Source organism: Dromiciops gliroides, chromosome 4 (genome assembly GCF_019393635.1).
Source record: "Dromiciops gliroides isolate mDroGli1 chromosome 4, mDroGli1.pri, whole genome shotgun sequence".
NCBI classification, from domain to species: domain Eukaryota; kingdom Metazoa; phylum Chordata; class Mammalia; order Microbiotheria; family Microbiotheriidae; genus Dromiciops; species Dromiciops gliroides.
The window spans coordinates 337,041,166-337,617,881 of record NC_057864.1 but is presented as its reverse complement, the minus strand read 5'-3'; the positions used below and the strand labels follow the sequence as shown (position 1 = coordinate 337,617,881).

Here is a 576,716-nt window from a genome sequence, read left to right as displayed (position 1 = left end):
TGAGAAAACCAAGACCCAGGTAGGTTGTCATTTATTCAAGGCCATAAAGGTAGTAAGAGTCAGAGGCAAGATTTGAAATCAATATCTATTCTTTTTGCTCCCTCCCCTTAAACCTGTACCCCAGATACCTCCCTTGTGACTTCTATCTCAAGGCAGAGGTCGACCACCAGCATAAGAGCATAATAAAGCTGTTTTAGTTCAAAGAAATGAATGTGTCTATACCTAAGCTCCTTGAGCACAGGGACCCTATCTATATTAACTAAATCATTCAAACTCAATGCTCTGCCCCCAATAAGTACTTAACAAATATTCCTTGTAATTCATTATAGTGTTCATTCATATTCCTAACACACTGTATGGATTGCTGTGGAGTTGAAGGCTGGAAGAATCCAGGCTTGGAATTCCTTTATCCTCTCCTACCCCTTACCCCATCCCTCTTCAAGAATTAAAGAACTCCAAACTGGGGGACCCTATTTGGATTCCATCTCTTTAGATATTTCTCCCATTTGGGAACTCTACATTTCAACCCCCAGGGCTAGCTGTCATCATGCTGTCTTTCTTCTCCTGCCTCTGCTCCCTCCTATCTCATCCCTCATTCCTTCAGTGGCAAGCTTTCCCAGACTTCCAAAGGGACACAATTAGCTAAACAGATCAACTCAAATAGATTTAAAGCTGCAAGAGACCTTAGACTTCATTCAATCCACCCCATCCTTTGAGGTGAGGCCCAGAAAGGCTGACTTGTCTAAAGTTACACAGGTAGTTAGTGGCAACTAAATGGGAAAGGGACAGATTAGCCAAATTCTCGAGAGCTTTTCCTTGATTGAATATTTCTTCCTTCCGACCAGAATAGCAACCTTGCCCAAGGTCTCCATTGCCCTCGACCAAGTGACTATCAAGTTCCCAAGGACCAATTTCAGTAAATTTCAAATATATATTCAAAATATACTTGATATATGCATATATTTGTGTATATATGTGTGTGTATCTTGAGAGTTTCTCTCTTCTCCCCTGGCCCTTCTCCCTCCTTCTCCAAGCCCAGCCTGTCTTTGATTCAAGCAAAGGCTTGATAAAACTGCAAGGCTGCTTGAAAATGAGTGTTAAACCCATTAAAATGAATAATTTCTCATAGTCTCAACTGCTGTTTGAATAGTGGGAGCTCTAAGCTGTACTATTCATGTTTTATTAAAAAACAGAGTAGATGAATGATCTGCTAGACTCATTAGACTACAGAATCATCTTCCAAAGGAAGAAATAGACACCCTATTATCAGAGACATTTAAAAGAATGGCTAACTGGAACAAGGCATAGATGAACTATATGTTTTTATAGTCCGTATACATAAGGAAAGTCACCCATGCCTCCGAAAATGCCCTGGAGTAGAATGACATCCTAGCCTGCACAGTTTTTCAAAGTTTTTTTATTTGTTGTTTAGTCATTTCAGACTCTTTGTGACCCCATTAGGGGTTTTCTTGGAAAAGATACTGGAATGATTTGCCATTTCCTCCTCACTTTACAGATGAGGAAATGGAGGCAAACAAGATTAAGTGACTTACCCAAGATACCACAGCTAGTGTCTGAGGCCGGATTTGAAATCAGAAATAGGAATCTTCCTGATTCCAAGCCCAGTGCTTTAGCCATTGTGCCACTTAACTGCCTCTTTGCAAAGGTGGGGTGGAGAATAAGTTCCTTCAAAAGATGACTTGGCCACAGACATGTAAGTGCATTCAAAAATCAGCAAAACCCCATGTAACTAGGAGGAAAAATAATAACTAGTGTATTAAAAACATTTTTTATATGTCTAAGATCTGTGATGGGCAATGAGTCAAGAAGACCTTGGTTAAAATTCTACCTCTGGGGGCAGCTAGGTGGCGCAGTGGATAGAGCACCAGCCCTGGAGTCAGGAGGACCTGAGTTCAAATCCGGCCTCAGACACTTAACACACACTTACTAGCTGTGTGACCCTGGGCAAGTCACTTAACCCGAATTGCCTCACTAAAAAAAAAAAAAAAAAAAAAAAAAATTCTACCTCTGACACATCTGACTTGAAAGAATATGGGCAAGTCACTTAATCTCTCAGTGTCCCAGATAATGCTCTAAAACTATGAAGTTGCAGCTATGTTGTCAATTTACACTGGAAGTTCCCTAAATCCATGAAATCACAGGTTTGGATCAAAAAAGGGGAAAAAAATCCCTATGATTCACTTTAGAATATATGAGCCAAATCTATTCTCAACTTGTGAAATTTTAGTTTCCACTTGAAATTTATTATCAAATTCACTGTGTATAAATTTTATACATACATACATACATACATACATACATATATATATGCATATATATATATATATTTGTGTGTGTGTATGGAAATTTGTCATTTTGGTTTCTTCTTTCTTTTGTTAAGCAAGTTAAAATAAGTTTTGGATTTCAAAGACCCCTTAGGGAAGTCTTTGTCAGAACTAAAAATCTAATGGAAAACTGTCCAGCACAAAGAAACTTAACTACAAAATGAAGTCTTTGTGAGATGTTTCTGAAATCCACTTATCTTATAGTTTTAAGCTGGCTAAGTTCACTAGAGACAAGTCCATCCCTTTCATTGAGTGTCATGGCCAAAGGGAGGGATAAAGCAGGTGTAGCCCTGGCTTGAAACTAGATTTTTGTAAGCAGCTTGAGGAAAACTCAGACTCGGTCTAAATACTAACCTAAGTTTCTACCAAAGCAAAGGATGAGAGGTTGCTGTAAATAGTAATTTTAGGACTACCCCCCAAATCAGATAATTCTGACTAAGGTGATTTTCCTCCTTTTGGTCTGATTTTGGCGGGGGGTAGGGCTGGGCAATGAGGGTTAAGTGACTTGCCTGTCTGAGTCCGGATTTGAACTCAGGTCCTCGAATCTAGGGCCAGTGTTTTATCCACTATGCCACCTAGCTGCCCCCAGTCTGATTTTTTTTAAAAAGAATATCAACTGGGTCCTTGAGTAGCCATATAAATACAGGAAAAATCAATTTCATTAACTTGTGAAGATGCAGGTTATATTCGCACAATGCTGGTCATCCAGAGGGAAATAGAAAAAATTAATCACATAACCAATTTTTTGATCTACATTGAGCCAAACATCTGGGATATTTGGTTCACTCAATTTTCATTATGTCTGGCACCTAATGGTGTCATGACCTAAAAGACCACAGAGATAATAGATTACAGAATGTGACAGAAGAGACTTAAGAGATCGTTGAATGCAACTTCTTTGTCTCAAGTTTAATGGAAGCTCTGCCACTCTTTTGGTGAAAGCAAATCATTGTCCTCCAGTTTATTGGTCATAAAAAGAATCTTAGCTGTGTTTGGGGTGGGGTTTGAGGGAAGGAAATACTAAGAATTTTTTTTTTAACCAGACCTGTGATTTCATTGGTATAAAGAACAAGGAAACTTCCTCTATGAAGAGAGATCAATAACTACTCTGCCATTTCCAGACTCAAAGAGCTGTCTAGAGCCAGGGTGTGCTGGAGCAAGGTCCAAAGAACTGATGAGAGCTGATTGTTAAATTTTCAGTGTGAACATTTATAACTTAGAAACTGGCAAATACTACATATTGGGGGTTGATTTGTTGATTGTCTAGATTTAAGAAAGTGATGGAGAAAATGTTAGTAATACAGATTCTACCCCCAATCCTTAACTGAAAAAAAGAAAAGATGGTTGTAAAACATTTTCCAGAAGGGAAGAAGGGGGTAGGGGGAGTGCTGGCAAATGTTTAACAACCACCTAGCTACCCTTTATCACATAATCTTATCAAGAGAGGTCACAAGATATAGGGGCCTAATTCAGAATCAGAAGACCCAAGTGGAAACCCAGGCTTGACCACTTAGGAGCAACCTCTCTAAGCAAGCTACCTCAACTGTAAAATAGAGTTGATAATATTACTTGCATTACTCTCCTCTGTTAGAAGGAAAACACTTTATAAACTGTAAACATCTTTATAAATGTTAACTATTATTATTATTACTTCCAGACCCTTTGCTGTCTTGGTCTAGATCTCTCTCAGATCCATTTCTTTTGGACAAGGTGTTGCTATTGGTGGTGGTGGTGTTCAGTCCTTTCAGTTGTTCTTGACTCTTTTTGACCCCATTTGGGGTTTTCTTGGCAAAGATACTGGAGTGCCTTGCTGTTTTCTTGGACATTACTGTATTTCAGTCATAAAGCCTATCCCACCAAGTTTCAGTGATACTTCTGAGTTCGTATTTACCTTTTAAAATTAATTTGTCAAGATCTCTGTGTGTCTTCCCCCTATGTTTATTGTGCATTGGCATGCAAATAGCTGAGACCAGAGTTTTGTTCCCAACCTACTTCCCTGTTATTTTCACATCAGAATTGCTGGGCATTTCTTGCAGTCTGTGCTTTCTTTTTAGATCATACCCATTATCTTATCTTTCATATTGCTTAGTTTTCCATATTTATCTGGGGATTTTTCGTAAAATTCAGCTGAAAGAATTCTTGACTCAATGAGCTAGTGCTGACAAAATGCATCACTGCTAGACTTCATGGGCTATCCCAAAGTTCTGTTACCAAATAAGTCACTGGACCATTTTCATCAGTAGCTAAATTGAAAATGTGCCTGCCTTCCTAATTCAATTATTTGCAGTCATTAATCTTTATAAATGTATAATATCAGTATTTTAAGAGGCCAGATGATACACTTATAGATTATTCTTCTTACCCATTGTTTTGAAATTAAAACCTAGTCATGTATTCTCTCTTCTTCTGTTTTAATTTATCTTTCTTTGGTGTGTTCTGGGGAAGGGGTGATGGTGGCGGTGTAGAATCAGATCAAAAAGAAAAAAAAAGACACACAGACAAACTAAAGTAAAATCACCCCTCTGCCAAACTCTACAGTATTTCCAACGGTTCATGAAATGTTTGACAGCAATGTAATTGCAATAATGAGGTGGTTTGAGGGCCAGGTGGTGGTTTTAAACTCACACAGGATGTTTTTAGCCCTAGGCTCAGCTTCAGGCCAGGACCACTTCAACCAGGCCAAAGCTACCAATGGAATCCCTGTTGCTGGGTAACACACAAATGTGACATTTACTGGGTCCCTGCATAATGCCATTCTCTGAGTAGCCAAAAGTACTTGCATATCAAACATGGAGAGGAAGGGTAATTTGAGATGTCAGTAAGTCTTTATGATTTAATTAAGACCTGAGAGACTGTCTAGGATTAGGATGGTTCCTCCAGTCCCTGCAAGGGATGCTCTGAATCCCTTCTTGAGAAACCTTTCCCCATGTTCCAGCCTATAATGGGTTGGTTCCTCAGCCTTTGTTAGGCTGCTTTGTACCTTGCTTGTTTGCTTGTATCTTTTCTTTTCTGCTTGATAGTCTGTGAATTTGGCAGTCAGGAAGTGTTAACAACCTGGTTGAAAACCAGTGCTCAGCTAGTGGTAGCTTTTCCCCATAGCTTCCCTCTAGCAGCTTAGTCCCCATCAGCAATCTCCTTGTTATCTCAATCTAAACTCCTGCTTTGGATTGCTAAACAGTGTGGGCTAAGGACAGTTGTGACAGTAAAAGAAAATAGATAGATAGATGGATGAATAGATAGATATGCACATATATATGTGTGTGTATATATATAGATTCTATATGTAACATATATAGTATAGCAAACACATATGTATATACATGCACATAACATACACATAACAACTGGTATTTATATAGCAACTTCCGTCCAACTAGTTTAAATGGCTACATATAGATACTCCCTCATTAGTCAGAAACACAAGTATGTGAAGGAATGAAGAGCCAGGTAATAACCTAATTTCAGAGGTGAGTAAATTGAGGATAGCATTGGTTATATGGTCAAGTGGTCTCATAGTCATAGCCCAGTGACAGCCCTGTGATTATAACCCCAATCTCTTGTCACCTTGACAACCACAGCCTCTGGGGAACCGGAACGAAATCCACCAATACATTTTCATTTGTGTCCATTTTTCCAATTGGACTCTCTCTGCCATGGAATCAAAGTAATTCTATGTGACAGTGACACTTCATGTCACAGCTAACCCAGATTGTAACCAAAACCTGTAATACCCCTTGGATGCCAGATTTGGTAGAGGCATGGAACTAGAGGGAACAGAAATATTCATTCATTTGACAAACACTTATTAAGGATCTATTTTGTGAATAATTCTGTGCAAAGTCAGAAAGCAAGCAAGGTATAGCAGAATGAGAGCTACATGTGGAATTAAATAACCTCAGTTCTAATACTAACTCTGCCACTTAATACCTGTGTGACTATGGTCAAGTCATTTTTTTCTGGGTCTTAGTTTCCTTATCTGTAAAAAGAAAAAAGTTGTTGTAGATGACCTCAAAGGTCCCTTCTGGTTCTAAAACCTATCTATGACAAGGGTTCTTAACCTTTTTTGTGTTACGGACCCCTTTGGTGGTCTGGTGAAGCCTATGGACCCCTCCTCAGAATAATGTTTTCTAATTGCAGACACAGGATCACCAAGGGAGCCAATTATATTGAAATAAAGTTATCACAATATTTTTCTAGAAAAACAAGTTAAAGAATCCCACGATAAGAATTCCTGATACAATTATCCTTTAAGCCAAATGGCTTAAATCTATGGAATCCTTTAAGCCAAAAGGCAATTGATAGCAAAATCTCACCTCTTCCTCTCTTTATACCTATGATTCACATTTGCTATGTGCTAAAAATGAAACACCCCTGACACTCTCCTAACTCTTAATGCCTTTCAGATCTGACCTACCCCTTCCTATCTTCCTCTGTGTTCCTCCCCCATCATGCCCTCTGGAAACCCCATTTTATTGTTAACAAACTTGCCTCCATCCTCTCACACTCTTTTCATCTTCTTGCCCATATGGTAACCTATAAGCTTCTTGCCCATATGGTAATCTGAAGATATCATGTCCCCAACCACTCTCTTCACTATCTGGATGTTTCTTTTCCCATGCCTCTTGGTACAAAAGGCCAGGAGGAAGATTAGGCACTATTGATTAATAATAATAACAATAATAATAATAACAACAATAATGGAATGATTTGAGCTACAAGGGTTGGAGGGTAAGGACTTCTTGCCTGGAGCAGACAGGAAGGTGACTATTGGAGACACAATCCACATTATCTTACTATACAAATTCTCAACTCAACACTCTTTCCAACTATACCACACAACTCTCTTCTCTCTCCTTTTTGGGGGATTTCAGGGCCAGACTTACAGTCTCTCTCTCTCTCTCTCTCTCTCTCTCTCTCTCTCTCTCTCTCTCTCTCTCTCTCTCTCTCTCTCTCTCCCTCAATCCTTTCCCTCTATACTCAGATACCTGAATATACTCATTAATGTTCCCACAGACACCTTGACTGGCTAGTACATCATTCTCAACTCCCGTGATCTTTATCCACAGTTATCCATAGTGATGGCCCATAGTTTAAAAACCATTATCCAGAATTTTGCTTTTCTCATAATCCTATTCTCTCTCTGATAAGAAACTTATATCTCTCTCCCCTCCTCACTTCTCCTAAATGTAGTCTTCCTCCTCACCAATACCTATCTCCCTCCCTGTTCCCAAAATACATCAACACTGCAGTTGACTCATTTTCTTCCCTTCATAGTCTTCACCCCTTGGGTGTATATTTCAGCTGTCAGCTATCTTACACCTTCTAATCCTATTCATTCTTACTCTATTGGCACTTAGGCCTTGTCAAACTCCAATTCTGAGTTATGCTTACTGTCTTTTTTTCACCACTTCTGCTCACCATGGTGTTGAACATTGTAGGAGGAAGTCACAGAAGGCGCCAACAAAAGTCCATTGCAAAGTTATGTTATCTATTCAATTCAACAAATATTAATCTACCACTATTTACATGATACTGTGCTATCTAATCTCAAGTCAGCTTTTAGCCTGGGATCCATGGACCCTCAAGTGGGTTGGGTAGAGATTTCAGGGGGTCCACAGAATTGGAATGAAAAAAATTGCATTTTAATTTCAATCTAATTGGTTCCCTTGGTAATCTTGTGTGTGTTATATTATGCAATTGAAAGCATTACTCTGAGGAAGGGTCCATAGGCTTCAACAGACTGACAAAGTGGTCCATAATAAAAAAAAGGTTAACAACCCTTGTCATAGATAGGTTTTAGAACTAGATTATTCTTTTATTCTTCTTGATTAGTTCTCTATCATGCTTTCTACAGAAATGTTCCAAATCTTTTCTTCTCTTTTCAAAAGGAGTCCCCTCTATTATATCTACCCCCTCCCTTCCTCCTGATTAATAGAGAAAATTCTTCTTCCCTTCTCCATATTTCCAAATCCTTTTACTTAGCCCCCCCATCCCCCATTTTTCTTCCTTCACTCCAGTTTCTTAAGAGGTATTCCTTTCCTTTGCCAAGGTCAACCTCTCTTCTTAGTCCCTTAATGCCAACCCCTACAACCTCTTTCTAGATTTACCCATTGGTCATTTTGTCTCTCATCTCTAATTTCTCCTTATCTACTGACTCTTTTCCCTGCTGCTTATAAGAATGTTCATGTCTCCCTCATCCTTTCATTAAATAAACAAATAATAACTCTCATTTGACACTGCTGCCTCAAGCTATCATACTATACCTCTACCTCCTGTTCACAAATACCTACAGATGGAAGAAGTCACCTCTGTTAGATGTCTCCATCTTCACCTCCCACTCATTTTTTAACCCTTTACAATCTGTTTCCTGACCCTGGGACTCTAGTGAAATTGTTCTCTTCAATGTTATCATATATCTTAACAGCTTAACCCAGTAGCCTTTTCTCAGTCCTCATCTTACTTGACCTCCGCACTTTTGGGAGCTGTTGAACCCCAGATTTTCCTGTATACTTTTTCCTCTCTTTCCTTCCACGACCCTGATCTCTTTTTTTGGTTTTTTTTTTGGGGGGGGTTTGGGGTTTTTTTGTTTTTTGTTTTTAGGGCAATGAGGGTTAAGTGACTTGCCCAGGGTCACACAGCTAGTAAGTGTTAAGTGTCTGAGACTGGATTTGAACTCAGGTACTCCTGAATCCAGGACCAGTGCTCTATCCACTGACCCTGATCTCTTGGTCCTCCTTCTACCTGTCTGACTGCCCTTCTTTTGTCTTCCTTGCTGTACTATCATCCATCTCCCAGTCACTAAGCTTATGTCTCTCCTAAGTCTCTGCCCTACCCCTTCTTCTCTTCTGTCTTTGAATCATCTCATCACTTTCCCCGGGTTCAATGATTACATTTATGCTGATGACTCCCAAATGTATATAGCACTAACCTCTCTCCTAGTGTCCCATGGTTCTCAAATTTAATGTACCCCAAAAGAAATGTATTATCTACTCCCTTAAGCTCTCCCTTCCTTCAAACTCTTATACTTCTTTTGAGGAAACCAGTGTTCTTAAAGTCACCCAGGGATGTGACATAGAGTTCTCCTTGACCCTTCTTTTCCATTTTATCCAATCAGTTGTGAGGCTTGTTGATTTTATTTCCACAATTTCTCTTGCATTTTCCCCTTCTCTCCCATTACATAGTCATACTAATTCAAATCCTCCACACCTCTCTGCTGGACTATTAGAACAACCTTCTTTATATTGGTGTCCCTGATTCTAGAATCTCCTTTCTCTGATCCATCCTCTTCATAGCAGCTAAATCAATGCTCCTAAACAGAGGTCTGACCATACTAATCCACAGTCAGAAAATCTTTGATATTTTTCTATTTTATTCCTAGCAATTACAGCTGGAAGAAAGTTGGATGGAATTTTGATCAAAACCCACATTTCATAGATGAGGAAACTGAGACCCAGAAGTGTAAAGTGGTAAAGTGATTTTCTTGGGGTCATATAAATATCAAATAGCCATTTTAGGATTCAAACTTGGGTCTTTGGACTCCAAGCTCATTATTCTTTCCATGGCGGCCCCCCCCCCCCGCTGTGAGAATCCCTATGGCTCAGGATATATCGACAGCTTACAGACTTTCTTCTATGCAGTGATTTTTGTTTCCTTATCTACACTGTTAGAATGGATAGAGAACTAGCCTTCCTAGGTTCAAATCCCATCTCTGACACATACTGACTGAGTGACCCTGGACAAGTCACAACTCTCTGCCCTGAAAAACTTTCTAAGACTATATAAATTGCAGAACAGATACTGACCTGCCTTAGTAGAGGGAGTTTACTAACCAAAAGCTCCCTATACCAATGAAATCACAAGTCAATAATTTATATAATAGATGATATATTAATACATATTACATATGCATATATTATATAATACATATAATAGGTAAATATGCAAATGCTATTGTTGTTGTTGTTCAGTCATGCCCAATTCCTCGTGACCCTATCTGGAGTTTTCTTGGTAAAGATATTAGATACTTATCATTTCCTTCTTCAGCTCATTTTTACAGATGACAAAACTGAGGCAAAGAGAGTTAAGTGGCTTGCCCATGGTCTCACACCTGGTAAGTGTCTGCAGCTGGTTGACTCAGGTCTTCCTGACTCTGGGTTTAGCATTCTATCCTCCATGCCACAGAGCTGCAAAACACTACCATAAAGGTATCTTATCTTCACTTGTAGCACTAATATAACTGTTTTAATAGGGTCACACATTTTACTTTCTCCTGCCTACCACTGAAACACAACATGGATCAGAACTTGAGTCAGAGAAACTAAATTTCAGACATAAACTTGAAAAGAATTGTTGATGGCCTATGTCTCAGAGATCTGGTGATGAAATGTTATGCCATACTGTGTTACCTTCTTTTTTCATTTGCTTTATATTGTGAAAGGCTTTATAAATGTCATTCCTGGCCTTAGGACTAGAGATTAGCGGTTGGACTGCCACCATTCATTCATTCATTCATTGAACAATATTTGTTCTTGTGTACTGTGTGAAACACGCTGTGCTTAGCTTATTAGGTGTTTGCCCAGTGGCCTTAAGTGTAAATCTGAGCTTTTTACTTATTGGGGTCCAGATACTAGACACCATACTAGATCTCTAGACCTATGATCCCAAGATCCCATGATCCCAACATCAGCTATATTTTGTGACAAAATCACTGATAGCCAAAAGTTGGCTGGACGATTCTTAGTGTGTGGTTTTCGACAGGTAACATTATTTATTCCTCTCATATTCCCCAGGAGTTGAAACACAGCTCATGTTCTCAAGAGGCTCTATGTTTGCCTCCTTGATGGATCAATGCCACCAATTCCTTCTGACGTGTAGACAGTGAGCAGGTCACCACTCAGTTCAGTTACAAAAGGGGCTTTGCAATGACTTCATGAAAAGGAGTAAGATCCACATCTTTGATACCAGGCATCTATCAGAGTATGATTTTTGCCTTTGTAGGGTGAAAAGTGAGGCAATGAACAGGCAAGCTAAGCAAACTAATTCATTGAGCAAATTTTTATCCAAGCACCAGGGAGACCTGAGGGATCAGTTTGGACTCATATTCCATTATGCATTTTGAATTATTAAACATTACATGTTTGGAACCTCATTCTTCCCTATTACTTTTTAAATAATTCATCTGTATTTACATCAGCTGGACTTCCTGGAGCTTTACACATAGCAAGTAGCAGCCATGCTGAGAGAGTCACAACCATATTACTATCAAAAGGTATTAAAACATTTGTGATATATGGTAACAGAAAAAAAAAAGGCTACTAACCCTCCGTTCTGCCAAATCAGATAAAGCAGTAATTCTCAGTCTTTAGAAACCTGTGCTGCCCTTTTTGTATGATTTTGCAATTCACATCCTCCTACCCCATCCCTGCCAAGAGCGTGCAGCATGGGCAGATATTGGCTCTTAGAACTAGTATAAATCTAAAAGGGTGATTTTGTTTCTGAGAATTTCACAATTCCTTGAGTTAAATGGAGATACTCTGGTATGCTGTAAAACCAGGGTTAGGGAAAGGAGCATGTGCAATTATGTCCTCTTAACTCTATGTGATGATTCCCTAAGCAAAAATAAAATAAAATAAATTCCAACAATCCAAGCACAAATTCTCCTCCAAAATTCCCTATTTCTTTCGAGGTCATTTTCAATTCTTCAAAAGCCACTCAGGTTCACAACTTTGGAAGAGTCATGGATGACCATCTTTCAATCCCCTCCCCCATCCAATCAATTGCCAAGACCTTTCAATTCTGCCTCCTTATGTTTCTTATATACAACCCCATCTCTCCACACACATATTTATTACTCCAAACCCTTATCACTTCTCACCTGGACTTGAAGCAACAGCCTCCAAACCCATATTCCTGATACTAGTCCCTTCCTTCTAGTCTATAGAACTGCCAAACTGGTATTCCTAAAATAGATTTAACCAAGTCATACACACACACACACACACACACACACACACACACACACACATATATATATATATACATACACATACACAAACACAAACACGAACACAAATACATACTCATACACATATACACACATACACTAGACTAGACTGGACTAGACTACACATTATGCCTCTAAGATAAAATACAAAATCCTCATTTAAAGCCTTCCATTATCTGTCCCCAAACTATTTTTCCACATTTATTTCTTTTTCTTTTTTTTGTTTTTGTTTTTTTGTTTTGTGGGGCAATGGGGGATAAGTGACTTGCCCAGGGTCACACAGCTATTAAGTGTCAAGTGAAGTGGTCGTATGATTTGAATTTGAACTATTCAGAATCATAATTACATGTAAAAGATGGTCATTGGTTCTAGCCCAATATAACTATGCAATGAAAATTTTAATAATGCAGCCAGTTCATGGGGTTCATTGTTCATACTAAACAGGACCTGCCTATGTAGTCAAATGGGTTTTCCAGCTGTTTCCCACATACAACATTCCATCTGCTATCTCCATGCTTTGGGGCAGGTAGAGATTCATATCTAAAATGCAGCCACTTCTGCCTCTTGGAATCCCTAAGTTCCTCTAAGATCCAAGTTGGGTAGAGTTTCCTATATCACCCCTTTCCTACACAACATCCCTATGCCTTTGTACAACACAGAGATTTTTTATCAGTTTCTCCTTTGACATTATTTTGCATATACTTTATAGTTACCTGTGTTGTACACACACACACACACACACACACACACACACACACACACACACACACCATACAATTGTGATGAAATAATGGGATTTCACAGATACTCAAAGACCCACCTGGAGATTAATCTAAACTGATTGTATTAAGTGAGAGTGATTGACTGCTGATTGGTCTACTTCAAAGTTAACTAGATTGTAATCACACCTGGCTAGCCCTTAAGAAGGTATGGTTCTCAGAAGCTAGACTGTGAACTTAACTAGAGAACACCTTCAAGTTCAGTGAACCAATGGATTTGGAGGACACCAACCAATCAGCTTGAAGCAGTGTATAAGGACCGCCTCTGTTCCAGACCTATAAAAAGCTTCCACAATCAGCTTGCTAGAGAGTTCCTGATTAAAGCAGGCTTGTGGAGGAGGACTTAAGGAAGAACCCAACCAGGCTGGAACTCTAGGCTAGGTAGGACTTCTTTTTCTTAACTTTCTGAACTTGTAAATATCTGTACGCTTTAATAAATGTTTAATGCCCAAAGACTGGTGCTGAAGCTTTTTTTTTATTTAAGGTGATCACACAATATAGATTTTAAACATCACACAATGTAATCTCCTTGAGGACAAAGACTAGGGTGCTTTTGTCTTTCCCTCTTCAGTGCTTAACACAGATGTTTATTGGATTAGATTGAATTTTTAAAGTTTAATTACATATAAAATCAGAATAAGTGAAAATCCTAGAAATTCTGCCTATTGTCCTAGACCACTCAGTCTGATCTTTACTTCATTCTATCTTTTCACTCTATCCTGTTAGGTGGCATAGCAGATAACACTCTAGCCTTGTAGTTAGACTTCAGTTCAAATCCAGACTCAAATACTCATTCTGTGACCCTGGGCCTTGATTTCCTCATTTGTAAAATGGAGATGATAATACTAATATGACCTATGACACCAGGTTGTTGTAAGCATCAAATGAGATGATATGTATCCCATGTTTTGCAAACCACAAAGTACTAAATATTATTCTTTTGTTATTAATAATTATTAATTGCTTAATAATTGTTCATAACAATTACTTATTTAGTGATTACTATTATGTTGAATAGTTAAACATTATTATTATTTCACAACATTTGGAATGGTACAGTTCCACCTGATGCAGAATTATTGCCCCACCCCTTATTGTTTTGTATTGCCCCCAAAGAATTCTACTCCTGGAACCTTGCTGCTTTCTCTCATGCCCTTTCCCACTCCTCTCCCCTGGTCTATCTCATTTGATTTTGGTTTTGGTAAGGCAATTGGGGTTAAGTGACTTGCCCAGGGTCATACAGCTAGTAAGTGTTAAGTGTCTGAGGCCAGATTTGAACTCAGGTCCTCCTGACTCCAAGGCCAGTGCTCTATCCACTGCGCCACCTAGTTGCCCCCCCCACCCCCAGTCTATCTCATAATGTCTGTCAATCTCAAAACCCCAGCGCCTCTTCATGTGTGTCCTTCTCCCGCCCCCCCCCCCCTTTTTGCTTCGGTGATTGCTGTTGTCCTGCCTGTTTGGCCCAGTGCAGTCTGGCTTCGCTGTCCTGAGGCTAGGAACAAGAAATTTCCAACAGCCTGACTGAATGCAAATGCCTCTGCTGCCCAAGGAAAGTGCAGGAGGTCAGGTTTCAATGGAGTATGGGATTCTATGCCAGGCGAGGAGATCAAGGTCTGAGTAACTCAAAGTACAGGAAGAACCAACGCTTCAAATGTCAGCCGTTTCAAGGACTCTGGGTCCCGCTGTTTCTGGAGTTGAAGCGATAATCAGAGTGGTGTATATGGTAGGCTCCTTGCAGAGATCCCCAAAAGCATGGGCTTCTATAGGGTTTGAACCTAAGAATTTTATTTCCTTTTAAGACAAAGCTAACGGTGCAGACTAGCCACATGACAAGGCTGTTTTGAGGAGCAAAACACTATTTTACTTAATAAAGAGAAAAGAAGATGTAGGATTCAAAGGAGAAAATGATGTGGGAGCTAGAGTTACACTGGGAAGAATTAAAAAGCCATAACTTGACATTGCCTATATCCTGGGAGGAGGCTAGGCCTGCTGACATCTTTCAAGAGGTTTGGGGAAGAAAAAAAAATTCCTCCATATGTCAGTATATCCCTGTATTGTGATACCTTTTGGTATGTATCGGATGGCTCATTCGAATTATGCAAATGTCCTCATAATTAGCCTCAGAGTGGCTGGCAGCCCGAGCCTCCTGGTATTCTAGGACTGAAGTTAGTGAGGGTCTTGGCCCCATTTCAGGAAGGTAGTAAAGTAGGAAGGCTGCATGTTCAAAAGCTGCACAACCAGATCGGCAGCTCTCCTGATATACACGACATCAAGTGCTCAGGGGCAGAGCTGTATGTGTTAGAATTTGGAACAGGATACATGGATTCCTGTATGCTGAGGAGAAGCCCAGACCCAGAAAAGCAAGGACAAAAGTACACATGTTTGTTAATCTGTGGTTAGGAAATGGTTCAACTCTCATGACTGTCAATGTTCTAGAACTAGACTGGAATGAATAAATGAATAAAAAACATTTACTGTGAATGAATGAATGAGTGACTGACTGAATGAAAAGCATTTACTATGAATGAATGAAGGAGTGAATGAATGAATGAAAAATATTTGTTATACACTTATTATGCACCAAACACTGCTGGAGGAATACAAATACAGAAGCAGGACAGTCCCTTCTGGACTCTGCTCCAGACTACCAGACTTTCAAAACTACACCTCAGCTATGATATCATCCTGCAAGTCCCTTCAGTACCTAGGCCATCATCACCCTGGATCATTCAAACCCCCTTTGCAGCCTTCTTACCCTGGAATATCCCTCTGCCAAGCTGGTTCCCTTCTCCCATTTGTGAATTCCTCCTGGGGTGGGGGGGCAGTCTCCATTTTGTGGAAGGGCCCAGGCTAGCCAGCCTTCATCTCCTTCCCAGCTTTGCTCTTTGCCTTCTAGGCTTAAAAACCACGTCTCCAGGTGAGTACCTTCATCCTCTTTTCAACTTCTGTTTGTGTTGTCTTCCCTCATTAAAATGTAAGCTCTTGGGGGCAGCTAGGGGCCACAGTGGATAAAGCACTGACCTTGGATTCAGGAGGACCTGAGTTCAAATCCAGCCTCAGACACTTGACACTTAACTAGCTGTGTGACCCTGGGCAAGTCACTTAACCCTCATTGCCCTGCCCCCCCCAAAAAAAAATGTAATCTCTTCAAGGACAGGGACATTATTTTTTCTTTTGCCAATCGCTGGCAAAGTAAGCAGGCAAAGTAATGCCTATTTTCCTTCTTCCTTCCCTGCCTCAAGAAGCTTCTATTTTAAATTCTGGCTTTAAATCTACTTTTTAAAATCCTTCCCCCATGGGACAAGTCACTCCACCTCTCTTTTTTCCTTACATATAAAGTGAGGGGGTTGGACTAATTTTTTTCTAAAGTCTCATAGTGCTGCAACAATCTAATAATATATTCTGGCTCTGTGATGAGACAATGCAGTCTTCTAGCCTGTTCCCCAAACTAGCCTTCAAGTGCCATGGAGGCAGAAATGATGCCTCGTCAAAACTCACCTAGCACATCTTTCTGCACATAGCATTGTATACTAAAGGTTTACTGGATGAAAAGTAAATAATAGTAAAAGCTGCTTGCTTTCCTTTGGATCCTCAGATCTCAGCACAGTCTCTGTCCTCAGGTGCATGCTTAATAAATGCTTGTTGATTTGTTGATTTAAGACTTCTGTCCTCTGCAGCCAACTTTGAAATCGCCCCAGAGACAAACACCAGTGAAATCCATCTATAACAGGTCAGCCTCCTGCCTAATAAATAAGTAAAGTCCAAACTCCTCAGAGTTGGAATTCCGGGTCATTCACACTTTGGCTACCACCTGCTTTTGCAAACTGATTTCCCTCTCCTGCCCTAAACCAAGCTATGTACTTTAGTCAAGCTAAACAATTTGCTCTTTCATGAATACTAATCTTTAGATTCCTCTCTGTGCCTTGCTCTCCCCACCTTGCTTTCCCTTCATGCTTCTTCTCCCATCTCTCCCTATTGAGATCCCACCCATTTTTCAAGGCCAAGTCAAATGTTGCATCTTCTATAAAAGCTTTCCTGATGCTCATAAACAAACTGACCAAAAATCCCATGGCAGAATCATAGCATGACAGAATGAGAGTTGGAATAGACACCAGAAGCTAACAAATTCAACATCTTCCTTATTTTATAGATGAGTAAACTGAGGCCCAGGAGGTCATGTGTCTTGCTCAAGGTCACACACATAGTAAGCATCAGAGGCATTATTTGAACCCAGATCTTCTGGCTCTTGAGCCACAGCCCTTGGCACTATACCACACACTGTAGTCTCCTCATCTTCTACTATTGTCTTACCTGCGTATGTCTTATCCCTGCTATTAGATTGACTGCTCTTTGAGGGATGAGACTATGTCTTAATCATCTCTGTGTTTCTTGCAGTAATTGGGATATTGCTTTGTCTATTGTAAACTCTCAGTAAACAGCTGTCAAATTGAATCAAAACTCTTTTCCTGGGGCAGCTAGGTGACGCAGTGGATAGAGCACGGGCCCTAGAGTCAGGAGGACCTGAGTTCAAATCCGACCTCAGACACTTAACACTTACTAGCTGTGTGACCCTGGGCAAGTCACTTAACCCCAATTGCCTCACTAAAAAAAAAAAAAACCAAAAACCTCTTTTCCTGTCAAAACGTTCCACCAGAGATATTAATATGAAACATATTAGACTAGGTATTTGGACCTTGGGCAAGTCTATTCATTTTTCTCAGTCTCAGTTTCTTCGGTAAAATGAAGACTTAGATGACATCTAAGATTCCTTAAAGTCCATAAGTGACTTAATTCTACAGTTACAGTTATCCATTCCACATCATGGAGTCTAGGGGTACAGTGCCCCCAAATCTGGAAAACCCATGTAAAAATGTTTGGCCCTCCCTTTGTACCAGAGAAGAAATCTAAATTATTATGGTATTAAAAGAAAAAAATATGTTGCTATTATACAATACTATTATATATACATATACATACATACATATATATGGACATATATATATATATATTAAGCATTTCTGACTTTCTAAACTTTTGCTGTGTTGTAGGTTGGCCTTCATGGATCAACTTATGCAAAACTCCCTCCAAAATTCCAATTTAATTTCTTATGTTGACCGACAACATATCAAAACCACGATGGGGAAAGTCTAAATGTGGAAAAGATAATTGTATAAGTTTTCTCATCAGTCCTTGTTTTCACAAGGAGATGTCTCCTTGAGGGAATGTGCCTTATTTGAAATACTTCCTCATACGTTGACAAAGGGTGGGTACCTAATTCAGGAGGGGATTCCCAGTGGAGCTTTTAATGTTTATAAATTATAGAAATTATAAACAAAATTATACACAGTTAAACTACCTTGCCTAAACCCAGGGGTAGGCTACTGTTTCCTATTGGCATGATGCTGGCGTACTAGACTTGCAGCCAAGGAAATCTGTCTTTGAATCTTGTCTCAATACTCACTCGGTGACCAGTCCTGGCCACTTAACCTCTCTGACCTTCAGTTACCTCTTCTGAAAAACAGGGAAAATAATAGTGCTTACTTCACAAGGTTGTTGTAAGGATCAAATGAGATGACGTATGTAAGAGGATTTGCAAATTTGAAAACACCATATAAATGTATGGGCAGAGGAGAGAGCAGTTGTCCTGGAGTCAGGAGTACCTGATTTCAAATCTGGCCTCGGACATTTACTAGTTGTGTGACCCTGGGTAAGTCACTTCACCCTGTTTGGCTCAGTTTCTGAATCTGTAAAAGGAGCTGGAGAAGGAAATGGCAAACAACTCCCGTATCTTTGCCAAGTAAACTTTAAATGGGGTTGTGAAAAGTCAGACATGACTAGGAAATGACTTAACAACACTATAAATGTATGCTATTAATATGATTTATCCAATTTTGTCCAGAAGATTTTGAAATGACTTAGAACTTCCATCCCTGCCCCTAGAAAAAGTATCCTAGAGCTCAATAAATCTTTCTGCTGGGAAATTTCCTCCTGCCGTTTAGCCTAAATTTTTCTTTCCTTAATTTCATCCCACTACTCCTACCCTAATTATAGCCCTCATCTTGTGCTACATAATTCTTTCCCCACCTTAGTATTTACATCCTTCAGATAGCTGAAGACAGTGATCATGCCATCCACCCAGATTTCTTAGTCCGAATTAATCTGAGCTATGTATTCTATCTGTAACATGCTTGTCTAAGTGTATCCTTCAAGCTATTCAGGTCTATCTCTTCAAGTCCTTTCTTTACTGATGTGCTAGCCCCTCAAGAGCCATGCTCATTCAGTAAGGTAGCTAAGAGGCCGAATGGATAGAGCACCGGGCCTGGATTACAGGGAGATCTATCTGAGTTCAATTCCAGCCTCAGACACATGCTAGTTATATGACTTTGGGCAAGTCATTTAACCTCTATGTTTGCCTCAGTTTCTTCAACTGTAAAAATGAGGATACCTATCTTGCAGGGTTGTCATGAGGATCACATGAGATAATATTTGTAAAAGCGCTTATCAAAGTGTCTAGCTCATAGTAGGTGCCACATAAATACTAATTTCCTTCCCTCGTTCCATGGCTCTACTCTAAGCTTTCAAATTATTACCAATCTTTAAATTTATTTTTATTTTTTTATTTTATTTTTTTGTGAGGCAATTGGGGTTAAGTGACTTGCCCAGGGTCACACAGCTAGTAAGTGTTAAGTGTCTGAGGCTGGATTTGAATTCAGGTCCTTCTGAATCCAGGGCCAGTATTCTATCTGCTGCGCCACCTAGCGGCCCCCCAATTTTTTCTAAAAGAGTAATCACCATTATTTAGAACATGTGCTCCCTCCAAGTTGATAGTCTAAAGGACTCAAAATCCCAAAGCATCCAAATATTTCCAAATTTGATTTTGTCCAGGATGTGAGCATTTAATCAGGGTTTAACAGGTTTTTAAATCGCAAAGGTGATTATTAAATCCAAATCTGCTTTATGCTATTGGGTTCATATTTTGGCACATGACACTTAGATACCAATTAAATCATAAAATCATAGACACGTAGAGTGGGAGGGGACCTTAAAGGTCATCTCTATAAATATGAGTTATTATTATCCAGTCCAAACTCCCACCCAATGCAGGAATCTTCCATGACATCTACCAGCCTCTGTTCAAACACTTCTCTGGGGAATTCCTGGCTTCATAAGGTGCCATTTTGTTTGTTTGTTTCAAGTACCCTTAATTATTAGAATGTTTTTTCCTTATACTGACCTGAATTTTGACATCTTGGAATTTCCATCCATCCATCTGAGCTCTACCAGAAAAATAACTATTGTTAACAAAAGGTAGTATTTATACAGCACCTACAAATGTACTAGACACTGTGCTAAGCACCTTACAAATATTAAGTTATTTGATCCTCACAACAACCCTGAAAGGTTGATGCTCTTGTTGTCCCCATTTCACAGTCGAGGAAATTGAGGAAGACAGCAGTTAAGTGATTTTCTTTAGGTCACATAGCTAGGACGCATCTGATGTTGAATTTGAACTCGGGTCTTCCTGACTTCAGGTCCTGTGCCCTAAGCACTGTGATACCTAGGGGCCTCTTTGGCCTTCTGGGACCAAGACGAACAAATCATTATATTCCTTCTAAGTCTCCTCCTTTCCAGTGTCCAGTTCCTTGAAACAATCCTTCCTTCTATGGCATGGTGGATGTACTCTCCTCTGGATAATAGCATCTCTCTGAGTGTGACACAGAGTTGGCCATAACACTTAGATCCTCAAAGGATCTCAAGAAGGAATAGCCTTAAGATAGGTTTGATGATATAATTTAGGAATTCCTAGATAGCTACCATTGCCTCCCAAATATCTCCCTTACACTGATGATAAAGAATGCTAAATATAAATAATGAGAAACATATTTTTGAATGTGGCCATTGTGGGGATCTGCCAATTTGTTATAAGGATTTTGATTTTCTTTTTTTCTTTTCTGGGGTGGGTGTAATTGGAGGAATTAAGAATAAATGTTTGGGGGCACCTAGGTGGCACAGTAGATAAAGCACTGGCCTTGGATTCAGGAGGACCTGAGTTCAAATCCAGCCTCAGACACTTGACACTTACCAGCTGTGTGACCCTGAGTAAGTCACTTAACCCTCATTGCCAGGCCAAAAAAAAAATAATAAAAAATAAAATAAAAATAATAATAATAATAAATAAAAATAAATAAAAATAAGAAAAACTAAAATAATAATAATAAATAATAATAATAATAAAATAATAAAAAATAAATTTTTGTTAATTGAAAAAACATTTTTTTCAAACCTCTCTTACTATCTTCCTTTTAGTGCCTAAGATTCTACCACTAGATTTTTTTCTTTTAAGTTAAGCAACTTTGTCTCTAGGAAATCTGTTAAAATCTAAATACTTCTTTTAGATGGATTACTTTATTCAATTAATTAGCTATGACCTGGAGAAGCAAAGAATAGGATAAAATAACTAGACAAAGGATAGGTGTGTTTGACTAGAAAGGAAATGGAAATCTAATCTAGAATAGAATGCTACTGAGAAAGACAATCAGTGACCAAGGAAAATCGGGGTGGGGGGGTGACAGTTGGAAGGATGTGATGCATCAGTGGTCACCATCAATAGAATTACAGATCTATAAGTGACTTTGGAGAGAAATCCAGAAAAGCTAGGCCGGAGGACAATGTGACAACTCTTTGCGTCCATCACAATTTTGCCTACCATTAACCCTGCTTTGGACTAAAAGAGAAAGGCACTTCTGGAGCAGAGCCAATATTATGAAATGTTTCTTTCAGAACAAATGTTATGAGTCCATCTGATTTCAGTCAGTCCCCATCATAATTCCAAGAAATTCTAAGCAATAATAAAGTCTGAGTTCAAATCTTATCGCTGATGCTTACTAACTTTATATCCCAAGCAAGTCATATTCCCTGGGTCTCAATGTCCCTATTTTTTAAATTATAGAAGGTCAGACTATTCAATTTAATAAAATTTACTAAGCACCTACTATGAGCTAGCCAATGTGCTAAGTGCTAGTCAGCCTCTGGGATCCACCATTATCTATGTAACTATGATTCTATGAGTTTATGACTCTAAAGGCAAATTAATCACACCATGGAATGCAGTTCATCTATGTTCGGTCTCAGATCTCAGAGGGATTTCAGACTGCTCTGGGGGCATTATGGACCAATGTGAAGAAGACACAGTCCATCTAGGAAGATTTACTGTATTCAAGAAAAGCTGGCTAAACCTGAACCTACCATAAAAGACAATGTTTCAGATACCTCCCTGGGCTTTTCTGTGGATTTGCATGGTTTGACTCATTTAGAATTGATAAAGTGCCTGAAGCACCATCCCAGCACTCTCCTCTGCCTTTGTCTTCACCCTCTGAACCACTGCATGCAGTTCTGGGAATTGATTTCATTTGGCAGATAATAGAATGATTTCTCATAGGTACTTGGGATGTTTGCAATGGGAATAGATAAAGCCCAAGACTGGGTAAGACAGCAAAACCAAATGGCTCTGCATTTTGTTAAAAACACATTTCCAGGAGCAGCTAGATGGCGCAGTGGATAAAGCACTGGCCCTGGATTCAGGAGGACCTGAGTTCAAATCCGGCCTCAGATACTTGACATTTACTATCTGTGTGACCCTGGGCAAGTCACTTAACCCCAATTGCCTCACAAAAAAACAAACAGATTTCCACCCCCTCTGAAATCCTCGAACCCCGAAGGTCAAGAAATACACAGGAGTTCCTTACTGGTACCAAGCCTCCAAAGGACTGAGCTACAAAACTAGGAAGCTTGGTCTCTGTAGCAGAAATAAACTGTAAACAGGCATGGTCCAGAATCCAGGTCCAAGGCCAGGACAGGCTACATAGAAACCTTCTGGGTTTGTAAAGCCCTCCCATTGAACAGGGCTGCTTTGTCAAATTGGTTCAGTCATTTTTCAGTTGTTTCTGACTCTTCATGACCCCATTTGGGGTTTTCTTGGCAAAGAGACTGAAGTGGTTTGTCGTTTCCTTCTCTAGCTTATTTTACAGATGAAGAAACTGAGGCAAACAAGGTTAAGTGACTCACCCAGGGTCACATAGCGAATAAGTGTCTGAAGCCAGATTTTAACTCACAAAGATGGGTTTTCGGACTCCGGGACCAGAGCTCTGTCCACTGTGCCACCTCGCTGCCCCTACAGTGCCACTTGCTGTTCATCAAAGAGAAAGATAGAAGATGAATAAATCCCTTCTTATCTTTGTTCTCCTTTTGGCTAAATGAAATTGGATTTTCTAGAGAGGTTTAAGCTTTTCTGGATGTGTCTCTGTCAACAGTAATGATAGCTCTGGATTTGTTACTTGGCATCTAGGTCAGTTTCCAGTAGTAAATGTTGCCCGATGGCTGTGTTTTTCTTTTAATCCTTCTGGATTTGGGGTTGTCATTGGCTCCTGAGAGCCCAAAACCTAATAATAATTAGCAATAATTATTAATGAGATTTTCTTTAGCACTTTAAGGCTTACAAAGCATTTTCCCCAAAACAATCATGTTCTGAGACACACTATAGCAGTGACTAGAAAGCAGGCCTCAATGTCAGGGATCCCTGGGTTCAAGTCCCATATCTGACAGATACTGATGACTCCATATACCTCACTTCAACTGTCAGTGCCCCTGGGTGCTAAGACTGTTTGATGCAGAGGAGGTGTTCCTCTGCCTTGGTGGAGGGAGTTTCCACACCTGGGAGTTTTCACAAGTCCCATCTATAGGAGTGGGAATTAAAGCTCAGAAATGTCCACATGGTCACACAGCTTGTACGCGGGTCAAGATTTGACCCCAGACATCCTCTGGGTTCATGTACAGAAAAGTTTTCACCTCTCTAGAAATCCAATTTCATTTAGCCAAAGGGGAAAAAAAAACAGATGAGAAGGGATTATTCATCCTCCCCTATCTTCCTCTTTGTTGGACAGCACATCCAGTCCTCTTTTCCAAAACTTCACCCAGATAGTGATGAAGCCGTGTCTCATACTCAAAGCCAGGTCCTCTGCATGCATGTATAGTTTTTTCCCATAACACCAGTCTATCTCTCAAAACATATTAGCCCCTTTACCAGTATGGGGTGGGGGAAGATGGAAGGGAAATTAGCAGGAGAAGAGAGAAACTCCTTGAGGGTAAGGCCTATTTCACTTTTGTCTTTGTTTCTCCAGTGCCTAGAACAGTGCCTGCCACACAGTATACAATTAATCAATGTCTGGTAATTTTTTTCTGCATAAGAAATATACATAGTGGGTAGAATGCTGGACTTGGAGCCAGAAAGACCTAGGTTTAAATCCCGTCTCAGATATTTACTAGGTGTGTGACCCTTCACAAATAAGCCATTTAACCTGAACCTCCGTTTTCTTGTCTGCAAAATGGGTGTAATAGCAGGACCTAGCTCACGAGGTTGTTTTAAGGATCATATAAGATAATGTAACCTTATAGAATTGTGAGCTATGAAGCCAAGCAGAAAGTGTTACAATATACTGAATCCCCTCAATTCTTTTCTTTTTTGTTTGTTTGGTTTTGGATTGGTTTTTTTTTTTTTTGCGGGGTAATGAGGGTTAAGTGACTTGCCCAGGGTCACACAGCTAGTAAGTGTCAAGTGTCTGAGACTGGATTTGAACTCAGTTCCTCCTGAATCCAGGGTCGGTGCTTTATCCACTGTGCCACCTAGCTGCACCCCGCCTCAATTTTTTTTTAAGGGAACTCAGAATAGTGCCTGATGCATACATTTTCTTATATATCTAGAAGCTTATGCCTATCTCTTGTCATTGGAGAGTTGGTGGGATCTACTAAACAAGCCCCTGACTCTAGAATGGTTGGGATTCTCTCTTTTGACATTTTGGGGTTCACCCCAAGTTCAGGAGGGTTATTTAATGTGTTTCCTTTTCTTCTTCTTCTTTTTTTAATTTAACATCATTTTATTCCTGTGCATTTGAGTATTCAATTTCCACATGTCTGTGCTTAACTGAGCAAAGTGCCCCAGGCCTTTTCCCTATAGAGGTCATGTTGCACTGCATTTCTCACCTGGAAAAAATACCAGTTCGGTTCCCACTGTTGTACAACATTAGCATAACCACAATGCCTGAAATGTAAACACACAGGGCCATAGGAGTAAACTAAAGGACTGGTTAATCCATCATGAGGCGTCAGGACCCCCACTGAGCTGAGGAGAGGAGGAGGGGAGGGGATAGCTTTAACCCAATGAGCAGACAGAGTGTTTATTCCTTTCAATTTGCAGGGCTGCCACGTTTAAATATGAATATGTTGCTTATAGCCAAATTTTAGTGACAGCAGCCTGTGGCGTCTATCACTGTTTGCACTTTTACTCTTGCTAAAAATAGGCCCCCTATCTCTGAATTCCTTCAGTGTCCGCATCTGCAGGAAGTTTTTTTTTTCTTTTCTTATGTGCTTATTGGTGTTTATTGTTGGACTTTTTTCCCCTTTTCTTTCTTCTCTACACAGTAGTGTTCTTTCCCTCCCTCCCTCCCTCCACCCACCAGCAGCTCTCTTCCCCTCCCTTGCCTGGATGAAACTGCCTTCAGAATAATGATGACAAAAGTTGCTAGCTCAGACAGGCCCTCGAAGGCCCAATGTGGGTTCTCCGTTATCAGACACTTCAGTCTTTGTGAAGTTTTCAGAGAAGGGTTTGCTTCCAAAGGCATCTCATTTAAGTTTCAGAATTAAAGTGACCATGGTTAATTGGGTCAAGTGCCCGTGTCAGCTAACAAGGATGGCAAGTTAATGTCACAGTCAGAGAAGGTTAAGACCTGGAGACAAAGAGGTTAACCTTAAGAAATTATTAAGAGATAAAAAGATAATTTAAGTTGACTCCCCGCACCCTCAAATTGGACAAATTCAAACTCCTGTCTTCAGAACCAGTCAGCAACTTCCTGCCAAATGTGACCATTGAACAACTTGTCTCCTCCCAAAGCAAGTAAACATTTAATTTTCTATGCATCTGTTTAGTACCGTGTAAATGATACCTAGAGACGGCAACACAGCTTCCTCAGAATTACCAGGAAAATGTCCAGTTGCCTTTTTTCCTCACTGTGTGCAGGAACTGACAAAAGACCCAAAGGACATGGATGCTTTGCTATCGATGTTTTTAGAGAGGAATCATGGGACAGTGGGCAAGAGAAATGGAGTTGGAATCAAAGGAGCTGGGGTGTCAATCAACAAAGCATTTATTAAGTCCCTACTGTTTTCCAGACACGATGCTAGGCACTGAATCCCAGGATTTGGTTCACATTTGATCGAGTCACTTCAGTTCTCTGGGCTTTAATTTCCTAAATAAAAGGAGATGGTGACTAAATAATCTCTAAGGTCTGATCTGATTCTAAATTTTACAATATTCTTTAAGCTATGAGACAGGACGTGCAAGGCCAAAGCTGGGAGTAAAGAACCCTAGACTGGAAACCCAGAGATCTGGGTTCAGGTCCTGACTGTCATTAATCAGCTATGTTTCCTTAGGCAAGTTACAGTTTCTTCATATAAAAAATGAGGGGGTGAGAGCAGATGACCACTAAGATGTCTTCCACTACTAATTTTCTCTATCATTTCCACAAACATATGTTAAGCATCTTATAATACTGGGGATACAAAGAAAGACTTGGCATCGTTCCTGCCATCAAGGACTTCACAATCTATTAGAAGAAGGAAAGAGAGTGGGCAGGTACACAAATAATTGTGATTAAAAAGGATAGGTTTGTAAAGGAAAAATTCTGGCAAAGTGCAATGAGAAATTAGAATAAGGAAAATTTGTTTTCAGCTGGGGAAATCAGGGAAAGATTCATGGAGAAAGAGATCTGAGCTGCAGCCTTAAAAGAAGAAAGAGACTTCATTGGACAGCAATGTATGCATGAGTGTGTGTGTGTGTGTGTGTGTGTGTGTGTGTGTGTGTGTGTAAGGAGGCTGTAAGAAAGGGGGAGTCCATTCCAGAAATAAGCAAAGGCATAGAGATGAGAGGGAACAAGGTGAAAATGGGAAATAGAAAATAATCCAGTTTGGCTGGAATGCAGAATATATACATGAAGGAAAGTGGTTTGCCTGGTTCTAAAGACAGAAGGTTATGTATGAGTCTGTAGAATTTGGGGGAGAGGGGAAAGGGTTGGAGGAGTCAACGAAATTATTTTTAAAAATTTCTTAAAGCCGGCTAGGCAGGTTGGAGTAAAATTGTGGAGGACCGTGAATACCAGAGTTAGAAATTTATACTTTATTCAGTTTCACAATTCTACTATACCTATTAGATCAAAGCTGTGGGTCACAACCTCATATGGGGTCGTGTAACTGAATATGGGGGTCACAAAAATTTGGCAATAGGAAAAGGTTATTATACTTATTTTATATGCCTGTATGTAAAAATTTCTCTGGCGGAAAGGGGTCACAAGTGGAAAAAGTTTAAGAAGCCATGAACTAGATGGTATATGCTATTGAGCAGCCAAATGTGGGGAAAGGGACAAGAGACCCAACCAAAATGTCTCTTTCCTGAGGCCAGCACTGATTAAACTGGGACCTGGAGGAACAATACCTTTTCCCCAGGACAATTTCATCATTGTCATTGGATCATATTTCAGATCAGATTTATTTCTGGAAGGGACTTTCAGAAGCCATCTAGTCTAACCCCTCCTTTTTACAGATGGGTAAACTGAAGCCCCGAAAAGTGATGCATCTTCCCCAAGGTAGTCATGTGTCCAAGGTCACCCATGAAATAAATAGTCGAGCTGGAAGTCAGTCCCTCTGATTCCAGATCCACAGTCCTTTCCAGTGTACCACACTACCTTGGGAAGGAGCATCTGTATGCACACGAAGAAGCTGACTACAAACCTAGCCCCTAGCGAAACGGTCCCATCTATCTGTCCACATCTCACTAGTTGTGTTTAATGAGGCTTATGACTAATAGGCAAAAATTCTAATACACTTTTTCTCCTGTCGGGGTCATTCTAATTGCATTTTGCTCTTTGCTGCATAAACCTCTAGCAGCTCCTCTGCAGACCAATTTGTCTGGTGTTGCACCAAATACAGAAGGAAAGAAACTCTATAAAGGCTTAATTGCAGAATCCACAGCTGCCTCGTCCACCTCTAAGGGTCTAATGATGGCTATAAAGGTAACCCGGTTTCCCACTCCTGCCAAATTCCACATCCTGTAGTAGATGCCTAGACACACGAAAAGGCTTTTCTCTGGCCATCGTCTGCTCCTTCCCTACATGACCAATCCTTTGCCCCTTTGCCCCTCTTTGGATACCATTCCTCAAGGTAAAGCATCAGATTCTGTGCTGGACTACACCCTATTTTATGAGGCTCCTACCTCAGATGAGAAGGTCAAGCAGTCCAACACACTATCTTGTTCTAGCTAGCCCTGCATATGGGCCAAGAATCTCCATTCTCCCCCACCCCCAGAAACCCACAATTTACATAAAGCATAGGCATTCCCTATTTTATAGAAGAGAGTCTCTAGCAAATCTCTAGTAAGTTGTTTCTGTGAAGCAAATCCCATTTAAACATTAACTTCCATTATAAAATTGGGGAAATGTTTCCATGGAAATAATTTCTAATGGAGTTGTAACTTTTAAGCCTAGACTCAGTTAAGCAAGTTGGAAGGCTAGAAATGTGGTTCCATAGCCCTTTTAGAAACTGGCCCCAATTTCTTAAATCTAGAATCTTCTCTCTGCTATAACACAGGATTGCCCACACCCTCCCTTTGTCAAAATATAGTATATGACATATCCCATAACTTTGCTCTCTTCCTTTCATCTGAATATTTAGTCTACCAATCAGTACAATAGATCCCAACCCCAAAATGCCTTAAAATGCAAGGCTCTGAAACCTCTATGAAATCACAGGATTTGAAGCCAAAAGGGACTTTAGAGATCATCTAATCTAGACCTATAAAATGAATTGGTGTATGACTCCGCTAAACTCGAAATTCTAAAAAGCAAACCCAAGTCTCAGACTTCCAGTTTGATGTCTACCTCTCTGCCTCAACTGTAAAAATCAAGCGTTAAATGAATATATAACCTATATCTGATTGCTTTTGTATTCTTCTTTTGGGGGGTTGGAGGGGTGGAGCAATGAGGGTTAAGTGACATGCCCAGGGTCACACAGCTAGTAAGTATCAAGTGTCTGAGGCCAGATTTGAACTCAGGTCCTCCTAAATCCAGGGCCTGTGCTTTATCCACTGCACCACCTAGCTGCCCTCCTGGCTGATTGCTTACCACATCAGGGAGCAGGGAGGGGAGGGAAGGAAAGAGGAATAGAATTTGGAACTCAAAACTTTAAATAAAAATGTTTATTATTAAAAAAATCAAGTGCTAAATGCAAACAATCTCTTTTTAGCATTCTTCACAAAGGAATTAATCTAAATACAATTTTAGATTGGGAAGAGAATATTTTGGTTCAGAGTGAATCTTCCTGGGTGTCCCTCAAATTATACTTTACAGTAGGCTACTGTCTGGTCCAGTTTATTTCCTCCTAAGGCCAGCACTTAGACCAGAGGTTCTTAACCTGAGGTCTTTGGACCATCAAAGAGTTCATGGATAGATTCTGGGAGGTCCATGAAGGGAAAAAAATAATTACATCTTATTTCAATATAATTGGTATCCCTTGTTATCCTGTTATTTTCTGGCTTGCCCTGCCTTGCTCTGGCAAGGCAACTATTCCTGAGGCCTTTTCAACATGAAACATCCCCTCATAAGGCCCACCCCCTTCTCCCATGTTCAATTCCTCCTGTGTGCCTCTATCCAGGGACCTTTATTCCTACCCCAAATCCCACAGTTCCCTCTTGTGTGTTGTCTTCCCTCATTCAAATGGGATGGGCAGGGACAGTCTTTCTTCTGGTTTAGGTTTATTTCCCCAGAGCTTAGTACAGTGACTGGGGCAGAGTAAGGACTAAATAAATACTAGTTCCTCCCCCTTCCTAATGCAGGAGCGCTAGAGGCTTCACCAAATTGCCAAAGGGATCCATGACTCAAAAATCTTAAGAATCCCTGCCGTCAAGGAATCTAGAAAGGAGCTGAATTTAATTAATTAATTAACCCCTACACATATGCTCCTCATGCTGACCTCGAATCCTTGTTTAACACAAGCATACCCCTTTGTAGACTCACATATGGAAGTACACATTTTTGCCTTGATGTTTTCTTTTTTAAAAAAAAATCAACAATATCTTTATTAGGAGAAAGATCTCAGCCAGAACTACCTTTAACTATTAAGTATGACTATGGACTTCTCTGCAGATTCACTGGAACCAGTCTAACCAATTGGTTCTCTCAAGAGGGTAAAGATTTTTTTTTTTGGTATGCCTTTAGTCTCAGTAGATCGATCAGGTGTGGGTGCACTATGCATATACACACTCACGCGGGCATGTAGGTGAAATGGAGAAGAGGTGAAGAACACTGAAGAGGGCTAGGTACCCAACTTCCAAGATCAGCTCGCACATGCAACAGGCACAGCTTCAGGAGACAGGGGGCCAGAATTGCCTCAAGCTGCCCTTTCCATAGCAAACTTTTAATCTGCCTGCAGCCAAGGAGGGTGGGAGCTAGCTGGGGAGACAGAAGTGACAGCTTTCTCTGTCTCCTGCCAACAGAAAGCAGCAGCAGCAGCAGCAGCAGCAGCAGCAGCAGCAGCAGTAGCCAGAAAGGTCGAAACTGACAGTACAGCAGCTGTCAACCTCCTCCCCACCCCCACCCTTGTGCCACTGCCTCCTCCTCCTCCCCCCTTCTCCCACCACCCATTCCCATCTGGCATAAGGAAGGAGTCACAAGGGTAGGGATATGACACTTGTGCCTCCCTGCTCCCTAGCCTTCACTCTGCAGAGCCCAGAGGATGAGGACAGTCCTGAGGCCATGCAGTCCTTTTGGTCCGCTGTCCCAACACCCCCCCCCCCAAACTTGGCTTGTTTCCCCTAAGGCTAGCTGTGAATGCTGGGATGCGATGCTGTTCACGGATGCATCCCTGTTCTTTTCCTTCCCCTGATCGAACAATGGAACCAACATTTCTGAATCCAGGGAGTAGAGTTCAGTAATTGGTTGAGGTGGGGGACAGGAGGAGCTGATATTCTATGCTCTAACTTGGAGCCTGATCTCAGTTCTGTAGATTGCAAAACCTGTGTCTGAGGCTTTCCAGAGAATTGCATTCTCTCAATTCACATGTCTTCTAGGTCCCTGTGCTGCCCATTTGTCATTTCTCCTGTCCATCCACACTCTTGGTCAGTCCACACTTTCTCACAAATATATAAAATATACATATATACACATGTGTGTATACACATACATACATATATGCATATCTTTGAAGGATAGAAACAAACCTGTGTTTTTATTGGCATAGGAAAATAATTGTCCATGTTTTTTTGGTCTCGCTCCCTTTATACTCTTAAAAATCAGCTTTTGTTGGGGCGGCTAGGTGGCGCAGTGGATAAAGAACCGGCCTTGGATTCAGGAGTACCTGAGTTCAAATCTGGCCTCAGACACTTGACTTACTAGCTGTGTGACCCTGGGCAAGTCACTTAACCCCCATTGCCCAGCAAAAAAAAAAAATCAGCTTTTGTTTATGTGAGTTATGCCTATCTACATTTACTATATTAAAATGTCTTAAAATGATTATGAAAATGGATTTGACCCTGTGGACCCCCAGGAGACCCCAGACCATACTTTGAGAATCACTGATATAAGGAAACTATTAGGCAGCCTGGCAGCTTCTCTGCAACTTAGAAGTCTTGGACAGTTCCCTAGAACTGTAAGAGGTTAACTGACTTGCCCAGAGTCGCATGGCTAATATATATGACAGATAGGACTTGAACCTAGGGTTTGGGGTTTTGAAGTTTTGGGGGGCTCTGAGTCTGGTTGTCTGTCCACTCCACATGCTGCCTATTTCCTATAAGTAATAAATCCTATTTACGTAGTTCCTTTCACAAAATATTTTTCTCATACCATCACTGTGGGGAAGGTAGCAGAAAAAACATGCCCATTTTACAAATGAAGAAACTGAGGTAGAGAGGATTTAAATGACCTTCCCATGGTCATATGATGTCAGAAGCAGAACTTAACTCAGATCTTCTGAATCTAAGACCGGCACTCTCTCTGCTATATCACATCTGCCTCCACAATTCAGCCGTTTTTCTCAGTTACAAAGGAACTGTTTTGATACCAACTCTCTCTTCAGCCCAATAAAGCAGACTTACTCAGCTAAGAAGGACTGGGTTTCCCTAAACCCAAAAAAGTCCCCAATTGCCTGCTTATTGAATGTTAGAACTAGACAAAACTTTGGAGGTTATCTTGTCCAATATTCTCGTTACCTGCTTTTTTTTTTAACAGGTGAGGGACCTAGAGAGATGAAGTGGTTTGCCCAATGTGACTTAGTGGCAGAGTAGGGCATGGAACCCAGAGCTTTCACTCTACCATACTCCTTACTTTGTCCTAGGCAGTGAAGTCTGATTGAATTGACTTAGAAAGAGAATAACCAAACCCTCATCATAGACGCAGGACTTTCCTAGCCAGGAGTGCCTATATGTGAATGTGTTCCCATGTATGTGTGTACAACAAAGTATATATAGTAGAAAACTTTCCTATTCTCCATAAAGAAGTAAGGAATTTCATATGCAGAATGTTGCATTTCAAACATGCTTGGTTTGTCATTCTGTATTGCTTAACCTTCCTTGTTACAACGGAGGGTTTAAATATAAAATAAATCAGAAAAGTCAATGTATCTACAAGTTGTATTGTTCTTAGCACCAAAAAAGCCTCCCTTGGAGACACATAACATCCAATGTGATGTAGTAATCCATCTGGGGACCACTGCCCTAAGCCAAGTACATACGGAGTCTATGACCTTATAGAGTTCACAGAGCAGATAGAGAGGATTCCCATAATGCCTATCTGAAAGCCAGAATTTATATAGACAGAAGCCTACTGCTACACTTCCCTTTCTCCCCTCTACACAATCATAAGGGCATTTTTTAAAGTGCTGCTTATTCAATAGGTCAAATGCCCATTGGCACTTTGGGATCATCTGATCCCATGTGTATGAGAATGGAGTCCATTGTGCCGTGTCTGTAAATATCAATTCATTTTCCTGGAAAAAAATTTTTCCCCATCACACTACCCACATGGGCACAGATGGAGGGTTTTATGTGGTAGCCCCTGTTTACATTTCCGTCTCCGGAGGCCCATCAAATGCCACCAGTGCAGCCCACACAGGAACACTATCCCTCAGGCAAAAACATTAGTCATGATAGGTCAAGATGCCCATGGATGCAATAGTCTAGTGGCATACTCTGCAGCACCTCCATAGGCACACACATTTCATTGAAGGCAGAGGCCCGGTGTGGCACGGAAGGCACACTGAAAGGAATGTTTTGCTTGAGAGAGGGGGGAAGGGGAGGGAAAGTAGCATAAGAAACACAGAAAAATCATTTCTGAATTTCAAAACAACAAAGCAAAGTCTTGCCCCCCACCCCCACCCCCATCCCTGCAAAGGCAGGGCATGTTTATCTGCCAGTGGCTCACACAAATTTCACCATGTATTCTTAGTTCCATCTCGATGTACATCTATTAATCTCAATGGATCTTTATCTTTTCAGCATCTTGCTGAATTGAGAACAGAGGGAGTTTATTTAGGAAAACAAGGATTACTCGGCTCTGAAGAAGTCATTGACACCTCCGTCTCACACTAAGACAGCATTTACCAAAAAATGTCAACAGATTGCTTCTTGCCTTTGACTTGTGCAGACATCAAAAGCTTATTTTTAACAGAGCATTTTACTTAAGCTCCCTCAGTTGGTTCAGGAATTTAGAATCTGTCACAGAATCATAGGCTGACTACATCATTTGGGTTAAGCGGTTCTCTTTCATTTGACTGATTTTGCATAAATCAGAAGGGCATGCTTGAATACGGTCCTTCCTTTATACAACCATATCCTCCATACCATGAACATAGCGAAATCTGCCCTTTATTCTATGTCTTCATTTTAGATTTGGGGTGGGTTTCTTCTCTTTGTCTCTTTTCTTTTCTTTTTCTTCCTTCCCTTCTTTTCTTTCTTTCCCACTTTCTCTTCCTCCCTTCTCTGTCTTTCTTTCTCACTTTTTCTCTTCCTTCCTTCTTTCCTTTGTCTCTGTTTCTGTCTTCTTTCTCTCTTTCTCTGTCTCTCTCTGTCTCTGTCCATCTCTATCTCTCACTGTCTCTGTGTTTTTGTCTCTATCTTGTCTCTCTCTGTCTCTCTGTGTCCCTGTGTGTGTCTCTGTCTTTCTCTCTCTCTGACTCTATCTCTTTCCCTGTCTTTGTCTCTTTCTTTCTGTGTTAATGGTAATTGTAAGTTAATAGTAATTGCTCTGTCTTTGTCTCTATCTTGACTGTGTGTGTCTCTGTCTCTCTCTGTGTCTGTCTCCCTGTGTCTGTGTCTATCTGTGTCTCTCTCTGTCTCTCTCTGTCTCTGTGTCTGTCTGTTCTTCCCCCATCTCCCGACACAGCTTAGTTGCTATGCAGAAGCTTAGAGCAACTGCAAGGGGATCAGTTCCAGGGTTTGGTTTGATGTGAACTGAGCCAAGCAAATGAAGCCTGTATGTGATTTGACAGGGTTTTCCTGTTTGCCTGTTTCTCTCATCTGGAGATCGAGGGAAGGAGAGAAGCACATCATTTTGTGAGTTCAAATGATACCGGTCTGATTTCCTCCAGCAATTCATATGACTCAGTAGACACAGCTCAGATATTAGTTCACGGTTTCTCTGAACCACAAAAATGTCTACTGGAGACTTGATACAGTTACAAGGGCTAATATCAAAAGGCAGATTTGTGAAGACTAAACAGAGAGTTTCCTTTTCCTTCCTTCAGATCTTGCATTTAGAGCTAGAAGGGACCTGAGAAGCCATTTAGTCTTTCATTCATTCATTTATTCATTTAACAAGCATTTATTAAGTGCATACTATGTAGCAGACACTAAGCTGAGTGCTGAGACTACAGAGACAAAAAGAGTCTATCCTCATTTAACAGATATGGAAACTGAGGACCAAAGAAAGAAAAGATTTGCCCAAGGTCATACACAGGAAGTGGTGGAGGCAGTGTTTGAACTCTGTTCCTTTGACTCAAAATCCAGGCCTATTTCCACTCTGTTACTTCTTTTTTTCTTTTTAGCTTTTTCCTTCTTTCATTCCTTTCTTTTCTTCCGTCATTCCTCCTTTCCTCCCTTCCTTCCTCCTTTCCTTCCCTCCCCTCTTCTCTCCTTTTCTTTTTCTTTTTCTCTCTTCTCTCTATGTTTCTATCACATTGACAAGATATGACTCCAAAAGTTAATGGTAATTGCTCTCAGTTTCATTTAGCAAAGAAGGAGAAAGACAGAGAGAGAAATGAGTGTAATTTGCTGATCTGAGAGCAGGTCATTACAGGTGTGTTATATTAGTGTATTCATGAGCCCCCTGGGATAGGCCTGCTGAGATATCCAATAACTTTCTTAATGTGTAATTACATACCATCGGACTATAATTGATTAATTGAAAAGAGAATGTAGGCAGATGCGAGGCCAAGGCTTCTGCTACTCATTAAATGAATATGTCCTTGCTTCTCTTTAATAAGTTAAGTGAACTACTCAAAAGCAATTAAGCCAGTAGTGAAATTCATTAAATTTTAAGTAATTATTGGTATTAACTTCTATAATAAAATTCAGGGCTTCACATATTTCCATTTCCAAAAGATGTACATTAATTCCATAGGTTTAATTTAGGAAAAATTGGGCTCCATATGGCAGTACTCTGACCTATTGGTTTTTTCTGTGAAAATCACCAGCCCAACTGATATGACATTTCCTGGAAGCCTGCTCTGCTATGCTACAGTGGGATAAACAGTCAACTTTTGACACATAGGTAAGAAATCAAAGGAGTCCCATTGGTATATTTGAATATATATATATATATGTACCTTTTTCATCTCAAGATATTTCATACAAGAACAACAGAAAAAATATGGGGAAATAGAAGAAAGGTAGTAATTCCAAGTATATGGGGTTTAACCTAGGTTGTGAATAAACAAAAATCTTACTATAAGACTATTTGCAATAGAGCAATATAGTGGAATGAATGAACACTTGTCAGAGAACCCAGGTGATGTAAGTTTAAGTCCAAGCTTTGACACATTAACTCTGTAACTCTGGGCAAGTCAATTAATTTCTCTGAACCTTTGTTTCATCTATAAAATAGGGATAATAATTACATTACCTACCTCACAGCATTTTTATAAAGAAAGGTTTTTATAAACAACAAAGTGCTTCATAAATTTCAGTGATTATCTGGTCCAATATGGACCAAATGCCAAAAGGATTTTGTCACAAGGAAGGGTCACTAGTGTCCTGCACCCAGTCTACTATTCCTTAGAGTTGGCTCCAGGTTGTTGACTGATTGACTGACTGAATGACTGAATTTAAGAATAATAATTTGAGGGGGCTGCTAGGTAGCACAGTGGATAAAACATGGGCCCTGGAGTCAGGAGGACCTGAGTTCAAATCTGACCTCAGACACTTAACACTTACTAGCTGCATGACCCTGGGCAAGTCACTTAGTTTTCATTGCCCCCCCCCCCAATTGAAATGGATTCTGCGGACAATGTAAGGGTCCAATATTTTATGATTTCTCTTTAAGCCTATGTAATACTGACCAAAAAAAGAAGGTAAGTGACATGGTCGTAGTTGCCTAGGAAATTAGTGGCCAGATAAACTAACAACTGCAACTCCTGAGTCCTCATTTCCAGGCTTGTCTCCTAATTATTATGATCCTCAATGATCCTCTAATCTTTCTTCTCATGGAAAACCTAAAATGTAAACCCACTAATTTTGGTCATCTTTTTTCACAATAGACATTGCCACGTGTTTTTTAAATTTTATTACAAAAACTAAAAATAACCACATGGTTAATTTCACAGTCTAAAAATAATTGTGATTTTATTGTTTCCTAGAGCTAAAACTTCTGCTAAGTGAGATCCAGTCTACTGCAAGTAATTAAAATTTTGAAAGGATGACTTTACTACCCACAGTCTTACTGGAGGAAGAGAAATGGCATTTCAAATATGTTGTAATTCACATCCACACAGAGATACACATATTATGATTTTAGAAATCATATGGAACTGCTAAAATTACATCTGACTAGTTAGGTAAAAAGATTAAGAATTAAGAAACCACAGATATGAGTAAATTCATCTGGATAGGCTTTCCTCTTTAATTTTTTTCTTAGACAGTAGTCAACTCCTTTTCCCACAAATCATTTTCATTTTGAAAATCACCTTTTAAATTTGTGTAGGGGCTGGCCAGTTCAGTGAGAATTAGGATCAGGGAAGTTGCTCTCCAATTTTAACATTTTTTTTCCTATTCAACTATAATAATAATAAATGCATGTTTATATAGCACTAATGATTATGCTGTTACTAGATGGTAAGCTCCTGGAGGAGAAAGACTATCTCACTCTATGTGCCCAACATAACATTTTATACAAAATAGGAAGATATTTAATAAATTGAATTATTTTGAGGTTTTTAATTCTTCTTTTTTTTGCAGGGCAATAAGGGTTAAGTGACTTGGCCAGGGTCACGAAGTTAGTAAGTGTCAAGTGTCTGAGGCCAGATTTGGTCTCAGGTCCTCCTTTATCCACTGCTCCACCTAGCTGCCCCTGAGGTTTTCAAGTCTTGTTTGTTTGTTTTGGTTTGGGGTTTTTTTTTGCTGGGCAATGGGGGTTAAGTGACTTGCCCAGAGTCACATAGCTAGTAAGTGTCAAGTGTCTGAGGCTGGATTTGAACTCAGGTCCTCCTGAATCCAGGGCCTGTGCTTTATCCACTGCTCCACCTAGCTGCCCCTAGGTTTTCAAGTCTTAAAACTTATAGGTCCCAAATGGTTTTCAAAAGGCTTAGACAAAGCAAGTTAAAATATAGAATTGGTAAAAATCAGCCACGTACCTAATTCTTATTATTTATGGAATCATCAGTTTAGGAACAAAGAAGAAAACGGATCCAAAAAGCAGATAAATATGGATTGCAATAGAATTAGATTTTGGGGGGTTTTTTTGTTTTTGTTTTTGTTTTTTGGTGAGGCGATTGGGGTTAAGTGACTTGCACAGGGTCACACAGGTAGTAAGTGTTAAGTGTCTGAGGCCAGATTTGAACTCAGGTCCTCCTGACTCCAGGGCCAGTGCTCTATCCACTGCGCCACCTAGCTGTCCATAGAAATAGATTTTTTTAAAAAATCCTCAGGTGGGGGCAGCTAGGTGGCGCAGTGGATAGAGCACCAGCCCTGGATTCAGGAAGACCTGAGTTCAAATCTGACCTCAGACACTTACTAGCTATGTGACCCTGGGTAAGTCACTTAACCCTCATTGCCCTCCCCGCCCCCAAAAAAAATCCTCAGGTAATTGTAATTGTCATGGAATGGGAAATTCTGGCTAATTTCATTTTCTGGCTAATAGATTACTAACCAGAAATTCCTTTCTATTCTAACCCTTATTGATGAGAGACTTAAACTATGAATTTATTTTCCTGCCTCACATTAAGCAGAAGTGAATTTTCTTTGAAATGTAAGGATCCTGGGGCAGCTAGGTGGCAGAGTGGATAGAGCACCAGCCCTGGATTCAGGAGGACCTAAGTTCAAATCTGGCCTCAGACACTTAACACTTACTAGCTGTGTGACCCTGGGCAAGTCACTTAACCCCAATTGCCTCAAAAAGAAAGAAAGAAAGAAAGAAAGAAAGAAAGAAAGAAAGAAAGAAAGAAAGAAAGAAAGAAAGAAAGAAAGAAAGAAAGAAAGAAAGAAAGAAAGAAAGAAAGAAAGAAAGAAAGAAAGAAAGAAAGAAATATAAGGATCCTGCCCTGCTTTAGTGGCATCATTTTGAACATCCATTCTTATTGTACAGCTCCATGGATCTTTTTATTGCTACCAAGCTAACTCTTAAAAGTGTTTTTATTTCCATTTTTAAATTTGATGCCTCATACGTAAAGTGTTTTGCAAGTTGTTACTTCTCAACTATATATTAACTTGCTAAAAGACACACAGCCAATCTTCCTTTCTCCTCTTTCTTTCTTCTCCTCTTCCTTCTCTTCTTCCTCCTCCTTCTAAATTATTTTATTTTGTTAAATATTTCCCAATTATATGTAAAAAATTTTTCAACAATCATTTTTTAAAGTTTTGAGTTCAAATTCTCTTCCTGTCTCCTGCCCTTTCCCCTCCTTGAGAAGGCAAACACTTTGATTTTGATTATACATGTGAAGTCATGCAAAACATTTCCATATTAGCCATGTTGCAAAAGAAAATGTGAACAAAATAAAATTATAAAAATAAAAATAAAGTTCTTAAAAGTATGCTTCAATCTGCATTTAGAGTTCATCAGTTCTTTCTCTGAAAGTGGATAGCACTTTTCATCATGGATCCTTTGGAATTGAGTTAAATCATTTCCTTGATCATAGTAGCTGTTTTTCATAGTTTTCCATTTTTATGATCTTGTTCTTACTGTGTACAATATTCTCCTGGTTCTACTCAGTTCAATTTGCATGAGTTCATATACGTTTTCCCAGGTTTTTTTCTAAAATCATCCTGCCCATAATTTCTTATAGCACAATAGTATTCCATCCCTATCATATATCACAACTCGTTCAGCCATTCCCCAATTGATGGGCATCCCCCAACATCCAATTCTTCGCCATCACAAAAAGAGCTGCTATAAATATATATATTTTTTACAAATAGGTCCTTTCCCCTTTTCTTTAATCTGTTTGGGATATAGACTTAGTAGTGGCATTGCTGGATCAAAGGGTAAACACAGTTTTATAGCCCTTTTGGCATCTTTCCAAATTGTTCTCCAGAATGGTTGGACGAGTTCACAACTCCACTAGCAGTTCATTAGTGTCCCAATTTTTCTACATCCCCTCTAGCATTTGTCATTTTCCTTTCCTGTCCTGTTAGCCAATCTGATAGGTGTGAAGTGGATCTCACAGTCATTTTAATGTGCATTTCTCTAATCAGTGTGTCTGTCTCCCTCCCTCCCTCCCTCCCTCCCTCCCTCCCTTCCTTCCTTCCTTCCTTCCTTCCTTCCTTCCTTCCTTCCTTCCTTCCTTCCTTCCTTCCTTCCTTCCTTCCTTCCTTCCTTCCTTCCTTCCTTCCTTCCTTCCTTGCTTTCCTTGCATAGCACCTAATTCAGTGTTCTATTTAGAGCAGTAATTGAGTATAGAGATATTGTTGTAATTGTTGCCTGGAGTCACTCCCTAGTCTCATACCATTTCATCCAAATCCTTGCTAGAAGCCTACCATGACCTCAAGATTTCAACTCTTTCATCTGCAGAGCTTTATGTCTGGGTCTCATTTCCTTCCTCTTCTCCACCTCCTGATTTTGGCCTTCCTCATCTGAGGGAAGCCCCAAATATGCTCCATTTCCTTCTCTACCCCCTTGACACAGCCTTCTCCACAACATCACCAGCATCCTTGCCATCATGGAAATGCCCTCACCTTCCTTTCTATTTTCCCGGAAAGGGGTGTATCAAATCTACACACCCATGATCCCACTCACCTTTATATGTGCTGTCTCCCTCTATTATTATGTAAGCCCCTTAGAGGCAGAAACTATCTCTGCTTTTGTATCAATATCCTGAGCACTTAGCACAATGCTTGGCACAGAGAGTTCATTAAATGGCTTTTCATTCATTCATTTTATTATTTGCCTCTTTCCTCTAAATATTTGAATGAAAAAAATGCTTTAACTGAGAGCTGTGGGTATTTGGATTCCATCTGATAGAGATTTTACCATGCCTCTTTTTGTAGAGATGCTTCTAATCAATCAGTCAATAAACATTTTCTTTCTTTCTTTTTTTTTTAAACAGGGCAATGAGGGTTAAGTGACTTGCCCAGGGTTACACAGCTAGTAAAGTGTCAAGTGTCTGAGGCTGGATTTGAACTCAGGTCCTCCTAAGTCCAAGTCCACTGCCCACCTAGCTGCCCCAATAAACATTTCTTAAGTATCTACTGTATACCAGGCACTGTGATAAGCACTGGAAATAAAAAGAAAGACAAAAGATAGTTCCTGCTCTTAAGGAACTCACAACCTATTCTTCCATTTAAAGTCATGCTTAGGGGGCAGGTAGGTGGTGCAGTGGATAAAGCACTGGGCTTAGATTCAGGAGGACCTGAGTTCAAATCCAGCCTCAGACACTTGACACTTACTAGCTGTGTGACCCTGGGCAAGTCACTTAACCCTCACTGCCCCGCAAAAATAAATAAATAAAATAAAGTCATGCTTAAGGGCTAACATGGAAATGTATTTTGCATTGCTTCACATTTATAACCAGTATCAAGTTGCTTGCCTTCTAGAGCAGAGACGAAGGGCAGGACAGAGGGAAAGAATTCGGAACCCCAAATTTAAAAAAAATGGTTGTTCACATTTTTTTACTTGTAATTATGAAATATTTAATGGAATAACTATTTTTAAATAAATAAGAATTTTTTGAATGTTAAAATTAATTAATTTTTTAAATGTCATGTATATATCTTATTCATATTAGGTCAAAATTACTTTATCAAATTCTAATTCTCGCTCCTACTTTGGTCCTTTGTTTCTGTAACATACATACTGAAATGCTTTTCATTTGTTACCTAATATTAACTAACCAAAATGTGGATTTTCATATAAATTTGGCCTGAGCATGAAAATCCGTGCCAGGTATTTGTATTAACATATTCATCAGAACCTGGTGCCCATTTCATCTGTCAAGTGAAGAAACTGGACTAGATTAACTCTTAGGTCTAAATCCTATGATACTGTGAGCCACTCAAGCTGAGGAATAGCTTCCTCTCTATTTCTGCTGCTGCCCTAACAATAAGACCAGATTTTCATCACCTCATACCTGGTTAGCTGCATTTACCTCCTAGTTGAACTCTCCAGTCTCTCTACTCCATGCTCCGATATGCCCCACATACTGGTGCATTAATCTTTCATATACACTTCTTTTAACATGTCATTTCCTTGCTCCAAAACCTAAAGGAAATCCTTATTGCCTACCACATCAAGTCTAAGGTCATTGATTTAACTTTCAAGGCCCTCCATAATCTGATCCCATTTAGTCTATGAATACAAGTTTCTTTGCCACAGTTTTCCATAAAATAAAGCACCCTCTGCTTCAGTAAGTCCAGTTTCCTTAAGGCACTTCTCCTGCTTACATTTTTTCACCTTAATTGCTTTTCTAATGGTATTTCCTCTCTTTGAAACACATCCCCCTCCCACCCCCACCACTGCTTTCTACCTAACCATTTCAATCCATCAGGTCTTTCCTCATGTCCTATTTCTTTAATAAAGGGGTAGCTAGGTGGTGCAATGGATAGGGAAATGGCCCTGGAGTCAAGAGGATCTGAGTTCAAATCTCACCTCAGACAATTATTCGCTGTGTGACCCTGGGCAAGTCACTTAACCCCAATTGCCTTAAATATCCAGGACCTTCTCCAGTTGCCACTGAACTCAGATGGCTCTGGAGGAGAAAGTGAGGTTGATGACCTTGCACTAGCCCTCCCTTACTTAAACCCAATTCATTGTAAATCATGACATCACTCACAATGTCATGGTCCTCTTCGAGAATGAAGGACAAACAACAACAACAATTTTTTCAATAAAAACTTCCCAATAGCCAAATAGCCCCTCTCCACATTTTTCATCATTATATCTCCAGTACTTAACACATAGCCTTGCACAGGTTAAGAATTGAATAAAATACATATTGAATTGTACAGTTAGCATGTTATTTCATAATGTCCTTTTCTCTATTTGTACTACTTCATAATTTTGACTCCCTCATTAGTTATTTTGAAAGTGTGTATCTCACCTCACCATCTAGACTCTAAGTTCCCCGAGGGCAGGGATTGTGTTTTATAATCTTTTATTGACATATTTTGTTTTGACATTCACAGTCTTTTGGGATCTCAGTTCCAAGCATGGTGTTGGATACAGTAAATGTTTAATAAATAGTCGCTGATTAATTCAGTAGCTAAAGTACTTTTTACACAAGTGTACTGTATGATAACCATGTATTCTCATGTTAATAGACAAAAGCCATATCCACACAATAACCTCGTTTACACACTTAAGATTTTTTGACTATGCTATAATAATATCCTACTAACTGCCTCCTGTCATGACTAATTCATTGTCTTTATGAATTCATTATTGTAGATAATGTGTTGGACCTGGAATAAAAAATCCTGCCACAGAAATTTACTAGCCATGCGAACCTGGGCAGATTATTTAACTAACCTCTCTCAGCCTCAGTTTCTTCAACTGTAAAAGAGGGAATGAAACCACCACCTACATGATAGAGTTGCTGTGTAAATTGAATGAGATAACATATGTATAACGTTATACAAACCTTAAAGTGTTATATTAATGCTAGCTATAATTATTGTCTGTATGAAGGACACTGTTCATGTAGACTTTTCTACTATACTTCTTTTTTTTTTCTGGGCAATGGGGGTTAAGTGATTTGCCCAGGTCACACAGGTAGTAAGTGTCAAGTGTCTGAGGCTGGATTTGAACTCAGGTATTCCTGAATCCAGGGCCAGTGCTTTATCCACTGCGCCACCTAGCTGCCCTCTACTATGCTTCTTTTTTTTTTCTTTTTCTTTTTTTTTTCTTTTTTTTTAGTGAGGCAATTGGGGTTAAGTGACTTGCCCAGGGTCACACACCTAGTAAGTGTTAAGTGTCTGAGGCCGCATTTGAACTCAGGTATTCCTGACTCCAGGGCCGGTGCTCTATCCACTGCACCACCTAGCTGCCCCTCTACTATGCTTCTTGATCCAAATTACTTCTTGACTCAAAATCTCATTTTCTTCTGAAAGACGCTTGTCATTCAAGGCTCATCACAATAGGATTCCAGCCATATCTCACACTCTTTCACCTCCTGTAGTCTATGTTACAACCAAACTGACTACTCCCTTGTTCCCCATTCTCTTTTTACCTTTCCTCCAATCTGTGGCTTTGCTCACACTATTCCCCATACCCAGAAGGGACCCTCCCTCCCCATTTCCACCTGCTGGAATCCCTCCCTTCCTTCAGGGTTTAAATCAATTAACACCATTTCCTGAAGCCTTCCTTGACTTCTCTTATTCCCCTTCCCTCACCCTCCCCATGAAATAGAAATTCTCCCCGTTCCCATGTATATTTGTTAGAGCACTTGGTTGTTGCTCTCTCTTTTCTACTTGTAACATTCCATTTTATTTTACAGTTTGTGTACAGTTCTAATTCTGCACCACTATCAGCTCCTTAAGGAGCTAAGTCTGTGACTATATCATCTTTTTGTCGCTGGTACTAAGCTCAGGACCTTGTGCATAGTAGGTACTTATTAAACACATGTGAATTTAATTGAATGCCAAAATACCCAGATGCTTCCAAGCATCCAGATGGCTGGCAGTACAAACTTCAAAATGTGTGATTGAATTTTTTACTTTCCATCAGAATATTTCAACATCTCTTCAACCCCCGAAACTGAAGTCATTGTCAGTGTCTACACATGTAATATAAATAAATAGTTGTGAGAGGAAAGGTTGAAGTAATTACCTATAAAAGATGAAGTGGGGGGCAGCTAGGTGGCGCAGTGGATAGAGCACTGGCCCTGGAGTCAGGAGTTACCTGGGTTCAAATCCGGCCTCAGACACTTAACACTTACTAGCTGTGTGACCCTGGGCAAGTCACTTAACCCCAATTGCCTCACTTAAAAAAAAAAAAAAGATGAAGTGGGAGAGGGGATGGAAAATGGGCTTTAATTAAGAAGGGCTTTTGGTGACCAAATTATTTAGCCTAGATGTCTCTATTGATACAACTCAGTTTTTCTTTATTTATTGGGTGACATCCAGAATATGAAGCTTTTAAGTACAAAGTTAGGGAAATTGAAATTGAAATTCTTGAGGCAATTTTAATATTCTCATGTTATTTATTTTTATATATCTGTATACATGTGAGACTCTAGTATTTGTAAAATGCCATAAAAAGCTTCAATGTGGCTTAAATTTAGCAGGGGATTATGCCAATAATATAACAATCTATTATTTTAAAATTAATTTTCCTGTATATATTTGTTGTTATTCAGTTATTTCAGTCATGTCTGACTCTTTATGACCCATTTTGGGGTTTTCTTTGCAAAGACACTAACATGGTATGACATTTCCTTCTGTAGCTCATTTTGCAGATGAGGAAACTGAGGCAAAGATGCCCATAAATGTATATGACATATATGATGTTCTCATATGTAAATTTGCATGCTTGTGTTTTCACATACATATGTGGGCCCATTTGTACACAAAGAGAGAAACAAAAGAGAAAGAGGAGAAACTGATGTATGTTCAACTGGTCCCACAGAGAATTGGGTCCCAGAGAGTAGAGCTAGGGGCAAGGATGGAAGTTGCAGTGAAGTATATTTAGGTTCACTGCAAAGAAGTACTTCCTTACAATTAGAAATAATCCATCAGTGATATGCTACCCCAATAAAATTCCAAAAACAAAATCTCATCTCTAATAAATATTTGGAAAGTTTTTCCTGATCATTTAGATACAAAATATTATTTTTTCAATTCTTCATGACAGGGTTCATTTATCCAGGTTATCTGGGTAAGTCAGAGCAAAAAAGATTAGATTGTGATTTCCTTGAGGGCTCACCAGAAAATTAATAAATAAAAATAAAGGCCAGGCAACCCACATCCATCAAATTTACCAGAAAGTTGAGGCGAATATATATTAGCAGGCCCTGAGTTACTTGAATAATTTTCAAGTGAAGATTTGTCTAATACTTTCATTGACTCAGATTCATAAAATGAGGTTTTTCAAGGTGGAGCATTAGCTCCACAGAACTGCAGTGCATTCCTGCAGACTTTTGTCCAAAATTTCCATTTAAAAGGAAACACTTGCATTAAGACTGTACAATACAAAATTTAGCCCCACCCCCAAAAGGATATTTCAGGAAGTTTAACTCACACTATACTACTTGGTACCCAAACATAGCTATTTGTTGTTGTTTTTCAGTCATTTTAGTCATGTCCAACTCTTTAGGACCCCATTTGGGTATTTCTTAACAAAGATACTGGATTGGTTTGCCATATCCTTCTCCAGCTCATTTTAATTTTGAGTAAACTGAGGCAAATAGGGTTAAATGACTTGCCCAGGGTCACACAGCTAGTGTCTGAGGCCACATTTGAATTCAGGAAGAGGAGTCTTCCTGACTCCAGGCCTGGCACTCTATCCACTGAGTCACCTAGCTGCCCTAAAACATGGCTTTTAAGTTCCTTGGATGGGGGGGGGGGGTTATTAATTGTGTATGTTCCTTAGCATACATTGTAATCCTCTATGAATTTTTAATTGATCTTCTATAAATTGCTGGTTTCCCATAATACTATTACCTATAAAGATCCATAAGATGATAGATTTCCAGCTAGAAATGACATCAGTTAGCCATTGAGTTCAACTCCCCCATTTTACAGATGATAGAGCCAATATTACATAAGTATTAAGTAGCAGAACTGGGATTTGAAACCAGATCCTCTGATTCTAGGTCTACTATACCCTAGCTTCTTAAATTGTGGGTTGTGACCCCACATGGGGTCAGGTAACTGAACGTGGGGGGTCATGAAAAATTTGGCAACAGTAAAAGGCTATGTATATCTGTTTAATATACCTGTATACTTTGGATCATGTAAAAATTTCTCGGGTGAAAAGAGGTGGTGAGTGGAAAAAGTTTAAGAAGCCCTGTACTCTCCCACATTGTCTCTATTCTACTTTAATAAGAGGAGCATCAATATTGTTCTATCATTCTGACTTTGTCGTTTGAAAAAAAAATGATCATGAAAATGTGATGTGCATTGGAGAATTAGAGCAATTTTCCAGATAATTCAAGGAAATATGGATCTTGGTTTTTAAAATCTAGGTTATCTGGATAGGTGCTTCTAATTCTCCACTTTGCTTTCTAGGCCCAGCCTGTGACAGATACAGAGGGAAACAGATTTTTGATGTGGAGATGATTGAGTCCAACTAAGGTAGATTAGGCCAAAAACATAAATGTAACAGTAGTTTTTCCTGCAACAGAACCAAGTTATAGTCTGGAACCAATATAATCCTTTAACAAGGACTGACCTCTCTGAGTCCCTGGAGCAAAGAGAGATGATGGAAAGAGGGAGGGAGGAGGAGGACAAGAAGGAGATAGAAGAATTCTCTGACACACAGATAAAGGAAGCATCTCCACAGGGAAGATCTCAATTTCTGAACCACCAAAGAGGCTTGAAACTAAAGGAATGAATTAAAATGCAATTTTAAACATCCTTGAAACCCGTGGAGTTGCTTTTGTGGACCTAACAAGGTTATTTCCATGTAGTATAACCTTGATTCTCTGTAGAGCTGACTTCTCTTTTAAATAAAAATCTTTTCCTTTTCCCACCCCTGCCTTTGCATTTCTTTCAATTACCTATGTCATTCCACCCTACTCAAAATGTGCTTTTTTTCACTCCTTGCCCTTTTCCTTCCAACATATTTTCCTTGACTTCTTATTCTAGCCATAAATCAAGCATGTGACTGCATATGGTTTTTAGTTCTGGATGGTTATTCATACATATTTAGACTGAAAATTCATGGCTCTTCTGGATTTTCTTTTTAAATTGACAGAGGATCCCCTTGAGTAGAAGGAACTGAGGAAGAGAAGACTCCACAGGAGTGTAATAGCTATATTCAAATATCTGAGGGACTTGTTGAGTGGAAAAGGGATTTGATATGTTCAGTTGTCCCAGAGTGTAGAACTTGGGACAAGGAATGGAAGTTGAAATGAAGCATATTTAGGTTGAGTACAAGACAGAACTTCCTTACAATTAGAACTACTTTTAAGTGGGAATAGATGCCTTGGGAAGGAATAACGGATTCCCCTTTATCCTACTCTGTCCTACAGTGGATAGATGGGTGGAACTGGGGTCAAGAAGGCCTGAGTTCAAATCTAACCTCAGACACTCACTACCTGTGTGCTCCTGGTCAAATCACTTAACGTCTGCCTGCCTCAGTTTCCTCAACTGTAAAAAGGGAATAATAATAATAATGGCACCTACCCCCCAAGGTTGTTGGGAGGATCAAATAAGATAATATATGCAAAGGGTTTAAGCACAGTGCCTGGCACATAATAGGAAACTTAATAAATGTTTCCTTTATTAGAGATATTTAAACAGAAGTTGGATGATCATTTGTCAGGTATGTCAGGTATGGGTTTAACTAGATGGATACCAAGATCCCTTCCAACTCTAATATTCCATGTTTCTCCTAGAAAGCCTAGGAAGCATATTATCCTTGGTATTGTATGCCTTTATTTATCTCTGGAGGTGGGCAGCTAGATAGCAGAATGTATAAAGCACCAGGCCTGGGGTCAGGGGTCTTCCTGAGTTCAAATCTGGCCTTAGACATTTACTTGCTGTGTGACCCTGGGCAAGTCACTTAACCCTGTTTGCCTTAGTTTCCTCCTCTGTAAAATGATCCGGAGAAGGAAGTGGCAAACCACTCCAGTATCTTTGTCAAGGAATCCCTAAATGAGGTCTTAAAGAGTCAGAGACAACTGAACAAAAAAAATTGAAACAACTGAACAAAAAACCAAAACAAAAGAAAACAAACAAAAAAACCTGTCTCTGGAGATTGTAAGAATATGAGGTAGGTAGGGAATTATATATACTAGAACCTGATCCAGCTAAATTAGCACATTACCTAGTACTAATGACTTGTCATGATTTCTATAGTCCAGATTTCCTGAATAACAACACTGGGGGAAAGTTTAATTCACTCTGAGTGATCCTGCCCAGTGGAGTTATCAAGCCTTTGTTTGAAAAGTTAGCTCCCTTTGATAACCAGAAATTGGATTGAAATCTTCAGGACAGCATTACCAGCTAACCCTCCATTATTAGGAAATCATACTCTGCCTCCCCCTGACCCTGCAAAAATGCCCAATCCCAGTGAAAGACTATTTTAAGAGCATCCCACCACCCTCTTTTTCTGGAGGGCTACATCTGCCATTTTCATCGTCTAGCACATAAAAGGAAACTATCCTTTGGATACTTTTCCTACAATTGCTTCTGAAGTGGGAGCTCTTTGCAGAAACAAACAGCTAGCCCTTTCAGAAGAAGTTGCATTTCCTCATGCTCCCTTACAGCTGCTCTTTCTGGCTTAATTTAGAATCCTTAGATAGAATTATGGTGACAAAGGAGCCTCAAACAATGCTTCTTGAAGTAATTGCTTCCATCAGTTTGCAGTTGCAAGTACTCTCTTCTGTGTAAATTATATTTTCATTTTACATTCAGTGTCTTAGTGGTTGGCTTCTAAGATTAGTCACTCATAGCATTGAAAAGTGGAAGAGAGGTAGGAGTTTGGGTCCATGTGCTACTACTTACTACCTGGGTGAAGGGATTTTGTTTGAGTCACTTCCCTTCTGAGGGCCTCGGTTTCTTCATTGTAAAATGGGGACAACTATAACTGTGTCACCTACCTTCCTCACAGAGTTATCATGAGATTCAAATATAATGTTGAAGCCTTGAAGGCATTACCTTCAATTATTTTGATTGTTAGAAAATCTGTACGTTGGTAAGGTAGTCCTCCCTACTATGGTCCAAGGCAGCCTTGAAAATGAATACACTCCATCTTCAAGCTTGTGTTTTTAGTTTTTTTTTAAATTCATTTAGTCTCTTTCAGGGAACTACACTGATGCAATAAAAACAGCCAAGGCAACATTCCCATTAGCCACACAGCCAAAAGACATCTTTACTCACTCTGGGCCCATAAGCAATTGGCTATTTGAAAAATTATTCCAAAGAGAGTTAACCTAAATTAAAATTAAAAGTGACAATTCACTTGAATGGTCAGGACCATTGGCCAAGTCACTCTCACTGGGGAAGAAGCCTAAATGCTCCGAATTTGTGTGCCTCGGTTTTCTACTGGAGTTTTGTTTGTGGTGATGATGTTGACGGTCCTTGGTTTTCAAAGAGAACCAATGACATTATGAGTGATGTCTTGACTTGGCGCATGAATTGGATTTGAGTGAAGCGGAGTTGCACAAAGTCATCAGCCTCACTCTCTCCTCCAGAGTCATTGAAGTTTAGTGGCAAGACAAAAGTCAAGAGGCATGGCATTGGCTTAGGATGCACCGAGGTTTTTTAGACATATACCATACAGCCCACATCTTTAAATTGCATGCATGTGATCTCAAATCCCAATTAATGGATAATATAACTACTGGGATTTAAGGGGTAGGGCACAAGTGTTCCAATCAGGGCTTTTGGAAGTGGGTCATGAGCAAATATTCCTTTTCTGATTGACATCAATTATCAAATGATGTAGGATGCAAGAGAGGCAGAAAAAGCCTCCTTTTTGCAAAGACATGTTTTAGCCAAGGTACCTACTGAGAGTAAATGGCTTTGGCCCACAGCAGGTACCAAAGGAAAGGCACAAGAAGGCTGAGTTAAAGAGCGACTCTTGTTCCCCACCTTCCAGCCTACATCTGAAAGAGGGAAAAAAAAATTTTGTTTAATTCAGAAATGGGGTGGAGGGAGATAGTCCACACAGGTAACTAACAGATATTAGAGAAGGAGAACCTGATCAAAGAAATGTGTGCAGAGTAGGGAGAGAAAGAGGGAAGGGATGAATAGACCAAAAAGAATAGAAAAAGGGAAAAGATGCAGGTGGGAAATAAGTTGAAATGGTGCCAAGAGAGACAAAAGGAGGAATGTATGAATGAAACTTTGGCTAAAATGATTTCCTGCCCAAGGTCTTCTTCCTTTGAGATCCATATTTAACTTTCATTGAGACAGTTCAGCTATCACCCCTATACAAGCATTCTTTTTATCTCTCTGTCCCCACCTTTTTAGCAACATTGTCGTGTTATTTTTTTATTTACATAGAAGATTTATTTTGAATTAGCTGAATACAAGTTCCCCCACTCAGTAGAATGTAAATTCCTTGGGGGATGAGATTATTTCATTTTTGTCTTTGTATCTCTATTGTCAAGCACTGTGTCTAACATACAGGAAGCACTTAATAAATGCTTGATGAATGATTGAATGGAAATTGTAGAACACTACAATATAACATGGCATGCTACAATGGTTTGGGTTTTTTGTTTGTTTGTTTGGCAAGGAACCAGTCATTCATTCCTTTTGCTTGGTTGAAAACAAGAAATTGTTTCTTTTCATTGGTCTTCTCTTAAAGATTCCATTTGTCAGGAAAATCCATTTCTGTAAACTGTGGGAGCCCAGGGACAGTTTTAATGTGATTGGCTAAAATGATTCTGAATCAGCTGTGATAGCGAATGAGGCCTAGAGCAAAAGTACTCAGACAACCCTCAACAGGCAAAGAAATATCCTGTATTACATGTCCTTATAGGGCAAAAGGGCCCTGAGGTTTCATGTGTCAACTGTACCTCTTTGGGGGCCTAATAAGCAATGTATCATTTAGTAAAACCTCAGGTTCTAGCATAATCATACATTTAGAGTAGTGGTAGAGGGAGGTGATGGGATTCCAGGTTTGTCACACTGATTTTTTTTTTTTTTTTGCGGGGCAATGGGGGTTAAGTGACTTGCCCAGGGTCACACAGCTAGTAAGTGTGAAGTGTCTGAGGCCGGATTTGAACTCAGGTACTCCTGAATCCAGGGCCAGTGCTTTAACCACTGCGCCATCTAGCTGCCCCGTCACACTGATTTTTAATCTTCTTTGCATTTGAGTATGAGTTATAACACCGAAGTAATACAGTTTGAAGTAAAGTTGAGCAATGATATCCAATTGGCCAATAGTATTAAAGTACCATAGAATTAAAGAGAGATTTTGTCAACAACGTATACTTTCAAGAATATTTCAAGCTTAAAGATGAAGTGTGTTGGTTCTATATTCAGCTTTTCAGATAATTTTTTTGGTTCCCAATAACTCCTAATTCAGCAGTGAAATTACAGTGATTCTTTACATATGTACCATGGTAGGGAAAAGAAAGCCTTCCTGGGTGAATAGAGAGAGTACTGGCCTTACGGTCAATAAGAACTGGGTTCAAATGTCTCCAGTACTTATTAGCTATGTGACCCCAGGCAAGTCACTCAATCTACCACAGTCTCAGGCTACTCATCTGTAAAATGGAGCTCATAATAGCATGAAAAGCAGTGTGGCTACTAGATAAAGAGTCAGCCTTGGAGACAGGAAAATCCCAGGGCTGAATTCCTGCTTCTGACACATACTGTTTGTGTCAATCAAATAGTCACTGTCCAGTTATTGTCCGGAGGGACAAGCCACTTAACCTCAGTGGCCCAGACAACTCTTTAAGAAACTGAGTTGAAGCAATCTGTTTCAGTAGAAGGATTTTCTTCCCTGTAGTTGCTCTGTACTGATCAAATCATTGGCATGGATCCAGAGTGCAATCCTCATAAGATTTCTGTGAAGATCAAATATGATGATATAGGTAAAGTGATTTGCAGATCTGATAGCAATATCTAAATGTCAATGTCATTTGCTATAGCTTTCAATTTTCCTTGGAAACAGATTTCACTATGACCTGTTGCGGGGCTACAAGAGGGCAGAAAGGGGACAGTTGAATCTTACTTTAAAAAATAAATACAACTCACTTTCAACTTGGGGTCTTGAGAGTATTTAATAGGCAAGACTTCAGTAGCATAGTCATTTAATTTCCATTTAAAGTCAGGAAATTCTTTTTCAGTTATCTTAACTGCCATGGCTTACAGAAGCTGAGCCAATAGTGGAAAGAGGATTGCTGTATAGACATTTAATTCACCTTTAAAAAAAATAGATCCTCCTTATACACTCTTATTCCCTTGTTTAATTGGCATCAACTTGCATTCTGAAGAAATGGGATACCTATTTCTTTTTAGCAAGCCTACAGAAGCTCTAGGTATTTCCTAGGAATTCAGCTTTTTGTACCTTTGGTCAAATAATTCAGTATTATAGAAGGATTCTCCTGACCAAGTCTAGCTATTGTAATTCTCTTGTCTGTCTCCACAAATAAATGGAGTGGAAAAATAGTTCCATGAAATAACTGCCTGGCGACAATTGCTTTTTTCCATGATATACAAGGCCATAAACTTAAAATTATTTTAAATTCCCAAATTGCCTTGATATTGTGAATGGCCCCAAAGAACATTTTCTCTAGTACAATTGTTATATGAGGGTAGGGAGGGTGAGCACATGTACAACCTGAATCTGATTGTTTATTGTCTCAGGGAGGAGGTGGGGGGAGACAGGAAGGGATAGAATTTAGAACTCAAAACTTTTTTTTAAATTAATGTTTAAATGTTGTTTTAGCATGTAATTGGGGAAAAATAAAATATGTGTGTATGTGTGTGTGTGAGAGAGAGAGACAGACAGAGAGAGAGAGAGAGAGAGAGAGAGAGAGAGAGAGAGAGAGAGAGAGAATGGATTGACTTTTAGCCAAGCACTTCTGGGACTCATTTATATAAATACTTGTGTACCTCACCTTGATATTGAGGCAAAGGGAAAGATGAGAAGCAGTTTGAGGAAAGCAGGATACTTTTCATATCTAGGGAAATAAATCTAGAGAGATATATAGTATAACCCAATATTAGTATAACCCTCTTTCCCCCAAATTAATTGTGACTCATCTTTCCCTTTGCCTCTACATCCAGATGAAGTATATAAGATGATAGAAAGAGAAAGAGACAGATACAGAGACAGAGAGAGACAGAGAGAAATTGAACCTATGATTTCTTTAGTATAAGGAATTCCCATCGCTATCAGTACAGGTCAGCAAGAATTTCTTTGCAATTTATAGTCTTAGAAGGTTACATAGAGAGAAGTTAAATGCCTAGCCCAGGGTAAAAAAGCCAGTATGTATCAGAGGAAAAATGTGAACTCTGGTATTACCTGGCTTTGAGACCAATTCTTAATCCACTGTGCTATACTGCCATACATGTGCACACATACATATGAAAGATATAAAATACATCTATATGGAATATAGATGCATATATATATTAATATATTTTATATTCAACCATAGGATCCCCCCTCACCCTAGCTAGTCTGGGAAGAAACTAAAGGGACTCTTAATTTGTCAAGATGATCACTCAGAAATCTAGAACTAAGGAAAACAAAGCAAGCAAATTGTCTTTTCTGACTCTCCTTATTTTCTTTCCTATATTCATTCATTCATTCATCAAATGCAGATTTAGATTTCCCAGATCTGTTGTCCTTTTCTACTTAAGATATCATAATATCGGGGGCAGCTAGGTGGTGCAATGGATAAAGCACTAGCCTTGGATTCAGGAGGACCTGAGTTCAAACCCAGCCTCAGACACTTACTAGCTGTGTGACTCTGGGCAAGTCACTTAAACCCGATTGCCCTGCAAAAAAAAAAAAAAAAAAAAGATATCATAATATCAAATGGTCATATGTCATGACCATATTTGTAACTTCTTCCTCAATATAATCCCATCCTCAGAATCCAAATTTTGGAAGTAGTCAAAGATTCTCTTGGTACTTTCCTTCCTAATGTTTCTCCATGCCCTCCTATGCACCCTGTTTCCTCTAAATACCTAAAGAAGACCTTACTCTCACTGACTGTCTCGAGGGCTTACATTCACCAACAACTAATGTGTCAACTTAAGCTATTAAGTGATAATAGGCTGAAGGTATAAACCATCCCAGAATTGTGGGTATTTTTACAGGGAGCTCCCAAAGTTAGATAGACTTCAAGGCCCAAAGGAAGGAGGTTAAAATAGTGGAAGGGATGTGGTTGGATTCAGTGATCTCTGGGGTCTCTACCAGTTCTAACATTGTATGATTTTATGATCCTTAGGGAAAAGGACCCTCTCAAACCATCCTTCCTGCTCCTAAGGCTGGCCCTGAATGTTTTTTCTTCTGATATTTTTTTGTTGTTGTTGAGGCAATTGGGGTTAAGTGACTTGCCCAGGGTCACACAGCTATTAAGTATTAAGTGTCTGAGGCCAGATTTGAACTCAGGTCCTCCTGAATCCAGGGCCAGGGCTCTATCCACTGTGCCACCTAGCTGCTCCTCTTCTGATATTTTTGACACAGACAATCCCCTTTTATCATGGTTTCATGACTTGGTTATATGATGCAGGTTACATATGTATGCACTATCCTATTGGTGATGATGGTGCAGGGTTTTAATTATTTTGAGGCAATAGGTAGTATTGTCCCTTTAAGGGATACTAAGGGCCCCAAATCCTGGCCACCATTCTGGCTACCTACTTTTTTTTTTTCCTGTCCCCTAAGGCTTTTTGGGATTTGGGCCTATAAATCTTTGCATACCACCTAATGATGGTGAGGGAAAAGAGACAATGGGATAAACCAGTTTGTGGTCTATGATGTAGTGCTTAAGTTTTATTGAATGTCTCTCATCTCGACAGCCTTTCATATTCAAAATTATTAAAAGCATAAGGAAACTGCTGAACCCTCCCTGACTAAAGAATCTTGGCCACCAAGTTAAATATCTAGTCATCTGTGTTGTACATTAAGTGTGATGGCACATATCACAGTTTAGGGTTTAGATGGAAAAATCAATACCCTACAGGAAATCTACAGCTGTAGAGCAGATTTCGTATCAGCCGATGCTTTTGCTGTCGGAGCCTTCTGATTACACACACTTGTATAATCCGGGCATTGATTTCTCTCTGCTCTTGGTTAGCTTCCTTATTATCCCTCACCTTTTCAAGAAACTCAAAGATTTTAAAAAAAATTAAATTCATCGAACTAGATGAGGGAAATCCAAACACCACACAACCTTTCGGGGCAGCATAGTAACGTCTACCCAAGGACAAAAGACTTCAAATAAATGCCTGTGATTGAATATTCTGATAATCTAAGCCCCTGCCCCAGTTCTTCCCCCGACCCAGGATGACTCAGAAACCATCCAGTGCTCTCTCTGCTAGATACATGCTGACCACCCTTCAGATACAAATATTGCCTAAACCAGAGGCTACACTTGCTGTGCTAGAAGCTGGAGCTACACACTGGAATTTTTAAAAAGCCTTTTGGAGTCCAAGGGCCCAAACTCCTCCAACGAGTCCTTATCAGACTTGCTCTGAGATCTACTAAACAAGCTCTAAGGACTTCCAAATTATCTGAAGAATGAGTGAGTCTTTTTTGTTTCAAAGCTTAACTTTTCTGAGCTTCATAACCAGCCCTCAAACCACCCTCCCTCTCACCGATGAAAAACTAGTTAAATCTTCGCTTGGAGAAATACTCTCTCTGCTTTTTCTCTTTGGCCTCCCTCCCTTTCCATGGGGATGGGAATAGAGTTGAATATGCTATCAAAATAGAGCATTTCAAACAACAACCAGGAAAGCAAGGATTTTACTAGTCCCAAATTTTCCCAAACTACAACATGATATAGTGTTTAAGCATGGCCCTAACTAAACATATCTTTTTGCTAATGATAGCTGAAGAAGGTATTCATTTTTCCCCCTATTCCAATACAAACTGACCACAGCCAGGGCCTTGGCCAACCCATCTTCCCAATAGCAAAGGGGTAGGGGAGAGAGGGGAGATGTCAAAATACTTTTATTGCTTCCTTAAATAAGAACCAAACTGTCCAAAAATCACCCTGATAATTGAGAACCAACACAAATGTGTTCAACTAAATACGGCAGAGGGCATATAGTGAAACTTTTAAAATACCTTGACTAAATGGGAAGAGCTGCTCCTTGAAAAAGTCTACATTAACAAGAGCAGAACTGAAGGATTCAATGTCCCATTGATAAAATTCAAGAAAATGTAAGGGTTCAAAGGAATTTCACTTATAAGAATTAAATCTTCCCTCTGACCAGCCAAAGTAGAGCACACAGCAGATGAGTAGTGCTGTTGTAACTGAATAGGGCCATGGAGCCAAAAAAAAAAAAGTGTTTCTCTCTTTCAACATAGTCACTGTGGATAGAATGGGCAAGAACTGTATTTTTTCATGCTTCTCCTGCTCTTTGGACACTTTGTTTTCATGGAACAGTTGGTGTCAGGGAGAAGCCCAAAGACCGTTGCATGTGGGATTTCCTAATGCAGAGATTTGGCAGGCAGGCTCTTACTGGATTAGGCCAAAAATGGAACAGAAATTAGACTACCTCGAGATATAATAACTAAGCATTCTCACTCTCATTCACTGGGAGCAAATGTTGTGCTTAAAATGCAGTTGAAAAGAAAGGAAAATTTAGGGGAAGACATAACTGAATTCATCAAACAGCTTCATTTTCAAAAGCAGTGTTTGAAATCTCTTTAAATAAATGACAATTCATTCCCTGTTTACTTTAGGTAAACAGAAAATTCATTGTGGAGTACTCATTTTGAAAAGCTAATCAAGAACATTAGGTCCCAACAGATTCATTTAATAGAAATATAATAGGCCTTCTTGCTTGCTTTTCATCTTGTCTAGCTGAAAATGCTCAAATGAACAGCAAATTAACCCTCCTTTGGAACATAGTCCTTTTCACCACTGATATCCTCTCTCTCACGACTTGTAAACATCCTCGATTCTTCTTGTCAGTACTTTTGCTTACTTGCTTTGACTTCTTCTTCACAGAAAAACAGGATGGAAAGAGCCTGATTGCATTTGGCAAGAAAGTAACGAAATCATTGAATTCTAAAGGGAGTACTGCGTGTAGACTCTGCTATCTTTTTTTTTCCTAGCAGAACAAAATTGTATACCTTTAAAAATAATATAGAGATATAAGGTAGGAGTGGGGTTGGGTCTTTTAAAAAGCTACATATATGTGTATATAATATATCTCTATATATCTATATGTTTTGTCTCTCTATTTTTAACTTTTCTAATCAGGGAAGGGCTGCCTAATAAACTACCAGACAAAGCAGACGAAAGTAACCGGGCCATTCAAGTTCTATAATCAGATATAAAAGATTTGCAAACAATTTGAGATCTTATGATTATTCAGCGATATCAGCATTTAGAACTTCTAAACAGTTAAAAACTCTAATATTTCATAACTTATGTCATAATGTACAAACCCTTTCAAAAACTTTTTTCACTGTGCTAAAGTAACATTCTAGACTTGTTGTAAGTATGTTATTCTTACAAGTAGTTCGCAGTTATTCTTGAAGGCAAGCCTTGGAGTTTCCTTAGCATAGTGCTGCTGGGGGAAATTTTCAGCATGTCCATCTTCATCTCTAGCCTGAAGGGAAATATAATGGCCTATTTAGGGACTTACAAATAATGGAAGAAAAAAAAAAGCTAAAAGCATAACAGCTCAGATCATTAAACAAACGGGAATCCAGAAATAACAACATTATTAAGAAGTTTATTTAAATACGCAGTACGCCTTTTAGATATCAAAACTTGGGATTTTTTTTTCCTTTAAATAGCTTAGGCTGAACATGCAAATAAATTGTGCTCTAATAGTTAAAACAATAAGAAACCAACCAAAATCCAATAGTTAAGCTGAAAGTCATACCCACTTTAGGAGTTTCATATGACTTTATTGCATTTTCAGGATTCCATTACATACATACTTGTGTAAACTTTTTTGACATGCTCAAGCATTCTCTAGATAATGTACTTTTTTGTCGTTTTAATAGCAAGGCCATAAGAAAAGAGATTTGCATACTTATAATTGGCATCATAATACTATTAGCAATAAACTGATTTCCCCTCTATTTTTAAATAAAGATCTGAAAGGAGCAACGGTCTAGCAAGAACAATGAGTATTCAATCAAATGCAGTAAAAAATATTTAATTAAGAAGCTGCATTAAAAGTTACTGGTTATTTTGATCTACGCTGTTAATTAAGAAAGCTGAAGTTTAAATGGAGACATTAACAGAACCCATTAGCAATACCGTTTGCATACAGTATTTTCCTTCTAATCTACATCATTTTCGGGTTTGGAGTTAAAGCAAAGGGAGAAGTAGGTGAAAGGAGGAGTGTCAGCAGCACACTCATTAAGCCATTCATTTGGGCGACACTTGCACTCTGTTCCGCTCTCATCTCATCTAATCCCTAGCTGTTCACTCTCCCAGCCTCCTGAAATTCACAGCTGAGCTGTCTCCCTCACATATGGCTTGCATATAATTATGCATATTCCATTTTACACTGCATTAAAATGATGAGCTCCTGGCCCCAAGCCAGCTTATTTAAATAAGCCCCAGTGAACTAAGAAAAAGAAGAGAAACACAGGAAAGCCATACAGTAAGCAGCAGGTAGCTCTGTCTGCTGTCTTTTCAGATAAAATGTATGTCTGACACAAAGAGAGCTGAGAACTACCTGTTGTGATATATGGACTAAGGCGGAGAAGATGAGTATACGTCTAGCAAGCCCTGACAGCCTTTATGCATTGTTTCTCCTTGATGGAGTGAAATTGGTCTGATGTTGTTGGGTGTCGCTGGGAACTCTGGGAGCATTGTTTTTTGTGTTGCCACTTCAGAAACAAATCCACATTTTGCAAGCCCTGGTATGCGTAGCTCATCATCATAAAGGCTTTTTGCTTCCCACTGTAGGGATGTATGGGAGTTAGGATGGAATAATTCAGAAGGGGGAATGACAAGGCCACTAGTATTTGGGTCACAGAAGGATTAAGGTGGTGTTTTAAAAACTGGTTTGTTTTAAGAATTAGGAGAGTCCTGTCCCACCCCCACCCCCATTTTGGATTCAATGCCTCTTTTATTGAGCCCTTTCCTGATGCCCAATGCAGTTGACTTTAGAGGAGAAAAAAATACAGTGTGAAGGTCCAAACTGTGTAAAAAACTGTTTCTTCATGAGTGTTTCATGTATTTAACATCTTGATTTGGTAGACAGATACTGACTTACACGGGCCAAAGTTTTACTCCAAGTAAAACTGATACCCAGGTTATTCATGCTACTCTGTGTCAGGCTGACCTGATAACACATGATACAGCGTTACACATACTATGTACTATATCAGGATGACCTATTTAAGGAAATGTGGCCTTAAGTTGGGCCAGTTACAAATCCATCATTACTTGCCTCTCCTATGGGAAATCTTTCCAGATTTCCTCAGCTCACAGTACTCACTCCCTCCTCCCCACATTACTAAGTATATACTTAGCTGCAAATCTGGCATATCCCTGCCCCTGCTCCTAACTCTCAAGAGAATATAAGCTTCTTGAAGGTAGAGACTATTTTGTCTTCATCTTTTTTCTTTTGCCTTTGCCTAGCATAGTGAATTGCACAAGTAGGTGCTTAGTAAATGCTTGTTGGGCTGAACTGAATTGGATTTCAGTGATCCCATTGGTTAGAAGTAAAAATGGAATGTTTCAACCCAAGAAGCATTTTTGATGCCTAGAGCAAGTAATGGATAAGTGCTACATGAAATGCAGCTGTAATGCCTGGCTCTTATAAATAGATTGTAAAAAACCCCTCTACATTACAACTTCCTAGAAGATAGGAACCAAGTTTAATTTATCTTTGTTTCCCCACAGTGCCCAATACAGAAGAGGCACTCAGTAAAGGTTTACTGTTAAATGGATGAACTCTGAAGTGTGTTGAACTTAAAACCTACTATAAGCAGTCCTCTCAAAAATGATATTAGATTAGGCAGAAGGACTTCAGTGAGTACTTTTACATTCTTAGTGTGTTGTGTTACATATGCCTGAAAACACACTTTGCATATAGTTATACGGGGGCCAGTGTGTTTTCATACGTATGTCTATATTCACGATATATATGTGTATCTTATACATAAATATTCATAAGCTAGAATGTGTTTATTATACATGTACTATGCATACACATACATACACACCAGATGCCTGGTGATATTGTCAACACTGCTGATTAAAAATAAAAATAAATTTATTTCCTTTACATGTAAATCTCTTTTGAGTTGTTGGAGTTTTTTAAAGAACCCCCAAATTACTATCTTATGTGGATCTTAAATTTGTCTATTCACAACAATTAGCTCAGTATTTATAGTTCATAATTCAAGAGGTTAAATAAAGTATGACCCACCAATGCTCAATGTTCTAGGAGGCATGATGTGGTTTAGGGTATAAAAAATAAAGAAACATGGAATGCTAGGTTCCTGAAGGGACTTTAAAGATGATCTGATCTATTCTCCTTACACTAAAGGTGGGGAAACTGAGGCTCAGACAGGTGAGATGGTGTGTCCAGGGTCAAGGGGTTATGGCCTCTGGGCTCACAGTGCAACACTCCCACCCCATGCTACCACAGAGCCTCTTGCAATTTGAACCATCCTGGTTTTACAGGTTATCTTACTAGATCTTCCATTTTTTTTCTCTGCATCACACATCCCTGTCATTGGAAAGTGCCTGAACCTCTGACAATTAATCTGACTACATAGTTAAAGAAATTCCATCCTACAACCATTTGCTTGGTATCCATCACACAACCACGGAAATGGAAAGCACACATAGTGAAAGGAAACCCAACACCACCACCCACACGCACACCATCACACACACACACACACACACACACACACACACACACACACATGAGCACACACACACACAGAACCTAGTGCTGCTACCACCACCAAAAATAATCCTCACAGTACTCTGAATTTCTAAATGGTCTAAAGTTTTAAACTTCACTAGGGTCTAAGAGAAGTCAAGTATAATCATCTAAAAAAATAAGTTTTAAGTGACAAGAGGTGCCCTGCTCCCTTCTCTCCCGGGAATAGGTACAATTCTCTTGATAGCTGCTTGATCTAAAGGGATACAGTCAAATCTTTTGAGTGGTTTTCTGTGTATCACCAGAGGGGATAAGGGATGAATTTAGCTCCAGAAGAATGTTATCCTTGAGCTGGGAGATGTTATTCTAGGAACAGCTTAGCACACTGTCTGGCATATAGGAGGCGATTGTTGACTTGACTTGAAATGTTATATGATGGGCTACTTTTCCAGCTTAGCTGCTGATTAGAGAGGAGTCACCCTAAAAATGTAGGGGGAGTGCTTCAGTTCATCTTTGTCTCTCGCAGGCCATTTATGAATAATAATGATTGAGAATACACAGGAGTCACAGGACCACAGTTTTAGAGTTGGAAGGGATCTTTCAGGTCAAATTGTCCAGCTTCCTCCTTTTATGGACAAGGATGGACCCATGGAGGTTAAATAACTTTCTCAAGGCCACACACATACAAATGGGTGTTTAGTTCTTCCCTACCACAAATGCTACACTATTTATTTTTATAAGAGTCAGTGAAAGGATCTGATTCTAGTGCTGGTATTCTTTTGCCACTTCCTAAGAGCTAAATTAATGCCTACATGACACCTATTATATTTAATTCATTACTTGATTGACCTTTGATTTTAAATGAACCAAAGACATACTAGGAACCACACAGACCATCTGTTCCAACCTCATCATTTCATATGGGAAACAAAGACCTAGGTATGTTAAATGACTTTGCCCAAGGTCACTCAGACAGTAAATATCAGAGCAGGGATTTGAACCCAGGTCCTCTGACTTTGGAGCCAGCGATCTTTCCAACTGTACTGTACTGTCTCTCTCTTGCCTTAGTAGATGCTCTTCATGAGCTGCTGAGAAATGTCATCACCTGGCAGCCAACCTTCTGCTACTGGGCTTCCACAAATCTAGGCAAGCTGGGCTCCATAAACTCAGCACCACGCCTAAAGTCAAAACCTATCCTTAGTCCAATGACATAGACTTTGAGAACCCAGCATCTCCTCCAGCCCCTGGATAGGTGACAGAGTAAATCTTTATAGGATATGTTAATACTATGGCAAAGGGGGGCAGCTAGGTGGCGCAGTGGATAAAACACCGGCCCTGGATTCAGGAGGACCTGAGTTCAAATCTGAACTCAAACACTTGACACTTACTAGCTGTGTGACCCTGGGAAAGTCACTTAACCCCCATTGCCCCACAAAAACAAACAAATAAAAATAAAACAAAACAAAATACTACAGCAAAGTCTGTTCTTCTCCTTTCTTATAGGTTGCTTTCAAAATTCTAATAACTGAATCAGCAACCAATTGCCCATGCTGACTCTTTCAGTTAACCATAAAGAGGTTTTATCAACCCTACAACATCACTCAAAGCACTCACAGACTTAACCAAATATCCCTCTCTAGTAGTAGCAGCAACAACAGCAAAGAAGACCAAATGAGAACTGTCATGCATGGTTGGTGGCGCCATCTTTGGCCCAAGAAAATTGAAGAAAGATGGAAACAAGGGTAAAAGGCTTGATTCAGGGTGGGAGGAGAGGAGGAAATAAGCCTAGTAGCACATTCCTAAGGGCCTCAGTAGGGAACAAAAGAGAAGTTCTCCATTCTTTGATGGTGGGACAGATGGAGCCCAACTTCTTTTGAATGGATCATACCACTTCACTGGAGTGCTAGGCAAAAATCCCTGGGGACTTCCTCTCCCAAGCTGCAGAATTCCTCCAGGAAGATTCCTGAACCTCTGGTTGGTGGTCACTGTCTTCTTCCATATCTATGCCTGGATACAGTAGAGCCCCATATTAATGTCAAGGTCCAAGGACAAGGAAAGCACTTAAGTTACAGACTTGCTGGCAGGATGAGAGAATAGCAACACACGAAACATAACTTGGACCAAAATATAACTGAAATCACGAGGCACTTTAGTTTTTTTTTCCTTCTATAAGAAGTTCTTCATAAGTAACTATACCCTTGCTAGGGCATTGTGTACTTGTTTTAAATATAGCATAAGGAGGAGTTGATCCTAGTGTTTTCATAAGAAATGTTACTGTCAGATCAAAGGAATATTTTTTACCTATTATTATTATGAGTTGCTTTCACTTCAAGGCACAAAGAAGAAATAAAATAAAAATCCCTAAATTGTATTATAGTGGGAAAGGGTTTTTACCATTTAGCTGCCTATCATATATACAATTTTAAAGGAAATTGCAGGTATTTGGGTGTATTAAAATAGATGAAAGAATATTCAATAAATAGTAAAGGAAAAGAAAGTCTGAAGTATTGGCCCATGGAACAAAAGCTAGCATTTATAGTTCACTTTGAAGTTTGCAAAGTGATTTCCAGGCTTGGAATTCCAAATTCCAATTCCAATTATTGTCTCAGTTTATCATCATAACAGCCCTTGGAGGGATGTGCTATTATTTCCTCCATTTTACATATAAGGAAACCGAAGCAGGCAGAGGTTTAAGTGACTTGCCCAGGGTCACACAGCCAAGTCTTCCTGACTCCGTGACTAGTGCTCAACCCTAACACTATATCACCTAGCACTGTTATACCTTAACACCTCTAGACTAAAAAAATCTGATACCTCATTTTTAGCCCATGTTTCTACAAATATCATCACCAATTCCATGCTTTCACTTTGTATCTTACAGTAAAAGCTCTCTCATACACTTATACCAGAGATTTAATTATCTGTTATTCAAAGTCTACATTCGTTCTTCTGGACCTGTGGTTTCATTGCTATAGGTTACTCCTGGGTGAAGAAAATCCTCTCTACCAGTGGAAGTCTGTAACTTCTCCGAATCTTCCCATTTCAGAGCTGTCTTAAGTACTGAGCCTTTAGAGGATTTGCCCAGGCTAACATAACAAACACATGTCAGAGGTAAGACATGAATCCAATTCTTCCAGGCCAACTCTCTATTCATTATGCCAACCCCCTTTCACTCCCTAGAGTCACAGAATCCAAGGAAGAGCAGAACAGAGCCATTCCCCTCATTTTATAAGTGACTTGCTCAGATGAATAGCTACAATATCATTACTAAACTTGGCTACATAATATACCTTCATGGTTAGGATATTTCTCTCACCTGATTGGCAAAGCTTAACTGGGAAAAGGTAACACTGTTATGTTTACAATACCCTCATCTAACATATGATATGAAGAGGACAAAAATAATTAAATTACATTTATAGAAAGATAATAGTAGTGCATACATAGAGCCAGCCTCCAGGCAAGGATAGGCTTGGGTTCAAGGGCTGCCTGGGACTTTTGTCCCACATATGGCTATGTGGCCCTGGGCAAGTCACTTATCAAAAGTGCTCTAGGCAACTCTCTAAAAATATGATTGCAGAAGTGTTGACCTATATTGGTAGGGGTTGACATATTTATACCAATAAAATTATAGGTTCACTTCCTATGCATCACAATTTATAGAGCACTTCTCCGGTGACAATCCTTTGAGGCAGGTATTTTATGCAATAGTATTGGTCCTTGGGCAGGTAGGTGGTTCAGCGGTGCTGGGCCTGGAAGCAGGAATACCTGAGGAATACTTGAGTTCAAATCTGGCCTCGGATATTTACTAGCTGTGTGACCCTGGGTAAGTCACCGAACCTTGTCTGCCTCAGTTTCTTCAACTATAAAATGAGGTAGAGAAGGAAATGGCAAACCACTCCAGTATCTTTACCAAGAAAACTCCAAATGGAGTCATGAAAAGTCAGACACAACTGAAAAACAACTAAAAATTATTTGTCCTGTTTTTTAGATGAGGAAACTGAGCCATAAGGAATTCAAGAGACTTGATGACGGTCACAGCCAGCTAGAGAGCATCAGAGTCAAGACTTCTTCACTGGTCTCCTGACTTTGCTGGTGACACCAGGGCAGCCTGTGTATCACTGAAATTCTAGAACCCCCTCCCAAGTAAAAAAACAAATGAACAAATATTCTCCCAGATAGATGACTAATGGGCCACAGGTTTCTATGTTTCTATGTGACAAATGTGTCAACAGGCACAAACTGTGGAATCAAATGCTTTAGTTACTTCCATTTGAATAATAATCATAATAATTGACATAGATTTCTGTTTTACAAATTTCCATTTAAGAGGTCTTTCAGTGGGTAGCTAGGTGGTACAGTGGATAAAGCACCAGCCCTAGATTCAGGAGGACCTACCTGAGTTCAAATCCAGTCTCAGACGCTTGAAACTTACTAGCTGTGTGACCCTGGACAAGTCACTTAACCCTCATTGTCTCCCCCCCCCCCCGAAAAAAGGTCTTTCAAAGATCTCTTCTGATGCCTTATCAGAAGGCATGGAGGTGATCCTGGAGGGAGGTATAAGCAAAAAAATATTGCCATCCTCACTTTCACAAACATAATTTTATTTAATTGAACCAGCCTCTGTTTTGGGGGGGGCAGGGCAATGAGGGTTAAGTGACTTGCCCAGGGCCACACAGCTAGTAAGTGTCAAGTGTCTGAGGCCGGATTTGAACTCAGGTCCTCCTGAAGCCAGGGCCAGTGTTTTATCCACTGTGCCACCTAGTTGCCCCCAGTCTCCTTTTTTAAGATGAGGAAACTGGGGATCAGGATAACTAAATTACTTGCCCCAAATATGGCAACAGTTCAAAAAGCCTATCTGTTTTTTAGGATTCTCAACCTACCATCTCTTCTTCCTGGTACTCCTAACCTTGCACTTTTCTGGAAGCTTCTGGGATTTATTCTGGAAACTTCCATGTCCCATGGTTATATAACTGGAGTCTCACTAGCCACTTCCTAGTCTTTGCTTACCAGTGACATTAGAGATGGGAAACCCATCAGAGGCACTTTAGTGAGAACTTTCCCCCAATTAAACCCATGGTCTTTGTCTGCTTGGTATGGAGGAGATGGGAATTCAGCTATATCACACAGTAGCTAGACAGAGTGATGGGGAACAGGTGAAGTTTGGCATGCCAAATCCTAGGACAGCCTCTTCCCAAGAGCTCATTGATCCCTGTTCTTCCTTCGACCATAGCCTAAAGGCTGTCACATCCATGATCTGAAAAATTCCTTTCTTGTCTTTCCCTTGCTGCTCCTTCTTTCTGTGATTTTACCCATGGGAGTCTTATTTTAGTCCCTGAGCCTTCCCTTGTGGGAGTAAAAACTCAGCACAATAAAGCCCTGAATTGGCAACTTTTATGAATTAAAGCCCAAAACTATTAGTCTGAGATAATTCATATAGATAGCAAGCAAGCCAAGGCTCAAATTCAAGTCTTCTAGATAAAATACTAATTGTGCATTCCAACTTTATGTGATTAAGATTTTCCCTCAGGGCAGCTAGGTGGTTCAGTGGATAAAGCACCACCAGCTCTGGATTCAGGAGGACCTGAGTTCAAATCCAACTTCAGACACTTGACACTTACTAGCTGTGTGACCTTGTGCAAGTCACTTAACCCCAATTGCCTCACCAAAAAAAAAAATCCCTCCAGGGAAGAAAAGACAGAAGAAGTTTGGTTTATATTTTGTTGGATATTTTTTTTTGTGGGGCAATGAGGGTTAAGTGACTTGCCCAGGGTCACACAGCTAGTAAGTGTCAAGTGTCTGAGGCCAGCTTTGAACTCAGGTCCTCCTGATTCTAGGGCCAGTGTTTTATCCACTGCACCACCCAGCTGCCTCCTTGTTGGATACTTTTAAAAACTAGCAGGAGTAGGGTCCTTTTTTAAAATGTGTAGAGAGCATAACCAACTTTAGGGTTACCTGTAAAGGAGTTACCAATTCAGACAACTTATAGAATTTCAATCCCATTAATTTCTATTACTTCCATTATGACCTTTCCTGAAATACATATAAGCTCATACAACTGGGAGGGGATTTGGGCATGACCTGGTCCTGGTAGCTTAGAAAGCAGTAGATCCTTGTACCACCCTGTATTGTAGTTATTGGTGTACCATTTCCTATCTCTACTAATTTTGGCAGCTGAGCCTTACTTCCTGGAGTAGGTTTAGCCCCACCCACTGATTTTGACTCTGGGACTAATCCTGGATCTTATGGGAAAAGGTCATGCATTGCATTGAGATGGTCTTGCTATGACCTTGTAACTAAGTCCTTTTGATCAGAGGAGAAGATACATGCAAATAGAGATAAGTAAAGTGACTGGTAAATATCTGTAAGTCTAGGTCCTGATTACATAGGAATTCTAACCAACCCCTGTGTTTATCCTTATAATAGCTAGCATTTATATAGTGCTTTAAGATTTGCAAAGCATTATATATATATATATATATATATATATATATATATATATATATATATATATATATATATATATATGATGTCATTTGATCCCCACAATAATTTTATGGAGGGTAGGTGCTATTATTATTCCCATTTTAGAGATGAGGAAACTGAAACTGAAAAAGGTTAAGTGACTTGCCCTAGATCACACAGCTAATAAGTGTCTAAGGTGGGATGTGAACTTGGGCCTTCTAGACTCCCAAACTAGCAATTGATCTATTTTTTTAAGATACCTGGCTGCCTAATCCTAGATGGGTACATTTGTAAGAGGCAGTAGTTACCTTTTTTTTACCTCAGTATGAAACCACAAAGCCACTAGTATCTCTGAGCAATCTGGTAATCAGGGTATTATTGGCTGAATAGAGTTCACATTCTGGGAATACTTTAAGCATGGAACCACCTTTTCTTGGCCTGGAAAAATATGGGACCCAAAAGGTGATAGCAAGGTAGGTCAAAGACATGTATTGTCTTCTTGTGCCCTTCTGATACAACTATACCTATATGGTTTATATATTATTCAACAAACTGTACTTAGATAAATTTAGTGTGAGGCTTTGTGTTTCTTAATATCATGAAACTAACTACTACCCAACACACCTTGAACCCCTCGTTCTAGTGGCTAGGTTTTTGGTCTGTTCCTCAACTCCATAATTATCTATCCTGTACCCTTATAACTCAGTTTCTGCCTTGTACCCCAGTTTCTCAATGGCTGAATATCCTACCTTGAAGCCCAGAGCCTAGTCACTGGATTCCCTACCCCTTATCCCCAATCTCCTGATGCCTGAGTCCCCAATAACTGTTACCTGACCTTCCTAACAACAACCTCCCACCTATCTCAACCTCTACCAAGTGGCTCCCCTTTGAATATTCTAATCAACTCTATCATCTATCTAATCATCTATCTAAAATCTATATATAATATAATTATATAATATTATATATAATATATAACCTATCTATCATCTATCATAATATACCCACTTCCCAAAACAGACTTGACTTAGACTTTGACCAATGATACTTATTCCCCATTTGCATTTTTTCCCCCTAAAGCCAATCTACCAATTTCAGGTTTATCTTCAGGTTTATCACAAGGCTGTCCTTAGAATAATGCTTCCTCAGCTTTGCTTCCATATTCAATTCCTTGGTCTAAACCAACCGTACTCATCTTCTTCTTATATTCCTTTTCCTAAGCTTTTACAGTTTAGCCAATCCCACTGCTAGACTTCTGGTCATGGCATATTCTGCATTAGATCATAAACTCTTACAAAGTAGGATCCAGGTTTTAACTTATTTTTTTTATTTTCTGAGATAAATGATTATTTCTCTCTCATATTAATAGCCAATTATTAAAATTGAGGAAATGCCATTTCCCCCCCCCCATCCCATTTTCTTGTCCTCTCTCAAGACAGGGTTGATGAAATCTAGGATTAACATTTTCCTCATTCTGAGTTACTGCTACTCCAACCAACTAGATCAGATTTGTAATGTGATCTAATGAAACTCCCTTCTGCTTAGACCAGGGTGGGTGATATAGATTCTTTGTTTAGAATGATAGAAGTAAATGATATAATCAAAGTTCATTAGAATAGGTTCAGCCCCTCATTGTAATATTCATTCCTTCATTAATTATTAACCAATCAGAGTTGACTGCCACCCTCAGGAATATCCCTTTTCTAAGGAATATAAGCATCAAGCCTGCTGCCATCATTGTCTTTGGCATTTGAGTGTGCCACAGACCTCCTTTTATTAAAATTCTGGCATTATTAATAAAATGACTACTCAGAAATTATCTTTCTCAAACTCTTTAAACATCACATTTCTCACAATGTCTTGTCTATAGTAACCCTAATAAATGAGCTCCACATTCTTTTGTAAACCAAGGTAAGTATCCCATTTTCCTTCATTGAGAAGAACATGCCTCTAAATATCAATTATACCTTTGCAGGCATTTATGTTATCAGGCTTCTCTCAAACAGATAGCAAGCTGTATCTCACTATAATAAATAATGATTTCTCTAGCTGGCTCAAGTGAAGGAGAAATCTAAGTATCCCATGAACAATAAAATCAACCCTATCATTCTACTACCTGTTGAATATTTGGCCAAACCCTTAACCATTCAGAAGCAGTTGTTATGGGGGCTTACAAATTCAGACCTTTGCTTTTATTACTGATCAGGTATGAGTGGCTATTAGCCTCCTTTTATACCTGCTCTTTATAGAATTCAATTCAATCTGATTTGACAAACATTTATTAAATACCTGATGTACATATAATAATAGCAAGCATTTATATGCACTTTAAAGTTTACAAAGTATTTTGCATATATTATCTAATTTGTGCCATACAACAACCCTGGGAGGTAGGCTGATTTACTATCACTATACCTATTTTATAGATGGGTACCTGAGGTAGACAGAGGTTAAGTGACTTGCCCAGGGTCACATGGTAAGTATTTGAGGCCAGATTTGATCTCAGGTATTCCTGACTCCAAGCCCAACTCTATCCATTTTGCCACCAACCTGCTTTTTACAAAATACTATATGAGAAGACAAAATTAAAACAGTATGTGATCAAATCTGGCCTCAGATACTTGGCACTTGCTAGCTGCGTGACCCTGGGCAAATAATTTACCCTCGTTGCCCTGCAAAGAACAAAAACAAAAAACAGTATGTGACCTGGAGATACTTGCTCACTACTGAGGAGACACATGTATACTAGTTAAGTATTGAAAAGGGAGACATCCCTAAAAATTGGAGGGAAGGAGAATAGGGAAGCCTTCACAGAGCAGGTAGCCCCTGAGCTAAGTCTTGAAGGTTGACATGGATTTCCAGAAGCAAAAAGTAGGAGAGAATCCATAATGATTGCTTCCAATACATGGAGGCAGAGGGTGGTAGTGTTGATTGGAGGAAATGATAAATAGTCCAGTTTTATTGGAGCAGGGGGTTCATAAAGGGAAGTAGTATGAAATAAAGTTGAAAAGGTTGGGGGGGGGGCAGATTGTGGAGGGACTTAGAGGCCAGGGCCAGAAGCCTGTATTTTGTTCCATATGTCATGATGAGGCACTGAAGTTTTTGGAGAGTGGAATGGCATAATCAGATGACTTAGAAAGATTACTTTGGTAGCTATACAGAAGATGGATAGGTGAGGGGAGAGACTGGAGCAAAGGATATCACTTAAGAGGAGATTAGAACAGATGAAACATGTGAGGCCCTGAACTAGAGAGGTAGCTGTATAAGTGGAGAGAAGGGGGAAGACACAAGAGATTAAATAAAGGTAGTACCAACAAGACTTGCCAATTGATTGGTTTAGGGGGAGGAAGAGAGAGAAACAGGAGTTCTTAATCTGGGGCATGTGAACTTGCTTTCTTTTTTATATTTTGACCACTAATTAATCTCTTATTCATTAATTAATTCATTTATTATTTATTTCTATATAATTTGTTTCCTTCATAATTCTGTGTATTTTATTTTATGTGTTTAAAAACATTATTCTGAGGAGGAATGCATGGGCTTCACCAGACTGGCCAGGAGGCCCAAGGCACAAAAAGGCTAAGAACCCTTAGTCTGACATGATTCTGAGCCTACAAAGCTGACCCATTATGAGGATGGATAGCATGTTCAATAGAACTGGGTAGGTTTGGAGGAAGCAAAGGACTAGGAGAGTGATGTGGGGAAGTCCTGATCTTGTGTTTATTAACAAAATTAATCTGCTCCCACTTGACATGATAAACAGAGGGAAAGGCTATTTCCCCTGCAAATTTGCCTTTTAACCCTATGCCCTCACTCGGCTGGTGACCAGACAGACTGACTCTGCCTATGCACTTCCTTCTGTGATGGATCATACAGCCCTGATAGATGAGAAGTACTTATTTGTAGCATCTTTCTCTGTGTGACTCTGTGCATCTGTCTCCCTCCTGTCTTTTCTCTTTCTCGCTCTGTTCTCTCTCCCTCTGTATCTCTCTCTCCCTCTCCCTCTCTCTCTGTCTGTCTCTGTGTCTCTTTTTTCTCCCTTCTGTCTCTGTCTTTCCTCTTTCTCTCTCCTCTCTCCTCCTCTTTCTCTCTGTCTCTCTCATTCTGGGTAAACATTTACAACTATAATAAATTTCTAAAACTCCATGTTAAGCCTTAAAAGAATAATGGTAACAAATATACAATATGAAGATAATGTGAAGTGAATGTTGTTTATTGCCTCTGTGAATATCTCCTTCGATGAGGTGTCAGATCATAGCCATGTAGAGCTTGCACAGAAATGAGTCAATGAGACAGGTCTCTTGCTTGACTAATGACTGTCCTTACTCAGAGACAGAAATGGGTTGCATGACAGTTATGGGAAAAGATTCAATATTAGCCTGAAATACAACTACTCCATACATGAAAACATATTAAGTTCTTTCTCACAGATTCCATTGTGTCTCAACTAACCCATTGTTGTTGCCATGTAATCCTGAAAATCCCCTTATTTGGCTTTTTTGTTTTAATATTTATTTATTTTCTTTCACAAAGCAGATTACCCTTTTTGATTTATTTTGTGCTATTCTTTGTTGGGTAACTTGAGTGCTTTTGTTCAGTCAAACATATTAGGAGAGAGGGCCCTACATGACAGATAGGGGTTGGAGTGCTGGCAAAAGCTGAAGGGAAAGATGAATGCTTCCCATTCACTTCCCATGGAGGTCAGACAAGCACCATAAGTCAGTCCCAATGCCTTTCTACTTAGTGGCTGATGATCCACTTTGTGGATTACTGAGAGGTGGCATGGCCATGGTGCATTGGACCTTGAATTTTAACTAATTAATTTATTTATTCATCTATTCATTCAACTTTTTATTTGCTTATGTGTTTATTCATTCATTCATTTATCTATTTATTCATTTATTGTTCATGGCGCAGTAATATTTGCCATAAAGAATAGAGAGGGGGGCAGCTAGGTGGTGCAGTCAATAGAGCACTGGCCCTGGATTCAGGAGGACCTGAATTCAAATCTAGCCTCAGACACTTGACACTTACTAGCTGTGTGACCCTGGGCAAGTCACTTGATCCTCATTGCCCCGCAAAAACAAACAAACAAACAAACAAACAAAAAAAGAATAGCAAGTAACACACTGGACATTTAAGTTAGCAATATTATGGGAGAGTTGGGTACATCGAGCCTGCAAAGTTCCCCTTAAATAGGAATAATTTTCAGTGAGTTCTTTGTGAATTCAAGGTTTGATGGCAATTTCTGTTTTGTTTTTAAATATTAGACTTAACATATATTGAAAAAATATTGATAAATTTTATTTTATCTGCAAGAAATAATACCCCTAATTTCACAGTTCATGTACTGAAACTCACAATATCCACATGGGATACAGTATAAAGGCATCGTGGATAAAGCCCTACACCTACAGTCATGAACACCTGAGTTCAAATCCTTCCTGATATAATTGCTGGCTGTGTCACTGAACTTCTCTGTGCTTCAGTTTCCTTGGTGGCAATAATTGTAATTCCTTACCTCACAGATTTTGGAGGAGGATCAAAAAATACAATGTATGTAAGTGATTTGGAAACTTTTAAGAGCTATATAAATGGGAGATATTATTTAAGCACACTTAGAAGTTTAGAATTTTAAAATTCTTCTTAATTATTCCTATTGATTGCCTTTTTGGATATTCTACCTTTCTACTGGCAATTGGGTGAGGAAAAGAAAATGAGGTGGTGAAACAAATGTTACTTGTTGAATCCTAGAAGTTTCGTTTGTAGAAAACATTCAGTACATTGGTGTCATTTGGGGGTGAGGGAGTGGGAGGTGGGTGAGTAGAGAAACTTAGTCTTTCTATCTCACTGAGGCTGGAAATGTGGCTAATCACAAGCTTGACTCTACTGCTGAACAGCACAGAAGCTTTGAAATTCTCATTTCTGACATGGGCTACTTAGGTGGCCTGGTGGCCTCCCATCCACTCCCCTAGCCTACCAAGTCTCAGCAGTTTAACATATTGGTGCCAAACTTGGTTCAGACATTGCAGCTCAGAAACTCCCCGGCACAAGCAATCCACCAGTCTCAGCTTCCTCGGGAGCAAGGCCTAGAGGCATATGTCACCACACCTGGAAGATTGGTGAATCTTGGTTTAAAAGTATATACAAAACTGGTTACCTTTAGACATTTGGCTCACATAAGGATTTCAGTCAATTTTTTTAGTTTAGTGATTTGAATAACAGTATTGGAATCAGGAAGAATTAGGTTTAAAGCTTGTCTCTGAAACCACATGGCCATTAATATCTCTGGGCCATCTGGTGGTCAGGCTATTATTGGCTGGACAGAGCCCACCTTCTGGGAGCAATTAAGTGTGAAAACACATTTCCCTGGGCCAGAAAAAGATGGGGACCCAACAGGTGGCATGGAGATAGATAATGGTGGAAAGGAAATAATCATATATTAAGTACAGACTATGTGTCAGGCAACATACTAAGCAATTTACAAATGTAATCTCATTTGATCCCCACAACAATCCTGGGAGGTAGGTGCTATTACTATCCCCATGTTATAGGAGAAGAAACCGATGCTAATAGAGTTATGTGACATGCTGAGGGTCACACGGTTAGTGTTTGAAGCTAGATGTACACAGTCTTAAAGCTCCTTGTGTGACTATCCACATGTATGGGAGCTAGACACTTCACCATCATGAAACTATAAGATGGGGATGACTTATTGTAGCTCTAGTAGCAACCTCATGTGAGTAGTTATGAGGATCAAATGAGTTAATGTATATAAAGCACTTTGCAAGCTTTAAAAGTCTTATATAAATGTCAGTTCTTATCATTCTCACCCTCAGCTGTCAGTGAGAAGGGATTTTTATTGTTCTTCAGTTGTTTCTGACTCTTCATGACCCCATTTGGGATATTCTTGGCAAAGATACTGGAGTGGCTTGCTATTTTTTTCTCCAGATTATTTTACAGATGAAGAAACTAAGGCAAGCAAGGTTAAGTGACTTGCCCAGGGTCACACAGCTAATAAGTATCTGAGGCCAGATTTAAACTTAGGGAGAGGAGTCTCTCTGATTCCAGGCCCTGTGCTTTATCCACTATGCTACCTAGCTGCCTATGAGGAATAAAAAAGTCAGGTGGACTTGAGACCATTAGAAATGAGGAAAAATGTGAAATGGGCAAGGAGAATTTTGGGATAGTCCAAAAGTAAGATTCATAAGAATCTAGATACTAAAGATTCTATTAACTACTAAAAATCTTTCCAAAATAATCCAACCTAAAATGTGATTTAGAAACCCATCCCTAATCTTGTTATAGCACAACTCAAGATATAATCAGAGATCAGCCAGCCTAGAATGTAATCAATATAAAAATCGACTGTAAACTTCAAAATTATAAATGTTAGAGAAATTTGTTGAATTAAGAAAAGGGGGGTATTGTAACAGCTAATGCAAACAGAAGAGGGGTGGTCTGCCTACAGCCTAGTAACAGAAGAGGCAGTAAGTAAGGATTTGCCAGGGTGTCTTTAGCCCTGACCAAGAGAGATGCCTGGCCAGCAAACATAAATATTCAGTAGACTTGGCAAGTTTATCCAAATAATGGGAAAGGGTGAGTCATTACTATGGCCTGATGAAAAGGTCTCTTATGATCACTCAACTTCCTTTACCCTAATTCTCTATTCACTAAGAAATCCTGTGATTCGTGATTGGGTTTCCCAAATTATTCAATATCGATCAGAGGGTGTTCTGATCAACTGAAAAATCTGGCAACCCTGGAAATTCTGTTCCCCAAATTTGCATTTTTCTGCTTTACAAATTTCTTGTGTTATTTTGGTTAGTGTTCACCAAAGCCTGGTCACACTATGTGAATTAATGAAACTGAGTTTATGGGCCTGCATGCTAAGAACCTCTAGTGTTATAGAAAGCTGCCTGGGTCTAGAGTCAGGGGGCCTGGGTTCAAATACTCTCTTGGGTTTTGACCCTTACAAGCTATGTAATGTTGAGTGATTCACTGAACTTCTATAAAGCCTTAATTTTTTTTTTATCTTCAAAATGAAGGGACTAGATTAAGGTCCCTCCCAGTTCTAAAGGTATGATTCTATGAATCTACTATGTCCTCATTTTACCCTCTCATTCAAGATTAATATACCCTGAATCATCATAAATAATTGAAGCATTAACTAAAATAATATACCAATAATAAGGCCAGCTAAGTCATGTAGTGGGTAGAGTGCTAGGCATGGAGTTAGGAAGACTCATTTTTGTGAATTATAATCTGGCCTTAGACACTTAGTAGCTTTTGGACCCTAGGCAAGTCACTTCACCCTGTTTGCCTCAGTTTCCTCATCTGTAAAGTAAACTAGAGAAGGAAATGGCAAATTGCTCCAGTATCTTTGCCAAGAAAACCCCAAATGAAGTCACAAAGAATCAGATATGACTGGAACGACTTAACAACAAATAATGTTAGTTCTTTTGCTTAAAAACTGGTACCAATGAGGTCATCATTATAAACATAAGCCTCACACCATCTCAAAGACAAATTACATATGACACCTTTAATTCTGGCCCAGCATCTGACAAAAGTGTTGGTTCCAAGAGGAGTCTTATAAGAGGATGTGGATGGACCAGCAAAAATCCATCTATTACAACTAGAGTATGGGGTCCCTGAGGAGAAGAGCTGTATATTATTTGCTTCTCTTAACACAGTGCTTGAAAAGATCTCTGGCTTCTCTGGCTTGAATGCATTCTCTAGTAGCCCCTAACACAACTTCTCCATGAGTTACTGTGGCCAAAAAATTCCTCATTTGGTGATCAACCTTCTAATGGTGAGGCTCTCTGCATTTATCTAGGTTACTTCCCAGTTAGCAGATACAAAGTCCATTGTTAGATACATATTCAAAGGCTTTCTAGTTTTGTAGGACCAACCAAAGCTTATGCTCTGCTAGCCTAGCCTGCAGAAGCTCAGTTATCTCCATATCACAAAGAGTTATTTAAATAAGCACAGTCTTGAGAGCCAAAGGCCCTGGATTCCACCTCCTACCTACATGTAACTCTAGGTGAGTCAGTCTTGTAGGGGCCAGATTTTAATTGGGGAGTGTCAGTCAGGCTCAGCACACTATTGGGGCAAGGAAGGAGATTAATAGCCTCTTTAAAAAACAGAACATGGTTTATTAACAAGAATGAACATAAAAACACAAGTAAGATTAGTAGAACTAAGAGAAAGGGAAAAAAAAGGTATGGGGAAAAGAAAACAATATGACCTGAATCATGCCACCGCCTAGGTCTCAGCAGAACACACAGTAGCTGTGTCCTGCCTCTTTCCAGCTCCATGTCAGAATGGTGAGTCTCCTCCCTTCTCCTTACCAGCAACCCCGGGGGCTCCCAGGAAATAGGGCAGAGAGACACAGAGCCCCACGCTAATTGGCTGGCAGCCCTGATTGACAGAATTAACAAGCCACTCTACAACTGCCAGGCCCCCTTCAGCTTCCAGACACTGGAGGTCACCTGACTGCCTTCACCCAGCTTCCAGTCATGGCAGGGCTGCCCTCATTATAATTTGACCAGGCCCATGGAGGTACACAGGTGTGCACTGGAGCAAGGTCAGGGCACATGGGGTTTCTAATTTTAGGCAAAGATGGGGTCATAAAAACCTCAAATCACAATTAATTCTTTACAATCTATTTATCTGGTCCTAGATTTCCCCATCTATAAAATGAGAGAGTTAGATGAGATAACCTATAAGATCCCTTCCAGTTCTCTATGATCTTATAACATTAAGTGCTTAATAAATATTGATTATTGAATGAATGGATAGCTGTAAATTATTAACTGATCTAAATATTGCTTACATATGCTTGAATGTGTTTACATATTGTTTGCTTATGGAACTAAGGAAAATAAATGATGAACTGGTGACAAATATTTTTGATGATTGTCAGATCACAATTAAGATCATTCAAAATTATTGACTTTTTTACATCATTTAAGAGTCACCCAGTTATTGAAGCAATTTTTAAAAATGAATGTAAGAGGAGGAGGTTCAGAAGGAGGCAAAGTCAAATGGGACAGTTAACTTGGAAAGTAATATATTTCCAGGAGGTCATTGATAAGAAGAAAGTCCCCATATATCCCAAAATACTTTTAGCAGCACTTTTTTTAATAGAAAATATTTGGAAATAAGGTAGATTCCCATCGATTAGGGGAATGGCTAAATAAATCATAGTACGTGATTATAAAGGAATATTACTACACTATAATAAACAATAAATATATGAATACAGAGAAAAATGGAAAATTCTCCATGAGCTTATGCAGAGTAAACAGAGTCAAGAAAAGTACCTACAATGATGACAAGAATTGAAATGAAAAGAACACCCACAAAATAATTAAAAGTGAATGTGGTAAAATTACAAAGAACAAGCATGGCCCCAAAGAAAAGATAGGAAAAGATATCTCCACCCTAAGTCCTTTGCTCAGGTGGGAGGTCCATGGGTGTGGAACATGGCATTTATTTTCAGATTTTTTTTGACATACTGGTTGGCTTTGCTGATTTGTTTCTCTTCTTCCTCTATTTTTTTTTCTTTAAAAATATTATTTGTCATATGAGACAGATCTCTGGGAAAAGGAAAAGGGAGGGATAGGAGGAGAAATTCTAGTGACAGAAATAAAAGATATCAAAAATATTTAAATAAAGTAACATGTTGGATTCATGGTATTCTTTTTTTAAAGTAAGCTGCATATAATAGTATACACATATAATCCTTTTTCTATATTGCTTTGGATAAAGAAATATTCCCCTTTTGGGGGATATTTAATAAATTCAGAATAAACTATTATTTTAAAAATGACTCTGGCTGATCTAATGAACTTTTGTTCCCTCTATTACAGGTTTGACATGATCAGGGAACTATTACCATAAACTTTCTTTTCTCTTGATTCCAGTTAGTCCATGGTATTAGTTTCACAGAAGTCAATATCCAATTAAGGTGAACCAAGAACCTTAGTGGAGATCAGAGTGAATCTTAAACACTGGGTTTCCTTGGGGAGTGGGGGTGGAGGGAATAAGTCTATGTATAACTTGGGTAAAGACCTCAATTAAGCCTAAGGAAAAAAGGCCTAGGTCTGGTAAGTGGCAGTGTCCCTGTAATCACCTATTTCTACAGACGAGTCCTTTATAATATTCAGCAAAGCTATGATTAATGCTGTATGGCCATGGGCCAGGGGGAAAGGCAAAGCAGCACTGTGCGTCAATCTCTGTGTGTTTTTTCCATGGGTCTTCCCAAGTATGAAAACACAATTTTGCCTTGCACAGGATGGCTTTCCTGATGAGGCTTCAGTTAAGAGTGATGTACCACCTGACCTATTAATGGAGGCAGTGTTTTTAAGAAGGAAGCCAACATCACTCTATCTCTAAAGAGATAGACAATCAACTTCTCTAGGAGGCAGAAGAAAATGTGGCAAGACAAGAAGGCAGATAGAAAACCTGCCCTATACACATGGCATGCTCTATCACATTCATTTCTAGGCTCAGCTTTGCTGAAGATATTGACTGGTAATCATAATAGGGAGAACAGTGGCATGTTTAAGTCAGGAAGAAATTTTTAAGTGGAATTTTAAGAGGGGAACTCACATTGAGCTTGATAAATGCATAATGTCAGGTTAAGGACAAGAGTATGCTCACTAGCCACATTAAGTTTTTGGTGACATAGTTAAGTGTTACTCTGACTTTTTTTTTTTTTGGTCCCAAGAGGTATGGTGTTTAAAAAAAATTTTTTTTTACAGTTCTGAACTTTATAAATAAAATAAATGTCTCTACGTCTGTATTAGGATAGAAAAAGATTATACTTAAAATACAAATCTCTATTATGAAATAATAAAGATAATTAGAGTTTATATAATATTTTAAGGTTTGCAAAGCACTTTATATTTTATCTCATTTAATCCTAACAATTTGCTCTAGTTGTAAAATATGTGAAAAGTTCAACATATAATTTTTTTATCATAAAAGTATTTTATTATTTTCTAGTTACATGTAGAGATCATTTTCAACATTTGTTTTTTATAAGATTTCTAGTTTGAAATTGTTCTCCCTCTTCCCCTCCTCAAGACAGCAAGCAATCTGATATAGGTTATATATGTATAATCATATTAAACATATTTCTGCATTAGTCAACATGTAATTTTCAAAGCTGCTCTGATTGCGATTCTTTCTGGCTGTTCTTCTGTTCTCTTTTATACATTTTAAAAAGAATGCTTCATTGACCATTTTCTCTTTCTTTCCATTTCCTCTCTTTCTATTTTCTCTCTCATTTTTTCCTTCTTTTTCTATGCCAGCATGAGGCATAGTACCTTGTACATAGTATGTGCTAAATAATATTTATTGAATTATTGATATTTATTGAATGAAATAAATTACATGATTGTATATATTGTGCAATACTATATTATATAATAATAATATTTCCTGTCCCATATTTCCACTTTTTTTTTTCCTTTTAGTGTTCTGATTAGTTACAGTTAAGAAGTAAGATGGGATGGTGGAGAGAGGGTTACACTTGGGAACAGGAAAACCAAGATTCAAATCCTCCTCTGACACTAGCTAAGTGACCTTGGACAAGTCAATAAACCTTTATGTGGCTTATGCAACTCACTAGAACTTATTTATTAAATTAAAGACCAGATGTGATTGGCATTAGTGGAGAGAGTTCTTCCTTATAACTGGAATTCCCTTCATTGAAAAAAAGCCTTTGCATATTGTTTTATGGCTAAGACTCACCACTAGAAAATAGGTACACTAGTGCACTAAGATAGGTAGGACTGTGAATTGGTCCAGCCATTCTAAAAGTCAATTTGGAACTATATCCAGAAAGTTACCAGAATATGAATACTTTGACTCAGTCTTACCACTACTTGGTTTATATCCCAAAGAAATCAAAGAAAGAAGAAAAGGATCTATATGTGCAAAAATTCTTCTATCAGCTCTTTTTGTTGCAGTCAAAAATTGGAGACTAAGAAGGTATGCTCCTATTGGGGAATGGCCAAACCAGTTGTGGCATATGAGTGTAATAGAGTATTATTTTGCCATAAGAGATGATAAAATGGATAGCTTCAAAGCAAATTGAGAGGATCTTTATGACCTCATACAGTGAAGTGAATAGAACTAGAATGATTTATATAATAACATCATAGAGAAGAACAATTCTGAAAGACTAAAATTCTGATCAAAATGATCAACCATGAATCCAAAAGAATGAAGATATAACCTGCTCAAAGCTTAACATGCAGAAACATATATTTTTAGACATGGCTAATGTGGGAATTTGTTTTGCCAAACTTTGGAGATGGATAACGAAGGATTTGTTTTTCAGGACTGTTCATTTTTAAAAGAAAATTTTGCTGAATGGAGGAGAGTGGGAGGGACAGATTGATTTTATAAACTTGTTACTTCAAAAGGAAAAATAATAAACTATTATTTTGAAAATCATCTGCTGCACTCCCTTTAGTAACTCAGCTATGATTCCTTATCTTTGTTTTGTCTATACCCTCTCATTGTCCCTACCACCACCCACTGGGTTACCAAAATTCCGAATCATTCACAATACAATGGGGTCTTTGGTTTTGTTGCTCAGTACTGTGCTGTTAAAAGCATGCTTAAAATTAGATCAAATTTAGAAGGTAACTACCCAAACTCACCTGAAATTATTGAATACCCAAGAGCCTTCCAGAGAAGGGAATCACAACACACCTAATTGTAAGTTGCCAAGAACTCATGGCAATGAATACCAATCAATCAATCAATCACCAAGCATTTATTAAACACCTGCTATATTCTAGGCTCTGTGTTAGGAAGCTAGGATACAAAGAGGAAAAACAAAGCCATCTTTGCCCCCTCTGAAGAAAGTTAGGAATCTAAAGAAGCATGAGTGTGATCCAGGCATAAGAGAGAGCCTAGGCAAAAGCCCCAAAATGGGAGATCATCTCTAAATCTCTAAATCCTCTCACCCTTTCCCCCCTCCTCCCCATTCTCCTCCAAAGAACTCCTTGGCAAGAAAATAAGGAAAGGTAACTTAGAGACCACTTTGATTCATAGCCTACTCAACAAAATTAAACTGGATCTCATAAAGGTACCAACATATCTAGGCCCACAGAGGCAAAGCAGCCATCTCGTGGGACAATGATCCCCACTCTGATGTTCCTCTTTCTCTGTCACAGAAGAAAGAGGCAGCCTACTTTGCCAAGGAGAAAAAGCCTTGATGGTGGAGATCTTATCACCAATACCCTTTAAATGGAGAGAGAACAAGGGGTTTCATAATGATACTCTGATTATATCTATTAAACCAATGACTAAAGAAGGCAAAATTCCAGAGGGCAGTGGCGGGGGGCTAAAACCTAAACACAGATGGAATGAGGTAGGGTCTCCAAGATACTCTACTTTTGAAGTAAGGGCAGGTGGGAACAAAGATCAAGATGGATAATGGATGGGAAAATAAAGAGAATAGGAAATACAAAGAGAAAAGGGTGCAGTGCCAAGGGGAATAAGAAAAATGTGCACATCCTTGGAGAAAGGAGCATTCATTCTAAAGGTGTAAAGGTGCCTGCCTTCTATCCTTCTGTTAGTTCTAGTCTGTTGGAGCAGAACAGACATTATTAAAGCCTTCTTTTTCCCTTTCTATTTTACTTGGAGTCTTCCTAGGTTCAGTTCCAAAAGTAACAACCTATGGCTGGTAAAATGTATAAAAGGGATCTTTTCCCAGATATTTTGTATGAGTAATTAAGACATATTTTTGGAGACCAAAATTTCCATGGAGTTAAACCCTGGGCTCTGAGGTTACTTCTTGAAATGTTTACCCAATCACAGAATGGACTACTATCATGTCTTGGTCTACTTCATCATTGTTTAAAGATAAGCCTTTGCTTGCGTGTTAATTATGTATTAATATGAGTTTTCACATTATTAATAAGGATATGCACTGAATATATCCCCACAATTTGCTAATTCCTTGAGTAACTGAAATTTTGTTCTTTATTTCTTTGGTTTATTTTGAGGGGGGAGGGAGCATTACAAATCCATGACTTTGGATTGTGAAATGGCTTCACCCAACTCCATAAATTTGAGATTTCTCTATTAGGTATTTATCCCCAAGCTGCTATATACAGCATGGGTGTTTTGCTGGCACAAAGTAACATGCCACTGCAGCAAAAGCATCTTTGCAATCTGCTCTTCAGCCCTTGTAGTATGGTAAGCAATTGCACAACTAATAAGAATTTCATACTAACCATGTGTAACTGCAATTTTTAAATTTATCACCAAGGAGGTTTCCTTGAATATAGGCCCTTGTCAAGGACTATGTTACTTTGAGGTGCTAATTTTCATGGATTTTATATGTATTTATCTCAATGTCAGACTGGATTTTAAATATATATTATTCCCACCCTCACCCTACCCTCCAAATAGCTGAATAAATTTTAGTCCAAGCTGAAAAACAAGTGAAATCCTATAAATCCCCTCTTGGGAAGAGGAAAACACTTGTAGTAAATAAAAGGGAAGCAGACAAAATACAAGGTTAAGAACAGGGTATTTCAAAAGACATCTGAGCTGAGCCTAACAGTTTTTAAAAGACCTGATACCTTTTTAGAAGAGAATTGACCCAGGGGCAGCTAGGTGGCACAGTGGGTAAAGCACCGGTCCTGGAGTCAGGAGTACCTGAGTTCAAATCCGGCCTCAGACACTTGACACTTACTAGCTGTGTGACCCTGGGCAAGTCACTTAACCCCAATAGCCTCACCAAAGAAGAAGAAGAAGAAGAAGAAGAGAATTGACCCAGCTGGTATAGGGGATAAGAGTAATTTTTCTTATTTTAAGGTCTTGATTAAATTAAAATGATGTAGCACAGAGAAAAAAATGTTTCACCTTCTTAACATGAATGCTTCTTGTTGTTGTTGTTGGTCCTTCATTTTCAAAGAGGACTAATGACACAATGGGGTGATGTCTTGACTTGTGCATGAATTGGATTTAAGTGAAACAGAATTACACAAAGTCATCAGTCTTACTCTCTCTTCCTGAGTCATCAAAGTCCAGTGGCAGGATAAAAGTCAAGATGACTGGCAATGGCCTGGGATGCACTGGATGACCTTAGTTTCTTGGTCATACAACATCAATGCAAATATACAATGATGCTACTAGAGAAAGGAAAGGAGAGAGAGAGGTGTAGAGGTGACACTGACTGTAAACTCCTTGAGGGCAGGGGCCATGTCTTATTTATGTTGGCATCTCCCTAACACTTAGCACAGTACACTGTATACAGAAGCACTTAAAAAAAAATTTTTGCAGGGCAATGAGGGTTAAGTGACTTGCCCAGGGTCACACAGCTAGTAAGTGTCAAGTGTCTGAGGCTGGATTTGAACTCAGGTCCTCCTGACTCCAGGGCCAGTGCTTTATCCACTGTGCCACCTAGCTGCCCCCCAGAAGCACTTTTAAAAAATATATTTGTGGGGCAGCTAGGTGGCGCAGTGGATAGAGCACCGGCCCTGGAGTCAGGAGGACCTGAGTTCAAATCCAGCCTCAGACCCTTGACACTTACTAGCTGTGTGACCCTGGGCAAGTCACTTAACGCCTATTGCCTCACTTAAAATATATATATATTTGCATTGTTGCCTGGAATTACAGATGTTCTAGGAATGCCTACAGGAAAGTTTTTAAAAAGATATTCTCAAATGCAACTTCATCTCCTGTATCTCTCTTTTAGAGTCTAACTCCCCAATTTAAATTTCCTTGACTATGATATCACTCTTTCCTCTTGCACATCTTAACAACCGCTCCTGCCACCCTGCTCATTTTAGGTAGACATCTGTCTCTACCACACTGCTACCATGTGTCTTATTTCATGTCTACTGAAATCTTCAATTCATTAATGTCATGCCCATCTTCTCATCTTTCTACTAATTTTCAGGTCTTAAAAAAAAACAACCTTCACTTTATGTAAAAGAAACTCTGGCTGAAAGCAGAAGATCCCTTTATCTTTGCCATAAATTCCCCATTGAGGCCAGGGAAGAGACAAATGGAACTGCAAAAAAAAGGCTTTCCAAACGGAGTTACCCAACCTGATGTAGACCAGGGGCTCGGGCAAAAGAGGGAAGGAAATGCAGGGAAAGAGAAAGTTTGGTTCAATCTTATATTTCGCTCCAAATTCAATTAATATAGAAAATTAGGCATGTTTTTTTTTCTTTTTCAAGTCAGATTGATCTTTTTTGAAGTAGAATTATAACACTGACTTGTCCCTTAGTTATTTCAAAATTCAAGTCAAAATTATTGTCAATGGATTTTTTTAACATGTATTAATACTTGTCTCTCTCAAACATAGCATTCTCTTTCTTCCATTTCATAGAGAGTATTCTTTCTTACCTCATAATCTCTTCTCCATGAGTAAAAGCCCCCTTGCCTTGGTCATCAGTGCCATCTGGAATAGCTTTCCTTTTATTTCCAATATTTCATTCTACCTTATTTCACCTTAAAATGAATGTTTCTCCCTTAAATGAATCATTTTCATTTCTCCCCCTCTCTGCCTTTGGCCTCGTGACAGGAAGCTGCATTTCAGTCATTATGTCACATTTATACTCATTCCTTCCTTAATTTATGCCCTATCCTACCCTCCTGGGCCCTTGGATATAACATGTACAAAGATATGATCAAAAATGGAATTTTATTGACTTAGATGAACAATTGTGGCAGCAATTCCTATAGATGCTGTTGGCAAGACAGAAGCTATAAGGTCCGCCTTGTTTCAGAGCAAAAATGAGAAATGACATCTCTGACGGAGAAGACTCCATGGAGAACTGAGTAGAGATGGGGTCTGTTCCTCTGTGCCAGAGACTCTCTTTCCCCTTATAGAATTGACAGGTGTGTAATCATTTTCCTTAGTCACAGTTTGTGTTAAAATCCCCGATTACAAAATGAATGGGAATTGAGTTCTGTGTGGATATCACCAGTCAAAAAACGAAGTCATGTCAAGCAAAGAATATACTCTAAGTAAGTAAAAGCCTTAGCTGTGAGCATCCTTTGCTGAGCCTGCAATATGGTTTTTCAATGAAGCTATATACTAGAAAGGCAATAATGGACTCTATTATTTAAACATTTCTAATCTTTCCAATCCACAACATATTTGAGTTGTCCAGAACACCCTGGAATGCCCTCCCCCCACCCCCACTGCTGCCCTTTATACCTGGCTATGCAATGATTCAGGCAACTGTCCATTCACATCTTCACTTCAAATATGTATTCTCTCTCTCTCTCTCTCTCTCTCTCTCACACACACACACACACACACATATACACACACACACACACACATGCACTAACCTCCCTTCTCTCTCCACTAATGGTGACCACCACCTCTGTACTTCACCATCCACCCAATTGTTCAAAAATTAAACAGATTCAACTTAAAAGTCTATCATGCTTTTTCCCCTTCTGCAAAGGTGGTTGTCAAACATTTAAGAGCACACCCCTGCCTATTATTATTGAGGGCACCACCAATGTCCCATTCAGCCAGTCTCATAAAGCTTAGTGTCATTCATCATTGACTGCTCACTTTCACTCACTCCACATAACCAAACTGTTGCCTGGTCTCCTCGTTCTACCTTCCCAACATCTCTCCTATATGCCACTTTCTCTCCATTCACATAAGCCACCACTCTGGTACAGGCTTTCATTACCTCATGCTTGATATAACTATAATAGCCTTCTAGTTAGTCTTCATCACTCAAGTCTCTCCCCACTCCAATCCATCCTCCACTCAACTGCTGAGGTAATTTTCTTAAAGCCCACACGAAATGTCACCTATCTAATCAATCTACTCCAAGAGCTCCTTATTGCTGCTGGGATCAAATAGAAAATCCCCTGTTTGGCTTGTAAAGCATTTCGCAACCTGGCCCCTTCCTGTCTTTCTAGTCTCATTGCACACTACTTCCCTTTGCAAACTCTATGAAACACTGACACCAGACATCTTGCTGTTCCTCTCATGCGACACTTCATCTCCCCAAACTGTGTTTTTTCACTGACTGTCTTCCTCCTGGCTGCCCTGGATTTCTTCAAGACTCCACTCAAATCCACTTTGGTTGGGATACCTGTCCTGGTCCTTCTTCCCTCTCCTCACCCCACCCCCACCCCATCCCATTCCCTCACTAAGACTACCTGCCATCTATTATGTATACATGATAGAAGTACACAATTTGCATGCTGTCTCCCCCCACCCAGCCCCCATTAGAACACTAGCTCTTTGAGGGAAGAAACCATGCTTCTGCCTTTCTTCCTATCCCCATTGATTAATGCAGTGCCTAGGCTTATCCTTGGGATTTACTAAACTTTCTTACAGGCAGTGAATAGAGATCTGGGCCTGGAGTCAGAAAGATTCATCTTCCTGAGTTCAAATCTGGTCTTTGACACTTACTAGCTGTGTGACCCTGGGCAAGTCACTTAACCCTGTTTGCCCCAGTTTCCTCATCAGTAAAATGAGCTGGAGAAGGAAATGGCAAACCATTTCAATATCTCTGCCAAGAAAACCCCAAATGGGGTCACAAAGAGTGGAAAACAAAAACTCTCTTATCCTGTTTCCCTATCTATATATAAACTAGGAATGATAATAGCACCTAACTCATGGGATTGTTGTGAAGAGCAAATGAGATAATGTGTAAAGTGCTCAAAGTGCTATGTAAATATTAGCTTTATCTCTTGTCATTCCTTTCTTAAACATTTTATAGTGCCTTGCACACAGTAAGAGCTTAATAAATACTTGTTGAATTCTAAAGCTCTCTAGTTCCGTGGTTCAGAACTCAAGTGTCCTAAGCCTACCTTGTGCTCTTTCTGTTCAGCCATCCTTTGTTAAGGCTAACATACATATTATACAATAATATCTTAGTTTCAGAGGTTTGAGAAGGGAACATAAAAGCAGCTGGTAGTACAGTGGATAGAGCACTGGGCCTGGAGCCTGGAAGACTTACCAGTCTCAACCACTTACTAGCTTAATCTCTGTCTGTCTCAGTTTCCTCATCTGTAAAATGGGGATAATAATTGCACCTACTTCTCAGGGTGGTTTGGGGGATAATAATAGCACCCAGGCAACTAGGTGGCATAGATGATATAGCACTGGCCCTGGAGTCAGGAGGATCTGAGTTCAAATCTCACCTCAGAAAAGTACTAGCTGTGTGACCCTGGGCAAGTCACTTAACCTGATTGCCTCAAGCATCAGAGGCCATCTCCAGTCATACTGGTATATATCTTGCCACTGGACTCAGATGGCTCCAAAGGAGTGAGGTTGGTGACTTTGTACAGCCCTCCCTCACTTAAATCTAATTCAATGTAAGTCATGCCATCACCCCCCAATGTCATGTTCCTCTTGGTAGCAACACCTACCTCTTAGGGATGTTGTGAGTTTCAAAGGAAACTATTTGTAAAAAGCCCTTACTTAGCACAGTGCCTGGCACAGAGGTGTTGTTCGTCCTTTGTTTTAAGAGGACCTATGATATCACATGTGATGTCTTGACTTGATTGTGAATTGGATTTAATTGAGGCAGAGTTTTGTGTGAAGTCATCAGTCTTGCTTTCTCTTCCTGAGTCATTGAAGTCCCAGCACATGTTAGGTGCTAGATAAATGCTTATTCCTTTCCCCTTCCTTTCAAGGTCCAGGCTTCAGGCCTCGCATGCTATGTCTCTCTGCCTTACACTCTTCTTTATTTGCTTCTGGAAGCTTTGGCAGTGAACTTTCAGAGTGAAAAGCACACTGCTTTCCACATATGGTAGGAAGAATCTTGTGCATCAGCTGAACGCATCCTGTACCACACACACATTCTGTTTTCTCTCTGGGCACAGCTGTTCTGCAAAAGCTGACAAAACGTGAAACCTTCTGTGCAGTAAAAAACATGGATAAGGAGAAGCTAGACTATGACTTAGAAGATGTGACACAAGCCAGAAACAGCCACAAGGTTTCAAACTTAAGGCTCAAGTGGAACATGCTTGCTGTGACAAAGATGAGTTGGGAACTAGGAGTGATCCTTAACTTCAGCATGCCTCACTCTTGGCTTCTGTCACAACCTCTGAGGTGAAAGACCCCCATCTCCTAACCTTATTTACTGCTAAAGTTGGGAAGAAATGTGCATATGAACCATCAGAAAGTAAGGAGGTTTGCTTTTTTTGTCTATTTGATGAGGAAGTTAAATAAATACAATGATATTTGAGAGTGCTTTTATAGATTTGCTTTGCTAGGGGCCCACAAGGAATATTTGTCAGTTCTCCTGTGAGCTTTAGCTGACCTTCACTTACTAGGAAACCCCACCTGATTTAGGGACCCACAGGAGCCATTGCTGATTACCTAGGAGTTACTGAAAGTAAAATCTGAGCCTAATGTAGGATTCAGGATTCTTTGTTAAATATGGAACATTACAGAAGGCGCAGGGCTCAATGCCCTTCCTCTTTTCTTCTCATTCTCCTGATAAACCCTCATCTAATACTGCACAAGAGGAAAAAACGGGGTAAGCATTTTTTTGCAGGGCAATGAGGGTTGAGTCACTTGCCCAGGGTCACACTCAGGTCCTCCCGAATCCAGGGCTGGTACTTTACCCACTGCACCACCTAGCTGCCCAAAATACTTCCTTATGATTTCTTCCCTTCATATAATTAGGCTATAACTAACATCCACATTGTTGTTCAGTTTCAGTTGTGTCCTATTCTTCCTGACCCCATTTGGTATTTTCTTGGCAGATACCTAAGATTTTTGCCATTTCCTTCCCCAGTTCATTTTATAGATGGAACTGAGGCAAACAGAGTTAAGTGACTTGCCTACATCTGGCACTCTATCAACTGAGCCAGGTAACTACCCCTGCATACAAGTAGGTAAGACAAAACTGAAAATTCAAAAAATTGAAGACTTTTATTGATTTTATTGAAGTTAAAGTTTGTGGGGGGGGGCAACAAATCATAGATTGAGATCCCCAAGGGACCTTTTAAGTCATCTTGTCCAATCTCCTCATTTAACAAGTGAGGAAACTGAGGCCCAAACAGGTTAAGTGATTTGCCAGGATCTTGCCCAGTTCCTGAAACTCCTGAATCAACAATCTTTCCACTGGACCACACTGCCTCATTAAACAGAGTGCTCTATCAGCCTGAGAGCAGCAAGGATTTATCTATTTACTTCACAGATGCAGTTAGTGATCTGACAGAAGTCACTAGGTACAAATTAGAATTTTGGAATTCTTGACAACGAACCCGTTTTGCAACTAAGAGTGCAAAAGGCAAAGAGAGCAAGGCTGAGGCAATTATGGAATTTCACAATAGTATCTCAACCATCTGCTGGGCAACCCCTTCTGTTAGGTGATGAGGATACCATCTCTTATCAGCTCACCCCTTTTGTCTGGCAGAGCAGTGAAGGTACAGTAGAATTCTTAAAGACTTAGGAAGCTTGGCAATGCAGAAGCATGTGTTGTGACTAACCTAATTTATTCTGCTCTCAGAATTTAGAATTGAGTTAAGAGATTATTTAGAAATCTAGCCTCTCAAAAATGTTAGGGAGCGATAGAAGTTAACCCCAAACTTGTAGAAATCTTTGTGTTGCCTGAGGCATGCTTTGGCTTATTTGAGTCAGCTGTTCATTTTCAATATGGTTTCAGTGTGTTGAATTGCTAGGAAGAATAAAATACATATTTCAAAGGGTCTGGCAGCTGCATCAGTTTCCAGGGGTTATGTCAAGTCAAGTCAAGAAGTATTTATTAAGCACTTAGTGTGTGCCATTCACTGGGCTAAGCACTGGGGATATGTTGTTCTATTGTTCAGTCATTCAGTCACATCTGACTTTTCGTGATCCCAGGGACAATATAGCATGCCAAGATTTTCTATCCCCCACTATCTCTTTTTTTTTTTCCTTTTGGTGAGGCAATTGGGGTTAAGTGACTTGTCCAGGGTCACACAGCTAGTAAGTGTTAAGTGTCTGAGGCCAGATTTGAACTCAGGTCCTCCTGAATCCAGGGCCAGTGCTCTATCCACTGAGCCACCTAGCTGCCCTCCCCACCACTATCTCTTGAAGTCTATCCAAGCTTATGGTCATTGCTTCCATGACACTATCTATCCATCTCATCTTCTGCCATCCCTTTTTCATTTTGCCTTCAACACCAGGGTCTTTTCCAATGAATCCTGTCTTCTGTGGCAAAAGATAGTCCCTGATCTCAAGAAGCTCACAATTTAATGGGGGTGACAATATGTAAAACACTATATAAAAAAAAAAACAACCAAGTTATATGCAGGCTAAATTGGAGATAATTTTGTTTGTATATGTCTGAATATTCATTTATATGTATGTACATAACTATATATGGATATTGTATGTACATGTGTATTAAGACTGTTTTTCATTATTTCAATATACAATTAGAGGAATAAAATAGTCATTTGTGGTACTGGAAAGAGTGTGGTTTTGAAGTCAGAAGACCTGAGTTTGAATCTTGCTTTTGATGCTTAATAGCAGTCTGACCTTAGAGAAGCCATTTAGTTTCCTTAGTCATCAGTTTCCTCACCTAGAAAATGAGAGGTTAAGACTAGATGAGCTCTGAGGTTCCTTCCTCTCTTCCTCTATGATTCCATAGGTAGGTGGAGAAGCAGCTCACCCTTTAATTTCTTTTGTTAGCAGAAACTCTGCTACTTGAAACGTATTGCTATATTATCTGTAATCTGCCATTGAGAGTTTAAAGCAGCAAATGATTCAAATGGTAAAAACATTTCTTCTAGAATTGTCCAAATTATCTAGGACTCACCCTTTAACAAGGTAAAACAGCAAGCTGGATTTAGCTCCAGCATTCCTTCTACACATTCTCTAAGGAGCCTTAAAAGATGGGATGAGAAAAACACTCCATCTTTCTTTCTCTTAATGTTCTTAGATGGAAGCTTCCATTTTCAACTCTTTTTTTGTCCTTTTTTTCATGCTTAGATGGACTATGGATGGCTGCCCACCATCAGCCATCACGGTTTAGACTCATCCAACCAACTGCTCCCTGCATCATGCGCAAACTGCAGCTGAAATCTGAGGCATGACTTGTATGCCAAGAAGTATCAGACATTCTGGAAAGCATTTTGGAACTGTGACCAAAAAGTTACTAAACTGTGCATACCCTCTGACACAGTGATATCACTACTAGGTCTACACTGGCAAAGAGATTAAAGAATGAGGGAGGGGCAGTTAGGTGGAGCAGTGGATAGAGCACCCACCCTGGAATCAGGAAGACCTGAGTTCAAATCTTGCCTTAGACACTTGACATTTACAAGCTGTGTGGGCAAGTCACTTAACCCCAAATTGCCTCATAAAAAAACAAACAAAGAATGAGGGAAAAGACTCATATTTACAAGAAGATTTAGCAACTCTTTTTGTAGTAACAAATAACTGGAAACTAAAGGGGTGCCTATCAATTAGGGGATGGCTGAACAAATTGTGATATATAAATGTCATGGATTACTATTGTAGCATGAGAAATGATGAGATACATTTAGAGAAAAACTCATATGAACTGATACAAAGTGAAGTATGTAGAACCAGGAGAACTATTTATACAATAACAACACTATAAACACAAACATCTTTGACAGATTTGAGAGTTTTGTTCAATGCAATGACCAACTATGATTCCAGAGGAATGATGATGAAAAATGTTACCTACCTGCTGAATGAGAGGTGATGGATTCAGGGTGCAAAATAAGACATTTTTCGGATATAATCAATGCAGGAATTTGTTTTGCTTGACTATTTATATTTGTTATAAGGGTTTTGTTTTTTCAAATGGAGGAGGTAAGGAGAGAAAATGGAATTTAATTAATTTTTTTAAATCTTACTTTAAAACATCATTATAAAATAGGACATAAATAATAAATAGAAAGTTGAGACAAATAAGTGCTAAAACGAATTCAGAGGGAGGAGAGATCACTTTCTGGATAGACCAACTCCATCCAAAAATTAGAATTCTGGATAGTCCTTACCATAAACCTTGGTTGAGTTATAGTGCTGGAAGCTACATAGGCACAAAGGAAACCATCCCTCCTGGAAATCCCAAATCCTAACATCTAGCTCCAACACGTAAAATTTCTAACATATGTGCTTTATTTTTCCATTGAGCTTTTCTGCTATTCATCAAGTTTGGAACAATAATGGTTTGCCTCAAAAAAGAAGACTATAGTTATCGAATTTAATTTAATATTCAAGAATCTTGCCTTTTCTAGCGTAGTTTGTTCCAATCTCATATATGAGGTCGATGAAAATGAAATTGTGATCATAAGATTATAAATGAAAGCTATAGATAGAGCTGAATGTCATTTACTATTATTTCTAGTAATAACAGTAATAGCTAGCATATATATATATATAGTACTTTTTGAGATTTGCAAAGTGCTTTACAAATATCATTTCCTTTGATCCTCACAACAACCCTGGGAGGTAGGTACTATTATTATCCCATTTTACAGATAAGGAAACAGAGAGAAACATAAGGCTAAGTGATTTGCCCAGGGTCACACAGGTATTATCTAAAGGCTGGATTTGAACTCAGGTCTTTGGGACTCCAGGTGTTCAGCAGTTTATTCACTGTACCACCTAGAAGCCACATTAGTTTTACTTTTGTTAGTTTTACTAACAAAAATTCCCCCTTTAACAGTATGACCATGACTCTCTTCCCTTCTTGGCCACCATCACTGACCTAATTCTCTGCTACCCATCCTGACTTGGTTTCTTGTCTCCTGCTCTTTGCTCCCCCTCCTCAGCACCTAGTCCTACTGTTAAATAAACAATAGAATTCTGGGGGAAATTGTCTTTCCTGCTGTTAGAAAGAAGATAGATGATACCATTCCTCTCCTCTTTTCAAGAGCGTACTTTTTTTTTTTCCTTTTCATTCTGATAAGAAGGTAAATGACACCATGTACAGGAAATGTGAGGTATCATAGAATCATAGATTATTAGGTCTGAAAGGGACCTTAGGGATCTTTTTTTTAATTTATTTTTTTTTGTGGGGCAATGGGGGTTAAGTGACTTGCCCAAGGTCACACAGCTAATAAGTGTCAAGTGTCTGAGGCCGGATTTGAACTCAGGTACTCCTGAATCCAGAGCCGGTGCTTTATCCACTGTGCCACCTAGCTGCCCTGACCTTAGGGATCTTATAGTCGGTGCAATTCAACAATTATTTATTAATCCCCTGTTATACTCAAGGCTCTCTGCGACATGTTGGGGGTCCCAAAGCCAAAAGGAATTAAACTAGACCCTTAAGGAATTTATATTCAGCCATGGTGATACAACATGAATATGAATATGAATAACTAAATACCAAGTATATACAAAGAAATTTCAAGAAAAAGGAAATGCTAATAACTGGGTGTTGCTGGAGTTATATGTAAAGGCTTCATGTAGGAGGTGGCAAGTGAATTATGTTTTGAAGGAAATTAGGGATTCTATGTGGTGGAGGTGAGTAGAGAATGCCTTGCAGATATGACTTAACCACCTGAACAAAGACACAATTGGGAGAAGGAAAGATAAGTAAAGGGAACAGTTAGCAGACATATTGAACAGAATGGGGAGTGTATGAAGTGTATGTAGTAATATGAATAAGATTGGAAAGGCAGGTGGAAGCCAGATTCTAAAGGACTTTAAATGCCAACCTGAGGATTATGGATATTATTCCATAAGCACTAGAGAGGCATTGAAGATTTTTGAACAAATGATGTAACATGATCCTAACCATTCACTTTACTGATAAGGAAACTAATACTCAAGATTCCTCAGGAAGGTGAAGGGGGAAAATTAAGAATCGCAGTTGTTAACATCAAAAACACTATAAAACAATATTTGGTCTTCCCCTTGCCATTAGGACACTGATCAGTATATTAAAGACTGGGGGCAAAAAGCAGTGCTTTTTGTGGGGCAATGAGGGTTCAGGGTCACATAGCTAGTAAGTGTTAAGTGTCTGAGGCCGGATTTGAACTCAGGTCCTCCTGAATCCAGGGCTACTGCTTTATCCACTGTGCCACCTAGCTGCCCCAGCAGCGCTTTTTGACAAAGAAGAGATATTGTGTGTTTATTTTAGCCAAAATGAGATTGATTGTTTTCCTCTTTTACCTAATCTATCACCAAGTTTATGGGTTAGACTTTGCTGTCTATCTAATGGCAAAGTCTGTTAGATTCTAATGTTAATGGAAACTCAGCTGGTGAGTCCTTTACCCTTCAGGGCATCTGTCATTTATAATCAAAGAGAGTGACAAGTGTCAGCTTCTTTAGCAAGGGACAATTGAAAAAAATCTGTTTGTATACATAAATGAACTAAAAACAAGTGGGAGTGAGGGGAAAATTCAAAATTACCCTTGAAGCTAATGGAAAGCAAGGTTTCAATTGCTTCTCCTGCACCTGAGGAAGTGGGATTAACCAACAAGATACAGTAGTTATCTGTTCCATCTTTCATTTCCATCTCACCTAAAGTCCTAAATTACAATCCTTGAATCTGATTACTGAATGTAGGCCCTCTTAGAATTTTTGGATTCTTGGTAGGTTATGAGCGCATAGATACCCCACCCCCCAGCAAGGCATAATAGATAGAGTCAGCCTTGTAATCAGAAAGACCTGAGTTTGAGGCCTGCTTCAGACATATACTAGCTGTGTCACTCTAAGAAAGTCACTTAACATATCAGTATCCCAGTCAGCTCTTTTAAACTATAAATTGCTTATGAGATGGCAATCTGTAGAGATTTTCTTCCCATGGATGAAATTACAATATATATTTTTTATTTATCTGTGTACATGTTGTTTCTCCCCAGTACAATATAAGCATCCTAAGGACAGGAACTATTTGGTTTTGTCTTTGTATTCTATATGTATTGAAATGAATGCACAGAGCACTTTGGAATTATGCCAAAAGGGCTATGGAACTGTGCATGCCCTTTCATCCAGCAATACCACTGCTAGGTTTATATCCCAAAGACATCCCCCCAAAGAGGAAAAAGACCTCTTTGTACAAAAATATTCATAGCAGCTCTTTTGTAGTGGCTAAGAATTGGAAATCAAAGGAATGCCCATCAATTGGGGAATGGCTGAATAACCTGTGGTATATGATGATGATGGAATATTTTGTGCTATAAGAAATGACAAGCAGGATGATTTCAGAAAGGGCTGGAGACTTGTATGAATTGATGTATAGTGAAGTGAGCAGAAGCAGGAGAACATTGTACACAGTGATAGCAATATTGTTTGAGGAAAAACTGTGAATGACTTAACTCTTCTCAGCAATACAATGATCCAAGACAATCCCAAAGGACTAATGATAAACCATACTATCCACCTCCAAAGAAAGAACTGATATTGATTGAACACAGACTGAAGCATGGTGTTTTTCACCTTCTTTCATTTTTTATTTTATTCAAGTTTTCTCATACAAAATGACTAATATGGAAATGTTTTACATAATTGCATATGTATAAACTGTATCTGATTGCTTACTGTCTCAGGAAACAGGGAAGGAATGGAAGGAAAGGAAGGAGGGATAAAATTTGGACCTCAAAACTTTAAATAAAAATGTTTATTTTTTTTTAAATAATTGAATGCACTTTCACTTCCAAGGGGAAGTACAGAATCTACGCAAATATCACAGAGGCAAATATTCTTCCAAACTCTGCTTCCTCTGCCATTACTGACATTTAGCATCAGAGACTGATCTGAATCCAGCCAGAACTTGGAGTAGCCTAAGTTATATTCAAGTTATCCTATATCTAGAAGAACTAGAAGAAGGCTAGGTTAGTCCATTCTAGGGCTAATATGAAGATTCGGGTACCCTTGCCTAATGCCTTCCAGGAATCCTGCAAAAAAAATATGGGTCCCCTGAGCCCACCTTGTTCTACACCTCTACTTCTGGATCTGGCCCTAGGCCTGCACCAGTACCCTTCGGGTAGTGATGATGTTTTTCACAGACAGGGGATGGGTTATTTCTGAGTAAAGAAACACTTCTAACAAGTGAGAAGTTTGGAACACTTGATGCGTTTCCTAAGAAACTGAGAAACATTGGAAAATACTTGGTATCTCAAGTCCCTATCCCTATTTCAAGTCCCCAAGCTATTGTTAAATGTTGGCTTCTCAACAAATGATATAAAACAACAAAATTGTCAAGAAAAAACAACTTTGAAAGACTTTAGGATTTTATTCAATGGCTCCAAAGGACCAATAAGGAAGCATATTACCTACATCACCTGACAGAGAGGTGATGGATAGTCAAAATACAGAATGAGGGGACAAATGGGGGCAGCTAGGTGGTGTAGTGGATAGAGCACTGGCCCTGGATTCAGGAGGACCTGAGTTCAAATCTGGCCTCAGACACTTGACACTTACTAGCTGTGTGACCCTGGGCAAGTCACTTAACCCCCATTGCCTCACAAAAAAAAGATGCAGAATGAAATATATATTATTGGACACAGAGAATGTGGGAAATTGTTTTGTTTGACTCTAAATATTTATTATAAGGGTTTTCTTACCAATTGGGGGCAGTAAAGAGGGAGGGGTAGGGACTGTGCTCCCTCTTAGAAAAATGAGAAGAAAACAGAAGGAATCATAGATAAGCAGAATGGCTTGGAAAGTTACACGTTGAATTTATCATAAACTTAAAAAGAAAAGCAACCTCTGTGTAATGGGGATTCAGTTTCATATACAATCTTCTCCTGTTTTACAATGAATATCAAAATATTCATTGTATTTAGTGTTCAGAATAAAAATTAAATGAGAGTTCAGAAGATCAGAATAAAAATAAAATGAAATGGAAAAAAATTGCTATCTCAAGATCAATTACATAGCTGGGTTGAAAACAAGTTCCGCCAAAAGCTCCAAACTAGAAAATAAATTTTTGTTATGACAGCATATGGTGCTGAGGACCAGCCTCCAGAAGCAATGCCACATGACAGTACTCTCAGCCAATAGCTCTGATGGGGACCTATTCTGTGTGAGGTGTGAGGGAGATGACAAGTCTAAAGTCTAGGATGCTGGGGCAATGGTCAGCATATGATGGTGAGCAGGGAAGCCACTACCACTTGGCAAATAGAAAATTCCAAACAAACAGTCCGATGGGAATCTAGATTATGCCCTGAAGGATGAGATATGATTAACCTCCTTGTAGCATGTGTAACTACAAATGTTGCTGGTCATAAAATTATCCAGCTCTTATTAAAAACCAGCTGCAGCCCTGGGTTCAGCGACCTCCTAAGGGAGAGATTTCCACAAGATAGCAAAAGACTTTGTGGAAGGGGAGCTCTTTTCTAGCTTTTACTCTACAGGAGTGCCTTTTAAAGTTTAATGAGGAGATCTTGAGAGAGACCAGGTTCCTTCATATTAAAAGCTTTAAAAAAATAAGCAGGGCCAGATTACACTCTGTTTGCTACTTGGTGGGCAGCCAGCCTACAGTTCTAACTATGTACTCCTTTCTGGAAGCATGCATATACCTGTACGTAGTCATGTTCATTTATACATGTGATATAGTCAGACTGAGGAGAGAGAATGCTAGGCTCAGCACCAGAAAGACAGAAGTTCAAGACTTTCCTTTATCACTTACTAGCTGTGTGACCCTGGGTAAGTCACTAAACCTCTATACACCTCAAGCAAATCCCTTAGGACTTACCGATTCATGGAGGGATCACAAATTGCATTGATTGAAAGGGTTAGTTTCCATAGCAAGAATTCCCCACATAGATGAAATCCTTCACCTATTTGTGTCTATGCACTTATTTTTTTCTATCCAAATTTTACTTGCTTAGATTCTTATTTTCTAACCACTTCAGAGAATCATAAAATTACAGAACTGCAAGAGATCATAGACATAATTTATATCAGCCTCCAAAAATGAACTGGGCTGCCTCACAAGATAGTGGGCTCCCAGTAATCACAAGTATTCAAGTAAAAGCTGGATGATTCCATGATATATCCATATTACCAAAGGCACATGGTGGCTAGAATAAGTTAATTTGTCAATTATTTGTATCAATTATTTATCAATAATTTGTAATTTAGAATCTCTTTCCTGCCTAATTCTGCCTCCATCCTAAGAGATTTTGTCTTAGAAACCTCCTCTCCTAAACAATACTGTCACAGAAATGTCCTCTCCTTTTCTTCGAAGCTAGGTGGGAAAATGGATACGAGAGTCAAGCACACCCTGAGTTCAAATCCAGTCTCAGCCACTTAATAGCTGTGTAATCTTGGGCAAGCCACTTAATGTCTATCTGCCTCAGTTTCCTCATCTGTAAAATGGAGATGATAATAGTACCTACCTCACAAAGTTGTTACAAGAGTAAAATGAGAACATTTGCAAAGTGCTTGGAAAGCATTAAAATGTTGGCAAGAAGAAGCAAGAATATATGAGAAAGGGGCAGTTAGGTGGCGCAGTGGATAGAGCACCAGCCCTGGAGTCAGGAGGACCTGAGTTCAAATCCAGCCTCAGACACTTGACACTTACTAGCTGTGTGACTCTGGGCAAGTCACTTAACCCCAGTTGCCTCACCAAAAAAAAAAATATATATGAGAAAAGGGTTGGGGCCTTTTTTTGTTTTTATTGTTGTTTTGCTTATCACAAATTGCACTTGGAAGTACACAGCTAATATTAGAGGAATTAAAATAGTGGCTTTTTCTTTTTCTGATCACAGAATCAAAGAATCTCCAAGTTGGAAGAGATCTCCAGGGTTATTCAGTCCATCCCAGACCTGAGCAGGTATCCCTGAGCTGGGCTCATTCATCCTCCAATGAGGGGAAACCACCCCTCCTTGAGTCAGCCCTCTCTTTGTTTAGAACGCTTGTAATTGTTAGTGTTTCCTGACTTGAACTTGGTCTCTCTGTCACTTCTACTCATCGTTCCCTCTTCTGCCTTATGGAGCCAAGCAGAACAAGACTAACCCTTTCCCACACAACAGGTCTTCAAGAACAGTGAAGACAGCCATCACATACCTCTCTCTCTCTCTCTCTCTCTCTCTCTCTCTCTCTCTCTCTCTCTCTCTCTCTCTCTCTCTCTCTCTCTCTCTCTCTTTGCAGGGCAATGAGGGTTAAGTGACTTGCCCAGGATCATACAGCTAGTGTCAAGTGGCTGAGGCCAGATTTGAACTCATGTCCTCCTAAATCCAGGGATAGTGCTTTATCCACTGCACCACCTAGCTGCCCCCTCTCTTTTTCAGACTAACGCATTCCTTCCCTTTTCTTTTAACTGATTTTCATATACTATGGTCTCTAGTCTCCTCAAAATCCTGATCATGTAACTCAGGACAAGGTTGAGTGTGCCAATGTGCTTTCTAAATTGTGGTGCCCTAAACAAAGCACAAGGAAATATTTTGCTTAATAAGTATTTGTTGAATTGACTGGACACTCCAATGTGGTTTAACTGCAGAAAACATCAGGAGATGGATTACTTAGTATGAATATTTTAATTTCCTCTCTTTCATATAAGTACCACAATATTCATTTTAATGGATGGCTTTTTCCTCTTGGAATTTCATTCTCCTCTTAGTAATCTACCTAGAGATTTAGCATCTTTCCCCCTATTTAATTTCATAAAATTTAAATATATTATCTACCAAGAAAACCTAGAGCTTGAATGTCTGTGGAATATAGGTAGATAATAACAGCTATCATTTGTCCAGTGATTTCTCTGTGCCAAGCATGGTGCTAAGCATTTTACAAATATCATCTCATTTGATCCTCAAAACAACCCTGGGAGGTAGGTTCTATTATTATCCCCATTTTACAGATGAGGAAACTAAGGCAAATAGAGGTTAAATGACTCACCCAGGGTCACGAAGCTAATAAGTATCTGAGGCTGCATTTGAATTCAAGTCTTCTTAACTTCAAGCCCAGCATTCCATCCTCTGTGCCACCTACCTATCTAAATTCTTAACCTTCTTCTCTCCCCATCTCCCATCTCCTCTCAGTGATATAGGAACTATTCATTTTTCATAATCCAAAAAAGATCAGCTTTTCCTGAACAGTTTTCCAACTAAAATGATTTTAAAGCAGCTATCCCTTCAATCTCATTATATGTAGATATAGATATATGTATACACATATACATATATTTATATATACACTGTGCACATATGTATATACATATGTGCATGCATGCATATATTTGGCATCTTCAACATATTTTATTTTTAAGGTTTAACCCTCATTTAAACCACCTCCAAATATTTTATATCATTCCTACAAAAACCAAAAACTAGTTTCAAAAGCAATAACTGGTCTCTGAGTTGTTGTGGGGGAGGAGATCTCGAGATCTTAAACTCTGGCTATAAATTGAAGCTCTCTTAGCCTAAACTGCCTTCTCCAGTTCCAAACTGTTATCAGCTCCAGCAGCCTATGAAAACAGGTGGCAAATGTCCAGAATAAACCTTTAACCTACAGCCAACTGCTCTGAAATGCAGTTGCTCCTACCTCTCCAGTCCCCTAGTTTTCACCTTTTTTCCAACAGCTCCCTCAGCTTAAATGTCAGCATTGATTTTCATTTAAAGGTATCAAATGGCCCTTTTGATCCTAAGCAATGTAAAGGAGAGGGGAGAGGAAAGAATCTAACTATACAACAAACATAATGTATATGAGGAAGGACTTAAGTTCATGCATATGAGTACAAATGTACCCTCATCAGCAAATTTTAAAATATGCTGCCTTTTAAAAATCAAAATAACAAAACAGTGGGTTTATGTCATACACTAAATGACCTGCCAGGTCCAAATAAGCTAATCTTTCAAAAAGGACAATTTGTTTTTATTAACCTCTAAAAGCCTTTCTTTCAATCCACCCTCATTAGGTGAGTTTCAGCATTTAAGAACCAGGGGGCCATTAAGAAGCAACCATGTGATGACTTAGTATGGTTTTGCTTCAAAGAATATATGATTTTAATGGTCTCTTTTGAAGACCTCAGAATCACAGCTAGGAGGGACTAAAAATGTATGCTACACTTTCCAAGGGATTCATTTCTTTCTGATACTTAAAAAAACAGCCAAGCTGTAATAATTATTCAGTCTAAACAGCCCCAAGTAAATGAAACAGCCCTTAGACAGCTGTCAAGATTCAGTCTTCCGGAAGCTTTGATTTTAATGAAACTCATTAAGGAAAGAAATTAACAGAAAATATCATAATCTGTCTTGTTTCAGAAAGCTAAACAGAAACAAAGGACTTCTTAACCTGACAAGTAATTTGACCAGTCAAGCTCCTTTCTTGCATTTAGTCATCCCCACTGATGCTAACCTTCTCAGTTTTGTGGATGCCACTAGACAGCTTTGCATGTCAAAAGGAGTACATTAAATAAAAATCTTACCTCACAAGGTATTAGCACAGAGTTGTCTAGAAGAATACAGGTTCCTTGAGAGTAGGGATTGTTTTGGTCTTTGAATTTGTGTTAGCACGGTATTTGGCACATAGTTGAAACTTAACAAAAACTTGTTGGTTGTTGGTGGTTTGGTTGTCTATATGTTGTATGTTCCAAATGATTACTGTGCAAATTTTGAAGATCTGGGGTAATGAAAAGTGATGGATAAAGAAAGTTCCCAGAAAAGGGCTAGTCATCAGGATTTGTTGACCTTCTGGATGAAAGCATCCCTACCCCAAAATCTTACTTTTCTCATTCATCCTCGATCTAGCAACTACTATATGATTTCCTGTTCAGAAAATTGATAAAACTGTTAAGTACCATGTTAGCTTCTTGAGAGCAGGAACTGTTTTGGGGGGTTTTTTTAGCTACCAGCACATCTGGGACATAGCAGGTACTTAGTATTTGTTGACATGAAGTTGAATTGTAATACTTTTTTTTGTAACCGTTAGATAGGTTTGTGTTTTTTATTACAATAAAAGGAGTATCATAAAATATACACCCCTGTCTTTGCCCTCCATCATGTCATCCAAAGAGAGATAGAATGTTCCCAAGAAGAGAATGAATAATTCATCTGGTATTAGTTTGTGTGTACTTATCAGGATATTCTGTGCTCAATAAAAGTCTTTTAAAAATCACCCTCTTCCCAAATTGGATCCTAGTAACAGCTAGGTTCATTTCTTTTCAGTGGTCTGACCTAGCTTTGAGTTAGGAGCATCTAGCTATCTGATCATCTATATTTCCAAGAGAGTCACCATTTTTTTTTAGAAAGGACACTTCTAATTGTCAAATAGCTAAACAAACAGTATATGCATAGAATGTAATTTTTTGTGAAATGAGAATGAAGAATTCAGAGAAATGTAGGAAGACCTCTCTGAACTTATGCAGAGTAAAGTAAGCAGGACCAAGAGAAAAATACATTGAGTGATCACAATTTCCTTTCAAAGGAAAATAACATTAAGAATATCATAATTCATATAAATGCAATGACTTATCTTGACACCAGAGAACTGATGATGAAAATTACTTCCCTCCTCTTTGTAGAAAGGTGGTAGACTACAAGAAAAAACGAATCCTGTATTGTCAGGTATGGTTATTGTGCTGGTTTGTTTTGCTTAACTCTATTTTGTGCTTCTCTGTTACAAGTCAAGGTTCCATGGGAAATGGGCAGGATTATTACAAATGACAACAAAGTAAAAATATAGAAGTATAATGCATTGTTTTCTTTTTGCTTTTTAAGGAGGCTATCAGTTGAGGAATTGAAAAAGGAAGAAAAGAGAATATCAAAAGCAATATGCCCATATAGACCATATGACCAGCAGGTAGGGAAAAAGCCAATGTGTGTTTTCTGGAGCCTAGTGATGCCCTGTGACAGAAGTGGAGATTGTCAGCCAGATACCTCCTTTTGTCAACACACTGCTCCTTCAGAAAGGTGACGGTTACCATACAGGAAAGATTGGCCTAAAACATAAGAGGAGGAGTTGGCCACCTTTAGGTGTAAATGACAGCAGATGCTTTCATATGTTTCTAATAAGCCAGAGAGTTCTACCCCTCCCATTTTACAGACAAGAAAACTGAAACCCAGAAAGATTGACCAAGTCACTCAAGCTAATACCTGTCTGAGGCATAGAAAGAAAAATAAACTATTCCAAGCCAGTGGTTTTATACTTGATGGCCAAAGTTCCTATCTTCGATTGGATTGGTCACTTCATCAACATTTGCCATTAGGCATTAGTTGAAACCTGGATGCATTATACAAAGCCTCCTGTAGGTGCTACCCAAAGCTTCCTGCAATCTCACATTATCTCAACATGCTGTACCTGTGTATAATGACTTTGTAATGATACTATGACAGAATGATTAGGAATAATAAGGTTCTTTCTCGGACTATAACCAAGTAAAGCAGCCTAAGTAATCTACAAAGCACTTTTGCCATACCATGGATTCAATTATAGCATTATTTGAGCTATTTATGATCCCATCAAAATCAGAAAGAATATCGACCGTACACCCCTTGTTTATAGGGGAAATCCATCCATTCCTCCACTATATTCTGTGCATATTGAAGTTTTTATTCTGACTCAATGTTCCCCCTCTTTTTATTTATTAAATACTAGTTTCTAGTGTTGCGGTTGGCTAAAATAACTTCCACCTTAATTTAGTTCATCTCTAGCCCTGCTTAGTTTGTTTGTGCTACATTGTTTGCATGCTGAAATGAGAATAATAGTAATAATCAACCAGATTATCCTTCATTTTGTGCAGTCACTATATCTCTTTGTTGCACAGAGCCTGTGCCAGCTTTAAAAGAATTCAGCCAGTTTCTACATAGCTCAACTTCTAAATCTTCACCATGCATAAGTGAAGAAGGTGAGTGGCAAAGCAGTATTCTCTGGATCTTAAAGCAAGAGAACTTGAGGCATGGTAAAGTTCAGTTAGTGGTAAAGCTGGCAATGAATGGCTCATCCAAGCCCCAGGTTAAAACTATGAGATCACATACCCGCTCTTCCTAACTTTCGAATTAGCATGCCTTAATAAAAGCTCTTTCATCCATCCATTCAGTACATGATCACCTTTCTAGTCTCCTTAGTTAAAATAGCCAACCAAGTCTTTCCAAATAACAGATTTTCAATTTTTCATATCACTAGAATTGTTCTTTTGGAGAAGCATTCCTTTAAACATTTTCATAAGCAACAACAACAAAAAAGCCTATAAATGAGTGGATGTTTTGTCAAACCCTCTAAAAATTCTGTATAATTTTAGGCTTGTTTCTTTCCTATTACATAATAGGATTTTATGAGACTAAATATGACATAAACTAAGATCCAACACATCTTATTTAATCTTGTCTGAAATTCATTTCTTGGACAATTTAGGTGCCTCAGGAATATTTCAGAACTAAGGCTTGCCAAAAGGCAAACTAAAAGATTTCAATACTTTTAAGACATTATTTCATTGGTATATGCAGTAGTATCAGGATTAGCATAAGAGAAACCATAGTGTTATTGTTCAGCTGTTTCACTTGTATCTGAATTCATGACCCCATCTGGGGTTTTCTTGGCAAAGATACTGGGGTGGTTTGCCATTTCCTTCTCCAGCTCATTTGACAGATGAAGATACTGAGGCAAACAGGGTTAAGTGACTTGGCCAGGGTCACACAGGTAGTGCCTGAGGACAGATTTGAACTCAAAAAGATGAATCTTCCTGACTTCAGGTCTTGCACTCTATTCATTGAGCCCTCCATTAGTTTGATCACTATAGCTAGTGATCGAAAACCACGACAACATACTCTCTCCTAAATATTGATCAGAATCCGGATTTGAACTCAGGTACTCTCATGCTTCCCTAAGAAAAATATTATAAACTTAATTCTATATTTCAATTGATGATATAAGGATTAGATACTTCCTATTTAATATTTATTTTTAAACTTTCATCATCAGATTCTAGGTTGGTGATGATGAAAGTTTAAAAATAAATATTAAATAGGAAGTATCTTAGGGAAGCATGAGAGTGGATAGAAAACAAGTCTGGAAATCAGGAAGACCTATTTTTAAGTTCCACCCTGACCCATACTAGCTGCGTGACCCTGGGGAAGTTATTTAACTTCTCAGTACCCCCAGTCAACTCTGGTTATAAATTATAGGGTAGGAGGGGCAGCTAGGTGGCGCAGTGGATAAAGCACCGGCCCTGGATTCAGGAGGACCTGAGTTCAAATCTGGCCTCAGACACTTGACACTTACTAGCTGTGTGACCCTGGGCAAGTCACTTAACCCCCATTGCCCCGAAAAAAAAAAAAAGGAAAAAAAATAAATTATAGGGTAGATACCAATCTGTTTGGGTAGAGGGAGCTTTCTCACTGGGAGTTCCCTATACCAATAATATCACAGGTCCAGTCTACCTTAAAGGAAAGCTACGTGGCACAGTGGATAGAATGCCAGATTGGAGTAAAGAAGATCTGAATTCAAATGCAGCCCCAGATACTTACAAGCTGTGTAACCCTGGGCAAGTTACTTAACCCTATTTGCCTCAATTTCCTCATCTGTCAAAAGAGCTGGAGAAAGAAATGGCAAACTACTCTAGTATCTTTGCCAAGAAAATCCCAAATAGGGTCACGAAAAGTCAGACATGACTGGAATGACTGAACAGCAACCATTCCATTCCATTCTTTTTCCCCCCTTTTGGGAACACACTTTATAGCATGTCAGTACCATTTAACTCGCAGAATTAATACCTTAGCTCTTAAATTTTATAGTTCTTTTTTTAAATTATAGCATATAATGTACGAAGTAAATACATCATAGTTATCATAGTATATTTAGCAAACAAACTATAATAGAACATATAGCAAATAAACTATGGCCAAGAAAAGTTTTATAATTTTATATTTCTATTCCTATACCCTTACTATGTCAATATATATCACATGGAAAAGGATACAAAAGAAAATATACAAAGTGAATTCTTAGCTATAGTCTTTAATGGAGTAGGAAAGAATCAATAAAGTCTAACAATGCAAAACAATTGATAATAAAATAACAAGAAATGCAGTCCCATCGAATCGTACAAACAGGCACAGTTTCATAATTAATCCTGTCCTCTCCTACTTTGGGGTTATTTTCGATGGCTCCAAACTTAACCAAGTAAAAAGGACAGATAGCCTTGAGCTGCTCCGATTATTCTAGTCACAAATAATCAGGGATTGTTGGTTTACATATAATGTCATTGGGTTTTCTTGGGCAAAAAAAGTAAAGGTTTTGTTTCACCTGAAGTACTTGGCATTTTGTATTTATCTGCCTGATGATTCTGTGATCATTAAAATTTTAAAAAGAGTACTTGACTGATTTTTTACAAATTCAGTACATGACTAAAAGGTATCAACATAGCTCTTCAAATTTAAAATTTGTGGCTCATTCATCACCTCTAAAGAAAATGTCAGTAAATACAAGGCACGTGCCCTGTAATTTCAAATAGCTCCCAATGAATTTTTTAGAGATTCCAGTAATACATGATGGTTCGGGATGAGGTCTATGTGGTTCTGTGTTGCAAAACTAGCTATTTTTAAAGATTCTGTTTAAAAATCACCTTCACCTGAAATGCTCATTAATCATTTATCTGAGACAGCACCTCATACTTTAATTTCTTCTGTTGTCTTTTATTGCTAATTTTAAATTTCAGTGAAAAAAACCCTGAAAAATGTTAAACCAATATTCCATACCTCTATTATATTCTTTTTCACATAATTAATTATACATCTCCTTTAGTCACTAAAAATTCATGTTGCTGCCCATAATCAGTTGGGCTTTAAACAGATCACAGGTAAATTTTTATAGCGCAGATAGAGGTCAGAAAGCACAGATTCTCACAGAATTGTGTAGCCACTTTGCCTGATTCATTCTCTGACCCGGTCTCAAGGGTATAGGTTTGAATAGATTGTCTGGTGTTCTTTTCTGTAGCGTACAATATATTAGAGTCCACAACTTTGTTCTATTAACTCATTGTTAACTGTGAACTTTTGTTCTTCCTTCACTCTACTGGATAGGGGCATTGCCAGGTGTGCACATCTGTTCCAACAGCTGACCAGATTTGGTTCCATCCTAAATGAGGCTGTTGTAACATTTTCGAAATTAGGTTTAAACTAACCCTACTCCTTGAATAGCTACAAGATTTAAAACAGTTGATTACTTACATATAAACCTTTATTCATGCATAACAGTATTTCTCCTGTCTGGGCTTCCATGGCTTATCAACAGTGTTGCTGCCATTTGCTTTGTTAGGCACAAATTAATGCACCAGAACCATATAATTTATCCATGCCATTTTGTGAAGCCTGTTCTCATAGAAATAGCCTGAGAAAACCCCAACATTCCCTTGTCCTCCCTCCAAGAAATCATGTTCTGCAGCTCACATTTGGTGCAATGGGTCAGCTTGCTCTCCTGCCAACATCTGAGGTGATGGAAATCACACTCTTCTCTGTTTCATGGTGTGGCAGGTAAGCTGATTTGTGTGTACACGGAAGAATTATGACATCGGTATAATGGAAAACTTCTGACTGCATGGAAATTTTTGGAAAGGCCATTAATAGGCCATTCAGTGAATCAAGGACAAAGAGTTGATTTACTGATTTAACTTGCGATTATACATTTCTTTCTTTTAAAAAAAATGACAGACAGCTTCGCTACATCATTACGCTGACACAATTGACTCCGATAACATATTATAATGCAGGCAGCTTCGAACGTTCAAACATGCCCGCTTGCAACACTTCTCTTTCTCCGAAAAGGAAAGATATAGAAGAGGTCTTTCCACCTTGCCTCGGAATCCTCTGGTCTGGTGTTAATACATATAACAAAGCACCTTTTGGCAAGAATTGTTAAATCTGTCATTAAAAGACCTCCGAAAGTCTTTCACTCTGCAATTGAAAGTGTTTCCCAATCCTCTTACCCTCAACATAACAAATCCTACTGTTTCTTAAATCCACTGTTTTGTAAATTTGATATTCCATGGCTTATGGGGTGTTTGGGTAGGGGGAGGGGAAATATATTGTCCTTTCTGAAACAACTGAAAAGAGGCTCTGGTGAAAGGGAAAAGAAAATCAAGAGCACCTCTTTCATCACGGTATGGGCATAATTCTAGAACTAGAAGACTCAACAATATTGCTAACCAATTACAGTTCTGTCTGGGTCATGTGCTATCTGTAGCAGAAAGAAGCAAGATGGCAGATGCCCTGGGTTATTTTAATTAATTTAATCATGTGACTAATTGGTCTCTGCTGGGTTTCTGTGGTAACTGCTTCCTAAGTGCTGATGGGCAATTGTGTTAAATGTAGCTTGGAAACCGCACGTAGGGTGCACTGCCTTCTAGAGAGCAAAGGGAATTGTACAGCTGTGCTTGGAAGGTGCCCCTGCTGGGGCTTTGATTATCTCACTGCAGAATGTTTACAGCTGTACTGTCCTCTCTGCCTCTCTTGAAATAGACTTTTCCATCTGATTTTCTGAAAAGATGTGCTGCCTACCTACAGACTCTGGGCATGTATCCCCAGTGGACATAGGAAAATGCATACATGTATACAGAGCAGTCAGGTTCTATAAGCATTTTGGTGGCAGACTTAGAAAGGCAACCGAAATAAAGGAATATCCGTAGGAAAGTGAGGAGTGGAATTAAGGGTACTCTTCTGTGAATAATATGAAACCCCAGAAGCTATCATGTGTTATTCATTGCTGTCCAAATGATACTAATAAGTCATTCCTTTAAATGCCTTCTGGGGTTTATGATTTTTCCCCCCATTCTCTTGCAGTCTCATTTCTCCCTGTCACTGAGTGGGTGCGTGGGAGAATGAGTGGGTGGTTGGCCAGTTTTAGAGCACAGTCTACTGCAAACAGATGGAAGGCAAATGACTTCCAAATTCTCTCATGAAGTGGGATATGTTTGTGTTTGTGCAATGCATTCTAGCACCTGTGCAGAGAAAAATAAAATGTAATCACAGATTTCCCTACACAAGGGGTTTATAAAAAAAAGCAAAACCATTAGCTGCAGATCAGAGATGCTGCTGCTATACATTAGCAAGCTTTTCTGCTTTAATACTTGTCAGTTAATGTCTTTCAGAACAAATGTCTCCCTGCCACCCCTGGTAAAAGCCAACAGATACCTAGATCCTTAGAGGAGCAACAAGAGAAACTGCTTTCTCGGACTATTTCCATGTCTTTTGTAAGGGTGTCCGGAACAATACTTCTTCCACAGAATGGTAGGGAGTCAATGAACTGAAAATGTTGCATTGTTTTTCCTTGACAAATGCAAAAATGGTCCATGGAAATGACTCCTTTGTGCCAAGCAATGTCCCTGAGCTTTGAATTTTATACGGTAAAGAAGTGGTTCACAACCTGCATGGTTCCAGCTTTAAAAAAATTTTTTTCAGGCTTGCATTTCAGTATGAAGAGGTGCCTTGGTGAATCGAGCTAAATTGGTTTCATCTAAAAATTCACATTAGAAATGAACATTTAATAGTCTGACCGGTTGCGTTCATTTAAGAGCAGACAGGGGATTCTCCTAAATCTCACAATGGTATCTGACAGCAAGTCCAGGCAGCCACATGTTATTTAATATAATATCTCACTATAAAATAAAGACTGAGACCTTGCCCACATCCATTATGCGCCTGTAATGTGAATGGAAGAATTTGAGTCCATGATACTGCGAGTTTTGTGAGTCTAATGACACCCATTTCCAGAGGTGTCTGTCTGCTCCAGGTGTTTTAGCACACAGCTTTGAAACTGTCATTGAATCTACGAGCCCCAGACGCCAGGAGGAGGGTACTGTCTCCTACAGGGAGGTAGAATTGCTCCCTCACCGATTTTGCAAAGTTCATTCTTGAACAAAGTTATTTTAAAAGCCTGCATGGGAGTACAAAAACTAGCTGTTGATAGAGCCATGTCTAGAGTTAGGAAAGGCAAAGAACTGCCCAAGGAACAAGACCCCACAAAGGATAACAAGGGATGCCTTTTAATATTACTTTTTAGAAATGAACTTTTTTAATTCCAGAAAATTTTGTTCTCTATCCATTAATCAGTCAATCAACAAGCATTTATTAAGTACCTAAGACGTTCCAGGCACTTGTGCTAGGTGCTAGGGACACAAGTACAATGAATGAAACAATTATTACTTGCAACAGGTACATATATAAATATAAACAGCCAAAATATGAAATAAGTAAATACAGAATAGTTAAATGCAAGGGAGCATGAGAGATATTTGTCACTGAAGTATTTGTTTTGTTCTGTGATAAGTCCAGTCACATGTATTACAATAAAGGCTCCCAATACATTGGGAGGGGGAGCACTTTCTGACATTACTGTTCTTTTCCCCCGTGGCTTCCTTCCCCCAAGAAACAGCTGTGTGTGTGTATGAATATACATATGTATACATACACACACACACACACACACACACACACACACACACACACACATACACTCCTAATTGGTCTCCCTGCCTCCATCTTTCAATCTACCGTCACACAGGTGTCAAAATCTTATTCCTGTATCAGAGTTCTGATCATTTCACTCTCCAGCTCAGTCAAGAAGCTTCCCAGGGCAGCTAGGTGGTGCAGTGGATAGAGCAGCGGCCCTGGAGTCAGGAGTACCTGAGTTCAAATCCGACCTCAGACACTTGACACTTACTAGCTGTGTGACCCTGGGCAAGTCACTTAACCCCCATTGCCCCGCAAAAACAAAACAAAAAAAAGAAGCTTCCCAGACTTCCCACTGCCTATAGGATAAAATTCCAACTCCTCTTTCTTATATAAAACCATTCAATATCTGGCCCTAACATATCTTTCCAGATAATTCACATGTATTCCCTTCAAGTGCTCTACACTCCAGCCAAACTAACCTACCTGCTGTCCCTCCCTCATATGAGATATTCCATCCTCCATCTCCATTCTCTCATTGCTAGGCTCTTGGGACCCTCGCTTCCATTCAAGGCTCAGTTCATATGCTGCCTCTGACATGAGACCATCTCTCCAGTTGTGAGATGTTAAAGGGACTCCCCCCAATATACAATAAATTAATTTGAATGAGTTTACTTTATTTGTTATTTGGTTTTTACTTATACATGTACATTTTGTTAAGCCCTGGTAGAATATAAGCTTCCCATTGGGGAAAGAAACAAGCCTTTATTAAGTGCCAATTATGTGCTAAGTGCTTTAAAAATATTATTTCTGTGATCTTCACAATAACCCTAGGAGGTAGATACTATTATCCCCATCTTAAAGTTGAGGAAAACGAGGCAGATGGCAGGCAGCTAAATAACTTGCCGAGGGTCACAGAGCTAGTGAGAGTTTAAGGCTGTATTTGAATTCAAACCTTCCTGACTCTGGAACCAGAGGTCTATTCACTGTGCCACCTAGCTGCTCCTAAGACCTTGGCATATAGTAGGAGCTTGACAAATGAATGCTGGATTTAATTGCAATTGTGGCAAAGTAGAAGCCATGAAACCTGAATCCTAGGCTGTGAATGCTCGTATGTATTATCTATATGGACTTGATCAAATCATTTAATCTCTCGGGACCTCAATTTCTTCATTTGTCATATAAGTGAGTTAGACTCATAACCTTGACAAATCTCAACCTTTTTTAAACCCTTAGTATCATGAAGCATTGGTAAGTATTGTTAACCCTTAATACTAGTAACACTTCCTTAGTATTCCACTCTACGGAGGCACACCTGCCTTTGGCTATCGAATAAGGATTCTGAGCCCTGACCTCTACCCCAAGCCAACTTAGAGGCATCCACATTTTAGGAGCTATTGAGCTTCCCCTGGGATGAGAGGCTACTGCTTTCACCACTTGTCACTGAGAGCCCTAGGTGATGGTGATTATTCTGGGCGCAGTGCCTAATGAGAGTAATTTGGGAGACAATCAGCGGGTTTTGCCAGCCCTCGGACAAGGAGGGCATAGGCCGAGGGATGACCAATCCTTTTGTGGAGACAAAGTAAGGAAGGCCACCAGCGTTGGAGAGGCAATCTACTGACCCAGAAAGAGTAATGCATTTAGAGTGAGAAGTCCTTAGTTCAAATTGCCCCACTGCCACTTCCTAGCTGAATCTGTATTTTTGCAAGTCGCTTAACCACACTTTGTAATTGTCTAACTAGATAAATGTATGATGTAGTTATTATTCAACCGCCCTGTCCTCAAATGGGGTCAGTGCCACCGGTTCTCCTATGGCCCACAACAAAAGAGTAGAAGATAGGAAATGGGGACAGCTAGGTGGCGCAGTGGATAGAGCACTGGTCCTAGATTCAGGAGGACCTGAGTTCAAATCCAGCCTCAGACACTTAACACTTACTAGCTGTGTGACTCTGGGCAAATCACTTAACCCCAACTGCCTCACCAAAAAAAAAAAAAAAAAAAGATTGGAAATGTGTGGTGAAGATACACACTTTTCCTCCTTCTAAGTGAGTCTCAGTACAACACAGACATTTGAGCTATAAACAGATTTAAGTCTCAGAAGGACCTCAATTTGGCCCCCAGCAGCTAGAACCCTTCAAGAGTTCTAACCATACGCCAGATCAAGAGTATAACTCTGAGGCTTCCCCCACTGAAATCTAGGATTACTGAAGGGAAGCTGTGCTATCCTGGATAACTGAGAAACATGCTGGCCAGGAATAGACAGCAGAAAACTCAGTTATCACATAGAACAATGAGGACAGCACAGTCTACCATACCTTATGCCACCTAGGGTAGAGGTCAGAACTCAGAATCCTTGCTCGGGCTAAATTGGGCTACAATAAGAAAAGGCGAGCATCCCTCTGTGGAGTGAAATACTATGGGAAACCTGTACCCAAGATCTAAAAATGATTGTTGTGATTATCTAGCCTAACTCACTTATTTGACAAATGAAGAAATTAAAGCCCAAAGAAACTAAATGACGATGTCCAAGTTCAGACTCAAAAAGAACCAAATGCTTGTAGTATACGTTGGTTATTCAATTTTTTTCAATTGTGTCAGACTCTTCATAACCCCATTTGAGGTTTTCCTGGCAAAGATACTGGAGTGGTTTGTCATTTCCTTCTCCAGCCCATTTTTTACAGATGAGGAAACTGAGGCAAATAGGATTGAGTGACTTGCCCAGGATCACATATCTACTAAGTATCTGAGGCCAGATTTGAACTGAGGAACTCACACTGGCTTAGAAAACCACAAGTTAACATGATTTATGTGTCACAGTATTTTTTTTATTCTGTTAAATAGTTCCCAGTTACATTTTAATCTGGTGCTGGTGGCACTTTAAAGGTTGTGGGCAGTGCTGGTGGCTGTATCCTGCCCTGAGTTTGACAGCTCTTCCCTCCACCCAATTTCTTCAAAGAGTTGCCAAAAATATCAAGGATCCAGAAGAGTAAAGTATGGGAAGAGAACATTTAGAACAAGCATATAATTGTCATCACATTAAGCAACAACAAAAAGATAAAAAGATTGAGGGTGAACAGCACATACTCTTAGTCCTATTCAATTAGGTAAAGGGTAGGGGCAGTCTGGCTCCAATCTACCTTTTCAGCCTCTTAAACATATAGTAAAACATACAGGCATATTGTTTCTCTTCGCAGGACACTCCGTCTTTCACTTCCAGACCTCTGCCTGTGCTGAGGAATTCCATGCCTCAAATGCACACCCTTCTTATTCATTCTCTGCCTCATAGAAATCTTCAATTTCTTTCAAAGGAAGCTGGAGTTTCTCCTGATTCTCCCAGCCCCCCTCCCCACCCCAATGACCTAGTGTCTCTTTCCTAGATTACCTTGTGTTTATTTTGCATCTACTTAAAATCATATTGTTATACATATTACCTCCCCATATATAATACGGACAGGATGCTCTCTCCAGACAGAGAATATTTTGTATCATTAGAACTTAGTGCACAGGGTAGCTAGGTGGTGAAATGTATAGAGTACCAAGCCTGGATTCAGGAGGACTTGAGTTCTAAATACAGCCTCAGATACATACTAGTTATGTGACCCTAGGCAAGTCACTTAATTCTGTTTGCCTCAGTTGCCTCATCTGCAAAATGAGCTGAAGAAGGAAATGGCAAGCCACTCCATTACCTTTGCCAAGAAAACTCCAAGTGGGGTCACAAAGAGTCAGACAAGACTGAAATAACTGAACAACAAAGTACAGTGCCTGGCATGTAAAAAGGAAGGCAGCTATATGGCATAGTGTCTAGCTTCTTGAACTGTGGGTCACGGCCCCATATGGGTGGCGTAGCTGAATGTGGGAGTTGCAAAAAATTTGGTACAATAAAAGGTTATTTGCACCTATTTTATATGCCTATATACCAGGGTTCACTTAAAAATTCCTCAGGAGAAAAGGGGTCTCGAGTGGAAAAAGTTTAAGACGCCCTGGCATAATGGATAGAGTGCCAGTACTGGAACTAGAAAGACCTGAGTTCAAATCTGCCCTTAGAAACTTATTAACAGGGGCAGCTAGATGGCACAGTGGATGGAGCACCAGCCCTGGAGTCAGGAGGACCTGAGTTCAAATCCAGCCTCAGATACTTAATACTTACTAGCTGTGTGACCCTGGGCAAGTCACAACCCCAATTGCCTCACCAAAAAAAAAAAGAAGAAGAAGAAGAAGAAAAAAAAAAGAAACTTATTAACTGCATGACCCTGGACAAGTCACATAACCTCTGTCTGCCTCAATTTCAGTCAATACTTAAAGAAATTAATTCAGGGTATTCACTGGAAAGTCAAATACTGAAGCAGAAGCTGAAATACTTTGGACACAATAAGACAGAGTTCATTGGAAAAAGTTGTTGGTGTTAGGAAAGACTGAAGGAAAAAGGAGAAGGGGATAGCAGAGGATGAGATTGATAAATAGTGTCATGGAAGCAATGAGTGTAAACTAGGACTGACTTCAGGTGATAATGGAAGATAGAAGGGGCTGGTGTGTTTTGGTCCATGGGGTCACAAAGAGTTGGACACAATAAAAACAACAAAAATAACACAATGGGGAGAATAATAATCACACCCACCTCCTAAGGTTGTCATCAAATAATCAAAAAGATCGAATGAGGTAAACTGTAAAGTTCCTAGCCAATGGTAAGAGCTATGTAAATGCCAGCTATTAATTGCTATTATTGATCCAGAGCTGTAGAGGTAAATGGACCCTTTTTTCCCTGTGTATATTTTGGCTTGATCTTTGGATTCAGGGCTCCAGAAGTCTTGGGACTTTTCTTGAATACTTTGTCTCCAGAAAGCCACAAAAAGCATGGTGGAGGCCAGAGAAGAAAGCAAAGAACTTATCTAGACTCACGTGTAAGATGCCAAGTGGACAACTATCTCACAGAATCACAGGATTAAAGTCAGAAGAGAGAAACCTTCTAGTCCAACTCCCCGATTCTGCAGATGTAGTTCAAGCCCACAAAGGTAAAGAAGCAGTAGAGCTGTTCTCTGCTGCCAAATCTAGAACTCTTTCCTATGCACATCACTATTGTTTTGCCCAATACACAAGATAATGAAGAAAGGTTAGAGGTAATCCCTGTGAAGGTCCACTCTTTTTACTACCTATGTATTTGAGTGAAAGTAGGGAACTCAAGGAAGGGTATTAAGGGATGGGAGGGGATACTATATTATTGCCTTCTTTACACTTCAATTTAATTAAATTATTAGCAATTTTGTCACCAAGCTTATTGACAAAAGTAAAGCCCATCAGTGTGGATTTGGAGAGGACTCTAACCCACAAAATAACCACAGATGCATACTAGCTATATGACCCTGGGCAAGTCACTTAACCCCATTTGCCTCAGTTTCCTCATTTGCAAAGTGAGCTGGAGAAGTTGACTACAAGGTCCAAAGCAAGGGAGATCTGTGAACCAGAATAGTAAAGGAGGGAGAGGAAATAATCTGTCAGGGAGTAAAGATTATACATTTCATAACAAGAGTGCCTTGTGCTATATTCCTCAGGAGCTTCTCCATAGGCGACTGGAGAAAGAGGAGTGAGAAATCCTTGCACAAGACATTCCATCTCCTGACCGTGACTTTTTACTGGCTGTCTGCCATGTCTGGAATTCTCTCCCTCCTAGATTCCCTGGCTTCATTCAAGTTATAGCCAAAAGTTCACCTTCTACAAAAAGCCTTTTCAAATTCCCTTTAATACCTAGTGCCTTCTCTCTGTTGCTTATCCCCAATTTATCCTGAATAAATTTTACTCGTACATATTTGTTTGCATGTTGTCACCGCATTAGTTAGTTAGTTTGCAGGGCAATGAGGGTTAAGTGACTTGCCCAGGGTCACACAGCTAGTGAGTGTCAAGTGTCTGAGGCCGGATTTAAACTCAGGTCCTCCTGAATTCAGGGCTGGTGCTTTATCTACTGCATCACCTAGCTGCCTCTGCCCTCTGGTTCTAAGAGATTTTTTTGAAATTTTTGTTGTGTTTGTTTGTTTGTTTGTTTTGCCTTTCTTTGTATCCCTAGCACTTGGCACAGTACCTTGGTATACACAGTTGGTGCTTAATAAATGCTTGCTCACTGCTGACTAACAAAAATCCCAACAGACAATGTAACGGGCCATGATGGAGCAGCCATCATCCCCTGTGGAATCACAAGCAGAGTGAGAAATCCTTGCACAAGATTCAATAGAGGGGCAGCTAGGTGGTGCAGTGGATGGAGAGCTGGCCCTGGAGTCAGGAGTACCTGAGTTCAAATATGGCCTCAGACACTTAACACTTACTAGCTGTGTCACCTCGGGCAAGTCACTTAACCCCAATTGCCTCACTAAAAAAAAAAAAAAAAAAAAAAAAGATTCAATGGAGCACTATGGGATTTTAGGCAACTCTGATTGGCCTGTTGCTGATTTATATAATATTTGCTGATTTTTCTTTTAAGTAAACTTTCTTCTTATACATTGAGGCTAGAATCCTTTCAAGTCAAGGATTTGGTAGCAGCCTCCCAGTCTGTCCAGCAAAGAGCTTCCCCAGGTTGTAGCTATTTTATGAGTTTGAATCTTCTCCAACCCCCCACCTATGTACAGGATGGGCCAAAAGTCACGATGTTTTAATAACTTTTTGAAAATTATTTTTTCTTTATTTTTTGTCACTTACAAGATTTGATTTTTCATGCATAATATAAATTCATTTCCTATATATACTGTATATGATGATATGGTATTGTGAATTAAAAACAAAAAGTAAAGGAGTTATTAAATATGGAAACCCATTCATGACTTTTGGCCCACCCTATATTTTGCTTTTGCTCATCTGATGACAGGCTCAGTTCATAAAAAAGAAATCAAATAGCGATGTAACTAAAGCAATAAGACAATACTACCTCCCACCAGCATCCTGGAGCCCATCATTCTCCCTCGAATACATAAACCTTTAGTGAGAAGAGTAGCTCTTCATTGAGATTATCTCTGAGTCCTTTATATTATTTTGTGAATTGGGAAGAATAGCAGCAGGAGGAGTTCTAGATTTGGCATGGGGAGAGGACATGGGGTTCAAATCCCAGCTCTGCTACGAACTACCTGTGTGTCCCTTCACAACTTGCTGAAACCTGTCCCAGGTTTAGGGGGTTTTGTGGGGTGAGGGTAGGGAGAGAGTCTCAAGACAAAAGAAGTACAGTTATCCCTTCTGCATCACAGGGGCTAGGGGTGCGTCACCCCTACAATCTGGAAAATTGCCATAAAATTTTTTGGCCCTCCCTTCATACCAGAGAATTCTGATTCTTTTTCTTTTTCTTTCATGAGGTGTTTACAGTACTTTCTTGTAAAATTTGGGTTAAGTATTTAGTCATAAGCTCTGTGGCATCTGCTGACCTTCACGTGTCATCTTCAGCTTCCACAAAACACCCCAGATATTCCCATTTAATTTCTTATGCCGACCCCTGATATATCAAAACCATGATGGGGAAAGTTGTGGTGTGGAAGGGATGACTATACTATAGAGCTCAACAAGTAAAACCCCAGCTTTAGGGACTGCGCACATCTTTAATCCAAGGGTTTTAGTTTTCTTCTCTAGACAATAAGGGTTAACTCTGAGACTGCCTACTTGGATCTCCAATGCAGTCTACATGAGGAAGAGAGGAAGAGGTAGAGTGAATTCTGTGAGGCAGTCATAAAAGCAGACCTATCAGGAGAAAGAGCAGAAGCCAGTTCTGCTGTTATATTCCCACCTTCAGGGGGATTCCCACCTTGGTTTCCCAGGAAATCTGGCTTCCCAAGGAAGCACTTGTAAATTAGTGGGGATGAAAAGTAGTCGAGATTTTCATGGGGCTTGGGAAAACAGCAAAATCAATCCTGAGGGATAACCCTGGCCCTCCCTTGACCACCCCCACGCAGAACTGGCAAAGCAGAGACTGAAGCAGCATACAGGAAAATCCAGAGTTGCTGAACTGGCTCTGCCACTTGCTAGCTATGTGATCTGGGGCAAGTCCCCTTCCTCTCTAGACCTCAGTTTCTCTACTTATAAAGTGAAAGTTCCAAACTGGAAAATCTCTAAGGTCCCTTCCACCTTTCACTATATGGACTGTTTTAAGAGTCACACAAATAAGCTATAATTTTTTAAAATCACACAAGATGATGTATTCAAGAGGTTTTCAAACCTTAAAGTGCTATATACATGTGAGTTACTAGTATTTGCCACCACTGCTTTTCAATGGAATTTCCCCCTAAAGTTTTTTCTTGGGTTTTTTGTTTTTTGTTTTTTTTTTTTTTTTTGGTGAGGCAATTGGGGATAAGTGAGTCACACAGCTAGAAAGTGTCAAGTGTGTGAGGCCGGATTTGAACTCAGGTCCTCCTGAATCCAGGGCCAGTGATCTATCCACTGTGCCACCTAGCTGCACCCCGCTAAAGTTTTGACAGAAATACACGGAGATAGAAGCTAGGCTTGTGATTTTAATGTATAGGTATCCCCTGGGAAGGAAACTCCTACCCACAAAATTAACAGATTCTCTGGAAGTTTCAAGTCTTAAAAGGCTACCTAGACTGCAGTAATGTCCAACTTAAACAGAAATGGATCCTTTGGGGCCACATATTGACTTAGAAAATGGCAAATGAACATTATCTGAGTTATACTGTATTTTTATTTATTTTGCTAAACATTCCCCAATTCCATTTAAGTCTGGTCCATGTCATACTCAGAGTTTTGCTGACTCCTCTGACCTGGAGCACTGAGAAATTAAGAGACTGCCCTGTAGGTATTAGAGGCAGTACTTGAACCCAAATATACCTGGCTTCTAAGATAGCTTTTTATCCACTACATCCTGGGCTTTTGTTGTTATTTAGATATTTCAGCTGTGTCCCATTCTTCCTCAGCCCATTTGAGGTTTTCTTGGAAGAGATCCTGGAGTGGTTTTCCATTTCCTTCTCCAACTCATTTTACAGATGAGGAAACTGAGGCAAACAGGTTAAGTGACTTGCTCATGGTCACACAGCTAGTAAGTGTCGGAAGCACCCTAGCCTCAGCACCCTATTCACCTAGCTACCCCAATATCAGTAAAATATATAAACTTACTACATTTACCTCCCTCCTCACACATGAAGGAAACGAATACAAATACAACTTTTACCAGACTACTGACTAAATATTTAAGGATGAAACATTTGAGATATCGGAGGAATTTGAAAGCCTGCTTGTTTCCAAGACTTCCATATCACTAAGAAAAACCAAATATATTTGAAACTTTCTAGGTGGTGCAGTGGATAGAGTGCAGGGCTTGGAGTCAGGAAGACTCATCTTCCTGAATTCAAATCTGGCCTCACATATTTACTAGGTGTGTGACACTGGACAAGTCACTTCACTCTATTTGCCTCAGTTTCCTCATCTATAAAATGAGCTGGAGAAGGAAATGGCAAACAACTCCAGTACCTTTGCCAAGAAAAGCCCAAATAGGGTCATGATGAGTTGGATACAACTGAGTAACAACAACAAAGTACAAATAGGTTGCACTGAATGGGTAACTGGATGAAAGAGATTGAAGTGAACTCCACCAGATGAGAGGGAGGGAACAGGAGGAAACAGTTGAACTCAAACACTCCCTCTATACTATTGTATCATATTTTACTTTAATTCAATACATTTGGAAATAAAGTCCTAAAATCCTATCCCATCAGGAGCCTGAGGCTTTGTTCCAACTTTCTGAAATGACAATAAATCCCATCGTTTTCTCCTCGCTCTGTCCATGCTATGATGGGTCTCTCCTCTTTTACAATGCATTCCCTGAGTTCTGTCTCTTTTCATTATTCCTTAAACACAGTTTTTAGGGAACATTATCTTTTGCTGTCTATTCCACACATCTGAAGAAAGAAATGGGGTGAGGGAGGGAGATAGTGGCATCAGTGATGCAAAGATGTCTCTGGAGCCATTCAGGCTATAAAATATGTAATTCTTGATTTCGTTAAGTCCCATTGTGGCAGTCTGTTGTTCCATTGGCTTCAAGTCAATGGAATCCAGCAGGTTATTTCCAATGATAATGCATTCCATTCATAAATTCCTCAATTCCTGTGTGATCTTTGCCATTAAAGAGAAAACCATTGGGGGCAGCTAGGTGGTGCAGTGGATAGAGCACTGGCCCTGGATTCAGGAGGACCTGAGTTCAAATCCAGCCTCAGACACTTGACACTTACTAGCTGTGTGACCCTGGGCAAGTCACTTAACTCCAATTGCCTCACCAAAAATAATTAATTAATTAAAAATAAGAAAATAAAGAGAAGACCATTAAAGAGAAACTAAATCACACTATTAGCAACTGGTATATTTTGTAGCTTCTCTGTTAGCTAGATTAAAAACTACTTGAGGGCATAAATGGTAACTTTTTTCCCATCTGAGTATCTCCAGTGCCTAGCACAGAATCATGCCCATGGTAGGTGTTTAATAAATATTTGAATAATTAATGGGTTTCCAGCCACTTGAAAGTAGACTAAGTTGCCTACTTTCCTGAAGTATGTCTGACCAGTATCTGGTGTTAGAAAAGAGAATAATATTATTTTTCCAACATGGGAAGTCATTAATTTCAAAGCTAAAGAGTGAGATCAGATTATCTTACTAGTAGAATAGCAACCAATCATAGTTCTTATTCACCAGTCAAATCAATTTGACAAACATTTGTTCGATGGCTATTATATGAAAGGTACTAGTGACATAATGAAGAACTACAAAGTCCTTGGCCTCTAAGAGCTTAAAATCTAATAAAGGTATGTGTCAGGCACTGCCCTAAGCACTTTAAAGACATCTCACTTGATCTCACAATGACCCTGGGAGGGAGGTCCTGTTATTCTCCTCGTTTTATAGGTGAGGAACCTGAGGCAAACAGAGGTTAGGTGATGTCCAGGGTCACACAGCTAGTAACTGAAGCTAAATTTAAAGTCAGGTTGTCCTGACTCCTGGTCCAGCCTTCTAGCCACTGTTCTATCCAGCTGCATTCTAGGTGAAACAATGTGAATTAAGATGGTAAATATTAGTTGGTACTATATTGTGAAGAATCTTAAATGTCATGGAAAGAACCATTATTTTCTAACATAAGCATTGGAAGCCACAGTAATTTTTTAACAAGGGACAAACCTATGTATTTGTTCATTTATTCATTCAAATAAGCACTTATGAAGCACCTATTGTGTGTCAATCAGAGCAGCTAGGTGGTGCAATGGATCGAGCACTGGGCCTAGAGTCAGGAAGATCTGAATTCAAATACAGGCTTAGACCCTAACTAGCTGTGTGATCCTGGGCAAATCATTTAGCTCCTATTTATATCAGTTGCTCATCTGTAAAATGGGGACACATTGGAGAAGGAAATGGCAAACCACTCTATTTTCTTTGCCAGGAAAACCCCAAGGATTTGTCCATGGAGTCATGAAGAGTCAAACATGGTTAAACAACTAAACAACAAATGTTTCAATTATTGTGCTATATATAAGAGTTGCAGATATAAAGACCAAAAAAGTCCTTGTCAGTAAGGAGCTTATGATATATATATATATATTTGGTGAGGCAATTGGGGTTGACTTGCCCAGGGTCACACAGCTAGTAATTGTTAAGTGCCTGAGGCTGAATTTGAACTCAGGTCCTCCTGACTCCAAGGCTGGTGCTCTATCCACTGCACCACCTAGCTGCCCCTGAGCTTATATTATATTGAGGAAAGCAAAGTAAATACAAAATATACATGAGGTAATGGGACTTAATAAGTAATTAGACAATGGATAAGGAAAGTCCCCAGAAAGGAAGAAGCAGTTAACCTGAACTTTGAAAGAAGTGAGAAGAAAGTACATTCTAGAAACTGATGGGAAATGATGCAATAACATGTGCAAGGAATAGCAAATAAGCCAGTTTGTATGGAGAATACATAAAGGGGAATGATATATTATAAACCTATAAAAGTAGGTCAGACCTAAATTGTAAAGGGCTTTAAATCTCAAACAGAAGTTTGTATTTTATTCTAAAGGCAAGAAGTCCTACTGGAACTTCCTGAGAAGGGGAATGACATGGTTGGCCCTGTACTTTAAGTACAGGGTATGTGGAATATGGAGTGAACTTGGATTATAACTGAGTAGAGAGATATGGGATATTAAAGAGCTAGAATTGACAAGACTTGAATCTGATTAACATAGGGAAATGAGCAAGAAAGAAGAGTTGATGATAATGCTGAGGTTGCAAATTTGAGTGATTGGAAGGAATAACAGAACCAAGGAATATAATTGGCTATCCTGAAACTCTTAACCCCAAGGGGTCTATGGGTAGATTTCAAGGGATCCATGAACATGGAGGGGGAAATATTACATTTTATTTTCATTGACCTTTAACTGAAATTTAACATTTCTTTTTGGTATAGAATGTTTGCTTTGGCTCTATTGCTTCCATTAGCTTGAGGAAACAAGCCACATCACTAGCTAGAGCTTATAGAATTTAGCTGAGATGACAAACTTTAGTTCAAGTGATTAACTGGTTAGTATAAAGAGAATTTCTGGCTCAGCTTTATTACCTCTATTCACTTAAGATGATCATGTCAAATAACTAGCTTGGGGGTTAATAGTTCTCTTTAGTCTGCAAATTCCAGCTTTATCCCTAGTGTTTACTGACCAGTTTATAATTTTACCTTAAGCAGATCTTTCCCATCTACTAGCTATTCTTTGATGTACAAATCTCCACCTCCCCCTTCTGCCCTGTGTAATATTCCACTGTATCCATCTTGCCTGAAGTAACTAAGACCTATATAAAGTTGTTGAAAAGGCTGCAGGGCCCCACTGGTTTTGTGTACCATGAGACTATACCAAGCATATAACAACCAGTTAAATGCATATAATAATCCAATTAAAATGTCTCTGCATATTGAAAAGTATGATTGCCAGTAGTACCTATCAATGAACCCTTGGACAATTTTTATGACACCTTTAATTATGAATGTGGGCAACAAAACATTATTCTGAGAAGGTATCAAGGGTTTACCGAGTGCCAAAGTGGCCCATGACACAAAAATGATTAAGAACCCTTGATCTAGTTCAATTCAAAACGGTGGTATCCTCAAAAGAAATCAGGATGTTATGAAGATGGATGGCTTGGAGGGTGGGAGGGAATAATGATTTCCATTTCTGATATGATAAGTTTAAGATACCTCTGGGATATCCAGTTAGAAATGCTCAAGAGGTGACTGGTAATTGGTGGTTGGTTGTTGTCCTTCAGCCTTTTTTTTTTTCTTCATTCTTGAAGAGAACCAAAATGACATCAAGGTACAGGGTCAAGGTGTCTGATTGTGGTTGATCAGACCAATATGAGTTCAGAAGGCACTACCACAGGTCAGGCACAAATAGTCCACGTGAATATTTGGAGTAGAGGTGCCTCTATTTGGTGATACATGCTTAGATATGAGAAGACAATTAGGGTGACCTTTTGGACAGCCGTGTGAAGGATGGACTAGAGAGAGGGAGAACTTGAAAGGAGATGGAGACATTGACAACTAAGCTAAATCATCCATGATTTCTAAAATCCTTGGTCCCTACATTTGATCTGCTCACTCTCAGCAAAAACTAATTCCAAAAGTCCCTGATACATCCCTTGAATTGAAGCATTCTGTGATCCTGTTTGTCTTCACTTTTCCTTCATTCACTTTTCAGTGACAGTAAAGAGTTAACACTGATTCATTTCCTAGACCAGGCTATCTTTCCAGGTTCATATAAGTCTAATTCCTAACTGACCTCAACATCACCTCTAAATTTTATTTTGAATTTTTAGTTTCAGATTTAGCCAAAAAGTTCAGGTAACATAAAATGGAGTGAGTGCGTGCAGTGAGGATGTGCCACTGTTTCATTCATATCTCCAGCGTCTGGTGCATTTTTGCTCTACTTTTTTAATCCTGTCAGACATTCAAAAGCTCTTTTGCTCCTTTAACAGCCAGTACCATGGATTTGCCTTATAGCCTCTAATAAGTTTCTTTCTCCAGGGAATCTGCAAATTCAATGTGTATGGGACACATAATAATATCATACTCTCTCTATTCTTCACTCACACTCATTCCACATGTCCAAGCTACAGTTGAGTTTTTCATTCCCATTAGAAAGTAAATTAATTGTGAATAGGAGTCATTCTTTCTTCCTGTATTCCCATGGGCCAGCCCAGTACCTGGAATATTATAAGAGCTTAATAAATACTTGTCTACTGACTGACTGACAAAAAAAAATGTGAACAACATTTGTTTGTGAGTACTGCCGAAAAGCTGACTGAATGGAATGATAGCCAAAATCAGGTTACTTCATTATATTTAGATTTATTAGGAGGTTTTTCATAGCTCTCTGGTTTTTACCAACCAAAGTGAACTTCCCCCACATTATTGTCATCTTCCATGTAACAAGCAATCAACATATTAAGTGGCCAATCCTAATATAGCCCTGGAGAGCTAACATTAAATTTCCTGTCCTCTGAGGAACACCCATTCACTACTTATCCAGGTTCTTCCTCTCCAGCAAGACTTTTTGCCTCGCCTCTTCTTATTTATTTTCCTCAAGGGTGCCTTCTAAAGGAGCAGGCCAAATGCTAAGTGAATTACTTGAATTTGTAAAGCTCTAAATAAATTACCACACTTTTTGCAGGGTTATAGTTTGAATATTTATTTATTTTTATACTGAATACCTACTGACAGGAGCATGATTTTTTTTCCTCTGAGGAGATCTGAAGGTCTAACACTCTCAGATTAGGTTCATATCAACATTATACTATTATGTTGTTGTTGTTGTTGCTGCTTAGTCCTTTCAGTCATGTCCAACACTTTGTGACTTCATTTAGGGTTTTCTTGTCAAAGATACTGGCGTGGTTTGCCATTTCCTTCTCCAGCTCATTTTACAGATAAGGAAACTGAGGCAAACAGGGTTAATTGACTTGCCCATGGTCACACAGTTAGTGTCTACACCATTATATGATTCCTTAGACATATATTTCATACCATTGAGATGATTTCCCCTATCTAAAATTATGAAGGTCTTTTAATGTGTGAAAAGCCAGATATAATCCCACACTGACATCCTATATTCTCAGTTACAGTTGCTACATTTAACAGAATGGGGGTCTTAGTAGCCAGGTGACCCATAAATTGTAGAACTGTAGTAGATCTACATTGGTAGAGTTATCTTCCACCACAGGAGTTCCCTACACCAATGAAATCACATCTAATCATGTAGTATTTTGTAATAATGATGATGCTATTAATAATAGCTCACATTAGCTTCTATGAAGCATTTCTAATAAATTATCTCATTTTATTCTCCCTATAGTCCAGTGTGGGTAGGTGCTATTATTGCTTCCAATGTAGAAAGAGATTAAGTGACTTTCCCAGGGTCACACAACTAATAAGTGCCTAAGACGTGATCCAAACCAAAGTATTCCTGACTCCAACTTCACCATTATACTTGGTTGAATTTTTTAATTTCATCTCTTTGCCCCCTCAATTTTCCAATTTTCTTTTAACCCATCTTGTTAGTTTCTTGAGACAGATTTTCATGTTTTAAAAGATGCCTTTTTAATCCTAATAAACTTTCATACTTGTCTGTTTAATCATGCCAGCTTTACTGTCCCCTTTTTCCTTTTTGTTTTTGGCTCAGAGGTATATAAACCATCTGTGCCTCTAAAACAGTTTTCTTAAATAGCCTCCAGGCAGATTTTATGGTTTTAAAGTTTTTTACTTTAACCTTCAGCCTGCTGTTAGCCATTTTCATCACAGTTTAAAAATCAGCCTCTTTTGGAGGTGATTGTCACTGTGTGTGGTTCTCGGGGCTATTGAGAGGGAGGCAAAACTAGGATGATTTCCAACTTAATTGCACTATGGCCATTCTTAACCAAGATACCACAGTCCTTTGCTCAGGGTGTGTTCAAGCTGAACATAAGGGATCATCATTCTTCTCCTGTGAGGATTTGACATCCTGGTTATCTATTTGAGAAAACTATCATTTAGCAGAAACCATGTCCATCAACTAGTTAACACAGGGGAAACCTAAAATCTACAGCTATTTACCTGCCCATTTGTCTGTCTCTCCAAATCTAAGAAGCTTGTCTACATAATACCAGGCACTAAAATGAGATACTAGGCTAGAACAAAGAATCCAAAGAAAGAGAGAACTCTTCCTCCCCTACACACCATTGTGTTATGTTATCAGGCATCACTATTTTTCCAGTAGATTTTGCTATTTTGTTTCAATTTTACCTCCATATTCTTGTCTGGGGACCTGAGTGATAATTATGTATAGTGTTTCCTGAAATTTGTGATCAGCCAATGTTCATCTCCACCCTTGAATTAAATTTTGATATAACTTTATGGTACCCTGCATGTATAATGCAGCTGTCTCTTCCTCCCCCACCCAGGGTGTTAATCTACCCTTTCTGTGGTTCTCTTCACCAAGAAGCCACTTATCCCATTTATTTTCAATCACCCAGCCACATTTATCAGACACTAATTATACCACTCTCCTTTTCCAAAGCAAAGCTTTTAGCTTTTCCCTTTTCTTTGTTGTCATTGTGGCTTATTTTATGCAGGCATTTGATCATTAAAAACAGCATTTTAAAATTTATTTACAAAATGCATTCATTACCTTCATGAGTTAATGAATTGTCAAAACACTCCGTGATGTGAATCAGTATTACTGTCGCAACTCTACAGTCAATGTTATCGATTGTAAACTCCTGGAGGGCAAAAAACGGTACTGTATACATTTTATCTCTTATAACCATTATGGTGATGCCTTAAATTAATTCTTTCATTCAATAAAGCCATTATTAGATGCCTCTGATGTGCCAAGGAAGGGGTCATACAGAGACAGTGCCTGCCCTCAAGGAACTCCCGTTTTATTGGGGGAGAACAATACATACACATATTAAGTAATTTCAAAATCTAGAACAAAGTAGTTTTGCGGAGAGAAAAGGAAGGAGCAACTGAGGAGATTAGCTTTTTGGTGCTTAAGCTAAGCTTTGAAGAAAGGTGGGGATTCTAAGCAGTAGAAGAGAGAAAAGTTTGCATGCCAGCTATTGGGAATGACCTGTGCAAAGGCACAAAGATGAGAGATAGAATGTCTATGTTCGGGGGCGGGGCACTAGGTGGCACAGTGGATAAAGCACCGGCCCTGGATTCAGGAGGACCTGATTTCAAATCCGACCCCAAACACTTGACACTTACTAGCTGTGTGACCCTGAACAAGTCACTTAACCCTCATTGCCCCGCAAAAAAAAAAAAAGAGAAAAAAATAATTTCTATATGAAAAAAAGCAGATAGACCAATTCAGGTGGAAGGCAGAAGTGTGATGGGAAGTAGCGTGGAGTAAGTCTGGAAAGGTAGGATGGAGACAGATTGTGAAGGACATTAAATGACAAATTTGTCATTTTTCCTAAAGCCAGTTGAGAGCTACTGGGAATTTCTTAAGCAAGGAAATGACAGTGATCAAACCTGTGCTTAAAGAATATTAATTTAGTACCAATGTGAAGGATGGATTAGAGAGGGGAGGCAGTAAAGATGCTGAAGTCAGGGACACCAATTAGGAAGCATTATAGTAGTCCAGATGAAAGTATGGACTAAGGCCATGGCCATAGAAGCGAAAAGAAGGGGACAGGTATGAGGGATGTTGCTGCGGTAGGATCTATGAGATTCATCAGCTGATTGGATAAAGAGAGTGAGGCAAAGTGATGATTTGAGGATGACTCTGAGACTGCCAAACCAGAGTGACCAGAAGGAAGATAGGAAAAGGGATAGGCAATTAGTTCTGTTTTAGACGTGTTGAGTTTAAGATGATGACAGGATATTGTTTGCTTTCTGCTAATAGTTTTAGATTCATAAACTCATAGAACAGTTATTGACTGAATGATAGGATCAGTGAGGTTACTAACCCAGAGGAATTACAGGGCCAGAATTAGAATTTGGGTTTTCTGCCTCCAAGGTTTTGTAATCCTGTTCATGAGAACCCAAACTTTAGACTTCCAACTCATTAGAATCTCACTTCTCTTCAAAAAGATTCCTTTTCCTTGCTATTTATGAAAGCTTGCTACAACTTAATAGATCAAATTCCCAAATATCCACACAAGGATTAACTTCATAACAGATTCTTTGTAAGAAGGACAGCTTCAGAGGCACCTTTTTTTAAAACAATAAAACAACTTCAAACGACTATCCAAACTGTCCTGGAATCATCTGCCTCCCCACAGATAGGACAGTCTTGGACCAGAGCCAAATCTGCCACTGACACTTAATGAAGTTATATTGTGTATTATTTTCTATTTTTAATTAAATGTATCATTGCTCCTCTTCATGAGTGAGAATAATTGAGCTAACTGTAATTACTTTCTCTTGGCCTTACCCAGCTTTGCCTGTTTTACAGAATGAAAAAAAAAAAAGAAAAAAAGAATGGACTGAAACACACACCCTTGCCCTAGGGTTACCCTTCTTCCCAAGTGGTACCACAACTAAATAATACACACTACACCACCTTCTTGATTGTTAACATTAGGGACAGTTGTTACTGCATATGAGATAGATGGCTCTTTGAAGAAGCCTGTGACAGAATGGCAAACTTATCTCTTCCATCTCATAGCCAACATTCAGCCTCCAAAGTCATGAGGAAGCCTGGCAGAAATTTTCCTTTGATGAACTCTGGGGCATTTGTGTGTAACTTTGGGAAAACCACTTAACCTTTCTTGACCTCAGTTTTCCCATTTGTCAAATAAGGGTGTTGGGCTGGGTAATATCTGGCATCCTTTCTAATTCTAAATTTATTATCCTATGACTTGTCTCTCTTCCAATCAATATGTCATTAATTAATTTTCATCATCAAACTATCACTTCTCCTAACAAATGAAACCTTTGGATTAAGTGAAATTAAAGAACACTGATTTGGGAGCCTGAGGACCTGGGTTTCTCTACCACCTCTGAACCTTACTTCCTAAGAAACATTGGGACACTCAGCCTCCCTAGGCTCAAGAGTCTTCATCTGTAAAAAGTGGGCATAGCATTGGATGGCCTCTGAGATCCCTTGCAGTCCCATAGATGTGATTTTAGGATTATTGAGTAGATATCCCATGTACAATTAAGCTCCTCTTCCCATCTTGCCACATCTAGAATTAGTAACTTCTGTTCATGTCAGGTTTGGGGGTTTGCAAAGTATTTCAACAATGTCCCTTAGGACTTCATCAATCTTTATGTATGTTGTAAATCTCCCAATAAACTCATGAGTCCCTAGTGCCCAATTTAGGTACTGTCAGTTGCTTGTAGTCTCAGATGCTAATCTCATTGGTAGACACAGATCAAAGTAGTTAGTATTGCCATACTTAAGTCTGGATCTATGCTGGGAAATAAAACAAGCCACTTAACATCCTGCCCTCATTTTCCTCCCCTCCCAAACACACACACACACATGCATATATATAGACATATACACATATGTGTACATACATACAAATGTATGTGTACATATATGTGTGCGTGCACATATGCATGTGTATAAATGTACTGCATGCTTTTGGTATTGGGCAATTTTTCATAATTGACGATAAATGTTTGTTGACTAAGATGAACAACAAATCAGCAATCTCCAGTTTTCTATGATGAGGCCCACTCTACTTTGACCCAGCTGCTGTTGCCTTTTCCGACTCATTCATCTTAGCTATATTTGGAAGCTTATATAAATGAATACCCCATTTTAACTAGGACATGTTAAGCTGGAGAGCCTTCAGAGGAGGGTGACTAGGATGGCAAAAGGAGTAGAGGTCATACCATATGGGGCATAGTTGAAGGAACTGATGAAGGAGCTAGGTGACACACTGGCCACAGATATTTACTAGTGGGGTGACCCTGGGCAAGTCACTTAACTTCTGTCTGCTTTAGTTACCTCACATTGTAAATGGTGATAATCATAGCACCTACCTCCCAGAGTTATATAAGGATCAAATGAGATATCTGTAAAGTACTTTGCAAACCTTAAGTTGATATTTAAATTCTAGTTACTATTATAAAAGGAAAACTTTCCTAACAATTAGGTTCATCCAAAAATAGAATCATCCAAAAATGGAATGGTCTGACTTTGGAGGCAATAGTCCCTCCCCTTTTCCCCACCTAAAGGTCTTCAAGACAATTCTGGGGTACCACTTATTGAGTATATTCTAGAAAATATTCCTATTCCAATAGGAGGTGATGTAATGGCCTTTGAGATGCTGTGATTCTAATTCCCTAACTTTATCTTGGCCAGAACTAATTCTATAGATTTTAATTTTATTTGGATATATACATACACAGACATACACACACACACACAAATTTGGGTTTCTAAATACCAAGTAAATGAGAACTAAGGATTATATAATATAAGCACTTGCTTTCAAGTGAGTAAATCCCTTACTCTGATCATTTGCTTAATTTCTGCACCCAAAAAGTGATGGCATGAACATCTTAATTTTTCCACAAACACCTTAATCTCAAAAATTCTCATTGGAAAACAGTTTTTGAAGTCCTGTCATAGACTTTTCAATAGATTTGTCCATTACTTTAAATAATCTCAAATAATTCCATTACACTAGTTTAGAAGGTAAAGTTTATTTTATGGCAGCCACAGCTGTTCTATAGAACTGAACAAATATTGCAGATTTACAACAGAACAGTAATTGACTTAAGAACAAATTAACGTATAAATTAACATGGCAGCTAGGTGGTTCAAAGGATAGAGTGCCTGCCGGGTTTGGAGTCAGAAAAAAAACTGAGTTCAAATCTGATCTCAGAGCTATTTTACTAGCTGGGTGACCCTGGGCAAGTCACTTAACCCCTGCCTGCCTCAATTTCCTCAACTGTAAAATGAGGATAATAATAGCACTCTGTATCCCAGAGCTGTTGTGAAGACCAAAAGAAATATTTGTAAATGCTCTTAACACAATGCCTAATACATGACAAATAGTAGGTGATATAGATATAGTAGAGATATAGATGTGGATATGGATATGGATATAGATAGAGAGATTAGATAGAGAGATAGATTATAGAAAGATAGATCGATATGGATATGGATATGGATATGGAGAGAGAGAGAGAGAGAGAGAGAGAGAGAGAGAGAGAGAGAGAGAGAGGTTCTTATTCTCTCCCCCTTCTCCCATTTCTTCCATAGTTTAATCAAGATGACCGCTGATGTCCCTTACAATTCTAAAATTCTGTAATCCTGTGGGAAAACTTTTCCCTACTCCTTAGTTAATGCTTTCTTTCTCCTCAAACCATTATATGTAGATATAAATATATGTACGCACACATAGAGGATAGATGTTATGTCTCCTCATAGAGCATAAGCTCCTTGGGACAAAAGATTACTTTTTGTCTTTCTATCCCCAGCACCAAATATAGTATCTTTCACAAAGTAAATAATAAATGCCTATTGGATTACCTTGTAACATTAATTTAAATATCAACAAGAATCATTTTTTCTGTGGATCTCAAGGTTCTAAAACAGGGCTGTGTGATATAGCAGTGAGAACAATGGACTTGGGGTCAGGACAACTTGCGTTCAAATTTTCAGCCTCAGACATTTACTAACTGTGCGATGAAAGGGAGGCCACTTAAAATCTCTCAGTCTCATTTTATACAGAAGTAACCTAATGACACTGGAAGGTAATATAAAGTACTTTGCAAACCCTAAAGCTCTAAGTGATAGTTATTATTGCTTATGTTATATTGACCTAAACTTCTTATTCCTTCAAAGGAAAGGTTCATCAGTCCTAATTGTATTTTGCAAAGGAAAAGAATATTATATCTAAAAGGGTTAACTAGCAACAGAGATTTGTTGGAGCCTGCAAGAGAAATACAGTAATGACAGGGGGGAAAACAATCCTTAGCTAATTTCATCAATTCACACAACATACTTCTATTTTTAAAAATCAATAATTTTTAAGTTAAAGATGTCCCTTTTCTCCAATCAAATGCAACTACATATTTAAAAAATAAATTACAATTTATTTATAGCAGCAAATGTCCAATATGCCTACTAAATTTTTCTTTTAAATCAGTCTAATAAAGCACATGGGGATAGGGGGAGTATTGCATATTCACTAACCTTATGTTTTGTTCTAGTCAAAAAATGAATTAAACAGAAATTTCATTAGTGTCTGAATTTATTATGGGAATTGCCCTGTTGTGAACCCTTAACTACAGTGGACTAATGAGCTACATTCTACCATGGAAAGATTAATAAGGACTCTCTAGTACTGAGATTTAACATTTTGAGGATTTAGCCACATACAGATCTTCTTTGCCTTTTAATTTTTCACTTTGCAGATGATTTAGAATGATACTACTTGTCAGCATAAGCATCCTAATTTTTGAGAAAAGTCTTATTTCTTTAAATAAATGTTATTCTTTTAAAAAATTCATAGTATAAAAATAACCCCCATTAAAGCAACACTTTCAGAATTTTGTCTTCCTAGGGCCAAATTCTCTCAAATACCTGGTGGTATGAGAAAGCTACTAAGCCCCTAAAGAACAAATCTGGCCACCTGTCCCTTAGCAATGAAGAAGTAATACAAATTCCAATAGGTTGTAGTTTTGCAACACTGACTCTCTCTGTCCTCTGGTATTGTCTTTGTTTAAGAGTGCCATCTACAGCTAGGTGGTACAGTGGATAGAGCACCAGCCCTGGAGTCAGGAGTACCTGAGTTCAAATCCAGCCTCAGACACTTGACACTTACTAGCTGTGTGACCCTGGGCAAGTCACTTAACCCCAATTGCCTCACTAAAAAACAAAAAAAACAAAAAAAAAAACAAAAAAAAAAACCCCAAGAGTGCCATTTAACCGGAGTATTTCGTATAATGCAGCAGGGTTGCAAACATCTTTGCTGAATTCACTGAACAACTGATCTCTTTAATGCTTATAGGACAAGTATTTACAGAAGATACAGAAAGCTGATATATAACCTTCACAGGCAATTAGTATTTGCAGATCCATCCTGGGTGTGGACTATTACAAAAGGTATTTTTCCCCTTGTGAGTTTCCAGTGATGAAATGGACACAGTGGAAAACTGTAGCATCCTATTATTTACTGGATATTAATCTGAAATGATATGAACTGAGAGTAAAGGGACACAGGACCAAAGGAACAGTTTACACACTGTTTGCTTGTCTACATTGAGTCCAGAGGCAATATGATAAGAGAAAATAAACCTAAGCATGGATGTGTAAAGGGGTTATAGATTAATTTCCTGAAAGATTTTTTGAGACTTACAGTCATTGTGGTTCTGAATCTCAGAAACTGATAGAATACACATGCTATATGCAACTCTCCAAACTTATTACACCCAAATCTGTAAAGGACCTAAATGCATACCACCTGCCCCTCCCAAGAATACACTAAGCATTCGATATTTTTATAGAACTATCTGAGCAAATAGAAAATAAACACGGAAAGATATTAAGAGCAAAACAGGACATTGTTTCTTCCTTGGTCATTTTGCAAAGCTCACCTATGCCCCACAGGACATTATTTCTTCCTTGGTCACTCTGAAAAGGTTGCCTCATATATATATATATATATATATATATATATATATATATATATATGCTGTGCCTTCTACTTTCTCTAGTGTTCATTACTAAGGTGTGATCACACCTTCCCTTTTAAATCAGATGGAACAGGTTTCTTTTGGATTAACTCAACCTATCTTCTGATGTGAAAAGAATACCAAGAGGAATGATTACATAATTCTTTTGTTGCACAGTTGGTATGCAAATGAAAACCCTGTTACTGGCAAGGTGAGAGATGTGGCAGTGCAGGTGTATGGAAGAAGAAGGAGGACACATCAGATAATTAGATTTTTTCCTGGCAATTTGTTTGACTGAAATTCCCACTACCCAAACAGACAGTCAGACCATGAACCCCCAAAAAGCACATTTATCAACATAACACAATACTGACCAGCATACAATGTGGCTGATGTAACCTGACACTGTGGTTAAGGGCAAAGGGAAACCTGCCTTTCAGATATATTGAATAAAACCTGACCAATTGGAGAAGAGAGAGAAAAAAAAACAATTTCAATTTATGGCACTAAATAGCCACAGATGGTTGGTAAGATACCTACTGTGCCTGAAAGCTAATGAGCCTGCACGTGTGCCAACAGCCACTAGGCATCCCATGGTGACCCCATTCAGGTTTCAGAGTCTGCTGCCATTACCATACTCCCACTCCAACATAACCAACCATAAATGAATCTTTAACACACATTGGTACTAGAGTTGATTTGGGTTTTCAGTGATCCTGTGTTCTTTAACTTGAATCTTCAAAATCACACTCGGTATTTTAAATCTATTCTGGGCAGTGTTGGAATTTGTATAATGTCTGGTTTCATTTCTTTTAAAAGAAGATTTACCAATTTATACTGGAATATCAATATCGTAAAAACAATTTTGAAAGATTTAAGAACTCTGATCAATGAGTCCAGAGGAATGGTGATAAAGACTGCTACCCACCTCCTAACAGAGGGGAGATGGCCTAATAGCCAAAATGAGACACACATTTTTGGACATGGCCAAGATGGGAATGTCTTGTTTGATTATTTATTGGTTAAAAGGATTTTGTTGTTCCCTACCCCATACTTTCATGGGGTGAGTGGAGGAAGTAAGATAGAAAAAAATTAATGCTTGGTAACTGAAAAAAAAAAGTTCATTTAAAAAATAATGGACATCTTATATATCAAAAGAAAAATAAAAGATGAGCCCCATGGGAAAAAAGTAATTATCCATCTTTTTACCACAACCCTAGCATGCCCTCTATCTTTAATTTAATCTCTGATAGGTAGGAATAATTCTCAAGATTCTGCATATCCTTCCTCAAGAACTTCCAGGTATCCTCAGGGTCTCTTGAGTCTCATAACAGGGATTGAAATCTTTCCTCCCATCAGAAATGTGCTTACAAAGTTATAGTCCCATCTCACACTTCTGCTATTGCTTATCCCAGTTTGCCATTTGTAGGAACTCATCAATATTCCATTAAATATTTCAACACATCAGAGAATGAGAGAGCAGGTGGGTTTGTTATTTTTCCCACTAGATTCTCCTAAGGATTCTTTTATTTGCTATAACCAACAGGGAATTGAGACACTGGCTTACTTTATAGGACTAAGACCCCATACAGCATCCACCCTACTAAAAAGCAAGGCAACCCACTGACTTTAATGAAAGTCCCCAAAGCATCTGCAAATCCAAAGTAATCCTATCCTACCAGGACAGCCAGACTGACCACCAGCATTCACTGCAACCTCAACAGACATCTAATTAAAACAAGGGAAATCAAAAGGGAAAATATTGACTCCCTAGAAGCATTTATAAATATGGCAAAGCTTCCTTTAGAACAGAAAGCCAAAATGGGACTGGTAGCTTGAGCTTTTGAATGTCAGGGGACATTAATTGTGTCTAATCTCTTGAGGCCATTTTGCAAACTTCTATGAATGATAGTCATTTTGCAAATTAAATTTTGCAGGTGTTGGAGGAAAAAATGCAGCAGACAGATTTTTGTCATTACTCATTGGCTTAACTGGGAGATCGTTAAATATTTCTTCTGCACTGGTAGGTTATATAATTAAGCCTGAAATGAAGAAAACTTTGCCCATTAAGTTTTCAGTTTTAATATCAAAGAGCAATATTCTGCATCAAGCCACAATGTAGCTCCAAATAAGCAATATGATGACATATATTCATTAGAAATGTGTTCTTCCAGAGATGATTCCTGTAGATTAATTATTCTATTTCAAATTCATGAACTAGTTTTTATTTCTTTTTTTACATAGTTTAAAAGCAAAAGAAGGAATTATTTAACATATTGGTATGTAGTATGTAAACTTATGCTAATAACTATGACTAACTATTACTAATAATAACTATTACAATTGTAGCCATGCTTTTATAGTGTCATTTGCAAATGCTGGCTCTCTCTAAATACCTGAAAGAAAAATATTTTAAATATGCAAACTTGCTTCCACTGAGCTTCAATCCAGCTGTTGAATAAGCCACCTGTTTTTCCTACCAGGATAGCCAGCTGGGAAAAGAAAGCTAAAAGTAAATTGGGGGGCAGCTAGATGGCACAGCAGGTGAAGCACCAGCCCTGGATTCAGGAGAACCTGAGTTCAAATTTGGCCTCAGACACTTGACACTTACTAGCTGTGTGAACCTGGGCAAGTCACTTAACCGTCATTGGCCCGCAAAAAAAGTGAACTGATCTGAATCAAATTGAATTGAATTGACTTTTGGGGAAAGAAAAGGGAAGATTTAGCTTTATGATATGATGGTCCACTTATCAAGAGAGGCAACAATCTATTCTGCCTCCAGAAGGTAAGAGAAACTAGAAAAGGGATAGGAAATAGGTAGTGATTTCTAAAACTGATAGGGAAGCTATCAAATTGTTTATTCAGAAAAGCTACTATACCAGTGACCTGAACAAATAATAATAATAACAATGATAATAAAAATAATCCTTCATGACTCAAGCAACTATTTGCTTTAAGCCTATGACTTGGAGGTTTGTGTTTTGGGAAATTAGTTTAGATGACAAGGAAAACGTAAATTGTTCTCTCTTGTCAATTTTCCTAATTGTACAGTCATGCAAAGCAGTAATAAGATTGAGTACAGGATGTTTGAAAATTACCACCACCTCGGTCCCTATAAGTCGTGTGTGCCTCTTTTCTTCACAGGGGGAAAAGGGATTCTGAGAGACAACTCTCAAAGACAGAACTACTTTAGTGTTTAGTGATGTACAACTACATGTGGGCTTGTGAAGGAAGCAAGCAGTGTGGTGTACCTATCAGAGAACTGAACGTAGTTTCAATATTTCATGTAAAATTGCAACAAGTTGAAATGAATTCTAACAAGAACACCTCAGTGGGAAGTTTTTCTAGGTTCTTCTATTTATGGCCAATTTTGTTAAAGAAATTCTGTCTCCAGTATATGCCCAGTATGTGGACATAATGAAATTGACACCCATGTATACTTAATTCTGACTCTTCCCCACCCAACAAACATGGCATTCATAAAGGTTTAATTGTTTTGTTGAACCATGGTCTCCAAAACTAGATCATCAACTGAACCATTTGGGGATTCAGATTCTTCATAATGAAATTATGAATCAATACAGCTTTTTTTTAGATCCAATATCCTGAAACATGTGAGCTAGTAATTAAACTCCTAACTATATGCAGCTGTGATTCTTGGGCCCACATTAGCAAAGTATTTAGAATAAGCATTTAGAATACAGCCCAAACATTTGTGATAAACGAAACAATTCCAAAATCCAAATCATCTCAAAATGCCCCAAAAAAGGAGGTGTGGGGATGGATAACACTATCACCTCCAAACGCCATTGCAGTAAAGGATTAACTTGTTACCACTCTGCATTGGCTTGTATGTGTACACACATACACACATATATAATATATTATGTGTAATATACTGATATATAGATAGCTATTCTCTAAGTTAATCAGAAACAAAAACCCAAAGAAGTAGGAAAGACAGACACAAATGAAATTGATTTAAAGGAGTGAATTTTCGGTTGGCTTAAGTGAATTTTTCTGCTCAGAAAATCAGCTTTTGCCCAAACAACTAAGTATTTATGAAAAACATGGTGGGTAACTGCAGGAACAGCTGTCCAATTTACATTCACAAATGCAGGTGTTGTTCGTACACAAAACAGAGGTCAGCTGAAAAATCTGTCTCTTAATTAGCTACCTTTTCTAGCAGAATTTTTCTTAGTGAAGTTCTGTGTATAATTTAGGTTCAAATTAGAGACCCTTTCTTGGACCCTACCATGCTACCAAGCAGGAAACTATCCATCTTTGTGAATCTTAATTTACAACATGTTTAATTTCACATGTTTTATCTGCATTACACCTAAAGCAAAAGCTTGTTCTACATGCAAGGTTATGGGGTGTTTTTTTTTTCTTTTTTCTTTTTCGGTGTATAACTTTGATATCTATAAGTGGAGGAAAATATTTCTTTTTTAGCAATGGGGGAAATTTTTGCCTCTCCTCATCTGGTTTTAAAATTGAGAAAAATATGCAATTATAATCGGAGCTTCTTTTCAGCTTTTGAAAATGATGCAAGATTTAAGTGCTCTGTCTGCTATCATTTCAATAGAGGGAAGCCCCAGAGCTTATTACAGCACTTCTTAGAAATGACAGAACAGGGAACAGTGTCTAATACAATCCATTAGGAAACCCAAGCCTTAAATCAAATGACCACAGAGCCCTCTCAGTTAACAGAAATGCAGCAGCTGTACATATTTACTGTAATACAATGCTATATTGTTGCAGAGATAACGCTGTTTAAAAAAAACGAATCCAGCATATGACATGTGACCGACTTACTCCTCAATGTGCAAAATGAGAAGGTTGAGAGTGGTATTACTTTTGAAATATATAAATAAGTACTAGGATCATAGAGAAGACAGGTATTATGTGCTGCTACACTTGGAGAATCCATTTGGAGGTCACTAGGTTAGAATGAAACTAATGCAGCTCCTGGATTTTTGCTATGATTTTGAAGACCTACACTAATCACTACTTGCCAGAAATGAGACATCAGTGTTTGCCTATCCCTCCTTGTATTTGCCCTGATTCCATAGCATTTCTACAGATATGCTAAATAGGACTTCTTATTTTTGTTCATCACATTTCACGGTAAATCAAGAATGCAGGATATGAAAGATGAATCAAGATCGATTCCAAATCTTAATCTAGATTTTTATCATCACTAGTGATAATGCCTTGTGACTTTCTGTCAAATAATATGTATTGCTTTTCTTCCAAAGAACTCAAAAGGCTGAGGTAAAGCATGCTGTTGGTGGATACGCCCGGGAGCTTCTAGCATCTTCCTAATCTCATTTTACCTGCCCATCCTCCTCCTTGCAATTTTGTCTCAAACCACACACTAAGATTCAGAATACTGTCCAGGGCCCTTCAGATTTACAGAAAGAAAAAAAATGTTCTGTGGCAATCTCTTTGAATAGTATGAATAGTATTTTGCTCTAGGGAGCTGGGCCACATAGAGAAAGAGAGATGGGGTGATTCCTGCTATTTTCACCATAACATTCTTGACAATGACCAATAAGAACCATGATTTCTCCAAAATATTCAGTTTAGTCTACATCACCTCCAATGTATGCTGTATATATCTTATATGCACATAGTTGTTAGCATCTTGTCTCCCCATTAGATTGTGAGCTCCTTGAGGGCCCAAGCTATATTTTTTTTTGCTTTTCTTTTTATCCCCAGCACTTAGCACAGTGCCTGTCACATAGTAGGTGCTTAATAAATACTTGTTGACTTGTTAACTACATACAGGAAATCACTTTTCTCCATAGTACAGTTGAATATCAAGGAGCATTTCTCTCCCTGCATCCCTTTCCTCCTCACTGACTTCTGCCAAATAGGATAGAAGTTCAATCTGTTGAGTTTTAAATGAGATTCCAATGGATTTCCTTACTGGCCTCCCTGTTCCAATGAAGATCATGAGCTTGATTCTCAAAGATATCTACTAAAATTCTATTCCATGGACATATGCAACCCAATTCTTTCGGCATTATGTTTTGGGGCAGAATGATGTGACCCAAATTGGCAAAGTAGGGTGATATTTTGCCGCAGTGGAATTCCTTAAATTAGATCCCATAATTAGAAATTCAGGATTTCAAATAGGAGATTTCTTTTTAAAGGACAGAATTTGATCCTGAATTATGGAAATGACAATGCTTAGCAAAATGTGGAAAATTTTATAAATTAAGAAGGCTTTATAGATCAATAGAAAATAGTCAAGAGCTCGCAATATCTTTCAGTAATTAGTGGCAAAATGCCATAGTTCTTCAAAGACTCAGAAATTAGGTTGTTTGTGTGTATGTGTGTGTGTGCTAATAGAAAAACCACGCATTCACTTTCACATAAACAGTACTTTAATATATTCTAATAGTGTTTTTTTCTGTCCTGGAATATCTTTTTTTCTAATTTATGGTTACATTGCTTTTGGAATCTGAATGCATATATCATGCAAGCATTCCATGGTGTTACAATATTAATAATGTTCAGCAGTGATTAGAATGGCTCTTACTATGATGGAGGCATGGGGCATGTCCATCAAACCTCAGGTATGAAATCAGCAAGTCAGAATTTGGAAAGAAGAAGCAAAATGTTTCCATCCGGGGATTCATTAAATAGACAAAGGCATAGTTGCACAGGTTAGGAACCTAATGCCTTATTTTGCATAAGAACTCTTCACAGACTATCTTTTTACGTACAGGATATCTTGCCTGTACCCTCTAAAGTCAAAATAGTATTCTGGTTTAGGTTATGGTACCTATTTATTGTGTCCTCATTAAATTCATCCACCCTCACATGACTCAAACAACAAGGCAGAAATTGAGGAACAGGTTAGTAAAGATTGTTTATCCAATAAAATTTAAAATGAGAGAGAGCAAGAACGAGAGGAAGAGCGAGAGTGGGGGGGGAGAGAAAGAGAGAGAGAGAGAGAGAGAGCAAAAGGGGGAGGGAGAGAAACAGAGTGACAGAGAGAGCAGAGCCCCCCAAAAAGCAGACAATATTTTCAGAGACTAACAGACAATAGCACACTAACTAGCTCATGATTTAGACCTAGCCTGCATCCATGCTATGGTTCTCTTACCTTGTTCCTCTTGAAGTATGCTCTTCGGCAAGCTGCGAAGCACTTCTCACTGCAGAAGCTTTTCACCTCGCTTCCCATACTCAGGGAATATCGCTTGATTCCCACTTTCTGGCACCAGGCACACATTATTTGTACATTTGACACATCATCTTCTATAACAAAAGTATAAGAAAAACGTTGACATCAGAAGCAAACAACCCATCAAACTTACACATACACACACACACACACACACACACACACACACACACACACATACATACACACACTGAACCTGACAAAAGTGAGTGGGGGCCTACGATGCTTTAGTTTCACTAGCCTCACTACTTTCTAATGGTACAGGATGGCTCCTGGCTAGATAGGTTTAGGAGATTTTCCTGCTCCTGGGTTACTGGAAGAGATGGCTTGCATACAAAACAGAGCATGACAGAAAAGTGGTGGAAGGTCCTAGGGGAAGGAGGGGTTAGCCCTGTTTTTAGATACCTCCCTCTGCTCCTCAAAACTAGCCTCAAAATTAATGAAGCTTGCAAAGTAACCCCATTCCTAATAGGGCATTGCTTAAATCTGAGATATTCTGCCACATTATTTCCTCACCAAATGCAAAAGGCATCTACACAGCATAGCCTTTGAGTAGCATTAACTTCATGTGTGTCTTAAAGCTGTTAGGAACCAAGGGAACTATCTCTTTCCAAGGGGATATTCATTCCCATATGTGCCAGGTGGAAGAATTTTGAGAGATCTCTGCATTTAGCAATAGAAAGGAAGATCTGAGTGGTCACATGCTAGATAGGTAAGCACTCCCTAATAATTAAGATGTTATGCACACTTGGCTTTCTGAATAAGCTATGAAAAGTACAACCTTTGGGCACTGGTTTCCCCATATGCAAGTCGGATTCAATATCACCTATTAATTTGATCATTTTTTTCCTCCCATCAATGGAGGGATTGTGATCATATGGTCCATAAGGACTGAGGTCATGTAGCCTTACAGAATCCTTTTCTCCCTTCATTTCCAGGCTGTCTTTTTGGTGTACATGTTTCTTTGTCTATGGGAATTAAGTTAAAATGAAAACTTGAACTTCGAAGCTAGGTAAAGCTTTTCTGCCTATAGTAAGTGAAGTACTTCTATATCACAGAAGGTTTTGGTCCATTTTGAGTTTCTTCTCTCCCTTCCAATAGATGGTAGACAAGATGGCATGCTGTTAGTAGCCAACTCTCTCCTTCCTGTATGGAACCATTTTTATAGGCTAAATCAGAGCCTTTCCTATGGACTTGAACTGCAATCACAGGATCCCTGGCTATCTCTGGCATTCTCTGTTGTCTGATTTCTGAGCAAAATCTCCCAAAGACTAATTACTAAAGCAGTCCTTGGTCCATGAGTTGTTGACACATTCATGGTTCAGAGAGTCTGTCATACAATCATCTCATTTCCTTCTGAGAGATTTGTTTTGCAGCATTGCTGTCAGCAGCCTGCAAAATTAGAAGCAAACTAATTTGTAGTGCAGCGATATCGCTTTTTTTTTCCTTGAGTATCATAACTCAGGATTACATGCTACATTTTATTCACCTTATTGGAATAAATATTGCCAGTTTAATGGGTTTTTATTCCACAAATTATATGGTGCAATTTATAGTTACATATAGGCAAAAAGCTGACCTTTCCTTTTTAATCAGACTTCTTTTATAACTTATACCTTTCTTTAATTGGAACCAAACAAACCTCAAATTTAATGCTCCAAACATATTGCATTTTATAATTTATTTGTTCAAAGCTTTATTTATATATATATGCATAGATATTTTAAATTATATCACACATTTTCATATTAGATACAATATCCATGGATGGCATATAAAATTCCCAAAATGTCCTGATTTACCTTAGAGTAGGTTGAGGAGTGTTTTTTTAAATTTAGTTATAGTTATTATATTTTTAAATAACCATTCTTCATTCCCAAAAGAACATGATTAACATCATCCTCTGTTTTATTTTTTAATTTTCCCCCATTAATTAAATACATTTCAAATCTAGAATTCCTGAAAAAAAGAAGATGGCTCAGCAGAACGTTTTGCAAATGATCCAGTGGTAATAATCTCACTGCTGATGAAAACCTGAAAGGAAAAATCGAACTGGGGCAATCAGTTGGCATCACAGTTCAGTGAGGAAAGCACACTTTGAGAATATCTCCACTAATTAGGTTCCATTCCTTACTTCCCTCTCTCAGGAGTCCAGATTCTAAAGCCAAGCACAGCATTCTGAATCACTGTTATTTATTTAGCAGTAAAGAATTGAACTGAGAAGGAAAAGTATAGTGGGCAAAATCGCAGGAAGGCCAAGTACTGAGGCTTATGCAAACTGGAACATATGAAGGCTTATAGGGATCCAAGAATTTAGTTTGGTTTCCCTCCCCTCATCCCATCATCATCAAATATAAGAATCGCTCATTCAAACTGTCATTTTACTTCAGGGGACCCTTTCTGACAATAAGCCTAGTGATTGAACAAGGAAGGTGTCATAAAAAAAGACTGTTTTGCAAACGAGCCCCATTGCAGGCCAACAATATGGTAAAATGCCGCCAAAGAGATCGTGCGATTTCTTTTTCTTTATTCAGCAGTTGGAAAACTCTAAGAATGGTGGTTAGCATTTGTCTTGATAAATAAGTTGGCATTCCCATTAGATTCTCATTGAATTCAATTTCAGAGAGGCACCACCTTGGAAAACAGTCATCAACTTTTTTCTTTTCAGTCATAAAATTGTTATCAATTACTGCTGATTCCCCCCCCCCAATTCCATAAAAGGTTTATTCCAAAAATTCAAGCAAACATTTTTCACATGTCTCATTTATTCTGGTCTTCTGCAAAGCTCAGTAAATTACCAGTAGAGTTAGTAAACAAAGAAAGTAGCTGTGATTTATTTCAAGATTAATTTTAGCAATCAATACTAGGCATGAAATTCTCCTACAATCCCTGAGCTGTTCTTCCTTGTCTTAAATATGCTACATGCCACTCCACTACCACCCCACACACAAAAATATACAAATCACTACTCTAAAGCTAAGGAATTTCCAAGATGGTCACATTAGACAATTAGCTCAAATGGGGAATGAACGTGGGTACTCAGGTTAAATAGATTCCTTGATTATCTTAACTTTTCTAACTTTAAGCTCAGTAGATAGTTTTCATTTTTCTTCCTTTAAAAAAAATTGCAGCAAAGAGAAACCAATAATTCCTTAACTATGTCTGTACTTAAAGGTTATGGCATTATAGGTAGGAAGGAGTGTTCCCAAAAACTACCTCAGGAACTGGATTTATGATCTACCGCTCCTTATGGTCTTTAGCCTGTATATTTTTCATAATAGAAAAAAATGCAACAAATGTAGAATGTTTACAACATTAAGTCATGTTCCCAAAGGGAACAGTTTGTGTAACAAGAAAAAATTATCACATTAAAATAACTAAATATGCATCAGTCTAAAGGATGCTTCAAGTAATCATCCAAAATTTGTATCACCTCTCTAGATCTTAATTAGGCAGAATGTTTAAAGTTGTTTTTCTTTTCTTTTTTTTTCAATCTCATGTTTAAAGTACTAAAGAAATTTTTCCTACTTTAAATCTCAAAAAGGAGAAATTTAGATAAATTTTGACCAATATTTCTGGTCAACATTTTATTCTGGTTCAGTTCTGGAGAAGAGGAGGTGGGGCACAATTGTCATCTTCAAAAATCAATTTGCATGGGGGAGCTAGGTGATGAAGTGATTAAAGCACCAGCCCTGGATTCAGGAGGACCTGAGTTCAAATCCAGCCTCAGACACTTGACACTAGCTGTGTGACCCTGGGCAAGTCACTTAACCCTCATTGCCCTGCCCCCCCAAAATCAATTTGCATAGCTCTAAGTGGGGCAGAAATAGGACCAATTTTTAAAAGTTAAACAAGCAGATTTCAACTAAGTATAAGTAATTTATTAACAATTATAATCATCCAAATTTTGCATTGGTAAATGGAAGCTGGGTAGCCACTTTTCAGTAATGTTGCTTCCTTCTAAGAGGAAAGACTCCTGCTTCCAGAACAACTTTAAAATCCCTTCTGGCCCTTTGTGCCCTTCTGGCACAAAGATTCTATGATGCTGTAAGAATTTTCTTCATTTTGATGGAAGCCTGGTAAGATTGTGTCAATTGTTTGTGAAATTTCAAGACTGCTTATGAAATCTCCTTTTCAGGGTCTTCTAAAGAAGAGCATAGGGGCAGCTAGGTGGTGCAGTGGATAGAGCACTGGCCCTGGAGTCAGGAGTACCTGAGTTCAAATCCAGCCTCAGACACTTGACACTTACTAGCTGTGTGACCCTGGGCAAGTCACTTAACCCCAATTGCCTCACTAAAAAAGCAAAAAAAAAACAAACACATAAAGAAGAGCATGGATAATGAGGTACCGTCCTGGAATGGGAGAAGGTATAAGGATGAAAACTCTGGTCTATGTCACCAGATATTAAAAGAAAGAAGTTGGTCATGGTAGAAAGCAGGAAGTTAGCTTTCTATTGTGGAAAGGAAAATGAAAATACCCTGTCTCTTTTTCCTCTTCCTTTTGGATTCCCATAGGAATCTATGTCTGTGGGGAAACTCGGAAAATATTGGCTATAGGCAGATGGTTATCTTCTCCAGTGACATATAGGATGAGTGAATTTGAATAACATTTTTGAAAACCAAATGATCTTTTTGAAACAATTTACAAGAAGGCTTTGGTTGTAGTCCTGATTGTCCCCAGTGGAGTGAAACGAGGTTGTATTCAATCTAGCTTTCTGTAGCCTTGCTTGGAGGCACACACAGATGCAGCTTAGGATCTGATGTTAAATTTTCCTTTGAGTCCTTCTGGAGATTAGTTAATTCAAAAGACAGCAAGACCCCTGTAAGAAGACCCTGTGATGGCCCTCCAGGATTGACAGTGTTCTAGAAACATATACCTGGAATACCTGACAGGGTTCCTGAACCATTTTTCATATTTAGCATAGCAATTCATGATGATAGCATTGATAATTGCCTACTATTGCCAGACACCGCATAAAACATTCTATGAATATTATATCATTGGATCCTTGGAAGATGCTATCATTATCCCCATTTTTTACAGTTAAGGAAACTGAGGCAGACGAATTAAGTGACCTGGCCAGGGTCACAGAGCTAGTAAGTGTTTGAGGCTAGATTTGAACTCAGGATATGCTGACTGCAGACTCAGCTCTCTACCCACTGAACCAGCTTATCTAATCCTATGCCTTCAATTCTAATTAGGAGCTGACAGTAAGGCAAGAGAAGACTGCAATCCCGTATCAATCCCCACCAAGGAAAAACAAAACTGCTAATAAGGTAAGAACTTTTCTCCTATGTATGAAACTGAGAATTGTCACAAATTCTGTGACCTGGGCAGTACATTATCCACTGACACTCAGATAAACCCTCCTGGACCATTACAGTACCTCCTAACCTGTCCTCTTGGTCTCATTTGCTGAACCTTCTGGTCCTTTGACTCTCTCACTCTTCTACTCAACTTCAATGGACTCTTTTTTTTTTTTTTTTAGTGAGGCAATTGGGGTTAAGTGACTTGCCCAGGGTCACACAGCTAGTAAGTGTTAAGTGTCTGAGGCTGGATTTGAACTCAGGTACTCCTGACTCCAGGGCCAGTGCTCTATCCACTGTGCCACCTAGCTGCCCCTTCAATGGACTCTTGTTGCCTCCCCAGTAAAGTTCACATTTCTTATCCTCATGTTCAAGGCACTCCACAAACTAGGGCTGCCTTACCTTTCCAGTCATTTTCACTGCAGCGCTTCCTGTATACTATACTCCAGCCAAATCGAACAATTTTCTCTCTTACCAATATGCCTTGCACTCTTACTTCTCCGTGCTTCAACTAGTGATCTCTTCTGTGCCTGCAACATCCCACCCTCCTCTCTTCACCAGATAAATTCCTACCCATGCCCAAATCCAATGCCACCTCCCCTATGAAGTTTTTCTGGATTTCTTCACTCCCACTTGCTGCAAGAAACATCTTTCCCCCTGCAGCCTCACGTAGTACTCTATTAAATGAATGAATGAATGAATGAATGAGTGAGTGAATGAATGAAAAAGCATTTAAGTCCTGACTTTGTGCTAGGCACTACACTTGGCAATAGAGATACAAAAACAAAGAAACTGATCCTGCTGATACATATAAGGGAATGGTGGCCAGGGAAGGGAGTTTTTGCCTGGTGAATCACAGGGATGATGACTTCATACAGAGGGTGGATAATTGGCATACCTTTTTCCTTTAGAGATTTGTAAAACTTTTCATACATTACTATATGTTACATTTATCTGTGTTTGTGTTTTTTCTCATCCTAAACTGGAAGCTGGATGCAAGCCAAGCCTCTGACTTCTGTAAATTTTATATTTCCCCCAGAACTTAGCAGGGTGAGCTTTATAAATATTACTTCAAATAAGGAAGAAATGAATGAGTGAGTGAATCAAGTAGAAATTCACATTTGAAATATCAACATGCCTTTGAAGAGAATGTTAAATAGAGATGTTTAGTAAATATTTGTTGATTGATTGATTGATTGGGGGGAATCATGTTTGAGGCCTACAAAACATGCCTTTAATGACTCTGTGACTAAGAGAATTGGACCTGCTGAAAGTACCACATCTGACTTGCATTAACATAATCTATGAGCCAGATTTGACATGAAGTGACAAGTCAGAATCAACATCCAAGACCAATAATTCATTCAGTCGTCTGTTTATAAAACATTTTAACACTTAAGCTCAAATGAGATAATGCACATAAAATGCTTTGCAACTTTAAGGTATATTAAATTGTTAGTTGATATCATTATTATTACGACTACTGTTATTTATATGCTGCTATATGAAGTTCAGTAGCATAGCTATGGGAAACAGAAGAGTGGTCCTTGACACCAGCACAGTCAAAATGTCATCAGCACTTCTATTCCATTCTGTGGATGATTGATGACAGCAGAACATAGACATATAGCCTTTCACCCAGGTGGCTACCTGTAGAATTTCATCTCATGGATGTCAAAAATATCTCTATCCACATTTGAATGAAACATAGGATTTAGAACTGGAAAGGACCTTAGATCTCTTTTATCTCAAGCCTCTCTCATTTTACAAATGAGGAAACTGAGGCCCAGTAAGGAAAATTGACTTTTTCCAAGGTTACTCAGGGCATGGCTGAGATTTGAACCTGGATCCTCTCCGATCCAATTCCACAATTCAAAACTCCTTCCTTTAGCTTAAAGCTTCTTTGTTCTTGTTCAGTCATGCCCAACTCTTTGTGACCCCATTTGGAGTTTTCTTGGCAAAGATACTAGAGTAGTTTGCCATTTCCTTTTCCAGCTCATTTGACAGATGAGGAAACTAGGGCAAACAGGGTTAAATGACTTGCCCAGGGTCACACAGCTAGGAAGTATCTGAAGCCAGATTTGAACTCAGAAAAATGAGTCTTCCTGATTCCAGGCCTAGTGCTCTATCCACTGTATCACCTGTTGCTGTTGTTAAGGAGCAGCTGAGTGGTTTCTTATCTCTTATTAAAATGAAAATGGGGCAGCTAGGTGGCACAGTGGATAGAGCACCAGCCCTGGAGTCAGGAAGACCTGAGTTCAAATCCAACTTCAGACACTTGACACGTACTCACTGTGTGACCCTGGGCAAGTCATTTAACCCCAATTGCCTCACCCCCCCCAAAAAAAAAACAAAAAAAAAGAAAATATCATCTTCCCACCACCCAAAGAATGAATAGTCATAAAGTGAACTTTTTTAGTCACAAAATAGACTTAATAAATGTTTAGTGATGATGATTTACACTTTAATATACATTAGTTTACCAGATTTTTCCCCTAAGTGTCTTTTTAAGGCTAGGAGGGTGACCAGCAGAATGTCAAGAAACCAAATGTCTGGATGGCAGGAAGAAGACATAACTACTAGAAGGGGAGAGTGTGAGCAGATGATCTCCCTACATCCGCTATCTCCTCTCTCCCATTCATCCTCCACATAACTACCAAAGGGATATTCCTAAATTATATGTCTGACCACATTATGCCCCTCCTCATGAAGCTTCAGTGGCTCCCTATTGCCTCAAGGATAAAAATACAAATTCTTTCATTTGTTATTTAAAGCCCTTTATAATCTGGCTTCAACCTACCATTCCAGAATGACTTCACATTATTTCTTTTCATGCCTTCTACATGACAGACTGCACTGTCTGCTATTCCTCATACAAACATTCCATTTCCCATCTCCTTGCCTTTGCACTGGGTGTCCCCCATGCCTGGAATGCTTGGCTCCTCATCTCTATTATAATCCTTAACTCTGAGTGGAAATTGAAGTATAATTTTCTCACTTTATTTTTCTTTCTTCTTTTGGGGTATGACTAATATGGAAATATGGTTTGCATGATTTCACATGTATAATTGATAATCATATTGCTTGCCTTCTCAGTATGTGGGGTAGGTGTGGTAGGAAAAGAATTTGAAACTCAAATTTTAAAATAAATGATTTTTAAAGAATTTGATGAAGGGGGAACATAAACTAGTTCATTGTATTATAGGACTTAGAACTGAAGAGACTCTCAGCACTCTAGTACAAGGGATTTTAATTTGGGGGTCTGTAAACCTTTTTATTTAAAAATATTTTAGTAACTGCAATTCAATAGAATTGGTTTCCTTTACAATCTCTGCATTTTATTTTATTGCATTTTAACATATTATCCTGAGAATGGACTTCATCAGACTGCCAATGAGGTCCATGATACAAAAAAGGTTATGAATTCCTGATCTAGTCCACCCTACTTATTTTACATATGAAGAAACAGGATCAGCTTTTAAGCATTCTAAGAAACCAGTCAGCATATTTTAAGGAGCCCCATACACCAGCCTATAAGGTAGACACAAAAGAGCCACCTGCTGTCTGATTTGATCATTTCCAGGGTGGGCCCAGGTAAGATGAATCATTGATGAAAAAGCATTCCCTTTGGGCCAGGATGGCTCTTTTCATTCCTCATATTCTCACCTTCTTTCAGCCTGCTTTACACAATTGGTTCACACCCAGAGATACAGAAAAAGCTTCATGAAATATGGGATCGAGCTAAATGGACCCTTTGGACAGATCCCGCTAGAAAGTCGTTAATATAAATTTGACAAAACCACCACCACCCCTGCCCTGAATATACCTAAGAAACTTTTTAAAAAATCATTAGTTCAGGGGCAGCTAGGTGGCACAGTGGATAAAGCACTGGCCCTGGATTCAGGAAGACCTGAGTTCAAATCTGACCTCAGACACTTGACACTAGCTGTGTGACCCTGGGCAAGTCACTCAACCCCCATTGCTACACATACACACACACACACACAAAATTTAAAAAGCATTAGTTCAAGTAGAGTCTCTCATCACTGCGTAGCATTGATATTGAGACAAATATATTGAACTGGGAGTCAGAGGACCTGGGCTAGAAGCCCATGTTTTCTATTTTCTGTCTGCATAACCTTTGGTAAATCACTGCATATCTCTGGACCTCAGTTTCCTAGAATCAGAAATCTAGTAAATGTCCTATGTTGGGTTTGAACCCAGTACTTTTAAATCCAGAGCTCATTCCACCTTAAGAGGATGAACTATTTCTATGTCCCAAGAAAAACATCAATTACATTGAGTGACCAAAATTATTCCTAGCCATGGAAAGGACGAGATTATTTCCAATTATCTAAAAACCTACAAAGCCAGACAATAACTAAGAAAAAATATCATTCCAGCCTAGTGGACGAAGGAAAAACCCCAGATAAGACATTAGTCATTGATCACAATCAGGAATTGAAAGCAAGTCCATTTTGATTGATGGTCATTAGAATTTTGGGTTCATTCCTTAGGATCTCAGTCTGGATCCAAGAGTCCCACTAGGGGTCATCAGAATTCACCTATATTCACCCACATCCCCTCCTTGTGGTCATTGTCTTTCTGGGGATAAAGGATGACAGCCTCACACCCACTACTAGTATGCACTGCCCTGGTATGACCCCAATCAGGTACCTCCCTGCCTTTTTGATTAGAGAATATCCTACAGGAACCTAGTGAGAATGAGAGCTAGCCTATTCAATTCTGACTACCCAATCATCACTCTCATTCTGGTCCTGCTCCACAGGACAGTTCCAGGTCCTACTGGTCCTACCAAGAGAATGATGCTGGTTCAATTCCTTGTTTAAAAACACCTTTCCCTGAGCTACACAATAGATAGAAGAAATGAAGGAGATGTAAAAATACAGCCCCTCCCCCACCCCTGCTGGAATCCATGATAAAGGAACAGAAGAGGATATATTTGTATAGTTCCATCTAGAAAAACAAAACAAAACCACAGCTGTAAAGAAAACAGAGCAATTGAAGACTTTTTTTTTCTCTTTGTGGTGTGTTTTTTTTTTTGCGGGGGGGGGGGCAGGGCAATGAAGGTTAAGTGACTTGCCCAGGGTCACACAGCTAGTGTCAAATGTCTGAGGCTGGATTTGAACTCAGGTCCTCTTGAATCCAAGGCCAGTGCTTTATCCACTTCACCACCTAGCTGCCCCCAAAGACTGTTAATACTATCAGAGCGTAAGTTCCACCAGGACATGGTTTGTTTCTAATCTGAACTTTGTGTTTCCCCTGGGACAGAGCTTTAAACAGAAGAAGTGCTTAATAAATGTTCATGAATTGATGAATGCCTTATGAATTTAGACTTTTACTCCAGCATAATTATCCGATTGGACTCAAGAGGTTGGAGAACAGTTTACTCAAGAGTCAAATACAGTTCCATTTCAACTTTTTTTTTAAGGAAATTTTGATAACTAAGCACTTGGCACCAAGTTCAAGTAAATTATCTCAAGGTCTAACCCCACCCACAGACTGTCATCACAAGGAGGTCCAAGATCTAACATCTCTCTTTAAATCCTATAATTTTTGACAAGCAATCAATTGCCTTCAGCACCTGAACTGGCAAGAACCTCAAAAGATCTCACACTGAGGACCTTTCTTTAGGGCAAGGGTCATTAACTTGGGGTCTATAAACATTTTTTTAAGTTGATAATTCAGGGGCAGCTAGGTGGCCCAGTGGATAAAGCACCAGCCCTTGATTCAGGAGGACCTGAGTTCAAGTCCGGCCTCAGACACCTGACACTTGCTAGCTGTGTGACCCTGGGCAAGTCACTTAACCCTCATTGCCCCGCCCCCCCCCCAAAAAATTGATAATTCTACTTCAGTATAATTGGTTTCCTTTGCAATCCTGTGTATTTTATTATAATGCACTTAAAAGCATTATTCTGAGAAGTCCATGAACTCACCAGACTGCCTAAGGGGTCTATGATAAAAAAAAAAAAAAGGTTAAGGATCCCTGATCTAGTGTGTATGGAGCAAGAAGGTTGCAAATATGCCATAGTTTAGCAAACCAAGGTTGTCATCTTTGTCTAAAACCTAATCTGAACAAACTATCTTTGAAGAAAAGAGAAGTGTGAAAGTAAATAGAAGAAAGGTGGGAAAAGGAAAACTAGAAGCATAAAGACAGGCAGAAAAAAGGAAATCCTGTTTTCTTCTTCTCTACTCACATACCCTAAGAGCCAATGCTCTACTGTTCCAAATGTCTAATAAAACTAGAGGTTAGGAAGATGAGACAAGGACTGCATTCAAAGTCAATAGTACCTCCCAGTGTATCTATTCCCATCTGCTTTAGGCCAGTGATTTATTAATTTCTTTTTTGCGTGTGGGGCAATGAGGGTTAAGTGACTTGCCCAGGGTCACACAGCTAGTAAGTATATTAATTTCTTAATGTGGCATTTAATTTCTGGAAAGTCTGGATTAATTCCAGAGATGGAAATTCTTTTTTTTTTTTTTTTTTTTTGCAGGGCAATGGGGGTTAAGTGACCTGCCCAGGGCCACACAGCCAGCAAGTGTCAAGTGTCTGAGGCCGGATCCGAACTCAGGTACTCCTGAATCCAGGGCCGGCACTCCATCTACTGCGCCACCCAGCTGCCCCCCAGAGATGGAAATTCTTACAAAAGTAAGGAATACTCCTGTTCTTTCTATTCCCATTCATCCATTTAAATATTCATTCAATCAATATTTATTAAATATCCACCATATTCCATGTTATGTGCATTACCACCTTAACCCCTTGGTAATCTTTCAGGGCAGACTGAAGATCCTGTCTTATCTGTGTTCTGCCCTACAAGCAGCTTCGAAGTTCGAGATCATTTTTAGGGACTACAGGAAATGGGGCAGTCAAATGATGGTCAGATAGGATACCAGCTAGAAATATATACATATATATATATTTTTTTTTTTAATTATCGGCTGGTAGACCAGATAGCCAAAATCAAGAAACTTGCGTTCTAGTCTTCTTTTTGTTTTTTGTTACCAGTGCAAATTTGGGCAAATCACTTCTTGTGCCTCAGTTTTTTGTTTGCAAAAATAAAATAATTAGATTATCAATAAGGTTGCTTTGAGCTCTAAATTTCTATGATTGTAAATGTATAACCCAAATAAACGGAATTGGAAAATGTGTTGAGGAGGCATCTTTTCCTTTTTCTCCCTCCAGTTCAGACTATCCATAACTCTAAAACAACTGACCATACAAATGGCCCATAACTGCAAACAGCAACCACTGTTTCTGCCCCGGCTTCTCCCTCCAATTCTAGAGGCCTTGATTTTGAGACTTGTTCTGATAAAAAAAAAAAAAATTAAGCTTTCAAAGCATTTCTGAGTTCATAAGTGGAAAAAGGAAAAAAAGCTATAAAAAGCAGGAATAACTTAAACTGCCTGAAATTCCATCAGTTAGAAATTCATTTGAGTATTTAAGCCTACTCTTTTTAAAATGCAAATGAATTTAGGAGTGTCAAAAGCTATGTCATTCACACTTTACTGTAAATTAGCGCAATCAGATTCTGTTTCTCCGAGCTTAGGTCATCCACACTCAGGGAACAGGAAATTTAATTGGGAGAAAGTGAGATAGGAAATTTGGGGGCATGGAACACTGGGAGAAAGACATAGTGGGAAAAACTATTGGATGTGTAATTAGAAAGATCTGTGTTTGAATCCAGCCTCTGATACATTTGTATGAACCCATGTAACCATGCATGAATAATTCACTTAACATCTTTGAACTTCAATTTCCTTTTTTTTTTTTTTTGCAAAAAGGAGAGAATTTTATCAGCTACCTCAGAGGATGGTGGTGAAGTTCAATAGGGGTGATATAAGTAAAGCACTATAAAAATATGAGTGATTTTGTAGAAGAGTTGATTGGTCAATAAGCATTTATCAAGCATTACTCTATATGCCAGCTACTCTGGTGATACAAAGAAAGACAAAAGGACAGTCCCTGTCCTCAAGAAGCTTACAATCTAATGGGAAGGCACTTTAGGGAAGCAAGGCAAGCCTGGATGAGATGCTGTAGGATTAGGTTAGTACCAATGAGAGACCTAGAGTCTCAGTGCTTAGAGAGAAGGAAACTGTGAGGTAAAAAGAGCAAAATACAGTCCTAACGATAAATTTCACTTGCATCAAAATTTTGCCTGGAGCTAATCCTATACCCAGAAAAAGAGTATAATTATTTTTTCTTTCCCTCTTTGTTCCTCTCTCAATATGCAACCTCCTGCTCCCAAGACTAATAACTCAGTCTAAGACTACTAGAACTATAGTTCAGGTACATTATGAAATGAACATCATAGAGGTGGCCTAGGACACTAACCCCCAGTTACAACATTATTTCTATGGAAAAATATACTCCAAATTCCAAACAACTGACTTATTTACAAATGAATTTTTTAGATATAACCTTTTCATAAGTTGAAGATTGGGCTATATTTTAAGTTCAGGGTCAACCATTGAGAAATAATAATTTATATAGAGACCTTTAAGAATTACAAAGCACTTTATATACATTTTTTTTTTGGTCCTCACAGCAACCCTACAAAGCTCACAACAACTCTGTAAAAACTGTCAAGAATGGACTTATCCATAGTGCATTGCTACTCTTCCCCTTTCCAAGCCTTTCTCTGATTTTGTGCCTTAAAATACCACCAAAATACCTTCTTGTTCACTGTTTCAAACATACTCTCAAGTTGGGCTCTCCTATTGAGCAAGGAGGCAATAAATTAGTTCACACCAAAGCATGAACAACCAATATAATTTATTGTGTTATATCTCACTTGAATTGCAATAAGGGACAATACCTTTAACCCAAGGGAATAGCTCTAATGGTATCATTTCAGACATAGATAATAACTGGCTCAGAGGATTATAGGATCATAAATAAGACCATTTTGCTAGTTGATCATGTTATTGAAGTCAAATTGCAGCCCTTTGATTCTGTTTAAGATAATAAGAAAATAGAAATGCATTATGAGAAATGTTGATCCTGAAAGGGAAAGGAGCTTGGTAAAAACTCCTGGCTACTGATGGTAGAGGTACTTTCAGGATGATTCTAAGAATTCCAATAAGAGGAGTCATCCACCAAGACTAGAACATCCCTGAGTTGCTGCACCTTTATTCAATATATATCCTTGATAACTTTGGCCTTCTTCATTCACCTTAGTATCAGGCAGCTAATCACAAAAGTCCTTTATTTGAACGTAATATTCTTACTTATATAATCATAGGATCACTGATGAAGAACAGGAAGGACTATCAAAGGTTACCTGGTTCAAATACCAAAAGCACAAAAGCAGTAGGTATAAGACGTTCCCAACTCTTTGAACACAGGTCTTCGGCCTCCAGAGCCACATTGTACTATGAGACATTTATATAGTGCTTTAAAGTTTGCAAAGCATTTTACATACATTATTATTTCACTTGAGCCGCCCAAGAATCCTGGGAAGTAGTTACTATTATCCCGTTTTTAAGATGAGAAAACTGAGGCTCAGGGAGATTAAGTAAATTGTTCATGATCACACTGGTAATAGATGCAAGGCAATACTTAAACCTAATCTATAGCTCATTAAGTCTTGTCATTCCCCAGGGCCCTCATCTTAGGCCATCCTCGGTTCTTTCTTTCATTTTACTCTTTCTATGTGATTTCATCAACTCTAATGTGTGAAATTATCATATCTGTGTTGATAATTCCCAAATCTATCTCTCTTTTGCAGTCCTGTCCCACTTTGCCAACTCCTTATCATAATCTCCATTTGGTTGTCCCCTCTAGACTTACAGTCAGTAAGATGTGGGTTCAGATCCTTTCTCTGACATAACCAGCTGGCAAATAACTTAACCTCTCTGAACCTCAGTTTCCTTTTATATAAAATGGAGAGGTTGGGCAAGATGCCTTCACCAAGATCTAAATCTATGCTCCAAAGACCTTAAAAATTAACAAATGTAAAATAGAATTCATTATCTTTTCCCATATAATCATCCTTCCTCAAATATCATGATTTCTGTTGAAGCCACCACCATCCTTCCAGTGATCTAAGTTGATAACCTTAGAGACATCTTTGATTCTTTTTTCTCCCTCACTCATCATATCCACTCATTTTCTAAGTCTTCTTGTTTCTACATCCACACTTTTCACAGCCATCCCCTTACCTTTATTCACAGAGCTAATGCTTCAGTTCAAGCCTTCATTCTCTTTTCATGGACTTCCTCCAAGTCACCTGCCTATCTCCCTCCTTACAAGCTCTTCCCTCTCCTATACATCCTCCACACAGCTACCAAAATGATATCACTAAAACAAATATATGATCATGTCGCACTCATATTCAAATATCTTCAGTATCTCCCTACTGATCTAGGGAAAAATGTAAACTCCTCATTTTAGCATTAAAATCTTATACAGGGGCAGCTAGATGGCTTAGTGGATAAAGCACCGGTCCCGGATTCAAGAGGACCCTAGTTCAAATCCGGCCTCAAAGACTTGACACTTACTAGCTGTGTGACCTTGGGCAAATCACTTAACCCCCATTGCTTGGCCAAAAAAAGAAAAGAAAAGAAAAGAAAAATCTTATACAGGGGCAGCTGGGTGGCACAGTGGATGATGGGGCACTGACCCTGGATTAAGGAGGACCTGGGTTCAGGTCCAGCCTCAGACACTTGACACTTGCTGGCTGTGTGACCCTGGGCAAGTTGCTTGGCCCTCATTGCCCTGCAAAAATAAAAATCTTATCCAAGACAGCCTCCACTTACCTTTCCAGTCATATTTCATACTACTCCCTTTCCCATGCCTTCTGTTCCAGTCAAACTATCTATTTAGTTGTTCCCCATACATAATCATTCCATCTACTGCCTCCATGCCTTTGCTTAAGTGTCCATCAGATATGTAATGTACTCCCACCCCACCTCCACCTCTTATCATCTCTAGCTTCCTTCAAAACACAGAGTAGATGCCAACTTTTTTGGAGGTTTTTCCTGATCCTTCCCAACTACCACCAATTGTTAGTACCCTCTCCCTCCTGAAATTAGTTGTATGACAAACTTTATATACTCTTTGTCTCTACTTAGCTATATATATATATGTGTGTGTGTGTGTAGTATCTTCCTATAGAATGTAAGCTCTTTGAAGGCAAGACTGTCTTGGTTTTTTCTTTGTATCCTTAGAGTCTATTGTAGCATCTTACACACAATAGGCAGTAAATTGTTTGTCAAACTAAATTGAAGGTCTTCCTTATTGCAAATATTGTATTACACGTAAATGTATTCAGTATGGTACATTGCCTCACAGACAGATGACAGATCAGAGAGATTTGGTAGGGAAGGTGGAAAGAGGGAAGGAAGAGGCCCCTCAAATCACACGATATCGACAACTGCCTACTCTATCTTGTAAGACCGGTGCAACTTTTGCATCACTTATTTGGATATCTTTGAGTTAAGAACTTTAGGTAAAGTAGAATTATATTTGGGAAGAGGGGACTGAGATTTGAGGAGTATTATAAAGAGGGAAGACAGATGAGCTAAGCAGAAGATTCCTCACAAAACTCATAAAAACTTTCTTTACTCATAAAACCACTTTTGTTCAAATAATTCACAAGTTAAAATGATTTTCTCTCTCTCAGTCTTTCTCTGTTCCTAATGAATTACAAAAACAGTGCTGCTGTTGTGGGGTTTTCATAAACTTTCCTCATCTCTATGGACTGCTCAAGGTAGTTTCAGAAAGCAAGTCAAATCTTTATAGTTCCCCATCATAAAAGTTTATTTTCATATGCATCTCATGGTAAGAAGCACCTTTTTTCTTTCATTGGGGGAGGGAGAATGGAAGAGGGATCGACAACTCTTTCCAGGCAGTTCTTTTTCCACTAGTTGAGCCGGCTATGGATAAACTAGTTATAAGAAAGGAAAAGCTACTCTTCACCAAATTCCTAAGCTTGGTGGTTTAAATAATGTTTCATGCAATATAGTACCTCTTAGTTTGTAAATTGCTTTCACATGTGTGTTCTCACTTACTCCATGAGACACTATAAAATGAGGGAGTTGCACAAGATGATTTCTAAAGTCTCTTCTGTTCTAACTCCTATGATTACCTAGGTGTTTGTTGTTCAGTTGATCTGTCTCGTCTGACTCTACATGACCCCATAGACAAAGTCCATGGGGTTTTCTTGGCAAAGATTTTGAAATGGTTTTCCATTTCTTTCTCCAGTGTGTCACCATTTTACAAATAAGAACTGAGGCAAATACAGGTTGAGTGACTCGCCCAACATCACATAGCTAATGTCTAAATCTATATTTGAACTCAGATCCTCCTGTCTCCAGGATTGGTGGTCTATCCACTAAGCCATCTAGCTGCCCTAGGTGTTATATATCCCCACTTTACGGAAGAAGAAACTTAGGCTCAGGAATTTTTTTTTTTTTTTTGCCGTGCAATGAGGGTCAAGTGACTTGCCCAGGGTCATACAGCTAGTAAGTATCAAGTGTCTGAGGCCAGATTTAAAATTTAAACTCAGGTCCTCCTGAATCCAGGGCTGGTGCTTTATCCAATTTGCCACCTAGCAGCCCCCCCAGAAGCTCAGGAAATTTCAATGACTTGCCAAAGGTCACTCAGTATGTGGTAGATTGAGAGCTAAAGAATCTGAGAGGTCATCAAGCCTACCCCCTCCATTTAGTAGATGAAGAAACTGAAACACAGAGAGATGAAATGACTTGCCAAATGTCATACAGCCAGTAAGTAAGTGTCTGAGGTTCTCAAATATCAACTAGCTCTGAAATCCTTTTAAACCCAGGTCTTCTGATTCTAAGCCTAGTGATTTTTTCATTACCATCTTGCTTGCTGTCTCCCATAACTTCCTATTTTTAAGTTGGGGATTATTTTTAACAACAGCTATTCTTTTCTAAGGTCAGTGGGGGAACTCAAAACTTTAAAAAACCCGACAAATGTTTAAAATTGTTTTTACACATAATTGGGGGAAATTCTTTTGGTTTTTTAAAAATAAAATATTATTTTTTAAAAAGGTCGGTGTGACTGGACACAATAACATATGCTTCATATAGCTTCTTTCTCCACTTAATCTCTCTATATTTGCCAGGCACTAACTGTTGTCTGATGTCACTTATTAAAGGTTACTGAAATATAACAGTTAATAGGAATTTTAAAAAATCATCTTCAATAAGCAGTGTCCTTTGGAATATGGACTTGAAATTAGGATTGTTCTCATTCAAACCTTACCTCAGACAGTATGATATGGCAGCTAAGAAAGCTAATGCTAACTTGGGCTATATCGAGAGGCATAACATTCAAAACTAGAAAAGTGCTGGTGGTGCTGTACTTTGTCTTGATCATACCGCAGATGGAATTTCACATTGAGCCCTAAGCATCACAAAGGATGTTGAGAAGATAAAGAACATCTAGTGAAAAGCAATCAGGACCTCAGTAACTGAGCTCAGAACATATGAGCATTAGTTTTAAGGAACTGGGGGTGTTTAGCCTGATAGACTCCTACAAAAAGGAAAAAATCAGGGAGGATTGAGATTGTCTTGATGTCTTTGGAAGACTATCTTGTGAAAGCTAATTCCAGAGGTCAGAACTAGGAGCAGTAGAAGTTACAAAAAAGAGGGGCAGCTAGGTGGCGCAGTGGATAGAGCACCAGCCCTGGAGTCAGGAGTACCTGAGGTCAAATCTGACCTCAGACACTTAACACTTACTAGCTGTGTGACCCTGGGCAAGTCACTTAACCCCAATTGCCTCACTAAAAAAAAAAAAAAAGTTACAAAGAGGCAAATTTAAGTTCAACATTATGGAAAACTCCCTAAATATTTGTATTAATAATTATGATAATGATGATGAAGCAAAGCATTAACTATGCAGCTATTATTACCATACACCTAGCTATGGAATTCATTGATATCTGAAATATTCAGTGAATCAATCAACAATTATTGAATGATTACCTGTTTTGTATAATTATTTCCTTCTATATCCCTTATAGTACCTGGTCTAGTGGATGTTTAACAAGTTTTTGTTTAATGAATGAATGACAGTCTGTAGGGATCCTTACTTTAAACAAATCATAGGGACAAAAATATGTAATTTGTAAGACACAAAATTAGAAGGTTGGTGTTCATAGACTTCAGAGGCAAATCCCAAAATTTTTCAGATGAGGGTATTGAGGTTTAGAGAGCTTAAGTGGCTTACTCAAGGATATACAACCAGTTAATGGCAGATTTAAGTCTAGAATCAAAGAGGTCTCTTGATAATCAGTGCAAGCCTTCCTCCTTTTAGTCTACCACACTGTCCTTAAGAGAGCAAATACCTCTGGTGGATTTAAAAGGATTTGATATGTTGAGAGTTATCTTCAAGTATTTGAAGGACTATCATGGAGAGGAGAGATTAGGATTATCCTGTTTGACTCCAAAGGACAAAACTAGAAGCGATGGGTTATAAATTGTTGCTATTGTTCAGTCATTTCAGTTGTGTCCAACTCTTGGTGAACTCAATTTTGGGTTTTCGTAGAAAAGATACTGGAGTGGTGTTCCATTTCCTTCTACAGATGAGAAAACTGTGGCAAACAGGGTTAAATGACTTGCCCAGGGTCACACAGCTAGTAAGTTTATGAGGCTGGATTTGAACGTGGGTCTTCCTGACTCCAGGACCAGCCATCTATCAATTGCTTCATCCAACTTCTCTAAGGTAGAAGCTGAAAAGAGACTCATTTGGACTGGAAATAAGAAAACATTTTCTAGCAGTTAGAGTCACACAATGGGGGAATGAGTTGCCTTGATAGGTGGCGGGTTGTACCTCCTTCAAACCAAGACTAAAAGACTACATACTTCAGTGGGTATTCCTTTGGTAAATGGGTTGACTGGATAGCCACCGAGGTCTCTTCTTACTCTCAAATTCTGTTATAACTTAGAAAACACTTTTCAGAAACACATCTATCACACAAACTGAGGTACACCTGAAATCACTGTCATGGCCGCTGAAGGTTTGTATTTTTCCTGGTTTGGGTAACTTTTGTAATTCTAAATTCTAAATGTCCTTTCCCCCTTATATGTTTCAGTATTCATAATTGACAGAATCTCAAGATGTTCTAGTCATTCAGTCTATTCCCCCACCCCATCCCCACTACAAGTTGCAGACTGAAGAAACTGTGACCCCAGAATGCTAAAATAATTTCCCTAAAGTCAATCATACCACCAGCAGCAAGTGTCAGAATCAGGATTTGATCCCAGGTCTCCTGATATGTAGTAGAGCTCTCTTTCAGTTCTCATTTATCTTTAAAAGATCAGCTTCATTACCATCAACTATTCAATAAGAGGCTGACCTTCTCCAGACATCTTGTTTTTCCTGGACTGCTTTATGGATCTTGAAATTAGCTAAAATCAGATGTTAGTGTCTAAAGCCAAGTTAAAAATAACTTTTGGATTATATGCTGCTAAATTTCATACTGTAGAACTCTGTTTTACACTTCTCTGCCCCTTCTCTCACTCTGATCTTATTCAGCATGTAACACAGTGCTAGGAAGAGAGTAAGTGGTCAAGGAATATTTCTGTATTTATTTATTGGTTAATTGATATTCTGTTTTGCTTACTCCAAACCACCACCAATCCTGCTCTCCACCATGGCCTCCCTGTCCCCCTCTTCCCCGGTACAGTGAATAAGTAATTTACTGTACGTTTCTTAAAAATATATATCTGGTACATTGAGATTAAGTCATCCAAATCCTCTTAAATTTATATAATTTTATTTAATAATTATACTTTAAAGTTTGAACATTTAAATAAATGGCAAACTATGTATCTAAGTAAATCCCATATTTTCTCAATGGCTCTTTGGAACCCATCATTCATGGGCAAGCCCTGAGAATATTGAATAACAGAAGAAATAAATGATGATCCTAATGAAAACCACATTCTGATTCCTGCTTTCCTGCTTGTGCAATTCCATATAAGAATTATAGAAGCCAAAAAAGCAACGTGCACATTAGCTGTGGGTTGCTCAACTACGTACACATAGCCTTGTAGGTCATGTGACTGTTTCCATCTTCTGTGTTAAACTAATGGTTCCTCAGAACCCCATGAGGCCACTCTTAACGCACACATAGAATTCTAGGATTTGCCTGGGAAAAAAAATGTATCGTGTTTCTGTGCCTATGAGCTAAAAAAAACTAATTGGCAAAGCTCAATGAAACCAAACCACCTCAGATGATGGAAAATATCCATTGTTTTCCGAAAAATTGCAAGACTGCAGGTAACTAAGCTGATCTAGGAGACAATATTCTCCTCCCTTCTCATAGGAACATATAGCTGCACTCTCTGAATGGTCCCTCCTTTTCCAGTGACACAGGGTTGCAAACCTGAGAATGGAAATCAAGTCAGCTATCCTTTGAAAGGGATAGAGAAAGTTTATTCATAACTTTCCAGAACCTCGGCAGTAAGAGTATGTGCTCTCCTGCTCTCCTATTTCATTTTGTTATAAAGTAGTCAAAGATTTATAGTGAGGCTGAATTCAGAATAGTCAGGCTGTAAGCCTCTGGGTATTCTGGTAAAACCTGTCAAAAGACGTAGATTTTTTAAAATTCACTTTTCTAAACACAAGGTTTTCCCCTCCTCCCTCAATAGGGTTCAGTGAAACTTTCAGTGAGAAAAAAATCATTTTTATTATACCTTTCTCACAAGGAAAAACAAGAATGAGAATCTTTTGTAATGCCTTTTAGTATTACAAAGAGGCAAGGTGGTACAGTGGCCAGGGAGGGGGGGACAGCGGTCAGGACTGAGGAAGGTGTGGGCAGGGTTGGGGGATATGCTGGTTTTCCCCTCTGCCACTCACTAGCGGTGTGGCCTTTCTGATACTCAGTTTTCTTTTCTGGAAAATAGGAATAATAGCTACTTTCTCTTCCTCTACGATTCACCCTAATTCACCCCCACCTCACACAGTTGTGAGAAGAATTCATATATAGAGTATCCCAAAAGTCTTACTGCAGATTAAAGCTCAAAAAGCTTTAAAAGATTCCACATAATAAAAATATAGGTGAAATCTCTGAAAAGTGAAAAATCACTACTCAAGGAGACAGCTGGGTTAGTTTGTTGTTGTTGTTTGCAATTATACTCTCAACATATCCATAATTCAAATAAAAATATTGAGAATTTTGTTTTACTAGACCATCACTGTAAAACTGTCTGAGAGATCCAAGCCTTTGCTTTTAAGATCATAAATATAGAGCTATTAGGGACCCCAGAGACCATCTAGTCTATCCCCTCATTTTACAGATGACGGAATTGAGGCTCAGAGGGTTTGAGCAACTTGTCCAAGTGAGTGACATAGGCAACACTTGAATTCAGGTCCCCAACACCAAAGCCAGTGCTCTTCCCACTATTCCACACTGTCTCCCAAAAGCTTCTGAGGCTAAACTAATTCAATCACTTTGTGGTCGGTCCATAAAGACCGACCATTCATATGTCAAATCCTACTCTATGGCAAAAAATGTTATAATGAAATTCTAATGAAGATTGTGAAATGTGACCATTCACACTGGGGTTGTCCTCAAGAACTTTCTGTTCCTTTCTAGTTATAGTTTTTTATAGTTTTTTATTTTCGAATCTACCAGACAACAGGATTTTCCTATGTCTTCAAATTTGGGGATAGGGAAAGGGGGAAGACACATTTGGCATAAAAATAAATACTTGGCCAGAGCTTCAGTGCTTGTATCTTGATTATTAGTCTGATGAGGGAAATTTGCTTGTGGATGCTTCCATTTGTCCATTTACTAGATCCTAATGAAAAGGTCTGTGATCTTAATTTCAGCAAAACTGCTACTGACATCAACTGACTCAAGAAAGGTTGCAAAATCAGGGCTATTATCTCGTGTTTATAACAAGTCTGTTACCATAGTAATAACTGTGATGTCACAAATTTGACACTGTGGGCCAAATTCTGGCTCTCAGTGGAGGAAAAAAGTTAGCATAAGAAGAGCGATATAAACATATGTGGTTAAAATAGGGTCAATACTTGTGAGAACCACAAAAGGGCAGGGAGTTCCCCTGTGGCCCAGGCAGTGAGGGGGGAGGAATTGGAGAGGGGGTGGCAGGATTCAGACTGAGGATCTGTTCTGCAGCCACAAAAATGACCAATATCCAACCCTTCTGCATGCAGCTGTGCATGAAGTAGAATAAAAATCAGAGAGAACATAATATCTGTGTGTTCTCAATCATGACTATGCCACTGGGCCAATGGTCTGCCAAAGGCAGTGGATTTGAGCCAAAGCAAAAAACAGTACATTCTAGGGAGTGAATTTTTGCCCATATAAATCCCACTGGCACCCCAGAAGTCATAGCTTATCTCAAAAGAGAAGCACACCCTTCATAATACAGCTAGTGTTTGACTCCCATTGGTTCACTACAGGATCAGGCCTTCAAAAAAAAAAGACCCTTCAGATATAGACATGTAGACATAGACATGTAGTCATCAGAGAGTGTGGAAATATTGCAATAGGCATTGTTATCCTCCTACTATAGATGGAAATTTCATAGGAAGACATTGTGAGCTTAGTTAAAACATCATCACAGAGTCAACTTGTGGTGGAATAAAATTATATATATATATATATATATATATATATATATATATATATATATATATATGTGTGTGTGTGTGTGTGTGTGTGTGTGTATAAAACTCCAGTACAATAATTGTATTCCCAGAAGACCAAAAGACCAAACATTCATTTCATCCAATTTTCCTTACCTTGGAAGGTAATAATAACAAAAGGGGACTACACCTATGATTTTCATCAGTATAGGAAGCTCCCAGGTAAGAAAATTACCTCTACCAATACAAGTGTGAAACTTCTCTGCAACCTTCTCTGCAAGCCTTAGAAAGTTGCCTAAAGCACTGAGAAGTTAAGTGACTTGCCCAGGATCATATAGCCAGTATATAGATATGGTTATAGATAGAGATAGATGAGATAGAGATAGAGATAGAAAGAGATCAGAAATGGAACTTGAATTTGAACCCTGACTTTGAGATGAGTTTTCTATTCATTAGACCTTGCTGACTCTAATAAATGTAATTAATAATAATAATAATATATTACTTTATCTCATATATGTTATAATTATTTTATATTATATCATTCTAGGAATAGACCACATTTCTATAGTATTTTAAGGTTCTCTTAACCCCATGAGGTAGGTAAGCCAAGTATTATTATCCCCATTTTACAGATAAGTAGATTGAGGGTTGAAAGAGATGAAGTCACTTGACCAAGGTAACACAATTAATTAAGATGTCAGAGGTAGGATATAATCTTGTCTCTTGTCTCTAAACTTAGTACAGCTCTTTAGGAATTGGGTTTTTATAGTCAATGCTAGGACATTCAGCTTTTGGTCATCTCACCCCTAATCAGTTAATATATTTATTATACCATGCCCTGCTTAGTGTGGACTGGAAAGGGGTTTCTGATAATTTATTAATTTTATGTTTCAAAGAATAGACTTCATTTATGAAGAAACAAGTCCCAGCAATACAGAACTAATCAACAGGGTCATGAAAACCCAGAGCAGGATACTTGGCACATCACAAATATGTGGGGACTCCTTGTCAACCAATCACCAAATTTCACTTCCTACTTATCCCTAATGCTATAATCTGCACTTTGACATCACATCGAACAGGGATTTTTAACATGTAGTGCTTGAACTTGTGGGTTTTTAAAAAATGCTTTTGATAATTATTTCAATATAATTGGTTTCCTCTGTAATTCTATGTGTTGTATTTTCTGCATTTTAAAATGTCATTCTGAGAAGGGATCCATAGACTTCACCAAAGTGCCAGATGGGTCCATGACTCAAAATAGGCTCTGTTGAGAGATCCTGACAGAATATACCCACTAAGCCCTGGGAGCTTGATTCCTTGGCCTGATATCGTGGGAATTTTCCTATGTGGGACCCTGAATGAGCCAAACTAAAATACAAATCCCATTATTTTGGGTTCAGTAAGTTTTCTGCTGAAGGGCCAATTGGTTCTCAAACTCTTTGAGGTCAAGGAAAATGTCTTCGTCATTTTTCCTACTCCAGCATCCTAGCCCTTGGCTGTATAGGTTCAGGGTTTAACAGTGATGGTACAAGGGCATATTTAAAGACAGTTATCATGACCATACTTTTTCTTTTAAGAATCATAGAAGTTGGGGATCTAAGGTTCCATAGAATGCTGCTTTTAGAAAAAAAAAAAAAACCACAAAAACAAACAAACAAAAAAACCCCTACACTTCTGTTGGGATAATCTGTTTCTCCCAGCCTATCAGAATCCCTGGGCTCCATTACAAGCCTCGTTCCCTTTGCATATTCATTGTATGAACTGATGTTAAATAGGTGCTGTGTGCCTGGATTCCAAGCGGTTTGCAAGGCTGGAAACACCGGAATACATTCTCTGGCATACTGCACCCAAGTGTGTCTCAACTCAGTTCATTTTTAAGTTCCCTTTTGCTCCTGTGAGACACTGTAGGCCAATCAATTTGCATTTTGGTGCATAGCTTTCTTTATGCACAACCTATGTAGGGCATATTTGTTGGTAGGGATGGGGAAGGAGATTAGAGACTAAGAAAAGAAGAGGAAAAGATTTTTTTAATTATTATTATTGGAGCCTCTCACCTAAGCTACTGTACACATGTTCAAAAACAAGCTTCAGTTTTAGAAAATTAACCATTCCTTCCTCCATACTCCTCTATTTGGCCTATTCACAGTAAATATTTTTGGTCTCTTAGGAAGGAAAGTTGGGCCCCATTCTATCCCTGAACAAGCAGCCAATAGAGAAAACGGGCAGAGAAGAATTAAACGTTATCTTAAGAGCAAATCACTTTATTTTTTTAACGAATATTCCTAACAATTCCAGACTTGTGATTTGATAAAGAGCATAAAGGATTGAGGAGTAGACTTGACATCAGAAAGACCAGGGTTCAAAATCTGCCTCCAACACTTCCTTGCTGGGTGACACTGGGTAAGTGACTAAACCTCTGTGAGTCTTGGTTTTTTCATCCATAAAATGGAAAGACTAGTGGTATCTGCCTCAAAGGTTTGTTGTGAGGCATATGTACATAAAGTGCTTTTGTATTACATAAATATCAAATATTGTTATTATTTCATCAATGATATGAACTCCTGGTGTGAATACTCCCTCCACCCATGCAAATTAGCAACTCACCTGCAACTCAGAGTCTTAAAGAATTATCTAGGACACTGACAGGTTAAGTTACTTATTCATGGTCACACAAGCATAATTTTTTTTTAAGTTTGACCAGTAAATGGATCTCGATTGTATATACTTTAAGTGATCCTCAGTATCTAAACACCTCTTAACACTAACATGAAATACTATGCAAACAAGCAAGGAATCTATTGTTGGGATCTATCAGAGGCAATAGTGTAAGAAATGAAAAAAAAAATTACACATTGGAAACCTACCCATAACCTATACTTGAAATTTTGGATGTATACATGTATTGGTCATTTAGGGAAATTCATTCAAACAACTAACTGTATTCCTTAGTTCTCTGGTAAAATTATAATAACCACTGTTAGGACATAAAAAAATAAATACTGTCATATGAACTTGGTATTTATTGGACAATAGGCCACCAATGTATCCAGGATAGTAATAATACAGTTCACCTTAGTCCTAATATTTATAGTATGCCATACACATTATCATATAGAGCAAGGATTCTTAACCACAGACCTAGAAGGGGTATGTCTATAGATTTCAGTGAATCCATGAACTTGGATTGGGAAAAAATACATTTTTACTTCAACATAATTGGTTTCCTTTGAAATCTTATGTATTTTATTTTTAAAACATTATTCTGAGAAGAGTGTCATAGGTTTCACTAGGCTGCCAAAAGGGGTCTATAAAACAAACGAAAAAAGGGTTAAGAACCCCAATGCACGGTATTTCTCTTTGTAAAGCATGTCTGCCACCTAGTTTGCAGGACTGAATAATCATGCTAAGTCTACGATTCCAGTACTTAACTTCAGTTTAAGAATTTAACTTCAGTTTAGAATTTTCTAGAAATGTCATGCTTCTGAGAATAGGAGAGATCTCTATTAAAACAATGAAAACAAACCATAAAGTAACAAACAGTCTAAAAAGTGCTTTCCAAGAATTAAGTAGATCACTAGATGTCATGATCTAGCGTTGGGTTGATTTAAAGGAAAGAAAGATCCTGGCCCAAGATCAATAGATCCTATACGTTCCCTTATGCAGAGAAATAATTGGACTCAGCACATTCCCAAAAGGCCCCCAGTGAGCAAATACTTCCTTGCCCTGAGGCCAATTCAACTCCATTTTGTTCTTTCTCATAACTAAATATTTTGTACATCCTGTTTCAAAATCAGTTCATTTTTAAAGCATTACATTAACAAAAGGAAATAGATCATTTGCAGCCAATAATATCAGAAGCCCTCTGTGATTTGAAAGCCCATGAAATGCATGTGCCTATAGTCTCCTCCAGATTTGGAGTATCAAATATAACATTAATACTTTAAAAAAAACAACAACTGTTTCACAGATCTTCCTTGTGCAACATTCATCACAAGTAATATTACAGTCCTTCCCATGACTTAATTGACTATTTTAAAATTTACTCATAAGATGGCAGAGTCAGGATAATTTTCTATGAATCACTGTCATACTTAAACACTAATGAAGATTTACCTGCTGGTGGCTTTATGAAAGGTGGTGGAATTAATGGTACAATAATGGGTACATTCCCATGATCTTTTGACCCTGCTGGTGAGTCAGTTAGTCCATTTCCTGTGGCAATCCCTGGATAGCCCGTGTTCATATTGTATGGTGAAATAACACTGTCCTCGGATAATTTTGGCTTTGGCAAAGAATTTTCTGTAAAATAAAAAAAATTATGTATACATACATATAATATATATACAGTATGGCAAAAAGGCACTAATTAGTTGAACTAAAACTTTTTCTCTGGTTATTTTCTCAATTCAGAAGACTCTAATAAAAATTAGTATTTTCTATCAGACTTTAAAAAATAAGACATTATCAAAACTCCAGGGAACAATTCTGCTCACATCACTACAAATTTCCATCTGGCTCCTTTGTAATTGGCTTCATGCTGGCCATTTTATTCTGACATCAAAACTGATTAATTTAATATTGTAAAAAACCTCCTTGGAACACCCCAAATTCAGGTTTATTGAAAGTCAAACCATTCTCCCTATCGTGGTGTTTGTAGCACATCTCTCACATGACACTAGCCTATCTAAGCAAGGTTTTGCTGTTTTCCAAATACTGGATTATCACAATTCCAGAAGACTGATGATAAATGATGAGCATGCTACTGACCTCTTGACAGAGGGGTGTTGGACTCCAAGTGCAGATGTGATTTAACATTCTATTGGAAATGGTCAAAGAGAAAATTTGTGTTCTTGATTATATATTCGTTACAAGGGGGTGGGACGGTTTTTTTTTTTCCAATAAGAGGAAAGTAAATATTTTTTGTTGATTTAAAATAACAAAATTAAAATTATAAATACATATAATATTCAATATGTTAGTTTTTTTAAATACCACCATGTAATGACCTGATTGAATTTTTTTAAAAGAACTCAGGAAGTAAATGATTAGAAAGGAGGGAAAAGCCTCATAGGATTAGAGATTCAGAATTGAATGGGACCTTAAAAGCCATCTAGTTCAGCCACTTCATGTATAGATGAAAAAAACTAAAAGCCAGACTAGTTAGATGACTTGCTCAAGGTCACATAGATCACTGTGACAAGAGCCAAGATTCAAACTCAGGTCCTCCAATTTCAAATCTACTCTTCCCCTTCTATGTTGCATATTTCCACAAAAACATATTCGTAGCTAGCAGGCAAAATTATATAAAAAAAAGAAATAAAGGATGCTTATTTTATAGGTTTAGTGATATTTTAGGGATAGAATTTAGTAACCTTAACCTGAGCAAGCATCCAAGTTCTTAAATAAGGAAGTCCCTAAAAACATCAAATAACAAAAATAAGCTGCTCATCCATTAAAACAAAAAAATCAGTAACAAATCCAGGCACTCACCCCTTACTTCTCTCAGAGGAAAAGATTAATACCAAGGTCAGATATTACATGAACTATTAGTTTATGGAATATAAACTCATGACTTGCATCTTTTTTATTTACAGAGAAATTGATGATGCTATCTAGATAACATGATGTACACAATTTCATAGCAAGCTGAATATAAAATTTGTCACGTACATTCGATTCCACATGCCTGCAGGACAGCTCATTTACATTCTATTTGTTGTCATATAAGAAGGAAATGTATTACCTTGGAGACTGGAAATAAAATATTTGAAAAGGTAGTTTATACTGACAGGATTTTCAGTGGAATACAAATGCCGATCAAATTATCAATAACAACATGCAATTAGTTTCATAAATGTTTTGTGAATGTCCCTAAAGAGTGTGGTGGGTTATTCTTTGTTATTTGTCTTGAGGGAGGATTATTTTATACATATCTTTCTCATCTCTACCTAGATAATCTTCTTGAATCTCGGATTCATTAGTCCCCATTTCAACACCCAAAATTGTATAGTTGTGGGTTTCCTTAATGAGGCCCCAAATACAGCTGACCATTCATATGGACCACATGACAGGCCATTGTACTTTGCAAAGCTGCCATTATTTCTCCTCTATACCTCAGCCTGCAGAGAATCCTTGTTGGATAAGTGAAGATCAAGGAATTTGATACACTCTGAATCTGTAGCATTCCTCTTCTTTTCACCCTAGCTACAATTCCCTATTTATCAAATCTGGCCAGAGTATCCAAAGACAGCAATGAACTGGAAAAGAACTAAATCCCTAATTTTCATGAACAACACAAAATCTAGGAATGTCATTCACAACTGGAGCCTAACTCAACAACCCATACTTCTAATATTTTTCCTTATTAGTATTCCCATGTTGGAGGGAAAGGGGGTAGGAGGAAAGAAGCAAAAAAGAAACCCTACCATTTACACTGTAATCTGGATTCTCACTTATTTTTGGATGATCTCACTGACATTTTGCTTAACAGAAAACCTTAGTCCCAGGATTTTTTTTTGTTTGTTTTGTTTTGGTTTGGTTTTGGGGGTTTTTTTGTTGTTTTTTTTGCAGGGCAATGAGGGTTAAGTGACTTGCCCAGGGTCACACAGCTAGTTAAGTGTCAAGTGTCTGAGGCTGAATTTGAACTCAGGTACTCCTGAATCCAAGGCCAGTGCTTTATCCACTGCGCCACCTAGCTGCCTAGTCCCAGGATTTTTTAATAGTAAAAAGGCTCAGTATTCCAAAAGTAGTAAGCAATATTTTCTCCTTTCATTGCTTTTTTTTTTTTTTTGGCAGAACCATGAAATCTTGACTATATAAACTTTTTCTGGCTCTGCCATAATATTACTGTTGGTGGAGAGATAATAGTAAGTTCCTATTTGTTTGATATTGCACTCTCATATTGTATTGGATGCCACTTATGGAAAAACCCTGTTGGAGATGTACATTTAAATCAGCCATTGAGATAGGCTACAAAGCATGAGTCCCATTGCAACTCTATTCTGGCAGGTTGAGATAGTTCATCCTTCTTTGCATGAACAAAGGAACATTAAATGTTATTACCTTTGAGAACAGAAATGTGCTGCCGGCTCTCCCCATCTGTAGGGTAGTTCCTGAATTCAATATCCTCGCCATCTTTCAATTCAACCTTATCATAACCATACCAGCCAAGAAGTTCATTCATGGTGTTTTCCGCAAAGTTCTGAAAGAGAAGAATTGCCTGCTTATTTAGGTAATCAATAATCATTTTCGAAAGAATGTATAAATCGAAATCTATTTGCACTATACCAAGAACTGCTAGCATTGTCCCATCCCCTCCAGACTCACATTAGTTTTTCAAGTCACGTATAAAATATATAACACATTTAAATCCCAGGATGCTATGTGCAATTACGATATACCTTTAGATTTTTTATTTAAAGAAGATAAGAAAAGAGAGGTCATATTTTTAGCCTATATTCATCAGAAAATTTATGTAACATGCTTCTATAAAAATATTGAAAAATGAAACACAAAACTAGATGAGAACAAAAGACTTCCTTATGAAAACAATTAATCAACCTTTTCAGTGCTACAGATTAATTTAAATTGGAATAGCTTTCTAACTCAGATGTGAATTCTTAACATGAATGCCTTGGATCAACTAATATCTCAATAAAGAAATAATTTCTCCATTGTCACTATGTAAAATAGGACAAGTAAGAATACAAGCTTTCTTTTTCATTTTTCATTGAGTAGGAAGAGTTTTGTTTTGTTTTGTTTTGTTTTAAAAAAAATCTTATACTCCTTTTTGGTTCACATACCCAAAATTAAAATTTAAACATCCAGAAATATTAATTTCATTTAATTGACTATATTTTCTTGCTGGATGAACCCAAGGACAGTTGTATTGTCTCCTTTTGCCTCAAAATTCAGTTTAATCCAGCAAATATTTCTTAAGCACCTACCGTGTGCCAGATATTATGCTAGGTGCCAGTATGAAATGTAGATATCTTTAAAATTAACTGCCAACAAATTTTATAATCATTATGGGGGCAGCTAGGTGGTGCAGTGGATAAAGCACCGGCCCTGGATTCAGGAGTACCTGAGTTCAAATCCGGCCTCAGACACTTGATACTTACTAGCTGTGTGACCCTGGGCAAGTCACTTAACCCCCCTTGCCCCGCAAAAAAAAAAAAAAAAAGATAGTCATTATGGAATTGATTCTTCAAGCTCATGCTATCAGTCCAACAAATCTGAAATTTTACAGTCTTACCAACTGTAAATTTCAAAACGAGATATAAAACTGTATGTTTTGATATTCTTTTGTGATGTATGGATAACCATGTGATGATATAAATAAGATACCTGGCTTGGTTGCCACCAACTACCATTTCATATTTTCCTTTTAGTGCAAACACTCTTGGATTCTGCTATGTGGAAATTAGAATTTCAGAATTATATTTTAATTTGTAATTTATGTACTGAAATAATGTATTAGGGTTTTAACCAAGGGTGTGCTGGTAAATGCTTAACAAACAGCTTAGAGAGGAGGGGAGATATAAACATGACACACTTTTAAATTTAATATGCATTATTAACATTTTTCCATCACTTTCTTAAGTCTAGACAATCAACAAGCATTAGATCACTCCCTGATTTGTACAATTTACTGATTTCTGGTATAAATGCTTGCACAACAAATTTAACAGTTGGTTTTCAGAGCCAATACAGGCTGGCTCCAGCACATCACTAATTCTACCTCTAAGGTGCGAAAACAACACCAGTGTTTCAAGTTTTCTTGAATTTCATATCTTTAGATTTCAATTGGGATTGCAGATAAATGAAAAGCTATTTCACTACTATTTCTGCAAAAACAAACCTGGCATTTCAAACCACCCACAGGATGGTAGACCCTTCCTTTAGCACAGAGCTCTGAGTCAAAATAGGATTTAGTGATATGCCAGAAATTTAAAAGAATAAAACAAACACCCCACATCCAGCCAGCCAACATTGCTCCTGTAAAGGGTTTATTCTTTGTGATGGCTGATCATTTCTACATTCTATTAATTAAATAAGGTATGATCAATAAGAAGAATAAACCTAGTAACTTCAAGAATACCACCACCTAGGAGGCTTTTGCTAAATATTTCCCTATTAAATCAGAAGAGCACTTCTTTTGTGAGATGCTATTATCCCTTATTATCTCACTTCTTTCACTCAACTTAATGTCTGACTTGAAAATAAGAAGTAGTGTTACTAACCTAATCTCACATTAAACAAATCCCTCCCCCATCAGACAGGGAGTCAAAACCTATGTTAAGGGCTAAAATTCTAGCTAAACTGTCTAAAATATCTAATGAGTGGTCGCCAATAAATTATAAGCTTTAGCAAGAGTTAGACTTTTAAGCATTTATTAAGGAGAATAAGAATTTGGTAAAGAGAGAGAAAGGCCTAGATTCCTATCTATTAAAGGGAGAGCACATTTCTAGCTCCGCTCTCCACCAGAGTCCAAAGGAAAGAGCGTGAGACCGAGCGCCAGTCTCTTCCTTCCTCCTCCCACTAGCCCGCGTCACTTCCTGACTCCTGGTCTTGCCCTCAAAGACCTTCCCTTCATGGGCAGAACTCTTCTACAGTAAGTATCCAGCAGGTGGCGTCATTCCAATCGTTACACCTAAATGGCTTAGACATATTGTAAAATGGGAAACTTGCCTTCTTATGGTTTGTAAAGATTCTCATAGTCCTCTCAAAGTAAGTAGAAGTCAAGTTGCTCTTAGCTCTTTGTCTACCCTAACACTACAATGAACATAAAGTAAGGGCAAAACACTGGGTCCAAACTTTTTTGAATAATGTCCACTACAGCTAACGGAAAGGGGAATGAGGCTACCTTAGGAAAAAATTACTTTCTTCTCATAAAGAGTCTTCAGACAATGACTAAATGACCACTTGTCAAGCGTGTTGTAGAAGGAATTCTGGTTCAGATATGGGTTGGACCGCATGGCCTCTCAGTATCCTTCTAATTCTGAGACTTTTCATTTCTATCATTATATATGGATGCCTAAGATAATCTTCCTCCCTCCTCTTACCCAACCCAACCAGTCAGTGAGTATCTTCTCTTCATCTCTACTAATAGCACCTCTTAATTATGTTTGTTTTAAGCATTTATCATATTCTAATTTGCATTTTATCAATTTTTGCATACATCACTGAAACTTGATTGTAAGCTCTCTGTATCTATATCAAGTATAATGCCTTGAATGTTGTTCACATTTAATAGATTATTTGTTGAATCCAATTCAATTAAAGTGCACATTGAATCATGGATTCTTCCTAATTGTTGAATGAATGAATGAATGAATGAATGAATGAACGAACTTTGTCATCGTCATAGCTCCATCTAACTTCTGTAGTAGATGTAGGATCCATAATGCATAATTTATAAATCTGTCTTCTCTTACAAAAGAATCCATTTCTTTGTTTAGATCAAGGTACAGATCCACTCATTTTTTCAGACCCATATTTGGCAGAATATAATTCAAGATTTCTGTGATACATGGAACCTAATCTGTATTTTTAATCCCAGGTTTTTAATTGTGTTTAATTGTGGTTCTCAGATACTTGACTTCATAGAGTACTTAATATGAGTTTGCATTTTTTTATGATTTTCAAGTTAACTATTAAAAAAAAAATTTACCCTAATCAGGAAGATAGTGAAATTGATACATGGGGCTTGAAGACAGCAGCTGTTGCTAATAATGTAAATGAAGTCACCAGTCCCTCTCCCACTCTGAAGCTGCCTGCAGGCTACAGAAGAATGCAAGGAAAGCATGGGCTTCTGGGTTAATGTCAAGCTGGCCTGATATACTGTAGCAATTGAGATGGGCTTTTTGGAAGGGAGGTTGGCAAGGGAGCCAGGTGAGACCTTTTCATGGCAAAATAGTTCCTCTCTAGAGATTCTAGTTAGCTCTGTAGTTTCCCTGTACATTGATGTTTGTATTCCCTTATGTTCCATGCATCCCTGGGGAGACGTCTTGTTCATCGGACTATGCTACCAACTGCTTAAGGCTATAGACACGGCATATGCTAAAGGGTTATGAAGTGATGAGTCTTTGTCACCAAGTCAGTGACTGTTAAATCCTTTACAACACCCTCTGAACCCTTCCTCTGTTTTCTTGGGCCTGTTAGAGTCAGAGATTACAAGTCTCTAGCAGACAGGGATTATGATACCAGGGACAAGTAAAACAGGCTTACAACAGAGCACCTCCTCCCTCTTCTTAACTCTACCACTTCAAAACTTCAAAGGCATTATGGAAGCAATACATGGTCAAGAAAGATAGGAATGCTTGCTGGTTCTCTCACTATTTGTCTTACACTTCCTTCCCAATCTCCTCCACTGGTTCAACATCAGTATCATGCCTGGTAACCATTGATGTTCTTCAAGGTTCTGTCCTGGGACTTCTCTTCCCCTCTCTTTACACATACTCAGGTGACTTCATCAGCTTCCATGGGTATAAGTATCATCTCTATGCAGATTTCTCACAGATCCATACATCCAGCCCCAGTATCTCCTGGGAATTTCACTCCTCCGTTAATTATTGGACATTTCAAACTAGATGTCCTGGACACATTAAATATATGTACAAAATTGACTTTTTTACCTTTCCTCTATGCCCCCCCCCTTCAAACTTCTCTATTTCCGTTAAAGGTACCACAAATATTCATTTCGTAGGTTTGTAGCCTTGACACCACATATCTAATCAGTTGCCAGACCATATTGTTTTTAGCTGTAGGACATCTTATCTCTTGACTCACATAAATTACCACTTTAGTTCAGGCCCTCATCACCTCTTACCTAGATAATTTTTAATAGCCTCCTAACTGGTCTCCCTTGCTCGAATCTCTCTCCACTCCATCCATCCTCACACTACTGTCAATGTGATTTTCCTTAAGTGGAGACCTGACAATGTCATTCACCTACTCGATAAACTCCAGCTGCTCCCTCTTGCCTCTGGGACCAAAAAAAGATTTTAAAGACCTTCATAATTTGGCCCCAATCTATCTTTTCAGCCTCATTGTGCATCATTTTTTTCCTTCTGCACTGTGATCCAGCCAATCTGGACCTTTTTTCTGTTCCTCACACATGACATTCTGTCTTTCATCTGTGTGGCTTGGTACCGGCTGATCTCCTTGTCTGGAATGCATTCTCTTATCAGCTCTACCTCATAGAACAACTCTTTTAAAGAGATTGTTTCATTATTTTTATTTGTATCCCAAGCACTTAGCACAGTGTCTGGCACCCAGTAAGCATGAAATAAATGCTTACTGATTTACTGGTTGGTTTCTCTGTGGCCTTCAGTACAACAGCACTACTACTTCTAAGCCTGACATTTTATTTTTTTAAGTAATAAACATTTTTATTTATAGTTTGGGGTTCCAGTTTTTATCTCTTACCCCTCCCTGAGACAATAAGCAATCAGATATGGGTAATACACATACGATTATGTGAAATATTACCAAATTAGTCATTTTGTATAAGAAAACTTGAATAAAAGTAAAAAATTAAAAAAAGTGAAAAATAGCATGCTACAGTCTGTGTTCCATCAATATCAGTTCTTTCTTTGGAGGTGGATAGTATGTTTCATCAATAGTCCTTTGAGATTTTCTTGGATCATTGTATTCTTGAGAAGTTAAGTCTTTCACAGCAAGCAATATTGCTGTCTCTGAACACAATGTTCTCTTGGTTCTGATTTCTTCACTATATTCAGTTCATACAAGTCTTTCCAGCTTGTAATTTCTTATAGCACAATAATATTCCATCACCATCATATACCACAACTTGTTTAACCATTCCCCAATTGATGGACATTCCTTTGATTTCTAATTCTTAGCCACCACAAAAAGAGCTGCTATAAATCTTTTTTGTACAAATAGGTCTTTTTCTCTTTTGGGGGATGTCTTTGGGATATAAACCTAGCAGCGGTATTTAAGCCTATCATTTTTTTTAAAATCTATCCTCAAAAGGCAATAAACAGAAACAATGGCCTTCTTAGGTCAGTGTGTTTCAGTCTTTAAGACCTGGTCATGGACCTTCTGTACAGAACTTAAAGTGTAGATTTGGCCAGAGATGGGAAAGCAAGGGAGAAAAGAGAACAATAATCTAGATTGAATAGTTACTCTGAGGGAAGAAGAAATCTCCTCAGAGGAGAGTTATCATTAACTTATTGAGGATTTGGGGTCATTTGGGCTACCACCCCCCTACAAGCATGATGTGGCTTTAGGGATTCTGACAGGGCGAATATTCTTTGATAGCTTATAAAAGTGAATTCAACCAACTGAGGATATTTTGGGTTGGGAGGAGGCAGTGCTTCTGAGAGTATTGAGAAAGGCCGAAACAAAACCTTAAAGGATTTCTCAGGTCTTCTTGTACCCAAGAATCTTGTGCATTTAATTGATGTGACCGATCTATTGCCACAGCACAAGTATGGCAGTCCAGTCAATTTTACCTTAGTGACATCTCTAACATATACCCCCTTCTCTCCTGTAACATTCTCACCGCCCTGGTACAGACCCTCTTTACATCACCCCCAAACTTCCACAATAACCTCCTGGTTGGTAAACTCGCCTCAAGTCTCTTCCCATTCCAGTCCATCCTCTGTTCATCACAAAGGGATCTTCCTAAAATGCAAGTCTAACCATGTCACCCCCATACTCAATAAATTTCCATAGCTCCCTATCTTCCCCAGGATCAAATATAAAATCATCTGTTTGGCATTCCAAGCCCTTCATAACCTGCCCCCCCCCACACACACACATATCTTTCCAGTCTTCTTAAATCATATACTTTGCAATCCAGTGGCACTGGCCTCCTTGCAATTCCTTGAACAACACACTCCACCTTCGGAATCAGGGCATTTTCACTGGTTGTCCCTCATGACTGTAATGTTCTCCCTCTTTATCTCTGCTTCTTGGCTTCCTTCAAGTCCCAGCTTAAATCCCCCCTTCTACAAGATGCCTTTCCAGGTGCCCCTTAACTAGTGTCTTCCCTCACTTGATGATTTCCAATTTATCCTGTATAACAGGTTTGCTGAGTTGTTTTTCTGTTATCTTCCCTAAAGGAATGTAAGCTCTTTGAGAGCAGGGACTGCCTTTTGTCTTTCTTTGTATGCCCAGAACTTAACACAATACCTAGAACATATTAGGAGCTTAATAAATATTTATTGATTGATTATTAACTGATTAGGGTGAAAAATAAGAATGATGCTTATTTCTGTTTATAGACACTGAGAGTTTTGCTTGAGTATCCATGTTTTTTACAAGAAATTTGTTTTTATTTTTCCCAATGGGGTGGGAACAGGGTGAGAAAATAGATTTATTTTTTTTAATCAAGAGGTAGTGGGTTGTTACAGATGTGAAATGTTACATGCACTTTCAGATGAGATCATTGTATTATTACTTTTACTTAGTTGTTTTACTTTGTTACAGGGGGCCTCTCACTAAATGGGAGTAATCTGTAAATGTTTGTAATGTAAAACAAAACACATCAATAAAACTAAGAGAGAGAGAGAGAGAAAGAAAGGGAGGAAGGAAAGAAGGAAGGAGGGAGGGAGGGAGAAGAGAGGAGAAAAAGATGAAGAGGAAGGAAGGAAAAAAGGAAGGAGAGGAGAGAGAAAGATGAAGATGAAGGAAGGATGAAAGGAAAGAAGGAAGGAAGCAAGAAAGGAAGGAAGAAAGGAAGAAAAGAAGAAAGGAAGACTTCTAGGCTAGGATGCACTGAGGCAAACCATATAGGCAGAACCCCTAATTCAGGAAACACCAACATAATTGGCAAGACCTTTGTAGTCTTTAGTTGATCCCCTACCAGGGGTACATGATGAGATAGGGGTACCCTTCTTCCTCCAAGAAAGGAAAGAAAGAAGGCTCAGTTACTATGATTAGCAAAGTAGGAGTTGATCTGTGGAGAAGGAGGGTAGCAGCTACTACACCCATTAGCCCTAAAAAGGGCATATCAGCCTCTCTTCTGTTCTAAGGTTGCCTGGAGGCAGTAGACAAAAGTAAGGATAACCCTGGTCTGGAATTCAGTTAGCCCATTGCACTACGGGGATAGAGCTATGCATTTTGCAAGGAAGACAAGCAAGATGGATCTTCTAGCAGAACAGCACCACCACAGGGAACTTGGATATATGGGTGACTTTCCCTGAGTGCCTGTCTATTTATTATCTTTGGGCTCTCTTACATCCTATGTGCCTGAAGAAAATCAATTAGATTTGAGTTGAACTGCAAACTACTTGAGTTTTAACTGAGCAGTCCACTAGCTAGGCACTGGTGATACAAATACAATGAATTAAACAATATTTATAGGGAATTTATGTTATAATGGAGGAGGTATTAAATTGAAATGGGGAGCAGCTAGGTGGCACAGTGGGTAAAGCACCAGCCCTGTATGCAGGAGGACCTGAGTTCAAATCTGGCCTCTGACACTTGACACTAGCTTTGTGACCCTGGGCAAATCACTTAACCCTCATTGGCCCACAAAAAAAATACTTGAAAAAAAAAAAGAAATGGGGGAAAATAAACATATCTAATACACAGAACCAGAAAAAATACAAAGTCGTTTGCTACAAGATAGTTTAGGGGGAGGATACTAGCAGTTAGGACAAAAGAACAGGAAAGACTTCACATGTTGAATGTAGTGCTTGAGATGTCTTGAAGGAGGAGAGGAATTCTAGGAGGTAGAGCTGAGGAGGGAATTATATATCAAAAGGCAAGACAGTGATAACATGTCACAGGATCAGTGGTAAGTTCATCCTTGACCAACACCTTTTGAGCTCTTCCCTACTCTCTTGGGCAGAGCTTTGTCAAAGGTAATGGGACCTCTGCAGGCCATAATGATGGGACCCTAACAACGTCCATAAAAGCAAAGCTGAACATTACCTTGTATCATAAAACCCAAACACATGCCTCTAAATATTTCAACATGGAAGCCATAAATGTGAAAGTAAAAAGTAAGCTTGATAAGACAATGTGAGCTAGGTGCATAGCATAGAAGCTGGATTGTAATCACACTCTGATATGCACATAATGAATAAAGAAAGATTCAAGCCCAGACCTTCTGCATTTTCCTAGCAGGAGCTTCAACTCTTGCTTCTGAATGGGCCTGATACTAACCTGAACCAAATCAATAAAGCACATTCTTGTAATTTGTTGGTTCTCAGGGTTGAAACTCAGCAAGCACAATAATAATAATAGTTCACATTTATATACCATTTTATGGTATACAAAGTATTTTCATTACAATAATGTTGTGAGGTAGGTATTTTAGGAATTATCTATCACCAGGTATATGATATATTCTAGGGTTTCTATATAGGGGAAAATGGATTTAAAATACAGAAAGTGATATTTAGGCTCAACATAAGGAATTGTCTTTTAAATAATAATAAAAACAAGTTATTGTGCCAAGAGAGATTGTAGAATTTGCTTCCCTTTAACATACAACCCTCTACTTTGTGTGGCTTACATCCAACTAATTTTAATTGAACAAATAATGACTGATGGCAAACTATGTATAGAATCCTATGCTGAGTGCTATGTAAGACTCATAGATGAATAAGATATAGTCCCTCCTTCAATCAGCTTAGCATCTAGTAGGAGAAAATAAGCATGTAAATGACTATAACATAAGGCAGAATATGATGTGTTATAAAATATAGAGAGAGCAAATAAGGGTTCACAGGCAGGGTTGTTCAAACCTGCTTGTAGGGGATAAAGGAAGGCTTTACAGAGAAGGTAGCATTTGAGTTTGACCCCAAATGATGGGTAGGTTTAAGCATGTAGGAATTGGGAAGGGACTCTAGGAAAAGGGAGCAAAATGCAAAGGCAGGGAAGCACTGACTTTATATCAAGAAAACAGAATAATCGAATTTGTCTGCAGTGTCCCTGAAAAAAAGAAAGTAGAGGGGCGGCTAGGTGGCACAGTGGATAAAGCACCGGCCCTGGATTCAGGAGTACCTGAGTTCGAGTCCGGCCTCAGACACTTGACACTTATTAGCTATGTGACCCTGGGCAAGTCACTTAACCACCATTGCCCAACCAAAGAAAGAAAGAAAGAAAGTGAGAAATATGTCTGTAAAGGAAGGATATTGCCAGATTGTGGAGGTCCCAGGCTGCCGAGTTTTACTTTCTTTTTAAGGCAATGTAAAGCCAACGAAGGCTTTTGATTGGAACAGTGACATGATCTAGGGCAAGATTAAATGACCTCTTGAAGTCCTTTCCAGCTCTAAAATCCTATGAAATTAAAAGATGTCATAGCTCCTTAGCATCAGAAGCATTTCTGATAAACTCATTAAGAAATTCCTACTTATACTGAGAAATATAACCCCATAGTTCCCAGTATGTTACATGAGAATGTGGAAATGCCCATCTGGACTGGACCAAAGAGACCACAATTCTGAAGGCACAGATGAATATCTGAAATATAGAAGGATAGCAAATACTTGGAAGAAAATCTTGGAAGACAAGAATACCTAGGTTCAAATATTATCTAAGACACTGGCTGTGTGATCCTGGGCAAATCATGTAGGCTCTCTGCCTCAGTATCCTCATCTGTAAAATGAGGGGGTCCTCACTATTGTCACTAAAAATGACCCAGAAAATATTGACAATTATTGATCCATACACTTACTATCTTATCTCCACAAAATCCTTGAGGAATGTTTAAAAAATCTTCTCATTTGGGGGGCAGCTAGGTGGCGCAGTGGATAAAGCACCGGCCCTGGATTCAGGAGTTCCTGAGTTCAAATCCGACCTCAGACACTTGACACTTACTAGCTGTGTGACCCTGGGCAAGTCACTTAACCCCCATTGTCCCGCCAAAAAAAAAAAAAAAAAAGGAAGAAAAAATCTTCTCATTTGGAGAACCTGGCCTTTCCTGGAACAGGCTATCTTTGTTCTACACCTGCCCCCTCCTCCCATCTGGTATTCTTTCATTTCTCCATAACCTTCTATACTTGAAAACTTTCACATTAGAAACTTCTGTGCCCCATTCAACCTCACTATTTGGTGCCTCCTTCCATGTAACATGAGAGGGGGTAAATCATCCTATTGTACCTTAGTAAGATGCTGGCCCTCCCTATAAAATACCTGGTCCTGGCCTCTTTGGGTTTTTTTTGTTGTTTGTTTGTTTTGGGTTTTTTTTTTTTTGCAGGGCAATGGGGGTTAAGTGACTTGCCCAGGGTCACACAGCTAGTAAGTGTCAAGTGTCTGAGGCTGGATTTGAACTCAGGAACTCCTGAATCCAGGGCCGGTGCTTTATCCACTGCGCCACCTAGCCGCCCCCTCTGGCCTCTTTGACTCTAGGAAGTGAGCTGTTCTGGAATACCTCAATAAATGTAACCACTCTATCAAAAGGGTCATAGAAACATAGCTTGAGAGAAAAAGAAGCCATCAAGTCCAACCCCCTCATTTTACAAATGAGGATACTGAGACAGACAGCCTAAATGATTTGCACAGGATTGCACAGCCAGTGCCTTAGATAATATTTGAACCTAGATATTCCTGTTTTCTAATACCATTCCCTATGCACTATATAATGCTGCCTCACTTTGTGGACCTAATTTTGGAGATTTTGGTTTCTAGCACCATGTCACTTCTGCCCTGAAGGAGGAGATGAGACCCTAGCTATCTCCCAGACAGAAGCTGGGAGCACTCAGACCGAGAAGTAGTATCTCCAAGGACCATTGTTGAACTCCCTTCCTCCTATTCCCATGGCACAAAGATGTCCAATGGCCACCTTGGTTTCAGCTTTCCCTTGTTGCCTGACTTCCCCTTGAGGTTCACATCTGTGGATGTCCCCTAAATCTACAACCCTTGCCTTATGTGAGATAAAGCCCAAACATAAGAAAGAGCTATTGGTATTTGTATTTTAGACTCTTTTCCAAATGCCTCTAAAGCCTCAGAACAGATTGGGATAATATTTATAAAGACTGACTTATGCATCAAGGGAATCTATGATAAAGTTATGGGAAGGAAATAGTCTTTTCCAAACAGTATTCTACAGGAGATCTCACCTTCACAGTTACACACTTTACTGAAAGGTCCAGAGAATACTTTTTTTATCCACTGCACCTAGCTGCCCCCTGGACAAACTAATTCTTTTTTTTTTTTTAGTGAGGCAACTGGGGTTAAGTGACTTGCCCAGGGTCACACAGCTAGTAAGTGTTAAGTGTCTGAGGCCAGATTTGAACTCAGGTACTCCAGACTCCAGGGCCGGTGCTCTATTCACTGCGCCATCTAGCTGCCCCAAAATGAATTCTTAATATCAAATAAAGCAGAAAAACAGGTAAACACACTCTCCATAGTTGTTTCTCTGCTACAGTTAAGAAGGAGACTAAGGCAAAAGAAAGGGCTCTACCTATATACACCAAAATAGTTATAACAGCCATTTTTTATGGTAGCAAAGACTTGTTAATAGAGTAGAAGGACATTGATGGGTAAATAAATGTAATGGAATATTACTATTCTATAAGAAATGGCAAACATGATGAATACAGAGACTCATGGAAACACACGGGCTGCTACAAAGTGAAATAAGTGGAGTTTGAAGAACAATATATAATAACTACAACAAAGTAAATCAAAAGGATAATAACAAAAGAATTGAAATTAAATGCTGAAAAATTGAAATGACCAAGCTTGACCTCAATGAAAAGATAAGTGCGAACACTTCACCACACTTCTTTGTAGAGGTGAGGGACTATGATCATGGAACACTGCTCATGTCAGACTTTTTTAATATGTTGGATAGTTCTACTCAATTTTTTCTTCCTCTTTTTTTGTTCTTTATCTTAAAAGATAGGTCTCTGGGAAAGACAATGACAGGAGAGATACAATGGGAAAGGTAGGTAATGCAAAAACAAGATATCAGTAAAACTATTTTTTTAAAGCATGAAATCCAGATCAAAATGGGATTCCCTGTAGAGGGTAACATCTAACACAGGGTTTTGTTTATGGATATCATTATTCACATTCTATCAAGCCCCAGAACATCGCAGTCTCCCCTATGAGATCCAAAACCACTTATTATTATCTCTGAACAATCAAAGTTGTAGGTCACCCAAAGAGCAAAGGAGAGGGACACAGGGGTTATGGGTAAGTTGCAACATACTAACTACCAAAGAACTTTCCAGGAAAGTGGTATGAAAATATCTTATTGGAGAAATACATGACCAGAAAGGAGACATGCCCACCAGAGAATTCAAGTGCAAAATAATTGGATGGGCTACAAGTGCTCCATTGGAATCCAACAAATAATCTATTGGTAGGCCATCAACATATTGCATGGAGATTCATGGGAAAACACCAAGAGTCATACAGGATGAAAAGATTTGAATTTTTGGCAATCAGCACCATTGGTGGGGAGTACACATATTGATGAGATTACAGATGCATTTAAGTATCACTGTGAAAAATGAATTTTTTTAAAAAGAAGGCTATTATACTCCTATTTTATATCAGTATAGGAAATGAGATGGTATTTGTAAAGTGCTTAACACAGTGGATGGCACATAGTAGGCACTATCTAAATGCTTATTCCCTCCCTCACCTAAAGCACTTGGTACTGAATCTAAGTGTTTGTTTCCTTCCTTTCTTCTTTCCTTCTTTCCTTCATTCTTCCATCCTTTCTCTTTTTTCTTCCTTCCTTCTTTCATTTCTTCCCTTTCTTTCATCCTTTCTTTCTTTTTCTTCCTCTTTTCCTTCCTTCCTTCTTTCATTTCTTCCCTTTCTTTCATCCTTTCTTTCTTTTTCTTCCTCTTTTCCTTCCTTCCTTTTTCCTTCATTTCCTTCTTTCTTCCATCCTTTCTTTTTCCTTCCTTCTTTACTTCCTTCCCTCCTAGTATCCTTTCTTTCTTCTTCCTTCTTTATTTATTTCCCTCTTTGCTTTCTTCCATCCTTTCTTCCTCCTTTTTCTTTTTTTCCTTCCTTCCTCCCTTCATAAATTCCTTTTAATTTTTAAAAAGCACATTCTCATGTATGATCACATTTGATCCTTACAATAAACTTTTGAGATAGGCAGAGCAAGTGGAATTATCTGTTCCTCAGATAAGAAAACTAAAGCTCAGAGAGTTTAAACAATGCATGAAAGGTCACACAGTAAGTTAATGGAAAATCCAGGACTAAAATCCAAGTCTCTTCACTTCTATTATGGTGGTCTTTCTATTGTATCCCACTGTACCAACACAGTTTAAATGTACATTTAGCCCCTGACAATAGTATAAATAATAATTTAAATTTGTATTGAGTTTTAAGCTTTGCAAAATTCTTTGCATGTATTATTATTTTATTCTATTAGAGCAGCTACACAGTGCACTGGGCCAGAAGTCAGGAAGATCAGAGCTTAAATCCAACCTCAAACACTTACTAGCTGTGTGACCATGGGCAAGTCACTTAACCCTATTTGCCTCAGTTTCCTCATCTGTAAAATGAGTTAGAGAAGGAAATAGTCAGTATCTTTGCCAATAAAACCCCAAGTGGTGTCACAGTAAGTCAGACATGACTAAAAAACAACTGAACAACAAATGCTGTCTCATTTGATCAGTAGATTAAAGATCCAAAGGTTATAAAAGATAAATATCACAAAAATGTTCTTATTATAGACACGAAGTTAATTCCTAAAGTAGTATATGTCTATCATTGAAATTTATCTTGTTTTCAATTTTATTCATAGTTACCCATTCTATTAAGTACTTGCTTTGTTGACAATATTGGATACTTGCTATATATGGTACTTAATCTTCTTAATTGTGACTTTGTTGATATCATAATTCCATCTGTTTATTTTGGAACTCAAAGTGCTTAGTCAGCACACTATATTCAGATTTCTATCTCCTCCCCAACTTCCAGGTAAATTCTAAGAGAGAATAAAGTAAACATAAGACTGAAGGAGTATGAAAGCTGGTTGTTCATTTTTTTGTACGAGCACTTACACTTCAAAAATTGGCAATTGCTAAAAAATTGGGCTCAATTTATTGTTTTGTTCATTGTCTAGACTTAAGAAGGTGATGGAGAAAATGTTCATGATGCAGGTTAAACTTAAAAGTGTCTTCTGTTGTTGTTGTTGTTGTTGTTGTTGTTGAAGATCTGGTTGTTAAATAAATACCAGCACACTGCTGACAACAGTGGAGGAAAGACATATGAAAGAAAAATTCCCAGTTATCACATTCTTCCTGTACTGGGTTTTCATAACTGATATTTCTGGAGGGGTTAAAATTAATTTCCAGGATGTCAAATATCACATATACAAATGTAAATACTATGTGTTTTCAAAAGCACAACATAATTTTTTTTACTTTATCTATCCTGCCATTTTCTTCTATACTGGTAGATAAAATGTATAGCACTTTGAAAATAATAATTACTTCTTAAAATAATAATACATTTCTGCAGTACATATACAAAATCTTCAAGACAGTCTCCTAATTGATCTTCTCACTTCCAATCTCGGTTTTTTCCAATACATCATCTATTCAACTGGCAAAGTCACCTTTTTACTGAGATACTGATCTGAGCATTCCCATGCTCAAAACCCTGTTGCCTCTGAGATAAAATACAAATCCTCAATCCAGCATTTAAGGTCTTCCATAATCTTCCATAATCTGTGTCCTGCTCAACTTTCCAACCTTAATGCTACCTCCTTTGAGAACTATTAAACCTTCATCTGAATACATAACTCCCTGACACCAGATCTGGCACTTGATCCATTACACCGTCCTTTACCACCTGTATCTCTCCCACAAGATGACAGAGTCCCCCCCCCCCGCCCCGCCCCCCAATCCTGAAGGGGTTTAGTGTGAAATAATAATAGATTTAGAGCCTTAAGTGACCTTCAAGATAATTTAATTTTAGGCTCAGAAATGTTGCAACTTGTCCAAAATCACATAGGTAATGGTAGAGCCAGGATTCAAACCTAGATACTTTGTATCTAAATCCAGGGCTTCTACTATGGCATCATTATTAATGAATGGCTGTTAAATTTAATTATTCATCTTGTAAGCATTGAACTGTTGTAAGAACATAAGGGCAGACAGCACTGAAACAATAAAAAGTAAGTTGTCTTTTCCAATTATGTCCAATATATCTACTCCTCTGCATTAATATTTTTCAATATTATAACCCATAAAATAGAACAGAAAATTTTCAAAGTTTTATAAAATCTTGTCTCTGATGTTCATCCTAATAAAGAACAGAAGCAAGAATAATTTTAAAATTCTCTCCTCCCCACTTCTCTCCTCTCCCCTCTTCAACCCAGTTCAAGTGTAATGTCAGTCTCCCCAGCCAGACTACTTGAAGACAGACACATACATTTTTTTTTTGGTGGGGCAATGAGGGTTAAGTGACTTGCCCAGGGTCACACAGCTAGTAAGTGTCAAGTGTCTGAGGCTGGATTTGAACTCAGGTCCTCCTGAATCCAGGGCTGGTACTTTATCTACTGTGCCACCTAGCTGCCCCAAACACAAACATTTTAATTCTTTTTTATTTCTCACAATGTCCACCATAGTACTTCCAAACAATCAGTGAGCATTTGTTAAGTGCTGAGAATGTGAGAGGTGCTGGAGATTCAGATATAAAAGTAAGATAGTGGCTATCATCAAAGAGCATGTATTCTATAGGGACAAATAAAAGTTGGCAACAAATTTAAATGGTTTCTCAAAGAGTAATGTAATGTAATTTCTAACAAAATTCAGAAGAGGTCTTTTGGGGTTTGGATTAAGGGTAACCTCAAACATAGGAAGATCAGAAAAGCCTATGTGTGGGGCAGCTAGGTGGCACAGTGGCACTGGTCCTGGAGTCAGAAGGACCTGAGTTCAAATCCAACCTCAGACACTTGATACTTAATAGCTGTGTGACCTTGGGCAAGGCACTTAACCCCAATTGCCTCAGAAAAAAATTCCTATGTGTCCATAAGGATAAAGAGGAATTGTGGATCATAAAATATAACTTCAAAACATCTACTGGCACAAGTCATAGTAGTATGTGGAGCACAAATTGTCACTATTTTAAAGAGAAAAGAAACTCATAATCCTGTACAATTTAAGGGGAAGGAAAAATGCAGCTGTGCCTGCTAATTAAAGCTGTATCCATAATATGATAATGGACAACTTCCTGGAAGTTGATCAAATTTGACATCACAAGAAAGCCTAGCTTTTCAATATTGTTCTCAAGAACCACAAAAGAATAACAAGAATAAGGGGGGAATACCAGAAACCCTAAAAACAAATGGTTTTAGGGGATAAAAAAATCAAAGAAATGAGCAAACAAAAGAAAAATTATAAATTAAGAAATGAAGCAATATTTTGAATTATAAAAAGCAGAGACAAGAATGCCAAAAGAAAGCTCAAACTATGCCAACAGAAGAACTAAAAATCAAAACTACAATTTTCTTAATACACAACAAAATGGATCACATTGAAGGAATTAAAGAAATAAAAGTAGCAAAAATGTCACAAGTTGAAATAAAGACAACTGAGTACAACTAAGAAATCTCAACACAAGATGAATGAAACAAGTTTAAAAAAAATAATAATAGTCAATTTATATAATACTTTAAAGTTTGTGAAGTACTTCATCCATAATGACCTTGCAAGGAAGCTAGTGAAAATAATATTGTTGTTCAGTCATTTCAAGCAAGTCAAATTCTTCATGACCCCATTTGGGATTTTCTTAGCAAAGATACAGGGGTGGTTTGCTATTTCCTTCTCCAGCTCATTTTACAAATGAGGAAACTGAGGCAAACAGGGTTAAGTGACTTGGCCAGGGTCACACAGCTAGGAAGTCTCTGAGGCCAGATTTGAACTCAAGGAGATGGATCTTCCTGACTCCAGGTCCAGTGCTCTATCCACTGTTCCACCTATATTATTACTCCTATTTTAAAGATTTGAAGAAACTGTGGCTCCAAAAGTCTGTACCACATTCATTATCACACAACTAGTAAACATAGAGATTAAGTGGTATACCCATGACCACATTTCTTCATCTCAAACCCAGAGCTCGACTATCCATTATAAAGTCCTGTTTGAAAATCTCATGTCTCCTCCTCAACCTCCCTTTCTAAGGGCTGACATTGATGACAGTTTTCTGTAAGGTACCATTTGACCTACTATTAGAGGTGAAGTAACTGAATCTGCAAAAGGGATTAAGAAGCTTGTCTAAAGTTTCAGAGTGAATTAGTAATTGAACTAGATTAGAATAGAATTTCTGACTGCCTTCTCCAGCATATGCCTTGTCCCGAATCTATGCTAGCCCTCTCAAATCTGGCTCAGTGTTTTACTTATTTATATTTAATAATGCTGCTGCCCAAGATGAAAATATACCATTGGAAACTTTTAAAGAGTGAAAAATAAATCAGTTGGGCTTTCATTTTGTTTCACGTTTCAGTTTTCACTTACGAGACTGAAACTTCTAAGAAAATTGGCCAGTGAAGTGAAGAAAGGGGACATTTTCTTCATAGAGATGTTAACTTTGGACGCTGCCTTTTGTTGCTTTTGCCTTCAGTGTGACTTTTCAATGAGAAGCCCTTTGAGGGCTAGAATCTTTCCTAATATGATCGAGGTGTCTTGTTTATTCTAACAAATAATGACAGTGGGAAAAATGGAACTGGGCTGATGGTGATAAAGTACTATACATTGTCATGCTAATAAAAGCAACTTGGGTCTGAACTGAGAATGAAAAGAAGGGCATGTTCTCTGTTCTCTCAGGTACCTAGTTTGAGTGAGTTTGATATTGGTACTCTGAAATTATGTACTCATGCACATAAAATCCAAACTTACGCAGAATAACATCTCCTTTATCTATGATCTTTTAAGTTCATAGGTAAAAGGTTGGAAAGGACCTTCCAAATTCAAGGCCAGCCAGTACAAAAGGTCGCCCACTCCCACTTTACAAATGAGAAAACTAACATTATGGAGAGATGAAATAACTTGCCCAAAGATGCAATACACACTAGGTGCTTAATAAATGCTTGCTGAATAAATAAATGAGTAAATGAATGAAAAGTTCGGTGCATCTTCAAATATGTTGTTGTGGCATGTAACAGACAGTCATCTCTCCCAAGCTTTCATCTGCTGCCTATGCATCCAAGTATCCTGAAAGGGTCAAATAAATTCTGTGAAACTGAAAGCAGGGCCTCTTGGTAATTCTGTAGCCGGAGTGGCAGGTGTGCAGCTGTGTGCAGCTGTGAGCTCTATCACACACAGCTGCTGGACTGTACTCAAAATCACAAAGATTTGCTACATTATTCTCCTGTCCTTGCCAAAAACCCTTGGACTTAAAGCAGTGCAGAATTCCACAGACCTTTGGTTATGTAAGAGATATTAATACCTATCCATCTTCAGATCCTAAAATATATGTTCAGGATATCTTTCTGACCTCATTTATCTCTGTTTTCCTAGATATCGTTTACTTAGCATTTCAAATTAGCACAATTTATTTTTTCCTCATATTACCTTATAACATCTTATTTCTTTCAGCAAATGAACTTCAATACTCATTAGATTGAAATTGCATGTGTAACTAGTTTGCCATTCCGCAGTGGAAATGTTTAGATTTTGTATTTGTATAATCTACCTTCACGTATTGACACTACTGCTGATACTAGACAGCTAAAGAAAAATATTTCCACCAAATGACAAAGGCTCTCAGTAAAGGATACATCTCATTAGCGCACAAGAGAAGTCTAACCTTTCCCCGGTACCCCCTTCCATTTAAAAAACTCTCTGGTGCTCACTGACATGTGTGTCCTTTTTCAGGGCTTGTTTTTCCTCTCTCTCTCCCTCCTTTTTGCAGAAGAAAAAAATCTATGTTACCTCCTCTTTTCTATGAGTCTTTCACACAAGGGGAGCAGGCCTTGGCTCCTCAGAGCAATGCTTGGCAAACTCCAAGGCAGGAAACGCAGAAAGGAACGAGTCTGTCAGACTCATTTTCTTTTAGTTCAAATGTTTATTTCAGATTCTGGAGGAAGTAGAGTGGTTCCTTTCCATTTCCTTGTCTCTGGGACCCACGAGTTGGATGAAGCTTAGACATCCACGCCACACCTCAGAATGTGCCCACCATTACACTTAGACAGAAATGGAAAGTTATCTAAGGATCCCTAATATGAATGGAGCCAAATATATATATATATATCTCACTCTATGCCTTCCAACTAAAATTCGAGGATCTTCCCAGTACTGCCACCTTTGACTGATCCACGTCCAGTAGAATTTGAGCAGCTCACAGATAAGGACTATTTCATTTTTGCCTTTCAATACCTCCCAATCCCCCCTTCCCCCTCCCCACCCCCAGAAGCACAATTCCTAGTTCAGAAGGGGTGCTGGATAATGCTCCTTGAATGAGATTGAACTGAACTGAGTCCTCAAGTGGTATCGCTGCGGTTTATCAATGGAGTAATGGGGATTGATAAATGGCAACCCATGATCTTACTACAATGGACTACAACCAGGTCTTGAGGCCTAGGAGATAACTTCAAGTTGGCTTCTCCTATGTACCATATGATTATACCCTCACGGCTACTGCTCATTTGAGGAAGATTGATAAAAGGTGCCTGCCACAGTTGGAATTTTGGACTAAGCCATCTCAAAAATAATTACATTTTCCAGGCATCCCTGAACAACTGGGTCTGACACCAGGACATGGTTTCCATGGTCACACCTTGAATATGCTCATTTTATTGTTATTAGTGGCTTTTAAATTTGTAACTACTTTAACTTCCCCCACTCTATCTCCCTTCTGCCTTTTAAAAGACACAAACCAACTAAGGGCACTCTATACATAAGCTATGGTGTCTATATCAAGATTTTTACATCTTGACACAGCTCCTTTTTTCAATACCAAATTGGGAATGTTAGAACCCAAACTGGAGAACCTTCTGATGAGTTTACAACTAAACCCTAACAGATGGACCTGTCTTAAGCTGTAGGCATCAGGAATGAAGCCCAATTTTAGATAAAAATTACTTACTGAGAATATTTATAGATAGCAAACTCTTTGAGCACAAGAGACAGCCCTCCGAAATTTTAACACAGATTAATCTGTAGTTGTGCGATTGATAAAGAAGCCAACCGTTGCAGATGCATTAATTAATTTTGAGTAGGAGAGTTTCCAGGGCAAGGTGTTTGATCTAATAATTTTGAGCTTTTTTCCCCCAAGTAGTTACACTGGATGAAAATCTGACCCAAACAATCTAATCATCTGTTGGATAGTTTGAGTCATATGGGTATATAACATTCATGGTTCATTGTCAAGTGTTTGGTAAATTCTATGCAACCAGCTGATAGACTTCTTAAGCTGTCATAAACACACAGTGCAATTATCTAAGCCATTTCGGGGCATCCTGTCTGTATACATACATACACACATATATGCACTTAAATGCATGCATATGCATATATTATATATAATAAATATATGTACATGTACACTAACATTTGTGAAGATAGTAGTTTTCACTTTACTATACAGAGTAAGCTACTAAAATCTAATGTCCTTAAATGTGTCAGATATTCCTACAAATAAATATCCCAATTTTACATCATGCAAAATTGTTCATAACATTCTAACAAGAAGCAATATTTGATGTGATCCCAATATTAGGAACCAGTATGGTGTAGCAAAAGGCAGCATGGCCTCAGTGGAAGAACACCAGATTTAGATCTAGAAAATTCTGGGTAAGTTGGAGTCTCTGCTTTTCCTTCTACTAGCTGTGTGACCATGGGCCACTTCTCTGAGCCTCAATTTCTTTCTTTGTCAAATGAAGATATTGGCTCTACTTACCTCACAGTGTTGTTATGAAATTCAAACCAAAAGATGCATGCAAAAATACTTGACAAACTTACTATATGAGTAAATACAAGGTATAATCTCAGAGCCATCCTTTAAAAAAGGAATTCCTCTCATGTAGGAAACATTTAAACAAGGCATACCAATCATAGGCTATAAGAAAGTAACCCGAATTCATTTATTTAAAAAAATGAACATAAAAATATAAGAAGTAGGAGAAAAAGAAGGAGAAAGAATAGAAACCAAAGATAAAGAATGAAACATTGTAAAGGTCACAGTGAAAAAACATTTCTGTTTGAATATATTTCCATCAAAGTACGGTAGAAAGAAACTGCAGTCGTGTGCTTTTTGCACGCAGAATTGTATTGTATCAAATTTAAATTTGTTACAATTGTCATGTACATTAGTCTAGTGATAAGGAAAATGTAACTTAATATCTGATATAATGAAACAGCGACCACCATTAGCTTCCAGCCATATTAAAACCAGGCTGTTAGTGACATTGCTGGTGTCATGTGAAAACCTCAGATTCTGTTTGTCTTCTCTAGCCATCTTCGAGCAAATATATGACTATATCAAACAGAAGATCTTGAAGGAAGTCTCTGTGATGAGGTAATTTCGTTGCTCATTCACAGTGCCTTGCATTTGCTGTACTTAAAATAGACACTTGTACCAATGGTCTTTTTATTACCCGAAGGGGGAAAAAATCACATACACACCAGTCCTTTTTCTTTCTGCCCGCAAAGGGAAGCAACTCGATCCAGCGAGGGCTGAAACTTGAGTAGGTCACTGTACACCACGATAAAATTCCCTAATCCCTGAGCCAAATTTCCCTAAGGGGGCCCTCCTCCTGATCCTTCACTTTCCAAGCTGACTTTTCCATTCCCTCTCTCGTCTTTCCCTCTTTCATTTCCCCTACCTTAAAGCCTTGATATCTGATCCACTGTGGCTGCTCGGGTTACAGTTTTTACAGCTTAGGCTGTCTACTGCTGTATACATTCCTTTCTTTCTGCTCTGCCGTGATTACTTACCAGAGCTTATTTTACACTGGTCCAGATGAAAGCAGTTCAGATGAAGGGAAACACAGTCAGGCAGCTTGAGCATTACAGATATGAAACTCCACAAGGGCACATTGTGTTCTCTGTGACATTTTGTTGCACATATTTATACAGTATAACCAATTTGTTATGTTACTCCAGTCTTCTTTAGGTTTATGGGGGCTCTAAAAAAAGCCTCCCCGTGGGTTTTTATTAAAAGCAGTATTATTATCAGAGAGGACAAATAACACTTCTACCCTCTGTAAGGTTAATTTGTTATATCAGAGGGGTAAGTATTAAACAATACTATTTGAAATGAGATTTCATGGCTAACAGAAACGATTGGCACAGAGAAGGCATAAAAACTTCACCCAGGGCTCACTTATATTATTCCAGATCAAAGAGAAAAATACAGATCTCCAAGGTAATTGAATTATTAAACTGATGACTTTCCTTTGATTTACTGCTCTAGATTGAAATCTTGGGGGTTTGTAGCTTCGGCTAGCAATGATTTAAAAAAAAAAAGAAATTCTGTGCACCGAGGTTAATTCCAATACTTAGTCCTAAAGCATTAGTTTAAAATTGTGTAATTTTCCCCCTTCACACAATGTTGTTTTTGTTTCTTCCTCACTAGTTCAGACAAACATCTGTTATACTGTAGAAGAACAACTATCTCCCAAACCGCTGAGTGTGCCTGTAGCCAAAGTAAACAAAACAAATCCAGAGGATCCAGCACAGTCAGCCTTTATATCCAGCCAGGATAACATTTCACATGTTTTGATTAAAATTAGCTAATTTGTAATTCTAGAACCTACGAAACTTAAAAGCTGCAATCTATATAGATCACATTGAAAAAAATGTTTTAAAGGGGCAGGGCATAGTGTGATCTATTCTGCAAAGCTCTTCACCCCTCACTCTGCTATTCCCAATATAATATGAAATGGAAAAAGAAAGCTGGCAATTAGGACAAGAGGAGATGGAGAGGGATTTAGAATAGCAGTCTTATTTACTATGGGGTATCCGACTCCTGAAAGCCCCATCAAAAAACACCAACTTCTGATCTTTCAAAGAAACAACTGTCCATTCTTAGAATCATTGGTGATTTCCATGAAAAGCCATCCATTTCCAAGGCAGTTTCCCCTTATTATATCAAAACCACATACTTATTCCATCTATACATTCATTTCCCACCTTTCTAGACACTAAGTCCCTCACCCACAGATGAAGAAAATCCTAGCATTAAAATCCAGATGGGCACTGACATTTCAGGCAGGAAAGAAAGGGGAGAAAGATATCATGCAAACAATAAGCACATGTGTATGTAATATTTATTATATACATACAAGCAGCAAGGAATATGTGATAAAATGGAAGAGGGGGTCTGATAAAAAATTAAAATCCGCTAAGCTTGTCATAATAGAATACTAGTTTCTTTAAGTTGGGTTTTTCAAACATAAACTTAAACATCTGGTTCAACAAGGTGAATTAAAAGATTTTTTAAAGTGACCAAATGGGCCAGTTTAAAGTATTCTATGCAAGCAATGCCCTAGCAGATTCAAAGGGCTGGAAACTAAATTTTCTATTACCTATTACCTGTTTGTGACTCAGGAAAAAAAAAAAAAGACCGAAGGAAGGGGGGGGGGGGGAGAGGAAGCAACACCAGAACAGACGTGTAAAGTCAACAGAGAAAAAACTCTCATCTAGCCAAAAGCTGCAACCTCATGGAAAAAAAAAAAAGTCCTGAGCTGTGTTCTTGTGCAACCGCTAGAATCTGAACATCTGGAGTGCCAACCTTCTGCACAACCTCTGGAACACAGCTGGACTGGCAGGTCTTTATATCAGATAGGACACCGGGGCTACCCCCCTCTGAAACAATAAATACACTGCTGTCAAAAGCAGCCCCTTCAGACAGCTTTCTTTCAACAGGACTTACTCGGGTTTGATTAACTGTGAAGTGAAGCATGTAAGGGGGGGAAGCAAAAAAAAAAAAAAGGAGGTGGGGTAGAAAGGGAGTGAAAGAAAAGAGTCGGGGAGAGAGAAAACGGGGGAAAAGGGGAGTCCCTTAGAGTAGCATAAAAATTATGTGCGGTTCAGTCCATAACATTTCACTTTGACAATTTAATTATACCGTTGGAGCTGGCTATTTTAAAGGGGGGGGGGGGAGAAAGGAGCAAAAGAGGAAGGCGAAAGACAACGCTTTTCCAGAGGTGTCTGCCCCATCAAGGCAGCTCCCTAACTTTGGAGGGTTCCCAGGGAGAAAGGTTTTATCAGAAGGAACTGCACAAACGATTAGTCAAGCTTTCTTTATGCCCCACCCGTCCCCTATTCCCCTCCTCTTTTCCTGGATGTGTCCGTAACTCCCTGGGTTTTATTTGACTAAGTATTGTGTGTGAGGACTCTTCTCTTTCCTCTCTCTTTCCCTCTCTCTCTTTCCCCCTCTCTCCTTCTCTCCCTTCCTCTCCCTCTCCCTCTCTATGTCAGTCAAAGGAGTCGATTTGCAGGATTGAAGGCTGGGAGTTAGCCCCTATTTTCCACCCGGGAGGCGGAGCTGAGACATTCAGTGCATCCTACAGAAATTGACAAGCGATCCCTTAAAAAAAAAAAATCAATGCAACTGCGGGGGGGGGGGGGGGGGGGGAGAGGAAAAGAAAAAAAGAAAGCTTTACCCAGCCACTGGGGTTTATAAATACCTTCATTTCCTCATTGATCTCCCTTTTCACAGGGTGAGCCGGTTTCCTGCTCCTTTTATTTTCGGGAGGTCTCCCTTCTTTCTCCATTTCTGCCATGTTTTTGTGTCTGGTTTCTGGGGTGATGAAATGGCTGCTCCCGCCGCCGCCGCCTGCCTGGGTGCCTCGGCCGCGGCGGCCGCCGGTGCTGCCGGTGGCGGTAAAGGAAGAGGAGGAGGAGGAGGAAGAGGAGGAGGAGGAGGAAGAGGCAGAGGTGCCGGAGGTAGGGAAAGGGGATCAGGAGCTAGGGGAGCGGGAACTCTTCTAGCGGCAATAGACGTCAGTGACTGTCAGAGGGAAAGGGAGCTCTGGTAGTCTGGGGGATGCCGATGATGCAGCCGCCGGAGCCGCCGCCGCCTGTGAAGCTGCTGCTGTAGCTGCTGTTGCTGTAGCTGCTGTTGCTGTAGCTGCTGCTGCCGCTGCCGCCGCTGTTGCCGCTGCTGCTGCTGCCACCGCCACCGCTGTTGCTGCTGCTGCTGCCACCCCTGCCGCCACTGTTGCTGCTGCCGCCGCCGCTGCAGCCGCCGCCACCGGGCTGCATCCTCGATGCCCTGTGGAGTCGTCAGCCATGTTCCGTCTCTCTGTCTGTCTGCATGGGAGAAGGGGGACAGGGGCCAGAGAGGGAGACTGAGAGAGCGAGAGCGAGCTGCTCTGTGTGCGTGGATGTGGGGTCTATGCGTGTGTGCGCGCGCGCCCGTGCGCGCGCGCGCGTGTGTATATGTGCGTGTGAGAGTGTGTCTCTAGTGTGTGCCTGGCAAGAAGAGCGCGCCAGTCAGTGAGCCCGGTGCCTTCAGTGAACAGGGGGCGGGGTAGGGAGGGAGGGAGGGGGAGTAAGGGAAGGGAAAGGAATGGGGTGGGGGGATTCGGAAGGAGAAAAAAAGATGGGGGCGCTAGGACAGCCCCCCGGCTCAGGGAGCGGGCGGGGCTTCCGCCGTCACAGAAGACGCGGATGCTGCTCCGCTTCGCTCTGGCTTGGGCTGCGGGGGCTTCTTAGACTTGGCTATTCATCCTCTGCAGGGACTGGCAGGAGGCGGCTCGGCTCACCTCGCTCCTGCCTCCTATTCCTCCTCCTCCTATTCTTTCTCTTCCTCCTTGTTTCTCTTCTGCCCCCCATCCTCTGCCCTCACCATCCTCAGTGCCTTTCTTCCCCGTCGCTGCGCCCTTGCGATGTGTGTAACTAAATATCTATTTTATATTTATTAGGGTGGGGATCAGAATCCCCCGACATCTCACTGGAGGCGTCAGTCCTAAAGGCTGCTGTTGGAAATTAGGCGGGGTGACTGGGGAGGGGGCGAGGAGAGAAAGATAGGGAAAGGGGCTAGCAGAGACAGGGATGCCCGTCCGCTGATTACAACGGAGCTCTTTGGCAGCTCCGCCGGGAAGGCTGAACCAGCAACTCGCTAGAGCTGATGGTCCTAGGGTTCGAACGGCTTGAGGTCCTGGGAGGGCAATCAGTGCCCGCGGGTGGCGGCCTGTGGCTGCGCTTTTGTGATCCTCAGCGGGAACCCTCATAGTAGACACATCGGGGGCTTGATGACGCCCCTTGCAGAAGTCCTTGATCCCTTTTCTTCCCTTATCCCGCCGGAGACGCCTTCTCTCCCCGCCTCCTAGCACTAGGCTTTCCGCTTGGTTCCAAAGAAAGCTTTCTTTTCTGGGTCGCAGTCTTTCTGTCGACCCCATTAGGAAGTGGAGCATCTCTTCCTTCTAGCCCCCGCCCCTTTTCCTTTTTATTTTAAAGGGCAACAGCTCTCATCCCCTCAGTCCTATACAAAAAGTTAATCCCACCACCTCCTTGTGGCCCCACTCACTCACTCCACCCCCTGAATGTCTCCCGGGTTTCCCGGTTTCCGCGCCAACTAGTTTGCACTTGTGCTTTCTCAGAGTGAAGGCCACCGGATGATGTCCAGAGCTCCCCAGGATGGCCAGGAGAAACCCTCTCTCTCAGAACTCCAGAGTGGCCAGCGCCCACAGCCACACCCGCTAGAGTCCCACCCCGCCCCATTCTAGCCTGCCCCGCCCTCACTTCTAGCTGCCTCTTTCCTGGACTTCAAAACTCTTCTCCCTCCAAGAATCAAGAATCAATTTCTCTCTCTCTCTCTCTCTCTCTCTCTCTCTCTCTCTCTCTCTCTCTCTCTCTCTCTCTCTCTCTCTCTCTCTCTCTCTCTCTCTCTCTCTCTCTTTCTCCTCCTCTTTCCTCCTCCTCCTCCTCCTCCTCCTCCTCCTCCTCCTCCTCCTCCTCCTCCTCCTCCTCCTCCTCCTCCTCCTCCTCCTCCTCCTCCTCCTCCTCCTCCTCCTCCTCCTCCTCCTCCTCTTCTTCTTCTTCTTCTTCTTCTTCTTCTTCTTCTTCTTCTTCTTCTTCTTCTTCTTCTTCTTCTTCTTCTTCTTCTTCTTCTTCCTCCTCCTCCTCCTCCTCCTCTTCTGTCACCCACTCTCTTCTTTTTCTTTTTCTCTCTCCTCTCTCCCTCTTCCTCCCTCTTCCTCCTTCTCTCCTTCTCCCTCTCCTCTGTCTGAGTTACGAGGAATGAATGGTTCCATAGGAGTTAGGTAACACTAGAGAAGTTAAATTACAATGCACACTGACTGAAGAGATCCATGGGATATTCCTGGGCCCCGTACTTTCACATTCCGTGGCAGTTCATAATTACCTGATACAATACAATATGGGGGTGTCCATTGTTCTACTAGTCAAAATTGTAATTGTGAAGCAGTTTTCATTATGACTGGTGAAGCTTTAAATTACACTTTTTTGATACTTGAAAGATAAAATGTGTTTTGTGTAGGTATGAGTAGGCGCTCAATAAAAAATTTCTGTTTAGCCTGTCAAAGTTAAGTTCATTCTGCATTTTACAATGTCTCATTTGTATGTTTTATTTTATTTATGTATATGTGTGTATGTGTGTTTTTAGAGTTTAAAAATCACTGACATATGGGAGTGTAACCTGGGAAGATGGAACTGTACAATCTCTTCTCACTCCCTTTTTCTTTTATTCTTCACAAGCTCTGGCTGGAATAGTAGGAGAGCCCAAAGGGACCTCTCTGAGCCTGGCAGGTCTCTCCAAGCTGCCCCCAATCCCTTCAAGAATAAAATTGGAGAGAGAGAGAGAGAGAGAGAGAGAGAGAGAGAGAGAGAGAGAGAGAGAGAGAGAGAGAGAGAGAGAGAGAGAGAGAGAGAGAAAGAGAGAGAGAGAGAGTCTGGAATGATGCTAAATATCTTTTGAAAGGGGTCAGTAGTAAACATTTGCCCTGATGAAAAGTTGGAGAGCAATCAGGACCTCAGTCTGTTCAGCAAAAGAAGAAAAAAACAAAGGGAGAGGGGAAGATTTCTTATCCCAAGTTTTCTGGAGGAAGACAGCACATGTTAGTTAGAAGATCCATATTCAATAAGGAGTTTTATTAGAGCTCTCCAAACTTTCTGTGTAATTGCTGGGTTGGAGTCACTAGATCTGCACAAAAGTGTTGCCTCCTTTATCTCTGAAGGTTCAACCCCTTAGCCACAGAAACCAGATCTCCTTCCCATACCTTCGTAGTGAATGAAATTTTAATTTCTGCACAAACCGCCCTTGGTATAGTCATATGGGAGTGGAGAAGATGTGAACAGCTTGTTGAAGGTATATAACAACAAAAGACATTCCCTTAGAAAGGAGAAAGAGCAGAAAGGTAAATCATTTAAAAAATCTGAAATACATCCCAACACATCTGACAAATAATATGTGGGGTGAGATTTCATGTTTTGTGCTTCTGGTTGTGGTCTTGTGTGTGCATGTGGGAATTAGGGGTGGAGTGAGTGAATTTTTGTGGGTACCACTGATTTGGAGAAGTGGAAAATAGATTTTAAAGTATTTTTCAACATTCCAAACTATGGAAACATGTATTGTAAACTGTCCCCAAACATAGCTTTTTCTCTACTGGAAATATTTTTAAGGCCTCTCTGTTTCCTTTAGTGCCAGAACCATTACAATTGATTCACTGTTTTTCAGTGCATCTCATATAACAAGTTATATATCCCAAGTCTTCAGATACGGTTTCACAACTTATGAATAATAAAAAACCCGAGAAAAAGGTGAAATGTAGCCCAAAGTTATATTTGGATATAGATGACCTTCCTTTAAATAAAACTTTCTTTGAAATGACTCAACATTAAATCGTCGTCATCGTCATCATCACCATCACCATCACCTTACCTGTTCCTTTACAGGAAAACAGAGTAAAATAGGAAAGAGAGAAAATGGGAGGACATCATTTTAGAAACCAGGATTCAGTGCTTTTGGTGCTGACTCTCAGCTCTTAGTGAAATATATTTGAAGACTTATTGTCAAGCATAAATTTAAACATCAAGAACTGAAGAATCTTATTAGTTAATCTAGAATAAATAAAGTGCCTCGGAAGTCAAAGTGGAAAACTTTCTATCTGCATATCTGAATAATGTCAGTAGATATGCTTAAAACATCAAATTCCCTTCTGGTATGGTCTTTTATTTCATAAATTTATAATGTGAGTCAAATCACATGCCCTCAAAAACAATGGCATATCATCAAGACCAAAGATTCTTAACCTTTTTTGGTGTCCAAGATCCCACAGCCAACCTGGTGAAGTCCATTGAACCCTTTCTCAGAATAACATTCTTAAATGCATAAAACAAAAAATATATATGATTAAAAAGGAAGTGAATTCTGTTGAAATACATTTATTAAAATTCATTTTTAATTCACTGGTTTTTAATTCACAGGAACCCCTGAGTAGAAGATAGGACATTAGACTTGCATTCTGAAAGATGAGTTCGAAGCCCTCCTTAAACACTTGCCAGCCATGTGACTCTGATCAAGTCACTCAATCTTTTGTACCTTAGTTTCTTCACCTGTAACATAATAGGGTTGTATTCAATGGACACTAAGGATCCTTCCAGCTTTTATCTGTGTTCCTAGATTGCATACTCCATCAGAGAAGGGACTGTGTTTTATGTTTCTATGAATCACTGAATCTGAGGTACACAGCAAATCAGACTGATGGCTCTGAGCTGTTATCTGCTCTCATCCATGCCTCCTAACTCTATCCTTCTCACAGAGCTGGTGGGACTAAGAAGTTATTCAGGGATGCAGCTGGAGAGGAAAAATGAAGACAGGCTTCCAAATAACCTTAAAAAAGACTGAGGCTCCGGGCAGCTAGATGGCACAGTGGATAGAGCACCGGCCCTGGATTCAGGAGTACCTGAGTTCACATCTGGCCTCAGACACTTGACACTAGCTGGCTGTGTGACCCTGGGCAAGTCACTTGACCCCCATTGCCCTGCAAAAAAAAAATACTGAGGCTCTTATACATGCAATCAACCCATAAATCCCTTTTCCCTATTATAAAGGCAATATGGGTCTAGAACTATTCTGGTTTCCACATTCTTACCCATCCAATTTCTTTCTTTTATATTTCTTTTAACCTAATTTCACTAATATAAAAGTGTTGTTTATTGAGGTCACACAGTATATGAAATATTAAACTCCCAGAGATACCCCTGGGCTCCAAAGACCCTAGGGATTATAATGATTCTTTGTACCCTCTCCCACTGTACCTTACAGTGAATTATATAAAGACATCGAGTTAGTGTTTAATTAATTACTTTTTCAGTTAACCAAATGCACCAATTTTTAGATGAGCTGTCAATAACATTGGGCTGATTGAGCACCGATACAATTAACTATTGACTAGTGATATTACATTTAAGAGCTATGTTTTAAGTAATTTAAAAGGAAAATACAGTTGGCTGGACCTTAGAGTAAGTACATGAGGGACAATCTTGTAAAATGAGCTAACTTGGATCCAGATTTTAGTATCACTGAGTGACAAACTAAGGAGTTTGGCTTTTATTTGGGAGAAAATGTGGAATAATCAAATATTTTTGAGCAACGGGGAATGAGATGATCAGACTTTGCATCATTATAATGATCACTTCGATACTGGAAAGATTCTATGATTTTGTTAATGTTGGAATCCCCTCACCAAAGAAGATCACAATACTTCAAAGAGCACTCCAATATTTCAAACATCGTTGACTAAAAGAATGGTGGTACTACTGAATATAAGAATAGGTTCCAATAACCAAAAATAAAATTTCAGAACTCATTCTATCAAGTGATCTACAGTAGGATTAGTACTGTACAACTATGACATTGAAGCTATAGGTTAAGTCCAAACATTGGTATTCCTCACTTTTTAAAAAAGTATAATATGATAAAAATCCAAACTTCTGCACCAGATAAATTAGATTACTAGTAGATCTACTAAAAAGTCCTTCACATGTGAAAAGGATTTGTAACTGAGTTCCTTTAATGAGGTCCTGTATTACAGGTAAAATAAGGTTAAATTTTTTTTTTTAGTTTCTGGAACCTCAACTTTTCAGGAACACATTTATTACATAAATAAGGCACATCTGTAAGTTCAACAAAGGAGTCTTTTACAATTATAACTCAGTTCTTGTCCATCCAGGGCAAGAATTCTTAATCTTTTTTGTGTTATGAACTTCTGTGGGATTGTGGCGAAGATTATAGATCCTTTCTCAGAATATTTGTAAATCCACAAAATGAAACATGTATGATTTGAAAGGAAATGAATTATATTGAAAGTTATCTATCTATCTATTTAATTTCATGATCCCTGGTTAAGAATCACTGATTATAAGGAGAGGTCAATTCCCAATATTCAGCCAAAACATGTATCTCAGCTCTAAGCTAAATAGAAAAAAAAATCTGATCTAGAGTCTCCTAGTTCATAAGACTGGACATAAAGAAGCAAGTCATTGACTAGTGTATTATTTAGGACAGTCACTGAAGCAGACATTTGCTAAATGGTACCCCATTGCCCAATGCCTAAAAAATAGAAGAAGGCTATTTACAAATATTCACCCTAGGACCTTAATTTTTAATGAAGCAAGGAAATCGCACTAGAGAAAACTAAGTTTATTAATAATATAAACAAATGTTGGAATAGCCAGAACAATTATGTGATGTATATTCTCTCTCCACCCCCTCTCTGTCTTCTTCTCTCCCCCTCCCTCCCTTTCTCTCTCTCCTCCCTCCTTTCTTTCCTCTCCCTCTCTCCCTCCCTTTCTCTCCTCTCCCCCTCCCTCCCCATTCTCTCTCTCTTCCTTCTCTTTGCCTCTCCCCCTCCTTCTCTCTCCCCTCTCTTCTGTCTCTTTCTCTCTTCTCCTCTCCCCTCCCTCCCTTCCCCTCCCTATCTTCCCTCTCTCCATCTCTCTCCCCGCTCTCATACACACACACATGCACACAAGTTTCTTTTCTTGTTATATTTCCAATGAAATTTTCATAACATGAAACCAGTTAATGTGATGTGGTTATTTGTTAATGTAGTTGATAGAGATAGTCAAACCAGGTAGTTCAGACAAAAAAAATACCTCAAAGGCTGGTTTATCCTCTTTGATTGTCGCTTTTGATCAAGCTACACTTCATTTCGTGCTATGTAGATATAGTCTTAGTCTTAGCCCAGAATTATATGTACTTTAGATGTCACTAACCAAGTGACTTAGAAATTATTAAATCTGTGACAACCCAATTCTCTTAGACCTGGGGAAATAAAATGACACATTCCTTCTTTTTTAAAAAATGCATTGAAACATTTTGTTTTGACATAACAAACACTTTCCAACAAACCCCCAAACAAATCTGCCTTCAAATCACATTTCCCCCAAAAGAGTCAAGCAAAACCACTCAGATAGTACATGTCACCTTCCACTTTTGTAATTTTAGATTATTAACATAAAGGAAGAATTTGTCCTTTAACTGTGCTACTCACCCTGGGCACCAACACTGCCCATTTTATTTGTTCTGTGTCTTAGTGACCCTCAGCAGCATATTCCTTCTAGAGAATTCTAATACCAAGAAATATTAGAAAGGTAAAAATTTAATTATTCCTCCTCATTCTTCATCTTCCTCTTTCTCCCCTCCTTCCTCTTCTTTGCATCACATCCATACAATGTAAAAACATCTGTCACAAAACATCAACATCTTTAAATGTAATATTCTACATTCTTATACTTCCAAACTATGCACAACATTCAATAAATAATTACATGAAATTGATATCTATGTTTTGACCCACCTCCTTTGAGAAACATTAAGCACAATGAGGCATTTTTCAGTCACAGAAAATTTGTCTTCAATACGCTGTTGGGGCATAAGTTGCTTCTTTATTATGTCCCAGAGGGAGGATATTGAGTTGAAAAGATTCTGCACTCTAACTATGGAAAGATATTATACATTTCAGCCAAAGAATAAAATCTATGTGCATAAATTAAGGTTTCCATAATAGATGTTCGGACAAATTGTATGCCTTTATGCTGGTTTTAAAAAAATCCCACTGAAACTATTAAATCTGTGGTCCAGATGCCTGAAAGGATATCCTGAATGAACGAAAGTCATTCATTTTAGTGTGTAAAGTCAATGGGATTTTTGTTTACTATGGACTTTTCATTAATGTGAATGTTCTTCTTTGGGGAATGTTGATAAATTATATGGTGATTTACTCTGGTCTGACTTCAGAATTTGAACAATCATTTACATAACATTTCATATTTGGAAAGTAGCTGTAAGTATATTAGAGTAATTTCCAACAATGAGGAAATTTTGAATTGTATAGGCATTAAATCATACAGTTAAAATCCTGACTGACCTGGAAATTAATGCTAATGGACTTATTTGTAGTAGCTGAATATATGTGTGTGTGTGTGTATGTGTGTGTGTATATATATGTGTGTGTGTGTGTGTATGTATGTATATATATATATATATATATATATATATATATATATATATATATTACAGTCTGTTCAAACGGCTATCCAAAACGTTTCAAGAATAGTGCACTTGGAATTTCCTGGCTAAGAACAATTCTTTACAAATTCCATGATATTTCAATCTTTATTAAAAAAATTTTTAGAATATACTACTACCTTCATTATTTCTTTTTCAGTTAACCAACTACACTGATTTTTAGATGAACTGTCAATAATTAAGAGATAAAGTCTTTGGTACTTGCAAGTACCAAAAGCCCACTTTGCATTCTAGGATAGCATTTTACAACATCCCATCAATGAATTAACACTGCCCATTTCAAGTCTTGACTAAGATACAAAATACTAAGAAACCAAAGATTTTTCCTTCTTAAAACTTACTTAAAACTAACAACTAATAACTTAAAAACATTTTCCTCCTTTTTCTACTAGGGTACATCTTCCCCTACCCAAGACCACCACTTCCTTTCTGGTTGGTTCCAGGTCCCTACATCTTGAGCCACTGAGAACAAGTGAACTGAGACTGCAGAAGACAGGATAATCTGGTATGTAGAGTGCTTAGAATTTCCCCTGCCCCACAGTATAGTCTGGGTTGGGAAACACTATTCTTGAAGTTTATCTCACTCCTATTGACCTAAGCCCCCATATAGAAATCCAGGAATATCTCCCCACTGATCATGGAAGAAGAAGGTTTCTAAGAGTTCCCCACACTTGGTACATAGGCCAAAAAATTGCAAAAATATATATGAAAAGAAAATGAAAAATAGCTTATGGTAACAGCAAACTCCAAAATGAATATTTCTCAGAGTCATTTATAGTTAGAACATAGACTCCAGAACTCTTCAATGCCCCTAGGTTGTGGGGTGGTGGGAACAATCATAGCAATTATACAAATAAGGCTTGGGCCCTATCTAGGACATTTTCTACCAATGGATGGAGCAGAAATCCTAAATCAAATTCCTCCCTTGCCTAGATTGTAAGTCCCCTGAGGTCAGGGACTGTTTCACTTTGTGTTTGGATCTTCAAGGCCTGGCACAGTGCCTAGCATATAGTAGGTATTAATAAGTTGATTGATTGTAACAGAATAACCAAGTAAATAATAGAGAAAAATCAAACAATAGGCTCCTACTTAGCAGATCCCTTACACACAAAAAATATTATCTTTCATTGATCTTCACAATGGCTGGAAAGACAACACTCAAAAGGCAACTTGTGCTGTGAGGTTAATTACCTTCATGGGTAGAGTTCCTTCCTCCAGCAACCTTCTATTCCTCACTGATATTCCTCTCAGTATGGTCCTGTAGTTCCTTTTATGATACCATTCCATTCCACTTTGGCAATCATCATTATCCATATAGCAAACTGCCTTCTTATGTTGTACTCTTCCTCCTCAACTGCTTTTTGTTGTTTCTCTGCCAAACTCCTATTGCCATCTTCTGGAGCTACAATTCTAGTCATCTTTTGCTGTGTTTTATTCTTCCAAGGGGAAGTATTATTATTTCTCTATGGTGAAAATAGGTTGGGCCAACATGTTAGGGACCAATTGACATATTTTTTATTCTTTGATTAAAAATTCTTCAACATAGGGGTGGCTAGGTGGTGCAGTGGATAGAGCACTGGCCCTGGATTCAGGAGTATCTGAGTTCAAATCCGGCCTCAGATACTTGACACTTACTAGCTGTGTGACTCTGGGCAAGTCACTTAACCCCAACTGGCTCACAAAAAAAAAATTCTTCAACATAAGGGTCACTTTAGGCAGCTATTAAGAACATTTTTGCTCACCTCCTCTCCACCCTCCCCCTTTCCTAAACAAGAAGTCCTATAATTCACATGTGGCTTAGAACTAGCAAATTCCAGGGCAGCTAGATGGCACAGTGGATAGAGCACCGGCCCTGGATTCAGGAGGACCTGAGTTCAAATCTGGACTCAGACACTTAACACTTACTAGCAACCCTGGGCAAGTCACTTAACCCCAATTGCCTTACTAAAAAAAAAAAAAAAAGAACGAGCAAATTCCTATCCGTTCCTACCATGACAGGTGTCTAGTGCCAAGGTCATGAAAATTGCCTTAAAGCTATGATAAGCCTCAATTTAGCAACCCTGAGGGTGGGGGGAATGAAGGGAAGAGGCACAACTGAAGACATTTGCCTTCCATTTCTACCACTTGTCCTCTTTATATATACAAAGATAAATAATAGTATAAGGTGGCACAGTCCTACCATGAAATCTTCTCATACTAGGAACCTTAGAAAATTTCTTTTAGATGTAGCACCCAAGGTAATGTTGTCTCCACATAGCTACCTCCCATGCAAAAGAATGAGGTGGTAAGGTTATACCTATAGCTAAAGCTGCCCATCAAGCCGATGGGAGGGACTCTGCTACCCTATCCTCTTTCCATTTAAAGCCTACAGGTGTTTAACTGCTTGATCAATAGATAGATTTCCGTTATTCTGATGTTGTTCCAATGCTATTCCTTTAATCTTCCTTGTCTCCAATGATCAGCTGAATGTTTAAACTTCAGCCTTAATTTTGTTTCCCCCTCTGTGGAACAAGTTTGATATTTATACTAATAAGTAAAGCTGGGACTTGAATTCAGAGTTCTTACTCCTGGTTTTAGTCTGACTCCAAAGCACCATGGTTTTTCTCTCTATTCCTAAACATTTGTACAATAGGATTCCAGGATAGCAAGCATAACAATCTTTGATAGTTTAACTACCTTCAAGAATGTCACAGTCATCATCCTGCATTAAAATTATGATTATATATGTAGCAAGGGTTAGACTGGACCATATTTCATGAAGAATGCATTGGAGTGGACCTAAAGGGGAAGCCATGGCAAAAAATTGTATGAACTGATGCAAAATGAAATGAGCAGAACCAGGAAAACATTGTACACAGTAACAGCAACACTGTGTGATGATCACCTATGAATGACTTACCTCTTCTCAGCAATATAATGATTCAAGACAATTACAAAGGACTCATGATGGAAAATGCTATCCATATCCAAATAAAAAACAGATGGACTCTGAATACAGATCAAAACATACTATTTTCACTTACTTTATTTTTATGGGTTTTTTCCTTTTGGTCTATTTTTTCTTTCATAATTGTGACTAATATGGAAATATGTTTTCTGTGATTATATGCATATAACCTATATCAAATTGCTTATCATTTTAGGAAGAGGAGAAAAGAGAGGAAAGGAGAAAAAACTAGAACTCAAAATCTTGTTAAAAATTAATGCTAAAAATTGTCTTTACGTATAATTGAAAAAATAAAAGACTACTTAAGAAAAATTAAGGGGCCACATGTGGATAAAGCATCGGTCCTGGATTCAGGAGGACCTGAGTTCAAAACCGACTTCAGACGCTTGACACTTAGTAGCTGTGTGAACCTGGGCAAGTCACTTAACCCTCATTGCCTCACAAAAAAAAAGGAGGGGGGGGCAGAGAAACACACACACACACACACACACACACACACACAGGACCCATGTGCTCAGGAATATCTGGTAGCTGATGGCTTGGGATACAAGGCAGCTGCTGCCTCTCCTCCCAACCACAGTAGTCCTCACTGAAAAGCCAAAAACCATTAAAGAAGATGCATACAAATGGGGCCAAATGGGGGCAGCTAGGTGGCACAGTGGATAGAGCACCGGCCCTGAAGTCAGGAGGACCTGAGTTCAAATCTGGCCTCAGATACTTAACCCTTACTAGCTGTGTGACCCTAGGCAAGTCACGTAACCCCAATTGCCTCACACACAAAAATTCTAAATAAACAAATGGGGCCAAAGGATGGGCATATTGACCCTTTTGTTTGTAAACAGCTCCAACTCCTCAGCCAGTTAGAAGACTATTCTTGACCACACAGTACAAATCTTATATTAATAATGGATGACAAGAAGCAGAGTTTATCCCTGCCATCTCTGAAGTACAGAAGCAGGCCTAGCCCAAGCTTCCATGCACTTGACTGGAATATTGGAACAACAACTGAGTATGCTTAAGTATATATGGGAGGTAGAGGGTACAAAAAGAATTAGCTTTTTTTTTTTTTTGCATGGAAGAAAAAATACCTATATCTTATCTACCTTGTAAATGAATACCTTTCTCAACTCTTTTATGGACTAGACTTCAGTCTGTTTTTTTGGTTTTTTGCAGGGCAATGGGGGTTAAGTGACTTGCCCAGGGTCACACAGCTAGTAAGTGTCAAGTATCTGAGGCCGGATTTGAACTCAGGTACTCCTGAATCCAGGGCTGGTGCTTTATCCACTGTACCACCTAGCTGCCCCCTAGACTTCAGTCTAAGGAGGCAGCTAGATGGCTCAGTGGATAGTGCCCTGGGCCTAGATTCAGGAAGACCTAAGTTCAAAGCTTGCCTCAGATACTTCCTAGCTCTGTGACACTGGGCAAGTGACTTAATCCCTGTTTGCCTTAATCCACTAGAAAAGGACGTGGTAAACCACACCAGTGTCTTTGCCAAGAAAACCCCATCTACAGTATGGTCCACAGGGTCACAAAGAGCTGAACACAACTGAACAACAAGATTTGAATGAAACCTAAGCTAAAGTTCTGCTGAGGAGATATAAAAACAAGAAAACAAAAAAAAAAAGGCCTGATCCTTTTCTTTAGAGTCCAGGTTTGCCCAGGATTTAAGCTAGTCAGTGAGAGCCCAGAGTTGGGGTCCATAGTTGGAGAGGGCAACATCCCCAGGACCATTGGTTCTATTGTTAGACATAATATCTTAAATACAGAAGGAGAAAGTATAAGGGACTATGTGAAATGTATGTGGACCCTACATTGTACTGACATGAGTTTATCTTCTTTTTTTGTATCTTTCTCGTAATATAGAATGGAGAATGGGAGGGAAGGTGTCTAAGTGAAGTTTCTTAAACTTGAACCATAACAGTGTTTATCATTACTGATTTTATAATAAATATAGTAAATAGAAAGAATGATGGAGTTGGAATCAAAGGACTTCATTCAAGTTCTGACATTGTGTGACCATAAAAATGTCACTGAGCTTCTCCCAGCCTTAGTTTAATCACCTACAAAATGGGATGATACCTGCACAGCCTATCTCACAGGCTGATAAGGAAAGCATCTTGTGCACTGCAAAGTACTATATAAACTGAGCTATGATTATTCATCCGAAAAAAAATTACCAGATTATCACTAAATAATAGAAACAGTGGAGAAGGGAAAAACAAAGCTGGATCTAATAATATAAGATTCAGTAATAAATGAGACACTAAGAGTTCTGGGTTTTCTTTCATGATTCATTTTTCACTAGTGACTAGTCTTTGACTAGAAATGTAACCTTGCTATGATTCAACATCGCCACCTGCAAAATTAAATGGTTACACTGTCTAATCTCAAAGGATATTTGGAAGATGAATAAAGCAATGGCTATAAATATCTATAACTTCCTCCACTGGAGAAACTACGGAAATATCAATGTAATTTTCTGTTTTAAAGCAAATGAAAAAGTAGGAAAAGAAACAAGAAAACCCTCAATGGATTTTGGTTCTTGTTCTTTGAAACCCAACTATGGGATATAAAAAGGCTTTCATGAAAAGTTATATGCCTAGAAATCAAATTCTTATTTCAAGATGTATTTGCTACATACTATAAATTATATACTATGCTATAGGAAATAGAAAAGCATAGAAGCACAATAAGAATACTTACTATCTTCCCAGAATTATGTTAAGTGCTAGGGATACAAATAGAAAATTAAGACAGCCCCTGCTTTAAAGAAACACATTCTCATTATGGGTGACAACATGTAGAAGATTCATGTTCATGTTTAGTTCACACCAAATAGAAAAGCCAGGTAGTACATAGGAAGAGAGATTAGCAGTGAAGATGGTAAGACTGAGAGGATCTTGGGAGAGCAATAGCAGGGCAAATGGTAGATTCCCCTATCAAACGAATTGTGTATTCAAGGTAAGAGTGGAGAGGGGTTCCAAGATATCTTGAGCAGAGATAGGGATCTGGAGATTGGCATCTAGCTAATAATGATAATTATTATATTTTAAATATCACTATTATGTTTTCAATGATGCCAAATTTGACTCACTCGAATATTTCTTTGAAATGTAGTCACCAAGTTTTATTCTGGAAAACTGATCACAAAACACACTTCCCTCCTCTCAGGCAAGATGTGGGGATGTATAGCTATAGAATATTGAATGTGCTATCTGGTGTAGTTGCTATGTTGGTTTTGCTTAACTATTTTTCTTTGTGCTCTCCCTCTGGGAGACTTCCATGTTTCTATTGTATTTCAGGGCCCATTTAGTCCATGTATTATTCTATGCCCCAGAAGGTCCTGGACTTTCTATTACAGAATGCTATGTATAGGCTTAGTAACATGCAAGTTTTGAAAGGGAAAGGCTGAAAATAATGTCAGGAAGGGAAGTTTATGAGTGGCAGGAAGATTACAGAAGGGAAAATGGAAGAGAAAATTGGAAAGATGAATAAAATCTGGAGAAAGAAAAGCATGGATGAAGAGTTGGGAGGTTGCTGCAGAGTTACACACAACTCCTGCTTCTATGAACAGGAAATTTCCTTCTGTCTCCCATAACAGTGTTGTACTTTCAGAGACTGATGCAGTGATGCTTCAGAAACACAGAGGCTGTACTACTCCAGTGCAAGGAAACCAATGGTTTGCAGACCATGAGGCTTTAGTGATGTAGGCTAAGGCACTTTTGTCTAGGCATTGAATCGTTAACATTCATCCACCCATCATCTGGGGAGAGGAGAGGTGGGAATTCAAACCTTCCCACTGCAAGAGGTTAAAAAAAAAGATTGTTTTGGGAAATGGGTGGTAAATCAAGTTTTCTTCCTTATGTAACCATTTGTTGTTTTTCTTACATCCTATCTTAATTAAATGTCCTTTTGCCTTACCATAGTATCATGTGACAATATATGGTCAGTTGCAAGGAGGGTCAGAGGAAAATGGGGGTTCATGAATAGTAATTAAAAAGAAGATGTATCCAAACAGATTCCAAGAATAGAATGGGACTAGTAGCATTTCATATATGGGGCTTCATCCAGGATCTGTTGTGGGGGTTTTTTTGGGGGGGTGCTTTTGCTCATGATTCTAATCCCACTACTGGATGACGTAGGTACTTTGACCTTCTTTGTTTCCAACCTGGACTGGTTATCCTTCTTAGGCAGCCTGGGAGCCTGTGTCATCCCCAACTCCCAGAAGCTTGCTGTCTTGATGTCAGACTTAGTGTAGGTATCCAATCAGCTTTAGCCCCACTACAGCTCAGAACTCCCAGACTTAAGAGTTCCATCACCCTAAGCAACCTTGGCAGCAAGGTTTACAGATGTATATCATGATATGTGGCTCGATTTTTTTAAAGCAAGGTTGTTTTCAGTATTGGGTCAACCCAAAGTAATACAAGGATCCATTGCAGATATTCTTTTTTTTCTCTTAGTCCATAATCAACACTCAAAGGTTTAGTTTTTTAAATCTCTACTGAAACACTTACTGATTAGATCAATGGTTTTATTATAACTATTATACTGTTGTGTGTCAATATGCTATTGAAATTTTTGGTGTAAATGAAGTGACAATACTGACCTGACATTTTACATATTTGAATAGTCACAATGTCTGTACAGCTATTAGAAGATTAGTGCTCCTTCATGGGACTTGACCTGAACCAAGTACTATTGATTTGGGGAACACCTATAGATTGTGATAATGATGTTATTTTATGGGCATTATGCAATGCCAAGGACACATTGCAGAGATGTAAGGCATAGGCCAGTTGATGAAGAAAAAGAAATAGTAGCTGTGTTATGCAAATTTCCTAAAACATTAGTACAGTCTAGCATTCCCAAAGAGATTCCTACTAATGAGATTATACTACTTGAGGCTTATTTAGTGAACTCCCTATGGTTGACCAGGATATTGAGTAAGTTGTGGGCCTTCCTGACAAAAGAAGAAGGGGAAAGGGAAGGAAACAAGCATTCATTAAGCACCTATTATGTACCAGGCACTACATTAAGCAAACGAGTAGGAAGAAAGTCACCTGTATCATCTTTTGTTCATGAAGCATTACTAACAACTTTTGGTAGCAGAAGATATAGTAGTGATAATTAGTAATGGACTGCAGATAAAGTCAGCAATTGCAAGGACTCAATATGGGAAGTAATAGTGCTTGTTGGGTGATAGAGGAGAATAATTCCATCCATCAAATGAAGAATCTTTTGAGTTCTAGCTAGGATATATTCAAGAAGAGGCATAATAGACAGGGAGAGAAGCCAGCAATAAACAAGACAGATCTTGACTACTTCCAGGACTTATCAAGTGTGATCCACTGAATCTGAAGGAGACACAGCTTTAGATTGATCAGATTCCATTTTAGAAGCTCAGTCTTCTGAGACCCAGCACAGTTGTCCATGTCTGGAGAAACACAGGAGTTTGAGACTATGAGTCAAAGTGGTACAATTCAGAAATGGTGCCAAAAAGAATGCAACCAAAGAGGCAGGATGGTATTGTGTTAGTACTCTGGAATAGATGAATAGGTGTGTGTGAGAGAGAGTACATTCTAGAAAACAAGAAAGCAAGTAGAATTAATTAGACAGAATTTTAATGTCTATCAGAAAGGTACTGAGAAATGGAGATAGAATTAGGGACAGAGGGTGTCTAAGGTCCAAATCACCTTATCCTTGACTCGCCAACATTTTCAGGGTCCATTTGACATGGAATCATAGAATCTTTTTTTTTTCTTTTTAGATCTTTATTTAATTTTATTTCCCCCAACCCAATTACATGTAAAAACAATTTTCACGTCCATTTTAAAAACTGTTTTCCAAATTCTCTTCCTTCCCCTTTTATGTGAAATACTGTCCCCCATTCCACCTCTCCCTTTCCCTTTCCCTTTCTCCCCCTGCATTCCTCTCTCAGCCCTTAATTTTATTTTTAAAGATATCCCTTCATATTCAACTCATACTTGTGCCCTCTGTCTGGAATCATAGAATTCTGAACAGCAGTGACAAGTTTGAAGACGAAGACTAAAAAGCATAGATAGATGATAGAGTAAGAAGCAGAAAAACTCCAACACTCTCCTATGACCTCTCCAACAAATATTGAAGAAGAGTACCAGACTATATGGTGATCAGAAAATCTAAGGAGAAACCACAATGGATCATTTTTCCAGTCTTGGTCAGCACAGGAAGAGTCTGTGAAGCTCAGACCAGTATGGCAGTTATCAGACTTCGCCCTAAAACATAGTACTTAATTTAAGACTCATTGGACTACCTGAAAGCTATGACCAAAGAAAAAGTCTCAATACCATATTTCAAAAAATCATTGATGAAAACTGTCCAGACTTATTAGAAACAGAGAATAAAATGAAAATAGAATCTATGGGTGACCTCCTGAAAGAAACACCAAAATGAAAATTCCCCAAACCATCATAGCCAAAATCCAGAGTTTCCAGATCAAATAAAAACTCTTCAAGCATCCATAAAGAATTATTTTTATACTAAGGAGCCACAAAGAGGATCACATAAGATTTGGTTTCTATCATCTTAAAGAAGAGAAGAATTTGGAACACTGTACTCCAAAAAGCAATAGATATAGGTTTACAACCAATTATAAATTACCCAGCCAGACTGAATATAATTCAACCAGAGAAAAACATGGACCTTTAATTAAAGGACTTCTAAGTCTTCCTGATGAAAAGATCAGAACCGAATAGAAACTATGAAATTCCAATACAGGAGTTGAGAGAAACAAAGAAAGGCCCCTTTTCCCAGTCACATCTCTATTCCTTGGAGAGAACAAGGGGGGGGGGGAGAGAAAGAGAGAGAGAGAGAGAGAGAGAGAGAGAGAGAGAGAGAGAGAGAAGGAAGGGAGGAAAGGAAGGAAGGAAAGCAACCCTTTTAAAAAATATGCAGTCAAAAAAACCACATTCCCATATTTGCCATAATCAAAAAGTATATGCCTCATACTTCATCTTGAATCTATCACCTCTAAGTGTTTCATCTGGAATCATGCTTGCTCAGTAAATTGGTCAGAGTTCTTAAGTCTTTCAAATTTGTATCACAGTTTTATACATTATTCTATTAATATTAATTAATTTTCCAGGGTGTCTCTGAACATAATGTGTTTTACCTGTTTGCCTCTTTTGACCAAATCTGGTTTTGCCTTTATCTTGTTTGAGATGGTTATTGTTACCCTCATTTCAGTTAAGCTGAAGCATAAAAGATTTTGTTCTAGCCCCTTATTTTAGGGATAGGATCTCCCTTCCTTTAAAAAAAAGAAGATAAAAGAACAGAAGGAAAGCCAGAAGGAATCACAGACAAGCAGGATAACTTTGATAGTTACATTGTTGAATTTATTATATGCTTATAAATAAAAGCAAGTTCTGCATATTAGATTCTCAGTTTTATGTACAATTCCCTCCTGTTCTATAATGTATATAGAAATGCTCATTTTATTTAGTGTTTGTTAAATTCAGAATTTTTAAAAAAAGGAAAAGGACTGAAAATGCAGAGTGTCTCACAATGCTAAAGAGAAGATCCAAAGTAACAATTATCTTCCAGTCATCTTAGGAATGACATTCACAACATAAACTGCTACAGGCTGCACAAGGATAGACTAGGCCTTTGTGCACTGAGTGAGAAGGACTACCCATATCTGGGTTATATCATTGTGAGCTAGAAGCTCTCTAGTATGCTGTTAACAAGAAACACACTTGAAACATAAGGATTAACACAGAATTAAAATAAGGGCCTGGAGCAAATTGGGTGTCAATAGGAAAATGGACACTATGAGCCTGACATACCTAGAGCTAGTGGGCATCTCTGGAGTATTAGCATTGATTGATCAGTCACAGGTAGGTGGCCTCTGGGTGGCATAGTGAATAGAGAACTGGACTTGGAGAGAAGACCTGAGTTCAAATTCTGAAACATGCTGACTAGCATTGTGACCACATGCAAGTTGTTTAACCTCTCTTAGCCTTAGTTTCCTAAGTTATAAAAGGGAAATAATAATGGAATCCAACTTACCAGATACCTTTGAGAATCAAATGAGATAGCATATAAAACCCTTTGCAAACCCTAGAATACTTGATAAATGCTACTTACTGTTATCACAGCCTATTCAATGTACACTATGGTGTAATGGCTAGTGAGCTGACCTTGAAGCCATGAAGACCTGGGTTCAAGTCCTGCTTCTGACATATACTGTCTATGTGACCCTGGGCAGTCACTTAACCTTTTAGTGGTCTAAGAAACTTTTTAAGAATATAAGTTGCAGATATAATGCTGACCTGCATTGGTGGTAACAACAACAATAACAATAAGCAATTATATAGTGCTTGGCAGAGATGGTATAGTGGTTGGTATAGTGCTCTCCTCACCTGGGAGTTCCCTACATCACAGGTCCAATCTCTATCCCTATTCAAAGTACTGGCAGAATGTCGTAGATAGCAGACTGATCTGAATATCTTGACAATCTAAAAATCCATGCCTTTCATGGGTAAGCTTATAAAAAAGATAGAGGCAATTGATTGGCAAAAAAGCATCAATCACCTGCTGTGGTAGAGTTCAACCTCAGTGACTCTCCTGTGCCTGAGGAAGGAAGGATTATTTGAGAAACTGCTCAAAAATGACTATGTGCTCATTCTATAAGTGAGATCAGAGATGTTCTCAAGGAATAACCATTCCATCTCAACAAGTGAACTTTTCTTCAGTGGTCTTGGAAAATGTCCCTATCTGAAAAGGAAAACCAATGAAGCACAAGAAAGAACCATTAGTCAAGAGTAATTAGCATCAAGATCCAAAGTCTGTACCCCCTCACTTATAGTGGTAGTATAGAAGAAGACTGGAAAGATTCATATGAGTATGAATGATTGAATATTAAATAAGGAACTAAAACAGATTAGTACAATTAATCATCGATAAGCATTTATAAATAAAATCAATGGGCTGGACACTGTGCTGAGTACTAGGGATATAAAACCAAAAGTGAAATGGTCTCTGACTTCAAGGAGCTGGCATACCATTGAGGTAGATGATACATATATACATATAGAACTTATATGTGTGTATGTATGTGTATGCACACACATATATAGACATATATACATGTGTGTATATAGTATACTATGTCATGACTTTGAGTTACCCTGGTCTAGTTGCTGAGAAGCCAGTGATTTTCCATGTTAAGCTTACACAGTGGATACTCTTATATGGTAAAAGACATGGAGAAAACAGGCTCCCTCTGGTCAATAGGATTTTTCAAGTTTAAGTGCAAGTCCTAAGGAATTTCTGGGAACTGATCACTTTCCAGTGGTTCACAGAGGTGGCTATTGATATGAATTACTTGGAGGCATTGGGAAAGCTGGATGAGGTGTATCTGACTTCTAAGTGCTAGTAGACCCAATGTTGACTGGGTCTACTAGAAATCTATATTATAGAATCTACATACATACACACACATAATGAATACAAGTTAGTTTGGGGAAGGGGTATCCTAGCAACTGGGCTGGGGAGCAACAACAAAAAAAAGACTACATGATAAGGAACATGATACTTGAGCTGAGTCTTGAAAGAAACCAGGAATTCCAAGAGGTGTAAGTGGGGAGGAAATATATTCCAGGCATGGAGGATAACCAATGAAAAGATAGGGAGACATATGTGTGTATCATATGTAAGAAACAGCAAGTATACTCATATACTTAAAATGTAGTATTCAAGGAAAGAAAAAAGGCTGGCAGGTAAGTAGGGGACAGATTGTGAAGAACTTCAAATCCAAACTGAGGATACACACACATATGTATATATGTATGTATACATCTATGTGTATATATGTATATGCGTATATACATATTCATATATAATAGGGAAGTTCAAAGAGAAAGATAACGAGTTCTATTTTGTACTTATTGAGATTGAACTGCTTTTGGTATATTCCTTTTCAAATAATCAGTAAGAATCAGACCCGAAACTCAGGAGAGAGACTAGGGTGGATATGTAGATCTGGGAGATATTTCCATAGAGGTTATTGTCGAACCCATAGAAACTGGCAAGGTCATCAAGAGAGGTAGTTTATAGAGAAAAGATAAGAAGGCCCAGGACAGAGCCTTTGTTTCTTGTCATGACATGGATGATAAGCCAGAAGATGTCAGTATGAAGAGGTCATTTGACAAGTACAATTCTGAAAATCTTCTGCCAAGTACTTGGACCATATGTCATCTAAGTAGGAAGTGAGAACTATTCTTGAGAAGAAAGAAGCATTCCTTGCCTGACAAGTCCAAAGAAATTTTAAGATCTAAAAAAAGTTCTAGGATTTGGTGCATACTATTAGAAATTGATGGAGAAATATATCCTCTTTTCTAAATTACTCAATTATCTTACTCAGGGGCATATTATTGAAAAAAAGAACCAGTAAAAAGTGACACTCTGGCCTGAACTTCTTTCATACAATTTGGTGATTGTTAGGATGAGAAATTTGAGCAGCCCTTCAAGGACTTGGGAAGGTGCCTCTTGCCTAACCAGTTACTGGCTTATGTAGATCCACTCAAATTCTTTGTGCAACACATGGATGGATGACAAGAGGGGGTTTGGAAGCAGTTTTACAGCAGGGGAGCAATGGCAACCAAAAGCCTATTTCGTTTGCAAATAAAGGACTCCATGACAAAGAGATTCATTATTCCTACACAAATTAGAGTTTTTGACTCTGAAGTGTATTGGCATGTATGGAGGCCAATTTTAAGTATGGAAAGACAACAACTGATTCACATATTCTGACCAGCACTAAGTTGGATGATATTTGCCATGGTTGAGTCACAACACTGGCTCACTTTGAACTCAACATGCTAAGTATAACCAACAGGAATGGAGAGGTCTCATCATTCTATAGGTCCCATATATCCTAAGACATGGTAAAACCCATAGAAGGATTTGTGTATAAATTTGTGTATAGATTTTTTTTAATATGTGGAAGGAAATAGAAAGAATATGAATGATATCCTAGTGATGACAGATCATTTCACCACTTATGTATAGGAATATTCAACTAGGAATCAGAAAGCTTGTATAAGTGCCAAGGTATTATAGAAGAAGTATCTCACATGTATGATGGCCTGTCAGGATCTCTACCCTTACCAAAGTTGAGACTTTGAGAATAAGCTACTCAAGTTGGTGCTGGCTGGAATCAAGAAGTCTAGAAATATACCATGTCATCTTTTTTTTCCCAGAGCAATGAAGGTTAAGTGACTTCCCCAGGATCACACAGCTAGTAAGTATCAAATGGCTGAGGTCAGATTTGAACTCAGGTCCTCCTGAATCCAGGACCAGTGCTTTATCCATTCTACTACCTAGCTGCCCCCTACCATGTCATCTTTAAGAAGAATCAGAGTCCAGCATTTTAACTGCATATTGGTAAGCATTCTAGGAACCATGAAACCTGAACAGAAGTTCAGTTAACTCAGTGAAGTCAATATATGGCTTGATTAGTACTTGCATATTTAACAATACAGGCTTTGGGACTCATTCTCTCAACCCCACTCAAACTAGCAGGTCAGATCCTCAGAGCTTAGCTACAATTACATTCCAGCTCCAAAGTTCAAGGAGTAACCCTGGGGAGGGGTTAGAGGTATCTTTCTAGTACTATAGCCCATGAGCCCTCACCAGTGGGCTGGTATATTTCTTAGTATCTTCCTCCTATGATTATTGGTGGAAATTCCTAAGTCTACTTGACGCCATTAGCTTTTAGTTAGTGTTATTTACTAACGTGGTAATGAGAAAAGCATGCAGGTCATTAATGAAGTGAGAAAATGATACACCTAATAGACAGGATAGAATAACTAGAGAAAGCTATCTAATATTCTGGGCAGGACTTCTATGAAATACAGGATGTCTCAAAAGTTTTAATATGGTTTTAAGCTACTAAAGTTTAGAATACAGTGTTAACAGTGTTAACTATATTCCACAAAATTATCACTTTGATTGGTCCTCCATAATAAGCATATTTGTTTAATTCAACCAATACTTACAGATTAAGCTATTAAAGCTTAAAACTTCACTAAGACTTTTGGGACACCCTTTATTTATTGAAAAAAACATGGCCAAGACTCACAAAGGATGACAAGGATTGGATGGATTTCAATCTGTAGGGCTGAGTATCGTATTATCATTGTGCTAGGCACATGATGGATGTTCAAGAAATACTTGTTGATTTGACTTTGTGCTCAGAATCATTTATGCATTTATGACATATACTAACCTAAAATTTATTTTGTTTAGTGACAGTGTTTTTGGAAATGCTCATTTTACTATATTTTTTCTAACAATAGCCTTAGAACTATTCTCTTCCTCTCACTACCACCCCCAAAAGCCTTCTCTTCGCTAGAATTTCCTTTTGCTCTACCAATATTCCCCTAATCATGCAGATTCATAATCTCAGTCATGCTTGATCCTACTCCCTCAGTCTCTATACACAGATAGTTGCCAAGTCTTATTAATAATACCTCAAAATCATCTCTCCCTTCATTTTCCTATCTCCACATATATGACCATCACTCCAAGTCCTCATCTTCCCTCTCCAGGACTAATTGTAGCTGCCTCCTTATAGGTCTCCTTGATTCCAGTCTCTCTTGTTTCCAATATGACCTTCACACAACTGCCAAAATAATCTTCCTAAAGTCATGTTACTGCCCTAAGGAAGTGGCATAAATTAATCCGATATGGCAGTTAAATGCAAGGCATTCTTTGGGGACAGTGAATAAAACAGCTTAGCTACATTGATGTTTCCTCTAGTAGAGTAGTTGTGAGCTAGAAACATAGTTTGGTCCTGGAATATGCGGATCTTAAATCCCAGGCTAAGGAGGTTGGATTTTATTCAGGAGACAATCAGGAAACACTAAGGCAGGAAAGTGACACAATGAAAAAAAATTGGGTGTGACTTCATAATGGAAGAAAGTGAAGTGGAAGATAAAGGGACAATGAAGTCAAATTAGGCTATTTTAGTCAGTCAATAAGCATCTATAAAAGGCCTACTGTGTACCTGGAACTATGCTAAGCACCAGGTACTTTGAAAGCTTCAATGCATGAAGTAATAAGGGCCTAAACACTTGGAAATTACAGTAAATGTTCTCTGACATTTCAATCAAAGTTTTTCATGCTTATATCTTCCAGAATGATGCACATTCCTTCACTTGGTTAATAACAACAGCATTAGTCACATAAAGTACTGTCTACAAATGACCTAACTTTCTGTGAAGAACCAATCACAACATATTCCTTGGGCATTTGTACCTGAAAACAGTATTAAAATGCAGTCTTAACAAGTCAGATCACAGATGGTATTTAAAGAAAGAAAGGTAGAAGCAGTGAAGCTTTTAAGATAGGAAATAGATTGTGGGGTTGAGAGGCAACCAGGATGGAAGATTAGAACTTTTTATGCTAATCAGTGAAGTTAATTTTCTCATTATCTACCTCAGTTCCAGTGTAGTTAAGAAGAGACTACTATTGCATAAATTCATATCAGGTTATGATCTTGGTTTTTTTTAAACCAAGGATAGAGTTAACACTCAGATATATGTAACATACATGCAAATATGTTTATGTTTAATCTACTTAAATTCTATGGATGAGGTATCTTCGTTTATTAGGCATTATAAGTTCTCCTACCTTGAAAAGAGAAATGCATTTATTCTGATAAATATTAATGTCAACTTAATTTTACAAAGTGTCTCTCTGTTAAGGCACCTGGGAAACCCTACAGGCATTCATATCCATCTTAAAAACACCATAATAACCCAATAAAAACACTACAGTAAAGTCATATGGGAGATAAAAGCAGCCCTGGGGAGAAAAAAGAAATTGAGGCTAGGTCCTAAAATATGAGAATGAGAGTCCAAGTGTTAAAAACAATCCCTCTGAAAATAATTTTTATGTGTCTTTTAAGGAAGGAAGAAAAGATAAATTGAGAAAGATGAGACTCAGAAGGGAGTTCTGCACCTAGGGGACTCCCAAAGATTGAAATGTTGACTAGATTCACTGTAGCTTCCGTGCCTGCTGATATGCTATTTTTGAACTCCCCATGCTTCCTACCCCACAAGTACATTAGAGGGATTGTTTTTCTTGTTTCTGCAGCAGCAGAACTATGCAGTATCATAAAAGGCTATGCTACATAAGACCTCTAGGTCACTGCACACAGATACATATAAAACAAAATCAGACTTGGAAGAAGCTCTCTCTCTCCCTCTCTTCCTCCTGCTCCCTCCCTCTCTCCTTTTCTCTCCATCCATCCCTCTTCCCCCTCAACTTTACTCTCCCTCTCCAAACCTCTCTCTCCGTCTCTCCCCTTTCTCTCCTGTTTCCTCCCTCCTTCTCTCTCTCTCTCCTCTTCCCTCTTTCTCTCTTCTTCTTCTCTCTTCTATTATGTTATTATAGTTATAATTTCATTCATAAAAATTACTTTTAATACTAAAGATAGGATAGACGTGCTCAAAAATGTATAAAACTGAAAGGCAACAATTAAAACTATGCAATGTTGGTGAGTTGGAAAGGACACTCAACTTAGTGCCAGAAGTACTGGATTTGAAGCCTGTCCCTTACTAGCTTTGTGATCTTGGGCAAGTCATTATTTCTTTGGGCTTTAGTTTTCTCGTTTGTAAAAAGAGAAGAGCAGGGGAAAGGACTTGTAAAATCTCCTCCAGTTCTAAATATAAGCTATAATGTGTATTTGTATATTATATATATTTTTGTTATTGTTCAGTTGTTCAGTCATGTCCAACTCTTTGTGACCCCTTATGAGCCCATGTAGTCCCTTCTATCCTCCACTATCTCCCGAAGTCTATCCAAGTTCATGTTCATTACCTTCCTAACATTATCTATCCATCTCATCCTCTGCCATCCCCTTCTCCTTTTGCCTTCAAAACATCAGGGTCTTTTCCAATGAGTCCCATCTTCACATTATGTGGCCAAAGTATTTAAGCTTCCGCTTCACAATTGATCTTCCAGTGAATAGCCCAAATTAATTTCTTTAAGTACTGACGGATTTGATCTTCTTGCTGTCCAAGGAACTCTCAGAAGTCTTCTCCAGCACCACAGTTTGCAAGCATCAATTCTACTTTTAGCTTTCCCTACAGTCCAACTCTCACAGGCATACATTGTATAAGTTTAATGCATGTGAATTTATATATTATGTATATTAAATATGTGTATATGTAATATAGTATGTAATACATACTGTATTGTATGCTATATATACTATAGTATGATACATAACAGTTCTATTCCATATACATTTGTATATATGTTTGTATATGCATGTATATGCATATATAATATAAAAATAATATCCACTATATAATATAGAATATGTATGCTATATGTACAATTGTGTAAATGTGTGTGTACGTATATAGTAACATTCACACATTATATAAAATGTATATTGTCTGTACATTTGTGTATATATTTGTATATACATACATTTATACATTTATAAATACACACACAAACTACAATTTCCTTTATATAGTGAGCTCACCATGTGGACACTCCCTGCACCAATCTTGCTAACTCATCTGTAACTTAAGAGCCTTAGTTTTCAAAAGCCCTGAGAGGTTCTATGACTATCCCATGATCCCACAGCTGGTAGGTGTCAGATGCAAGGCATCTGCATCATAGTGGCACCATCAGAGAAGTCTAATTGGAAAGTTGTCTTACTCTATGCCCCAGAGGCTGGTAGACTTAATCTAAGATGAAATTCTCAGTTTTAAGATATAGAACTGGAGAGAGATCCCGTAAGTAGTCCCACCATAATAGTCATGAGACTTATTTCAAATCCATGTTGTATGCAAAAATGAACATATATTTCTATAAATGTGCATGCTGTTTAAAAAAATTGGAAAATTTGTCTGATAAATAAAAAGCAACAATCCTAAAAGTCTAGAGGGCTAAAATATCTGTCTTTTTTTAGTGATTTGCACAACCTCTTAGATCCAGACCTGTGATCTCATTGGTATGGGGATCTCCCAGTGTAAGAAAACACCCTTTACCAGTCCAGACCTGAAACTTTTCTGGCATTTATAAAGAGTTGCCTGAGAGACTAAATGGTGAAGTGACCTATGCAGGGTCATGCATCTATCAAAAAGCTGATGGGAGATTTGAATCCAGGTCTTCCTGACTCTGAAGCTGGCTTTCTCTCCACCATATGCCATGCTACATCTCACTTCCCTAAAACTTTGAAAATAAAACACTTGTCATTTGCATTGATAGAAGCATATTGCTTTTTACTTGTCACATATTTAAAACATATTGCCCTTTGCTCCTTCAAACTGATCTCTATCTTGTTCACACATTCTTATTGATTTTCTACTTGTGATAAAAAAATTTTAAGTCAAAACATCAATATGATATATACTGAGTGATTTAAACCAGAAGTTGAGACTCCAGTTTTGACATGGCAGGAGTTGACAATGACACATCTCTTGTGGAGAAGCCAACTTCTTATTGGAAGTGGCTTACATGATAAGCCCTGATCACCTGATGTTCTCAGATCATCTTTCAGAAATTCTTCACAGCCCAGCATGTTGACATCACTGTTTTTCTATCACCAAAGTTAAGAATCTTTTTTGGAAAGTCTCTTCTTATCCCTCAGTTCAGTCCCACTTCCAGGGATATTTAATTTGAATGAGAAAGAAAAATCCTGATTATATTTTCAAGTGGGGTAAAAAAGAAGAATTTTCTTTGCAAATGTGGAAAGAAATATAATTATTTTAGGGGTGTCTTTTGTTCTTCAACAATAACTAGCATTTAGATTGTGCCTTTTTTTTAGGGCAATGAGCATTAAGTGACTTGCCCAAGGTCACACAGCTAGTAAGTGTCAAGTGTCTGAGGCTGGATTTGAACTCAGGTCCTCCTGAATCCAAGGCCAGTGCTTTATCCACTGCGCCACCTAGCCGCCCCCTAGATTGTGCTTTAAGGTTTGCAAAACATTATACATATAGTATCTCATTTGATTCTCACAACTGCCCTGAGAGGTACGTGCTATTATTATCCCCATTTTACAGATGAGAATATTGAGGCAGACAGAGATTAAGTTAGTTGCCTGGGTCACACAGCTAATAAGTATCTAAGAATTCAAGTCTTCCTGACTCTAGGTCCAGGAGTCTATCTACTACAACACCTAGCTGTCTCATATTGGAAGTAATTGTTTTCATATTTCTTCTTACTTCTATATTTTTAAAAAAGATAAAATTTTTGTTGTTTAGTTGTTTTCAGTCATATTCAACACTTTATGACCACATTTAGGGTTTTCTTGGAAAAGATACTGGAGTGGTTTGCCATTTCTTTCTCCAGCTCATTTTACAGGTAAAGAAACTGAGGCAAACAGTGACCTTTCCCAGAGTCACACAGCCAGTAAGTAAAAATCTAAAGCCAGATTTGAACTCAGGAAGATGAGTCTTCCTGACTCCAGGTCTGGCACTCTATGCACTGTGCCATCTAGCTGCCCCAAATAAAAATTAGATTAAACCTATATGGGGGTTGCTCTATGAACTATTCACAACTAAACATTAAATCCAATAAAAATAACTGGATTTCACTAAGTTAATTTAAAGTTTCATTGAATTAACTAAATAGGCTAGCTTTGGTCTCAAATAGAATAGCTTTCCACTGACAGTCTTTCCACTTTTAGAGGAAAACATCAGGTTGAAGCAGGATGATTATATATTTTATATATATAGTTTATGCTCATTCCACAGGAATGAACTACTTTGAAAAAAATACTTCATTGGTCCAGTACATCTGTGATCTCACTGATGTGGGTACTCCCAACAATGGAACATATAACAACATATCATGGCCATTTTTCTTCCAAGATCTTTATTCATGTTATCTTGCAGATCTACCATGGAGGGTCTCCAGAACGTTCTGGGGCCTTATTCCAGATCTTTAACTCAAGTTATATACTCCATTACTGATGCAGGGCACAGGCTATGCTATCTTTGTCCCTATTTGACTATCCTACCTCCTTTTCCAGCCATATATCTGTTAGTATCTTTTCTATTATTTTGCATGTAATGATTAATAGTCTACATATTTATACTCCTCATACATCTCACTTTTCTCCTGAGTAACTTTTTTTGCTTTAAGTTGTAAAGAATTAATTGTTATTTGAGGTTTTTATGACCCCATCTTTTGGCTAGAATAAAAAAAAAAACCTCCACAGCACTGGTCTGGGGCTCCGCAAACCTCATGGTGCTCCACCCACTGGTTGTAGCTGTCTCCATGGTGCTGGCACCTCTCGTCATCACCACTCTCTGATGCCTACATGGGCCTAGCAAAATTATAATGATTGGAAGCCCAGTGAGGGCAGTCATGTGACTGTCAGAGCGGCCAGCCAATTGGCTGGGGGCTGTGTGTGGTCAGCCTGGGGGCTGCTGGGAAGAAGGGAGGTTTGACTCATATTTTATAGATGACAAAAGAGGCTCAGAGAAATTAGTTGGCTTGTATTGTGGAGAATAAGTTCTGTAGATGAGTATTCTGGGTATGAATACAGGCTCCTACACATAAAAGTTCTGTGACTAAGAGAAAGTTATTTAACCAATCTGGGACTTCATTTCACTATCATGGGGAAAATGATGCTTCTACTATTGACTTCAGATGGGTGTTGTGCTTTGTGAATCCTTTTTTTTTTTTTTCAGGCAATGGGGGTTAAGTGACTTGCCCAGGGTCACACAGCTAGTAAGTGTCAAGTGTCTGAGGTCGAATTTGAACTCAGGTACTCCTGAATCCAGGGCTGGTGCTTTAACCACTGCGCCATCTAGCTGCCCCAATCCTTTTTTAAAGCACAGAAATATGAGGAAGTATTATTATTACCCAAGTTAACATAGCTGAACCAGAACTAGAACCCAAGTCTCTTGACTTCCAGCCCATTGGCCTTTACACCATTCTATCTATGCCTGCACAAAAATCTTCTGTGTTGAAAAACTCACCTTTCCACAGCACGTTCAATGACTTCTAGACAGAACTAGAAAATACTAGCAGTTGGAAAATAAAAGGTCTAAGTTCTTCTCTAGGGTGCTAACCCTAGTGTGAAATTAACTATCATCCCCATCCTAGTCAATTTCACATTATTGCACTGTGGGGAAAGAAAAGGTACAAAGAAGTATACCACATCTTGGTCCGTTTCCTCCATAGCTACAGGTGTTCTAATCACATGTAGATCGAGAACAATGACTGTGGGTAATGATAGGGAGTAGATGGGGGTAGAATTGAATGGCCTGGCAGCAGTTAGGAACCACAAGAGGTTACATATAATAAATGCCCTTCATAATTGTATAGACTTTTATCATACCTCTATCTTCAGTCTTCAAGGCTGAAGCTTCTTAACTTTTTCTATTTTCTCCTCATACAGCGGGATCTCTGTTCTTTTCATTTTTTGAAATGTTGAACCTTCTTCACTTTCATGTCTTTCTTGATGCATAGAAAGCAGAACAGCATATAGTATTCTAAGTACAGATAAAACAGCAATTGTTGTTTCATCCATGGGTTGTATCATGCTTTCAATTTTATTTAAATGTTCAAATTTCAATTAGTCATTGATTTTATTCCCATTTTGAAGGCAATTTCAGTCGCAGAAACACTAGTGGGCCAGTTCTGACTGGGTCCACTAGAAATTTATGTTACATAAGAACTGATCCAACCATCTTGGAGAACCATTTGGAACTATGCCCAAAAGGCTATAAAACCATGTGTATCCTTTGCTCTAGTAATACCACTGCTAGCTTTATATTCCAAAGACATCCCAAAAAAGGGGAAAGGACCCATTTGTAAAAAAATAGTTATAGCAGCTCTTTTTGTGGTGGCTAAGAATTGGAAATCAAAGGCTGCCCATCAATTGGGGAATGGCTAACCAAGCTGTGGTATGATTGTAATGGAATATTATTGTGCTATAAGAAATGACAAGCAGGATGATTTCAGAAAGGCCTGAAAAGACTTACACAAACTGATGTATAGCAAAGTGAACAGAACCAGGAGAATGTTGTACACTGTAACAGCAATATTATTTGATGAAGAACTGTGAGTGACTTAGCTATTCTCAACAATACAATGATTCAAGACAATACCAAAGGACTAATGATAAAGCATACCATCCATCTCCAGAGAAAGAACTGATATTGATTGAACACAGACTGAAGCATGCTATTTTTCACCTTCATTTTTTCTTTTATTCAAGTCGTCTTGTACAAAATGACTAATATGGTAATGTTTTATATAAGTGCACATGTATAACCCATATCTGATTGAGGGGAGGTGAGAGAGGGAAGGAGGGATAGAATTTGGAACTCAAAGCTTTAAATAAAAATGTTTATTTAAAAAATTATGTTAAACGATCTTAATTGGGCTCTCAGTACAACATGACAATCCTTTTATATTTCCTTAAACGATTCACTAGCCCACTCAACACAGTGGCTTTCTCTAAACCTTTTCATCCTTCTACCTCACCCTATCAGCAGAGAACTTTGCCTTGTATTTCACTTTTAAAAATTTCCATTTCCTGAAAGTTCCCTCTTCTCCCCTCCTCATCTCACATCACATAGACATCTTCCCCTGATATCACCACCCTCACTCCTGTCTCTGATGAAGTGGAGGCCCATCTTTTTGCCAAGGCAAACCCCTCAGCATGTACCCTTGATCCTATTCCCTCCTATCTTCTCCAGCATATCGCCTCCTCTATCATCCCTACTCTCTAATCTTCAATCTTTCCCTATCTACTAGTTTCTTACCTGATGCCTACACACATGCCCATGTCTCTCTGAACTTAAAAACCCCTACTTGATCCAACTATCCTCACTAATTAGCATCCGATATCTCTTCCACTTCTTCACTAAACTTTTTGACAAGTCTATCTACATTAGATGACTCCACTTACTTTTCTCTTTTGTTGTTGTTCAGTCATTTCAGTCATGTATTACTCTGTGAACCCATTTGGGATTTTCTTGGCAAAGATATTGGAGTGGTTTGCTATTTCCTTCTGCAGCTCATTTTACAGAAGAGGAAACTGAGGCAAATGGGGTTAAGTGACTTGCCCAGTGTCCCAAAGCTAGTAAACATCTGAGGCCATATTTGAACTCACAAAGATGAGTCTTCCTGACTTCAGGCCCAGTGCTCTATCTACTATACTAAGTAGCTGCTCTCCTTTTCCCTTGCTCATTTCTAAACCCTCTGCAATCTGGTTTCCAATCTAAACATTCAACTGAAACTGCTCTCTTCAAAGCTATCAATTATATCTTTTTTCTTTTCTTTTCTTTTCTTTCTTTTTTTTTTTTTTTTTGGTGAGGCAGTTGGGGTTAAGTGACTTCCCCAAGGTCACACAGCTAGTAAGTGTTAAGTCTCTGAGGCCGGATTTGAACTCAGGTCCTCCTGAATCCAGGGCTGGTGCTCTATCCACTGTGCCACCTAGCTGCCCCCCAAAGCTACCAATTATATTTAATTGCTAAATCTAATGATCATTTATCAATGCAATCCTTCTTATTCTTCTTTTTGAAGGGCAATGAGGATTAAGTGACTTGCCCAAGGTCACACAGCTAGTAAGTGTCAAGTGTCTGAGGCTGGATTTGAACTCTGGTCCTCCTGAATCCAGGAGTGGTGCTTTATCCACTGTGCTACCTAGCTGCCCTAATGTAATCCTTCTTGACCTATCTCTAGCCTTTGACACTTTGTAACCCAGCTTCCCTCTAGTTCTCTGACTATTCTTTCTAAATGTCCTTTTCTAGATCATCATTCAAGTCAGACTCATTAACTGTGGATGTCTCCCAAGTCACAGTCCTAGACTCTTTCCTCTTCTCTCTCTTGGTTGAGCTACCATGGATTCATCTCTATGCAAATGATTCTAATACTTATGTATCCAGCCCTAACCTATTTCTTGAGTTCTAGGTCCTCTTCAGCAACTGCCTACTGTGCTTCTCAAACTGGATGTCCCATCAACATCTTAAATCCAACATGTCCAAAACAGAATTTATCTTTCTCCCAACAACCTCCCCTCTTCTCAACTTTCCTGTTACTGTTAAGAGTGCCACTGTTCTAAAGGTCACCCAGGCTCAAAATCTCTATGCCATCCTTGATTCCTCTCACTCTAATACCCCTCACATAACCAATGTGTTATCAACTTTTGTCATTTCTACCCTTACAACATTTCTCCTATATTTCCTCGTTCTCCACTCCAGGTTATTGTAATAGCTTTTTTTTTTTGTGAGGCAATGGGGGTTAAGTGACTTGCCCAGGGTCACACAGCTAGTAAGTGTTAAGTGTCTGAGGCCGGATTTGAACTCAGGTACTCCTGACTCCAGGGCCGGTGCTCTATCCACTGCACCACCTAGCCGCCCCTATTGTAATAGCTTTTTGGTCAGTCTCCCTATTTAAAAAAATCTCTCCCCACTTCAAATCCACTTTCAGTTCAGCTGCCAAAGTAATCTTCCCAAGATGACAGTTTACCCATGTCATACCCTCTACTCAGTCATTTCCCATTATCTCTAGGATTACATATATAATATTCAGTTTGGTATTTAAAGGCCTTGACCAGTTAACCCCTTCCTCCCTTTCCAGTCTTCTTGCATTTTACTCTCCTCTGTGTATTCCACAATCTAGCAATAACACATGAAAACTTTATTTCCCAAGTCCATACCTTTTCACTGGCTGTCCCCCATGCCTGAAATGCTCACTTCCTCCATCAGCATTCTCTAGCCTTGTTCAAGATTCAATTCAAAAAAAGGTGGTGGGGGGGGGAGCAGCTAGATGGTGCAGTGGTTAAAGCACTGGCCCTGAATTCAGGAAGACCTGAGTTCAAATCCGACCTCAGACACTTGACACTAGCTGTGTGACCCTGGGCAAGTCACTTAACCCTCATTGCCCCCTCCCAAAAAAGATTCAATTCAAACCTTATGTTCTGTAAAAGGATTTTCCCACCCTATTTTCCCATGCTTGCACCTTACCTTATATTCTTCTTCCTGCAGTACCTTCTCTTTGTAATAACCTTTCATTTACACTGTATATATCTTATATGTACATAATTATTTCCTAGTTGTCTTGCCCATTAGAAGGTTAGCTTCTTAAAAGCTGGGTTCAGTGGTATTCTGTAAACATTTAATAACTGACTCTCCAGAAAAAAATTCATATACATCACACTTTTAAGTTTAATCTGCATCATTTAATATTTTCTCCATCACTTTCTTAAGTCTAGACAATTTAAAAAAAAACAACAACAATAGGTCAAGCCCTGAATTTTAGCATTTGTGGATTTCCAGTCCTCACAACATTTAACAATCAGCTCTCACAAGCCAGTTAGAGCTTTCTATAGCACATCTCTGCTTGGGTCACAGGGATAGTTGGATATTCCTGAGAGAAGGCCCCAGTTGCTGAGGGAAGTTCTAGGGTAAGACAGAAGTTAAAGCATGTTTTTGAAGTCCAGAAATGTCACGAGAAGAGCCAGGAGGCTGCCCAGCCTGGGCCTCTCCACAAAATAGAAACTCTAGGAGGAAATCACCAATGGGAGAAGGAGGCTGCCAGGCAGAGATATATCAGAATCAGAGAGCCACAGAAGTGATGCATGTTCCAGAGCAAGGAGGTCCCAGAATCTGAGGGAAGTTCTAGGATCAGATAACAACAGAGGCCTGGTTTTGAAGTCCAGAAAGTCAGAAGTAGAGCCAGGAGGGGGATCAGAGGTTCTGGAAAGCCTTGCTCATCCTCCAGAGAGTCACTGATAGCTCAGAGGTGGTGTCACCCCATATACTCTATGAGATTGACTTTTGCAACAATAATTATTATTTGGAAGATTAAAGAGTAAGTACAATGTTATCCCTCTTCTAAAGCTAATCATTGCAAGGTAAAACACAGGTTAAACTCAACATTTTAATTTTAAGTGTAGAGGAAAGTGCTGATTATTCAAGGTAAATGGGACCAAGAGTCCCATGAATAATCAAAAACTTGGTTAATAGGGTATGACAGGAGTATAATGCTTTTGGCTTCTGTGGAGAGATTAAGGTACATGCTGTGAATTGGTATTAAGGAAATTGCACAAAAAGTTAGTATTAAGGTACCATGATTCTGAAGAATCAGCCTCAGGTGCACAATATATCACATTCAGCTTTTCCTCTTGTCTTTTTCCATGACTTTTTTCACCTTGGAGAACAGAGAAGCTCACCTAAGCCCTAGAACTTTTTGAATCTGTGAGAAATAACTCCCTATGCTGTCATGGTTTAGACTGACCTGAATGATTTCTACTTTCAAGAAACTTATATATGTGTGTGTGTATATATATATATATATATATATATATATATATATATATACATCACAGTATATATGTATCTCTCAGTGTATGTGTATATATACATATGTGTGTGTGTATAGTGGTAATTATTTTCACATTTTGGCTAACATAATTGGTTTTGTATTATAAGTTCTTCAAAAATAGGGAATGGGTCTAACACAGCGTTTTTTGTTTGTTTGGTTGGTTTGTTGCGGGGCAATGAGGGTTAAGTGACTTGCCCAGGGTCACACAGTTAGTAAGTGTCAAGTGTCTGAGGTCGGATTTGAACTCAGGTCCTCCTGACTCCAGGGCCAGTGCTTTACCCACTGCACCACCTAGCTGCCCCTTAACACAGAGTTTCTCAATCTTTATATGTCATGGACCCCCTGGACATTCTGATGAAACCTATGGATTTCTCTCAATAATTTTTTTAAAGTGTATAGTTGTAGGAAATGATAAATTTCAATTATAAGTTAATAAAAATAAAAATTAATTTTTTCCCATTCAAGTTTATAAGCCCCTGAAATCTATCCCTTTTTGGGGCCTCTGGCCCACAGGTTAAGAACCCACTTTCAAATATTCTTCACTTTATATAATAACTATTGCACAGAAGTTGCAGGTAAATTAAATTTGCATAAATGCAATTGTATTGTAATTCTGATGAGAAATTTGCTCTTTTTGACTCCTATAGCTCATCTTTTCATAAAGCAAAAGATTCTTTTAGAAAGTGAATAATCACTCCTTACTTTAACTGCATCTGAAATCTGGATTTTTTTATACACTGTATGACATACTTATCAAAAGAACAGGGATTACTTAAGAGACTGGTACAAATCTGGAAATCTGAGAGAGCCTTCTAAATCTGCAGAGACTAGGCTGTGGGTTTGTTGTTAACAAGCATTGTTAATATTTCTCCTGGGGGATGGGAACATGGGCAAGATTGCAGTCAGACTTGAACAGGAGGTGAAGTCACTGGACATTAGCCACCTTCCCACTTTTCTGTCAAATTTGAGGAGAGCAGGTGGCTATTTGGTGGCTCATCATACAGTAGAATTTCATTCTAATCAATTAATCAATCATTACAGACCTGGAGTTGGAATGGAGATCAGGGGCTTTGCTGAAGAAATGGAAATCAAGAGTCGCACAGGCAATAAGTGACAGAAATAGGATTTGGACTTAGTTCCTTTGAAGCCATATCCTGGTCTTTCCCCTGTCCCACATAATTTCCAACTCCACAGATTCAGGGCTGAGTCATGTTCCTGGCAGTTGGTAATTTAGCAATTACAATTATTGATAAGGAGAAAAAGCCACCTCAAGGATCATCTAATCCAGTGGTCTCCAAACTTTTCTGTTTGTGCATCCATAACAGTAAGACATTTTTAGTAGTCACCCCTTGCATTGTGTACATATGTGTACTAATAATTATGCATATCTTTAAAATGTAGAAAAATAAATTTGAAAGGATGAGATAAAGGTTAAATATTTCATCCTAGAGTCAAGCCACTGGAGTTTATTGAGGAGTAGACTGATATGGCCAAAACTGTGCCTTAGGAAAATCACTTTGGCAGCTGTGTGAAGATTGGACAGAAAAAGAGAGAGACTTGAGTCAAGAACACCAATTAGAAGGATGTTGCAATAGTGCATAGAAGAAGTGATGATCCAGAATGGTGGTTGTGTGAGTGGAGAAGGGAATAGATTTGAGAGGTATTAGGAAGGTGTAATGACAAGATTTTATAATTGATGGCTATTTGGGGTAAGGAAAAGTGAGCAGTAAAGGATAACACCAAAATTAGAAACCTAGGTGACTGAATGATGTTACCCTCCTTGGAAATATATAAGTTTAGAAGAAGAGTGGGTATAGAGGGGGAAATAATATAACTCATAGATGGCTGCTCATCCTATGCTATTTATTCTTTCCAGTTGGAAAAAAGAAAAAAGAAAAGAGGTGGTGATGGTACTTGCTCACTGGACACTGCCCTGGAGTGTAGAGCCTTGATTAAAGGTTGCCTGCTGAAGAATGCCTTGTATAAGCCACAAGACTGTGGTATAGTACAAGGCTTCTTAAACTTTTTCCACTTGCGATACTCTTTCACCCAAGAAATTTTTATGTGACTCTGGGTAAATAGGTATATAAAATAGGTATATAAATCAAACATTTACTACCAAAATTTTTGCAACCCCATATTCAGTTACACAACTCTATATGGGATCGCAACCCACAGTTTAAGAAGCTTTGGTATTGGGGGCAGCTAGGTGGCGCAGTGGATAAAGCACCGGCCCTGGATTCAGGGGGACTTGAGTTCAAATATGACCTCAGACACTTGACACTTACTAGCTGTGTGACCTTGGGCAAGTCACTTAACCCTCATTACCTGAAGAAGAAGAAGAAGGAGGAGGAGGAAAAAGAGGAGAAGGAGAAGGAGCAGCAGCAGCAGCAGCTTTGGTATAGTAGATGCTGGTGGGGTGGAATTTTGTTGAGCTGGGATAAGTTATAGTCTTCTTGAGAAGTTCATGCTACTCGATTCTGATACTTGAATTGTGGTACTTGACTAAGAAATGCTATTTTTGATTAATAGTCTCTCATTTTACTTTTTTAATTATAGATTTCTGGTAATTTTTTTACTAGAAGGGAAGGCTAGAGATGGGAGGGGGTAGAGTAGAGGTTTGTTTAAGAGGAGTAGTGAACTTGTGTTATAGACAAGCCTGTGAAGGTGTGATCCTCATTGGGTTATTCCATTTTGGAGACCCCAATTTAGTCTAACCCTTCCCTGAGACATAAAACTTTTTGACAATATTCCTAACAAGTGGTCATTTAGGTTGGAAACTGTCACTAGAAGGTGAACTTACCCCATTGTGGGAGAGCTGTTATAATTCTTACTAATATAAATCACTCACCTTTTATAGCATTTAAAGTTTTAAAAATCCTATTCTTATCAATTAATACATTTAAAAGTATTTATTGCATGTTGACTATATGCAAGATACAAGAGGAACATAAATCACGATCCATGCTCTGAGGAATATAATATAATATAATATATATATATATATGTGTATGTGTGTGTGTATGTGTGTATATGTGTGTATGCATGTATATGAATGAATGTTTAGAAGTTCTTTTTGTATTGGTAAATAATTGGAAACAGAAGTGAGAAGTTGCTCATCAATTGGGGAATGGCTGAACAAGTTATACTATATGAATGATTGTGCTTTAAGATTAGGAAAGGTATAGTTTCAGAAAAATCTAGGAAGACTTGCATGAACAGATACAAACTAGAATGAGTAGAATAAAGGGAACAATTTATACAATGACAATAATATAAAGACAAACAACTTTGAAAGATTTAAGAATTCTATCAATTCAAAGACCAACCACAATTCTTAAGGACTCATGATGAAAAACATTATCCTCCTCCATAAAAGGAGCTAATGGACTAAGAGTGCAGGTTGAAACATATTTTTTCTCCTCCTTTCTTTGTTTTTTTTAATATAACATGGATAATTCAGTCATTTATTTTGCATAACTATATGTGTTTGTAATGAGTTTTGTTTTTCTTGTGTTCTCAAAGGTGAGAGGGGGAAGAGAGAGAATTTGGAATTGAATATAAAATCGAATTTTTACAAAAGAGAGGGTTGACTTTGACTATTGATTAAGCAATGGGTATTGTTCTTTTGTATTTTATTCAGATACTCACATACCTTGACTATCTGACCTTTATCAGAGCCATTTCTTATAAATATTTTTCCCAGTTAACAATGCTTTCCAAAGCAAAAAATGGTGAAAAATAAGGGCGATTGTTTTACATAGTTTTACAAAGCTCTTGAATGTCTGTCTTAATGGAAGACAACTATATCCTCATATCTGCTTCTACATTCAATATGTTGCAAAATGTTGTTTTGGTTGAACTATATGAAGAAAATTTGGCTTCAGATAAGTAGTTGAAAAGGGGAGGAGTATTTTAATAGGTAAACATTGTATTAGTATTATTGTGAAAATAGTTTTAACTTCCCAGAGCCCCTTGAAAGGATCTCCGGATCTCTCAGAGTTCCACAGACCAGACTTTGAGAACTGTTGTCCTAGAATATGGTCAGTTTTTATAAAGGTGCCATGCATAGTTGAGTAATATGTATACTCCTTTCTGTTCCCATTCAACAATCACTAGAAACCCATCATGCCTAACTTTTTAAAAATTGTATTCAAGTTCTTAACTTATTTCTTGCTTAGGTTTTTAAAAAATTTGTCTAGGTCTTATAAGAGTACATCAAGGGACAGCTAAGTGGTGCAGTGGATAGAGCACTGGCCCTGGAGTCAGGAGTACCTGAGTTCAAATCCGGCCTCAGACACATAACACTTACTAGCTGTGTGACCCTGGGCAAGTCACTTAACCCCAATTGCTTCACTAAAAAAAATTTTTAAATTTTAAAATTAAAAAAAAAAGAGTACATCAAGATCCAAACTATTATAGTCTTGCTATCTATTTCTTATTATAAATAGATTATCTTAGGGGGTGGCTAGGTGGCGCAGTGGATAGAGCACTGGCCCTGGATTCAGGAGTACCTGAGTTCAAATTTGGCCTCAGACACTTGACACTTACTAGCTGTGTAACCCTGGGGAAGTCACTTAACCCCCATTGCCCTGCGAAAAACAAAACAAAATAAATAGATTATCTTTTACTTTTAGTATAAAGATGTTATGCCATTGGATGTATACAGATAATATTTTGATATTGATTCATTGTCTATAGTGTCTTCAAGTGTAATGTAGTTTCTTTCCCTATATCTTTTAAAATAAAATCTATTAGTTCTATTTCCTTACCTGAAATCATGATTGATAACTATTTTTTGTTTACCAGAAATATAATAGATTTTACTTCAGCAGCTTATTTTAATTTTAAATGAATGTTTCTATTTCAAATATGTTTCTTATAAACAACATATTGTTGGGTTTTGTTTTCTCATGCATTGTTATCCTCCTTTGTTTCATGAGCAGATTCATCCCACTCACATTCACAATATGGCTGATTGTATATTTCCCTCCATCGTCTTTTTCTTTTTCTTTTCTTTCTTTCTTTTTTTTTTTTGGTAGGGCAATGAGGGTAAAGTGACTTGCCCAGGGTCACACAGCTAGTAAGTGTCTAGTGTCTGAGGCCAGATTTGAACTCAGGTCCTCCTGAATCCAGGGCTGGTGCTTTATCCACTGTGTCACCTAGCTGCCCCCCATCCTCTTAAACAACCCTCTTTGCCCCTCCATATCTTCTTTATAAAGAAGAAAATGATGGTAAATAGAAGTGTATTCAATATTAGTTATTTAAACTTAATGCAATCTTTTTCCATTCCACTGTTTTTCCTCCTTCCTCTTGTCTAGTCCCATATCACAGAATCTTCCCTTTTCTTTCATTCCTTTTATTTATTCCTTCGTGAGCCAATGTCCAAAGTTTGAGTTTGTTTTAATTATGATAAATCCTTTCTTAAATGTACCCTACCACTTCATACACACCTTGCCTCTCCCTTTTCCTGCTTAATTCCCCATTGAGTTTAATATATTTTTAGACTAAACTCTGTGTGTTTGTTCAAAAGTGAGGTTCATGTATAACCTGATCCCAATACCCTTTTTCCGCATTTATATAAGCTTCTCCTCATGCTCCCTGTGGGTCTCAACCTTGCCATCCTGACATCTGTCAATTCCCCACCTACCTACCCATAATACTCTCTGCTTATAATAGCAAGCAGCCTGGTACAGCATGTCAACATGTCCTGTTTTGCACCCCAATGCCAAGAACTAGCTTAACCTCAATATCCTGGGTTCAATGGAAAAATAAGTATGACTCAAAATCTTTCCCAGAAATAGCACTCTTACCAATCAGCACTAGACAAACCATCTCCTCTCCATTGCCCCAAACCATATATAAGCACTGCTACCTCCCCAAATGGTGGGACTATACCTGAGTTGCTGGCAAACTCTATAAATCCCTTCATTGGTTCAAATTTTTGATGTAGTTACCTAACTATTCCCATCATCCACATCCCTCAATTTGTGGGATAGCTAAATTCCATTCCCTTCCTCTCTCCTTCTTCCCTAATTTATTCATCAAAATATGACAAAATAACTCCCAGGGTTTTCTTTCTTATTTATTACCAATATGATGAAAATATTAGGGTTCTGAGTAGACATGTTTCTTCTTTTCTCGTTAGAATGTAAATGCTTCATCTTATCTTCCAATTGCTCAAATGCACATCCCTTCTATATTTCTCAATTCTGTGCTTGCATTTTACAGTATGCACTCAGCTTTGTTCTTTTCATCAGTAATACTTGGAAATTCTCTTTTTCATTAAAGGCCCCTCCCTTTTTTCTTCTGTAAGATTACACCCAGTTTTTTGGGTAATTTATTCTTGGATGTTGTCTTTATCTTTTGTCTTCTGGAATAACATATCCCAAACCCTTCCCTCCTTTATACTGAAGACTACCAGGTCTTATATGGACCTGATTACAGTTTCCTGGTACTCTAACTTGTTCTTTTTGAGTGCTTACAGTATTTTTTCTTTCTTTCTTTCTTTTTTTTTGCAGGGCAATGAGGGTTAAGTGACTTGCCACACAGCTAGTTAAGTGCCAAGTGTCTGAGGCTGGATTTGAACTCAGATCCTCCTGAATCCAAGGCCAGTGCTTTATCCACTGAGCCATCTAGTTGCCCCCCCCCCAGCCAGTATTTTTTCTTTAACCTAGAAGCTCTAGTCATAATCAGGCTCATATAAGACCTGATAACCATTACTATAAATGAGGAAAGAGATATGTTATTCCAAAGGCAAAAGATATGATCTTCCTGAGACTTTTCATTTAGGGGTTTCTTTCAGGTTCCCTGATTCTAATAGATCTAGGAAGTTTTCCTTCATTGCTTCTTAAAATATGGTATCTAGGCTTTTTTACAATTGAGTTTTTCAAGAAGTCTGATGGTTTTTAGATTGTGAATCAGATTTCTCCTACTTGATCTGTTTTTGAGTACAATTTTTTCACAGATGATACTTTACATTCTTTCTTTTTTCAGTCTTTCAATTTTTTTCTAGTATTATTTGTATCATGGAGTGATTGATTTCTATATGGTCTGATCTAATTTTCAAGGAATTCAAGGACTTACCTGACTAAGTCTTGGTAATGTTTATTCTCCTTCCAATTTATTCCTCTACAGCTCTCATTTCATATATATGATCAATTTTTTTAAATGGCTTTTTATTCAAGAATTCTAGTAGAACATGTGGAAAATCTGTGATTTTCTTTGAGTCCCTACTCACAGATGATATGGAGTTCTCTTCTTCTAGGTTTATATCTTGGGCATCCCTGGCTCTGTAGTATTTTTATTGCTGGTGCTTTCTTCTGTTTACTGATTTTTCCAGGTTTTAATTTTTTATATCAGGGCCAGGTTCTGTGTATTTTTGAAAGGAATGATGAGGCTTGTTGAGGAATGGTTTGGTCCTGATATGCATTACCTTTAGTCTGGGAAATGAGTGTTGAGCTCTTCAAAGAGCTCAAGAATTCCTGGCCATGGGTAGTCTTCATGTATGCTTGTTTATCTAGGGTGTACATTGAATACTGCTCTTTCTGTCCCAGCCCCAGAGGCTCTGGATTAGCGTGACATATCTGCAGGGTCTAGGACTCTGTATAGACCCTGGTCTGTACTCCTATCTCTCTGTCCAAGACCACAGCTTCAGGCTCCAGGCTTACCCTTGGTTCCTACTGGAAAGCTTCAATGATCTATGCTCCCAGGCTGGGCTTCTCTATCCCTTTCCCCTTGGGCCCAAAGATTAGTGCCTGTCTCTTGTGTTGACCTGGTCTTACAAAATGTACTTTCTGTAGTTGTTTCTTAGATTTCTTGATCATTAGTTAGTCTGGTGCTCTGTTGTCATCTTTGCTAGAGTAGTTTTGAGAGAAATAGGTTGTTCTGCTTCAACACACTCCTTCATCTTGAAGAGAGTTGTCTCTGTATATGTTCTTACACATTAAAAGACAGTAGAGGGGCAGCTAGGTGGTGCAGTGGATAGAGCACCGGCCCTGGATTCAGGAGGACCTGAGTTAAAATCCGGCCTCAGACACTTAACACTTACTAGCTCTATGACCCTGGGCAAGTCACTCAACCCCAACTACCTCACAAAAAAAAGACAGTAGAACCACCATACTTAACATTGCAGTCTTGGATGGGATTAGGAGAGAGAAATGACACTAAAGAGAACAAAGACAGGAAAAGCAACTGGATTAGACCAAGTACATATATCAAAGAGAAATGAGTTAGAGTCAATACAAATGTTAGGGCACTAAGTGAGTGATTCACAAGGAGGGAAAAAGAGAAACAAAAGTCAGGGAGGGAATTCTCAGACCTTAATTATATTGGAAAGTAGGCATCTCAGAAAACATCAACAACTACCAACCTTATGCCTACTTGTCCATCTATATAAAAACTTTATGAGGATAAGTTAAGCATCTCTTGAAAGAATCCTAAATACGGGTATTAATAAAGAACAGGCAAGCCTTCACAAGTGATAATCTATGGTAAACCACATGTGAGGGTGGTAGGACTAAGGGTCAGAGTTCCTTCCAACAAGAGTGGTGATGGAGGTGGGGGGGAATCAGCTTTGTAGGAAGTTTTGGGATCTGGGCTCCACATGACATCTGATCCTGCTTGGTCCTCCATTGACTAGATGGAATCAAGTCAATTAAGAATGCCTATTGTCCAGATTATTACATGCAGTTAGACAGAAAATCTAAAGCAAGGGTTAACAAACTATAGTCCAATGATGAAATCCAGTCTGTCCCTCTCTTTTTATGGGCCTGTGAGCTAAGAATGCTTTTTTACATTTTAGAATGCAATAAAACTTATTTAAAAATTTAAAAATAAAATATAATAAAAGTTATTCTTAACTCACTGGTGCAAAAAGGGCTGGCCACCTTAGCTATAGTTTTTCAATATCTAATCCAGAAAGCTTGTTCATCAGTATACATGTGTAAGAAAAATGGTACAAATGAAAAATATGTTGGAACCTGATTCAAACAAGAGGCTAGAAGGGGATAGATTGCTTTTGGGAAATTGCAATGCATCTTTAAAGACCTCAAACTTTTCTAAAACCAAAAGCTCTAAATAGTTTCTAAAACAAAAGGTTCATTTAAAAAATATTTACTGGTCATATGGTATGCCTGTAAGACATGGCTATAGTCCTCAGATTATTAAAAACAAGTTGTATCATTCAGAGAACATTGGGGAAGCACAGACTCTGAGTGTTAGCAGGTTATAACATATAATAAATAAGGAACTATGAAGAACCAATGTAAAGTATATAGCATCAAAGAAATGTATTATTATCATAAAAGAAGATGAAGTAGTCACATGCTCAAAGTTAGATAACCAATGAATAGCTGTTCTTTGGTTTGACCCTCTGTGACAAACTTGTGTGAGGACGAGGGAGTCACAGAGGATAGGAAGACATCAGTGGGTCATGATCTGCATCTTTGGAGAGATCACAGACCTACATAAGTATAATTTACCTTATCTGGTGTGAATCTCAACCCAGTTCCCTAGGAACTTCTCAAAGTTATCTAAATTCAGCTTATACCTTACCAAGCATGGACCATATATTGAAACAGTAAAATATTTCACTGGCATAAAATTTGAATGCAAAGCAATAGAAAATATCTCAACAACCATTTCCAGATCCATGTAGCATCACAGCTGATGCCCATCAGAGTAGCCTGTATTATAGTTTCTCCAAAACTCAAGCTTCTCAAATAGGGAAAACATGTCACAGACTCTGATGAAGCTGGATGGAAAGTTAGCCACACTGTCAGAATCTCTGCTTAGATTGTTAGCTGATCTTTGCAACAGCTCAAATGAAATTGACAGTAGATTTGGAGAAAACATAGGCTCAGCTTCTGGCTCTTCTATTTGTTACCTGTGTAACCTTGGGCAAGTCGCTCAACATCTCTGATCCTCAGTTTCCTCATCTGTAAAATAAGGGTGTTTGATTTAATGACATCTAAAGCCTCTTCTCACTCTGTATCTATCTTCTATCACTATCTCTATGTAGATCCAATGATCCAATGACCTCCAGAACACTTTGGGTCTCCTGGGTTCCTAGATGCCATCATTTTAGCTCAGCTGTCTATATGTTCTCCCAGGTGTGCAACAAAAAACCTCTTTTAAACCTCTGTCTTGCCAGAAGTCTCCATTGCCTTGGAGATATAATCACCTTGCACCCAGGCATACCATCCCACAGATGTTAAAAAGTCCTGAGAAGTTCAATCCAGCATATCCATGAGACCTCTCATAAGATAGTTTTCTCCATATTATTCATTCCTCTGTGACCCTCCTGTTATTGACTTTGTGTAAAAGAGATATATTCCACATTACTATGTACATGGAGTTCATGATTTGGCCTTGAGAATAATTTATTCTGGAGCACAGCACCACACCACTTACAGGTAGTCCTTACCTTGAAGTCATGAAGTGGTTCAAAAAACAAAACAAAATGAAACATTGAATGAAATTGAATGAAACATTGTTATACTGGGATAGGCTGGGATAGGCTGGGCTGAGCTGGGTAGCCCAGGAAAGCATCAAGGATGCTGTTGTTCATTCAATTAAATAAACCTTCCTTGAGCACCTACTATGTGCCAGGGGCCAGAGATACACACAAATGAAAGTCCTTACTATAAAAAAAATTAATTATTGTTAATTTAACTACCTACTTTCAAGAAGTTTACATTCTCCTTGGGAAAAAACAATACTGCATTACACAGAGAAGCACACAGAACATTTATAGAAAGTAAGTAGTTTTGTAGCTGTGTGGGGAGAGATCAAGAAAGGCCACCTGTAGGAAGTGACATCTGAGTGGCTCTTTGGAGGGAAAACATTCCAGGTATAACCAGCAGGTGTCACTATGGAGCAAAGTTGTCTGGGCACCTGCTCTTTTGTTTTCTAATTCCATCTCTCTCAGGATTTGGGGTAGCAGCTGGGTGACACAGTGCATAGAGTGCCAGGCCTGGAGTCAAGAAGACTCATCTTCATGAGTTCAAATATGGCCTCAGACACTGATTAGCTTTTTGGCCCTGTTTGCTTCAGTTTCCTCATCTGTTGTTGCTTGTCCTTCATTCTCAAAGAGGACCATGACATCAGGATGATGTCATGACTTGCACTGAATTGGATTTAAGTGAAGGAGGGCTGTGCAAAGTCATTAACCTCATTTTCTCCTTCAGAACCATCTGGGTCCAGTGGCAAGACATATATCAGGATGAATGGAGATGGCCTTGGATGTTTAAGGCAATTGGGGCAAAGTGATTTGCCCAGGGTCACATAGCTAGTGTGACAATGAGGTGAGGTTTGGCCTCAGGTGCTCCCAACTTCAGGGCCAGTGCTCTATCCACTGTGCCACCTAGCTGCCTCTCTTCATTTGAAAAATGAGGTGGAGAAGGAAATGGCAAATCACTCCAGTATCTTTCCCCCAAAAAAAATCTCCTCGAGTGGGTTTACAAATAGTCAGACATGACTGAACAAGAAATCATCACCCTCAATTTTTCCACAATTCAAAATTCAGAAACTTCTCTATATAACTATAATCTCTTGTGAGGAAGACCTCACTCTCCTTAAACCTATTCTTTGTTTTCTCTGTGACATCTTCATTTCCCACAGGCTGTACTCCTTTGGATTTCATCATCCCAGCCTCAGCATCCTGCAAGATCACAACAACCTCAGAACTTATACCTCATTGGTACCCCCTGACCCTGAGATCTCTTCCACCCTCTCATTGGAGAAGGTGGAGATAGGAAAGGGAAGAGCTACTGGAAGAACCTCCATTTAAAGAAATCACCCAGGTTGGCTATTTTTCATTTCTCATCTGGCTACACTACTCTGAACTTCATTGTGTCCCATCTGATACCTTCTCCATCACCCTCCCATTTCAGCTTCCTTTTAAATCTTGTCTTCCCCTATTAAATTGTGAGCTTTTTTAGGACAAGGGTTGTATTTTGCCCTTCTTTGTATTCTTAACCTTTAATCCAGTGCCTGGCACATATTAGAACTGACTGATTGTTCCCTAGTCACTCCACTCCTTTCTGCTTTTCTAGTCTATCACCCCTGTTCTGACTTCACTTTTCTTCCTTCAAAATACTGATCTACTCTATTCCTAAACTGCCAAAGGCTTCCAGAGGAAGTTACACAACCATGTCAATTGAATCCATTATTTATTCATGATATCTAATATTACCTGAGTCCTCAATGCTATAAGGCAATTCTTCTACTCTCCCCTGATTGACTCTCACACTATCCACAACTTGGGAGCAAACTTTCTCTTATCCCATGCTACAGATGGATGGGATGCAGGTAAGTGGGGTAATGTGATATTGGGCAAAATTAATCATGGAGAAGGGGGCAGCTAGGTAGTGCAGTGGATAAAGTACCAGCCCTGGATTCAGAAGGACCTGAGTTCAAATCCAGCCTCAGACACTTGACTTACTGACTGTGTGACCCTGGGCAAGTCACTTAACCCTCATTGCCCTGCAAAAAAAATAGTCATGGGGCTGACTTTCTTGCAACTCTTCTGGGGAGCATGTTTTGGAAACTGTTAATGTGTGCTTCCAAGTTCTGGGTGTAGCAAAAATGTCTTTACTAAGGAAATTAATGATGCTTCCTGTCTATTGTAAAACAAGAAAATTGTTTTAGAGTATTTCTTCTTGAAAGGTGATAGACTCTTCAATTTGCATCTCAGAAAATTGTTTAACATTATAGTCCAATCTTACCAAAGGATAGTGGGGGTGGTATATAATGACTGAACAACAACAAAAGAGGGTAATTCTGCCTGTAAAAGTCTTACACTAGTTCTCTGGATCCCTAATAATTGGGAGTTTTTATGTGGCAGTTAGTATGTTAAAGATGATAAAGAAAGCCTTCCTTGAAGTCAGGAAGACTTGGGTTCAAGTGAGACACATACTGGTTGTTGCCTTTGGACAAGCCATTTAACCTCTCAGTTATAAGTTTCAGAGTAGGTGCCAATCTGCACTGGTGCAGAAGTTCCTTCACTGGGAGTTCACTATGCTAATGAAATCACAGGTTCAGTGTTTTAAAAAATAGTTTTAGGCAATCAACTCAGTGACTGATTCTAAAGGACTGATGCCACCTACCTCCTGACAGAAAGGTTATGGACTTAGGGTACAAAATGAAGTGTATATTTTTTGGACATGTCCATTTGCTTGACTATGCATACTGGTCATAAAAGGTTTTGTTTTTCTTTTCAGTGGCTGTGGGCAAGTAGGAGAAGAAAATAGATTTTGTTCACTGAAAATAATAAATTAAAATTTTAAGTGGTTTTAGAATTTTGATATCAGGGATTGAAATTAAATATTGTTTTGTTTCAGTTTTGGTTTGGCAAAACTACTGGAACCTCTAGTAGCCTTTTTCTCTAGCCCTAGGGTTCAGGAGCTGACACTAGGGGAGTAGTATTCCTGGACACAGAGGCACTGGTTCAGCTGAGTTGGGAGGTGGTTCTCTTATAGAAGATAACATGATTTTAAGTGGGATTCTGTAGGAAAAAACCCTGTCATTGGACAATGGTTCTTGCTGATTCTTCTGTACTATCTTCCAGACCTCAGCTTTGCATAGTTCTTTTCCCTAACCTTTTTGGTTCTGCTGCTAAAGGCACCACATCTGGACTCTTTGTCCAGACCTGTGGAACCCAGGTTATTTCTGAGATCTCTGACTTTGATCTCAGTAACCTAGCCCTAGTTTTCCAAGTTCTCTCCTGGAAAATGTTTCCAGTTATCAGAATCCATAAGCCCCCCTCCCCTTGACTAAATCTCTATGAAATCTTTATGCAACAAGGGTATAAAGAATCTTGCTTCATCTTGCCAACAAAAATAAACCCTAGTTCAGACAACTCACATTTATATAATATCCCAAAGTCTTATTTATTGGTACCTTTTAACATTAACATAGTTTCTCCCAGCATCCTTTATCCTCTCCCAGAGAGCCATCCCATATAACAAATAATATTTTTAAGACAAAAAAGAAAAAAGAGGAAAAATCAGCCAAATTGATCAATACAAAAAGTCTGAAAATAAGTGCAATGTGCAACACTTGTGGATCTCCTGCTTGTGCAGAGGAGTGTCATGGGACCATTTTTTGATATCTCTTTCTTTGAGCCATGCTTATTATTTATAATTTTGCAACATTTGCTTTTGATTTTTTTGGTTGTCCTTTTAGTTTAATTTGTTGTAGTGACTGTGTGCAGTGTTTTCTTGGTTCTATCTACTTCACTCTGAAGTTCTTGTAGATCTGTCCATCCTTCTATGTATTTGTCATATTCCATTTGATATTTTTTATAGCGTAGCAATACCACATTTTGTTTAGCTATTCCCCAAAGGAGCATCTACTTTGTATTCGACTTACTGCTACCACAAAAAAGTGGGTATATGAGGTGTTCCAGGAAGAGCCAAGCACTTTTCAGGGCTGTTCATCTACCTTTGGTGTCTACCTTTCACTCAACTCTCCCCTGTGGTTCCAAGAAGCTGCAGCATGGATAGTGGCCACACATCAGCAAACTGTCATGGCAGAAGGACTAATCCAGGTTGAGGGTAACCAACAGGTCTCAAACCTGCCAGTAAGTTAAAAGAATGTCTACACCAAACATTTGAAGACTTGCCCTGGCAGAATGGGCAGATAAGAACAATTTGTTCCAAAAGCCATGAAGATGGTTGAAATAGGCACTGTGAAGCACTGAGAGCTTGGTCCAACATTGAAGACACCAAGGTCACCCACTGCATCCCAGGCTGGTCATCCTGACTTTTGTCTTGCTACTAGACTTTGATGACTCTGGAAGAGAAAGTGAGGCTGATGACTGTGTACAGCTCTGCCTCGATTCAATCCAATTCATATTCATGTGCAAGTCAAGACATCACCCCATGACGTCATTGGTCCTCTTCATAAACAAAGGACAAAACAACCACCACAACAAGTACAACTGTAAATACTTTGGTGTATATAAGGATTTCCTTTCTATTAATGGCCTTCTTGGGGCATAAGTACAGTAACAGAATCTCTGCATCAAAGGGAATGGACATTGTAGACACTTTATTTGTATCATTCCAGATCGTTTTTCAAAATGGTTATATTGATTCACAGCTCTACCAATGATGTGGTAGTGTGCCTCTCTCCCCAACACCCATCCAGCATTAACTATTCCCATCTTTTGTCATTTTGTTCCATTTTCAGGGTGTCAGATGAAATCTTAAGGTTCTTTTGATCTGCATTTCTCTTATCATTACTGATATGGAACATTCTTTCAGGTAGTCAATAGCTTATAATTCTTTTAAGAACTATTCATATCTCCTTATTTATTACTTATTTACTACTTATTTATTAGAGAAGGGGTTTGGGTCTTATATGTCTTTTAATTGTATATACACACACACACATATACAGTAGATATACATACATATAAATATTATTTTATATATGATACCTTTTATCAAACTTTTATCAGAGATACTTGATAAAAAGATTTTCCCCCCATCCAAACACTCCCTTTCTTATCTTAGGTACATTACTTTTGTTTGTAAAAAAAAAAAGATTTTCAGTTTCATGTTATCAAAATTATTTTATCTTTTGTAATAGTTTCTATCCCTTGTCTGGTTAAGAATGCATCTCTTTTCTATAGCTGTGAGAAAGCTATATGATCTGTTTCTTTTCAAATTTTTTGTATAATATGATCTTTAATATTAAAAGTCTCATATAGAGTTAATAATTAAATGAAGGAAATAAAGAAAATAAGGATTTATTAAGTGCCTATTATGTGCTAAGCACTGTACTAAGTGCTTTATAAATATTATTTGATGCTCACAACAACCCTGGGAGGTAAGTGATATCATTCTTCTCATTTTACAATTGAGGAAACTGAGGCAGACAGAAGTTTAGTGACATCCCCAGGGTCACACAGCTAGTGTCTAAGGCTGAATTTGAACTTAAATCTTTCTGACTAGGCCTAGTGCTCTGTACACGGTGCCACCTAGCTGCCTTGATAGTGGCATAATCTTCTTCCTTAGTAGACTATGCTTTAAGGTATTGGTCTAAGCCTAATTTCTGTTACACTTCTTTTCAGCTTTCCCAGAAGTTTTTTTATTAGAGTAATTTCACAAGTAATTTGTGTTTTCTAGTTTATTTAACATTGAGTTATTGAGTTTCATTGTTTCTCATTATCCTTTGTCAAGTCTCTTTTATTGATCCATTTCTCTATTTTTAAACCAGTACCAGATGGTTTTGAAGACAGTAGTTTAAGGTCTGGGAGTGGTCTTTTCATAATTTCCCTACATATTCTATTTTTAATTTTTCCAAATGAATTTTTTTATTATCTCAAATTCTGTAAGGTGTCCTTTTGATAATTTGATTGGTATAGCATTAAAAGTATAAATTAACTTTGGTAGCATAGCTATTTTTATTATATTGAGATAGTCCAGCCATGAAAACTGAATAGCCCTTCAGTTATTTAAGTTGTTCTTTATTTCTTTAGGAAACATCTTGTCATTGAATCTATGAGTCTTTTGTGTGCTTTTGGTGGACACTTGATGCATTTTGTATTTATTTGGAAGAGGATTTCCCTTTTTATTCTGTCCTCTTGGATTTTGTTATTATAAAGGAATGTAGTTGATTTTTGAGGTTTTATTTCAAAGCCTGTGATTCTGCTAATGCTATTAATTGTATCAATTAGATCTGCTACGTCCCCAGGATTTTCTAAGTAAGCAATCAAAATATCAGTAATCAGGATAATTTTATCTTTTCTTTGCCTATCTTCATGCCTTTAATTTCTTTCTCTTATCTCATTGTTATTGCTCTTATTTCCAGAAATATATCAAATAATAGTTGGCAGAGTAGACATCCTTGCCTTTTTTGTTCAAGACATTTCGGTCATGTTCAACTCTTTGTGACCTTACTGTGGGATTTTCTTAGCAAAGATACTGCAGTGGTTTGCCATTTCCGTCTCCAGCTCATCTTTACAGATGAGGAACTGAGACAAATAGAATTAAGTGACTTGCCCAGGCTCACATAGCTAGTAAGTGTTTGAGGCTTGATTTGAACTCATGGAGATGAATCTTCCTAATTCCAAGCCCAGTGCTTTATCCACTGCCCTACCTAACTGCTTTACTTCTGTATTTACTGGGAAAGGTTTTAGTATATCTCTTTTGTATAGGATGCTTGCTTTTGGTTTTCAGTAGATACATTTTATGATGCCAAAAAGGTCCCTTTATGGCTATACTCTATAAAGTTTTTAGTTTAAATTAGTACTGTATTTTGCCAAAGGCTTTTCCTCCCTCTATTGGGGTAATCATGTGGCTTAGAATGTTTTTATTTTTAATATGAATAATTATGTTGATTGTTTTCCAATGTTGAATTATACTTGCATCCCTGGTACAAATTCAAATTGAGCATAACAAATGATTTCTTAGATTAATCACTATAGTCTGACAGGATTTTATTTTAAAATATCGAATTGATATTCATTAATGTTCTCACTCTACAGTTCTCCACCTGTGCTTCATTCTTCTCTGGTTTAGGTATTAGGAATATATTTGTCTCATAAAATGAATCTGGGTGAGTGTTTCTCAATTTTTGAGAATAATTTGTTGCAGTATTAGTACTATAGAGTGGGCCAAAACTTACAAAGGGATTTCAATATTTAATAACTTCTTTATTTTTTGTATTTAATTTATAATACCATAACATCATATATAGTATATATATATAGGAAATTAATTTAGGGACAGCTAATTGGCTCAGAGGATAGAACACTGGCCCTGAAGTTGGGAGAACCTGAATTCAAATCTCACCTCAGACACTTGCTGGCTGTGTGGTCCTGGACAAGTCATTTAACCCCAGTTGCCTCAAACATCCGGGGCCATCTTCAGTCATCCTGATAACATATCTTGCTACTGGACCCAGAAGGCTCTGAGAAGAGAGAGTGAGATTGGTGACCTTGCAGAGTTCTCCCTCACTTAAATCTAACTCACCGCAAGTCATGACCATCACCCTGATGTCATGGTCTTTTTCGAGAATGAAGGACAAACAATAATAACCATAGCATCATAAACAGTACATATAGAAATTGTATTTGGGGCAACTAATTAGCTCAGAGGATAGAGCACTGGTCCTGAAGCTGGGAGGACCACTGAGTTCAAATTTCACCTCAGACACTTGTTAGCTGTGTGACCAGAGGCAAGTTACTTAACCCCAATTGCCTTAAACATCCAGGGCCATCTCCAATCATCCTGATAACATATCTTGCCACTGGACCCAGATGGCTCTGGAGGAGAAAGTGAGGCTGGTGACTTTGCACAGCCCTTCCTCATTTAAATCCAATTCAGTGCAAGTCATGACATCCGTCATGGTCCTCTTAAAGAACAAACAAAAACAACAAAACAACAGGAAATTAATTTACATTATGTGTGAAAAATAAAATCTCATAAATAATTAAAAATAAAGAAAAATAATTTTCAAAAAGTTATTAAAACATTGTGACTTTTGTCCCACCCTGTAGTTCTTTAAAAGGTTGATAGGATTTTCCCTTGAATCTATCAGGTCCAGGATTTTTTTCCTTCGGTAGTCCCTTTAGAGTTAGTTTGGTCATCTGTGAATTTGAGTATTTTATATTTTTAAAGGCATTCCTCTATTTCTTTTGTGTTTTCAGTTTTGCTAGCATGACTGTGTATAGTAAATTCTGATTATTCTTTTTCTTTCTTCTGGTTTTGTGTTGTGGTTTCACCTTGTTCGTTTGCTATTTTGTTGTTTTGATTTTATGCCTTTTTAATCAGATTGGCTAAAGATTTATCAATTGTATTAATATTTTCAAATAAATCAGCTTTCTGCTTTATCATTTTGATAGTTTTTTGTTTCCAGTTTATCTCTTTCTCTTCTAATTTATTATCTCCTCTTTTGTGCTTACTTTAGTTTTTTGCTGGATAATTTTTTAAAATGCATATTCAGTTTATTAATCCTTTTTTTCCTATTTTATCAACAGATGATTGTTGGGATATGATTTTCCCTCAAAGACTACTTTACCTGAATCCTAGAAATGTTGGTATGTTGTTTCATTATTGTCATTTTCTTTCACATGATTGTTTCTATGATTTAGTCTTAGACTTACTTATTATTTAGTATTTCATTCTTAAGTCTTTATTGGGTCTGTGTTGGTCTCTCAACTGATTACTATTTGCATTGTATTATTGTCTCTAAAGGGTATATTTATTATTTCTGCAATTTTACATTTTTCTGTGCTCTGATGCATGGTCAATTTTTTTTTAAGTTCCATGAAGTGCTGAGAAATACATACATTCTTTGGCCATCCCATTTAGAAGATGCCACAAGTCTTTTTGCTCTAGTGCCTTGAAGAACTTGTTCAGTTTTGTATTTTGCCTTCTGTGTATCTTTCTGTTAAATTTATTTAACACTGAGAGACATTAAAATCTCCTGGAACTATTGTGTTACTGTCTACATCTTCTTGGAGTTAATGTTTCCTTTATGAATTCAGATATTAAGGCATTTGAAGCATATCAGTTTCATATTGATGTTGGTTTGTTGTGAATTCAGCTTAATGCCATTTCCTCATTTATCCCTTTTTATGTTTTGAATGTTTTTGCTTTGTCTGATAGCATAATTGCAGCTTTTGCCTTTTTGGACTTGTCTAATACATCACTAATTTTTTAACAGCTCCTAATTTTTACTTTGTTTATGTCCTTGTCTTTTATGTTTCTTGTAAGCAACAGATTTTAAGGTTTTCTTATGCAATCTGTCTTTCATTTTATTGGATTATTTAATCCATTCACATTTAAAGTCATGAGAGCTATTTTTATGTTTTTCTCCAATTGTCTCTAACATTGTTTTTTCCCCCTAAGTTAGAATTTCCCTCCCCCTTTTCATCTGTAAGCACAGTATTATGCCTCTTCAGTTATTTTACATTAATCTATTTTAAGGCAGCTCTCTTCCCCTCTTTCTCAAACTCCTTTGGTTTGTTACCTGTTTTCCTGGTTTTGAATTTTTACTCATTAGTTCATTTTATCTAGTATGTTAATTCTCCTCCTATTTTTCCTTTCAGTTAAGTAGTCAAGTAAAATTCTCCTTCCTCTCCTCTTCAACTTTGCTGGCTTGCCATTTTCTAAAAAGGAATGCTTTCCCTCAATCTCTTCATTATTTATTTGCCCTTTTTATTTATTATACGTTTTCATTCTTTTATTCAAGGGCTGCATACTTTTTAGTCCTTTAGTTTCTGTATTCCTCATAAAACTAAAACTTATAAAATAACTGTATTTTGGTTTCCTTCTTCTAAGAAGTTTCTATATTATTACCTTATAGATCTTGCCTCTCAGCCCCCCCCCTTTTTTCCTGTTGTTTCACTCTTAGAAATATTATTATGGGTGATAGAAAAGATGTTGCTTCATGGTAGGAATTTTCCTATATCCCTGATTGTGCAGTTCACAATTGATCTTTGCCCTCTTCATGATCATTATTTTCCCCTTTGCTTTGAAATCACCTCCCTAGGTCCATGTCCTCCCACTCTTCTGGGTTTCGGCTGCCTCCAGATGTTCTGATCCACCTTCTCTTGAGGCAGGATGATTAGTCTAAGCACCAAGTTCCTGAAAATTGTTATACCCATTATGTCCCCAATTTCCCTTTATAGGATATAATTCCTTCTCTTGTTAGCATTTATCAATAGTACCCACTCCCACCATTGAATAAGGTTTCTCTTTTCTTCCCCTCTTTTTCAATTCTGCCCTTTACTTCTTTGCCCATTCTGCTGTAGGATCTTTTTCCTGAGGGACTAAAAAAGTTATCTTGCCTAGTCTTTTACTTGTTTAGGGTACATGACATAGTTATCTATCTTCTCCTCCCCCTTTTTATGTGCCTTTCCCTTCTGTAATTTAATCCTACAAAAACATGCATTTATTTGTATATGGGGAGGAGGGGGTGATAAGAAAAGATAGAGGCCATTAGATTTAGTCCATGATGTTTCAACTTTTGTCTCCATTATCATTTCTATTTGACTTTGGCTTTCATTCTTATTTTGTGTGTATTCAGAAAGAAATTTCTTAAGAGTGCTTCTGTTTTTATTTTGTAATTGATGTTGTTCTTGGTTGCAGTATTTCTTGTAGTTTTTTTTAGAGAATGATTTCCTTTCTAGGAATGTTTCAAATGCCTCATTTTATTTCACATCCATCATTTCTCATTAATGGTTAGGCTCAGATTTGTAGGTTAGGTCACCTTGGGTTGCATCTGAAGCTTCTTTTACCCTTTGGAATAAATTAATCTACTCCTTCTTACAGTTTCTGGTGGGTGTTGCATAGTCTTGTGTTATTCTATTTTCCTTTCTTTTATATTTCAGAATCTTTGTCCTAGTCACTTAGAAATTTCTTGTTTGTCACTGGAATTGTAAAATGGAACCATTATATCTATGGGAGATTGTAGCATATTCCAACATCCACTAGACTACAGGGATAGTAATTTATGTTCCTGATAGGTTCCATCTACTCCCATGATCTCTTTGAGTGATGGAATATATTAGATATACAGGACCTAGAAGCAACAGAATATGGTGGCATTGATAACCAACTGCTGGTATAAGGTTTCATTCACTATTCCACAAAAACAGCTGGGAAAACTGAAAAACAGTCTGGCAAAAATTAGGTTTGGCTCAACATCTCATATCATATAAATGCCAAATGGATACTTGAGCCATGTAAAAGGTCATACCATAAACAAATTAGAGAAGTAGGAAAGGAGATACTTTTCACAACTAAAGATAGGAGAAGAGTTCATGACCAGAGACAAGCTGCACATAATAGAGTCATAGTTCCAGATAAAATGTTCTTTTCTAATTCTTTGCACATGAAAATCTTCAAATGTTGATATTTATGAAGATCATAATAATATAAAATTTAATTTAAAAAGAGGAAGGGTCAAAAATAATAGCAACGAAAGGACAATGAGAAATGGGGTAATAGTTCATTTGGATAGGAAGGCACTGGCAATTTATGCTTTCAGCTGCCAAATCCTAATGATCTTTTCCTAGCTCAGTCTTCCAAAAAAAGATGCCGACCAGATTGAGGAATGGGAGTTTTGAGCTAATCCCTCTTTAACTGGCAATTGATGGGAAACTGTTTCCTCAGGCTGTGCTATAGTCTTACCAGGTACCAGCCCAATCAATTAGCAGCTTGGGGGGGGGGAAATAGTTCCTTAAGTTTCTGATTCCCATTGTCTACAACCTGAGAGCCCTCAAAATAAGAGGCAAGAGAACCCCACCAAGAGATCGTGAACCTACTTGCCTTCCTTCCATCTTGGTTTCTGGCTTCTTTCTTCCCAAAACAGTTCCAGAAATCCACCTTCCATATATGTTACCACAAGAAAGAGTCTAAGATAGCATCACTTGGGTCTTTTGTTTCTTTGGCAAAGAAACTGTGAACTTTTTTGCCTCTAAGTCTTTATTAGGTGGGAAGCCTGTGAAACCAGGATTACGCTTGCATGGTTCCAAAGTGATGGTTGGACCAAATCATAGTTCAATTAATATTATTTAGTTGTTTTATCTAACAGTGACTGTTTTCATTTTTTGTTATTTATGTCAATTTGGGTAGCTAGGTGACATAGTAGATGGAGTGCTGGGCCTGTAATCAGGAAGACCCATCTTTCCCAATTCAAATATAGTTTGAGATGCTTCCTAGCTGTGTGACCCTGGGTAAATCACTTAATCCTGTTTGCCTCAGTTTCCTCATCTGTAAAATGAGCTGTAGAAGGAAATGGCAAACCAATTCATTATCTGCCAAGAAAACTCCAAATGGGGTCATGAAGAGTCAGGCACAACTGAAATGACTGAACAACAACAAATGTCAATATGTAGGGTGTGAGGGCATCAAAAGACTTGCTCTGCAGAACCAGAAAAACATTGTACACAGTATCATCAACATTGAGTGTTGATCTACTGTGATGGACTATATTCTTCTCACCAATGCAATGGCACAGAAGAGTTCCAGGGAACTTGTGATGGAAGAGGATCTCCAAATCCAAGAAAAAAAAAAAAGAACTGCGGAGTATAGATGCTGAATGAACCATACTATTTCTTTTGTTTTTGATGCTGTTGTTTTTTTTTCTATTTTGAGGTTTTTCATCATTGCTCTGATTTTTTTCTCTTATAACATGACTAATGCAGAAATATGTTTAATGTTATTATGTGTATGTATGTATGTATATATATATATATATAACCTATATCAGATTACCTGCTGTCTAGGGGAGGGGGGAGGGAGGGGGGAGGGAGGGGAGGGGAGGGAGAAAAATCTGAAATTGTAAAGCTTGTATAAACAAAAGTTGAGAACTATCTTTACATGTAACGGAAAAAAATACTTTATTAATTTAAAAAAAAAAAGACTTGCTCTGGAGCAGCTGGGTTGTACAGTGGATAGAGTACCGGACCTGAAGTCAGGAGGCCCTGAATTCAAATCCAGCCTCAGATACTTGACACTTACTAGCTGTGTGACCCTGGGCAAGTCACTTAACCCCAACTGCCTCACAAAACAACAGCAAAAAAAAAGCTTGCTCAACAATAACAAAATGAACTCAATTATGTCCAGAACAGAACTCATTATCTTTTCCCCTAAACTCAACCCTCTTCTGAACTTCCCTACTATAGTGAATGGCACCACCATCCAATCACCCTCAGGCTGGTCATCTACTCTACACTCTCATCATATATACATACATATGTACATATACATACATGTATATGTGTATATGTACATATATTCAATAATGTGCCAATCTTACCCTTTTTATCCCTGTATCTTTTACATGAATTATGTGGGCTAATATGGACTATCTATTCCCAAACTGTGGTAGGGCCTTTGGAGCTTGTATTGGTCTGATCAGTCAGTCAGACACACCGTACCTTAACCCCAACATAATGATGTCATTTGGGTCCTCTTGGAGAACAATGACAACTACCACCACCAACACTTATATTCCTTTCTCTCCACTCACATAGGCTCCACCCTAGTTCTGGACCTCATCACTTCTCTACTGGACTATTGCAATAGGCTTCTTATTCATCTCCCTACCTCATGTCTCTCCCCATTCCAATCTGTCCTCCACAAATGTCAAAGGGACTTTTCTTAAGTGCACATTTCAACAGGTCACTCCCTATTCAACAAACATCAGGGGTTCTCCATTTCTTCTAGAATTAAATATAAGCTCCTCTCTGATATTAAAGCCCTTCACAACCCAGCTTTAACCTACCTTTACTGCCTTATTACACATCACTCCCCTTCAAGCACTCTACAATTCCATCATTGTGACCTCTTACTGTATTTCATACGTGGTATTCCATTATCCACTTTCATGCCTTTGGAACTTACTCTTCCTCAAGGTCATTTCTTAAAAATTTCCTTCAAGATCCATCTCCAGAGCCACCTTTATGAAGAGGTTACTAATGCAATCACTTCCTAGAGTCCCCTCCCCCAAATCACCTCAAATATATTTCACATCTATTTTTAATTTTCCTAGATATATATATGTACATGTTGCTTCCTTGGATAGAACGTAAACTCCTTAAGGAAAAGGATTGTTTCACCTTTGTCTTTGAAACAAAGCACCTAACATTTGGCACAAAGTAGGTGCTAATAAATGTTTGTTCACTGATTGATTTTATGCACCTCCCTGGTCACACAGGCCTAGTATTACACCCCTTAACATTCATTCACCCTCAGTCTACTGATATTTGATACAAAAGGTTCTCCTTCCACATAATTCTTGGCTACCTTTAATAATCAGAGACAAATAAGAGGAACATGTCACCTTCAAGATCAATCAACTAGTATTTACTGAATTAATGAAAAATATCTTAATAAGCTTTTTCTATGAGCAAAACATATGAATAGAAAAGCAAAACAGTCCCTAATTTCAAGGACATCATATTCTAATAAGGAAAGACAACACAAATAGAAGGTTTCATCTGCAAGTTAGATGGAAAGGCTCAGTGTTTTGTTTTGGTTTTTTGTTGTTCTTGTTCTTGTTTTTAAGGCCCAGTAGTGTTTTTTTTCCATATAAATATTTTATTATTTTCCAGTTACATTTAAGGATAGTTTTCAACATTTGTTTTTATAAGATTTCTAGTTTCAAATTTTTCTTCCTTTCTCCCTTCCCTCCCCCGTCCCCAAGATAGCAACAACCTGATATAGTTATATATGTTCAAGTTAACTGGATTGTAATCACACCTGGTGATCCAGTTAACTTGAAGTAGGCTAATCAGCAGTCAATCACTCTCACTTGATTCAATCCATCTAGATTAATCTCCAGGTGGGTCTTTGAGTATCTGCTAAATCCCATTATTTCATCACACTGGGTCAAAGGGTATGCACAGCTTTATAGCCCTTTGGGCATAGTTCCAAACTGCTCTCCAGAATGGTTGGATCATTTCACAGCTCCACCAACAATGCACTAGCATTCCAATTTTTCCACAGCTTCTCCAACATTTATTATTTTCCTTTTTTGTCATATTAGCCAATCTGATGGGTGTCAGGTGGTACTTCAGAGTTGCTTTTATTTGCATTTCTCTAATCAATAGTGATTTAGAGCATTTTTTCATATGGCAATAGATAGCTTTGATTTCTTCATCAGAAAACTGCCTGTTCATATCCTTTGGCCATTTCTCAATTGGGGAATGACTTGAATTCTTATAAATTTGATTTAGTTCTCGATATATTTTATTGTTTTGTTTTGTTTTTTGGTGAGGCAATTGGGGTTAAGTGACTTGCCCAGGGTCACACAGCTAGTATGTGTCAAGTGTCTGAGGCTGGATTTGAACTCAGGTCCTCCTGAATCCAAGGCTGGTGCTCTATCCACTGCGCCACCTAGCTGCCCCTTGATATATTTTAGAAATGAAGGCCCAGTGTTTTTTAAGGGAGCTGAGGTGAGAACTGATTCACTGAGCCTCTACTCTGGGCAGCACTGTCTCAGGCAAAGTTTCAAAGCTGAAGGAACTAACTTCCTTGAGAACTGTGGGTTTGGGAGAGTCACTATCACTGGTGGGAAGGGGTGGATGGTTGAAGGACATCGGGTAAGACCCATGCACTGGTTAGCCTCTGGGATCCTAAAGGACAACTACATGGGATGAAAGAGAAGCTTTTGGGTTTTTCCTATTATTTAGCAGACTAGCAGGATGATGAGGCCTTAGAAAAGAACATGGAGACCACAGAACAATGTACAGGGCATACCCCACATTGTCTCCACTAATGATGACTCACTAAACCGTGACTTCTGTGGATACCTTTAGGAGGAAGTATGCTGCCTGGGCTCAGAGCAGTGTTGACACAGGTGAGGGAGGAGCAGAACATGCTGACTACATGAAAGGTAGGGACTTTGTGTGTGAAACAAGCTGTGTGTATTAACACCTTCTGCTTCTCCTTTCCAAGTTCCTTCTGAGGTTACCCCATGCATACCAATCTCTGTCTCCTTTCTTCCCTCCCTTTTGGAACTGGCCCAGACTACATTTCATGATTTTGCTGAGGCCTCTGGCCTGATTCCCTTAGTGATTTTCTGGCTTTGATCTGGGTCCAGCATTGTTTGCTCTTGTGGATCACTTTTCTGAATTATAACCCTATTCTTCTCCAGCTGTGTTATCTTCCTATGGGGTTGCAAGTTACTCCTAATAACTGGAACTTGTGGTGGCTAAGTGGTATAGTGGATAGAGTGCCAGGCCTGGAGTCAGGAAGACCATCTGAGTTCAAATCCAACCTCAGACACTTACTAGCTATGTGATTCTGGGCAAGTCACTTTAACCTCTATCTGCCTCAGTTTCCTCATCAGTAAAATGGAGATAATAACAGCACCTAACTCCCAAGGTTGATGTGAAAAGCCAATGAAATAATAATTTTAAAGCGCTTAGCACAGTGCCTGGCACATAGTAAACATTATATTAATACTGCTGTTCAGTTCTGTCTGATTCTTCATGATCCCATAGGGGTTTTCTTGGCAAAGATACTAGAGTGGTTTCCATTTCCTTCTCCGGCTTTTATAAATGAGGAAATTAAGGCAAAGAGGGTTCAGTGACCTGCCCAGGGTCACACAGCTAGTAAGTGTCTGAGGCCAGATTTGAACTCAGGTCTTCTTGATTCCAGGCCCAAGCTCTAGCCATTGTGTCATCTAGTTTCCCTATATAAAATATTAGCTATTGTTATTATCAGTATTATTAGTTTGACCTTAGTCAAGTCACTTTACCTCTGCCTCAATTTCCTCAACTATAAAATAAGGATAACAATGAAACCTTATTTATTCCCAGGGTTGTTTCATGGATCCAATGAGATAATAATTGTAAAGTATAGTCCATGTAAAACTTAGTTATTATTATCATTATTTAACTGGTGGTTCTTACTTAAACCTTCTTGGGGTTCAATTTCCCCAAATGTTAAAAAAAAAATGAAGGGCTGGTTCTAGATCTAAGATTTTGTAATCTGGAAAAGCAATGAGCAATGTTCTTGGAGCCCAGAATTTGAACTGAAGGAACTTGGGGTACAATCCCTGTTCTAGTACTTACCACTTGTGTGACCTTAGACAAGTCACTTAACTAGTCTCTCTGGGCCTTAATTTAAAAGAAAAAAATTAAGTTGAAAAACCAAGGCATCTGACAGCCTGCAGCGGGTCCGAGGAAGGTCTATCCGCATAGCGAGGGGTACCTGATAGCCCGCAGAAGCCAGAGGACAGTAAGGCGGGGCCTGCTCACTCCCCGCCCCGCCCCCTTTACGACAGGCCGGATTGCGGCGCCCAAGATGGCAGCGCCCAGGGCACGGGCAGCAGCCCTGACGACTCAGGCACCGGCGCGGAGGAGGAGGTGCTGAACTGTCCGACGGCGACCTAGTGCTTTCCTGGGCCCGTCCCTCCGCTGGAGCCTCTGACTCCTCCCCGGTCCCCGGTCCCGCGAGCGCCTGAGCCATGACCTTGCGGGAGATGCTGCGCCTGCCCCGCCGCCCCGGAGCCCCCAGCGCCCTGTGGCGGACGCTGCTGCGGCCGCCCCCCGCGCCCCGGCGAAGCCTCTTCTCGGGATCCCCGACCCACTGGAACCAGGTGGTGTCGGAGGCGGAGAAGATCGTGGGCTACCCGACCTCGTTCATGAGCCTCCGTTGCCTCTTGAGCGACGAACTCAGTAACGTCGCCATTCAGGTGCGCAAGCTAGTGGGGACGCGGCATCCGCTGCTCAACACGGCCAGGTGAGCCCTCCCGCCCGTGCGCGCGCGCGCGCCCCGTCCCGGCGCCCCGCTGTGCCGCACGTACCTGGGCACCTGCGCCCCTTCTGTCCCCCCCTCCTCTTCTCGTCCTTCTCGGGCTGGGGGGATCTCCCTTGGAGTACACTCGCTTATCTGCGAGCACGATAAGGAAAAGGAAAAAAACAACACACACACAAATCCTTTTCTCAGCTCTTCCCCGTTATTACTGACTCCTCTTTGCGACCGCTTCTGATTTATTCTGTTTGCACATAGATCTTTGCACGTTCCTTCCCCCCCCCCCATTAGATTGTGAGCTCCTTGAGGACAGGGACTGATGTATTACTTTTCTTTGAATCCCCTCTGCTTCTCCCTGTCCAACACTTTCTGACTTCACTTGGGGCTTTCTTGGGAAAGATACGGCAGTGATTTGCCATTTCCTTTTCCGTTTCATTTTACAGATGAGGAAACTGAGGCAGACAAGGTTAAGTGACTTGTCTAGGGTCACACAGCTAATAGGTGTCTGAGGCTACATTTGACCTCAGGTCTTCCCTGATTCCAGGCCAAGTACTCTATATTCTTTGTCACCTGGTGGCTTCATGACTGTGCTTATCACAAAGTAGGTGATTAATCAGTGCTGTTTGACCTACTGACTATGGGAATCCTGTTTCTTCAGGGCTCAAGAGGCCATTCTGAGAAGCCTTTCCAGCCCTCTTAGTTGAAAATGATCCTGTCTCCTAAAAATGCCCAGAAACATTTTTTGTCAGGATCTCTTTTATCCCTCGGGTTGTATTTATTTGTGTGCAGTTTTTTTTTTTTTTTGGTGGGGCAATTGGGGTTAAGGGACTTGCCCAGGGTCACACAGCTAGTAAGGGTCAAGTGTCTGAGGTCTAATTTGAACTCAGGCCCTCCTTGTTCCAGGGCCGTTGCTCTATCCACTGCCCATCTAGCTGCCCCTATTTGTGTGCATTTTATACCTTCCAGTTCAGGCTGTGTGGAAGGAGTTTTATGCAAGTTTTGGAAGAAAGCTGGCTCAAACAGTAGCCCCTTGTGGACAGGAACCCTGTGTTTGTTTTTCTTTGTATCCCCAGTGCCTAGCACAGTTCCTGGAACATAGCAGAGGCTTAATAAATGTTTATTGAATTGAAATTGTCCTACATTTTACAAAATATTACTTGTTTCCTCAATTGAGGAGTTTGGAGAAGATAAAGGGGAGAGGAGAGTGAGGCATATCACGCAATTCCCTTTATCACCAGCAACCCCAGTTATCAGTGTTCTCAGACTGTTGAGAGTTAGAAAGAATCTAGTCTAACGCTCTCATTTTACAGATGGGGAAACTGAGTCCCAGAGGGGTTCGGAGAGAGGCAATATACTTCTCTTATGTTGTAATTACTTCCATTCAAATGCCCTACCCACGGTTTGAAAGAAATCCCGAGTTCTCAAAAGAAGAACCAGTAGAGTGCACACTTTCTAAGTCCTACCAAGCTGGGAAGGATGGATGGATTTTATGTCTTCCATGTGAAGAACAGCCTAAACATAGACATTTAGCACCAGGAAGTTGGTAACAAGCCGGATTTTTTTTCTGCCATAACCTCTCAAGACTGCCTGCTAAGATATATAGACTGGTTGGCATCTGCATGGATAGAGTACACACATTTACTACTACTACTACTACTACTACTACTACTACTACTACTACTACTACTACTACCACCACTACCCCCACCACCACCACCACCACCTACTTACTACTTACTACTACTACCACCACTACTGCATTAAAGTTTGTAAAGTGCTTTACATATGTTACCACTTTTGATCCTCACAACAGTCCTTTGATGTAAGTGCTTTTATTATCATTCCCATGTTATTTATGAGGAAACTAAGGCACAGAGAGGTTACATGACTTTCTCAGGCCTTGAATTTGAACTCAACTCTTCTTCACACCAAGTCCTGTGCATTAACAACACCACCTAGCTGCCTCAATGCCTAAGATAGCAGGAGTCCTTGAAATAAAAAATATATGGGAAGGAGTTAAGATAAAGCAGAAATCTGTGCAGGGTTTGCACAGGGATGTGAGTTTGTTAGAACAACATCCTAGAAGGGGTTCTCTTTTTTCCTGGGCCTTTTTGAATGCATAACCTCTGGAAGAGATGCCCTTTCTGGATTAACAGCTCCGTAGTTCCTACCTGGGTTGGGGAAAAGCTTTGTTCAAGGCCCTGCCCAGGGAATTCTTCAGAGTTGGAGCAGAGGTCTGGCAGTCAGTATTAACTATCTTCATGGAATTCTGCCTATTTTCCTGAACTTTTCTTGTTCATTTGAAACCAGCCATTTGGGTTGTATGTCAGACCTCTTGTTTTATGCCCATCTTCACTTAAGAAAGGTATGTAATTTGATTAAAAATTAGAGTTACCAAATCATAGGATCGAAAATTCTCTCACAATTTGATTTTCTGGTCACCTCCAAGATTATAAAATCTTTGAAGACAGCAACCAAAATAAAGGTTAACAATAATACTGGGGGCAGCTAGGTGGCGCAGTAGATAGAGCACTGGCCCTGGAGTCAGAAGGACCTGAGTTCAAATTCGGCCTCAGACACTTGACACTTCCTAGCTGTGTGACCCTGGGCAAGTCACTTAACCCCAATTGCCTCACCCTCCCCACCCCAAAGAGCTGCTCAATAATAATAATAATAATAATAATATCCATTAATATATCACAACAGTGCTCACTTGAGTTTTAGAACAAAAAACCCTATCAAGGTAGGTAGTATAAGTAGCATTGTTTTATAAGAAAATTAAGGCTCAGGAAGGTTCCCTGTGTTATTTATTTATTTCTGCCCTGTTTTATATAGCTAGTATGTGCCAAAGGCAAGACTAGAACTCAGTTTTTATCTTACTACCCTTTTCTCCATGCCCTTCATCTTTGTGTTTCTAGCACCATATAGACATTTAATAGCAATAATATCGAGTGGAGAGGCAGTGTAATATAATGGATAGAGAGCTGTTTTTGAAGCCAGTAAGACTTGGATTCAGGCCCCACTACTGACATAACCCTGGAGAGGTTACTTAATCTCTCAATGTTTAGGCAACTCTCTAAATCTGTAATAAATTGCCTAGAAGGTGCCAGCCTGCACTGATAATAGGAGTTTCCTCTTCTGGGAGTTCTCTCTGCCAAATGAAATCACAGGTTCATTCCCTATTGCTTAATAGTATCATAGATTTAAAACTGCAAGGAAATCTAGAGATCACTAGTCCAATACTATCATGAGGAAACTGAGGACAGGGAGAGCAAATGACTTGCCCCAGAACACACAGGTCCAATGTGACACAACCTGGGTCCAGATTCAGGCCAGACCCCAACTCCACATGTTAGAGTTTGTAGAACTCCAAACCTAGCATTCTTTTAGCTGTATCATGCAGTTTCTTTGTTGAATGTCAAAATCACTTTTAGGAATACTACTTTAATTGTGAAGAGGTCTATAATTTCACATGTTCACTTGCCCTTTTTACTAGTGTAAATAGAACCCCCCTCTAAAGTTCCATGAGTTGCTGTGGTCCAGAAAGTGATGATTGGATTGTCTATAAAACTTCTTAGTGATGAGCCTCCTTGACTGGCTGGCCTTTTGACTTATGGTCAGTAGCTGAACCTGTACTTCAAGCCTCTCCAGCTTGACCTAGGACCTGCCACAGTTTGATCTTCACTGGCATAGTCTTTGAGACCTCAGGGTTACTGCAGTGTCATAATAAGGCAGCCAGATAGAACTTGAGTGGAGAAACCTCCATTTGATTCTCTTGTATCAATAATTTTACTTATTGATTTACTTAATGCTGAGAATCACATTCTTGAGGAAGTGTCAAGATGAAAGACAAGAGAAATTTAATCAAGAAGGTTTTTTTAATTCATTTTTTTTAACTAACAAATTTATTTTCTTTCCCTCTCACTCCCCACCCCTTTGGGTGGGGTGAGTGGAAACATTCCCTGTAACAGATAAGTATAACCAAGCAAAACAAATTCCCTTATTGGCCATTTATCTATTGGCCATTTTATGTGTAGTTAAATATATGTGTATATCTACCTATCTATCATTTGAACTCTGAATGTATGAGCTCACTGTCAGGAGGTAGGTAGCATTCTTCATTGATGCTGAAGAATAGTCGATGGTCACCGCACAGATCAGACTTCTTACAGCTTTCGGTTATTTACTTTTTTAACAGTGTTGTTGGCTGCATATAAAGTGTTCTGGTTCTGCTCATTTCATTCTTCATCAGTTTATACAGGTCTTCAGAATGGTTCATTTTTATAGTATTGATGTTGCAGTGTAAATTGTTCTGATTATGCTCACTTCACTGCATCACTGTCTAATCTAATCAGGGAGTTAAATGATTTAATCAAATCTGGTTATATACAGTTATCTCTCCCACATCATGACTTCCTCCATCCTGGTTTCATTATATCGCTGGTCAGCATAAGAAATTAAATAGAGTTTTGGGGGTGTTTTGCTGAAGCTGCAAACAATGCACAAAGGCCAGAAGAAGACACAGAAAAAGTTTAGAAACTCAGAAATGCACAAAATATATGTATAGTACTATCAACATAATTTCTTTTAATACCATAAAAACTAACACTTATTCTGTGGTACAAAGGAAGAGCCAAAAAGTTTTTACATGGATTTTCATGATGGGGTTGTGGTCAAATGCCACACCCTTAATCCCTACAATGTGGATGGGATAACTGTAACTTTTGTGTTATGGGTAATAAGAACAAACCTAATAGGAACTGAGAATTTTTTCATTGGTTCTGAGTTTTATATTTAAAAAATTAGGAAAATCTGGCATTGGGTCAATTTCAAAACACTGAGCATAGGGATTGAGGAGGTGGCAGGGGTAGTGGTGGAATGATGAATGAAGTAATTTAGCAGTAGAGGAGGGGTGGAAGTATAGTAGAAGGAATGGGTCTCATCGTCAGTTCTTAGCTCTCTACCATGTCTCATATTCATCTCTTCCTCCTCAGCGCTGCCAGTTTCTCCATTGGAGGGGGGTAGTAGGGAGATAGGGAGAGTTCTCTTAGCCTAAAAGTGAAGTTTCCTTTGCATGGCATTCCCGCAGAAATGGTCAGAGATGGGTTTTGTTAACTAGGGAGGAGAAATAAAATAGCCCCAAATTGGAAATTTCATATTGTTATTTAGAATGGCATAAAGATAAGAACAAGCTGTTTTGACAAGTCAGCTCATTTTATTAAGAGATGAATAGCCTGGTTTATTTAGTAGAAAATACAGTGGACTAAGAATCAGCAGACCTGTTTCGGATGTTACTCTGCTGGGCAATTATGGTAAGTCTCTCTTTTTAAAAATCGTTCTTCTACTTTTATTATTGCACTATTTTTAAAAAATTTAAATATTAAATATTTTTATTTATAGTTTTGAGTTCCAAATTTTATCCCTTCTTCCTTCCCATCCCTCCCCCGCTTCCCTGAGGTGGGAAGTAGATATAGGTTATACATGTGCAATTATGTAAAACATTACCATATTAGTCATTTTGTATAAGAAAACTTGAATAAAAGAAAAATGAAAGAAAGTGAAAAATAGCATGATTCAGTATCAGTTCTTTCTTTGGAGGTGGATAGTATGCTTTATCAATAGTCCTTTGAGATAGTCAGGGATCATTGTATTGCTGAGAATAGTTAAATCATTAATTAACAGTTCTTTATCAAACAATATTAAATTAATTATCATTAATTACATAATTAATGATAATAAACTATCTCTGTGTACAATATTCTCCTGTTTCTGCTCACTTCACTGTACTTCAGTTTATATAAGTCTTTCCAGGCCTTTCTGAAATCATCCTGATTGTCATTTCTTAGAGCACAGTAATATCCCATCACAATAATATACCACAGCTTGTTTAGCCATTCTCCAGTTGATGGGCATTCCTTTGATTTCCAGTTCTTAGCCACCACAAAAAGAGCTGCTATAAATATTTTTTGACCAAATAGATCTTTTTCTCTTTTTGGGGGATGTCTTTGGGATATAAATCTAGCTGTGGTATTCCTAGATCAAAGGGTATATGCACAGTTTTATAGCCCTTTGGACATAGTTTGAAACTGCTCTCCAGAATGGTTGGATCTTTTTACAACTCCACCAACAGTGGATTAGTGTCCCAGTTTTCCCAGGTCCCCTCCAATATCCAACATTTTCCATTTTTGTTATATTTGCCTCTCTGATAGGTGTGAGGTGATACCTCAGAATTGTTTAATTTGCATTTGTCTGATCAATAGTGATTTAGAGCATTTTTTATGTGACTATAGATAGCTCATATCCTTTGACCATTTATCAGTTGGGGAATGACTTATATTTTTATAAATTTGGCAAGTCTCTTAACCTCTGTGTGCATCAGATTCCTCATCTGATAAATCATGATGATTAAACTAGCTTATCTCCAACTTCATTCCAATGGTAAACTTTCACCTTCATGTATTGTTATCCACCCTCCAGACTCATAGGGAAATTCTTTCAAAATAAATATCTGAAACCTGATTGACACCTGCAGAATCTTTGACATATTGATATGTAGAGGATGTCAGATTTCATTAGAATGTTTTTGATTACATTTAAATACTGTTATACCAAGAAGTATTACTACCAAAATGTTTCAGTTATAGCAAGTGGTTCACTTTCATCAGCAGGAATTTGAGTTGCATCTCTTTCCTTATATAACATTTTAATAAAGTTACTCAAAATCAGGTCAGGAAGGCACTAATAATTGTTGAACAGGATATATGATGTGTAGTTCAGAGTAAAACATTACTGACACATTACAAATTGCTCAAGTGACATACCCTTACCTAATAGGGACCATCAGAGAATATCCAGTGAAACTCCAAGTGAGGCAACAGCAGCATATCATGAAATTAAATTAGTATGTGTATTTTAGACTAGAAAGCAGTGTATTCCTCTAAATTTTCATTAAAGAGCTTAGACACACTTTCCTAGTATAGTTCAGTATCTCATCTGGATGAATTTAGATAAGGTTTGACAGGGTGCAGATGCCCATCAAATTTAAATAACATAGTAGCATAATTTTAATTATTTTTGAAAGAGTGATTTTGGGAACTTTCAGGAAAATGGTGTTTATTAAACTAAACTAGTGTTCTCTCTTACTGAAAGCAATTAAGCTTCGTGGTGGAAATAAGTTTTAGCTTTTAAATGATTACATTTAAGTAATAAACCTATAATGTAACTGAAAAAAATGGTGAAGCATAATATATATCCATTGCCTTGTTGATATATCTAATTGTAAGAATCAAATGATTAGAGGCAAAAGTTTCATTTTAAGTACTCTAGTTTTTAATAATTGCCAGTAATTTCATTCAACCAACATTTTATCATTTTGTTCTTGCAGAATTTTTTGTATATTTAGTATAGTTCTGCAATGTGACTTTTAAAAAGCCTTTTTAAGGCATACTCAAAATGAACAGATTTATTGCTTAATTGTTGCCTTGTGATGCCTTTTTTAGTAGCAGATTCCTGAAGATCTATGTATCAGATTAACATCTTAATGGTTTGTGCTGTAGGATCCTAATCCATAAATTTTGAAACGAAGTATTTATATTTACTCTTCATTTCTGAAATGACAGAAGAATGAATAAAATTGTATTGATTCCTTCCCTATAATGTAACCAAATCATAAACATTTAGTTTAATAATGCCTTACTGAATTCAGAATTCTTTTTTGTGGTTTTGTTTTTATCATTTTCAGATTTATATGACATAACATTTGGAAATAATTTCTAATCTCTGACACCATTTAATCTGACATTTTGCTACACAGCATGCATGAAGAACTAGATTACATTATGACTGTTTATGATTTTCACAATCAGAAGTCAAACCTATATCTTGTGGAAGGGAAAAAGTAATCTGCATTTAAATCTACAAATCACACGCAAATGGGTTCTGTAAAATTGCAGAATCATACAGTAAAATCTGACTTGCACAGATACCAGATTTTCTGATCACCAGTGTCATTTCTTCTGCCAGCATCTTGGCAAACTTATCTGGAAAAAAGACCTCCGGGAAAACCCATTGCTTACCTCCTGATTTAGCCTACCCACTTGTCTACTCAGGGACCTTTCTCCCATCCACCAAAGCTATTCTACCAAGAAAAGGAAAAACAATACATATTTCAGTTGGTAACAGTTCCCAGATCTGTCTTGAGTAGATGATAATTATGCCATTTACAACAATGTAGCAATTAGCTGATTGTTTTCCCCTTGTTCTTTTAGGTGTTAACTATCTCTCTGTAGTGTACATTTACAATTTGGTATACTAGTCCTCATAAATTAATCACATCTTTGAGTCCCCACTATTTGCAAAGTACTATAGGAAATACAAAGACCTATTAGACACTGTTCTTGCCCTGAAGAAGTTTATGGCCTGTTCGGGAAGATAAAACACAGGTAGATAATGTACTTGAATTCAACAAGTTTATTTAGCCTCCTCTATGCCAGAGGCCTTGCTCCGTACTGAGGTTATGGAGACAAAATTGAAACCATCTTTGCCCTCTAAATTACATTATGTAGGTGGTGGGAGGGAAGGGGAGATATCGATAAATCACACACATATACACATACACACTGATACTTATTTATATATATACACACACATAGATTTATGTATCTGTATAGATTTATGCATACCCATATATGTATATAGATTAATTTGTGTGTCTATGTGTTTTTATCTGTATATATGTACATACATACACATATATACACACGTGTTTATAACATACAAAGTAATTTTCAAGTCTGGAGGTGATTTATCAGAAACACTGTCAACTAGGGGAATCAGCAGAGGTCTCTTGTAGGTATCTTGAGCTGAATTATGAAGGAAACTAGTGGCAATAATACAGGTGGTGACAGAGAGCATTCTGGGCAATAGTCTGTACAAAGAACAGAGATGGTGAGTGACAGGAATAGAGAGCAGCAAGCAGGCAATGGTGACTGAAATCTAGAGTGACTGAAAGGGAATATGAATAGTCAGCCTGGAAAAGTAGGTTGGAGTCAGACTGTGAAGGACCTTACCTACCAAACCAAGAAGTGTATATTTTATCCCAGAGACAATAAAGAGCCATTGAAGCATCTTGATTGGGGGAGTGATGTGGGCAGATTTGTTTTGAGGAATGTTTGGTTTTTTTTTTTTTGTTTTGGGTCTTTTTTTTCAGGCTGTTCAAAGGGTGGTTTGGAGAGAGCAAACACTGGAGTTCACGAAATCCAATTAGGAAACAGTCATAATAGTCCTAATGACAGGTGATAAGGGCCTGAAATAGGGGAAGGTCAAAAGAGGATGAATTTGAGAGTTGTGGTGTTAGAATCAACCATTTGATAAACATTAAGTGCCTACTGTGTGCCAGGCATTGTGCTACGTGCTGTAGATACAAAAAGAGGCAAAAGACAGTCCCTGCCCTCAAGGAGCTTCAATCTAGTAGGGGAAACAACATGCAAACAAATATATACAAAGCAAGCTATTATTTAGGATAAATAGGAAATAATTAACAGAGGAAAGGCACTGGAATTAAGAAGATTTAGGAAAGGCTTCCTATAGAAGGTAGGATTTTAGGTGGTATTTAAGGGAATCCAGGGAGGTCAGTAATCAAAGTGGAGGAGATAGAGAATTCCAGGCATGGGGGCAGCCAGAGGAAATGCCCAGAGCAGAGAAATGCAATGTCTTATTCATGGAACAGGCAGGACGCCAGTATCACTGGTTTTGAAGAGTATGTGGATGGTAGTAAGGTGTAAGACTGGAAACGTAGGAGGGACCTAGGTTAAAAAGGGCTTTGAATGCCAAACAGTGCATTCTGTATTTAATCTTAGAGGTAATAGGGAACCACTGGAATTTATTGAGTTGGAGTGTGTGTGTGTGTGTGTGTGTGTGTGTGTGTGTGTGTGATGATTGGACCTTCATTTAGGGAAATCACTTTAGTGAATACATGGAGAATGGATAGGAATGGGGAGAGACTTGAGGCAGGCAGACCCACTGTTCAGTCTACTGCAGTAATCCAGGTGTGAAGTGATAAGGGCCTGCACCAGAATGATGGTACCGTCAGAGGAGAAAGGGAGCAAAATTGAGAGATGCTGCAAAGGTGAAATCCACAGTCCTTGGGAGCATATTGGCTCTGGGACAGAAGGAGTTGAGAGAGAGAGTGAGGAGTCCAGTATGACTCCTAGGTAATGAGCCTGAGGGACAGGGAGGATGGTGTTTCCTCTATAATAATAGGGAATGGAGGAGAGAAGAATGGTTTAGGGAGGAAGATGATGAGTTCTATTTTAGACATAATGAGTTTAAGATATCTATAAGTCGTCCACTTCAAGAAGTCTGAAAGGCAGCTGGAGATGCAAGTTTGGAGATCAGCAGAGAGTTGGGCAGGATAGGAAGATTTGACAATCATCAGCCTAGAGATGCTCATTAAATACGTGGGAGCTGATGAAATCAAGTAGACTAGTACAGAGAAGAGGGCTCCGGCAAAAGCCTGAGGGGGTAATCTGGAAGAGGATCCAGCTGATAAGACAGAAAAGGGGTGATCTGACTGGGTAGCAGAGAACCAAGAGAGAGTAGTGTCCCCCAAACCAAGACAGCAAAGAGTATCAGGGAGGAGAGAAGGACCAGCTGCGTGGTCAAGGAGTTGGGAATTGAGAAAAGGCCCTTACATTTGGCAACGAAAATATCACTAGTAACTTTGGAGAGCATGTTTTCAGTGGAACGAAGGGTGGGAAGCTGGATTATGAGGCATTAAGAAGGGAGTGGGTGGAGAGCAAGTGGAGGCATCTATTGTAGATCGTCTTTATGAAGAGTTTGCTGTACCCCAAAGGGTAGAAGAGATATGGGACCATATTTAGTAGGGAATAGAAGGATTGAGTGAGGGATTTTTTTTCCAGGAAGTGGGAGGCATGTGCATGTTTGTAGGCAGTAGGGAATGAACCAGTAGATAGATTGAAAATAAGTGAAAGGCTTTTTTGGTTTGGCGGTGTTTTTTTTATTGTGGTTTTCCCCTTTGGTTCTGTTTCTTTTTTTCACAATATAACTAATGTGGAAATATGTTTAACATGATTGCACATATATAACCTGTATCAGATTGCTCGCCTCTTTGGGGAGGGGGGAAGGAAAGAGGAAGACAAATTTGGTACTAAAAATCTTATTTAAAAAATGAATGTTGAAAACTATCTTTACATGTAATTGGAAAAAATAAAATTCTATTTTTAATAAAAAAGATAATAAGTGAAAGAATCAACAATACTTGGCAATTGGTTGGGCTTTATATAGGTATTAAGTGTAGAGGATAGGGAAATCACTATATTGGTATGAGACTTTCTGTGTGGCTTGAAGGATGATAGGAATTAGATGGGAAGAAAAGGAACAGTGTTCTGAAAAGTGGGAATGGTATTAGCAAAGGTGTGTGTATGTGGAGCAATGAGTGGATCAGTTTGGGTTTGTATAGGGGAGTGTTGTAAAAAGAAAAATCAGGCCAGATTGTAGAGGATTCTGAATATCCTGTTCTTACTCCTCTGGATTGGCATTCTCTTGTAAGCACTGAGGAGCCTTTGAAGGATTTTGAGCAAAGGACTGATAAAGTGAAAAAGATCAAGAATTAGGGGTTGGAGCTATAGAATGAGTTAAAGATCTCTTCTATTTTCAAGTAATTCATGTCACCAAATTCCAAGCAACCACCGGAGATCTTTATTTACTCATAGGGTGGTGCAGTGGATAGAGTACTGGGCATGGAATCAGGAAAACTCCTCTTCCTGAGTTCAAGTCTGGCCTCAGACACTTACTAGTTATGTGACTATGGGTAAATTGCTTAACTCTGCCTCAGTTCTTCATCTGTAAAATAATCAGGAAAAGGAAGTGGCAAACCACTCCAGTATCTTTGCCAAGAAAACCCCAAATGGAGTCACAAAGAGTCAAATAAAACTGGAAAACTCCTGAACAACAACAGCTTCCAAAAATTCAGATTAAATTTGGATTTTTGCTGCCGTGGTAGCATTTTTCTGAATATAAATTTACCCACTTAAATCAATAACAAAGTAATAAAGCCTTTGTGGAATTAGGTAAAAGGCCATGGAGGTGGTGCTATGAGAACTGGGCCTTGAAGGAGGACTAAGATTCCAAATGGTGGATCTAGAAAGCAGAGTAAAGGAATTGCTAAAGGAAGAGGAGCTGGCCTGAGGAAAGGGCTCAGAGGAAACGATGTGTAAGATGGGTTTGGGAATTGTCTGCTATGCCAGTTCATCTAGGTCCTCTGGTATAGATTATCCTTTAGGTAGTCATGAGTCATTGAAGGGTTTTGTTTTTAAGCAGAGAAGTGAATTTTGGATTATAATTTGTATTTTTACATATGTTTAAGTAATAACCAACTTTGGAAAGTTGTGAGCAGGTGGCCAACCTTAAACAGACAACTATACTACTATGAAAGTAGAGCCTAATGGAATTAAATTTTATTATTGGCTTGGGATTTCATTTTTACTTGGCTCCCCAAAAGAGCCTTCCTACCTAGGTTCTACTTAGCGTGGGTGTAGAAACCCAGAGCCAAGGTGATCAGGTGATTTACTGCCAATGTCCCAGAGAGCAGAGGAACAGGAACAGAAGAGATTATGGATGCCTCGTGATTTGGGTGGGGGTGGGGGAGTGAGGGGTTGCAGAGTGCTAGGAGGTAGGATGGAGGAAGGTAAGGAAGCTGCTCTGAGACCTCCCTGAAGATTACTTATTTGTTAAAAGAGAGGATTAGACCAGGTGATGTTGGAGTTACTTAAAAATGACTAGACTGGACTTTGAGTACCCCAGAACTTTATTAGTACCCTTTGCTTCAAAATATCATCTGGCTGCTTGAAGTTCACCAATAATTAGCTACGCAGTCTGAAAATCCACCATTTGGGGATTAGTTGGTGTTTAATAAACTACTTTTAAAAATGCAGATATCCTTTGGAGATTTGATTCCCACCTTTGTGTGACTTTGTTTTATGCTCTAAATAACTATCTAAGAGAGTTATTGCTATACTAAAGGAAGCTAGTTGGCAAAGTTGATAGAGTGCTGAGCCTGGAGTCAGGAAGACTCCTCTTCCTGAGTTCAAGTGCAGCTTCAGACACTTACTAGCTGTGTGAGCCTGGGCAAGTCATTTAACCCTGTTTACTTCCGTTTGCTCATCACTAAAAATGAGCTGGAGAAGGAAGTGGCAAACCACTCCAGTGTCTTTGTGAAGAAAACCCCAAATGGAGTTACAAAGAATCAGACGTGACTGAACCAACTGAACAAAATGCCTTCAAGTTTAGTAAAATAAACCTCATCCTTAACTTATCAATTCTGTACATCTGAAATTCTGTAAAGCAGGTATACATATAGTGAGGCATACCTGAGAGGCAGCATACTATAGATGAAAGAACTCTGGATTGGGTTCTGGTTCCCATTCTGCCACTTAGGAGCAGAATAATGTTTCTTAATATCCCCACAGCTGGAAGTGTTCTTTCCCTTCTGTGAACTGTCAGGGTATTTTGTTTAGGTTTTCCCTTGTGTACACACACTCTACTTTGTATTATACTTACTTGTAAACTCATCTTATTTCTCTTACTAAGTTCAACAATTCAGCAGACATTATTAAGTGCCTGTTAGAGCCTGGTAATAGAGAGAAGAAGAAAAATTATGTAGTCTCTGACCTTAGAGAGTTTATGATCTAAAAGAAGAATATGCTATATATACAAATGATGTTCCAAGGTAGAATCTGATTGGGACAAAGGAGAAGCACAGGCCACATGTTGTGAAAGAATCTGAGGAGTTAGTTGCCGCTCAGCAGAAAGATGGTAGCAAGAGGTATAGAATGAGGCATACATTTTCAGACACTGCTAATGTGATTGTTTTGCTTAACTGTACTGACTTATTACCATGGAGGCTTCTATGGAGGGAGGGGAGCCATTGGGAAGTGGCAGTGATGTAAACCCCAGCTTACTCCACCATCTGCTTCCTTGCTGTTGGACAGAGCTAGGGGAGATCACTGGACCATGCTAATTGGGTTCACTACAAATTTACCTTATCTAATCTCAGCTGGGATTTCGCCACAGCAAGGCAATCCCTCTACTCCCTCCTGGTTAATTCTTTGTCCCACTCTATGGCACCTGTTTCAATTCTTCTCCATCTCCCTCATGCCTGGAATGCATTCACTCCTCACCTTCTCTGTCTGCCCTGGCTTCCTTCAAGTCTTAGCACAATTCTGTCTTCTGTAGGAGGCTTTTTCACTTAGTGCCTTCCCTCTGAGGTTACCTTCCATTTTCTCATGCATATATATTGCATGTACCTAGCTATTTACATGTTGTCTCCCTCATTAGAACATCAGCTTAGTGAGGGCATGGAGTGTTTTTGCCTTTCTTTATATAGCCAGCATTAATCATGGTGTCTGGCTCTTACTACTGTAGTAACAAATGCCCATTGACTATAAAGAGAATATTGGGGGCACCTAGGTGGCGCAGTGGATAAAGCACCAGCCCTGGATTCAGGAAGACCTGAGTTCAAATCCGGCCTCATACACTTGACACTTACTAGCTGTGTAACCCTGGGCAAGTCACTTAACCCTAGTGGCTCTGCGAAGAAGAAGAAGAAGAAGAAGAAGAAGAAGAAGAAGAAGAAGAAGAAGAAGAAGAAGAAGAAGAAGAAGAAGAAGAAGAAGAAGAAGAAGAAGAAGAAGAAGAAGATTAATCAAACTTTTTTTTTTTAAAGAAAATTTGAGAGATTGATGCCTTTGACTTGGAATAATCAGGAAAGGCTTCTTGGAGGAGCTAGCACCTGAGTTAAACCTAAAAGGAAGGCTCTTAGGAGGTGGATGAGAAGGCTGCAGAATAAGATGAGTTTAATATAGTAAAGTATGTGAAAAGGGAGTAGAATAAAGATGGTAAGGGTAGGCTAAGGCTATGTTGTGGAAGGCATCAAAGGAGTTTGCATTTTGACCTGTTGGGAACCACTGAAGCAGAGGTCAAAGCTGTGTAGTAGAAAGGTTATTTTGGTAGTTTGGGGAAGGATGAATTGGAGAAGGGGTAAATGGGAGGTAGGAAAAACAGGAGGCTATTGCAATTGTCTAAACAAGAGGTGATGAGGGTCTAAAATAAAGATAGCTCTGTGAGTGGTAAGGGAAGGATTAATTCAAGAGATAATAATAGGCTGGCTGATTTGCCAGGATTCCAATCAATCACCCATAACACATTTATTCTGTGCCTACTATGTGCCAAGTGCTTTTCTAAGTTCTGGGAATATAAATAAAGGTAAAGGATTGTGCCTGCTTTGAAGGAGCTCTCAGTCTAATTGGGGAGACAACAAATAAGCAACTATGTACAAATAAGCTATATAAGGGATAAATTGGAGAAAAGCCAATTATCTCTAAAAGGGAAGGATTTGAGGGGTTGGGAAAGGCTTCCTGTAGGAAATGGGGTGTTACATGGGACTTGAAGGAAGCTAGGTAAGCCAGTAGGCAGAAATGAAGAGGGAGAACATTCTAGGTATCTGGGATGGCCAGGTAAAAATGCCTGGAATCAGGAAATGCTGTCCTGTTCAAAGAGCAGTAAAGAATTGACAGCTAATTGGATTTTTTGGGAAGGAGTTTGGGGGGGAAAAGAACTAAAAGGTGACTGTGAGGTTTTGAGTTTAGGTGAGGAGGAATATTGTGGTGCTGTTCAGAAAAAAAAAAATGGAAGGAAGAATGAAAGAATGAAAAAAAGATTCATTAAGTGCTTACTCTGTACAAAGCACCGTGTTAAATGCTGGGGACACAAAATGAAAAGTAAGACAATCTCACAGGAGTATGACAACACATATTGAAGGTTTCAGTTACAAGTCAGATGGAAAGGTCCCATGGTCTTTATGGTGCATCCGTAAAGCAGATGGTAATGCTTTTTCCTTGGTGTCATTTTCACTGATAAAATTATATTAGCTTCTTATGTTAAAACATTTGAAAATGCCAAGGACTTTGGTGCCAAAAATTTCCTTTTCTGGATCTTTTGGAGTTGTGGCTATATAGCACCTGCAGGTGCAGTTGCCAGGCTGCATCTCCACAGAGCTTGCTTCCCAGGATGATGACTGAGGGTCTTGGGCTGAAAGCTTCACTATTTCCAACGCTCTTAGATTCCGGGTGCTGGGCTGTCTCTGCTGGAGTCTGAGGGGAGATGGTTGTGATGGTTTAACTTGCCTAGCACATGCTGTCTCTCTCTTAGGGTGTGGGGTTTTTTTGTTTGGTTGTTTGTTTTAGGAGGAAGGGAGAAGATGATGAATTCAATTTGGAATATTAAATTAGAGGGGGGGTCAGTGAGGAGAATGAGGTTATCTAGTATATAACAGATGGAGATGTGAGGCTGGAACTTAGTAGGGTATATTGGAATTGGATCTGTCTGTCTTTCTGTCTGTCTATCTATCTATCTTATCTGTCTGTCTGTCTTATCTATCTATCATTCTGTCTGTAGATATACACACATCTATATATTTGAGAATTATCCATGTAAGTGAAGCAGCACAATGTAATGGAAAGAGTGCTTGTTACAGAGTTAGAGGACTTAGGGGCAGCTAGGTGGTGCAGTGGATAAAGCACTGGCCCTGGATTCAGGAGCACCTGAGTTCGAATCCAGTTTAAGACACTTGACACTTACTAGCTGTGTGACCCTGGGCAAGTCACTTAACCCTCATTGCCACTCAAAAACAAAACAAAACCAAAAAAAATGCAGAAAAAAAAGAGAATAGAGTTAGAGGACTTGGTTTTAAACCCTTGCTCTGTTACTACATTTGAGGCTTTGGGCAAGTCATTTAATTTTGCCTCAGTTTCCTTATCTATAAAATGAGGTTAGACTTAGTTCAAGGGTTCTTTATTTGGAGTCCGTGAACTTGATTTTTAAATATTTGGAGAGCTCTTTCCACAAAATTGGTGTCCTTTGTAATCCTGTATTTTATTTTATACATTTTAAAGCATTCTTAGAAGGGTTACCTAGATTTCACTAGCCTGCAAAGGAATTCATGACCCATAAAAAAGGTTAGGAACTTCTGGGCTACCTGATCTTTCAGGTCCCCTTTCGGTTTTAAATATATAACTTTATGGAAGTGGATAACATTACTAAGGTAAAGGAAAGAGAACCTAGGACAGATATTAGGAAATGTCCATAATGATGAAGCTGAATGACCAGTTATGTTTCGGGGTGGATATCTCTTTTCAGCTAAGAATTGGGCTATATGGCCAATGAATTCCCTCTAACTCTTTGCTTCAAAGCCGAAGAAAGGTTGGGTAATGACTTGTCCTCCAGGATAATGCAGAGAAGATTTCTGTCTAAGTCCAGGTTGGATTGAATGACTTCTTAGGTTCCTTCAAGAGATTCTGTAATTCTGAGGTGTTTGGATGATGCAGAAAACAATAAAAGATCCTGCTCTTTTTTAAAATTAAAATTTAAAAATTTTCTCAATTACATGTAAAGATATTTTTGAGGTCCAAATTTTTCTCCCACTTTCCCTTCCCTTTCCCCTTCTGAGGCCAGCAAGCAGTTTGACGTTGGTTATACATTACTATCATGTTAAACATATTTCCACATTAATCAGAACAAAAGGAAAAACATGCAAGAAAAAACAAACAAGAACAATAACAAAAAAAAGCAACAACAAAAGTGAAAATAGTATGCTTCAGTCTGCATTCAGACTCCATAGTTCTTTTTCTAAATGTGGAGAGCATTTTCCACCATAGGTCTTTTGGCATTGTCTTAGATTATTGTATTGCTGAGAAGAGTGAAGTCTATCAGTTGAAAGATCCTGTTCTTGATCAAGGAAGTTAACTGTCTTATTGCATTGCAATAAGATGCATTGTAGAAAGATTAGCCTGGCTCTGAAATCTGGAGGAAGAAGAAATTGCAGGCAGAGGCTGCTGTTGAAATACTCAGGGGTGATCCTTCCCATTTCTAAAAATCTTTATCTTCTATAGAGATCACAACCCAACTAAATGCATCTATCCTCTTGTTTTCATTTAACATAATATTAAATTCATCTTATTAAAGTGTCTTAAATATTTCTGTCTAGAACAGAGGAGCCAAGTTTTTTAGTAGTGGACCACATGATCAAAAATCCATATGTGTGTGGGCCACATGAATTTAATCATATAATTAATTACATTCAACTTCAATTATAATTACTAATTGCTCCAAGCCTGCTAGCAAGACACCTGGCAGCAGTCAGTTACACAACAGCAGTTGGCAGGTGGTTAGGTCCTACTAGTTCTTGTGTGCTAGCTAATTAGGTAAAAAAAATTTTTTTTTTCTAAAAATCTCAGGTGGGCTGCATCTTTCTCCCCCCAGGTGGGCAGCTTTTGGCTTGAGGCCACATGTTGGCCATCAGTAGAGAGAATTGATCTCTGTTTAGACTTTTAATCTTTTGAATCCTTTGTTAAATGCTTCCTTCATACAAGCTCAACCAACAATCCAACTTAAATGGTAAGGTGCTTAAATGCTTCTGACAATGGTAAATTCCATTAAATAGGGTAGTGATTTGTCATTTTTATCAGTATGGAATTATAACTGTTTTACTTTAAACTTGAGCAACCTCAATTTATTTTGACACATCACTGGTATCTTGGCAGATTTGACTCTTGGGATTAATATTTGTCTAAATACTCTGTAACTCACCTTTGCTTTAAAACCATTTTGATTTTGTTCACATTTAGAAAGATAGGAAAATTCACTGTATAGTTATTAGAAGGATGGCATTTTACCTGTTGGTCCCTTCAAGGGTGTTGGTTACTTTGTGACAAAGACTTGTTTCTAAGTTCCATTCAGCAATTTTTGGATACTCAAAAAATGTCCTGCCTTATTAGTCTTTTTTTTTCTATCTACTTCAATCCTTAAGAGCTGTTTTTAGATCATCTTTAAAGTCAATATATTTCTTTCTTTTCTTTTCTTTTCTTTTTTTTGTTTTATTTTTTTAGTAAGGCAATTGGGGTTAAGTGACTTGCCCAGGGTCACACAGCTAGTAAGTGTTAAGTGTCTGAGGCCGGATTTGAACTCAGGTACTCCTGAATACAGGGCCAGTGCTCTATCCACTGCGCCATCTAGCTGCCCCCTTTTCTTTTCTTTTAAAGAAAGAAGCTTTCTCGGTTTCCATTTTAGAGCTATCTGACTGAAAAACTATGTTATTTGGTAGGGACTGTATTTTCAAATATTGAGATTTTAGAGGAAAAGTGAGTCAAGTTGGAGACTTCTGAAGTAGTCTTGACATGCTAAGCCTTTTTCTTGAAAAAAGTTTTATTAATGCCTTTTGGTTTTGCCTTATAGACATTTGGGGATTTCTTCTTTCTTCCTTCTTCAAAATTTCCCTTTCCCCCCCAAAAAATTGAAACCTACCTTTTAACAAATAAAAATTTAAGCAATACAACTGATTCAATCCTTTTAGTCCCCCACCTATGCAAATGGGAATTTCTCGCAGAATGTTTTTTCAACTATTCTATAGAATCAAAATTGGTTATTATTACTGAGAAGTTAGTTTCTTTTTAGTGTTTTTCCCATAACATTATTGCAGTCATATATATTATTTCTGTGATTCTGCTTACTTAACTCTGAATTGTGCAAGTAAGGCTTTATACAAACCTGGAAGGATTGGGGGGAATGGGCGTCACTTAAACTTCAGTTTTATCTAAACTAGTCAGAAGAGATCAGAACATCAGCATACAGACACACAAACTTGTACACATGCATGCACAGACATGCGCGCGTACACACACACACACACACACACGCACAAAGAAGTTGGTTTAGAAATTCATCTAACTCAAATGGGATGTATATAGGTACAGGAGGATGGGAAGGAGGAATATAAAAGGAAGAGCAGATTCAGGGAGGGATTTGTCATAAGCAAAACAAACTTTAAACTTGGAAAGGAGATAATAAAAAATAATATAGGGAAAAAGAAAGAATAATGAAATAAGTAGGGAGAGATGAATATAGAGAAGAAAAAGTATAAGATAAAATGGAGGGAAATGAACAATTAACTATCATAACTGTGAATGGAATGAACTCACCCATAAAATGGAAGATGTTAGTAGAATAAATTAGAAATAAAAATCTAACCATATATTATTTACAACAAACTCACTTGAAACATTAAAACAGTTAAAAAGGGGGTTGGAGCAAAATCTATCACACCTAATATGAACATAAAAAGGGAGGAGTAGCAATTATGATTTTAGACAAAGCAACAGCAAAAACAAATTTGATTAAAAGAGATAGAGGGAAACTATTTTGCTGAAAGGTAACAAAGACAATAAATTTATTTCAGTACTTAACATGTATTCACCCAGTAGTATAACTTCTAAATACTTAAAGGAAAAATTAAATTAATTATAAGGAAAAATACATCATAAAACTATAATAATGGATGATCTTAATCTGTTCTTATCATGTGTAGAAAAATCTAACCAAAATATAAACAAGAAAAATGTTACAGACCTGAATAGAATTTTATAAAAATTAGATATTGTAAACCTCTGATAATTACTGAATTGAAATAGAAAATAATATACATATTTCTGAACTGCTTCTGGTACCTTAGGACATAAAAACCTCAAAAATTCAGAAAAGCAGAAATATTATTCACATACTTTATTGATCACAATGAAATAAAATTAAAGGCCATTGGAAACATTATTTAAAATGAACTAGAATCCTAAAGAATTATTGAGTCAATGAACAAATCATAACAATGATAGGTAACTTCATAAAAGATAATGACAACAATGAGACAACATTCCAAAATTTGGAGGGCATGTAAATTTTATATTTCTCAACATGTTTATTAAGAAAAAAAAAGGAGAAAGAGCAGATCAGTGAACTCAAAACACAACTAAAATACTAGAAAACCAGCTAATTAAAAAAATTCTTAAAAGGAAGAAGTTAACACAAGTCAAACCAAACCAAACCTTGAATTACTAAATAAAACCAGGGGTGGAGTTTTTTGGGGGCAATAAAAATAAATCATTAGCTAATTTGATCAGAAAGAAGAAAATCAGCTTACCAGTATCAAAAATGAAAAAGGAAAATTCACACAAATGAAGAAGTAAAGGATGTTATTAGAAATGATTTTTTTCTGGATTATGTGCCGACAACTTAAAGGAAATAAATCAATATTCAGAAAAATATGAAATACCCAAGTTAACAGAACAATAGGGAATCTGAACAACCCAGTTTCAGAGGAAGAAATTGAACAAGCCGCATAAAAGTGAACTTCTTAAGGGGTGGAAAAAAACTCCAGGATCAGAGAGATTCACAAGTGAATTCTCTAAAATATTCAAAGAATAATTAATTCCAATGTTACATAAATAGATTGCAAAAATAGCAAAAAGTGGTGGTGGTGGTATCCTGCCAAGTTTTTTATATGACATAAATATAATCTTGATCCAAAGAAAATCAAAACAGAAAAATAAAATTATAGAATAATTTCCCTAATGAACATAGATGCAAAATATTTAAATAAATATTAGCAAGAACACTAAAACAACACCACAAAGTTTATACATTGTGACCAGGCTGGATTTATACCAGATATGCAGGGTTAGTTTAGTAGTAGGAAAACTAAAAACATAATTAACTATATTAATAACAAAATCTACAAAAATTATATGATTATATCAAGAGATACAGAAAACTTTTGACAAGGTTACAACACCTATTTCTGTTAAAAAACATTTAGAAAACTTAGGAACAAACAGACCTTTCCTTAAATGATATTTATCTAAAATAAAAAAACTATTATAATTGTAAAAGAGATAAAACTAGAGTCCTTTCCAATAAATTAAGAGGTAAACAAAAAAAATTTTTTTTAACCATGTCTATATGACTTCACACTAGCATGTAAAGGATAAAGCATTGATTGAGTTGGGAACAGCTCAGTTTTCTCTACTTTTGCCACAGTGATGCGCTTGGTTAGCAGTGCATCCTTTATTTCTACCTTTTGGAATTCCTACTTCCCTTCAAGACCCAAATCCCACATCCCACTAAATGCATTTTTCACTCACTCATTCATTTAGTCATTTCTGGAAGAAACCTTTCTTTCTTTTTTCTTTTTTTGGTGGAGTAATGAGAGTTAACTTGCCCAGAGTCACACAGCTAATAAGTGTCAAGTGTCTGAGGCCAAATTTGAACTCAGGTCCTCCTGAATCCAGGGCCGGTGCTTTATCCACTGTGCCACATAGCTGCCCCCGGGAGAAACCTTTCTTGATACCCTAGTTGCTAAGTCACTATCCTCCCACCACTGAAATTACTTTGTATTTACAGAGTACATGTTTTGTTATTATCTTCATATCCCAGTGCTTTGCACATGGTGGATGCTTATAAAATGCTTGGTTAAAGAATGAATGATCTCATTTGAGTCTCATACAAACAACCCTGTGAGATAGCTATTATTATTATTATTCCCATCTTACAGGTAAGGAAACTTACATTCAGACCTGCCCATGATCATAGCTAGTATGTATCAATATATGATTTGAAGTTTAAAAAACTCCCACAAAAACCCTGAGATAAATTCCTGGTTCCATCTTTTAATAGTTGTGACTCTATGGTCACTGAAAATTTTTAAGCTGCAGGTTCTCCATCTATTTAATGGGACTAATGTTACTTGTATCACCAATTTCACATCATTGCTATGATGACCAAATCAGATAATGCATATCAAATACTTTGTAACTGCTTTATAAATGTCAGCTCAAATTCTTATATAAAGTACCTAAATGTTAAATTTCAGATAGTACTGATCCATGAAATATTCATGAAACACATTTCATGTACTGAAATAATTTTTACTTAATAGAATACAAGGATCATAGCTCCAGAGTTGAGAAAGAATTTAGAGGTCATCTAATTCAACTCATATCTTTCAGATGAGGAAACTCGAAGCCCTTACTCAGGTCTTGTAATTCCAAGTTCAGCGCTTTTTCCATTGCAATTTCTTAGTCATTGTCTCTTTTTAGAAACTGTGAGAATTTGAGCGCTACCAACCTCTTGAGAAAGATACTGCAGGGAAGCTCTGCCATGAAAAGAACACATGTGACTTAGTGTCCGGAAGTGACCTTTTCTGGGGTTTTGAAGGTCAGATTGGCATCAGGAAGTGATGTCTGCCACCCATGGGTCCTGTCAATCAGTGTTGCCAGCCAATTAGCTTGGAGCTGTGTGTATGGACGGCCCTGTTTCCTGTTTCACAGGAGGCTTATGGGAGAAGCTGTGGAGCGGGCTTTTTTGTTTCTGGATGACGGCTTGGTGGCAGGGACAGGCAGAATAGGGAGAGTAGACAAATCTCTTACTTTATCCACGTGTTTCTCTTTACTATCCCCTGATATATTTTAATAAGTACGTAATGCCCAAAGATTGGTGCTATATGTTTTCTAATTTAAGGTGACCACTCAGATTTTAGACATCACAGCTAGAATTTTAGACCTTACAGAACCTGCAGTTATTTTTTTGTTAGTAGATAAAATAATTAAAAGTATTTTAAGTATTACCTGTATATAATACCTAAACACTATGGGACATTTTAATCTTTATATAATTTCTGTGTTGGAGGGCATTTTTGTATGTTTGTTCTACAGTGAGGAAACTGTGATCTTTAATCTTAAGAGCAACTTTCACAATTTTATAAGATGAGCAGGGGAAGACCAATTTGTAAAGATAATCATAGACTAAAATAACATTCATCTATGATACTTTAATTGGCCAGAACAAAAGTGTTCTACAGAGAACCATTACAGTGCTAGTGTTAGTGTCCATTTGACTTCTATATACTGATGGTAAATTTTTAATCCCAGGAGGTTAAGAAGCCATCTAGTCCATTCTGCTGCCTGCCACCATCCTGTTTCTTCCTCTCACTGATATTAATAAAAGCATTAAAACATCCTTTCCAAAGTAACAGATAGAAGAGTTGCAGCAGGTTCCAACTATTGATGAGGAGAATTAAAAATTGGTGATAATTTTTACTAAATGGCTTCGCAGCTATAGATTATGCTTGTTATATTTATTAGTTAAAAAAGAAATAGGTAGGACTTGCATGAACTGATGATGAGTGAGATGGGCAGAACCAGAAGAACATTGTACACAGTATCATCAACATTATGTGTTGATCAACTGTGATAGACTCAATTCTTCTCATCAATATACAACAGTACAAGAAAGTTCCAAAGGACTTATGGAAAAAGCTCTCCAAATCCAGAAAAAAAAAGAACTGTGGAATATGGTTGTGGTATGAACCATACTATTTCTTTTGTTTTTGGTGCTGTGGTTTTTCTTTTTTGAGGTTTTTCCTTTTTGCTCTGATTCTTCTCTTATAACATGACTAATGCAGAAGTATGTTTAATGTTATCAGATAGATAGATAGATAGATAAAACTTATATCAGATTACCTTCTGTCTGGGGGGGGCGAAGAAAAATTTGAAATTGGAAATCTTATAAAAACAATTGTTGAAAACTATCTCTACATGTAACTGTAAAATAATAAAATACTTTTATTTTTTCAAAAAGAAATTGGTAACTATTTCTCAAGGGATATGGTAAAATAATAGGAATAAACAGTTCTCAAAAGAATAATTACAAACTATTAACAGCAAGATGAAAGATGACTCCAAATCATTAGCAATAAGAACACTACAAATCAAGGCAACACAGTGCTTTTCTACACACCAGTAAATCAGCAAAAATGACAGAAGATGAGATAAGTCAGTGCTGGAGGGGCTGTGAAAAGCCAGGCTCCCTAATGCCATGCACTTTTTGTGGAGCCAAGAATTGATCTAACTGTTCTACAAAGCAATTTGAAATGATGTTAAGAAAGTTGCGGGGGCAGCTCGGTGGCACAGTGGATAAAGCACCAGCCTTGGATTCAGGAGTACCTGAGTTCAAATCTGGCCTCAGACACTTGACACTTACTAGCTGTGTGATCCTGGGCAAGTCACTTAACCCCCATTGCCCCGCAAAAAAAAAAAAAAAAAAAAAGAAAGTTGCTAAAGTATCAGTGTTTTCTTCCAACTCCAGATAAGATAATGTTCAGCTTTTCTGTTTTTTCCTGAAGACAAAAGAGAAAATATGCTATACTTGCCATGAAAGAAATGGATTCAGCTTAGATATAAGGATGATCTCCCCAGCTTTAGTTGGTAGGAATAGCATTTCTTTACATAGAGGTGTCCATCCTATTGGAGAGTTCAGTTTGTAAGCAATGGTTGTTCTGAAAAGCAGAGATAAATCACATGATTGCTGAGGGCCCTTACAATTTCTTACAAGAATTTAGACCACCAGTATATAGTACAAATGTGTTGCAGATGGTTTCGGTTGTGTCTAATAATATTAAACATGGCAAACTAGCTTTAGGACTGTGCAGCTTTAGACAGCATTTAAGAATGAATCCAAATCAGCAGGTGTTTAACTTCCACAAAAATATGGCTTGGTTTTGTTTTTTTGAAGGAATTTGTCATTCCATAACTTGTTCCTCTATCAGAAACAGCTGTATCCAAATATTGCTTCATATTGTTGGCAAATTCATTTCAAACGCAGGAAGCAACTCCTGATTCATGTTTTTGATTTGTGTAAATAGTTGAGATGTTCAGGCTATCCACAAACCATTTTCACTAAGTCTTACTATCTAAATCTGATCATTTAAATTTTTCTTGGAATTTTATTTTATATAAAATACACAAATGACAATTTAAAGTTTTTGAACTACCTCCCCTCCCTCCCTCCCTCCCTCCCCTCCCTCCCTCCCCTCCCTCCCTCCCCTCCCCTCCCCTCCCTCTCTCTCTCTCTCTCTCTCTCTCTCTCTCTCTCTCTCTCTCTCTCTCTGTTTCTCTCTTTTCTCTCTCTTTCTCTTTCTCTTTCTCTTTCTCTCCCTCCCCATCTCTCCTTCCCTGGAAGAAATTTCAGAAAGGACTTAGGAAGACTTGGTTCAGGTCCTGGCTCTTCTACTAACTTACTGTGTAATAATAGGCAAGTCACTTAATTGCTATGGGCTCAATTTCCTCATCTTTAAAATTAAGGGTTGAACTAGATGATCTCCAAGGTCCCTTTCAGCCCTTTGTTTCCATCCTCCCTGTTTCCTTCCTTACAGCATGTTTTAGTGGATCTTTGCCACAGGGAAGAGGGAAATAAACTGAGGAACATGCACTTTTCTGGATTTATATCAGTCTATATTCCTTTGCAGTTTCTTTCTTAATGAGGGAAGGATAGAATAAGTGAGAGATGTAGTTTTGAATTTGAGCATTTCTAGAAAATATTAGTGCCACTTGCTTAAGGAATCCTCTACCAAAGTCTGCGCTGATGCCTCATTCTGGTGTAGAAATGACTCTAAATTCTTGAAATCCATGTCTGGTACTATGTAGCCAGAAGTAGATGACTCAGGGAAAGGCATGGTAATGGATGGGAATTCTGTTGCCCAAGGACAGCTTAGCAGCTCATCACCTGATGAATTTTTCAGCTATAACATTTGAAGACCCAACTACTCAATTGTAGAGGGATATCTGATTTTGTAAGAATACGTGCCCTTATAAAATCATAGATCCTTGAAGTAAGAACTAAAATATTCTCAAGTGCTAACTTTAAAAGGCTTTAATGCTTAAAAAAAAGAAAAGAAAATGTTTAGTATTTTGTGAGGCCAGATCTGTGTGTGTGTGTGTATACACAAGCTATGTATAAGAAGCTACTGTAGTAGACACAAAGATTATAAAGATATGATCTCTGCCTTCAAAGGAAATTGTAGTTTAGTGAATGTGTTATCATGGAGTGTTATAGCTGTTTAGAACCATGAAGATCTAGTCTTGACCTTGTTATATAGATGAGCAAAGTAAGGCCTCGAGAGACAGCTGGGTTGCGCAGTTATTAGGACGTTGGGCTTGGAGTCAGGAAGACCTGAGCTCCAGTCTTGCCTTAGACACTTATTAGCTATGTAACCCTGTCATTTAACTTCTGTTTGTCTCAGTTTCCTCAGGTGTAATATGGGAATAATAATAGCACCTACTTTCCACAGTTGTGGTGGGGATCCAACGGGATCATATTTGTAAAGTGCATAGCACAGTTCCTGGCATGTAGGAAGTACTATGTGAATGCTTATTCTGTTCTTCCCCTTCATTGACTTGGCTCTGGTCATCAATTCGGTTCAACATTTATGGAGGCTTATCTCACACTCTTATAGACTAGAAGGCAGACATAGACAAATAAGGCAATGACCATCCTTTCAAGGGGCAGCTAGATGGCACAGTAGAGAGAGTGCCAGGTCTGGAGTCAGGAAGACTCATTTTTGGGACTTCAAATTTGGCATTAAACACTTACTAGCTGTGTGAGCTTGTGCAAGTCACTTAACCCTGTTTGCCTCAGTTTTCTCATTTGAAAAATGAGCTGGAGAAGGAAATGGCAAACCACTCCAGTCTCTTTGCCAAGAAAACCCCAAATGAGATCACAGAGTCAACACAACTGAAATGACTAAACAACAAGGCTTGTCACCAGGTATCCGGTGTTATTTTTGTTTTATTAGAGAATAGAATTAAAATTCAGAATGTACTTGACATGATGGAGAAGTGGGTAGATTAAAACCTAGGATAAAATTTATTAGCAGGCTCACTGATAGGGAATTAACCTGGGGGGGAAAAAACAATTCTAAAAGCAGTTAAAGAAAGGACTGTGTACAACCTTAGAACATGAGAACATGGGTTTCTTAGAAACCTCAAGTTAAATGTAACTGTTTTAGAAATAACCATAATGATGACCTATTGAAACTGAAACATGAGATATAAAATATCCCAAGGTTGTCCTTTTAATTTACTTTACAGTTGTGCTATGAATATGAGAGATGTTATGGAGGTAGTATCCTCAAGACTTGGCAACTGATTGGATATGTGGGCTAAGGGAGAGGAAAAGGTTGAGAGGGACTGGAAGGATAATAGTATCCTCAGAAATAGGTACTCTACAAAAATAGGGAAGGAGGGATAATGAATTCTATTTTGGACATGTTGAGTTTGAGATGTATTCAGAATATCTAGGTGGAGCTCTTGCAAAAGTTTGTACTCATGTGTAGTACTGTACCTTGAGATCACCTAAATTCCTATGAAATAACATTTCTTATTATTTTTGAGTGCACAACAAAACCACTTCCACTTGTTCGTCTTTCCCAGACTGAAACTGTGACCTATTTTATCAGTTAACTGCAACTTCCTTTTTTCTTTTGGTATTGTTTTTTGCAAGAAAGCTAATATTGGTGTTATTCATTTTTTCCAATACTAAATCAAATTCAGTGATCTCTTGGGTGTGACCCATTTACTCATCTTGTCCATGTCACTATATAAATTTTCTATAAAAGATCAACTGATCAATAAGCATTTATTAAGCACCTACTGTATGCCAGGTACTGTATTAGATATGGGCAGCTAGGTGGTGCAGTGCATAGTGCACTGGGCTTGGAATCAGGAAGATTCATCTTCATGAGTTCAAATCCAGCCTCAGATACTTACTAGCTGTGTGAGCCTGGGCAAGTCACTTAACCCTGTTTGCCTCAGTTCCTTATTTATAAAATGAACCAGAGAAGGAAATCATAAACCACTCTAGTATCTTTGCTAAGAAAACTCCAAAATGGGGTCATGAAGAGTTAGACATGACTGAAATGACATAAAAAAAGCAAACAGAAAGTGCTAGATATAGAGAATACAAAAATAAAAATGAAACGCCTGCCTTCAATGAGCTTACATTCCATTAGAGGAGAGAACATGTACATATATAAGGAAATACAAAATAAATACAAGGTATTTTTGAGGAAAAAGACATTGGGAGCCAAGATTCCTGATGAATGACCTTGAAGGAAACTAAGGGTCCAAAGAGAAGGGGGTGAAGTGCAGTCCTCTCAGTGGGAGAAGGCAAGGCAAAGTCTCTGAGGTTGGAGATAAAAGTTTCTGCAGTGTTTTGTTTGAGGAAGGTCAAGAAGATCAGTTTGGCTAGACCATAGGGTGTGTATGCATTGATATAATGACTGGTTGTAAAGGGCTTTAACTACCAAAGGAGATTGTATTTGATCCCACAGGTTAGAGGGAACCATTGGAGTTTGAGTAGAGGCTCTATACTTCCTAAAATATAAATTTACTCTATTTTAGGAAAATTGCTTTGGCATATATGTAGAGAATGAAGAGAGAAGAAACTTGTGGCAGGGAGATCAATTAGGTCCTACTCAATATGCTTGGAGGAGACCTTCCTCTGGGTCTTTTAATATTTTACTGATATCAGTGAAGCCTTCTAGGTGTCCATCTGTTATCCCTCACTTGAAATACATATGTGGCCATAATCCTTGTTGGATCTTGACTCATGTACAAGAAGTGATGTCCAAACTTCATCACAGCCATAATGACCACCCCCCCCCCCCAAATTCCATCCCCAGGCAGAAATTCTGGGTCAGGGTTGGACCTATGACTTAATTGGTATAAGGAACTTCTGAAGAGAACCTTTTTCTACCACCCACTGAGAGTTGTCCAGAGTCAAAATGTCAAATGGTTTGCCAGGGGTCACACAGCCAGTATATGTCAGAGGTGGGGCTTGAGCCCAGCCCTTGCTGGATTCCAGGAGGACCTCAGAGATCCATTCTCTATCTACTACACCCCACTGCCTCTCAAAACAAAAAATAAATTATTTTAAAATATAATGACAGAAATTTGGATCCTTTCCCCTCACGTCTCTGAGAATACAGTAGTAAAAAGAGTATTGGTCCCAGAATCAGGTGAAACCTGGATTTAGATCCAACTTCAGGTACATATTAGATGAGTTTGCCAAGGGGTAACAAATTATTTAATCTCTTGGAGCCTTGTTTCCTCAACCAAAAAATGGGGATAAAGTCTGTAATTTTTGTTCCGTGCTTTGCAAACCTTAGTTTATAAGACCTCCCTACTAGGTGCTGGTAAAACCTGCTCTTTTGGGTAGTTTGGCTGTCCTTTGCCTAAAGAAAGGCTTTGACTAACCAAAAGAATATTGTGTTGTTTGTGGTCAGTAGCTGATCTCTATTACTGCTAAGGAATAGGATGAAGACAGTAATAGGTTTTAATTCTGAGCAGAAAGATTTTTATTTGCACTTTTAGATAGATGGTTTGAAAAATATTCAAAATGAGGATTTATGTGACTTACTACTTATAAAATAAACAGTGTGATGCAAAGGAAATTGTGTGTATAATGGTGAATCTTTGCTTGGAAACAGGGGAATGGATTAGATAACCTTTCAAAGACTCTTCTATTCTAGGATTGCTATGATGTTTTCATTATACCTACTGTAATCAAGGGAATTGACTTTGTGTTTCTACAGCAACTATAGCATAGATCACATAATATCAAATACTTCATGTGCATGTGGTGTTAACTCTGATGCCTTGTACACTACATGTGTGGCAGTTACAGTTGCTATGGAGACACAAATCTATGGACATGTTTTGGTTGATAATGATGCCTTTTTAAATGTGGCTTTTGTTGCTGTGTGAATCTGAGGTGATATTAAGGCTTGACCAAAATATGCACAATGAGATCTGTAATTTATTTTAAAACTTGTGTTATTTCTAAATACAAAAAACAATAGCAAAAACCAAAAATCAACTTTTCAGAAGCAAGCCAATATTTGTGATAATATATGAAGCTTTTAAAAAAAATCAGGACTAATTGGAAAATGGGAAGAAAAAAGGTTCCATTGTTAGGGACACATTATGTCCAGGAATTTGACAGACTCTTCTACCCAAGTGGTTTATTTAATTTATAATACATTCTGTAAAAGGTCAGAGATTACAATTCTCACGTAATTCTCACCACTCTTACAGTAGAATTAATTTTCAGTAGTAAAGATTAAAAGAAGCTTCTATTTATGATCTGATCTAATTTGAATCTAGATCCTCAGAGGTGACAGTTAATAAGGACATTCTCATGGAGCACATATCTGCAGTCTTTCCGATACCTTTCCTAAAGCCAGGAAACTTTGAGAAACGTGGTTAAGTGATTTATTCATTGCCTCTATGAAAGTTCACGTCAGAGGTTGAGATGGACTTCAATTTGAGTCCTAAATTTAGCCTTGCCTTTGTGAGTGCATTAATTTATATCAGAGAACATTTTTGGGGACACTTGTGAGTAGAGACATCTGTTTCCCTTCTTTCAATGAAACCACAACCCTATATAGTTTTAATCTTTTAGGTAGACAACGGACATCCCAGGTTTGGGTTAAGATCACTTCCTTGGTATGGATTGTAACATGTTCTCTTCTGGTTAAGTCTAGGTTCAGAAAGATTTGTTGAGATAAAATGAAATCCTCTGGGGGTTTGTGAGTCCAAATCTGCATGTATAAAGAATGCATGCATAATGAACTGAAGCCAAGTGTCAGTCAGCCATGACTCGAGAGTGCAGGAGTGACAGCCACTGTCTCTTAGTTTCACCTAGTCTAGTTGTTTTGAAACAAACCGAAGGCCTTTGTGAGTAGAATAGATTTGAAAACTCGTTGGGTTCCCAGTAGTTTTCATTTTTTCAAATTGGAAATGAGCCGGGGGGAAAAAGGGGAAATAGGAAGGCCAGAGAAGAAATTTAACAATTCATATTATGTTCTAAGATGTTATTCCTTAGTAGAGAAGTATGTCAAACTTATTGTTAGGTTGTATAAGTAAGAAGACCTGGATTCAAATCTTGTTTTTTACATTTATAAAAGCAAAAGGTGTCAACATGGTTTTTAAAAATCACATCTATTTCCTAATATACCCTTCTTCCTTTACAGCCAGCCTTCCTTTGTAACAAAGATTTAAAACAAAAAACAGAAACAACAGCAACTTAACAAAGTCATCCTTCTCATCAGCCAAATCTGATGAAATTTGCAATATTTCACAATTATAGTCTTCTGTTATTCCTCCTCACCCCTAGTGAAAAGAGGATGATGTATTTTTAAAAAATTTCTTAAGAGCCAAGTTTGCTTATTATAATTAGAGGATTCAGTTTTGTTTTATTGTCCTTTCCTTTTCAGACTGTTGTAGCAGTTGGTTCATTTTACTTCACTCTACAGCAGTTCATTATAGTCTTGTTAAGGGCTAAAATTCTAGCTAAACTGTCTAAACTATCTAGTGAGTGGTCGCCAATAAATTATAAGCTTTAGCAAGAGTTAGACTTTTAAGCATTTATTAAGGAGAATAAGAATTTGATAAAGAGAGAAGAAAGGCCTAGATTCCTATCTATTAAAGGGAGAGCACATTTCTAGCTCCGCTCAACACCAGAGTCCAAAGGAAAGAGCGTGAGACCGAGCCCAGTCTCTTCCTTCCTCCTCCCACTCGCCCGCGTCACTTCCTGATGCCAAAGAAAAGACTCCTGGTCTTGCCCTCAAAGACCTTCGCTTCATGGGTGGAATTCTTCTACAGTAAGTCTCCAGCAGGTGGCGTCATTCCAATCGTTACACTTCCCATGTTTTTCTGAATTCTCCCTATTCATTGTTTCTTACAGTGCATTAATATTCCATTACATTCATATACCATTATTTGTGGACATACACTTTGTTTTTAGTTCTTTGCTGTGACACAAAAGTACTGTTATGAATGTTTTGCTGTACCTGAGAACTTGATGGTTTTTGTTCTTTGGAGTATATGTGCTGCTGTGAGATCTCTGCATCAAAGGGTGTGTGAGTCTCTTTCTTTCTTTCTTTCTTTCTTTCTTTCTTTCTTTCTTTCTTTCTTTCTTTCTTTCTTTCTTTCTTTCAGTCTCTTTCTTAACATCATTCTGGATAGTTAGATCAACACTCAGTTCCACAAGCAGCGAATTAGTGGACCTGTGTTTCTCAAACCCCTCCATTGTTGACTATTTTTCATCTTCTCTCATTGTTATTTTGCTGGATGTGATCTGAAACCTCAAAGATGTTTTAATTTACATTAATTTTGTTTTTAATTTGGAGCATTTCATGTGACTAAATGGTTTGTGATTCTTTTGAGAATTTTGTTCATATCCTTAGACCTCTTATCTATTAGGGAATAGTTTTTTATTACATGTATATATAATACATACACATATACATATATCTATATTAATTGCCTATATATCTTGGATTTCAGACCTTTATCAGCTATATTTGATGCAAAATTTTTTTTCCTCTAATGAACAATTTCCTATCTCTACCTCATGGGTTTTGTTTATGCAAAAATTCAATTTAATGTAATTGAAACTTCTGATTTTTATCTTTGTGATTTCCTCTATTCTTTGGTTAAGATAAGAGTTCTCTTCCAGACCACATACCCCAGCACAGGCTATACTTTCTTTCCTTCTCCATTTTGACCCCTTGATGAACCATTTCAATCCTGCACTCTCTCTTTTCCCTAGTTCCTTGCCCCTTTTTCTTATCACCAGTCTTGCCCTGCCAAGCTGCAGCTTTGGATTACTTACACTGCCCACTGCCTGCACTCCTCTTCTTATGCTACTGAATGAACCTGGAAAAAAAAATCACAAATCTGTGCTGAGACCCCCTGAAATATATATGTTGTGGTCTAAATTGAGACCCTCATTTGTACCCCACCCCCAACTATTCACTGTCTTTCTCATCACAGTGGCTCTTCTAGACCTTTTCATCCCTCCTCAAACCTCCTATGATTCTTCCTTCACCAACAGCTGAGACTGTCTTGTATATTGAGGCCATTCTTTGAAATCTCCGTCTTAACTCTTCTTCTTCCTCCTCCTCCCACATCACTTTGATGTCTTCTGTTACTGTCTCCTACTTTACCTCATCTCGCAGGAAGAGGTAGCCCTTCTCCAAGCATAAGTGAGCCTATTCCGTCCCATCTTTTTTTTTTTTTAAAACAAAACAAATTCATTTATACATTAATGTTGAGGGCTGAACTAGATTTAAAAAAAAAAGGAAAACAATATAATACAGTCCTGTACAGAAGAGAGAAGACAGGTTATGAGGAAGGGGAAAAGATACATACATACAAGATGAAGGGAAGATAGGCTGGGATGCCATGGTCAGGGCTCCTGGGTAGTCACCTGCATCATGTAGGTTTCCAGCAGGTATTTTTTAAAGGCTGTGGGGTTTGTCCAAAGTTCAGCAGCGTGTGTGTTCAATGGGCTGTCAATGTTGGGTTTTCCCAGCAGGCTCTGGATAGGTAGTAGAATGGTCCTGACATACAGAGCCGACCACTTGTCCTTAAGGATGTCCAAACAGATATTGCCTTGAGTGTCCACATTAGGATGGTAACAAGGTGTGACAAATTTCACAATGGGAGCATTATATGGGTAGCCACTGGGGAACTCCAAGGAGAGCTTGTACCCCAGGTCTTCATATACTGTCCCAGTAGCCCCATGGATGATCTCAAACCATTTGAAGAGATTGTCTGACTCTGGGAAGGCAGAAATTCCTTTGTCTCCAGATATCATTAGGGTCATCAATTCCTGCTGTAACCTCTTGCCCACGGATCCGCAGGACACATCCGCCCCAGGCTCGGCCCCCTTACAGGATGCTGTGTCAGTGCTAGCAGTGGCCAGGTCGTGGTTCTGTGAGGCCATGGGGGACCATAGATAAAGAAAGAGAAACTCCTGGGTGGCAACTGCTCCATCCCATCTTCTTCAGCAGATTGCCCCCTCTCTCATCCCTACTTTCTCACTAATCTTCAGTCTCTCCCTATCTCCTGGCAGATTCCTTACTGCTTACAAACACTCCCACGTCTCCCCTCCATCCTCAGGAAAAAAAACAGAAAGACAACCCTCACTTGATCTATCCATCCCCACTGGCTATTCTTCTATATCTCTTTACCTTTTTTCATCACTAAACTCCTTGAGGAGATAGTCTATAACAGATACCTCCACTTCTTTTCTTTTCATTTTCTTCTTAACACTTTGCTATTAGGCTTCTGACCTCATTATGCAACCAAAACTGCTCTCTCCAAAGTTACTAATGAGTGCTTAATTGCCAAATCTAATAGTCTTTACTCAGTCTTTATTCTTCCTGGCCTCTCTGCAGCCTTTGATATTGTCAGTCAATCTTCTCCTTGATAATCTCTTCTCTTTAGGTTTTCATGACATTTCTCTTTTCTGGTTTTCCTCCTACTGGTTTGACTGCTCCTTTTCAGTCTCCTTTGCTGGATGTTCATCCAGGTTATGACCAGTAATCATAGGTGGCCCCTAGTGCTCTTTCCTGGGTCTCCTATTCTCTTTTTTGGGATGTCTTTGGCATATAAACCTAGCAGTGGTATTGCTGGATCAAAGGATTTGCACAGTTTTATAGCCCTTTGGGCATATTTCCAAATTGCTCTTCAGAATGGTTGGATCTTTTCACAACTCCACCAACAGTAGATTAGCATCCCAGTTTTCCCACAACCCCTCCAACATCCAATATTTTTCTTTTTTGTTATATTTGCTACTCTGATAGGTGTGAAGTGGCACCTCTGAGTTGTTTAAATTTGCATTTCTCTGATCAATAGCGATCTAGAGCATTTTTTTTTCATTTGACAATAGATAGCTTTGATTTCTTTGTCTGACAACTGCCTGTTCATATCCTTTGACCATTTATCAATCGGGGAATGGCTTGTATTCTTATAAATTGAACTCACTTCTCTATATATTTGAGAAATGAGGCCTTTATCAGAGACACTTGTTTCAAAAATTCTTTCCTAATTTTCCCAGCAGTTCTTTTGAAAAAGGACTGCTTCTGACACCAGTTTTGTGACCACTGGCAATCAACCAGCAAACATTTATTCAAAATTCTTATTATGTGTTAGGCATTCTGCTAAACGTTGTTGATAATAAAACAAAAATGCCCCATGTGCCCATGTTATCTAAGACATCTCTCCATTGAGATTTTAAGCTCAGCTATGTATTTTTACTTCTTTGTGTCCCCCCAAAGTGCCTAGCATAGTACTAGGCATATAGTAGGTGCTCAATAAATATTGTCACCTGAGTAGAATGCCACCAGTAATCACTTCCAAACTATTTAACCTCCCTGAGTTAGAGTTTTCTCATCTGTAAAATGAGGATAGTAATTGAAGGCCTTACCTCCCAGGGTTTTTGTGAGGCTCAGATGAAAGAATAGACATAAAATGCTTTATACTTTACCACCTTTAAAATGCTCTGTAAATAATGATTGTTGTGTGGACACATAGAGAATTTTGAATTATGGAAAACCCTATGACTCTAAGCAAGCTCATACACTTTAATTTTACTCTAGTTCATTTTTATAATAAAAGTACCTTTCCAGCAAATCATCAATGATTTATCGAATAGCTTTTATACCTAGAGGAATATTTGATTTGATGTCAATGAACAACTTGTGTGGTGCACTTTGAAGCACTAGATAATATTTATTTGTGAATGTGACTTTGTTGTTTCTCCACTCCATGTTCCTTGCACCCTTTTTCCGGAATTCTGTGGCTTTATGATATGTTGTATTTTAAAATTCTTTTATTCAAAACGAACCCTTGTTGAAGACTGGGAACCAAATTCTGCCATTTACAACTGGATTAAAATCTGTCTTCCTTCTGTAATCTGTTTCCAAAAATCAAACCATTTAATGTGTTCATACTTGTTCAAGTTATCATGATTCTGATCTTGTCTAGTTCTTCTGAATGGCTTTCATCACAAGGGTAGCTGCTACATTCTTTAATATCCTCTATAGGATCTCACCTGGTCTGTGAGATGTGTGTTTCAAAATGAAATTGGAATAAAAGTCAGCACTTATTTCTTTTGCTTGAGAATATCTCTACAGAGTAGTAGAATTTTCTAAAGTGAATGCAGTTCTCTGATGTTCCAGCTTTTCCTGAGCCTATTTTCTGTTTCTTATTCTTAAGAGCAGAATATACAATGTTTAACACATGTCATTGAATCACAAGGAAAGTGATTGTTGGTAGATTCTGACAGTATTTATTGAGCCACTTAAAATGTGCATAGCACTATGGTAAGCACTGTAGGGAATTATACAAAGAAGTATTAAAACAGTTGAGTTACAATTTCTCCATCCCCCTCCCCCCCACCTCTTTTTTTTTTTTTTTTGGTGCAGCAATGAGAGTTAAGTGACTTGCCCAGGGTCACACAGCTAGTAAGTGTCAAGTGTTTGAGGTCGGATTTGAACTTGGGTCCTCCTGAATCCAGGGCCAGTGCTTTATCTACTGCGCTACCTAACTGCCCCTGAGTTATAATTTCAATGGGAAGATGTCATAGATCAGGGATCCCAATGATTATTGTTCTGGGAAACCTTTTCAACGACAACCACAACAAAACTGTTGTGAACCCCCAGGTAATTTAGTATATTACTTATAATATTCACTTAGATTTGTTCATTAAGTGCTTGCAATAATTACAATGATAGCTTTTGCCCCCCAAAGTTCTAAATGAAAATTTATATTATAGCATTATAATGATCAAATATGAAATTTTATTCTCCCTATAATTATGAAAACTAAATATAAAATCACAAAACTCTGATTATAAAAATTACAAATATTTTATGTGGGGCATTCTATAAGAATTAAAAGAAATAATCCATGATGACCTCTTATGCTTCCTTGTAAGACTTCTTATTAAATTCCTTTATTTTATAAAATTTTAAATATATATAACATTTTAAATGAAATAAAGCTTGGAAGGTATTCCATATAATCATGCATTATATTATTATTATTATTAACTTACTCTCATAATCATATGTCATGATTACATAATAATCCTGAGACAGCCAGGTAGTGCAGTGGGTATTGTGCTAGACTGGGAGTCAGGAAGGCCCGAGTTTAAATCCTGCCTCAAACACTTACTAGCTCTGAGATCCTGGGCAAGTCACTTAATTTCTGTCTACCTCAGTCATAAAATGGGGATACCTACAGCACCAATGTCCCAGAGTTGTTTTGAAGATCCAGTGAGATTATATTTGTAAAGTACTTAGCATAGTGCCCAGTACATAGTAGGGACTTAATATTTGCTTGTTCCCTTCAGTCCCCCTTCCTTTCATGTAATTTTAATGTTGGAATTTTTTATTTGAACAAAGGTTTGTATCTCACTCAACACCAGACAAACATAGCCTTAAATCTGGTTCCACATCCCGTTTATTCCAATGTTTGATTTAAAATGAGAATAAAGTGAAAGTGCTTCTACACATAAATATCCAGTAGAAAATGGTAAAATGTTGTAGACTCTCTTGCTTGTTATGATATAAAATATTAGCTTTTGACGTGATATAAAGTATATTTCATTAGGGTATAAAATATTTACTTTCCTACCAGCTAGTGACAAGAAGTGTATTAAATAAGTGTACTTAAAGTTCAGTTGCATGTATTGCTTTATTTTAAACAGTATTTATGTATAAACTAACCTTTGTAAGGAAAGAATCTTTTTAGAGTAACTTTCTTCTCTTCTACCTCTGGCTGCATGCTCACAGCGACTCTGCAGAACAGCCAGTGTTACTAACCAGTGCATTTGAAAATCCACCAGGCAAAAGAAGAATAAGAGAATGGGAAAACAATTTTAGTGCTGCCACAAGAGGCCATGTAAGGTTCATTTTTGCAGAACATTTGTGATGGTCCCTGAGGGTCTGAAGATGACTTGTCTAGTGTATGCCCTGTGGTCATAGTTTTTAAACAGCCTGACATTTGTGCTTCAAGAACACATGTTCATAACATCTTGATCATGTGATTGCACAGCTGAAAAGGGTAACAAAAAGAGGGGAACAAAAGGGAACAAGCGGGAGCAGTTAGGTGGCTCAGTGGATAGAGTACTGGCTTTGGATTCAGGAGGACCTGAGTTCAAATCCAGTCTCAGACACCTGACACTTACTAGCTGTGTGACCCTGGGCAAGTCACTTAACCCTCATTGCCTCACCCAAAAAAAAAAAAAAAAAAGGGAGGAGCAAGGGAGCCACTCTGGGGCAGTGTTGGGTTGTCTGGAAAAATACCAGATTTCAGACATACTGCTTTGGGGACTTGGGAATGGAAATGGAAGATAAAAGGGACTCCCGTTTTTGTTTTTTAATTAATGGATTTTGTTGTAATGGGACAAACATGAGCGTATAAACAGGGGATAAACGATACTTCCAGAAATAAAGGTGCAACCCAGGCTTCATTTCCTCGCTTTTTGGTGATGCTTCTTCTTGCCTGTGAATCCTCCTACGGTAAGGTAAGAAGCCTAGTACAACCTCTTCTCTCATGGATCTTGTAAGGACTAGACTTTTTGGTTGGTTGGAGGCTGTAGTTCCCCTGTAGGATGGGCCCATTTCAATTCAGTCTGGAGAACTTTGTGTCAACTTTGGGTTTATGTCTGGTCTCCACTGGCCCCTCCTTTTGTGGACAGGAGTAATACATGCTGGGTGAACTTGTGATGAAGGTGAGACTTGGCCTAAGGCTCTTCCCTTAGTATCTTTTCTCACTTTCTGTATCACTTTCACCCAAGGTCTCACTTCAGACATGGCCTCTTTCATTCTCTGCCCTAATTATCCTGGACTCTGAAGGGATTCCTGCCTAGGCTTGTCTTCCCTTAAAAAAACACCCATGTTTATGTCCCTGGTTGCTTTGTACCTTTCTCACACCTCCCAAGGTTATTAAAACCCCTTAGGAAAAGGCTTTCAAGATAGAGGGGTGGAGCCAAGATGGCGGAGGAGAGACTGTGACTCCCACAAGCTCCAGGTAAACTGGTCCACTCATTCCTTAATGATGCAGCTTAATAAAAAAAATTTTTTTAAAAAGAGAGGAAAAGGCTTTCACTGTCTTCCGTGATGAACTTTAACTAATCTGATAAACTAATTCATGCTAATCAGAGAGGGGAGGCAAAGTATCACAATGGGAAGAGGGTTGGGAGTCAAATAACTTATGTTAAATTATCTGTGTGAACTGGACCTTTCTAAGCCTCAGCTGCCACAACTGTAAGATGAGCAGGTTGTGGTAGATGGTCTCTCAGGGCCTTTCTGACTCTAACCAGCTTTAAATCCATGGTCCTGTGACCCTTCTAAGATCTTCCCTCTCCTTTCAGGTAATGTGAATTTTCACAGTAGCCTTTAAGGCAATGCCCTTGATTTTGTGATCTTCTTTAAGAGTAATTCTATGAGGAATTTTAGGCTAGGTAGAAGACAGTGGCATTGTGGCAGGCTAATAGATGAGGTATTTTTGGACAAATGAGACCTTGTGGTGTCTTCTCCCCTCATAGTATACAGACAGCTAACTACTTATATATCAAAGGACAGCCCTGTGAATGGACAGCCCTTTACTTCTGAGGCTGGCCAAGAGCTAAATTAGTTTAAAAGGGGATAGCCCTAAAGGAACAGCTGTGGCCATCTGCTTACGTTTGACCATCCCTTTTAGGTTCTAGTTCTTACCTACTTTTTCTAGTCACTAATCTAGGGAATTATATTGGAAACATTATCTTATGATTCCCTTACATGAATTATGGAAGAGGTCTTGTCCCCATCCCTCCACCCAACAGCTTTTCCTGGGGAATGGTTGGATCTTATTTTGGGAAGCAAACTTAATAGATGTAGTTCAGTATTTTACTAGTAGAATTGAAATTATTTCTTAATGTTGGTTCTTTTCTTCCTATACAAAGAATCAACCTTTCACCCTAGTGCAAATTGGTATTTTGGCAAAATAATCTCTCTTATCATCCCCATATTAAATTGTAAACTCCTTGAAGGTAGGATCATAGACTTAGAGGTAGATTGGATTTTGTGAAGCTAGTCCTTACAGGTCATGGGATTCTATCCCCTCATTTTAGAAATGAGACACTGATACTCAAAAGTCATACAGCAAAGACACTGATACCCAAAGTCATACAGCAATGTGTCTTCAACTGGATTACAATAAGGTCTTGCTAACTGCAAGTTCAGTGCTCAGTCCACTAAGTCATGCCAATTCTGTGTTGTACAACTTTATATCCTTCACAGTGACTAGGACAGTAGGGTGGCTCAATAAATATTTGTTGAATGAATGAATATTTAAATTACTAAAATTATGAACAGGCATTATTAGGTAAAGATTTTTAGCTGAGTTTGCAAGGGTGATTGATGAGGCTAAATACTTTTGTTGTGGTAGGAGGAAATTATATTTAGTATGGATAATTAATAAACTCTATAAACTAAACTTTATATAGGGATTTTAGTTCTCTGTGAATAGAGGAGGAGTTAGGCTTTATGCCATTGGTAGAATATCTGTGAGAAGAAGAAAAGGACATTCAATTCTTTAATCATCTTTGGCTTCCATGTCAAAATAAAATTCTAATGAAAGAACTTTGTTTTATTGGCTTGTTATATTGTTTTTCCCTTTCAGAAACATATTTCCTTAATTTTTTTTTATCAAATAGTAGGCAACTTTAAAAAATATATCAAATAGATTTGTCAATTGGAAAATTGGAAATAAATGCATCTAATAACCAAACTGTATTTGTCGTAGCAACTAAGGTTGTACCAAAATTATGTGATCTAGAGTGACAATGGAGGACAAATGTATCATGTTATGGCAACAGGAGCAGAGGTGGTTGTGAATCACTGGGGTTATATCCTCTATCATGTGATTTGTGGTGGTGCCTTTGGAGAGTTGTTGCCATTTTAATCGGCTCTTAATGTTACCATTGCTTCACCTCAGCCCACACCAATTGCGAAAAGTCAGTGCATTCTTTTTTTTTTTTTTTTTTGGTGAGGCCATTGGGGTTAAGTGACTTGCCCAGGGTCACACAGCTAGTAAGTGTTACATGTCTGAGGCCAGATTTGAACTCAGGTACTCCTGAATCCAGGGCCAGTGCTCTATCTACTGCACCACCTAGCTGCTGCCCCAGTGCATTCTTTTAACACATACTTTGTGCTAGGTTTTACTTTTTAAATACTCTTTAAGCAGATGTTAAAGGAATCATGTCTTTATTCTCTTCACTAAGCTCCCTGAATGAAATGTTGACTACAGCTCTTATAGAATAGAGAAGATTATTTCATTTAGGAGTTCTTTGATCCAGCATAGGGTATGTACAGTTGCCTGATGAGTTTAAATGTAGGTTACTTTATAGGTAACATATTGAGAGTAGGAAAAGCTAAAGTTTGTTGTCTGCTCAAATGAGTCAGCTTATGTAGCTGCCATGTAGTATTCATTTCTTTTAGGCTCTTCAGTTTATCAAGTATCCAGGTTCTGTCTTGGAGTAGCTAATACATGAAATGACCATGCCATGCCAACTTTGGTCTGTTCCTTTGCTGCTACTGATGGTAAATTTTATGGGATTTAATGTCAGCATCTGCTCTAGGAATTGAACTGAGATCACTATTTCATCCTAGCCCAGTTCACTTAATAAGCATGAGATAAAAATTACTGTATTTACAGAAGTACTCATTCTGACATATGCTCATTTCCATATTTGTCAGTGTGTCAGCCAGTCTATAAACATTTATGAAGCTCCTATTAGGCACCAGGCACCAGAAATACAAAGAAAGGCAAAAGATAGTCCCTGTGCTCAAGGAGCTCAGCATTTCATATGATAGTCAACATGCAGCTATGTATGAACAAGCTACATACAGGATAAATAAGAAATGATCAATGGAGAGAAGGCACTGGAATTAAGAGGGGGATTTTAGCTGGAACTTGAAGGAAGCCAGTAAGTAGGCAGAGATGAGGAGGGAGAGAGTTCCAGGCATAAAGGACAGTTAGTAAAAATGCTTAGAGTTAGAAGACGAAGCATATTGTATGAGGAACAGCAAAGAAGCCAGTTTCACTGGATTTCAGAGTATGGGGTCGGGACAGAGAGGGATAAGGTATAAGAAGACTGGAAAATAGTGGGGACAGGTTATGAAGGGATCTGAATGTCAGAGGATTTTTCTGGAGGTAATAGGGAGCCATTGGAGTTTACTGAGTAAGGGAGGTGACATGGTTAGAACTGGGCTTCAGGAATAGCACCATGTGTGCATATGCTCATGTATGCTAACACACATACCATGTATGTAAATGACTCCATCTAATGATTAGTACCTGAATCATTCCAGCTATGCATCATCACTTGCTAGTACAGATGAGTTGGGATTTGCTTATGGGTATTCTCTTTCTCTCATTACATCAACCTTTTCCTCAACCCAGTTCACTGTTCAGAATGAGATGGAAAGGTCATGTTTAAATTCTTAATTACTAGCGAGAGCTATTCTGGTGCTTCTGTCTTTTGATTCCTATTATCACACTATCTTCATGGGACCATGAAAATTAAGATTATCTTGAGATCATTTAGGGTTCTATACCAAATTGAAAGAAGCCAAATAACCTGATTAGCTTCTAGATGGATGATGGGGAATGGGTGTAGCTCTAGAGATTTAAAAAGAAAGAGGAAAGATAACAAATCATGTCTTTCTGAGCTATCCGCAAACTCAGTTGAATAACTTGTTAAACCTTTTGGAAATGATGATGTATTAGCAGTGCTTTTGTAATTGTTTATAAACAGAGTGGAAAAAAAATCACAGATTTTTATTCTTTCTCTCTGGAAGATAAAATAGAAACCAGCAGTTGCTTTTTCTGTTTTCCATATATTTGACTTTAATTGGCTATGGAAGATGTTATAAATTCAGATCTTTTGGGGAAAAATTTAATTTTAATTTTGGGGGGTGGGGCAATGAGGGTTAAGTGACTTGCCCAGGGTCACATGGCTAGTAAGTGTCAAGTGTCTGAGGCAAGATCTGAATTTAGGTCCTCCTGAATCCAGGCCAGTGCTTTATCCACTGAGCCACCTACCTGCCCCCATTGGGGAAACATTTTAACCCAGCTTTCTATACATTTGTGAAATTAGAGAATCATTCCAAGCCTATTTTTACCTGGTGGATATATTTTCCTGAAGTCTATCTTACAAATTTAAAAGATATACATAGAGTGAAATTAGGCTAAAGACTATAGTTCTTTTGTTGTTGTTTAAAGACAAGGTTAACATTGATTTAACTATAATATCTTCAGCCAGACTGAACCATTCTTTAGTTCCCCTGGGTGAAGTTATAATATTTAACTTTGCTGTCAAAGTTGACAGTGTGAACATTGATTTTTATGGTTTGGAAATTAACAGTATGAAATTTATAGCTCAGATTCTAGAAGAATCAAGTATCTTTTTGATAAATACTTTATACTGTGTACTCTGTGTATGTGTGTAGATAAAGATATAGATACATACACATACCATTTTTGAGTGAAAAGTTACCTGTATGTATCTCTGTTTTTTAAAATCTGTTATTTTTTTTTAGCTTATCTATTGTTTAACCCAAATCTTTTTGGTAGGGGGAAGGAATAACAAGAGAGCTAGGGGAATAGAGAGGGAGCCAAGGGAGGCATGCATGACTTACTAGGAATTTATAAATATCTTAAAGAACCAGGCAGGACCTTCTTTAAGTGAAAATATAATGTGCCATTTCAGGGTTGAGGATGTCCTGGTGATTTCTGAAGCACAAATTTGTGATGATAAGCCATGCAGAGCTTTGGCTAGCCTGAGGCGAATGGTCAGAATGCTTTCAATATTGATTTCTTAGTGCTGATCAAAGCCTTAGAGGGGAGGTGTCACATTCTACAATTAAATAAGAAACATTTAAAAATTGTGTATTATTACATGATCTATATAACTTTATTCAACAAATGTCATATGTAAAAAAATTACATTCTAGTATATAGAGAGAACGTCTTAAGGGAAAATAATTTAACTCTTATGTAATGTTCACTTATTAGTGATGCCCAGATGTCATATTTTTGGCTTGGAAATTGTGGTTAGATTATCCATTGTGTAGTACTTTTCTTTTGTTGCCCCTAGAAATCTGGAAGGCAGGCCAAGTTATAATTCACTACAGAGGAAGGAAAAGCTTGTTAGAAAATAAGCCCATTTTTTGTTAGAGACATTTTTTCTTGAAAGATATTTAAGGAACTTTTGGGTAAAGAATAGAACAGATAACCAATCGGTGACCTTTTTTCAAAACTGGGTTGCAAACTTAAGCCTTATAGTAAGCCTTTCAAGTTTTATAGTAAGCCTTTCATGAACAACTCTGAATTCCTTGACTACTTCATAATACTTACATAATATCAGTTTTTGTGATATTACAAGCATACCTCATTTATTTCACTCGACTTTATTGTACTTATCAGATATTGCCCTTCTTTTTAAACAAATTGAAGGTTTGTGGTAACCCTGTGTTAAGCAACTTTTTCAGTGCCATTTTTCCAAGTTCATGTGCTCACATTGTATCTCTGTCACATTTTGGTAACTGTTAATTACCAAAATGAATATTTCAAACTTTTTCATTATTATTATATCTATTATAGTGATCTGTGATCAGTGATCTTTGATGTTACTATTGCAGTTGTTTTGGAGCACCACAAACTGTGCCAATATAAGACAAAAAACTTAATCGATCAATGTGTGTGTTCTGACTGCTCCACTGACTAGCCATTCCAACTTTCTCCCTCTTCATAGGCCTCCCTATTCCCTGAGACACAACAATACTGAAATTAGGTCAGTTAATAACCCTACAATGGCCTCTAAGTGTTCAGCTGAAAGGAAGAGTCCATCGATACTGCAAACTTTATTGGTGAATTATTTTAAGAAATTGCTGAAGACACCCCCACCTTCAGCAAACACCACCCTGATCAGTCAGCAGCCATCAACACTGAGGCAACACCCTTCACCAGCAAAAAGATTATAACTCACTGAAGACTCAGATCATGGTTAGCATTTTTAGCAGTAAAATATTTTTAAATTAAGGTATGTACATTGTTGTTTTAGGCATAATACTATTGAACACTTAATAGACTACAATATGGTATTAACATAACTTTTATATATGCACTGGGAAACCAAACATTTTGTGTGACTCACTTTATTGCAATATTCACTTTATTGAGGTGACCTGGAACCAAACCCACAGTATTTCTGAGGTATGCCTGCATTTTGCATTTGTGTTTCTCTCTCCTTCAATTAGATTGCAAGATGCTTAAAGGCAAAGATTAGGATTTATTATTTGGTATCTTCAGTTTAGCATGCAATATAATCCTTCAAACTCTCCTTCAACTCTTCTGCTCCCATTCTCTTATAGTGAGTGGTTTTTAAAAAGAGCAATCACTTGTTAGGTATGTTCTTTTTTTTTTTTTTTTAAGTGAGGCAATTGGGGTTAAGTGACTTGCCCAGGGTCACACAGCTAGTAAGTGTTAAATGTCTGAGGTCAGATTTGAACTCAGGTACTCCTGACTCCAAGGCCGGTGCTTTATCCACTGTGCCACCTAGCTGCCCCCTAGTTATGTTCTAAAGGGATTTCATGTTTCAGGTTGAGGTTGGACTGACTGTATGACTAGATCCATTACAACTCTGAGAGTCTGTACTTCTGTAATAAAGTCCTCAGGGTATACAGGGAGGTCTATGAAGGTATACATGATATAGGGTCATTAATGACAGTATCTGGTATGTACCTTAAATATTTAATTGATGAACAATAAAAACATATTAGGAGTAATAGCATTTTAAGGGTATATACTTTTTCTAAATAAATATGTAAATGGGTATTTATTTAAATGTCATTTCAATGGAATATCGTAACTATGATGGTCTTTGGTTATAATATATAAGTGACACTTGCAACGTTGATTGCAGCAACCTTGGGTGGATTATCTCTATGCAAAATGGCTGCTATGCTTTTTAGGTATTTCTGTTTTCTTGTAAGGTTTTGGCAGAGTTCTCTCTTGCTGTATTCTGTCATTTCTGGCTTTTGTCAATAACATCCTCTTAGCCCCTTCCTATTTGCTACTTTTACTCAGCTATGGGCACAAGAAACCAGACAACTTAACTTATTATAATTGTGTTTCTAAATAGGTTCCAAGTGAAAAGCTGAGGGGCTCTTCTACGAATAAGCATACAAAATTAATAGCACTTATACTACCTACCTCACAGGGTCATTATGTGGAAAGTGCTTTAAACCTTAAAGTACTCTATTAGTTAGTTATGATTATTATATTACCTCTGCATTGTGGCCCCTTTAATTATATACAGATCATAGGATTTAGAGCCATAGGTAGTCTTAGACATTAGCTAGTCAAACATATGTTAAAGATAATTTTTCTATAGTTCTTGTTTAGCAGAAAGTATTAGACTAGAGCATCAGAAGAGCTAGGTTCATATGCTGGTGGGTCACTGGAGCAGTGAGGAAGGAAGGAGAACCCTACCTAGTCAGCCACATCTGTTTAATCCATCTGTCCCAGTCTTGCTCCCCTTGGCTCCCTTAAGGTTTTCTCCATTGCCTGAGGTCTTGGGACAAAGGCCTTCCACCTCTGTGCTTTTCTTCACAAGCCTAACATAGCAGCCTCCAGGTGGAGCTCTCTTACCTCCTCCTGTTTCTGCCTGTTGTAAGGCAGGCCTCTTGGGTCCTCATCACCACTTGTCACAAGGGATGACCCTGAATGTTCTTATCATATGCTTCCCTCTATAGGCCTTATACCAACCATTGATACAGCCTATAACCATTTCCCAAAGAATGTCATATTCCCACCCACTGTTATTCTCCCCAACCCAATGATTCTGAATCCCCAGGAGCCAATGTACAAACCCTGTTCCTGATCCTTGGCTGCTCACTTCTTTACTTCCACTGACCTCAGTCCTCCCCATTCCTTCCTCTGTGTCCTCTAAGACTTCTGATCTATAATTACCAAACTTCATTTCACCTTAATTGGTGAAACATCTTCTTGATTCTCTCCATCTTCTGGTTCTCACACATAACCCTCAACAACATTTCTTCCCTTTTCAGTACTGGCTATATTTTTTATTATATTCTCTCACTTACTAGTTGAGGTGGGAGGGTTGGAATATTCCTTCTTCCCCATTGCTAAGTCTAGACTCTCTCTCCACCATCACCATTCAACAACCTCTCTTTCTGTGATTGTCACACTATTCAAATTTATCACCCAGTATAGATACAGGTAACCATTTATCTTTAGGTCACCCCACTTCCCTCAGGATATTCCTCATCTTTCATCACTTAAACATCTTCTCCAATTGTCTCCTTCTTCAGTCCTGTTTCACATTGCCAAGGCCATGCCCTCTGTATGCATCTTTGCATGCCTAATATTGCATGTGTAGTAGGCCATTAACAATATATACCTAGTGGATGAATTAAACCCCAATAAACATTAGATAGTACAAGATCCAGTGCAATAATGTCATTTAAATAGCAAGAATGGTTTTTCTATTTTTTCTTGGTCATTGTCTTCTGATTTATATGCCATTGAATTAAAGTCTACATTTTGAAGTAACTGACTTATGAGTAGCCAGCTGGCCTTACTGAATATTTTCTCAATCTACAAATCTTTACTTCTTGTGAGCCTATTTTCTGATTCCTATCCTGTGCCTTCATGGGTAGGCCTTCATATACATCTTCATAATGTATGATACTATCTCTTCATCATAGCATGAGCTTTAAGGTTTTGTTGTGTTGTTGGGGTTTTCCCAGTAATTGTTGGAGGTGCAACTCTAACATCAGCACTCTCTTAGTTCAGGTTCACTCCTAAATCATCGAATATTTAACAAAGAAGGTTTACTTTTCACTAACACAACAAGGATATGCAGTATGCTTGCTCAAGCCTTCAGCTTTGGTAGACACAGCCTCCCTCTCTTCCGTACAGAAACACCTCTGGTTAACAGATAGATCATCGGGTTATGGAGACTCATGTAGTCTTTGGCACCCACCAAGTCTGAGAGGCCTAGCTCGACTCTACTCCACATGGCTGAGACCTTTTGTCTTCCAAGATGACCAGGGAAGCTGGGACCAATCAAATCCCAAGGGAAGCTTTGTCCTGGCCCTACCCCATGTTGCCTTTGGGGTGAGCTGGGAAAGCTGCATTGGGAAAATTCTGCCCTATCACACTCAGTGATCAATCAGTGCTGTTTGTCAAGAAGAGTACAGAGTTAGCAGAAGGTGATATTAAAAGCCAATTTCTTAATTAGAACAGACTTCTGCCTCTGCTTTTTCTATTTTGATATGACGGGATCCTGGTTGTCTTATCTTTAGGCACCTGATCTTAATCTCTTCAGTATCTAAAAATCCAATGTTCTGCTCAGTGACTTTTGGTCTACTTACCCTGATGTGTCCTGAGCAGTGATAATATCCTATCTCCATAGTTGGGTGAATCCTTCACCTTAAGAGTTGCCTAATTAATTAGTATATCAGGACCTGAGCCTGACTGCTCCCTTCTTGCTTTTCCCTATTTCATCACTCTAATTCATCAAGCACTGGCAAGGCATCTCCCCTAGGAATCATACTTGCCTACCTAATTGTATCAAGTCCCAGGCAAATTTTTGTTTAAGGATTGAGAAAAGAAGGGATGGCCTTGCAGGGGGAAGGGGGGGTGGGGCTTGACCTCACCTGGGCCCCTATATAAGTTCTCCTCTGTGGCCATATCCATGCACTCACCATCCAAAGCTGAAACATCCTATGGTTACAGGGAGCCCCTTCCTCAAGATTATGTCAAATAAATCTACTTGCTTTAACTGCCTCCGACCTCTGTGACCCTTAGATATGCCTGACCTCCCACACTGTGTCAGGACACCTTAGGCCTGTCAACCCTTGCCAAGTATTGGGTTCAGTCTCCTGGCAGCCACACCTACCTCCTGAGATTTATTTTAAGGAATATAAAATGCAGAGGCTAGGAGTGTGAACCCTTGTGTTGTCTCAAGGAATAGGAGGCAACTTCCTCTTTCTTAAAGTAACAACCTGACTGGAATTAGGGGCTTCCCCTGAACTTTACCTTTTGGTTTCCCTACCTCCTGATCTTATGAGTAAAGCCAGTAGGAACAAGACATCTTTGACATCAGGAAAATCTGTTCTAATCAAAGAGTTATCTTGTAGTACACATGGGCCTGATCTTTGCTTTTTAATTTATGAATTGCCAAGTTCATTTGGATCACTCTAAGAAGTAATCAAAAAATTCTAAGATTTATTATGTCTGCTGTTGAAACCAATTATGAACATACAGGAAAACCTCTTCTTGTGTTTTCATAATAAACATATGATAAACCAATTAAGGAAAACTATGCATGAGGAGAAAGGGAGGAGGTTGAGAACTTAGATAAGAAAGGCCCCAAGGAATATCTGATACTCATCTGATCTGTGATCTTATTCACTTGGGTATTTCCTAACCAACCCAGGCCTGCCCATCCAATGTGACCCTTGTCCTTGTATTTTTTGTTCCTTTTGGGGGGGGGCAATGAAGGTTAAGTGACTTGTCCAGGGTCACACAGCTAGTAAGTGTTAAGTGTCTGAGGCTGAATTTGAACTCAGGTCCTCCTTAATCCAGAGCCAGTGCTTTATCCACTCTGCCAGCTAGCTGCCCTGTACTTGTATTTCCATAAGTTTGCCCCCAAGCACTTACTTGATGTGCTTTTGGCCCTTCTCTAGTATCTTTTGACATTGCCTGAGATAATACTGAAGTATTTCAGGCCCTTTATTTGTTATGCTAACAGTCATGAAAGGGATCAAAACACTAAAAAAAAAATAGTAATTAGTAAATGTGCAGTACTACTTTGTCTTAAAAAAAAAACAACGTGCATGCCTTAATGAGAAAATACTTTATTGCTAAAAACAAAATGCCAAGCATCATCTGAGCCTTCAGCAAGTCATAATACTTTAGTTGGTAGAGAGTTTTGCCTCATTGTTGGTGGCTACTGACTAATCAGGGTGGTGGTTGCTGAAGGTTGGGGTGATTGTGGCAATTTCTTTTTCTTTCTTTTTTTTTTTTTCCTGGGCAATGGGGGTTAAGTGACTTGCCCAGGGTCACACAGCTAGTAAGTGTCAAGTGTCTGAGGCCAGATTTGAACTCAGGTACTCCTGAATCCAGGGCCCGTGCTTTACCCACTGCGCCACCTAGCTGCCCCTGTGGCAGTTTCTTAAAATAAGACAACAATAAAGTTTACAGCATCAACTGACTCTTCCTTTCAGTTGAACACTTAGAGTATATTGTAGGGTTCTTAACTATCCTAATTTCAGTATTGTGTCTCAGGGAATAGGGAGGCTCAAGGAGCCGGGAAGAAGATGGAATGGCTGGTCAGTGGAGCAGAATACAGAATACACATGACATTTATTGATTAAGTTCACCATCTTACACGAGCTTGGCTTGTGGCACCCCAAAGCAATTACAATAGTAACATCAAAGATCACTGATCACAGATCACCATTAACAGATATGATACTGTTTTAAATATTGCCTTGTTACCAAAACGTAACACAGAGACGTGATGTGAGTACATGCTGTTGGAAAAGAGGTGCTGGTAGACTTGTTCAACACAGGGTTGCCACAAACCATCAGTTTGTAAAAAAATGCAAAGCAAAGCCCAATAAAATGAGGTATGCCTGTACTAGATAAAAGGGAAATAATTAACAGAGAGAAGGAACTAGAAGGAAGAGGGATCTAGAAAGTGAGGCCTTAATTGATACTTAAAGGAAACCAGAGAATACAACAAGCAGAGTTGAGGAGGGAGAGCATTCCAGGCTCTGGGGTCAGCCAGAGAAAATACCAGGAGGGGAGAGATGAAGTGTTTTGTTCTTGGAACAGCCAGGAAGCCCGTGTTACTGGATTGAAGAATATGTGGGAAGTGTAAGCGGTAAGAAGACTGTTATCGCATAAAGAGGTGGAAATAGCACTAAAAACAAAGACGAGGAAAGCAGCAGGATTAAACCAAGGATATATAGAAGAGGTCCATGCTGTAGACAACACAATTTTAAGGGAATTGAGTAATGAATTATCAAGAAATAGAGAATACCAAACGTTAGGGGGAGAGTGGAACATGAATCTTTGTTACCCTCTCCTCTAAAAAAGACAATTGAGAAGACATAACTAATGCTTCATATTCTACTTGTCTATCTTTACAAAGTATTAATTACAATAATCTATATATTCATCAAGGGCAACCTTGATAAAACTCTGAGAAGGGTAACAAGAAGCCTTTTTCTTTATAGTCTCACAGTTGACCAAAAGATATGCTATTTCACATCCTCAATAAGATTCTACTGTGCTTACTAATAAATGAATGAATGAATAAATAAATAGACAAAGAAAAACAAACCACTGGATTCAGCAGAATTTCCTCACCTTTCAAGTGAGAGTCTGTACTAGATGATCACTAATGTCCCTTCCAGATCTAAATCTGGGATCCTGTAGAACAAAATGCAAGTGCTCCACTAACAAGGTATATCCCATGCACATGGAAAAACCACACAGAAAAGAAAGAAGTTGCACTTGTTATATCTTTCAAGAAATCTGGTAAGCTTTTGGCTAATAGTGAGGCAACTGAATCCACTAAGTGTAAATTTCTTGAGGACAGTCTCCCATTCAACCCAACAAGCATTTGTTAAGCACCTGGTGCATGTAAAGTGGGCTCCATGCTAGGTATTGGAATATAAAGATGAAAAAAGGGGGCACAAGGAGTTTCCAGTCTATTTCCTTACGCTATCTCTGTAACCCTGAACCTGGCATAGAATATTGAACCTAGTCATTACCCATTAAAATAAGCTAATGTCAGCTAGGTGGCATAATGAGTAGAGTGCTAGACCTGGAGTCAGGAAGACTCATCTCCCGAGTTCAAATGTGGCCTCAGACACTTACTAGTTGTGTTAACCCCATTTGCTTGTAAAATAAGTCAGAGAAGGGGCAGCTAGATGGCGCAGTGGATAGAGCACTGGCTCTGGAGTCAAGAGTACCTGAGTTCAAATCCGACCTCAGACACTTAACACTTACTAGCTGTGTGACCCTGGGCAAGTCACTTAACCCCAATTGCCTCGCTAAAAAAAAAAAACAACAACAACTAAAATAAGTCAGAGAAGGAAATGGCTAACCATGCTAGTATCTTTGCCAAGAAAACCCCATATGGGGTCACAAAGAGTCAGACACACCTGAAAAATGACCAAACGAGGTGAGTCCAAATCATCTGGAACATCTCAGTACTAGAATAACTTATGGATCCAAAAAAAACAACCTCAAGAAACCAAAAACTTATGGATGTGATGGATGGAGTTGCTGTCAGGAATCCTTGAAAAATTCTGGAAAATGAGCAAGGAGCAATAAGATTAGATGTAGGCAAATGAGATCCTGATTTTCAAAAAGGGAAAGAAACATGATAGATTTTTCAAATTGTCATTGTTCTTGCTTCAGCTTCTGACAGACATAAAATGGATTATAGTATTAAAGGAATCATTTGTGCACACTGGGAAGAAGAAACAATGATCAAAAGCTAGCAGTAAGGATCATGGGATTGTAGATTTGGAATTGGACTCCCTCATTTAATAAGGGAGGAAACTGTGCAGAGTGCAGTGTCCAAGTTCACACAGGCACAAGTAGCAGAGGTGAGAGGTATGAACGCTGGTTCTCCAACTCTACATAAATCACTCTTTTCCCTGTACTATTCTGCATTAGAGTCTAAAATGAGAAGAGTGAGAGCCCCTCTGTATTCTACCCTGGTCAGGCCATCTCTACAAAAAAACTATGTTTTAGGAAGAATTCTTACAATCTGGAGTGGGTCCAGAGGTGTGTTACCTGAGACGTGAAATTGACTATACAAAGATTGAAGCAATTGGATAAGAGAAAATTTAGGGGGACAGGATAGCTGAACCATGTAACAGTTATTATGTGTCCTTATTGACCTATAAGACAGGAACAATCAGAAACTAGATAGGGGCAGGTTTGGGAGTAATATAAATAAATCTTCCTACTAATTAGAACTGCCTCCAAATAGAATAGGCTACCCTGGAAGTTGATGAGTCTCATTTCTGGATCTTTTCAAGAGGACAATGTTGGTCCTACTTGAGGGTGTTGGTGAGAGGAGGGTAGATCCCTCTTCTGGTAAAGAATTGAGGTTAACTTCCAGCTTATGACCCAAACTGATTTTTTTATTGTGGCTTGGGCATCCTTTTGTGAAATATGCCTGTACTGTTTTTGAAAGTTGAGTTTGAATGTCCTTTGTTGTTCTGTGCCTGATATTGTGACATTTTTATTTGGATTTCTTTGTGATACTTAGGTCTTTACATTCTTTTGTGTCATAAGCAGTAACTAATCTCCTTTCCCTCCCAAAGCCAATTTGTTTTATTTCCTATAACACTTAGTATTTAGCACAATCAGTAAGTACTAGGTTGATATATATATATATATATATACACATATATATATATTTTAATGTAATATATGATGGTCTGACCTGCCCAACTAAATTGTTAGGTTCTCGAGGGCAAGAGTGGGTTCTGTAGGAATATCTCATCCCTCCCTTGCAACAGCGACAAAACTCAATATATACATGATTCATTTTGGAAGCATTCTGCCCTTTGCATTTCAGAACCAGGGTTGCTAAGAGAGCCCTGAGATGTAGTCATTTTTTACTGTCAAAATTATGACAATGGATCATGTTTCATTTACTTTAAAAGAATATTTGGTGGAAAAATACCTGAGCAAGATTACTTCCCTTTTGAGAATTATGAAGATGAACATGGAGCTAAAGGAATTCAGAAAGATGACACTGCAAGTCTGGAGCTTTCTTAAAAGAGGGAAGGTGATTTTTAGGAGTCAGAATAGTAGAGGTTTTAAAAAATAATTTTTGACTTCTGCTGCTGTAAGCATTTTCAAGTAGTTTTATTTGCTATGGGCTAAGTAGAAATTGTCAGGAAGTTTGAAGAAGTCTCTGGCAGGGTTCAGGCAAAGCTATTGTGTATTTATGACTAACTTCATTCTTTACAAGCTAGGGCTTTGTGTTGCCAAAATGTGGGTTTTTATCCCCTGAGATGTTCATGATGGAACTCTTTTAAGTATAGCCTTGTCTCCCTCTATCCTGTTTCACTTGGTGGTCTCATCATCTCCCATAAATTTAATTGTTATCTCTATACTAATGATTGTCAGATCCACATATCCAGGCCTAACCTCTCTGTTGACCTCTAGCCTTGTATCTTCAACTGCCTTTTGGATGGACATCTTGAACTAGATGTCCCTTAGACATCTTGAATTCAACATGTCCAAAACTGAACTCATCTTTCCTCCCAAACCTTCCTCTCTTCCTAACTTCCTTATTACTGTTGAAGGCACCACTATCCTCCCAGTCCCCAGGCTCACATCCTAGGTATCACCTTCAACCTCTCTCATTCTCCCTCCCTCCCTCCCTCCCTCCCTCTCTCCCTCTCTCCCTCTCCCCCCCCCCTTGCTCCACCCCCCCCATCCAATCTGTTGCCAAGGCCCATTGGCTTTACCTTCATAACTTCTCTCATATACATTCCATTTTCTCTTCTGATACTACCACCACCTTGATGTAGGTTCTCATCACCTCATGCCTGTAATTATTGCAATACCCTCTTGGTTGGTCCCCTACCTCAGGTCTCTCCCCTTGCCATTTCATGCATCAGTCAGCTAACAATGTGATCTTCCTAAAGTACAGGTTTTGACCAGTCACTCTCCTACTCAATAAACTCCACTGGTTCCCCATTATCTCCAAGATCAAATATGCAGTTCTATATTTGACATTCAAATCCCTTCATATCCTGCCCAACAGACCATTGCTTCCACCTTACATGCTCCACAAATATCCCCCTTTCGTTCTGTTCCTGCCGCAAAAATATTCCTCTGTCCCCTGGTTAGAGGTTCAGGGCTTTGGGACTCTACCTCTAGGCCAATGCTTGCCATCCTCAGTTGTGTACAATTCTTGTTAAAGATTTAAATTTTGGCAGTGGGGATTTGGAACTGAAAGGGACTTCAGAGAATCCACCCCCAGCCCCTTTCTAGAGAGGAATAAACCGGGACCAGGAAAAGGGAAGTGATTTATCCGAGGTCACACAATAACGGAGCAAGGATTTGAATCCAGTTTCTTTGGGGATCCAGTTTTCCTTCTTCCATATATTGCCCATATGATTTGAAGGAGCCAGCAGAGGGCAGCAGAGTCCTTGCTGAGCTAGGGTAGTATCACCCTGACCCCCAAAGCTGAACAGGTGATTTCTGGGGTAAAAAGTTCTCACCTGGGGTAAGGGGTCTGAGGGTAGGTAGATGGTGATACTGAGTTCTCAAAAAGCTGAAAGCCCCAGAGTTGTGATCATGCAGAAACAGGCTGAGAACTATCTACAGTCAATCACGATGTCATGAGAGGAATGTGGAAACCAGGTTTATTGCAAGAGAAATGAACATGCCTGGGAACCCAGTGGGCTCAAAGTTTTTACAGAAGTTTATACTTTTATGATAGCAGCCTTTAACAGAACCAAGGCAAACAGCCCCTAGGTGGGCAAGCAAGAAAGTGGTTGGAGAATCACTGGAAAATCCAAAGAAAGCAGAGTGACCACATGCCTTCTTTGGGATGACAAGTAGCTTTGCACATTTTTAGCACTGAGTTGGTTCTCAAGCTACATTGGAGGGGTTTTTGTGTGTTTGTTTTTGTTTTGTTGTAAGAAACTACTACATCTGGTGGAGGAAAGGGGACTCCTTGAAGCTTGTGTAATAGCATAACCTTAGAGGAGAAAGTTTCAGATAGGAAATCTTTCAGGACTAGAGAGACATCCTACAGTTTCCTTTGTTGATTCTCCTTTGGTTTACTCCATTTCTACATATCAAGTAAGGATAATTAGTAATATTTATTTGTATTATTTGTAATTATGACTGATATCAAATAAGCTTAATTGCATTAGGTAAAGACAGCTTCTGTACTTTACGTCTTCTTATGTCTTACCCTAACCACCAGCCACTTCATTCTTTGATCTGTAGAAATATTTTTTAATTGACTAGCCTAATTTGGGGGGCTAAAGCTGACTGGAGGACTAATCTGGGACTTGTGACTATTTGTATATCTGACTTCGTTAATTTAACATGGGCCGTTTATAAAGTTCCACCACACTGCTCCCAAACTGATAGACTAAAGATTAAGAAGGCTCTTAACTAAATAATCAAAGCAGAGTTTATTTATGAGATACTATTTCAAATTAGGAATACAGGGAAATAAAGTGTACAACCTGACTGCTTTCCTGCGGTCTCTTTTGCACCTGCTGCGCTTCGGAACTTCTTGAATACAATAAGGGCCTTAGCCGCCTATGGCCACGTTACACTTTCCCTGGTTTGTATTAAGGCCTGTAACCTTGTCAGACCTGTCTCTAGTCTCCAATCTTTGCCGTCTCCTCAGCCGCCTCTTGACCTCTTCTTGTCCGTCTGAACCCCTGAGTCTTGTCTATCTAGTCTGTCCTTCTTTATCTAGTCCATCTCCTTCCTCTCTCCTAGCTAACTCCCAGGTCTATATATACCTTTTCTTCTCTCCACTCAAATCTCGGGGCTTCCTTCACCCCCACAGACCAAGCTAATCCACCAGCCAGAGCTGCAGCTGGTGGGGGGGGGGTGGTGCTCTCGAGCCTTATGCCTCAGCACAGGCCATCCGGGATCCTTCAGATAGCTCCGCTCAGGTCGGAGCTGGGGACTTTTTTTTTCCCCCAGCTGTCTGACCTGGCGTCTTGTATAGCCCACGGGGCTTTTTCACTCAGTTGAAGCTGAGGAGGAGGGGGAGAGACTCTGAGGGCCTAAGGCTTTCTAATCTCAGCCTAAAGGTAGAGTCCCCAAATCAAAATAAATTTCCACAGATCTCTAGGGTTAATATCTTCCAGTTGCATCTTGGCTATTCTACACCAGCCTAGGACTCTACCTCATAGGAATCACAAATGGTGATTAGCTCCTGTCCACTGACAAATGTTCTTTCTGCCTCATCTTGAGGTTAAACAGTTAGAGCAGAATTTTTTTTTTAAGATATCTGCTTTTCTTTGGTGACCCCTGTCTTTCTTGTGTAAAAAAAAAGCCATTAAAAAGAGTTAAAGGCTCATTGAAAAAGTTTTTGAGCAAGCCACCCCTCCCTGTTGGTTACTCAGAAGACTCTAGAGAGAGTTCATTTAAATGAGAGTTACAAATGTTCCTGGAAGCTTGGACTGCTACTTCAGTCAGTCATGCAGGTAGGAAGTCAGTTCTCAGGTCAGAGGCCACAGGTGCATCTCCAGGCCTGTCTCCCCTGAGAATAGCTGACCAACTTTTATAGACTTTTTGACTAAAGATGGGAAAATCCTGAGGGAAAGAACCAGCTTCCAGATGTCACAGGCCAAGTAGGTCAAAGCAGACCCTCCTTTGGGAACTCAATCCAATACAATGATCACCCAGAAAGCAAGTATAGTCTTTGGCAGAACATTGAGAGGCTTTGACAAGATTATTTGAAGGGATTTGCTGATTAAATTTCCTATTAAACATATGAATTTCTGTTTCTTAAATCTAAGCTCAGTACAAAATAATATTGAACTTTATTGCTAGGGAAAATAATGGCAGAGAAAATTCTAAATACCCTTTCCTATTTTGTTTTTTGTTGTTAGATAGGTGTTGGAGGATAAAGCTGTTTGAAGGCCACAACTTCTAATATGTTTGAGCTTTTTTTACCCTCCCAAAGGTGCTTAGCTATAGATTTGTCTGCAATCTCCCTCACTCAGAAACTTGCCCTATGATGGTGGAGCTAAACAGATCCTTGATCCTTTCATTAAGAGTGATTTCCTCCTGGTTAAAAGAGACTCACATAGGTCTGTGCTAAAACAAGATGTGACTGGTGTGGTTTCTGCATAAAATGGGGCCCTAGTACTGATGAATAGCACAACTTAGTGCTTCAGAATGACACACTCTATTTGCCATGTGATATCCCACTGGGTTTTATGTAATCCTAATCTTTACTATATATAGTTATCCCTTCCATATTTTGGGAGTTAGGGGTCCAGCATCCACCTGATCTGGAAAATCCATGTAAAAATGTTGGCCCTCTCTTTGTACCAGAGAAGACATCTGAATTATTATGGAATTAAAAGATAAAATACATTGATATTATATAATAATATGCATTATGTTTATGCATTTCTGAGTTTCTAAGCATTTTCTGTGTCATCTGCTAGCCTTTGTGTGTCATCTGTGGCTTCCACAAAACTCTCAAAAAATTCCCATTTAATTTCTTGTACTGACCTGCAATATATCTTAACTGTGATGAGGAAGGATAATTTTAGAGCAAAACACAAAGCCATGCTTGGAAGAAACTTTAAGGGAGTGTGAGAGCCAGTGCTGAAGAGCAGGGCTTCTTAAACTTTTTCCACTTGCAACCCTTTTTCACCTGAGAAATTTTTACATGAACCCAGGTATGCAGGTATATAAAATAGGTATACATAGCCCCTTACTGTTGCCAGATTTTCCCCAACTCCCACATTCAGTTCCACAACCAAATATCAGGTCATAAACCACAGATTAAGCACCTAGGCTGAAGAGGATAGTCAGGGGTGACAAAATATCTTTAGAGGAGCCAGGTAAAGGTGAAGAGATGGAGAGTGTGAAAGAAAGAGATCCAGGATGAAAGGGAATTTGTTCATTATGGGAAATTCCAGATGGCACAGTGAAAAGGGGATTGGGATATGGGTAGGGGACAAAGAACAGTTTTCTCTTCAATAACTGTTGACTAATTATTACAGGGATAGGGAGAGAAACAGCAGAAGCCATTAGGGGTAACTGGGAATGGCAGATGAGGAAAGACGATCACAGTCTCCAAGGGGTGTTGTAGAAAGTTAGGTTGGGTCTGGTTCTGTTGTCTCACTTAGTTGGCTGGTGGAAAGAGGGAAGGAAGGCATGGGAGTTGCAGTAGAAAATGGTTTCCCAGCCAACTGAGGGTTCTAGTTGGCCCTGGATCTGGTCTGAATTTAGACAGGTGGATCTGCCTGGGAGTGGGTATGAGACAGTGGAGTGTCTCTGCTTTTAAGGTGCTAACAGTTTTCTGGAAGGGGAAACCTTGGGGTTCCCTATATATTAGATAAAGAGAATAAATGTCTAGTCTTGTGAGTTAGCTGGCTGCTTCTCTCCTAGGAGCCCTATGGGACTTCTACTTACTGAAAATCTTAGCTCCTGTCCACTGACAAACAAGCACATTTTGGGAATTTTGTGCTTGTTTGGAAGGGTTTGGAAGAGATGGGGGAGGGGGAAATTGATATGAGGGGAGTGGACTGGAGTAGTTAGTGAGCTTTCCCATTTTACTTAGAGGGACAGGCTTCGGGGATTCTTCGCTGATTCCATCATTTTTTTCCTGTTCTTATTGACCTAAGAAGGCGGGGTGGAGGGGAGAGGAATCTAACTTCTAAAATGAAAAGGACCATAATCCACATATGATCATGACCTTCCATCAAATCTTATTTGATGTTGCAAGGAACAGTGAAAGACTTAGTTACAGTTCCTTGGCCAAAATTCAGTATATAGTAATATTTTTATTAGCCAAATGAGAGATCTATTCTGGTGCTGGGAAATAAACTGTAGATGATGGCCTTTTATGCCTTGATGGATTCAGCAGGTATTCAAATGTCAATAATGTTTTAGAGTTTTCCTTGTACTAATAGGAAATATATAGCATAAGGAAAATTAACATGTCAATGAAAATGTTGTTAGCAAGAGATTAGAGCCATGAATTCATGCCTACTTACATTTTTAGGACTTCATTATTATTATCAAAAAGCATATATATGTAGATATACACGGGATGATGTTAGGCACCATACTACAAAGTAAATTTAAAACAGATTGGAAGTTTATAATCTGAGAGCAATAAAAAGAGAAGAAATAACATAAAGTTGAATGTACAAATGCATAAAAATGTGTCTTCTAGGTCTGAGATAGGATAACTATGCATTTTTGGAGGAAGTAGATGATACAGTATAATATTGGGGAGAAACAATTGCAAGTTTCACATTCATCCTATATACTTGAGGGATATTTTCCATCTTTTGGTGATTCCATCTACACCAAATGGGACATACTAAAATGAGGATTCACATATTGATTGAACAGCTCAATAATGTTTTTCTCCCTTTAACTTTTACTTCATAAAATCTCTGAGTTGAAAGAAACTTTAAAGGTCATCTTGTCCAACTTCCCACTTGCTGCTGAAATTTCCTAGACAGCATCTCTGACAGATGATCATTTTCCTTTTGCTTAATTACTTCCAGGGTGCTCAGTATTTTTGGAAGGAGATGATTTCATTATTTAAAAATGGGAAATTGTGCCTTATTTTGAGCCAAAATCTGTCCCCTGATAAATTTTCATGGTGACTATTCTAGGGTCCAGAAATGAACTAGGCAGCTATAGTTTAGAGAAGAGGGGATGGGGGTACTAGTAAGTTTCCCTTCATTGGAGTTCTTGAGGATGACTGCACTTGGGGATTTAATTCAGCAAGCATTTAATTCCGTGTCTACTGTGTACAAAGACCTCGGCCTGGTGCTGGGGTCATGAAAACAAATTCTTTCCCTCAAGGAACTTACATTCTTTTGGGGGATATGACTGTGTCTGTTGTCTGCAAACTAACCTTGCTAAGTTCAGAAAGGCTTATTGTCTGAACGTGGGTTATCAAGGGCTTTTGTTGTTGTTGGCTCAGAAACTCATGCGACCTATTCAGACATGAAAGACTTGTGGTGATCAGGATAGGTGAAAGAAGTACCTGTTTCAATAAAATCAAAGATTTTTTAAAGAAGTATTGAAGCCTGTTGATTTGAGAGGCAATGTGGGATATTTATGTGTAAAGGTTGCTGGAGTTGGAACCAGGAAAACGTTTCAAATCCTGCTTCAGCTACTTGGCTATTGTCGAGCCATTTAATCATTTTTAAACTTGTGTTTCCTTTCATCTGTAAAATGGGGATAATTATACGTGTAGTACCTACCTTAAAGGGCTATTTTGAGTATCAGATGAGATAATGTATGTAAAGTACATGCAAACCTATCTATGTAAATGCCACTTCTTATTATTATTATTTCCTCAACCAACTTGTCAGCTTCTTAAGGGAAGAGGTTATATCTTCATCTTTTTATGTGCTTGATTCGTAGGACAGCACATTTCATGAAGTGGGTGCTAAACAAATGTTTGAATGAAGAAATTAATATTGCGTTCCTTCTGGGGATAAAATTATAGCACAACCATCATGTGAAGGAAGAAATAAAGCATTCCCAAGCTTAGGAATCCTATGAAATAAAGGATAATCATGTCAAATAGAGTGTTAAATATTAAATCACTTTCACACTTTTGAAGGATGTTCTAATATTAGAACTGTCGGCATGCTATGAACATAAGAAAGTGGAAAAAAGAACATGCCTTATTTAATGTTAGCCTACCATCATATAACACTAGCTTGTTGGTTATGGGGCAAGTAATTCAACTTTTCCCAATTTCTTTACTTTAAAAATGAAGAGTTTCTGCAAAGCACTCCTAAAAGGCTTCCATTTTTTTTTTCATTTTCTGACACAGTTAACAGGAGTGCTAAATTGCAATCACTGCTAATGCAACAATAATAGTTCTTTAATGTCCCATATAGTCAAAAATCAAAAAGAAAGCTTACAACTTAAGGTAAATTGTAAAAACTATTTATACTTTCAATTATACACATATGTAAACTGTTAAAATTTGCAATTTTAGAGAGTACTATGTAGAATTTTGACACTAAAATAGAAATCATGTGCTTTAACTATAATGAGTTGTGTTTAAATCCATAGACAGGAAAAATTTTAAAGGAGTGAATTTTAAATCTTAAAATTGAATCATAACATTTAACTCAAAAAGTTATTTTATTGTGAAAGCATTGTAGAGACATTGAATTAAATGCCTAGCAGTATGCTAAGCAAAGTAGCCTAACTGTAGTCCCTAAAGTGCCAAGTACCCCCCACCTCCAATTAATTATACATTTAACCAATATTGCTGGTTTCTTCGAGTTACACCTAATAAATTTAGTTACTGTATCTTGGGATATGAAACAGTAAATAAACATAGCTAGCATCACAAGAAAATGCAGTGGATCCACGAATGAATTAGAACAAGAAAAACAAACAGCAACCAAAAAAACCACTCCATTCTAAGGCGGTCAAATGAGAGGTGATTTAATGACTTTCTGTTACTACTGAGCATTTTAAAACACCATACTTATGTAGCTATTTTTGCCTTTCTTTGTATCCCTAGAGCTTAGCAGAGTTCCTGGCTCCTAGTAAGCACTTAATAACTCGTTGATTGACTGTAGCAGAAGGAAGGAAAATGGAACCTGATAATTTGGGCTTCATTTGGACTACTTTACAATCACCTCAGCTGAGTGATCAGACGCTAGGGGCCACACTCATGGAAGCTTGGCAGAAATAGAATCATACTCTCTAGAGTTAGAGTGGACCTGAGAAGTCATTGGAGTCCAATGTATACCCCTAATAGGATTCGCCATCACAACGTTTGTGACAAGTGGTCATCTAGCAACCATTTGGAGAACCCCATCACTGAGGAAGTCACTATTTCCTCAAAGCAGCCAATTCTAGTTTTCTTGTGGTTAAGAAGCTTTTTTTCTCTCATCCTACCAAAACCTTCCTCTTTGTAACTTTTTACTCATTGTACCTCATTATACCCTTTGGGTGAGACAAAAAAGTCTGATCTTTCTTAAACATGACAGCCTCTTCCAAGTATTTGAAGGTAGCTAGCATGCCTCCATTGGCATCTATATGATAGAATTTGGGGCCTGGAGTCATAAAGATTCATCTTAAGTTCAAATCTGGCCTCAGAGGCTTACTAGCAGTTTGATCCTAGGCAAGCTGTTGGGCACGACTGAACAACAACAAGCCTCTGTTAGCTCTTCTCCGGACTATAAATGCCACCCCTCCTCCTTCAATAGAATCTCATGAATCATGGTTTAAAATCACACTCCTCTGAATTCCTTCTGCTTGTTAATATCCTTCCTACAATGTAGCTCTAAGTCTTGACACAATACACGTACTCCCAATGTTACCTCATCCTCTTTCTAGTTCTACTTCTATTTATTCAGCCTAAGACCCGATTAACTTTTTTTTGGCTATTCTGCCCACTGATGATTATGAAGCTTATTGTCCACTAAAACTCTCAGGCCCTTTTCACACACAGTGTTGTTCAGCCAAAGCTACACCATCCTATACTTGTACAGAGGAAGTTTTGAGCCTGTTTAATTTCAACTTGTGGGCAGCTAGGTGGTGTAATAGAGAGAACACTGGTCTTGAAGTTGCGAGAACCTGAGTTCAAATCTCACCTCAGTCACTTAGTAGCTGTATGACCTTGGGCAAGTCACTTAACCCCAATTGCCTTTAAACATCCAGGGCCATCTTCAGTTGTCCTGATATGTATATCTCACCACTGGACCCAGATGACTCTGGAGGAGACAGTGAGGTTGATGACCTTGCACAGCCCTCCCTCACTGAAATCCAATTCAGTGCAAGTCATGACATCACCTTGGTGTCATGGTCCTCTTCGAGAATGAAGGACAAACAACAGTTTCAACTGGTGATCATCCATCATTTCAGCTTATTGAGATCCTGATTCAGTTTAGCATTTATTAAAAGTGTATTGCTAGGTGGCGCACCAGCCCTGGATGCAGGAGGACCTGAGTTCAAATTCGGCCTCAGATGCTTGATACTTAGTAGCTGTGTGACCCTGGGCAAGTCACTTAACCCTCATTCCCCCCACCACCACCAAAGTGTATGTGCTAGACCCTGGGGATAAAAAGGTAAAGAGTAACACAGTCCCTTCCCCCCCCCCCAAAGGGGCCTATAATCTAATAGAGGAAAAATGATGGTTTCTGCAATACAGATTTTAAAGTGAGAGAATGCATAGGAGTGGTCACTGTGAGTGACCTGAGGAAGTCAAAAGGAGACATATTGGTTCTATCTGGGAAGGCCTCATCGAAGATGTAGCAACTGAACTTGGTTATAGGGAGAGAAAAAACATCAATAGATAGAGGTAAATGGGAATCAAATCTAGTCTTGGGGAATAGTGTGTAAAAAGCCATCAGAGATGAAAGGGAACAGGATATGATGGAGAAACTTGGAAGTAGATCTGTTTGGTTGGAGTATAGTGTCTGCAAAGGGGAATACTGTGAAATAAGGCAGTAAATGGAGAACATTGAATAGCCAGGGAACTTGCACTGTATTAGGGCAATTATGACAAATTCCTGATGCCTTTTGAGTAAGGGAGTGATGTGACCAAACTTATCCCTTAAAAAGATTAGTTTGGCAGCAAGGTAAAGGCTGGATTATAGTGGAGAGAGACTTCCAATTCTCTTATCAGACATGTTAACTTCTAACTTTGTCATTGAAAAACCTGGTAAGCATGCCTCCTTTATTTTCAGACTAATGACATAAATATAAAATAAGACCAGGCCAAAGAGAGAAGCTTGTATCACTGCTCCTCACCTCTGCCTCTCAGAATCCCTAGCTTCCTTCAAGCCTGAACTAGGGGACCCCTTTTATGCGAAGCCTTTTCTGGTTCCCTGGTTCTTTATGCTCACTCTCGCTCCCTCCCTCCCTCTCTCTCTCTCTCTCCCCCTCTGATTACCTCATTTACTTATCTATGTACATATTATTACCCTCCACTCCCAGTGAATGAGGTGCCCTCCTTGGGAGTTTGGAGTGTTTCATTTTGTCTTGCTTTTTGCACATAATAGAGACTTAATTCATGGATGTTGAGTTGAATTGAAGGAGCTTACAACTTACTAGGTTGGATGCAACAAGTACACAGTGCATTATTCACTTAGGGGGGTACAACGGATAGATAGGGTGCTGTGCAACCCTAGGCAAATCACTTAAACCTTCTCAATCACTCTGGCTCTCACTGATTGCCAATGTTAAGTCCTAGCCCAAGCTTCTGTTGGTCGTTGTTTAGGTTTTGATGTCTCAGAATGAATGTAAATATCAATTGTTTCCATTCTGGATCTTCCCCTCCCAAATTGATTTGAGATGCAATTGCACCTCCCTCCCTCCCAGGGTTGTCATGAAGATAAAATCAGATAATGTGAAATTAAAATGGTTTTGCAAACCTTAAAGAGTTATATAAATGTTAGCTATCATCACCATCATTTATCATTATCATTGTTAACCAATAGAATCATAGATGATAAATTTTTATTTTGTAGCTAGAAAGGACCCTTAGCCAATGCCATCATTTTACTGATTAGGAAGTTGATCACCAAGAGATAAACAGATTTGCTCTTGGTCAAGTTGCTGATTTGTGGCCACACTATCTGTGGAGCTCAAGGTCCCCAGAGCAGTAGTCTTTTCACTACACAGTATTGCATAGAGCTGTACTTGATGGATACTTGAAACTCCTTCCATCTGAATGGTCCCATGTTTTGAAAAACTGATGCATTCCTTTGATAGCATGAGTCTATGGGTCCATGTTCAAATGGTTACTAGAAGAAGCTGGCAAATTGGTGGGCAGTACAATTCACATTCTAGTATTCTCTGCTTGCAAAAGACCTAATTTGTACAAAAATATTTATAGCAGCTCTTTTTGTGGTGGTTAAGAATTGGAAATCAAAGGAATGCCCATCAATTGGGGAATGGCTAAATAAACTGTGGTATATGATGGTAATGGAATATTATTGTGCTATAAGAAATGACAAGCAGGATGATTTCAGAAAGGCCTGGAAAGACATGTATGAAATGATGTATAGCGAAGTGAGCAGAACCAAGAAAACATTGTACACAGAGACAGCAATATTGTTTGAGGAAGAATGATGAATGACTTGACTTTTCTCAACAATACAATGATCCTAGTATTCTCTGCTTTTTTCTTCTCTGAACTGAACTTTAAAAGGTCAGTCCCATTTTTACAAGATTATAATATACCAGGAACAGGTGGTTAACTAGATTCCTACAGATGCTTAGCTTCTTTTGCTTTTAAAAAAAACCCTTTGGGCATATTTTGCCCAAACAAAAAATATGATGTATTATGTTTTAGAAACAGTTCATAAAAATGGTTTTGAGAGAAACGAATATTGGTTCATATAAATCTTCCCATGCCTTCCTATTTTCTCCATCTCATCATTTCTTGTCGATTAGTAGTGTTCAATTACAGTATGGCACCTTATTTTAGCCATTCCCCATTCTATGTGCATAGACTTTGTTTTTAGTTTGGTGGTGCTACAAAAATGCTGGTATAAATGTTTGGGTATATTTTAGAGGAGCAGTAACCTTTTTCAAAACTGAAATGAAGAGGTTGTTGAAGAGAGAACCTCAGTATTAATTATTACCAACTTTTTTGTAGGTAGTCCTGAGTATCTGGTTATGATAGATGTCTTAGAAATATTTAAATAGCAACAAATGAGAGGTAACTTGGGGTATGGTGCTACAAGAACTACTTTGGAGTTGAAGGTTTATTACTATGCTTATATAAACTACATGTATAAATATCAGGGAAGGCTGGGGGGGTGGAACTAGATGGGAATTCATGTAACACCTTCCAGCCATCTTGGAAAATGACCCCCCTCCCCCTTAAGTCTCCTTTAAATAAATTCTGTCTCTTTAACCTTGGAGCTGCCAATGGCTTTCTTCAGTATCGAGTTGTTATCTTGGGGGTATGGGGGAGGTATATATCTGAGCCCCTGCCCATACCTAACAGTTGGCATAGTTGACAAGATACCATACCCAACAGATTGACTGACTGCTAATGGGGTATATGGGGTGTTCAGAGGAGACCAGTTCCTCTGCTGTGAGGGCTGCTGAACCCTTTTCAGGGCTGTTCATCCACCTTTGGTGTCCTCCTTCACCAAACTCTCACCTGTGGCTTCAAGAAGCTATAGCATGCATAGGGGCCATCTCAGCAGACAGGCTAAAACCAGGTTGAGAGTAACCAACAGCTCTCAAACCTGTAGGTTAAGTTAGATGGGATGTCTGCCCCCAGTATGTGAAGATTTTCCCTAGTGGAATAGGTGGATGAGAACACTGAGTTCCAGTGGCCATGAAAGCATTTAGAGCGTTTGGTCAGATATCAAAGACACCAAGGTCATCCACTACATGTTTGTCCGGGCACTGGACTTCAATGACTCTGAAAGAGAGAGTGAGACTGACCATTTTGCCCAACTCTGCCTCACTTAAATCCAGTTCAGCATTAATCAAAACATGACCTCTGCTGGTCATGATGTCATTGTGCTCTTCAAAAACAAAGGAGAAACAACAATTAAGTGTCTACCATTTGCAAAGTACTGCCAGGCTGCCAAGATACAGGTGCCTGTATAAATAAATGGTAGCACTAATGCATTGTTGATGGAGCTGTGAACTGACCCAACCATTCTGGAGAGCAATTTGGAGCTATGCCCAAAGGGCTATGGGACTGTTCATACCCTTTGACCCAGTGGTACCACTGCTAGATCTATATCACAAAGAGACCATAGAAAAGGGAAAAGGACCCACATGTAAAAAAATATTTATAGCAGCTCTCTTTGTGATGGCAAAGAACTGGAAATTGAAGGAATGCCCATCAACAAGGGAATGGCTAAACAAATTGTGGTATATGAATGTGTTGGAATACTACTGTGCTGTAAGAAATGATTAGCAGGAGGAGTTCAGAGAAACCTGGAAGGACTTACATGAACTGATGCTGACCAAGAGGAGCAGAACCAGGAGAACATGGTACACAGTAACAGCAACATTGTGTGATGAACAATGGGGATAGACTTGGCTCTTCTCAGCAGTGCAACAATCCAAAGCAGTTTCAAAGAACTCACGATAGAAAATGTTCTCAACATCCAGAATGAATTATGAATGCAGATTGAATCATACTGTTTCTACTTTTGGACTGTTTTTTTTTTTCCTTCTTGTTTGAAGTTTTTCCTTTGTGCTCTGATTCTTCTTTCACAAGATGACTAATGTAGAAATATGTTTGATGTGATTGTACATATACAACCTATATCAGACTGCTTTCCATCATGGGGAGGAGGGAGGGAAGGGAGGGGGGGAGAAAAGAAAAATTTGGAACTAAAAATCCAGTGTAAACAAATGTTGAAAACTATCCTTATATGTAATATGTAACTGGAAAATAATAAAATTAAATTTAAAAAAATAAATGGTAGCCCTTCACCTTATAGTCTACTGAGTGAACTATTTCTTTAGGTAAGTTTTTTTATTATTTTATTTTAGATTAATCCTCTCCTTTTGGAGCCTAGTTATTACCATTTTTTTCCTCATGAACTATGAACATTCTTATGTCATTTAAAAAATTTTGTAGCCCTAGACTACAGAATAAAATATGTAGGTGCAGTATTTTAAAAAAGATTTGTTATTACTACTTAGAATACACTGAAAAACAGGAAATAGTGTGCATTGTTGGGACACAGTTGGTTGTGAATCTATTTAACTTTCTCCCCATATTATATTGTCCTTCTGCCTCTGGAAAAACTGGAAAATTAGCATAAATATGTACTTGGATGGATATGAATGTATAGTCATCCAGAAACTGGATGAAAGTTATGGAAGTATCTTCCTCAAAGGAGATATATTTTTTAAAATTTTAGAATGACATGTAGTTGACTATCTGTGTAGTGATCCTTTGAATAGTTTTGTCACTCAAAGAATACTTTGTTATAAATAAAAATCTGAATTTGACTTGTTATAACTGACCAAAATCTTTTATATCAAAAGTACATACCGGGGGCAGCTAGATGGCGCAGTGGTAAAGCACCGGACCTGGATTCAGGAGTACCTGAGTTCAAATCCGGCCTCAGACACTTGACACTTACTAGCTGTGTGACCCTGGGCAAGTCACTTAACCCTCATTGCCCTGCAAAAAAAAAAAAGTACATACCAACGAAAGACTAAGAGTTATATATAGTAAGTCAGAATTAACTAGCATTACATTTGCCTGATCTTTCATTTTCTCTTGTTCTCACTTTGAAGAACATCACCCTATCTACCAGAATAAATCCAGAAAGTACCATAACTCAACTTACTTTTCAGGGCTTCAGCGTCCTCATCTCCAGCCATAGAACCCTTGGAAACTTGGGTTCCAGAGACTTTTCATGGCCTCCAGAAGCTCCTAGCTTTCCCTTCCCAGGGTAAATGTACATTAACTAGTGTGTTACTTGAGAAAGTCCCCAGAATCAGAAATGTCCTGATGTGATATTTTAACACTAGTTTCAGGTAGAGGAACTGGGTGAAATGGTAGTTTGTTGAAACATGTTGATAAATTGTTGAAACATTTTGATAAATTGAAATTATTTGACATAGGAACTATCAGTCTGGTATTAAAGTTAGGAGCATATATATTATAGAGAGTTTCTTTGTTATTGAATCTTGCTATGATGAGTTGACATCTTGACCTTTTTAGGAGAAAAAAAAAATTTGTGTTTTCTTTCTGGAATTACTCTTTTTAACCTGGCTTTTATGAACCTCTGAAACCTTTGTGAAAAGAGGAAATGCCTAAAAAGGTTTTTCCTTTCTTGTTTGAATTGAATTGCTGTTATAACTTATAAACAACCCTTTCTGAGTGGTATTTTACAGGAAAACTGCAAATATCATACTTCTTTCTCACTTTTTTTTTGTCTCTGGTCTCTGACATTTCATCAGACACTTAATTGCCTCTGTGTTTAAAAAGAGAAAAAAGTGTTGTGATTGATCTTGGGAAGAGAGTGGAAGACTAGTCAGTGTAATAGGAATCTTAACAGCAAAATTTCTGACTCCATTAAATTACCTTCCATCCTTTGAAAGGAAGGGGAAAAGTAATCATTCTAGATTGGTATCTGAGGGTATAGAATTGATATTTGCTAAATGGGAAAGGAACAAATTTGGTACTTGAATCTTTTTTATTGTAATGGGAGAGGGATAAATAAAAATTTCATTACTGGTAGTTAACATGTGCTTCTCTCCAAAATACATTTCCCATGCTTGACTATCAGACTTAAAGTTCAGTGTCTTAAAACTGATTATTTAAAATTTTTTAGTGCATTAATGTTTACAAAGCACTTTCCTCACAGCAGCTTTTTGAAGTAGGTAGTTGTACTATTATTCCCATTTTGTAGTATTGTTATTATTATTGTATTATTATTCCCATTTTCCGGGTGATGAAAAGGAATAAGAGAGGTTAAGTAGCAGACACTCACGGCTATTACTAGAGTTGTGATTCAAAGATCAGTCTCTCATGACTCCAAATCCAGTTTTTAAAAATAATTTAAATACATGGATCTCAATGGTAATGGAGCTTGCAAAGAAGAGAAGGTGTGTTTGATTGTTAGAAATCCTTCATGGAAATAAAATGATTTAGCATTCTTAGTGGTTCTCCTCCCTCTCCTCCTTCCCCCCCCCCCTTACAAATTGGGTTTGCCCTTGAAAGTGGCAGCAAGTTACTAGTTCCAAGGGACACTGAAACAATGTCCCATCAATGAATGTACTTTATGTTCCAAATCGAGATGTTTTACTTGGCTTAAAAAAAAAATCTCAATTTAGGTTTAGATTGATAATTTTTAAAGCTTATCAAGTCATCTTCTAACACAGTCTTGAGACATAATCTAGAACTAAATTGGAACTCTAGAATGCAAAAAGTAATGTTCCAAAAGGTCCCTCTTTCTCCCTACTCCTCTTTAGTAGTGCTGCCTCTCAAAAGTTTGTTGCTGTAGTTTATTTTTCAGTGCTGTGTCAGTTTTGTGTTCTCAAAGCATTTTTCAGTTTTCTATATTTTGAAAATTCCTTAATAGCAACAACAAACTGTGTATAGATAGCAAGTTATACGAATTATGTGATCTTTAGTCTTTGTTGTATTCTTGTACTATATTGGCTGCCCTTTTTTGTTCAATAGTCTGAATTTCTGCAGTTAAAAAATGCTTCACTTGAGCAAATGTTAGTCAACTCTAACATGATAAAATGCAAAATTAAAAGCAGAGATTACAGTTATTATCACTGATAATCTTCTTGCCTTTAACTCATGTTCTCAAGTAAAATGGAGAAATAACAAAAGCCAGTAACGTTATGGAATCCACATCCTTTCATTTGAAAGACATTGGTAAATGACAGCTTGAGCATGAAGCTGTTATCACCAGAGGTCTGAAGGTGAGCATGTAAAGCATGAACTGGAAGATATTTGATTTTTTTCTTATTATAATGAGAGTGCTTTGCAGTCAGAGAATAATTGCTTGCTTTCTCCAAACTCCACTCTCTTTCTATTTCTTATTAGTATCCTAGACCCATACCACCAGGTGCTTGGGTGAGTGCTTTTAATAACTTAATGGGGGAGTTCTCTGCCTAGTGTCGTGATTCACCATTCATCCTGTATTGTGAAAAGATCACTGTCATGGCAATCAGGAAGCGAGTTCTAGGCCAGACTCTACCACCCAGTGACTTTGGACAAGTTGTTCATTTAGCCCCTTTGGCCCTTATTTTCCTCAATTATAAAAAAAAGAAAGAAAAAAGAATTAGATTAGATTGGATTAGATGACCAGTAATTTCCTCTCCAGCCTTCAAAATCAATCCCATGTTTGTGGCCTTGAGAAAAGCATTGTTCATAGAACTAGCAAAAGGCAGAATAAGAAAGAGGTAGGAAAAAGGGGTAGCAAAGAGTAGGATGTACTTTGGGGTAAATGAATAGAAGAGAAAAGACCAACCTCTGTAGACAAATAAAAAAGAATTCCTCAAAAGTCTGTACAAGAGGAAAAAGTCCTGAATTGTCTTAGAGGAGTTTTTGTTCCTGTGATAGTTCTCAAAATAGTCGTAACATCAATAATAGTGATTACTCTTCTGATCTTTCAGAGAAACTGAACGGTAATAACAAAATTATATGGTAAATTTGTAAGTAAAGAAGTTGGGGGGCAGCTAGGTGGTACAGTGGATAAGAAGAAAAAGAAAAAGGTGGTGGTGGTGATGGTGGTGGTGGTGGTGGTGGTAGTAGTAGTAGTAGTAGTAGTAGTAGTAGTAGTAGTAGTAGTAGTAGTAGTAGTAGTAGTAGTAGTAGTAGTAGTATTAAGGATTCAGAGTTCCAGATTCTGAAAGAAGGAATTCTGCAGTATATTGTGGGGGGGTAGGGTGTTAGAGGGTGCCCCCAGGAGCCATCCCCTAATGTAAAACCAAAACACCTCCAGTAAATAAAGGGTCAAAGGTATGAACAGACAGTTCTCAAAAGAATTGCAAGTTAGTAATAACAATATGAAAAAGTTCTTCAAATCACCAACAAAAAAAATATGCAAATCAAAATCTTAAGGCTTCACCTCACACCTTGCAAATTGTCAAGTCCTATAATAGATCAGAAAAGGGTTGTGGGAAGATAGTCACACTGATGCATTATTGGTGAAACTGAATCTGCAACTGTTTTGAAGAGCAATTTGGAATTATGTAAATGAAGTGTCTAAGATGTTCATAACCTTTGACCTAGAGGTTGTATTACTGGGCTTATACCCCAAGGAAGCCATTGATAAAAAGAAAGTCCTCAGGAAAACCAAAATATTTATAGCAATATTTTTGTGTGTGTGATAGCAAAAAATTAGAAATAAAGTAGGTGCCCATTGGGGATGGTTAAATAAACCATGGTACATGAATGTAATGGGATATTACTGTGCTATGAGAAATGATGAATAGAATAAATAATACAGGGAAACATGGAAAGATTTACATGAACTCATACAGAGTGAAGAAAACAAAGCCAAGAAAACAATATACATAATGATTACAGTGATGCAAGTGGGGAAAAACCCCAGGAAACAAATGAACGCTGCAAAATTGTAAAGAGCAAGCATGGTTGGGAAGTCCACAGATGTTGTACTTTCACATTTTTTTTTTAGAATTTTAGAATGTTTTGATCAGCTCTTGCTGATTTTTTTTCCTTTTTCTTTAAAATATTATTTGTCATGAGATGGCTTTCTTAGAGGGGCAAGGGAAAAGAATACTGAGGAAAATGCTGATGATTTTTAAAAAGACATCAGTAAAATTTATTTTTTTTAAAAAGTAGTTATAGTTAGGTATCTATTCATGAGCAAATCCAGGAATAAAGGAGGAAGGAAGGGAATAAAGCATGGTAGGAAGCATTTGGGTAGAGATCAGTGGAGATAGAAACAGAGGCAATATTTTTATGGGCATTTATACTAAATTCTACCAGGACAGTAAGAGGAAATAGATGAGTTCAGGAAGCAGGGTTGTTTGTCCTGGAGAAGAGAAGTCTTTGGAGACACGGGCTGGGGGTGGGGAATGGGAAAGGAACACATAAGCTGTCTGTGAGAATTTGACAGGCAGTAAAATGTGCAACCTTAGGAGGTAATAGAAGCCCTTACTGGAGGTCTTCAGGCAAAGACTGCATGAGGATTTCTTAGCAGTCCAAGTTAGACCAGGTATTTTCTGAGACCCCTCTCTCTGGCAGCTAGGTGCTGCAAGTGTATAGAGCACTGGGCCTGAAGTCAAGAAGACCTGAATTCAAATCCAGTGTCAGACACCTACTTAACTGTGTGATCCTGGGTCAAGCCACTTAGCCTCTGTGTGCCTCAGTTTCTTCAACTGTAAAATAGAGATCTTAAATAGCACCCACTTCACTAGGATGTTGTGAGGATCAAACGTGTTCCTATCAGAAAAATACTTCGCACAGTGCCTGGCATACAATAGGTACTTGTTCCCTTACCCTTCCCCCTGCCGAACATCCCCAGATTCGGTGACTTTCTAGACTGGATTTACCTTCTTGGCTATGCTAATGAAATAAGACTGACTTTTTTCTGCTCTTATTTCTTACCTCTTAAAGAGTGAACTCAGGCCTTTTATTGTACAAAAATGATGTTGATTCTGTATTTCATGGTACTGTTATTTATAAAGGATCCCTTGATTGGCTAAAATTTATTCTTTTGGCTTCATTACCCCTGCATATAAATAAGATGATTTACTACCGAGTGAAGCACTACTTTCAACATTTAAAGGGGCAAAGAGGAAAATGTGTCATCTCTTATATTCTAATTGAAAGCCAAAATAGGTTAGAAAGCTTCAGTTATCCCAGAAGTTATCCTCGGTAGTTGGTGACACCATGCTACTTTATTTTATTTAAAAATGTCTCTTGTTGGATTAATTCTACACCTGTGTATATAGCCCCTAATGCCTGCTTAAAATTCAGGGAGTAAACTTCATTTTTATAGAACTTAGTATTTCTAAGAATATATACGCTATATGTACTGTGATTTTCATTTAGAATTATTTCAAGGAACACGAAATTAATGTTTATGGGGTTGCTGTGAACAAATTTAATATCTTTTGTTAGATCGGTGTGTGTGTGTGTTCATTCTAAATGAGATCATTGAAATTTGGAGCAGCATTTTGTTAAAATTTCTCATTTGTCTGCAGTGAAGGTTTTCTGGATAATGTAGTTTGGATATTTATCATAAATTATGAAGCTTGTAATTTATGTAAATGATAACATTAAATACAGTGTAGTTTGGTATTATAGTTCCTTTAACTAAAAATAGTTTATCTTTTACATGGACCAGATTTTTCATATGCTATCATGAAAATGCTATTCTGATTAGTTTTAGAGTTAAAGAAATACTTTTGCTTTGGGGGAAATTCAAACTTAACAATTTATCCTGCCCAATCTACTAATGTTGGAGTAATTGTTGCACAATCAAAACAAAACAGATTTGAGAAGTTTTCATACTACTAGCATCTTGTTTTGTGAAAGCAAGTGGATCATTCAAGGTAACTGTTGTCCCAACCAAATTTGACTGAGCCTTCATACCCAGTTGTGGAGACCACTACAAAAATCAGATGCAGACAGTTGACTCCTCTTATTGCTTCCTGATGAAACACTTCTGTCCTTCATTTCAGCACCGCTTCTTCCCTCATTTGACAGTTCACTTGATTGATACCTCTTACATACATTACATTCTACCTTATTTGAAAGCTTTGGGTTCTCCTCTTATCTCCTCTCCTAAGTTTTAAGCTCCATAATGGCGAGGGTTGTGCCTTTGTATCCCCAGTGTCTCGCACAGTGCTTTGCACCCAGTAGGCATCTAAGAAGTGTTGGGATCGAATTAAATTGAAAAACCTCAAGTGAAACAAAAAGCAGTAGATTTTTTTTTCTTCTTGCTCAAGATTCTCAAGTTTACCTAAATGCTCAGTCCATCCAGCAGCATGCTGCATGTGGAGACAGTTAATCCTGCTCTCATCTTCAGCCACAGGTAGAAGTGTATTGCCAAAGGGAGTTTTGAGTTTCTGTGCAGACCCTGGAGATGCCTGCAAGCAGAGAGGGCACTAATGGCAGGTCTTTCTCTTGGACTTTGCCTCCAGTGTGTTTAACAACTTACACACTTGATCCTGAGAGCACTCTTTTTCTTTTTTTTTTTTGGTAAGTGGTTCTTAAATTTTTTTTCTCTTGTGACCCCTGCCCATCTTCCATTTTCAGGCAAGGGTCCCTGTGCCCCCCCCCCCATCCTACGTGTTGCTTACAGTTAGCTGTAGCCATCATTAAACAGTTGATCAGCACCTCCTGGAAGGAATACAGAGAAGATGCAGAAATGGAATCATCTCATCCCATTCCTCTAGACCAGGGCTTCTTAAACCTTTTCTTTCCACTTGCAACCCCACAAAATTTTTACTCAACCCCGGGTATATAAGCATATAAAATAGGTATGCATAACCATTTACTGTTGCTAGATTTTTCACAACAGCCATATTCAGTTACTTGGGGTTATGACTCACAGTTTAAGAAACTTTGCTCTGGACCAAACTTTGCTATGGCCATTGTCTTGCACCTCTACTTCTCTGACTTTTTAAAAGCTCTTTAGCATTTCTTTTGGGCTTCTTTCCTACAGTTTAGGAAACAATGATGTGATAGGCTACCTGATCCACAGTTAGTTAGGAACTAAGCTGTTGTCTAATTTACTAGAAATTTACTCTTTAGAAGCTCCTGTTGGAGGTCCCCAGCCTCCAAGGCCTTTATCACAGTTTGGTATGTGGTTTGTGACTTCAGTGTTTAAGAAGCCCACTTTTAAACGGAATTCTTGATATGTAAGAGTTAATTATACCTTTGGAGAGAATTTTATCTTCCAGGCTGCTTTCTCAGTTTCAGGTGGGGATGTGCCTGGATTTAATATGTGTGTTTCTATTGTTGTCTAGTCATTTTTCAGTCATGTCTGACTCTTTGTGACCTCTTTTGGGGTTTTCTTGGCAAAGATACTGGAATGTTTTGCCATTTTATTCTCCAGCCCATTTTACAGGTGAGTGTAAAGAATTAATTGTTATTTGAGGTTTTTATGACCCTATCTTTTGGCTATAATTTTTAAAACTCCAGCGCTCGCAGTGCCTCCACAAATGGCACAGTGCTCCACCCACTGGTTGTAGCCGTTGCCATGGCACTGGCACCTCATCACCACTCACCTGACGCTTACATGGGCCTGGCAAAATTATAATGACTGGAAGCCCAGTGAGGGCAGTCATGTGACTGTCAGTCAGGGCTGCCAGCCAATTGGCTTGGGCCTTTGTGTGGTCAGCCTGGGGGTCTACTGGGAAGGAGGAGGGAGGAGTTTCGCAACTCTAGCTTGAAGCTGGAAGGCTACAGGATGCAGCCACTCAGCTGATTCCTGGGCAGTGGTGTTATTCATTTTGTATTGTTTCCCTTCCCCCATTTTTTTTTCCTTTCCCGTAATTCTACTGATCTTGCTTGTGTTTTTAAATCCATTCTTGTTAATAAATCCTGTTCTGTTTTTGAGGGAGGCTGTTCCTTGCCCCAATATTGCATCAAGCCGCCTAGCTAACACTCCCCAATTAAAATTTGGCCCCTACATGAGGAAACTGAGGCAAACAGGGTAAACTACTTGCCATGGGGCACACAGCTAGTAAGTGTCTAAGGCCAGATTGAAACTCAGGTCTTCTTGACTCCAGGCTGTGTACTGTGTCACCTAGCTGCCTGTTTTTTATATTTTATATTTTAGTAGTGTGATGAAATAATGGGATTTAGCAGATACTCAAATACCCACCTGGAGATTAATCGAGACTGATTGAATCAAGTGAGAGTGATTGACTGCTGATTAAGTCTACTTCAAGTTAATTGGATTGTAATCACACCTGGCTAGCCCTTAAGAAGGTATTGTTATCAGAAACTGGACTGTGTCCAGCAATTGTGGTCTATATAGTTGCCATCATAAGCAAACCATAGACTTACATGTACCTGTCTCTCCTCCTGTTGTACATATATTTTCTACAGTAGCTTGAACTGAATCAAAAGAAAGTAGGACTTCTTGCTTGACTTATGCCTTTTTAAAATAATTTTTTCATGAATCCTTTTGGCTCTCAACCTATCAAAATTAGTACCATATAAATTCTGGAATATTCCTATTGGACCTCCTCGAGGGACAAGTATCCTCTTCAATCTTTGCATCTTCTGTAGCATCAAACACTATTTTTTACCTAATAGGGCTTCCATGGATGAATGAATCATATCAACTCTGAAATATTTATAGCTGAAAAAAAAGCCCAAAGATCAAAAACTATGGATAAAGTCTGATGACCTCAAAAGACTTAACAAATTAGATAGGCATATGATCCTTATGGTAAAGGTACTTGTTAAAAAAATAAAATAAAAACCTTGGTTTCTGTTTCCTGATTTATATTTAAAAGTTGGAGAGAGATGAGTTGGTAAAGATAACATTAACCAGAGCTACCTCATACTTTTCAGGATGAACAGGGCTGATTTGGGTTCAAGCACAGTTGTCTTTTTAATCTGTCTAGTGCCCAGTATGATGCTTAGCACACAGCAAGTGCTTAATAAGTGCTATTGATTGATTTGTAAGCTTGTAAAAACTTTATACCAATGATTTATAATGTATAATAAATTATAAAGATGGGCAGGAATTCTTTCCAAATAAAATTTGGCATTATCAAAATAATACAGCAGGCCACTCATGAAATTCATCTACTTAAATAAACCCTTGTTGTCTCTTGATTTTAACATCTTTATTCTTCACCCTATGAAATATTTGTATATGAAGTTGCAGCATCCTCTCATGATTGTATACATGCAAAATTACATTTGTTTTCATTTAGTCTCCAGAGACCCAAACGTTGCTTTCACCTGTAATTGCTGGAATTTTAAATTGTATTTATTTTTAATCAGTTGCCTGGTACTAAAAAAAAAATGAATTTGGATACTGGCAGCTCATAATAGTTAATAGCCTGTATAAATGAGTCCCAAGACACCTGTTCCTTTATTGTTAATGAAGCCCTGTTTGATGTGTTGGAAGTCTAGAGTTCCTGTTGTTTCTCCATCCTAGCACATCTCCTTGTCTCCTCTGTGCATATTTAAATAACATTAAGCCCTGTTATTTCCTCTTGTTTTCTATTGTCTCTAGATTTCTGCCAGACACACTTACTGTCTTTAATAGACTGCTTCTTCCAAAATGCATTAGGGTGATGTTTTTTCCTGTTTTGTGTGTTTTGTATCTTTTTGGTATTGAACCTCAATCATGTTAATGGTGAAGATTTGATGTAAAATTATGATGATTTAATAGCTCAGATACAGAAGTAGCCAAACAAAGTTTCTCAGGAAAAGAGTAGATGACTTTGGGAAATTTTTGGTGGCCTACAGAAATATAAGAGGGGGGAAAAAGCAAATTTAGAAATACCATGCCAAGTTTTATAATGTGCAATTCTTACATGTGGCATATTGCTGTTGACATTACCTGTAGGTTTACTTTTTACCTGCTCTTATTCCCCAGCACATTCCTAATGTCTCTGATTAGTTTTATTTCTGTTTGCCAGTTCACATAAAGCAAACAACTTTTTAGTTTTGATCTAAAAACAAAAAAAGTACATGCAGGTCAGACCTCTTACAGGTCTGTGATAGACATTCAGATTTTTTCTTTGTAATATTTGTTGTAATGAGTATATTCCCAGAAATAATATTCTTGATATTATATCTACTCTCCTATGCAGTTGATAAGTTGTTTGATTTTTGCTGAACTGTTTCTTTTTTCCTTTTTAATTGTTTTTAAAAGAACAGGCATGCTAGCACAGGGGAGGGAAGGTAGGGTTATATTTCTAAATGAATGTGATATAAAAACAAAAGCTACTAGCTTTAAAAAAAACACATAGGATGGATTTTTTTGTAAAAGACCCTAAAAAATTCTTCTGATTCATAGGATCATAATTTCACAGCCAGGAGGTTTCCTAGAAATCATCTAGTTCGATTCTCTTATTTCTACACATCAAAAAACAGGCTAGAAAAAGTTAAATGATTTGTCCAGGGTCACACAGCCTTTGAGTGGCTGAGAGGTCAATCTAGGTCCTCCTAGTCCAACCCCAACACTCTTTTCAAGGAGCTTCCTCTCCTGGTTTGCAGAGTTGATTTGCAGACTCTTATAGGAGATAGATGACAACTGATGAACTCAGAAACTGAGCACGTGAGAAGAAAGAAGGTAGAAGGTGTTAGGCATATACTTTGACCCTCACACTTCTTCAGGTTTGTTTGGATGAGTAGTTTGTGAGAGGAGTATAGTGTCTTTGAGGGGATAGCAAGTTGAAGAGCGTGGAGATTGAGCCCCCCTTTTTTCCCTCTGATTTCAGTTGAAACTTCTGCTGTGGAATAAGTAGAAAGCGAGATTGCTTTGCAAACCTTAGATAATTTGGCATTTTTATTCATAACAGCATTAGGTTAAATGTACTGGGAATAGAGAAAACATTTGTTTTACAGAACTACTGATGTGAAGGATTCATTTTATCCAAACCAACAAAAAATACTTTTGGTATGTGCCATCCCAAAGAGACTTGAAAATAATAAATCTACTATTCAAAATTCACAATCTTAATAGTATTGATTCTAATAGGTACAATATTATTATAGCAATCTTACCACAAGGATAGTTGAAATGCTAGGGAGATTATTTCAAATAGATTATCTTGCAGAAGAGACTTTAGCTATGATCGCCCTCATTTTTCTGATGAAAAAAGTGAACCTCACAGGGGTAAAGTGACTTGCCCAGGGAGACAGTGCTTATTAAGTGGTAGACCCAGGACAGTATCAACAACATTGTGTGTTGATCAACTGTGATAGACTTGACTCTTCTCAGCAATACAATGGTCTAAGATAGTTCCAAAGGACTCATGATGGAAAATGCTCTCCAAATCCAGAAAAAAAGAACTATGGACTCTAGATGCAGATCGAACCATACTATTTCTATTTTTTTGTTGTTGTTTTTCTTTTTTGAGGTTTTTCCTTTTTCCTCTGATTCTTCTTTCATAGCATGACTAATGTGCAGATTGTTTGCTGTCTTGGGGAGGGAGGAGGGAGGGGAGGGAGGGAGAAAAATTTGAAACTAGAAATCTTGTAAAAACAAATGTTGAACATCATCTCTATACGTAACTGGAAAATGATAAAATACTTTTATGAAAAAAAAAAATGTGGTAGACCCAGGATTGCAGTGCTGGTCTTCTGACTCCAGAACAAGAACACCTTACTCTGTGTCATGTTCTAATTACAACAGAATTCACTAACAGATAAGAGTTCTAGTCACTGCCCTCGGAGACCAATACTGGATTTGTTATCTTTTCCCCCACAAACTCTGCCCTCTTCCCAACTTCACTATTATTCGTAGACACCACTGTGAGTCATTCAGGCTTACAATACAGGTATCATCCAGGACTTCTCACTGTCTGTCATCCTCCATATCCAATTGGTTGTTCACTTTTCTCCTTTGACATTGCTACTACCCTGATGCCTGGATTATTGCAGTAGATCTTTGAAGGGTCTGCCTGCCTCAATTCTCTCCCCACTGCAGTCCTGCATCCACTCAGCTGTCAAAAGGGATCTTCCTAAAATGCAGATCTGTCTGACCATGGCATTACTCTATTCAGAAAACACCAAGAGTTCCCTATTGTCCCCTGGATAAATATGAAATCCTTGTTGACTTTTAAAACTCTTCATACACTGGCCCCTTCTTACCTTTACAATATTCTTATACTTTGATCCCTTCTGTTCACTCAGCCCATTCAGTGGTTTCCTTGCTGTTCCATAAGCCAACTGAAAAATTATAGTTTTTTTTTCAATCAGCAAAAATCCACCTTCCTGACCCCCAGTTGAGAACCAAAGAAAAGCAAAATCCCTGTTACAAACATGTATTATCAAACAAAGCAAATTGGTCATCTTCCCAAAAAAGTTTCATTCTGTACTTTCTCTTAGGAGATAGGTTCCTACCAATTGATGGACTCCCCCCTTGCTGGGGATTTTTTCTCCCATCACTGTTGACAACTAGGATATGCAGAAATTGACCATTCACACCCTACCAAACTAAATACATTCATATTTTCTTGATTCTTTTCATTTTCTTAATGTCTCTTTGTTAGTACTCTCATTGTGGCTGGTCATTACACTTAGCACAGTTCCTAATTCTTTCAGAGTTCTTTATACCATATTGTTTTCCCTGTATAACTTGCTCTCCTGGTACTGTTCAATTTACTCTGCATCAGTTCATACAAGTCTTACTAAGTTTCTCTCAAACCATCCCCTTCATTACTTCTTACAGCCTAATAGTATTCCATCACATTTATGTACCATAAGTTGTTCAGCCATTCAGTTATGAGCATTTTCCCAGACCCCGTGACTGGAATTCTCTCCTTCCTCATTTCTGCCTACTGGCTTCCCTGGCTCCCATTGAAGTTCAAACCCACCTTATGAAAGAAGACTTTCGGGGGCAGCTAGGTGGTGCAGTAGATAGAGCACCAGCCCTGGAGTCAGGAGTACCTGAGTTCAAATCTAGCCTCAGACACTTGACACTTAACTAGCCGTGTGACCTTGGGCAAGTCACTTAACCCCAATTGCCTCACAAAAAAAAAAAAGAAAGAAAGAAAAAAAAGAAGACTTTCCCTGTGTTCCTTAATACTAATGCCTGCCCTCTGAAGTTATCTCCAATTTATTTTGCATATAGCTTGTTTGTGCCTAGTTGTTTGCATGTTGTCTGCCCCATTAGACTGTGAATGTCTTGAGGATAGGAACTGTTTTTGCCTTTGCTGGTGCCTGGCACATTATAGGTGTTTAATAAATATCTGTTGACTTGACCTCACTTGATGAGGAATCAATATAATGAAAAAGAAAATCTGATACCTAGAGGAGGAATTCAGGTATATTAGGTGTTCCTGTTAGAAACTTTTATCACCTCGATCTTGTTTAAGTGAGGAACAAGGCTCTCCCAATCTGTTCTTTTTAGAGGCAATAAAACTTGCTCCTGGAGGTACCAATTACCAGGAAAGCTTTTCATAGTTTACAACAAAAAATAACACAAAAAGATGTAGATTGGAAGCACTTGATAAGGGTAAAGGAGATCATTCTCTTCTAATAAAGAACTTTCTTGCTGTTTTATTATGGTGGGATCCTGCCCATTTTGGTATTTTAGTGAACTAAAGTGGATGAGCCAGTCCATTCGTTACAAGATTATATAGCAGATTTCCTTGGTTTTATTTATTACCATTGACATTGTAATGATTGGAATGACGCCACCTGCTGGAGACTTACTGTAGAAGAGTTCCACCCATGAAGCAAAGGTCTTTGAGGGCAAGACCAGGAGTCTTTTCTTTGGCATCAGGAAGTGACATTGGCTAGTGGGAGGAAGAAGGAAGAGACTGGCACTCTGTCTCGCTCTCTTTCCTTTGGACTCTCGTGGAGAGCGGAGCTAGAAATGTGCTTTCCCTTTAATAGATAGGAATCTAGACCTTTTCTTCTCTCTTTACCAAATTCTTATTCTCCTTAATAAATACTTAAAAGTCTAACTCTTGCTAAAGCTTATAATTTATTGGCGACCACTCATTAGATATTTTAGACAGACTAGCTAGAATTTTAGCCCTTAACAACATTCACTTTTTGGGGGGGGGGGGCGGTCAGTCTGTAGATTTTCCTAGTATATGCTTTGGCCATCAAACATATTTTAGAGATTGATGCTTCCCATTGTAAGCTGAAGATAAAAAAATATATTTTTCTTATCTAGGATCAAATTTAATCATCCATATTATGTGTTCAAATTCCTAAAAAATAGTCAATACTGAAATCCTGTACTTTTTAGTTAAATCATGATAATACATGTGTTTCACTGCATAAATTTGTCTTGTTTAGCCTTCATCTCTCTTGATTTATTTGCCTTATCTCTGTTTTCCTTTTTGGATTGCACTATACCAATATCGTACTCCCAATCTTAGCCTCCTTTTCCTCCAAAGTCTAGAGAATTGAGAATGAGAAAGGAAAGTTAAAGGAGAAACAGCAGTGGTAGATCAGGGAATTCTGAGATGAAAAGCAGTACTTGATAGGATATCAATTTCTTAGGATAAAATGCTATGTGTACAGCACAATTTGATTTCATAGCCCCCAAATGACCTCTCGTAGTATTAAAAATAGAAAATATGATGGCTTATAATAATAGCAGCATTAGTTGACATTTACATAGTGCTTTTTAAAAAAAAGGTTTTAGGATTTGAAAAAAAAAAGCTTTCCTTTTCATATATTTCCCCATTTCATATAATTGTAGCTGTAGGGTTGAAAGGACCTTCAAGAGCATCTGTCAAGTCCAGAGCCTTCATTTTACCAATGAAAAAACCGAGTTCCACAGAGGTGAAATGATTTGCCTCAGGTCTCACAGTCAGTAGCAGAGGCAGGATTTCAACTCAAGTCCTCACATTTTAATCCAGAGCTCTTTCCACAGACTTGTGCTTCCTCTTCTTGGAGCCTGGGAACAGCATTGTAAGGAAAGTGGGTACTATAGATGTCACCATCCCCATTTCACAGATAAGGAAAATTAGCCTCAGAAACATTAAACGACCTGCCCATGGACCCACAGCTAGTAAGTGTCAAGAGTGGAACGCAGACTCAGGCCTTCCAGACTCCAAGTCCAAGACTCTGACCACCATGTTGACTGCTTTTCATTACAATGACTGGCATTTATAGAGCACCTTAAAGTTTACCCAGTGTTTCTTATCCATAGTTTTATTTGACCCATCACAACAGCCTTGACATAGGTAGAGAATAAAGTTCCTACCATGATCTGAATGTATTAGTGTTTCTGTGATGTGTGATGTGCAGACTATTGTGCCACCAAAATCAGTCATCATGTTATTAACTTAAGGCCTCCTAAATTAAGTCCAGGTATTCATACCCGGCAAAAAGCAGCTAGGGAGGGAGATCCAGAACTCTATTGGGCCCCTACTGATTGATGGACTCCTATGCTGGGGCTTTTTTTTTTTTTTTTTTTTTGCTGCATCACTGTTGACAGCTAGCATATGCAGGAATTGACCATTCAAACCTTGCCAAACTAATCACATTAATATTTTCTTGGCTCCTTTCATTTTCTTAACAAATAGTACATTGCCAGTTAACCACAACTCAGACCAGCCCAGCTCAGAGCACCTGTGTGTATCAAAGCCACTACTATATGCATGAAATCATATCTGATTAAAAAAAAAAATCTTCACCGTTTTTAACATAAATTTTAACAAAGATAATTTTTTGTGTTTTCTGATTTCTGATTTTAGTTTTAAGAAGAGATGGTGAAAGAAACATAATTTCAGAAGTTAAAAAGTACAGATGGGGTTGTACTTTAATTATTTTAATTCATTATTTTCTCCTCGTCAGATTCATATTTGTGGTTATATGCCCTGCATGGCAAGTGCTGAGAAAACATTTGTAGAACGTCTTGCCAAGGACGACTGTTGACTATATGGAGTACAGTGACTTTACTGTTCAAAATTTTCATGTGTTTATGAAAAAAAAAACCTCAGATACTGGTTAATTATATTTGCCTGTCAGAATTACTAGCTCTTTTTTACTACTATACTCAATTTATTAAATAACTCAAATGTATTAGATACAGTAGTACAGCAGTTTTATTGATATGCTGGCAAAGAAACAAACATGACCACTCTTTACCATCTGTTTATAATGCTATATAAAGAAGACCATGTTGGTTGCCTTGGAAACTAACATTTCCAAAACCACGAGTGTTTGCTTAAATTCTCCAACCTTTTAAAGTCTTGAGATTTTTTTTTTCCTGCGGAGAAGAATAGAAAAAAAAATACATATAAAATTTTCCAGTGATTTTCCAACTGTCCTCTGTAAAATTCATTTAGAATTTCAACAGATATATTTTGCTTCAGGGCTTCATAAATTAAACTATGTGTAGATTATAATCCGATAGTCTTCTGACACTTCCAAATGTTTAGAAGATACTAATGCCGTTTTGTTGAGTACATACCTTTTATCAGTAGTTTGACTTTAAGAAGAAAAAAAAATCCTGGGTTAGTATAATAGTGGGTGCGCTGGAGTGTGTGTGTGTGTGTGTGTGTGTGTGTGTGTGTGTGTGTGTGTGTGTGTGTGTGTAAAGATAACAGAAATATAAGCTGGTACTTGTGTGGTAAAAACATTTTTTTTAAGTGGATGGAATTTAATTATGAAAGATAATCCTTTGTATGTCACTGAAAAAGACAATCTTAGCTATGTTACTCAATCAATGAGAAATCATAATGGAACAAAGCTTAACTTTAGAGCCAATATGTTCACAAGAATTGTGGATATTGAAAAAATAAAATTGAGGGGGAGGGGGAAAAAGCTTTGCCATTTAGTTGTGAAATTACTTGATGTAGGATCTATTCATATTCCCTGGGGTCAAGAACAAAGAAATAGATACGTGCTTTTTAAAAAATTGAAGCTAATATGAGTGGAGCCTCAGACCTTTTAATTCTGCTTATTCAAGATTATATTTGGATTTTCTGTGTATGTTTTCTTCGGAACAAACATTGTGCCAGTACTGAAAGTAAAAAGCATCTTTTTCCAGCCTTCATGTAGTATTTGCTACAGAGCAGGATGAGGTTGGAATGCCACATCCCTTTTTCAAGAAGGTCAAAAATGATCAAAATATCATGTAATGAATAGGCTCAGCTTAAATAAACTATACTCTACTCCCTTATTTCTTTAGGTGAATGGATACAAAAGCATTTTACTTCATCTCTTTTCCCCTCCTCTTTAGCTACTGATTGCTGTTAAATTATTTCCCCTCTGGCTTCTGGATATTAAGATATCAATACTCTTGTTACTGTAGAAGATTGAAGATTTTTAAAACAATCTTATAAAATAATGAATTAGAGTGATGTAAATAATTAAAGCATTATCAAAACTACAGAGACATAATGGGGGTCTTTTGATGACAGGATTTTTAGAATCAGCGGTTGATCTCAGTATAATGAAAGTCGGGGGAAAGCCTACCATTTCATGTACTGAGCTATAAATACTAAATAAGGCTTCTGGGGTTTGGGGGGGTACATCTGGGGTGCTTTTTATTTGAATAGGATCACTTACTGTATTAAAATCTATGAGACAATATTTTACATACATCGGGCTCATAATAAATATTTCTTGAATGAATGACTTCCTGACACTAATTAGAATTAAAAAAAAAAAAAAGATTTGTTTCTAGATGTATGTCGGCACCTAGCTCGCCAATTTTTGCTTGAAATTTCATTACTTCCAAAACAGGAGGAAATGGCTCAGTGAGCCAAGTGCCAGAGCTGGAGTCAGAAGACTATATGATAAAATGTGGCCTTTGATTACAATAATCAACCATAAGACCATGCCTTTAGAGCTGTAAGGGACTAGTCCCTTACATGGTACATGGAGTACCATGAACTAATTTTAGAGATTTAGAAACTCAGAATGGTTAAGTGATTTGACCAAGATCTTTCAGCCATTAAGTGTCTGAGGTGAGATTTGAACTCAACCTTTTGTAACTCCAAATCCAGTGTCCTTTCCACTTTATTCAGAAATATTAAGCACCTACTTTGTATTATGCACTAGATACAAAAACAACCCAGTGAGACAGAGCCAACCCTTAAGGAACTTACAATCTAGCCAGGTAGCAAAGACATTCAGAAATAGGTATAAACAAAATAGATTCAAGGTAATTTGGAGGAAGGGGCACTAGCAACTAAGGAATTAGGATGGCTTCATAGAAAAGGTGGAACTTAAGCTGGACCTCCAAGGAAACTAGGAGTTCTTTGAAGCAAAGGAAAGAAGGGAGGGAGTTTTAGGTATGAAAAATAGCCTATGCAAAGGCATGGAGATGGAAACTAGAGGGCCGCGTATGAGGAACAGAGATGTGTCCCTCCCATTAGGCTTGACTGCAGTGTTTGTGAAGATTGGGAACAGGTTTCAAAAGGATTTAAATGTCAGAACAAAGGAGTTTATATTCGATCCATAAAGTAATAGGGTGTCACTGCTGTGACACGGTCAGACCTGTGCTTTGGGAACATCATTGTGGCAGCTGCATGGAGGATGAATCAGACTGGGGAGAGCCATGAAGCAAGAAAACCAATTAGGAGGCTATTGTAGTAGTTCAGGCAGGAGATGATGAGGGCCTAAATTAGTGACTCTGGGAGTGGAGAGAAGGGGAGAGATTCAGGACATGTTGTAGAGATAGAAATAGACAGGATTTGGTGACTGACTGGTTGGACGAAGTGAGTGAGAATGAGGACTGGCAGATGATGCCAAGAGTGTGAACTGGGGGAACTGGAAGGACAGTGTTGCCTTCTACACTAAGAAGTGTCAAAGGGATGGTGAGTTTGGGCAGAAAGATGAGTTCTGTCTTATTTTGAGCTGCCTATGGGACATTTAATTCAAAATGTCCAATAGATAGTGATTGGGGATTGGAACCCAAGAGACACGAGAGCTGGAACTATAGATCTGGAAGTCAGCAGCATAGAGATGATAATTGAACCAATGAGAGCCGATGAAGTCACTCAAAAAAAGTCTTAGGTGTTCACTCAGTTAAGGGATGTGATATGGATGATGATACAGCAAAAGAAACTTAGGAGTGATCAAACTCGTAGGAGAACCAAGAGAGCAGTGCCATGAAAATCTCTTTCCTGAGGACTCCGTTGCAGAAGGGAGTGAGAAATGCACTCTCCCTTTAATAGATAGATGAATGTAGGCCTTTCTCTGTCTACCAAATTCTTATTCTCCTTAATAAATGCTTAAAAGTCTAACTCTTGCTAAAGCTTATAATTTATTGACGACCACTCATTAGATATTTTAGACAGACTAGCTAGAATTTTAGCCCTTAACAGGAGAAGTAGGTGGTCAATAGTGTCAGAAGAGGCTTTCTCATTGGACAATTAGGAGAACTTTGGAGAGAGCAGTTTCAACTGAGTAATAAGGTTGGAAGCCAAATTTCAAGTGGTTGAGAAATGAGTGGAGTCAAGTGGGAGTAGAATCAAGAAGTGCTGAGAAGAGGGATTAGAAAGGGAGAAGTACTAAAGGAAGGACAATAGCTTTCAAGCTATTGTTTAGAAAGGATCAAGGATAATTATTTTGTTTTTATTTTAAAATGGACATGACTAGAGGGGTCAGCTAGGTGGTGCAGTGGATAAAGCACCAGCCCTGGATTCAGGAGGACCTGAATTCAAATCCAACCTCTGACACTTGACACTTACTAGCTGTGTGATCTTGGGCAAGTCACTTAACCCTCATTGCCCCTCCCCCCCCCAATAAATAAATTGACAAGACTTAAAAATGTGTTTGTAGGAGGCAAGGAGGAAGCCAGAAGATGGGAAAGATTTAAGATTAGACAGAGGGGAATGATCAAGGGGATGAGATCAAGGGGATATATAGAGCGATTGGCATTGGCAAGAAGAAAGACAACTTCATCATCAGAGATTGGGGTAAAGGTGGAGGATGAAATCAAGGGTTTATGATATATCTGGAAAGGGAAAAAAAGGAAGGAATTGGGCTCTATGTACCTTTTTTGTAAGTCCTCTAACTTAGTTTCCTTGTATTTAAAAAGAGGAGGTGGGTCTTTAGCTATCTGGCATCTTTTACCCTTAAATCTTTGATCCTATGTCCAATAATTTGACTGTCATAGAATTTCTTTTTAAAAAAAATAGATTTTTATTGATAGTTTTTCTTTTGCCTAGATTTTGCTCTGAATCCTTCACTATTTGTCCCAGAAAGATATCTCTTATGACAAAGGAATTTTTCTTAAAGAGGAAAAAGAGGAGGTAAAAACCAGCAAAACTTATCAATTTTATAATATAATATAAATATATAATATTATATAAAAACTTATAATTTGTATCTTATTCAACCACTGTCCTTCTTATCTTAGATGTAATAATTTTATTTATACAAAAGAGAATTATATTTTGGGGTATATCAAATACTTGGCTAAGTTTTACTTTTTCTGATTTCCATTATCTAGCATTTTCCATTTTTCTATTTTTTAAGCATTTGTTTGTTTGTTTTTTTCAAGGCAATGAGGGTTAAGTGACTTGCCCAAGGTTGCACAGCCAGTGTCAAGTGTCTGAGGCCGGATTTGAACTCAGGTACTTCTGAATCTAGGGCCAGTGCTTTATCCACTACGCCATCTAGCTGCCCCCACCCCCATTTTTCTATTTTTAATCAGTATCAAATAGTTTTGATGATTACTGATTTCTGATATAGTTTGAAGTCTTGGTGTGCTATTCTCCCCCGCCCCCCCCCACCTTTTTTCTTGTTATTATTTATTCAAACTCTTCCTACATGCCATCATGGTATTCCTTTTATACCAGACAAAATGAGTAAAATTTAAATAGTTTGAAATGTTTTAAATAAAACCAATCTGGGGAGCAGCTAGGTGGCTCAGTGGATAAAGCACTGGCCTTGGATTCAGGAAGACCTGAGTTCAAATCCAGCCTCAGACACTTGACACTTAACTAGCTGTGTGACCCTGGGCAAGTCACTTAACCCTCATTGCCCTGCAAAAATGAATGAATGAATGAATGAATAAGTAAATAAAACCAATCTGCTTCTGATGTAGCTTTAGCACATTATATTTAAGACTTTTTGTTCCTTCAAATCAATTTAATTTTATCTCTCTCTTTAAAGTTTCCAATTGGTAATTCGATTGATAACATTAAATTTGTCATTTAACTTTGGTAGTGTTATCATTTTTATTATATTAGCACAACCCAGCCATGAACACTGAATATCCTTCCAGCTATTTAAATTGTCCTTTGTTATTTTTGTGAGCTTTTTGTGATTTTGTATTGAGTACACTTTGGTATATTGACTCCCAGATATTTTATGCATTTATAGCAATTTTGAATGAGATTTCCCTTTCTTTAATGACTCTGACATTTTGTTGTTTTTGTATAGAAATGATATTGATTTTTGTGGGCATTGTAGAATTTTTGTAGGAGACTTTGCTTTACTGAAAAATAAATTTTCTGACAGACTTTGTAATTGTAATATTTAAAAGACTATCTCTAGAGGTATCTAAATTCATTAGCTTAGAGTTAAATAATTTCTGTCATTCGGGAAGTTTTGTTTCCTAAAATAAGCAAAAACTCACATGCACATGCACACTACACAATGAAAATTTCCCATAAAATCAGCAAAACCCTCATGAAATTATTTTTGAATTTCAGGATATTTTTTCTTTCTTTTGGAAGTACGTTTTGAAAGATTTGTATTAATGCATGGATAGACCCATTAATATTATCTGATAGATGAATGCTAGACCACCCACTATGTTTTAATAAAGAACATTCTGGACGAACTCAAAGAAAATAGCCTTCTGCCTATTTAAGTACAGTACTTATAGCTGCAAACATGAGGATGCGAGACTGTTAGTTGTCCTAAAGTAATCACACTGAAATACCACCTTTTTTTTTTTTTAACATGGGCTGCTATCTGCTTTTCATTTATATTGTATTCTGAGGCCAAATTGAAAGATGACAAGGGAAAGACAGTAGGAATCAGTACTTGCTTGAATTTGTCAGTCTTATCATCTTCTGCAAAAACTACCATTTAAAAAAAATGTATTTGTTGCCTTTTACAATTCATACTAAATTTGGGCTTTTATGGGGAGGCAATGTTGACTATAAGGCTTTGATGTCATTCCTTGTTTAATTATTTACTTATTAAATCATGTAACCTTACCTTAAGGTACTAGAATATTTTAACTTGAGATGGGTTTCCCCCTCCCTGTTTAAATTAAAATGAATGTTCCTTGGTTAAAATAGTAACATCATCTTTCTTTAACAGAGGGAAAGTGACCATAGGAATAAGTGAGAGTTCCCTCAAGATTACTGACCAACTCTTTGTTACAAGTTGTAAATATAGTTGTTGGTTTTTTTTATAATAAACATTTTTATTTATAGTTTTGGGTTCCAATTTTTTATCCCTGAGGAAACAAGCAACCAGATATGGTTTATATATGTATGATTATGTAAAATATTACCATATTTGTAATTTTGTACAAGAAAACTTGCTTAAAAGGAAAAAAATGAAAGTGAAAAATAACATGCTTCAGTCTGTTCCCTCAACATTAGTTCTTTCTATATAGTTTTTTTTTTGCAAATTTGTGCCAGAGATTCCTAAAAACCCAGCTCTATTCACAGCGCATGGGTGCACACAAACACAATGACTTTATATTATTATTATTTTTTCTTTCAGAATTGAACTCTCAAGATTATCTTCTCAAAAATCAATGGCCAATGTTTAGAATTTTGGATTATTAGAGAGCAAATTTTTTTATACTTTGTCTTCTATGAAGGCTGGCTTTTGGAAGGATTTTTAGAAATTTAGTTTAGAAATAATGAAGTATTTTAAATCTACATAGTTACTGTGCTTTAAAAAGGAAAAAAAAATTAGGCCTTAAATCTAAATGTTCTAGTTCTTGAACTTTAAGTATTGACTTCAACAAATAGAGATTTGGAGAAGTATTTTAAAAATCCTTTATTACATTATGGTTTGCATTCTGAGTGACTGTTTAAAGCAGAATTGATGTTGAATTGATTGTGTGATGTGGGGTTTTTTTTGTTTTTTGTTTTGCCTTGGACAGTGTAAAAACCCTTCTTCTTAAAAAAAAAAGTCACTGGGCCAATATATTTTCCTTGGCCCTTTCCACAATCACTAGTGCCATGTCCACAGTTTCCTGCTATTCTCAATATTACCCAACTCCCAGAATGTGAGTCTATTGCAAATATTAGTACTGAATAGGCACAAAACATATCTTTACCTAAGAGACGAAGTAAGGGAAAGGTAATTATGCACCTATTGGAAAACCAGCCTTCTGTTAGGCACAAAGCTTGTGCTAATTTGCATAGCTGCTCTTGTCAGGGTTTTCTCATTACTGATGAAATACAGGATATCATTTTTCAGTCCATACCCATGGAATTTTCTAGAGAAGAAAAATCCATGGGTGAGAAACTGCATCTAAATGAGGTGAAATTCAGTAATGGCAAGAGATATTTGCATCTGTTGTGTGCTTTCTGTTTGTATTATAAATCTATTAAATCACCTTTTTCCTTATCCCTTCCATGCTTTAAAATAAAAATTTTGGAGCATTGTCATAGGAGAAAAAGGAGATGTTAGAAGCAGAAGGGTAGTTGGGGGAGGGGTAGTCTCCCAATATGCATTACTGGTTTTTTTTTTAATGTTCATGCAAAACATAGAATATATTGTAAATGTCTCATTTGGCCAAAAAAAAAAAAACCCCAAACCCTCTACTGACTATTTCAGTGGAGGGAACAAAATTCTTTAGCCTTCCACAAGTTAGAAGATTAAAGTTTGAGGTGTCTTTTAGGGAAAAGATGAAAGAAAAAATGTCCGCTTCCTTCCCTGGAAGCTATAATCTTGTGTGCCATTTTGGTGAAACAAATGCCACAGGCCACCAAAAGGCACAAAACCTTATGTGATGAGATATATCTTTGTAATTCCCAGTTTAAAATTGAGACTTCATGAGCAATAGAGTAGACACTGGCAGCCGCTGCTGTCTGGCTTTTTTTCAGTTGTGGTTTATAACCAGGACAGCATTTTTACTGTAGTGTAGTTATTTCTTAGTTATTTCTCCTATTGAACACCTTCTCTGTGAATGGGGGTCATTCAAGGCTTCTCTCTGGCCTAACACTTCTTTGCCTCTCATGTGTAGCGGGCAGTAAATTTTCTGGCTTGAAAGTACTGGGAAGTCTTTTAAAATAGCTTGCGCCACTATCTTCCCAGTTGCTGGGCTTCTAAAACCTTGGAGTTGTCTTGGAGTCTTCTCTTTTCTTCTCCTCTGACATCTATTCAGTTTCCATGTCCTGTTAACTCTACAACTCTGAAGGAGATGTCACTTATATATCATCCCTTCTTTTTGTTCTCACAACAGCCACACTAATTCTGGCTTTATCATCTCACTGTGGGAATAGCCTCCTGGTCTTCTTGTCTCTGGTCTCTTTGCATCCGTTCTACATTCCAGCTTGTCTCTACTACTGCATTTGTTCTCATCCTGTCCTTTTCTGTCTCTGTGCCTTGGCTTATGCCTGCCATTTCCATATGCCTAGAATGGATCCCTATTGCCTCTCCATCTCAACCTTCAGGCCCAAGTCTGGAACTACCTTCTCCACTTCTCTGAGTGGCCCAACTGAATGTGATCTTTTAGAGGATCATAGATTTAAAGTTGGAAGAGACTTAGAGACCATCCAGTTGGAAACCTTTTATTTTACAGATGAGAAACTGAGAGCCAGAGGTGAAGAGAATTGCCCATTGTCACAATGGTCCATAGTTGTGGGGAGGTCATCTTTAAGCAGTCTAGGTAATGCTGTGGAGGAAGCAGTTTAAGGCATTGTTAAATAACAGTTTGTTTCAGGCAAAGTCTCCATGTTTATGGTGGCTAGCACCATCCCTTCCTTGCTCAGCTATGTACCATATTGAGCTTAAGCAGGCTGTTTACAAATTCATTTTTGTATCATCAGCACCTACACAGCAACTAACAGGTTACCTTACACAGAGTTATTCTCATTTTGAGCAAGTGGACCTTCACAAGTGCTTTATTGAAATAGTCTATTTTATTGCTCTTACCTCCTGTCTTCAAGTTGGGCACTTTAACACCTCTGAACCTTAGGATCTGCCTCTTCTCCCTTTATTTGAAAGCTATACCCAATGACTAATGCACTTTCTTTTGTGAATTGCCCTGGTGTTGGTTGATGGGAGTCATTTTCCTCTAAGGGTTAAGTTGGAAATTCTACAGGTATACTCCAGAATATTCAGTCAGTCAGTCATTAAACATTTGTGAAGTGCCTACTATTTTACTGCACTAAGTGCTAAGGATGCAAATAAGAAAAAAGGGAACTGGTCCCTGTCCTCAAGGAGCTTATATTAGATAGGAGAATGCAACACACAGAAGGCAAAAGGAGGCTGAAAAGGGGGCTGAAGAAGAAAAGGGCTAGAGAAGGTAGGAAAGTCAGAGGGGTCCCAAAGAAGTGGAACCAGGTGAGAAATGAGGAGGCTTTCTGAGCTCAGCTCCCTCCTTAAATTCATCATTCACTAGGTGAAAGAGTAGGAAAATGAAACTTTTGCATATCAGATCCTGTTTTCCAATTTTCATTTTCAACTGGTGTTTTAGACTTTTACTACCACTGTCACAGTAGTCTTTCCCTTTTATCCCATCCATTTATCATTTATTGATTTTTATTATCTGTTCACATTTAAGTTTAAGAGAGCAGATAGGTGAAAAAAGCAACATGATAATCTTATATTTTATATTGTGAAAATTCTGTTCAAAGAAAATCAGTTGCACTAATTTTTATATTTCCCCCAAAGTTTTTTTTTTGGGGGGGAGGGGTTATACAATCCAAGTAGATAATATACTTTGTCTTTATAATTTATGTTATGGCTAGTCAAAAAATTATTCCCTATCCAGTTTTTAGAGATAGAGACTTTCATTATCCTTGGCTTTTTAATATTGTGGCCATTTATATTTAGCTTCTTTATCCTTTGAGATTGTAAGCTATTAGCTGCCTCACCAGTCTGTAAACTCCCGACTGGAGCTTCCAATCTGTAAGGGGAGTTTTAAAAGATTCCCCAGGTTCATTAAGCCCCATGTGAGCCAATCTGTAAGGGCCTGCCCCCTCCCCAACTGCTTCTCCCAGACTAGCAAGAAACGAGATTAAAAAGCCTCCTTTCAATAATAAAACAAAAAACAGGGTTTATTTAGAAATAAATGTAGAAATAAGGACAAAGAAAAGCAAGAAATACAACCTGTGAATTTGGCCAACTGTTTCTTATCCCCCTATGTGTCTCTCACCTGCCGCCATGACCTCTCAGTCGCTCCCTCTCTGTGGATGTGACCGGCCGCTGCGGGGACCCCCTCCCGCTCGCTACTTGCCCTGTAGCCACCACATGTGCTTCTTCTCGTCTCCTCCTCTCTCCGTCTCTCTACCGGTCGCTTGCCTCTCCTCTACTGTCCCCTCTACCTCTCTCCTTCTCTGGTCATCTCCTCTCTCTCTAGCTCCCCCCTCACCACCCCAGCTCCTCTTAAAAAACCCTTCTCTCCCAGAAAACCTGGGCTGACAGCCCACCGACCCCAAGCCAATTTGTTGGCACCTGTAGGGGTGGCCCTCAAGGCCAGCTGGGACATGGGTATTCCTTACATACCCTCACTTCAAGCTGGCGCTTGGTTTTCCATAAGGGGCATGGTGCACCCAAGGCTTGTGTGCCTGGTGGCGTACAGGGAGCCATGCAGGGCTTTCTAATTTTAGCATCTTACAAAAATTTATTGCAGCATGTGATGTAAGATACCAGTCTAATCCTATTTTCCCCCAGATTGCTTTCCATTTATCACTCCCCAAAGTAATCATAACTACACCCTGTCTTTTTCATAAAGTTAGAGCTTTCTTTGTTGAGATATCATGCAGTAGTTCACACCAGCATTTTGGGTGCAGATTTTTGAAAACTGTGGTGTATGGAGAACAAAGTTTTATTTTCCTGGACCATGTGCATTTTAATAAGTGACTCCTGATTGTTATTTGAAACACATGTCCCTGACTCAATTCTATCATTTTCTTTACTTTGCTTTTTTCCCCCCTTCTCCATAAGGCTTTATATAGTTCTTAGTAAAACGTTTCTTCCTTTTCCCCCTCTGATTTATTTAATTTTACTAGCTTCCATCTGCTATTATATCTTTTATATTTAACTTTGGCCTCAATAATCAGCTACATACATGTGAGAAGTATTATTTTGAGCAACACCCTATTTTTTGTCTATCACAACTTGTACTGAGGCAAATTTTCTGAATTCTGCACAATTGAACAACCATCATTAACTAATAGGACTGATACTCTCAACACTAAATATTGATTACTTGTACTGAGATGTGTGTGTGTGTGTGTGTGTGTGTGTTTGATAAAATGTGGCTGTTTACCAGTTGAACAAAACCACAGAAAATTATGGGAGATTACTTTCAAACCATTTTTCTTATATTTGAATAGTGGAGTCTATTGAAATTGGGGCTACAAGTTTTTTTTTTAAAAAGCACAGAGCATTAAGGGAACACTCATTCATGTTTGCTTGATTTATTTTCTGCAACAGACGGACTGTGGTAGTAGGAGGTGTAATTCACAGTACATTAGCTATTAGCCAGTGTCACTGTCTGAATTTGTGGTGAGAGTCTCTTAAGTCTGTATAGTGTAATGATGTGCATGTCTCAGAATTTGATTTTTCTACTCCTATTCTCCAAAATGACATTGAATATTTTAAATATGATCAAAGAATATATGTATGTATATATATACATACATGCAATCTTTATATCTTATACTTAAATCATTGGTTGGATTACTTAAGTGGTCCTTCTTAAAAATCCCTTAGTATTTTTACAAAGCTTGGATTAGTGACATTTACTATTTTCTTACTGTTCTCTTAATTCTAAGGTCTTCAGTCTTTAGTTTGCAATAAACTCTACCAATCGAATAATCCCTTATTTTTAATTGTCTTTCTTGACCTCACTTGGGTATTTTCTGTTGACCACTATTGGTTAATGCTATTTAGGTTTTTAAATAAGTTCCTTGTGTGATTTTTACCTAGTGCTTCTGTCACCTCCCATCCTCACCCTGCTTCTTTTTTTTCTCTTTTTCTTTTTTATAGATACTTGTCTTCTGCCATAAATCCATCAAATCTAATTGCAACTTCTGCAAGGCTTTTCTGTAGCAGTTAACTTGGTCAGACTATCTCTTGGGGATTTCATTCAGGTGCTATGTGAAGATGGCCCGGGAGCCATGTCAGATGCCTGCTCTAGTTCCTAGATTCTAAAGGCTGGTCACCTCAGGCCTTAAATTTGTTTCAAGTCTAAGGTGGTTTGAGCTCAGCATATATCAGCAATAATGCAATTTTCTATGGAAATTGACTTCTGGTACTATTGTTAATTTCATATTAAACTCTATAAAATTCAAACTTTTTATTGCCTGCCTCACATTATATAATGATTTACTGTTTATATATACTGTGTATATATGTATGTGTATATGTAGCGATATATAGATAGATATGTATAGATATATACAGATGTAGATATAGATATAAAAATCATATATTTGTTTATTGGGTAGGTTAACTAATAATGTAGTACATTTATGCCAGAGAAGAGCACTGGACTTAGAGTCAAAAGACCTGGGTTTTGGGCGCAGCTAGGTGACACATTGGATAAAGCACCAGCCCTTGATTCAGGAGGACCTGAGTTCAAATCCGGCCTCAGATACTTGACACTTACTAGCTGTGTGACCCTGGGCGAATCACTTAACCCTCATTGCCCCCCCCCAAAAAAACAAACAAACACAAAAGACCTGGGTTTTTAGTTGGATGTGGTGTTTCCTTTTCCCACCCCCACCCCCTTTAGTTTATGATGATATGATGGAGGGGTCTTCACACACACACACACACACACACACACATACATGTATGTGACCTTTGCTAATCCCAATCCCTTCCCTGTCCTTGGGGTTTGCCATGGGTTTGTTGCTCTGGAGTTGAATGTCTCTTCAATAGGATCCCAATGCTTCATTACACCTCCACTTCAGATTAATAAGGAAGAATTCTATTTTGAGCTCAATTCTAAGGGGGTGGTAGGAAGAGGGAGGAAGTTTAAAAGCTACCTATAGTACAAACATGAATTAGACATGGAAAAGAAAGTTTTATTTCCACACAAAAAAGGACTACTAAATAGTAAAGAACGATAAAATTATTACATTCAGCTGAGAGGCTAGTGTTTAATCAGATGGAGTATTTGAACAGTGCTACTCAACTATTTTACATTTCACCTCCATGGAGTACAGCCCAATCAGTGCCAAGTGGACTCTTTGCTGTTTTCTATCTCTGTGGACAAACTCTTTCCTTCTCAATCACTCTAATCTTTTGGGGGGGAGGGACAATGAGGGTTAAGTGACTTGCCCAGGGTCACACAGCTAGTAAGTGTCAAGTGTATGAGGTCGGATTTGAACTCAGGTCCTCCTGAATCCAGGGCCTGTGCTTTATCCACTGCGCCACCTAGCTGCCCCCTCAATCACTCTAAGATTGTCATTGTTTTCACCACAACTGCTCCAGTCAGTAGCCAATACCCTGATGCCAGGAAGGGGAAGACTACAGCTGTCTTTTGACATCTCACAAAGCCCCATCCCAGATCATGAGCAAGTCATTTACCTTCTCATAGCGTAATACTTCACATCTCTCACAGAGAACATGCAGGCATGCACTCATTCTCTGAGCTGTCTCACCCTCTCCAAGCTGTCCACACACTGGAAAGTTTAGATTACCTGAAAGTGACCACCACCAAGAAGTTATACTCATACTCCCTCAGTATCCAAAGAGTAACCCTATTATGGGATAATACACTGCCCTACTAACCACTTTAACTCCTGAGCTCCCATTGATGTGATTCTGTTTACACGAACCCACACACTCAAAGGTTCATACCTTTGATGAAACCTAACCATTTATTTAACAATAAAGCAAAAGAAATAGTAAAACAACAGGACATTTCATATATTACAGCAAATGTGGGCATAATAAATACATCATAATCCATACATAAACCTGGGTCACCTCCGTCCAAGGCTCTAAGGGTCTGGAGAAATTGAGCACACCCTTACAGAAAAACCTGCCAGAGTCACAAGTGAGGAAAACCTATGTGTTCAGGGTGACTTACAATTCCAGAACTGTAAATGTTGGTGTTGTCTTTCTGTCTCAGTAACTGTCTATAAAAATTCCTTGATGAAACTAGCTTCTGTGATGAACAGATGCTTCCACACTAAGCTGACTTGATTCATGCTATGATTGAATAACACCTCACTGAGCACTACATCTCAGCAAACCAATCTCCTGGGTGACCTCTGATTCCCCACTTCAAGCTGTTCCTCTGCTCAAGACTTACTACTTAACAGCAATGTTGTATCCATCACTCCAGCTTTGAACTTAACTAATGTAGTTCTGAAATCATTCATTTCTCATCTCTCCTCTTATCTTTCTAGGTTTTTACTCTAGACCCTCTCTGAATGACCCCAACTTAGCTTATTGTTTAGTAAAAAAATTTTCATCATGTTTATCTATAATCAGACAAATTATATTTGCCCCATATTCATAAAACAGTTCTGGTGCCCATCTATTTCCAGCATACTATATAGCTTGTCACATCGTAATTGAGCAACAATTGTATCAGAACTCTGAGTCAGAGTAATTGTTACCCTTAGGACTCTCAGAAGATTTGTATCCTAAATAAATGAACTAACAATGCTTCCTTAACTCAGCAACAAACTACTGCCTAAGAAAGGACAGAATCTTAAAGAGATAGTACCTTATTTGTCCAATTCAATGAATGAAAAAAAATCTCTCATGTTAATATTAATTTTAGTGATTATTATCAAAATGTCCAGTTCCAAGTTAAAGGCTGTCTATAGGTACATGCCTATAGGAGAAACTAAAATTGCTTGCCTCACATGACTATATTAAATTTTATTGAATTAAATCTAGTGTAAATTGATTAGTTTTTTCACAAGTCTTTTCCCATTTAGCAGTCACTTTAATAAGAATATCCCTTTGGGGCAATATTTGTATAAGAACTATTTAAAATATATTATTAGATATTCTTATTAAAACAACATAGTTTTAAAAATGTTGTATTGGTCTTGGTTGTGTTTTTCTTTTAATTATAAAGAATGTTCTCTGAAGGAACTGGAGGGCTTTTTGCAGTCAGGTTTGTGACTTCAAAGTATGTTCTCTCTTGTACCACAATCAGTTTAATTTGTGAGATGTATTAGAATCTCAGAGAGGTTAAATGTTAAAGTAGTGGGCAGGGAGCAAGATAGTTATTGGAAAAGGAAGTAATAAAATGAAGCGTTTCCACAGGTTAATTAAAAGAACATTAAACTGACAACCTGAATATGAATCCTTGCTCCATCATTTATTACCTTTGTGACCTTAGCCAAGTTGCTTAACCTCTCTGGGCCTGTTTCCTTACTGTAGATTGGGAGAACTTAACTAGATGACCTCTCAGATCCATCCCAATGCTAAATCTTTACAACTGTGTTTGATAAACCCATGAACAAACTAGTCAGAGAAGAACTCCTTATATAACCAGAAATATAAGGAAAACTGCAAAATAGCTTGGCAAAAAATAAGTATGTATCATAACCTTCCACCATATGCCACAATAAAGCTCCAATGGATATGAAACCCTAATATAAAAGGTCATGTCATAAGAAGAGGTAGAAGAAAATGATGGAGTACTGTTACCATTGTGGCAGAGGGAGAATTCTTAATTACAGAAGGAGAGCACCAGGTGGTATAGTAGATAAAACAGAGTCAAGAGGACCTAAGTTCAAATCTCACCTCAGACACTTACTAGCTGTGTGACCCTGGGCAAGTCACTTAACCTCAATTGCCTTAAAACATTCAGGGCCATATCCAGTCATCCTGATGTGTATCTTACTACTGGACCCAGATGGCTCTGGAGGAGAGAGTGAGGTTGTCCTCATCTGTAAAATAAGCTGGAGAAGAAAATGGCAAAACACTCCAGGTTCTCTGCCAAGAACACTCCAAATGGGGTCATAGAGAGTTGGACAGGACCGAACAGACTAAATTCGTTTTTCTAATTTTTTGGTTAAAGATTGATGAGGACCACAGAACCCCGCAGGACTTTCACTGCCTAGCCTGAAAATGTCTGAGAACTAAGAGATAAGTTTAAATCTAAAGAAATACCGGGATTCACTCTGATGAGAGAATTTAGTATTTAAAGCTCTTCATAATGCGTCCCCTTCCTATCCAGTTTCCTTACACAGTATTTCCCTCCATACACTATGGTCCATCATCCTAGTCAACTTACTGTTTCTCACACTCCCTCTCTGGCCTTCTTGACTTTGATTTGTTTTGTTTTGCAGGGCAATGGGGGTTAAGTGACTTGCCCAGGGTCACACAGCTAGTAAGTGTCAAGTGTCTGAGGCTAGATTTGAACTCAGGTACTCCTGAATCCAGGGCCAGGGCTTTATCCACTGCGACACCTAGCCATCCCCTCCTTCTTGACTTTGAACTGGCTGGTCCCTTTTCTCTTTAGCTCTACTTCTTAGTTCTCTACCTCTTCCTTAAAATCTCAGCTCAAGTACCACTTTCTGCATGAAGCCCTTCCAGATTCTCCCCAAATTATCTTATGTTTATGTATCTGTTTTGCATACATTTACATAAATACTGTTCTTCTCTCCCTCATATAATAGAGGCTCCTGGAGGACAGAGACTGTTTCTTTTTTTATCAATGACAGTCAGTATGTAATAAATATTGTTGATTGATAGAAGAATAAGAGTCACAGAAATCTCTAATATGCTATATCACTTGATAATTGCACTAAAGAGTTTAGAACAAAGCACTCACTCACTATATGAGGCCTAAAGGAGAAAGGCTTTTGGGTAGTGGAAGAAAGAGGAGGTAACATCTGAGTTGGAATTTATAGGATAGGTAGGGGTTTAACAGATGAAGAGGAGGAGGCAGCAAGGTACTGTGGGAAAAAGTGATGTATCTGGACTTGGAATTCACCAGTCATCATCTGTAAAAATGAAGGAAAACTGGGGCAGCTAGGTGGCGCAGTGGATAGAGCACCGGACCTGGAGTCAGGAGTTCCTGAGTTCAAATCCAGCCTCAGACACCTGACACTTACTAGCTGTGTGACCCTGGGCAAGTCACTTAACCCCAACTGCCTCACTAAAAAAAAAAAATGAAGGTAAACTGAATTCTCTTGAAGGTTCTTTCCAGCTTCAAAGCCTATGATCCTGTGTTTGGAAGGAAAGACATCAGATGTGCAGGATCGAGGATTTGGTAATGGGTAGATGAGTTATGAAGTAGAGTAATTATAAGAATTTTGGGATAAAGCCAAAAAACCAGATAGTAATAGTGAAGAAATGTAGTGGTATAGAAATGGTTGTGAACAAGGTTGTATTTACAGAATTTGGAAGAACAGGGCCAGGACTACGTTTTTCTAGCATGTGTCTGAAGTTCCAGAGGAATGATAGAATTATGAAGCACATGCTTTTTGTAGGTATATCTAGACTTTAATGTATGAGAGCATTGATTTTACAGGGAGGAGGAAAAAGGAGATAGACACAAAAATCAATTTATAAAAATTAAATAGATACAACTTTTAAAAATGCTGATGTATAAAATGGAAGACTTGTTTTGCTTACCAGTTGTTTTCTCAGGTAAATTCAGAACAAACATTCTGTCACAGTCAATTTAAAATGTGTTTACATGCACATATGCATGCATACACACACAATGTTGCAAACTTAAAAAACCATTTGAAAGGTTAATTATTTAAATGCTCAATATTGATGTTTCCTATGACAATTCAATACAACCACTATCTTGTACAAACAGATCACTCTTGTTGATTTTTGAACTTTGTAAAAACTTTCATCAGCTGCTGCTATGTGACTGAAAGGATTGCATTTGTAATCCTAGCCTTAATATCATGTAAAGAATTAGGTTTTGATGTAGCCATGACAATTTTGAGGTGATTGTACAAGAAAAAGTCTAATGGAGATAGATCAGGTGACCAATCTGGTTAAGCAAGAGATCCTCTTCTACCAATCCACAGGTCTGAGAAAGTGTCATCCAGAAATTGTTACACATACAATGTATGTATAATGATGGGGTACTCTGTCTGGTTTAATTTTTTTTTAATTATTAAAAACTCACAAAACTAAGTTAATGTAAAAGAAATTTAAACAAATTTTCAAATGATGTTTTGTGTAAGCTTGTAAGTATTTACATTTCTAAAGTTTTTAAAGCTTAAAATCGCACCAAGACTTTTGGGACTGTGTGTGTGTGTGTGTGTGTGTGTGTGTGTGTGTGTGTGTGTGTGTGTGTTTACACGTGTGCACCCACGGGTTTAAGTTGTTAAATAAATAGCCCTAATCGAAGATCATTTAAAAATATTTTGTGGGCCTTTGAAAGTTACTTTCATATAGCTACATGACCTATTTCCTTTAAAACTCATACATGTCAGGTATCTAATTATTTTCTTTTTTTTTTAAAGTAATAAACATTTTTGGTTTTTGTTGAGTTCCAATTTTTATCCCTCCTTCCCTCCCCCCCTGCCTGAGGTGTCAAGCAATCAGTTGTGGGTTATACATATACGATTATGTAAAACATTAATAGTTCATTTTCAGTTGGACTAGTGTTTCAATGACTCATTTGTCTTAATTTCTTAAGATCAGATCAAAGGAAAATAATTTCAGGAAACATTGGTGATAAGGAACAGAAGCTACTAGTTTATATCATTGTTTGTATGATACTATAACACATAATAGCACAGATTATGCCCAAGTTTTGATATAACTATGTTCTCTAGTTTAATTTTAAAATACCTAAATATGATATGGTGCTATTTCTTCATGTCTACTTAGCTTTGGAAAACTTTTGTCCAGCAGTTTTCAAGATACTTGAAAATCTGCATATTTTTGGTGTTTGGAGCAAAATTTCTTTTTCTTTTTAAGCAGTGAGCTAATTTTTGAGCTGTAGGTGTTATCAGTTTATCTCATCATGACTACTTTTGAGAAGGGTGTTAATGAACTGAATTTAAGGATACACTGTTTGGGAAACGTTATTTAATTTATTCAAGCTGTTAATCTGCCCCCAGAGTAGTGAATTTACTTTTTTACATGAAAAGCTACTTATCTTCTTTTTTACAATAGTTTCCTGAAGCCTTTTCTAAAAGCAACACATATTGCAAACAACTTCCTTTCCTGATTTTATTGATAATCCATCAAATGAGAAGAGAGATGAGAGGACAGGCAAACCTCAATTGTGACTGATTTAGAAAATAGTTTATGGCAACTAGTCTCTATGTATGAATCCAGGAGTTAAAGGAGGGATGGTGTGATTATAAAGTGGTTTTCCTGAGGGTCACCATGACCAGAACCATTCATTTGCTCTTATTCTTCTCTGCCTTCTTGATATTCATTGTTCCTTATGGAATAGTATTCTATTATTTCCATGTACCACTATTTGCTTAGTCTTCCCTCATATCCACAATGTTTCTAATTCTTTGCCACCACAAAAAGTGCTACTATGAATATTTCAGTGTATGGGCCCTTTCCTTCAGCCTTTGCCCTCAATAGGGGATAGCCTCATCAGTGGGATCTCTGGTTCAGAAGGCAGAGTCATTTTAGTCACTCTTTTAGCATAATTTCAAATTCTTTTTCAAAATTCAGTTCACAGCCCTACTAACATAGGATTAGTGTCACTGTTTTCCTGTGGCCTCTTCAGCCTTGACTATTTTCATCTTCGCCAATTTATTGGATGTGATGTGAAACTAAAGCTTTAGTTCTTTTTCTCCCCAAGAACTTAAAAAAAATTAACCCCAAACCTTGATTTTAAATTATTTATACATAAAATCATGCACTTCAAGATACTTAAAGTGTATATTGACTTTCCACAAAATAACAATAATGCTTTATTTCAGTATTCTCTCTGATTTGTTTTCTATATTTTAAAAAATAGTTGGGGACGGCTAGGTGGCGCAGTGGATAGAGCACCGGCCCTGGAGTCAGGAGTACCTGAGTTCAAATCTAGCCTCAGACACTTAACACTTACTAGCTGTGTGACCCTGGGCAAGTCACTTAACCCCAATTGCCTCACTAAAAAAAAAATATATATATATATATATATAGTTGTAGTTGCTGCTGTTCTGATTCTGCTTGTTCTCATTTTGCTTTCTTTACTCTACATACTTTTATAGATAGATAGATCTTCCCATATTCTTGTAGTCCTCATATATTTCTTTTAGCACATTTATTATTTGTATACTGTAATTTGTTCAGCCATTCCCCAAATGTTGGATATATGGCTGTAGTTTTTTTTTTAGTTTTTTTGCTTTTATGAATAAAAGTACTATGACAATTTCTGTACAAATGCATCTTTTTTTTCCTTTTTAATAATATTCTTAGCATAAAGCCCTGTTAATGGGATTGTGTCAAAGAGGTATGAATAATGTTGTAATTCACTGTACAGACCCAAATTATTCCCTAGAAACTTTTTAAGAACCTCAGCTTAAATAGCTAGGCCTTCTAACTGACCAAGGATCCCTTCTTAGTTAAAAAAGATGACACAAATTTTATTTAGAAAAATCCTATATTGCCAGAGGGGCTATAGATCCAATCATATTAATACCAACAAAGCAGAGTACACCTCTTTGACATTTTTGTCTGGGTCTCAACAGTTCTGTATTTGACGCATTTCTATATTGTACTAACTCATTTATTCTGAGATTACCTTAGTTTAAATTGGTCCCTTCCTTACAACATACCTATGAAGTTGTTCATATTCAGCATTTTCCAGGCATAGTGGTTGAGAAGTACTTAACTTCAATTTATTTCATTCTTATTGCTTATTTCACTACATTTATGACTTCAGTATAAAAATGTATGTGAATCATTTGTATATTAACCATTCTGTTTAATTTTTCCTTATGCTATGAGATTATATAAAATATCTGTGTGCCTGCTGTGAGCATGGCACTATTCCTCAGTACTAAAAAGTTATTTCAGATAACATAAAATATTGTCCTTAGTTTTTAAAGATGGCACTGTTCATTTCTTACAGAACTACGATTTGCAACACTCTAACCTCAAAATATTCCTGATGACTGCATTGGAAATACTGGAAATTCACCATGCAGAGCAAAAGGAAGTTAATATTCCAGATTGAAACCTAGACCTGTCTGGAATGATAACATTTTGCATAAATAACCAATGGAAAATAGCAAGATGTTGCTGATAATTTGTTTCCTTTTGCTTATGAGAGTGAATCCAGGTGTTTGCTTAGATTTAAACTGATCCCTTGGCTCTTAGAGATTTCCAACCTAAGCAGCAAGAATTCTGTTTTTATTTCTCATACTGCTGCTGCCACTAAAATTCCATTTGTAGCTTTGTTCTTCCATTTTCTATCATAGGATATCTTTTCTGCTGTGAGGTGGATATACTGGATTGAGAATAAGAAAGAATCCTGCCCATTTTTTTTTCTTGAAATTGATCAATTCTATCTCCAAATAGGGATTGCGTTTATTTTTTTCCAGTGCTTCTTTAAAATTCTCCTTAAAACTCTATTCCTCCTTCATTACTCTCCTGGCTCTGCTTCTGACATTCCCAGCATTACATTTGTGCTACAGTTTCACCCTGGAACTTCCCTTTGTGCTTGGAGCCTCTTCACCCTGGAATATCCTTGTCCTTCTGCCTTCTGAACTGTGAACATCCCTCTATCATCTCCTCCCCTGTCTCACATTGGTGAGTTCCTCCTGGAACATTTGGGGAGGGGGCCCCGGGCCTCTCCCTTCCCAGCTGTTTCTGAATTTCCTAATGTAAACAGTGCATCCCTGCACTTGTTCTCTTCCCACCAATCCCCATTTTAATGTCTCTCTTTTGTGTTGTCTTCCCCTGCTAGAATGTAAGCTCTTCGGGGCAGCTAGGTGGCTCAGTGGATAAAGCACCGACCCTGGATTCAGGAGGACCTTAAGTTCAAATACAGCCTCAGACACCTGACACTTACTAGCTGTGTGACCCTGGGGAAGCCACTTAACCCTCATTGTCCCACCAAAAAAAAAAAAAAAAGGATGTAAGCTCTTTGAAGGCAGAGATGTATTTTTGAATGTATCTGTATCTCAAACATTTATTAACATTGTGCTTGGCAACATAATAAGCATTCAATAAATCTTTTTCCTTTATCTCCTCTTAATCCATTCACTCCCTCACAATTCTTAGATATTTTTAGAAATCCCAAGTTTTATAAGTACTTATATACTAACTAACCTGTACATAATGAGTTAAAGTTTGCATAACCAGAATTTATCTGCCATATCTAATGTGTCTCCTAATCCTGTGAGTATAGTAGGACAATCTCCATTTTACAGATGAAGAAACTGTGTCTCAGGGAGAATAAATGACTTGCTCATGGTCTCACACGTCCCTCTTACTACATCCAAAAGACCTTCCACAATATATATTTTCTATTGTGATTTTTTGAATCCTGTTAAAATGAATAATGGAAAGTCCTATTCATCTTGTGTTTTTTGTGTTTTTAGGGGGCTTGTACATGACAGTCGAAATAACCTCCAGATGCGTGGCCTGGTGGTATTACTTATTTCCAAAGCTGCTGGACCCAGTAACACTGCAGCATTTTCTCTCAAGCATGACATGGTCAGTGGAATTTATCCCAGGTAAGAAAAAGTTGACTTTCAGAAAGTCCTTTTTTTTTTTTCCTTTTTAAAGTTAATAAACATTGGTGGGACATACCAATTATAGTCTTTGATTGGGTATATGAACTTTTTCTTTAAGCTCTCTCATTCTCTAAGACAAAAAGAGCCAATGAATCCTTAAGGCAACAAGAAGTATTAAAACAAAGTCAAAAGGCTACAAAAATAGAAAGGAAAAGTGTAAAGTACCCCCTAGTACCACTTAACATCTCCACCCAGGTCTTCCTGGGGAGTGAAAGCTAGTTCCTCCTTGGTTATGGTGATAGAAGAGACTTGAGTACTTTGTTATAATTATTCCTCTTAAAACAACTTCATGTGGCCAGTGAGGAAGACAAATGATACCCAGTGGCTTACTGTAAACTTTGGGAAGCTAAATAAAGTCACACCTAGTGTTACGGTAATTTCTGGCTTCATCAATGTAGCTCAAAGCCCTAGGTGAATGGTATACAGTTATTGATTGCCTTAAAGGGGACTGTCCCCTTTTGGGTTTTGTCAATGTGTCATTCATTTTCTTTTCTCTTTTCATTTACATTTTTCATTTTCTTTTTTCATTTACATTCTCTTTTCCCTTTACATTTTTAGTCATAAGTATCTGTAATGTTATTGTTTGATTTAAGGAAACTATGTTTCTTCATGAACCACAGGGGGGGTTGTGAGAAAATAATTGGCTTTGCCAATGCCCAAAGGCCCCAGCTCGAGGGTATTGATTTGGATTGATTGGATTGACTGGATTGACTGACTTCACTGATTAACTCACTTAAGGTTAATTCAATTAAAACCACACCTGCCTGGCTCTCAAGAGGGTGTGTTCTCAGAGGCTGTAAACTCTGACCTCAACAGGGGATCACCCTCAAGCCCAGTGAACCAGTGGGTTTGGGTGATACTAGCCAATTAGCTTGAAGCAATGTGGAAGGACCGCCTCTCCTTCTGATGCTGAGGAAGCTTCCTCTCTTAGTTCGTCTCTCGAACAGGCTGGTGGTGGAGGACGGAGGAAGAGCCAAGAGAGGCTGGAACACTGGGCTAGATAGGCCTTTTCTTAACTTTCTGACCCAGGTGTTCTCTTTTAGTAATACTGGTATGCTTTAATAAAGGCTTAATGCCCAAAACTAGTGCTAAAGCTTCTAATTTATAAGTAAACCTTAGCTAATTTCCCAACACTTGGGACAGGAATAAGGCGACCACACATTAAATTTTAAATGTCACAACCTCTTTCGATATTTATTCATGTGTCTGAGATAGTTAGTAGTTTGTTTTAACCTGGGAAGGAGCAACGCTGCATTTTTACCTTCCTTCCTCAAGGCTACTTCATATGTGTCAGTTGGATAGGCCTAGACTTGAAAGAGGCTCCATTTCCTAAAAGCATTGATGGCGTACTGATGACCACACCAGACAAGAAAGGCCATGGTAGCAGTGGCCTTAGATGGAATGGTAGGTGCCCTGTGTAAAGAACAAGAAGTAGGTAGGTGATCAACCTAAAAAAAATCCCGGGATTGAACAGGAGCTTTGAGACACTCAAGAAGAGGAGGCTGCTGTTCTTTTCAGGCATTGCCAAGAGAGAAGGCCTGGGTCAAGCTTTCAGTGCTCTCAAAGTGATCTGATTCAGGGCAAAGTTTGTTACAGATCCTCCACCCCAAACCCCCACATCCCCACCCCTGATACTCACATTCCCCCAGCTCTGCAAGTTCTTGACCCAAGTTTGGGTCAGTGCAAGGGTAGACTGCTTATAGATTTCACCCCTATTAGCCAGCTAGAAAGCTCTGTTGGTTAAGAGAGGCAGAATTCTAGACTCCCCTTTGGGCCAGTTTTTCCATGCTGGTTATTCTGTAGGCTGGGCTAAATCCTGGCAGTGAGACCCTGTTCTGAACTTGGAGTCTGAGCCACACCACTGATGCTGCCTCCTCTGAACTTTCTCCTTTCTCCATATGCTGCCCATGGCCCTCCTCCCTTGGAGCACCACTTCCTACGCAAGTTTCCTTTTCAATTCACCCTGGCTCTGTGACCTAGAACTGGGTAGTAGATATCAAAGCTGCTAGTGGGTATTTGCAGCACCCCAGTATAGGTTTGGGAGTGTCTCAGTAGGAGTCTGGAATCTCCTCTTAACCTGGTGTACAGCCTCTTCCAGTGCACTGAAGTGCTGAGTGCATGGCTGCTCCTGGTTCCACCCCATCCCTAGTGCCTATAGACCTCCCTTTCCATCTCCCTGTGACAAACTAGGCTGGAAAAAGGATTAGTGACTTTTTCTGTATTTTCCCATCTAGGGTATTTGGATGGTAGCTCACCACACTGTTTCCTACCATGCTGCCATCTTGTTTCTGCCCTCTTCTGTTTGGATAGTTAAGCTGAATTGTTTTGAATAATTGCACATCTGCATTTTAGGAGGCTTTGCAGTGTTCTGGGGCTTGATTCACTCAATACAGTGTGTTTAAAACTGCAACATCTAGTGGACCTCACTGTCTTTGTAACATCAATATTATTCCATTGATGCTGTCTGGCTCATGGGATTTCATGGTCTGCAAAGACTAAAAGTAGAAGGTTATGAAAAGGGCAGTAGAGAGGAACAGAGTGGGTGAAGGCAGGCTGTTATGAAGAATTGTGCAATCTATATCGTCAAAAGAAATTATGAATGGAAAAGGTGGTTTGATCATGATCAAATGAGTTAATAAATTCACCAACCTTAAATTGCTATATGAACATTAGATATTATGATGACAATAGTGATGATGCAATGGGACAAATTAATCCATGGACAACAACCTTCAAAGCTCTAATGGCATTTTGCAATATCAGGAGATCTGGATTAAGATCTACAGCATATTTTGGTGGACTCCCAGTAAAGGATTTTGGGGAGTACTTGAACAAGTCACACATTTTTGAGATCACAGATCCATCAAAATATCAAAGCTATCCTTAATATACAGTAACGATGTCTATCCTATTGATCTTTTTTTTTTTTGGTTTTTTTGTTTGTTTGTTTTTTTTAGTGAGGCAATTGGGGTTAAGTGACTTGCCCAGGGTCACACAGCTAGTAAGTGTTAAGTGTCTGAGGCCGGATTTGAACTCAGGTACTCCTGACTCCAGGGCCGGTGCTCTATCCACTGCGCCACCTAGCTGCCCCTCCTATTGATCTTTTACAAAATGCATGTTATGTGCTTCTGTTAGGATTTATAATCTGGATGATTGTATAACACTTTGCAAAATATGAAGTGTAAAGAGCTTAATTTCAGTAATACTTTCTAGATAAATTTGAGGAACCACTTTTTTCTAGTTCTAGAGCAAGGCCATATAACATTATTTGGAGGAAATAATACTAACTTGAGACTGTTCCCAACATTGGTGGCACTTGAATGTTTTTCATAGTTGTTAATGTAAAAAAGTGATAGTGATAAAAAGGTGACTTGCAGTAGGTTTGTAATGATTCCATAGTTCCCTTCTCTATCCCTAATGTCCTTTCTAATTTATTCGTTAAAATGTTAGATTTGCTCTAGGCTTCTGTTTGTCTATAATGCCAAATTGAATTATTTAACATTTGAAAAAAATACCAATTATCAAGGCTTTGGTTCACCTCCAGGCTATTTGGATGAACATTTTGGGCATTTTGCTCTCCTAGAACTTGTCTTTTTATCTCTTTAGATAATTGAGCCTGATGAATTACCCTAAGGGGAGCACCAAAGTGACCCCTTTTGACCTGGCCTAAAGAAATAATATGACTTACAGTTATGTAGCCCACTCATTCATTTTAGCTATTTGGTAACTGTTAGTTCTAGGTGTGTTGGATAAATGGTTCTTATACCAAGTGATTGGGGGTAGAATCTAAGGTAAAATATGCCATCGAGTTTTTAAAATCCAGTACTAATTATGTCAATTTAGTAGCCAAGCAGACTATAAACAGTGGTTACCTGGCATAATGTAAAAAGCTTTGGATGCTGTCAGAAGACCTGGCTCTGACACTTCTTAGCATTATGGCCAAAGAAAAGTCATAAGAAACTTTCTTTATCTGTAAAACAATTAGTATTTGTAATACCTGCCTCAGATTCCTTGTGAGAAAAGTACTTTATAAAATCCAAAGTGCTATAGAAGTAAAAGTTGTTGGTTGTTATTATAATTGTGGCTGATTAGCACCATTGGTAAGAACCCCATGCTAATAATGAAGCTAGGGTCTTTTAGCTTTCATTTCTTACTTCTGCCTCCAAAAGCTTGATGGTTAAAGGGGTAGAGCAAGAAGGCACAGAGTTTATTGAATACTTGACACTGAGTATGGCCTATATCCTCAGGTCTCCTTTTCCCTCCCCCACCCCACTTCTCCCAGCATGCATTTCCCTCAGAGATTGAATTCTAATTCTCTCCAAGTGCCCCTTGGTAACCTGCTCCCAGCTCTTCTTTCTTTGACTAAACTGAAAGGACAAACTTTCTCTCTAGGACCAGTGGACATTGGATATTTGTCCCTGTACTCATCTGTTGGTTCCACACATTCTACTGTTTTCAGCGTGCTTTCCCAGTATCGTATATCTTGTTTTTTCTTGGGGTAGTGTTTCCTTGGGTCTTAAATCAGAATTAGATACCATTCTTAAACAGATAGTACTCATTAACGGAACATTATCTCCATTTATACTGGCCAAGTCTGGCATAAAGCAGTGTAATCTCCAGGTGAAGACATGAATAATAATGATATTCAAGAGCATTTTGGGGGTTGTGTCCTCAATTTTTGTAATTATATTACTTATTAGGTAAAATTATAAAAATGATGGCATAAACAAGGCATCCATAAGTGGATCCCCAACCTCTTTAAAAAATTGCAAAAGCATAGTGCTTTATATAAATATTTCAAGAATCCCTGGTTTGAACCGTGTGGGTCCTCTCTCCACCAATCAGTCAACAAGTATATTTTATTATATTTCTTCTATGTTCAAATCACTCTAAATTTTTCTACACCCACTGGGTAGTTTATACATTGGGAAATTTAGGTAACATAAAGGCAAAATATGCAAAACAATTCTAATAAATAAAAAATACATAAGTAATACAAAGGAAATAAAAGGGGGAATATGTGTAAATAAAACAAAAGTTTAAAAAAAATTTTAAAGAGATGGGTGGAATCTTTGATTTTATTGGTATAGTTCATTCCCATTGAGGAAAACCTTTCTATCAATACAGATCAAAATCTGCTTTGCAACTTCTAGTTGTAGACAATTGCTTGAGACACTAGAGGTAAAGTGATTTGCTCAGGGTCACACAGTCATCAAAGGTGGGACCCAAGTCTTCCTGACTATACACTATCCTATACTGTCTTTCTTTTAAAAACAAGCAACCAACTTTTTAATTTCACACAGATAATCTATTTTACAAAACTTTGTTTAAACCTAGACCCTTGGTTGAATTTCCTTACCTTGACCCCTAAGCCACCATTCTCCCTCTCTCTCTCTCTCTCTCTCTCTCTCTCTCTCTCTCTCTCTCTCTCTCTCTCCCCCACCCCACCCCCCCATTTATTCTTTTTTCTCTATTTGGCTTAGTGGTTTTCCCTGTAGTTTTCAGACACCCCTGGGGTTTGTGTTACTCTCAGGTTCCTTTGCTGTATCCCATATAGGGAAGAGAGTGAACTGATGTCATAGGAGCCCCACAATTACCATCAAGAGTGGAGCAGAATGCCCAAAAGGCTATGGGACCATGCATACTCTTTGACCCAGCAATACCACTATTAGGTCTTTTCCCTAAAGAGATCATAAAAAAAGGAAAAGGACCTTCATGTACAAAAATATTCATAGCTGCTCTTTTTATGGTGGCAAGGAATTGGAAATTATGGGGATTTCCATCAAATGGGGAATGGCTGAACAAGTTGTGGTATATGAATGTAATGGAATATTATTGTGCTGTAAGAAATGATGAGCAGGTGGATTTCAGAGAAACCTGGAAGGATTTACATGAACTGATGATGAGTGAAATGAGCAGAACCAGGAGATACACAGTATCAACAACATTGTATGTTGATCAACTGTGATAGACTTGACTCTTCTCAGCAATACAGTGGTCCAAGATTGTTCCAAAGGACTCATGATGGAAAATGCTCTCCAAATCTAGAAAAAAAGAATTGTGGAATCTAGATGCAGATTGAACCATACTATTTCTACATTTTTTGTTTTTCTTTTTTTGCAGTTTTTTTACTTTTCCTCTGATTCTCCTTTCATAGCATGACTAATACAGAAATGTTTAATGTGATTGTACATATATAACCTATATCAGATTGCTTGCTGTCTTGGAGAGGGGGGACGGAGGGCAAGGAGGGAGAAAATTTTGAAACTAGAAATCTTAGGAAAACAAATTTTAAACTATCTCTACATGTATCTAGAAAATAATAAAATATTTTTATGATTAAAAAAAAAGAGTGGAGCAGAATGAACATGATGGCTTTCAGTGTGGGTTTACTGGACACTCCTGCCAAGGCTGGGCTCCGCTAGCAGAATTTAATGAAGATCCACAGTGTAGGGCGATCATTATTACTCTTCTCTGTGTCCATCTTGCCTCATATTCTACCTGTTGGCCACAAAGAGCAATGCAGTAATAAAAGTAGAACATGCCAGCGTGAAAAAGAATTAAATGAATCAGAAATAAGGCAGTTATGGCTGTATCAGCCTCATAAATAGCCACTTGCCTAGGGTGGCTAATGTGCACTTGGCAAATAGTAAAGAGTGCTGATTTTATTTTCTCTAACAAGAATCCTATTACCTGCATAGCTACCTAGATGGAGTAGGAGCAGGTTAATCAAAATTAAGTTGTGGGCAGGTAGTCTTTTGTATTTATTTAAAATGCAGACTGAGGGCATTCAGTCAACTCTTGATTGGGTGCTTGTTATCCATGTTTCAGATTATCCTGATTACTCTATACTTTGCAGATTACTTTATCTACAAGTAGCCTTGGGAACCATACCCTGTTGCTAAAAGGGCATGGCTCCCTACTGATAGGAGAAAATGTCATAGAAAAATAATACTATTTGTGATTTACTCTCCCCAGATGCCTTGAAATGGAGTAGAAGGAGAATGAGAGTATAGCTATATTGTTTTTTAAAGCTGTCATTTTGTTACCAATTGTGTATAATTCAGCAAAGCTTTTTAAAATTTTTTTATCTACTATGGAGAGAGTATTCCCATCCTTCTGCATCGGACACTTGCCTCATCCTGGTGCAGGCCCTCATCACCTTACACCTGGACTGTTGCAATAACCTGTTTGGTTGTTCTCCGGCCTCAAGTCTCTTCCCCACTCCAGTCCATTCTCCACTAAGCTGTAAAATTAATCTAACCAAAGTATGGATCTAACCATGTCGCCCTCCTATTTAGTCATCTTCAGTGACTCCCTGTAATACACAGGATCAAATATAAAATCCCTTTTGTCTTTGAAAGTCCTTCACAACTTGGCTCCTTCCTACATTTCCAAGTTTCTGACACCTTAAACCTTTCCATGCATTTTTCAGTCCAGTGACACTGGTCTCCTAACTATTCTTCCTACAAGGCACACCATCTCTAGACACCAGGGCTTTTCACAGATCGTCCCCCATGTGTGGAACTCCCTCCCTGATCTTCTGTTTCCCGGTTTCCCTGGCTTCTTTCATGTCTCAGCTGAAGTTCTACCTTCTGCAAGAAGACTGTCCTGGTCCTCATTTAACCCAAGTGCCTTCACTCTAATATGACCTCACTTTTTTTTTTATTTTTATTTTTTTGGCGAGGCAATGGGGGTTAAGTGACTTGCCCCGGGTCACACAGCTAGTACCCGTCAAGTGTCCGAAGCCAGATTTGAAGTCAGGTCCTCCTGAATCCAGGGCCAGTGCTTTATCCACTGCGCCTCCCACTTATAAACTCTCTATATATTGTTCATACGTAGTTGTTTTTAAACTGGCTCTCCCATTAGAATGTGAGTGCCTTGAAACCAGAGGCTGCCTTCTGCCTTTCTTTGGATTCCAAGTGCTTGCATCAATGCCTGCACTGCACTTAGTAGACACTTATGTATATAAAGCAAGAAAAGAAGGAGCTTTTCAGTATCACTAGGGTTCTTTGGGAAAAAATACTAAATTTACCTTTTACATAATACCATAGAACCAGTAGGTCTAAAATGCTTCAATCTTCCAACTTGAGTTGCTTTTATTAACCAAAATAACTATTCTAAAATATTATGTGTGTGTATATATATATATATGTGTGTGTATATGTATATATATATATACATATAAAATAGAATTGTAGTATGAAAGCTTAAATATTCAGAGTTGTATCTAGAAAGTGTCTTACCCAATCTCAAATGAATAACTATAGTATTCCTCTCATTTTCTTCCCCCAAGCACAATGGAAAGCAAGGTGGGAAACAATCAATATATGTGAATTCTTAGTTCAAGGAAGAAGATAAAGAAATTAAAAAGCTCTGACAATCACTCTCTCTCTTTCCATAAACTGGTGAATCTAAATGATCACAGCATAAAGACTGGACTTGGTCTCAGCTGCAGATATTACAGTGATTTATCTTATTAATGTGGTGTTAATTGGTGTCTGGTGACTTCTAATTATAGTAACAATAGGCTCTAACAATCAATCCTCACCTCCACTGTGCACATTAGGATTCTGTTCTTCATTTAAACAAATAAACAACCCTTCTTACCACCCCACCCCCCTCCCCCAGCTTGTCTTTTACCTTTGGGATTGACCTATTCAGTTCATGTCATTTAGGGTTGTTTTTTGTCCTTTTTTTTAGCAGCTATGTTTATAAAAGAATACATGAAAAAATCATTTTGTCTTAGGGCTTAATTATCTATTAAGGATAAATGAATAATATTAAAAGCATTTAGTTAAGCCAGTATTGTCTGGCTCTGATTATTTTGTGAACAAAATTGTTATGCTTTTTTATACATGAGGCAGCACCGCATAATGGATAGAGGCTGCCTTGAATCCAAAGAAGAATCCAAGGAAGGTAAAGTCTCTTCTCTTACATATACTATCTTAATGACCCTAGACAATTCCCTTAACTCTTTGATGTGTTAGAAATTCTGAGTCTGTAGGTTAAAAAGAAGGCACCAGCAGTCATTAGTAGAGGGAATTTTCCCTACCAGGGAGTGCCTGTCCCATTTTTACCCTTACCTGTGAAATGATGAAAGTTCTTATCCTATTGGAATGTGGGGGCAGCTAGGTGGCACAGTGGATAAAGCACCTGCCCTGGATTCAGGAGGACCTGAGTTCAAATGCGGCTTCAGACACTTGACTTTTACTTGCTGTGTGACCTTGGGCAAGTCACTTAATCCTCATTGCCCAGCAAAAAAACAAAAACAAATAAACAAACAAAAAAAGGAATGCAATATGGAGCTTTTTCTCCTATGAAAACCTTAAACACAAGGAATGTTTGTTACACTATTAAATGATTACCCTGAATTTTTCTATTTAACTTGTCCTTTCCAAGATAAATCTGAGACACCTAATCTCCTTTACTGAGAAGTCTCAGGAGATAAAAGCCTGCACAGTTTGATTACATATTCCTATTGATTATATTCCACCCACAGCAATAAAAGTAAACTCCAGATACAAATCTAACAATATTACTAATTCATTACAACCAGCACTTATTTTCTTCATTAACTTTTTATTGTTATTTTCAACATACACAGCATGCACAAATGCAGCAATTATATGTTGAGCAGGAAAGGGGAAGGTCCTTTATGTTCAATGTACAGTACATCAGAAGTCACTGCTTTACCAGAGCTGTTGGGAAAACAAAATAAGATCAGCCTCTTACAAAACAAGTATAATTAACAACAAAAAGTAGGTGGGCAAACTTACCAATCTACTCAGAGCTGAGAGTTTGTTATCGTATATAAATAACATAGTATAGATCAGCCTCCCTAAGGAAGTGGTAGTTTGGGGGCAGGGAGAGACCTAGACTGCATAAATTATTCTTTTAATAACTGAAAAGCTTTAACTTGCTTTCTAAAAGAAACACTGTCTGTTAGACATCAAGCCACTAGGTAAGCCCTTCCCTCTTGAATCTTCGGTCTTTCTCTCTAGCCTGGCTCCTTCTCTTTTCTGTACAAATATGCTTAGGTCTCTTGAAGTCCTAAAGCAAAGGCCTCATCCCTGTCATCCCTTGCCAGACATCATGATTGTTCTGGTGCTCTGGTCACTTTACAGAGGTGCACTGTGTTCGGTTGTGCACACCACATTTCAGGGAGAACATGAGTAAGCTGGAGAGTGGCTAGAAGAGGACAGCCAGGATGTCGATGGACCTTAGATTGTGTCCCCTTGGGAATGCTTGAAAACACTGGGAATGTTTAAACTGGTAAAGAGATTGTTAGGGGGCAGCTAGAGAGTGCTGTGGATAAAGCACTGGCCCTGGATTCAGGAGGACCTGAGTTCAAAACCAGCCTCAGATACTTGACACTTACTAGCTGTGTGACCCTGGGCAAGTTACTTAACCCTCATTGCGCCGCAGAAAAAGAAGGAGGAGGAGGAGGAGGAGGAGGAAGGAAGGAAGGAAGAAGAGATTGTTAGTTCTCTAGTCCTCAAATCTTTGATGGCTGTCATCTGAAAAAACAGCCTTTGGAATGTTTCTGCTTTCCTCAGAAGAGCAGATTCAGAACCATAAATGCTATTTTTTTGTTTTGTTTTGTTTTGTTTTGCGGGGCAATGGGGGTTAAGTGACTTGCCCAGGGTCACACAGCTAGTAAGTGTTAAGTGTCTGAGGCCAGATTTGAACTCAGGTCCTCCTGACTCCAGGGCTGGTGCTTTAACCACTACACCACCTAGCTACCCCTGAGGTGAAATTCTAAACCAGATCTTCTGACACTTAACCTCTCAGCCTTAACTTCTTTACTAAGAAAGAGTTGGAAGCCTCTAAGTTCTTTCTCGCTCTGAATCTTTGACTTTGTGATTTAGAGTCCAGTGCTTTATCCACTATGTATCACTGCCTCAATTAAGTACCTGCTGACTTAATAATCTTATAATTAAGACTTTAACAAATTCATGCTGATCTTCTACATTATGCTCATAGTGCATGTCCTTCCTCCCTCCCTTCTTCCCTCCCTCCCTCTTTTTCCACATTGTGAAATAGGTAAATCCTTTTGGTTATAGGAGAAAGAACATTGAAGCCAGGAGCGTTATTGTTGCTGTGGCCTTTTCGGTTCAGGCCTGACTCTTCTTGACCTCATTTGGGATTTTATTCGGAAAGATACTAGAGTAGTTTGCCTTTTTCTTCTCTAGGTCATTTTACAGATGAGGAAATGGAGGCAAATAGAATTCAGTAACTTGCCCAGGATCACACAGCTAGTAACTCTCTGGGATCCGATTTGAATTTAGGAAGATGAGTCTTCCTGACTCCAGACCCGGTACTCCATCTAATGCATCACCGAGCTGTAAGGAGTGCTGAATTCTCATTCTGCATTACTTTTAAGCTGTACAAAGACCCCTTCAGCTCTAAAATTCTTAGACTCTGTGAATTCACTCAAATTTTTGTGATATTAGGGTACTTTATTTTCTAAAATAAAGCCTAGTTTCAAATCTAGAAAAAGGTTTTGCTATCCATGAGCCTTACCCATTCAAAAACTGACAAAACTAGGATGTATAATAACTCTGAGTAGCCAAAATTTTAAAAAAAGTCCAGGCACTAAAATTTATTCACTTTATTCATAGGTGAACCTCTGAGGCCCTCATTCAGAGCCTATTTATTCATACATTAATCACAGTTCTCTCAAGCATGATATAGGGTTTGAGGTACAGGAAATTAAAGGTGATATAGGTAAACACACTGGCCTCAGTGAGAAGTGATGGCTGGCAGTAAGGGAGGAGGCAGGAAAAATTTAAAAGATAGATACAAGATTTCAAAAAGTATAGTCACCCAGGGCCACTGAAATAACCCTCTATACTCCAAAGCAGTGAGGTTTTTTGTTTTGTTTTGTTTTGGGGTTTTTTTGCAGGGCAATTGGGGTTAAGTGACTTGCCCAGGGTCACACAGCTAGTAAGTGTTAAGTGTCTGAGGCCGGATTTAAACTCAGGTACTCCTGAATCCAAGGCTGGTGCTCTATCCATTGCGCCACCTAGCTGCCCCCTTATTTTTATTATAATATTCTCTTCACTCTAAATTGTTAGGGAAAAATAAAGGGTACCTAAATAAAACAGATGCAAAGCTTCAGTGAAGAAAAAAATGGAATCTGAGGTGGTAGAGGGAAAGTTTGACACATATCAGGATTTAGAGAGTGGGAAAGTATTATATAGAAGAGAAAAAAGGACGGATAAACATTTAAAACTTTAAAAAAAGCTATGAGGGGGGCAGCTAGGTGGCACAGGGGATAAAGCACCGTCCTTGGATTTAGGAGTACCTGAGTTCAAATCTGGCCTCAGACACTTGACACTTACTAGCTGTGTGACCTTGGGCAAATCACTTAACCCCCATTGCCCCGCCAAAAAAAAAAAAAAAAGCTATGAGGCTCTTTCTGAAACAATGACTGTTACACCGAGGGAAAAAAAGCTGCCTGTCCTCTGAAGAATGATATTGGAGAGCCATAGAAACTACTAGGTGAGAGATAATCCAGTAAGGGTCAGAAGAAGGAGAAGAAAATTGTAGTACTCCTTGTTTATTCTTTGCTCAAAGGTACCGGGGCAACTATTTGTCAACCTGAAAACAACAATAAAGATGTCTGCCATCTTCTGTGTATGTTCCCCTTAGGGACAGCTCCCTTTGGTTGACTGTGCTGGGTTTGCCACTCAGCAGTGTTTCCAGACTCTCACTATAAGTCCATAGCAGTCTTTTTAATTTGGTTTGAAGAGCCAAGATTTATGAAAACTGCCTCCTTCCTTGAGGGAGGTATGTCTCCGTTCCCAGGTAGATATATTTTCTCCTATTTATACAGTTAACTCCAGTGGCATGGCCAATATAAGGAGAAAGGAAAGTCTCCTCCCTGCTTTGTTGCCCTTTGGTACATTCAGAAGGATCTTTCAGTTATTCCCACACCATGGCCTAGGGCATCTAACTGATTCTCTCAGGACTCACAAGATGCTTCCTGTGTAGTATTAGTTGGCTTTGTCCAATGCTAAGGTCTTATAATCGTCTCAGATTGATTAATAACTTATTTTTACAATGTTGTGTGGTTGCAGCAAAATTCTTTGACATCTACTTTATTCATTGTAATTACATTCTGGACCCTCCCTGACCACATAAATCAAAGCAAGGAAGGGAAATTCCCTTCATTATACTGACCCATGGGTTGATATAGGGATAACAGATTCCTGGCCAAGGATGGAGTACACCTAACAAAAGCTGTTATAATTGTATTTGCCAAGTGCCTTGCAAAGCTAATTAAAGGGATGTTAAACTAAAAAGAATAGAGTGGGATGGGGAGGTGGTGGTAAGACTGCCTACATATATTCCCTCTCCCCGCCCCCCAAGTTAGATACCAGGAAGAATAACTTCAAAAAAGGGAAAATAGCAGCCAAGACATCAAGAAGTTACAAGTTTTCTAGACTGGCCAATAGAAACAGAGGAATAAATAAGATAAAATCACAGTTGTTCTGTCTGGGGATGGTGGATAAAAGTATACAGATTTTAATGATGGGGTTAGCTTTTTTATAAATTGTTTGGCCATTCCCAGGATGACCGTGGATTGTACTTTTGAAAAAAAACACTGCACAGGCTTCATTTAGTCTATAAGGGGGAAAAGATGTCAAAATATATTCATTGCTTGAATTTTTCCTTTTTTAACTTTTTTCATTCTCCTGGACCAGTCTCCTGTGAACGAGGACCTTCTCAGTACTTCACAAAGAAGAATGTATTACTTCTCTGAGATGGATTCTGCAGGAAATTGCCTGGGGCTACACTATTTTAAAAAAAATTAATCAAAATTTTTTTGTTACACTTTAAGTTCTAAACTGTCTACCTCCCTCCTTCCCCACCCCACACTGGAGAAGCCCAAATTTAACACAGACAGACAGACAGACAGACAGACAGACAGACAGACAGACAGACAGACAGACAGATAGATAGATAGATAGATAGATAGATAGATAGATAGATAGATAGATAGATAGATGGATGGATGATTGTAAACATATGTGTGTATATAATGTAAAAAGTATACCAAGCATACTTCTATTTATCAGTTCTTTCTCTGGAATTGGATAGCATCTTCCTTCATAGATCCTTTGTAGTTAATTTGAGTACTTATTCATAATAACTTAGTCATTCACAGTTATTCTTCCCACAAAATTGCTATTACTATATGCAATGTTCTCTTGTTTCTGTTTATTTCATTCTTCCTTATTTCATGCAAGTCTTTCCATATTTTTCTAAAATCAACCAGCTCGTTTCTTGGAGCACAGTAGTATTCCATCATGATCATATACCACAACTTTTTCAGCCATTCCCCAATCAAGTGGCATCCCCTCGATTTCCAGTTCTTTGCCACTACAAGGAGAACTGCTATAAATATTTTATAATATATAGGTTCTTTTCCTTTTTTCCTGATAATCTTGGTAGACCTAATAGTGGTATTCCTGGGTGAAAGGGTATACACAGTTTTATAACTCTTTGGAAACAATTCCAGATTATTTTCCAAAATGGTCGTATCGCTTCACAGTTCCAACAGTGAATTAGTGTCCAATTTTTTCCACATCCTCTCCCCACATTTGTCACTCTCCCCTTCAGTCATTTTAGCTAATCTGATAGGTGTAAAATGATATCCCAAGATTATTTTAATTTGCATTTCTCTAATCAATAATGTTTTAGATCATTTTTTATATGACCATAAATTGTTCTGATTTCTTCATTGGAAAACTGCCTTTTGATATCTTTTGACCATTTATCAATTGGGGAATGACTTGTGTTCTTATATATTTGGCAAAGTTTTTTTTAATATATTTGCGATACAAGACCTTCATCTGAGAAAGTCATTAAAGTTTTCCCCTGATTCTCAGCTTTCCTTCTGATCTTTCCTAAATTTGTTTTACTTGTAGAAAGTCTTTTTAATTTAATGTAACTGAAATTATCCATTTTATGCCTTACACTGCTCTCTAGCTCTTATTTATTTATAAATTATTAGCCTATCCATAAGTCTGATAGGTAATATGTTCCATGTTGTTCAGATTTTCTTCTAACACCTCTCTTTATTTCTAGATCATGTACCTTTTCTGACCTGATCTTGGTAAATGGTGTAAGATATTGGTCTATGCCCACTTTCTGTCAGACTGCTTTTCAGCTTTCCCAATAATTTTTACCAAATAATGAATTCTTATCCCCAGAATTTGTCTTTACACTTGTCATTTGTTGCTGTAAATTGTACGTCTACTCTGTTTCACTGGTCTACCTTTCTATTTCTTAGCTAGTAGCACATAGTTTTGATAATTATTGCCTTATGATATAGTTTAAGATCTGATACTTTATAGTGTTTAGTTATTTTAAATGGGGTATCTCTTACTATCTCTTCTTGCAAGGTTTTGTTTGTGATGTATAGGAATGGTGATGATCTTTGTGGATTTCCTTTATATTCTGCTACTTTGCTAAAATTATAAATTGTTTCAACTAACTTTTTAGTTTAGTCTTTGACATTTTCCAAGTATATATCATCATATCATCTGTAAAAAGATAGTTTTATTACCTCATTTCCTATTTTAATCATTTCAGAAAAATTTTTTCTTTATAGGATCATGGATTCAAGACTTGGAAGGGACCTCAGAGGTCATATAGTCCAACCTCCTCCAGATGTTTAAAATGAAAAAAATTTTACTACTTGAAGGGATGGACACTCAGCTATCCTTAAAACTTTGTCCTCCAGAATGGCTCATTTCTCAGTGTTTCTACATAGCTGACAGGGAATTACAAAAGAGAAGCCAAGTAAAATGTCTTCTAAAAATGTATATGCCATTCATTTGGTCAACAAGCAATTATTAAATGGTTATTATGTGTCTAGCACTGTTCTAAGCTTTGAAGATTCAAAGAAAAGCAAAAACAATTCCTGCACTTATGTAGTTTACATTCTAATGCAGAAAATAATATACATGCAGATTAGATGGAAGGTGATGTCAGAAGAGAAGGTATTTAACCACCTGAATAAACTGGGAAAAGTTTTCTGCAGGAAGTGGTGTTACAGCTGAGACTTAAAAGAAATCAGGGAAACTCAAAGGCAGAGGTGAGAAAGAACATTCCATGCATGGACTTGTTTGTCATTTGTTTTTTTTTTCCCAAAGAGGACCCCAAGACATCCCAGGGTTATGTCTTGACTCCTTCATTAATTTGATTTGTGAGGAAGAGTTGCCTCACTCTCTCTCCCAGAGTCATAAAATTCCAGTGGCAAAACAAAAGTCAGGATGACTGGTGATAACCTGGGATGCAGTGGTTGACCTTGGTATCTTTGATATCTGACCAAGCTCAAAGCACTCCACAATGCTTGCTTAAGCTGTCTTCGTGGCCATTGGAACAAATTGTTCTCTTCTACCTATTCTGCTTGGGGAAATCTTCATAGGCTTGGGATAGATACCTCCCTAATTTACCTGCAGGTTTGAGGCCTCAAACCTCTGCCTGGTTTATCCTGTCTCCTAAAAGGGTTTTACTAGTATGTGGCTGCTGCACATGCTATAGGTGAGCCACAGGTGAGAGTTGAGCACCAGGCAGATACCAAAAGTGGATGAGCAACCCTGAAAAGGGCACTGCAAACCCTCACACCAGAGGTGCTAGTCCTCCTTATACACCCCATGCAGTACGGCTTGTATGAGGGCACAGAAATAGGACGTGGAATGGGCGGGGCGGGGGGAGAAATAGACTAGTGTTGCTGAATCATTGAGTATCTGGAAGGATGAGTATAAGAAGGCCGGAAGGAATTAAGGCACCCAATTACAAAGAACTTTGTGTGTCAAACAGAACATCTTCTATTTTATCCCGGAGATTGTTTTTGAAGAAGACTGATGATATCATGGGGTGATGTCTTGACTTGCATGCGAATTAGATTTAAGTGAGGCAGAGTTGCACAAAGTCGTAATAGGATTCCATTGGAGCTCATTGATCCAGGGCCAGCCTCATACACTTGATACTTACTAGCTGTGTGACCCTGGGCAAGTCACTTAGCCCTCATTGCCCAAAATAAATGAATGAATGAATAAAAATAAGAGAGTGTGAAGGATTGAGGATAAGACTGAGGTTGTAAGCATCCATGACTAGGAAGATGGTAGGACCCTCAATAATAATAGGAAAGTTGGGGGAGCGGAATTTGGAGGGAAAGATAGTGAATTCTGGTTTGGACATATGGAGCATGAGATGCCTATGACATTCAGTTTGGAGTGTCCAAACGGCAGTTAGTGATGCATGGGTATCATTTGGGAAAGAAACTATGGCTAGATATATACATCTAGAAATCATCTGTCTCAATAATGATGACAGTTAAATCTATGGGAGCTGATGGGATCACCAATATTATACAGGGATTCTTAAACTGGACTACATGAACTTTTTTTTTTGGTGGGGCAATGAGGGTTAAGTGACTTGCCCAGGGTCACACAGCTAGTAAGTGTCAAGTGTCTGCGGCCGAATTTGAACTCAGGTCCTCCTGAGTCCAGGGCTGGTGCTTTATCCACTGCGCCATCCTAACTGCCCCTTGGACTACATGAACTTTTTAAAATATTTTGATAACTATTTCTATATTGTGGATTTCTTTTCTAGAAATGTATTTTATTTTTATGTATTTTAAAACATTCTGAAAAGGGATACATAGACTTTACCAGATTGTCACAGATTCGTTACATACAAAAAAGGTTAAGAACTCCTATAATATCTAATCTAAAGAGAAGAGATCCCAAGACAGATCCTTGGGGGCCACTCATAGTTAGGTGGGCATGACATGGATGACCAAGCAAAGGACACTGAAGAAAGAACAGGACACTGTTATGAAAACCCAGAAAGGAGAAGATCGACATTGTCTCATGTTGCAGACAATTCAAAGATGAAGACTAAGAAAAAGCCATTGAATTTGGCAATTGAGATCATTGGTAACCTTGTAGAGGACACTTTCTGTTGAATGATGGGGTTACAAACTAGACTGTAGAGAATTTAAAAGAGAATGGTAGTAGAGGAAATAGAGTCACCAAGATTAAATGGCTTTCTCAAACAGTTCAGGTATGAAGAGGAAGAGAGGTATATAGTAATGGCTAGTGGGGATTATTGGATCAAGTGAGAGGTGTGTTTTTTAGTTTGCTTCTTTTGTTAAGAATAAAGGAGATGGGGGCAGCTAGGTGGCTTAGTGAATAAAGCACCAGCCCTGGATTCAGGAGTACCTGAGTTCAAATCCCAGCCTCAGAACTTGACACTTAACTAGCTGTGTGACCCTGGGCAAGTCATTTCCTTATTGCCCCAGCAAAAACAAAAAAAAAGAATAAAAAAGATGTGTTTATAGATAACAGGGAAGAATATGGGGAGAAAATAAAGATAAAAGAAAGTGGACATATTGGCCACAGTCCACTAGAGAAAACGATAAACAATTTGTCTTGGCAAGAAGGGCCACCTCTTTACCCTAGAGTGAAGTGAAGGAGGTCATGGTAGGGGAAGATGTCTTAGTAGGGTAAAAAGAGGAAGGGGACATAAAAGGGGAGCTCACAGAAAATGGTCTAAATTTTTTCAGTAAAATATGAGGCAAGCCAGGTCCTTAGCTGAGAGGGTAGTAAGAAAGGATGTCATGGAAGACTTCAGAAGGAGAGAAGACAAAATCAGTTGGAATAGTTTCTTTAAAGAGCCGGATAGTAATTAGAGAGGAAGAGAAAAATAGGATGACCTGGTGATGGGTCAGAAAGGAAAGATAACTGAGGGACTTCCTCTGTGTTCCATTGGTATTCTTGCAATGTCAAGAGAAATTGAGGAAAATCCCTAGCACATTGGATGGAGTGGATGGACTCTTGTGGCAAAGTTAGAGGAGATAATAGGCAAGTGACATCTGCCCTGCAGAAGGGAAAAGCGTGGTTGGGTGTGTTGACCATTAAGTCCTTACATGCTCCTTAAGCAGATTGATGATAAAAATGAAGGTAGATGATTCCCTCTCTCTCCATGTTTTGAGAAGCCATGGTTTTGGAGTTTTAAATACAGCACTAAGTGTATTAGGAGCCAGACACCTGTAATAATCTTGGACTTGCCTTAATAATAAAATTACTAAGCCTGTAATTCCCCTGCTGTCTGAATGACTGACTTTGTAACCTGAGTACAGCTTTTTAGTTCTCATTTTTTAAATAACGTTTGTTTTGCTCTTTGCTTTGTAGTAGTTTTTCTGCAAGAGTAGATTTATGAAATAAAATGGATTTACACTTTGAGGAGGAAGCTATCTTCTCTTGCACGTTGGCGTTTTAAATAGGTTAACTCGGATTACTACTAGTACCACCATTACCAATTTGATAAAAGAAACCTGATCACATTATATTTTACATTATGGTGAATACAGAGACAATTACTACTAATTGCCACTTATGTATCCCTTTGGATATTGGTATGGATTTCTCCAACTTTGAGCTTTCCCAGAAAGGGAAAGCATTCTGGAATAGGTAGATGTAATGTATCTTAATGTTCAGTAAAATAGGCAGGGCTTAGGGTTTGGTGGTGGTGGTGGTGGTGATGTGCTAATGGTTTGGTTTTGCCAGGGGAGCAAGAAAATGTTGAATTTTATTTTTGTTTTACAAAAGACAAGCTTAATACAAAGATTAAATTTTGCAAACTAAATCCAAGTCCCAAAATATTCATTTACCATATGCTTTTATTCAGACCAGTAGTGCATATTAATTGCTCAATAAATACTTTAATGAATGAGGTTACAAAGTAATACTTCTTTCTCACTTTTATGTATGGGTTATTACATAAATGCAGGTGTACATGTATTATATAATTTATTACATGATAATAACAAATACATTTATCACATAAATATCACACAGGGTATTACCTAGATATAGTGGGCATGTGCATGAGAGAATAGGGAAGGACTCACCTTTCCATTAATGACCATCTGCCAAACGTACAGGCACCTTTTCACCAACATTCTTAGGACACATGGCCAGTTTAATCTACAGTGTTTCACCCACTTGGTATTCCCCATGCCCTGTGATTCTTTCCTCTTGTTCTTCTAAGTCCTCTGCTTTAGAATCTTGTTTAAATGAAAAGCCTTTTTTTTCCCCCACCCATCTCTCCCCATACTTTAACATCTGCCCCTATCCTTCTCTGTCTTCTCCTTCCACTCTGCCCTCTCACAATCTTCCCATCTTCTGGCATTATTTGAAACTTGACTTTTTCCTGAAGTCAGGGCAGCTCTTACCTCCATCTTCAATACTAGCTGTTCTTTTCCTCACTTCTATCCTTCTCCTTCCACCTTCACCCCACCCCAACAGAACAGGGAGTCAGCATATTCTGTGATTCTCATTGTGACTTTTAGACCTTTATTCTGCTGACACCACTCCAAACCCTCTCTTACTTTGCAGTTGGTATCATCTGACTATATTGTTTACCTGTATTCTTGTGGCTGTGATCTGCTGACCTTTTGGTCACTGTCCCTCCTTCCTTAGTAAGGAGAATATCTCCTGCTGTTCAGTACTCAAATTTGGGTAACATCAACCATTCACCTCTGCTCCTACCCTTAAGGTACCAATGCTGCTGGAAAAAGTCATAAAATTGTGTGTTTATGCTAGCTGATCTCCAGTGAGCCTTTTTTGCTGCATGGAGATATTCTTCAGTCATCTTCATCTCATGTTCCCAAGATTCCAGACTCCACCTCCAATCTTAACACTTCTGATTAGTGAGCCTGCATCATTTCTGGCCCGACCCAGACCAACCCCCACATTGTGGTCCCCTCTTGCCATATTCTCTCCATGCTCCACCATTTCATGCTCTACTTCTAATGTTACTTTACTTACATCAACACTCCACCAAATTGTCCAAGGGCCCTAGGCTCCTGATTGGTGAGTCTTTACTATTTCTAATCCAACCCAGACTCTCCCCCAACTCCCTACCAGCTGCTTCACTGGCCAGTGTTGGTTGAGTTTTCCTCAATCCCTCCCTTTTCAATCTTTAGGTCTTTGAATCAACACTAGGAGTCCTGGAAAGGATGTCACTCATTTTCTCTGTGATTCTACTTACCATCCCTGTAACTTCTTAAACCAAAACACTCCCTGGTGATCATGTTTTGTCTTCCTGTGTTAGAATATAATACAGAAGTTCTTGAAAGCGAGTTGGTTGTTTTTTTTTTTCTGTTTGTATCACCAACTTTTTTGTATAGTCCCTATCACATAGTGAGCACTTAATGAATGATATTCATTCATCCATTCATTCATGGAAGTCCTTTAGATTATCTCTACTTTATTCTGTTTTACAATTGATACAATACTTTTCTAATCCTCTTTCTTCAAGTCTCTAACCCCAAGATGTTTCTGTCCCTATCTGTCTGTCTTTCTCACTCTTCAACAGATTGATTTAATTCCCATTTCGCTGACATCTTCCATTCTCTCCCCTTCCACACCTAAAAATTGTTCTTGAACTTCACCTATACTTTGCTCTAGTCTCTGAAGTTCTGGCAGCCCTTCTCCTTATAACAGTTAATTTGTGGGACAGCTAGGTGGCGCAGTGTTTAAAGCATGGGCCCTGGATTCAAGAGGACCTGAGTTCGAATTGGGCCTCAGACACTTGACACTTACTAGCTGTGTGACCCTGGGCAAATCACTTAACCCTTGTTGCCCTGCCCAAAAAAAGAGTTAATTTGTACTATTGATCTCACCTCCTTGTCTTCTCTTTCTCCTTTCCTCCTTTGTTCCTATTTTCAGTCTCCCTATCTATTGATTTCTTCCCTATTTCCCTAAAAACATTCAACAAATATTTAGCATTTATACTATATGTATACCTAGTACTTAGTGCTGGGTGTTAGCTATACTAAAGACAGAACACAAACAGTTCTGCTCCTAAGCAGCTGATATTCTGTTGTAAAGAAACAAAGGGTATAGGTTCTCAAGTTTCCCAGTCCTTAAAAACTCTTCAGTTGACTGTGTCATCCTCTCACGATATCTTCCTATATCTATACTCCTTTTCATTACCATATTTCTAAAAATAGTTGTCCACATCTGGTGCCTCCATTTCTCACTCACTTCCAAAACTCTTGCAATTTGGCTTTCTCTCTTATCCAGTCACTCACTCTACTCTATTGAAAGAACTTTCTCAAAAGTTATCAATCATCTCTTAACTACTAAATCAGATGACCTTTTCCTCTTTAAACAGTTATTGATGCCTTATTTTTTGTACCACATTCATTACTTAATATACCTCCTCTTGAATCCACTCTTGTAACAAAGAAAAAGAGACAAGAAAAACTATCAAAATGTTTATGTAGATATATATGAAAATTTTCTACCCATAGTCTTACCCCCAAACTCTCTTCCAAAAGAAGAGAGAAGTGTGTTTCATCATCTGTTTCCTGGGACCAAGATTAATCACTATATTTAATTTGGCTTTTAGTTAGCTTTTAGTGTTTTTCTTAAATGTATATTATGATTGTTATATAAGTTCTAGTTCTAATTGATTTTCTCTTCAGTTCAGACAAGTCTTCCAGTGTTTCTTTGAATTGTTCATATTCATAATTTCAGTAACCACCTAGGTATTCCATAGTAGTACTGAATTACATTTCTATACTGCTGTTTATTGAGTTTTCCTTAATCTTTAGCACCCACTTTTTTCTAGTGTTTTTTTTCCAACACAGAGAGCTTCAATGATATGCACAGTATATGTGGCCTTTTCTCATTTCATATCCTCAACCTCTGCAGAGCTTTTGATTCTGTTAACCCCTCTCCTCTGGATACTCTCTTCTCTTTTGGCTCCTGTGACACTGTTTTCTCTTACTTCTTCTATTCTATTTTCTCAATCTCTTTTGTTATTTCATTATCTTGCTTCCCAAGTGTGTTTCCCAAGACTGTACCCTAGGACCTGCTTCTCTCTATTGATCTTTAGTGATCACATCCAGTCCCGACCATCCTAAGACTCAAAGTGCTACATAAATATGTGTTAATGTTGTTATGGGAAAAATCTCTCCTTTTTTGAATTTATGTGGTAGGTTACTGGTGCGAAAATACTTCTATCACGGTGCAGAAATTATAGACTCAAAAAACCTAATTTTATTGTGCGTAAGCACAGGTTCAGGAGATAGAAAAATAATGCTAAACAAAGATTAGGAATCTAAAGAGGCCTGTCATAGATAAGAGTACATCAGAGTGACAGAGAAATAATTCTTTTCCATGTTGCAGTCTCTTACAAAAAGACATATTCATAATCCCATACTTCTTTCAATGTCACAAAAGTTGAACAAATTTAAACAGAATCATAATCTCATATATACCCTAAGGAAACAAACCTAGTTAAACAAACTCTATTGGTAAACTAAGTTAAGTTACAGATTAAACTGAATTTAGAGGAGTCATAGTGGGCTGATTGAGAGGGAAGATTTGCATGTCACCAAGATAACCCAAGAGTTAAGTACAGTTGGGATTCTTCTTTAAATAATATACTTTGATTTCACTTTGTCTACTATCTGAGGAATGTCAGTTTCCCCTTAACACTGTCATTCCATGAGTCAGGTTTTGGTCTAGTAAGGTTAATATTAACAGAAGACAGGCTTTCAGTTCACCAAAAGTTGCAAGAGGAATGGCCCTGAGCCCTGGATACTAAAAATTAATAAAAGGAAATTTTAAATTCTTCTAACATTGTTATTAAAGGAGTTAGTTAACTTAAGTGATTCTATAAGTAGTAGTATTGTGGAAGCATTTTGGAGTACATCTCTTTCAGTGCCTCTTTAACCTTCTTCCAATCAAATTAAAGTCTTCTTGAAAACCAGAATTATGCCTTTTTACTGTACCTGCCACACTTGGCACCCTGTTCAACATGTAGCAGATGCACAATAAATACTTGATGACTAATTGAGACAGACTTGCATACAAGAAACATTTTCTAATCCAGTATCATGATCTGAAGGATTTATTGAGATCTGGTGTTAGGCATAGCAGTTGGGGGAAAATTCTTTCTATAGTATTCCCATTAGTATTCCTATTAAACACTGGTTATCAAGTATTTAATAGATTTGTTTGCTTATATTTGGTTTAACATAGGAATGTGTTCATTTTACAGGCTAGTTTTTGAACAGGTGTTCTTTCTGATAAGCTTCCCTTTTATATAGAGGAAAGTGTATTGCATTTGTCCTTAGTATGTTCCTGTTGTGATTACACATTATTGTATTATAACTCCTGTGTGTGTTGATACTTAGTATGTGCTCATTCTAAAAAGCAGAGACATCACCTTGCTGACAAAGGCCCATATAGTCAAAGCTATAGTTTTTCCGGTAGCAATGTATGGTTGTGAGAGTTGGACTATAAGGAAAGCCGAATGCTGCAGAATTGACACTTTTAAATTGTGGTGCTGGAGAACTTTTGAGAGTCTCTTGGACAATAAGGAAATCAAATCATCAATACTTAAATTAATTCAGGCTATTCACTGGAAAGGCAAATATTGAAGCTGAAGCTTAACTACTTTGGCCACATAATAAGAAGACAGGACTCATTGAAAAAGACCCTGACGTTGGGAAAAATTGAAGGCAAAAAGAAAAGGGGATAACAGAGAATGAGATGGATACTGTCATGGAAACAATGAACATGAACTTGGACAGATCTATGAAAGATGGTGGAAGCTAGAAGACTCTGGCATACTATGGTCTTTGGGGTCACAAAGAGTCAAACATGACTGAATGACTGAACAGCAATAACAAAGGTGTGTTGAATACCTCAATAGCGACAACTCATTGAAGATACTGTTCAGAAGAACAAAACAAAAAAACCCCACAAGGATAGTTATGCCCACATCAGAAAAATTCTTACTGTATATAGATACTTGGTGTTTTTCTGGGCCATCTATTACTGTAGTGAAGTTACTTACATATTAAATGCAAATGTAACTGTTTCTGAGACCTTGGGTAAGAGAACCAACAAACTGAGATACAAATCAAGATTCCACCCCTTCTTTCCAAGACCATAGATAATCACTTGAATACTATCCAGTATAGCAGAAAACTGGCAGAATTGTCTTTGCAGTTGGCTATGTAAAACTGTTGTTTATAATTTAAGGCTTATTATATATCATGCAAGTGACTATGTTCCCACTGAAGAAGCAAGTGAGAAAATATGCCATGAAATTACTTGGTTTTCCCTTTGTTAGCTATCTTTCTGGCAACAGGTAAGTGAAACATGGCCCTTAAAATACAGTGTATTTCTGTATTTTATTTATAGTTGTATTAATTTGACTTCCCTTCTCTTTTAAAAAGGGAATTTACTTTTCCAGATCTTTGATTGTAGGTGAACAATTAGCTAACTTAGTTTATGGTTTCACTGACATAAAAATCTGTATCTTAATCCATGCTTTTCCAGTAGAAATTTTTTTTAAAACTTGTTGATGTTTTGAGTCATATTATACTAATAATTCTATGATGCATGATGGCCCCACATTACCACTTACAGGCTGGTTAGAGGGCGGACAAAATAACTTATATGTAGCTATAATTTATTACATATATCTTTTAAAGGTATTTTATTAGCATTTCCTCTCTTCATTAATTTGTATGCCCCACCCCATTCCCATTAGATAGTAGGGATTCTGAAAGTCAAGGATATTTTGCATTTCTAAGTCCCCAGAATACATCCCTAGTACAGTGCTCCACAATACCTGGGAAATGTTGTTCACCCTCACCCCAAGTATCTTCAGGGCTTCTGGAGAGACAGACATTCCCAGGTGTAAGACTTTTAAGCTTTTTGGACTTGTCTTCAGAGTGGAGTCTTGGGGTAGCTAGGTGATGCAGTGGCCCTGGATTCAGGAGGATCTGAGTTCAAATCTGACCTCAGACACTTGACACTTACTAGCTGTGTGACCCTGAGCAAGTCACTTGACCCTCATTGCCCCCCCCCCCCAAAAAAAGAGTCTTCAGTTAAGTGGTTCTGAATGAGACAGGTAGAATAAACTCAATACAAGAACCTGCCTGCCAGTTCCTAAACTTTAAATGAGATAGAGACTATCAAGAGAAGTGTGAAGTGGCAGAGGAAAGAAGAGACACATAGGGAATGAGCTCATGCTTTAGTGTCTGCTCTCCACATCTGCAGTGTGGAAAATGGCTGCTAGAGAAGTTGTATAGTGAAAGAGCCTGCTGTGTAGTAATGCTTACCATAGGCAAGCATATACTCTCAATCTGTGGTAGTAAGGGAACCAATTTCCTCTAAACTGATATGCTAATGAGGAAACCACCCTGTAGATCTTGATTGCTGATATTGCTTCCTATAATCCAAGTTCCTTGAGCTCTTTTAAAATCATTTAGGGGAAATGCATCTTATTTTTATATATAGCTCAAAATTGCCCCTTTTTTGAGTGCAGACAGGGCATTTGTCTAAATCATTCCTTAATATTTTATAAAAGTCATTAAAATTTTTACTACCAGTGTAATGTAGTAGACATACTGGAAACAAAGTGATTTGCATATGAAAAACACTAACAAAAGAGTTTAATTCAAATGGTATATAAAGCAATTAAGAGAAGATTGTATGTAGTGCTCTTTTTAGTTGCCTGATGCTATATGTACCTCTTAAGGTCTGATTTTGGTCATTTGACAACATTTTGCCAGAGAGGTTAGGAAATTTTTATTCAAGTACCCGATTTAAAAAAACCTTTAATTTTGTTTTTTTTTGCCTTAGAATCAAATTTTGACCTAGGAAATGTATCTATAGTTCTTGATCATTTGTTCTGCTTTAATCATCATTTCATTTATTCATAAATGCATCAACTGTGAATTCTTTTAAAAACAAAACAGAAAGCCACACAGATTAAACCCTAGTCACCAAATGTAATATGGGTGAGTGCATACCTATAACATGTAAGGTTTTATGTAGAATATTATCCCTAAGGAAATATATGTCAGAGCAACTCTAAGAGAATTAACAGATAGGTGCTCTTCTTTAAGCAAATCTTTTCCCATAAAAAGTTATATTATATAATCAGTCATATTTGGGGAAACTGCCCTAAAAATATTCCCTTACCTGCAAGCTTATTTCAACCTCAAAGTAGGCAGAAATTGGACTAAAATAAACAATTTGAGATGTCACTATAACTCTCCTCAGTTCCATCATCTGTGTAAAAAGAAACTAAAATTGTTGAAACCATGCTTGGCTTATGGGGGTGGGGGTGGGGGTTGTGGAGTGTTGGGGGTTGGGATGGGAGTGTCAATTACTGCTCTCTAGTGACCTCCTCTGGCAGATTTTTGGATCTAATTTTGAAGAGCTAATTGCTCCTTCTTAAGACACCTGTGTTGCATAATGGAGGAGGGATAAAAGGGAATAAACCAATGGAGATTATGTTGATGACATATCTCTAGAATAGTTATCATACCTTTGGTTAGCATAATATGCCTTTTAAAAAACCTTTTATGGAAGTAATAAAGATGTTTGCTAATTTAATGCAGTTTTTAGATTGTACAAAAGAATTACCCAAGGTCATGGTTGCAAATTATGGATTCAATGAGATTTAACCTTTTTGGGGATAGGGGGTATAAATAAACAATAGAGAAAGAACATGGACTCTGATGACATTATAATACTATTTACTAGAGCAAAAAAGGTGCCTTCACCTGTATTATTTTTCTGAAATAGAGGTTTCAATAGAGTACTTTGGCTAATTCTTAAAAAGTTTACATCCATGTCTACCAAGTCATATATTCAGGCAATGTTTTCTGTTATTAATGTTATATAGCCAACTGTTGCCAGAAAAGAGGGGCCTTTTCTTTTCCTGGACATCATTTAAATAAATCTGTGATAATGACCATTAGCTATCCATGCCCTTTCTTCTCAAATTTCAGGTCCACTTACCTCTTGCTATACTTTGTCACGTGTTTCCCAACTATTTAGGGAATGATTTGTCTGTTATGGTCAATGAATATTTATTGTTGGTGGTAGACTTATTTTGGAGGTAGGAGCACTTAAGTCAGTCAGTAAATGTATATTAAGCACATACTATGTGCCAAACACTGTGCTAAGGCTAGAGATAAGAATAAGAAAAAGATAGTCCCTGTCCTCAAGAAGCTTTCTCCCCGAAAAGGGGAGAGGAGGTACCCAATGTGTGTGGGGGGGGGGGGGGGTGGCAGAGATGGTGGAGACTAGTCCAAGGAGTGCAGCTGATGGGAAATAAAGATTTGGCTTTGGGAGAAGTTCTTTTTCCTCTCCCTCTAGTCCTCCAGAAGGGGCAGGGCATAGTGAGGATTTTGATGAGATGTGAGTCCCAAAGCTGATGTGATCATCCGAGAAGATGAGTTTCCTGGTGATGTGATCATGATGAGAGTCCAGTCCAAAGAGTCCATCTGGTGGGAAATAAATGATTCATAGAAAAGCAATGTTGTTTTTATTAGAACTACAAATTGCCATTTACTTTTTGATTCTTTTGTGCTCCATGGGTCTCACTAAAACTTGTTTTGGCTCTTGTTCTTTTCTTTTCTTTTTTTTTTTTTTAGTGAGGCAATTGGGGTCAAGTGACTTGCCCAGGGTCACACAGCTAGCAAGTGTCAAGTGTCTAAGGCCGAATCTGAACTCAGATACTCCTGACTCCAGGGCCGGTGCTCTATCCACTGCGCCACCCAACTGCCCCAGCTCTTGTTCTTTTAATAATATTGTCATATAGGAATGAACATCATATTAAGTAGACAAATAACCAACCACTTGTCTATCTTCCTGGAGCCCTATAGAATAGCAATTCAGTTATATGATGCTTTTTTAAATTTTACAGAGTACTTTCCTTTTGATGTAGATGCAGAAATTTGTTTTTTTTCCCTCCTCTCCCCCCCCCTTTTGTTGTTGTTGTTGTTGTTGTTGTTGGGGCAATGAGGGTTAAGTGACTTGCCCAGGGTCACACAGCTAGTGTCAAGTGTCTGAGGCCAGATTTGAACTCAGGTCCTCCTGAATCCAGGACCAGTGCTTTATCCTCTGTGCCACCTAGCTGCCCCCCCCCCCATACAGCAATTTGCAAAGGAAAAGCACTGCATTCATACTACTACTTACCTGTGTGACCTTGGACAAGTAATTTTCCTTTTCTGGGAAATTTTGACCCCTGTAAAACAAAAAGTGTTGAACCAAATAATAGATTACCATATAACCAAGGGTTACAAAACAGATTATCATATCATTTTATTCTTATTATAATGATGTGAGATAGGTAGAATGTATCTTTTTTTTAAAAAAACTGGACTTAGGATGAGTGTTGATTTTGGAGTCTGTGCACTAAGGTTCTGCTTCTTTGCTGGCCTCTGGATAGTGGTAATACATTTATCCCTTCCACATCACAGGGGTTAGGGGTCCAGTGCCGCTGAGATCTGGAAAAACCCTGTAAAATTTTTTGGCCTTCCCTTCATACTAGAGAAGAACTGAATTGTTATGGTATTAAAAGATAAAATATGTTGATATTATACATAAATTTTGTGCATTTCTGAGTTTCTAAACATTTTCTGTGTCACCAGCTAGCCTTTGCATATCATGTGCGGCTTCTGTGAAACTCCCCCAAAATTCCAATTTAATTTCCTATGCTGACCCAGGATATATTGAAACTGTGATGGGTAAAGTTGTGATGTGAAAGGTATAACTGTAGTTGGCTAATTGACTTTAGCTTAAACAGGGAAAGTTTTTTCAATATGTGACCAGAAGGGAATTTCTCAGAAATTAGAGATTCTGGAGAGACTCTCATCTATCAATGGGGCCACATAGATTGGTGATCAAATAGAGTGGCCAAACTGAAAGGAAAAAAGATTTATTAGTGTCTTAAGGAAGATTGTTTAATGGTAGCATCAGCCTCCTCAGGAAATGGTTTTTGGTTTTATGTAGCAGTATAGCGGGGACAGATTTAAGTTACACTGGCATTAAAAGTCATCGGCATTAAAATGGGCCAGTGGAGTTTCATTCTGCCATGTAAGGAAAGCTGATCACTGGATTTGACTTAGGTTCCTGTAATAGGAGGCTCAATAGTTTGTTGCCTCACCTGCTTGCTCAGGTGGAGAAGAAGGGAAGTTAGGGCTTGAGTCTTGAGTCATGGTTCTTACAGATGGTTGACTGGAAAGCCTCACCCAGAGGAAAGAACAAGATTGTCATTTAATCACATAATATGTTTCTAAAATGCTGTATCTTTTCTCCCTTTTACATGATTTAGAAGACAAGAATTTAAATTGCCTGTGTTGCCTGTGCACTGGCATTACTACTAAATGCAAAACTGTAGTTCAGGAAGAGAATACAAGTTTTAAAAACAAAAACAAAAAACCTTGCCTTGTTTCCCACTTGTAGGGATCCACGTTTCCTATTTGCATAGGAACAATTTTTGCTAAATGATAGAGCAAGTGTTGCAATGTGATCAGAATTTCTGTTATCTATTTATTTACAACCAAAAAGAGTTAAATCTCAGTATCAATAATTTGTGGCTATGATATTTAGTAATACTTTTGTGCTAACTGCAGCAAAGTAGCAAAAGGCACAATTTCAAGAGCTAAAAATATTTGAGGTGTATTCCACTACTCAGTAAAATATCACTAAAGCTATGTGATAAGCTTGTTTGACCCTGGAAAAGTCACTTAACCTCTCTAGGCCTCCGTATCCCTAAATAAAAAGTAAAGAAATTGGGGGGCGGCTAGGTGGCGCAGTGGATAAAGCACCGACCCTGGATTCAGGAGTACCTGGGTTCAAATCCGGTCTCAGACACTTGACACTTACTAGCTGTGTGACCCTGGGCAAGTCACTTAACCCCCATTGCCCCGCAAAAAAACCCAAAAACCAAAAAAAAAACACCACACACACACAAAAAGTAAAGAAATTTTATTAGATGACCTCTAAGGTCCCTTCCAGCTATAAATCTATGATCCTGGAATTTCAGTCCACATAGGGAACTCCTTGTATAGAAATTTCTTCTACCTATGCTAGGGTTCTTAACCTGGGGCCTGTGAACTTGTTTTAAAAATAATTTGGTAACTACATTTCAACAAAATTTGTTTCCATAGTGATTCTCTATTTTTTTAGTTCATTTAAAAACATGATTCTGAAAAGGAATCCATATACATCATCAGCCTGCCCAAGGGGTCCATAACACAAAATAGGTTAAGAACCTCTAGCCCATGTAGAGCAACAATTCACCTGTTACCTAGTTTTACAGAGTTACTTGGGGGCTTTGAGAAGCTATCAACCTTTGTTTTGATAAGATTTACCCTTGTCTTTCTAAGTAATAGACCAACCATCTATCAACTCTTACAGATATTATCTCCATTTTACAGACAGGACAAAGACTGCCTTTTTAGAAAAGGAAAATTACTTTCTCGAAGCTACATGATTAGCAAATGTTATTGCTGGATTTGAACATAGGTCTTCTTACTCCAAGACCATTACTCTTTCTACTATTAACACTGTCTACTGATAATACACTAAGTCAGATTCCACCCCCCTTTTTTATTTGGCTTTAACTTCTTGTCTTATGCTGATCTTGCCATGCCTTTGTGACCTCTAGTATTCTTTATTTAAAACTGCTCTTGAGGGAGAAAATCCATCTACTCAGAATTTCAAATAGAAAGAACTCAGAATTCATTTACATTAAGTAAATCTAGCCAGATTTGGAAGAAAAAAAAATAATCAGTGGCTGTCTGTTCCATATCACCTGTCCACCAGAAGGGGAAAAAGGGGAAATCTAGTGGCCCAGGATTTCAGGCTATTGAAATGTTATTGAAGAAGGGTAACAGAGCAACTAAGAGCAACTAGAAAGAGAAAAAAAGAATATATTAAAAGAGGCAGATGGTGGAAGAAAATGTGATGGCCTCAATTTAGGAGATCTGGGTTTCAATGCTGATCTTTATATTTACTGTATGACTTTCCATATATCACTTCACCACCGGCCTCAGTTTCCTTCTCTGTAAAACAGAGAAAATAGTATTTTCCCTTATTACTTCACAGGGGGATTGTGAGGAAAATGCTCCGGTATAAATGTATAGATTATTAATAATATATTATTAGTATTATTGGGACTGATAGGTGGTACAGTGAGTGAATAGCACACTGGACCTAGAGTCAGGAGATCTGAGTTCAAATTTGGCCTCAGACATTTGCTAGCTGTGTGACCCTGAGCAAGTCACTTAACCCCTATTTGCCTCAGTTCCTCATCTGTAAGATGGGAACACACTGGAGAATGAAATGGCAAACCACACCAGTATCTTTGCCAAGAAAATTCATGTAGAGTCAGACAATAACATAGTATTATTAGTATTATATTATAGAGTTTATTTATGTGTGTATGTATTCAGTGTAAGTGCTTTTGTGCTTAAAAAATATATATATGTGATTTTATCAGTAGGGGTACTCCTTCCACAGACACAAAGGACAACCTCTCCATACCTTAATAGGCAGTTTCTGGTGATGATCTCTCTTAAACTAAATTATGCTTAAAGTCTTACTTTACTGCCAGACCTTTCTTTGGAGGTCTTTGGTAGCACTGAATATTTAAGTAGGATTATTTTTGAAAATGTATGTAAAATACTTACGCCTGTAACTTGCAAATAATGTGTATTTGAGCAATAATATTTGACAGAGTAAATTATTTCTCATTAAATATAAATAAATGTGAGCTTGTAGCAGAAGCAGTGATGAGGACCCAATATTGCCCTTTTTTTAAAAAAGAAAAATATAAATGTTTGTAACCATCAGTGAATTTGTAACCTTTAATGAATTTTTAAAAGGTATACACAAAGGCAATGTAAAATGAAAACTATTTTAAAATAAATTGATGTAAATGAGGCATTTCAAAGTATAGGTTGACACTTTATCATTAACTTTAATTTTGCGACTTTTGTCAGTTGGTGTCACAACCTTAATGTTATTTTTTAAATAGTTTTTTGGGGGGTATTTAATTAAGTAATGTGCTGTTTGCTTATTTAAAACTGCCTGTCTTTGTTCATGTCAAAGCTCTACTGGCAGTGCCTTTCTTTTCTCTCTCTCTTTTTAAAATATTCGATGTTAGATAATGGTTTAGGAAATAATAGATTCCAAGAACCTTTGATCCACCATTACTACAAAATAAAATGCAACTTAATTTTTTTTTCCAAGCATAATGGTTTTAACCTTGTGTACTAATTTGACTATGCTTGTGGGGGCAGAGCCTTAAATGAGACACAAATGAAGGAAAAATTGCTAATGCTGCCACTGTATATCTAATGAGCACTGTGTAATAAACCATAACCTCTTCGACATTTCTGTGGAAAATGGCGTGATTATTTTGGATGGCTGGCCCTTTGTGTATGGCTCATTACCATCTGGCATAATGTGTATTGATATAGCCTGTAATTGTCAACTCCTATTTGACATGCTGCCTTTAATAAATGTGACTTGCATGGTTAGAACCCACTAATGGTTATATGGGAAACTGTAATTAAAGAAAATATATATAGTTAGATAAACTATACACACATGCATGTACACAATATCTTTATAGATGGACTTTCTGTTTCTTTTCAGCTTCTAGTCTTTGAAGGAGACTAGGAATGCATTTCCACTGCAGCTTAATATTGGTTTGCCAATTTAGGGGCCAACATGTCACAAGACTAAGATGAACCAAATGGAATAGTTCCTGAATTTTCTTTAGCCTTGAGTAAAGCAATTCCATCAAAACCTAGGAGGCAATACGAAAAGAATCTCTTATCATTATAGTTGTGTCAGGTGGATATAGGCTATACATTTTATTTCCTATGTTTATGAAGTTAATAGTGACAAAGCTAAAGTTATTTTGTTATCATTCATCATCAATTTAGTTGTTTTTTTTTTAACCACCTTTATTGAGGGCCAACTTTGTACACAGCACACTGTGTTAGATGCCAGGTAATATAAAAAATGAATATGTGAAATAAAGTCTCTGACCACAAGGAGTCTATAATTTAATGGGGAATAAGACATGCATACAAATAAAAGAAGACAATTCAGATTGTGATGAGTACAAAGGAGAAAGGTTCTATAAGGTGCTAAAAGAACTCTGAATGACTTGAGAATTCTGATCAATGCAATATCAAACCAGAGAACTGAAGATGATACATGCTACACATGCCATGACAGAGATGGACTCAAAATGCAGACTTTTATTGGACACAAACAATAAGTACATTTTCTTTTTTTATGCATATTTGTTACAAACTTTTTCTTTCCTTTTTTGTTCAAGGGGGGGGTGCTATAGGAGGGAGAGAAAATTAATAAATGTCTATTAAAAAAGTGCTATGAGAAATTTGAAGCAGAAGGCATCACTTCCAGTTAGGGTTACAAGGAAAGCCTTCTTGGAGAAAGAAAATAGCACCTGTGATAGACCAGGAATGAGAAGAAGGGAGAAGAAACCATTTATTAAACACTTCCTAAGTGCCAAGGACTGTGCTCAGCATACAGACATTAAGATCAATATGGTTTCTGCCTTCAGGAAGCTTGCATTCCTATAGGGAGAAATAACAGTAATAGGAGAGTGGTGGCCAAGAAAGCATATTTGTTGGTCAAGGAAGCCACAAGGACGATGAATGGAACTGTGGGACAAGTGAGTGATGTTTCTTTTCCAGGAATGGCAATGTGGTTTAGGGTAGATTTCATTGTGTTCCCAGAGCTAGAGGTTTAGGATTGTGGGGTACAGGGGTTGTGGAGGAGCAGAAGAGAAGATGTACACAGAGGATGGCTAGGAAGTACTAGTATGCTCAACATGGGAGGGGCTACTTATGACCACTAACCTATCAGAAGCCTACACTGTATGGCAGAGCTGGAGCTGGAGTGCCTGATTGGAGGTGAAGAGCCATGGCCTGATAGGTATTTCAAGTGGCAGAGATATAGGGTGGGGACTTTGGGGAAGTAGGATTTACCTGGTTTTTCTCCTCCTAATACTTTGTAGATGATCATTGCATTTCAAGCACATATGTTCTAGCTTGTAATAATAGCTCACATTTATATGGTATGTGAAGGGTTTACAAGTACTTTCACCTACCAGTCACATAAGGTGGAGGCGTAAGCATTATTATTCTTATTTTACATATGAGGAAAAGGCTCAGAGTCAGCTCAGACTTTCCCTTGGTTTCCAGGCTAGCAAATATAATATCAAGGCCTCTTCCTCTGAAATCTGCTCCATTTTTTGCCTTCACTATTTCTGCTCCTAGAGCTACTTCCTTCATATTAGAATTGCTATTAACAATGACAATTCTCTCTCCCTCAACTCTCATCTCCATACAGGTTAACAGCTCTTAAGAACTAAACCTTCACTATGTCTTTCATCTGTTCTCAATATTCCCACTGCTAGTGCCTGTGTACAAGCACTTATTACCACGTCTGAAGCATTACAATATATATATTTTTTAAAAATCAGATGTCTTGCCCTATTTTCTCTTTCTCCAGTTCATCCTTCATACCATTCCCAGACATCTTCTTTATGCACAACATCGTTTATGTCATTCTGGCCTCTCTACCTTTGTTCATCCTGTTTCTTATACCTTGTTCCTCACTTCTCTTTGAATACTGCATGCTTGCCCATCGTTTCAAGCCCCCTCCTCTTGTCCCCTTATAGGTAGTAATTCTTCCACACACATGCACACCCAGGTCTCTCATAGTACTTTGTATCTTTCTAACAAACTTAACAATGTTTTTATAATTATACTTCTTTTTATATCGTTTATATCCTTCTACTAAATAGTAAACATCATCCAGGCAGAAATCATGTCTTAGCCAAATCTTGTTTCTTCCCCCTAGTGACCTAAGACAGAAGGGTATTTTAAGCACATAGTAAGTGCTTAAAAATGTTTGTTGTATTGAATTTTCCAGTGCTTTCCCCAAAAGGGAAAAAAACACACAACAAAACTTGTCCCAAACATGAATCATAAATTTTCTTTATGAGCCCACAAAATTCATAATGCAGTGCACATTAAAAATTAGACATGGTCTACCCTCATATTTCTAAACTAACTAATAGATATCTAAATTATTTAGCTATAATTAAGAGTTTAGAACTCAGATATAGGAAAATAACATTTCTGCTTCAAAAAAACACCACAGTTACCTATAAATGTATATATTTGGATAAGAAAATAGATTGTTAATTTATAATCCAGCACCACATATTTTTGTGAAAAAGTATCTTTAACAGGGCATGCATTTATAATGTAAGCATGCTTGATCACCCTAAAGGGAGGTTGGGAGACCATACAAATATAGTTCTAGAAATTTAAAAAATTTTTAAAGCTGCAAGAGAACTTTAAGATCATCTAGTCAGAAGTTTAAAATTCGTTGTGCCCACCTGCAAGCAGATAGCCAAACTCCCTAGTGCAGGCTAAACCAGATTAAAATGTAATTGGGAGGAGGCAGCTAGGTGGTGCAGTAGATAAAGCACCAACCTTGGATTCAGGAGGACCTGAGTTCAAATCTACCCTTAGACACTTGACACTTACTTAGCTGTGTGACCTTTTGGCAAGTCACTTAACCCTCATTCCCCTGGGGGGGGGAAAGTGTTTAAAAAATGTAACTGGGAAATGTTTTACAAAATGAATTAAAATATAATACACATGTATAATGTTAATTTGCAGGATCTATTTCTACTTGATTTTGACCCCACTGATCAAGTTGAATACCTTTATATTACAGCTGAGTAAGCTGAGGCCCATAGAAATAGTGACTCAAAGTCAATCATTTATTAGTGCACAGAACTCAAATCTGCCAATTCCTAGCCTTAAGTAAGATCTTTCTCTTACACTATATGAAATATAAAATTATTATTTGTTTGAAGAGTCATATCCCATCCTCATGCCTTTTTGGTAAATGGAAAAAGCTGCTGGGGATGATGGATATGATTGAAGGCATCCAGAAGATAACAGAAGCTAATGTGGCAATGGAACTACTTGGAAAGAAATGGAAGTGGTAGAGACAAAGGGAGGAAAAAATACTTGCTCATGGGAGGCTGATTCCAAGGTTCTCCAGATGAAATAGTCCAGTAAGGAAATATTCTCTCTTCTGAGGGGGAAGAAAATGACCTTTGCTATAGATTTTCTTTATGTTGAGAAGCTTTATGTGCAAATAGTTTATCTAAAATGGAATTAATTTAACTTTACAGGAGGTTTTGGTCCAGAATAGTTAGGTGGTTTTAGAACGGGTTGACTAAGCAGATCCAAAGAGTGCTAATTAGTGGCTTGAGATCCTGATGTCACTCAGCCAGGAGAGAGAGCTCTCTTGGAGGGCCTTAGAGATCTGTACTTGGCACAGTTCTGTTCCTATTCTCCTCAGTCACTTATGAACAGAGCATACATATCAAATCAGAAGATGACAAGTCAGTTGGAGGAAATAGCTAATACATGAGAAGACAGAATTAGGATCCAAAAAAGGTCTTATTAGTCTTGAATGGTGGGCTACAGCTAATGTGATGTAAAATTCTATAACCAGTTTAAAAAACATCAACAATAAGATACAGTGTTGGGCTGGTATAGGAATAAAAAAGTTCATGTAACAAAAGACCAAGGAGGGGCGGCTAGGTGGTGCAGTGAATAGAGCACCGGCCCTGGAGTCAGGAGTACCTGAGTTCAAATCCGGCCTCAGACACTTAACACTTACTAGCTGCGTGACCCTGGGCAAGTCACTTAACCCCACTAGCCTCATTAAAAAAAAAAAAAGACCAAGGAGTTTTCGTTTTCTTAGTATAAGACAGTAATGTGTTATGGTAACCAGAACAGCTCTTATGATCTTACTTTCGATTTATTTTGTTCAAATGATGAACAGTACTTAAATCACAATCTGTCCATACCTTCTTCTGTGTAATTGTTGTCCATATATTTCTAGAAATCTGAGCAGAGTCTATCCAAAGCTATGCAGGTCTTTTAAAAAATGCATAAGAAAAATATCCTTTTTCTATTTCATGGATACAGGTACAGAACTTGAGTGGTTCATTTTTTTAACCTTCATTAGTACTATATGACCAGTCCTCACCTCATTCTCCTGTCATAAATTCTTTTGATGATGTCTTTTATTAAGATTAAGTCATTACTGGTAATATGGCTACCAGACATTATCATTTAGGTAATCTTCATTTCTGATTATTCTAAGATTGTAGCGTTCCATCATTTGCAGCCATACGACTAGGAGAAGACTAGTAGTAAAAATGAATTTTTAGGACAAGAAATAACTTAAGATCTTTGAAAGCATTGAACAAATTCCCAGACACATTGCAGCTCATTCCCTGTTTGGTTCTGGGCCCAGGTTTTTGTCCATCTACAGTGCCCACGCAAGACATATATTCTAATGAGCTTAACTCAGTGGGAAGTGCATTGAACTGCACATCAGAATTTGGGTACTTCCTTATCCACTTGGTTTTCTTATATAATACACTTATCTCTCTTGGATGTATATGAAACTCATTAAGGAGGTCCTGTGGTCTTGCAGTGCTTAATGCATTCAGCACAATGTCATCTAAGACCCAAAGCCTCTTCACAAATATTACTCCAGTGTGACTTTATTATGTGACAATGACTCTAGATTCTCAAAAAAACATGCCACAACCTCTGGCAGGTTCTCCTTGAATGTGTTTTTTTTTAAAAAATTAATTGCTATTGATATATATATATATATATCATTTGGGGCAAGCATATTTTAATTTATTAGTATAATACCATAAAGAACTGGGTACGTTTCTCTCTAAATTCTCATGGTTTCAAGCTCAGTGGTGGAGAAAGCAGGGAGAGAGCTTCAGCATAGCAGTTAGCATGAGGAGAAAACCCCCAAAAGACCCATGCAGCCTCTCAGAGAGACAACATGTGGTCTCAAGGAGACCTAAGAGAGTTCAGAAGACCTACCAGCCAGAGAACCAAGAGTTTAGCCTCTTCCCAAGATTTTTATCCTTTTTCAATAAAGACAGGTCGTTATGCATCGATCAAAGCTAATTGCTTAGCATCATTCAATTCCATTGGTTAACATGATTTGAAGGTGGTCTAAATTAAACCTAACTCTACTGATGACATCAGGGAAAAGAATGCAGAAGACCCCCCACTGAAGTTGCTCAAGGCAAAGTCCATTATCTAGGTGTGGTTTGATGCCATCAGTCCTTCACTGAGCTAGACTCCATTTCTTTTGCTCCCTTGGGTTAGTCCCAAATAAGATTTGCTGAAGTTTAAGAACTGGACTTTCTAGAGTTGGGGGTGGGGGCAGAGGAAGCACTGAAAAACTGATCCCTGAGTCCCCCAAGAAATCCATTAATAATTATTTTCTCACATGAGTTAAAAGGCTTCAAAAATGGTCTTATAGATTGTCTTCCTCTCTGTACTATGTGAGGACTGCCCTATTATAGGGAGACTCGTTTCCAGAACTTTGGCCACCAAGTAATGAGTTCTTGGTTTCTGCAGCATACTTCTGTTTCTATAGGGACAGAAACAGGAAAGAGAACACACAATTCTAAGAATCACAAAGTCTTTAGACCATCTTCAGACATTTTGGGAATCATTGGTATTCTTAAGAATTTAACAACATCTGTATTCCTTTTCTTTCCATAAGTGAAAGCAGATAAAATACAGAAGTGACCCCTAAATGGAAGGATTGATCACAAATTCTCCTTTAAAAGTCTAATAGGGAGAGATAGGTATCTCAGAGCCATGCTCTGTGCCATGCCTTTTCCCCATGAGAAGTTCAAGGATTTCTCTCTTGGTTTCCTTTCCCTAGCCCCTAAATAAACTATTATTTTATTCTAATTGGAGAAAAAAAAAAGTCTAATAGGGGAGTTGTCAAAGTTGGTTTCATCATGCATCTGAAGCACAAAACAATATCATTTAATGAGACAATACTTCCTCTTTCCTTGTAGCATTCATGATGAGCCTAAATAAACAGGTCACCAGAACTATAATCTGTTACATCAGTTACAGAGCATGAAGAAGCAGCTAAATTTGATAAGAAACTTGAAAATTCCTCCAGTGCAAATGAACTTATAGCTTGACATTTGCTGACTTCATTGTGAAGGTGTACAGAAGACAGTGAAAAATATCTTAGCAAATATGGTTCAAAATTTTAAATGACAGAACAAAGGTTTGTAGATATATATTATTATTTCCCTCAAGAAGAGTGTTCCAAACACAACGAGCATTAAACATCACAAAATATTAAGTTAACTATATTTTAACAGTATAGAAGTGACTAGTGGCCAAGGTGCCAGTCATTGAGAATCATCTGTGCTGTTGGATCACTTAGCAAAGGTCAAAAAAACACTACCAAAATTAAGATGAGAAAAAAATTGTCTAATTTTACTATCCCTAGCCCAAGGTATTTAAATAAGATATTCAGCAGCTAGATGGTGAAGTGGATAAAGCACTGGCTCTGGATTCAGGAGGACCTGAGTTCAAATCCGGCCCTCGGACACTTGACACTTACTAGCTGTGTGACCCTGGGCAAGTCACTTAACCCCAATTGCCTCACCAAAATTAAATAAATGAATGAATGAATAAATAAATAAATAAATAAGATATTCACTCAGAAAATAGGAATTAGATTAACAGTGAAGATGTTAACTCTGATCTGTTTGTTTTTGGTGGGGCAATGAAGGTTAAGTGACTTGCCCAGGGTCACACAGCTAGTAAGTGTCAAGTGTCCGAGGCGGGATTTGAACTCAGGTCCTCCTGAATCCAGGGCCCAGTGCTTTATCCACTTCACCATCTAGCTGCCCTGATCCGTCTTTCTTAAAAAAGGTTAAGGAGTGATAAAGAGCTGCCATCATGAGGGAGCAAAAGATCCCCAAACTGTGTCTTTTTTTAAGGGAAGGGGATTGTCCTGCTGTTAATCGTCCCTATTCAGGACACATTTGGAGAGTGGTTTCTGATTTTGACCACCGTTGTAGAAAAAACATTGGCTAGTACGGCCAGGGGAGGGTGCACAGGATAATAAGCGCACCTGAAACTATGCCTAATTTGGAATTTCTTTTTGAGACCTATGAAGGAATTGAGTCTACTTAGCCTAGAGAAGAAAAGACAACTTACAGGGCAACATGGTAAAAAGAACACTGAATTTGGACCCAAAAGACCTGAAGTCATGCTCTGCTACTTACTGTTTTGGTGACCTTAAAGAAGCCCATTGCCCACTCTGGGGTTTCAGTATCTCTAAATGAAGGGGATGGACTGTTCAGTCTTTGAGCTTCCTTCCAGGTTTTGGTTCTTTGGCTTATCCTGCTAATTCTCAGAAAATGAAATGAGAACGAAACGTGCGGAATTTATAAGGAAACCTATTGCTGCTTAAGGTAAAGCAAAATTACCTAACAAATAGAGCTTTCAAAAGCAGAACGAATGAACCAACTTGACAGGTACTGATTCTCCATCGCCAGAAGACTTCAGCTAGAGACTGGATGACCACTTGTTGTGGAGAGAGCTTGTGATTTGCGTAGGGGTTAATTTAGCCGACTTTTAGAAGTCTCCTCTAACACTAAGATTTTATTCTACGATTTGACATTTTGTATGTTTGTCTAATGTTAACTCTTTTAATATGGATTTTTCTGTGCTTACATTTAATTCTAATTAGAGACATTCTGTGCCCTCTTCTAAAGTATTTATCCTTTGACCCCCAAATTTAAATATACCAGGGTAAAAATCCAACTAAGAAAAAAAAAGTGTAGACTCACAAACTGAACATAAAATAAATGATATAATTATATAATATAATTTTAGTATAAACTAAATAATAGTGGCATGATTTGTGATAACTACGTTACAGCATGGATGCTTAGTATCCAACCTCACCTGGGAGCTGGGATAGCTTTTTGCAGTGCTCCCCTTACTTCATGACTTGTGACTCAGCCTGTTCCAACAGGCAAGGAACACAGAGTGGAAAGGGCAATTTTTGAATAGTGTTTTGCCGTGAGAGGGCAAGCACCATATACATCGTTGACAACCTCTTTTTATTTTTAAGGAAGATTTTTAAAAGTTCATTCCAGCTCTAAAATTCTGTGATTCTCTGCTGAAAGGGCAAATCAACAGCCTGCTATATGATAGTCTCTGATATCCAATTATTTATCACTGTTTTCTAGTCTTCAGTGTAAAAACTGATAATAAGAAGTGAACAAACCCTATTCATTGCTTCTCTTTGTAGTCATTTCACCCCATTAGGCTATTCTGATGTATAATTAAGTCAGTGTGGTTTACGTTATAGGCAGATAGGGACAGGAACCAATTGTATCCAAATGAAAAACATGGAAGTAAGGAATATGTAGTATATAATAAGACACTCCTGATTGTTAATCAGTACAGAATATTTTTACGCTTCTAAACAATGTCAAAGACTAAACTGTGTTGCCCATATGTCATCTGTAGGACCAGTGGATTAATTAACTTAATTTGCCATGCAAGTATCTGTTAAACAGAAACTAGTTTTCTTCAGGATTTATGGAATAACCTTTTAGATGGAGCAGAACTCTATCTGGTTCCTAAGTTCCCTGTCCATTGGCATCTCTAGGCCATATTGTGCAAGAGCCTGAAGATTATATAGGTGCCTGGCTGTCCCTTTCTGTGCTCTATTCTTCCTTCCTTTGGTCTTAGGCCCCTATTCTTCTACTTCAGTCTCTTCCCAGATTCTTCTCCCATTTTGATATCTATTTCTATCCCCACTGATTGCTATCCATTTTAGTAGACCTAGTCAATTAAACCTAGTAAATGTAGTAGATGCCAGCAAATGGCACTGTTTCACAAACTCCCAATCAAGCAAGCAATTAGCAAGCAATCAACAAGTATTTATTAAGTAACTACAGATTGCCAGCCACTTTATTAGGTACTGGGGATACAAGTACAAATGAAAGATACCATCCGTACTCCTGAGAAGCTTACATTCTAATGGTGCTTGGAAGGCCTGGAGATAGCAACAGTAAATTATAGCAGAGCCAGTGAATAGGGCCAAGGATATCTCACCTCTACTTTTCTTCAAATCCCAACTCTTCATGAACCTTTCTTCTACTACCCCAGCCCCTTAGTGTTCTTATCTCTTCCATTTATATTTCTGTGATTATTTCCTGTATTACCACTTGGAATTTAGCATTACTTTACTTTCTACTATTATTTCTCTTTTTGTATGTATGTCCTATGTCCCTAACTGGATCAAAAGCCCATCCAGAGTGGGCAGCTAGGTGGCGCAGTGGATAAGCACCAGCCTGGGATTCAGGAGGACCTGAGTTCAAATCCAACCTCAGACACTTGACACTTACTAGCTGTGTGACCCTGGGCAAGTCACTTAACCCCATTGCCCCGCAAAAACAAAACAAAACAAAAGTCCATCCAGGTATGCCTCTTTAGCATAATGCCTCACATGAAGGATTGTTTAATGAGAATGATGATGCTTCAGTCTATGTCTATAGACTCTAAATTCAAAGTTATTCAGATCCTTCTCTGGCCCAAATGATCCAAGTAACACGGTTCTTCTAGTCTTATTGCTAGTTAGGCTAGGTGTGTGCTTCTTTTAATTCAGATATACCTTTGCTGACTAAACATGCTTTCGCTTATTTTTATTGCCTCCTGCAAATTATTTGGTATTTCAAATCCTTAACAACTTGCCCCTCCTACCTTTTTCAGGCTTCTTACAGCTTACACCCAACCCTCAAGTATTCTGTAAGCCAATGACACCAGCCTCCTTGCTGTTCCTTGAACAAGACGCTCCATCTCCAGCCTCTGGGCATTTTTACTGGCAGTCCCCCGTGCTTGGCAGTGCTCTCCCTCTTCATTGCTACCTTGAAGCTTCTTTGGCTTCCTTCCAGTGCCAGCTAAAATCCCACCTTCTACAGTAAACCTTTCCTGATCTCCTTAACTCTAATGCTTCCTCTCTATTGAGTACCTCAGGAATTATCCTAGTTGTAGCTTGTTTCCACATAGCTGTTTGCATGTGAACTCCATAAGACGGCAACTGTGGACTTTTCTTTGTATCCACAGTTCTTAAAGAATGCATGCTGCTGGTATTTATTTAGCTCCTTGCAGGTGCTTAATAAAAGTTTATCGACTGACTGACTGGTCCGGTTAGCTATGGATTCTTGAACTTCTGGCCACTTGGAGACAGATGCCTTGCTCTCTGCCTTGGATAACTTCTTGAATTATGTATTTTGTGTCATTCCATCAGTTTCTTTGTTTCATGTAGGTTTGAAGTATAGGCCAAAAACTGTATTGGCTTAATTCATCTGGTAACATAAAAGCAAGCAGGAAAACATGGGAAAAGTGAATGCATTTAAAATATAAATAAAGTCATGGATTAACCGAGGCCTGAGAAAAGAAAAGAGAAATTGGTCAGTATTCATGTGAGCAAAAATATTTATAAAGAGGGGGCAGCAAGGTGGCACAGTGGATAAAGCACCGGCCCTGGATTCAGGAGGACCTGAGTTCAAATTCGGTCACTTGACACTAGCTGTGTGACCCTGGGCAAGTCACTTAACCCTCATTGCCCAGTCCATACATATATATGTGTGTATTTGTGTGTGTGTGTGTGTGCCGTGCGCGCGTATAAAGAGAAAAGTCAGAAAAACTTAGTGCCAAAGGAGCAAATTCATGTTTTCTTTCTATACCTCCTTTTATGCAGCTGAGGATCTTTATCATAGCTTAGAATCAGTGAAGCCTTTCCAGCAACAGTCTTCATTTGGTCCCCCATGTACCATTTTGATACTCAAGAGTCTGCTCTCACTTTCTTCCTCTCCTTGGCAGAATACCCTGAAGAGTGGGACTTACATATGATTTCCTCTTATCCAATCAGAGCCCTGACTCCCCTCACTAGATTTCATCTGAATGACAGACCCCAAATTTGCCACTATACAATGTCAAGTTGACTAAACCAGTACTTGAGAGAGATGGAAAAAGCAGTGGGAAAGCCACAAGAAAGTAAAAATGAAGCCAGGTCCTTTTGAAGGAATATAAATAACCATCACAGATTTTAGGAGGGGGTGGGGAGAGTTTCATTTCAGTTTTCACACAATAAAAATTAAGAGACACTGAACATACTATAGAATTTTAAATTTTGCTGGTTAGCCTCTTTAACGTCCTAAGCATGTTCAGAAATCCCAATTGTCAATGGCTGGTTAATATTTACAATGGGTAAATGTACTTGTTAAATAGCTGTGTTAGAAACTTATTTTTTTCTTCACCCCCATATTGGACACAGCACAATAAGTATATATTTCCTCTGCCTCCTCAAACTAGAAAGAACAACTGTGAATCAGGAGAGCCAAAAGTAGACATTATAGAAATGGCCAGATGCTGTAAAGGACACAGTGGGCTCCCTTGGGAGCAGGAAACCAGAAGTAATGTGGGCTTCGAGGACCAGGAACTATATGAATATTGGCTCTGCTTGGATAATACTCAGAGATTAGATGACAAAGGAAGCAAAGATGCGATCCCTTTTTTACATGGAAGCCATTCAACTATCTGAGTACAGCTATCCTCTATCTAATTCCTCTCTTTTCTGAGGTACACCTTCTCAGACCCTTCAGCTGTTCTCTAACAAAGCTAAAGAACATAGTGTCATCATCTAGACCGTATTTCTCCGTCTTCACCAGTCTTGTTTTGTTGTTTGGGGTTTTTTTTCTAACTGTTGTCTGTATTGACTCCAGAACCCTTCATCATCCTGGTTGTCCTCTGGACAGGTTCCATTTTGTCCAAGTCTGTTTGGGAAAGTAGTACCTTTAATTAAATACAGTCCTGCAGATGTGCTCTAACTGTGCTGGTTCAAGTGGAACACTTGCCTCTCTATTTCTGGATTTCATACAATTGAATTGGCATTTTAAAGTAGCCAGGCCACAATATTGACTCATTTTGGCCTTTAGATCTACTAAAACTATTTCATCTTTTTTTTAACATGAATTGCCATTAATCCAGATCACCTGTATCTTATACTTAAAATACAGTAGATATTTATCATGTGGACATTATGCTAAAATGGCTGCTAGGTGACAGTGAATACAGTGCTGGGCTTGGAGTCAGGAAGACCAGTGTTCATTTGGTGACCTTAGATCTTACTAATGGTGGAATTCTGGGCAAGTTCCTAACTTCTCTCTGCCTCAACTTCCTCAACTGTGAAATCATGATAATAATAGTACCTAGCTCCTTGGATTTTGTGAGGATCAAATGAAATATTTGTAAAGCACTTAGCCCAGTGCCTGTTAACTTCCTTCCTTACTTCCTGAGAGGGAGACAAAAGTTTAAATAAGACATAATCCCTACCCTCCAGGAGTTTAAAATCTTATAGCAGGATACCAACAGATAATTAGCATATGAAGTATTATATAAGTACATTAGATCAATCCATCAGTAAGCATTTATTACAAAATTAAGTGCTGAGTGAATCAGAGGGGTATTATCTTTATTGATCAAGGGACAGCGAAGTAAGCTTCCTGTAGGAAATAGCTAAGGTGTACTTAAAAGATATGAATTCAACTGGCAAAGAGATGGAGAGAAGGGCATTCTGGACATAAGGAGTGCTAGCTAGCTAGAAGAGTTTAAACTATACTTCATAGATAATAGATGTACTTTGTGACACTATCCCTCTTCTTCTGTGCAATAGCCCTCCCTCCCATCAATGTCAAGTTTTGTTTGTTTTGTTTTTAAATTCAGGGCTAAAAGAACACTGAACTTGGCTCTCCTTCCCTGCTTTATGTCATTTATTAAGCATGTCTCCCAAGTCTTTATATGTGTCATTGATGAAAATATTAAATAGAATAGTACATGTGATAGAACTCCTGTAGCAACATTAGAGATTTTTTTCTCTAAGTTGACATCAGGCCGTTATTTGATGCTCTTTTGGTTATGGTTGTTGAACTGCAATAAATTCACTTAAATATATATCCAGCACATTTCTCTATCTAGGTCATTTGTTTTTTACCAAACTGTACATTACCACTCTGTGTTTTCTATTGCACTTACCATTTGCTCACCTATATCCTTCTTGCCATTCTCTGCATTGTCGTTTAAAATTTTATAGCTCCCTGTATGATTATATCAGTTTCTTTAAATGATTCTTTCCTCTTTTTCTTTCTTATTGGAATCATTTGTGATCATTTTCAAAATTTCATTTTTAAATGTTTCCCATTGCTCTTTGGTCATCTTCATTAAAGCTATGTTATTTCTTTGAACTTTTTGATACGTATTCCTAAAATCCAGCTTATGTGTGATTAGACTATACGTAGTAGTAACACCTGACACCTCATTTTTTAAAAAGATTATTTGCTACTATTGAGGATATAAAAAAGAAACATGCTGCAGGTACTTAAGGCAGTTTCCAAAGAAGAGTTTCAAAAAGATGATATGGTGTAATGGTATTATTAGAAATAAGCATATAAACTCTACTTAAGAGGACAAACAATACTAATTTCTGAGTTCTTTCACCATTGTTTTTTTAGAAATGTCACATTACTTTAGTTATGCCTTGCATATTTACAGCTTTCCTGTATTTTGTTTTGAAGACTATATTGCATGGTTTGGAGGGCATTTTGTCATGCTAATAAAACTGTTTTCTCTAACAATTTTAGTGATATTACCATTCCCATACTTTAAGTTAATTTCATCATTGTGCTTTTGTGACGAATGTGAATGAAAAATTAGAATCATAATTTGTAGTAAAATAACTCCTGCTGACTTAGCACTAATTTATTAAAGTAGCCATCTCTTTGGAGCTGATTGATTTATTGGCTAATTTATATATGAGACAGAAAGCCTTTAGGTAATGGTCCATCTGCATTAAAGTGATACTTAGTTTGTTCTTCCATCTTTCTTCTGAAGTCCTACTGCTTGGTTAATTAGCCTCTAAGCCTTCTTTTCTGAGATAACATTTCACATATTACAGTTAGCTGTGATAAAGCCTGTGAGTGGCATCTATTGTTGCGCATCAAGAAGAGCAATAATTGGCCCATTCTACCTCTTTATTGCACATAACCAGTATCACTTTAAGGGGCTAAATGTGAGAGACGAGTTGCTGGATATCTGTGTAACTTTGCTACTTTCAGTATCCTTAATCTCTGCAGGATGCAAATTGTCAGACACCTCTGCTATTTGAAAAGCTCCCTGTGGCTTTGTATATTGAAATGTTATTTGGTGATAGTGCTTGTCGGTGAGGTTTTCTTTTGAATTGAATTTGGTACTTCAAAAAAACCTCCTGAAATGTCTTTTCAAATTTCACTTGGTTCTGGCTGACTTTTCAGTAGAAGTACTACTGTTTCTTGATGTTGTTTAATTAAAATCTGGTTTGACGATTCACTGCCTCTTGGGTTGAGAGAATAGCTTAGGGTTTTTAGCTCTTTGGCCAATATTTTGACAATTGTGAAAATGCTTTTAAAAATATCCTTTGCCTCTACTCTCACCCTCTTCTACCATCTCCTCTCTACAGAAGCCTCTTGTAATTTGCTATTGTATAGCAAATGATTGTAATAACCTGTCACCTCTCTGGAGCATAATGAAATTCTATTTTGAATTCTTTTTTCTTCCCCATACAACTGAATAGCCCAACTTTTCTTCTCTCATTTTGGCTTGGAACTTTAATTCAGCATGATAATTGGATTTGAGATTTTATTTTCTTCCTTTTATTTCTAAAAAATAATTCCTTTAGTAATGAAATGTGCATTTACCTGAGAAATGTCCTAGCTGTTAGGTTCTATTGTGTCAACATAGGAGGGAAATCTACTGTGTGAAAAGTCTTGATTTAAATATTTTATTTGCTATATAGAATTGATCTTGGTGGCTCTTCAGTTCGATGATTTGATTGGACCCAGTTTAATTTAATGTGATGTTTCACATTTTACTCTGAGCCCTGGCACCTTTCTCTTCTAGGGAAAAGTTCTCCACTCCTTCGTTTTTTCACCTTGCCTCATCCCTGGTAGCTGCAAATGAAACCTGCCAGGCTTCACATTTCAGTCCATCAGTGCTTCCTGTGATTCAGTCAGAGAGGTCACTGTGGAGTGACATCTCCCTCCTTCAGTGGGGCCTCTGCTCTATTTAACATGCAGCCTCCACATCACTCTTAGCCCCCATCTGTTTGAGAAAACAGAAAAAAATCCAACCTCAGCTGCTCTCACGAGGTGATGCAGAGCCCGGGCACTAGGTAACCAGGCCCACACAAAACCTCTGCAACCATCCAAATCCCCCTTCTTCCCAGACATTTTATCCTATCGTGATCCAATAAAAAAAAAAATCTGCCCTGCTTCCTCATTCTTCTTTTTGCCCCTACATTCTGCCAAAAAAAACTGTCCTGAATCAAACTTGCAACGATTTCCAGATCTCACATTCAGATTTAGAGAAGAACAATTCTGTGGTTTCACATCTTATTGTCAACTGGACTGTTGTATCTCCCAGGAAGTTTGTGCATAAAGCGGTTTTCATAGCTGAATTATGAACCCCAAAGAAAGGGCTTGTAATGAAAATGGCAAGACCACTGTGTTCTTTGTAATCAGTTCTTTAATACTCCACCTGCTGTACCATGGAGACATCCTGTAATTACTGGAGCGAAGAGCTGAACTCTCCTACCGAGGCAGCCCTGAAAGAATGAGCACTGTGGGATGGTGGATGACAGAATCTAATATGTAATGGGGGAGGGGAGGGACAGATATTTGGAGAAGTATGACACTCGATCTGATGTATTTGTGTAACCTTTTCATGTAGAGCTAGGCTGAAGTCAAAAGGGAGATTTTTGGTTTCCTTCATTAAAAGCTTATTAAATGAAGAAATAGGACAGTCGTTTTGCCTCAGTAGATGAGGGTCAGAGAGGCGGGTCTGATCTCCTCAGGATATTAATGTCTGCCTTCAGCTGGGGGAAATGAGCCGTCACTTGAGTTAGCGGCAGCTTTATGTGCTCATCACTAGGGATTCCCATATGTCCTGGGATCTGCAGCAGTAAAAATGGCAGAGCTCAGTTGTAGAGAGCAGAGGGCTCTCATTGGTATTCATGTCAGGTAACTCAGCTCAATCTGCCCAGAGCAAGTCTGTTTAATGTTGATCAGCTGTCCATCTGATAAACTGAATTGATATGGGCATTCCCTCCAAGGGCTGCCCTCACAGTGACAGCCAGAGCGTCTAGATGTCTTGTTAGTCTTTTTCTGTAGACTCAAGTCTTTTTAACCCCTTTTCTAAGACTACAAGATGCAGAAGTAATCTTAGCCATGGGTATGGCTTGCCTTAGGTGAGCTGTCCTTCTCTGGTGGAAAATCTCCAGTCTCAAACCTTGCACCACCTCACCCCTCACAGGCGCCCCCACCCCATAAGCAACTGATTGTCCTTCGGGGTAGTTGTTTCTATTGGTGGGGCCAAACTTTTGTTAAAAAGTAATTCCAGGGGCAGGTAGGTGGCACAGTGGATAGAGCACCGGCCCTGGAGTCAGGAGGACCTGAGTTCAAATCTGGCCTCAGACACTTAACACTTACTAAACTTACTAGCTGTTCGACCCTGGGGAAGTCACTTAACCTCAATTGCCACATACACACACACACACACACACACACACACACACACACACACACACACACACACACACACAGAGTAATTCCAAATAGTATTTGGCTGATTATTTTCTTTGCAATACACTAGGTACCTCTTGTGGTAGTGACATTTAAAGTAGTCCTCTGAGTGGCTCATCTTTTTCCATGCAAAAAGAGACAGAATAATACAAGCATCCTTTTGGTCAGCTAATTTTCATAGTAAAAAGCAAGTGACCCTTTGGGCCTCTTCTCCTGTTGTCTGCTTTCTGAGGCACTGATGCCCCTGCACAAGGTATTTGACCTATTTGTAGATGGGTCGCGGGTGTCAGAAGGAGATTCATTTACAGGAATGGATCAATGCTAGCCCTCCTCTTTAGAAATAAGCATAGAGAGCTTAATCTGGGAAGCTGTAATTTAGTTTTTGAATTTATCATCTCTACATAAAAATGCCAGCAGCTCTAAACTGTGACATTACAGGGAGGGGTGTGTGTGTGTGTGTGTGTGTGTGTGTGTGTGTGTGTGTGTGTGTGTGTGTGTGTGTGTAAGTAAAAGACTTTTTCTGCAGCTCTACTTAAAAGATTTTTGTCTTTTCTTAGCTACATCTAAACTGTTTATTTGCACAACATGGCAAGATTCTAACACAGTCCCTGGTGTTTAATTTCCTTAAAATGAGACCAGCTGCTGAGTATCATTTCTCAGACTTTCCTTTTAAAAAAAAAAAAATCTTCCTCTTTATTATGTACTTCAACCTAGGAGGTCAGGTGAACTATCACCAAAAGAGATTCAGAGACCACAGCTGTTCATTGATTGCCTAGTAAGTATTGTTAAAGCTGGAAATGAGGTTATGCTATGTGTTTGTTGGTTGGTTTTACGATCAGTTATTTTTGCTTTGGAACACTGTGACCTCGGCACTGCTTAGAAATAAACATTTCTCCCAACTACAGATTTACCATTTATGTTTTTGGTGGTTGAGATTTTTCTGCATTTTGGTCTGATTTCACATAGAAGAATATAAGAGTGGAATGAACGAGAAGAATGATTTGGGAAAACTGCTGTCATTTTACACCTAAATTTGAAAGTGTAATTTAATGGAGACAAGATGTCAACATGAATAAATGGCAAAATTAAGGAAGCTTTTTATGGTTTTATGCTCTTTTTATGGGGGGCTGAAATTGACTGGAATCTCCTGAGACCTCATTCCAATGGTATACTTATGAAAATAAAAATTTGATATATTTGAATAAAAGATTGACGCTATGAAGAAAGGTCTTCTTAGCTGACATGACTTACTGCAACCAAATATTTAATTAAAATATTTTAAATTTATGTTAAATATATTTCTCTTCTCTTTTCACAGGGAGTACTTTGGTTTGAACTAAAATGACATTTAGAATCCTTTAAAAAAGCAAGTTGAGCCCTCTTTTATTTGTTCCTCTCTACCATGCCATCTAACCTACCATTTAATTAAAAACCTGTAGTTAAATTCTGTTTTAAATAACCGTTTACAAACCACATTATGGTTATTTATGACAGGTTTATCTCCTCTCTGAGGGTTCTATTCATGGTTATTAGTTTATTGCTGTTTCCCTCCCCTTCTGATACCAGATTTGACACCCACCTTAAGTAATCAAAAAGTACCAAAAGACCCCCAAAATCCCTTTCTACCATTCTACCAATTACTGATTAATTTGTGTCAACCTTCTTTTCTTTAGGAATGCAAATAGCTGGGATAAAGCTTATTAGTCATTCACACCTTAGTATAGGTTATTTAATCAAATCCATCTCTAATTGATAGCCTTAGTTGAAATGGATTTTTAATGGGAATTAGGGAGGGAGTAGAAAGAGAGGACACAATGACAGCAGAGATGCTCTAGAGGTCAGATTCTAATGACCTTTTCTCCCTTCTGCTTGCTCCTTCCTCTCTCTCTCTCTCTCTCTCTCTCTCCATATATATATATATGTTGAATATATATTCAAATATATATAGTGTTATATATATATATATATTCAACACTTCTTGTTTCTTCATCCAGATACTACTCTACAACCTCTCTCAGTAATTCTGAGGCTCCCTTTGTGGGGGTCAGAATGCTCTAAATGTTTCTAATGAGAGATGAATGATGGTGATTGTAGTAAGGGAGAAGTTTGGATTTGAGTTTTCACTAAATTTCAGTTCAGTAAGTATCTGTTAAGCCCTCAATTATGTAAGGCTTTGAATTGGGATATATTGGTATTCCTAGCAAAGGAATTTGTACACAGTCGTTCAAAAGTATGTTACTGCATAACTATCTCTTTCACAGTGATACCTCATCAGTTTTGGGTTGTTGGGTTTTTTTGTTTTGTTTTGGTTTTTTATGAAGAACTGCCATATTAAATGTCATAGGTTGACCATATGTTACATAAGTTATTTTATGAAAATTAATTGTCCAGATTTTCAAGTTAGTGTTTCATACTACATTACATTATGAAAGGAATACTGCAAAGTTTTCATGATCCCTCTCAAATTTGAATATTCAAAGAAATACCTTCTTTTTGGTAGGGTAGCCTAGGTCTGGTGTAGTTGCTGGCTTGGAGTCAGGAGAAACCCTGGGTTCAAATTTTATACCTGAGGATCAGTTTTCTTATCTATAAAATGGGAGTGATAATACCTGTAAGACCTACTTCTCAGGATTGTAGATAGGATTAAAAGAGATGATTATGTGTAAAGCACTTTGTAGTATACAAATTCTAGCTACTATTATTAATCCTTTGTGAGGATTATTTTACTTCCTACCTCTCCCCAGTAGGCCTAACAAAGTTCATTAAAACATTTCCAAATAGAAAGCCACAGTATCCTGCTATCTTGGGCTACCTGATGGTTTTATGAAATTACTAGCTTCTTAAGTTGTAGAATTAAGAGTGAGTTGAGTCAATCAATTCTGTTATAGAATTTTACAAGAAATCATTTCAGTAATCAGTTTGACTATAAAAATCTTTACTATTTATGTATAGTATGATTTTCATTATGCACCTGAAATATAGGCCTATGATAAATATAGAAAAAAAATATTGGAAAAATTAGCGGAAATAGAGAGATTAGACACATTGTGTGAATTTGTTAAACATTGCATTATTATTTAGTGGAAGTGATTGAGGTCCTTAAGAGCACCCATGTTGAATTTGGGGGGAAATGGTTAAATTCAGGTTTTTATTGTTAAATGTGCCGATGTCTTATTCTACTTACTTTACCAAAATGATATTCATTTGTACTCCATTACCAAAAATGAATTCTACAGAATGAGAAATTCTTATGAATATAAAAATGACAAAGTTAAAAACTGGTATAATAAAGGCCTAAAGCATCAACAAAGGTGATATATTGCTCCAGACGCAGATATTTAGAGATAAGCTAATGAAAGATAAATATAGCCTGATGTGAGTAGTCAGCTTATAGTTCAGAACTGGCCACAGTAATGGCAAGTCAGCATAGATTTAAGGATGACCTACTACCACATCCCCTCCCCTGTTGAAAACATAGTTGTCAAGACCCAGAAGAACCATGTACACAACAACTGCAATAATGCCCAAGTGGAAAAGCAGTAAAACTCATGAGAACTCAGAGTATACACAATGTCAGATCTTGGTGCCATGCAACTGAAGATGAAATAAAATTCTCTGCTAACAATAAAGAGGTATAGACTATAGGTATGTTTATCAGTGGTTCTCAGACCTCTTTTGCTTATAGTATTCTTTGCCTTGAGGTATCATGGAATACCTGACATTTAATTGGACAACAAAAAATGATTCCCAGACAAATGGAGAGCTAGAAGCATTACTGACTACTGAGATTCCACTTCTCCTTTCTTAGCGCACACCCCCAACCCTCTTCTTTCTTTATTCCCCTAGGACTCACAGTGGAGGAGGGAGGTAGCAAAGGGAGCTACTGTTATAAAGCAAAGATAAGAAGGCAGAAAACCGAAGCTGGGGAAAGGAGAATTTGAAAGTTGGAGGAACCTCATTAACCATCTAGTCCAACTCATACACAAAAGAATCCTTACCTGGACCTGTCTGTTAAATGATAGTCTAGTTTCTACTCAAAGACCTCCAAGGAGGGGAAAACCACCACCTCTTGAGTCTGCCCATTCCAATTTTAGGTGCTCTCATCGTTAGGAAGTTTCTTCCTGACATCAAGCCTATTGGCCTCTTTGAAACTTCTCATTGTTCCTGCTTCTACCTTATGGAGCCAAACAGAACAAGCCTAACCACTCAACCACATGACAGCCTTTCCAATACTGAGCTTTTTTTCTCCAAGCTAACCATGTTCAGTTCCTCTAACTCATTCTCATTTTGTATCTTGGACTAATGTCTTTTGACATCCTTGTTGCCCTCAACTGGATATTATCTTTCAATCCCATCTATTTCCTTCTTAAATTTTAGTAGCTGGAACTGAATACAATACTTTAGATGAGGTTTCAAAGGAGACATGGGACATTCAGACCATCACTTCTCTATTCCTAAAAGTTATGACCTTCTTAATACAGTCAAGATCACATTAGTTTTGTTTTGTTTTTTTAATCTTCCACATCACACAGCTGGCTCATATTGAGCAGACAATCCACTAAAACCCTGAGACCTTTTTCAGGACAACTGCTTTCTATCCATTTCTCCCTCATTTTAGACTTATGAGATTGGTCTTTTGTACCCAAGTGTAAAACTTTATGTTAGGGGCGGCTAGGTGGCACAGTGGATAAAGCACCGGCCCTGGATTCAGGAGTACCTGAGTTCAAATCCGGCCTCAGACACTTGACACTTACTAGCTGTGTGACCCTGAGCAAGTCACTTAACCCCCATTGCCCTGCAAAAACAAACAAACAAAAAACTTTATGTTTATTCTTTTTTCATAAATAAACATTTTTATTTAAAGTTTTGAGTTCCAAATTCTATTCCTCTTTCCCTTCCTGCCCTCCTTCCCTCCCTTAGCAATCAGACATAGGTTATGCATGCTCGTATATTTATCCTTATTAAATTTCATCTCATTAGGTTCAGCCCAGTAGCCTAGTCTATTAAGATCCTTTTGGATCCTGACTCTGTCATGAAATGTGCTAGCTGCCTCCCCAAATTTTGTGTCATCTACTAGTTTGGTGAGCATCCCATTTATGTCTTTATTTAAGTGTTAGGTAAAAATGTGAAATAGCACAGAGCCAAACACTTATCCAGGAGTACTCCACTAGAGACCTCCTACAATTTTTGACCTTGACCAGTTAACAACTACACTTTGGGTTCTGCATCCAGATAGTACTAAAACCCTTTGGTTGTATTATATCTAATTGATATCTCCGTATCTTTTCTATAAGAACAGTATAGGTGGGCAGCTAGGTGGCACAATTGGATAGAGCACCGGCCCTGGATTCAGGAGGACCTGAGTTCAAATATGGCCTCAGACACTTGACACTTACCAGCTGTATGGCTCTGGGCAAGTTATTAATACCCTATTGCCTCACCAAAAAAAAAAAAAAAAAAGAACTGTATAGGATAATTTTACTTAAAACTTTACTGAAATCCAAGTAAACTATATCCACAACATTTATTTCCTTCACCTATGGGTTTACTAATTTTGTCAAAAATGGGAATGAAGTTAGTCTGGCATGACTTGTTCTTGAAGAGTCGGTGCTAGTTCTCTGTAATGATTGTTTCCTTTTCTGTATGTTCACCAGTCATCTCTTTAATCATCTGAGAACTTTGTCAAGAATTGAAATTAAACTTACTGGCTTATAGTTTGCATGAAATTTTAGTTATAGGACTATATCTCATTCTCATTCACATTTATCTTCTGTTACCTGGCCTTGCTTCTATTTTCTGCATATTTCTTTTTTAAAATCAAGTTGGTTGGTAAGTTCCCTGTGAATACACATTAGTCTCTTCCTCCTCCTCACCAGACTCCTTTTCCCTATATGTCTTCAGAATTTCATTCTTGACCAACTCATCCCACCTGGGTCAATTCCTCCATTAGTCCCTGGCATACTATCTTTCCTTTACTGAACTCTTAGAAGCCTGCTTTCCTGAAATCTAGAATATATGTCACACCATCCCTAGATTCCTCTCCTCTCTCTTAGATGCTATGGTCACGTCCCCCTAGGGTTCCCATCATTGCCACCCCAACAACCAGTTCCTCCCTATTGGTGAGAATCAGATTCAGAATAGAATTTTCCTTTGTCTTTTTGAAGGATTAAATTATCACTTAGGCAAGACAAGAAGTTATTAACTGTTCTTTTGACAGAGAGCTCCAGCAGATGTCTGGCTAACTGAAATCCTCCATCACTACTTTATCTTGCTTCTGTGCCAGGCTTGTGATGTTCCCCAAACTCCTCGTCTATTTCCTGTTTCTTTTTAGGTGCTCTGTAGTATACTCTGCACACTGAATCCAAATCAAGTATTTTTGTGCACTATCTAATTGAGAGAGTACATCACAAGCAGAAAGAAAACATTCGTACAGGTAGGAGCTAGAGTGCCAATTCAGGAAACAGCTTGTTGGCCATTTGGTTAAAATAGAGGAAGCTAGATTAGAATCTCATTGTGGTCTTTAAATATCAAGCTGAGAAATTTGCATTTTGTTCTAGGGGTATTATAAAGCCACTGGGGACTTTTGAGGAAAAGAGTTACATAGTCAAACCTATCTATGCCTTCAGAAGATTATTTTGACAACTGTGTAGAGGATGAACTGTGTAGAGGATTAAGCTGTTTAATAGGTATTTTCAATCAGTACCATTATGCTCTAGTGTTACCCTACAACTTGAGTTTAAGCTCCTTGAGTTCAGAGACTATTTGATTTTTTTCTTCTCAAGGCCTAAAGAAATCTGGACACCCAGAAGTTGCTCAATAAGTACTTCATGAATTGAATTGAAAGAAGAGCTTTTTATTCACTATCCTTCTCTTTTGTTGTTTACTCAGACATTAGTTCACCACAAGCCTTTTCCCTTTCCCTAACTTTAAGAGCAGCCTTAGTTCAGGATTTCATTATCATCTTTTTTTTTTTTATCAAGCAAAGTGTCCTACCATCTACTCGGGGAAGATTTTAAAAATGCATTTCCCATAATATACTTCATTGAGAATTTGTTCAATCAAAAGTCTCATGTAGGGATCAGTTACGCTTGTGTTCTAAGTATTTTGAAAGAGAGTAAATTAATCAAAAATATAACTTTTCCTTTTAAAAGCAAAGTTTAAATTTTTTTTGCTAATTATATTTAAGTATTAATAATGTATTCTTTCTGTGGGCACATTACTATAAATCTTCTTTCCCTGGGTGTCTTCCCATAACCTCCTTTCCATTTTATTTATTTGTTTGTTTGTTTGTTTATTTAATTTGCGGGGGCAATGGGCGTTAAGTGACTTGCCTAGGGTCACACAGCTAGTAAGTGTCAAGTGTCTGAGGCTGGTTTTGAACTCAGGTCCTCCTGAATCCAGGGCTGGTGTTTTATCCACTGCGCCACCTAGCTGCCCCCTTTCCATTTCTTATAAGGCAGAAGCACCTCTTTTTTCTTTTCCTAACTATTCCTAGAACTACCACTCTGGGTCAGGCTTTTGTTAGGGCTACTGAAATGTCTCCAAAAAAGAAAAAAAATGTCTCCCTGGTCTCTTTCTTCTGATTTAACCTTCTTAACCTGTGCTAGAATATTCTTCTTAAACAAGCAGTGTTGGAATTGAATGGCTCTCCTTCTGAAAACCCTCTAATGACTTCCCACTGCCTAAATCCCAGTTCTCTAGCCTATCATGTAAGGCCCTCAATAATCCAAATATACTTTCCCGGTCCTCTCCTGTGAGAAAGTGCCCCTTGCCCTGGTCAAATTGTACCACCTGTCATTCTGATGATGTTTGCCTTGTGCTTTTCTACCTCATTACCTTTCTTCATTCTGTTTCTTCCACATAGAATGCTCTTCCTCCTCACCTCCACATTTAAGAATTCCCACCATTCTTCAAAGCCCAGGTCAAAGGTGCCTTCTATAATGCCTTTCTGTACCACCTCGAATAAAGTAATGTGTCCTTCTTTAGAGCCTGAGAACAGTTCAGACCATTCTTGTGACTTGTATAATATAGGTTGTCTTCCATCAGAGTTGTTCATTTTATTTTATTTTATTTTTGCGGGGCAGTGAGGGTTAAGTGACCTATTTAGGGGTCATACAGCTAGTAAGAGTCAAGTGTTTGAGGTCAGATTGAACTCAGGTCCTCCTGAATCCAGGGCCAGTACCCTATCCACGCACCACCTAGCTGCCCCTGAGTTGTTAATGTTTTGTGTCTTATGTCCCCAGTGAAACTAAACTTCTTAAGAGTAAAAATAATATTTTATTTATCTCTAACAAAATATAAGGGCAGCTAGGTGGTGCAGTGGATAAAGTGCTGGCCCTAGATTCAGGAGGACCTGAGTTCAAATTCAGCCTCAGATACTTATCACTTAGTAGCTGTGTGACCCTGGGCGAGTCACTTAACCCTCATTGCCCCCCCCCAAATTAATACTATGTGCCTTGCACATAGTCAATGTAAATAAAAAAGAGTATTGTACTTGTAGTTAGGAGACCTCAGTTTGAATCCAGTCTCTCACTTCTTAGTGACTTTAGGCAAGTCATTAATTATACAGAATCTCAATTTCTCTTTCTGTAAAGTGGGAATACTAATGTTGCTCTACTTTTGTCAAAGGGTTATTGGGTCAGAAGCACTTTGTAAACTAATCTACCAAATTTGTGTATGACTATTTTTATATAGCATAAGAGCAATGATGATAGTGATAATCATCTGTTTAGTGAACAGATGAATTTGAAGCCTTGACACTATCAGAGGATGATGGGCTGGTAACAAAATACTTGAGCATGCTATTGCTATCTTTGAACTCTCCCCATTGAGAGTTCTAGTGAACCGTGATGGAATGAGGTGGTAGGAGGAGGGGGGCAAGGACTGCTGACTTAAAGGACCATCCAGCAGGGCTTTAGACTCTATTAGTGGATCATGATCTTTTGGTTGGAGACTTTTGGTTAAAAGCTAAATGGAAAACCAATAATCAAAAGCATCTTTTATTGTTAACTTCAGTCTGATTTTCATGGTAGAATTATACTCTGATTTTTCTATCCCAAACTTCTAAAACAAGTCTTACTTTTATGTTTTAGTCAAAGAAGTCTGGCAGAGATCACAGAACTCATCCATACCGCTTTCCTTGTGCATCGTTGGGATAGTAAATTAAGTGAATTGAATTCTTCTGATGGTCCACTGAAAGACATGCAGTTCGGAAATAAAATAGCCATCCTGAGTGGAGACTTCCTTCTGGCAAATGCCTGCACTGGACTAGCCCAGTTGCAGAACACTAAGGTAAAGGAAAAGAACACACACACACACACACACACACACACACACACACACACACATCTATATAGATAGATGTATGTGTTATTTTCATTCTACACATACATAACTGTTATCTTATCACTGACTGTTTGACCTGTAAAAATGGGAGTTGCCTGATAGGTCCACATTGGCTAATGTGGTAGCCTGACACTTAATAAGTAAATGCTGACTAAATGTTAGTTTTTGAAGGTGTGCCAGGCTATTAATGAGAAATCACCATTGATCAAGGCTGCCACAGTTTCAGAAGTGATCACGTTATCAATATTATGGGAAAAGAAAATAGATGATAAGTGTCTCCCCCACATACCTCAATCTAATCCCACCTTCAGGGATGATTAATTCCCCCCCATTGAATACCCCCTCCATGATGTCACTTTCTAGACTTTCCGTGTAGTGAAGTCTCTTTGTTGCTTTACCTTCTGTTTTTTCCATTTGCCCTATAGTTCACATGTGAGATCCATGTTCCCAACTCCTGTTCTGCTCTAAGACAGCCCTTCCTCTCTGCTACTGCATGAAGTTTGTGTTTAGAGTTTCCAGGGGATACTTGTGTTCTACATACTCAGGGTAATGGATGTGGATCTGGGCTTTGGGGGCTGGGAAGTGTTGCATGCTATTATTTCACAATAACTGACAGAATGTGCTTCCATGAGACCTTCCCCCTCACCCCAAAAAAAAAAGAAAAGATTTAACTTATTACATTTAGCAGTTTCTTCTTTTACTTACCCAGTCACCAATTTAATTTATTTTGATCTTTTCTTAGGGAAAAAGCAATATAAAGTTAAGGTATTAATGTTGTTTATATTAAGTAGTATATAATATTATATAATAAGTGGGAATTAATAGCTTGTTTTAAATCAGTTTAAACCTTTGTGAGATAAAATCTGATGTGTTCTATTCACTCAGTTAGCTCTTTGTATATTCACACATACTCTTCCCTCCTACATTGTGTAACAGTTTGAATTTATGAGAATTAAATGTTTTATTTCCATTAAAACTCAAACCAGGAAGGCTCTGAAATTCACTGGGCATTTTACATTCAAATCATTGCTGTAAATGTTCCCAGGGTCCAAGACCCTCCACCATCTGCTCCATTAAGCACTGGTTCTCGACATCACATCTTGATTTTTCAAAAAGTACTAATCTTTAACATTTCAAATCAGCAGCTCAGCTAGAAGCTTCTTGAAATCAATGATCAGCTATTTCTTTCCTATCAGTAAACCTCTCACCTGCATGTTCCCTGCACGGGTTTTGTGCTCTCAGATTTCATTTCATCAGTCTTTCTGGGAGGAGGTATTTTCCTTTTTAAATCATGGCATGTTTTCACTTAATTTGACAATTATATCTTGTACCTTTTATTCTCAGCAATTCTCTCTTTTTCCTGTCCTAAACACAGATATTTGATTTTTAGAGTTTCTAGCTTTGTTCTTTAAGGGTCATTGAAATCTCTACAAGGTCAGTTTCAAAGAAGCTTCATTGACTCATTTTGTTTAAAATACCTGTAGTAGTATGTTCAGTGTTCTGTGGTTGAGCTCTGTAAATCTCAGCTTTTGATGTATCACTGTTTTAACCACAGTAGATGACTTCTAAATGATGTGGATCGTCTTTGAAAGTGAAAGGATTATAGGTTGATACCAGTGTGCTTAGCATCCAGAGAAATCTATTTGAAGAATATCTTCCATGTGGAAGAAAAGGTTCCTTTCATTCAAGGACTTATAGTTCCCAACAGAATAATTTTCATACAAATCGAAGTTATGTCTCAGAAATAGGAATAATTTATTAATCTCTCAGGTACCTGGCCAGCAAAAACAAAACAAAACAAAACCACCAAAACTTAGAAAACAGGAAAAAAAACCCTCAATACACCTCTAAGAGGTTATAAATTTTAAAATTAATATCGTTTGTTTTTTATATCACCTTCCTTGCTCAATATATATCCCTTCCTCTAACTCACCCAGAAATCCAGTCCTAACAAAGAATAAAAAGAAAAAGAGGAAGAGCAGTTCGGTAAAACTAGCCAACACATCAACCAAATTGGACATTATATCCAGTGTCAACAACAACTTCCCCTATATACACATATTACTTCAAAGAAGGAGAGAGGATTATTCTATATCCTCTTCTTAAATGACAAGCTTGGTCATTATAAACACGCAGCCTTCAGTTTGACTCAATGAGTTTCCCATTATCCTATAATCATTGTTTTCCTGGTTCACTTTGCATCAACTAATAAAGTCTACACATGCTTCCCTGTACTCTTCATATTTAATGTGCCACAGTTTAGCCATCCCCTAACCAATGGGCATTCACTTTGTTTCTAGTTCTTTGCTACTATAAAAGAGCTTCCAAAAATACTTTGGTATGTATGAAAGTATTTTTTTTAATCTTTGACCTTCTTGGGATATGTGCCTAGCAGTGAGATCTTTAGGTCAAAAGATTTAGGCATTTAGTCACTTTCTTCATATAATTTAAAATTGCTTTTTAGAATAGTTGGAACAATTCACAGCCCTAGCAACAGTGTATTAGTGTGCCTTAACTAATACATTCTTCATGTCTTGTCACCTGCCAGTTTGCTGGTGTGAAGTGAAAGCGAAGACTTGGTTCAATTTGCTTGTCTCTTATCATCACTAGTTTGGAACATTCTTTCATATTAATAGTCTGTGATTTTTCTTTGAGAAATGTTGATAATCTTTGACCATTTATCTGCTTAGGTAATGGTTTTTCATCTTTTATAGTCATGCTAGTTACATATATGTCTTGGATATTTGACATTTAACAGAGATATAGTTAATACAAATTTTTTCCTAATGACTGCTTCCTCTTTTGTTATAATTGTCGTGAAATTCATACATGTAATTCTTTCCCACTTAACACAATAAAAAAAATCAGTTTTATCCTTTGGGATCACCACTATCCCTAGTTTGGTTAATTCTCTCCTAAACATGGAGATGAAAATACCTGATCTGATAATCTTCTATTTTTTTTTAATGGAGTAACACTTGGTATTCCAGGTTACATATACATTTTGAGTTTGTTGTATTGTGACGGCATAAGATATTAGTCTAACACTAATTTCTTCCCAACTGCTTTCCTGTTTTCCAACTAGTTTCTCGTCAAATATAGATATCTTTTTCAAGTCATTTATTATCTGGGTTTACTGAACACTTTGTTGAGTTTAATTTGTTCCTAATTCTTTCCTTATCTAGCCTGTTCCACTGATCTACTTTCCATTACTACTCACTGAAGCTATAGTCGTCCATATGTTTATTTGCAAGTTTCTTGGAATTTTTTTTAAGACTCATAGTGATTTTGATGTTATGTTTATTTTGACAACACTGAATCTTCTTATCTAAACATCCGTTCCACATTATATTATCTTCAATTTTTTAGGCAGTGATTTGGACTTCTTTTTCATAAAATAAGTTCTTCAGTTATTAAGAATTTAAAGATTATAGAGGGTTTTTGTTTGTTTTTATAGTGCGAAAATGCTAACAAAGAGCCTTTCACATAGTAGGTACTGGTCAAATGATAAATGGTCTTGGATAAGCTTCAGTAACTGGGTAATAGGCAAAGGATTATATCTTTTTATTTATAATATATATGTAGCATAATATACAGTTGTTTCCTTTATAGATATAGATTTGACTTAGTAAATTAGAGGCAGCATGATTTAGCAGAATAGAGGGCCAGGCCTTGAAGGCCAGAGGAACTGGATTCAAATCAGTTTGAACTCTCTGAGGTCAGTTATCCTCTCATAGCACCCCCCTCCCCCCAGTCAACTCTCTAACATATAAATTGCAGAAGAGCTCCCTACTGGCATTGAGAAAAGAAACTTTGATTCCTGGGAGCTAAGTACATCAGTAAAATCACAGGTCAGGACAACAAAGACAACCCCAAATTGTTTTATTTATAATAATTAAATGTGATTTTTAAAACTTAAATCCATCCTAGCAAACTAATTTTATTGTGCTACCTAGACTCTTGTCTGAGGTTCTGTTTGGTGTATTTATCTCTGTACTTCTCTGGGGCAGACAATTAGATGAAGGATTCCGAAGTCATAATGACATGCAGAGCTATTTTATAATTGCCATGGGTAAAATTAGCAAAGTCAATTATTTTCCCTTAGGCCTTTCCCTGAAGATATTAGAGGTCTGCAAGGTAATTGCCTTAGGTAACACTTAGATTTTTTAAATAACACTAAGTATAGAAATTGTTATATTAATCCTCTGGTAATTTTCTTCTTGCTACAGCTATATACTGTTTCAGTAGTGACACGAGCACAAATGAGATTTATAATTCATGAGGAAAAGAGCTCACAATTTGATTTAAAAAATTAATGCTGAGGTTCATTCATATTGTTTCAATTATGATGGAGCTGAGGGTAATTTTTTATTTAGTTCTATGAGGACCTTCAGATAAAGATATCTCAGAATATCAGTTCTGAAGCCATAAATTACCTGACCCCATTGAGGTTAGTTGCTATGTTGTATTCATGTGAAGCATCACTGTCTATTGTAATGATGGGACTGTGGCAGCCTAAAATCTTAGTATTTAAACATCAGCCTATCAAAGAGTCATGCTAAATAATTGGGAAAAATATTACAAAATGGAAAGAGCAACAATTTTCCAAAACCCATTCACTACTACAGGTTCTCTTTAGACTCTATTTATTTGTAGACTCGATTTGTATTTTAGGATAAGGCCTCAATGCAAAGTAAGACTCCTCAGACTGCTGTTTGACATGTTGTTGTTCAGCTCGTTTTTCATACCTGTCTTGACTCTAATGTGACTCCATTTGGGATTTCTTGCAAAGATACTGGAGCGGTGTTGCCATTTCCTTCTCTACTCATTTTACAGATGAAGAAACTAACGCAAAAAGGGTCAAGTGATTTGCCCAGGGACAGTTAGTAAGTTTCAGAAGCCAGAGTTGAACTAGGAATAGGAGTCTTTTGACTCCAGGTCTGGTACTCTATCCACTGCCCCAACTACCTGATATACCTTTCTTAAAAAAAAATCATTTAGTCAGTATTTATTAGCTAGTGATATAGTCCAATATATTTAAAGATCTGAATCCTGCCATATTATTTTTATGGATGTGAATGTCACCTTTTGGTTAGAGTAGACTAATTTCCATATATTAAACTGGGGAAATGAAATTTTGTGCTGTGATTGAACCAGGGCTTTTTGTCTCCAACATCCCAGAACACTACCATAAGGTCACACCTGAGTACTGTTTTATTAAGCAATAGTGATTTTACATTTATAAATAACCCAGTGGGCAACAGATGTACTCCTTACATAGCTGATGTATTTCCTTATGTCAAATTGTTTTCCTAAAGGCATAAATATGTTGTTTACAAGAAAGACTTTTGTTTGTATAAACATTCCCAATTTATCGTGTAAATCTACTCTTATACCAAATCTAACATACATTTTATTAAAGAACCCTCTCGCTGATTTGCTGTTTTGTCTTGTCTGTGATATTAAATTATAGTTTTGAGTTGATGTTACAAGTACAATAATCTTTTTAAAAAGAGCTGTATTGAGATTAAAATGTATACTTTTATGTGACGGGTTTTTTTTTGTAATGTCAGGACTGTAAGACTTAGTTTTCTTTACAGAAAGTATTAAATTAATCACTCTTTAGCAATCTTTTTTTTAACAAAACCTAACACAACTGAGATCCATTGTTATTTTCTCATGATAACCTACTCTGATTTAGTTTTCATAAGAAGGATACCTGTTTCAAAAAGGTAGGATGACTTTCAATGTGATCATAATGGAGATGTTAGATTTACTTTTTATCTTCATAAAAACATTTAACATATATACATTTTTCCAGAGACATGAAGCCAGTGAGACATGCTGGACTTGTTTGTTTGTGGGGTCTGGTGGGGTTTTGTGGGGCAGTGAGGGTTAAGTGATTTGCCCAGGGTCTCACACAGCTAGTAAGTGTCAGTGCTTTATCCACTGTTTTATTATTAGGTTGGTGGTGGTGGGTTTTTTTTTTTTTAGAATTTTCCCCAAGTACATGTAAAAAAATTTTTTTTCACATTGATTTTTTAAAACTTTGTGTTGCAAATTTTCTTCCTCCCTCCTCACCCCTCCTAAGAAATCAAGCAACTCAATATAAGTTATACATGTGCATCATGCAAAACATCTTCAATTAGTCAAGTTGTGAAAGAAAACAGACAAATAACTTTAGAAAGAGGAACTAACAAATAAAATCATACTTCAATTTGTATTCAGATACCATCAGTCTTTCTCTGTTGAAGTTTGCATTTTTCATACATCCCTCTGCTAGGCATCCTGCTCATCATTTCTTTCACAATTACTATTGCTAACTGTATTACCCTCCATCCTATTCCTCCCCCTTGATATTTACTCTTATTTTTCTATCGTCTTTCACCCTATCCTTCCTCAAAAGTATTTGTTTTTTAGTGCCCCCTCCCCCAATCTGCCCCTCCCTTCCTTTGCCTCTCCCCCCTTATCCCCTTCCCCCTCCCACTTCCCCTCATGGAAAAATACTATTACTATGCTGGGCATGTTTTAAGAACCTCATTTCCTACCCTGACCCTATATGTCTTAATGCTTTAGATTTTTTATATAAATTTTATGTCACCAGCTCTTAGCATAGTGCCTTGCATGTAAGTAGTACTTAATCAATGCTTGTTGATTGACTGATTCAGAAAACAATCTAATATTTTTCAAAGTTATATGAACTTTTTTTTACTACCCTTGGCCCTTGAAGTTAAAGTGGATAGTAGGTAAGGTGTGTACCATTTAGTCAAGAAACATGATTTAGTACCCACTATGTTCAGTGGTACTTTGGGTAGAGATATAAAAATAATGAAGACATGTCCGAGAGGTTCTGTAAAATGCTATATGTTACATGAGGGAGGGAAAAATCACTTCTAGCTGGTGGGAAGAGAAAGATGAGGGAACGTTTCATGTGTGATATGATACTGAATAGAGCCTTTAAAATGGGCTGATTTTATATATATATATATATATATATATGATCATAATATATATGTATAATATAGTATATAATAGATTTATGCATACACATGTGTATATATTCATAACATTATATATATATTAGTATAGTATATAATACAAGTATAACTTGTATTATATAAGAATATAATATATGTGTATAAGAATATAAATCTACGTATAAGAAGAGTATGGAAGCTGGGGAACACAAGACATTCCAGATACAGGGGGCATCTCAGTAGAGTGCTTACTAGTAAGATACTGTGTGTATGGTCAGATAAAACTCTTCTGAGTGTTTACAGATCTCTCCCAGGACACTACAGTTTTCTGTGGATTATTATCCACATCACACCTCTTAACTTTTGTGTACCCCCAGGGTTATGTCCTAAACATTCTTCTGCCCTCTTTTTACATTCTTTTTTGTTAATTTCATCAGCTCCCATGGATTTATATTATCTCTGTGTATGTACATATGTATGTATCTCCCAAATCTACACAAACAGCTCCATTCTCTTGAATTTCAGTCATTTATCACCCAGTAGACTATTAGACATTTCAAGCTGGATACCCCAGAAACATCTTAACCTCAGTACAAAACCAAATTCATTATCTTTTCCTCTAAACCCACCCAGCTCCTGTTTTCCCGATTTATACTAAAGATACTACTACAACCCTTCCATTGTTCATAATCTCAAGTTTTATCCTGGACTCTTCATTTAGTCTTTTAAAGACACATAATTCAATCAGTTACTACTCCATGTCATTTCTACCTTCACAACATTTCTAGCATCTGACCACTTTACTACACTAACAGATGTCATCTTAATTCAAGCTTTCATCACCTTTCACCTAGTTAATTACACCAGCCTCCTCTCTGCCACAGGTTTCTCATCACTCCATTGCCAAAGTAATTTTCCTTAAATATAGATGTGACTTTCCTATTCAACCTATTCCAATGGCTTCCCTTTTAACTAAAATTTAAAGTCCTCTGATTGGTTTTTAAAGCCCTTCACAACCTGGCCCCAGCATACCTTTCTAGCTTCATTGAAAATTATTCCTCCTCACCCCAACTCTGATTCAAACAATGTAGCCTTCTCTCGTTTCTGCACTCATGACACTCCATCTCTCATTTCCACACCTTTTCATTGGCATCCCCCATGCCTGAAATACACTCAGTCTTTACCTCTATCTCATAGAGTCCTTGTCTTCCTTTAGGACATAGCCCAAGCACCAACTTCTTTCTACGTGAAGCTTTTCTTAATCTCTCCAACTGCTAGTGCTCTCCCTCCCAAACTACCAGATATTTAACTACTTTTTGTGTGTATATACATATATATGTATTATATTAACTTATTACTTATGCTTTTATTTGTATTTGTTGTTTCCCCCATTAGAATTAAATTCATGGGGGGCAGCTAGATGGTGCAGTGGATAGAGCACCGGCCCTGGAATCAGGAGTACCTGAGTTCAAATCCGGCCTCAGACACTTAACACTTAACTAGCTGTGTGACCCTGGGCAAGTCACTTAACCCCAATTGCCTCACTAAAAGAAAAAAAAAAAAAAAGAATTAAATTCATGGGGCAGCTAGATGGCTCAGTGGATAGAGCACCGGCCCTGGAGTCAGGAGTACCTGAGTTCAAATCCGGCCTCAGACACTTAACACTTAGTAGCTGTGTGACCCTGGGCAAGTCACTTAACCCCAATTGCCTCAGTTTAAAAAAATAATAATTAAATTCATTAGGAGTAGGGATTATTTTATTCCTTGTACTTTCTATCACCTACAATGTCTGGCATGCTTAGACATTTCATAGTTGTTGAGCAATTGGAAAAATGTGAAACATATTCAAAGGATGTTGGCCAAGAGGTCAAGTTGAGTTGGTAAAAAAAAACAAACAAATTGTCTCCTGAAGGCAACCTACTTTAAGTCTTGGGATATGATAGTAGTTAGATGAATTTAGAACCTGCTGGAAACTGAACTAAGAATGGTAATCTTAGAAAGAAGATGTCTTTTGTGGAGTGTCCCCAAAAGACTCTTGGCCCTGGGCCATTAAACATTTTTGCCAGTGAGAAGGATGAAAGTGTGGGTGTAATGTTTATCGGATTCACTGATGGCACACGACCCAAAAAGATTTAAACAGGCTAAATGATGTCAAACTTAATAAGATGAAGTTTAATGAGATAAAATGTAAAGTCATGTAGAGCTTGCAGCCCATTAAAATCTTCATCTCATATTTTTAGAGTTCATTTTTATATACTTATCAGCTACATATATACATGCAGCATATAAGCTAGGAGGATATCAAATATGTTGGATGACACAGGATCCAAAAAAAAATATCTTGACCAATTAGAATAGTGAACTAACAAATCCACAAAGGTTAAGTTTAATTTAAGCTCAGTCTTACAATTGAGCTCAAAAAATAAATTTCAGAAACACATGGTGGAGATATGGCCAGAAAGCAATCCATCTAAAAAGATGTGGAGTTTATAGTAGACTGAAAGTTCAGTGTGAGTCAACACTTACATGCCAGCCAAAACAACACGTGATCGTAACCTCCATTGAGGGGTGAATATAGCATGCAGAACACAAAAGGTATTTAGCCTTCCTGTTCTGGGATAGTTGATTCATGTCTGAAAAACACATTTTAGGAATGGCATTGAGAAAGTAGAGAGGAAGAGAGAGATCAGAATGCTCTGGAGCCTGGAGATTGTGCCATATGAGGAAATGGGGATGTTTAAAAGTAAGATGCGCATTATCTAGTGTAGCACAGTAAATTAATACTAGATTTGGATTTAGTGAGATCTGAGTTCAAATCTCACCTCTAACCCTAGCTGTGTGACCATGGCTAAATTATTCAAACTTTTTGAGTATCAGTTTCCTTATCTCACAAACAGGGATAATAATACTTGTTCATTACCTATTTAATGGAGTTGTTAGGATCAAATGATATGATGTTTGTAAAGGTATTTATAGACTTGAAAGTACCATGTAAATACTAGTTGTTACTATCATGACAGCTGTCTTCAAGTATTTGAAAGGGAGTCATGTGGAAAAGGGTTAGGATTATTCTACTCAGAGTCAAGGACAGAAGTTACAAAAATACAAATTTAGGCCCAATCTAAAGAAAAACTTGAACAATAAGAGATCTTTAAAAGTGAAACAGGGGCAGCTAGATGGCGCAGTGGTTAAAGTACCGGCACTGAATTCAGGAGTACCTGAGTTCAAATCCAGCCTCAGACAATTGACACTTACTAGCTGTGTGACCCTGGGCAAGTCACTTAACCCCCATTGCCTGCAAAAAAAAAAAAAAGTGAAACAGGCCACCCCAGGAGGCCTCCCTTGAGCTCTTCCACTGAAGAGTGGAAGACCCTTCCAGTGATGATTCTATGAAGACTGCAATGTAGCTTTTGAGATGCTGATTCAGCCCTTAGATAGGCTGTTGTCTCCTACTAATCCTTCTGAATGAAAGTTACATACCTTTAATTATTCTTCTTACTGCAATTATTCAGTGATTTCCTGGACTGACAGAGAAAATTCAGTAATTATTATCATAAGTGACCTTCTAAATTCAATAACCTTACAACCCCTGATTTTTTAATGGTCTCCTTGTTGTCTCTCCCATTACCCCTCCCCTAATTCCCACGCAGTCACACACACACACACACACACACACACTCTCATACATACTCCAGGAATCAAACAAGTTAAATCATGATTTGCATTCTTTTACATTCACTAAAATATTTTTTAAATCATAGAGTCATTGAACCTTAGAGTTGGAAGGGACCTCAGAGGTGACCTAGTTTAACCCTTACCTAAAACATTAATCCCTCCCATCTACTGACAGGTGGTCACATGGCCTTTGTTTGAAAAAGTTGTAGTGATAGGGAACTTAGAAGTTCATAAAGCAGCTCATCTTGGAACAGTTCTGATTTTTAGTAAGTTTTCCCTCCAATGAGCTGAAATCTGCCTCCCTATAATTTTCACTCCTTGGTGAATGCTTTTCCTCTGGTGAGGGGGAGTGGGGAAAGCCTTAGCCTTCTGTATATCAATTGAATATTTGAAGAAAGCAATCATGTTCTACTCCCCTCCCCATATCTTTTCTTCTCCTATGTAATCATCCCTTTTCTTTTTGTCCTTTGTTCTCTTTGTGAACCAATCCTAATCATGATAAATAAGGGGGAAAATTCAGCTAATGATATATATCCATTACCAAAAAAACCCCAAAAAACAAATGTTAGTGTGAAAGTAAAATTAAACATCAGAAAATGTCACTAACTTTCAAAGTCTTTAGAACTATTCAGATTTGCCCTTCATAATCTCCATGAGATGTTCTCTTCACTTTTTACTTCTTTAAAAAATAGTTTTCAAATACTAGGATGAAGAATAAAGTTTTAAATGGTTCTTATTTAATTTTCTTGGTTTAATTAATAGTGTTGCAGAAAAGTATCACTTTCTCCTATTCTTCATTTCAAAATATGATGTGTCGACAATATTCTAGGCTAAATCAGCTTTAGGGGGCAGCTCTGGCAGACTAGCAGAGTAGGAGGAGAATAGACACACTAGCTAGCTATGTGACCTTGGGCAAGTCACTTCAACCTTTTTAAATCTGAGATTTTTCATCTATAAAACGTAGCTAATAATACCTGACTAATTCACAAGGCTGTTCCGAGGATCCAGTGAGATGTTTACAACCTCCTTTCAGAAAATATATTCAGAATACTAGACTATCAAGGCATAAGTGAATTTTTTTAATATAATGTGTTTGTAAGTTGTGGGACTGTCAGTATAAAACTAACACCTAATTGGAATAACCACAAAAAACGCTTTATTTATTGCCTCTGAAAAAAATCCATGTGGACACATTTCATTAGTACTGATGCATAGCCCAGTTGGGTTGATCTAGTTAAGGCTTTGGCATTTCCATCATTTTCTTCAATCCTTGGAGTTGTAAACACTCAACTAAAAAATTCACCCCAGGCCAAAGTTGGCTTATAAGGTCTTAGCCCCGGAGCAAATTTTATTTATTTAGCAATAGTGATTGGAGGTATGCCCTTTCCTGGCAGCTAATGACCAACTGGAGGACTTGTGTGCCCTAGGCAAAGCTAAAGGCCATTAGCCCAACAGGTCATTAACTGACAAATGCCTGACCCGGAGGTCATTTCTGATATTATAAACTGTGAAAACATTGAAGTGTGTATGTAGGAAGGGGGGCTGGGCCAAGGAAAAGGGGTTTGTTTAAATAATAGAAAATTGTATGAAACTGCTTTTGTTGGCCATTCACATGGTTTCATTCTGTTTATTCTTGTCCAGTCTTATAGACTAGAAGCAAATCAGCCAGAAACACTCAAATTAACTAGGCTGTTATTTTGTTATCTTAAGGGTCATATCCCCGAATGCTATCACATTCACAATATCACATGACTGTTTCATTACAAAGCTTTAGAAGTTCATTCATACTGCAGTGAGTATATGGGTTGCTGATATTTTCTTAAGATATTTTTATCTATACAAACAAAAAAAGTTTTTTCCATATACATATATATACATACATACATATATATGTGTGTGTGGGTTTAGCCAAAAACAAATAGGGGAGTTTATATGAAATCATAAATCTCCATTTCATACTACTTGCGTTAAGTATATGATAAATTCTAGTTGTTACTTTCAAAACTGGGCCTGCCTGTCTGTGTTTCCTTCTTTTCTCTTCTGTGCATTTTAAAAATGTTACATTGACCCTTTTTTTACATCATTATTGCTAATTGCTCTCCCCTAATTAACTGAAAATAAGAATGGGGAGGAGGTCTTTGAACAAATTAATCATAGTCAAACAAAACCAGCCTATACAGTGGTCATGTTCAGAAATTGTATGTCGCTGACCACCTTGTGCCCATCATCTCTCTGTCAAGAGTGGATACATGCCTCTGCACACATAGTCAGTGTTTCAGTAAAGTGTTCTTAAGTCTTTCAACACAGTTTTCTTCACAGTGTTAATATGATAGTTTCACCTGTTTGTGCTCACTCTGCAGCAGTTCATAGTGCCTCAGAATCTCTAAAATTGTCTCTTGTCATTTTTTTATGAAGCAGTACTATCATTGGATTCATATGCAGTTTGTTCAGCCAGTTCTTATTTGTCAGAGAGGCAAGCCAAGGGGTCCCCCTTCATTTCTTTTCCCCCTGTTTAAATTTTCCCTTGGCATCAGGGGCGTTTGCTTTGCTCATGACTAGTCCCTTCCCAGCATCATCTTTCCCCCCTAAACTCCCTTGCTCTCTCCACTTGTTTCCTTGTTCACTTTGATGTATTTCTATAAACCAAACTCTGTGTATGAATACAATCCTCCTTTGTTCAGATAAGAATAAAGTTCTCTGATTCCACTCCCTCCCTCCTCCCTGTTGGTATATCTTACACACCCCAATTAGTAAGAAACAGCAAATTTCTACTCCCTTTTCTCTCCTTTCTAGAGTAAATATCCTTGCTTTTAACCTGTCTCTTCTCTTTCCCCCGCGGAAAACCCTCAGAAAAAGAATCAATCCCATCCCCACCTCCCACAAGAATTGGTTGTGTTGTGTTTTTTTTTTATTTGGGTTTCAATGGATTTTTGACTCTTCTCCCTCAATGTTAGCCCTACACAATTATGTAGCTTCCTTCCATTTCCTTAAGTAAATTTACCTTTCTAGGTTTTGTCTAGACTCTTGTATTTGTATTTTGAGGTTCCTATTAGGCTCTTGTTGGTTTTCATCAGAAATGCTTCAAAGACTATTCCATTAAAGGTCTTTCCCTCCCTCCCTTCCCCCAATCCCCCAATAAGATTATATTTAGCTTTGCAGGGTAAGTTATTCTTGGTTGTAATCCTATTTTGCCTTTTGGAAAATTTTCTTCCAAGATCTTCTATTATACATAGTAGAAGCTGCCAGGGCTTATGTGATCCTAACTATAGCTCCTTGGTAAATTTCTTCTTTCTGGATGCATGCAGTATTTTTTCTTTGACATAGGAGCTAACTGGATTTTGCTGTTTCATGAAACAGCAGTCCCAAGGCAGAAACTTGCCCGTCTGAGTAGAGGAGCTGCAGCGTCATGGAAAGAGGGATGGATGCAGAGTCAGGGTAGACCTGCTTTCAAATCTCCACTTTGACAGTAACTAGCTGTGTGATGTTGGAATGTGTGTTCACTTAAGTGAGCCACAATTTCCTTACCTGTAAATGAGGATAATACCAACACTATTTCACATGGTTGTTATGAAGAAAGCACTTTGTAAAACTTAAATCAATTTGAACTTTCATTCACTATATATATTCACATATTAAACACATTCCAATCAAATTTTATTATTACTTAGCCTTCCCATTCATAATCTTAACCCCTTCCTTTCAACAGGACATTAGTCTGTGCCTTCTTCCTATCCTGGAAATAACTTCCTCCACTTCCTCCCTCCCTCCCACAATTCTGGTAAAGCTGCTCTTATTTAAAGCTACAGTTAGGTACCTTCACTTCTGTGAAGTCTTCCCTGACCCACCAAGGTGAAAGGGATCTCTCCGTTCGTCAAATACATCCTACTTTCTTTGCTTAGACCAATCCTTTGTGTTATCTCTCTCCTTGTATCATAGTTACCCTCCCCCAATTAGAGTGAGAGTGCCATGATAGAAAAATCCATATATGTCTTTTCATCCTCAGTATTGTCTCCAATTAATACTTGTTATGGGTTTGTTAAACAATTCGGTGCATTACAAAGATGTAGAAGGCTGAAAACATAGTACCTCTGGGAGACACATGGTTTAGTACATGGGTGTAGAGGGGCATAAAACTGCAACCACCACAATAATAAGTAATAGCTTAACATTTAAATAGGGGCTTTAAGGTTTGCAAAGCATTGACAGATATTCATTTGGATCCCACAACAGTCCTGTAAGGTGAGTGCGGTTAGAGTATTGGGTGGGGAGAGAATGGTGAATGGGTAGATATAGATAGATAGATGGAGCATATATAAAGAGGTTAAGGGTGCCAGGCACTGTTTGAGTACTGAAATACAAATACAAGGAAAAAAAAAAAAGACTGTCCCTAGGCATTTTATGGATGAGGGAAACTGGGGGCTGAGAGATTAAATGTTATCCTAGGATCACACACTCCAAGTCCACCATTCTTTCCACTGTGCCATCTACCTGGAAATACAGGGTTATCACACTTTGAAGAATCAGGCAGAAGATTTTGAAGTTTACATGATGGGCAATAGGGGATTACAGAAAAATTTTGAGCAAAGGAGTGACAGATATTACCTAGTTTTGTGCATATGAAAGAGTAATCTAGCAGGGGTATAAAGAATATATTGAAAGGGGAAAGATGATGGAAATGCCTCTTAGTAGCTCTTTACAATGTAGTCTAGAAAAGTAGTAATGAGGACCAGTGCTAGGGTGCAGGCCGTGGGGATAGAAAAGAGGAGTTCTGGTATATGTAGAATTTTTTTTTTAATTGTTTTTTTTTTTAGTGGAGGGCAATTGGGGTTAGTGACTTGTCCAGGGTCACACAGCTAGTAAGTGTTTAGTGTCTGAGGCCGGATTTGAACTCAGGTCCTCCTGACTCCAGGCTGGTGCTCTATCCACTGGGCTATCTACTGCCTCTATATGTAGAATTTTGCTAGGACTTTGTGTAACCATTTTGGTTATGAGAGGTTACAGAGAACTAAGACTAAATATAATGCCAAGGTTTCTAAAGGAGGAAAAAGAGATGACTTTGAAAGAAAGCTATTAAGATGACTTCCAGGGGCATCTAGATGCGCAGTGGATAAGCACCGGCCCTGGATTCAGAGTACCTGAGTTCAAATCCAGGAGTACCTGAGTTCAAATCCGGCCTCAGACACTTAACACTTACTAGCTGTGTGACCCTGGGCAAGTCACTTAACCCCAACTGCCTCACCAAAAAAAAAAAAAAAAAAAAAGATGACTTCCAGAATGTATAGTAATCAATCAACTAGGTAGTTTGTTAAGGGCCTACTATGTGCCAGGCACTATGTTTAGGTATAGAGGACTCTGGGCCTGACTCTAGACCTGCCATCATAGGCTTATATGACGTTTCCACCTAAATGTTACACTCGCACCGCAAACTCAACAACAAAATTCATTTCAGAAACAAAATTAGTAATAGTCACAGTTTACTATTAGGTGCCATACATTGAGTAACAGGAGTAATTACAGTTTATCTACATCCACAGTTTGCTAGTTTGCATGAGGTATGATGATAAAGTAATAAAGGTGTCACACAGATAGTTTTTATTATTATATAAGTGCTCCATATGTGCTGATTTCTAAACCTGAAGTTGTTTGCTTCCTAGTGAGTTAAATCCCGTGAGTTCTATGATTTCTTCACCCCAATTTATTGAAAAAGAAGCCCATTCTTTGTAGCTATACTTTTATAAACCAATGTATCAGCTGTTCTGAATTAAAAATTAAAGATATCAATTTGCCTGTTTTTTACTGCACCTGTACTAATAGTCTTGCCATTTCCCTCTTCCCTTGCTACCTTTCCGCCAAAAGGGAAGTTCCCACCCAGTGAAACAGCTTGTCATCCCTCCCACAAAATAGCAAGGCCCTAGACTTGGCAGCATTGGGAAAGGCTTCCTCCAGAAACCCAAAAGTTTCTAAATCCCTCCAGAACTCCTATCAATCAACAACAGATTTCTGCAAAAGACTTTTAAGCATTGTCGTCATTGTTCTTGGTACTTGAACTGTTGGGCGCAGAGGTCTAAAAAATATAGATCTTTTATAGACCAATGACAGTTCTCTATTGAAGCAATTAATTTATAGTAATACTGGCACAGAGGTTTAGGGCTGCATCTGGGTTTTCTGGTCCCAGGTGGGGGAGTGAGTTGGTTTCTCTCTGGTTTTGGCCAGTGCTGTTGCCTAGTGAGTTTCTTCAGGGCTGCTGCTACCTTGAGATGCCAGTAGGGAAGTTTGATCTACTGAAAGTACTTGAAGGCAGAAGATAAGAGGAGCCGCTCAAATGGAACATTTCCTGAAATACTACCTATGTATTTTCTCTCTCTCTCTCTCTCTCTTAAATCCCTATGGCAAATACCTGGACCAGGGTCATGTGAACCATAAAAAGTTAAATTAGGATGAGGTTGGATTTCATATATAACAAAAGACATTAATTTTATAAAAGATATATTTTATAAAATGATGTTGAGCAGATAGGTGGCACAGTGATAGAATAACGGCCCTGGATTCAGGAGGGACCTGAGTTCAATCCAGTCCTCAGACACGTGACACTTACTAGCTATGTGACCCTGGCAAGTCACTTAACCCCAATTGCCTCACCAAAAAAAACTAAATAAATAAAATGATGTTATTGGTAGTTTATGGCTAAGTTTTGTAATTTTTCTTTTTCCCCATCGTGCTACTATTCTGCTACATAAAGAACACTGAATTTGAAGTTATAAAACCTGGATTCCTATTGAGCTTTGCCATGTACCTCTCGGACTTTTTTTTTTAAATTCACTCAACTTCTATGGGCCTCATTTCCATGCCCATAAAATTAAAGCAGTTGAGAGATGACTTCTGAGGGTCTCTTCTACCCCTGACTGAGCCTGGGAAGACTCATTGAAATAAGCTTGGCTCTTCTTGTCCCAAGATATGCATCAAGACTAAATCGTCCCTGAGGGTATTTTACCTCTGTTTCTGCTTCATAGCTCTGCTGTTTTTTTCCCACATGGGAAAGAGAAAAAGCACAATATATTTGTGTGCAAGTAATGCTATTAGGTTTACAGATGTGTGTACACACAGTCATGTCTGCTAACAGCTGGCTTAGGAAAGGGGAATGTTGTTCACTTTGCCTTCTTTTGTCGTCTTACGTTGTAGTAAGAGTCATCTTGAATATATGTTTAGAGGCAAGTATTTGAGAAGAAGATTATAAATCTTGAATGTTTTCTAGGGTTTTGACATGCTGAAGCAAAACAAATTATGTTGTGACCTCTGTGTGAATTTAAAACTAGTTCTACTTTTGCTAGTCAGTGTTATTTATAGGTTAACCAAAACTTTGATGAAGCCATTTCAGTTCATACATAACATTTGTATTTTAAAATTTCGCCAGATTTTATTTACCTTGGGGAACCTGATCACTTTAAAGTTATGATACATTAGGGGTGAGCTGATGATTTGCTAGGTTTAACAAACATCTGCAGTTCTGTTAAGTCGATGCCATCTGTCAGTTGCTAAATTGACCATACTCCTGAATTACATTTATTGACAAAGGCACAAACGGTCTATGCAGAATACTTAATACCACTTACACATAGTGTCTGTGTCAATTCAGGGCTGGCCAACTTTGACTGATTTATTCCACAAATCAATTGTGGACATAGCCTAGCTTGATTCTGTGCGTAAATATATGCAAATTAAGCTGGTGAGTGGTTTTTGTTTTATATAGTCCCTTCCCTTATTCTCAGCATTTCTTCTGTTGGTGAGGTTGCTATAACTACATTCGTAGTAGCTAGGCATTATAGAGCAAGACACTAGGGCTGCAAAGACAAAATGAAAAAAAGGCCCTACCTTTGAGGAATTTTGTTCTACCAGGGGGAATACAATATGCACACAGTTAAGTGCAAGATAATTTGAGAAGGGAGAGAAAACTAACAAATTGGAGAATCAAGAAAGGCGTCCTACCATTTCCAAAGAGCTGGTTGTCAAAGACTTGAGCAAACAGTTCTCAAAAGAATATTGACAACCATATGGAAGACTATTTTATTTGTTTTTTGTTTTGTTTTTGGGTTTTTTTGTGGGGCAATGAGGGTTAGTGACTTCCCCAGGGGTCACACAGCTAGTGTCAAGTGTCTGAAGTCAGATTGAACTCAGTCCTCCTGAATCCAGAGCTGGTGCTTTAGCCACTGGGCCACTTAATAAGAGAAATTAATATCAAAACAACTCTGGGGGGCTGTGCTTTGTCAGAGATGACAAAAGATAGGAGTGAGCCATGATGCAAGGGTTAGAGAGCTCCAAAATTAATGGAATCAATTTAACCGTTCTTGAAAGCAATTTGGAATTATGCTAAGAAAAATGACAAAAATGTCTATACCCTTTGATTCAAGATTCCCCATGATGAGACACATACATTTGAAATGTAAAATGAAAAGTCACATATATATATATTCATCATTCATTCATTTATGGGCAGCAGTCTTTGTAGTAACAAAGAAGTAGAAACAAACTCTCCCACTGATCACAGAACAACTAAGAAGTTGTAGTATAAGAATTTAATGACAAAAAAATATTTAATGGAATATTACTGTTTTGTAAAAAAAGTGATGAATACAGAGAAACATGAGAAGACTAGTGTTAACTGATTCATGAAGTAGGCTAAAACTAGGAAAAATATTATATACAATGTCTACAATGTAAGTAAAAAAATAACAAAAATGAAACAACCAAGCCGGATTCTGTGAATTATAAGGACCACCTGGTCCCCCTCTATCACCATCCCTCACCTTTGCAGAGTTTGGAGTATTATGACTAATGAACAAATGAAGGAATGAGTGGATGGATGGATGGATGGATGGATGGATGGGATGGATGGATGGAAGGACAGAAAAGCATTTATTAAGCACTTAATATAGTGCAAAGCATCTGGGCTAAGTGAAGTTAGAAAATCAGTATAGCTAGTCCCTGGATTTCAAAGAGTGGTGAGCATTCTACTGGGAAAGGAGCATAGATCAAAGGATTCAGCTGTACAGAACCCTTCACATGGTGAGATAATGGATTGGCCCTTGGTTATCTTTGCTCTGGCTGGTTGTTTTTCTGCTTGTCCCCTATACAAAAATTTAATTATTAATAACTATATCTAATCTGGAAATTTTTATATATAATGTGGATTTATGAAAAATTATAACTGGACTTACATGAAAAATTTAGGGTTAGAGAAATTATAATTGGGTCCGTAAGTCCTGCCGAGGTCGCCCATTCAATATGTAAAAATATTTGAGTTGATTGGGGCCCGATTTGGGGGGGCTAATCTGGGGACTGGTTGACTGTTTGATCTGACTGCTATTATTTTAAGTGGGGCCCGTTTTTTAAAAGTTCCACCACACTGCTCCACTCCCAGATTGATAAGCAAAATATAAGAAGCCTCTTACTAAATAAGCAAAGCAGAGTTTTATTTATGAGATACTATTTAAATTAAGAATACAGGGAAATAAAATGTACAACCTGACTGCTGTCCTGTGGTCTCTTCTACTGTGTCTCTTTCCCACCTGCCTGTTCTTAGAACTTTTTGAATACAATAAGGGCCTTAGCCCACCTCTCGCCCTCAGGGCACTCAGGTACTTTAATGTTGAACTCCTCTTAAATCTTCACTTCCTCCAACCTTTACCCTGTGCTGACCGCTTCCTGTGCTCTCCACTGCCTCCTGTTCAGTCTGTCGTCTGCTGCCTTTGCTCCTAGTCCTCGTTGCTGTTCGTCTAGTCCCCCTGTCTCATCCCCCTGTCTCTCCGTTCTAATCTCGTCAGCCGCCCTCTTGACCTCTGCTCAGCCCCCCTATCTCTCTGTCCGAACCCCATCCAACCGAACCCCCCCGCCTTGTCTGCGCTCCCCTTTGCTGTCTAACTCCCAGGTCTATAGATACCTTTTTATCTCCACTCAAATCTCGGGGCTTTCTGTGCCCCACAGACCAAGCTAATCTGCCTGTCAGGGCTGCGGCTGGGGCTGGGGGGGGGGGGGGATGCTCCAGCAGCACGTGCCTCAACCAGAGCCCAGCCTGGACAAGCCCAGTATCTCTCGGATCCCTCTGCTCAGGTTGAGGAGCTGGGGCTTCCCCCCGCCCCCCAGCTGTCCTGACCTGGCGTCTTATACAGCACACGGGCTTTGTTGGCTCACTGAAGCTGAGGAGGAGGGGGAGAGACCCTGAGGGCCTAAGGCTTTCTAATCTCAGCCTAAAGGTAGGGTCCCCAAATCAAAATAAATTTCCACACCCCCAGTCTGGAATGCTCTTCTTGCTCAATTCTGCCTACTGACTTCCCTGATTTTCTTTAAGTCCCAAGTAAAATCCATCTTTTATATGAAATCTTTCCAAACTTCTGTAGTTCTGGCACCTTCCCTGTGTTAATTATTTCCTATTTATCCTGTATATAGCTCATCGGTATGTATTTGTTCCTTAAGGGCAAGGGACTGTATCTTTTGCACAATTCCTGGTGTATAGTAGTCATTTAGGTAGCATTTCTTGATTGATTGTTTGACTGATGAACCCAGGCCAGCTTGATGGGCTGTCAGAGGGTGTCTGAAACTGTGGGCACTGAATATAATGACAGATTTTTCCAATGTCCTGGTTAGTTTTATAGACAGTTACATTGAGAAATGTAGGTAATTTAAAAACAAAGGTGTCATAAAAATGCACTTGGTTTTTAAGAAAGTCTTTTCATAGTACATGATACCCCAGCTGAGCTTTGAAGTAAGCTAAGGATTCTAAGAGGTGAAGGTGAGGTTGTATACTTTCTAGACATGTGAGTTAAGCCATATAAAGATACAAAAATGGAAATGTAATGGCAAGTATATAGCAAGCAGACTTGTTTGACTGCTTAGAAGCATGCATAGAGAGTAATTATGTAAAATGAGTCTAGAAAGGTAGACTGAATTTGCTTGATAATAGGCTTAGCTGAATACCTTATACCATATTCCACGATAAATTCAAAATGGCTACATATTCTTCGTATTAATGATCATGCCATAAAAACAAATTAGAAGAGAGACAGATCATATACTTTTCACAGTAAAGGGTAGGATATATACTCTTAACCAACAAAGAAATAGAGTCAATTACAAAAGATAAAATAGATCATTTTGAATTACATGAAATTGAAAGGCTTCTGCACAAATAAAATTAATGTATCTAGGATAAGGAAGGAAATGGGGGGAGGAAAAAAACTTTGTATCAGATTTCTCTAATAAAAGACAGGTATCTAAGATATACAAACAACTACAGAACATATAGGACCAAAAACCATTCTCTTAATAGGTAAGGTAGTCAAAGATGTAGGGGAAAAAACAGTTCTGAAAAGAATAATCACAACGTACTAATAAAGGAGTGAACAGAATTCTTCAAATCACTAAAAATTAAGATAAATGCAAATCAAAAGAAACCTAAGGTTGTCAACCTCTCGACCTAGGCAAAATTGCTAAAGAAGGACAAAGAATGGGAATAGTTAATGTGGAAGGGAGATTCGGGAGATAGGCACACTAATTCATTGTTGTTTGAACTGTGAATTAGTACAACTATCTTGTAAAGCAGTTAGAAAGTATACAAATAAAGTGACAGAAAACCCATACCATACCCTTTGACCTAGAGATTCAACCAGCAAGTTATACTCTAAGGAGGTCCTTTTGACAAAAGGAAAGTCCTTATATTACACCAAAATATTTATAGCAGTTTCTTTTTTATATATCAAAGAATTGGAAACAAAATAAATTCCTATCAGTTGAGGGAAAGGCAAAACAAATTGTGGAACGTGCCTGTAGTGGGACATTACTGTGCTGTAAGGGAACAAAAGATGTAATGAAAATGGAGATGCATAAAAAAAACCTTATGTAAAACTGAAACAGGTGAAGTAAGAAGATCCAAAAAATATATACAAAATTACAACTAAGTAAATAGAAAGAACGACCAACATAAAACAATCAAAATGAATTTTACAAAATTACAAAGAACAAGCATGACCTCAAAGAAGAGAGGAAGATAACTTCCCCCAACTTCTTTGAAAAAGTTGTGGGATTCTCAGGATGTAGAACATTGTATAGACGTTGTTAGATTTTTTCCAATATACTGATTCATTTTTTCTTTTAAAATATTACCTGGTTATATGGGGGGTGGCTCTCTGGAAAAGGAGAAGAGATACAGGGGGAAATTTAAGCAGTATAAATACAAAAGATATAAAAAAAATCCCCCCCCAAAAAATAGGTCAGTAGAGTCAGATGCAAAGGATTGAAATGCCAAAGCAAAGAGGTCATAGCAGTGTAATACAGTGAAAAGTTGACTGGATTTGGAATCAGAGAGGAACTCAGGTCAAACCCGATGTCTGCCACTTCCTTTGTATGTGTCCTTGCCCCATATCTGTGCCTTGATATCTTCTATAAAGCGAAGTGACTGTTGACCTGTAAAGTTCCTTGTAGCTCTAAATCTGATCTTTTGAAAGATGTCCTAGAAGGCAAGAGGGAAGCACTTTGATTTCTTGAGCAAAGGAGTGACAACATGAGATGTACTCTAAGATTATTTTGGCAGCAGTTGAGGATGAAATAGAGAGGAGAGTAGGGGTGATCTGGTAGAAAACTACCACGGTTCAGGGGAGTGAGAAGAGCCTGAAACTATAAGGCAGTGGCCCTGTAAATGAAAAGAAGGGAATATATGCAAGAGATATTGTGGAGAGTCAATTAAATATGGGTTCGAGGGAGAGAGAAGCATCAGAGATGCCTCTAAGGTTGCATTACTGAGTAACCAGATAGATAATGGTATCCTCAACAGAAATAGGGAAGAAAGGGGCAGCTAGGTTGCACAGTGGATAGAGCACCGGCCCTAGAGTCAGGAGGATCTGAGTTCAAATCTGGCCTCAGACACTTAACACTTACTAGCTGTGTGACCCTGGGCAAGTCACTTAACCCCAATTGCCTCACCAAAAGAAAAAAAGAAAGAAAGAAATAGGGAAGGAAGAGATGAAGGTTTACAGGGGAAAATAGTTTGATCTTGGAGATGTTAAACTTCAGAAGCCTGTTGGTATATCCAAGTGGAAGTATCTGGTAGCCAGATGGTGCAAGACTTGAGCTCAGGGGAAAAATTATGGCTGTCTATATAGATTTAGGAGTCATCTGCATAGATAATTGAACCCATAGAGCTGATAGAACCTCAATGCAGAAGGTGTAGAAAGAGAAGGATAAGAGTCCAGGACAGAGATTGGGGAACATCCTTGTTTGGAAGGAGACTAATATGAAGATCCAGTAAAAAAATCCTTTAAAATATACAGTAATGATTTATTACCTGAAAGAAGAGACAGGCTAAAGCAATCTCAGATTCTTCCCTGATTTCTAATTACATGTTTATCTTAGCTGAGAGAGTGATCCTTTCAAGGATTTGCAGTAGCAGATCTATGGTGTAGTTAAAAGGGAGGGAGGGTTTGGGTTTTTTTAACTATTAAAAATAGTGTATGATTGCTTAATCTTTGCTTTTTGACTAAGAAAAAGCAAAGGGATGTTTGAGGGCAGAGACAAGATAGTGAAACAGATAAATATGGGCTTTGGATTATTGAGCTTCTTGCTTAATGTAATATGGCCAGAAAGCCCTTTCAACGGTGGTTGGCATTAGGGAGAGGCAAATTGCCTATTAGAGCTTGCAGGGGCAGCTAGGTAGCACAGTAAAGCACCAGCCCTGGATTCAGGAGTACCTGAGTTCAGAATTCGGCCGTCAGACACTAGACACTTACTAGCTGTGTGACTCTGGGCAAGTCACGTAACCCTCATGTGCCCCACCAAAAAAAAAAAAAAAAGACAGATCACCTTTTTCTCAGTCCCAAGATTGCTAAGGTCTCTTGGTCTTAGGTTATTTTTTGTTTGTTTGTTTTTTTTAAATATGCCAAGCTAATGACAGAAAATCAGTTGTCTTCAAGGTATCATCATTACTGTTATCTTCTTCATTTAAGACTTGCACAGGGACAGTGGTAATTTGAGATAATCATACACAGCATTTGGTTTGGTTTTGGTTTAGTTTTTTGGCAGGGCATGAGGATTAAGTGACGTGTCCGGGTCACACAGGTAAGAAATGTCAAGTGTTTGAGGCCAGAGTTTGAACTCAGGTCCTCCTGAATCCAGGGCTGGTGCTTTATCTACTGAACTACCTAGCTGCCCCCATACACAGCTTTTTGGTGGATGTTTACTGATCATTAAATGATTCAGTGTCACTTTGGAGGAACAGATAAATGACATCATTTTCTCCAGAGTAGAAGATAGCTTTAAGATCTGAGGCAAGGTGATAGACCCATTGATTAATTCATCCAGGGACTGCTTAAGACCTAGCTTCAAATCTGCTTCTGTGGGGCAACTTAGTGGCTCAGTGGATGGAGCACCAGGCCTGGAATCAGGAGGAGCTTAATTTGAATTCAGCCACAGACACTTGGGGGGGGGGGGAGGCGGTCGGGGGGGGGCCCCCAAGAATCCTGCTTCTGATGCCTTCTAGCCAAGTAACTAGACAAGTCACTTAACCCTTTTGAATCTGTTTCCTTATCTCTTAAATATAAATACTAACACCTGTAGTCCTTAACTCAGAGGGTTAGTGTGGGGTCTCAAATAACCTAAGGTTTTGTCAAGTACTGCCATTATGATGATCACTTCCGTATTGTGATGGCTGTCGGCCCAGAACAATGAGACTGTTGAATAGACTTCCCAAAATCTGACAGCTTCAAGAGACCCAACCCCTAGACTTGAGGAAAATGAATTTGCCTCATGTCACTCTCTGTGGCAGCTGGAGAGGTCCGTGCTGCAGGGTCAAGAGTGTGGGCGTCACATCCTGAAGGACCTAAATGTGAATCTCTGCTTTGTTACTTACTGGTTGTGTAACCACAAGAAAAATACCCTCCTGCGGTTCACTTTCCTCCTTTGTTAAAGGGGATATGTAGGGTCAGGGAAGAAAGGAAGGTCTTGGATTCAGTCGTTTTCTTATGTCCCTTTCATGTCAAACATTCTATGATTCTGTCTTCTCCCTTGAAGCCTAAATCAAATTCTACCTCATGCACTTTGCAAAACTTAAAGTGCTCTCTAAGTATTAGCTATCGTCATCATCATCATCATTATTTACAATGCTTTCTCACAATTTACATCTCACTTCTCTCTCAGACTTCACATAGACTCTTTTTTTTCTTTTTGTGAGGCAATTGGGGTTAAGTGACTTGCCCAGGGTCACACAGCTAGTAAGGTGTTAAGTGTCTGAGGCCAGATTTGAACTCAGGCACTCCTGACTCCAGGGGGGCTGGTGCTCTATCATTGCGCCAGACTAGACTTTTGTTGGAAGAAGTAAAGGATAGGGATAGGAGTACTGGGAGCCAGTCAGAAGACCTGACCTCTAATCCTGATTCTGCCACTTTTACTTATATGACCCCTAGGCAATCACTTACCTTTCTGGGCTTCAAAATGAAAGCAGTCAGAGTAAATGAACTCCAAGGCCTTTTCTAGCTCCAAGTTGATAATCCTGTGATAGAAGACAATAGTAGTGTTGGAGGGTCTATGGGAAATCTGCTTTACTAATATACTGTTGGTGGAAGGTGAATTGATGTAGATGGTCTAGAAAACAATTTGGAATTATTTAAGGAAAATCTCTACATTTTTCATACTCTTTCACCTAGGTAGGACTCTCACTTTTTTTTCTACTTTCCCCCCCAATTTTTATTCTCAGTTTTTCTGATGAAATATTCCATGGAGATCTACTCTAAAAAGAAAGGTCCCATACGTGCCAAAATAGTCCTGTAGAAACTAGAAATAAAGTAGGTGACCATCAACTGATGGACAATGACTGAATGAATTATGGGAATGGAATAGAATATTATGTGCCATAAGAAACAGGCAAATATGAGGATTGTGGAGATTGGATGAACTGGTGCTGGTAAACAGAATAATATTAATAGTAGTAGTAGTAGTAGTAATAGTGCTTTAAAGTTTGCAAAACACAACATATATAATTTGATTCTCACAACAACCTTGTAAGGTAGGTGCTTATATTATCCCCATTTTATAGATGAAGATGAGGCTGAGAGAGGTTAAGTGACTTGCCCAAGATCACACAGCTCAGTAAGTGGATGAGGCAGAATGTAAACTCAGTTCTTCCTGACTCCAAATTCATCACTCTATCTCCTGCATCATCTCGCTGCCTCAGTAGAATCTAGAGAACAATATACATGATTATAATAATGTAAATAAAATTGTTGTTTATAATATTATATTCATATATAATAATATATTTTATCAGATAAATGCATTGGCTACTTTTGGTCCTGAAGAGCAGATGATGGAACATACTTCTTTTCTCAGTAGAGAAATTGGGGGGACTAGAGGTCCATGTAAGCTCTTTGATAGAAGGGATTGTTTCATGTTTGTTTTCACATCTACAGTGCCTAGTACATAGTAGTTATCTAAGAAATGCTCATGGACTATGTACAGTTGCCACTATTGTCCAATTCAGTCATTGTGTTGGCCTGTTTTGCTTAATTAACCCTTTTTCTTTGTATAAAGGTGTGCGTTAAGGAATATTATGATTTTATCAGTCAGCAACTGTGGTGTAAAAATAAAAAAGCATCAGTGAGAATTTTAGAAAGAGAGATGGGGGCAGCTAGGTGGCACAGTGGATAAAGCACTGGCCCTGGATTCAGGAAGACCTGAGTTCAAATCTGGCCTCGGACACTTGACACTTACTAGCTGTGTGACTCTGGGCAAGTCACTTAACCCCCATTTTCTGCAAAACCAAAAAGAAAAGAAAAGAAAGATAACTACCATAGTCCAAGCAAAAGGTACAAAGGCCTGACCGAGGTCAATGGCATTGTGGCCAGAGAAGGCACGGATGTAATTGATAGATACAGAGTAATGTTAACAAAACTTAGCAACTTATTGGGTGAAAGGGAGAGAACAGAGTCAGGAATGACTTGAAGGCTTGGAGTCTGAGTGACTGCAAGAATGCTGATGCCTTCAACAGAGTTGAGAAAATGAGGGGGAAGGACAGATTTTGGAGGAAAAATGACAGATTCCCTTTGGGGTATTTTTTTTTCCTTCTGAGGTATTGGCAGTACACCCAGGTGGAGATTGAAATTTAGCAGTTTGAAGTTTTGAAGAAGAGCTGCTTCTCTGCTCTTCCCCATAATCTTAATGAAATGTATGCCTGTGCTGAGTTCATCTCTACCCTTGTAAGGAGCAGTTCTTGGCTGCCCAGTCAGCTGTTGTCTGGAGTGGTTCTGAACCGACCAGAGGTTTGAACAGAAAAGAACCTCAGCATCTTGGCAGTGTCAAGTCCCCTGACCTCACTCATCCACAGATGTGGCTTCCAAACCAGGCCCATCTCAAGGGATGTTGACACAGCAGCCAATTTCCTCGGGGCTAGGGCTACCACCATGGGAGTGGCTGGCTCTGGGACTGGGGTCAGGGCTGTATTTGGAACCACATCACTGATTATGCCAGGGATCCTTCTATACCAGCTTATGCGTTGCCTTATCTGAAGCCATGGGGCTTCTTTTATGTCCTCATCTTCTTTTGCCTTGTGAAGGAGTCATTTCTATTCCCCACTGTTCTCCTCCTCCTGGTGTATATAGTAAAGAGAAAGAGCGCTGAGGAAAAAGCCTTGGGGGGACAACAACTTAGAACTCAAGAGAAATTAATGACAAAAAAGGGAGGCAGTGTTACACAATGGAAAGAACACTGGACTTTCTGAGCTTTAGTTTCCTCATCTGTGAAAGGAGGGGGTTGGATTAGATCAGTGGTGTAAAAATCAAATAGAAATAAGGGCCACTAAACTATACATATGGATTCCTGGGGTCCACATATTGACTTAGAAAACTACATATTAACATATCCTATGTTTTTTTATTAATTTTGTTAAATCCCAATTATCTTGGGGGGGGGACAGGGCAATGGGGGTTAAGTGACTTGCCCAGGGTCACACAGCTAGCAAGTGTCACGTGTCTGAGGCTGGATTTGAGCTCAGGTCCTCCTGAATCCAAGGCCAGTGCTTTATCCACTGCGCCACCTAGCTGCCCCCCCCCCAATTATCTTTTAATCTAGTTCCAGCCACGCTCAGGAGTGTTATGGGCCTATGAGCCACATGTTTGACACGTCTGGATTCTGAGGCACTCTCTAGTTCTCAATCCAAAGCTCCATCCACATCCTATGGGTCATTGAGAGGAATCAGAAGAACATCTGGGAGACAGAGAACAGTGCCATGGGCTTAAACTAGCTGAAGAGGACAGTCAGAAGAAGGGAGTGGGCACTAAGTAGCAAATGCTGCGGAAAGACGAGGATAGAGAAAACATCACTGAATCTGACAGATCATCAGGAGGCAGAGAAAGAGCCGCTTCAGTCAAGAAGAGGCACCCAGGTGAAAAAAGGAGAAAGGAGGAGATGGTATAGTAATGGAAGGCTGGGAAAGAAAAAAAATGCAGTAGGGAGAGATGGAGAGATTGAAGTTTTTTAGGATAAGAACCCAAATTTCTGTTGTCTTATGGCAGCATACATTTAAAACAACTTATTTAAAGGTTTAGGAAAGTACAACTTAGAAATATTTTGAAGTTTATTTGTAAGCTAATTGCTTGGAATTTGGAGCTCATTTTCTCAGAGAAATTATATTTTAAGTGGTTATGAAACTACCAGGGTAGCCCACAAAAGCCTTTTTTTAATCCGTATTGGAAGTGAAATACAGTATTAGCCTGAGTTGCATGTCCTGGAAACAAAAGGCCTTGTAGTTTGGGAAGGTATAGGAGGCATATAATTTTCTTCCCTCTTCCCTGTATAGGACAGGCCATAGGCAAAATTTCCTAATAGGCGAAAAGTCTTTGGAAGGTTCTTCATGTCTATTTCCACATCATTCTTCTACTCCCTGAACTCTTGGTACCTTGTCCTGGCCCTCCCTTCCAAGCCTTCCCATGCTTCATAATTAAAATTTACCTTTCCTGGCTTATTTCCATTCCTTCACTCCAATCAAAACTCTTATTCCTACCATGTATTCTCGATACTAATCTGATTTAAATAATTTACAAAAGGGTATGACTGCTAGCCCCTTGAAATTTTTTAAGAGGATACTTCTTAGGGGGCAGCTAGGTGGCGTAGTGAATAAAGCACCAGCCTTGGATTCAGGAGGACCTGAGTTCAAATCCAGCCTCAGACATTTGATACTTACTAGCTGTGTGACCCTGGGCAAGTCACTTAACCCTCATTGTCCCTCCACCACCCAAAAAAAGAGTATACTTATTAGTCCAAATAAAGCACTAAGTGGTGAAATTTTAAACAGCGTATCAAAGTAAAACAAAAATTGTCAGGTCACTTGGAAAAAACTATTTTTGAGCAGAGGGGCCAGCACTGGGCAGGGCAGGCAATCCTGTCCTCAGGGTGTAGTTTCCCTAATTTTTTCTTCTATTTCTTACCTTCCACCCCTTCGGAACTTACCCATTGTCTAAATGCTCTGAGTTTTTTTCAAATCTGATGGGCTCTTGTGGATAGTGGTGGCAGGACCTATAGAGTTTGGGGCTAGAGGAAATGGAAAGTGTCCCATGGCAGCAGTTTTGAGTCATTTGTAAGTCAGGTGTATAAGTCAGAGACAGCCTGTCTTTACTAATTGAATAGAAGGGGAGGGGAAACACCCAAGAATGTTCTGTTGCTGCTACTTTTATCTAGAGTTTCAAGAGAGTAAGGGAAAGGTCTAGTAATCCTTAGCCAGATCCATTGTGAAATGTTCATAGTATCATTTTGACATTTAGAGTAGTACTCTGTCTTTATAAATTCCTCTTCATATTACCAGTGTTAGTCTCAGAACTCAGGCTGTTTGACAAACCATAACATTTTTTAGTGAGTGATTGATCTGTATTATGTGTCCCAGCCATCAGGAGAATCTTGGGATGGTGCTTGTATTAATGGTAATATAATCTGAGGCTTCGCATTTAGTTACAGTCCTTCATAGACCTATTGGTGATACTCAATCCTTCTGGATTTGAGAATGAAGCTTATCTGATACCTTTAGGGGGAAAAAAATCCCTTCATTTTCTCTGTTCCCCACTTAAATAACTCAACACATCTGGTAATACTGTAGGATCATTGTCCTTTCAGTTCCTATGCAGCTCATATTGCTACAATATTTCTTAAGTATTTGGTTACCCAAAGGACAACATAATTTAAAAAAAAAAAAAGGCTGTTTTTATGAGCCTTACAAATTAACCTATCTATTGCTAAGGGGAAAAAATGTGCCTTAATCAGCAGATTTTCCATAGTCATCTGTACCATTATGTTATGCGCTATGTCAGTAAATATAAATATAGAAATAAATGCTTTGTGTATGAGATTTTGAGGCAAATAATTTGGCCAAAAATATTTATCAGGTATGAGTTCTGAGACTCAAGTATTTTTTTCTTTGGGTCTGTATCCTTCAGCTTAATGACTTCGATTACAAGAGAGATAACCATTGAAATAAAACCCTTTAAGTCAATCAGAACTAAAGCTAAATTTTAGGAAACAAAGAGAGATCAGATAGAAAATTGCATATAGGAAGTTACATGCTCAAAAAATTAAAACTTGGAGGCCCTTGATGGGTTTGCCTTAAGGAACCCTTGTTTGAAAAAGCTGCATTGGATTTTTCAACAAACTCCACTATTTTATTCTCTTGAATTAAGATAGTTTGTGCAAAGAACTCTAAATTGTACAGTCGTTCCAGGGAGACCATTGACTGCTTGTCTTGCGTTCTGGAACAAGTTCAGATTTTTCAGCTTTGCTTGAATTTTTTTTTTTAACAGTCTGAATCCTCAAGACAATACAGATTGATAAATATGATTTAAACATTGCTGGATTGCAGACATTTGCAGTGTGTGTGGTACAGCTGACCCTCGGGCCATGCACTAAATACATCCCCAGCACATTTCAAGAATAGCAGAATGCCAAATGATCACATTTGAAAGGTTAGCTCTGCTTTCAGTTCTGTCTTCCCTTTCTCTATTAAGAATGAAAATTAGAATTGTAACAGTTTCCTGAATGAGGTATTGAAAAAATTACCTGCCAGACAGAAATAAACATGCAAAAATTAGATTGATTTAAGATTTCATTGATTAGCTGAAATTTAAATAGATGTTCCAAATGACTCTTGACTAGATTTCCATGTATATTAATGGCACACTAAGACTGTAAGGCAGTGGGTTTGAAGGATTTGGATCATGGTTTTAGTTTTCAGATGGGCAGGGTTATTTGCCAGGATCTTTGCTGGTAACCCTATTCATTCTGTCAAGCCACATAATCCTACCAGTACATTGAACCCTGTGTTCTGTTCTGAGGCAAGATGAGGATAAATGATTTTTTAAAGTTGCTTCTTTTCATTTTTTTTTTCCCTTTGTTTTTCAGGTCGTGGAACTCGTATCAAGTGCTCTTATTGACTTAGTACAAGGGATATACTGTGAAAACTCTACGTCAGCAGAGGTAAGGATTTTAAAGCCCCTAGAAAGGAGTGAATTTAAAACACTCAAGAAAAATATGATTTCCATCTTGTTTTTATTTAAATCATACATAACATTTTTTAGATAAGTGTTTTGGCTAAAAACTAGTGGCCATATGCTTGGTACATAACAGATCTAGCCAATTAATATAACCTCTTCTCCTCTGGCTGGACTCACAGTCTGCTCAATCTGCAGTACCACCCCAGCCAACTGTGAGGGACCCTTCTGGTCTACAGGTAACTTTGATACAAGGTAGAGCTTAAAGAGAATCTTTTGCTGAGACAGCTGTTGCCTAAGCTTTCCTCAGAGGAATTGCTATTGAGTATATCACAGAAGAGTTGACTGTGGTCCAAGAAAAATGTCTCAACACTTAAGTTTGCATTCCTAATTTCATTTTCACTATCCAGGAAAAGTTGCTACCTTATGCATTTCTGCATGGTAATAATTGTGATGGTTACACATTAGAGTTATTTTGATTAACTTTATAGAAATAGAATTAAGATTTTTTTTTTACTCATTTAATAGGACTTCTAAAGAAAGGTTTTGTCACACTTCCCAAAATAGTTATTTCATTTTAGCAGTGCATTAAATATCAAGAAATTGCTTCGTTTACCATTATCATCATTTTACATTTTATATATGTAAAAGGGATTCCTCTCTTAGAGCTTTCATTATTCTAACTTGTGCATCTTGCCCAATAGTACAATTTCACAAACTAGAAACTGGCAAGAGACAGCATGTGTGCAGATATTAAGCTCTTTCATCTTGAGACAGAAAGAGAGAGAGAGAGAAAGAGAGAGAAAGAAAGAAAGAATTGTAACAGGTGAAATTTCATGAGATAAGCAAGCCACATAAGAAACATAACTATTAACGGTATAACCTTGCTACACTTTGGAGAGTCTAGACATTTGTTATAGGGCTACAAAATTGTATTGTTTTGGTCACCTGCTAACATTAAGCCCAGCTTAATTTGATAGAATAGCTGACACTCAAGCATTCTCTACAGGAAATGGGGGAAGCTTTGAGGAAGAGAAATGTTCTTCCAAGATATTAGGGCTAAAGTATTTTAGGAGGAAATTAGCTGCAATAGGACCTCGTGGCTGTGTTTTACAAAACATATCATTGTTACTTTTCCATCTGTGAAATAGGTGGCTAATCTTAGTCTAGGTCTTTCCTAATAGTCACTTCATAGGTGACTTTATGAGGAGGTCTTTACTGACAGCATTCATCAGCTCCTGTGATCCTGAGTAACTATTTTGTGGACTGAGAACTTCAGCCTTAAAGAGCAATCAGTCTTAGGTAGCAGTCTTTACAAGGATTTCCCCAAGAGCCACATCAGCTAGATAAAAAGGTTATGTGTAATATATATGTGCCAGCCTAGGATGTGTAGTGAAATCTCAGTTTTTTAATTAGAATGATATTTTAGGGGCATCCAGATGATGCAGTAGATAGAGCACCAGCCCTAGAGTCAGGAAGATCTAAGTTCAAATCTAGTTTCTGACCTTTACTAACTGTGTGACCCTGGGCAAGTCACTTAACCCCAGTTGCATCTCCTCCCCCCCCCAAAAAATGTTATCGTTAACCTTAAGGTTGTTTCTTGATTTAAAAAAAATAAAATCATTCAACCACCCTAATTAATGTAGATTCCTTGCCTGTATCAGAGACTGGAAAGAAAGAACTAGTCGAGGGGAAGAGAAATGGGTTACATCAAGTACTTTTCTGTATCATTGATGATAAATGAGGCACAGCTTAGAAAACACTGGTCTGACAACTTTTATTAGCACTAAATTCACATTTTAAAAAGCCATAGCATCATGTTTACCGTAATACACCCCTTTCTCCAGTCTTCTTCAGAACCAAAGAAATGCCTCTTTTCAGGCCAACCGAATTTCTGAATAGAGCCAAGCCAGAGAGGAAAGAAAACTCATCGTTCAGTTGCAGCAGTGGGAGTGCTTCTTGGTACTGCCATTTGCGCCCCAGGTCCAATTAAGGTGAGCCACATTTCCTTCCCTACCAAGAAGGCTCTGACTCTCTCTGAGTATGCTTGTGTTGCAACAGCTCTTCAGAATCTGGTTTCCTTTTGGCTGGAGGATCCTCTGAGAAGCAGAGAGGGAGAGCAGTCTCTTCCTCCCCCCCACCCCTCACCCCTTCACGCCCCTCACCCCCCATCGGAGTGGCTTCCAGGTTTTCCTGTTCTGGCATGATTGTAAAGCAGCCCACAGGAGGAGGTTGCACCACCTCCTTAGCCTTGGCCAATTCAGTACACAAAAGAATTGCTTTGTGATTTAAAATAAGCTGCAAACCTTTCTATGGCTCTAGGGGTTAAGTGGCTACCATGGTGTTTTGTTCCTCTGTGGTAACATGATGCAATAATGAAGAAGCTTGAGCAGTACAAAATAGCTTTCTGTAGAATGGTATCTAAAAGACCAGGGCTTGATTAACTAGAGAAGAGTATTGTCACTGTGGATACAAACGAAAATCATATTCGACTCCCAAAACCAACAACCAAGTATGTAGGCTGCAATAGATTTACCTAATTTTCCTTGAAAATCTGGTCTCATCATTTCTGAGTATCTGTCTATATTAGTAAGACTTAACCTCTCTACAGAGTACATATAAATTCTGGTCTTGTTAAATGGACAAAATAATTTAGGGACTTCATTGCCCTTTGCTTTTATATATAATTAAAGACTGCTCCATACCCCACACACCCCCACCACCAGTAGCTGGTTTGTAATCTAATTTCCTGTTAGAAGTGATGATAAGTCATTGTGTTTTCCTTTGTATAGATACACTGGAAAACGCTTCCCCCATTTGTCACTATTCTAATACAGATAAATAAGTTTATTAGACAGGGACATAATGTTTTTATAAGAATGGTACCTGCTCATGAACCAACTATATACTGTTTTCCTTAGTTTTCCAGTAATACCAGGGATGTAGTCATTCCCATTCTCATGAATTTAGCAACATTTCCACTCCAAAGAGCACTCATTCTTTCTGCACCCACAATTATTTATAAACTATTTTTATTTTTAATTTCTTTAAAATCTCTCATTTCAAGTATATGCAGATAGTCCAAGTTTCTCCCTGCTTGTACACATTATAAACAACCAAGTGATATATTATAAGATCAAACTAGAGGGTAGAAAAAGGGATTAATTCTGCATCCCTCCTTTAGCAGCTGTGGATTGCTTGTTTTTTTCTTTCATTTCATTTCTCAACTAGAAGATATAAAAATCTAGCAGATTTAACATCTGGACCAATTTATATCCCCTACAGTCCTAGGTGGTATCTATTAAGCAGTGTTGATTCCCACTACAATATTCTGTACCCAAAGGCCTACTCAGAAGATGATACTAAGAATTGACTTCCAATCTTTTCAGTGAATCATCTCAAAATCCAAAGGTTCACTAGGAGACTGGGTTTCAAAGGTCATGCTTTATTTCCTCTTCTCTGATGATTATCCTTAGCATATTTACTTCAAATGTTTTAAAATCTTTTTCTAAGCATTTGTGCATGTGTTGCCTAAATGTTAGAACTAGATCGTCTAAGCTAATTCTCCATTTTAAAGATGAAAAAATTATAGCTGAATGTGATGACAAGTTATGGTATATCCTCAGAAACTGTGGGAGAAAGGCCCTCCTGTTACTTTAGAAAAAGAACTGACTTCATTCATTTCTATTAGGACCAATCAAGAAGCATTTATCTAAACACCTACTATGTGTCAGGCAGAATTCTGGTTCTGCCTCAACAGTTGCTATCTAATTCAGTTTCACATCCATGAAAAAAAGAGTCACTCATAGCAGGCCTTGGCTCTTGCTCCATTTTGACATACTATCCTATTCAGTGCTGCTTTTTCTATCAATAGGTTTACGTGGCATAAATCTTTTTCTCTACCTCAGGGAAGATTTCCATTCCATGTGCTGAACCACATCCACTTTTCATTCCATGGGTCTGGCGCCATAACATTCCTGAACACTTAAGCCTTCATTTGCCCCTTTTCTCTAGATTTGGAGAGGAGGGGTTTCTAATCTTGATGGCCACTTATTTAACTATTTGACCTTGGGTAAGCCTGCAGTTTCCTCATCTATAAAATAAGGAAGTTGGACTAGATGACCTTACTTCCTCTTCCCTCCCAGACTTTTTGCAGTTTCTCCATTTGACAATCTGAGAAAAAGGATCTATAAGGAATTATTTTTCAGATATGTCTTCTTGATTTCCTGTTGTCATTCATAATCCCACTCATTCCTATCGCATTTTTTAAGAACCCCCCCCAATTCACAGTAACAGGTTTTTATTAATTGTCTGCTATGTGAAAGTCACTGGAATACAAAGATGAAGATTATACATGTTTTGCCCCAAGGAATTTATAATCCAATAGGACATAGGATCCATAAGCAAGTCTAATACAGTTTAACAAGGTAGACTGTGTATCATCAACATTGTGTGTTTGACCTACTGTGATGGACTAGATTCTTCTCACCAATGCAATGGTACAAAAGAGTTCCAGGGGACTCATGATGGAAGAGGATCTCCAAATCCAGGAAAAAAAAAAAGAACTGTGGAGTATAGATGCTGAATGAACCATACTGTTTCTTTTGTTTTGGTGCTGTTGTTTTTCTATTTTGAGGTTTTTCCTCATTGCTCTGATTTTTCTCTTATAACATGACTAATGCAGAAATATGTTTAATGTGTTATATATATATATATATATATATATATATATATATAAATATATATATATATATATATATATATATATATATATATATATATATAAAACCTATATCAGATGACCTGCTGTCTAGGGGAGCAGGGAGGGAGGGGAGGGAGGGAGAAAAATCTGAAATTGGAAAGCTTGTAGAAACAAAAGTTGAGAATTATCTTTACATGTAACTGAAAAAAATAAGATACTTTATTAAAAAACAAAACAAAACAAAAAACAAGGTAGACTGTGAGAGGAAAATTAAGAAGTTCCAAAGTGCTCTAGGAAAAGTTAAAGAAAGCAATCACCTTTAATGAGATACTTTGCTAAAACTCACATTCTTTGTAATCGAGGTAATAAACAGCAGGACTACTGCCCTACCTTAGATAGTCTTTAATACCAGTATAAATATTATTACTGTCTTGTCTATACATTCGGATTTGTACCCCCTTTTTCAAAAAAGACATGAGACAACTTATAAACATAACAAATGATTCAGTGGGAGAGAAAATGAGACAGAGACCATATAGAAGAAATATAAAAGGAGTAAATGTCACCAGGAACCAAAAATTAGATGGTTATCATGATTGTCCTGATTTTTTTTACCCTAAATTTCCTGCCCCTTGTGGCAAAAAGAGAAGCATGGTGAGTTGTACATAATTTTTTTCATTATATATATGCACATTTTTCTAAAGTGAACATGCATAGTTGAGGAGAGAAGTAGAAAAAAGGCTTACTCCCCATCATCCCCTGGGTCTAAGGCAGCAGATGCTGATTGAAGAAGAGCAGAGATCACTAAAAACAATCTTATCCAGGGATATAGACCTAGAATATAGAAGCCAGAACAAGGAGGATCAGATGGTAAGGGAAGCAGACCATGAAGTATATGACCTGTAGCATCATGGTAGTTCTCCAACTCCTTTTATGCTATTGTGACTACCATTTTTGTTGTTTTAAATTAGTTTATGAGAGAATGGAATGGGTCTGACCCTCTTTGGGAAAAGAGGGAAAGAGTAGCTCTATTACTTTTGGAGGCAAAACCCACTTATGTCTTTATGTACTTGTAATAAACATGCATTATATTACAAGTGTATATTGGTAGTCTTAGCTGCTGGATGGTGGACTGACTCAGGTACCCAGAGGAGATTGAAAAAATGAGCCATGTTTAGAATTTCCCAGATAGAGACATACCATCATCCCTTACTGCTATCCCTGATAGAGGTCAAAGGGTTGAGGTTGTATAAAGCATATACTGGTTATATTAAAGGAAAGGTACCTAATACGGAATGTGGTCAACATAAGACAAAAGTTTTGGGATTAGACTAGAAGGATGCTGAGATCCCTTCAGCTCTGAAAATCAGCCTTCCATTACTTTCCACAGTTCAATGAAGGATTTTGCCCTTCTGAGATCTAATGAGAATATTTGTCAAGGTCTTAACATAGTGCCTGGCACAAAGTAGGTATTTAATAAATGCTTCTTCCCTTCTTCTGAGACTGTTTATTGTATAACATATTTGTATTCATTCTCAATTATCTGCCCTTCTCTCTATCTACATTGGTCTTATGAGACAAAGCCTTCTTTTCCTTATCACAATTGTTTTTCTTTGTGAATCCCTAATTTCATTTTTGATGACTACCCATCCCTCTTCAGCTGATTTCCCTTGTAAAAGGCTTGAGGTTGGATGCCTCAAATTGAGAGAAATGTTTTGGAAAGGAAAGATTAGCATAAAATATGTTAGAGGTACTTAAATGGATGGGCAGATAAAAATGTGCTTGAGATGTGCAGATTTGAAGAACTTGTTTCTCTGATTTGGAGAACCAAAAATTATGTAGCAAAAGTAGTTTCCATTTGAGCAGTTGTTATTCATTCACTCTATAGATTGCTCACAGGATGACTTGACCCAAAGAATCCCATCCAAAGATCTCTAGCTCCCTGCCAGTGCATCCCAATGAAGCTCAAAATCTGGAGCCAGAAAACAGCATGTACTCTCTACTTAGACATTGAAAGAGAAGTAATATATGGAGTTCATTCGTCTCCTCTGTTGATGTCAGCTGGGAGAGAAGTCTATAGAGGAATGACCCAAGGATCTGTCCTTGGTGCTATTCTCTTCACTACAATAGTGTTATCAGTGCACAGTTAATATTTTGGTTGACTGAGACAGAAAAGTTGTAGAGGTGTACATTTCAGATAGCTATAGGGGAAAATCTTTCTAAATATTAAAGCTATATAAAAATGGAATGAGCTATTATAAACTAGGTTTCCCCTAGTTTTTTCAAAATGAAGCTAAATGTAGCAGGATTGGTTTCTTGGTTTTGTTTGTTTTTCAGATGTGAATTGGACTAGAGTTGGACTCTGGGGTCTCTTCTAATTATAGCATTCTGTGATTTTGTGAATTCTCTAAACCTTTTGAAATCCATTCTCCCAAAAATCTAGGGTACATGTCAGACTATATCAAACTTCCCTCTCTATCACAAATTCCAAGATGGGACGGTCATATCTCCCAAAGTTTATCATAATTTCTCTTCTAGCAACTAATTAATTCTTATTTGTGAGAATCAGATGCAGAATAGAGATTGGTTCCTTGGCCTTTTGAAAGATGAAGTTATCATAAAGGCAAGATATTAAATGATTCACTTCTCTCTTTTTAGCAGAGAAAACTTCTGCAGTTGTCCAGAGAATTGAATTCCTCCCATCACTACATTATCATGTCCACTTGCCAGACTTTGAATTTCTTCCCCAAACTCTTGATCTATTTCTTTTTTCTGTCTTTATGGTTTGTAGTATATCCTAAGGAAATTATCACTTCCATCTCTGTCTCTATTGATCTTCACCTAATGCTCTTCACCATGCTTCCTACCTCTGGAGATAATATACATGCATTCACACTATACTAGAATACACTATACTACAATTAATATGATATTCAGTTTTTATTGTTCCCTCTTCTTCAGTGTTTCTACTTTGGTGTTTAATTGGGGATTTTTAATTTGTTCTTTTTCTGTTTTTTTTATTGTATGCCCAATTCCTTGATCTGTTCTTTTCTCTTTTATTAATATAAATATTTAAACATAAATTTTCCATTAAATTCTGCTTTGGCTGTATAACACAAACTTTTGTATGTTGTCTCATCACTATCTTGTATGTGTGTGTGTGTGTGTGGCAATGAGGGTTAAGTGACTTGCCAGGGTCACACAGCTAATAAGTGTCGAGTGTCTGAGGCTGGATTTGAACTCAGGTCCTCCTGAATCCAAGGCCAGTGCTTTATCCACTGGGCCACCTAGCTGCCCCCTCATCATTATCTTTAATGAAATGATTGATTGTTTCTATGATGTGTTCTTTTAACCACTTGTTCTTTAGGACTAGATAATTTAATTTCCAATTAATTTTTAATCTATACCTCCAAGACCCTTTATTGAATCTAATTTTAATTGCATTACAATCCAAAAAGGGTGCATTTAATATTTCTGCTTTTCTGTATTTGTTTGTGAGATTTTTATGCCCTAATACAAGGTCAGTTTTTGCGAAGGTACCATGTACAGCTAAGAAAGAAGAATTCTCCTTTCTATTCCCATTCAGTTTTCTCCATATCTAACTTTAATAAAATTATAAATATAAATTTAATAAAATAACTTTAATAAAATTCTATTCATCTCCTTAACTCCTTTCTTATTTATTTTACTGTTAGATTTATCTAGTTCTGAAAGGGATAAATTAAAGTCCCTCACTACTATAATTTTACTACCTATTTTCTCCGGTAACTCATTTAACTTTTCCTTTAAGAATTTGACTGCTATGGCATTTGGTGTGTATATATGTTTAGTATTGATATTGCTTCATTGTTGATGGTAACTTTTAGCAAAATGTCATTTCCCTGATTATCACTTTAATTAGGTCTATTAATGAGCACATTGAAAATGTGTAATTCATCTTATGAATTTATTACATAACATGCTTCATATGCCATATACAAATCTATGTAGTGACCTGTGCAAATAAACTGTGATGTCAAATTGACTTAATTATTAAATGTATATACTTTTAGCTATCAGGGCATTAAGCCTAAATAATCAAATTCAGGAGCCTTTGTCAGAAGCCTAATACGTTCAGAGTAGCCTTGTGCTAAGGCCCTGAACACTAGACTGAAGAGTTCATATTTGATGTGGTATGTAGAGAACCACTGTAAATTTCCAGTGTAATGAAAATTGGTTCCTAAGATTCTTGTGGTAATTACATATAGGATGGCTTGGGAACCGAAGATATTAGAAACAAGAAGACTAATTAAAATGATGTTGAAGGAATCCAGGTGTGAAGTATCACAGGCCTAGACAAAGGTGTTGGCAGTGGAAGTGAACATTAAATAAGAGTATAAAACGAATTCAGCAACTGTCCTGAGTCCCACTTCCATAAGTGATCTATATTTCTGATTTTAACACTTGTAACTTTTCATTCACTCGGCTCGATCCTGTTCAGTCTCTTTTAACCTGTTCTTTGCATCTGTGATTTGTTAAAAACCAGTTCAGTTCTTCCTAAACAGTACTTTCTCTTTAAAAAAAAAATAATTAGAGCACATAAAAATCCAAAAGGAAAAAAACATTCTTACTTCCTTTTTACTCCTCCTCCTCTCTCCATCTCTACCCTTCTGCCTTTCTTCTCATTTTATCCTTTCACTCTTCTCCCCCTCTAACTCTCTCTTCCTGTCTCGCTTTTTTTCTAGATATACTCACACATACATTTTCCCAGAAATAGTTGATTTTTACAAATTCACTCAAATCTGTTTCCCTGAGAAAGCACAGCACCCATAAGCACAGTATCTCTACCCTTGAGCAACAGCTCTCTGTAGGACTGTGAGCTTCAAGGGGAAGGGGTGGGGAGGTATAGTTTGTAGGGACCTAGGGAACCAGGCCAGGGGAGCTGGGGGCTCAGGCCCTCCTGGCCAGAACTAACATGTGATTTGAGGGGCTGAACTATTGCTTTGGATGCTGGAGAGGTAGGCTGAGGTTTGGGGCTTGGTATTTGAGGCTTCATACAGATTATGAAAACTGTTCTTTCTGTGCACATCACATAATAGCCATTGCCTGGCTAAATATAGCAATTAAAAAACATAGAAGGGAGTACTGGTAGAATGGAAGAGGAGGTCTAAGAATTTTTAATTAACTCTATGAAGTGAAAGATAATTAAAATTTTAAGTTTTCACGGATAGTTTTGGAAAAGAAGAAATATTTTTGCTTTCTTTAATGTTAAAAATTCAGAATAGATTTGTTTCAAAATGAAAAATGGATTTTAAGAGATTTTTAAAGTGAGCATTGAGTGCTATATAAAAGCATTAAAATACTCCAGGGTATATTTTATTGGTTCATTTACTCACAACCTTGTCCCTCACATTGTACTCAAGGCATGTATTAATGAGCTAATAAAACACGCCATTCATGTTTTACTGCTTGTTGGGCATCTGTTAACACTGACATCAGTCACAAATCCAAGACTTTGATGATGGCGGTGGTGATAATGATAAATACCTATAATTTTACTGACATCTTGTTTCTTTGAAGTAGACAATCTCTCTTAAATCATCCATTGAACATGAAAATGTTGAAATTGATTCAGAATTAAAGCCTATTGTGTGGCTGTCTTCAGGAATGATTTAGATTCAAAGGAGAATAGAAACAAGCAAACTTAGTATGAGGTAAAAAGCACTACAGATCCAATGGAGGAATGTCAGCTTGCATCAGAATAGGTCATGATGTGACAGCTGCTGCAAATAAAGAAAAGACAGAAAAGTGATGATTGCAAAATGTAGCCATTTTTGATTAGTTAGGCCATTGAGTTCAGGGTGGTGTAAGGTTTTGTTTTGTTGGAGGAAAAGGGATAGTATTAAATTCAAAACTACAGAATTTGGATGGAAGCTATACAATTTATTAGTCACTACCACACAACAATCTTGAAAGACAGTTTTTACTTGGTATTAACAATAAATCATATTTCTTTAATCTCTGAGTTTTACAGACTACCTGAAATGTCAAACAATTTGCTTATTTAAAATGTTTAAAAGGCTATGAATAGGGGGTAGCTAGGTGTCACAGTGAATAGAACAACCAGCCCTGGAGTCAGGAGGACCTGACTTCAAATTTGACCTTAGACACTTACTAGCTGTGTGATCCTAGGCAAATCACTTAACCTGTATTGCCTCCAAAAAAACCAAAGATAATCATGAATGTAATGACAAACCATTTTCTAAGAACAGGTTAAGAAAGTTTAAAAGACTGGGTATAGGGACTGGATCTGTGATTCTGTTGGTATTCTGAAAACTCTCTACTAACGAACTCACTCTGTTAATGTTGGCATTTTCTGCTGCAACTTACAGTTTGTGAGTTACCTAGAACACTAAGGGGTTAAGTGACTTACCTAGGGTAATACAGACAGTATGGGTCAGAGGCAGGTCTGTCTGACTCCTTGTCCAGCCCTCTTTTCATTATGCCTCTAAAAAAGAATAAATATTGAGCAGCTAGGTGGACAGTGGAGTGCCTAGGCTGAAGTTAGGAAGACTCAGCTTCCTGAGTTCAAATCTGGCCTCAGACACTTCCTAGCTTGCATGACCCTGGGCAAGTCATTTAACTCGCTTGCCTCAGTTTCCCACCTGTCAAAGAAATGAAGAAGGAAATGGCAAATCTTTGTATCTTTGCCATAACAGGCACAACTGAAAATGACTAAAGAACAAATTTTAAATATTTAGAGATCTGTGAATTCATCGGTTTGTTGTTACTTCCATTGACACAGATAGCAAATCTCCTATAACTTAAGGGATGGTCTTCAGGATTTATCCCAGCCAAAAAAGTCTTAACCATTGACTTCTCTACACATATTCTTGGAGAGGCCAACAAAGACATTGGTGGTATTGATTTCCTCATGTGCCTAAAGGCAGTGGGAAACATGGGGATGCTTGGTCATCTCCTCTTCTAGTGTGTATGATGAACATAAGCAAAAAGATTACTATGAAGATAATTGTAGCTTACATACCAGTAACCATCCCAGAGACTGAGGAATTCTTGTCACAGAACTCTCCAAGGTATTATATAATCCAGTAATAAGTTATTTCAGTACAAAGATCGGCATAAGAGAGAAGGGCAAAAGGTATATTTTAGAGTGGCTCAGATTTGAGAATTGGAAAAAAAAAAGACAAGGGTATGTTAGACTATTTAGGTAACTCGCTCTTATACAGTATATCATAAATACTTTCTTCTAAAAGAAAGTTGGCTTCCTCTGGATCTGGATTCAGGAAAACCTGAATTCAAATCCTATTCCAGATACTGGCTATATGACCTTAACCAAGTCACTTAACCTCTGCCACAGTTTCCTTATTTGTAAAGTGGGGATTATAATAGCATCTACCTCCCAAGGTGGTTGTGAGGATGACATGAGATAATACTTGTAAAATGTTTTGCAAACTTTAAGGTGCTACATAAATACTATTTATTATTATTACTGTTATTTCACTAGTATTTATAAGATAATCAGAAGGTGCAGGACATGGTAAGCATCAGACAACATCACAGAAGGTAAATTTACTATTCTTATTGGACAGAAAACAGTGGCACAGAACTAATTACTGATGGAAGGAAGGAAGGAAAGAAGGAAAGAGAGAGAGAAAGAGAGGAGATAAAGAAAAAGCATTATTAAGAGGGTTACTATTAAGAGTTTAGCACTAAGTACCAAGTGTTAGCGATACAAACAGAAAAGAAAAACAGTTTCTAAAGAAGTTCATATTCTAATGGGGGGAGAAAACACATGTAGGAGGTTTTCAGCTAGAAATCAGATGGAAAGGACTACTGTCCTTAAGGTACAATGACAAAGCAGATGTAATACATCTTCAATGTCATTTCCATTATTAAAACCCTGTTATCTAATGTTGAACCGTTTGTACAGTGTCAAGGACTTTGATGATGACAAGTCACAAAGGCATATATATAATCATGTTGTTGATACCTATCAAGCCTATGAAATCTTTCTTAGCAATCTAAATTATTTTCTTAGGGCCTTGTCAAGGGATATTTGAAAAAATGAAGACTATGCAATTATTAAACAAGCCAAGTTCTTCCAAGAAGTATGAGTAAAACAATATGCCTTCAACTTCAAATGATGAAAATGATAACATAAATATTAACTAATATGTATTTTACAGCTTTCATTTTATTCTTTTCAGTAAAGACAATTCATTACATGTATAACTGTGATTAAATGTTTATACTTTTACTGGTAGATGGATACATTTACATAAATTCATCCCCAAATCTTTAATTAGGCCATGTACCCCAATTTTTGGATTCAAGATAGTCCTCACTATAAAAGTAAGGCACCATCCTGAAGGTCTTTCTAGGTCACGAGTTCATAGATTTAGATCTGGAAAGGACCTTATAGCCTATTGAATCCAAACCCCTCATTTGCAGTAGAAAGTCAAGGTAGAGAGAGATTAAGGGATTTGCCCAGCATCTTACAGTTAGAAAGTGTTTGAGGGCAATATTCAAACTCAAGTCTTCCTAATGCCAGATCACCACCAAATCCTCTCTAGGATTTCTTATTGACCTTCTTCACTTCACTAAGTTATAAGGAGGAGCTTAGAATGTAATCCAGCCTATTCACGGATTTTTCTCTCCAAAGGGTTATTTCCAAATAGAACTAACATGACTATGGGATGTGTCTTATACAATTTAACTCATTTTGAATGAAATGGTTAAGAATGAATCGTTTTTGAATTTTGTATGGACATACAGAGCATTTCAGGATTGCATATGCAATTAGGTAACTTAAGAAACATTTATTTGTAAAGAAATATTAGAAGGGGCAGCTAGGTGGCGCAGTGGATAAAGCACTGACCCTGGATTCAGGAGGACCTGAGTTCAAATGTGACCTCACACACTTGACACTTACTAACTGTGTGACCCTGTGCCAATCACTTAACCCTCATTGTCCCACAAAGTTAAAAACAAAAAGTCTATTGGGGCAGCTAGGTGGCACAGTGGATAGAGCACCAGCCCTGGAGTCAGGAGTACCTGAGTTCAAATCCGGAAGACACTTAACATTTACTAGCTGTGTGACCCTGGGCAAGTCACTTAACCCCAATTGCCTCACAAAACAAAAACAAAAACAAACAAACAACAAAAAAAGAAAATATTAGAGCAATATTAGGTTTAAGGAAGAAAGGTTCAAAATTTCACCTTTGGCTTTTTTTTTTTAATTAAGGAATGCCTGTATTACAAACTGACAGATGTGTGTTTCTGTATTTCTTCATCCTATCCATCTTTCAAGGTAATGACTTTCCCAGATAACCTCTGCCACAAACTTATTATGGTCCCTGTGAAAGGGTCTGATGGTTGTTTTAAATTCATGTCTCCAACATCTTTCACCCAAGTTTCATTTTCCATTCACATCATAAAATCTACTTTGTGTTTCTTCTTGTGCCCAGACATGATTCTGCCATCTGAATTTCTATCCTTTTATCTGATTTGCCACTGTGTGAGCATAAGGTCAGTAACTTGCTAAAAAGTTATAAAGCAGTTCAGTGGTAGAGACCTTAAATCTCAAGATCCTTAATCCATTTCCCTATTTGCTGGATCATTCTAGGCCTCTCGTGTACTACTTGATTCCAGCGTGTAATGAACATGAACAAGAGAACAATCCAGTGGTTTCCATGATTGGAATTTTCTTGCTAACCTAAATTGTTCAATGATATGTATTCTTCTGAACCCCACCCCTAATTGTGTTTTAGAAACCATAGTCTTAGCTGATGTGTGTTTCTGTTCTTCCAGAAGTGATTTTAAGAGAAAAGAAAGGTAGGAAAAAGAGAAAGTAGATTTTCATTCATTGAAATTAATTGAATTTAATTTGGAGTAATATATATATATATATATATATATATGTACATATGGATAGCTTCTTTCTGAAAATAAGAAATTCCATTGGATTTAAATGCTATTAGTGATCTTTTCATGTATTCTGTAAAGCAAGTCTAGAATAAATATTAGTAAAATGGCACAGAAATCTAATACAATATTACAAGATATGTATAAAACCCAGATTATATTTGTTCCTATCACCTTCCTGCCTACAATGTATAATGGAGTGTCAGTAAACAATGAATTTCAATGTAATGCTCATCATATCATTTTCTTTTCATTTCAGAATTCTGATACTTTTCCCATTAGTCACATATTTTCTTTTGCCCTGTAACCTAGCACCCTTTAGCATGTACACATGACAGACAGATTAGAGATTAATGGAGGGATTAAATTTCATTTGTTCCAATTTCTTTACAGATAATAGCTTTAGAAAGTGATAGTGTTTATTTAGATCATATTCATAAATGTACCAAAATACTTCAATAAGCCAGGCAATGGTTGGATTCTAGATTGTTGAAATTTCAAATAAATGAGTATTGTTGGAAAATGTTTTGTTTCAAACCCTTTATTTTTAAGTTTCTCAAGTATAATAGTCTCCTGATTTGGTAAATTCCATATGCTGAAGTGTGACTCTTTAATAATTAAAAATCTTAGAGTGTCTGAGGTTCATTATTCTGAACATGAATTCAGATTGTAAAGTACTGTCATTTTGGAAGGTGTTAGGTCTAGGAAATCCTTTTTTTCTGTAGAGAGCAGGTGACACAGAAAAATGAAATAAGAACTCCTAAGCCAGAAACGATTTAGTCAAACTTTTAAAGCAAAATAAAGAACAGCCCACTTAGCTACTTTTAAAATTAACAACAGAAAACAAATAGCTCTTAGTAAAGGAAACAAATAATAATTTTCAAATGGACTTCAGTTCTCTATTATTGCCACAAAGGAAGGGGATGGAAAAGGAGGAAAGGAATAGAGGGAGGAAGACTTAGATATAAACTGATAAGTAAAGATGGGGGGAACAAACAAAACAAAACAAAAAAACCCAAAGGGGGCAGTAAAGATGACTCATTACTATTTACTACTGTTCTTTTTTTAAAAACCTATATGTTACACAAGAAATAAGCATGGCTTGAAATTTTTATTAAAAATGTTTGGAACCAAGAGTTTATTGAAATCCTCTCTCTCCCCCTCATGTTCAATGGAGAAATATGCTAACTTTCTGCTCTGAGCAGTGGGATAAGTTTCTCATTTTACACAGCAAAAGACTGACTTTTATAGAACTGCATTCCTCTTATACAAGTTGGAGTAGTGGCAAAAACACAAGATTTGAAAACAGAAGTTCATGTTGGAGTTCCACCTCCACCATCAATAAGTCACTTTATCTGTTCAAGACTCAATTTCCTCATCTGTTAAAAGGGAATAATATTTGTACTACCCACCTCCCAGGAATTATGTGTGGAAAGCGCTTTTAAAATGTTAAAGCTCTGTATGGATATAAATTATGAGTATGAGCCTGCTAAAAATAATACTTATGATGTAACTTTGTTATTATAGGCATAGAAAAGATTATCCGAATTTGGCACCAGATCTCAAAGGGTTGAACTGAATTCTATGCTAAGGCCCAGGATATAAAAATCATAGCCTCAGAATGCTAGGGCTACAAGTGACCTTAGATATCCTCTCATCTAACTTCCGTATTTTAAAGATGAGCAAACTGAAGCTCACAGACATTAAGTGCTTTGCCTAAAATTGCAGACTCCATAAGTGATAGGATGAGCACTTGGTTCAAGTGCTTTGTGACTCCAAATCCAGTAATCTTTCTATTCCTCCAGGAAAGATTTGGGTTTTTTTTTTTTTTCCTTAAGAAGAGAGGAGGAGGGGCAGCTAGGTGGTACAGTGGATGAAGCACCAGCCCTGGATTCAGGAGGACTTGAGGTCAAATCCAGCCTCAGACACTTGACACTTACTAGCTGTGTGACCCTGGGCAAGTCACTTAACCCTCATTGCCCTGCCCAAATAAAAAAGAAGAAGAAGAGAGTGTATTATTTCCTGGACTAAATCCCTGCTATAAACTTATTTTCCTATTTGCCCCTTCCCTTCAAAATGGATATCAGAATTTTTCAATTCTGGTTGGTCAAGGTTTTAAAGTAAGTTTGTGGTATAGGATTAAACTTCAAATAATAGTCCTTTTTCAGTTTACTTTATATTGAACTTTATGGTTTTTATGGTTTAAAGATGAAATCAAGTATCCATAGATTACGAAAAAGCATACAATCATCCCTTAAACACACCTGTTACCTCATCTTAATATAGCAACCATCCTTGGTGTATTTGTGTTAAATAATCCGTGTTTCATATACTGTGGGACCAGAGGATTTTTTTTAATGATTCCCTTGTCCTTTTCTTTCTTGTTGGTAGTTGCAGTCTTGCACAAGGTTTTGTAGATTTGGAGATTCAACAGAACTCTGTTTACAAGGCGGTTGGTTCTAAGCCCCATGTTACTTCATTTTACCTCTCTTTGTTCTGGGTTATCCATTTAAAGGTAATCATTCCCTGGCTCTGAAACTGACATTTATCACAACATTTCCTTTAGTTTCTACCTTCTCCGTTGTTTTAAGAGCAATGACTGTTTCACTTGAGGTCGAGTCTTGGCTTTTTCCTTTTATCACCTGCAAGTGAGGAATTGTTTGTGGCATTTGTGGCCTAGTCCTATCATTCCTCAAGAACTGAAACAGTTGAGCCATTAAAAAAAAAAACACATTTTTTAAAAGCTTTTTCATCTTGGCTTGTTGTTGCATTTTCAGGAAAACTGTATCACAGATGATATCGGAATATCGACTTGGAAGGAGCAGATTTTTCCTCCTCCCATAGTGCCTTGCTAGCAAAAAGCTGCCAAGCTGCAATGGAATTAGCAAAGCATGATACTGAAGTCCAGGATATGGCATTTCAGTATGGAAAGCACATGTCTATGAGTCATAAGGTATTGGCATACCCTTTCTCTTATCCAATGGTTTAAATAACTAAAATGACATATGGGGAACCTTTTAGTGCTTAATGACCTTTAGGTCCCAAAAATGCTTAGCATGTACTTAAGACTCATCAATCATTTAATTAATCATCATTATCTGTTCCATAATCTAGACAGTATAGAAGATAGCACCTACTTTTCAGAAAAAGTCACCAGTTTATTTACACTGTATTTGGAATGTCCTCTCTTCTCCTCTACCCTTAAGTGGCTCCTGACAGAACTACTGGAAATTATGAAATAATGGTAATGCTGCCATCACAAAACTGGAAGGGATATTCACACCAAGATGGAAGTTTTTGTTATTATTCCTTTATGGCTGCTTGAAAATTAGAAATGGAGGGAAGTTAATGAAAGCTTAGAGGTATATGAGAAAAATGAAAATGCTTTCATTCTAATTGCTGCTTTTAATGTGAGAAATAAAGCAAACACCCTGAGATTAGCAACTGCAGGGGTTCATTTTTTTTATATCTGTACATTTCCAATTATATTTAATAGTATATATCTCACAGAAGCTACTCAAACATTTCACTAGAGGAAATAGTTTTCATAGGGGTGAAGTGTTGGGTGACTTTTTTCTCTTGTAATAAAACCAAACAGATTTGAGGAAAATATTTATAAAATAGGTCGAATTTTACCAAGAAAGGATGTGTATATCTCATTGTTTGCTGCCTCAGGGAGGGGGGGGGAGGGGAGGGAGAGAAAAAGGGATAAAAATTGGAACCCAAACTATAAATAAAAATGTTTATTAACCAAAAAAAAAGAATGTTTACGAAATCCTTTTTCTAATTGTAAAAATAAATAAAAGCTAAAGGGGAGTTAAAAGGGGAATAAATAGCTTCAGACACATTTGAAGGTTGGTATATTTTAAAACATTCATCAATAAAATATTTTCATCTAAAAAGGCCTTTCTTAATTTTTTTTTTTCAGGTACATCAACGTCTCTTTACATGACTAAAATAGATAGTTCTGTTTCAGGTTACAATGTTCTAACATAACTCTTTTTGTCCATTCTCTCCAGATAAACTCTGACCTCCAGCCTTTTATCAGAGGGAAGTGCGGTGACTCCATAGCTTTCAATTTAAATTCAGCTCCTGTAGTCTTACATCAGGAGTTTCTTGGAAGAGAAATGTGGATTAAGCAGATCAGAGAGGTAACCTAAAATTAATTCTATAGAGAGTGATGTTAGTAGGGTTTGACTTATTTCAATATATGTTTCATGATGGCTTAAAACACTGTCATTCCATTGTGTGAGAGCATTGTCAAGGAGCAGGTACAATTTCTTCTTCATAGAAACCTAGATTTTTAATGAATCGAAACATTGTCATTTAAAAGTCAGAAAATTATAATTCTGCATTCTCTTATTATCTGAGTCCCGGAGTGCTGCAACACAAGGCTAGTGCCTGTGGTGAATGCTAATTAATTCAGGGTTTTTTTTTTCCAAAGGCTTTCAAAAATTGTGCTATGGTAATAGCACCACCCTTTAACTGACTGCAATTTCCCATCTGTAGACTCTAGCACAGGCTGCAGAATTCCAGGAGCTCCGTCTGTCAACTCATTGAGTTATTTTAAAACAAACTAGGACCCTGAGTGAGCTCTGAGGCATTCTGAAAGAAAAAGAGATGGAGGTGGAAGGGGGGGAGGATTGAAATCATAGTATTTTGGAGCAGGAAAGGGCCTTAAATATCATCCCCCTAATGCTCTCACTACTTTATTTTACCAACAACTGAGGTGCACAAGATCTTTCCCTCTTATCTAAGGCATACATAGATTCTGTGGTTTAAAATTGTTGAAGGATTCTTTATAACAGCTAAAAAAAAAATCCAGAAATGTGTAATTTTGCTTGCTCTAATTGTTATGTTAATATTATATGCTAATGTTTTTAAATCGTATATTTTGGTTGGAAAATAGAGCAAGAACTGACAACATATTTCTAAATGAAAATAACACCACTTGTCCTTATAAATGATAATAGATATAGATGTAAAATTCTAATATTTCAGTTCTTCCACAATACATGATTTTTATCACTCTGAGTACTCCCTGCATATTATCTACTTTAGGAGATGATCTTCATAGGATTACAGATTTAAATATGGAAGACACCTTCAAAGCCATCTTGGTCCAACACCTTCATTTTACAGAGATGGAAACTGAGGCCACGTAGGTTAAGTGACTTGGGTCATGGGCCACAGGTGGGTTGGTAACTAGCAGAATGGGGATTTGAACCCAGTCCTCTGATTCCACATCTGGCATTCTGTCTTCTGTGCCATGTTACTGTGGTCAAAAACATCTTATCACGTGTGGTCAGCCTTCTGGCGATGAGCTTCTATGAATTTAAATAAGGATGATCCTTGGATGGATGACAGTCTGTTTTCAAGGTTGGTAGAACCTGCCAAGGCTTGTACTCCACTGTCAAAGCCTTTATCATTTTATCAATATGAAGTGTTTTTGCAGAGAGAGATATTTTCACCAGGGTTGTTCAGCAGTGTCATGAAATAGGTTTCTGCATGAAGTCCAAACAAAAGACAGTCATCCTGTGGAAGGTGAGGTACTCCAGATTCTCTTGTTCTCAGATGATATTGCATAACTAACTTTAAGTCTCAAAATTCCTAGCTGAAATTTATAGTAATGCAGCAGATCTGTCAAGCTATATTTGCTTTAAAAAAGAAAGTGGATGAAAAATGCATTACCCAGATCATGATACGCATCTGGACAGTTATCTCATTAAGGCCGATAGCTAATGAAATGGCAGGTAGTCATTTCCAGGGCCTGGAATTAAGGAGGAGAAAGGACTGGATAGAGATAAGGACTGAACCTGTGATTTCATTAGTAAAGGGATGCAGGTGAAGAAACTTCCCTCTGCCAAAGCATATTGACACCTCCTCTACAATGAAGTCTTAGAAAGTTGTGTACATGGGCAGCTAGGTGGCGCAGTGGATAAAGCACCAGTCCTGGATTCAGGAGTACCTGAGTTCAAATCTGGCCTCAGACACATGACACTTACTAGCTGTGTGACCCTGGGCAAGTCACTTAACCCCCATTGCCCCACAAAAAAAAAAAAAAAAACAAACAAAAAAAGAAAGTTGTGTACAGTTACTGAGAATTTAAGTGATTTGACCAGGAACACAGAGCCAGTAGGTGTCAGACAGGACTTGAAACTAGGGCTGTCTGGCGTCAAGGTCTTCTCAATATCTGCCACACCACAGAGCTCATACTGCGCTTTCAGTGATCCCAGCAGAGAAACAATGCTGCAAAAATCTATTCTTTAAAGCTAGCATTTTCCCTTTGATGTGTTAGTTAGGACCTTGGATCATTGAATGACACAGTCTCAAAAGAATCCAAATTACAAATAACCCAAACATGATGACATTTGCATTTGGGAGATCTAGATTGTGCTCCCTTGCCAAAGATAACAATGCAAGCCATGATGTAAAAGCATGGGTCAAAAAAAGAAAAGAAAAGCATGGGTCACAGTCTCTGATGCAGTGGAGTCAGAGGTTCTGGGCTCACGTATTGGCTCTGATGCTTACGGGTGCCCTTGGGGAGGCTGCTTACCTTCTCTAACCTCGGTTTCTTCACTTGTGAAATGAAGAGTCAGACTAAATGTCTTCAGACATGCTGTGCAGCTTCAAATGTATGCTTTAATCATAGAGTTAGTAGAGACCTTAAAGGTAATCCAGTACAGTACCCTCATTTTATTGAAGAGGAAACTGAGGTCTGCCATGCCTGGAATGTTCTCCCTCCTCAATTGCCTACTGACTTACCTGGCTTCCTCGAAATCCCAGCTAAAATTCCAACCTTTACAAGAAGCTTTTCCCAACCCCTTTTAATTCTAGTGCCTTGGGGCGGCTAGGTGGTGCAGTGGATAGAGCATGGCCATGGATTCAGGAGGACCTGAGTTCAAATCTGGCCTCAGACATTTAACAATTACTAGCTGTGTGATACTGGGCAAGTCACTTAACCCCAATTGCCTCACAAAAAAAAAAATATTAAAAAATTTTAAAAATAAAAATAAATAAATAAAAATAATTCTAGTGCCTGCCATCTATTAATCATTTCCCATTTCTCCTTTGAATATGTGTTTCCATGCCATCTCCCCCATTAGATTATAAGTTCCTTGAGGTCAGGGACCGTCTTTTGCCTCTTTTTACATCCCCAGGACTTAGCACACAGTAGGTACTTAATAAATATTGATTGATTGATTAAGTAACCTGTCCAAGGTCATAAGCATAAAGCAGAAGTAGCAGAGCCAGTATTTCAGCCAAATGTTCTGATTCCAGATGTTCTTTACACTACACCAGTGATGGGGGGCAGCTAGGTGGCACAGTGGATAAAGCACCGGCCCTGGATTCAGGAGTACCTGAGTTCAAATCCAGTCTCAGACACTTGACACTTACTAGCTGTGTGACCCTGGGCAAGTCACTTAACCCCCTTTGCCCCACAAAAAACAAACAAACAAAAAACCAACATCAAAGAAATGTATAACTAGAATAGAAGTATATAATAAAAATGAGAATAAGTAGATAAATAGCCTAGATATGATACTAAAAGAACATGAAGGAGGCCTCTGCTGCATTAGGTAGATCATCTATAAGAAAACACAGACAAGAATCCCACTGGGTGAAATAGTATGATCTTCACTGAGGTAGGCAGTATCAACACAGATGAAATTACAGATCCATCAAAATGCCAGAGTAAAAGAATATATATGTAAAGGTCCTTTAGAGGAGGTTAGTAATAGGGACACCTTTTACCCTTGAAAGTACAGATTTTTGTTTGTTTTTTATATTTGTAACTCAGGCACCTGGCACATTCTTCCCTCTATACTATCTTGCTTCAGGAACTCATAGTCTCCCGTGGGTTCAATTATCATCTCTATGCAAATGATTCCCAGATCTCTATATCCAGTCATAAACTCTCTCCTGAATGCAATTCCTGAATCATCAACTGCCTTTTTTGCACATCTTGAATTGGATTTCCTATAGGCATCTCAAATTTAATATGCCCAAAGCAGATCTTGTTATCTTTTCCCCCAAAACTCTCCCTCTTTTCTACTTTCCTATTAGTCTCCAGGGCAACACCATCCCTCCCAGTCACCCAAGATTGCAACTTCAGTGTTGTCCTGAGCTCCTCACTCAGATTCACCCTACATATCCAGTCTGTTGGCAAGTCTCGTCTTTTCTCATCTACATCATCACTGTGCTATTTCCCTCCAGTCACATAGTCACGACCCTAGTACAGGTCTCAAGGAAATCTCACCTTGACTATTACAGTAGCCATCTAGTTGCCCCCCATGCCTCAAGTTTCTTCCCACTTGAGTCCATCCTTCATTCTACTACCAAAATGATTTAACTAAAGTTCTGATCTGACACATCACCCCTTGCCCAGTAAGTCCCAACAGCTCCATATTGTCTCTAGCACCAAATATTAAGTTCATCATTTAAAGGCCTTCACAATCTGATTTCTTCCTATCTTTTAAGGCTTCTTATATTTTCCTCCATTCTACAGTCCAACTACCCCAGCCTACTTGTTTCTCACACTCGGAACTCCCATCTTCTTACTACGTAAATTTGTTGTCCTCCATTCCTCAGTGTCTTCTCTCCTCCCCTCCATCTCCTTGGATTCCCTTATAACTCAGAACAGACCCCATCTTCTGCAGGAGGCCTTTCAAGTGCCTAGCTAGTGCCTTCTCTCTGAGATTACAGTCCATATATTCTGAATAAATATATGCATGTAGTTATTTGCATTTGGCCTCCACTGTTTTATTGTGAGTTTCTTGAGGGACTGTGTTTTTGCTTTTGTATCTTTAGTGCTTAGCATAGTGCCTGCCACATAATACACTGTTATTGCATGTTTGTGGATTGATTGACTTAATAAAATAATTCTTGCTGCTTGGTTGTTGTAAAAAAAGAATAGAAAACCTTAGCACAAGAATATTTACCTTGTTCATGTAGATTTCAGTCATTCCAATATTGAGTGCCTACAAAAATTTGTTCTTTGGTCTCATCATTCTTTTTTTGTTGTTTTTTTTGGGGGTTTTTTTTTGGGGTTTTTTTTGGGGGGGGCAATGGGGGTTAAGTGACTTGCCCAGGGTCCCACAGCTAGTAAGTGTCAAGTGTCTGAGGCCGGATTTGAACTCAGGAACTCCTGAATCCAGGGCCGGTGCTTTATCCACTGCGCCACCCAGCTGCCCCCTGATCTCATCATTCTTGATCCAGTTGTTTTGGGTTTTTTTCCATTACCTATCAGGGGTCACACTACATAGCAAGAGAAAGATTAGTGGCTAGTTATATTAATAAGGAAGAAATTGTGTATTCATGGTATTGCTCACTATGCTATCTGAGAAGCCAGAGAGAAATTTTTGTCCCCTGGTACTTTTGGTATTGAGTATGTCTGCTTTCCACCCTTACCTCCTACACTACTGTCTCAAAACAACAACAAACAGAAGACTATTTTACATAGCACTTTGAGAAGTGTACACTGGGAAATGATCAGGTATCAGGGTAGCCTTGAAGTTGTTTATATGTATTTACTTCCTATTAACACTGTTCTTTCTGTGATAGTAGTGAGAATAAATCTATAATAACTTAATTTTAAATGACAGCCTACAGCCATGGGGGGAAAAATGGATTTGTAGCAATACAGGTAGAGAATGAGTAATCCACCCTTTAGGAGGTGAAGCCATTAGCTACTTATTTATTTGACTCCCAATAAAAGAAATTGGACCTGTGTGACCGTGGAAAAGTCACTTAACCCCAATTGCCTCACAAAAAAAAAAAAAAAGAAAGAAAGAAAGTGGGCATCGTCAGAGAACTAAAAATCTGTCTCTCAGGGAGTACAGGTGTTACTTAGTGCAGGTGAGCATCCTGGATTTTTAATGATCTCTTTAGTTTTCTGATTCCATTGTAAGCCACTGCAGAAATAAAAATGGTGATTATGATGTTTTGGCCATTCCTAAAAGTTCTGAAATGTCATATGGGTTTGTGACATCTGACACCATTATAATTAATCATAAATTTACTATATCTGTTTCCTCTTACAAATTCTTACATACAACTTAGTTGTTAACAGACATTCCACTATTACTTCTCATTCAAAAATCTATAATAAACTATTCTTGATTGTGCTTATAAGTTAAGTGTTTGAGGGCAATATGAATGTGTAAGAAAATAATGATTCCATTTTCTTTTTTTCTTTTTTCTTTCTTTTTCTTTTCTTTTCTTTCTTTTTTTTTTTGTGAGGTAATAAGGGTTAAATGACTTGCCCAGGGTCACACAGCTAGTAAGTGTCAAATGTCTGAGGCCAAATTTGAACTCAGGTACTCCTGAATCCAAGACCAGTGCTCTATCCACTGTGACAACTAGCTGACCCCCATTTTCTTTTTTTAAAAAAAAAACACGCACATAGAAAGGAAGTCACCTATTCAAGGAATCTTCATACACACTTTTCCCCATTATTCTAATGCTGTATGTTTCAGATGATAACTCCCTTCTTCTCCAAATTACAATGAATATTGATAGTGTAAACACTTGAATCATAGACTTGTTGAACCAAAAGGTACCTTAGTAGTCATGTAGTCCAACACATCCCTGAATCATGAATACCTTTTACAAAATCCAACTCCAAATGACACTAATTGCTAAGGAGGTTTGGTTTTATTTGTTTGTTTAATTTTTGCAGGGCAATGAGGGTTAAATGACTTGCCCAGGGTCACACAGCTAGTTAAGTGTCAAGTGTCTGAGGCTGGATTTGAACTCAGGTACTCCTGAATCCAGGGCCGGTGCTTTATCCACTGCGCCACCTTGCTGCCCCCTTGGTTTTTATATTAATGCAATTTTTACCATGATTTCTAACTATTACTCATTGTTCACCTCTCTGGCACTGAGGAAAACAAATCTAATCCCTTTTGTACATTATGGCCCTTGAAATATTTCAGGATACTCTTAAAACTATACAACTGGTGGGGCAGCTAGGTGGCACAGTGGATAGAGCACCGGCCCTGGAGTCAGGAGGACCTGAGTTCAAATCCAGCCTCAAAAACTTAACACTTACTAGCTGTGTGACCCTGGGCAAGTCACTTAACCCCAATTCCCCTGCAAAAAACAAAAAAACCAAAAAACCTATATAACTGGGATATATGTCACCAGGACCATCAACAAATCTTATCACATGGATTCAAGACCTCTCACTGTCCTACACCCCTGATTTAACTGTTCTCCATGTCTGGAATTCTTGTCTCCTCCTCCAGGATTCCCTGGCTTTTGTTCCAGTCTTAACCTCATGCAATAAGCTTTTCCTAGTGCCCCTTAATGCTAGGGCTTCCTTGAGGTTACTTTCCATTCATAATATGCATCTTAATTATACATAATTGTTACCATGTTATCTCCCCCCTTAGATTATAAGCTCCTAGAGGGCAGGAACTGTTTTTGCCTATCTTTGTATTCCCAACACTAAGAACAGCTGGAACATAATTGTTGTTCTGTCATTCATTCGTGTCCAACTCTTAGTGACGCCTTGGACCACAGCACACCAGGCCCTTGTGTCCTCTACTCTCTCTCAAAGTCTGTCCAAGCTCACATTCATTGCTCCCTTGACACTATCCATCTCATCCTCTGCCATCCCCTTTTCCTTTTGCCTTTAGTCTTTCCCAATATCAGGGTCTTTTCCAGTGGGTCTTGGTTTCTCATTATGTGGCCAAAATATTTCAGCTTCAGTTTCAGTAGTTGACCTTCCAGTGAATAGCCTGAATTAGTTTCTTTAAGCATTGACTGATTTGATCTCCTTGCTGTCCAAGAAACTCTCAAAAGTCTTCTTCAGCACCACCATTCCAAAGCATTGATTCTGCGGTGCTCAGCTTGCTTTATAATCCAGCTCAGTAAGTGCTTGTTAACCACACTGATTTGTCAGTATCTCCACTAAACCGTAGCTCCCCAAACTTAAGCTATGACTTGACCGATGCAAGAGTGAATTCGGGGGCAGCTAGATGGCGCAGTGGTTAAAGCACCGGCCCTGGATTCAGGAGGACCTGAGTTCAAATCTGGACTCAGACACTTGACACTTACTAGCTGTGTGACCCTGGGCAAGTCACTTAACCCCCTATTGCCTGCAAAAAAAAAAAAAAAGGGAGTGAATTCAATCAACAAGCATTTATTAAGCACCTACTATGTAACAGGACCTATGCTAGGCACTGGAGATACAGAGACAAGGTTGAAATAGTCCCTACCCTCATGGAGCTTACATTCTGTTGGAGGGATACAACATGTACACAGAAATCTGTATACAAAGGAAATACAAAGTAATTTGGAGGAAGGGCACTAACTGTAGATTCAGAAAAAGCCTATTGTAGTTAAACCTTAAACCAAGTCTTGAAGAGAGCTAGGGGAACCAAAGGTCAAAGGTGAGGGGCAGAACATTCCAGGCATGGGGGCAGCATCCTGTGACAAGTCTAGAAGGCAGGAGATGGACTGTTGTATTCAGGGAACCAGTAGGCCAGTATGGCCAGCCTGAAGCATGCCTGAAAGGGGGACTCTGGACATGTTGGCTGCAGATGGATTGGGAAGGGATTTAAATGCCAAAATAGAGACATTTATATTTTTTCCTGGAAACAATAAGAAGTCACTGAAGGTTTGTGGGCAGGTGACTTATGACCAGTCCTGCACCTTAGAGATATCAATTTGTTATCCTTCCGGAGTATGGCTTAGAGGCTTGATGCAGGTAAACCAATTAGGCCAGTACAATAGCACAGGTGAGAGATGACAAGGGTAGTGGTGGTGTGCCTGGAGAGAAGGGGGTTTATCCAAAGGCTGTTGTGGACATACAATCAATAATTCATCACTAATTGTACATGGGGTGTGAGGGAGGCTAAAAAATCAAGAATCCATCAATAAACATTTTTTTTTAAGTACTGATTGCACCCAGGCAATGTGCTAGTTGCTGGGGATATAGACAAAAACAAAATGGTACTCACCCTCCAGCTTGCTTCTGTCAGAGAAAGCAACATGTATACAATTAGTGCAGACAGAGCAAGAGGGAACAGGAAGTCTCATGTAGGAGGCAGCAGTTTTGAAGGAAACTAGGGATTCTAACAGGAAGAGGCAAGGAGGGAATGCATTCCAGGCACAGAAACAGGAGATAGAACATCTTGTGTAAAAATAGCAAGGAGCCTAGTTTGGCTTCACTCTAGAGTAATGGATAAAGCAGAATCATGTATAAAAAGCCCAGAAATATAGGTTAGAGGCAAATTGTGAAGGAGTTTGTATCTGATACTAGAAGTAATGGGGAGCCATTGGTGTTTATCGATCAGGGAAAATGATATGATCACACCTGACCTTGAGGAATATCACTGGCAGTTGCGTGGAGAATGGATGGGAGAAGGTAGAATCTTGAGTTAGGAAGGCCAATTAGGAGGCTATTACATTAGTCCATCATGAAACTTACAGCTAGCCTGTGTATTGCACAGCCCTTTCGGAAGTGGAAGTGTGCATAGTGTGGGGTATCAGGGTAGTCTATCATCAGGAACATAAGACTTGTTTTTCATGAACCAGTACTGGTTCTTAGTAAATGCTGCTTCCTTTTCCAAGTGTTCATGAACCATCTCTTTAATGCTGAGTACTAGAATTTTGCCAGGAATTCGTCTTCATATTTCTATTTCCATGATACAAAGCAACCACCTTCTTCCCTTTTCTGAAAACTGGCAAACTTGTACATTTCTAGTCCTCTACCACCTCTCCATTTTCTATAGTTCCTCAGAGGTCACTGCCAGGCATTCAGTAATGACAACAGAAGTCACCTTGAGTTGGATTTGATGCAGATCAGGTGACTTGAATTCATTAAGGATAAGTAGGTGCTCTCTTAAGGATCCCCTCACTTTATCTTTGGTTTCAGTTTCCTGCTAATCAGGAATGTGTTCTCTCTTGTTCAATCTGCATATCATTCTTCCTGATTTAAAAAAAAGAAAGAAAGAAAAGAAACAGATTGGAAATAGAGTTGTTTTGCCTTCTTCCTGTTGTTATTTTGGTTATTGTTTCAGTCTTATCAATTCTGACTTGAAAAGCATTACCTTCACACACATACAAACTGCAAAATAATTGAACTCTTAAGTTCTTGAAAAAAAAAATCATTTTTGGATAGTTTAGCAATTGTTTGAGTTTACAGTCATAGAGCATGCCCCTGCTCAAGAAGATTCAGCTTGTTGCCTGTAAGATAAAATACCAACGTCCCTGTCATTTAAAGTGTTTTACAAAATAAATTTGAGGCTTATTAAACTATTACTCCCCTTTACATATTCTTCAGTCATATTGGCTGACTTGCTGTCCCTCAAGCAGGGCTTCCTATCTCCTTTCCCCCCTCTCTCTGCTTTGCACAAACTTTACACCCAAGCTTGGGATATACTCCCCCTTCACCTCTGACTTTTAAGGAGGAGTCCATTCCTCCTTCAAAGCTCAGCTCAAGGGCTATCTCCTACTTTAGTCTGTTCTGATCCCTCTGGCTGGTAGATCCACTCCCCAAAATTCTCTTCTTTTTATTTTGTATAAATCTTAATAACAATACTTAGCATTTATGTGTTGCCTTAAGGTTTACAAAGCACTTTGTAGACATTTCATTTTCTCCTCACAACAACCCTGGGAGTTAGTATTATTATTATCCCCATTTTGCAGATAAGGGAAACCGAGGCTGGGAGAGGTGACTTGCCCAGAATCACACAGCTAGAAGGTGTCTGAGACCACCTCATTATTTCTGTATATACAGGCACTCCTCACCTTTCACAGGGAGAGCATTCCTAGAAAATGGCACAAAAGTCAAACGATACAAATGATGATACATTGAACCTATGGGAAATAGGATTAACCAAAAATTGTAATCTTTCACTGAAGATTGCTGAAAATACACTTTTCTGCATACAGTTCTTTCTAACAAAACATGAATTCTGATCATGTTTACCTTTCCTAACGCAGTAACCACAAAATAACCTTTAAAATGCAGTACACAAAATGAAATTGGTAACATGTAATATATTTTCTCACTAGTAATTCCTAGACTTCTTTGTCCTTTTGTGCTATCATCTCAGTCTTAAAAAAATTATTTCAGACAATACTGTATTTACTTTCCATAACATGTAATCCACAGTACTATAAATACTGTGCAGCAAATAAAATTCTCAAAACAAAAACATTCTTTTCCCCTGAATCTTACCTTGTACTGCATCAGATGGCAGCGTGAGGGTGTTGAACTGTATACTATATTTGTAAACCTCTCTACCTTGGCTACTGTCTAAAAACCAAGGGAGAGGTTCCTGGGGCTTTAGTCATTGCTGTTGGAAGATGCCAAGGTCTGGACATCACCTCTGACACTCTCCTTCATGGCTGGTAGCTGGTGTTGGAGATTGTGAAGGATACACCAGCTTGAAGTAATCCATCAGCAACATGTGCTTTGTGCACTGTTACGACATCAGCCACTCCACAAGCTTGTGCACACTGTGCTTCTATTTTTTTCTCTACTGCTCATGGCCACACATGTGCACAGTTGCCAACACAAAAGCAAAAATGATGTTACTAATAAAATCATACAAATGCTTGAAATGCTGACTGTTCTAGTTCATCTGAGTTCCCTGCACAGCTACATGAGTCTCTTTGAAGACAGTCCACCTTGAATTTCATTGCAGAATAATTTGCCACTATGATATGATCTCCCTCACGTGGCCAACAATAGGTTCATCAGCCATCACGGAGCTCACAGTCTAATGGGGGAGACAATATGCAAACAGTGACCAAACTATACAGGATAAATTGAAGGTGATAAACAGAATGAAGATGCTAGAATTAGGAGGGCTCAGGAAAGGCCTTCTCCAGAAAGGAGATGAGAAAGCATTCTAGGCATGAGGGGCTGCCAGTGAAAATACCCAGAGTCAGAAGGTGGAGTGTCTTGTTTAAGGAACAGCCATGTGGCTGGTGTCACTGGATTGAAGATTATGGAGTGGAGTGTGAGATGTAAGAAGATTGGAAAGGGGGGAGGGGGGTATAAAGGGATTTGAACATCAAACACAGGATTTTCTACTTGGAGGTGATAGGGAGCCACAGGAATTTGTTGAGCAGGATAATGACATGGTCAGATCTGTGCTTTAGGAGATCACTTTGACAATGGAATAGAGGATGGACTGGAGTGGAGAGAGATTTGTGGCAGACAGCACAACCCCCAGGCTATTGCAGTGGTCCAGCCATGAGGTGATGAGAGCATACAGCAGGGTGGTGGCAGTGTCAGAGGAGAGAAGGGGGCATATGCAAGAGATGTTATAAAGGTAAAATTGACAAGTCTTGGCAACAGATTGTATATGAAGCTTGGGGATGGGAGAGAGTGAGGAGGTAAGGATGACACCTCTTTTGTAAGCCTGGATGACTGGGAGGATGGTGTCCTGAGTCTGAGTTTCCATGTTGTCACTAGCCACCTCTGTGATCTTGGGTAAGTCACCTAACCTCTGGGGTTTCCTCAAAATAACAATTATTAAAAAAGGCTCTAAGTCATTCCCCCCACACACACCCGCCTTCCACATTCAAGCTTTATTTCTTAAACACCTGTGCTCCTTTAGCAAGCTTTTTGGCTTGATTCTGCTGCCAGTCTGGCCTTCTGTTCAGGCCTCTTTGGAGATCTGGGTAGATTCTTTCCTTGCTAAAGCTTTGTCTTCTTTGTTTTACTTCCCTCCTCTAGATTTCAGGAATATTGGTAGCAGGAAGGATGGCCCTGAAAATGTAAAAGAAAAGTTTTGGTTAGAAAGAGGCTTGCTATGTATAGATTAGAAGGCCCTGTTACTATTTGGCTCAGAAATCACTTCCATTTGTCCCCTGCTTCCTCCTCCTTCATTGGGCTTAAAGAAAAGTGAATACTGAAAAGTTAACCATAAGGCAATGAGACAATTTCACAATTTCAAAAAATTGATTAGCCTCCCTATGTTAAAACCATTTAATCAGTATTACCATAGAACAGTCCTGTTCCAGCATTGTGCTATTTGGCCCTGGCCTTCCCTGGGCTCTTATTGGTTGTCAGCAGTGAAAGAGGAGGCCGAAAAGCAGAGGAGGACTCCTTTATATTCTGGTAATCTCTGTACCTGATACCTGATCACATCAGCAGTGGGTAAGGACTTAAGCCTCCAAACCAAAACACAGCTGGCTGCTCTAATTTTAGTCCTTCCAGGCTTAGTTTCCTTTTTTTTTTTTTAGTGAGGCAATTGGGGTTAAGTGACTTGCCCAGGGTCACACAGCTAGTTAAGTGTTAAGTGTCTGAGGCCGGATTTGAACTCAGGTACTCCTGATTCCAGGGCCGGTGCTCTATCCACTGCGCCATCTAGCTGCCCCCTAGTTTCCTTTTAATAGGACTTTGACCTAAGAATTTTACCCCATATCGGAGCTCTACAAGATGTATTTGGTACTTCCTTCCCTTTTAGACACCTCCATGCAGTCTCTTAAAGTACCAAAATTCTTCCTTTGAAGAAAAAAAAAAATCTTTCAACACCATTGCTGGTGCACAGATTGTTCATTATAGCTAAGACTTCTTTTACCTAAAAGAAATTTTTGCCAACATGTAGGAAGAAAACCCTTATGAAAAGTTATTACATGAGAAGGTTCTGAAATGAAGATCTTCTAGGAGAAAAATATATGTCACTTTTATTCAGGAATCTGGCTGTCAGATTGGCTAGGAAGTTAAGGTAGCTACAGATGATCAATTTCTCAGCTCGCTCTATATTATGGAATATTGCTTTCCTGCTTTTAGAAAAAGCCTTCACCAGTCTAGATAACAACAGTTGGAAATTGGAGACAGTTCATTTATGTTACCCAATTCTTCTTTGTTACCAGCCATAAAAAAGCATTTGTTTTTTAAGGTAAAAGACCACATTGTATGTCCATTACTTACCAAAATGGGATCTCCTTTTGGTCTATAGAGACTAGGTATATAAACCTTTGGAATTAATCCCTTTATACATCCTCTCAGTCAAAAGCATCAGCTTTTCTCCCTGTTTGTACAGAATATTATTTTACAGTGCTGACTGCAGCTATTTGAGAGTAGTCTGCAGAGTTATGAACACTAGTATGCTATCTTGTCGACTTTCACATTTTTCAAGATAATGCAGGGTTCCAACCACACATTCTCTGTGAACCACTACAGACTGATAAAAAATTACTTGTGTTTCCCATGACCTCGGTTGACAAGAAGCATTCCAACAAGGGCCCAAAAGATGACTGAGCCCCTTTAAAAGACCCTTGTAATGAAGCCTCCAGGGAGTCTCTGTGTGGAGTGAAATTTAAAGTTGCTTCTGTAGATGTACAGTGTAGCATGCAGCAGCTTAAGACTGCTGTCTGTTTAAATGCCCTCCTGTTTTGCATTTATTTAATATCGCCCTATTTTGAGCCCCAGTGAGAAAGTTATTTTAATAATATCTTCTTTTTCTAGAAATACATGATGTCTGGCAGATGTCATGAAAAGGAGAAAAATAGAGCATTTCATCCTCTTTAAAGCTTAGAGAGCTTATTATTCTCCTTTGGTCATGAAAATAACCTTGGTCCACATAGAATTCTAGAACTTAAAGAGACTTTAGAGAGCATATAAATCAGCGCCTTAATTTTACAAGTGAAGCAACTGAGGCCCAGCCAAAAATAGCTTTCTCTACTTTAAAAAAAAGTTATAATTATTAAGCATTTTTTCTCCCCCTGTGGGAAAATATATACATATATACATATATATATATATATATATAACCATTACGACTAATAAGCAGAATTGAACAAAACAAATTCACACATTAGCAAGGTCCAAAAATATATGTCTTATTTTGCATATTAATCTTATCACCCCTGTGTTGTGAGGTGAGCAACATTCTTCATTATTAGCCTGGACTCCTAGTTCAGAATTTTTAAATATTAGAATTTTCATTTTTATAACATTGATATTATAGTATAATTATTCTACTGGTTCTAGTCACTGAATTCTGAATCAGTTCATACAGGTCTTCCCAGGTGAAGCAACTTTTCCAAGATCCCAAGATGGGAAGCCAGGTATCCTGAGTCCTAGTTTAAGACTCTAGTTTATTACATTGCTTTCTCATATTCCAGGACTAAAATTAATAACAATCAATATGTATTAAGCAGTTATTATGTATGAGACATTCTGCTAGGTTCTGGGAATACAAATACAAATAATACAATGATCCCTACTCAAAAGGAGTTTACATTTTAATGGGGAAGACAAATACATATATATATATATATATAATATAAATACATGCAAATCTATACAAAGTAGTTAAATAAAAGGTAGTATGAGAAGGAGGACACTAGCAAGTAGGGAGATCAGATAGTACCTAAGCCATGTCTTAAAGGAAAGAAGGACTCTATAAGGCAGAAGTGAAGAGGAAGTGAAGTGCAGGAATGGGGTGGCAGACATTGCATAAACAAAGAGATGGAAGATGGAGTGTTGTATGTGAGGGTCAGAGAGAGACAACTTTTCTGAATTAGCGTATAGGAGGGACAGTTATGTTGGGTGTGGCTGGAAAGATAGGTTAGGGATACATCAGTTGTGAAGGGCTTTAAAAGCTACACAGAGGTGGAGCCTAGATGGTGGCGTGGTTAGAATCAATAGTTCTATTCAAGGGAGTGGTGCAGTTCACAGGTAGGTAGGCCCTAGGAGGTATACCTAGAAAAAAGAAAATCCACAAGCAAGCAGCAGTGGTGGTGTAGCTCAGAACTCAGGAGCAGAATGGCATCTCAGTTCCAACATCTATCCCAGGTTTCAGAGGAATAATGAGGGCAAGAATTCCAAACCAAAGAGGAACCTAAAACTCTGCCACTGAACCAATGGAATTGGCAGTCTACTTTTGCATAGCCCCAAATCCACGTCAGGAATTTGTAGAGCTCAGACTAGGGGGTAGCAATTAGACTGTGCCATAGATCAGACCCCTGAGGGAACACTGGAAGCGTACAAGTCCCCAGGCTGTACTTTAGATCTAGAATAACACAACACTCAATATCCCAAGAAAGCAGCAACAGACCTTCCTTCCAGAGATTTGGCAGATCCAAGCCCTAGCTCCTAGTCTGAAGTCAAGAAGTTGGATGGAAGAATGGGCAAACAAAGGAAGACCTCCACCTTAATAAGCTATCGTAGTGACAGGGATGCTGAATACACAGATGCCTAAGAAGAGAGTGACAACATCTGCAACTAACACCTTAGTGAAAAACACAACTTTTGCACAGACTTAGATAGAATTCCTGGAAGAGCTGAAGCAAGAGCTTGAAAAGAGTTTTTAAATGTTTGTATGAATGTAGTGACACTACTTGAGGAAAAACTAGAGAAGAAATGAGAGCTATGGAAAAAAGAATTGAAAAGGAAATTAACATCTTCTCCCAAGAGGTATAAAATTTTGTCCAAGCAACAATCTCCCTTTAAATTAGAATAGACCAGATGGAAGCCAATGATTCTACATGGTGTCAAGAAATATTAGAACAAAGTCAAAAGGCTGGAAAAAAGTAGAAGAAAGTGTAACATCTCATAGCAAAAACAACTGACCTAGGAAACAGATAGAAAGGGGGGGGGGGATGGAGAATCATTGGACTATCAGAATGCCATGACGGGGGCAGCCAGGTGGTACAGTGGATAGAGCACCGGCCCTGGAGTCAGGAGTACCTGAGTTAAAATCTGGCCTCACACACTTAACACTTACTAGCTGTGTGACCCTGGGCAAGTCACTTAACCCCAATTGCCTCACTAAAAAAACAAACAAACAAAACAAAACAGAATGCCATGACCAAAAAAAAAAGAGCCTAGACACCCTATTTCAAGAACTCTTAAATGGAAATAGTTTAACTATTATCTTTACTCTCCATTCTCTAATTAGCTCTGACTCTCTATATAGTGTGTTATTAGGATATAGAAAATAAATCATTCTTTAAAGTAGAAAAAAGTGAGTTTCTAACCCACAAATGTAAAAACCATGCAAAAATTAACTAAACTCTATCCTTTCCCACTTGCCCAGCAATAAAAGTGACCTCTTAGAATATATGGTAACCTCTGCCAGAGGTCTCCTCTGGTACCTCATCATGGTATAGGAGAAATTCTGGATTTTTAAAGGGAATACCAGTGGAGTGTCAAGTCTTTCCAGATAGAGAGTGTATAGAAGAACTGTCATGTAAAGACTGGACCTTGCTAAGTTCAGAGAAAATCATCACCAGATTGGCCAGGAGGTTGTGAATTTTTCAGTCACAGGAACTCTCAAAATCTGTAGTAATAGAGGGAGTACCCACACTGACAATAATAGAAGATCCTTGAAGTGTCCAAGTTAATTTAATAGAAGAAATGATGTCACTTTTCAGTGTTATCTGTCCTCATTTGAATCAGCATTACAATTTGCTTTCTGCCCATCAGCTGTAAAAACTTGCTGTGAAAACAGTTTTCGTATCAGATATTCCATTGTCGAGTGGGTAGATATCAACTGGTGCCAGTTTGTATGCTGCTAAAATTTATGCTGCTGAAATCTTGAGAAGCATTTAGATTAATTATATTCTTTCAAAAATTTCCCCAAGTTGTGATAAAATTAGCTATTTCTGTTTCAAAATTTACTAATGTTTTTTCACTGTTTTCTTAGCAAAAACTGCAAATTGTTTTTGAGATCTGTGGTTTTATGACTCATGAAACTTTTTAACAGCCCCATGGGGTAAATGTCTGTACCGAATCAAAACCTTAATCATAGTTTTGTAAAGAATCTATTTCAGGTGAGATTCAGCCAATAGTAAAAGGCACCTTTGCATAGTTAGAGTCAGTTCAAGTTAAGATATTGATGATAACTGGTAGTGTCTCTGCCATGCCCAAGTGTTTACTTTCATCCTCCGTTTTCAGAATTTTCAAAAGGTTAATTGTGAATTTATGGAAATTTATCATCGTTAGTTATTTTTGTAATGGTATTTCATAAAACAGAGTATTAGTGATGTTGGAGAGAATGGGTGGGGAAGGCAAGAGCTGGGAATGCATCTTAGAATGCAAATGCTTGAGGTTTGCAAATAACTTGTGATAGACGACTAAACCAAAGCGCTTCAGACTTCATAGTCGATTCCAAAAACACTAACGTACCAGCTAAGTAAGTACGTTCATATTCTTATGACAAAAGAGAAAAGAGGCAGATCTGAGTGATGCTCTCAGTCCCCATGTGCTTTAGTCCCTGCAGCATTAAGGACTTAGCAGAAGACGGAGTAAAAGCTCAATCTGTACAATGTGAAGATCCATTCCAAAACATGCCTTTGAAGCATGAGTTGTAAACAAGTTGTTCTGGGCTGAATTGCAGATGCCAAATGGATACAACTACTGGCTTTAATAAACACAGAAGTAGATACTTCAGTATTTCTATGGGGCTTTTGATGTGTATTATATGCTAGAAAATGCTCGAGTTATCTAAACTGTGTCTATTGCTTCCTGTAGTGATCCTCTAGTCTAATACTCTGAAGTTCATAGACCTAGAAGCATTTAACTCATATAATGTATTTGGTTCTAAATCCTAAAGAAAATAATTAGAGTCTTAAAATAATGCATTTTACAATTTTTTGAGTGGTTGAGCTTCTGTTCCTTTGGAAACAAAGAATGCTGCATAGTTTTTGATGATCTGTTATTCAAAATTTTAATTTATGTTTTTTTTTAATTTAAGGCTCAAGAAAAAGGGAGCTTAAACTATTCAAAGGTAGGTGAATTTTATGTTTAGATATTTGTCTATGTGTATATATGTCTATATAAAAATATAAATCAAGAGAGAAGGGGATATAATTATTGATCATACTTTATTTTGAAATGCGGGAAGAGAATTATGATCAAAGATTAAGAGATTTTCTGTTTAGGGCTTGGCACACAGTAAGCATTTTAAAAGAACTTTTTTGCATTCTTTTTGTCATACATTAGTGTATTAATTTACATAAGACCACTGAACATTATCAGAAACATTAATATTGCCTACAATTTAAGATATCTTTTCTTTTAATGGTAATAATGGTACATTTTATAATAGGAACAACTCAGTGAAGTAGAGCAGTTGGTATTATCCACATTTTGAAGAAGCTAAAATTCAGAGGTTAAAGTGACTGGCTTTACTCAAGTCTCCAAACCTCTTCAGTCCAGAGTTCTCTATCTGTACAACATTGCCCTTCTTGTCATCACCATCGGAAAGTGTGCATAGTTGACACTATAAAGGATAGTTTAAATGACAGAATCTTTATCTTCAAGGTGTTTACAGGTGAAAACAGACCACAACTTATGAGGAATCATATTTCCTATCTTCTGACAGAGATGCAGAATCAGACATATATTTTCAAGCATAATTAATGCATGGATTGTTTTGCCTGACTATTGTTATTTTTTACGAGAGCTTTTTTTTTCCCCATTGGGGAGCAGTTGTAAAGGCTGAAGAAGTATAAGGATAGTTATTCCAAAAAGAAAGAAACAGGAAAGAAAAGGACATCAATAAAATATAAAAATACAGACAAGAGTTGAAAGAAGTTCAGAGGGAACACAGATAAGCAGAACGGTGTTGGGACTACCATGTTAAATTTAACACAATATAAGAATCAAATTATGCATAGTAGAGATTCATGGTTTCTGATAGATTCCTCTTTTGTAGTCTTCACATAAGAAGATATTTATTTTTGTTAAATTCATAACAATAATAAAAGTTTTTAAAGAAAAGAGATTTCACTCTTATAAGAACATGAACATAAATATAAGGTTTGAGTTGTGGAACACTGACATGCACCATAGGCTATGTATTTGTACGAGATGGTAAGCTCCGTGAAGACAGGGACCACATTAATCATCTTTGTATTTCCCCAAGCACAGTACTTCACACAGAGCAGGTACTTAAAACAGTTGTTCAGTAAATGCCTCAAGAATTCCTTTCCCAGACAGAAGTCATGGGAGCATGGTTTATGCATCAATCTGGAGGGCCTTAGCTCTGTATCATTAGAGACTACGGAGAAATGGAAAGTCCAGGCTCCAACGGTTTCACCCAGGAACACACAGAAAGCGAATATCAGATTATGTACCAATAAGAATAAAGTCATACATGACTTTCAAGTTATTCCTTTTATGATAAGGCAACAAAAACAGAAAAAATTATTCCCACTCTTTAATTAAGAAAGACTTCATTGTAGCATGACTCCAAAAGCTATTAAGAAAGATGGGGGGGAGGGGGAGCAGCTGGGTGGCGCAGTGGATAAAACACCAGTCCTGGATTCAAGAGGACCTGAGTTCAAATCTAGCCTCAGACACTTGGCACTTACTAGCTGTGTGACCCTGGGCAAGTCACTTAACCCTCGTTGCCCCACCAAAGGAAAAAGAAAAGAAAGTTAGGAACATAATTGACTTTTTTTTAAGGAATATAGGATTATATACATAAGGATGTAAGAAGCCGTGAGTACAAAGAAACAAAACTAGAAACAGGAAAACTAGATGAGAGAAAAGCTCAGAAGGTTAAAAAAAAAAAAGTGACATGAGAGATGCAAAGTAATTTGGAATAGCTAGGAGAGGCAGGCCTTATAATGTATTCTCAGAATTTTTTTCATCATTCAGGAGGCAATGGGGAACCATTGTTGAATATTTGGGTAGTGATGTATACTGGGGGCAGAAGAAGGAATAATGTGACAGGAATCACATAAGGTTAATTTAGTAGAGAGGTGAAAGGAATGTTGTAATAATCCAGTTTAGAGATGATCAGGTAGAAATGGAGGAAAGATGACAGCCATCAGGGATATTATAAAGGAAGAAATGTCATGATTTGGGATTGGGTTATTAATGAATGAAGGACATTAGAATGAGAGCATTTCTCTGAACCATTTTGGGAAGCCTGTTGCACATGTGAGCATATTGGAAAGAAGAGTGGTGACGAGCCATTGATTTTGAGATGTTCTTGGAGACTGAAAGAGATTGAAGTAGATTGAAGTCTGTATTACAAGAGTTCTAGAGTAGCCAGAAGTCATGTGTCATTTGGGTAGTCTGTTTGACCTTGGACAAGTCAATTCATTTCTCTCCATTTAAATAAGAGGAATGGACTAGGTGATTTCTAAGTTCTCCTTCAGCTGTAGCATTCTATGATTCTATGATAAGCAGGCATTCTTTGAGAAATAAAAGTGCTGATGTACAAGACGTATACTGGGAATGCAAAGCTCCAAACTGAATAATCTCTGTACTAGAAGACAGCTTACTTTTTCCTAGAGTAGTCAGAAAAAAGTTGCATGAAAGGTCGGCTATACCTGAACCAAGCCTTGAAGGAAGGCACATATTTTGAAAGGCAGGGCTGATCCAAAAAAATCACCTAACTCTGCAAACCTTCTGACTCAACAATATCAACAATAGGCTGATAAGGACATCAGATAAAGAGGACATGGTTCTATATATGTGAAAATACTATAATCACTCTTTTCGTGGTGGAAAAGAACTGAAAACTAAGGGGATGCCCATCAGTAGGGAAATGCCCAAACAAATTATGGTATGTGACTATAATGCAATGCTATTCCCCTGTAAGAAATGACAAAAGGGAAGTTTGAGAGAAATCCTTGAAGACATGAAATTATGCATTCAGGAGAATAATTTATACTATAATAACAAAAACATTATAAAAACAACCATTTTAAACTCCAGGCAATCTAGTTACCACCCATGATTCCAAGAGAACTCATGATTTAGAATGCCACTCACCTCCTGACAGAGTGGTGACAGACTAAATAGACAATAAGACATTTTTAGACATGGCCACTATAGAAATGTGTTTTATTTGACTATGAATATTTTAACAAGGGTTTTGTCTTTTTTTTTAAGGGGAGGGGCTGAAAGTGAGATAAAATGACTATTCACGGGAAAAAAAAATTAATTAAAAAAAGCAGGGCTGAGGAGAGTACATTTCCAGGTGTTGGGGATGGCTTGTGCAGCTGAATGGTGACAAGAGGTAGCTAACTGAGTTTGAGGAACTGCTTAGCTCTCCAGTTTGTCTAGAATATAGAGTGTGCGCAGAGATTGATATGATACAATAGAATTGCGAAAAGTTGGAAAGGTAGCTTAGAGCTTGCATTTCTAAAGCACTTTAAACACTGGACTGATTGAATATGTGTGTTAACCTAGAGGTAGTAAAGAACCAATGAAGTATTTTTGAGTAGAGGAATGACTTCATACCTGTGCCTCAAAAAGATTATCTTGTGGGGCAGCTAGGTAGCTCAGTGGATAAAGCACCAGCCCTGGATTCAGGAGGACCTGAATTCAAATCCGGCCTCAAGACATTTGAAACTTACTAGCTGTGTGACCCTGGGCAAGTCACTTAACCCTCATTGCCCCGAAAAAAAGAAAAAAAAAAGATTATGTTGTACCCTCTGTAAAGGATGGATTGGAGAAGAGTGGGATGAGAAGCAGCGAGACCAGTCAAAGAACTATTACAGTACTCTAGGCAAGAGGAGATGAGGACATCAAATAGAATGTTGGCCCTGTAAATGAAGAGAAGGGATATGAAGGTATAATTGACAAGATTTGTCAACCAATTTGGATAGTTAAGATTGAGATAAGGAATATCAAGGATCGAATCAAGAATGACTCCAAAATTGTCAGCCCAAGTGAGTGGAAGAATGATAGTGCCCTCAACAGAAATAAGGAGGTTTAGAATGGACCAGTTTATTAGCAATAAAAATGGTCAGTTCTCTTTCAGAGATCATGTAATTTCTCTGCCTTCTTTAAAAAATAAAAAGCTCTATATTGTCTACTAAACTAATTCCAGACTCTTTAGTGCTCTTTACCTACTTTTCTAGCTTTGTATCCCACTAATTCTTTTGCTTGTTGATTTAAAAAAATTATTTCTCTCTATATATGACATATTTCCCTAATAATAATTCCTAATATTTATATAGTACTTCAAAGTTTGTGAAGTGCCTTACATATGTTAGCTCATTTGATCCTCACAACAACCTTGTGAGGTAATATTCTTATCAACATTTTATAGATGGGGAAACCAAGGCACAGAGAGGGTGTTTTTCCCAGGGTCACACAGATAGTAAGTTTCTGAGGCAGTATTCAGATTCAGGTCTTCCTGAGTCCAAATCCTAAACTCTATTCCACTGAGCCACATAGATCCCTAGATTCCAACTAAGTCCCTTCTTTTCAGGGACTCATATCTCTTTGCGTTCCCAGCAATTGTCACAAAATTCTATTTGCTATATGTACTAAGTAAATGTTTGTGATAATGAAAAAAGAAATTATAGCTAAAATTGGATTTGATTGGTTCTATAGCACTGGCTCTCTGTTTAACTGAATAAATATGAAGTTCAAACTATGTCTAAGGCATTGTGGAATATTTTTGATGACTAGCGCTAATTTGGGGGGACTAATCTATGGAGGACTAATCTGGGGACTTTTGACTATTTGGCTATCTGACTGCTATTAATTTAATGTGGGCCATTTATAAAGTTCCACCACACTGCTCCGCTCCCAAATTGATAAGCAAAATATTAAGAAGCCTCTTAACTAAATAATCAAAGCAGAGTTTATTTATGAGATACTATTAAAAATTAAGAATACAGGGAAATAAAATGTACAACCTGACTGCTTTGTGGCACTTCTCTTTCCACTCTGTCTCTTTGGAACTTCTTGAATACAATAAGGGCCTTAGCCACCTCTCCCCTCAGGGTATTCTCACTTGCTCAGCTACTTTCACTTTACTCCACCTGTACCCTTTCACTTTGTAAATCTCCCTGCTTCTAACTTTCCTCTCCTTACTGCCACTGCTGAACCCCTGTGTTTCTCTCTCACCAACCTTCTGTCTGTCTGCTCTGTCACTCTGCCCTTCGGCCTCTCTTTTCCCTGCTCCTAGTCCTTCTTGTCTTCTCCTGTGTCCTTGTAGCCCCGTCTGTCTTCTCCAACCTTTCTAATCTCGTCAGCCGCTGCTTGACCTCTTCTCTGCCTCGTCTTGTCCCTCAGAACCTCTTCTCAGCCTCTCTCATCCCTCCTTGTCCAACTGAACCCCCTTGCTGTCTCACTCTCAGGTCTATATATACCTTTCTTATCTCCACTCAAATCTCGGGGCTTTCTGCGCCCCCATAGACCAAGCTAATCCTCCAGCCAAGGCTGCGGCTGGTGGGGGGAGGGGGGATGCCTCAGCCTCATGTGCCTCAGCACAGGCTATCCGGGATCTTTCAGATAGCTCCGCTCAGGTCGGAGGGAGCTGGGGGCTTCCCCCCCCCCCACAGCTGTCTGACCTGGCATCTGGTACAGCCCACGGGGCTTTCTGGCTCAGCTGAATCAGAGGGGAAGGGGAAGAGACCCTGAAGGCCTAAGGCTTTCTAATCTCAACCTAAAGGTAGGGTCCCCAAATCAAAATAAGTTTCCACAGCATTGTATTAAATGCTAGGAGAATAGAGTCCAATTAGAAAGCTGTTGCAACACACCAGGTGAGAGGAAACATAGGTAAAACCTAGGATAATGATGTGAGTCTAGAGAAATAGATGGATGTGAAAGATGTTGTGGAGGTCAAATCAACAAAACTTGGCAACTGCCAAGAGGAATGAGGGAGATGAAGAGTCAGAGATGACTTCCTGAGAGAGGCAAGGGACTCTAGATGCTAAAGATTAGGGGAATTTGTTTTCCTGAGGGAAAGGGTAGAAAGGAAAGGAAGAATGAATAGGTATGGAAAACCAAAACAAAAGAAATTAAAAAGAAAGGAGGCTCATTGAAGTATTTTTTGTTTTGTTTTGTTTTGTTTTTTTAGTGAGGCAATTGGGGTTAAGTGACTTGCCCAGGGTCACACAGCTAGTAAGTGTTAAGTGTCTGAGGCCGGATTTGAACTCAGGTACTCCTGACTCCAGGGCCGGTGCTCTATCCACTGCGCCATCTAGCTGCCCCCCTGAAGTATTTTTTTAAATGCATAGAAGAGAACAGAGGAAAAGGCCAAAAAATCATCCTAGAGTAGCAGGACAGCCTTAAAAAGTGACATGTTAAATTGATTATATATTTTTAAAGAAAACAAATTATTCATAATAGAGATTGGCAGCTTTAAATATTAAATATTTTTTCTGTTCAACTATGAATAGTGAAATACCCATGTTATTTGGTGTTTGCCAAGATCAGAATTTTAAAAGAATAAACTTTTAAAAGGAGTCAGTGATGATTCCTAGATTGCAAACCTGTATGACTAAAAAAATGGTAGTCCTAAACTGAAGTAAGGAGATTAGGAGGAAGGGTAGATTTACAGGGGAAAAAATAGAGTTCTGTTTGAAAGCCTAGGAGAAATTCTGTCCATTCTATTAGTTGGTGATGTGGGACTGAAGCTCAGGAAGTAGACTAGAGCTGTATATATAGCTCTAAGAGTCATCTACAAGGAAATGATCATTGAACCCATAACTTTTTTTTTTTTTTAGACCCGTGATTTCAGCAGGTTAGGAGCCTCCTAATGCATCTTCCATTGATGTAAGCCAAGTCAGTAAGTGTATATTAAGTGCCTGTTTTGTACCAGGCAAGGCAGTAACCACTAGAGACTCTGGGAAAAGCAAAAAATAGAGTTCCTTCTTTCTAGGAACCTGTAGTCTAATGGGGGAAATAACATGCAAACAACTACATAGGAACAAGACATAATAAAGTAGAGGTAATCTCAGAGGAAAGAAACTAGGATTAAGGAGGAACAGGAAAGACTTCTTGCAGAACAAAAGACTTCAGCTGAGACTGGAAGAAAACCAGGGAGGCCAGGATATGGGGATGAGGAGAGAAAGTGTTCCAGGCATGGGAGACAGCCAGTGAAAATTCAAGGAGTATACAGATGGAGTGGCTTAGGCAAGGGACAGCAAAGGAGGCTAGTGTCATTGAATTGTAGAGTATGTAGAGGGGGAGTAAGATGTAAAAGGAAGAAAGGAAAGAAAGGCTTCAAAAGCCAAACAGAGGCTTTTCTATCTCATCTTGTAGGTAATAGGAAGCCACTGGAGTTTATTGAATAGGGAGAGTACTATGGTCAGACTTGTACTTTAGAAAAATACTTGTGGCAGCCAAGTGCACTGGAGTGAGGAGAGACTTGAGGAAGGAAGACCAGGCAGTAGGCTACTTCAGTAGTTCAGGTGGGAAATAATTGGGGGTCGCCACCAAGGTGACAACTATGTGAGTAGAGAGCTGATATGATGATAAAAATGGCAAGATTTGATGACTGATTTGATATGTGGGGCAAGAGAGAAGGAGGAGTTGAAGATGAAGTACAAGTCGCAAGCTGGGAGCATGCTGGTACACTTGACAGTAATAAGGAATTTAGGAAGAGAGGAGGTTTGAAGGAAAAGGAATGAGGTCGATTTTGGACAAGTTGAGTTTAAGATTTCTAATAGTCAGAGGTGCAAAAATAGAGGTCGGCAGAGAGCGTAGGCCTTGACAAATAGATCTGGGGGTTACCAGCAGAGAGATGATAGTTGAATCCATTGATGTGGATAAGCTCACCAAGAGGGAGAAGAAACAAGGGCCCAGAACAGAGCCTTGGGAACACCAAAGACTAAGAGACATGATATTGATGAAGACCCAACAAAAGGAAACTGAGAAAAGGTCAGACAAGTAGGAGGAGGACCAGAAGTGTCACAAAAAGCAAGAGCAAAGAGAATATCAAGGAGAAAGACGGCCATAATATCTAATAGATATGTAATAGATCCTGTCAAAACCTGCAAAGGATGAGGATAAGCAAAGGCCATTGAATGTGGCCTCTTCTCTTCCAAGAGATTCTCTTGGATTCTCATATGGAAGTCATTGATAACTTTAGAGAAAGCAGTTTCAGTTGAATGTTCAGGTCAGAAGCAGGATCCTGGAGACAGCTAGGTGGCACAATGGATAAAGCACTGGCCCTGGATTTAGGAGGACCTGAGTTCAAATCCAGCCTCAGACACTTGACACTTACTAGCTGTGTGACCCTGGGCAAGTCACTTAACCCTCATTGCCCTGCAAAAAATAATAATAATAAGTTATTAGTAAGGAAACTGGCTCAAAGAAGCTGGATCCTGTAACTTTCAGTCTAAAGAATTGCCTTGGGGAACTGAGAGGTAAAGGAACTTGCCTTTGTCACACAGCCAACAGGTGACAAACGCAGAGCTTAAACCTAGGTTTCCTGACTCTAAGGCCTTCCCTCTGTCCACCCCACCAGACTGCCTTTCTATTGATGATCATAATACATATCATGTCCTGAAGTCATTAGATTGAGCATTACATATAGTTTCATGATGCTCCATAAGTTGAAGAGCATCTTCTTATCTGTAAGAAAATATCTAAAACCATAAATATATACTGCATGTGTTGAAGCAAAGCACTTTAGTTTTAGTCCTGTGAACAATGTATGTTTACAGGCACTAAATATTTAAAGAAAAGCCCGTTTGATCTTAAAAAATCAATTCAGTAAATTCACAGAACCACCAAAAATACTTTTTATTCTTTTTTGATTTAATACACACATATACGTACTTAGGTATACACGTGTGTGTATGTGTGTGATTCTCCCTGTCTCAGAATCAGGGTGGGTGATCGTTTCAAAATGAATCTCAGCTGGATCTTGGAAATGTCTATCACATTCAACAAAACAGTAGTCTTTACTCAGACACTCATAGAAGAAATTGAATTACTTTTTAATTGAGTTCATGTTGAGAGAAAGAGAGAGAGCCTGGATATGAATGATTTGCACTTTCATAGTGCCTTTCATCCTAGGATATCAAAGCACTTGACAACTATTAATTCATTAAGGCTCTCAACACTTCTGCAAGGTAGATGAAGCAAGCTTCACTCTATCCACTTCTGAAATGCAGCCACCTCTGGGAGTGAGGAAAGGCAGCTGTCTAATTGTGTATGACAACACTACCCAGGAGTTTTTAAATGCAAAGCAAGGAGTATCTTACCCAGCTTAAAACTACAGGGGAAGTTTTATTAGTCACAGTACAATTACTGGAATTGAATTTGACCAAAAACCTGCTGCTAACATTCCTACTCTTATAGACAGTACTATGGGACTCTTAATTATAATAACTGGCTTGAAGACCTGGGTTCTCCATCCCTTTTGAACAAGCTTGCTTTGTATCACCTTCTAGCCCACGTTGGAGTAGTATTGATTTAGCCCTGTCCTAGAGGGAAGAGTGCCACCTATTGAATCCTAAGCATGTCTTCGGACTAAGGAAAAAACATGTAAGGCCAGATTCATGCTTGGTTTGCTGTGGGTATATATATACGTATATATATATATATATATATATATATATATATATATATATATATATATATATATATACACGTATATATACATGTACATGTATATACATGTATATATGTCTAAAGGAAAACGAATATGTTGAGTACTCTTGCTTTGAAAAACATCTACAAACGTCTGTGTATTTTCACCAGCTGGAGACTAGCGTATGCCTGTAGTTTAGCCTACTGTTACTTGAAATAAGCATACTGCTAAAAGACTGAGGCAGATGGTATTTTTACCACTGCAGGCAAAACATGGCACCTATGGTTCGACTTTCTAGATCTTTTCATTTTTTAACAGATTCAAAATGGCTTGTTTAAATATATATCACATAGAGGCACATTCTCACCATTCTCTTTTCTTTTCAATAGCTACACAGCTCTGTATCTTCAGTTACGGCAAAGTATTGTCAGCCCAAAAATATGTAGTCTGTCTGCCTTGGTACCTTCATACAAAGTGCCCAGGGTTATGCCATAAACAGACTTGCTAATTTTTGACCCAAAGTAATACAAATTGGGTACATTGGCCTCCTTTTAAAATCCCAACTTTACATGGACCTTATATACTCTACCACCCCCAAAAAAGAAAGAGAAAAAGTTCAATGGAAACAAAAGTTATAGAGAAGTGTTTTGTTTTGGAATATTTTCATATGGTGGTTTAGTTCAATATAACATTTCTTGAGGCAGGGTGGCATGAAAAACAATTAGACTGAATTAAGGGAAACCAGAGTGTGAATCTCACTTACCACACTTACTGGCTATTGATTTATTTTCAAAATAGGGTTAATGGTAGTACCTACCTATATCACTCCCTCAAAGAATTATTATGTGAATCAGAAGAGATATTTTATATAAAGAATTTTCTAAGTCTTTTAAAATATTTACATTCTATTATATAAATATTGACATCATATACCTATTTAAAATTACTTTCCCACCCCCAAAGAAGTCCTAGAGGCATCATGTGTTGTACATAGTCAGGAAGACCTGGGTGCAAGTGCCACCTCTGAGACTGAATGACCCTGGGAAACTCACTTATTCTCTCAGTGTGCCAAGCAGTTCTCTACCACCAGGCCTTGCAGAATAATTGCAGATCTGCTTTGGTAACAGAAATTTCCTCGTAGAACTTTCTATTCACCAGTGGAATTTTAGAGATGTTTAATTATTGTATCCATTCCTTTTCAACACAAACTCAAACCTCCATTCTTCAACCTTTTCTTATTTATCTCTTCCTAGTTTTTCCATGACTGGCTAAAAATTTTCCTTGTCAGTTTTTATTCCCAAAGTCATAGATTTTTGCTCTTCTTTATTCTTCTTTCCTTATAACAAAGCTATGCAAACTCCCTCTTTAGAAGCATAACCTGTCTAGTCTTTCTTCTCAGAATGGTGGCCAACTCTAGAGAAAAATCTTTCATGATGGCACATTAAGAAATCAGTCAATAAATATTTTTCAGTGCATACTATAAGTAAGACACTGTGCAAGATTCCGGTGATAGAAAGACAAAAATGAAACAGACTCTGCCCAAGTAGCTGACATTCCATCATTCTGTGAGAATGAAATGTATTAATTTAGGCTTACGATAACAACCAAGTAAACCCTGACCCAGTGACAAAAGCCAGTTCTGGTGAAATAACCTGGGAACAATATATATAATATATACGTATTGATAGTATAAAAGTAAATATGGGGGGGGGGCAGCTAGGTGCTCAGTGATAGAGCACCAGATATGGATTCAGGAGGACCCTGAGTTCAATCCAGCCTCAGACACTGACACTTACTAGCTGTGTCACCCCTGGACAAAGTCACTTACCTTCATTGCCCTGGCAAAAACAAACAAAGGCAAACAAAAGTAAATTGAGGTAGTTTGTGGGATTTGGACAGGGACAAGGGGGATCAGAAACGGTATCCAGTAGGGACTTGAGCCTTGAAGGAAGCTTGGAATTCTAATCAATGAAGATGACAAAAAGTACCTCCTAGAGAATGAAAGTAGAAGTTATTATGTCATGTGTGAGCAGCCACAAAGCCAGTTTGGCTGGATTGTAGAGTTCAAGAAGGCAATTGGCATGTAATCATCCTGGAAAGGGAGGCTAGAGCGAGGTTGTGGAAGGGAGTAAATACCAGAGGAGCTGGTATTTGATCCTAGAGGTAATAGAGAACCACTGACGCTCCCTATGGATCAACGGCAGGGACAAGGACTAACCCAAATGTCACTTTAGCAACAGTGTGAAGAATAGATTGCAAAGGAGAGAAACTAAAGTTGGGGAGACAAATCCATTCGGAGGCTGTAGCGGTATGGTCTGGAAACCAGATGTTGCGTATTTTCTTTTCCCCACAACCTTTCTCTTGATCAGATCCTTTATTTCACAGGGAATTTCATATTAGCTTATCCTAACAGCTTCTCATGTAAAACATTCCACCTCATATCTTTGTTTTTTCTTCAAACTTCATGAATTCCCAGTTGTCTCTTTAAACATCCTTTTAATTTCTTATCCTCTAATTCAGGACTTGTATTTTTTGACTAGACTTCAGAATGTCCCTCCGATTTGGAAAGGAGCATTTAGTAAATGATGAGCCTGAAACCCTGATAATTTAAGTTGCTCTGAGGCACATAACTGCTTAATGACAAAACTGAGAACCAGCTTCTAGATCTCTGGATTCATAGGCCAGTATAAATGCAATAGGGTTACTTTACAAAGCAGAAAGAAAAAGTTAGAGAGCTATCATTTTTACTATCTTTTTAAAAGTGTCAAATAAAGTGTCAAATAAAGCTCCCTCTTCAGCATCTAAATGCTAAAGATTTAGATGAAAGGTTAGAAAGTTAGAAGATAAGTAGAAGATGGACACAGCAAGCAATTCGGGTTTTGCCAACCCTCGACCTAAGTAATACTTTTTTTTTTTAATTGATAATTTTTTATTGCCTGTGGACACATAGTAAAACCAACATCATCAAGAGAACCCATGAGCATCCTTCCAATTAGCAATAGCTTTCTTTCTGTCTTCTGGTTTTTTGTTTTTTTATTTTTTTATTTTTAATGTATAAGGTATTTTATTTTTTCCGTTACATGTAAAGATAGTTCTCACTTTTGTTTATACAAGCTTTACAATTTCAGATTTTTCTCCCTCCCTCCCCTCCCTCCCCCCTCCCCTAGACAGCAGGTAATCTGATATAGGTTAATGTCCTATATATCTCTATACATATACATATAGATATAGATATATACACACACATATATATACACATAATAACCATTAATCCTATTTCTGCATTAATCCCTGTTACAAGAGAAAAAATCAGAGCAGTGATGCAAAACCTCAAATAGAAAAAAAAAAAACAACAGCACCCCCAAAACAAAGAAAATAATATGGTTCAATCAGCATCTATACTCCACAGTTCTTTCTCTTTCTTTTTTTTTCTTGGATTTGGAGATCCTCTTCTATCATGAGTTCCCTGATACTCTTCTGTACCATTGCATTGGTGAGAAGAATATAGCTCCATCACAGTAGGTCAACACTCAATGTTGATGATACTGTGTACAATGTTCTTCTGGTTCTGCTCATCTCACTCATCATCAGCTCACGTAAGACCCTCCAGGTTTCTCTGAACTCCTCCTGCCTCATCATTTCTTACCAGCACAATAGTATTCCATTGTATTCATATACCACAACTTGTCCAGCCATTCCCCAATTGATGGGCCACCCCCTCAACTTCCAATTCCTTGCTACCCAGTAAAGAGCAGCTATAAATATTTTTGTTACATAGTGGGTTCCCTAAGTAATACTTTTTAAAGGAAAACATTTTTAAATTAAATAGTAGTAGGTTTTCTGGGCCATTTTGAAGTTTTAAATTTTCATCAAGAGGCAAAATAAAACAAAACAAAAAGGTTTCTTGCTATTCTGGTTAGCTCCTAGGACAGTCAGAAAGGCCAGGTTTCAAATTCCACTTCATACACTTACGAGCCGTGTGATCTTAGGCAAGTTGCTTAACCTCTTTGTGCCTCAGTTTCCTCATTGGTTAAAAAAAAAAAAAGGAGAGTTAGACTCAATGACCTATAAGAACCCTCCTGGCACTGAGTCTGTGATCCTTTGATCATATGATAGCAGGTTCACACAAGAACATTTCCTTGTTTTAGTAAATTAGGCCAGGTTTTACGCAACCTTGGGCAAGTGACTTCACATCAGTTTCCTAGTGTATAGATGAGGCAGTTGGATGAATTATCTCGAAAATCCTGTCTGATTCTAAGATTCTTTGACATCCCAGTGAAGTTGTTTTCTTCTTTTATATTCTTATATTTTTAATTATTTTCTTTTATATTGCCCTTTGGGAGTTGGAAGGCAGAATACTGCCCTGACTTCAAATTTCCTTCAAAATGTGATCATTAACGATGGTAGAAAAAAATTATCATTGACCAACTTATTTCAGAGACTGAAACATGAAAAATTTTGTACCATGTATACTTTTTTAAACCAAAAATAAACATGGTGCAAAATTACTGATAGAACTACTACTCTTTTAATATTGAATTATTTTCTATTAATAATAGACATTTTGGGGACAGCGAGGTGGCGTAGTGGATAGAGCACCGGCCCTGGAGTCAGGAGGACCTGAGTTCAAATCTGGCCTCAGACACTTAACACTTACTAGCTGTGTGACCCTGGGCAAGTCACTTCACCCCGATTGCCTCACTAAAAAATATATATATATATAAAAAACAATAGACATTTTTATTTAAAGTTTGGAGTTCCAAATTCTATCCCTCTTCCCTTCTTCCTCCCCTCCTCCCTCCCCGATGTGGTAAAAATCTGAATTCTTATAGCTGAAGCTTTCAATTAATGAACTGCAGAGTCTCTTTTGCAGGGTCCTTTAGTCATTTGTTTATCATCATGAATCTATATGGTTTATCTTCCCTTTCTCTGGTGGACAACTTTTCATTTGTGCTGTTGAACATCATCTTACTTTTAATAGGTCCTTTCTCTAATTTTTTAGGAGAGGCAGCATAATAGAGAGAGAGGTGTCCAAAGTACCAGGAAGACATGAGTTTAAGTCCTAACTATAATACACACTGGCTCTGTCACCCTGGGTCATTCACCCAATCTCAGAGTGCTTTAGACAGTTATCTAAGACTTTACATTAATAGAAAAAATGCTGACTTGGATTGGTAGAAGAAATTTCCACACCCAAATCACAGGTCTGGGCCCCATCCCCTTCTCGTATTTGTTACAGCTATTTTAAATCACCCTTTCATTCTCTGATGTAACACTCAACCTAATGGTATCAATATACTGAGTGTGTTCACCAATTCCTTTAGGCCAAGTCATAAGTTAAAATCGAAATCATACCAACTCCAGGGTGCGTTTCATTGAGATTTCTATATATTACATGGCTTCTACTTCCATTACCTATTCAGATAACCTCAAACATTGATGCCACTTATGTCTGGTAGTTCAGACAGAACCACCAGAAAGCATACCAGTGATTTTTAAGGGCATATGTTCCACAATTATTGATTCCTAGTTCATAGCTTCATAGTATTAAATGTAAAATTATCCGGGCATAGGAATGCATTAAGAGAAAAAACATCCCTTGTCCATTTACCTAACCTTTAAAATCACAGACTTGTGCCTCTTCCCCCATCCATAGACTCACACCCGCACCTTAGCCACATAAATATCTGCAAAAGAGCTGAAAACGTTCAGCAAGTCAGTCGTGAGCTAGGTTTTGGATTAAGATATTCTTTGATTCCAAACAAAGGTTTGCTACAGTTCGTGTTTAGTGTGCCTGTGACATTTTGCCTTAACCCAGTAACCAAATTTGTTTTCTCTTTAGTTTCCTATTGTATTCTCCCTAGCAACTAATTCTTCCCAACTTTTATTGAAACAAAAAATGCACTGGAATTGCCTTTTAAATCTTGGTCTGGAAAACTAGCTCCAAATGCCCCTAAGGCTGGTTCTGTGGGTTAATGTTTTACACTGTAGGATGTCTGGATTCAATTATTACTCCCAGTCTGTGGTGTCAGGAACCTACCGGGCAGTAAAGAGAGCCTAGATGCCCCCTAGTAGTAAGTGACCTGTGAAGTTCTTTAAAAATAGTTTTGACTAGCTCTGAAGGGAATGCTATTGAGTCCTTGTTCTGGGAAAAAAAAAATGGAGTGGCAAAAGACCTTACAATTAAAATGTTTCAGAAAAAAAGGAAAAATATAGGAGGAAGTGAGATCTTCAAGGTCTAGGTGCTAGATGCTAAGTAAGATAAAAGAAGGAAAAACATTCTTGATAAATAGGTTTAGGTTCCCAAACTTAAATAGTAGCACTCATAACTATGGTCTAACTTTATCTGCTACTAAAATTTTGGGAATTCAGGAAGCTCAGTCTCTTAGAAAGCTCATTTGTTAAGTCACTATATTGGAAGCCATTTCCTTACATGATTACTAAGAAGTGTCTGTAAGCTCTACTCTATCTCCTCACCACATGCAGACAGGATATTGATCCTTGGCGATGTTTTCAAAGTCCTTTCCTGAAAAGACAAGGTGGTTGGGTGGTTTCAACTTAAAATGAAATCATTGAAGTCACAAGGAGACCAGAAGACTTCAGCATAGGGCGTTTGTGTGAGTTCACTTCATCATTTTAACTTGTCTCTCTTTGTCATGGTGAAAGATCACAGTTATTCTCAGCCTCATGGTCAAAGTCAAAAGATGAAGAGCAATTCACTATATTACAGAGTTAAAAAGACATTAATCCAACTTTCCCAGGTTTGAACCTCTAAAGATTTGTTGGTGCATAGCTCAATAGTGCCCCCCTGTGGAAGTTCTTGCTTCTGTAGAAATTGCATAAGATATTTTTTTCTTGGATATTTTATCTCTTTCAGGACTTGACAAGGTTTTAGGTGATACTGTTCAAACACAGTTCAAGACCTTATTTTGGTGATCAGGTTTAACCATTTTAGATACCATAACCTTGTTATATTCCCTTTTAGCAATATAGGACAATTAGTCATCATTTTAAAAAGGAGTGAATTAGTATTTAGATGGAGGCACGAACTATATGAATAGTGTTCAGAAAATGGTGTGTGTCTTTTGTCTTATTCATAAATCAGTGATGTGTTTCTTTTATAAAGAAATAATAAAACCCGCTGAATGAAAATGTGATTCACCTTGTGATTCTTGAACTGTGCCTGTATTGGGATTTTTAAAAATTTTTTTAAATACCAATAGTGCTATTCTTTGACTTTGAATATGCTTTTCCTCCCAAGGCCATTTAAGGGCTATATCCATTAGAAACAGTTGTCTACATTATTCCGCTACTGACAGTAAGAGTGCCCAGATTTAGACCTGGGTTCAAATACTAGCCTCTACAAACTTCTTGCCTGTGTAACCTTGGGCCGTAGTTTCCTCCTGTATAAAAATGAAGGGGTTGCACTAGGTGACCACCGAGAGAGACCCTTCCCTTCTCTAAATCTAGGATCCTGTGATATGTCCAAAGGAAATACTGGAATACCCAGTATTTTCAGTATTTCCTCTTTAAGGCATTACTATAGCCTTTGCCTTCCCATTTCGATAGATGTCTTTCAGAAAATCTCTTATTTCATGTCACTTCCTTGCTCCTTGCTCTCGGCTCCTTGCTCCTGCTCCTGGCTTAGTTTCTTAAGGAAAAGGCTTAGGCATGGGCATGTCATTTCCAATTCATATAAACATAATCAGGGTCACGTGATCCTTTTCTTTACAATATTCCTTTTTCATGAAGATACTTCAGCCCCAGAATTCTTTTCTTGCCACAAAAGAACCATGGTTTATTGACCATTAGGGTCTGTTGCTGTTCTAGTTCAGTATGGGCCTAGATTTAATTCCCAGGGTCATGGATTTAGACCTGGAAGTAAAGGAACCATGTGGCGGCTGGGCATGTTGGTGCATATCCGCAGTCTCTGTTTCTGGGGGAGGGCTGAGGCTGATGAATGGGTAAGTCTGAGAGTTCTGAACTACAGTAGGGCTAAATCTGATCAGGTATCCTCGCTCCGTCCCACATAAATATGGTGAGCTCCTGGGAGCTGTCTAGTATGAAGGGCAAAACTGGCCCAAGTCAGAAAAACAGATCAGATGACTGAACATTGGGATCAGGCCCAGGAAGTACAGTAGCCATTGTACTTCTAGCCTTGGCAAGATAGGGAAATCTACTATCCAAAAAACAATAACAAACAAACAGCCACAAGAGGAAGAAGAAGGAAAGAGAAGAAAGGACGGTCAAAAATAAGTAGTTCTGGGATAGCTGGGTGGCACAGTGGATAAAACACGGCCCTGGATCAGGAGGACCTGAGTTCAAATCCAGCCTCAGGACACTTGACCTTTACTAGCTGTGTGACCCTGGGCAAGTCACTTAACCCCCATTGCCCTGCGAAAGGAAGGAAGGAAGGAAGTAGTCCTGACCCCTGGGTCTTCTCCTTCACCTATGACAACCCTTCAAATATTTGGAAACATGTTTTCCCCCACGTCTTCTCTTCTCTGAACTAAACATTCGAGCTCCTTCACTGATACCCAAATAGAGCTTAGGCCTCCTCTGGGACCCACTCTATTTTGTCAGTGCCTTTCTTAAACTGTGCCTCTTCAAAGCCAACACAGTGTTCCAGAAGTGATCTCCCTATGTCTGTCTATCAGAGTTTCCCCTTCAAGGCCCAATTACTCCAGCATCCTGTAGAGTTTTAGGAAGAACCAACATTTCCAGTTCATTGTACATGTGTTGTTCAGTCATATCTGACTCTTCATGAGGTCATGTACCATACTGTCCCTGGCGTTTCCTCAACAAAGATACTGGAGTAGTTTGCCATTTCCTTCTCAGTAGGTAAGGCAAACAGAGGTGAACTGACTTTGCTCAGGGTCACACAGCTAGTACATGTCTGAAGTAGGTCTTCCCAAGTCCAGGACCAACACTCTATCCACTGAGCCATCTAGCTGCCCCTCCTTGTACACACTAGGTGTTGAATAAATGTATGCATTGAATTTTGCAGAACTCTTCTTCCCACATAGAATAATAATTTGATTCCAGGTTATCTGTTCCTTCGACAAATAAATGAAATCTGTTTTTTAAAATTTTAAACAAATGAGTATCAAGAGATATTAAATAAAATTTAGAGAATTTATTATGATTTATGAAAAAAATTAATTATCTTAATTGTAAAAAAATAGGCCATAAGTATTATTATGAGTTCAGCAGCTTTCTGTCTTTTGGTTTCACTTTAAGTGTAGATCAAGCAATACCTCAAATTACACAGCATACTGAAATTCAGTGATATGAGGACTGATCTTGTCCATTTGAAATTTCAACTCTGAGGGCAGGAGGCAGAATTACCAATTGAGAATCTTCATAAAAGTAAATTAAATATGTTTGTAAAAATTATAGTGGCTGTGATCAGATATGAATCTTAAAAAAAAAAAAACCAGAATAATCTTTTTAATCAGCACAGATTTTCATGGGGGGTTTTTCTTAGCAGAAAATGTGGAGATATTCCATTGATTTCTATTGGCGCTTGTTCTGGAACCACATGGCACTGTCCCAGACTCACTGAAAATTCTACATGGTGCTTGTAATTAATCCAACGAGGACTTCAGACTTTTAGCACTTCTCCTTAAGCATGCTTTGAGACCTTTTTTTTTTTTTCCTTTAAGCAATTTGTCACAACCTGAGTCTCAGTTTTCTTATCCAGAAAACAGGAGTGACACTACCTCAAGTACACACCTCTGACTTGAGACTTAAAATGAGTTTAAATACATACAGGGTTTTGTAAACTATAAAGAGATATAGGGGCAGCTAGGTGGAGCACTGGATAGAGTTACCAGCCCTGGAGTCAGGAGGATCCGAGTTCAAATCTAGCCTCAGACACTTAACACTTACTAGCTGTGTGACCCTGGGCAAGTCACTTAACCCCAATTGCCTCACCAAAAGAAAAGAAAAGATATATAAATGTTTCTGACCTCCATAGCATCTCTCATATAGTATTACCCTTCTCTCCACTCACAAAGCCCCTAGCTAATTCAGGCCTTCCCCAACTCTCACCTACACTATTGAAATAGTCTCTTCTCCTGCAGTCCGTCCTCTACCCTTCCACTTATTTTCCTAAAGTTCAATTCTGACAATCATCCTCTACTCAATTAACTCCAGTGGCTCCCTATTACCTCAAGGATCAAATATAAATTCTTCTGCTTGACATTCTAAGCTCTTCACAATCTGGCCCCTCACACAGTACTCTTCTCCATACCAGACTGACCTTTTTACTATGCCCTTCACACAGCACTCCCCATTTCTTATTCAGGTTCCTTTGCAGTCCCGGACAGCTTGGTGGCCCATTGGATAAAGCACCTGCCTGAATTCAGGAGGACCTGAGTTCAAATCCAGCCTCAGAAACTTAACACTACTAGCTGTGTGACCCTAGGCAAGTCACTTAACCCTCATTGCTCTGCAAAAGAAAAGAAAAGAAAAGAACTCATGTGTTCAAAATTTTGGTCATTTAATACCTGTAGTTTTTTCAGTCACTTTCAGTCGTGTCTTCATGACCCCATTTGTGGTTTTCTTGACAAAGATACTGGAGTGGTTTTCCATTTCCTTCTCCAGCTCATTTTACAGATGAGGAAACTGAGACCAATAGGGTTCAGTTGACTTGCCCAGGGTCACACAGCTAGTAAGTGTCTGAGGCCAGATTTGAAACTCAGGAAGATGAGTCTTCCTGACTATTGGGCCAGGCACTCTATCTGCTGCACCTGATAACTGCCCTAATACCTGTATCAGCTTGGGAAAATGACTTAACCAACTTCCTTGGACCTGTTTTTTCATCTGTAAAAATGAGGGGGCTTGGATGAGAAGATTTTTATTTAAGCTGTCTCCCATCTCTAAATCGTATGAGCTCATTTAATTTCTGACCCAGTTCTAGTTGTTCATTCGTCCTTACATAAAGCTAAAATAAGCTTCTGTATTCCTTCTCTCTCCATTGAAACAACACAATCTCAGTCTTATTCCACATAATAGCCTTCAAATATTTGAAGATAACTTTTATTTCCCTCATAAGTCATCTCCAAGTAAATAGCCCTAGTTCCCTCAAACCTTGATTTTCAAATGTTTTGTTATTCTGGTCACTCTTCTCTGGATATATTCTAGTTATCCGTATTTCTCTTAAAATGTGGCAGGCAGGGGCAGCTAGGTGGCACAGTGGATAGAACACCGGCCCTGGAGTCAGGAGGACCTGAGTTCAAATCTGACCTCAGACACTTAACACTTACTAGCTGGGTGACCCTGGGCAAGTCACCTAACCCCAATTGCCTCGCCCCCCCCCCCAAAACAATGTGGCAGGCAATCCTTATTTCTCAATCTTTTCTGTGTGTGTTAAGAAAAACTTAGTAAAATCCCTTGCTGAAAATAAAATATTCTAATATATATGGCTTTCTCCTGTTTAGTTTGGTTTCCATAAAGTTAAATAATTGAGATAACTTATTTCTGGTAAAACATATTCATCCTTAATACCTCACATTTCCTTTTCTTAGTACTTATAAACCTGTTTTATAATCCAGAGTCAGCCAGGTGGTGCAGTGGATAGAGCTCTGGCCCTAGAGTCAGAAGAACCTGAGTTCCAATATGGCCTCAGACACTTACTAGCTCTGTGACCTTGGGCAAGTCACTTAACCCTGTCTGCCCTTAGCTTCCTCAACAGTAAAATGGGGGTACTACTAGCAGCTACTCCCAGGGATGTAGTGAAGATCAAATGAGATAATATTTGTAATGTGCCTGACACATAGTGGGCATTATATAAATGCTATTATTATTTTTATTAACCCATTCTAGAATTTTCCATGGAATGGACATCAAGTCTATCGATCCAATTCTTGCCTATCTTTAATATTCTGGCATTGGTGTGTGGGAGTGGGTGAGGGATTAGTTGATTCTTTCTATCTCACTAGACTGCAGTACAGCAGCCCCTCATAGACCCAATCCCATGACTAATCAGCATGGATCTCTACCTCTTCCACTTAGCTCAGAACTCTCAGGCTCAAGTAACCAGCCAGCCTTACGCCACCCAACAAACAGAAATTACACTTGAGTATACCCATACCTAACTCTTCATGGTTTTGCACAAGATTGCCAATCCCATCTCTGTGTACCTTGGGCTAGTCATTATAAGCTTATACTTGAAGACTTCAAGTGATGAAGTATGCACTGATTCAGATGTAGATCAAATCCACATCTCTGGGCCCTCTCTGTTTCCTCATTTTAAAATGAGAAAATTAGACTAAATGAACTAAGGTCCATCCAGCGCGAATAAATTATCTTGTGATCCTAACAATGATTCTTTAATCACATCTACATAATTTTTTCATACCATAGGATGTAATTATTTTAGGCCTGGAGTCTTAAATTCATAAAAAGTGGCTGGGGTCGTCTTCTCTTTGATGCTGTTTCAATTCCTCTTAAAAGATGCTTATTGTATACTTTCCATTTTGAAAAGCAGTTTCCTAGTTGGAAAAGACAAAAGTAAATAGAAATTGAGTTGGTTTGTCACTTCTTGTCATCTATTAACATTATCCCAATTCCCACCAACATTAATTCTCTTCATTCATTGTCTTTCCTCTTTTGTCCTTGGTATTTTTCTTGTCCTTACCAGTTTTCACAAGCTTCAGTTCTTTTTCACCTTTTGCTATCCTGATACTAGGACAACTAGGTGGCACAGCAGATAAGAGTACCAGACCTGTAGTCCTCATATGTGGTATCTCCCTGAGTTAAAATCAGGCCTCAGATACTTACTAGCTGTGTGACCCTGGGTAAGTCACTTAACCCTGTTAGCCTCAGTTTCCTCGATCCATAAAATGAGCTGGAGACGGAAATAGAAAACTATTCCAGTATCTTTGCAAGAAAACCCTAAATGGGGTCGCAGAGTCAGACACATCTGAACACACTGAAAAACAACCAAAAAATCCGAAATACTGATTAGTCATTGTTATTTTTTAACAGGTTTGTACCATTCTTTTGTAGTCATTACTGCTTTTAGCTATTTCTGATTTTTATATGTATCTATATGATTTTTAAAAACCTGAGCTTATCCAAAAGAGGCCCCCACAAAGCAATATTAGGTTTTTGTTTTGTGTTTTTTAGTGAGGCAGTTGGGGTTAAGTGACTTGCCCATGGTCACACAGCTAGTGTCAAGTGTATGAGGCCAGATTTGAACTCAGGTCCTCCTGAATCCCAGGGCCGGTGCTTTATCCACTGTACCACCTAGCTGCCCCCCAATTTATTTATTTTTTTTTTTTGGTAACTTGTCCTCAGCATGTTGAGTCTCTCTATGTCTTTATTTTTCTTTTTAGTGAGGCAATTGGGGTTAAGTGACTTTCCCAGGTTAACACATCTAGTAAGTATTAAGTGTATGAGGCCGGATTTGAACTCAGGTACTCCTGACTCCAGGGCCGGTGCTCTATCCACTACGCCACCTAGGCTGCCCCGCCCCCAACTTACTAACTTTAAATAATAAAACCCAAATTAAACTACATTTGAACAACTTAAGCTGTTTGAAAAATAACTTTCGGGGGCAGCTAGGTGGCGCAGTGGATAAAGCACCAGCCCTGGAGTCAGGAGTACCTGAGTTCAAATCCGGCCTCAGACACTCTGACACTTACTAGCTGTGTGACCCTGGGCAAGTCACTTAACCCCCATTGCCCCATAAAAAAAATTTTTTTTTTAAAGTAAATAAAAAAAAATTTTTTTTTTTAAAAAAGAAAAGAAAAATAACTTTCAACGTGCATACATATGTCATATATATTTATTTAATTTATAATTAACAATGTACCGTTTATTCCCTCTGAGTCCCCTTCTATTGCTTTTGTCTATTTACTTCCATCAGTGTACTTTCTTACCTTTATATAATTGCATATAATTTATATAGTTATAGTGTGAATACTGTCCAGTTTTTGCTTTCTTTAATTCACATTATTCCCATTTTTTTCATATTTCTTTATATTTCTTTCAACTGTTCTTCATTATATTATATGCCATTGCATTGTTATATCATAATTTATTTAGCAATTATCTAGGTGTCAGAAATTAAGGTTTCCATTTTTCATAATTGTATATAATTATGCTATTAATATGATTGAACTGAGAGCTCTTTTTTATTTTTTATAATATTTTAGAGCATATTCCTATTTGTGGAATTACTGGATTAAAGGATGTGATTTTTTAAATAACTCTTACACTGTACTACCATATTCCTATCAAAAGGTGCCACCAAGTACTTTTGTCTCTAAAATGCCAGAAGCACTGGGCTTGGTTATTTCTGTATATTTTTTCTTCATTTGATAACTATAGCTGCTGTTTTCTTTGGCATCTCTTTAATTACAAGATAAGTTTATTTTTTTTCAAGCAACTCCATGTAACTCTGGAATTCTAGAAAATGTCCATATCCATTTCCAACACATCCATTAGGGGCTAATGTTTCTTTTGAATATTTATATTAGTCCTTTGCATGTTTTAAATGTCAAGTTGTATGCTGTTTTGCCACAAATAATTTTTCGCTGCTGGTTTTAGCTTCATCATTTTTATTATACAGTTTTTAATAATCACAGCAAGCATTTACATAACCTTTTAAGATTTGCAAAGCACTTTGCATATTGGATAGGTTATCTCATTTCATCCTCGCAACAATCCTATGAGGTAACTGCTACTAATATCCTCATTTTACAGATGAGGGAACTGAGGCAGACAAAGGTTAAGTCACTTAACCCTCTAGTCACCTAAGCCCCTTAACGTTAACCTCATGCAGGTGGTAATTGTCTAAGGCAAGATTCACACTTGGTTCTTCTTGTCTCCATGTCTAACATTCTATCCAACATGCCAACTACAGTTGTTGATCCAGCTGAATCCATTTCTTTTGTTCTGGATTGATTTCCAAAAATAATTGTGCAGGAGGCAAAAATATATCTCTCCCCTCCCTACAGTTGAGATGGATAGTGCTGTATTTTATTCCTCATATTTTCTTTTTAAAATGTTTGTCTGCGAACCATATGGGATTTAAGTATTATATGGCCTGTGTTCCACTCCCTCAGTAACGTCACTTCTGTTTCTTTTCTCTCTATTCTCATCCGGGTTCCGTCTATCATGCTTTGCCTTCAGTTTCAGAATTTTTGTATAGTCATAGACCTTTCTGGTGTGCAGTGTTTATTTCCCATATCCTCTACTAGATGGAATCTCTTTATTATATAACGTATACCTTTCTATCACCATGTATGAGCCATGAATACTATCTCTCCAAATTTATGAGATTCCTGACCTGATATTTACCTCCTTGAGATAGACTTAAAGTTCATTTTATTCTACTTCCTATAGTGATATATAGACATTTGTGCCCAGCAATATTGTTCCTGGTCCTCCTAAGCATTACTGTGAATGGCAGTTTCTGGCCTAGTTCTGATGCTTTCTGTAATTCTTCCAGGTTGAATTCATTTTCCCCTCCTTGGATTTCTCATAGCGTTGTGATATGACTTGTCTTCCTAACTCTAGATCTTAACCTCCTTAAGGGCAATAGTTGTCTTATTCATCTGTGCATTCCCACGTTAACATAGTACCTCTTTTGTGCTTAAGAAATATTGGTTGAATTGCAATGACAGAGAATACAGTAAATCTCAAAAAGACTGGGAAGTGCAGAAAACTCACAGACCTGGCAGATCTACCTGTGACCCATCTAGGTCCCAATATACAGGCCCCATAATTTCAGGGATGTAAGACTTTCAGTAGGTTTCCAATGTTTCCCAATGCTGACCTAGGGTGGCAAAGTAATAATAATAATGATGATTCTGATGAAACAATAATTTTTAATTTTCTTTGGGGGGGGGGGGAGCTGGGCAATGAGGGTTAAGTGACTTGCCCAGGGTCACACAGCTAGTAAGAATCAAGTGTCTGAGGTAGGATTTGAACTCAGGTCCTCCTGAATCCAGGGCCAGTGCTTTATCCACTGCGCCACCTAGCTGCCCCCCAAATTTAATATTTTATAGCACTTACTATGTGCCAGGAACTGTACTAAGTGCTTTACATCATTATCTCATTTGATCTGCACAACAACCCTGGGAGGTTTTGTTCAGTCTTTTTCAGTCATGTCAGACTCTATGTGACCCCATTTGGGGTTTTCTTTGCAAAGATACTAGAGTAGTTTGCCATTTCCTTCTCCAATTCATTTTATAGATGAGGAAACTGAGGCAAGCAGGGTTAAGTGATTTGCCCAGGATCACACAGCTAGTAAGTATCTGAGGCCAGATTTGAACTCACAAAAATTAATCTTCCTGACTCTGTGACCAGCATTCTGTCCACTGTGCCACCTAGGTAGATGCTATTATTATCTCCATTTTACTATTGCTGAGTAAATGCTGAGATCAGATTTGAATTCAGATTTTCCTGACTCTAGGAGTGGTGCTTTATCCACTGTGCCACCTCACTGCCCATAACTAGGTCCAATTTTAGTCAACCTCCAGGTAGTAAGAGCCTGTTTCCACTGTCCTCTCTACAATCCACTCAGGACCTGTAACTTTTTTGAGAACAAATAAGTTTTCCTATGGTTTTCTTGCTCAGTTATCCTCATGGACAGAGGTTAGACATACTAAGAAGGTCCCAGAAGTGGGAAGCAGGACCATATCTGTTCAGGTAGGTGAGCAGAAAATAGCAATGCATAGCTGACAATGGAGGTTGGCAGCCAGTGAGGGCAGGCTGGGCTCCAGAGGAGAAAACAGTGGTGGGGACCCAGTCCCAGGTCTTCTGATACCAAGTCCGTTACTCTATTCAGTATAGCATCCTACCCATCCCTGAGAAGAAAGAGAGTGGCATAGAGAGAAAAACCTCTTTAAAACCACAGGTAAAAAATGAAAGTTTTATTGGGATTGAATTCCTACTATTTGTCCCTGGCTTGTGTCTTCTAAGCCTGCTTATCTCTTCTTTAGCCAAGACCCATCACTTATGTTAACAGAGGCACGTATCACTCAGAAGGTACTTAATGAACATTAAGTAATAATGTACTTCATATTAAATACTTTATGTCCTCTTTTCCCTTAGTTAATTCCCTTAATTGAATCCTTTGACAGGGGAATCAAACGTAATTTATTTCAGGTGATGCTACACTTACCCCCATTACTCAGTGGGTTAATTGGGTTTAACTTGAAAGTTTGTGCCCTAGGGTTTATATTGGAAAATAAAGCTCAAAATGGTCTGCCACTTGTGATGTGAACAAGCATCAGGGTTAAAGCAACAAGAGGAAGAGAGGCCATGTGTGATACTTGGCACTTGCAGCTCCTTCTATCCTGAGATGGAACTTTGGGCCCCAAGATCAGTTTGGCCTTTTACAAAGTCATGTTATAAGTGAGGAGAGCTGACTAATGGTAGCAATGCTGAAAAGATATTGGGTGGAAGAGAAGCCAGCAATGGGGCTTTTCTGATGAAGCAAAAATCGGCAGCTTCCACGGATTTCCATTGGTAAAATGGGATGTTGACTTTTTTGTTTTGTTTCATTTTTTTTTCTAGTGTGTGTCATTGGCCAGTTAGCTCAGTTTTTTCCATCACTTGACTGATGAAGCCAAGGTCATGGCTCAGTCCCTCTTGGAGACAGCTTTGCTCTGAGGTCACAGACTACCTCTCTGGCCAGTGTTTGTCCTTAGTCATTACATATGGAACAAGACAAAAATATGGATAGAAAAATGCAAGCCTGTAGTTATCACTAGAGAAGCAACTCAAAGTGCATAATAGAGCCTTTTGTACTATTGATGGTATTATCTTTGTTACTACCATAAATTCACCACCAATTCTTATTTATAGTTAAAAATACCATTTCCTTTACAAGTTTTTAGTTGTAACAAAAGGGCTTTCTTTGAGCCAGCATCCATCTGATATTTAGTTGGCATTAGGGCACATATGTGTCTATGTGTGTGTCTATGAACATACACATACACATTGAAGAATGCTTTCCATAAAGATATGGATTGCTAGACAAATCAGAATATTAAGATTTTGTAACTGAAACTTATGCAAATTTGAAATGAAGAGGACCAAAATGACATCACTATGTTGGGGTCAGTGTACAGTGTGTCTGCCTATGGTTGATCAGACCAATCCAAGGTCAGAAGGCTCTACAACAGGTTGGGGACAAATAGTCCACATGAACATTTGGAGTAGAGATGTCTATAAATTTGCATGTGGACTCCTTTGGCCATCTAGTGAAGCCCATGGACCCTTCACCAGAATAAAATTAAGTTCATAAGGTTATGAAGGGAACTTAGTATATCAAAATGCAGTTAATTGAAAGGCAGTTTCAATTATATCAGAACATTTTTTAAAAATAATTTCATGAACCCCAGGTTAAGAAGTCCTCAGCTAATCCAGCCCCTTCATTTTATAATCAAATACAGTCAGAAGCAGAGTGATAAAATAACTTGCCTAAAGTCACAGAATTCTAAGTGGTAAGTCTGTACCTCAGACCCAGGGCGTCTGACTCCAAATTCAATACTCTTTCCACAGAAAACTTAAAGGCAGATATTTACGAGGAGTGTAATGCCCTGACGGATTTGTCTCAGTTGATGAAGAGTTAAAGTAGGGGAAATGTGATGAAAATGAGCTAAGGACTAGGAATCGAGAAACTTGTTCAGTTCTATTCCCAACTTGCCATCTAGGGAGCTCAATGACCTTCAGCAAGCTAATTAACCCTCAGTTTCCTCACCTCTAAGATGATCAAGTTGAAGCACAAAATCTAAGATTCTTTTAGAGAGAAATTATCACTTTTGTGGCAGGAATAGCATTAAGTTGCCTACCCTGGGTATCAGATTTTGCTCTAGTTCCAGGAAAAAAGATCAATTTTCTCATATGCAATTAAAAACTGACACTAGCTGCCAGCGAACATGTACTTGAACCTGGCTTACTCTGGAATAGTACAAACGTCATTCTGAACATCATCTGCCCCTTTTTGTCTTTGTGGCCATGGAGATGTGGTTGCTTACCTAGGGGGAAGGGGAGGAATGGAGGATTTGAACTACACCGCATTTGTATTTTCTTGTAGCATTGCACATTAAATATCTGCCATATGTGAAATTAGAATCATCAGGAGCCCCAAAATACTACCATGTGTTATCAATTCAAATGCACACTGCTTTATGAGGGCAGATAAAATGCCTTTATTCTGTGAATGGATCAGAAAGAGTCGAGGACACCACCATCTTCCCATCCCTCAGACTTGCAACCTAAGAGTTCTTTTGGATGGCTCACTGTCTCTCACCCCGTATTTCACATTTGCAGCCTTTCTCCTCTACGCCCCCTTCTCTCTTCTGACACTGCCACTACTCTCATGCAGTCCCTCATCATCTCATACTTGGATTATCTGCCTGCCTCAAGCTTCACCCCTTTCCCATCCATTCTTCACTTGGCCACAGAAGTGATTTTCCTCAACCACAGGGTCTAATCCACGTCACCTTCTTACTCTGTAAACTCCAGTCCCTCCCTGTTACCTCCAGAAGCAAATATGAAATTCTCTGTTTGGCATTCAAAGCCTTTCATAACCCAGCCCTTCCTCCCTTCCTATTCCTCTTACATCTTGCTCCCCAGCATATACCTTTTGGCCCAGTCCAGTGACACTGGCCTTCTGTTTCTTCTAAGAACAAGACACTCCATCTCTTGGCTCCTGGCATTTTCTGAAATGTTCTCCCTTCTCAACTCCCATAGTGACCTTCCTGGCTTCCTCTAAGTCCCAGCTAAAATCTCACCTTTTTTCTTTTTCTTTTTTTCAGGGAGTTCAGTGATTTTTAATTGATATATTCTTGACCTGTTTTCCAGGTCACTTTTTTTTTTAATCCCACCTTCTACAGAAGCCTTCTCCAACCCCTCTTAATTCCAGTGCCTTCTATTTGGGGGGACTTGCAACTTGGATCAGGGGGCTAGCTCACCCAAAGAATTGGAGGCTCATCACAAATCTTGGTGACTCTGGACAGCCCTCCCTCACTTAAATCCAATTCACTGCAAGTCATGACATCACCTCCTAATGTCATGGTCCTCTTCGAGAAAGAAGGACAAACAACAACAACAACAAGCTCCTTGAGGACAGGAACGGTTTTTTTGCCTCTTTTTTATGTAGTTCATGCTTAGCACAGTGCCTGGCACATTGTAAGAGCTTAACAAATGTTTATTAAATAAATGAATGGTTTTGCAGATTTCATTTATATTATTTAACAAGCATTTAGTAAGCACCTTCTGCATACAAGGCACTGGAGATACAAAAACAAAAATGAAATGGACCCTGCCTTTCAGAAGTTCACAGTCCGCTGGAGGAAGCAGCATAGATACATAAATAGAAAACACATGCAAAGTAAACTGCTGAGTAATGGAGCAGTGAGGAAGTGGGCTTGCTCACAAGACCTTGAGGCAGTTAGGTGTTAGAGGAGCTGAAATGTCCAGCTTGGACCAGAGCTCAAATCCTGCCTGAGACACTGGTTGTATGAGCCTGGGCAGATTACTTAACCTCAGTCAGCTTCAGTCTCTTCATCTGTAAAATGAGGGTGATCATCATACAGACCTCCCAGGGTTCTTTTGATGATAAAAATAGATAATATACGTAAAACACTTTGCAAACCCTAAAGTGCAATACAAAGGGTAGCTATTATTGTTTTGTAGGAGGTAGAAACAGAACTGAACCTTGAGAGAACCTAAAAATCCCAAGAGGTAAAAAGTTAGGAGGAAACCATTCCACATGTGAGGGCACAGCCTGGGCAAAAGTATAGAGGTGGTAGATGACATACCATGATAGGAAGAGCAAGTCGGCTAATTTGGCTGGAACAAAAAAATGCACAAAGGGAGAGGGATGTGAAATTAGTCTGGAAATATAGAATGGAATCTTCATTGTATGTTAGAAGCAATTGCTGGCAGGGCCGGGGGAGAAGGGGGGGGCAACTAGGTGGTACAGTAGATAGAGCACTGGCCCTGGAGTCAGGAGGACCTGAATTCAAATCCAACCTCAGACACTTGACACTTACTAGCTGTGTGACCCTGGGCAAGTCACTTAACCCTCATTGCCCTGCCAAAAAAAAAAAAAAACACACCAAGAAGCAATAGGGAACCACTAAGGTTCTTCTACAAAAGAGTGACACAAATAAACTTGAGCTTTAGGCATATCAGTAGTGTGCTGAATGGATTGGAAAAGGGAGCTGCCAGAGGCAGGGAAATCAATTAGAAGACCACGGCAATAATCCAGGCAAAAGGTGAAGAGCACCACAAATAGGGTAGTGGCCAAGCTAATAGAAAGAACTGTGTGGATGCAAGAGGTAGAATGGAGATAAAAATCAACAACTGATTTAGCAACTGATTGACCTTGAGGGGGTGAGCAAGATAACTGAAGTTGTGATCCTCTGGAACTGGAAGGGGGGTGAGACATTTGAAATAAAATATTTCTCAGCAGAAATAGGGAAGTTAGGAACAAGGGTGGGTTTGTAATTTTATTAACTTTTAAATGTTCGTATGCGCAGTATTGATTGGAAATATTATTTGTGGTGATCTATGTCATGTGGTCTGAGAATATTACTTAAATTGACACTGCCTAGTACATTTAGATCCATGATCTATTTAAACCGTCATATCTGTGCCTCTGTACTTTTCTCATCTTCATGAGTTCAAACCCAGCCTAAGACTTGCTAGCTGAGCCTAGGTGAGTCATTTAACCCTGTTTGCCTCAGTTTCCTCATCTGTAAAATGAACTGGAGAAGGAAATGGCAAACCACTCCAGTATCTTTGCCAAGATAACCTCAAATGGGGTCACAGAGAGTCAGACACAACTGAAAAATAAAAATGTATTTTTCACAACTTTGTGCAAACATATTTGGAGTCAGATCAGCTTGCGTGTGGAAAAGAATTTGCTCCCTGATTTCAGTTACCTTGAGGTTCAAACATTAAACTTTTTCAAATGCAAAGAGCTACAAATGGCCTTTTTCATGGAAATACCACAAATTAAATGAGCTAAATTTAAAACAAAACAAAGGCTGCCATAATTTTGTATCCCTCTCTCCCAGCTTTCCTGTCTTCCTCAAAAAAACCTCTCAATACCTTTGCAGATAGGAATGTATGTATCAAGCCATTAGTAAAGGCTGTTGTCTCAATTAAACTTAATATCTTTGTAGTATAGATTAGCCTACTAGGAAAAACTGGGAATAATAACTTTGGGGAGGCTAAAAAAAAAGATTTTAATTTTCTTTTTTTGTTAGATTTTCAGTTTAAAACTGTCTCCCTCTCTCCCCAGCCCACACTAGAGAAGGTCACCATTTGACAGAGAGACTGAGGATAAAACTATACTATACATACTTCTCTTTATCAGTTCTTTCTCTGGAGGTGGATAACCTCTTCCTTCATGGGTCCTTTGTAGTTGATTTGAGTATTTATACTCCCCAGGATAACTTAAGTCATTCACAGTTATTCTTGAAACTATATTGCTGTGACTGTATATGGTGTTCTCTTGGTTCTGCTCATTTCACTCTTCATTGTTTCTTGCAAGTCTTTCCATGTTTTTCTAAAATCAACCAGTTCATCATTTCTTCTATCACACCGAAAATATGTTTGACATATTTGTAAGGCTTATCTAAGTTAGCCCCAGCTTCCTTGTATGTTTTCTATCAAGCTAAGCAGCTTCTTGAGCATGGTAGATAGCAGTACCTTTGCCACCAGGAGCTTCCGATCTCAAGTAAGCCCCTATTTGTGCTTTTGCTTCATGCATCCAGTGATATTCGTTGGCAGAAGGAGAGAACATATAGGTCAGGAGGATACCAGAATGGGTGCTTACTCATTTGTAATACATCTCATATTTGCTAAATTAAATGTTAATTTAAAACCATAAAAGTTTACAGAGTACTTTACTGACAAGTGCCCTGTGAGTTACATGAGAGCAGAGACCATGTCCGATTGATCTTCAATCTCCTCCAGTCAGTCAACAGGGATTCATTAAATACTCACTATGTGCCAGGCACTGGCTATACAGATACAAGCAACAAGACAAGCCTTTTCCTCCAGGAGCTTACCTTCTAACGAGGAAGACAACACAAAAGACAGCGAAATGAGGGCAAGGAGAGATGAAGTACAGTGATGTGGTGGCCGGGGATTGTAGGGGTGGTAGTGGGAAGGGAGTAATAAAGCATTGTAGAGAGGAAAGGACTATTTCCTCCACCTATTATTATTGGGGGGGTAGGGGGATGAGGGTTAAGTGACTTGCCCAGGGTCACACAGCTAGTAAGTCTCAAATGCCTGAGGTCAGATTTGACCTCAGGTCCTCCTGAATCTGGGATGGTGCTTTATCCACTGAGCTACCTAGCTGCCCCTCCAGCTATTATTATTAACAGTGATAATAATGACCTGCATTTACATAGTTCTTTAAGGTTTTGCAAAACACTTTGAAAATTTTCCCATTGGATTTTTAATTGATCTTCACATCATTATGAGGAAAGTGCTATTTTTATCTGAATTTTACCTATGGGGGAAAAAACTGAGCCTGATAGAAGTCAGTGACTTACCCAGGGTCACATAGACAACAAATGACTGAGGTGGAATTTTGGGTCTTCCTGACTCCAAATTAAGTTCTCCATCCACTAAACCAGACTGCTACCGAGCACAGTGCTCAGAAGACAGAATATGCTTAATAAATCCATTTTGAAAGTATATAAGAATTGAAAAGCATGCAAGGGCTTGGTCTAGTGGAAAGAGGAATATAGTAGGAGTAGGAGAACCAGGTTCTAATCCTACATTTAGCATTATTTATATGACCCTTAGGCAGAGACTTCACCTGAAACTCAGTTTCTTCATCTGCTAAATGTAGGAATTGGACTGAGTGATCTTTAAGCTCCCTTCTGGTCCTAAAACCGTAATTCTACAATCCTCTTATAGGGCTTTTGACTACTTGTCAAACCAGAGTCTTCATCTTTTTTCCCCTAGGAAACAAGTCCTACATAACTAATAGCTATATAAATACTAATTATTATTATAATCATTGTTATTATTACCTTCCCTTCTCTTTTTTTTTTTTTGTGGGGCAGTGGGGGTTAAGTGACTTGCCCAGGGTCACACAGCTAGTAAGTGTTAAGTGTCTGAGGCCGGATTTGAACTCAGGTACTCCTGAATCCAGGGCCAGTGCTTTAACCACTGTGCCATCTAGCTGCCCCTTTCCCTTCTCTCTTAACCCTTCAGCCACATGCTCTAGCCCATTACTCTTACCCCGCTTATCTTGCCTACTCCTTTAGTAAAGAAAAACAGGCTATCTGTTGTTAACTCCCTTAACTTCCTCTATCTACTCCCTGAATCTTGTCTGTCATTTTCCTTCCTCTCCTCTTTTCTTTTGGTCTCAGAGGGCAAAGTAATTCTCCTTGCCAAAACTAACCCCTAGATTGATCCCTCCTGTCTCTCCATACCTTGTTTAATCAAAGATTCTCCCTCTTGCAGCCTCAATAGCTTTCACTCTACTGGCTTCTTCCCCACCATCCATAAATATTCTTGGGTCACCTCCATCCTAAAACAACATTCTGCTTTTCCACTTTGAGCTATGTTCTTATCTTCACTGTCAGATTTCTAGCAAAGGTAGTCTATATTCATTCCCATACTTCCTTACCACCCACACCCTCCATAGTCCCTTACCACCTGACTTTAAACTCCATCCCTCTGCTGAAATGTTTTTTTCTAAGGCTAGTGTTACAAAATCACCAACTTTCAGAATTGGAGGAACCTCAGAGACAATCTCTAGTCTAAGTGAAACCTGCATACCACAAATCCCTTTTGCCACATCCCCGCTCGGCATGGGTGAAGGGATACCTACTCCCTCCCAAAGCAAATTATCTGAGCAGCTCTAACTGTACGGAAGTTTTTCCTTAGGTCATGCCTAAATTGCTTCTTTGTAACTTCTTCTATCCAATACTTCTACTTTTTTTTTTAAGTTTTTTATTTACTTCATTTTTAATTTGGAATAAAACAAGAAATATAGTATAATAAAAAAGATGATTGCACATGAAACTTCATATCTATTATGTACAACTCATTGTTCCTACTTCTGCTATCTTGGGCCAGTAGAACGAGTCTAATCAGTCTTCTAATGTGAAATCCATGCAAATTCTCATAGACATCTGTACTCTCTTCCTGCCACTAACACCACTACCATCACCACCACTACCTACCTTCCCTCTTCCCCATCTTCTTTTCTTCACGTTTCCAGCCTCAACATTCCTTCCTCATCAATAAATCCAGTGACTTTTTTTAGTTCTTACTCTCAGCCTCTCTTCAGTATTTCACACTGTTCACCTTCCCCTCCCTTAGTTTCTGTCACACTACTGTCTCCCAGGTTTCCACTTTTTTCTCACCAGTCTTTCTCTGTTTCTTTTGCAGACTCTTCCACCTTCTTCAGCTCCCTAAACATGGTTCTCCTCTAAGATTTTGCTTTTGGTCTTTCTATATTATCTTCCTTGGTAATCCTATGGCTTTGACAAACACCTCTATACAAATGACCCCTCATCTTCCTCCCAGATGCTGTCCTTCCCCTAATTCTCTTTCTAGTGATGGTACCAATATCTTCCCAGTTACCTAGACTCAAGATCTTATTGTCAACTTTGACCATTCATTCATTCATTCATTCTGTAAATGTGTATTAAGCACCTACTATATGCAAGGCATTGTTAGGCAGTGGAAATAAATACATACATATACACATACATACATAGGTATGTACATATCTGTATATACATTTCTATAATGTATATTATATAATGGATATTGAATATATCTGTGTATATGCACATATATAAAATCACAGAGCCTCTACCCTCAACTCTTTTCTCTCACTTAATTGACCTACCTATATTTTATCAGTTCTTAATCTACAGTATCTCTGAAGTCAATCCCAACTTTGCAAGGCCCTGTAACTTTGTAACCTAGATCATTGTATCAGCCTGCCTGCAAGTCTATCTCCATTTAAATCCATTTTTCCTATGGTTATACATATAATTTTCTTAATGCACCACTGATCACACCACTCAAAAGCCTTGAATGACTCTCCTCCATTGCCTGATGCACAAGGTTTAAACTACTTATCATGGCATCCAACTTCCATCTGTGGGCCAAGCAAACCAACCTAGCTGAATAGCAAGGTGCACTAAGGGAGAGACCAAAGGGTGGCATGTGCCAGGCATATCGAACCATCACCACTATATTAACTATTAACTCCTTTGGACACCAGCAGACATAGCCCAGGACCCTGAGCCTAAAACCCTAGGGTATGGCAGAACCCCATAGACCACTGGTCCTGCTTCTTCTTCTTTTTTTTTTTTTGGTAAGGCAATTGGGGTTAAGTGACTTGCCCAGGGTCACACAGCTAGTAAGTGTCAAGTGTCTGAGGTTGGATTTGAACTCAGGTCCTCCTGACTCCAGGGCCAGTGCTCTATCCACTGTGCCACCCAGCTGCCCCTCACTGGTCCTGCTTCTAACCTGAGCCCCACAGCCAACATTGAGAGAAACTATCACTGTGAAGCTCAAAACCACCCATACCAAATGCTGGCCAGCCAACATCAACAGATAAACTCAAGACCGTGGGAATGGTCACATACTCCAGACCAGCATCCCTGCTTCCAGGCCAGCTCCCATCGCCATCACTCCAGGAGGCAAACCCCATGGAGCTGAATCCTGGAAACTGCTTCTGTTCGTTTTGTAGCCAGTATTCCTGAAGACCCAGAAAAGAAGGTTTTTACCCCCAAAGCCTTTGGCACTCTTAAATGGCTCAACATTATAAACCGATGTGATTTTATCCACAGACATGACATTAAAGAAGATGCGTTATCATCCGCTTTGAGCCTGCACCCTTGACTTGCAGCTGAAGCCTTCTATATGTGTTGTCTCCCTCATTAGAGTGTGAGCTCCTTGATAACAAGGGCTAACTTTATTTTCTGTTTGTACCCTCAGTGCAAGGCCAAGGGGAAGGGGCATAGATGGTTCAGTGGATGAAGTGCCCCCAGCCTAGGATCAGGAAGTCTCATCTTCTTGAGTTCAAATCAAGCCTCAGACACTCACTAGCTGTGTGACCCTGGGCAAGTCATTTAACCGACACTGCCCTCCAAAATAAAAAAGGAAGCATTTATTAAGTGCTTATTATGTGTCAAGAGCTGTGGTTAACACAGTACAAACACTGTATGAGGTAAATAAACATTCCCCATACTTAAGGAGCTTATATTCCAATGGCAGAAACAACACTAAAAGTCTCGCATAACTTAATTAGCTCTCCCTCCTCCTATTTCTCATAGCACTTTGTCTTTACCTCTGTTCTACACTCAGCTTATAGCATAATTATTGGTGTATGTCTTTCTCCACAATTACATTGTAAATTTATTGAAGCTAAAAGCTCTACTAATTAATTCTACCTTTGGACACCCCCTCCCCCTTACCTAGCAAAGGGCCCTATATACAGCAGGTGCTTAATAGATGTTGAATTATTGAATAATGAGGCTGATAATCCTGGGAGGCAGGGGGATAAATCATTAAATTACAGTTACTTGGTTCATAGGAAGCATGCTTCCTTTCCTCTCACTTCTCAACCCTTTGCAATCTTATCACTCAATTGAAAGTGTCTACAAAGTGATCAATGTCCTCTCAGTGACTAAATGTGACAGTATATCCATCCTCTTCTTCCTCAACCCTTCTATACCATTGAGTATCAATCACCTTCCTTCCTCCTGAGTATTCTCTTTTCCATGGGTTTTCATGACAGAGCTCTCTCTTGGTTCATCATGTACATCTTGTCTTCAAATTATGGTCATATCATAGGGCAGCTAGATGGCACAATGGATAAAGCACCGGTCCTGGATTCAGGAGTACAGGAGTTCAAATCCAGCCTCAGACACTTGACACTTACTGGCTGTGTGACCTTGGGCAAGTCACTTAACCCCCATTACCCCACAAAATTTTAAAAAAAATTATGGGCATATCCCAAAGATCGGCCCTGGCTTTCTTTTTGTCTGTCTCTACACTCTTGGCAAGCCCCTGAACTCCCATTGCTTCATTTGGACTCTATGCCTCTCCTTCATGTTCAAAACTTCTTCACTTTCCCCAGACTCTCATCTTCAGGACTTGAATCATTACCCTTCCAGTCACCCAGGCTTGCAGACTGGGAATTATTCCCAGGTGTTCATTCTCCCTCACCTCCACTCACCATATCTAGTCACTTGCAAAGGTTTTTTTTTACCAATTCTGCCTCTACAATACTCTCATGTATGCCCCCCCCCCTCCATTCACACGGTCGCTAATTTAAGCTTTTTCTTCTCTCTTAAACTGTTAAAATAGCCTCCAAATTGTTCTCCTTAGGTTCCATATTCCACACTGCTACCAAAAGTATGTTCCTAAAGCACAGGTTCAGTCTCCAGCTGAGAAAGCCTCAGTGGCTCCCAGCTATCTCCAAGATAAAATGCGAACTGCTGTTCGGTACTTAAAGCCCTTCATCTCTGGTCTCACATCTCCAACTGCCCACCCCTCTTCTCATGTCCCTCTATATTATTTCACTTGGTGCTCTCATCATCTCCAGAGAATCCAATGATCATCTCTATGCTGATGATTCTCAGGTCACTTTCCCGGTCCCATCTTCTCTCTTAACCTCCAGAACTGGATGTCCTGAAGACATCTTCAACTTAGCCTGTCCAAAACTGAACTCATTATCTTTCCCCCAAAATCTTTCTAAACTTCTTGTAATTGTCAGGGACAAAAACCATCCCCCTAGGACCACAAACTACAATGTAGGTGTCATCCTCAACTTGTCACTGTCATCCCCCTATTCAATCTACTTTCATAACATCTCTTACATATGATTCCTTCACTACTCTGACACTGCTGACTGCCTAGTACAGGCCTTCATCAACCCATGCTTAGACTGCTGAAGTAATCTTAATATCCTAGAGTCTTATTTTTTTTATTTTAAAAAAATTGGGGGGCAGGGCAATGAGGGGTTAAGTGACTTGCCCAGGGTCACACAGCCTAGTGTCTGAGGCCAAATTTGAACTCGGGTCCTCCTGAATCCAGGGCCAGTGCTTTATCCACTGGGCCACCTAGCTGCCCTCGCTGCCAGAGTCTCTCCCCATTCCAGTCCATCTTCCACTCAGCCACCAAATTGATCTTCCTAAAAGTATGATACCAAACCATGGCACCATCACTCAGTAAACTCCAGTGACTCCCCATCATGTTCAGGATCAAATATACAATTCTCTGGCATTCAAAGACCTCCATAACCTGACCCCTTACCCATGTCTCTTCTCTTACCCTTTTTACCCTACATTCCAGTGATAGATACACCAGCCTCCTTGCTGTTCCTCTCCCAAGACTCTCCATCTCTTGGCTCTGGGTGTTTTCTCTGGCTGTCCCCCATGCCTGGAATGCTCTCCCTCCTAACCTCCACCTTCTAGTTTCCCTGGCCCTCCTTCTCTCTGTTGATTATTTCCAGTTTATCCTGTCTGCAGTGTGTTTGTTTGAATGGTCTCTCTCATTAGACTCACAGCTCCTTGAGAGAAGGGACTGTCTTTTGTCTTTCTGTCTATCTCCACTCTTAGCACCCTGCCTGGCCCAAAAGGACTTCATCAGTGTTTATTGGCCAGCTGACCTCATGATCAGGCTCCTCCATCCAGCCTGCTTTTCCAGGCTTATGCTACGTGACTGCCACCTTCCAGCCAAATTGGTTGTGCTCTTTCACCATTCACAGCGTTCTAACTCCCATCTTGGTACCTTTGCTGTTGGCCCTCCTTCCCACCTGGTAGAATCCTTAGCTTCCTTCAAGATTCAGCTCTAATGCCGCCTCCTACACTGGGCCTCTCTCGATCCTTCCACTGCACTCAGTTACTTTGTGTTTATGTCTCTAATGTTCACATTGCCCCTCCCCCCCCACCTCCTAGTAGAATATGAGTTCTTCCACTATTGAGACAGTTTCCTTTTTGTCTTTGTTCTAGCACCTAGCAGAGTGCCTGGAACATAGTAGGTACTTAATAAATGCTTATTGAATGAGCGGAAGACTAATCAAGAGTTACTCAAAATTGAAACCCTGGACATGTGCTTATTTATGCTTTGACATGGGGCAGAGTGGCCATTTCTGAAAATTTTCCCCAGGGTTTGGAATTTCATTTTCTCCACTGAGAAGGAGGTGTGTTTGTTTGTTTGTCTTGGGGGGATTTCTTGATAGTAGTGGTAGTCAAGTACATTGTACTGATCAGTTATGAATCACTTTGCATACATTATCTCATTTAATCCTCACAACCCTTTGAGTTGGTAATGTTAGTGTTACTATTCCCATTTTATTGATCTGGAGACTGAGGCTCAGGCAAGTTAGGTGACCTATCCCAGGTCATCCAGCCACTACATGACAAATCTAGCTCTTCTGACTCTTTTCACAACTTACTCTGCTGCCTTACATCAGACAAAGTTAAGTCTTAGCGTGTTTGAGTTACAGCATTTGGATGCAACACTCTGTATCTGTTTTAAAATTTCATTTGGACGAATGTATCAACATATGGTGTAAAAGAAAATAAGTGATTAACTACTATGTCAGTGAAGCATTTTGCCCATAAAAATACCAGGCTGCTGAATGCAAAATGCCAGATATTTAAATGCCCTCCACCTGCATTACATTCATCCTCGAGAGTGGAACATTTCAAGTCACAGAGAGGTGGTGTAATGTTGGAGGTGGTGTAATTACTGTGATTGGGGCTTATTGTGCCATTGGGGTGGGAGGACACAGGGCTCCAGCTACCTTAAGGTTGTCAGTCCTTTGCACCATTTGCAAATGCTGCCTTCTTTACCTGAAAAGAAGGTAAAAGAAATATTGAATCCGTCGTCTATTTTCACCACCCCCCACTTCGATGTATTTAATTGTGGCGCTTATTGGGGATCTTCAAAACTGATTTTTATTATGCATATGTTTCCTAACAGTTGCAAGAAGCAATCCTGGCTGGCAAAGGTGTGACTTCAGCTATTGACCTATGTCGTTACCATGGAAACAAAGCCCTGGAAGCCCTGGAGTGCTTTCCTCCCTCTGAGGCCAGATCTGCTTTAGAAAACATTGTGTACGCTGTCACCAGGTTTCCTTGACATGGAATTTTAAAAGAGACTATTGTTCATCGGCTGAAAATAACAGGGAAGATGGGGGGAGAGGTCTCCACTGTGAACCATCTAAATGTGGCAGTGGTTTAATTTTTTTTTTCATTTACCACATAACTGAATGAGCTTTGCCTTCTTTTTTGGAGCTGCTACAAACAAAATTAGGAGGAGAAGAAGAAGAGGGAAAAAAAAGGTCAAACAGTTTTCACTTGGCATGCCAGAAGCACACTTGAGGCAGCTCTAGCAGAAATAATTAATGAGCTTCGCTCCTGTGACCTCAGCAAATGGACAGGAAATAAGTCCGTATTGATTGGACCGAGCTAGGGATGGCGCCAGGGTGATGGCCTGTGGTTTCCCTGCACTAAAAAGGACAGAGGGGGGCAGGCAGGCAACTGCAGGTGTCATGAGCAACCCTTTTTGAGCAGGCCTGAACAGAAGAGTGTGTGAAGTCAAGAATTAATGTACCAATTTGTCATCGTGAAGGGAAGTCCAATGAATTAAGAAGGAACACCCTTTCTCTGTATCCCTGCAATTATGTCTCCTCTTGGTTTTATGTATTCAAATATGAAAATACTTTGTGCCTCATGTTTTTAATATTTGCTAAATGTACTGAGAAAATGTGTCAAGTGTCCCAGGTAGGGAATTTTTAAGTGCTATCTGATACTCACTTGGTTCTTATAGAAGAAGGAATTGCCCCCTTTCTCTCTATCTCTCTCTCTCTCTCTCTCTCTCTCTCTCTCTCTCTCTCCTGAAGATTAAATTTTTAACCACAATTTCAGAGAACCAAACTTTTTCTCCTTGATCAAAGTTATCTTATCTAACAGGGATACATCCTTTCTTCTTGGCTGGCAAGAGAATTGTCTTTCAAATGAAATATATAAATTAGTGATATTTGGGATTGAGGAATACTCTTTTATTTGTACAAATTTCCCATGGTTTAATTGTAGTACCAGGAAGTTTGTTGGAGGGGATTTTGTTTAACCTCACTATGTTGAATTTGAAAGTCTTGAACCACAGACATCCAATTACAGAAAGAATATAAGGAATATCACAACCCAGCAACTTGACACTGTCTCTGTTTTGTTCATAGGAGATGATTTTTGTGGTTTGCATGCATGCAATATGAGAACATCGTTGACAAGAAGGCTGAGTTTACATAAATGATCTAGATTGAGACTCAGCTACCTTTCTTCCTTATGTGGTGTAATTACAGCCCAATCTGGAGACAGCTAACACAGCAAACAGATTTCATTACATCCTTCACTCCAACTCTGAGTGGAGTTATTTCTGTTAAACTCTTCACCCCCCCCCCCAAAAAAAAAAAGTCATAGAGTTTCTTTATCAGGGACCAAACGGGTAGCATACATCTGAATAAAAGATATAAAACTCTATATGTTAAATCACTGTGTTGTTAAAAAAATATTTAAAATGTACTTGAAACATCATTGTAATTGTTCGGTTTTGTGCAAGTATGGTTTGAATGTGTTATAGGGCTGTTGATTAGTAGACCATTTTATTTTTCTGTTTAAATTACTTTTCTCACTGATGTTGGCTTAATTAGTAACTGTAGTTAAGATGTATTCCATCAAGGTTTTTTCTTTAATCATTAACTTCTGGAAATGCTTTGTCTTCCTCAGATGGGGGCCTAAATGTCCTTTAACTCCTATTAAGAAAATGAATGATGATGTTTACATTTTGTAGAGTAAAAATGTCCTGTCTCCTAGTGCCTAGAGAAAAAAATAAAATCAAATAAGAAATTTGAAAAGTAGATCTATGATAATACCATGTTGAATTTGGAGTCAGAAGACCTAGGTTCAAATTCTGCCGCATATTATCTATATAAATATTGGACAAGTCATTTACTCTCTTTGGGCCTCAGTTTCCTCATCTGTAAAATGAAGGGATTGAAATGTCCCTTCTTGGGGCACAGCTAGGTGGCGCAGTGGATAGAGCACGAGCCCTGGAATCAGGAGGACCTGAGTTCAAATCCAGCTTCAGACACTTGGCACTTACTAGCTGTGTGACCCTGCCCAATTAACCCCAATTGCCTCACAAAAAAAAAAAGAAAGAAAGAAATGTCCCTTCTTCATTTAAATCTCTGATCCTACATATTTCTTTACAAACTCCTGTATCTCTTCTTCCACAGCCAGAGCCACGGACTTTTCTGCATCTTTCTGGGCCCTATTCTTTTTTCTGCCAGCCTTCCTGTTTCCCTTTCTGCCTCCCTTATTGAGTCTTCTTTCCAGCTCCCTTTCTTTGCCTCCTTCCTACCTGTCCATCTGTTCCTTCCACATCCTGTTATCCGTTTTCCTTTGCCCTCCCCAACCCTCAGGCATAAGGTGCCCTCATCCTACCTCCTCTTTGCCTAGCACTTCTCATGCTACAGACTCCTACATAAATCCCGGCCTCTCTTTCAGTGTTCCTGTGGTCCGAAAGTACATTTCTCTCCTGCCTTTACCCCAGACCCTGAGCTTCACCATCTTAGCTTGGTACTAGGGAAGCAAGTTGCTCAGAGCTAATTTATGCTAAGGTATGAATGAGAGATGGCTACTTGCCCTCCTTGGGGAATGACTTGTTGGCCCAAATGGATCTCTGGTGGATTTTCTGAGAAGATTAAGACTAAAATGTGGAGAACTCCTCAATGAGACTGTTTAGTTTGCTCTCCTGTTTAAAGCCTAGAACTGGGATAAGAGAAGAACCCCACGGCCCCTAAAAATACTAAATCTTCTCAGAAAGGAGTTAGTCTCTTCTCTCTTTTAAGTCTTTCACCAGCTTTCTGTCTGTGCCTGAAGTCCAAGCTGCTTCGACCTGATCATTCCCTTCCAATGAAGTTTGCCAGTTCCCTGTGTATACAGAGGAAAGGGCTCACAAGATTTGAGAGTCAAAAGAGACTACAAAAGCCATCTAGTCCTAACCCATACACAAAAGTGTGTATACAGTATACCTGGAAGTTGTGCTATACCCTTCAGTCCTCTGTTTGGAGACCTCCAAAGAGGAAGAACCCACCATTTCTTTCTTTTTTTTTTTTTAATTTTTGCAAGGCAGTGGGGGGTTAAGTGACTTGCCCAGGGTCACACAGCTAGTAAGTGTCAAGTGTCTGAGGCCGGATTTGAGCTCAGGTACTCCTGAAGAACCCACCATTTCTTGAGAGAGCTCATTCTACTTTGGGATAGTTCAGTCTGTTGGGGGTGGGGAGGGATGTTCCTGACAGCAAGTGTAATTTGGCCCATTTGCAATTTCCATCCATTGCTTGCTCCTGGTTCTGTTCTCAGGGACTAAAAAGAACACAGCTTATGGCTTCTCCTCATTATAGTATAGCCCTTTCAAGTACTTAAAGCCAGCTATCTTGTACTCCCTGAGTCTTCTCTAAACATGCCCATTTTTTCACCTGATCCTTCTATGTCAGACTCAAGGGCCTTCATTAATCTGGCTGACCTCCTCTGGAGATCTTTGTTGTTGTCCATCAATGTCCTTCTTAAACAGTGGTACCAGGGGCAGCTAGGTGGCACAGTGGATAGAGCACCGGCCCTGAAGTCAGGAGTACCTGAGTTCAAATCCGGCCTCAGACACTTAACACTTACTAGCTGTGTGACCCTGGGCAAGTCGCTTAACCCCAATTGCCTCACTAAAAAAAAAAAAACAAAAAACAACAACAACAAAAAAAAAACAGTGGTACCATAACTAAACAAAATTCTACAGATGAAATCCAAAGAGATACAGTGGGACTATATTACCTTCCTACTCCTGGAAGTTGAGGCAGCTAGGTGGCACAGTGGATAGAGTAGCCAGGTCTGTGCTCAGGAGAACCTGAGTTCAAATCCTGCTTCAGACAATAACTGTGTAACCTTGGGCAAGTCACTTAAACCTGTTGGCCTCAGTTTCCTCATCTGTAAATTGAGCTGGAGAAGAAAATGACAAACTGCTGCACTATCTTTGCCAAGAAAACCTCAAAATGAGGTCATGGTGAGTCAAAAACAACTGGAAAATGACTGAACAATGACAAACTCCTGGAAGGTAAACCTCTCAATGCAGCCCAAGATCACATTAACATTTTTGGCTGTTTCATAATACAACTGACTCATTGAGCTTGTAGTCTACTTCAGACCCCCCCCCCAAGATCTTTTTTAGAATATCTTCTAGTCTATACTTGTGAAGCTGATTTTTTTTATTCAAGTGCAAGACTTTACATTTGTTCTTATTGAATTTCATCTTATTAAATTTGCCCAACACTCTCAGCTGATTCTGCCATCCAATGGGTTAGTTATCCCTCCTAGTTCTATGTCTTTAGATTTGGTGGGCATCCCATCCATGACCATTCAAATCTTAAACAGCACAGGACCAAGGACAGATCCCTGGGGTCTTTCACTGGAGACCCACCATACCAATAGTGATCTTTTAATGAAGGCTCTTGGAGTCTGACTTTCCAGGTACCTGCCTTTGCTGTCTTGGCTTTGGCGGAGTGAGTGTGATGCAATCATCACTTGGGAGCTGAGGCAACACCCCAGGTATGTGCCACCACCTGCTGTAAAAGGAAGAGGCCTGGGTCTTCTCAGTGGAGCCTCGGGGCAGAGTCCTAGCTCATCCTGATTTCCCCATCCCTATGCCTCAAGTTGACCCCAGAAATTCTTGGTTTATTTGAAACATAGTAATTAGTAAATGACTCATTAGAGTCATTTGGGTGAATGGTTTACCATCTGTTCCTAATTATCATACAGCACAAAATTATGCATTTCATTAAATATGTGTCTGATTAACTTTGTTGTAAATGTTATTTGATTACAACACTAAACTCTATTAAAGTACACTCAGTCTTCATAGTTTGTTGCTCATGTACCACAGTCATTCAATTATCACTTTAAATCCACGAGAAGGAACACAGGGCAACGAGGTGGCACAGTGAATAGAGTGCTGGGTCTGGAGTCAGGAGAACTAGTTCAAATCCACTTTAGACACTTAGTACCTGTGTGACTCAGGGCAAGTCGCTTAACCTTGTTTGCCTCAGTTTCTATATCTGTAAGATGAATTGGAAAAGGAAATAGCAAACTACTCCATTATCTTTGCCAAAAAAAAAAACCCAACCCCAAATGGGGTCACAGATAGTTGGACATGACTGAATAACAACCAAGAAGGAACACAGCTTACTGATTCAGTCTGAGTTCTTACTGTTTGGAATTTTGGCTTCTCTGGCATATAGCTCTTTCCCAGGTCCAAAGGCATTTATTTGAGAGACAATGTGGAGTAAAGGATAGAGCATTGTACTTAGAGGCCGTAAGCCCTGAATTTAAATCCTGCCTCTGATATTTGCAAACTGTGGCCCTGTCCCTTAACCCCCTTCACCCTCAGGTTCCACATCTATACAATGAGGGGAAATAATACCTGTGCAACCTAACTCACAGGGATGTTGTAAGATTTAAGCAAGAGAATGTGGGTAAAATGCTTATCAAACTTTAAAGCATTCTACAAATAAGTTTGTGCATTACTGATATAGATAGGTTTGATCTATGTAAGAAACAATAACTACGGGTTCAAAATGCCCCCAAAAGGATACTTAGGCATGTTCTCAGGAAAAGGGTGTGTAGAACAATGTACTTACACCCCCAGCCAGCCCTCTGGGGTGGAGCCGGGGATGATGCACAGTTAGGTCCTTTTAAATCCTAAGAGGTTCTTGATACAAAAGGAATATTTAAAGCCTCCATTTTGATATTCTCTTGGGTTTGTAAAACAGTGTTGGGTCCAAAGAATCTATACTTGTCGTATCATAGATTTAGAGCAGGAAGAAGAAACCTTGCATGTCATCTAGTTCGGCCCTTCATTCATTCATTCATTCATTCATTCATTCATTCATTTTGCGGAGCAATGAGGGTTAAGTGGCTTGCCCAGGGTCACACAGCTAGTAAGCGTCAAGTGTCTAAGGCTGGATCTGAATTCAGGTCCTCCTGAATCCAAGGCCAGTGCTTTATCCACTGTGCCAACTAGCTGCTTCATATTACAGTTGAGGAAACTGAAGCCCAGAGAAGTGAAATTACTTGCTGGAAATCACACAAGGTAATAAAGAGGAGAGCCAGGATTTGAACCGATATCTTCTGACTTGGAATCCAGCCCTCATTCCATGCTACCGCCTTCCCTTGCGGTTTATATTTCACCTACAGGGTACGTATGAAGAAGCTCACTTTTCAAACACATTCCCTGGAATTCTTCATCTGAAGCTACTTTTCTGTGTCCTCTTCCCATGCCCACCTCCATCTTAATTTATCCTCCCCCTTTCAAGGCCAGCTGTTATGCTCACTTCCCTGCCCAGTGAAGGCACTTCCCACCTACCTTTATGACCTATAATTAGTGTCGCTGATGAAAGAATGACACACCCTCTGCTAACTGAGCAAAAGGTCATTAATGAACACGTTCTTTAAAATCGAATTACTACGATTGAAGAGATGTTAGGGCAAATCAGTCTAATTTTTCTTTAGGATAAAGCTTTGAGACTGAGAACACTACTACCCACCATTTTTCCTATTATACTATTTTTTTTTTTTTAGTGAGGCAATTGGGGTTAAGTGACTTGCCCAGGGTCACACAGCTAGTAAGTGTTAAGTGTCTGAGGCCGGATTTGAACTCAGGTACTCCTGACTCCAGGGCCAGTGCTCTATTCACTGCGCCACTTAGCTGCCCCTCCTATTACACTATTAATGCTTTCCTTTTCCAAAACAGTTATTTGGTTTTCTCCTAATCATCTCACCCAAGACTCAGGCAGAATTGAGGCGGTCTGACATAATGAAAAGGGCAGCTAGGTGGTGCAGTAGGTAGAACACTGGAATTGGAATTAGGAAGACTCATCTTCCTGAATTCAAATCTGGCCTCAGACACATACTAGCTGTGTGACCCTGGGCAAGTCATTTAACCCTGTTTGCCTCAGTTTCCTCATCTATAAAATGAGCTGGAGAAGGAAATGGCAAACCTCTCCAATATTTTTGCCAAGAAAACCAATAAATGGGTCACCAAAAGACTGAAACGACTCGATGACGACAAGAATGTTGTTTGTACCATCATTTTTATTTCCCCAGGGGTCTGTATTTATGATTTCTTTAGTATAGAAAACTTCTGGTGAGGAAACTCCCTCTACCAATGCAGATAGCTTCTATAATTTATAATGTTAAGCATTGCTTGGGGACACAGAGATGAAAATTGACTTGCTGCATTATACAATTACCACACCTCTGAGACTGAACTTGAACCCAGTTCTTCCTCACCCTTCAGCAAACTTTATAACCACTACACCACACTGTTTCTCAAGAGGTCACTCATTTTATTAGGGGATTAATGGTCTTCTTACAGATCTATCCACAAGGGGTTGGCTCCAAATGATGCCAATACCCCTTACTCCAGATGGAAATAGGAAACCAAAGAGGTAGAACACTAGACCCAGAGTCAAAAGACCCAGGTTCAAGTCCCAACCCTTTTGCTTGTTTCAGCTTCAACATGATCTGGACAGAGCCCTTGCTAGCCACTAGAAGAAATGCAAACAATGATGATGATAACAGCTAACATTTCTATAGCAAGTTTGAGAATCATCCTTCCATATATGTGGCAGCCATCCGCAGAAAACCACTATTGAGAAAAGCTATTTCTTTCTTTCTTTTTTTGCAGGGCAATGAAGGTTAAGTGACTTGCCCAAGGTCACACAACTAGTAAGTGTCAAGTGTCTGAGGTCACATTTGAACTTAGGTCCTCCTGAATCCAGGGCCTGTGCTTTATCGACTGTGCCACCTAGCTGCCTAAGAAAAGCTATTTCTATATCATTTCTTTGTTACACTCGAAATACTTCCTGGCTATCCCTTGCAAAGGGTGAACACAGAAGACAACACTGGATGAAAACAGGTAACAGTGTTACCCATAACAATGAAAGCAGACTCTGTGGCTGCTTTGACACCTAGCTTCTACTGGCTCTTTCTTCTGCAGAGCAGAAGTCAGGAAACCATGGAGGTAGAGAAGGGAGTGATCCTACATGTGTGGATAAGATAACTTCCATGAGCCTCAGTTGCTTCATCTATTAAATGGGAGAAATACTTGCCCTACCCATTTCACAGGGTAATTTTTTTTTTTTGCAGGGCAATGGGGGTTAAGTGACTTGCCCAGGGTCACACAGCTAGTAAGCGTCAAGTGTCTGAGGCTGGATTTGAACTCAGGTACTCCTGAATCCAGGGACGGTGCTTTATCCACTGCGCCACCTAGCCGCCCCCTCACGGGGTAATTTTAAGGAAAGCACTTTGTATACTTCAAAGTTCCACATCAATTTTAGTTATTATATCTGAAACCTGTATGTGGGCTTTGACCCTCTTCAGCCCTCCCTCATTTTTCCTTAATGAGCAATATGCTGTAAAGCCTATAGGTAGTGGTAACTATACCCAATATCTGAAAAATTCTCTGGAGGCTGGGAGACCTTTTCTCAACCTAACTTCTCAGTTTCATAGGCTCTTTGGAATTTTCTTGTTTTTGCTGTGAAGGAGAGAGAGAGAAAGGAGACAAGACATAGGAATAATTCAGGTGCCATTTCTTTTCATTAAATCCATTTTCATGGAAATTCTAAATTGATTTTTTTTCTCTACTTGTCCTATTCACATCTAAGATCTGACAGCATGCATTTCACCAAGCCTCATGCTGGTGAAGCTGGGTAAATGTATGAGCTCTAAAAAAATTTTTTTTAAATGTATAAGCTCTGCAATTGCAAGATTTTTTTAAAGTTTGAATTCTTAACTAGGCATAATTATTTCTGTCTCTATATGGTGCCCTCTACCATTTTAATCCAATGGCTGGCACCTAGTAGGTGATTTATAAATGCCTAGTGATTACTATATGCTGTTGATATTTTTATAATCCCACTACACTTGTTTTCCCTTTTTTGGTGAGGCAATTGGGGTTAAGTGACTTTCCCAGGGTCACACAGCTAGTGTCAAGGGTCTGAAGTTGGATTTGAACTCAGGTCCTCCTGAATACAAGGCTGATGCTTTACCCACTGCGCCACCTAGCTGCCCCCTTCCACTATACTTTTAACTTTTTTTAAGCATTACCTTTGGTGCCTTTTAGTACCACTGCGGTCTCCTCAGCAGCCAATTAAACCAGTTGATGTAATGGTCCTCAAGCCCTGTCATTAAATTGATGGAGGAGGCTAAAAGGGTTAACAGATAACCTATCAACTGTAGCTAAAAAAGGTAACAGTTAACCTAAGACTTGATCAATAGTAGCCAGAAGGGTTAACAGAGAAACTAAGACCTGAGTAACCAGAGTAACTAACACTATCAACAGAAGCTTAGATAGTAACCAGGGACCCTTAACCATTAATAGCCACTAATATTCCTAGATGACAGGACACCTAGAAACCAGATCTTAAAGTAAAGAGATACCATAAATAGAGAGACCCTTGGGATCTGACAAGTCTAAGCATGTCTATATGAACATGTGCAGAGAAGACCAAATGTGTCCTTAGGTTCACCTTATGGGTAAACCCCCAAAACACACCCATAGGGAAAAAGGTACCTGCCTTGAAGGATGTCTTAGGACCCCAGGAAGTCCAAATTAGAATAAGACCTCTATGTACCTCCTTAAGGAGGAAATTAAGATAATGAGGAGATAACCTACTTTTTCTTACTATAAATATAAACAGGGGCAGCTAGGTGGCACAGTGGATAAAGCACTGGCCCTGGATTCAGGACTCCCTGAGTTCAAATCCAGCCTCAGACACTTGACACTTAACTAGCTGTGTGACCCTGGGCAAGTCACTAAACCCTCATTGCCCTGCAAAAAAAATAAATAAATAAATAAATAAATTATATATATATATATATATATATATATATATATATATATAAACATCTTTCTTCTCCCTTTTTGAGATACCTTTTCTTTTCTCCTATGGTGTTCTCCCTGTGGCCTCACAGTATTCTAATAAAACTTAGGAAACTGAGTCACTGAATCTTGTAATTCTTTTGGGATGCCTCATGATCAATTAAATCCATCGATGCTATTGCAACTACTTCATTTTGGTGTATCGCTATTATTGCTACTACTTCAAGATCATCCCTCTCGTTTGGTGAAGACTTTGAAATTTCCCTTTCTAGAATTCCATCTTCCTTCTGGAAAATGATTTTTCTAGAAGGACTTATGAATTTCTCTGGCAGCTTTGAGGATCCTCTTGGAGAATATTTGCTGTGCATTCTCCTTTCCTTTGTATAAACAGTCACCCTTTTAATATTTTCAGTAATTTCTGATTTTTGCATAGTTTCAGAAAAGCTGTAGACCAAGCACTGGTAAAAGGAATTTCCTCACCCAGGAATACCCTATATTGGTGAAATCACAGGTCCTAACCCTCATTTACCATATCTTCCTTAGACCATTTGGGTGATATCTTGGATTGGGCTCCATATTCTCCATGTTCTTCTTATGCTTTGAATGGTGAAAGCGAACCCCTCTGGGGTGTGATCAATGTAAAATGGAAATAGTTACCACACTCTTCTTACCTGGCCACTCCCCTCTTTATGTATCTAATGGCATACTCACCTTTTAAAAAGGATGATTCAATAATAGGTGCATACATATCTCACAAACCTCCAGATCTTTTTTGGCTATATCCAAATAACCCTCAGTTTGCAAAGTAAGAGGTTGAACCAGAAGGCTGGCATAGCCTTTGAGAACCCAGAGTAATCCCCATGCCACTGTGAGGCACTAAATTATTTGTTATTAAAATTATTAATTATTAATTTATTTAATATGGGTTTTATATTAAATGTATAAATTATTCATTATTTTTTAAAAATACAAGATCACAGGACTTCATTTAGTTGGCACTAAGCCAGCTAGATGGCTCCATGGATAGAGTGCTGGACCTGGAATCAGAAAGGCCTGAGTTCAGATGCAGTCTCAGACACTCACTTGCTGTGTGACCATGGGCAAGTCATTTAACCTCTGATTGCTGTAATCCACCAGAGAAGGAAATGAAAAACCACTGCAGTGTCTTTGCCAAGAAAACCCCACACAGAGTCACAAAGAGTCAGACATGACTGAATCACAACCATTTAACTAATTACAACCCTTAGCTTGTTATGTACCTTGACAGCCGTGGCATGAGTTAGTTCACATCCTACTAGTTTGTCGCTGGTCATGTGGCATACAATCAAAAGTCTTAAAGAACCAAAAAGGATTAAAAAATCATTTTCTCGATATATTCTTTGAGAGGATGTTTGTAAAGCACGTAGCACAGTGCCTAATACATAGTAGGTGCTTAAGATTTGTTACCTCCTCTCCCTCCCTCTCTCTGTCTTCTAGATTTATGAATTCCCCCTTCAAGATTATTTCATTTTCTATCTGACTCCTAAAAATTTCAAGGTGAGAACAGTAAGAAAATACATTGTACTATATATAGACAGGATTAATGACATCATTCAAGTGTAACTCTGGAGGGCAGTTGAGGGGTTTTTTGTTTTTTTTGGTTTTTGGGCAGTTGAGTTTTTATGTACCTTTATCTCTTACCTCTTCCAAATACAAATACCAAAAAAAAAAAAAAAAAAAGAAAGAAAGAAAACCCAACCCCACAACCCTCAACCCAACCTATGTAACACCTAAGTTTTCCGCTACAAGTTTTTAAAAAAAATTTTTCCTCTTTAATTCAATATTTCTAAATCTAAGTTTCTTGCGAAAGCACTTTTTGATGTGATTTTAAGTCATTTTGTAATGGCTTAAGTCTACTGTACTAATAACAGACATTTATACAGCAGAATAAAGTTTGTGAAGCATTTTACATATATTTTCTCAGGGAAGCCTAACCTATATGGTAGGTGATGCAGGTATGATTATACCTATCTTACAGATGAGTAAACTGAGGCTGTAAAAAATTAAGCAACAAAGGCTATTAAATGTCAAAGGCAGGAATTATACCCAGGCTTTTCATCCCATCCCCTGGACTGTACTACCTTTCTTGGGACTCATATTAGTTATCAAGTCTGATGCAGTTCATTGTTGTTGTTATTGTTATTTGCAGGCATAGGAAGGAAAGAAAGCATAGAATAGGGAATATGAGAATAGGGGTTTTATTTTAACATTGGAGATCTATATTTCATATTCCAGGTATTGTCATTCTATAATCAAAAGCAAAGCCAAATTACCTCTTTTTTTTTTTTTTTTGGTGAGGCAATTGGGGTTAAGTGACTTGCCCAGGGTCACACAGCTAGTAAGTGTTAAGTATCTGAGGCCGAATTTGAACTCAGGTCCTCCTGACTCCAGGGCTGGTGCTCTATCCACTGCGCCACCTAGCTGCCCCCAGAGCCAAATTTGATTACGAAGTCAGCCATATCATAAATCCTTTCTCATAGATGACAGTACCATTATAGGAAATGGCTAGTATTCCAAATGATCACTGTATTCTAAAAGAAACCTATGATCTCTAATTCTGTCCTCCCCCACACTCCCCTCTAACCCCCTTCCCCACAACCCCAAAAAGAGATAGAGAAAGGAAAGCTCTGGTTTTGAAATGGGCAGCTAGGTGGCAAAGTGGATAGAGTCCTGGGTTAAGAATCAGAAAGACTCATTTTCCTGAGTTCAAATTTGGCCTCAGACACTTACAAGCTGGGTGACCCTGCGAAAGTCACAAAACCCTGTTTGTCTCAGTTTCTCATCTGTAAAATGAGCTGGAAGGTGCAGCTAGGTGGCACAGTAGATAAAGCATCGACCCTGGATTCAGGAGGACCTGAGTTCAAATCCGGTATCAAACACATAACACTTACTAGCTGTGTGACCCTGGGCAAATCACTGAACTCTCATTGCCCCACCCCACCCCCAAAAAACAACAACAATAACATAAAATGAGCTGGAAAAGGAAATGGCAAACCACTCTGGTATCATTGCCAAAAAGACCCCTCCAAAATAAAAAACCCAAATGAGGTCATGGAGTCTGAAACAACTGAATGACAAATTTTGAAGCATTACAATTATATTTCATAAAACTAGAAAGATGTCTGAAGGTTTTTGTTTTATATTTGCAAAAAGGCCATCCTTTTGCTTGTACTTTATAATTTGGAATCAGAGGACCTGAATTCATATCTCAGCTCTGCTTGACCTTGGACAAGTTATTTCTCATTGAGCCTCATTTTCATCATCAACAAGTGGGACTTGGAACAGATGACTTCTTAAGTCCCTTGTTCCAACTATAAATCTATGATTCTGTCAGACTTCTTCATTTGGGGTGTTTGGATCGTTGCCCTTTAAAAATATAAGTCATGGGCAAAGGTACTATTCTAATAACATAATTTTGTATTAATATGAAGTAAGTCACTTTTTCTGCATCTTCAAAATAATGATATATAGAATTATTACATCGTGATGATATAATTTTAACATGAAACTAAATAGAATTTATTCTCCAAAGTTTTAGTGATTTGTGGTCATCGAAATTCTAGGGAGTTTTACATTCTCAATTTCTATTTCTGATAGATTTTATTTTAAACACAACTGCTCTAATGGATCTACATCTCACCGGAGTGCATACTCCCTCCAGGTAAGCAGATTGCAGCCCCATATCTTCATCCATATCCATCCTCACTTAAGGTCTCTCAACATACTTGAATTCTAATATTACAGGAATATCAACTCAAGCTATCTCACAACCTATCCAGCCCGTATTTAGTAGTGGTAGTAGTGGTAGTGCTGGTAGTGGTAGTAATGGTGGTGGGGTGGTAGTAGTAGCAGCAGCAGCAGTAGCAGCAGTAGTAGTAATAAATATGCTTTTTTTTTTAATTTTTTGGTGAGGCAATTGGGGTTAAGTGACTTGCCCAGGGTCACACAGCTAGTAAGTGTTAAGTGTCTGAGGTCATATTTGAACTCAGGTACTCCTGACTCCAGGGGCGGTGCTTTAATCCACTGCACCACCTAGCTGCCCCATAAATATGCATTTTAAAAAATTAGAAACCCAATATAAACAAACTCAAAATAAGAACAAAAGAAGAAAATTTTTAAACTAGAGAAATAAATTGTAATTGCAGAACACTGTAGAAACAATCAAAATAGGGGGCAGCTAGGTCATGCAGTGGATAAAGCACGGGTCCTGGATTCAGGAGGACCTGAGTTCAAAGCCGGCCTCAGACACTTGATACTTGCTAGCTGTGTGACCCTGGGCAAGTCACTTAACCCCCATTGCCCTGCCAAAAAGAAAAAAAAAAGCAAAAAAAAAACCCCAATCAAAATGTAGTTCTATGTAAAAAATAATAAAATTGACCAATCCTTAGCCAATCTGATTAAAAAGAAAAGGGAAGAAGATCAAAACAATAAAATAATAAGATGAAATCATAACAAAATTAGAAGAAATGGAATTAACAGAACTTGCTATGCACATTACATGGCCCCCCCAAATAAAATAGAATAAGACTGAGAACACAAAAGAAATAAAGGGTTATGTTCAAATATATAAAATACCCAAACTAATAGAATATCCAAATAGAACTCAATTCAATCCAAAAAAAGAAAGCAAATTACTTGTAAAGGAACTACAAAAATAAAACAAAACCTTTTTGGCCCTGATAAATTTACAAAAGAATTCTAACAAGCTTTTAAAGGAGGAAAACTATAGAGCATTATCATTAATAAATATGAATTCAAAATGTTTTAATAAAGTCCTAGCAAGTAGATTACATCAATTTATCCAGGAAATCATTCATTATGATCAAGTTGAATTTATACCATGATGCAAGGATGATTGAACATTAGGAAAACAATATAATTAATCATATTTTTTAAATCCCCAAACAATTATCATAACAGATAAAGAAAAAGCCTGACAATGTCCGACACCCACTTAATGGTATTAAAAAAAAAAAAACCCTTTACAAAATTTTGCATGGTGTCACCTTTTTAAATGACATAGTATCTAAAACCAAAAGCAAGCATCGTATACAATGGGTATACACCAAAAGATTTTCCAAAAAACATAGGAATATACCAAGAATATATTCTTCCATAAATGCTATAGTTCTAAAAACCCACAAAAATCAACAGCATTTTTATAAAATAACAAAGCAAACTAGGGAAATCTCATTCAAAACAATTTTAAAATACCTAAAATATTTGAAAGTCAGTCTCCCCAAACACACTCAATGCTTGTAAAGATTCAATTACAAAATGTTCCTTAAAGAAATAAAGAACAATTTGAATAGTTCAGGGAATATTCGCTGTTTATAATTGGACGATAAAACATAATAAAAATGACTACTACCAAAATTAATTTCTACTTCAAATGCTATACCAGTCAAATTTCCACAAGGATACTTTACAGAATTTAACTAAATAATAAAAAAAAAAATTGTGGAAGAACAAAAGAGCTAGAATATCAAGTGAAATAATGAAAAAAGGTAGAAATAAAGAAAGAATAGCACTTCCAGACCTTAAATTATATTATAAAACAGCAATCATCAAAAAGCCATTTTGTTTTATTTAAAAAGAGAGAGAGAGGGACAGCTAGGTGGCGCAGCGGATAGAGCACCGGCCCTGGATTCAGGAGGACCTGAGTTCAAATCCAACTCAGACACTTAACACTTACTAGCTGTGTGACCCTGGGCAAGTCACTTAACCCCAATTGCCTCACCAAAAAAAAAAAGAGAGAGAGAGAGAGAAGCAGGTGAGTGGAATGGATTAGGCAAGGGAGAATCAGAAATAATAGAGTTCAATAACCTAGTGTTTAATAAACCAGAAAACGCCTCCCACCTCCTCCCACCCCACCCCAACCCGCAAAAATAAATAAATAAACCAGAAAACATGAATTGCCTAGGAAAGAACTCCCTATTTGCTAAGAACTGCTGGAAACTGGTCTGGCAGAAATTAGGTTTAGACCCAGTACTTTACATCAAATTCCATAATAGATTCAAAATGCAACACATTTGTTTTGTTTTGTTTTTGTGGGGCAATGAGCGTTAAGTAAGTAACTTGTCCAGGGTCGCACAGCTAGTTAAGTGTCGTGTCTGAGGTCGGATCTGAACTCAGGTCCTCCTGAATCCAGGTCCAGTGCTTTAATCCACTGCCCCACCCAAATGCCCCCAATGCAACACATTTGATTCACAACTTGCCATCAAATCTCAGCTTGAACATTAGAGATCATGCCATAAAAACATTAAGAAAAAAGCAGATCATGTATTTTCACAAAATATAAATTCTTAACCAAATTGGCAAAGATGAGAATAGTCAGTTTTGGAAGAACTGTGGAAAGATAGACATACTAATGCATTGTTAGCAGAACTATAAATTAGTGCAACTATTCTGAAAAAATAATTTGACATCTTAAAAATTCAGTATCGGGGGCGGCTAGATGGCACAGTGGATAAAGCACTGGCCCTAGATTCAGAAGTACCTGAGTTCAACTCCAGCCTCAGACACTTGACACTAGCTGTGTGACCCTGGGCAAGTCACTTAACCCCCATTGCCCTGCAAAAACAAAACAAAACAAAAAAAGTGAAATTAAAAATTCAGTATCTAAAATGTCCATATTCTTTGATCCACTGCTAGGCGTATATTCCAAAGAGGTCACTGATCTTTTTTAAAAGGGCCTCTATACAACAAAATAGTTGAAGCAACCGTTTTTGTGGTAGAAAAGAATTGAAAATAAAGTTGATAGAGGAATGGCTAAACAAATTGTGGTACATGAATGTAATGGAATACTACTGTGCTGTAAGAGATTAATATAAAGAATACGGAGAACCATGGAAAAACTTACATGAACTAATGCCAAGTAAGCAGAGTGAAGAAAACAATACATACGATGACTATAACGATGTAAATTGGAAGAACCACCACAAAACAATTGAAAATAAATGTCACGAAATTATAAAGAATGAGCTTGTCCCCAAAGAAAAGATAGGAGAAGACATCTCCCCCACCCCCTGCCTTGTCTTTGCAGAAGTGAGGAGTGTACAGGGTAGGGCACTGCAAATAACTTCAGATTTTCTTTTTGACATATTTGTCAGTTTTATTCTTTTTCTCTTCTTCATTTTAAAATAACATTATGACAGCATTATGGATGAAGAGGAGGAGGTATATGGAGCAAATCTAGGTAATGTAAAAACAAAATATATCAATAAAAATTTATTTTAAAAAAAAGATAGGCCTTTATTTCAGGGAGAAGCTTGGGGTCATTAAAAAAAAATTTTTTTTTAATTTATAAGCTCTCAAAGGGCTTTACAATAGTGTTTGGCTCTACCAAATCTAATAGTTTTTATTTTGTTTTATTTTCAACAAATAAGCCCAGTGGAATCTTATATTCCCAAATTTTTCAGTAAGCTGTCTTACAAGAAACTGCCTATCTTTTGTTTTAACCTCATCAGGGATACCTTTGATGTAAGTATAGGTTAATTCTCATAAAACATTTATATTGATCAGAAAGTAGACAAATGGGTCAGTAGTTATACCTTGTGAATTAATTGAGTCTTCAATATCCTCAAAATTATGCTACCTCTAGCATGGGCCTCCTCTTGATACTTGATCTAGTACAACTACTTTTCCCAGCTTTATTTTCTTCAGCACAATTACTACCTCCTCAAAAAGCACATCTGGAGCCATGATGTTAGAGTCCAAATGTGAAGGATCCAGTTCTTAATGGTGAAAATAGTTTCTTATAACAATCTTTAACAGATCTTTTCCATCTTTTATCTCTGTATTATCCTTTCAGTTTCCTTCTTAAATGCCTTCAAGATGACTTTGCTTAATCATAACCCTCAGCAAATTTTCTTTAAGCACTTTTTTCCCTTCATTACTTTTTCCTGTTTTAAGAGTTGATGTGATTTACAATATTTTTAACATCCTTCTCCATAAGGTTTTACAAACAATTTTTTTTTTTGGGGGGGGGCAGACAATGAGGGTTAAGTGACTTGCCCAGGGTCACACAGCTAGTAAATGTCAAGTGTCTGAGGCCCTACAAACATCTTTTATTCAAAATCAGTGTTTCGGGGGCAGCTAGGTGGCGCAGTGGATAGAACACTGGCCCTGGATTCAGGAAGGACTCAAGTTCAAAATCTGGCCTCAGACACTTGACACTTACTAGCTGTGTGACTCTGGTCAAGTCACTTAACCCCAATTGCCTCGCAAAAATAAATAAAATAAAATAAAAACAAAATCAGTGTTTCCCCTGGCTTCCATCTATCTCTGCTTGGCAAGTTGGTCAAATATTTGCTGTCTAAGGAGGCTTTTAGACTCTTTTAGTCTCATTATAGCAGCTGATTTACACTTATTAATTTTTATATAAAATTGTTCTAATTTGTATCAACATACTTTCTTCAATCCATTCCTCGATCTGAGAGATCAGTAATTTGTTTAAGTGGGCCAGATTGGAACTGTTTTTATTTTGTCCTATTTTTCTCATTTTGATTATTTCTTCTTGCTTTTTACTAGAAGTAACCTTTTGCTTTAACAAATTTGTAGTCTCACAGTAAGTAGACATCTGATTAAGGAATGACTCTATTATCAGTAGTGAATAATTTCATATCCTTTAAAATATAATCAGTTTCATTTTTGTGATGTCATTCAGTGCTCTCCATGCCCAGTTCCTTCTAGTTATATTGTCCAAAAAAAAAAGTAGTTATATTGAATAGGTTTAAGCTCTGTATATTATATGTCTTTGGCTTTTTCACTTCTTACACCTCAACTATACTTTTTAACATCTTTTTTTCACTGTCCTTACCTATGCTCACCTTGGTCTTTTTGTTTGTTTGTTTTTTGTTTTTTGTTTTTGCAGGGATATGGGGGTTAAATGACTTGCCCAGGGTCACACAGCTAGTAAGTGTCAAGTGTCTGAGTCCAGATTTGAACTCAGGTACTCCTGAATCCAGGGCCGGTGCTTCATCCACTGTACCACCTAGCTGCCTCCTTACCTTAGTCTTAAAGTCACCAGGTATCAAAGTATATATTGGCTTAATTTAGTGGATCTTATTAAGTTGTTTATAGAATTTCTGTACTTCATCATCTGTGATAGATGCTATAGTATAATCTGCAGTGATAACCTTTCAAGGTAACCTTTCTGTAAATACTTTTCCCAAGCACTGCAATGTGAGATAACCAAACGTCTCATGAAATGACATTTCTTATGCACAAAAGAACCAACCCCTTTATCTGTCTCCTCTTCAAGGATAACCTATGAAGAGAACCTTCCATTTGTGGGCAATTTTTTTTAGTCTTCTCATTTCATTTAGTGAAAGAATGTTGATTGACATGTTTAATTTCTTTCAGTAGTATGTCCATCCATTGACCAGTGGATAAGAGTCCCACTCTGAGAGTACCAACAGCTAAGTTTATAGTCATTGTAAAAACGTGGCTCAGTGGATAGAGCACTGGCCCTGGAGGCAGGAAGATCTGACTTCAAATCCGGCCTCAGACACTCATGAACTGTGTGACTTATTGTTTGGGCAAGTCACTTAAACTCTGTTTGCCTCCATTTCCTCATCTGTAAAATGAACTGGAGAGGGGCAGCTAGATGGCGCAGTGGATAGAGCACTGGCTCTGGAGTCAGGAGGACCTGAGTTCAAATCTAGCCCCAGACACTTAACACTTACTAGCTGTGTGACCCTAGGCAAGTCACTTAACCCCAATTGCCTCACCAAAAAAAAAAAAAAAATGAACTGGAGAAGAAAATGGCAAACCACTCCAGTATCTTTGCCAAGAAAACCCCAAATGGAGTCATGAAGAGTCGGAAACAACTAAACCACAACATCATGTCTGAAAGAATTCATCACCAAGTGGCTAGCCTAGTGATCACGAGTCTCTTAGTACTTAAGTAGTCCTTAGAAAGTTGACACTCTCCATCTCCCAGGACCAGAGCTGAAGCCTTTTCATTATACTGGGCCAGCTTATGGATCTGCTGGCCTAACATGAAAAACCACCACAATGAGGTATTAAAATAGGACTTTGTATAGCAAAACCACTTATTCTGAAGCTCCAGCTTTCAGAAGATTACAGATGAAAAATGTATTTCTGTTTAACCCAGACCATTTTTTAGGTAAGTGCCATACAACCTATGATGAGAGATCTTTGAATCCAAATGGAATTTCTTTAAAAATTTTCTTAGTGCATGTAGTATCCAAGTGAACATTTAGTCAAGCTTACAGAGTTCCAAAACAATTATAAGTGAAACATATCACCGAATTTACCAGAAGGAAGGAAAAGCATTTACCAAATAATGGCAGAGATCTGTGTTTAGAAAGCCCTGCTCTGAGCCTCTTTATATGACTAGCTTCTTAAAACCAAGAGCATGATTAGGAAATGAACCATTTTCCCCCTTGGCTAGTTTTGATGAAAGCTTTCCAACTTAAACATTGCATTTGAACATTTCTTCCATTCAAAGCATGTGCCCATCATAAACTGATTTCTGTTTGCAGTATTTCAGCTGTACTATTTATAACCTAGTTAAACAATGCCAACTAGAGGCAGTAAAAGGTGTGTATTTCATATGCAAATTCCCAGCAATAATTTCTACAATTACGCTTAGTTGCTTACACTATTATGTTCAATACTGGCATTTTTTTAAAAATTGGGTCTACGAAGAAGAAAATTGTACTAAAAATTGCATTTCTGTATTCTTTAGAGATTTTTATTGCATTTATAAAAACATCTGTGACTTAAGTGATAATAACCCCAGCTTTTAAAAATAGATATATCCACATAATGTGGTTTTCATTACCTGGTACAGGACCTGCTTGGATATCCCACCTGGGCCTTTTCTTTGTAGTTTATCCTCACTCTAATGCTCTCTAATTTCTCTTTAATAGCTAGAATTTAGGTGGTACTTTAAGGTTTGCAAAGCACTGTACATGTCTCATTTGATCTTCACAACAACCTTGATAGATAGGTGCTATTGTTCCTATTTAACAGAGGAGGAAACTGAGGCTGAATGCAGTTAAGTGACTTGCTTGGGGTCACACAGTTGATAAGTACCTGAAGAAGGATTTGAACTCAGGTCTTCATAATTCCAAGTCCAACCCCCTATCCACAAAAGGCAGCTGGTCCTGTAGTGGATAGAGAAGATAGAGCGGAGGGCCTGGAGTTAGAAAGATATGAGTTCAAATATGGCCTCAGACATTTACTATTTTTTGTGACCCTGAGCATATCACAACCTCTGTCAGTCTCAGTTTCCTCACCTGTAAAATGGGATAGTAATAACATCTACTCCCCATCAAATGATAAAATATTTGTAAAGCACTTAGCATAGTGCCTGGCACAAAGTAGACACTATATAAATGTTAGGGCAGCTAGGTGGCACAGCAGATAGAACACTGGGCTTGGAATCAGGAAGACACATCTTCCTGAGTTCAAACCTGGTCTCTGACACTGACTAACAGTGTGACCCTGGGAAAGTCACTTCACCTTGTTTGCCTCAGTTTCCTCATCTGTAAAATAAGAATGGTAAACCACTCCAGTCTTTGCCAAGAAAACCCCAAATCAGGTCACAAAGAGTCAGATATGATTGAACAACAATATAAAGATTTATTCCCTTCCTCCTCTACCATTTGTGCTACCTAGTCTTCTGCTCCTTTTACTGTAACATTAGGCTTTTAAAGTGTGTGTGCGTGCGTGGCAGGGAGGAGGTGGGTGTGGAAGGAGGGAGAGGGAGAGGGAGGAAGGGAGAGACAGACAGAGAGAGGGAGGGAGAGAGAGACAGAAAGAGGGAGGGAGAGAGAAAGAGAGAAAGGGAGGGAGGGAGAGAGAGACAGAGAGACAGAGACAGAGAAAGAGAAAGAGAAAGACAGAGAGAGAGAGACAGAGAGAGAGATCAATGAGCCCAAGGTAAATGGACTTGATTGATCAACCTTCTAGGTTAAACCTTCCACCCCCAATCCCCCTCTTCCCACAAATTAGCAAAGGGAAAGAACTTTCCCAGGTAGACAGATGATTTGCCAGCACTGGCTAGGTTCTTACTTCTTCTAAGCACAAGCCATTCTAATTTGTATTACAGTGTTTGTGTGACCACTTGTCTTGCCAGTTTGATTGTGAACTTCCTTGAGGACTGGAAAACACAGTTTAAAACATGAGGCCCTTGACTTGAAAACCTGCAAAATAGAAAGAGAAAGGATACTTATATCAATTAAACTTGGAAATTACAAATAAAAGAGCAATACAAAAGGAGCAGAGGAATTAAGAAAACTAATTTCAAAAATAAGATTTTGTAGGTGAGTTAAAGGAAAAATACACGTTGCAGGAAGAAAGTAATGAAAGCCATGTCAGAGTGGAAAGAGGTGAATTTCCCTTGAGGGAAAATTAAAAGGGTTAATGAGGAATATAGTATATGCCCAGAGAATATTCACCTCAATTGTTGGTTGATTATCATAAATTAATATTTATTAAGTGCCCTCTGAATGCCTGGCACCTTAGTAGACACTACTTTTTTGCCCCATAGATCTAGTGTACTGGTGATGTTTGCTGATTTAAAAGCAATTATGAGTAAACAGCCTTCATTAATGCAAAGTTAACTTTGCAACACACAAAGAAAGTATTTCAAAATTAAAGGATTTTATCTAAGGAATAACTCAGCCATATTGAATATATGTGTGTCATGGAGTTTAAGTTAGCAGTTAACCTCTTCATGAGAATATCAATATCTAGCAGGATTGGAAATATATTGGAGAAATTAATTTACCCAGAATTCTTACATTATCTTCCTTTCCCCAAATAAGTCATAGGCTTGCTAGTAGAATTTAGAGCAGAAAGTACATTTAGAGATCTAGTCCACTGATAGAAAATTGGGGTCCAGAGAGATGAAAGGATGCAAGACTTGAACTCATCGTGGCTGACCCCAAATCCAGAGCTCTTTCCCCTACTTCAGTCTTCTTACCTTGGGTGTCCCATTCAATTCGATTCAATAATTCAACAAGCATTTATTAAACTTTTACTTGAGAGGTATCTAGTATAGTGGGGTAATGGGTGGAACAATGGATAAAGTGCCAGGCCCAGAATCAGGAGGACCTGAGTTCAAATCTAGCCTCAAACACTTACTAGCTGTGTGACCCTAGGCAAATCACTTAACCCCATTTGCCTCAGTTTCCTCATCTTTAAATGAACTGGAGAAGGAAATCACAAACCACTCCAGTATCTTTGCCAAGAAAACCTCACATGAGGTCACAGTCAGACATGAATGAAAAGTTTCAGCAACAACAAATCTGATATTTCCAGGACTGGCACTCTATCCATTGTGCCACCTAGTTGCTCCTGTATTTCCTAGTCAAGAAGACCTGAGTTCAAATCCAGCCTCTGACACTTACCAGCTGTCTAGTCCCGGGCGCTTGACCCTGCTTGTCTCAGTTTCCTCATCTGTAAAATGAGCTAGAGAAGGAAATGGCAAGCCATCTAGTATCTCTGCCAAGAAAACCCCAAGTGGTGTCATAAAGAGCCAGATACAACTGAAAGATGACTGAACAATAAAGTTTCTAAAGGCCTTGTGCTCTCTCCAATTCATCACCTAGCTGCCCCTCATCTGAAATATAAAACACCTAATTGGCAGTCCCACAAACTCTTTTAGGCATCATCCTCTTGGCAGATTAAAGGAGTAGTTATAAATTAAATTACTGAATCCTGGTGTAAATTGGTTTTTGTCAGTTTCATGCTGGTCAATCTTTTCTTTTTAACCTTTCTTTTGTATGTAGGAATAAACTGCCTGTCCCATACTTGATTTACATTGTATATTTAGTATCTTTCTTACTCCTTATTTTTGGGGAGACTCTAGACATAAACTACAGCTTAAGCCATAAATAAAATCATCTTGGGACCCTGGGGTAGAGGTTTTGATAAGCTGAAAAGTGAAAGCAAAACCTAACTCCTCTCCTTAGAGGCTAGGGTCCTTTGGGACTGAATATAGTCCAAACTGCAAGCCCGGGGACAGAAGAAGTAGGGACACAGTACCGGCAGTCCCTGTAGGCCCAGCAGCAGTTCTTCAAGGTTAGAATGGTATGAAATGTAAACCATTAAATAGATTGAGTTTATACTGTACTCTAGAGAGCTACTAGCTTTACCCCAAAGAAACATTCACATCAAGTCTACAGGCAGTAGGAATGAAATATTTGGTAGGGGATACTATAATGATTTGATTTCCATTTCTTTTGGAAGAACTACCTAACTGGCTTGTGCCTCCTCCACCACCACTTAAGAGTAATATGGTTCTCTGAAATTTGCGTTAATAAGAAGTTTTTTATAACACCCCATGCCATAATCTATATTCTGCTTTCTTCTGCAGACATGATTACTTTCCTTAACAAACTTCTCCACTTTTCAATATAAAACATTTAGAGGAGAGAAGCTGAATCTGGGTTGTTAGTTTCTTCCGGCTGTTTCCTTAGACTCACACCCCTAGGATTTCCTAAGGGCGATTATTACTTTTTATTCCATGATCATTACACAGGTCAAGAGGGTAATAATGAGGTCAGCTACTTAAAGGATTATAATTTTCTAAATGTCTAAAATGCTTTCTCTGCTTCTCTGGAGAAGGTCTTGAAGAAGGTAACCAGGATGCTCAGTTCAAGGTATATCCAGTTCTATCCAAGAGACATTTGGTATTAAATGCCTACCCTGTTCCAGGGACTGTACGAAACCCAATGAAATAGACCAAAATACAGTTTCTGCCTTCAAGGAGTTTATGATAATCTAGGTCAAGGTTTGTATCATGGACCCCTTTGGCAACTTGGTGAAAACTCTGGAGCTCCTCTCAAAAGAATATTGTTAAATGCATAAAACAAAGGATATAGGATTATGAAGGAAAACAACTCTATGGAAGTAGATTTGTCAAAGTATTTTAATGACTTTATATGCCATATAATAACAATAACATAATTTCACTATATCCAGCTTAATAACCCCTCTCTGAGTAGGAAAAAGTAGTAACAACTAGAGTGATCAATAACAGCTTCCAATAGGTAGATGTCTAATAAACTGAAGGGGCAACTAAATGGTGGAGTGGATAGAGTGTTGTGCCTGGAGTCAGGAAGACATCCTCCTGAATTCAAATCTGGCCTCAGCCATTTATTAGCCTACTAGCTTTGTGACCTGGGCAAGTCACTGAACCTTGTTTGCCTCAGTTTCCTCATCTATAAAATGAGCTGGAGAAGGAAATGACCTTCACCAAGAAAACTCCAAATGGGGTCACAAAGAGTTGGATGTGATTGAAAAAATGACTGAACGACAAAATAAACTGAATCTTAAAGGAAGGCTAGGAGGTGCAATGGAGTCAGGAAGACCTGAATTCAAATCCTTCCTTAGACACTTAGCAACTATTTGAGAGCAAGTCTCTTGAGCCACTTTTGACCTCAATTTCCTTATCTGTAAAATAGAGATAATAGTACCTACTTTTCAGTATCAAATTAGATAAGAAATATGTAGAGTACTCTGCAAACCTTAAAACTCTCTATGAATGTTAGTTGTTTTTAGTATTATGATCCAGGAACTCTGAGCATTGGACATGAGGAGGGAGCACAATCCTGGCATGGGGGACAGCCTATATAGAGACTCTTAGTTGAGAGAAGGAGCTCAGAGTTCAGGGAAAAGTGTCAGTTTAGCTGTAACATCCTATTGGACTAATGTAAAATAAACCTGGAAAGATAAGTTTAAGCCAGATTGTTATGACGGTATTTAAAAATGAAATTAAATGTATATTTTGTCTCAGAGGTGTAGCCTCCCTGACACTGTCTCAGAGCTGCCCTTGGGTGGGGAGGAGGGATGGAGTGGGAAGGAAACATTCCCCTAGGTGGGGCTCCACAGAAGCAGTAGGGAATGAATCAAGAAAGACTTCTGGCCAGAGAAATGACATGGTCTGACTTGAGTTTTAGGAAGATGGTTTCTAAAACCATGTAGAGAAGCAGTTCTCAAGTTGCAGTTCATGGACCCCTGGAGGTCCCCAAGACACTTATCAGGAGGTCCTCAAAGGCAAAACTATTTTCATGATAATACTAAGATATTTGCCTATTAAAATACTTCTCCCTTTTCTAATTATGTATCTGTATTACCCTTTTCCCAAAGCCCATTGGCATGGGACTTTCTGCTTATTGGTGGAGATGAATGCCTTGCCCTGTGAGAAGGGTTGGGTGGAGTTGGTGAGAGCATAGAGAGCTCTAGCCTCTGCAGGTCCCCTTTCTGGACTCTTCAGGGGACAGTCCCTTTTGGGGGCTCATCAAGCTTCAAGTTGAGTTGATTTATTTGGATGCTTCTGGCTAACAAGGGTTGCATCTGTATGAGGCTGGATTTTATTCATAAACTTCAACCCAAACAAAATAATGCAACAGATTGAATGCAGAAGTAGATCTGAAAATTCTGCTGTCATCTATTAAGCATCTCTTAAAGAGATTTTCTTTCTTTCCTTCTTTCTTTTCTTTTTTTTTTTTTGCAGGGCAATGGGGGTTAAATGACTTGCCCAGGGTCACACAGCTAGTAAGTGTCAAGTGGCTGAGGCCAGAATTGAACTCAGGTCCTCCTGAATCCAGGGCTGGTGCTTTATCCACTGAGCCACCTAGCTGCCGCCTATTAAAAAGATTTTTTTTATTTTTTAAATGAATTAATATATATTTTAAAATTTATCAGTTTTCATTTCTAATATAATCCACATCAACAAAAGCTCTTTGGGCACCTCACTAATTTTTAAGTGTGTGATGAGTTTGAGAACTCCTGATGTTGGGGATGAATCAGAGCTGGGAGATTCTGGAAGCCAAGAATTCAATTAGAAGGCTTCTGCAATAATCCAGGCAAGGGGTGATGAATAAATACCTGAATCAGGGTCTTATTTATGAGAGTGGAGAGGAAGGGCCACATGTAAGATATGCTGTGGAGGCAGAATTAACAAGATTTAGCAGCTGATTGGTGGTAAACTATAGGGTACAGTTGGTGGATACAGCTCTGGACTTGGACTTAGAAAGATCTGGTTTTGAATTCTGCCTCAGAAACTTACTAGCTGTATTGATCCTTAGTCAAAAACTGAGTACCAAACTCTCTGGGCCTCAGTTTGAAAAATGAGAGGGCTGGAATGAAATAGACTGAGTAAATAAGTAAGATTTACTGAGAGGGGGCAGCTAGGTGGCACAGTGGATATAGCATTGGCCCTGGATTCAGGAGTACCTGAGTTCAAATCCAGCCTCAGACCCTTGACACTTAGTGGTTGTGTAACCCTGTGCAAGTCACTTAACCCCTCATGGCCCCGCAAAACAAACAAAAAAACAAACAAAAAGATTTACTGAGATTGTTAACTTCCTTGAAGACAGGGACTGTCTTTTGCCTCTCTCTGCTTAGCACAGTACCAGGCACGTGGTAGGTACTTAATAAATTTCTACCGACTATTTTCCAAAAAAAAAAAAAATAGAGAGAGAAGAGTAATATCGTGTTAAATATTTTTGTAAATCTCTTTAATAGATTCCTATTGACTGCAGAATTTTCACATCTGCCTCTGCATTCAATCTGCTGTAATATTTTGTTTTGGTTGACGTATTATGAAATACAATATTCTGCCGGTTGGTTTGCTTGCTACAAGACTCTCCACACTCCAGTCTCTCCTCCATTCAGGAGGTATTATGAAGAAAAGCCAGCCTCACATGGATTTAGACCCATAAGGCCTGTAAAGCCTATCCAAGGCCATGTTTCTATGTAGAGACTGATTTGAAGATGACCCTGAGGTTGTGTCTGAAAGAATGATGTTGTGCTCAGCAGAAGTAGTGAAGAGAGGAAGAGGAGTGAAAAGTTAGGAAGGTCATTTGAAGGAATTGGTAATGTTTAGAAAGTTATTAGGAGGACCCTGGTAGGTATCTTTCTGTATCTGAAGGGCTGTCATCAGGAAGAGGCGTTGTATTTCTTTTGTTTGGCCTCAAGGAGTAGAGCTAGGAAGCACGGTTGGAAATTGAAGAAAAAGCAGATTTGGGTTTCACTAAGGAAAAGCTTCTTAACAAATAGAATTATCCATCAATTAAATTGGCTTGCTTGGGAAATAGTAGTTCTTTTTCTTTTTTCAATATTAATAGTATTTTTTTTCCAGTTACATGTAAAGATAGTTTTCAACATTCATTTTTTTTGGGGGGGGGGCAGGGCAATGAGGGTTAAGTGACTTGCCCAGGGTCACACAGCTAGTGTCAAGTGTCTCGGGCTGGATTTGAACTCAGGTCCTCCTGAATCCAAGGCCAGTGCTTTATCCACTGCGCCACCTAGCTGCCCCAACATTCATTTTTATAAGATTTTGAGTTCCAAATTTTTCTCCCTCCTCACTAAGGACCTTGGGGACATTTCCAACTGACTCATAGCTGTAACCTTCCATATGTGTTGTCTCCCTGACAAGAATGTGAGCTCCTTGAGAGCAAGGACAGTGCTTATCCAAAAGTGAATGCTTAATAAATGCTTCCCCGGGGCGGCTAGGTGGTGCAGGTAAAGCACCGGCCCTGGATTCAGGAGTACCTGAGTTCAAATCTGGCCTCAGACACTTGACATGTACTAGCTGTGTGACCCTGGGCAAGTCACTTAACCCCCATTGCCCCGTAAAAAAATAATAATAATAATAAAAATAAATGCTTCCCCCCCCCAATAATTCCTATTATAGAGGTTCTTTTTCAGGTTTAGGTTAGACTAGATAGCCCTGGAAGTCCCTTCTAACTCAAAAATTCTGTGATTTTGAAATCCATTGACCTTTTCTCAGGCTTCCTCCTTCCTTGATCTCTCTGTAGCTTTTGACCCTGTGGCGCCCATGACCCCTTCTCCTGAATCCTTCCTCCTTCCTCTGCTTTCCTCACCCTGTCCTCTTATGATTCTGGTCCTATGGTCTGGTCCTATGATCTCCACTGAGAGATATTCACATCCTCCCTCCCTTTCCCTGCCCCGTGTAAGAATGTTTTGTAGATCATCTCTCCTCAAACCTCCCATAATTCCCTCTCCCCCACCCTCTCAGAGGAGAACCTGCCTCACATTTTACAAAAAAATTGAAGCCATTTCCCAAGAACTCTGTTTTCTCCCTGGCTCCTCATCTCATATCACTCAAATACCTTCTACTACTATTTCCTCCTTTATCCTTGACTCAAAGGTGGCCCTTCTCCTTGCCAAGGAGAATGAATCCCTCTGTCTGTACAAGTGATCCCATTCCATCTCATCTTCTCCAGCAGATTGCTCCATCACCTCAACTCTCTCACTTAATTTCTTTCTTTTCTTTTCTTTTCTTTTTTTTTTTTTGCTGGGCAATGAGGGTTAAGTGATTTGCCCAGGGTCACACAGCTAGTAAATGTCAAGTGTTGGGGCTACATTTGAACTCAGGTCCTCCTAAATCCAGGGCCGTTGCTCTATTCACTGTGCCACCTAGCTCCCCCCTCTCTCACTTAATTTCAATCTCTCCCTGTCTATGAGGTGCTTCCCTACTGCCTGCAAACATGACCATATCTCCCTTATCCTCAAAAAATCCTCACTTAATCTATCTGCCTTTGCTAACTATTATCCCATATCTTTCCTCCATTTGGTGGCTAAATTCCTTGAGTGGTTGTCTATTTCCTCTTCTCTGATGCTTTTCTTAACTCTCTACATTCTGGTTTCTGACCTCATCATTTGACCCAAACTACAGGGCAGCTAGGTGGCACAGGGAATAGAGAACCGGGTCTGGAGTCAGAAAGATTTATCTTTATGAATTCAAATCCAGTCTCAGACACTAGCTGCATGACCCTGGGCAAGTCACTTAACCCAGTTTGCCTCAATTCCTCATCTGTAAAATGAGCTAGAGAAGGAAATGGCAAACCACTCCAGTATCTTTGCTAAGAAAATTCCAAATGAGGTCACAAAGAGTCAGACTTGACTGAACAACAAATAAGTCTCTTCCAAGTTACTCATGATCTAATTGCCAAATCTAATGGCCTTTTCTCAGTCCTCATCCTTCTTGATCTCTCTACAGCCTGTGACCTTGTTGATCACCCTCTTCTAGATTTCCATGACACTGCCCTGTCTTAGTTCTCCTCTTTTGCCAGATCTTCGTCCACAAATGATGGGTGTCCCCCAGTACTCTGTCTTGTGCACTGTATTCTCCCTCTAAACTATTTCACTTGATCTCACTAGCTCTAATGAATTCAATCGTCATCTCTATGCTGATGATTCTACTTATCTAGCCCCAACCCAATTTCAGACGTCTAGTCTCACATTTCCAACTACCTAGTGGATGTCTTGAACTGGATCAATTGTAGACATCTTAAACTCAATGTTCCAAAATTAAAGCCATGATTTTCTCCCTTCTCCCTTCTCCCTCCCCCCAACTTTTTCCTCTTCCAATTTCCCTTTTACTATTGAGGGAACCACCATCCTCCCAGGCTAGCAACATAGAATTCATCCTTAACTTCTTACTCTCTCTCTCATCTCCATATACAGCCTGTTGTCAAGGCCTATTGATTTCACCTTTGCTCCTCATGCTGTCATGAATACACTTCCTTCTCTCCCTTAACATTGCCACCATGGTGGTGCAGGCCCTCATCTCCTCATACTTGGAACTATTACAATATTCTGCCGGTTGGTTTGCTTGCTACAAGACTCTCCACACTCCAGTCTCTCCTCCATTCAGGAAAATACAATTTTTCTAAAAGGCAGACCTGACCCTGTCAGCCCCCTGTTCAGTTAACTCCAATGACTCCCTATCACCTGTCAGGATCAAAAATAATATCTTGGGCAGCTAGGTGGCACAGTGGATAAAGCACCCAGCCCTGGATTCAGGAGTACCTGAGTTCAAATCCAGCCTCAGACCACTTGACACTTACTAGCTGTGTGACCCTGGCAGGTCACTGTAGACCCCCCATTGCCCCACAAAAAAAAAATTTTTAAATAATAACATACTTTATTTGGCATTCAAAGCCCTTCCTAACCTAACCGCTCCTTCCCACCTTTCCAATCTTCTCATATCTTACCCACCCCCCTCTTCCATGCAGTAACACTGGGCCGTTCTTGGTGTTCCTCACTGAAGATATTCCATCTCCCAACTCAGGACATTTTCATTTAAAATGCTGAGAATGTTCGCCCTCTTCATCTTCACCTCCTGACTTCCCGGGCTTTCCCTTCAATTCCCAGTTAATGCCTAACCTTTTACAGCTTCCCACCTGAGAAGGAAGGAGGGAGAAGTAGGATCATTTGGGCCAGGTAGTGGCTTTTGAATGCACGGCTCAGCAGCCAATCAGAAGTCTGTCACTTTCCCACATGGTTAGCAGATTGGAACCAGTGACAGAATGTCTGTGCATACCCCAAAGTCCGCACTGAGACTGCATCAGCTTCCCACATCATATAGTCTGGGGCTAAGCCAGTTTCCCTCAACAATGGTTGTAAGAAGCATTTGATCTAGGTTCTGGTCCAGATTCTGCCATTAGCTAGTTGTCTGACCTTGAGTAAAACTGACTACACTTTTCAGGCTTTAGTTTTCTCATCTTCAAAATGAAGGCACTGTACCAATCGATCAATATGGTCCCTTCCATGCTAACATTCTGTGACTCTGAAGACTGCTGAGAGCTGGGAGAGAGCTCAATTCTTTTAATGTTCCATGCATTTCTTCCCCAGGATTTTTTGGACCTAATATATGGAGAAAATTTGGGGATAATTAAGTTGCCTGAACAACTTGATGAGATGTGGAGGGCTAGGAACATTTGTTAGGGACTTAGCCCAAGAGCTACTTTCTACATGTCTTTTCTGATTCAGCTACTAGTGCTCTCCCTCCCAAAATTGCATACTGTGTCACAATACCTGTCATTTGATTAATTTTTATTTCCCTAGTGCTTAACATGCACTGCTAGGTGCCAGAGTGGATAGTGAGCTGGGTCTGGAGTCAGGAAGACTCATCTTCCTGTGTTCAAGTCTGTTCTCAGACACTTACTAGTTGTGTGACCCTGGACAAGTCACTTAACCCTGTTTACCTCGGTTTCCATGAGCTCCCATGAGCTGGAGAAGAAAATGGTTAAACCACTCCAGCGTCTTTGCTAAGAAAACCCCCAAATGGGGTCACAAAGAACAAGTGCTTTACAAACATTACCTTGAACATTTGTTTTTTTTCCTGGGATCTGTGATTTCATCAATCTGTGTCAATTTTTTGACAATTTTAAGGAGCTGTCTGGGAACACCGACACAAGTGACTTGCTTCTGGTCAACACAGCTAATCATATGTCATTTACAATACTTCCTGATTCTAACATAACGTCTAACCTCTATCCACAACCCTGGTGTTTAATAAATGTGGGGGTGGGGGTGGGTCTGTGTGTGTGTGTGTGTGTGTATGTGTGTGTGTGTGGAGGAGGAGGAGGAGGAAGAGGAGGAGTTGTTGCATTGGTGAAAGTAAAATGCAGTTTTGTTGTCCCTCCCATGCAGTCTTATCTAGTGTCCCATTTAAGTGCTCTAAATCAGAACTTTGGTTCAGTTTTGCTTCAAAATCTAGGGGCATATATTTGTCTCCCCTGATAGGGTATAGAACAATTTGTTTCATTTTTGGTTTCAGTGCCTAGAAGACTGTGGGGATATAGTAGGCACCGAATAAATGTTGATTGATTGGTGGATTGATGGGGGGGGGGGTGCAGGGGCAATAAGAGGGAGGCTAACTAAATAAGAGCATTGAAAAGAATTTTAAAATAAATTATTGCATTTTAAAAGTTTTGAAACCACTTACAAAATCAATTACGTACTAAGGCAACCATAAGTCCATTGCCCCCCCAAATCCCCCCCACACACACACACATAATGAGATTTGACTGATTAGGAAACCAGTCTAAACCTGCTACTTGCACTGCCTGGAGACAGTGTTCTTCCTCTTGACTCTTCAAGTGACAGTGGGATGGTGTCCTTGAATGCCTGACTCCAAGCCCTTTGGGTCGCCTTCTGGGCTTGGGGGCCCCCAGTGGCTTCAGAGCCTCAGGCCTGCATTCTAGAGTCAAATGAGCCACAGTTCAAATTGGCAACTGCTTTCTCAAGGGCTTTGAAATTGAGTTTGAGATTGCACCAGCTTTCTTTCTGCTTCTTTTGGCAGAATTCTAGGAGGACCCAGCTGGAAGGGACTTTTAGAGATCATCTGGTTCAACCCCCACATGTTCCAAATGAGGAAACTGTGAGGGTCAGAGAATTTAACTGACCCAAAGTCATGTGCCTTGGTCTCAAATGCAGGTCTCCTGATTTTTGGTAAAATTCTCTTTTCATTATGCTAGCCTATTGTGCAAGGCTGGCGTTCAACTAAATGAGACTGTAATGGTTCTGAGAGGCCTTTGAAATCTTAAATCACCATGTTATGTTGTATCTTTGGGGCAGCTAGGTGGTGCACCTAGCTTAAGGTCAGGAAGATCTCAGGTTCAGATACCGCCTCAGATACTTACTAGCTTTGTGACCCTAGGCAAGTCACTACCCCTGTTTGCCTCAGCTCCTCATCTGTAAAATGGGAGCACACTGGAGAAGGAAATGGCAAACCACTGCAGTATGTTTGCCAAGAAAATGCCACGGGGCTACATAGAGTTGGACACAACTAAATGACTGAACAACAACAATGTATTATTAGTAGGTCAACTCCACCCAGCATTACATAACAGTTTCATTTTGATTCAACTGGACAAGTAATTCTCTAGTGCCTCCAAAGTCCCCCAGATTGTGCTAGGGTTCTTGGGGAAACTGATGTAGAATATCACACATAGCCTCTGATCTTGTCTATCTCAAACAGACCCTGGCCTGGCTGTGTTACAAGATGCAGCTGCAGCCTTAATCTCTGCTTTCAGACCTTGTCTATCTCAGACAGGCTGTGGCCTTGAGGTACCCCAGCTACAATGCCAAGCCTCCCTTAACCCCTCCCTTAATGGTACCCCAGCTGCAACACAGAGCCTCCCCTAACCACTAGGCACCACTATGCATCCTTTGTTGGGTGAATAACTGACCTCATCTTCGTTTGATAAACTTGACACTATACTATGCCTACTCTTTTTATATATAACCAGGTGGGCTACAAGACTCATTGCTCATTGTTGGAGGGATGAAATCCTCCACCTGAGTCCACGTCTCCACCTCGAGTACCTGGCTGAGTATTTTCTGTGTCTGTGTCTGTGTCAATTGTACTGTAACAATACTAAGACTTAAAAAAAACAACTCCTGCCCTTAGAGAGTTTACATTCTACTAGGGGGAAAATACATGTATGTAGATAAGCATTACATAAATAGAAAGTAAATACAAGGCTAATTTAGTGGGGGAACACTATTAAGGTGAGGGGGAGGGACAGGAGGGGCTTGTGTAGGTGGCAATACTTTAGCTGAGTTTTGAAGGGAGCTAAGTATTCCACTGGGATGGGGTGAAGAGGAAATGCATCACAGGCATGAAGCACTGCCTTATGCAAAGGTTTAGAAGTGTGGGATTGAGGTATTACTGGAATGCCCAGTGAGGGGAATAAACAAGTAGTCTAATTATCTATAAAGTTCTTTATTCATATTCTTATTTTGCCTCATTGAGTCTGGATGATTTATTCTTGTTCTGGGGCAGGCTGTACTAGAGGGGCCCTTCTGATTCCTAAACTCTGTGATTTTCTTCAAATCCCAAGGGAAGAAGGTTAATTAAATGTTTTTGGCATTCAAAGAGTTACCCTGGCCCATGCTACTGGTCTTCAGCTTAGGATCATAGATTTAGAACAAGAAGGACCCTCCAAATCCATTGAGTCCAACCTCTTCATTTTATAGATGAAGAAACTGAGGCCCAGAGAGCGTTATTTGCTTGGGTGTGTTGGGGAAGAGGGAGGAGGTAACTTCTTTTATTTTTATTTATTTATTTATCTATCTATCTATTTATTTATTTTTTGGTGAGGCATTGGGGTTAAGTGACTTGCCCAGGGTCACACAGCTAGTAAGTGCCAAGGGTCTGGGATCAAATTTGAACTCTGGTCCTTCTGAATTCAGGGCCGGTGCTCTATCCACTGTGCCACCTAGCTGCCCCTGGTAACTTCTTTTATTAAACTCAATTTAATCAAATTAAAGGGTTTTCCCCCCTCCTTTTCATCTTCCTTTTCTGTTGATTAAGAAACCTGATCAGCTAGCTACTTCTATTTGAAACCGAAGACTTGGCAAAGGGAATGCATACAGCAGGCAAAAAATATAGTAGAAATTTCTCACAAGTAGCCAGAGAAAACTGCGGTACTCTTTTAACTTGACTACTTAAAAAAAAAATCTTCCTAAATATTGTCTTCATAACTGTAAATATAACAAAGATTAAAACTTTAATGGTTTAAAAGTAACTAAAAATGTAATATCTCTTTTCCAAAACTTGTATTCTAATCTTATTGTAATTTTTTATACTTTTCATATCTACAAATATAAAAGCATGTAAGATATGATTTATCCTTCTAAGGCAGAGTGGCCTGGTTTTCTTTTTTCTTTTTGAAACAGTATTTACTGGATAGATTTTTCTTTCTTTCATTCTTTCTTTTTTTGGTGAGGCAAGTTGGGGGTTAAGTGACTTGCCCAGGGTCACACAGCAGTAAGTGTTAAGTGTCTGAGGCTGATTTGAACTCAGATCCTCCAGACTCTAGGGCTGGTGCTACTAATACCGTATATGCACCTCCATAGGGCTGCCCCCGGCAGAGTTTAATT

At 38.5% G+C, this 576,716-nt stretch overlaps 3 protein-coding genes across 6 annotated transcripts in view; 1 reads left to right on the top strand and 2 right to left on the bottom strand.

Annotated features, from left to right (window-relative positions):
- The window catches only part of LOC122754436 (sine oculis binding protein homolog), a 233,796-nt gene extending 35,144 nt beyond the window's left edge, over nt 1-198,652 (bottom strand). The window contains exons 1-5 of one of the 3 annotated variants that reach the window (XM_044002848.1): nt 198,526-198,652; nt 173,055-173,193; nt 170,106-170,291; nt 141,993-142,144; nt 58,186-58,281 (exon numbers count right to left, since the gene is read on the bottom strand). In XM_044002848.1, coding sequence (XP_043858783.1) covers nt 58,186-58,281; nt 141,993-142,144; nt 170,106-170,291; nt 173,055-173,193; nt 198,526-198,621 — 669 coding nt within the window. In that variant the 5' untranslated portion in view covers nt 198,622-198,652. Of the gene's footprint in view, nt 1-20,361; nt 20,405-58,185; nt 58,282-141,992; nt 142,145-170,105; nt 170,292-173,054; nt 173,194-198,525 lie in introns of those variants that run through there. The other 2 variants (XM_044002849.1, XM_044002850.1) reach the window with 2 other exon arrangements.
- Nucleotides 198,653-262,453: 63,801 nt separating this feature from the next.
- Nucleotides 262,454-543,025, top strand: PDSS2 (decaprenyl diphosphate synthase subunit 2). The gene is given in 9 exon segments (XM_043963274.1): nt 262,454-262,907; nt 371,003-371,137; nt 430,777-430,975; nt 463,096-463,170; nt 480,588-480,641; nt 480,644-480,763; nt 481,830-481,961; nt 500,484-500,516; nt 540,987-543,025. Coding segments are annotated over 9 exon segments (1,182 nt in total). The 5' UTR covers nt 262,454-262,632; the 3' UTR covers nt 541,146-543,025.
- On the bottom strand, nt 296,907-297,446 carry LOC122725914 (ubiquitin-conjugating enzyme E2 C-like). 2 transcript variants are annotated; one of them, XM_043963273.1, is made up of 2 exons: nt 297,315-297,446; nt 296,907-297,227 (listed from the first exon to the last, which is right to left on the bottom strand). In XM_043963273.1, exons 1-2 carry the CDS (start codon nt 297,444-297,446, stop codon nt 296,907-296,909), a joined length of 453 nt encoding a protein of 150 aa, XP_043819208.1. The 2 variants fall into 2 exon arrangements, with proteins under 2 accessions (XP_043819208.1, XP_043819207.1); XM_043963272.1 differs by having other exon boundaries at nt 296,907-297,446.
- Nucleotides 543,026-576,716: the final 33,691 nt, after the last annotated feature.

Coding starts and splice junctions, on each gene's coding strand:
- LOC122725914 (XM_043963272.1), bottom strand. CDS start 297,446: ATGGCCTCACAGAACCACGACCTGGCCACTGCTAGCACTGACACAGCA.